General features: G+C 57.9%; 17 protein-coding genes, 3 long non-coding RNA genes and 2 other non-coding genes across 83 annotated transcripts; 11 read left to right on the forward strand and 11 right to left on the reverse strand.

Annotated features, from left to right (window-relative positions):
• The first annotated feature begins 46,463 nt into the window (after positions 1–46,463).
• Positions 46,464–75,242, forward strand: LRRN2 (leucine rich repeat neuronal 2). Of its 2 annotated transcripts, none has more exons than XM_040536084.1 (2): positions 46,464–46,765; positions 72,425–75,242. In XM_040536084.1, the coding sequence occupies exon 2, from the start codon at positions 72,667–72,669 to the stop codon at positions 74,809–74,811; it is 2,145 nt and encodes a 714-aa protein (XP_040392018.1). In that variant the 5' UTR covers positions 46,464–46,765; positions 72,425–72,666; the 3' UTR covers positions 74,812–75,242. The 2 variants fall into 2 exon arrangements, with proteins under 2 accessions (XP_040392018.1, XP_040392019.1); XM_040536085.1 differs by lacking the exon at positions 46,464–46,765 and adding an exon at positions 66,723–66,904.
• An 11,845-nt stretch (positions 75,243–87,087) lies between these two features.
• On the reverse strand, positions 87,088–106,610 carry MDM4 (MDM4 regulator of p53). The gene is made up of 11 exons (XM_040535538.1): positions 106,505–106,610; positions 104,603–104,709; positions 101,997–102,071; positions 100,323–100,456; positions 99,866–99,915; positions 96,969–97,030; positions 96,106–96,202; positions 94,567–94,727; positions 93,885–94,019; positions 92,999–93,079; positions 87,088–91,767 (listed from the first exon to the last, which is right to left on the reverse strand). Exons 2-11 carry the CDS (start codon positions 104,675–104,677, stop codon positions 91,213–91,215), a joined length of 1,425 nt encoding a protein of 474 aa, XP_040391472.1. The 5' UTR covers positions 104,678–104,709; positions 106,505–106,610; the 3' UTR covers positions 87,088–91,212.
• Positions 106,611–111,196: 4,586 nt separating this feature from the next.
• TRNAK-UUU lies at positions 111,197–111,269 on the forward strand. Its single transcript has one exon. It is a non-coding gene; the product is annotated as a tRNA-Lys (tRNA).
• A 267-nt stretch (positions 111,270–111,536) lies between these two features.
• On the reverse strand, positions 111,537–111,609 carry TRNAK-UUU. The gene has a single exon. It is a non-coding gene; the product is annotated as a tRNA-Lys (tRNA).
• Positions 111,610–113,316: 1,707 nt separating this feature from the next.
• Positions 113,317–135,690, forward strand: PIK3C2B (phosphatidylinositol-4-phosphate 3-kinase catalytic subunit type 2 beta). Of its 5 annotated transcripts, none has more exons than XM_040536033.1 (33): positions 113,317–113,374; positions 120,535–121,520; positions 122,240–122,340; positions 122,526–122,680; positions 122,826–122,946; positions 125,264–125,375; positions 125,662–125,741; positions 125,822–125,885; positions 126,522–126,668; positions 126,966–126,999; positions 127,312–127,507; positions 128,387–128,509; positions 129,244–129,411; positions 129,514–129,625; positions 129,701–129,843; positions 130,521–130,709; positions 130,873–130,966; positions 131,140–131,234; positions 131,311–131,491; positions 131,561–131,668; positions 131,751–131,843; positions 131,953–132,082; positions 132,390–132,526; positions 132,664–132,833; positions 132,982–133,138; positions 133,244–133,353; positions 133,493–133,694; positions 133,817–133,941; positions 134,018–134,135; positions 134,291–134,372; positions 134,460–134,566; positions 134,656–134,784; positions 134,863–135,690. In XM_040536033.1, exons 2-33 carry the CDS (start codon positions 120,612–120,614, stop codon positions 135,049–135,051), a joined length of 4,881 nt encoding a protein of 1,626 aa, XP_040391967.1. In that variant the 5' UTR covers positions 113,317–113,374; positions 120,535–120,611; the 3' UTR covers positions 135,052–135,690. The 5 variants fall into 5 exon arrangements, 4 of the variants coding, with proteins under 4 accessions (XP_040391967.1, XP_040391968.1, XP_040391966.1 ...); XM_040536034.1 differs by lacking the exon at positions 113,317–113,374 and adding an exon at positions 114,781–114,798; XR_005814479.1 differs by lacking the exon at positions 113,317–113,374 and adding an exon at positions 115,458–115,795 and having other exon boundaries at positions 134,460–134,570; positions 134,863–135,005.
• Positions 135,691–137,203: 1,513 nt separating this feature from the next.
• On the forward strand, positions 137,204–144,524 carry PPP1R15B (protein phosphatase 1 regulatory subunit 15B). Its single transcript, XM_040535699.1, has 2 exons — positions 137,204–138,729; positions 141,594–144,524. The coding sequence occupies exons 1-2, from the start codon at positions 137,332–137,334 to the stop codon at positions 141,804–141,806; spliced, it is 1,611 nt and encodes a 536-aa protein (XP_040391633.1). The 5' UTR covers positions 137,204–137,331; the 3' UTR covers positions 141,807–144,524.
• Positions 144,525–151,040: 6,516 nt separating this feature from the next.
• PLEKHA6 (pleckstrin homology domain containing A6) lies at positions 151,041–199,805 on the forward strand. 23 transcript variants are annotated; one of them, XM_040535951.1, is made up of 29 exons: positions 151,041–151,174; positions 151,391–151,601; positions 152,011–152,087; positions 152,483–152,540; positions 182,615–182,695; positions 182,830–183,148; positions 183,262–183,334; positions 183,672–183,772; positions 185,388–185,563; positions 185,789–186,274; positions 186,579–187,089; positions 187,581–187,667; positions 188,415–188,468; positions 190,204–190,284; positions 191,685–191,753; positions 192,031–192,111; positions 192,302–192,451; positions 192,599–192,694; positions 193,173–193,284; positions 193,443–193,582; positions 194,177–194,326; positions 195,387–195,510; positions 195,680–195,789; positions 196,098–196,280; positions 196,445–196,609; positions 196,815–196,948; positions 197,055–197,197; positions 197,838–197,961; positions 198,318–198,508. In XM_040535951.1, exons 2-28 carry the CDS (start codon positions 151,519–151,521, stop codon positions 197,951–197,953), a joined length of 3,960 nt encoding a protein of 1,319 aa, XP_040391885.1. In that variant the 5' UTR covers positions 151,041–151,174; positions 151,391–151,518; the 3' UTR covers positions 197,954–197,961; positions 198,318–198,508. The 23 variants fall into 23 exon arrangements, with proteins under 23 accessions (XP_040391885.1, XP_040391884.1, XP_040391883.1 ...); XM_040535950.1 differs by lacking the exon at positions 151,041–151,174 and adding an exon at positions 151,207–151,265; XM_040535949.1 differs by lacking the exon at positions 151,041–151,174 and having other exon boundaries at positions 151,255–151,601.
• Positions 199,806–201,190: 1,385 nt separating this feature from the next.
• Positions 201,191–202,870, forward strand: GOLT1A (golgi transport 1A). Its single transcript, XM_040535433.1, has 5 exons — positions 201,191–201,256; positions 201,795–201,914; positions 202,000–202,178; positions 202,368–202,431; positions 202,624–202,870. The coding sequence occupies exons 1-5, from the start codon at positions 201,191–201,193 to the stop codon at positions 202,660–202,662; spliced, it is 468 nt and encodes a 155-aa protein (XP_040391367.1). The 3' UTR covers positions 202,663–202,870.
• Positions 202,871–207,038: 4,168 nt separating this feature from the next.
• On the forward strand, positions 207,039–212,496 carry REN (renin). 2 transcript variants are annotated; one of them, XM_040536165.1, is made up of 10 exons: positions 207,039–207,679; positions 208,265–208,421; positions 208,557–208,680; positions 208,951–209,069; positions 209,218–209,414; positions 210,160–210,168; positions 210,465–210,587; positions 211,102–211,246; positions 211,326–211,424; positions 211,822–212,496. In XM_040536165.1, exons 1-10 carry the CDS (start codon positions 207,579–207,581, stop codon positions 211,981–211,983), a joined length of 1,236 nt encoding a protein of 411 aa, XP_040392099.1. In that variant the 5' UTR covers positions 207,039–207,578; the 3' UTR covers positions 211,984–212,496. The 2 variants fall into 2 exon arrangements, with proteins under 2 accessions (XP_040392099.1, XP_040392100.1); XM_040536166.1 differs by lacking the exon at positions 210,160–210,168.
• Positions 212,497–215,438: 2,942 nt separating this feature from the next.
• ETNK2 (ethanolamine kinase 2) lies at positions 215,439–225,103 on the forward strand. The gene is made up of 8 exons (XM_040536099.1): positions 215,439–215,877; positions 219,553–219,812; positions 220,285–220,422; positions 221,608–221,750; positions 221,871–221,954; positions 222,390–222,565; positions 223,607–223,680; positions 223,809–225,103. Exons 1-8 carry the CDS (start codon positions 215,593–215,595, stop codon positions 223,879–223,881), a joined length of 1,233 nt encoding a protein of 410 aa, XP_040392033.1. The 5' UTR covers positions 215,439–215,592; the 3' UTR covers positions 223,882–225,103.
• Positions 225,104–226,041: 938 nt separating this feature from the next.
• Positions 226,042–265,114, reverse strand: SOX13 (SRY-box transcription factor 13). Of its 8 annotated transcripts, none has more exons than XM_040535944.1 (14): positions 264,814–265,114; positions 233,288–233,489; positions 232,592–232,697; positions 232,353–232,439; positions 231,865–232,037; positions 231,156–231,224; positions 230,921–231,035; positions 230,759–230,841; positions 230,503–230,662; positions 230,159–230,268; positions 229,982–230,078; positions 229,749–229,892; positions 227,290–227,506; positions 226,042–227,200 (listed from the first exon to the last, which is right to left on the reverse strand). In XM_040535944.1, exons 2-14 carry the CDS (start codon positions 233,486–233,488, stop codon positions 226,927–226,929), a joined length of 1,836 nt encoding a protein of 611 aa, XP_040391878.1. In that variant the 5' UTR covers position 233,489; positions 264,814–265,114; the 3' UTR covers positions 226,042–226,926. The 8 variants fall into 8 exon arrangements, with proteins under 8 accessions (XP_040391878.1, XP_040391880.1, XP_040391877.1 ...); XM_040535946.1 differs by lacking the exon at positions 264,814–265,114 and adding an exon at positions 254,540–254,621 and having other exon boundaries at positions 230,921–231,032; XM_040535943.1 differs by lacking the exon at positions 264,814–265,114 and adding an exon at positions 254,540–254,621.
• LOC121059277 (glutamate receptor ionotropic, NMDA 2D-like) lies at positions 233,496–239,384 on the reverse strand. The gene is made up of 2 exons (XM_040535947.1): positions 235,796–239,384; positions 233,496–235,753 (listed from the first exon to the last, which is right to left on the reverse strand). The coding sequence occupies exons 1-2, from the start codon at positions 236,494–236,496 to the stop codon at positions 235,429–235,431; spliced, it is 1,026 nt and encodes a 341-aa protein (XP_040391881.1). The 5' UTR covers positions 236,497–239,384; the 3' UTR covers positions 233,496–235,428.
• A 2,381-nt stretch (positions 265,115–267,495) lies between the features above and the next one.
• Positions 267,496–269,848, reverse strand: SNRPE (small nuclear ribonucleoprotein polypeptide E). Of its 5 annotated transcripts, none has more exons than XM_040536266.1 (5): positions 269,385–269,848; positions 269,176–269,202; positions 268,654–268,716; positions 268,369–268,447; positions 267,496–267,749 (listed from the first exon to the last, which is right to left on the reverse strand). In XM_040536266.1, the coding sequence occupies exons 1-5, from the start codon at positions 269,436–269,438 to the stop codon at positions 267,694–267,696; spliced, it is 279 nt and encodes a 92-aa protein (XP_040392200.1). In that variant the 5' UTR covers positions 269,439–269,848; the 3' UTR covers positions 267,496–267,693. The 5 variants fall into 5 exon arrangements, with proteins under 5 accessions (XP_040392200.1, XP_040392199.1, XP_040392202.1 ...); XM_040536265.1 differs by having other exon boundaries at positions 268,316–268,447; XM_040536264.1 differs by lacking the exon at positions 267,496–267,749 and adding an exon at positions 267,840–267,860 and having other exon boundaries at positions 268,280–268,447.
• A 213-nt stretch (positions 269,849–270,061) lies between these two features.
• ZC3H11A (zinc finger CCCH-type containing 11A) lies at positions 270,062–288,879 on the reverse strand. 4 transcript variants are annotated; one of them, XM_040536263.1, is made up of 18 exons: positions 288,766–288,879; positions 281,714–283,205; positions 281,145–281,347; positions 280,829–280,948; positions 279,921–280,044; positions 279,273–279,476; positions 278,679–278,798; positions 278,090–278,170; positions 277,582–277,692; positions 276,790–276,852; positions 276,437–276,532; positions 276,161–276,226; positions 275,153–275,650; positions 274,452–274,528; positions 273,563–273,758; positions 272,725–272,894; positions 272,247–272,308; positions 271,171–271,455 (listed from the first exon to the last, which is right to left on the reverse strand). In XM_040536263.1, the coding sequence occupies exons 3-18, from the start codon at positions 281,205–281,207 to the stop codon at positions 271,194–271,196; spliced, it is 2,313 nt and encodes a 770-aa protein (XP_040392197.1). In that variant the 5' UTR covers positions 281,208–281,347; positions 281,714–283,205; positions 288,766–288,879; the 3' UTR covers positions 271,171–271,193. The 4 variants fall into 4 exon arrangements, with proteins under 4 accessions (XP_040392194.1, XP_040392195.1, XP_040392196.1 ...); XM_040536260.1 differs by lacking the exons at positions 281,714–283,205; positions 288,766–288,879 and adding an exon at positions 286,715–287,307 and having other exon boundaries at positions 270,062–271,455; positions 280,829–281,347; XM_040536261.1 differs by lacking the exons at positions 279,273–279,476; positions 281,145–281,347; positions 281,714–283,205; positions 288,766–288,879 and having other exon boundaries at positions 270,062–271,455; positions 280,829–281,129.
• Positions 288,880–289,063: 184 nt separating this feature from the next.
• On the forward strand, positions 289,064–292,253 carry LOC121059416. Its single transcript, XR_005814560.1, has 2 exons — positions 289,064–290,252; positions 290,486–292,253. It is a non-coding gene; the product is annotated as an uncharacterized LOC121059416 (long non-coding RNA).
• On the reverse strand, positions 292,115–337,204 carry ATP2B4 (ATPase plasma membrane Ca2+ transporting 4). Of its 18 annotated transcripts, none has more exons than XM_040536243.1 (22): positions 336,993–337,204; positions 318,396–318,856; positions 314,628–314,825; positions 313,686–313,943; positions 312,929–313,054; positions 312,362–312,487; positions 310,872–310,907; positions 309,135–309,296; positions 308,834–309,048; positions 308,494–308,736; positions 308,131–308,372; positions 307,552–307,786; positions 306,340–306,519; positions 306,119–306,206; positions 305,870–305,976; positions 304,722–304,913; positions 304,414–304,627; positions 303,952–304,163; positions 303,502–303,609; positions 302,941–303,123; positions 300,642–300,731; positions 292,115–295,638 (listed from the first exon to the last, which is right to left on the reverse strand). In XM_040536243.1, the coding sequence occupies exons 2-22, from the start codon at positions 318,589–318,591 to the stop codon at positions 295,333–295,335; spliced, it is 3,717 nt and encodes a 1,238-aa protein (XP_040392177.1). In that variant the 5' UTR covers positions 318,592–318,856; positions 336,993–337,204; the 3' UTR covers positions 292,115–295,332. The 18 variants fall into 18 exon arrangements, with proteins under 18 accessions (XP_040392177.1, XP_040392174.1, XP_040392180.1 ...); XM_040536240.1 differs by lacking the exon at positions 336,993–337,204 and adding an exon at positions 333,862–334,081; XM_040536246.1 differs by lacking the exon at positions 336,993–337,204 and adding an exon at positions 333,234–333,252.
• Positions 337,205–356,806: 19,602 nt separating this feature from the next.
• Positions 356,807–364,013, reverse strand: LOC121059344. The gene is made up of 4 exons (XR_005814498.1): positions 363,908–364,013; positions 363,548–363,663; positions 360,122–360,233; positions 356,807–359,566 (listed from the first exon to the last, which is right to left on the reverse strand). It is a non-coding gene; the product is annotated as an uncharacterized LOC121059344 (long non-coding RNA).
• A 6,941-nt stretch (positions 364,014–370,954) lies between these two features.
• On the reverse strand, positions 370,955–374,572 carry OPTC (opticin). 2 transcript variants are annotated; one of them, XM_040536163.1, is made up of 7 exons: positions 374,412–374,572; positions 373,564–373,808; positions 373,042–373,162; positions 371,994–372,152; positions 371,686–371,888; positions 371,426–371,521; positions 370,955–371,326 (listed from the first exon to the last, which is right to left on the reverse strand). In XM_040536163.1, the coding sequence occupies exons 2-7, from the start codon at positions 373,786–373,788 to the stop codon at positions 371,156–371,158; spliced, it is 975 nt and encodes a 324-aa protein (XP_040392097.1). In that variant the 5' UTR covers positions 373,789–373,808; positions 374,412–374,572; the 3' UTR covers positions 370,955–371,155. The 2 variants fall into 2 exon arrangements, with proteins under 2 accessions (XP_040392097.1, XP_040392098.1); XM_040536164.1 differs by lacking the exons at positions 373,042–373,162; positions 373,564–373,808; positions 374,412–374,572 and adding an exon at positions 372,310–372,981.
• A 1,956-nt stretch (positions 374,573–376,528) lies between these two features.
• Positions 376,529–388,133, reverse strand: LOC121059197 (proline and arginine rich end leucine rich repeat protein). Of its 2 annotated transcripts, none has more exons than XM_040535683.1 (3): positions 387,809–388,133; positions 380,559–381,519; positions 376,529–378,668 (listed from the first exon to the last, which is right to left on the reverse strand). In XM_040535683.1, the coding sequence occupies exons 2-3, from the start codon at positions 381,502–381,504 to the stop codon at positions 378,490–378,492; spliced, it is 1,125 nt and encodes a 374-aa protein (XP_040391617.1). In that variant the 5' UTR covers positions 381,505–381,519; positions 387,809–388,133; the 3' UTR covers positions 376,529–378,489. The 2 variants fall into 2 exon arrangements, with proteins under 2 accessions (XP_040391617.1, XP_040391618.1); XM_040535684.1 differs by lacking the exon at positions 387,809–388,133 and adding an exon at positions 386,346–386,626.
• LOC121059080 (BRD4-interacting chromatin-remodeling complex-associated protein-like) lies at positions 384,770–391,922 on the forward strand. The gene is made up of 4 exons (XM_040535434.1): positions 384,770–384,800; positions 386,862–387,762; positions 389,400–389,597; positions 391,674–391,922. Exons 1-3 carry the CDS (start codon positions 384,770–384,772, stop codon positions 389,416–389,418), a joined length of 951 nt encoding a protein of 316 aa, XP_040391368.1. The 3' UTR covers positions 389,419–389,597; positions 391,674–391,922.
• A 4,502-nt stretch (positions 391,923–396,424) lies between these two features.
• Positions 396,425–400,383, reverse strand: LOC121059198. The gene is made up of 2 exons (XR_005814457.1): positions 400,281–400,383; positions 396,425–397,938 (listed from the first exon to the last, which is right to left on the reverse strand). It is a non-coding gene; the product is annotated as an uncharacterized LOC121059198 (long non-coding RNA).
• A 5,916-nt stretch (positions 400,384–406,299) lies between these two features.
• FMOD (fibromodulin) lies at positions 406,300–420,935 on the forward strand. Its single transcript, XM_040536095.1, has 4 exons — positions 406,300–406,439; positions 412,379–414,196; positions 416,476–417,486; positions 419,427–420,935. Exons 3-4 carry the CDS (start codon positions 416,496–416,498, stop codon positions 419,576–419,578), a joined length of 1,143 nt encoding a protein of 380 aa, XP_040392029.1. The 5' UTR covers positions 406,300–406,439; positions 412,379–414,196; positions 416,476–416,495; the 3' UTR covers positions 419,579–420,935.
• Positions 420,936–429,291: the final 8,356 nt, after the last annotated feature.

The following is a 429,291-nucleotide window of genomic DNA, read 5'->3' on the forward strand; positions in this document are numbered from 1 at the left end:
TGCCATCTCTTCGGTGAGTTGCTCATCAGAAACGTCAGCTTAATTAAAACCTCCCCCGTCTAGGAAAGGCTCACAGTGGGACCTGCCACTTCCCTCGCCATCCCCATTACGGGATTTCATTACAAATGTTCTGCTGAGGTTGGGGAGCTTCAGTCCGGAGCACCACGCTCCTCCTCACTGATTTAGCTTGTCTTCTAGACAACATGCATTGAACATGCTGCTGCGCATCATGCATTTGAGCCCTTTATGGGGTTTGTCAGGAAAAGCTTAGCCCAAAAGACATAGCAACGTGTGTAAACGCAAGTATCCCATGACCATCAGTGAAGAAATCACCTGCTAAGTTGTGTGTGTGTCCTACAGGACCTCCAGAGGAAAGGACCTTCCTCGGGGGGCTGGGCAATGAGCTGCAGGCTGCAGTTTTACTATCGGGTAGTAGACACAGTCATACAAAACCAGAGCAGGTGCTGCAGGAGAGCAGCGGCCCAGCTGATATAAATTAAGGAAGATAAATTAATTAAAAATAAGCCAGAGCAGAGCTCCAAGCACCCAGCCCCAGCTGCCAGGAAACAGAGGCAAAGCCAGACCACACGGCAAAGGAAGGAGGGATCAGCAGCAAAGTGCAACACAAGTGGGCTTTTAAGGCCCTTTCACTATTAAGGTCACTTAGATGCAGGCTTACCTCCCTTAGGAGCTGCTGAGCACCGTTGGAAACATTAGATATCACCACACTTTGCCATTTCTGCCAGGATCCCATTGTACAGCTATATTTAGGGCAGGAATTTGTAAAGTCATTCTTCAGGAGTTGCCTTTTAAGCTGTGTTGAGTGCTTCTCCAAGACGTTGATTGCTGCTAGCTCCAGAGGGGTTCGAGGGCACGCTGGGCTTCATAGGAGCTGCTCCATGCCATCCAAAATTTACCTCTCTGCCTTGTTCCTACAAGCGTCCCATCCCGTTAGTGGTGTTGGTTGCAAAGCAGCCTGCTGTGAAGGGACTGAGGTATTCCTCCTTGGTTTTGGAAGTCTCTTTGCAGAGAATTTGCGAAGAATCCTAGCAGGAGGAAAGCACTGCCTGCCCCCATCATGCAAATAATTCTTTGGGGTACGAACCAAAGTTTGTTCACTCTTTGTAGCTACCTCAGGGAGCTGCACTGGAAGAAATGGTGAGCTGAGCTCTGATGAAAAGCTTTTTTTTCCTGATGTAAACAGATTGCATCCTGCACACACAAGACATTTGTGACAGCTAACAATTAAAATTAGCACGACCCTAGGCCCAGGTTCTTGGTGTTTCCCAGCAAGCATTTGGTTGAACTAGGAGGACATCCCTTACCAGCAGAGAGAGACATATGTACAGCAGTTATTGAGCCAGATCTTCCTGCAGGGCAGATCCCAGCCGTGGCAGGCTCTGACGCAGCAGTGGTGTGCTCCCTCCTTGGCTCTGATCCTTGCCAGATCCACTCTGGGTATTTGCCTTCGCTCTGGAGCTCCTGGTGGGTTCCTCTCTTTGCCTTCTCCCTGGAGACCCACTGCAATCAAATTAACGGGGTTAACCAGGGAAAGGGGAATGTGGAGAAATTAGATGAGTTCCTCTCCTCCAACCAATCTCTCTGAAGAAAATATTGATTAGCCTTAAAGCATTTGCACTTGGAAAGATGGATTCGCGTGTGCCCTACTGTGACACCCAAGCCCTTCAGGAAAGGCTGGTGATGGATACATGTCCCAGGCACTTTGTTTTAATGGAACAGCAGCCCTTCTTGCCCCTAGGACATAAATCATGGTTGCAGCCAGCCTGTGCTTCCCCAGTTGCAAGCACAGGACACAAAGCCCTTCCTGTCAGTAGCTACACCAGCACTGGCAGCAGTGCCTTGTCTCATTAATACACCTGCAATTTTTTTCCAGCATTGGTGCAGAGGATTTAAAATCTAGGCTACAATTTAAATACTCCCATCCTTTTATTTGCTAAGCCAGAGCAAACATGCGGGCCCTTTCAATGCAGCACAGACTTTGGACTCGACGGTTTAAGAGGGGAAGGGATCCTTCTGCTCCGAGCATCCAGTTTCAGAGACCTCAGCCCTCACCTTCCAGCAACACCAAACCTCTGCAACTGCAGCAGGATGCAACCCCCCACCTGTTGCTTCCAACCCCCTGGTGCTGGTGGGTGATGCTCAGCGCCTGCCCCCGGGCGGTGCTGAGCCCAGCCCGGCTCTGCGGTTCGCTGTGCGCTGCTGCCATCTGCCGCTGCCGGCAGAACGGCGTTCTCTTTCCTCTCCAGGACGGTTGCATTCAGCACACACAAAGCCCCACAGCAGAACACAGCGGTGTGGTGCAGCTCTAAGTCCTGCCCAAGAGCCTCTTGCAGATCCCCTGTTGTGGGCGCACTGGGAAGGGTCCGCAGCAAACTGGGAGAGCGGCTCCCCCATTCCCTGCAGAATTCCCTACTCATTGGAAAAGATGAGTTTCCTGGTGCTGGATTGAAGCTTTCTGTGTGCACATTGCAGGCATGGAAGAGATGGAAGAGAAAGCAGAGCAAGTTTTATGGAAAAGAAAGCAGGGCAAGTTTTATGGCCCCAGTAAAGGAGAGAACCAGCAAACCCGAGCTAGGCCGGTTGCTGCAGGGAGCTGTGGCCAAGAAACCCTCCACCTTTGCTAGGCCCCTGTGTCACCCTGATCCCCGGGAGCATTTCAGCCAATTGCCCTCCTTGGAGGGTTTGGTTTCTGCTGTTTTCTGGGCTCTGCAGAAGCAGCCTCCGTCTGTGCCTGTCCTCCTCGCTCAGGCAGCCTCCAGCGCCTCACTGGTGCTCTCCAACACCTCATGCACTGAGCAGGAGGAGATGTTTTTCTGTGGTCAATCTTTAATTCTCTCCTATAGGGCCTCCAGTACTCAAACTGATAGCAAAGAGCCACAGCTGCCTGTTGGGAAGGATGATTTAATTTCCAAGAAGTTACATGCAAGCAAGCATACATGCTTACATACATGCAAGCAGCCCTGGAGCAGGGAAAGGAGGCTTCTGGGCTAAACCGGGTGCCAGCTGGGGAAGTGCTCTGCACCCCATGGAGGGATTTACGTGGTGTCAGCCAGGCGTGCTCTAGCCTTATTTCCAGGAAAAGGTTTCCTTCTACCTTTAGTTCCACAACGGAAGATCCTTATGGCTGTGCACATAAGGATCTGCAGAGTTTGCAGCCCCAGGCTCACAGCTCCTGACCTGACGGGGAGCCACTCGGTGGGACGCTGGCTGCAGGGAGCCTGCTGGGGCACCCAGGGGTGCTCGCAGCCTGGCGAGGATCACACTACTGCTGGCACCGCTGAGAGCAAAGCCTGCTGCAGACAGGCAGGTAGGCAGCCACCAGGCCACTGAGTTGTCTTTGTTGCACGGCTCCAGGCGTTCCCAGGGACTTCTGTGTCTAACACCAGCTCACTATGAAATATTAAGCAGCTCAATGTGAACAAAGCTTTGCTCTGATACTGCTCTTTCCAGACAGATTTCAAGATCACAGACACAAGAGCCCAGCATCCTTCCCTCCCTTGCCCTTGGAACTTGACCTTCTGGGGCCAGACAGGGTGGCATTGCCCCCAGCTCAATAGCATCACACCCCATAAGCACTTTACAGACTTGAGGATCACTGAAAGTTTTCCCTTTACTCATTTATTGCCACCAGTTAGGAGTTTGCTCAGCTGGAAAAGCCTAGGCCTGCTTACCTGAGCTTACATGGTCTAGATTTCTAATATGAGCCAGCTGCTCGTTAGGCAAGAGGTCAGTCATGTTGCTCTGCCATAAAACCTAAGATGATTTCCAGCACTCTCCAGATGGCAAATTTAAAAGGTCATACTTCCTGAATCACCTTTCTACAACTATTTCATGCTGTATCCATGTTCTCCGTTGCTTAACATGAAGAATAATGTAATTGCTTTTGTTTTCTCTCATCTGATGTAGGAATTGTTGGCCCAGAGCACACGTACAAAAATATCTCTTTACTCCTGCAGAAGTCAGGCTGTACCTGTCAGAACCTGGGAAAACCTGCGTAGGAACCTCTCCTCAGCCAGAACTGAATCCCATGAACGTGTTCAATGCACTACGCCACTAGATTGCAGCAAAACACCAATTTCTGCTGCCAGCACGCCTGCTGGATTGGAGCAAGGAGCAAACAGAGCAGCTGAAACATCTTGCAGTCACTCAAACAAAAACGTAGGTGAGAAATCCTGCAGAAAGCGAGCCACAGGGAAGGAAATCACTGCCTTTAGGATGCCCATAACCCCCAACAATCTCTCCCTCACCCACTCTTGGGCTGGAAGTACATCCCATTGCTGCAGCAGGCAGCACCGTGCCCCATCTCAGCCAGTTTGTCCCAGGCACTGCGGTGACACAGAGGTAAAAGTCCCGAGCCAGTCCTAGTGAAACCAGGCCACAGTTTTATACTGAGCTTGCACAAACGTTTGGCAAAGTTGAAACTTGGCTGTGAATCCTTCAAGGAAGAGGTGACCTAGGAGGAACTGATGAGCTGATAAAGACAGCGTGGTCCTAGAGCCAGAGGGACTGTCAGGCAGCAGTGCCTGTCCCCAGACCACTCTTCTGCAGCTTCCTTTGCATAACCCAGCACATTCAAAGAGCAAACCCACAAAAAAAAAAAAAAAAAAAAAAAAAAAAAAAAAAAAAAAAAAAAAAAAACTGCGCTAAGGAACCTGCTTTGGCAGGGGGGTTGGATCCGATAATCTCTCGAGGTCCCTTCCAACCCCTACAATTCTGTGATTCTGTAACCAAAGGAACACTTCCTAGTGGCAAGTTTGGCTATATATTAGTCAAAATCTCCTGCATTTCCACCACAGCCCCAGAAGGCCCAGAACTTTTACTGCTATCACCAGCCCAGCAGATTTCTCGTGATTACAAGAAACTATTTTACAGTGTTGTCTGGAAGGAAGACATTTAGATGTGCAAAACATTCATTAATCATGAATAATTAATAATTAACAATTATTATTTAAAATACCAGGGCAGGAAAAATCCCGGTGTGGATATTTTTGATTTATAAATGCCATGCTTTTAATTAAAAGAGAGGCAGCATAATCATCAGTCAACTGTTTTTTAACAACGAGCAGTCTGGGCTTTGGCTGCTAGATGCCCTAGATAGAAAAGGGCAGCAGTTCTGCTGGAGCAGTGAGAAGTTTCAAGCCTGAAGGATGTGCCCTGGTGGAAACATCAAGTCCTGGGGGGGAGCCTTAAAGGATTTCTCATCATTTAGGCCATCACTCAGATAACCACTGCCTTGTCCCTAGCGCCTTCCAGTAGATGTGCCTTTAGAGGAGAAGTGTCCAGCTGGATATACTGTTTGGCACATGGCAGTCCTAAAGCAACCTTGTTCTGGGATTAGTGAGAAACTCTGCATAAACCACGGATGGATTAAAAGGTACAGAGAAGACAGCAGAAGCAACGGACAATAGGGTAAGGCCCACATTAAAGTTGCTCAGGGACTTAATGCCAGGAAAAACAAGGAAGGGAAGAGTGAGGGAGGCATGGTAATTATTCAGGCTCACACAAAGTGTTTGGCTTCCTTCTTTATATGGCCATATCTAAACAAAACTATTGCTCATGGGACTCGATCAACACTCAGCAGTGTTTCTGCTTGACTTGAAAACACCCCTCCCGCTGAATATCCTTTTTATATGAAAACAAACAACCAAAAACCCACAAACTTTCCCCAGCCCTCCCTAACCAGGCAGTGAGCTGAAACAGATTCCGCTGCAGAAAGGCTTTGCTGCCAAAAGCACGAATGCCCTTTCAGGGTCACCCTCTTTAAAAATTGAAGTCCTCACTGAAGAGCAGCAGAGCATATGAAACCGCAGCTGTACCCCATGCCTTGGGGTCAGCTCGGGGGGTGGAGAGAAGAGCCCGGGATGTATATAGTGTCTCTCCACGTGTACTTACACCCTTGCGATCCAGTTCATCCCTCCACATCAGTGTGTCCTGCACCCCACGCTTGAGAACTGCTCTCACCAAGCATGGGTGACACCACTCTCCTCCTGGGTGCTTCATGGGCTATTCACAGTGTTTGAGAGCCTGGTGAATTTGTTAACACCTTCCAGTCATCAGCCCTATAACGTTTGCCCTACTCAATAGCTGAAGAACAGACTTTTATCCACAACATCAGTCCCTCTCCTTCCCTACTGGTCTACCTCTGAGCTCCTTGCCATGCCCTGTTACATGCGCATCACTCTCTTTCAAGCAGCATCTTCAGCCCTCCAGGCAAGAGGCTCACAAACCAACAGAGCACTCAACCTGCTCACCATTTTGTGTGGCTGGAGGCAGCAGAGCGACACGAGCACACAGCTGCAGAGCTTGCACCAAAGCACATATACAGGTTATTGGTTAATCAATAGGCTTGATCCTTTTCAGACACTTACAGAAACTTGCCTAAGCAGAGCAATTAGTGTTAGGTGGGTTTCTCGTACCTATATTCCCAATTAGATTATCAGTGATGGAGAAGCAGCTGCAGGCTAGGTCTCTTTAGCATGGAATAGCTTGTAAAAGGAAGGTCACAGATCCATAATGCTTGTTTTGCAGGAGAACAGCAGCATCTTATACTGAGAGGTAATAGAGGTCTTTTGTACAAAGAATTCCCACCTGAAATCCTAGAAATCATATAAGTAGACTGCATTAGCTACACATCATAAATATTGATGCTGTTGCTAAGGGGAAGGAGGCTTGGGTTCAATGTTAATGGACTGATGTTGGTATGCTGAGAACACTCTAGGGAGCAAAAGGGACAAAATACCTCTGTCAAAGAGAGCTGAGTGCGTCGCGTGTGGCTTTCAGGCAGGACTCACAGGGCTGGCCCTGGGAACGTGTGTGTTTTGATAAGTGCACAAGTCCTTCCTTGTACCCCTTCTCTGAGTTTGGGGTTAATCATGGGATCTTGCGGTGACAGTGACTGGTTTTGCATCTGATCAGCTCCCCCAGGCATGAGCCGTGTGTCTTCTTCATGCCTGGGTGTGGGTGCACCAGTGCCTTCTGCGTGCCTTGCTGCTGAAGCTCTTGCATTTTCGTCACTGGGCTCACCAGCATGAGCTGTGCTAGTGGGTCCAGCAGGACGATGGTAGGTCCAGAGGGGAATAACACACTTCTCAGCAGCTAGGAGGCAGGTTGTGCATGGAGAGAAAGCGTGGGGAGATGGCCAGGGCTAAGCACCATGCTGCCACAGATGGGATGGAGCACGATGGTTATGGAGGGGGCCCCAAAAGACCTGTCCTGCTGCCTCAGGGCAGGATCCATCTGGCACAAGCCATGCTGGGGGAGTTAGTCCTTGTCCCACAGAGCTATGGGGAGGGAGAAGTCCTTCCCCGTGTGGCCCAGCTACTCAGCACCCCCTGCGCTGTGAGGCTGCATGTACGCTGACTGCAGCTCTGTGCCACTGCACGTCACTCCTCAAAGCTCAGAAAATATCAGCCTGTTTGTCCTGAGGGGCAACAGGAGGACAAATTAAAATAGGAAGCCTCAAGGGAGAGAGGTTCCACATATCCCAAGGGGATGAATGAACACTGGAGCAGCCCAAACCTCCTCACTGCCCCGGCGGGGCACAGCCAGCGCTGCCCTCTTTCTCCTCCTAAGAGGCACTTTCACACCTCTGTCTGCAGCACTTGAGAACCTGAAGAGCCCTTAAAGGATTAGGCATGAGAAGACAATGCTGACGATCAGTGGCTGAAATTCCCCTCCCTCTCTTCCCCCTCTGTGTTTTTCCGCTCCCTGCCTTTAGTGACTTATGCAGTCCCTGATGGTTTCCAAATTTCAAGTGCACAAGGTGTTACACAGGCCAGGCTTCTATGTCTGCTTATTATTCACAACAGAACGAGACCGAGACAGCAAATTGCTTTGTTGATCCTATGAAGGGAATCGATCCTTGCAGGCTTAGTGCGTCTGACATGTTTATTGTGGCCGCGCACGGGAAAGGATGCTCGCACAGGGAAGGATGCTCGTGCTAGCCCAGAGGGTCCAGGAGGGGTGGTCCAACCTGGGGGCTTCTGCAGCCCTGCTGCTCCTGGTCTCCCTCATCTGAGGTGCAGAGCAACCCAAGGTTGGGATTAACTGCTGGGTTTGCAAGGCCCGGAGGCAAGGGTCTGGCTGCCTGACCACCTGGGCAGGTATTAACTGGTACCCAGTTTGTGGATATCGAGCACTGTGGTCATGAATGGGAATGAAAATGTAAAACCCCACCAAAGCCAGGCTCTGCAGCCCGTGCCACCTCTGTGGGGCAGGGATGCTGCACAAACCAGGGGTCCTGCAGGTCTGGGCTGTCCCAGCACGGTGACAGCGGTGCCCACGTGTGACCGCATCCTGCACCAGCCCAGCCTGAGCGCTTCAGGCCAAGGGCTGCTTTTCCAAACCAGCACCTCGTCTGGAGGGCTTTGGGTTGGTTTTTGTTCCCTTTCTTCATGATTTCTGGCACTGCACGGCACAGTGCAAAGCTCACTCTGAGCTGAAGAAAACAAGATATGAAGCAAAGGCAACCTGAAACTGGGCTGGAGAGAAAGTGATTACTTGTTAATGGAGCAGAGAGTGCAGCGAGATGAGGCTGTCCCAACACGGCGATTCAGGCAGTAAAACCCCCCCACTGGGAGCCTCTGCCACACGCTTTCAAGAAAACTGAGTTTCTCAGAGACAATAACAGATCGTAAAGCTGCAGGACACACACAGGTCATTACCGAGGTGGCACGCAGGCACCTCAGGTGGCCGAGCCACACAGACAGCAGGCACCAAACCAAGGCAGGTCAAGGCTGCCCCAGCACGAGGGTCCTGAGGGGAGCTGCTACCCAGCCCCGGAGGTGGAGAACGCCTGTGTTAAACAACACCAGTAGCTGGCAAAAGATGCAACGTGTAAGCAAGTATCACAGCAAAATAGCTGCTCGTAGATTCCAGCATCCACTTCCCATTATGAGCATAAATCTCACTGATTTTGGATAGGAGTGAACGTGCAAATCATGCCACTCTTTAGCCAGCTTCAGGTGATAGCAGTAAACTAAATGATTTTCCAGCTTGGGGCTGCAACTTAATGCCCTGTGTGCACCTCGGGGTGTCAGCCCTGAGACCACGTTGGGTATTTCTGATGGGAGATCATCCGCGTGGCTCCAACCCAGCTCTGAGCTGACCCAGCTCTCAGAGCCTTGCTAAGGAGCATGTTGGTGCTGGATTAGCTCTGAAGATTTCAGCCCTGGGGCTTGGATGACAATACAGTCCCAGCGCTTTGCTACTCCAGCATCTTTCATGCGACAGTTCATTGATTATCAAGCTACAAGGGACAACAGTCATAAATTCATTTGATCTTGTTTATAGTATTCGTCTGTCAGACTTCCCTGAATCGATTCCCATTTAAACCAGAATATTTCTCTTCGGGAAAAAAAAAGAAAGGACACAAAGCCAACTATGTGTCACAGGAAACTTTCCTAACGCCGCCTCTCCTCGCGCTCCAGATGCCTTGGCTGCAGCAGGGGCTGCCTGGGGCTGGGTGACCCGCCGGGCAGTGGGAACCCCAAATAACCTGGTGGGTGGGGAACAAGGGTCCTGAGGTCACACCGACAGGGATGGGGGGTTTGGGATCCACCAGGGGCATGAATTGGTGCTTGTCCTCACACCCACAATCCCCACTTGTGATATAGCAGAAATAACCTGTGCTTTTGGATGATCTTGGTATTTATAGCATGAGCTCATGGGGCAGAGACTTTCCCCTAATTTGCAGCCACTGCAACCACCAAGCTTGGCTCTCCCATGTCCCTGCTGTCCCCATAGGAAGCCTGGGAGCATGATAGGACCCTGCCCCATCACCCAGCGATGTCCTGGGGTGCTCCCCACGCCTGGCGGCGATGCCTTTCTCCCCTGGTGAGTGCAGCCAATTAACGGCGCACCCATTGTGCTTCTGTAATTGCACACTGTATTGCTCTAAACAGGAGCGGGGGGGGGGGGGGGGGGGGGGGGTTGGGGGAAATGGTTGCTGGGACTAGAGACTTGAAAACCCATTAAAGGATTTATTTTTTATTTTACCCAATACCTTGGGGGTTTGAAAGCTCATCTGTGTGTTACTGCTCCAAATGGAAAACCAGAATAAATGCATATTTGAAGTAATAAAAGCCCTTTCGTACTAAATCCGAGTACAAATTAACAATTACTAGTGCTGTCTAATGCCTTTCTGCCTCAACATTTTCATTTAACAGCCGTTCTTTTATCTTCAATGCTCCAGTTATTTTTTTTCCTCCAAGATATTTATTGTTAAGTTGGGGGTGTGCGTTTTGTTGTGTTTTTTCCCCCCTCCTCTCTTTCTTTCCAATTTAGCAGCAGGAGGAAAGGATTTTATTTGCTGTTCCAGCAGAAAAGAGCAGGGGAGGGAGGGCGGGAGTGCTAGGGCTCCTGGCACAGAGCCCTGCTTCAAGCTGCCCCCTGCATGGCTGCTCTGCCACCAGGACCGGGGGGCTCAGCACCCTTTCCCTCCCCAGGCTCCTTGGGAGGGGAGCAGGGTGCTGGGCACCACATCCCTCTCAATTGGAGGATGCGTTATAGGGTCCCTGCCCACCCCAAGCACCAGGCTGGCTGCTCGGGGGAGATGTGTGAGCAGGCAAGGTGCAGTGTGGGTGTCACCGGTTGTCACCTGGATAGGTGCAAGCATTGCACAGCAGTCGCCAGCAGCCTCCTGCTGGCAGGTAGCGGCAAAGGGAACCTGGGAACAACCCAGCTGGAGGCGTGGGGTGGTTTTTGCTCCCGAAGTCTGGGAGCAGAAGGCACGTCCTGATGCTGCTCATCCAGCCAACGGCAGCACAGAGCAAATACACCAGGGGAAAAGGTGCTCGGGCAAAGCTTCCTGTGCTGCTCGAGGGCTGAGGGGCCCAAAGCACAGATGGAAAGCGAGCAAAGGAAGCAGCAGCAGAGTGAACCGAGGGCATGGGAACAGAAGGTTACCCCCAAGCCCTGCTCGCACCGTGCATGCTTCCTCTTCACGCGCCGTTAGGTTTATGGGGAAGGCACAGAGCACAGCTGGGCTCCGAGCAGCGCCACCTGATTAGTGCTCTGCAAACAGGCAGGGCTGCTGGATCTGAGCATGCAGCTTCGGTGACTTGGGCAGAGAAGGGATAGCCCAGGGGAAGTCCATCGGGCACTGCAAGGGGTGCTCTCCCACTTCCAGACTCCTCCAGCTGCCCCCTGTTTGGGCCACACACCTCTGCAGGTTGCAGGAGGGTTTGTGTGATGCTGAGAGCACAACACGTAACTTCTCTCAGACTTTTGGAGAAGGGCATAATGAAACCTATCTTTGAAAAAAGAAACCAAATTGCATATTTTGCATAACCTAGAAGGAGACACCCTGTGGTCTTCCTCTCCCACAAGACCTGCATTTACCTTCTCTTCGGTCCAGTTCCTCACATTGCTGACACAGCACCAGGAAAGCACCACCGAGGGATGGAGCTGGGACCACCACAGGCTCTCACCTTCCCCTGAGACCACCCTGGGCTCACTCATGCTCCTACCACACCAGCTGGAGTCAGAGAGAAGTCCAGCTCAGGTCAGACAAGGAAGTTCTGGGGCATTTCCTTGGCTCCAGACAACTGCCCTGGTGGTAGAAATAAAAAACAAGCCCCTTGAGGACTCCTGAGAAGCGATGGGCCTGGCCCCTACCTCAGGAGGCCCAAGGAACACTCCAAGTTCTGCTGCTGGTGCACCGAGGGCCCTCCCAAATTGCCCTTTTCAGCCTCCTATCACCCTCTGTGAGACACGTGCGATGCTCACCCTGCTGAGAAGCACCTTGAGACCCCAGATTGAAGCAAAATGCCTCCACCAGGCCCTTGCCCTGGACTTTGCTGTTTGGTTGTGCGGTGTTTTGAAATGCAGTTCCTAGTCCTTGCCTCCCCGCCTCACCAGGGAGCACCGCGTGCTCTTAGCAAGGCCGGGGCACGCTTTGATATTCAATTCATCCCAATCAGCAGCGGCAACTCTGAGGGCAAATAGAGAAAGCCGAGAACGTTGTCTCAGTTAATAAGATAACAATTTAGCATGTGGCGGGGCTTCTTTCCCTCTTCCTCTGTCTCCGTTCAAAGCAGACGTTTGGAGTTGCCTCTTAAGTAATTTAGTAGAAAGGCTGCTACGATTTCAATCCCCCATCCACCCTGTTACCATCCAGCAATGCTTCTTGTCACCAGCTAACGGCATTTAAAATATTTACAGCCCTGTCCTTTCCCTGGGGAAGGATCAGAATAAATCATTGTAGCCAACAATAAATCAAAAATTAATCTCCCGAAAGTGCGAGGCCTGTCCGATCCCTCAAATAACAAGCAACAGAATTTATCAAGTAAATTGGTGCCGGTGTCTGCACAGCATCGCCGTGGGGGCGTAATGGATGGGGTGGGAGGGCAGACAGCTCAGCCAGCCCAGGGACTCACACCCCAGGGAGAAAGGTTTGGGCACAGTACTGGGGTCACCAAGTGCCACCTTCCCCTGCCACCCCTGCTGCTGTCTGTGGGGAGAGCTCATTCTGCTCCCTGCCCACCTTCTCTGACCCACAGCAGGAGGTGCTGGTGCTCAGATGGAGCCACAGGGAAGGAATTTGTGCCGTCTCCATTTTTGCCCCATTCCCGTGCCCAGGGTTCACCTCCCACAGGGGTCACACTCCCAGGGATGCACCATGGTGACCTGGGCTGAGCACAGAAAGGGCTGGGTGGGAGGGAAGCCACGAGGTCCTTCACAAGGTAGCATACAATTTTTTTTTTCCTCTTCCAACATAACATATATATACATGCTCATCCTTAATAGCAACTAATATATATTCTGTGTTTTGGAGGCTATTATTCATTTAAATCTCAATCACATTACATGTGCCCACGTACATACGTTTACTGAAACTTTTACGTTGAGGCTGCCCTGGGAAGGGCTCGGCCCACAGCTCAGGTACAAGAACAGCACCAGGACCGCAGGGTTCAGGGCCAGCAGTGGAGCTGCTGGGGATGGCAAGGAGCTTTCTGCTCCTGGACATGCCCCCTGTCCTCTGGAGGGGCATGGGGACTGACCTGGGACCTGCAGGGGCGACCCCTTGGTGTCCAGCAGGGGCACCCCGGTCTCTGCTCACAAGGGGCCTTCCCCACACTGCCATCAGAGGCGGATTTGTCTGGCTTTCAGGAAGGAGCAGCAGGTCTCTGGAGATCCCTGCTTGGGCTGGGAACAGTTCTTAGGTCAGTGGAGCTCCAAATAGTTCTGGGAGGCTCTGATGTAGATCGCATGTGAAAGCAGAGTGAAGTAGGGAGCAAAGAGTTTTGCTGAAGTTCTCTTACAACTCTCCAGAGATTTCTTTTTTGATAGCAAGATGCACACGCAGAAGTAAGATTTTTCTCCCTGCAGAAATGATGGCGGGGCCATATAGCCACTGGACCAGTTGCAAAACTCTGCTACAGGCAACGTGCAAACCCAGGCAGCACTCGGCTCCTGTGCGGCCACACCAGCCCCCTGCCCTGCTAGCCCACGGCTCCATCAATTACAGCTCCATAAAAAGCTGAGTTATCTGAATACCAAAATAACTCTTCCTCCCCAGTTTACAGACATATCTGCTTTTTCTGCAGCAGAGGAAAAATTTCCTTTTGATCTTTTTTTGTTGTTGTTCTGCCAAAAATTGAGACTAAACTCATCTGTCCTAATTGCTCCCAACAGACATTCTGTGGGCACCTCCCTGTGTCTGCTATAGCTCAGGGTCTAGATGTTTAGACAACCTTATAAGAGGCAGATGAAGGAATAAGAGAATTTATCAAGAGGACCCTAAAGGTGCACAGGGAGTGTAAACGTTTACCTGGAAAGTGATGCAGAGGGGGGCAGATCTGACACGGGATTCCTAAACCTGCTTTTTGCTGAGCTTCTCATCACATTTGGGATCTCTGGACTGAAAAGAGCGTGCAGGTATTTTGTGGTGTTACTAATACATGTTTCTTATAAACCAGTGTTTGCATACATGATTTATACGGTGTCAGAGCTGTAGGGCTGGCTAACCTAAGCAGCAAATTAACTTGGGAAGTGCCAGGGTGCATTAGTTTGACTGACAGGAAAACAGCCTGAGCCAGGTCAGCAAATCTGTTAGGAACCTTAGTGTTTCCCTTAATGGAACCAGAGACCTCTTTAACAACAAATTAATCTCTGTCGATAGCGCACGTAATAGGGCTTCCCTGACAGACGGGTCCCCAGGATGAGCCCCCTGCTCTCCCAGACAGTTCCTCTAGCAGGATGTGTGCCGAGATGGGGCTGGTGCTCACGGGAGGATCCAGGGCTTTTCCCTGGATGAACCTCAGTAAGAACAACAAATATCCAACCCCCAAACCATGCTGCTTTAAGCCAAAGCCTCGGGCTTGGCCCCATTGCCTTGTGAACTGCTGCACAAGGAGACAGGCTTCACAGTTCCTGTTTTCTTCCTCAGTGCTAAACACCAAGGCAGACAAAGTCATTACTTGTAAAGTTATTCAGGTGCTTTTGCAGGCTTTTACAAAATTTGCCAACTACATACACATGTGGGTGTGTGTTGACTTCAGTGTTTTTCTTGTTGAGAGTTACAGAGATGAGAGTGCTCTGTTCAAAGGAAGTCTCCTTCTGTCTCCTCATACCCATTTCTCCATTTCCTCATCTCTCTAGCCAGCTATCAATCACACTTCTGTGGCACATCTATCTACCGTGTAATTATCTACCTATGGTACCGGATGGCTTGGCTCCCCATCCATCTTCCCGCTCACCAACACAAATACCCATCAGCTCAGGATAATTGCTCTTTCAAGTCTTCCCTGCTCCCATTCCCCGCAGGCATGGGGCAGAGGGCACCCCCCCGAGCTGCGATTCCTCCCAGGCTGGTCACAAGAGCCCACCCAAAATCATTCGGATCCACACCCCAAAGTCCATGCAAAGAGCCCACGCTGCACCCAAATAGCCACAGGCATTCATAGGGCCATCTGTGAGGCTAGGCATGAGAACGTGCCCAAACTGGAGATCTTCATGTGTACTCACAGAAGGATTTATGGACATGAACACCAGGACCATGCACACAAGCACGCCAGTATTTGTGGTGGCTCAAGAACAAAAGCTCACACCTACCCCACACCTGGCTGCACAGCAAAGCAGACCCCAGCAGCGACACAGGCACCCGCACCACTCACAGTGACAAATCTAGCTGGGCTTCTCCCATTCTTCATCAGAAATTGGTCCAGGTCCTCACCCAGCAGTGTGCGGAGCCTGCCAGTGACACTCTATTTATGGTTTTGCTTTTGATTTACACTTGGTGGTTTTTCTTACCCCATTCTCATTTTATGTGGCATTTCCTCCAGTCCTATTTGTTTCTTCTTTACAGATGGCACTGTCAGATGGGGAGGATAGGACGTTAGAGCTGTCCTGGTTGCACGAGGAACATCTCAATACATTGAGCCATGGTCTACAGCAGCCCAGTCCAGCGCCTTAGCCAGATTTTTCCTCAAAGCAGCAAGTTGTTTACAATCGTATAAATAGGCTCTTTATTTATCACAATTACCACCAATAACATATAGAAATGAAAGTGAAAATTATAAAAACATGGCTGGATTTCATTTTCCTGCCAAAGCCAAGGCAGCTCTGGCTCAGACTCTGGGCTTCTCATCCCGTGCAGAGCAATGTGCTCTTTTCCTGCAGGAAAAGGAAAGCTCGTCTCCCTTCAGGATGTTCATGCTGCCTGGGATGGTGCCTTATGGTCACCCAGGGGGAGGATGAGCCAGAAGGAAGCACTCACTTGCTGTCACAGGAGACGAGGCAGAGATGAACGTGCTCGCTCAGCTTGTCAAGGCGTGAGGAGCTAAAATTGGTGCCTACCTGACATGCCGAAAGGAACCCGGGGCTGCCGCACAATTACTCTTCCAAACACAGTGATGTTTATCCTGCAGCCATTTTCCATAATTACACTGACAGCACCTGACAGCCCCATGTCAGTGCCGCAGGAGCCGTCCCTGGCAGCTGATGTGATGCTCTGGGGTCGTTCTGTTGGCTCACTCCTCTTCTCCCTCCGTGCTAATCTCCAGCTTTCTGATTATTTTTGATGGCTTTTGACCAGAGATTGCAGCTCAGAAAAGCGGGATCTGGATAAATCCTGGTCTAACCAGAGATGAGGCATTCAGCTGCAGGGACCAAGGACCCCCCCAGCCATGCTGAGATGGCTGCAAGAGCCAAGCAGCATTTGCAGTTAACAGCCCTGTTTGTTTTCCAGTAGCCATCAAAGCTGGGAAGTGATGAACTTGGGCACATCCTGGCTTGGGTAAATCACAGCCAGCCCACCAACTTCAGGGGAAAGAGATTAACCCACCTGGGGCCAAGGATGCTCTTCGCCACCAGGCACATTTCTCCCCACTCTCACAAATGTCTCCGAAAGCTTTCACATTTCGCATGTCAGGTGGCACAAGTGTTTTTCCTAGAGGGAAGCTTGCAGCCTGAGCTGGAGGAGGAAGGTAACAGGACCTGGATATGACACAGCTCCTCTCAGCCAGCTGCACCGAGAGGATGGAGAGCTGAGAAGGCAGCACCCTGCGTGCAGCCTCCCCTTCCCTCATGTCCCCATGCAGATACAAGAAGCTGGGCACATCACTCGCACTTAGTTCTCTCTGCTGTCTCAGTTTGGATTTAATTTTAAATTGCCTTGCTTCCCTTGAAACCTCACTGGAGACTCCCCCATAAGGCTTGTCTAAAACCTTCCATCTCTGCTTTGAACTCAGGGAATTTTCCCTCCTTGGGAAAAAAATAATCTGTTCTTAATCACAACAACAAACAAAATAATAAAGTTTGAATTTCCAGATAAAACATTTCATTTTTCAGGTGTCAATCAGTTCTGGCTTTTCATTTTTCAGGCTGTTGATGAAAGCAGTGTGGGCGGTGAAAAAAAACAAGCCCCAAACCTTGCAGTCACCCCAGGGATTTTATACATTCAGCCTGCCCCAGGTCTTCCTCTGCGCTCTGCTTTACCCTGCTCTTCACCTGGTGGTGCAGAAATCCTCTCCTGAACCCCTAACCTCTCCAAATCTCTGCTGAAAACACCACACCATCTCTCCCTTCTCCCTGCATCCATTACCGGTGAGCACGGCCATACAAGACCCCTGCAAAACACCCGGGGTTCAGGGCAGACTCCGCATCTGCAGGACAGCTTTCAGGGCTCACTTCTCAGAAGCAAGGAAACCCCAGCAATTTCCAGCAGTGCTGCAAAGTCATCTGGTCCTTAATTGGAAAGATGGGCTCCCCCTCCCGCCGGGGAAGCCATCTGGAGAAAGTCTGGCAAGAGACCGGGAAGAAATGTAGGGGACAGATGTGATCTTGTCTTGAACACGCTCCCCAAGAGGCCGCTCCACGCTTAGTTTTGATCAGGACAGTGGGTAGCAGACAGCAGGCTGGTGAATGTAAATAACCTCCCTCAGCTAAGCTTAAATTAATTCTCTTTGCTGAATTTCACTGTTTGCTCTCTACACATAAGGCAGGGACGAGGTGGGACTGATTCTCCCCACCCCTGCTTTGCCTTTATCGCACTGGTGCCACTTTGCACCAGCCAGAAGTGAGGCCCCTGAGGGATCCAGTGCCACGGATGACATAGGGCTGCTCAGATGGTTTGTGCAGGAAGGTGATTTAGGGGGACATTTCCAGGCATTTATCCAGTGTATAAACCACAGATCAGCAAGAATTTCAGCGCACAGCTCCCCACTGCCCCAGCCATGCGTGCTGCAGCATCCCTGAGCAGCAGCTGGCGAAAGGGTTTGCCCAGGCTGCTCCCCAAAAGCCTGCTGCTTGCCCTCGCCATCAACAGGGAAAGCTGTGCTGGTTCCCCCTCCCCTGGGTACCACAGCCCTAGGAGGGATGCTCTCAGGTGGATGGCCCCACTGAGGAACTTATCCCAAGCACACTCTACCCTTGCCCTCTGGTTCACCAAGTGTTAATCGGCCCCAGTCCTGCAGGGATCATATGGGACGATCAGGCCACATGCTTACCCAGGCAATGGATTCTGACAGTGTGACATAATGGGGGAAAATAATACAGCTCAGCCTGGGGGATGTGGTAATGGAAGTTTCATCGCCCTAACTGCCTCTTCTCCTGACCCCAGCAGCCAGGCAGATAATTGGGTTTCCACAGTTAGAGAAATAATTGGGTTTAGGACCAATGAGGATGCTGAGGACAGCTTGCCCTGGGTGCAGAGAAATGCCCCCATGGACACCTGCATGCAGTGGCAGCCCTCAGTGAACACATTACAGGTAAAGGAATTGGCCCCGTGGCTGGGACGCTGCTACGAGATTTACACAGTGGCAGCTTCTCCCTTTGCTTAGGGGGCACGGGGCCTGTTTGCACAGGTTTCTTTACCGAAAGGAAGAAAAATGTTACACAGAGCAAACAGCAGAAGGAAATATCAAAGCAGTTCATGCTCCTGCAGCATGAAGAAGGTGCTGAGCATGGAGCAAACACTGCGGGCATTGCACGGGTCAGGGGAGCACCTGTGGGCACATCCCAGGCTGGGGACAACCAGGACCAGATCCGTGCCAGACTGCAGCTGATGAGGGATGCTGATTTGCACCAGCTCCTGCCTGCTGATAAGTTTTTCAGCCCTCACAACCAGTGGTCCTGCACAGGGTGCTCATTTCTGCCTCAGCAGCTGGTGCAGGATCTGCACGGATACATGGGGCTGTGGGACACAGACCTGGTGAGCAGGCATCACTATTCATGCAGGAGCGCAGACTTTATTCCCATGTCAACGGCAAAGATGCTGAGCAAGTTGTACAGAACACACATACATAACTAGCTGCTTCATTATTTATAATAATGCAGTTAGTTTATGCTCAATCCCATATATAAAATTATTTGAGGCAGTTTTTAATGAGAATTAAGGCTGAATTCTTGCACTGAATCAGGAAACAAACCCTGGGGTTTAAAGGACCTTTTGCTCCTAAGTACATGCATCCAACCTAGGTATTTTGACCAAATTGTAGAGATGCCCACACTGACTTTTGCCATGTTTCTGGTTTTTAGATGTAGCAACCACCCATACACCCTTCACATCCCTCAGGACCTTTGGTGACCACACATACACAGCCAAGCCCATGAACAGATAACTCGCACAAGCCTTAGGCACGTACCCAGTGGTATTTATAAAACACACGCACTTTATGGGCTCCCACGTGTGCTGAGCTCACTTGTACTGCCCAGAGGGCACCCACAACATGCTGGCAACCCTGACACAGATCACACCATCAATGCAGGTCCTGCAATGCCACTGAAAGTGTTTTCTTGCACAGCTGCACACCCAGCACTGACACACACCTTTGCTTATTTTGCACGCACACACACACCTATCGACATTGGCAACTTCTGGTGTCTTTGAGATTTAAATGACAGCAGTGTCTAATATTTAACACTCCTAGCATTGCATATTCATCTGCTGTTAGAGCAAACACAAACTAATTAGTAGAATTAATTAGTGTGATGCAGCAAAGTGAAGAAAAGAGAAGGAGAGACACAGAAAAGAGAAAAGAGACCAAAGGGGGAGGGATAGGGAAAAACAAGAATACAGAAGACCAAGGCAGTTGAGAACGACAGGCAGACAAAAGCCCTATAGAAAATTAGGAGCCGACTTGTTCTCCCTTGTTTGTGCACAGCATGGCTCTGAATATCAACAGCTAAGGACAGGAATCCCACCAACGGCTGAGGCAGCCTCCAGGGGAATATCCATTGCCTCCCTCCTTCCCCAGGAGAGCAGTGCATCCCCTGGATGGTCCCTCCGAGCACTGATCCTGCCAGCTGGGGGCTTTTTTTGGCCCCATATTTTTGGCCAAGCACCAGTTTGGCTGAATGCAGGCTGGAGAGCAGACCTGCTCATGGGGAGGCTGGAGGGAGGAGATTCTGGAAGCAAACAAGGACTAAAAATACTGTAAGGAAGACTGATGTGCTAGACAGAGCACAGCATCCCATCAGCTCTTGAGTATTTGGGTTTGAGGCAGTGCTCCATACATCAAGTCCCAGCCACTCAGCAGGAATGTGTGCCCACGAACATCAAGCACACATTAAATCTCATGATACACAAGCATGCAGCATGGAGGCGCTGACCCGCAGGGCTGCCCTTCACCCTGAAACACCTCCTTTCCATCCTAACTTCAGCCACAAAGCTCCTCACTATCACCAATCCACTTCTCACCCGGAGAAGAGAGCACATTGCTGAGAATGGCAGCCCTCAGAACTGTGCTGCTCTCCCCCAGGGAGAAGTCACTTCTCCACCCAGCAGCACAGCTTGGGGTTTTCATCCTCCCCACTGCTCATCCAGAAGATGAAAGAGTTTGAGGATTTCTCTGCCTCCTGGTCTGCGTTGGCCTGTGCCACACACTGTGGATGATAAGGCATTAAGGCTCTCAACTAGCAAATTTCTCAAGGCAATATTGACTAAAAGGTTTCCTTAAGTGTCCCCTGATAGGCAGCATTTGATGGGGCTTAAAGGCAGCAGGGAGCTGAGGCTGGATTTAGGAGATCTGCTCTCAGTGCCCCTCAGGCAGCCAGTTAGCAGGCAGCCCTTTAATTACAAGTGACCCTAATGACCTGCAGCATTGACATTTTGAAACAAGGTGCTCGTCCCCGTGAGCCTCGACAAGGCAGGGAAAGGGAGGCAGGAGTCAGGGAGCTGCCACAGGCTGGGACCGGGGCAGGATGCTCCTGCTGGCACCCCTTAGCCTCGGCCAGAGCTAACCAGTCGCCAGCATCTCAAGGTTTTAGGCTAAGCTGAAATTAATCTTGCACCTAAATCTGTTGGGAAGAGCCAACAGCCCCCAGCAGCCTGGGGCAGAGGCAGAGCTGAAGCCCCCAGCCCCTTCCCAGGGCTGGCTGTGGAGCCACGCAGGAGGGCAGAGGGTTTGCAACCAACTCCCTCCTGCAGGGTCAGCCAGCCCCAGGGCTGTGACAGCAGCACAGCCAGGCTCCGGCTGCACACAGGGGGCTCTGCCCTCTCCCCTTAGCCCGTTGATGAAAGCTGTCCCCCGGCTATTTCACCATTAGCACACGCAGAAAGGGCTCAGAGCTGCCTATTGCCAGTGCCACCCCGCTGAACCTGGTGCTGACGTTTTAAATGTTATCTATCCTGTGCAGGAAAAGAGGCCCCTCATGTAACAAACAGCTTCCACACATCCCTCCTGGCCCCTCTTTTCAGTAAATCCGTTCTTTAATTAAAATTCTTTTCAGTGCCCAGCCCCATTGATTAGCCGAGGGGCTGCTGATGGAGGAGAGGAGCCTGGGGAAATGGCACTCGCTCCTGCTGTGTCTGCTGGCTCCTTGTTCTGGCTCACCATGAGACTTGGGCACGGCTCTGATCCCCTCTCAGTAACCCATCCACTCCCAGGCCCTACAAACTTTGCAGTGAGTTTTTTTCACAGGAAAAGTACATATATAGCATGCATAGACACAGAGTGGGCTACAAAAGGAGAACAGAGTAACGACAGCAAATTGAGAACTGTTCTGTCAAGGCCAGTCCGCAGGAGGATGCACACCACTGCCAGAAGCACTTACAGGGGCTGAGTCACAACGAGGTCAAGCATCTGCCCTGGGTTACAAATGCCTGCGAGCACAAAGTCCCTTGGAGAAGGGGAAGCTGATCTGAGCGAGCTGCTAAGCTTCATTGTCACAGCCATAAAACCCTACACTAAAATAGGAGAAAAATATTTGAAATTTTTTCTTTGTTAACACAGCCTGGAAATTCAAACTGTAAACTGGTTTTATAGATGCTGGATGAGTTCTTGCTGTTACAGGATGGTGGAGGACACTGCTTTGCTCTGTTTTTTACCTGCTGCCCAGGTCATGGGTTTAATCCCCACCCCCCGGCCTGGTACACCTGGGAAGCTCAACACCAGAGCTGCCTGACCCCACTCCAGGCTGGAGGAGCTCCCTAGAACGAGGTCAGGAACCATTCAATTTCCACCAGCAGGTTCTGGCTTGGGAATGGATCAGCCCTGCACAGGCAGGAGCTGTGCTCAGGGAAGGCAGAGTCCTCGGGAGCGAGACAGGTGCAGAGGAAGCCTGCGGTGGGTGCAGCGCATCGACAGGAACCCGGTCTGGCCCCAGTCCCACTCAGAAGGATGGAAATACTGAAGGCTTTACCCTGCCTCTGAAATGTCTCACAGGCAGTAATTAATTCTCACAGAAGCCTTGTGTGGGAGAGGACAGGAGCTGGGACTCCTTGAGAAACAGCACCGACTCCCCGCAGTGCCAGGAGCAAGGAGGAGGAGGCGGCAAAGGCTGGGTCGGAGGGACCAAACCCAGCACTCAGCACCAGCCCATGCCAGACACAACCCAGCATGACAAGGGGCTTCACTGGAAACTTGTGAACCAATTTGCCCAGGGCCACAGTGCTGAAGACAAACAAAACTTTCCTTTCAGCCTTGTATTAATGATTTTGGATCCCAGTCACTTACATAAAAACAGAGCTGAAACTGCTTATTTTTGCTGTTTCTCCCTTAAAATTCAAACATACTACTCCAGTACAAAAAGGAGCCTGCCTTGCCCTCCAAACATTATGCTGAACAGGAGATGACCATTGAACTCCTCTGTGCAAAGCATTTGGGTTTTGCCACCCAGCATCACTTTGGTGTTTAAGCACTGGTGAGAGCTCTGATGGGTGCAGACATCTGAGCAGCGAAGTGCGGCCCAGCTGCACGCAGCCATCATTTTACTCCCATCACTTCCACTTGCTGAAGCAGTGCGACCATCCAAGAGGACATTTGCCAAAGCACACGTGGGGCTGAAGAGGGGCTTTTGACCTCCCCTGTGAGCACACGAGCTGCCAGGATGAGTCCTGCCTGAACCAGGCAGCGCCTCTCTCCTTGAAATTGACACTGCAGTGGCAACCAGTGGTTTAAAGAGGTGGTGTCAAACAGCACATCTTGCATTATTCAGGCTGAAACCAAGGTGCTACCAGTTGGCACAGGCAGCCTGAGCCCAGTTAGACTCCCCTCTCCCAGTCCTAATACTCCCTCTGTCACCAGGCTGAAGACTTCCAGCACTCCCAGCACCAGCTGGAAAGGCGACTGCACGAGACAGGAGGATTCGAGAGGGGTCCGAGCCCAGCCCTCAAGACAAGAAGGACCCAGAGGGTGGGTGCTGGTGCAGGGACAGCAGCAGGGACTCATCTAACAGCTGACTGCTGCAGAGCTGGTCCCCGACACCCTCCAGCCGTGCTCAGAGCAGTGCTTTCCCATGGCAGTTGGTGGCACTTTAACACAAAGTCACCTTTGTCACCAGAGGACTGAGACCACAGAGGTCACACAGTGTCCACATGGCAGGAGCCGGGGCTCTCCTTGGCTCAGGATTACAACATCTTCCCCAGCCCCACGTGTGCTCATTTCCCACCCTGCCTTCCCCTATCAGGCCTCATTATCTGATAAATTTGCTGGGACAGCCGGAAACAGCTGATTAGCACTAACAGGAGGGAGCTGACACCTCACCAGGGAAATTACAGGGAACAAGAGATAAGCGAGGACCCTGAGTACACCAAGATAACATGGGCTGGTGTTTCACCATGCTCGTTCTGCCTAGGTGGCAGGGAGGTGAGCACAAACACCCCCGTGCGGGGACGCCAGCCAGCTCACCCGAACCAGGAGATGCATATTTACCCTGACAGATGAATACATGAGATTAAGCAGAAGAAGCAGTGGCAGTCAGCAGTGCTTTCTTCTCCCCAGATCACAGGAGACAGGGAAGTCTATAAATAAAACCCCTTTATCTCCCTGTGAGGCACCAGGTGAAACCCCAGCTGCATCAGAGACCTTTACCCTAAACTCGGAGGCACACAGGGAAACCTCCAGCTGCCCGGATGGTCAGAACTCAGCACAGGGAAAGAACAACTGGATTTTCCGTGATAAGGACAGCAGGCACCTCCGAGAGGCCAGTGGCACCTCCGTTTGTGCAGGGCGGACCTGGTGCGTGCAGCACAGGACTTCAGCACCAGCTGTGGGCAAGGCTCGGTGCCTGACACCGGGTTCATTTCCTCGGCAGGGGAAACAGAGCTCAACTGATCAACAGCTTCAGCTGCCACTGCAAATTCTGACCTGCGGACCACAAGACAAATCGGAGGCTTCCAGGCAGCCGAGAGCTTTGTGGCCGTGGTTAATGTGCCTCCCTATCTGTGTGCAGACAAAGGCATAGAAGTGACAAACTGCACACCCTCCTGCAATTACGGTCACAACATGGAGGATGTATTTTTGACCTGGCAGCTCTAGCAGGGCCCCCTTCGAACACATAAAAATCTTTTCTTTGTTTATTAAGCGACACGTCTGATGACACCGCGCACATCAGAGTGTCTAATTGCCTGGAGTATTCCAATGGGTGCCACTTGGCTGATCGTAAACTGTCGGCAAAGGAAAATTACTGATAAACACACTATCCTGCCTCGTCGTATAAATAATTGGTAGTATTATGAATGCATGAGCCAGCACAATTAGGACCTGAAGGTTGTGCCATATGTCACAGCAAAGCTAATTTCTCTTAGATTTGCAATGAGGCCTATTACTCAACGTCACAGGCTTATTTAGGAGTGAATTCTGGCTTGATATAAATCAGCCTAACTGTAAGAGAACGGGACCACTCTGATTTATGTCAGGTGATGAACCAGTCCATGATGTCCATATGGGTCTGTAATTATCCATATGGACACAGATATGGACATCCTGCACAAAACCACTGCCGGGTCTGTTACAGTTGTGATTCAAGGTAATAAAAAAGGGCTAATGTTATGTTATGTGCCCATCACAAGTCCCAGGCTAGCAGGAGAGCAAAATTTGCCAATTGTTACAGGCCCTAAGCAGACAAAACTATCCATTCCCTTTGGTTGAGGCTGAAATAGTGGGAGTAACTTTATACGTACAACGCCAGCACTGGAAATGCCACCACTGACGTGAGGGTGGACACCTTGGCTCGAGGTGACACCGCACAGCGCAGCTCCAGACCTCCCAAAGCCAGGCTTCCCCTGGGTGGTTTTCTCCATCACCACGAGCCACAAAGCACTGAGAGACACCCGGCAAGGCGAGGGAGGCAGGAGATGAGTCAGCCACCCCCGTGATGGAGGAGACGCGGTGGGAGCTGTTGGAGGATGTTGTGCCTGCCTGCAGGCTCGCAACCTCCCCGGAGGGAACCCCCTGCGCACGCGGTGATTCCAGGGGGAAGCTCCAAAAATCCCCGGGATCAGGCTGTGTGGAGCAGAGTCAAGGCTAGTTTATGGTACATTAAGCACAGACAGCAAGATAGATGTGGGGTGCTTCTCTTTCATGTAGATGAGTGAGCAGAGGAGCTGTGCTGAGCTTGAGCTACTCGGGGAGATGGATCCCACTGAATCCAGCAGTGATGCTGCCCATCCACCCTTGCTGCTTTCAGGGCTTTGCAAGGTGCTGAGACCTGGATCAGCTGAGGATAACCAGCAGCCCCCCCACCATCAGGGGAGCCGAGCAGCACTGGCTTTGAGCACTGAGACACACAGCAGGAGGTTTGATCGCAAGCACTGCTTGCTTCAGCCAAATCCCCCTGGTTACAGCACCAAGTCCCCAACAGCCCTAGGCAGTAGCATGAGCAGGATGACCACAGAGGCCACCCCAGCCCTTGCCCTAGACTCAGCAAGGGGCTGCGACCCCTGAGGGCTGTGCCAAGGGTCTCAGCTCCCCGCATCCTTAGAGGCAGAGCCTTCCCCACAGCTTCTGGAGCAGAACTCTCGCCAAATTTCCTACAAGACATGAAATGGAGCTCTGGACCACTCCCAAGCACTGACCTTCCTACAGCTTATGAATATAGCAACCATCCAGTTTCTTTGCCAGCAGCCTTGTCACCCCCCTTTGCCCCCCGACACAGCTCGCCCAGGTTTGGCTGCAGAGAGGTGGCGAGCAGACAGCTGCCTGTTAGAGATGATTTATTGCATCGCCTTGTGCCTTGAGATTCCTGGGGGTTTGCAGGCTGTGCTATAGAAACAGAGCTCTTTTCCTGCCTCTTCTGAAGCCATGCAAACCTTCATCAGGGCCGGCTAGCTGATTTTATTCAGAACAGGATAGCAGAGCTAATAAGCGCCAGCAAAGCAAGCATTAATAAGGTGCTATAAATATCAGTGTCCCTCTCAGAAGCAGCAAGGGGGGCTCAGCTTTCAGTTATATGCCTTGCAGCAAACCTAAGGCTTGAACCTACACAAATCCCGTCTGATCCACTACAGGCTCACATTATCCACAGCACTAGCTCTTTTAATTTGACATTTTCCTTCAGCTTTCCCAGCCTGATTCAAACTCCAGCCACCGAAAGAGAGAGAATTTACATTTCCAATTCATAGGCAATACAGTCCATTAGGTTTAACAAGTGAATGAACTTCACATGTAACCTACAGCAAGCATCAGCTCTGTGGCTATTCGTTTTAACTGATTACCTCGTTTGCTATATCTAGGAGCCCCGGCGTGGCCATGGCAACTGGTTTTGCTTAAATGCAGCTGAAGAGTGAAGTTAATTTTAGATTAGGTGAGGAGGAGGCTGGTGCACCAAGGGGAGCTCAGTGCTGGATTTCTCTTCTCCTCTGCTAATGGGAACCGCTCAGCCTGCCAGCTCTGCACCGGTGGCTGGACCCTCGCAGCATCCCCAGCACGTCCCCGCTGTGTGCCAGGCTTTGGGCTTCGCTGCACCAGACCAACCCCACACGAGTTCCTAACCATCTGCAAGCCCTCCAAGCCCCAGCTCTGCTGGGGGTATTCCCCTCTCCAGGCTGGAGGCTGCTTCTCCAGCAGCCTCACACACACTCAGTGTAGCAAAGCAGATGGTGTGGCTTCTTGCATCCCGGGTAGGTCTAACCCAGGTGGGCTGGCTTGCCCTTGCTGCTCCAGCACCACATACATTACTGAAATTGTTTCTTCTGTGCATTATAAAGGTGTCAGAAGTGTCCTTAAAACCCCAGGCCTGGGGATGGTTATATGCCAGCTCGGTACACTCATCTATGTATATTGATGTGAATATTCATACCAGGGCCAGAAATACCATAAATAAGCTAAAAGTGACCTTAAGCATAATTAGCACTTTGGACCTAAGAGGCATATTTTGGTTGTTCTCATGAGAACATGAAGTAGGTGGTAAATGGGCATTTGTTTGAAGCAAGCCTGCCTCTTACTAAGTGCCTCCTGCAGGCAGCCAGCAATGCAAGGCTGCTTCAGAGCTCCTTCCCTCAAGGCTTTCAGTCCAGACAAGGCTCACCCGAAAAAGCTTCCTCAGGGCTAGGTTAGCATCCCTGATCTTTTGGGGTTTCTGCCCCCTTCACTGCCTGTTCCTGTGACATTTCTGGCTCCCTGCACTCACCCAGACCGTGCCACCCAAGAGCATCCACTCAGCACTGGTGCCTCGTTGCAAAGCCTTTTCTTCTCTCTGCCAGCTTGGGCTTGTCATCTTTTCTGCTATTTTACCCCAGCTGGAGCTTAACCACCTTTTCCATGTAACTTGAAGGAAGGGCAGCTACTGCAGGCACCAGGCTGCGCTCAGCCCCAGCACAACAGCACACTGCACTCACCTCCCCATGCACATGAGTGCTTGCTGGGTGCTCAGCAGCACCCACTCCATAGCCTGGCTTAAAGCAAACCACCCTGATGGGCACACTGTAAACCCACAGGTGGGCAAACCCATTGAGTATCCGCTCTGCAAACCAGCAGTGCGCGATATATAGCTATACATATGATATATATAATCAAGTGTTAGCATTTTTGTTATATACCCATACACTGTATGCAAACCATCGCTGTCTATTAATACATATATACATATGCTCGCTTAAGCAATAATGAAACAAAAACAAGACCAAAACGTGCCTTGCTTTGGCTCCAAACTGTTTTCAAGTGTAATAGGAATACATCTGCCCGTACTTGTGCCTGCTGTAGGGGGCTGCTCTTCTACAGCACCAGGCACAGCAGCAAGCCAAGCCCAGCTCCAGGTACCCAAACCATGAGCAATAATCAAGGGAAGAATCTGGCCCATCCAGTGAATGGGTATTCTACATCTCTCAAGTAATTTATTTATTTATTTGGGCAGCAGGTCTGCTAGTGCACATCAGTCTTGGGTGGCACCAGGGACTTCAGCTCCCACCCAAGGGCTCAAACAAGGCTGGACCAAGCCCAGGTCACTGCTTGCACAAGGTTTAGTGCTAAGATGAGCACAGAGCTCCTTTTATTTATTTATTGTTTGCAAGCAGGCCCGTGTCCATCTGGGCCAGGACTTTAGAAGACAAAAATAACCAGGATTTCTAGCAAGTAACAGCTCCTGCCAGAAACTGGGGAAGAGAGAGAGGAGCATCAGCCACTACAGCCTTTTCCACGAGAGAGTTAAAAAAACTTCATGCAGAGAAGCCTATTGAGATTGATTAACCAACGCTGTGATTTGTAATTTTGCTTAATGCTATTAAAGAAAAGCATTGACCATTTGTTCGGGAGAAAGGCTGGCAGGGCGCCAAGTTTTTGCATAATGAATTCGGAGGATTAATCCTATTAGTCTTCCTCCCTTCCCCCAGCCCCTTAAACTTCCCCGAAGATGAATCGCAGATGCAAAACCCAACCAAACAGCCAGATATTGGCTGAGCTGCATCTGATATCTCGAGACCTTTGTGCTTGCCCTGCGAGATAGCAGAATGACTCAGAGGAGCGGCAGTAGGTGAGGAGAACAATGGTGATATTATCAGCGAGGCTGGGAGACTGCTTCAAAGCCTCGAGCAGCTGAAATATGCGAAACAATAGAGGAGGGCAAAAAAAATTGTGCGGTTGACAAGTAGGCACGGGGATATTATTAGCAGATTACAAGTGGTGTGCAAGGGGGGCTGCGTGGGAGAGGGGCTGCACCCCACGGCAGGGTGATGGTGACACCCCTCGGTGCTGGTGTGTCAGCACGCTCCAGGGCTCATGCTGCTGCATTCCCATGGGGGACATCACTGCCCAGAGGTCATCCCGAAGTCTGGGTCAGGCTTGTGAGTGCTGATGCTGGGGGATATGCTGTATGAAGGAGGAGAGCTGGGGATGTCCCAGAGGGGCTGGTGGTTCATCCTGCCCCCCTCCCCCCCCCCCCCATAGCTCCATGGGCTCAAAGGGGAACAGCTCTGTCCAGAAGACCCCTCCATGCCCACCCATCCCAATGCAGTGGTGGCCCAGAGTTGCTGTGGGGACAGGAGCCTAGAAGCCCCCAAGCAGCACCAGAAGGTTGCCCCCGCTGCCAGGATTGGGGTGCTCACCCCTGCCTCCACCCTGGTCTACAGCAAGGGTGCTCCCGGGGGGGGGGGGGGGGGATTTCACCCCAAGTCCCCTCTCAGAGCCATCAGAAAGGCCAACCCAACATCGTGAGCTTCCCTTCCCATATCTTCAAGTATGGTGGGGAGAAAAATCACTCTTCCAACCCAAGTCCCCCATCCCTCCAGCTACACACAAAGCATCCCTAATGCACTTCCCACAGGAGCGGAGCAGGACATTAGCCGCTTTTCTTCAGCGCAGCACCTCACCTATAGACAACATCACGTTAGCGTCACGTCATTATGCGTGACAAACCTCTACATTAGGAGCCATAAATATTTATATAGCATGAACTCAGAAAACACAGCTGACACCTCACACTGCAAAGGGATCCAAGCGTGGAATATTATCTCTAAAGCCTTCAGTAACACTCGCGGGCCTCCTGGCACTCTGCGGTGCTCCCAGCAGGGCTGCTTACACCTCCAGGCACCAAGGGGCTTTGTCCATCACCCGTTGTTCCCACCAAGGGCATCCGACCCAGCCAGCAGCTCTAACCAGGTTATCAGAGAGCTAAGGGGGTCAGGGCTACCCACTGCATGCACAACAAAGCCCTGCTGTGCTAACGCCCTGCCAACCAGGCAGGGATTTACTGGCCATTTTTAGCCACCAAGATGGCAACCTGCTGCTTGCTTTTTCCAGAGGGGTCTTTTAAAGTCAGACACTGAAGGCTACCAGCCAGCTCCTTCCATTCAGAGAGGTTCACCAGGTTAAACCACAGGTGGCTGGTGCCCCTTCCCTAGAAAGCCCCCATGAGCCAACCTCTGGCCAGATGAGCTGGGGGAGCTGCTCCTCCCCAAAACACACACTCCTGCCTACACGTGGGCAAGGGCACTGCTCCTGCACCTCCCACCCAAAGGGTTTAGCTCCTTACCTTATCACAGACTCCCAGAGAACAGCACAGGGTCATCAGGACCACCGGTGCACCTCCTGCCCTCAGCCTCCTGCAGAGGCTGGAAGCCAGGGTGAGAGCAAGGAGCCCAAAGATGCTCCAGCTACAACCACATATCCTAAAAGCCATGGGCACTGAGGCTTTCCCAGCACCCAGGGCACACTCAGGATGGATGTGCCACCCTGACACACCACCAGCACCAGGGGCATGAAGGGGGAGCAGCCCCTGCTTTCGGGGCTTTTATTGCAGAGCTGCTCTCACGCAGGTGCTGGGTGTTTTGAATTTCCAATGCTTCTCAGGTGTAACAAAAGACGCCAGTCTTGATGAAAGCAGCCAGCTGCCAAGCATATCCTTTGTGAGCTCGTTGATGGGCACTCAGACGTTGTGTTCTTTTCCATTAATAGTTTACTAATGAATTTCTTGGCACGTGTGTTCAAGCAAACAGCCAAACTCAATGCAACTTTTGGAGAAATTTTCCAGAAAGTTCCTTCAGAGCTCAGTACCACAAGTGTTCAGAGAACCATCCCCCTGGGGAGCAGAGTTATGGGGGAGACAAGTGGCCCAAGGTTCACCCAAGCAACGCACACTGAAAATCCCCTGTCTGCTGCTCCTGCATTAGCCACTGCCTGAGCAGCTGGTGCAGGAGTTATCCCACGATTGATTTTTAAAAGATCTGGCTAGGGAACACAGAAGCTGTTCACAAGCAAGTTTCAAGCCAAGATTTGTCCAGAAAAAAATATTTTCTGCAAGGCATTAGCTCAGTTCTAGTGCAGCCCTAACAAATGCTTCATGGTGCCCAGGACTTCCAAGCCCTAAGAGGACACGGCAGCCACCCAAGCCATGCTCCAGCACAACCAGCCATGAAATTCCTGCACTTTTGGTTCATGGTGGAGCTGGAACATCTCCCTGGAACTGCAGCATGGGGAGGAGCAGAAGGATATGGCATGGTTTCCAGCTCAGCCCAGAGCAACATGGCACATGCGGGGCTGTTCCCTCGCAAGCAGTGCTCCGTGGAATTAGCTGGTGTTAATCCTCATGCACTGCCTGTTGACCACAGTATTAAATTAGCATCCAGTTAAGCATGCACAGGAGCCATGGAGATCAATCAGCAGGAATGAGCCTCTGGTGGCCATAGATCAGCTGCAGAGTGTTGGGGACACAGCGTGATGCTTGGAGGTCCCATTGCTGCAAATGGGGCATGCACACAGGGGACCTGCAGGGCCATGACAGAGGGTCCCAACGCCCACGGGACCTCATAGGTGCTGGGCAGGCACGTGGCCAAATTTCCCAGAGGGGTATCTCGGTCCTGCCAGTGGCACAGGGCTCAGGGAGGAGCTGCCACCCCACAGCCTTTGGGATTGGTTCTCCAGACAGGCCAGGAGCTGCAGGAGGTGGCAGGGTCCTGTGAAAGGCAGGGTGAGATGGAATGGGTAAGGCCTACGTGCTTCAGGGGCACCTGGCAGGATGTTTAGCAGGGACCAGGCCATGGATGACCTGCGGTGAGGTTCTTCTCCGTGCAGCAGTGCCTGAAAGGGGAGAAGCAGGCTGAAGCACAGCGCTGATTTTCATCAGGGTATCTGGATGCAGGAGAAACATCCTAGAAAATTGTTCCTGTCTTGTTACTTCCAAATGCTTTGTTATGAGGCTTGCAAGCCATAAAATTTTCGCTACTACGATGGTTTTGCCCTCTCATTTCCAACAGCGCGTCTCCAAGAATTAGCTGCCTGAATACCTAAAGGCAGTCTGTGCTACGAGAGCCTTATGAACGCATGGCAGGACATCCTCCCAGTGCCCCGGGCTCCCTCAGGCAGCTCCAAACCTGCGCCCAGAGCCCCCCATCTGCTCCCAGCTTTGCACAGCAGCAAACATCGAACTTCTCCCTCCAGCCATCCCTGGCTCCTCCGGGATAAAACCTAAAACGAGGGCCCCAGCTTCCAGCGACGGCAGGTGTCAATGTTTGCTTTCGGGGAGAGTTTGCAGTGCTCATCTCGCTGGAGCTCAGCCCTCGGTCGGAGCTGTGGCAGCTGCCGAGGTGTCCGGGGAGGAGAGCGAGCACCGAGCGCGTTCAGCGCCGAACATCGTGTCCTACGCCTGCCTGCAGGCTATTTACACAGCTCCGATTGATTCGTTGCAACCTGTAATTATTTCAGTTGATTTTTTTTTCTCCATGCTCTGTTTGTTTTCACTCTCAGGAAGAGGAACAATATTTCTCAGTGCTGAAGCGATGCTGAAAAGGCTGGGGTGGCAGCAGAACAGCAGGTCCCGTGTGTGGCGGGCACTCGCATGCTCCCAGCTGCTCCGTGGGCCATGGCTGTTCACCCCCTGCCCTCAAACAGGGTCACAGAAGTGTGTCTCTGATATCTAGACTGATTTCTTCCTCTTATTTGTCTCACATCTACATTTATTTTTGCTGTATTTTATTTTTCTCCTTTTTATTTTACCCCTTTTTTCTTCCATGCCACACTTACTGCAGTAAAATGGCATTTTTGCATGGTAAACCAGCACTTTCTCCCAGTACCTAAAAAGAGATTGTGTAAAGCCAATATGTCCTGGCTTTTCCTAAGGACAGGGTCTGCCCACATCCCTGCAGCAGCCCCAGTTGTCTCATATTTGAGCTGGAGTCACTTCTGTGCTTGCACAGCTGGTGCTGGAGCTGTTTGTCCTCACCTGAGAGAAAATCCTGGAAAGGACGGATGTCCTCGTCCTGCTTTGGGGACAGGTAAACATCAGATTTATTCCTTTCCCTGATCCATTTAGTGGGTCACCTTTCTAATTCACCTTGCCTTTTACCTCTTTGTTTCCTGGGAATGCTCTGCTGCAGTTGCAAAGGAAAGGAATTATTATTCAGAAAAGAAGTGGGAGAGATGCTATAAATGTAAAGCGCGAGAGCAATCCTTAATCATCCCCATCATTAGTTAATTGCCGTAGCCTGAGTCCATTCCAAGGAGAACACAGTGTTAAATATAGATGGAGAAATGGGATCTATTTTTGTGGTTATGTGCTCCCTTTGAAGCGGGTTCTGCCTGCTGCTATTCTTACGGATGTCAACACCGGGGAACTGTCAGAGGAGCGTCAGTCTCGCGTTCGGCAGGACGTGGGCTCCTACCCAGAGCATCTGGGATTCTGTTTAGCTAGAGTGATGCCTGACAAATGATCGCAATTAGGATCCTGCTATATTTTGCACTCGGCTTTTGGGGAAACCTGTTAAATACCTGGTTCCAGCAGAGCCTTGTCCAAAGGCACGTCACAAAATTGGTGGCAGAGCCAGAAGCTGAGTCAAGATCTGCTGAATCCAGCCCAATGCCTTAACTGAGATATTTGTTTTTCCTCTACCTAAGGAAACATTTCCACCTATGTCCTAGAGCTTGGATTAGCAGAAGCCCTTGCTCCCCATGCGCACACCCCATTTTCAGAGCACTTTTTATTGCCTAAACATAGCTTTGGTCCATGTCCTCTGTGCATTTTCTATCTCCCCCCAGTCCACTCCTTTAAACATTTCCCTCCTAACTAGGACAGTGGCACCCATGAAGAGCTGCTGGCCGTGAAGCAGCGAGGGCTTGGGACATGCAGAGCAGCTCTCCAGCAAGTAGCTGTTAAGGTTAGCTCCTGCTTTCTGTGGGGGGCTCTGCAGTGCTGGAAATGCCCTGCACAGAGGGGATGCCAGAGAAGGGGTGAGGGATGGAGGGGGAGAGGGGGCACTGTGGTGGGGGACACTGTGGCATCCCCAAGGTCTTCATGGACAGAGGAGCTGCAGGCAGGCAGAGCAGGATGCATTGCTCCAGCCTGGGGGTGCCCTGTGCTGTGATCCAAACCCCTTGGCAATGCTGGCAGTGCGGCCAAGGTGGCTCCAAGAGATAAAGACCCCATTAATGAGTTTTCCTGTGGCTGGCAGGGGTGGCCAGTAACAGGTTCCCTGTGCCTCATTGCCATAGGGATGGCAGCGTCACCCTTCCCATGCCATCGTGCTCCCATCGGTGCTTTTGCTTCAGCTCTTGGCCAAGTTTGGGGATAGAGAGCTGGGACTGAGGACAGAGCACTGCCTGCATTTCTGCGGGACAGCGTGGGACCTAAGGGACGTGCCCATCTTTGTGCAGGGCGAGGTGCTCCCTTGTGCACATCTTTGTACCCAGGCTGGCTGTGGGAGCCCACGCGTGTCCCTGAGCACCCAGACACATCCCAGGCAACATCTGCATCCATCCAGGTTGCAAAACACGTGTGATCAACGCCATGTGCATGTCACAGCGGGTGGCACGAGCTGGGTGGCACTGAGGCACAGCTGTGGGCAGCGGATGCATGCACCTCGTCCCCCAACGTGTGTACTGGTGGGCACGGGTGTCTGCTTGGACATGAAGCTGTGTGGGGGTGTCTGGGCATGGCCAGGTGAGCATGTCCTTCAGCAGAGGCTCGGAAGAGGAGAATTAAATGCCAAGTGCTCTGCGGTGCTCTGCTGAGGGCTAAAGCCTGATGTATTGAACCTGCTGGCCGGCTGACAGATACCTGGGCTTAGTGGTTTTTCTGCTCGCTGGCAACACTTGTACAGTGTGTCAGAGCTAAAAATTCTGCTGCACTGAACTGGATTGCGTCCCAGGCCTGAGTCTGCAGGGATGATGTGTGTGCACATGCACGCACCATGGCAGAGGGCATCGGTGTGGAGGTGTGCTCCTGCACGCCTGTTGCACGTGCAGCCAGATCTGTACAAATGTGTTCGTGCGCACTGCTGCGTGTGGTGTGATCCGGCTGGGCTGTGACCCTGGCACACAGAGTTATGCTAAATATCCCTGTGGATCCACCTCTGCAGGGCCAGGTCTTTGTGTATACGTGTGGAGCAAGTTAAGGAGAATTAGGGGCTTAATTACCTACCAATCTGTTGGAGAGCAGGACCGGTATAACGAGGAGAGGTGGCTCCTGTCTACAGCACAGATCTCTGGGACCCTGGGGCCACCTTTGTCCTCCCCAGTCCTCTGTCCAAGGCTGTGCATGAGTCCAAACCACACAAGTAAGACCAACCTCTCCCCCTGAATGTAATATCCCCAGGGCACCCCGCAGCGGGGCTGTAGCAGCACACATGCTCTTACAGTGCAGCTCCGAAGCAGCCACCCATTGCAGGGGGATATCTTCTGCTTTTTATCCCATGGAAAAATGGATTCTTTTGGTTGTGCTTCCCCTGCTCTGACTCCTTCTTGCTCCCAGGTGCTGGGAGAAGATGCTTTGCTCCAGCATTACTCCTCACCTTCACCCTGCAGGGCAGCAGCACCTCACTGGGCAGGGGCTGCGGTAGCTCCATCCCCTCTCAGCCAGCATTTTTCTGCTGTGATCCCTGTGCATCCCTGCTCCAGGAGGCTGGGGCTGCAGGCAGGCGCCGTGCCATCTCTCTGCTCCTTCGGCAGAATCTGGCCCTGCACAGAAAGGAGGCAGCAGTCCTCGCCTCCCAGCAAAGCCTTGATGCCTTCATGTGGATGCCAGAGTGGGGAGATTGGCAGAGGATATCAGAGGGGATAGAAAGGGAAAGTCAAAACTTAATAAGACATTAAGACAACAGATTCATTAAAAAGTCGTTAGTCTCTGTCAGGAGTGGCTTTAATTAACAAATGCCAGGAACCGCAGCACTGTCTTGTTGCTGCCACTGTGCCTCAACAGTATTGTGACCACCTGAATGCAGCTAATTAAATGCCATTTAAAGCTCCCCCAAACCTGGCAGCAAATCTTCAGCGCTCTGCCAATTTTCTCTGCAGCCTCCAAATTCACCTCATTTGTCATTGTCCTCCCCACACGGGGGTGGCATTTCTTGGAAAACATCTCTTCCCTCCCAAGGAGCCCTTCCTAAAGCTTCTTCCCATCTTCCGCTTGTTTAGCCAGACCCCACACTTCCCCTGCATCTTTTAAGCCGGGGGAGCTGTGGCACTGCTGCGTGGTGGCTTGGGGAGCTGCGCTTTGTGCGAAACACAGACCCCATGGCTGGAAGGAAAAGGGAGACCCAGCTCTCAGACAAGGTGTGCTTCCTCTAAGGCTCCTCCAGCAGCATCTCATGGCTGTAACTAATGTGGAAAGGTCCCTGTTCGTCCCCCCACCTGTGGGTGACCCAGAGGGATGCCCCAGATGCCCTCTGCAGTGGTGCCAGAGGAAGCTCCAGCTGGGACCCTCTGCTCCGGAGCTCGCCCCGAGCCCGCAGATGCTTCTTGGCCATCTTAGGGCATGCGTGGAGAAGGGACGGGGTTGCTCTTCTGGGGGAAGCCGTGTCAGCCTAATTTATTCCTCTGCATTGCACTTATACAGAGGCTTCACTGTCAGAGCCGCACCAGCGGAAAATAAACCAAGGTGCCCCTCCGGCTGCCTCCCCCCGCCCCAGCGCCTCGTGCACGCAGGCTCCCCGCGCAGCTGCTTGGATTGGAGCAGAGGCTGCCAGCCGGGAGCAGGGGAAGGGTGGTTAAGGCCTGAAATAGCTGAGCAGGTCACCATCTGGAGCAGGAATACCCAGGAAAGCAAAAAGCGGCTCAAAGCAATAGCAGAAGGGCAGCGAAGCCCTTTGGAGATGAAGCAGAAGGGAGTTGCATCCAGTCTCTTCTCCTCTTTTCCCAGTAGCCAGCTACATCCAAACCCCAGCTCCCCTCTCCCTCTTGCCCCCAGGTGCTCTGGGGCTGATGAGGGGGTTGGGGAGCCTTGCAGGAGCTGCAGAGCTGCTGGGAGCACAGCCCTGCTCAGCATCCTGCACTGCCCAGCCCAGAGTTTGTGCCCAGGACATTGCCACGTGGGAGTACGACAGCTCCTGCTGAGCACCCGGGGCTCTGCCACCTCTCCTGGCTCGCTCCTTCCCGTCATTTCCTCTCGTGCCCGAAAATAGTCCGTCTGCTCCTTGAGTAATGGGATCTCTTTGTACCCTTTCAGGAACCTTAATACTTCATACTGACCTCTATCGGCAAGATCAAATCAAATCAATCTAACCGCAGGCTCCTGATTTCCTTAAGTTTTTCTTTGCTTGTATTGTCCTTACGTATCTTGTGATTTTTTTTGATCCAGCAATCAAAGGCATTTCTTTAGCTGCACACACATTCAGGAACATCGGCAAACACACCATCCATAAAATATACAGCATCGTCACAGGGGGATTTACATAACGGTGACACTGAAGACATCAAAAAGAATTGGTTATTAGATTTAGGAGCAATTACTGAGACGTCTCTTCTGAAGGGGAGCAGGCTGGGAGCTGGCAGCGGGTTACAGAGGCTGCTAAACGCTCGGGTCCCTCCCCGCTCCATGTGCCATTTGTCCTGCTCTACACCTTGTGGAGAAGTTCCCAGCTCCAAGCAGCTACAAACCTCCCCGTGGTCCCCTTGTTTTCCGTAGCCTGAGTGATAGAAGATTTGCAGAGAGGCATCTGGAAATAGCTCAGGCTCCCCATCAGGCGTCTCTGCTTTCTGCAAGCCCTGGGAGCTGGGCACGTGCAGCTGGGTACAGCTCCGGGGCTGTGGGGTGCCCTGGTGCTCCAGCAAAGGAGTGGGGAAGGCGTCAGGAAATGCCATAAATCCGAGCGTTATTCGATCAACTCCCTCAAATTTTGGGAATTGCTTTGGAAGGCGTTCCTAGCAGACAGCCATCCAGCAGCAATTCAGTCCCCATAAGCAAATCTAGGGCCCGATCCAAGTCTATCCAGACAACAAAATTAGGCAACTAATTAAAGAAGCTCCCACCTGCATTGCACACGCCAAATTTAACCGAGTGGCCTCGTGGTACCTGATACTTGCAGATCTGTGGGAGATTTGGGGCTGCACAGTATCTGAGAGGCAAACAGCAAGCAAAACTACCAAAACTCAGTCTTTTTTGTTAGTGTCCATGCTTGTGAGCTCTTCTCATTGATAAAGGCCTCCTTTTGGGGGCTGAGCAGGTGATTTATAGACCTGTCCTTGGGTTTGTGTCTTCTTTTCCATAATGTGCACTGCATTACTGGGCAATGGGCTGGGCTCCCACAAGCACTCTGTGCCCGCAGCCCACCGGCAGCCCTTTGCCCAGAAGCAGGACTTGCTTTCACTCAACCAAAACGAAACCAAAGATAAATAATCAGTGAATTTGTAGACGCTTGATTGCCATGGCAACCCCGCAGCCCTCCTCCTTCTGAGCTGCCTGCGAGCGCGTCTTTGGCTGGAGACCCAGCAGGTAGCATCTCCCCCAGCTGCCAGCTGCTTCGCAGGGCTGCAGTGCCACCCGATTCACCGTCGTACGCCGCTGTCCTGGGTCACACCGGGCTCTGTGTTCCCTGCTGTGCCTGCCCTGATGGCACTGGGGCAGCCTGGGGTGGCTCTGAGGCACCTGAGACCATCACCAGCGCCCCATGCTCCTTCCAGCTGCCTCCGTTGTCAGGAGCTGGGAGGAGAGCAGGCGCAAAGGGCTCGTTCTGCTCGACGTGGGCAGATACCAGCACCTTCAGACACATCAAAGCAGCATCAATACGTTTTACAGCACCAAAAAGGGAGGCTGCGTTTCTCTCCCCCCTCTTTGTACATGCAGGACGTGCATTATTCTCCCTGCTCGCTCCGGTTAGTTCTGATGGGTTTTGCCTTCCAGCAATGCGGTGTTAAGCCAGAGCACGACAGGCAGGGAGAGCTGCTGCTCCCACGCCGCACAGCCTGCAGTAATGGCACTTGAGATCAAAGAGATGGGGGGACCCCGGTCCCGGGAGAGCCAGGATGCAGCTCGGAGGTGGAGCGTGGGTCCAATCCTGTCTCCAGCGAGGCTGTCGGGGGCTGTGCTCAGGCTCTGGAGGCACCAAAGCGTGGTCAGGTCCCCTTGAGGGCTCTGGTTGTGGCTTTGCCAAAGCATCACAGCCCCCAGGTACAGCGGACTCAAAGCCCTCCTCAAAGGCAGCGCTGGCACTTGGGGATTTAATTGCACGCTTGGTATTCTGTTCAGTGCGAGACCAGGTATTATTTATAAAAATAGAAGGCAGAAGAAACAGGGAGAGAGGAGAAATATCAAAGGGCTCTTGAATTTTCTTTCATGCTGCGTTTGAGCAAGCAGCCTTTTGGATCGGATCACAGCCCGGTGCCTCGGGGAGGACAGCGGGTGGCCGCCGGTGCAGGGACCGAAGCCCCAGCTGCACCGCGATGACGGGGGCCCGGGGGCCAAATCCTGCCTCTCCAACAGGGACCCGGTGCACTGTAGCAAAGCAGATGAGGCTTAAACTTTGCTTGGAGTCCCCACATGCACTGCTGCAGTCCTCGAGCTGGGGGAAAGGGTCTGTGCTGTCTGCTGCACTGGGGACGGGGGGCAAAGGGGTGGCTTTTGGCTGCTTGCAGTGGCAGGAGAGGGTGGCCTCATCCTGCCAGGGCTCAGCACCGGGGCAGGCAGGGCAGGCAGGGCTCCCACCTGCCCACTTCTCCCTCGCCCTGCTGGCAGATGAGTCATCCGCGGTGATTGGAAAGGGCTCTTCTTTTTTTCTAGAGGAGCCGTGGAAGGATGCCAGTGAACATAACCTCTGCGACTGCTGGAGGAATCGTTCTGGGGAGGAATTAGCAGCACAATATTAGTTGCAGGCAAAGAACTTAATTAGCAGATTCAGCAGAGATTCCAATTAAAAAAATAAGAAGGGAAACAAGCCCCGTGCGTGGCTCGTGGCTCTGCCGCAGACCAGGCGGGGTGGGGGGACACATCCTGCGTGGGGCTCTCGGCCACCCCCGGCACGAAGCCCTGCAGGAGCTGGCTGGGGGGGGGGGGGTCGGGGGGCTGGGAACCAGCTGGGGATGCTGGTGAGGGACCCGTGTCAGTGTCGCCAGACTGCTCCAGGCACGTGGTGCCCAGCAAAGCGAGGAGGAAACCTGGTCCCATTCTGCTTGGGGCTGAGCTCCAGAGCAAAGCGAGAGCCGGGCTGCCCAACCCAGATGGAGTGGTGATGGTACCCAAGGAGCCGTGATGTGCGGGAGATTTGAATCCATATCAAGCCCATGGATGCACTGGACTGTGCGTCTGTGCCCTCAGCTCGCCCCAAACCTCCCGCATCCCTCTGCCCCGCTGCACTCTCCTCCCATAGCTCTGACAGCAGCAAATCCCAGGAGTTAAATATCCACGTCCCACTGTGCACTGCCTGCCCCCACAGGGCTGCAATCCTGGCTGCCAACATTGGACAGAACCACCCCCAAAAAATACATTCCTTTGCAGGAACCTGCACTGGGGAAAAAAGGATTTTTTTTTTTTTTAAATATTTGAGCCATTCTCTGGTGACCTGAGATGGTCACAGCCCCTGTGTTCAGCAGAAAAACAGCGACAGAGAGCGCGTGTGCTCCCGGTGTGACAACAGAGAACCAAATAAAAGCAAGATCTCGTAACCGCAGCTCTCGGCTCTGTGGTTTTATTCCGATCGGTGTTCTGCCGTCGGGGCAGGCACTAAGAGCAGCCTGCCTGTTATTATTGTTTGGGAGAAGCAAGCACAGCCTGCAGGCCTGGGAACCTGCCTTTGAATGGAAAGGGGAGGCAAAGGGAGGAAGCTCTGTGCATGCACGTGTGAGCGTGAGTGCACTTGAGCATACGTGCACGTAGGTGAGCACATGCGTGTGTGCGCTGCCAGGCTGTGTGCACACGTGTGAGCTCGCGTGTGTGCCTGCAGTGCACAAGGGAGAGAAGGTGGCTCGCATCGTCATGGAAACGCTGACAAATACAAATATGCCAGCAAACACCACTCGCTGCTCGCGCTGAGATTTTCCTCGAGCGACAGAGCATCAAAACGCACCCGGGGCAGGGGGTCCCAGCAGGCTCCTGGGGTGCCCGTGTGCATTTCTCACCCCTCTTGCTCAGCGCCGAGCTTCAATCTGCGTGGGGTTTGGCTGATGCCCCTGCAGCTCCCCAAGGGGTTCACAGCCCCAGCGTGCATGGGGTGGGAGCTTGGGGATGGGGAAGGGGCAGGCAGCCCCCCCCCGGAAACCCCCCTTTATACCCCCGTGCAATCTCGAGAAAGCAAAATGCAACCACGCAGCTAATTTTTCAGCCCAGAAGGCAGGAGGGAAGGCAGTGCCGAAGCCCAGGCAGTGCCTTTCGCCGGGGCGCATCCCTGCTGCCTCACAAGGCTGCTTATGTGTCTGCAAGGAGCCGGTGGAAGAGCTAACTGGTCCTCGGAGACTGGAAGACCCAGACACAAAAGGTGTTAATAGTCAGCGCTAACAAATGCAACAAGTTCCCTTGCAACTGGCTGACGCTGCAGCCTTTTAATTACATTTTTGTCTGGCAGTAAAAGAAACAAATTTGACTCTTAAAGCAGCGCATAACACATGAGGCATCATAATCATTTTCTTCACCGCTTTTTTCCCTTTCTTTATCAGCAAACGCTGTGCTCTTTAGGAAGTTTATTTCCCCCCAGACCAATCTCCTGCCTGTAAATTTGAGAGCGGGTGGGGGCGAAGACAGCAAGGAGGAGAGGAAGAGAGAGTGATATAAAATTTCTGCAATGCAAAGCTCGTTCCGTAAAAGACGGCCACATTATTCAGCACACCTTGCTGGCGTGTTCATATAATGGGGGACTCCATTAGGTTCGCTTCACCCCTGTAACTCGCTTCCCAGGGCGGCAATAAAGACGGCTGGGAGGGGGGAAGATAAACCGAGCTGCTCCTCCTGCGTTTCTGGGGCTGGCAGAGGGAGCCGCTCTCCTCTGGGCTCTAACTCCGGTTGTTCCTGCGCTTTATAGCAGCGCCCCTGATTTATCGGCAGCTTTAATAGCAGCTGTAAACCAGCCCCAAAGCAGAGAAATAAAGTAACCAGAAGAACATTTTCCCTCCCCACCCAGCTCGCCTCCCTGCCAGGAGCTGTGGCAGCACAGCAAGAGCCCAGAGGTGGCACACTGGGGCCGTGGCTTTGGTCCCAAATGGTGTGAGTGGGGTCCCCGTGCTGCTGGCCGGGCACGGCGCATCCCTGCCTGCTGCTGCACGGTGAGACGGGGCTTGGGATTCATCCCTGGAGGTGCTGCTGGGCCTGAGCACCCTTTATGAGCTGCTCAGGCAGGGAGAAGGAGAGCCCCACAGTTCGGGATGCTCACCTCTGACTCGGGAAGGAGTCCCGAGTAGAATTCCCTTTGCCGTTACAGACTTCTGCCGTGACCTTGGCTGGGCTCAGACCCAGAGCTCCGAATGTTTTTTGAAACAGAAATCAATGGGGGCTCAGAGCTGGATGCTCAGTCTTTATCGATCCGGCCCTTAGCCTCGCCGTGCCTCGGCTGATCTTGAGGGATTTGGAAATTATCCCCCAAAAGAGTGCTGGAAGACAGAATAAAAATGTGCAAAAAATATGAATATAACAATAGCATTTTAATAGTGCCTGGAAGTGAGGATTTGCTGATAACCCTGTAAATGCCTGGTATCAGTTTGTGGCCACTTCAGATGATACAAAGCCTCCCCAGGACACCTGCCTCTGGTTTGGGCTGTGCTAGCCACTTTGTGTTTTACCCAGCTGCTTTTCTGGGCATTGCTGCCAAAGGAAGGAGGGTCGCTGGTCCCTCACGGGAGCACCCTGGGTGCCAAGGGTAGCGTACAGCTGCCCTGCCATGGGCACCAGCGATGCTGTAACTCAGGAGCAGCAGAGCCTGTGTGAGTTACGGCTCTGTCCTGCACCAGCGATAGCCCTGCCGTAACTCACCCTGCTGCAGGGAGGTGATTTGGTTTATTCTGCACAGGGGAGACGCGGGAGGGAAGGGGTGTAGGTCCTTTGGCTCCAGAGAAAGGGCCACGGGCAGCTCCTCTAAGCACCTGCAGGGTTTATGAGTCCATCCTGCTGCCCGAGGGAGCTGCTGTTATGCCCTTAAATCATTAAAGAACAGCAATAACCGTGACACCACCGCCAGCTGCCACGCACGAGTAACACTGAGGCCGTGCTCCAGGGGCTGTTGGCACTTCTTGCCCAGCAGCTCCGTCCCTGATGGGATGCAGCGAAGTCAGGCTTGGCTTGGAGATACCTGGGAGGAAGAAAGGGGAGAAACCACTGCTGGGGGCTGATCCTGTCTGTAGCCAACTGCCATGGGCTTGCAGGAGCAGGCTGGGCACTGAGGATGGAGGAAACCTCCCAGGAGCTTCATGCTGGCCGCCACTGTCCAGGGTGGCACGGGCAGCTGCAGCCCCAGAGCAGTCGTGGTGCATCTTGCTTTCTTTTGGCTGTTCTTCATGCTGTGAAGCCAGCCTCACGTGCTTTCTGTGCCCTCTGGATGTAAAATTAAAGCCTGGGGGCCTGATGGTAGCTGCTGAAGGTGTGGGTGGAGCAGAAATGCACCTGGTGCAACGGTTTCATGGGGTTTTGGGGGTCATCATTACCCCTTGCTGGAACGGGAGGTGTGGGTAAACATTGCTCTGTGCTTTGAGCCCCAGATCCCTCAGCAATGAGCCGTGCCGAGCACCTGCACAGAGCCTTTGCAAGGATCGTCCTCCATGGATGAGGCTTGGCAAGCCCGAGCTGGTCGGGAGGGGAGGCAGAGGCAGTGGCATCCTCTCTTTTCCAGATCTGTTGCTGCTAAGGCGTGCTTGAGGATGGCTTGCTCAAGCTTAGCCCTCCAAATCCGCTGCTGCTCTGTAAGATCGCCTTAGTACTCCTCCCCAAGGAGCTAATGCTGTGTCTTAAGGGATAAGAAGGGGACGTGCGGCTCCTTACAACCCCGCACGTGTAACTGGCTACAGGTTTTTAAAAAATCATCAAGACTGCAGGCTGCTGCTCCAGCACGAAAAGTTTTAACCCCTTGCACCGGGGGAATATGTTCCAGGTGACTTCAAGTGCAGGAGAGGCAGGAAAACTGCTGAAGCAGCAGAGAAAATAAATTAGTGCCATCTAGGCTAAAATCCCACACAATTAAAACCTGGATCAGGCTGTACTCATCCGCCTGAAGACAGCATCTCGAGAGTGACACGCATTAGTCATCATCCGCAGCAGGCTGCCTCGGCGCACGGGAGGAACGTGTTTACCAGCAAGGTGTTAGACAGAGACGGCTCGAGGCCACCCGGGGCGGCTTCTCCCTCCCGGGCTGCATCTGGAGCAGGGCAGGCGCCTGCTTCCATCTCCTTGCCTCGCTGGCAGTGCAGGCAGCTCACCTGGAAACCTAGCCCTAAAAATGCTTCTCCTGCACCCAAAGTGTATGGGGCATGCTGCCACGGTGGGTCAGCATCGCTGCCCTCTGCGAGGCAGTGAGTGCCCCACGTCAGGTGGCATTGGTGTCCCAATCCCGCAAATGGGAAGGGGGTCATAATTAAGTGACCTGCCTGGGGCCATGCAGGGAATCTGCAACAGAGGAGGAGAAACTCAATTACTGCTAAGGCCAGGCAGCCCTTGGACCCCCCCCGAGTTGTGACAAGAGGTGATTAAATGACCTGGGCCTCACGGTGCTGTGCAGGCTTCCACACAGCCTTGGATTAAAGCCCTGCGTGGTTCATTTGGGTTCAGCTGTTTCTATGGCATTCGCTCGTCGGTCCAGCCCCGAGCAAGGTCTCTGCAGCATCAGCTGCTCTGATCGATGCTGCTGGGGGGGAGCTGCTGCTGCACAACCGCCCCCAGGCCCATGTTTTGGGGCACGGGGTGCCCTGACACTGGCCTCTGCTGTCCCTGGGGACCTCGGGGTGCTGCGGAGGAACCCCACTGAGGACAGGAGCAGCCCTTCAGTGCCACGGGGATAGGGCAGCAAATGTCTCCCTCTCCCTGCAGCTGAAGCGAGCCTCTCCATCAGCGCCACGTGGCCGAGCCAGGAGATTAAGCCCTGGGGCAGACGGGTCAAGAGCCACCATCAAGTACCGAGTGAGAGCCTGCGCCTGGAGAGCCCTCCGAGAGGCCAGCTGCTCCCTGCAGGAGCACGGCGTGGCCTTGGGGCACCTCCTGCACCATGGAAAGGGCAGGGTAAGCTCTTCCTTCCTGCTCACAGCAACCCATCTGCATCCTATGTTCATGAGGATGCACCGAACCCTTTGCAATGGCCTGGCATGAGGAGCTGTCCCTGCGGTGTGGGACCCGTGGGTCCCTGAGCACCGAGGGGCGCACAGCGTGGCAGGAGAGGAGCTCTCCCCCCGCTGACAGAGGAGACACAAACACCTGGAGTGCTTCATAGGGTGCTTACGGGGTTTTTGCAGAATCAAGAGGCACAGCCTTGCCTGCCCCCGTGTTTGGATTCGGCCTCCTGTGTCACCCCTCGTTATTTAAAAGGCCGTGAGGGGACATTGCAGCTTGGACTCTCGGCCCATGCTGCAAAGCGTTTAAGTGGGGCTAACATTAAGCGTGTGCTCCCATTAACTATCAGCTTAAATGCTTTGCTGAACGGGGGCCAACATGCCAGATCATCACCCATTTGGTTTGGGCACATGGGCAGGCAGTTGATGGGATTGAAGTCCTGCCAATTAAATCAGGTCACTCCGATCTCGCCTCTTCTCCCTCGCCGGCACTGGCGCATGTGCGCGCGGCTGTTCTCCATCCCCGTGGTCCAGCCCACTGCCGAAGGCGAATGAATGTACACACGAGATGGAGATCAAACGGCCACTGTCACCCCGGGGACACGAAGCATCTGCAGGACTCTGACATCAGTTGGGAAAAGCATTTTGGGGGGAGCAACTGCTGGCAAGCAAGCAGAAGCTGGGGTTGTCTCAGCACTGGGTGTGTTCCCATCCCTCGGTTGGAGCACACGTCTGTGCCTGGATCTGCAGGACCCCGGTTCCCCCTGGCTGACTGCAGTCAGTCTCTCGGACCTGGCCATCAGGCTCCTGCAGTTGTTTACCACCAAAAATATGACTTCGCAATTCTATCAAAATTAAGACTGGATTAAAGTGGGTTAAAGAAGGGGAAAGTTTGGCTTGGTTGCAATCCTGCCCTATAAGAGTCCTTGGGGTATGGTAAATCTGCCATTCTTCCCCTAGGGCCTAATTCCTCTGCCACAAAACCCACGGGGCATCCGCGGTGTCACCGTGGGCAGCCTGGGGACGGGGTTGATGTCAGCAGCCAGATGGCTCCAGAAGGGGAAAAAAACCCTTTGGGTGCAGGGGGGGATTGGGGCCACAAGTCCACCCCCCTCACCGCCCTCCCAGCACATTGCCAGGCAGTTCTGTGGGTGAAACACCCCACAGTGACCCCATGTCATGGGGCCTGGGGACCATCACCATGGGGGGTGCCAGGGGTGGCTGTCCCCACGTCACCTTGGTGCCCGCGGGTGGTGGCCGGTGGCGCGGTGCCTGCCAGAGCCGCAGGAGTTAAGCGTGGGGCTGGCAGGAGCTGGCTCAGGTGGGTGGCACGCCGTGGAGACAAGACTCAAGTGAGGAGGAGGAGGAGGAGGACGGAGAAAGGGAGGGGAGAAGAAGGGAGGAGGAGGAGGAGGAGGCAGCAGCGGGGAGCGGTGTGCGTGCGGCCGCAGCGGAGCCGTGCGAGGGGAGGATGGCTGCTTCTCCCTGCTGCCTCCAGGCAGGGAGCTGAGGGCGAGCGTGGCAGGGGGTGGCCTGCTGGCCCTGGGCCCCGTCCCCGCGGGACGAGGAGAAGGACCCCGCTTCGACGGGTCCAGCGCGACCCCAGCCCTTTGTCTGCTGGCAGGGGCTCGCAGGAGCCAGATGAGCGGGCGGCCGCGGCGGGGAGCAGGCAGACGGATGCTCACGGCGCTGGGGGACGGGAGGAGAGCCCAAGGGTAAGTGGGGCTCCGGCCCCGTTACCGGTGTTTTCGGGTGGTCGTGGATCTGGGGGGGCTCCTATGATGGGGGCTATGGCACCCAATGCTGGCTGCTTTGCTGTTTGTTGTTTTTCTTTTTTTATTCCCTTCCTTCCAGAGCTTTGCTTTCTCTTTAGTCCTTGCCATGGATGGTGAATGGTGCACTTAAAAATAAAAGAAGGAAAAGCGGGTGAAAATAGGGAATGTTTGCAGCGTCTGTGCCTTGCGGGTGCCTGGTCAGGAGGGGGACAAGGGGCACATGAGGAGGGCCAGGGAAAGGAGATTTCCCTTGGCACTGATGGCGGGAGCTGGATTCCCCGTCCTGCCTTGGAAACTCCCCTGGGATCGGGTTGATCCTCACCCGGGCACCGAAGGGGACGCGGGGTGACTGTGCTGAGCCCCGCGGCGATGCAGTGGGGCTGTGCTGGTGCCGCTGAGACCGAAATCCAGCCCTGCGCGGGGATGCTGGCAGGATGCGATCCAGCCAGGAGCAGCACTTCCAACGCATTAACCCCTCTGTGCCCGAGCCCTGTAGAAAACCTTAAAGGAGCAAATTTAGGTGCAGAGAAAAGGCTGTACCAAATGAACCAGCCTCATCCTTTGGTCTCCCCCATCCTTCCCAACCCAGTTTTGCCCCCCCCCCCCCCCCGCCCCCCCCCGGTGCCCGGCACAACCCACCCAAGGGGCAGGGCAGCTTGCCCAGGGGTGGAGAGGCAAAAAGTGATGGGAAAGCAAACGGGGGGGGGGGGGGGGGGGGGGCAGCTGCTGTGATCCCTGGGCAGTGGGTCTGCGCCCGATGGGGGGGGGGGGCTCGAGGCTGGGGGGCACAGCCCTGGACTGAGCAGACAGAGCCACTGCCCATCGCCTCCCTGCTGCTGGTGGGGCAGGAGATCAGGGGATCAGCTGCTGGCTGCACCCTGGGGGCTGCAGCCCCCTGACCCAGGGGAAGCGGGTGCTGGCCTGGGGGGGCGTCCGGCCCCCGAGCCACGGGGATGGCCCCTGAGAGAGCTGAGAGGGCTTGGGGCTGCTCTGCCAGCTGGGCCGCGCGGGAGAAGCCTATGGTGCCATTTTAATGATCCCTGTGCTGTTTTCATGTTTACCTCAACCCTTCCTAACCCTTCCTGCAGCCCCTGCTGCTCTGTGCTCTGTGGGGAGCGGTGGGGGTCAGGGCTCCCCGGGGTTGCGTGCCGGGACCCCTTCACCGCGGTCTGCCCCGTGGCTGTGCACTGACCCTGCCCATCTCATCCTGCCCCGGTGTTGAGCCAGGACCCAGCGCCTGCTATTGTTTTGTGGCTGAGCAGCCCTGCTCCTGCAGCCTGCATGCAGGCAAAGCTCGTGGCAAGGCTGGGAAACGAACATTTCTTCTTTTATTTCTGCCCCTAAAAGCCCCAGCCCTGTGTAGCTGTGGGGTCCGTGCAAGTTTCCTGGCAAGCTGCCTGCCCCTGCCATGGGACTTCTCTCGTGGGTGCCCATCGGTCACCAGCGGTCAGGTCTGGGACATGGGACACCGTCACCAGCTCCCATCCTGGCAGGGGACCCTGGTCCCTGTGATTCAGCCCCTTTGCAGTGCACACAGCTTTTCCCAGCACCCCTGAGTCCCTTTCCCTGGTGCAGAGCTGGGTGCTGCTGCACCAGGTCCCCTGTGGGAAGCAGGGGCTTGGCACCCACTGGGTGCTGGCATAAATGGCCATGCAGAGCGGGACGGGGCCAAATCCAGTGACAAGTCCCTGCTCCTTGGCTGTTTTAAACCCCTTCAGCTGTGTGGGATTTTTCTTAACTCCTGCAGCGTAAAGCAAGGAGCTCAGCACCAGCAGCTGGGGCTGAGCTGCGGCAACACCCATCACAGAGCACGCAAAATCCTTTTGGGGCAGGGAAATGGGGGGAGTTCGGCAGGATCCCACCAAACCCATTCCACCTCGTTAGGCCTTCGGACTGGGAAATCTCCCCCCAGCAGTGCCATGTGTCGGGCTGCAGCATCACCTGGCGGGGGGCCGGGGAGCCCCACTGAGCCTCGGCAGGGGCCACAAAGACACTGGTGCCCGCCACGGGGCAGAGCATTGGTGGCTCCATCCCACCACGGCCCCGTCTGCTTTGCAGAGCCGTGCTGGCTCCAGGCAGCAGATGGTTCGTCCTCGCTCCTCGCCACAGCCATCGCCGCTGTTTGGGGATGGGATCCTGAATTTCTGGCTCGGTTCAGGGATGGGCTGTGCTGGGAAGGTCCTGAGCTGAGTGCAGGTGGGCACCTGGAAGGTGAGACGTCACCATCAGCACCTCTCCTAGTGCAGGGAGGGCCAGCACAGGGCTCTCTCCCATTCTTTATTCCCAGCATCTGAACGCATCTCCTAAAACACCTTCGGGGCTGACTCTGCTCACTAATGCCTCTTCTCTTCTGGGGAGCTTGTCCTAAAAGACAAAATTCCCGTCTGCACAAGGCAGATTTCCTAAAGGGCAGAAAGGATGGACCAGGGTCCCTGCGGGGTCCTTGCAAGCAGGAGCTCACCACCACCCCTCTTTGCCAGGAGGCACGGAGAGGTGCGAGGTGGCTGCTCTTCCTCAGCTCAGTGCAATGGGGAAGCACCCGAGCCTCGGGTTCTCCTCCTGGAAATGGGATGTTTGTTCCCAGAGAAATGCCCTCGCCTGTGCTCTGCAGTGCGAGCTGCAGCTCTCAGCCCAGCCCTGGCCGCCAGAGCCCCGAGGAGGAGGATTGCAGCAGGAGTGCTGCCTCCTGCTTGCTGGGAATGCATTGGGAATGGAAAAACATTAAAATTAGATGAGTTTAGAACTTGCTCTTAAAAAGAGAGATGGCCTTTTTGGGTTTGGGGTTGAGTTTAGGCTTCGTTTGTTCAGCTTTGCAAGCAGAGCTTTTCCAGGTGACCCCTGGCCATGCCCTGGCCACCTTCTGCATCCTGTGGGGCTCTTGCACATGTCCCCAAGCATGACCCTTCCAGTCCCTTCCCCTCATTCTGGACTGACCCCATCCCAGGACAGCAGCCAGCTCACAGACGGTGAAATAAATGCGCAGGTTTGGCAGTGGTTGACGGCAGAGATTTTGTGATAAATATATTTAAAGTGGGTTTGTAAAAGGCTGTTCCAAGGGGTGGGTTTAGGAAGGCAGAAAATGCCAGAAATCGCCCTGGGAGCAGCAGGGGCTTGGCAGGGGGTGGCAGCCCCCAGACCTATCCCCGTTTACTGCCTGGCAGGGGTGGGCATGGGGTCCCCTTGGCATGGGATATGGGGTCCCACCAATGCCCCTGCCCCAGGCGGGGAGGGTTGGGGCCCGAGTGCCCCCAGTGCCCCCCAAAATGGCTCACGTCCGCACGGCGGGGGCTCCCCGCGAGCTGTTTGCAAACACGAGGCAGAGCAGGAATTATGTGTCGGCTCTGCTTGGCGTGTAATTCTGAATAACAAATAAATATGGGAAAATTGGGATCCGTTCCCAGACAATTCACAAAGGGCTTAATTGGGACTTAAGTGGTGCCTAAGTCTTGTGCTGGCTCTCTGCACCGGGGTGCTTTTCACCCAGACAGGCAAAAGAGACAAACTTAGTCAATAAATTACTTGTGATAAATTATTCACCAGCTCCACTCAGAATTAATGCCAGCCTCCCCCTCCAGCAGCTTATAAATGCTCTGATATCTTCTGACCCCTCCAGGCTCCAGAGCCACCCATTGGATTTAAAAGCCTATCCCAGGCTCTATTAGAAAACCGTATTTTGTGGTGTTTATAACCAGCCATAAAACAACCACTCTGGGACCAAACCTGGCGTGTGAGGTCGGAGCCTGCCTGCCTTTGTCCATCCTGGTGACCAAAGCGGAGCTGAGCCCGTTTGCAGGTTCAAGCTGGGAAAATTGCTTTGCACGAAGACAAGCCGCTGTGCCTCTTCCAGACTTCCTAATGCTTGCTTTGAATTTAAAAGCCTTCATCAGCCAGGAGTTTGTAATCAGCATAAAGGGGGTTTTGCATTTCAACCAGCCTTTCCCCAAGGCAGATGGAGCTAACTCCACCTCTGGTTTTGGGGGAAGAAAACGCAGGGAACCTCCTTTCCCTGTGTCCCAGCTGGCCTGCGTGGCCAGAGAGTAACTGGCTGGAAAAACTGGGGGAAAAAAAAGCTAACATCTAGTCACCTGAAAATAGAACAAGAAATGTTTGTTTGTTGCTTTGTTTGTTTTTCTAGTGGTGAAATGTTACAAAAAATGAACCGCTTCGTTTCATGCTGGAATAAGCATTTTAATTAGGTGTCCGTCACTCTTTCATAGCATGATAATTAAATTTAATTCAATGGTTCAGCTGTTCAAAACATAGTTTGGAAATGCCTAATCAAAGCCGCTGACTTGACTTCAGAAGTCCGCTCGGCCTTCAGACACATTGCTCTGGGAAGCTTTGCAGCGTCTGATCCGAATTTGCAAATCGCTGCAGTTGATCCTGCATTTTTCAGCAAGTGCTTTTAGAGACATGGAAAATTTTCACCGGCTCCTATTTCTGAGTCACTTTTCCTTCCTCCTACGTGCTGCCGCTGCTCCAGGCTGGGCAGTCGGGCTCTGGAAGGGCTGGGTTTGTGCGGCGCGCGTGCATTACCATGCAGGATCCGACCCTTTGTCGAGCATTTGAAGGGCTGATGAGCAGGGCTGGCTCCATCAGGATGCAGTGGGATGTGAGAACTGTCCCACTGAGCTGTCCTGGTGCCTGTCCCTGGGCTGCCTCGTGTCCTGCTGAATTCCCCTCTCTTTTCTTGCCTTTCCATCAAGCTGTCAAGCAGGACCAGCCACTCTCCAGATATCTTCAGGGCTTTTTAGCATTTTGTTGGCTCCCTCTTTACTGCTTTGCCCTCCCCGGCTTGGCCAAACTGTGTTCTCGCTGCTGTGCTCGGGTTTTAATGGAAGCCACACAAGCGGGGCTGTTTACATCCGAGAGCCATCGCTTGTCGTGCCCAAATCTCTGCCCAGGGCTGGCAGCAGCACGACTGCTGCCGCTTTGCAGCACGGGGGGCCGGGGGGGGCAGGGGGAGCCCAGGGGCTCCGCAGTGCTGTTCGCTCAGCTCGCGCCAAGCTGCAGGAGAGCCTGAGATCGCATTTTGCTTGATTTTCCGTTTTTATGGGTGCTGAATGGAGACGGAGAGCGGGAGCAGCGTGCAGACAGAGTCGTTTTCCTCCAGGAAAATTGCTGGTGTGCATGGAAGGGAAAAGGGGGGTGGATGCTCGGCATCACAGAGTGGCTCTGCTGCTCCCCACGGAGCCGTGTCCCTCTCCCACCCCACCAGGGGCTGACGCAGCGCGGGGCTGGTGCTGCTCCAGCCACCCTACCCGGGGCTCGGGGCCATCTTCATTTTTCCCAGTGTCCTTGGTGCAGACGGTCTCCTCGGGCAGTGCCTGTAAATAATGGAATTAGGGAGCTAAATGAGTTTTTAAAACCCCAGCGGGGAGCGGGGAGAAGTTTGCAGCCGGAGGCAACGGAGAGGCTCCAAGCAGCTCCTGCCTTCCCCGGGCTGAGTCCTGCACCACCTGCAGAGGGGTGACAGCAGGTGACAGAGGGGTGACAGGGTGTCACCCTGCTGTGCTGGGGGCCAGGCAGCCCCTCAGCCCCCTCCTGCTTCAGCCAGGCACTGATCCCCCTAAAAATCCCCCGGCTGCCCCAGGGTTGCCCCCTGGTGCGGCTCCCCCACCTCCGCAGCAGGCAGGGATGACGAAGAGGCGATGAGCCACTAATGCACGCTCGGAAGAGATCTGATCCTGTGAATAAACCAAAAGGGGAAAAAAACGGAAAAGAAGCAAGATCCCAGGGGGGAGGCGGTGTTTGTGAATTAAAGATAAAGTGGGTGACATTTCCGCCAGCCATGTGCAGCTGCGGCACGCCGCCGGCATTGGGGGGGACCCAGCGTGGGGCCACCGAGGGCTGCATTTCCTAGGGAGGATGATGAGAGCAGCAACTTCCCCTGCTCTGACAACAGCCAACACTTCAGCTCAATCGCACGGCCGATACAGTGGCATGGCGATGGCAGGGAGCCCTGTAGTGCTGGGTGACAGCTTGCTGTCACAGCACATGTGGCGTGGCGGGGACAGGAGCAGGGTTTGGCTGCTGTGGGCGCACCGGCGGCACCCAGGGGGACAGGGGTGGTTCTGGGCACCTGGTGGGTTGCTGTGGGTGAGGGAGGGTGCAGGAAAGACAAAGGGGGGGAGAAGCAGAATGGGGAATTAGTTTTTCTAAAGCGTTTGTCAAAATGAGCAATGGAAAAGGAGCAGTGCGGGAGGCTGGGCACCGCTGGGCACCAGGCTGTGCCAGGCTGGATGAATGGTCCTGCAGCTCTGCACGGGTGGGAGAGCATCACCACCAGGGCATGGCCTGTCCCCGGGGTCACCCAGTGCCTGCCCAAGCATGGGGGTGTGGGGCAGCCCTGGAAATTGGGGTCTTTGCAGTCAGCATGGGGGCATGAGGGAAGGAACCACTGGGATGCTCCTCGGATCCCCGTGCTCTTCCCTCCTGTGTCCCCTCTGGTGGCAGAATGAGTCCTGTGGTTCGTGGTGGACTCATTGGTCCCCATACCTTAGAAAGTGTCCCTGGGGTCTCTGCTGGTGGCTCCCCAGGCGGGGCTCAGCACCCCCAAATCCCAGAAGGATGCCACCACCTCCCCAAACCCTTCCCGTGGCTTCTCCGGGCACCGTGTGGGGCTTTGCCTCCACCCCACCCCACGCTGCTCTGTGCCCTCGGAAGGGGCGAAGCATCCCCTGAACGCCGTGCATGGCAGTTGCTATGGCAACCACACATTTTTCTTGGGATTCCTAATGACTTATTGGCATTTGCAGTAATGTATAGCTTTTTATGGGGGGGGCTGTCAGAGGTTGGCTTCCCTCACCTCGGCCCCAAAGAGCGGGCGCATTCCGTGCGGTGCCGCAGCCGGGGTCGGGCTGGCGGGGCTGCCCCGCTGCTGCCCCTCTTGGGCACAGCTTCATGGGGAGCAGCAGGGACAGGAGCCCCCTGCCCACCCTTTGTACGTGGCAGGGGCCCAAATCCCAGTTTCCTTTATCCCTGGGGAGGCTGAGAGGAGGCCAGGAGGGTACGGCCACATGGGGCTTGGAGAGGAGTGGCTCTTGCAGGAGCCAGAGGCAGCAGAAAGAAGGGAACAAGAGGGGCCCCATGCACATGGGGTTTGTCGGGGCTCTGGGGTGTGGCTCCTGCTTAGGATTTCCAGCCGTGCTGGCAGGACATCCAAGGTTTCCCTTGATGAAACTCAGCCCAGAGAGAAAAAATCGATGCTCTCTTTTTTTTTAATCCCTATTTAATACCGAAAGCAATCCTTCACCCGGGTCTGTTGGGGTGGCTTAGGCACTTCCTAGCTGCTCACAAACATCTCTGAGCAGTTTGTTAGGATGGACAGGGAGCAGCAACACCGCCAGCAGAGCTGCCCGGCCCTGTCTGCCTGAAAGCACGTCTTGGACCCGGGGCTGGCCAGCGTTTGCTTTGGCAAACGCTTGGAGGCTTTTTTGGAGATTCGGAAAGTCTTCTTGCCCTCACCTGGGGCCAATTTCTGGCAGCTGAATCCATACCTGGGTCCTGAGATCAATGCAGGGCTTTCAGGCGTTTTTTTTGGCAGGTGAGAGTGTGGCTCTGAACAATTCTGCATAATTTGTTCAGAGCCACAGCCCTGCACAGCTCCCTTTCCTGGAGGGGTGCTGCTGCCTGTGTTGTGTGTGGGATCTGGAGGGTGAGCAGAGGCTGGGCACAAAGCTGCCGGCAGGGCTGGGAGCAGCTTCATGTCCCACCTGTAACGCCACCAGCATGCTCTTTGTGGCTGCCATGTCCTAAAATGCTGCCAAAACATCAGCTTTGCAATTACTAGCCAAAATGGTTCACCCTGAGCAGAAATCTGTGTGTGCAGATAAAATCCCAGGGATACTCGTAGGCTTCTAGGGTTGGTGAAAAGCTATTGCAGCACCGAGGCAGGGGGTTGCTCCCATCATTTTCCGGGTTGCCCCCAGCCCATAGCAGCTCTTGCTTTGTTTTGCTCAGGGGAGCCTCTGCCAGCCTGCCGAGGGTGGGCTGGGGAGGGCCTCGTGTCCTTAGGGCACCTCCAGGGCCACTCTGCAGGGTCCGGGGGCCCCCAGGAGCTGCTGCAGAACCCCAGCATTTCCGCAGCCCCACGGCCATAGAGGCCAGGACATGCCAGCTTGATACCAGGGAGAGACTTTCCCATAATTAGAAATTAACCTGATTTCATGGCACTTATAAGCAGTCACGTTGCCATCCTGACCTTTCTCCTGCTGAAAACCGAGCGGAGCAGGGCTGGGCTCCAGCCCCGGCTGCTCTGGCCACGTGGTGCACGTCTGATGTGACCCCAAGGGGTTGCCACCTCCCCGCCAGGCAGCCTGCTTGTGGGCACTAAACCCTGTCTGTGCCCCTACAAGCCCTTAGGGCTGCCCCTTGGGGACCTCCAGGCTCCCTTCCCTCCTGCAAGAGCAGCTTAATCCACCAGCAGAGGCACAAATAAGATGGAAACGACAAGGGGCAAGCTCGCAGGGGGCAGTTAAGTGTCGGCTGAGATGCCTGAGTGCTTATGGGGCAGTGATGCTGCTCGCCGTGCATCCACGACCACCTCCTGTCTGGGGGTTTGAGCAGCCACGTTGCAGATCCAGCACTGGGAGGAGGCTGGATGACCCCAAAAACAAGTGTCCCAGGGAGCCCATGCTGCTGGGGGCTCTGCTAGCCCTGTGAGCCTTGCTGGGGGGGCCTGGTACCACGGGGACAGAGCCAGGTCCCTGGCCTCCCGTCCCTGCCTCTGCTCTCAGCACTGCCTGGGCAGCACTCCTTGCCTGCAGCAATACTGCTTAGCTGAAGAAATATTGTTTCCAACAAGAGGCATCTCTGGAGAAATAACAGCAGACATCCCATCACGGTTTAGATTTTAATTACACTCAGGAATTCTTTCCTTTTTTTTTTTTTTTTTAAAGCCTTGTTTAATAACCTGTTCCTCCCCACCTGCCCATCCCTTCTGAAGAAAGTTTAAAGAGCCTCGATTCATCCCTCTGAAGGGACTGGCATCAAAACACTGCAGTGAGAGCATTTCTGCCCAAAGCAAGCCCGGGGTGGGAGATGGGGCAGTGGGCAGCGCTTGGCCCCAGCACCCCAGCTGCCGAGAGCTGCTTTCCCAGTGCTTTAACTGGGAGGCGACACCTTATTCCAGGGACCTGTTATTTTTTGGCCAACGCAAAGACATGGACATGTCCTCCCCAGGAGACTGCCCTCCTCTCTGTCCCCGTCAGAGCCCAAAGCTTGGGTTTGCTTCCCCACCAGTTTGCTTCGTGCCACTTGGGGGGCAGAGCTCAAAAGCCCTTGACATTGCCCCGAGCATCCCCTCTCTGCAGGATGCTGCCCTTGGCCTTGGTGCAGGTAGGAAGGGGGGAGGTTTATGGGGTGAGGTGCTCTGCAAACGTGCCAGCCCCACTGTCCGTGGCCCTCGTGCTCCTTCTGGTACCACACCATTCAGCTGGGGAAAGTCACTGGGGCTGATGCAGCACAGGCAGCATCTGCAGCCCTGCTCACCAGGACAGGGTCACCCTGGGCAGCTGCCTCCAGGTTTTAGGGACAAGACGCCTGCTGGATGGGGGCAAAGCCTTTGTGCAGGTGCCCGGTGGGTTGGGGACCCCGGGGTGTCCGAGTAGCCGGGAGCACCACGGAGCGATTGGCACTTTCTTGGGACTTCAACATCTTTGGAGAGGAAGGCTCAGGCAGCCTTTCCCTGCATGCTGCAGCTCTAGGCATGCTACTTGTTTATTTGATTAGAGGGATGCAGAAATAAATGGAAGAGAAGTGAGCATCCCTCTTCACCCCCAGCTCCTGTGCAGAACTGGCTTGATATTTCACAAAGACTCACTGTCCAGAGCTTCAGAGCTGTCTGCATCAGTCAGCCGGGCTCATGGGAGATGAGCCCTTTGAAAATCTTGTCCCAAATTGTTAACGAGCCTGTTCCTCCCGGCGGGCTGCCCTTGTTTCCTCCAACCCTAACAATCTGTGGGGTCTTCTGTATCTGCGGCTTACAACAGAGGGAAACGGTGTGTCATGGAAACGTATATCATAATTTCCTGGCATGCACCTGTCTCTCCGGCGCACACACCGCTGCAAGGCACAAACACACACTTGCGTGTATTATGAGCTACTCTTGCTGTCATGTTGTCGCAGCTCAACAGGCGTGTACAGCCCCAGGAGCTAGCGCATCCCCGTGCCCGGCTGCTGGCAGGCACTGGCAGCCGCTGCCGCAGTGCCCCCCGCTCCGTGCCGCCAGCTCCCCCCAGGCTGCCGGGGCTTCGGGAGCTGCTTGAGCCTCAGATATACGTGGGCAAACGGCCCCCCCAGGCTGGGCTGGGACCCTGTTTCCAAGGAGAGGAGCTGCGGTCCATGAGGGATGCTTTAAGTATTGCAAGAGAGGAGAAGGAGAAGGAGGAGGAGAGGGAGAAGGAGGAGGAGAGGGCAAAGGAGGAGAAGGAAACGGAGGAGGAGAGGGAAAAGCGGCCCCCCCGCCAGCGTGGTGCCTGCAGCAGGTTGCAAAGGACCCCGCTGCAGATTGCAAGGGGGGCTTGCCAGTGGGAGAGTCCTCTCCGTGCCCAGCCCGAGCCCTCCAGGCTGCGGGGCCGATGCCAGCCCAGGCTCCGCGGGGAGCCGGCACCCACGCAGGCAGCGCAGTGCCCGGGGAGCCTGCCAGCAAGCCCGAGGGTGGAAGAAGGCAGAAGCTGGAGGTCTCCGTTTCCGCTGAAATCTGGCACCTTCCCCCTCTCTGGCAGCCCCATTGGAGCTATAATTATACCTGAGCGTTCGCAGCACCCTGCACCCAAGCACCCTGGGGATAAAGGAGAGAGAAAATAAATTCGAGCAGGATGCTCTGAAGGGGTGGGCTTGACGGATGGGATCTGGGCTGACACGGCGCTCGGCCCCGGCTGCAGCGCTCCCAGTCCTATCGGGAAGGGACCTGGTGGCTGGAAGGGACATCTGTGGGCAAAGCCACCGTGCCACCTGCTGGGGCAAGGACAGTGGGTGCTCGGGTGCTCCCACTGCGGAGGTGGCAGGTCCCATGGGTGCTCCGCTCCACACCATGCGCTGAAACCAGGAGTGAGCGATCCTGCAGCTGCTCAGGGTGGGCTGTCAGAATACAGAGATGGTTTTGGGGGTCTGCAGGCCCCTGGGGGGTCCACAACCTGGTTTGAGACCCCTGTCGGGGCAGGATGTGGCTCCTGGCTGGTGAGCAGGCAGCAGCGCCCGCAGCGGTGCCGCGTCTTCGGCAGGGTTCGATGCCGGCCCACCTGGGATCGCCAACAATTAATTTCCCCAATCTGCACAATGATCAGCTTCTGAGGCTAACAATTAGCCGGTCACAAATTGTAATTGTCATCTCAGTTCTGATTTTAATTTGGCCTAATGAAGGCTAAGTGATTCCGTCTCGCTCCTCCTCCCACGGCCCCACCGCTCCCCCCACTGCAGCAGGGACACGGCGAGGGGGGGCCAGCGGCCGAGGCCCTCCCGGGCTGGGGAGTGCCGGGGAGGCAGGGGAAAACATTAATTTTTATTGTGTGCTGCTTGTTTTCAGACATCATGGCCAATAAAAGTTTTATTTAAAGGGAATTGGGTGCCTGTGTCCGTGCATTCTGGTTTGTCACAGCCTGTTAGCCTCTCCCGCTTGCCCTTTGAAGCGGGGGGCTGTCGTTTAATCTTCATTTGAAATAACGCACTGATTTTTCCCCCTTCTGATTTTAACTCACTGCTGCTTGTACATCTCTGTCTGGGCCCCCCCTCCTGTCCCCACATCCCCGCCGTGTTATCATCCACAGCACCTTTCAGATCTAGCCATGCTTCCTAATGAATTCGTCGTCTCACTGAATTGCCTTTCACTTTAATACTTAATTTAGATTGAAGAAGGAGGTGGCTGGGTCTTGAATACCAAGTGAGCTTGTGGTGTAGCTTTGGCTGGAAGTTGCGTGATGCCCGGTGGGGTCTGGATGAGAAATATCACCGAGTTTGGTGAACTTTGCAAAACTCCCCCGCTACTTTCTGCAGACCTGTGCACACAGCCGCGCTCCCCTTGCCTCCATCCTTGATGCAAAGCAAGCACCCAAATTGTCTCCAGGCTGCAGCAGCCTCGGGAGCTGTGTCTGTTTGCGTGTCGCATCGCTCAGCTCCGAGAAACCCGGCCCCCTCCTGCTCTGCATCTTCTGTGCATCTTCTGATCAGCGCAGGGCAAAGCGCTCCCGAGCTGGCAGCAGCTCTGCCACACGCAGCTTGCCCCGCTCCCAGCCCCAAGGGGCTGCGAATTTTAGCTCAAGCACCAAGGAGAGGGCTCCTTCATCCTGATGGAGGCTGAGCCTCTTCTGGGGGGAGCTCTTTAATAGCACCAGCTGAGGCTGCAGGGGGAAGGAGCTGCCTGCAAGAAGTGATCGCCCAAACCTGAATACGGCCTGAGCATCAGTTTTAGTGGCTTTGCTTTAAAGGGAAAACAGACTTTCTGTGCCCTCTGGATGAAACAGAAAGCTGGTTTCAAAGCTCATAAAAAGGCTGAGAGGTTGAGGCTCAGCGTGCCCTCGAGCCCTATGCTGGGCCTTGGCTCCCCTGCGGCATGCTGCAGCCCCGGAGCCTTTCCCTATTAAAACCCGCAGCAGCGAGCTGGGGGCAGGAGGGAGGGGAAGAGGAGAAAAAGATTGTATTAGTGAGATGAAGATTAAGTGACAGCTACATAACCAAATGTCTCAGGGAAAAACGCCATCTCCAGTTTGGGGTGGAGGGGTGGCAAGGAACTTGCGGCGAGCACGCGATGTCTCTCTGGGCCGGTTCAAGTGAAATCATGTCCTGCTCGTCAGCCTCCTGCAGCACCCAGCATGCCGCCAGCAGCATCATGCTGGGGCTTAAACCACGAGCACCCTTGCCAAGCTGTCAGCTCCGTGCAGTGGCCTGGTGACCCTGCCTCTCCTGCCACCAGATTTATGTTTTCCCATTTCTTCAGGCTCTTTCGGGAAAAGCCAGCAGCGATGCTGCCCCCAGCGTGCTCCATGGCCGTCGCCTAGGGTTAGAAGCAGCGTGCCTTGCAGACACCTTGGGCTCAGTCACTGATTCAGTTAGCTGCTTGCATAATTGAGGTCAAAGTCCGACTTGTTCGAAGCCAAAAACAATTAAAATCTGTCCTGGAAGGCCCAAAGCCCGGCACTGGCTGTATCCTTGACACCACTTTCCCTGCTTTTCCCTCCTGCATCCCTGGTACCGTGCATCCCCTCTGCTCCCCACCAGCCACCACCCGCCCCATGTTTGCACGCACTGCAGGGTCTGCAACCCGCAGGCTGCCCCCTCACCCCCTCAGACCCCAGTATCCGACCCTATTGTTCCCATGAGCGTGCCCACAGGCAGAGCAGCCCAGCCCTGCTCAGCCACGGAGGGTCACAAAAACCTTCCCAAATTTGACCGAATCGGCGTTGCGCATCTCGGGGTCATCGGCAGAGCTCCCGCTGTCACCGAGGTGATGAGTGGCAGGTCGGGGAGAGGTGACACCACTGCTGTGGGCGGTAATCAGCTAATGACGGGGGCTCATCAGGGCCAGGAGGACCCCGTCAGAGCCACCCAGGAGCCACGAGCTTAATTGGGCAGGTGCTGGGTGGCGGTGGGGGGTGCTGAGTGGTGATGCTTTGCTGCGAAGTTGGAGATGTGAAAGTCGGGCTCTGAGCTCATTAACTCCCAGCCTTGAGGGGCTCATGGCAGATATTTAGCAGCTGGTGGGAGGATCTTGGTGGCAGAGTGGCTGTGGTGAGCGGTGAGCCTGTCCTGTGCAGTTTTGGGAGCATTTCCCTGCGGTGGTTTCATTTCTGAGAGCCTCGGGCTGTAAATCTGCGTGTGCAGCCTTGGGGGAGCCTGGCCCCAACACCTGGGTGGTGTGAGGGGGAGCTCGTCCCTCTCCTCCCTGCCCCAGAGGAGGGCACTGGAACGGCAAAGTCCTTTTATTTGCTCTGCAGTATGAGGAAGAACTTGGCATGTCATTCCCAAGTAGGTTTTTTCCTTGAAAATTGTTTTTGAATTTCTCTCTTCTCTTACCACACGTACGGATGCACACACATGCCTGTATCCAGCAGCAGGCTTATTTGTTTTACAGTCCTTTTAAACCCGTGATGGCCCATCTGAAAGTTCCTCCAAAAACAGCCCCTCTCCGTGCTTCCGTGTCTCGAATGGATGAATATCTCCAGAGTCAGTCAGGCGAGGAGGATTTTCTGTGTTTTTTTTTTTTTGGAAAACAATATTTTGTCAGTCCTGACAATGGTGATAATTTGATCTCGGGCTGTTTCTTCCCCCACGAATCTCCCAGCCATGCAAGCACAGGGGGGCTCTGGCTGCAGATGTGCCCACCCTGGGGATGCTCCCAGCCTGGGGGGTTGCACCCACAGCCCTGCTCCTGCTCGCTGCAGGGCAAAGGGGCTCGCTGGGAGCACGATCGCAGCCCTGCCCCGTGCTCAGCTGCCTCTGGCCCTGGGGGGCTGCATTTCCAAGCCCCCCATCCTGCAGGAGAGGGAAGGCTCCCCGAGCAGCGAGGCTCTGCTGGAGTGCCCGGAGGGGACGCAGCTGTGCGTTTCCCTCCATCCCAAGGGCTCAGCTGCTTTGCAAGGCTCTGCCCATGCATTGCCCCTTGCTGCAGCCCCTGCCCTGGGAGCAGCCCAAGCACAACAGGGGCGTAACACCGTGCCGTGGGTGTGCCGATTGATGCCGAGCAGCTGCAGCAGCCCTGGAGGAGCACGCTGCGGTCAGGCTGGGCTGCTCTGTCAACATCTTCAGTCCCTGGTAGGGGGATAAACACTTGCCGAAGCCTTTCCCAGCTGGCTATTTTCACAAAACATGTACATGCGTAATTATCTCTAAATTCCGAGGGGTTTAAAAGCCCTTTGAGGGGAAGGACAGGGCTGCGCGACCCCTGCATCAATTAGCATGCCAGCCCTGCCCCGCCAGGTCGCCCTGTCCCTCTGCAGCCTGGCTGTGTGCTGGATCTGGAAGGGAAACTCAGGCTGTGGCTGTGCTTCAGCAAAGCTTTGCTTCTGGAGGCAGGATGCGGCCGGTTTCTCCCCAGCCATATGGACTCTGCGTGCATCCCTGCTGAACTGCCTGTGCTGTACACCAACCCGTCTCGCTGCCAAGCTGGGAACCCTTAAATAGGTGGGACGAAGGCAGCAAATGTTTCCCATTTTTCCTTCCTGTTCCTATCCGGTGCTTTTATTATTATTATTATTTTATTTCGGATCCCCTTTGAATGACAACTCTATCAAAACAGCTCATTTGGAAATGTCAGGTCCATTCTTGATAAGTCATCAGTCATGGTGATTGGTGCTGACAGACGCCCTGCAACGGTGCTGTGCTATCTAATACACTGTGCTGCAGTCTTTTGTAATATCACATTATTTTATTTATTCAGCATGGCATGAAATCTCTCCTTTAGGAAAGGGGAAGGGAAAAAAAGAAATTAACCCTTCTAGCGATGGTTCCCTTTCTGGATAGTCCATGGGGGAAGTAGCAGGATTCAGTTTTTATCTGGCATTAGCAGAGTTTGAAGCTCTGGATGTCTCTGGAGTTGAAGCAAAGGCAGGATCCTGGCTCAGAGTCCACTCGTGTTGTAGTTTGCTATCTCTTTTTATGCTGAGCCCTGTTTGCCTCGTGGGTTGCAGCTTCCCAGTGCCTGGGCTGAGACAGGGAGGAGCGCATTGGATGCAAACCCCAAATCCCCCCAAACCTGGGACTGCCCAGATCCGGCCCCCTCTGCTCCCTGCTGGGCACCGTGCAGTTATTTCTGCACCTGTGCGGGGCAGGAGGAGTGCTCGCTGATCCCAGGCTGAATCAGGGAGGAATTTTCCTGCTTTATCCAGTGCTCCACCTCTGCTCTGCTGCGTTATATGCTGGGGTTACATGGCGCTGGGTTTGCTTTCCTTTTCCATCCCATGGCCCGACAAGGGATGAGTCTGGATGTGATAGGGCTGAGATACATCCTGTGTGGTGCAGCTTTTTGAGGTCACAGCACCCTTCTTCCCACTGGAAGCACTGCGCTTCCAGTGCCACCATTTGGGGCTGGTTTGGGAACCCTGCCCCTCCCCGCTGCTGTTTCAGCCTCACGGAGCTGCCATGGGGCAGGGTCTGGCTGTGGTCCCTTGGGTGCTCCCATGGGTGCTCCCCGGGACCGGGCTGGCCATGGCGACCAGCCGGGTGGGCTGCGACCAGCGGTGCCCATCCTGGGAGCTGCTCTTCTGCATCCCCTAATCCACATCGCAGAGCCTTTGTTTGCTCTCATTAACGTGTCTGCGAAGTGCCTGATGTGTGAAATATCCTTTTTATTAGCTGGAATTGACCGGGCCGTCTGGGACTCGCGTCTGCTCCGCTTTCAAGGCCAGGACTCTGCAAACCAACCTGGGGTTGTCTTGCTCGGTTTCTGGTGGTGTCATCTCTCAGGCATCTCTCCTCCTCCCTGAAACCAGACTGGGACAAGCCATGGTGTCACCCATGGGTGCTCTCCTTTGAGGACCTGCAGAAAACATCTTCCAAATGAGAGCAGCGAGGCAGAGGGGTCTGCTAGAGCATTTGCCCCTGCCTTCAGTGCTGGGGCAAAGAGCTGGAGTGCTCCTGGATTTTCTGCTTTAGGGATTTATCTGTTTTTCCTGGGTCCCCTCAGACTCCTGGGGCTTTCCCCAGGCGGTAGAGGAGCTCAGCAGCTGTGGGAAATCCCTCCCAAGATGAAAGCTGGGTGGGAATTTGAGGAGTGGGAGCAGCCCGCGCAGTGCCTCAGCCCACGGGGGACGTCTCGGTCTCCTTTCTTTTCTCTCCTCCCCCACCACTTTCTCTCTATGTTCATTTTCATCCCCCCATAGCCCGAAAGCACCAGCACAAAAGGCCATTGACAGGCAGCAGACTGCAGACTTAAGCCCCTTGCGGGGGCTGCCAAGCAGAAGTTAAAGCTTTGGCTTCCTGGCCAGCCTGGCCGAGGCCAAGTCCCCCCTCCCAGGAAGATGCACGCCCCGGCTGCTGGCCCCTCAACTGCTTCCTCTCCTCCCATTCTGGTGCTCCCATGGCCCCGGGGAGTTGTGTGGCAGCAGCGGTGTCAGTCATGGGAGCCTGCCACCAGAAAATGCCAGGAAATAGCAGAAAAGGTGCCCTGCTAATGGCACAGTGACATTACTGTGCAGGATGCGAGGCTGCCTCCGCTGTGCCCCACTCCTGCCCCACACCAGGCTAAAAACATGGCCAGGCCCTGCCCAGGGCACCGTGGGGCTTGGCAGGAGAGAAAGGGGCTGGAGGGGGAAATGAAGGGCACACGGAGAAAGGTGTTACTGCTCCTGTGCTTTGTGGCTTTGCTGCCTGCACTGCTGCAGCTCCGACTGCTCTGCACAGCAGGGCACAGAGCAGCCACCTCCTCCTGGAGTGGGATGTTTGTGGGGCCATGCGGGCAGCCCGGGGCTGTAGGGAACTGCCAGCCACTCTGCAGCTTTTGGGGGCACAGAGGTGACCCATCACATTCCCCCTTCTCCGTGCTCCTGTTCGGTGCCTGTGTGTCGGAGCAGGACCTGGCTCTCCCTGCTCCCAAGCCTCGGACTTCGGTCCGTGGCGAGCTCATTAGGAAAGACCTGGAGGTGTTTTCCAGGCAGTTCAGGAGCTCGCTTGAATAATTGAACAGCACGGTGGGGAGGAGGAACGGGGGAGCTCATTACAGCGCCGGGGCTGTTTGTCTGCCGGCCGCAGCACGGCGGTGCCAGGCACAGGCTCTGCCTGCGGCACAGCTCCCTGCTGCCGCGCGGCGCTCACCGCTGCTGCGCACACCGGGTTGGGGAAGAAAACCATTGTTTCGTCCTCCAACCCTGGCAGGCTGGAGGTAAGCCTTGCGAGCAAGGTCCTGGTGTGAAAATGCAGTGGAAAAAGGGCACGGGGTGGGCACGGCAGCAGCTCCCCAGAGCATTTCCCCAAGGGTGAGGGTCCCACGCGGGCTGCGGACCCACGGAGCCCATGGGTGGGAGCCCAGGGTCCTCATCCTGCCCGCAGGGAGGTGCTGGGCGCCACTCTGCTCTGAGCTTTGTTGATCGTAGATAGCATTTTCTTAAGCCTCCGGGTGATTAAGAAGCCAAATGGCATTTGAAGCCCTGCAGGAGGCTCTCAGAGGCTCAGCGATGGCTTTTGCAGGGTGAAGGGCTCTAAATTAGCTGTTGCCACTCAGGAGGAGGAAGATCCGGGAGATAGCTCGCTGGAAACAGTGACGGTGCAGCAACAGTTGGAAAGGGCAAATGGCAGGCGGGGATTACTGGGAAGAAATAAAGCAGCAGAGCAGAGCCAGGGGAAGTGCCTGCGGTCAGCAGCAGCCTCTCCTGCCAGGGTGGAAGGGGCTACTGTCAGTCCTTCCCCACCCTGCCTCTCCCTCTATCATCCCCTCTCTGCCAGGGATGGGCTGGATTTGGACTTTTTGAAATGTGAACACGAGGAGGAGGAAGGGGTTTGCACTGCAGAGGCCGCGCACAGCCGGTGTTCAGCGCCTGCTGCAGCCTGGGGATGGTGCCAGTCATCTGAGAAGCATCCAAAAATGCACTGAGATGCTGTCCAATGCAGCAGGGATTTTTGTTAGGGACTCAAAATTTACAGAACAACATACAGCCCAGCTACGATCTTAGGCTGAGAATCCATTTTCCCAGCCTCTAATTTATTCTGGCCAGCCAGAGCAGTGACCAGCCAGCTTTGCCACTTTGCTTTTGCTGGCCATTTACATATGCCCAGGTTAACCCTGAGACCTGGAGACCAGCCCAGCGATTCTCAGGGATAAAACCAGGTGACTCCAGGGCTCCCCAGCCAAAAGGAGAGAGCTGTGGGCTGCTTACCCCCTGTAATGGGCCTGGGGCTTCCCGAAGATGAGGGAAAGTGTGGGTGCCTCTGTGCACGGCCCCGCGGGACCCTCGGAGGCTGGCAGAGAAGCCTTGGGCATTTGTGAGTCCTTTTCGGAGGCGGGCAGAGCTGCTGTAACCCTTCCAGAGCCTGGAAGCAGAGAATAGGAACAACAGGCTTATTTCCCAGCCCTCCTCTTTAAAAAACATCCAAAGCCGAGGGGGAGAAGCATCCAGATAAGGAGCGGGCACTGCTCCTGCCCACCGGCTCCGGGTGGATCAGAGCGATAGCGAGGTGCAGCCAGCGGAGCTGTTTGCTTTGCACACTCCCCAGCAGCTTTTTTATCTCCTGGCTTCCTCCTAGACAAGCAGAAATAACGCTATCATCCTCCCTGCCAGGAGAGATGTGGGAGAAGGCCCAGAAACAGCATCCCTGCATCTCCCTGCACAAAACACGGCTTAACCGAGGAAAGAAACACCCAGAAAAGTCAGCAGAGCAGCAGCCCCAAATTGCTAGCTTCAGAGTCTGTTCCCTGCCTTGCGTAAACGTTTTTTTGGGGATGAAAACCCCAAATTGCAGCTCAGGGCTGGAGCGTGGCTTTGCCCCTCCGGCAGGTGCCTTTGCTGCCGATGCCGGGGAAGGCAGCAGCTCCAGCACGGGCTGCAGGGACCCACAAGGGGTTTCCCACCCGTCCCCCCACGCCACCACCCCCCTTGCCCCCGTTTTGTTTGTTTGCTTTGCCGGGGCTGAGGCTGCAGAAAGGACAGGGCGGGAGCATCCTCCCATCCCTCGAACCAGACAGCGAGGATGCGGAGCTGCATAATACGACAGAATTTAATAAAACGCCTCAAACAGGCAAAGTTTTTCCTTTGCCAGCTGCTTAATTAAATTGCCTAATGCTGTTTGCGATCACAGCACAAACTCCTGTGTTTAAAGACCACAGCGTTGCCATGGCACTAACCCGGCGGATGGTGCGGGGCCGTGACAAAGCATACAGATGAGGGATGCTGGGGCCGGTGCGGGAGGCTCGGTTGCCACGGTACCGGGGGGGATTCGGCGGATTGTGGTTATTTATTTATCAGGTTATTTTCTGACGCGGCGGCAAACTCCTCGCCAAGGTCTGTGGCGGGATCTTTGCTCTGAACGGAGCAGCGGCTTTTCCATCCCAAGGGCTCGAAGCCGCTTGTTCGGAGATGCGAGCGGTCCTGGCCCCATTGGTCAGGGCAGAAACAGGAGGCATTTGGTTTCCTGAGATATTGCCTAGCATAACAGGTTTGTAAGGACTCAGCACCTTGGGAGAACAAGCCTGAAGTGCTTTGCTACAGCCCCAGAATAGGGCTGAGATAGGGATGGAGAAACCCTTACCCCCAGCACCACGTTGAGCCACCCACGTCCCTGGGAGCTTTCCATGGGCAGCGGGGGCAGATTGGAGCCCCCGGGGAGCCGGGTCCTCTGCCAGGTCTCCAGCCAGGCAGGGTGCTGAGCCCTCCTGTGCTCTGTTCTCCCTTGGTGCAGTTTTTCTTCTTGTGCCGTGTGTCTCTCCTGTGCCACCGCTCTCCATCGCCCTTGGGGTCTGGGAAGGAAACAGCCCTGGCTGGGGCTTCGTGGCCATAGCCGATTTGGAGGAACTGCTGCTTCCTGTGACAAAGTGAAGATTTGGGTGGATGTTGGGCCTCCAGGCTTCCTCACTCAAGCATCAGGTATTTCACAGAGGAATTCTTGCCATTTTCTGCGCCCGTATCAGCTGCAGCCAACTCGAGATGCCAGCAGAGGCATCCCTCCGGCTGCCTGGCTGGGTGTCACCAGCCCCAAATCGCCCCATTCCTGCTCCATCCCCTGTGGTGCTCGGTGCCACCGGGCAGCTCCTACACCAGGAAAACCTTCCCAGAGCCTCAGGGACACTTGAAGGATTTACTTCGTTTTCCCTATGCCCAAAGAGTTACGTCTCTGTACCATCCATGCCATCATTAGCCCCAGATAATGAGTTGATCTCTGCAGCTTAATTGATATTTAATGTCAGTTATTGTATGTTAAACAGTGGATCATTAAAAACATTTATTCAAGATTAACAGCTATCTAATAGATACCATTAGGATCAGAGTTATAGAAGTGGCTAATCCAGGATGCGTGGGATTTAGTGATCCCCTGGGATGTATTTACCATACTGTACCCGTGCTTTTAGATCTACCCTCAGGCTGGCCCGATCCTGCACTCCGCACAGCCACACAACCCCAGTGGGGATCCAGCTCCAGCACTTTTAAAAATGCATTTAAAAATGCTTTTTAATCCCCCAAACCCCAAAGTGGTGCTGGACGTGGGAACGTCGTGCACGTCCCCTGCCTGGTCCCCAGCTGCATCGTGCTGACACGGAGCTGTTGGCTGCTCCTCCTTCCCTTCTCCCCGCTGGGTTTCAATGCATGAACAGCACCCAAACACCTCCAGCTCGTGGTGTTGTGCGTGTGGCAGTGCCAAAATCCGTGCTCCCTGGGCAGGGCATGTGACAGCTCTGAAGGCAGCGTGGCCCCAGAGCCAGCCTCTTAATGCCAGCCGTTGCAGCAAAGCCCTGCAGAATTTAATACAGCGTCTCCTTCCTGATAAAAAAGTGATATAGGATGTTTCAGATAACAGCAGGGTACCTTATTTCAAAGTTTTATAAGTAATTGATACAGAACCCTGTAACTTCTTGTTGATTTTAATCACTGATAAACCCCGTGAAGCTTTTATACAAAGATTTAAACAGGGGAGACGTGCCCTTAGCCCATGGGGACAAACTGCACTGGGTGCCACCAGGGGAATGCTGACCCCAAGCAGCTGGGGCTGAGAAACTGCCCCCAGATTCGTTTTTTTGGGGGTACAGCAGGGCCGTGCGTGCAGGAGGGGTGCACATCTGGTCTGTTATTGATGTCTCAGTGTGCAGAGAGGGTCCTACCCAGGCCATGTTGGGTGCATCTCAGGCTGCAAACCCCAAAAGCCGAATGGAGCCATGCCCCAGTGTGTCCCCATCACTCCGGATCCCACTCGGGCTCCCCACCGTGGCACCTCCTCCCAATGGCTGGCTGCAGACTGGAAGCATGCCATTGAAAAGAGCAAAAGGCAGCGGGGGCGGGGGGGACACGGGGATTCCCCTCAGCATCTGGCTGCCACTTCTCCTCTGCCTGCGCGGGAGCTGGCAGGACCACCGGCGGGGACTTGGCGGCTGCCCGAGCGCAGCGGCGTGGGAAAGCTTTGGGAGCGAGAGCCGTGTCCAGCTGCCGCCTGCACCTCTTACTTAAAACTGTCACCCCCAAATGACAAGGGCTCCGCAGGAGATCTCGGCTTGCCAGGGTGTGGAATGGGTTGGATGGGGCAGCTGCTGCCCCTTGGGGACATCGTCAGGGGACAGCTGCTGCTTGCAGAGAGATGCTTGGGCCACGCAGTCAGGCTTTGCCCAGACCAGAAGCAGGCGGGGAAGCCCCCTCGGGGTGGCGGGGGGTTCTCCATCACCTCCTGCCCCACAGCACTGCCACACCAGGGAAGCGTCGGCCCCTCTCACTGCTGCTGCTGCTAAGGGAGAGGGAAGGGCAGGCGAGCACGGGCTCAGCTGCAGCCATTTATCTCCCGAAGCCGGGCTATTAGACAGATGACAGAGGGAGAGAGGCAGCCAGTGCAAGCACTGAGACCAAGGCTCCTTCCACTTGGTGATTTATCTCCTGGCTTCATCCAGCAAACTTGCTGATGAAAAGACTCTTCCCTTCTCTGTGCCTCATCAATTCTCATTCTCATTGCTTTTCTATTTTTTTTTCCCCTCTGGGCTTCTGCTGCCTTTTCATGCAACCGCACTCCCCATCCCTGGCTCCGCGCACCCTCTCCCCTGCTCTCTCCACCTCGTCTCCCATTCTCTGATTTTCTCTTTGTCCATTGCTTTCTCCTTTTCATCTCTGGTCCCCCTTCTTTTTCTTTATATCCATGTGTTGCTTTCACTCCCCCCATTCCTTCTCATTCCCTCCACCCGTATTTCTCCTCTGCATCCTCCTCTCTGTCCCTGGGCACATCTGGCTGGGGTGGAAACGGCCTCCTTGGGCTCTCAAGCGGCTCTGCAAACAATCTCATGGGCTTATGGCAAATTCAGGACGAGAAGCTCGGGGCTGACAGCACGGTGCTGTGACCACCCCATGGCAGCATTTTTGGCAGAAACTGTGCCTCTGCTAGTGAACCTGCTGCTGATCCCTGGTCTGAACCTTCTCTTGTGAGAACTGCCAAGAAAATCTGGGTCTCTGTCTGCACGGGGGAACTGAGCAGGAGAAGGTGACTGCACAGACAGCGTGAGCCTTCTGGAAACGGCTGCACAGCCTTTCTGCCCGTGATGGAAAGCAGCTTCTGAGGACTACGGGGAAGAGCCAAGGGTGCTTGGTACCGTCTGGGGCACTGCCTGGCTGGCCCTGGCACTTTGCATTGCATCTCCTCACTTGCAGAGGAGCAGAAATACCTCCTGAGCTGGTGAGGTACCCCAGCACCACCGCATTGCTGGTGCTTAACATGCCGGTGGAGCATGCCACCCCCCAGCCCATGCATCTGGGCATTTCTCCCCCTTTGTGGGGAGCCTTGAAGGCAGCAGGCACAGAAATGTCTTAGGGAGGCCAAGGAATTGGGTAAATGCTGGGAAACTGTGGCCAGAAGCAAGCAGCATCCTCCGTGTAGGGAGCGGACTGGGATCCTGTGGGGGAAATAAGAAAACTGGGGGCATTTTCCCTTTCCCAGTGTACCGGGACACTGCAGCAAGTGCTCAACCCCTGGCTCTACATCTCTGGGAAAAAAATAAGCTCCCTCCAAGCAGCAATGTCACCGAGCAACCAAACTCCGTCCAAGCAGCGACATCAGCCACATCCCGAACCTGAACTGTCAATTCGCTACCCTCAAATTCCGGTTTCTCTCAGATTTTCAGTGTGTTTCAGCGCCCTGGGTATGTTTTGAGTGAAACCAAGAACTTTAGCTGTTGTAGTTGTGGGTTTTTTTTCCTGATGAAGAGCTGCAGTTGGGACCTTGGGGCTTGTGTGAGCAGGAGCACACGGCTGGTCCCTTTGAGAGCTCAGGTGGCATCTCTGATGGAGCCAGGAGAGCCAAGCAGAAAATTACATTTTTTCCTGCAAATTCCGATCCTTTTGCTTACGGAAACACTTGGGCTGTTGGAGCATCATCCTGCATGCATGACTTTCCAAGGCCAGCAGTGCTGCAGCCCCATCCATGCTGGGCACGAGCGAAAAACCCAGCGGTGGAGGCGAAGCCTGTGCAGAAATCACTGGAGAGCAGAGCTGGGGAATCTTCCTGTGAAATGGAGGTTGAAAAAAGTGCTTTTCTTCTGGGCTCTTCTTCACAGCCATAAGGAAATAAAAAAAGTATTCCTCCATATTATTATTTTTTTTTAGGGAAAAAAGATTCTATAATATTTTAATGGCTGGAGAGATTTACAGCCACAGAAATGCCTCTGCACTTAAAAAGAAAGATGAGGGTCCATGAGAAAGATGCAGAAATCAATACAGCCTTCCTCTTCTTTAATGCTGTTTCTCCAGGAGATGGTTTAAAAGCCAATGCCCTCACAGCGGGCAAGAAGGGAAGTGTGAGGGATCAATTCTGGCACAGGGCTTGGAGGAGTCGATGCTGAATAAACTTTGCTTGGAAGCCCTTTAAGGGAGGACAGAGGGGTGATAAAATACAGCTGCTCGGAGAGAAACTTTCTTTTCCCACTCTGGCTTCTTTTTACTGTTTTTCCTGCTGTGTGAGAGTCTTTTAAGACAGGGAAAAGCTTTGGGGCTCGGTTTGATTTGTGTCAGCATGGGTCAGGAGTGCAGCAGCAGATCGGAAAATCAAAGGTGGGGATGAGGCCGGCTCCAGCTCCTGCTCCTGCTCTGGCAGGAGATGCCAGGATCGCACCCAGCGTGGACGGGGTTAGGGAGCTTCTCTATTCCCCCAGGAGCCTCTAATGAGCCTGATCGGGGATTCCTGCTCCCGGGAAATTGGGTCTCGCTAGGGCTTTAAGAGGAGCCAAAGGGCTGGGGTGATTTTTCCTGGAGGAGAGGCTGCTCCAGGGCGTGAGGCTGCTCGCTGAGGGGCTTCTCCCTCCTTCTGCCCCTCTGGTTTCCTCTGCTGAAGACGTCCAGAGGTGAGAGCAGGTTGGAGGGAGGCAGGGGCCAGGCAGCCTTGCCCAGGGAGCAGCTGCCTCGGGTTGGGCTTCCCCGTGCCAGGACATCCCGCTGTCCCCTCTGCTGCTGGCCACTGCTGGCAGCGCAGCCCACCAGCTGCTCCTTGCCTGCTAATGACCTAGCAATTCTGCTAACGGAGAAGCAAAAGAGGAAGAAGGGGGCTCAGAAGGGTCTCTGGAGATGTTTTGTTTTGCTATGGTGCTCTGGATGCCACAACCCTGTTGTGCTCACTTACTGCTCCTTCTGACAAGCCTGGCTTCCCACTCAGCATCAGCCCTCTGTGCCCCCAGTGTCCTCAGTATCAGCTTCTTTAAACCTTAAGGTCCAAATATGCACAGAGGTAGGGGTGCTGACTGCTGTGCTAGCGCAGGGTGAGATGGGGCTGAGACGTCCAGGGGGCTGCTGGTAGCCCTGGGCAGAGCAGTCAGGGGCCAACACCTGAATCTCTTGTGCTGGGGGGGGCAGGCAATGCTACGGATGTAAAAGAGATTAAATGGACAGGTTGGTCTGTCTTGGGGAGGGTGCTGGAGCTCCTGCGCACAGCACTTCGCCTCTCCAGTGATTACTGCTTGTGCAGAGTCTCCCCTAACACAGCTTCTTGTCTGGCCTCTTTCAGGAATGACCTCGAGGAGCAGCCTGGAAGACACAGCAGAGCCCCGAAATGAGCCATTTGGGGAGGAAGAGGAGGCGAAGCTCTGATTAGAAGACCAGCCCTGCGCGGGGGGTTATGTGCTCTCGGCGGGGGGAGGCAGGCAGGGCAGCCGGCAGCGGGGGCTGATCAGTGCGAGGGCTTCCCCCAGGGGCACCTTCTCCTGTGGACGCCGTGCCCACCTGCAGTCGCCCCATGCCCTGCTCCAGATGCTCCCCATGAGCCTTTCCTGCCTGGGAAGAAGCCAGTCCCACCAGCCGAAAATGAGACCCTTTCGAACCAGCTCGCTCCTGCTCTGTGTGGTGGCCGCCGCCGCCATCCCCATCGTGCCCTGGAAGGTGAAATGCCCGCCGCAGTGCGTCTGCCAGATCCGGCCCTGGTACACCCCCCGCTCCGTCTACCGGGAGGCCGCCACCGTGGACTGCAATGACTTGTTCATCTCCGCCGTGCCCAAAGACCTGCCGGAGGGGACCCAGACCCTGCTCTTGCAGAGCAACAACATCGCCAGGCTGGAGCAGAGTGACGTGTGCTATCTCAGAAACCTCTCCGAGTTGGACTTGTCGCAGAACAGCTTCTCCGATGTCTGGGACTTTGGCCTGAAGAGCATGCCGCAGCTGCTCAGCCTGCATCTGGAGGAGAACCAGCTGGCTGAGCTGCCCGACGGCAGCTTCCCCGGGCTGGGCAACCTGCAGGAGCTCTACCTGAACCACAACCAGCTCCGCAGGATCGCTCCCCACGCCTTCGCAGGCCTCGGCAGCCTCCTGCGCCTCCACCTCAACTCCAACCAGCTGAGGACGGTCGACAGCCGCTGGTTCCAGATGCTGCCCAGCCTGGAGATCCTCATGATCGGAGGCAACAGGGTGGATGCTATCTTGGATATGAATTTCAGGCCCTTGTCAAACCTGCGGAGCTTGGTTTTGGCCGGGATGAACCTGAGGGAGATCTCAGACTATGCGCTAGAGGGGCTGCGAAGCCTGGAGAGCCTCTCTTTCTATGACAACAAGCTCATGAACGTCCCCAAGCGGGCCCTGCAGCAAGTTCCTGGCCTCAAGTTCCTGGACCTGAACAAAAACCCCTTGCAGAGGGTCAGGCAAAGTGACTTCACCAACATGCTGCACCTCAAGGAGCTGGGGCTCAACAACATGGAGGAGCTGGTGTCCGTAGACAAGTTTGCCTTGATCAACCTCCCCGAGCTGACCAAGCTGGACATGACCAACAACCCCAAGCTGTCCTTCATCCACCCCAGCGCCTTCCACCACCTGCCCCAGATGGAAACCCTCATGCTCAACAACAATGCCCTAAGTGCCTTGCATAAGCAGACGGTCGAGTCCCTACCCAACCTGCAGGAGATCAGCATCCATGGCAACCCCATCCGCTGCGACTGCGTCATCCGCTGGGTCAACAGCACTGAGAACCGCATCCGCTTCATCGAGCCCCAGTCCACGCTGTGCGCTGAGCCCCCCGACCTCAAGAGGAGGCACATTCGGGATGTCCCCTTCCGGGAGATGACGGACCGCTGCCTGCCCCTCATCTCTGCCCGGAGCCTGCCCTCGCACCTGGAAGCGGTGGACGGGGACGACGTCTCCTTGCACTGCCGTGCCCTGGCGGAGCCAGACCCGGAGATCTACTGGGTCACCCCCTCGGGGGTTAAGCTGGTCCCCTATGTGGAAGACGGGCGCTACAAGGTGCACCCCGAAGGGACGCTGGAGATTGCCGGGATCTCGGCTCAGGAGGCTGGGCTGTACACCTGCGTGGCTCACAACCTGCTTGGGGCGGACACCAGGAGTGTCAGCGTGACGGTCAACAGCTCCTTCCCGCTCAGCGAGGCCAGCCTGGAGCTGGCAGTGGTGGACGTCCAAGCCTACCACATCCTGGTAGCCTGGAAGCCGCATCTCAACACCGTCTCCTCCAACCTCACCTGGTCCAGCTTCTCGCTCAGCTCCAACTCAGACATGACCAACGTGGCCCGCATCCTGACAGGGACCCACGCCTACAACATCACCCGGCTCCACCAGAACACGGAGTACTGGGCTTGCCTCCACGTGGCCTTTGTAGACTTGCAGGCCAAGGTGGCTTGCGTGAACGCCAGGACTAAAGAGGCCACCCGCCGCTACGGGCCCCTGGGGGACAGGCAGAGCCTCCTTACCCTGCTGGTGCTCTGCGTCCTGCTGCTCGCCGCCGGCCTGGTGGCTCGCTGCGGCCTCGGGGACGAGCCCAGGAGGGCAGGGGAGCTCCCGCGGGACGCAGTGGCCGTGCGCGTGGTTTATCCCCACCTCGCCCCACACTGGGCTCGGGGGCCTCGTGGCGGGCAGCTCCTGGCCGTGGAGGTGCAAGCGGCACCCCTGGACTCCTGAAGGCCCCGCACTGCTGGGGCTGACCATGGGGTGGTTTGGGGTGGGGAGGGAGAAACTATTTTTTACCAAAAAAAAACAACAAAAAACATGAAACAGAACAAAGTAAACAAGACAAGGAGGGATTTCATGGACTTGACCAAGAGACAAAGCAGCGTGGTAGATGGACAGGAGCAGAGCTGGCCACGGGGCTTGCAGAGCTCCTGCAGGGTCTGGATCCATGTGTAGGGTCTGGATCCAGCAGACATCCCATCCTGGGACAGCTGGGATGTTCTCGGCAGGGTCCGGCCCCGAGGGGACAATGCCCCAGGTGGTTGAAGAGCCATAGGGGTGAGCAGCAGATCACCCCTTCCCCACGCACCCCGGCACCCCATGGCACCCCAGCGGGGTCAGCTCCTTTGCTGGACAGTCCCTGTTTTGGAAATACAAAAAAAAAAAAAAAAAAAAAAAAAAAAAAAAAAAAAAAAAAAAGGGGGCCTTTCCCTTTGGGATACGTTCTTTTTTGTTTGTTTGTTTTTTTCTTGTTTTTTTTGGGGGGAGCACTCAGATAATCAGCCAGAAACCCATCCCAAGGTCCTTCCTGCATCCCTGTCGTTTGTTTGCTGCCATTGACCAGAGGAAAGTGGAGGAGAAGGAGGTGACTTGGGCAAAAGAAACGGGAGTGACGGTGGTGATGTATGGCTTAATTGGCATCCCTGTGGGGCTGGCAGGTTTCTGCCAGGAGTCAGCCCCATTTCCAGCAAGTGTAATCTCATGGCTATTTGGTAAATTTATGTGGATAATATTACCAAAAAAAAAAAAAAGAGGGGGGAGGAAGTCCTTGCTTTTCTGCTTTTGTTTAAAAAAAAGATATAATAATATTAATCCTTTGCACACTGGTGTGCATCTAAAAGGCTTCAGAGTAGCAAACTTTGCTTCAGATGCAGAAGTGGAGGGGCCCCATGCAGGCCAGGCCAGCCCCCGTCTGAGAGCATCCCTGCAGGAGGTGAGGATGTGGGATCTGCTCTCCCATGCTGTTGCTGCTTCTTTCTCTGGTAAGCAATTAAAATTACAAATGGAACGGATCAATGGGCAGCTCCAGCCCCCTGGCCTGTGCCAAACAGAGGGATGGGGTGACTGCAAACCAGCAAGGCTCACAGGGGCCCTTCCCTCCCACTCGATGGGCACCAGTCCTGCCAGCGATGTTCCTGTTGTGGGTTAAGACCACGAGCCGTTCTCTTGCTTGGGCTTACTCCTAGTCCCTGTACATTAGCAGTGAGGATTTGGGGTCAGTTTAACTGCAATCCTACACAAAACGTGCCTTTGCCAACACACACACAGCCAGCCCTGAGAGACCCTGGTGCAGCCCAGGAGCCAGGGGTGCACCCAGAGCCCAGCCAACACCTCACCTGTGGGTCCTTCCATGGGAAAGCCCAAGAAAAAACAACCCAGACAGAGCTGGGGGGCCGAGGGGGGCCATAGGGTGTGGGCGCCCCAAGAGGTTACGTCTTGGCACAGATGTGGTGCACCCTCGGGCACAGCTGGTGCGATCGCTGCGTGCAGGGGGCTCTGAAGGCACCAGAAGATCCTGACGGAGGAAAAAGCTGCGTGAAGTCCTCATTCATCTCCCAGCCAAGGCGAGTTAGTTCCCTGCTGCATGAGCTCCGCGCTCAGCCAGGCACACGATGCGGCTTCGGCGCCTTCGCTGGGTAATTATTTCGGAGGGTAACGGCTCTCCCCGGCCCCCGTTCGGCATTCACCAAAGCACTTCAGCATGTGTTTAGGACCCAGCAAGATCTCCAGGGGCCCCAAGCACACGCTGAAACTTAAGTGCATGCTTAAATACTTTGCTGAATTAGAGGCATCGTCTGCTTTGAACGCTCGGCTGCTGAGCCCCAGCCCTGCCAGCGGAGCTGCTCCGGTGCGCAGCGCTCGGTGTTTGCAGGCTCAGGGCCTGAAATAGCCTCTCTCCTCAGCCTTCTTTACCGTGGGGGGACTAAAACAGAATATATTCCCTACAGTTCAGCTAAATTGGAGCTACAGCCCATGGAAAGAGTTGCTGAGAAATTTCCCCGGTGTAAGCACATCTCTGATTTAATCCTGCTTGCCTGCCCCTCCGCCGTGCACAACGATCTTGTTCGCAGTCCCTGCAGAAACATCGCCAGCTCCCAAACAAAGCCAGCACCGAGCCCTCACAAGCTGTAATTTTGTAGGTGTAGAGAAAAAGCCTCTTTGATCATGGTTATCGTGGCTGCTGCTGCCATGCTGGGACGGGGGTGAAGGTTCAGCTGCTGCCGGGATCAGCTGCTCCGATCTCAATGCGATGCCTGCAAACCAGAGATTAAAACGCAAGATATGTGCAATTGATTTTATTTCCTTTGAAACCGGAGTGACCCCAGGAGCACCGCGTGGTGTGGTCAAGCTGGGACACCTCACTGCACCCCCAGCCCATAGGGGGCACCAAAATCCCTCTCCCCAAAACAGGAGCTGCCCTCGAAGCGTTTGTATTCCCTCTCCGATTGGCTTTTTGGACACCAGCTGGAGAGCACCGTAGGTGCCTCATGCACTATTCGGTGTTGCTAATAGTTATTATTAAAGCACCAAGCAGCTTTTCCTGGGTGCTGTGCTGGATGAGATGCTTCAGAAACCTTTGTCCCCCATGCCAAAGCCCCTGTGGGGCCTGCAGAGCTGGAGCAGTTTGGGGCAGCACCTCACTGCTGCAGCCCCTGCTGGAGGACTCCAGGGAGACACGAGCCTCTGGTACCAGCCCCACAACACATCTCCCCCTCCACATCTTTTCTTGCAATTTCCAGCTCTTGACTGGGGGCATCGGGCCAGAAATGAACTTCTCCAGGTGAATTGTGGCTTTGCAAAATTTTATAGGGATCATAATTGGGACTCAGATCTCCTCCTCTGCTTGGAGGCTGAGTCTTGCAAGTGGAAAGCAGCGTACGAGCCAGGGGGTTCTCGACTCAAGGGCTCTTTAATCTACCACCCAAAGTCATGGCAAGGTCCAGGGCTGGAAGATGGAGAAATTCAAATTAAGAACAAGACGTCTTCTTTTATTTTAACCACAGAAGTAATTAACTGCTGGAGCAGCTTTACCAGTAGTGGGGGGCAGCAGCCTCCATTTCCAAGCATCACACAGGAATGCAGCTCTTGAAGGGATGCTCTAGTGAAGAGAATCCCAAATGTCTCCAGCCCAGGAGAGTGCTGCCAGCACCCAGTGTCCCTCCTGGCTGCTGCTGGGGGGCCAATGGGGCAGGGGGTGGCAAATGGGGATGGCCTCCATCAGCTCCCGGTCCTCCTTCTCCTCCATCCATCTGGGATGGGAAAGGCTTGGTTGGGAAATGCTTCCCCAGCCTGGCCCGTCAGGTCTCCCTCTGGGCACTGATTTTTTTCCCCATAAACCACTTTGCCTTAGCTGCTCATCAGGTTTAATTTCTCTTTTTTTTTTTTTTTTTTTCCTTCTGTTACCTTCACTTTGAGGATAGCAGTAAAAGTCCTAATTTCTGCTTCTTTTGCCCTCCGTGCCTCCTCCTCCTCCTCCTCTTTCTCCGTGCAAACAACATCGTGGATCTCATATGCAACTGAGCTTCTCCTGACAAAGCCAACCGAGAACATTGCGTGCCAGACTCTATTTTAAGCACCTAATAAAACCCGTTTTTGGAGTGGCTCCATTATTGTGTCCTTCTTTTGCAGAGCCCTGGTACCTGCGGATTGATCCACTCCCGGTGCCCATTGCTGGGCAGCCTCCCTGCCCTCATCCCTGCCCACACCAAAGCTTTTCAGGCTCCCGAGGAGCACCAAGGGCACGTCATTATTAGTTCGTTAGAGAATCAAAGCAGGCCTCTCCTCCAGCACTTCCTCAAGAATGATTTAAATTAAAACACCCAACCTCCCTGGGAAATGTCAGCAGCGTTATCCATATGCATGATGCCATTAGGATGAAGCAGGTGCTGCTTTAAAAACCTGCAGGAAAATCTCCCTGTCAATCTCCACGGCAGGCAGCTCTCCCTACCGAATGCTCCAGCACTTCTCCCCCTCCCTGCTTCATCGCTGCTCTGCAGGTGGGGAAACAGAGGCACGGAGCCACTCGGTGACTTGTGGTGGCACCCAGGTTCCTGGTCCCCTTCTTCCAAGCGCACACCTGTGGCAGAGGACAAGCACTTCCCTGGCCTTTACTCACAGGAGTAACCAAAGGAAGGCAGAAGCAGCCAAGGCAATTGTTACGGAGGAGAAATTTTGCAGCTCGATCCTTTCCCTTGGCCTTTTGCAGCCTCTCTGCCCAAGCCGCCCACTGAGTAAACGGGTTCAGCTGTGTTCAAGTGGGCAATCGAGGTGGAAATCAGGCTGATGGAGAGCAGCAGGACAGTGGAGGCAGCGTGAAGTCAGCTTTGAGCAGTCTGAGGGCAGGAAAGCGCTGACCTCCTCGGGGGGCTGCATTGCAATTAGCTGCTTTGCCTAATTTCAGGTCCCTGCAGCCTTGGCGAGCTGTCCCCAACCTACTTGTGCTCAGCGTTTTGGGGAGCTCGGCTCCCTCCCAGCACCGGGGTGCTTGGGGCCGTGGCTTGAATTCATCCCCTGCTGCAGGATGTCCCTGGAAGAGCAAGGGCTTGGGGACATGGGGACGGGGACCACAAGGGCTTTGTCACACGATGCCAACAGACCACGGATGCTGCGGGTGCTGGTGAGGCAGGGCTCTGCTGGCACGAGCTGTGTGTGGGCTGTGGGTGTCCAAAAAACCCCTCGTGGGCAGCACAGCCCAATCCTCCGCCCACGTCCTGCTCGTGCAGGGAGAGAGGGCACGGCCGGTACCTCGCTGCTGCGGAGTCATCCTGGAACCACATCAAATCCTCACGAGGTGGGGGAGAGGGGGAAATCGATTTGGATTTGCGTGTGGGTAAATGGGAAGGCGAGGCAGGCAGGGCTGGCGCTGATGAGAAATGAATATTAATGGGAACCAAGGAGCCGGAGCCCAGCTCGGGGGGAGCAGGCACCAATGCAGGCACCAGCGGGGATGTTGGGGGGCGAGCAGGGGCAGTGGGAGGGTGTGAGTCCCTGGGGGGCACGGAGATTTCATGGAGCATCTGCACCGCGTGCCCACAGCTCCATCTGCCCCCGCTGGATGAGGCACTGAGGAATAAAAGGGTTTGGAAGGGGGAAGCCACGATGAAACGTGGTGAAAGCCCTTGGTTTTGCAATAAAAGGGCTCCTCTTGCAAGCAGCAATGGGGAAAAACAACAGCAAAAACGGCCCGGGGGTGCCTGGGGGGGGCTACCCCATCGCTTGGGCATCGGGGTCCCATGGAAAACCTCGGGGAGCCGCTGGTTTCCAGCATGAATGCCAAACGGCTTTGATCTTTACCAATCCTTTCTACATCTTGAGCAGTGTCTTGTAAATCTTTAATTACAAGAAAATTGCAACCTTAACAGTGAACACACAAACTGCGCTGATAAATATTTAAAATTGCCACAGCGACAGATCTGAGGGGATTAAGAAAAGATATATTGGAGTGACAGTTATTAAACACTAAATCCCAGCAAATGTTACCGAGCGGGTAAATAATGCAGGGCTCTGACAACCACTCGGCTGCTGACAAGCGGGGGAAACATCTGCTTTGGGGGGAGAGGCTGGCGGCGCCGAGCCGTGGATGCCTCCCAGAAACCCCAGGGTGGCGGGGGGAATCGTGGGGGGTAGTGCTCTTCTTCTTCCTTCCCTGCTTGGAAATAAAATTCAGAGCGCATCGGCAGCCGAGGGAGAGCCAGGAGCTGATTGTGTCAGCAGCTCGCCTGGAAATCCTGGTGGTTTGTCCTCCTCTGCAAAGCGGGTGCCTGGTGCTGGTGGTGCTGGTGCCAGGCTCAGAGGGGCGTGGATCCTGCGCCCCCCATCCCGGGCATCGCCGCGTCCCTGCGGGCGCCTGCATCTCCTCGCTGTGCTCCTGTCACTTTTGCTCCTATGGCCCAGCCTCGTCTGCCTCCCCCTGCCAACCTTGTCTGTAAGTTTTGAGGTCACCGCCTAGATTTCCATTATTAAATTTCCTAGCTAACATTAAAGATTTATTGCTCCGCTAAAGGTAAGTAGCAAAAAGTTAATTATTCCTAATAGTCCAGGCTTTGCTCACGTGGAGGGAAGATGCTCGAAGCGTGAATTACCCCAGCAACCTTCCCAATAAAATATTGATCTAAAAAAGTTGGCTAATTATAAATATTAGAGCAGAGTGGGGAGAAAGTGACCCCGCTCCTGCCAGCCTTGCGGTGCGCTGCCCTGTCCAAGCGTCGCTGCAGGAGGGCTCCTTGCCAGGACCAGCTCTGCCCTGGTGCCTGTTGTCCTCTGTCTCATAAATTTTCTTAAAAAGAGCAGCTCTGCCACCCCTGGGGGGTCCTGGGAAGGTGGGAAGCTGCAAACACGGGGAGCTGGGGGTGTGTGTGTAGATTGCAAGCGTGGATGTCCTGGGGGGGTTGCAAGCACTCAGCTCCCACCACCCGGGCTGTGCCGGGCAGGTTTGCACGTGCTGGTGTTTTGGACCCAATTTATGTGAGCTCTGCTGGACTACGGCTAACGAAGCACTTAAAAACCTACCGAGGGGGGCTGTTTGTTGGCCCTGCAGAAGTGCCGATGCCCACCTTGTAAATCTTTAATTGAGAGTGGAAGGGAACTGGGAGGCTCACCAGTACGGAGGAAACAGTAAATATTTAATCTGGGCACAGCATTGCGCAAACAAGGTTAAGGGAAAGGGGGGGAGAAGAGAGATAAAAGTGGCACCTACAGAACCTTAAATCCAGATAAAATCACGAGGAGATAAATAAAATATCCCCCTGCCAGCAAAGGCAGGGTGGAGCTGCCTCCTCCGGGACCATGCGGGGCTGCGCTCGGTGGGGAGCACTGGGGGGGGCTCAAACCCAAACCGGGGGGGTTGCGGCTGCTGGACAGAACCCAGAGCACCTGCTGGGGGCTAGGGGACTCCCAAGGACCTGCAGAATCCAGGCATGGGCGAATATTTCCTGAATATTTCCACCATTAAGCCCACTCTGGGTGGCAATGTAGTCGCCGACTCCTTGCGCAGAGCACAGCAGCACGGGATGAACAGGAACAGCCCGGGACACGAAGCCTGCGCTGCCCACAAAATGAAGGGGCCGTGCTCCTTGTCCCCTTCCGTAGCGTGGCTGATTGACGGCATGATGTTCATGGGTTTGTGTTTTAAGCCAAAGCAATGTGTTCTCCCTGAATTCCATTTTTGTGGCAGTGGCTTTGTTGTTCATTTGCTTGTTTATGGTCTAAAGACCTGACTGTGGCATCTTTTATTCCCAGGTATGAGCAGAAAATGCAATTCTCCAAGCAAGGGTCGGAGGTAAAAGTGCTCTGTCACGATGAAGTAAGCGTTGCTTTATACCGAGTGAGAATAACAGCTGGAGCTGGAAGGGCTGTGTCAGTGCGGGTTACAATCCTCTGCTAACGGCAATACGAGGAGGACTGGAGCAGGTAAGCCAGCCTGCTCCTGCATCCTTCTTTGTGCTATTGATTTTAAAGGCAACACGGTTTCCAAACACAATAACAGTGCCTGGTACTTGTAAAGCTGTTCCTAAGCTCACAGCAATATGCAAACGTTTATGTGCTGTTTGCAGCATCCCACTAAAGCACCCCGGTAAACGTCTGTGCTGATTACTGCCGGTCCGCCGGGGGATGCTGCGGTACGGGGACAGCTCCAGTGCTGCGCAGGGGGAGCGCGAGTCCTCGGTGGGCATCAGGGATCTGCCCTCGGGCATGGACCTCCGGCTCTGCCCCAATGTGACACTGGGATGTGACACTGGGCGACTGGGCTGGATTCTACATCTGCATCTTGGGCACGTCTGTCTGCAGGAAGCATGGGGAACACTCCAAAACGGATCTCACCCCAGCTTTATGCCACCCCTGAGCCAGACTCTGCTCTTGTCTAACGTACTGTGGTCTCATTAAAGGGAGCTACTAAGGAAAATCACAGCGAGGCTGCTCTGGCTTTGCAGAAACAAAAGGTACATGGGGATCTAAGAGCCCAGGGAACGGCTGGGTGCCCGCAGAGCCCCACAGTGAGCGGGGACAGAGCGCAGCAAAGCCACGGCTCTCCCCATGCCCCCCAGATCGCAGACTCACGCTGCTTCCTTTAATCCCCGTCGGGACTGTGGTGCTGGTTCTGGTTGTGTGGCCATTTCAGCCATCACATTCACAGGGCTTTAGCTGTGGGAAGGGGAAAGGACAGGAAAGGTGTGGCAAAATGACCGCACGGACACCAGGGCTTCTTTAAGGATCAATAACTTCAACAACCTTACTGAGGACAGGCTCCCTCCTTACACCATTCGCTCTAGAGCAGTACTTTTCCCCTAACTATTCATCAGTTAACAACTTTGCCCGGTAACAGCAAATATTTAGCCACTTCCATGTCTTAACGGCTGGAGACAAGCAGTTTGAGACAGCAAGGCGCCTCCTGAATCACCCTTCTGTGTTCCCTCCAACTCGTTCACATTCCTCATGGCCTCATCGTCACCACTCTGATGGTATCACCAGCCACGGGGCTTGTCGACCCCCGTGACCACACTCACACAGAAAGGGGAAAAGAAAGAAAAGGAGAAAGGAAAGGAAAGCAGAAAGGAAAGAGCTGCTTTTCTTTTTAAAACCAGCCTGGATTTTGTGCGCTACCAGCACTCACCTGTGCTCCTGAGCCTGTTTGCTGGTGAGGTTTTGCGCCTCCTGCCTCCCTGCCTGAGTTTTCTGTGACTCCAGCAGGAGACCCCAAATAGACCTTGAGGTGCTCTCCAAGCCTGTGCTTGTGGTTGGGACGGCGACGGTGCAGCTCGTGCCAGAAACATTGGGGTTTGGATCACTTTTTATAAGCGCCACCAGCTCCTAGCAGCAGCCTCAAGAGCATGGCCCTGCAACTGGTCACGGTGGTTTGGGAGTGCCATTGCACCAGCCCGTGTCACAGCCACTGCCCCAAATAATCCCTTTCCTACAAAATATAAGAAATAAAGTGGCCTGGCAAAGCAGAGGGATTTCAGAGGCAAGCAGCTGAGCAGGACTGGAGTACCGAGCCCTGGCTACTTGGCACGCTGCAGCAAAAATAGGTCTTTTATTTCCTGTTAAGATACAGAATGGTATCTCTTCCCCACAGACCCGCCTTGCACTTTGTGGTGGCCAGGAGGATGAAATGCCAGTCCTGCTGTTTCCCGTGTGAGATGAATGGTCAGTTCCTTCCAGCATGCACCTGCCCAGCCCTCCCTGTTCAATTGAATTTGGAGGTGAGCAATTCCACCTTGCTCCAATGTTTTCTGTTAGAAGTGGGAGGATTCGCTTTGCCTGCTGAGTTCTGCGGTGACAGTGCTGCTGCTCACCCCACAGGCAGAGCAAGGCTGGGGCTCTCACCAGCACAGAAGAGCCCCTGGCAAACAGGATGGACACAGATGCTCTGGAGCAGCCTTCCTCACAGCAGCCCGGTGAAAACATCTGGCTGGCTGCAGATATAGAGAGAGATCCCAGCAGAGCCCAGCTCCTTACCGAAAGCTGCGGTGGAGAGGAATGCCAAGGCGTGCTCAGCGTTCCACCAAAAACCCAAAGGAGACTGCAGGGACAGCTGGAGGAGTGGGAAGTCAGGGGAAGCTGAAAAACAAACAAGTAAAACACCGTGGGGAAAGGCACCCAGAGCAATCTGTCGCGTTTATCCATAAACAGCTCCTACACAGGCGAGGATCACATCCTGTACAAGGTACAGCACCTTGCCTGAGCTTCCCCAGCTGGGCTCCTGCCTGTCCTAACGGCTCTACTGGCACAAACTGGGAGTGGACTGGGAGTTGGATCCAGTGCTGTAAGGACAAGAAAGCAGAGCAGCGATTGCTCCTTCTCACGGGGGGGCTTCTGCTGCCCCAACTGCCCAAGGCAGCACCACGTCACCTTTTTCGTTTGGGACCCTGCAGCAGGAAGGGAATTGCTTCAGCAGATGAGCGTTTTAACCTTCTGCTCCATGCGGCTCCTGCTCTTTGGAGCACAACGAGACCGGGTGGTTGCGTTGGCAGGGTGCAAGGAAAGGTTACGCTGACAAAACACTGCAGAGGCAGAGCCAGAAACTTCCCCGCAGGCTGGAACGTAGGCAGAGGTTACCAGCGAGTCTAATTACTGCTCTTATGGCTTCTGCAGGACAGAACTGGAAATGGCTGCTGGGTGCAAACCAGCTGCCTGCTCGCAGGTGAACCTGGACACCAGCCCTGCCTGAAGGTGCTCGGAGAAACGCAGCCAGGGAGCAAGCAGGGGCACAAACACGGCCAGCGCTGCCTTCTGCCTCGTGTCAGGGATGGGGGAACCAGCCCTGGTTCTCCTGCTGCCACAGGTGGGGTTTTATTGTTTTCCCACAATGCAATCAAGACGCTGCTTGTTATGGAGCAGCAGCAGCATCTCCTCCTTGGCAAGCAACTAGTGATCCATCACCGCTGGGCGTTCGCGGTGCTGGTTTCCAACACACAGCGCAGGGCGCGCTCATCTGTCTTCCTCCTGATTATGCGCAGCCTGCTGCTCCCCGACCAGCACCATAAACCAAGAGGAGAACAAGGAAAGCTGAATCCCAGCGCAACCTATTTATGCCAGCCTTAAAGGTTCGGTACGTACAGCCCAGAGGCGAGGAAGTGAGAGCTGCGAGGAGGCTGGCAGCAGCCTGCTCCCCGCATCAGCAGCCAGCGGGTGCCCTCTAGCGAGCCGGCTGGCTGGGGAGCAGCAGGGGCGCGCTGCCTTCACCAGGGCTGCCTTCATCCCACGCTCAAAGTGAACAGCTTAAAAACTGTCAGCGAGGTGCTGAACAACCTCCCAGCACTAACACAAGCAAGTGACGGGGTGCTCACCCCTCCGGGAAGCTGGAGCAGCTACAAGCGTTGGTGGCAATGGGACTGGGGAACTGCTCCAGCTTAAGAACAGCAAGTAGTTGTTCAGGCTGGCACAGATGAAACCTGGGCTGTTCTCATGCTGCCACTCCCGCTGACTTTTGCGGATGCACGTACCTGCACTGTAACTTCCCCTCTCAACTGCGAGGCAGACACATCCTGAGGGAGGGAGGGTCTCAGGGAAGGCAAGCGCACAAAGACCACAGGCTACGTAACTGGTAACAGGCCTTTACTTAAAGTTTTCCCCGAAACACAGTACAAATGAAAAAATAAACCTACATTGCCATAGAATGCGATCGATTTAATTAGATTTATGCTGTGGACACAAAAACAGGTCATCAGTTCCATGATACGTGCCTTCTTTAAATAGTGCAAACACACAGAGGCTGGTTATTGGGTCGCTGTGCGGGTGGGTGTTCAGATCCAGATTCAGACTCGGGAACAGCAGGCTGCAGGGGAAGGGTGCTAGGGAGACGGGGCAGGAAAGCATTCCTTCCAGAAGAGGAAGTCTTTGTTATCTTTGCCAGAGGTAAAACGTGTTTGTTCATACCTTATGTATCTCCGTGGACTGACCGTCAAAGGCAGTTGTCTTCTAGGAATAAGAGACTGAAGCTAATTGCAGAGTTCAGCAGCTACGGATTCCTACAACACCTGCTCAGAGTGGCAGGCATGGGGTGTCCGTGCGTGTGTGGGCAGCAAATGCACATTACCAGGGTAATAGCACAGAAAAACAGAACTGCAATCACAACAGCTGCCTGTATGCATCATAAACAAGTGCAAGCAAGTGGCTGAGGTGTGTAACCCATGTTGGGGCTGCTGACCATTCTGATTTTGCTGGCCAGACAACACCAGGCGGTCACAGGCATGGTCTCACTGATTTTCTAAGCAGCAAGGAAAATTCCAGCCACTTTGGACAGATAACCAAGGGATTTCCAGAGCAGGAAAGCTGCTGCCTGGAGGCAACCTGTTTCTGGAGATGTTGGAGACGTTCCAAGCACACAATGTTTATCAGCCTCACATCACCTGTGGATGTCCTTCTTGACCTTGAAAGATCAGCCTCGCAGTGCCTCCTTTTCAAGAATCGCAACACTACTTGCAGGTGCAAGCATGCACAGGATTCAGGGAGTTTCTTCCTCACCTCACGCACCATGGCAAGAGTAAAGCCAGAACGGAGACTGGTGCCCTGGCTCTGCATCCTTTCTTCAACCACTTAATCATGCTGTCTTCCGAAACAGTCAGCCTCCACTGCAGGCCTCTAATGAGAACATTTCTCTTCTTCCAGGAGAGGAAGATGAAGCTCAGAACAGGCAAAGAGTGAGCAGGCAACTGCAAGCTACCCCAGTGGGTTTTGAAGCTCAGTTTCCAGGCCATTTCCATTTGTCAACAGCCACTTCTTTTCTGCAAGGACAGCTTCTCAGTAGCACATACAATTACTGCTGGATGCAGAATGATGGGGAGGACCCTGGCTAGCTGCACCACGGGTTCCACCACAGTCATGCACCGTAATAAATAAGTTACACACAGAGGCACAAAATTCGCAACAGTCTTCAGTGAAACACCCAGCATTCAGAAGAAACAAGCACTCTGGGGGCTGCTCCAAAGGCTCTCTGTAATTCACGTAGCAGCTTTGGTGAGGCTAAATTTGGCTCCGTGATACATCTCAGCAGAGGATGGACACGGATTTTTGAACAGACAGATGAAGCAAAGGCTGATATGCCGGGTGCATCAGCAAATAATAGTCACTGGGAACTGCGAAGAGGCACTTAAACTGGAAAGACTTGCAGGAGCGAATGCAGTGAATGCGCTGTGGGTACCTCTGGCTGCCAAAACAGAATGAAGGCAAATGACGTACAGTGTTTTGCAACAAAGAGCACTATAACGTACTAAGCGGCAGTATACAGCTGTGAGGCTCATGGTTCCCATGCTGTTTCAACATCGGTCCAAGTAAGAAGTTTGGTGGTTCTAGGGTTAAACGGTGCCAGAAGTTCTGAGTGAAAAGCAGAGGTATCTGTGGATGAAGCCCAGCCTATGGGCACACTCACGCTGGGGAGACTTTAGCAGGTTCCTGAGGAACAGCAACCAATGTCACTGGAGAAAGGAGCAGTGAAACAGAGACCTTCCTAATCTGACAGTCAAAAGACAGCTGTGCTCCACGCTTCGAACAGACACGCAGCAATGCCTGCTAATGCTCGCCCGAGGACCACTTCTGCCGTATTGCACTTCATAGTAAAACCTCACTGAGAGAGAAAAACTGCCATGAGTGATGAGACAGCAACGTTGTAGTCAGAGAAGTTGAGTTCACACCCATCTCAGGTAGATGCTCAGCTCCTCCAAAATGCAGTTCTGATAGCAGTCCACATTAGCTGTCACATCTGTAGAAAAGGAAACCAATAGCACTGCCGGGCCGACATCTCATGGCATTGCGGCGTAAATATTACGACCAAGTGCTTTGAGCTAGTTCTTCAACTCATACCTCAAGCCTGCACTTCCTCAAAAGTGTCAGAAAAAAAAAAGAGCAGCTCTTGCTGAATTACAACCTTTTTAGCCTTATACCTAAAGCAACAAAATGTTCTTCCTCCCTCCTTTTCCCTCACCACCCCCCCCCCCGCCCCAAAGCATAGCCACAAGGTGGACAGTTACATCTCATCACAACGTGCTTGTGCTGCAATAGCTTATTCTTCTATAAAAGGAAGATCAACTGTAACATTGTGAGACATTACGACTGCTATTTCAGTTCAAAAGAATAAGAACTTGTCAAATGCATGTTGTAAACACCGTGGTTATACTCAACAAGAAGTCACAGATAAGAAGGTCGTTACCCCAAAACGTATCCTGCGGATTTGGATTTTATCACAACAGCAACAGCAATTTTCATTTAACAATGGAAGCTGCATACAGATCTCAGTAGGATTTTGGTAAGGATATTCAACCCCTTACAGAAACCTAAACTCTCCTTACATTTTTTTGGTCAACAAATTACATGCTTTTCAGCGCAGCCACACCTGAACAATTCAGTAAGACTGCTTTGAGCAAAATGTTTTGTTTTTAGAAGCAATTGGGGTGAGGGGAGATTCACAGTATCCAGAAGTGCCACAATGCACGCTGCCTGAGCCCACGCTCCTGAAAGGGAAGCAACTACCTGAAAGTGGAAGCAACTACCTGGCAGGAACTCCCTTCTGTGATTCGAGGAGATAACACCACTGAGCTTAGCATGATTAAAGTGCATCACCTGCAATTTAAGAGCCCTTCAGTTAGGGAAGCAAAAAGTAATTTTTTCCACATGGATCCACTCGCACGTACGTACAGATAGTGCAGCAAAACAGAAGGTTATCCCCCGACTTTTACAATACAACTGTAAATAACAGCCAACAATAACAATCTAAATAATAGCTGGTATAGAAATAATCACAACACTACGTAAAATATACAAGCGATCTTACTTTTGGCAGTGATAAGGCAGTGACTGCATATAGCACCTACTCCAGTATCTTTGCACAGAAACAACAACTATGACATGGGACATTGCTGGGACTTTCTGCTAGGCAGGTTTCAGGGGCTTTCATTGCACACCTGACCTGCGAGGGCTGGACCAGCAAAAGGAGTGTAGAAAACGAGGGGGAAAGAGCCAAAAGAAGCACCAAGGTCTAAGCACTATCTTTTTTTTTTTTCCCGTTTTTTTTTCTTATATTGGGGCAGGAGTGGAACACTCCCTAGATCAGAAAGGGAATTGTACAGAAGATGACAAAACAGGCTATATCCTACACACTGTACTGAATTCAAACACCTGTATACTGAAAGCGAGAGGTGAAGGCGCTATTGCTACCTCATACAGGCTCTCCAAAGCCCTGGAGAACATGTCAAGAACTGTCTTCCCTCACCTCTCTGGCCCACAATCGTGAACTCCAGACTAAATGGATGGCAAGACTATTCGCTAACCTTATGTTTAAAATAAATAATGACCTAGAAAACTAAAAGAAATAATGCTTAATGCATGCTCCCACAGCGCTGTCTTCTCCCACTGACTCCGCAGACTCCTCTGCCTATCCAGAATCCACAGAGGGGAAAGCTGGAAGAAGCATGGAGAAGGGATGCCCGGCTAGCCAGGGATCTTAGGACATCCAAGGTGGCTGCAGGAAATTCTCTGGGAGCCCCAAGGCTTTACACTCCTACAATTCACCCCTGATTTAGGACTACATCCACCTGCCTTCTACACACGTGAAGAACACAGCTCCTCTCCTTGGGGGAATAGTCTCTGAGCATAAATCCTCACAAAGCCAGTAGGCTGAGGAGGATCTGAGTACACTCTAGTGTATGATCTCATAGCTTAAAAATGTGTAACCCTTTTTGAAGTTCTAGTTGAGTTTTAACAACCAGTAGACTAACCATAGATAACTTCGGAGAACAACATAAATGCTGAAACGGATCTGAAGCATTAAATCACTGGGAAAGGAAATCATTGGAGAGCATTCAAAAAATTAACACCAAGCACAGTCCATAGACAGTGCGTTGTAGGATTTTTTCCCCCCCTCAAAGGCCCTGGTTCAGAGTTGGTGTTACAATTTTAAGTAATTTTAAATTTTTTTAATTAATTTTGTGCCTTGAAAATGCACATTTAAACCAGCAAGCATCTTCTAGACTGGCCTGATGAAATGCAGCAATGGTGGAAGCTGCAGCTGTGGAAGTTGCAATGGTGCTGTTATAAAGAGCTGTTGTAATTTAAGCCAGCTGGCACGCCAGATTCTGAGCTAACACTGGACAGGCTTCAACAAAGCAACAACAGCTGACATAGAACTGTACTGAAATGAAACAAGAATCAATACAAATGAAAAAAATCCAACAACACAGCACAGTATAACATCTTACTTGTCTCCCAACTGGTATGTAACCTGAGATAGCTATAGATTGAGAATTTGAGAGTGCTCATTTCAAGTCTGGAAGCAAAAGGACCTTAGTTAACAAACACACATAAAACAAACACAAAAAACATCTTATCAGAGACATGGATATTCACTTTTCATCGCCTTCAAGAGAACTGATCCTTGGAGAAATGGCTTCTCTAAATTACAACCCTCTTCACCTACCCTTCCCTCCCATCCTTCCCACCCCACCCACTCTGCATAGATTATTTCTCAGCTCCAGACTCCTCCCTTAAAAAACATTGCACAGCGTTTGACTTACTGGAGAACACTCCAACAGCCAAAATCATAACTCTCTCCAAAACTTGCTTTCTGCAAGGACCAGTTGTCAGAACAGAGAATCATAGTAAATGATTTAGACAATTTCAAAGCTAGGGCATTGATACCGACATGCTGGTTACGGCCTGCTCCCTACAGGTTTTCATTTAAACAGACAAAAAAATGGATGCTACTTCATTTGATGCAGAGGATTGGTTCCTTGGTGTTCGCGGTCAGTTTGGAATCTTAATTCTCTTTGGTGTTTGCCTGATGAGCTCTGAAGTTAGGGTTTGTGTAGAGTGCAAGAAAATCTGTGTGCTACCTTTCTGTAGAGAAGGCCTGAACTGGTACAACTATCCCATAAAGATTCTGATCACCATCTCAATCTCTTTCCTGCACACTGGACAAGGTGATCTCTTTTTCTTCAACATCTTTGCACACTTGAAACAGGCCACAAGGTGAGCAGTCCTTCCATGGACAATATTCCCGTCCCGTGGTCTGTGATGGCATAAGAAGCAAGGATTCAGTAATTTTTTTATACTCTCTAAAGACTGTATTTCTTCCTCCTTTTTATGTTCAGTGAAATGCAACAGAGACTCCCTGCTTTCACATTCTCGTGCCAAATCCAAAGACTCAATAGAGCTGCAGGGATCTACATGTAATTTGTTTTCTACCACGTACACGTCTTTAGGTTGGCCAACTGGAGCAGAAATAGTCCTTCGGCAGTCCGGGACATCTATCCCTTCATCATCGTTTTTGTTTTGCATAGCATCAATGTTGGACAGAGAAAGAGAATGAGCCAGTTTGGGACAATCTGAGTACCAGTCCTTCCGTAAGGCCCAGCAGCGGTAACAGTACCGTTTGCCTGGAGAGTTAAATTTCTTGCATTTGGTGCATTGCCAGCAGTCCTGAAGAATGATCGAGGCAGACAAAAACAGCAGCAAGTTAATGTATTATTGCATACAATTCTTTTCCTCAGCATAGGAAAAGCAGAAAAGGAGCTTCAACAAAAGAGGACATTATAACTGAGGCTTGCAGACGCATGGCTGCTACTTTGATTATCAGCACTTCAGAAAGCCTAAGGAATATTTTACTGCCCATGTGCATTCAATAGATGCAGACCTCTCCTTAACCACTGACTGCCCTGCCCTTCTCCCAGCCTCCACCACTCTGCAAGAATACAATGTTCTCGAGCTGTGCAGTTTATTGAATCTTCAGGTATCTCACCCTAAATTCAAGGGTAGAGCTCCTGCAATCAGTTAGGAATGTATCTGCCAGACTCATTAATCATTTAGCACCTGATGAATCTGCACAACTAATAGTGGCGTCCTTGATTATCCCACAAAGCAAGTGCAAGAGCTGCCCAAGATCAGAGCTATGTTTCAGCTGCCCAATGCTAGGGACATCCTAATTCATCGAGCATACGCAGCCCAGAAAATAATGCTAAAAAATGTTGGTGTCACTGGCTGTGTATCATGAGTATCATGATACACGTTTGCTGACTTACGACAAAGACTCAAAAGACTCTCCTCCTGATTTGACCATACAAATTGTCTGAGAAAGAAAAAAGGGGTGAGGTGGGGTGTGGATTCTCTCATGGCAGAGACCACAATGAAGCAACTGACAGCTTTGTAGCCGGCCTGGATGTCCAGGACTCAGTGGAATGCTGATTCTGACACAGATATTTGCACTGACAAGTTTTTCAAGTATGATCACTTTGTATTTGGCCACTTCGGTGATAAAACACTCCTAGCTAGAATCCATATAAATCCTCTCACATTGCCCCAAAAAGCGTCAAAACCACGTAAGTTCCAGGACTGCTCTGTGGCCAGTGGAGGCATTTTGTCTTTGGACTGGGTGGGCATTCCTGGGCTGCCACTGTTTAATGCCCATCCAATTTAGAACTTAACTCGGCCCTGTCCAAAACAAACCAGATAAGGTCAGGCCAACTTCTCTACATTCCTTCCCAGAGGTTACAGAAATGCTTTTTGTTTGATTTTGTGCTTTTCTAGGCCTTTGAAACCCATACAAGAACCAGCTTCTCCTACCCCGACCAGAAGCTGTAAGGTGAGTTTTTCTAACTACAGCTAGGACTGCAGCATACTCCAAGCAAGGAATGCTGACCTAAAGGATGCCTACCTCAGAGGCAGCTTCTGTGTCCGTGTCATCGCTTAAGCACTGAGAATCCTCAAAGTCATGCAAACATGCATCCTCGGTCACCTGGGAAAAGTAGATATGCAGTCAGAACTGCTGCAAGAATCTGTTTACGATGTGCCTGGCACGGTACAGCAAAACTAAAATAACAATATAATCACCATGAGAATTAATCCATTTAGAGAAGTGAATGAAAAGCCATTTTATGTACTGTATCTATTCCAAAACATTGTTGATAACTGTTGCTGAACTGTTTTACAGTTGTATTTTCCTGTGATCAATTCGTCTCTCTGATGTACACAGAAAATCATACAAATGGAAGCATATACACCTGGGTGTTCCTACTAAATTCCATGGAAGAAAACATGAATTCAATCACTTAAACATAAATCTGATTAGTTTCTCTTGGGACTAACGTTACTACCACGTCCGCTAGCAGATTCAGGCAAGCCTATCTTATACAAAACATTAGCACAATGTAAGCTGAGATTTTCTTCCCCCCCCCCCCCCTTTTTTTTTTTATTAGATTTCAGATATTGGCCAGAGATTTAGTAGAGTTGGTGCTACAATTTTAAGTAATTTTAAATTAAATTTTAAATTAATTTTGTGCCTTGAAAATGCACATTTAAACCAAAACCCTGACTAACTACAAAGGAAAGCTATCACACCACATACAGAATGGTGACAGCTTTTTCTAAACACATTTTAAATTTTGGATGATTACAAATCTAGCTCCTTTCAAGTCAATGTAACACCAGAAGACAGATGAAAAGCAAAGGATTTTCATGTGAAAAAGGATTTTTTTTCCATGCAATCGCTTAAACGAGGCCAACCAGTGGAACATGTATGCTGTGGCTGTTTGGAAAGGTACCTTTGTGTCACCTTCTTTCACTTCCTCGCAGTCAGCTGTTTCCACTTTGACTGCAGCACTGGTCTGATCCGACGGACTTTCATTGAGGAACCACAAGTCATCAGTAGTATCTGAAACAATGGCAGTGTCTATGTCCTGGTGGAGAAGAAACGAGAGAGACCACTTAGAGCTCAGGGTATCAGCAGCAGGAGTACCAGCACTGCAGCCACGGCCAGTGAACACCTCGCCCTTTTTCCTAACAGCCTTCTCAGCCCTGCTCAGCTTCTCCAGTCACCCCTAGGAGAAAAAGGGACAGATCACTACTCTCAAAAAAAGCCACCCCTTTTTTGGCAGCAGCACTGTGCTCGTTCCCCTTGCTAGCTGGCCATATAGCAGCTGGCCACCATCATCTGCACTGCGTAACAACTTTCAACCCAGAAGAGGGGCAGCTCCTGCAATACAACCAGTGCTCTGGAGTTCAGAAGGTCCTCCAGTGGATAACAGATTGCCTAGTTTATTTAACAACGCTAAAGGTAACCAACCACCTGATGTGAAAGGCTGGGACAGGAACACAGAAAGGAGAGGCTGAAAATCCTGAAGGGATGTGGGAAGGGAAGAGAAAGAACAAGAATTTATTATTTACTTGGAACACAAAAGAGGAGAGGAAGAGAATACAGTTCACCTCTTTAAAAAGTCTACACACCTGGTTAGTCTGAATATCTGTTGATCCATTACTTCTGGACTTGTAATTGCTTCTGAGGTTGCCTAAAAACCACCATGGAAGACCAGCTACATCCCATTCCTCAAACACTAGGTCCAGTTTAGGCTTCTTGCTTTTAGAGAGGTTTTCTATTAAGTCTTTGTCTGTAAGAGCCAAGTAGAATCTAAGTCATGCCACACCTACATCATTTAAGAGACTAGCAGAGAAAAATTTGGCCCCATCTGATTTGAGAAATCTTCCTTGCTCTATCTGAAAGCCAGAGATACTGCTAAGAGCTTTGAGGTTTGTGTAAGTGTAATGAGATGTCAGATCTGCATGTCTGTTCCAGTTTATCTATCCAAGCAAACTTGCCAAAACAGTCACCGCACAGCCATCAGAGGTCAAAGAAGCATCCCAGAGCTCCCAGTGTCTCTACAACTGTACACGTTTCTCTTTAGCATTACCTTAATTTTAAGGCTTAATACACAAACATGAACTCTTCTTTCAGAACTCTATCCAAGTCAACACAGAGAAAATTCCTGAATGCTTAATATGTAGAAAGGACTAGTTTGAATTTGGTTCAGATTTCAAATGATGGGAGCTCCTGAATTCCCAAACCAGGTTCAAAATAGGAAGCAGAAAGGTAAAAATCTATTCTCCATAGACCCCTGCTTCAGCCTCCTTCTTTTTAGCCCGCGCAGTTTAGTCTATGATCCTCAACTCAGAGGTCTGAACTTCAAGATAACCTTGAATCCATCTCTCCTCAGTTCTGAGAGCTTCAAAGGCACCGACAAGGACTGTTTCTGCCTCCTCTGTACATGCAGCCAAGAAAATATTTACTGCTCTCATTTTATCCAGAAATACGCACACTTGCAAAGATGATTTAGGTTTACAAATTAGTTTCCTTGATATGAGAATAATCTGAGAGTAGAAGGTGGAAAAACAGGAAAATTGCTTCTGTAACATCAGAAATCCTTGAGTGAACCAGCAAGAAATCCCCAGACACTAAAACAAAGGAAATGTCTAAATATGAAGGAGCTGTATGATACTTAAAGTGGGTAGGAAAAAAAAAATTCCCATTGTTATTCAGATTCCTGATTGGTTTGCAGGTAATGACTGCAGACAGCTCAGGCTGTGTTCTACGTAATCAGAGGAGAGAGTCCCTTGGGAAGATAAATAGATACGAGTATAATTTCAGCATTTAAAATACCCTTCAGCAAGGTCTGTAAGATTTTTGATGGCATTGTTTAGTGATAGATGTGCTTTTGGGGCTTAACCTGCCATTTTATTCAGTGTTTGTTTGTTTATGAGACCAAATACCCAAGCTAGAAAACAAGTCTATCATAAAATACCTTTGACAGACATTTGCAGTTCTCTCAATCTTTGCCATAAAATGATGAGTTTTAAACATTGCATTTCACAAGTTCTTATTAGTCTCCCAACACCCTCCTCCAGCAGCTGCCTGATACAAAGCTCAACGTGTCACACTGGGGAAGGAGAAGTGCTTGTACACACTGTCACCACAGAAAAGCTGGCACTCACCTCCATAATTCTCACATTTGTGCTCTGAGGTAGACACAGCAGATGTATTGCTTTCACCTTCTCTGATGACAGTGTCAGAACCTTCTTGTGGGCTAAACTGCATGAAGGAAGGAAAAAACAGATGTTAGTCCACCAGAGCTTATAGGGACAAGGGGATGTAGCACTTCCATTCCGAGTCACCAGCTGCAGTACAACACCAAAAAGGCATGAAGAGAAACAGGAGTTTCTGAACAAAAGCTATACACACTGTTAACTCTTTAGGAAGGCTAATGCATCTGTAATCAGCACAAACAATATACTTGCAACCCAGGAAAAATCTTAAGATTGGCAAAAATCCAAAAGCTGCCACCTTAAACGAAGTAATACTGTGATCTTCGTGACTCTCTGGCCCGCTTCAACGTGAACAGACACCTCCCAGGTCAATTACCTTAACCCCAAAATACACCTGAGACAAGTTAGAATACGCAAAGATTTTTCCTAGGTTTCAGATTCTGCCTGAAAGCTTCAAAAACAATCCTATTAAACACAAAACCTATTCACACTTTTTAGAAACTTTAATTATTTGGCAATTCCTACTCAGAGAGGGGATGAGGGAGAGGGGGAAAGATGTGAAGAGACAGAGCACGCTGGAGGAACTGAGGACTAGAAGTGCTACACCCCAGAGAAACGCGCTCAGAGACTGGTACTCTGCTATGATGAGAACAGAGAAGGGTCACTCTGTCCCTGCTCTGTGGACTCCAAGAACTTTCAGGAAGGTGAGGACCTGGCAGCCAAGCAGCACAAAGTTCTGGCAGTCCACCATGCACAGGTACAGAGAAGGGGCACTCTGTACAACAAAAGAAACCACCAGGCAGTGGGTTTACCTTCAGCTGGTCTTGGCTTGGCTTATCGACGCTCTGTTCCTTTGCGAGATTCTGTGCAGCATCTAGATAGCAGGTAAAACAAAAGAAAAAACCTTCCCTGGTAATAACCATTCTCACAACACAGAGGGTCTTCAGCAAGCAACCAACGAGCCAGGCTTGGCAGACCTCTAAGTAACCCTTTAAGGAAACAGAGCCCCTTCTTTCTTAGAGAGCTGACCATTTCCTAAAGAGGCATCACTCTAGTATTCCTTAGGGTTTGCTAGACACATATGGAGGCAATACCCTATGGAATACGGCAGCTGCGCCTCCCCAGAAATGCAGCTTGATGGAACTATACAGCACGTAAGAACCTTCTTCCCAATGTGAAAAACTATTCTGTCTCCTACGGCCTGTCCTCAAGTTGTGAGCTCTAGGTCCTTTACACACAAGGCCTGCATGGAAGCAGAAACCCAGAGCAACAGCAGAGGGTGGGAACTTCAACTTCAAGGCTGGATCAGATCTACACTGAAGAAGGTGAACAGAAAAAGTAAGGTTCTTACAAATACCTGAGAACACTACTGCTTTCAGTACTTGCTTAGAGACGCATCCTCCTTAAGGGTGTGGGCATCAAGAACAATAACTAGACTAAGAATCCCACGCACAGCAGGCTCCTTCCTTGGTAACTGAATATATAGCCATACTACAATTTAATCCAGACAACTATGCTGGCCCCACGAGTTAATTAAAAGGCCAACCTAAATAGCAAGAACAATCAACAGAATCCCTGTACGTACTAGAAGAGCTGTATTTAGGAATTCACTCTCTGAAGAGGATGACTTGCTAGAAAACAAAAGATGCAAGGATGGCTCCTGCTTTCTCCCATTTCAGTTTAGAATTTCTCTGCAGAATGCCAAGGAGACATGAAGGATCTGATTCACATCACGAATCAGGGCACTGATATGAAAGCACTGAAAAACTACCCCGTAGGCAGAAAAGCGGACCTTAAAGTGATAAAACACAGGACCACAAAATGACATGGCTCTATCCCACATTTTTTGCCTTCCACGCATTAGTTCAGCTTTCTTTTGTTCCCTTCCCTCAACATACAGCTTCTGTAGTCACTAATTATTTGATACCTGAAGGAAATCAGAAGCCAATTGGCTCATCCATCACTGCTTTGCCTCTGCAGTGGCATTAGAGCTGAAGAATTGCCCTTCTAACAATTCACAAGCGACATGTACTAGTCTTAAACACTAAGAAAATACACTCCACTTACTGGAAGGCTTTCTTTGAAGCCCACATATATCAGGAACTGAACGTAAAATGCCCTTAAAGAGAAGTAGGTATTCCCAAAACCTCCTCATGTGATTCATACTAAGAGTGAAAGTTAGCCATGTAAGGACATCATCTGATAAAAAGCATTATGTAAGAGCTTAATCTTTATTATCAAGATGTACTGCAGTCACTTTTCTTTCTACAAGTGTACTTGAAGTGGGCAGGATAATCTGCAAAGTGATGTTCTGATAAGCACTGGTTTGGCTAATGAATACAAGTGGCTATTACACAACATGAAACAGAATGGCCTCTTTATGCCCTACAGCACCTTCAATTATTGATACGTTGCAACAAAGGAAAAACAATACCAAGAGTCATCCTTCCTACATATTTGTCAAAGGCCTGGTCTGCCAAACCTGTTTCGCTTCGTAGTCACACACACACAGGCACACATGGCAGTAAAACTCAATGACCATCTCACTAAAGGAACAGTACTTCCTTTGGCACAACTAGAAATAGTTACGCTATGACCGGACCACACATGCACACCCAGCCACACGTGCACAGCCACATGCACACACCAAGTGGAAGGGAACAGGGCAGCAGAGGAGAGCGTTTTGCTGAGATCCTTTGCTCTCCACATACACTGCCTATAGGTAAAAGGCCAGGGTACCACCAGCAAGGGAAACTGCACTCACACAGTTAATCTGTAGCTAAGTGTTTAGACAACAGTCTGCTTAGGAAGGTTCTTTTGTATAAACAGGGAAAGGAGGGGAACCTCAGAGGCACTAATATATGGCTTAAAGCAGACAACTGGTCAGTTTAGGGCCATGTTTTCTTAGTTTCTAAATTTGAACTAGCGTTTATGTCCGTCTGCAAAAACAGACTAAGCACTCAGGAAGAACTAAGCCCATATTATCTGCTTGGAGACCCCAGGACAAATGACAGGAGACTGCACAAATCCCCTGGTATAGTTCACCCATGATTTCCACATTTGTGGTTTCAAGAGATGTTTATTTTCACATGAAGATGACCAGCTGTACAATGAGAACTGGCTGCAAGGGAGCCATCAGCTGACACTAAGTTAAGTACAAATTTTAACTTATGACTGAAGGACTTTTGATGTAGATAGATTTATTTCTCTCATGAGCTGAAAAACTAATAGCAACCTGTAAAGGTTCAAGGGTTTGATTAAAGTCCAGACCTCTTTGGATTGCAGAACTAGGTTAGGTTTCCAGCACTCTTTACATTCACTCTCAAGACTATGAAAGCATAAAATGAGGTAAGAGAGAAGTCACAGAATGCTATGAAACTGCAAAAAGACTGAGAAATCAATAACCATTTGGATGAGATACTTCAGCCACGTTGATTTGTACATCTGCAATATTTAGTCTGTCTGCCATTCTGATTGTCCACTGGTTATAGGCAGCTGTATTACTCAACCAGCTAACTGATTTCATACCACAGCTACTGATGGTGCACACACAAAAAAAAGACACATACTCAAAGAGATTGTCTTGTCAAAGCCTTCATTAGCAGTTTGTTCCAACTTCAGAAACATGTCTCTTTTCTGAATATCATTACTTACCCAAGTTACATCAACACTATATTGAATATACCTGTCCATACTGTGACAAACCTACCTGTCATTGCAGCAGAAGTCAGGTTCCGTTTCAACATTTCATAGACTGGGCTGTTGGAAAGAAGGAGATAGTTTATTATGCAAAGAAATGCTGGAATCTGCAGGGCAATTTTTGCCACTCTTTAGCTAAATGCTTGCTACAGAGAAGTCTAGCTCAGAACCTAGCTGAGGGGTGCAGCCTTTAGCATGAGTCTGAAACCAACAGTCTGAGAAGACACAGAAATAAAAGGGGGGAAAAGATGTCACCTCAAGCAGCTCACTGTCTGGACCATTCAGAACTGGCTTTTCAAAACAAAGGAGCTGAACTTGAACTTGCCAAATGAATTAGCCAAAAGTCACTGAGCAGGGCACTCCGCATTCATGGAGGCTTATGTGACTGTAAACAGGAACAGTGACATCAAGGGTCTCCTGCCTCAGCAATCTCTATGAGACAACATATGTTAGTTGCTTTTTCTTACCTTGGATCTTTTACAGAGAAGCTCTCCAGTCCCAGCAGTTCCCCCAGCTGATCTCCTCCACAATACACCATGTGTTGCTGTCTTTTGTCATACAGCTGCTTCACCATTATATACTGTCCTAGGTGATGCATAACCTGTGGACACGGAACATACCATTAGCCACATCTGCAGCTGAAACCAAACCACCAAAGTCCCTGGAAATTTGCTTTAGTTTATGCTACTCGCCTCCTTACATAGTGTCAGTCAAACAGTACCTGATAATTCTGCATTTCTGGCATCCATCAGTGCCTCACAACTAAGGAAGAGGTATGCTTTACCACACTGATGTAAGGTTTGTAACTATTAACCCTTGACAGGAGGGAAAACTGAGCTGAAGATGGATAAATAGGAGTCGCTCCACTATCCCACACTAAAAAGAAACACACCATGGGTGATAACACTTATCTGGGACGTCTCCCTCAGTGAGAGCTCTGGATGGAGCCTGCTGCTGTTCACATCAACCTTACAAAGAACTGTCCCTGCAGAGACAGGGCCAAGACACGGAGCAGAAAACCCTGAAAAAATGGTAGCAAGTCATTCAAGGTCCACTCTTTGAAATGGGAGAGGGAACAATATAACAGCTCAGAGTAAAGAGAATGAAATGGCATGGGGAGGAGGCAGAAGGTATCACCAGCTAAAAGCTGTATAAACCATTACTAAAGGATGACCACAATTACAGTGTCATTCCTGAGGAGACAGCTTGCAAGATGCAAAAATGTGAGCATCAGTATCACAAAGCATGGAGAGAAAACATCCTGTGAGAGCTACCAGACACTACCAGTTACAGTGAGGAATCCACAGTACAAGAGGAAAAAAAGTGAAAAAAGTTAAGCACAATATAGACAAGGATCCATCCCCCATTACCCACCAAAGTGACCTCCTGAATGATAGCAAATGTCACCAAAATTATGCTAACAGGATGCCATTCACTGCAGAAAAACTGACTTAGTGGAATTAAAATGTTAATCCATATGAGCAACCTGCGTTTAATACTCAACTCCCCCCATTTAAACCATTCAATTTGTTTTTGCAGAACTTTTTAGAAGCTAAATAAGTTATTTAAATGCATAAGTGTTTAAAATAAGTCACAGGGCTCTGCAGGAATATTTGACACATTCATAATGAAAAACCGCTGCATTTAATTCTTTGCAGACAGGCTACTCTTGTAAATCGCAGTCGGTGTCATTTTTTAATCTCGTACATATATTGCATTTTAATCTTAAAATAAATGAATTCACAGGGTCTCTCAGGTTTAGCTGACAAGCCATTTCAAAGAAAACTTAAAAGAAAAATATCAACTAGAATCCAATTTTTAAGGCTTTCATGCACTGAGCAGACAGAAAGACAATTGAATCCTACACCCTCTCAGGTATGTGACTATCTATTCCACCTTTCCTCTCTTTAAAGAGGTTTCTGATTTTATTTCACACTCCATTCCCAATTCCTTCAAAGGCTCTCAGGACAATTAACGATCAATCAAATCACAGCAGCCCTATGGGTATGGTATCCCCGTTTTGCAGGTAGGGCTTCCAAGCACAGAAGAATCAAGAGCCAGCCCCAGCCCTTCCCCACAAAGAGCCATCTGCCCAGCGACCAGGGACAGGCACAATTTCAGTGCCGAGAAACTGAGCCCACCTCTTTCAGCGTGAAGGTTTCTCCTTGGGCACCTGCAGCCTGCAGAATCTTCAGAAGTGGCAGTTTGGGTCGCACCTAAAACACAAAGCAGGGATTTTTGTTAGAAGGACAAGTGTCCTGAGAGAAAGCATGTCACCCTGGCATGCATGCCTGCCACAGCTCACAAGCCCAAGTTGCTAGACCTGTGTAAGGCTGTCACACCAAGCACAGAGATAACAACTGTGGGATGAATCGGAAGTCATGGGAAACACCACTTGCCTTAGGCTAATCTGCTGAGGGCTGGTACTCTTTTGCAAGTCATCTGCATGGACAAATGCTTAAAAAAAGAAGTTAGAAGGACTGAAAATTAGCACAATCACTCTGACTCAAGTGCAAGACAAAAAAAGCTAAGGAACTTGGGCAGACTGCTCCAAAGGCTTTAATCGCTCACATTGTCCAATTAACTTTGATGTCATTCATCATGTGAGGAAAGGTCGGAAACTCAGACCCATGGTATGGAGGCCTAGGCAGTGACTAACCAAACGTACTGAGTCATATATTCAGGAGCAAGGATGGTTAATTAACGTCAAGGATCAGAATGTGTATTTTCTGCGGACCTCAATCACCAACCAAAATCTTTACTATATGAAATGTAAAGAATCCTAGGAACAATGCAACTGCGGCACAACCTCTTTAGGTTTCACCCACACACCCAAGCAACTTTGAGTAGCAGAGGAGACAGATGACGCTATGCAAAACAGCAGCAAGTTTTAAATAGCTACTTCCCCCGCACCACTACTTCATCTACTCCACAAGAATTTTAACAGTTCTTAGGAGAGTGTCACCCCCTGGATCCACGTCTTGTGTTCTTAAAAAATGTCAGAAAGCCCCCACTGTTCTGCCTGGAAGCTGAATGCTATGTAACTGTGTACAATATTGTATGCTAATGTGTACATTTCCCACACTGAGCCTCTTCCTCTGTTCTCCTTTGTCGCCCAGACGCTAATACGGCGAGATATTTCAATCTGTCACTGGACAGAAAGTCCAATCCTCAGCACATGATGTTCGTTGCTGTTTCCCCTACAGTTTGACAAGACCTAAGCTCTCAGGGGCATGTAATTTCTGCTAGTAAAGGACTTCAGCAATCAGTGTGAGGTGGGCTCACCTGCACCTCATACACACCCCTCCGTTCTACTTTTATAAATGCAACTGTAAGACCTTTCCTGCCTAATGAGAACAGTCTGCTTACAGCCCTGCTTTTCCTCAACAGCCAGCTTTAGCTGCAGTACCATTTTCCTGCATAAGGTAAGAAGAGGAGGGGTTTGGTTGCTCGTCACAAATGTAATTTGTCACTCAGCTATCTGAGGTTATATTGGCAAAGCATTTGTTCCACTGTTTAAACATTGTACAACTTCATTTCTGCTGTGAGTGTATCTGGTCTATCTGTTTTCTCATTACTGTAACTGTTAGATGCATTTTCAAGCTCAGAGCAACTCATGTCCAGCCACAAGTCTTTCCAAGACAGCTTCTTCCCTAGGAAAAAGCTGAGCACCACACAAGTAATTGCATGTATCAGCACTTAGTTTTCAATAAGATGAAATTATGTATTTGCATTCATTCATTTCTCTAATGACCAGTCTCAAATAGATTTTGAAATAACTCTTCATATCTTTCTTACTAAAGAAATAACCTAGTTAGCTTGATCCATTTAAAAGGGGTCCTTATTTATTACAATACAGCCAAAATGAAAGCGTTAGTCTGGAAACTGAGTGTTGACAATCAATATTTTGGTAATAATATCAGAGCCTATTTATGTACTTTTCTGAGCAGTGATTGGAATAAATATTCATACATATGAATTCCGCCCTGGACTTGGCTATGTTTCAAAACTTCTAAATTAAGCCTCAAATGGGAGGATCTTCTACCTTCCTCTCAGCTCATTTTTGCTCCTGCCCCCTCCTTCCATATTGCAGAGATGCTTTTTTCCAATGAAATGGCTCTAGCAGGTGGGATGCCAGTCTTGGAGAAACATCTTGCTTTAGAGCAGCTTTCTCTAGCCACTGTTTACACTACAAATATTTCTTTGGGCTGACAACATACTGGGTCAGAGCCAGACTACCATACCCCCAAACCATGCACTTGCATGTTGGCCTTGGCTCGAAGCTACAGCTACCTTTTTGTTCCTCGGCTGCTCTAAGAATAGGCAATAACGACCAGTGCTGTGTTTGCCACTTACCTAAGCAACTCCAAAAAAGGCATGGGGATGTGTTACTGCCTGAATAAAGGCCAACATAGCACATTATGGTGCTCCAATACAACTGTCACATAGTCTAGCACTAGGAGAAATGCTCTATGGAGAATTTTTTAAGTACAGGTCCAGCATGAAAACATGCATCATGCCATTTCTTCTACAGCCCACGTTAACTGCTTTCTCTATTTTTCTTTCCTTTAAAATACTCATAAATCTCTGATCTGGTAGTGAAAGCAACAAATCTTCAGGATAAAAGCCCTACTCCGTCAGGCTAAATTCTTCTTACTTAAATGGCATTAAAGAGCTTTAATTTGATGGAAAAAGTGGGAGCTTTAGGGAGGGGAAAGCAATGAAGGTAAGTAGGGGAGATAATTACCTGGTTAGCTTGTCCAAGAGTGATTCTGCAGGCATTCTCAGCTGCTGGATGCTGGGCAGAGCTTGAAGATGTCATTGTGGCAGTGATTAGCTGTTTGTGGCACAGACCTACAAACGAGAAGTTTCATGTACCAGTTAAGCTGAGAAACCTGCTCTTGAGTTTCATCACTTCCACTTCTTAGAAGTTTCAGGAAATCAGCGTTTTAAAAATAGCCCCGCATGCATATCCTAAACGACTGATGGAGCTGATGTCGCTGTACCCCTTCACCTGCTCTTACCACAGACCTGTTTTGCTCTGTCCTGGCTGCATCCAGCTGCTCAGTGAAAAACAGCTGCACAAGAACTGGGACAGAGCTGCAGGGACTGGGGCTGCTGCAGCACTGAGGATGCTTCTGCTCTGTCCGCCTCGAGGAGTGGCATGGCTTGGTGAGGAACCTCAACCTGCCAGCTCACGGGAAGTGCCAGTCTCTGCCACGCTGTTAGCAAGCTTAGTATGTTGAAATCTTTGAGTCAGAGGGGGAGAGAACAGAAGCTGAGTCACAATAACCCCAAGGGAAATCCTCACAGAAGAGCAAAGCCCTGAGCAGCCAGGGCTGATGGCAATGATTAGCACATTCCCCACCTGCTTTTTAAGAGATGAAAACCTGCTAAAGCTGCTGCAGCCTTCATCCAGAATGACTAGATGCAGGCCACAAGTTAACAATTTGAACAGCACTGCTGGCTGAGCAGGTGAAATGATCCTTTCCTGGAAAGGAACAAAAGGGGAAGTCCTGCAGCTATTTGAATTTGTCGAGCCCTATCAGTTTCAGCATCCACCCAAAGAGCCCAGCTTCACATGCAGAATGATCTGTAATGACTCATGGTCTCAACACAATCCAGCACGATCTGAACCTACTTTGTGTGGGGCAGAACCTTCTTTATCCTTAAAGAGAAAGGACAGCGTTAATTAGCTGCACTCCGGGAAAGAGTAAACCGAACCTGCTGGAGAAGGAACTCAAGTCCTGACCTCTTATTTTCACACAGCATCGCCTCAGCTCTACAGCACACCGATTTATCGCTAAAGCAAAGCTGTTCTGTTTCCCTGGAACAAGTTACAATAAATTCTTCCTTTTGACATTAATCTAGTTGCATTTTTTGCGGGCACTACTGAAGGAAGTCCTGCAATTGACTCTTGCTCACGCTGGTAAAGTGTGAGATGAACTACAAAGCAAAGCCTGGCTCCTGAGCTTGCCCACACAGCTGCAACTTTGGGAAAGCTTACTGTGCGGATTCTGGGAGAGGTGTCAGCTTTTAACCCTTGTAATAGTTTAACTTAAAAATCTGAAGCCAAAGTTTTTCATATATTTCAAAGAAATATCTAGGTTTGCTGCCACGGGATTCCTGAGAGACAGGAAATGAGTCGTACTATATTGCTTCGGGAAGACTGAGTCGGATGCTCAGCTACATTCAAAAACGAACACTAGCAAAATAACCAGGCTTATGCCTTAGGAATGTAACAACATCCTTGATTTAGACAAAATAAGCTGGACAGGTATCTAGCAGGCAGTGGAAAATACTTCAGTTGACAAAAGTTGGTTTTAAAACACATTCAAGTTGATGGCTGGTGTTAAACATTCACCCCTATCCCTCCCACTGCCCCGTGAATTAAGAAACAGATACTAACTTTGTAAGAGGCTTCTGCTATTTCTTATACCATTACGTTTTCCTGAAATAAGCACTACTGGGGATAAAATCCTTCCTGAAGATCAAGCATCTCTAAATATTTAAAAGCCCGATAAATGTGTATCAAATTCAAGCTTGGTGAATCTCATTGATAGCACCCAGATCTAGGTATAACTAGAAATAACTGACTAAATAGCTAAAATCACTGCTGTCTTAAGTTTCTTCCAAGCTGTCTACTTACCAATGCCACCCACACTGATCCACAAACCACCCAGGGGATCCTCTCTACGCTGTACCTGCTGAGCTGCCCTCTGTGGGATCCACAGCTGAACTTACCGACCTTGAACTTCTCCGCTCCGCGTCCCCCCTGTGCCTTTACTCCTGCAAGTCCTTGTGCTAGGAGCAACTGCAGAGCCTGCCCCCGCCCCTCTCCTGGCCACAGCTGGCTGCTAAATGCATCAGCTCCTGGGGCAGCTGCAGGAGGTGTGAAGGACAGGCAAAGAAGAGCGGAGTTCCCCCCACCCTGCCTTCCTGGAAGGGGACTCTGCTACCCCAGGGTAAGGCGGCGAGCTAAGACAGAAAAAACACTTGAACTTTTTCAGTGCTGCTTTTATTTCAGAGGCAGGTGGGCTAGCGCCTCGCCTCCAGCCTTTACAAAGGGTATTTTTTAGTAGGTTAGATTCTCAGCACTGACTTGTAACATCAGATTCCTTTTAACTAGGCTAACTAGCATGCAAGCCCTGAGACATGTCCAGGCTGCAAACACCCACAAGATTTACAAAGGCAGCCCCTGGTTGCCTTGCCCAGCGCTTCCAGGACAGAAAACCTCACTGATGTTGTGCTCAGGCTAGCCAGAAAGAGAAATGGTGCCAATTCCTAGAGAACTGCAAAGCTTCTTGCTCCAGTCCTACATAACTTCCCCAGTAACTGTATTCCCCCACTTATTTCTTGCCAAATGCTTACCCTACAACGCTGGAAGTTCAAATTAATTTGCAGCCAACTGAATGAAGCACCAGAGAACTTAGGGTTGCTCCCCTCTGCAGCTTTGGAGCTGTATAACAAAACCACTGTGGACCAGCCTGATGACTTGGAAGAACCCATGAATCACAAAGTAGTCATGAAGCAACGATTTTTCCATTCAAATGCTTTATATGGTCATGCACACTACAGGGACGAGCACAGCCTGCCCATTTTGTGAGTAAAAGTTCCTGAAAGAGACCAAAACTCCATTAAACCACGGCACATTCGGTGCTTGTAGAAGGCAGGGTTGAGAGAAAAGATCGTAGCTAACGGACCCAGAAGCGGCTGCAAGCTCTGCGTGCGTGGACGTTTCTTGGCTCTCAGCGTCTGTAAAGCTGAAGCTACGTTTCCAATTCGGTTCACTTTTTTGTCTTTTATGCCAGACTGATGCACTCTGTAGCTTCTGTGCAAAGTGGAGGCAGCAGCAAGGAGCATAAACCAGGCGTTATTCTGCCCGGTGTACCTGCAGTCTCACTAACGCCTTACTTCTTACAGTCTGCTCTGAAGCCCTGTCCCCAGTCAGCCCCATCCTTCCTGCTTTCAAACTCTATAAAATTCCTCCGGAAAACAAACTTGCAGTCTCATGTACGGTATCGTGTAGAGAGAAGCCCCAAAGGGGAGGCTTTAAACAAGCACTAATCTGACAATTGAGTCACGGTTAATTACGTTTGTCCCTATCAGAGTGAGATCCTGGGAGCTTTCGTATATCTGTCAGTTCTGCTCACCTATCTCAGCTGGCTCGCTAAGGGAACACCACGACTCCTCCCTGTAAGCCAGGCCTCGCTCACATCTTCAGCCTGTCACTGCTCCTGCCTTTGTCCAGGCCGTAATTCTCACCTGACTGCATCACCATTCCTCTGGGAGAGATGCAAGATGCCAGCCAAGGAAACATCAGAGCTGCCCCTCCAGTGCCACCTTGGAGGGATTTGCCTCCGTGAGCTGGTCCCAGTGCTGGGGGCTACCTGGGGGCTGCTGGCTGGGAGGTGGCAGCAGGAAGAGGGAGAGCTGGGGCATGGATTACGTGATTTAAACAGGTTTCATGCTTTACAGCCTGCTTGACTTCAGTTTTTGCTGTCCTGCTCTTAGCTGAGTGCTCCGATTCGTTGTTTGGATGTTGACTTGGCATTTAACTAGGAAAAGTATCCTGAGAAAAACCCAATTTCACCATGGGGAAGCCCTGTAATGCATTACTTATGGCAACCAAAGGCAGAGCTCCGACTTTTAACATCTAGCTGAAACGCTAATTTTAAAGAACTCCTGTTCGGAAACTGTTCTGGAATAAAATCCAGACCTCATATAGCAGATGTAATAACTCTGAATTTCTCCTGACCTGAGTTTTGTTGCTGACACGCTGCATCTGCCGTGCACTGTGTGCTGCTACCTCCAGCTCTGCCAGAAAGGCGCCAAAACAAGCCAACCTTTGATAAATGCTAGCACTTATTGTACAAATGTTATGCAATGCTCTTTTATTGCAAAACCAGTTAAGAAGGAGGAAAACAAAACTGATTGTTTCAATTAAAAAGGAATGCTGGCCAGCGGCTGCGCGAATCTCCCTAAATCAGCTGCTGATGACAGTAGTTGTTGCTGGTGATGTCTGGAATCCTGCAGCAGTTCCACCCCGCCGCCCATGCTGTTGTTTCCATTTATTTCTATTTTAATATCTTAAATTGGGCTTTTCTCTGGGCTACTTCCTTAAGGGGACGTCAAATCAATATCACTATTTAAACACAGAGATGAAGCAAGTCAGAGCATTAAAAAAAGCTGCTTCTTCACCAGGTAAGGGCTAACCAGAGCGTGCTAACTGTCCCTGTCACAAAGCTTAGATTAATTTTTAAGCCAGGCACTTTAGAAGGAGTGAAACCGAAGCTAGTAATCTTGGCAGTAGTGAAAAACAAGAAAAGTCCTTATTTTAATCACATTTTCAGCAGAACCAGCCGCCTGACATTTGACTTAAGCTGAATATCTGGGGGTTTTTGCCGTGCTCCTGGAAGAGTCGCTAAACACGTAAGCGTTCTCTTGGAAGCCCGACTGCCAGCCTGTCTGCCACACAAAGCCCAGAGCACGTCCCTGAAGACCCGGGCACTCTGTACCTAAGTTCTGCCCTCTTTCAGTCAGCACGTTTACCACGCAGCCTCCTGGTGAGCGGTGCAGTGCTTGGGCCTGACCCACCTGGCAGGAGCAGCGCGCACACAACCTGCTGGGAGCTGCGCCAGCCGTGCTTGCAGCGCGGTAACTTGGAGCTGCTGGAGACACGACACGAACAAATACCAGGGCAGGTGTAAATCCAGCCTGGAACAGCAGTCTGTGTTTCAACGGCCCTTTCAATCCTGCTTGCTATTCTTTCTCCAAAATAGTTTCTTCTTTCAACCCGATCCTATCCAGGACTCAAATTCTTCACCTCTAATATGAGAGTTGCTGTTCATTCTCCAAAATAGTTCTTCCCTCAACCCGATCCTATCCAGGACTCGATTAAATTCTTCACCTCTGTTATGAGCACTGCAACCCTCAACAACTCTGCACTACCCACAGACAGCATATGGAACTGACCATCCCAGAAAACAGGGATCTCCTTTTACAGTCCCTCTTGTGCAATAACTGCAAAGTTTTACACACCTGATCTTTGAGTTATTAATGCCTCTCTGAAATTAGTTCCTTGTTAACGCGGCTCTTAGCAGCACCACTGCCGTGACAGTTACACCGCACAGCCCCTGGCGGCGTTTTGCCCTGGAAAAGCAGGCAGCGTTTAAGGTTAAATCGTGGTGTGAGAGATGACACATAGCACAGGCAGTTCCAGCCAGCTTCACTTTGTGGTCGGGCCACGTCACGCTGCTCTGAAACGTTAAATTTGGCAGCACGGCAACCAAGGCTGCAGGCACCCGCGAGGTCTGAGAGAGCCCAGCGAGGAGGCAGGGTGCTGCAGCAAACATGCCCTAGTGCAGAAACACTTGTCACGTCTCCTTTTGCTGCTGGAGCGCGTGGTTTAAGCATCAGCTAATTGCAAACCACGGGCTCAGCCACCAGCAGACCCCAAGCGTCCAGCACAAGGCATAATTGGAAGGATCCTTAAAGTCTGGATGTTTCCGAGTGGCACCGACACAGCGCTCGGGGCCACCTCGTGAATGCAGAGCCCTCAGCGCAACCCACCAAACGTTGTATACCGCCACAGCGACCCGAACGCTGCTACAGAAACAAGACTTCAGAGGGGCAGCTCTGATTTGGGGTCAGAAACCTGATTTTCCCCCACAAACCCCGAGATTTCCCCCTGCCCCCCATCCCGAGGCGCAGCGCCCGGCGGGTGCCGCACGGCCACGGCTCCGCTGCCCACAGCCGGAGCCCGGGGGGAGGCCGCGGCCCCCGAACCCGGCCCGGACCCCCCAGTCCTAATCCCAATCCCAACCCTAATCCCAATCCCAATCCCAATCCCCCGGCGGCTCATCTCACCCTAGAGCAGCCCCATGTGCCCCAGGACGCCCGGCTCGGTGGCGGGGGGACAGGCGGGGGAGGGGGGGGTTCCCCCTACACCCCCCGCGGGCTCCTCGCCTCCATCTTAGCGCCGCGGCCGCCCGCCGCTTCCCCTCGCAGCCAACATGGCGGCGCGGCCGCTTCCGGCCCGCCGGGGCCGCACCATAGAGCGCGCCGGAAGCGTGTCCTAGACGGGACCGCCGCCGCGCCCCCTCCCCGCTCCCGCCGTGGAGGACCGCGCTGAGGCGAGCACGGCGAGGCCCGCGAGGCGCCATGAGGGGACTCGGAGCCTCCCCTCCCCGGCTCGCCGCCGGGCCCTGCCCCTCCCCGGCTGCTCCGAGCCCCCCACGGACCCCCCCAGCCCCCTGCAGGCCGGCCCCCGGCACTCTGAGTGCAGCCGCGGAGCGGAGCAGCACGGTGATAATGACGGCCCCGGCCCTTTGAGCCCAGAGCCCGGATAGCTCAGTCGGTAGAGCATCAGACTTTTAATCTGAGGGTCCAGGGTTCAAGTCCCTGTTCGGGCGCTGCGGCTTTTTGTCCTCCCCAGCCCTGCCTGTGTCTCCCTCCCTCGTTCACCGTTTTTCGCTAATTTTTTAATTTTTTCTTTGCTGCCAAGGGGCTCAGACGGGATGCTGGGAAGGGGAGACGCAGCATCCGTCACCGGCTTATGTAGGCTTTGGAGGGGGATAACAGCCAGGAGAGGGAGGAAAAAAACTTGAGATAAAATATTAGGGAGGGAAGGAAAGAAAAGGGAAAAAAAAAAAAAAAAAGAAAAGGGAAAAAAGGGCATCCGCCCGAACAGGGACTTGAACCCTGGACCCTCAGATTAAAAGTCTGATGCTCTACCGACTGAGCTATCCGGGCTCTGTCAGCTCAGCCCCCTCCGCCCCTAGATGGCTCCGCTGCAGGCACCGAAGGGAGCTGCTCCCCCCCACCCCCCCCCCGGTACCTGCACCCCTTCACCCCCATCCTGCTGCATTTCGGAACCCCTGCAGGGAGCCCGAGCAGAGCCCGGCAGGACAAAGCGTGCCCTGGGAGCAGGACCCAGCAGCGAGGGTCCCCAGCACCCCCGCAGCCCCCTCGCACCCACCCATGGGTGCCGTCAGCACCAAAATCTGCCTGGAATCGGGGTGCTGGGGCTCCCCCCACGCACCGCTGCTTAACGCCTCGGTCATTAAACACGTGAAATAACCCAAACCAGGCTTGTGCCTGCTCCTCGTCCTTCCTGCAGCTCCTGCACGGGTGGAATCGGGCACGGGGCGGTGCTCGGCGGCTCCCCCCAAAACTCCTTCGCCCTTTTCCCCGCAGAGGCCGTGGGTGCTGCTGCGGTGCGGGGGCAGCGCTGGGAAAGCCTCTGCTGCCTCACAGGGGTTGGGAGACTAAAAAAGAAAAGCGGGGAATAATCCGCCCCGGGATGGGGAGCAGCAGGGCACGGGGCTCTTCCAGCAGCCCGGCTTGTCCCCGAGGTGGGGACGTTTTCTGTTGGAGGGTGGCTGCAGTCCGTGGGGGGCTGTAGGGTTGGATTTACCCCCCAGGGCCTGGTGGGAGATGGAGCCTTGGGGTTCACTGGGAATTGCGTGGACCCCAAAACCACCCCCTTACCCAGGGTATCCCCAAGAAGCGCAGGCCGGAGCCATCCCATGTCAGCACCAAACCCAAAGTACCAACTGCAGTGTGATTGTGGGGCGAGCAGCCCCCCCTCACCTTGCCGAGGATCCCCCACCCCATTAGGGGCTGTAGGGTGTCCCGCATCCTCCCCCAGCTCCCTGGAGCTCTGACACCCCCAGGGGAACCATCAGCAGCCGGGTGCACTGATGGGGCTGGTGGGGTTGAATTTTGGGGGGGATTTTTTTTTGGAGGGGGCAGCATCCTTCCCCAACTCCCTGGATCTCTGACACCCCCATGTGCTGGCGGGGCTGCATTTTGGGGGGGCATTTTGTTTTCTTGGGGGGGGGGCAGCATCCTTCTCCAGCTCCCTGGCACGGTGACAGCCCCTGGGAGAACCACCAGCAGCCGGGTGCACTGCTGGGGCTGGTGGGGATGTGTCTATTTATTTTATTTTTTCATTTTTTTAAAGGGGGGCAGCATCCTTCCCCAGCTCACTGGACCTCTGACACCCCCACGGGCTGGCGGGGCTGCATTTTTTGGTCTTTTTCTTTTTTTTTTTTTTTTTGGGGGGGGCAGCATCCCTCTCCAGCTCCCTGGATCCCTGACACCCCCACGGGCTGTCAAGGTTGCATTTTTTGGTCGATTTTTTTTTTTTGGGGGGGGGGGTGGGGGGCAGCATCCTTCTCCAGCTCCCTGGCACGGTGACACCCCCTGGGGGAACTCTCAGCAGCCGGGCGCGCTGCTGGGGCTGGCGGGGCTGCATTTTTTATTTATTATTTTTTTTCTAACGGGGGGGGGGGGGGGGGGGCAGCCCCGTGCAATGCTGCGGGGGGCCGGGAGAGGGCTCCGCACCGCGCTGCGCCCCCTCCATTGTCCGCAGCCGCCGCCGCGCTCCCTCCTCCCGCAGCCGCCGCCGCGGCGCGGCCCCGCCGCCGCCAGCCGGGACCCCCCCCCCGCCGGGACCCCCCCCCGCCGGGACCCCCCCCCCCCCCCCCGCCGCCGCCGCCACCGCCCGGAGCAGGTAACGGGGGGAGCTGGGGGACGGGGAGCACCGGGAGGTGGCAGGGAAACCGGGGGGGGGTCCGCGGGAGGAGGCCGGTTGGGTGCGATTTGCGGCTCGTTCCGGGTTTTCCCCCCTTTTTCTAGGTTTATTTTCGCCCCCCCCCCCCCCCCCCCCCCCCCGCCGCGGGGGTGTCGGGGTGCCGTAGGGCGCCCCCCTCCCCCCCCCCCGGGTGCTGGGTGCTGCCCCAAAGCCCGCAGCCTGGGGAGTCGCAGCCGAGCTGGGGTGGGGGGCGCGGGGGGGGGGGGTCCTGGCCTTAAAATGTGCTGGGGGGGGGGTTGTAGGGGAGGGGGGGGGCGTTTGCAGAGCTGTGAAAGAGCCCCCATCGCATTGCAAAGTTGCCAGTGAGAGAAGTGTCGGGGGGGGGGGGGGGGGGAGAGCCAGCGCCAGGCTTTCCGTGATGTCAAAGTGTCCCCCCACCGGGATGGGGACGGGGACGGGGACAGGGACCAGGGATGGGGACAGGGACCAGGGACAGGGATGGGGACAGGGACGGGGACAATCCTGCACTTGTGTGCGGCCAGGAAGGGTCAGCTCATCCCACCGAGGGCACGGTGCAGCCGTGGGCTCGGTGTGGTGCTCCTCGGGATGCCGGGCTCGCTGCAGGCGGCGGCGCTGCTCCCTGCTCCTCCAACAGCCCCGCGGATCCCTGCAGAAACGCTCCCGCGTGTATTTAGCTGTAAACTCCCCAGATATGTGAGCTATTACCCCTAAGCAAGGGAGATGCGTTGTCTCAACCACAGCTATTCGTGGCTGTAAAGCCAGGCACGAACGCGATTGTTCGCGGGATCTGGGCCGGGGTGAAACCAGCACAAGTGCGAGCCGAAAAAAATCGATCATTTCCTCCTCCACCGAGAGGGAAAGCGCAGCGGGGAGCGCCACGGGGCGAGGGAAATCTGCACTGAAATGGGGTGCTCGGGTTCTCATGGGCTGACCGCCCCGGCAAGGTGCTGCCCCACCTCGCCTCGGGAGCACGGCCTTAAAAAAACGAGGGCAGGAGACAGGCAGGCAGGCAGGGGGGTGAGCCATGAGGCAGCCCTGCCCGCCCGCTGCAGCGTGCGGCGCCGCTGCCGTGCGTGCGCGCGTTGCTTGGATGCACCCCGTGAATTTGCACGGCGTGGGAGAAGCTGCAGCAGCCGCCGCCCGTCCCGAGCGTTTTGGGTGCCGGGAAGGAGCCGTGCACGCCCGGCCCCCGTGCGTGGCTGCGTCTTGTCTGACTCCCACGAGATGCAAATCCGCCTCGCCGAGCCGCACGAGGAGCCGGTTCCCATCGCGGGCTGGGCTGGGGGTGGCCGTGCCCTCTGCACCCCGATGGGGGGGACCGGAGAGAGTGGGGCGCACCCCAACTGCTGCGTGTCCTCCGTGCACCCAGCTCCTGGATGGGGGTGAGCCCGGTGGCAGTGGGAACGGACACATGGATGGGGGTAGCAGCAGGAGCAGCCGTACGGAGCACGCAGCAGTGATCCCGCAGCGGGATCGGGCCCCTGGATCGGGGGGCAGCCGCTGCTTGCCAGCACACCCCAGCGGGACCCCCTGGTGCAGCGGGGCTGGCCGAAGCAGGGGCGGCGTTGCAGTGCCGTGCTTCACACTGCTGGGCTCTATGGGGTTATAGCGACCCGTGCCAGAGGGCAGCGAGCCCCCCGTGCGGGCTGCGCACCCCCCTTGCAGGCAGCCCCGCGGTGCTGAGCGCTCGCAGCGGAGGAAGCTGAGATTTGCATAGGAACCGAGCGCCCCGGCCGCCACGCCAGGGGAGCCCGACCACAAGCATCCCCCGGGGACGCCGAGCACTGAGAAAACCCAGCCCTGGGTTCGGGCACGGGGCGCCGGAGGAGCCGGGGCTGAGTAAGACAGAAACCCTGAGCTCAGGTGTGACCCGGGGCCGGGCGAGACGCGGGCGTTTTGGCTCGCTGCCGGAGCCACCGAGCGCCGGAGAGGAAGCAGCACCGGGTGGCTTTGCAGAAAGGTCCCACCCTCGCCCCTCCCCGCGTCCCCCTCGCTTTGCTCCTGGCCCTGCAGATGCTGGGTGAGGTGCAGCACCTCCCGTGCATCCTGTGTGGCTCTCACACCTCGCTGCGTGTCCCCTCCGCTGTCCCCGGCGTGGGCTCAGCTCGTGCCATGAGGGGCTTTGGGGGGTTCCTTGGCACAGCTCCCTCCTTCGGCTGCCCCGTGTCGGGGGGCTTTCCCGTCCCGAGCCTGACCCATCTTCCCCAGGCAGGATTTCCTCCCGAGGGTGGAAATGCGTAGAAAAATGCTCGAAGAGCATTTGGCATCGGACAGCTTCACATCCTGCCTCCTCCAGAGGGCTTGGACCGGGCTGGGTTCCTATTAATAGGAGGCGTAGTGGCCTCGGGAGGAAGGAGCTCCTCGAGCTGCGAGGAACAGGTTGGGAGCAAACGGTGCTGGGCGTTTGCAAGGCGTTTGCTGGGCTCCGTGTGCGGCGCACGGGGCTGCTTCGCTGCCTGTCACAAAGTGCTCGATGCTTGGGGGAATGTGGGGGGCTCCCCATCGGGGCATGTGGGATGGTGGGACGGGGGCTGGCTCCGTCTTGGAGGGACGACGACTTCTTCGTCGAAAGCTCTGCTGGTGATTTGTTGGGGTTTGGTGGAAGGGGAGCAGTCGTCTCCCTGCCCCGCGGCTCCCGCAGTACCGATCCCTCCTGGGGTAAAAAATTGGAGGTGCTTGAAAGTGTCTGTGGGGATCAGTTTGGGGGGAATCGTGTTGATTTTGCTGCAAGTGAAAAAGTCCGAGTGCTCGTTTTGCTGGGTTTTGGGTTAAGGTGTGGTGTTTTGGTGGTGCTGAGTGGGGCTCCAGGAGTGAAACGCTCCAGGTTTCGGTTTCGGTTTGAAATGACCTTTAAAACCAGATTCCCTTTCTGGAGCTCCGGCTCCAAACCAGGAAGAAAATCCTGAGCTTTGGCCCTATCAAAACACAACCTGGGGATGGACCCAACGAGCCTCCCTTGGTCACTGCACTGCTGGAAGACCAATGCCAAGGCCCCCAAAGGCCCCAATTCCCCCTGTTTTGGGGGCAAGCAGGAGAACTGAGAGCAGAGTCTCTTCCAGAACAGGGAGGGCTGAATCCTGCGCACTCTGGGGGTGCTGGAGCTGGTGGGGGCCTCTGTGAGGCTGTGCTAGGCACTGCACATGTGGACGTAGGAGCATCCCTGCTGCTGCAGGCTCCAGGACATTTGGGGAGCTTTGTCACCCCACGACATGCTGTGACACACAGCGGGGACGTGCCACGGGGCCGGGGAGGCCGCCAGGAGCCGTGTCTCCAAGGCACCCCCGAGCATCCCAGCTCCGGTGGCTGGGAACGCGGCCGCCCGGCCCCGTCCAGCAGGAGAGGCAGGATGGATGGACCCGCAGCCCCCGAGGTGAAGCCGGGGGCTTTATCCTCCTCGCGGGGGCTTTATCCTCCTCGCGGCCGCTCCTCCCTCCGCCGGGTTATAAATGGGTGGGAATTGTCTCCCCCTGATAGGCATAACCTCCTTCCCCCGGCTCCCACCGCCGGGGGGGTGCCCCTCCGGGGCTCGTCGCTTTCCTTCCTCGCCCTCAGATGTTTGATGTCTTCCCAGATGCTCCAGACCTCTCTATCTGCTCCCAGCGCAGCTGCCTGCGAGGGGGAAGGGAGAGGGGGACGGGCAGGGCCGGGGGGCGAGCACCGAGCCCCTGCTGTGCCCTGGGCTCCCAGCCCCGTGCGTGGGATCCGGCAGCACGATTTTCTGCTCGGCTTCCCCCGTCCCTCCCCACGCCGAGCAGGTGCTGCTCAGCTGCTGGGGGGCGGCTGCGTGGGGGCACCGAGCTCCCCCCAAACCCCTCGGGTGCCCCCTGCACCCCCAGCCCACCCCGGTCCCCCTCGCCCTCTTCCCACCCTGACGCTCGGCTCTTTGCGCCTTGTCCCTCCCCGTCCCGCTGCTGCTGGCTGCGGGGGCAAGGAGAGCCCTGCGGGGGGCCGTGCACCCCAAAGGCCACCCCAAAGCATCCCGCAGGGCTCGGGCTGGGGGCTGCAGCTCTTGGAGGTGGTGGGGACCCTCGGGTACAGCCGGCTGGAGGGTTGGGGAGGTCGTGCCGGGCTGGTGGCCCTCGGGGACCCCGTATTTCCATGAAAGCATCCGGCGGCACCAGACCTGAGCAGGTCCGCCCGGCCGCGCCGTGCAAACCAGCTCAGAAATGAAAAGGTGGTGGGGAAAAACCCCGGGCGTTTCGGGAGGGTTTGTTCCTATTTCTCCACCCGCTGCTGGCCGGCTGGGCGGCCGTGGGTGGATCGGGTTATTTTGGTGATGGAAAAATAAACTCCGCGGGGTCTCTGGGTGTGCAGGTGTGAAAACAGCCCCCCGACCTCTCTGCATCTCCCCGAGGGGGCCCTGAGGGTGCGTGGGGAGGCACAGGGTGGGCGCATCCTTGCTGCATGGGGCCGTCCAGTAGATGAGAGCAAGGCAAAGCAAACATTTCGCCTTGGTTTTGTTTCTCCTCGGTCCTCAGCACCCGAGGACTGTCCCAGACAGGAGGGTGGGGTGGTTTTGTGCGCGTGGGGCGTGCGTGGCCGGGGAGGTGTCCCCCCGATTTGCTGCTGGCAGCCACCGATGTGGCAGCGCCGCGGTTCCTGCTGGAGCACGAGGGAAGTGATGTCTGCGTGCGGCTCCCCACAAGGCTGCAACCTCCCTTTTTGGGGCTTTGCTGGTGGAAACTAGGAAGAAAACGATGTTAAGCCACAAGCCGGGGCTTAGGGCGGCGGGTTTGCAGTGGACAAGTGCTTTTCCCTGCTGGGCTGCCCCAGCCGAGCGCCGTGCTGAGGCAGCAGGAGCCGCTCGGTGTCTCCAAGCATTTCTCTGCAAGGTGGGACGCCGAGCGCTCGCTGAACGCGTCTCCCGAGGCTGACGTGACTGGTGCACGTGCCAGGAAATTTAAAGTCAGAAAATCGCCCCTATATGAGCGGCAGGGATATTTTAAAGAGGGAAAAAAAAATCCGCTCGTCTGAGCCTCCGGAATTCGGTGCCTGCCCCTGGAGCTGCCAGACTGCGCCTAACCCGCAGCTCTCAGCCCCGTGCCCTTTTTATAACAGGCTGGAGGGCAGAGGGGGCGTTTGGTGGGAATGCAGACATCCCCTTACCAAACCCCACAGAGGAGCGAGGCTCGGCCCTGGTGCAGCGGCTCTTTGGGGTTTTTCGTGTGGGTTTGCATCGCCTTGGTCCTGCTGCCCGGCTTGTGGCGGAGGCAGGATGGGGCCGGCCGCTTCGGGGCCGCTTTCTCTGCTTCAAACTCCAGCAGATGCTGTTCCTGGAGACAAGAATGGATTTGTAGCTTTGTAAGCCACAAAAACTCAGGTCTATTTTATTGCTTTTGGGTTAAAAGCACGTTTGCTTTGTTCGGCTTCCAGCAGCCCAGGATCGCCAGCTTTTGGGATTTCTATTTTTCCGGGAAAAGCCCGTGGCTGCCGGCAACACCCCCCCTTTGCTTGCACGGTGGCACCCAGGGCTGTGGCACCGACACCCGCGCACGGAGAGGGTCGAGCCCTTTCCTTCAAAACTGTAATTTTGGGGAGAAAGCGTTCCTGCAGCAGGCAAAGCCAGGGCTGGGCTGATTAGCAGCCATCTGGTTCGGGGCCATGTGGCTCGGGGGGGGCTGGTTGGGTCTCCGGGGCTGCTGTGGGGGCAATCGGCAGCCTGGGCTGCATCCCACGGGGATGCTCTGCTGGGTGCTGGAGGTGGTTGCACCTTGAAGCAGGGCACCAGGTTGTCCCCAGCCTTGCAGGGTGCGTGGTGTCGGGGTGAGGAGGGCTCTGGCTCGCAGCTCACACCCCGCGTCCTCCCCTCGTGGATGCTCGTGAGCCCTGGCCGGAGCGAGAAAACACTCAGCCAACTCTCAGCTCCAGAGATTTCAAGTGCCGAACGTCTCCGGAGGCTTTGGGCTCGCTCCACTTTTCTGTTTAACATCCACTTGGGTATTTATTTTGCTAGGAAGGGAAGAGGAGGGGAAATAGCCTTCCTTGGAGAGCGCCGGGCCGGCCTGGCGGCGCTGAGCGAGCCCCGGCAGCAGTCCCGGGCGCGCGGATGGCGGGGAGGGAGCGGCGGCTCTGCGGCTCCGCGGTCACCGCGGTTTGTGTGCTTTGGTCAGGGGCCAGGAAGGTGGTTTCGAGTCAGGCTTTTCCTCCTCTCTGCTTGCGGCTCAGTTCTGCAAAATCGCTGGGTTTGGAAGCTGTGCGACGCCGGGGGCTCGCAGCATCCCTGCTGAGGGACAGCAGCCGGCTCTGAGCCCTTCCCTGGGGCAGTGGGGGCTTGGAGGGGCTCGGAGGGACTTGTCGGGTCCCCTGGGGAGGCTTTCAGCTCTGATTTATTTTCTGAAGCATCCTGGGCTGGTGGGAGCTGGAGAATAGCAATGGGAGCTGGTGGGCAGTGGTTGCTCCGGGCTGTCCAGGGCCCCGTGCAGGCTTTGGGGTGAGCAGAGAGCAGCTGGGTAACTCCTGGGGGCAGGCTGGGGGGGCTCTGCCTCACTGCCTGCGCTGATGCAAACCAAATATCCTCTCCCCCGAATATCCTTTCCCCCGCGGGAGGCAAGGCAGGAGGGGCCGCAGACGCCCTTCCTTCCTCCCTTGTTTTTCTCCCTCCACTTTTCCTTTCTGATTGCAGAGTGCTGCTGGCGGGGGCCGTGGTTTTCTCCACGCAGCAATGCCCCCGAGACTACCGGGGGGGCTCGAAGCCGTGCCCGAGGCACGCGACGGCAGCTTGCCGGGCCCCGCGATACCGACGCAGGGCACTGGGGTTGCAGGTTGAGTCAGCCCCAGATGCTGGCGCTGGCCCCGCCGCCCTCCCTCAGTGTCTTATTTTGTCCTCGGGGAAATCCAGCAATAGCCCCAGCAGCTGCTGCTGGGGGCCGAGCAGCCCCGCGCGCCTGCCTGGAGGCTGCGAAATCTTTCTTTAAGCCATCGCTCTGCCGAGCTCGTGAACGTTTCCTTTATTTCATCGCGGAGAGGAAGGGCCGGACCTCGGGCGCTGCCAGCCCCAACCCTCCGTAGGGCTCCTCTGCTCCGAATGACCCCTGGGTGCATGCAGCTCCGAGGCTCATTAGGGCCAGCCCTTGACGAGCTTGCAGAGCCGTTAACCCTTGCCTTTCCCCTCCGCCCAGGTGGCCGGCGGTGCAGCATGCCCTTCTCCTGAGCCCTCTGAGCGTGGGAGGAAGAAGAGGTCCCGGTGCGCGGAGAGATGTCCGCCACGCGTGGCAATGGGGAGCACTGGAAATCCCTCGAGTCGGTGGGCATCAGCCGCAAGGAGCTGGCGCTGGCCGAGGCCCTGCAGATGGAGTACGACGCGCTGTCGCGCCTGCGGCAGGACAAGGACAAGGAGGAGAGCCGCGCCAAGCAGCGGGGCGAGCGGCCCCTCATCTCCTGGGACGACCCCGCCGAGCCCAACGGCTGCGCCGGCATCAAAGCGGCACGGGGCCTCTCCGGCTCCGACCCCACGCTCAGCTACGACCCCCCGGCGGTGCCAGAGGGGTCCCCGGCACCCCGGCCCCCTCCCGGGCCGCCCCCCAGGCCGGACAGCCAGCCCTGGCTGAAGGCTCCGCTGGCCGGGGACTACCTGTACATCTTCGACGGCTCGGAGGGGGACTTCCTCGGGGAGCCCCTCAACGGCACCTCACCCCCCGACGGCGGGGGCAGCTCCCCCAAAAAGCTCTCTCCGCCCCCGCTGCCCCCCCGGCACTCCATCTGGAGCCCCCCTGAGGGCAGCCAGCGCCCGGGGAAGGGGTCCCCCCCGTCCTCCAAAGCGCCCCAGCCCAGGGACATCAACATGTTCTCGCACGAGCGGGCGCACGGCAAACTGCTCGCCCGGCGCATCTCCGAGGAGGACCCCTACGGCCTCGCCGACTACGAGGGCATCAACGACGCCATCACCTGCCTCAACCTCAAGTCCACCTACGAGTCGCAGGTGCTGCGGGAAGCCTCCCGGGGCTGGAAGGAAGGCAGGAGCATCTTCGAGAAGGAGTCGAGCGGCAAGCCGGTGGCGCGGAGCAAGACCATGCCCCCCCAGGTGCCCCCGCGGACCTACGTCTCCCGCTTCGGCAACAGGAAGAATCTGGCCCCGAACAAGAACCGCAGGATCTCCGTCGATCCGGTAAGAGGATTTTTGCTCCCCACTTTTGAGATCGGGAGGGATGGAGGCAAAGCGCTGGGGACAGCTGGAAATGGGGAGGCGCATGTGGGGTGCAGAGGGGGCTGTGGGTGCCCGCTGGCTCTTGCGCCCTGTGGCTTTGCTGTGTCCAACCTCCTCGCCTTGCTCCCAGCCCTGCCGTGCCCGCAGCAGCCTGGCACGTGAACGTTTGGGGGCTGCAGGTGGGCTTCAGCAGGCTCCTGTCCTGCTCTCACAGCCTCTCCTGGTCCCCCCCCTCGGTGGGCGAGCGCTGCAGCCGGGCACCGCTGGCGGGGGCGGTGTAAGTCGCCCTCGGCTTTCTCGCTGCCAGAAACCAATTATAAAAGAGCATTAAAATTGTCTTTAGTGGCTGCCGTGTTCTCTGCCTTTCTCTGTCTCCCGTTAGCTGCTGGCTGGGTTAATTGCTCTGACAGTGGGGCCATTGTTCGCCGCAGAAGAGCGGCGGAGGCTCGGGGACCCCCGTGCACGGGGGGAGCCTGGCACCGGGCGCGGGCAGGACTCTGCTGCGGCACCCTGGTGGCCCGGGGACGGTCCCTCCATCCCTCAGCATCCTCAGATCTGCCTGCCCTGGCTGGGCAGGACGAGGCAATTGATTTCCTTGGTCCCAGAGGAGCGAGGCGGGGTGCAGGGGGAACGCGGAGAGCCCCCGGGGTGCCGCTGACAGGCTTGTGCCCTGCCCGCAGGTTGCCCCCCGGCCACACTCCTTAGCCAACGGCTACGAGCTCTTCGAGGTGTCGGAGGAGCGGGACGAGGAGGTGGCTGCTTTCTGCCACATGCTGGACGTGTGAGTACCGCGGCCGTGCCCGAGCCGTCCCTGTGCCCCTCGGTGCGCCCCGAGCCCTCGCTTGGGGGTGTCAGGCTCCATGCTCCGGCGAGGGCAGGCAGCGAAATGTCCCCAGACGGAGGCGTTTTGAGGGGCGGGGGGGACACGAAGGCAGGCACCGGCTCTGAGCCTGCCCCTGCCCGCAGGCTGCGGTCCGGCCCCAGCACCAAGGATTATTCCCTGACCGGCTTCGTGTGGAGCGCCGTCAGCCTCAGCCCCGAGCACCTGGGGCACGGCGTCAGCCTGAAGGTGACGGTGGTGTGTGACAGCCTGCGGGAGCCCCTCACCTTCACCTGTGACTGTGAGTGTCCCTCGGGGGGGCTGTGAGGCAGGATCAGCCCCGAGCAATGCCTCGATGGGGGGATTTTTGGGGGGTTCTCCCATTGCATGTGGGGTCACACCAGCCTGGGGACGCCGGGGCTCACCGCTGCTCGCTGTCCCCGCAGGCTCGTCCACCGTGGACCTGCTCATCTACCAGACGCTGTGCTACACGCACGATGAGCTGCACGCCGTCGACGTCGAGGATTTCGTGCTCAAGCTCTGCGGCTTGGAGGAATTCTTGCAAAAGTGAGTGCTGGGGGCGGGATACAGGCACTGCACCGCTCACGCACCCGGCCGCGCTCGCTCGGCGCAGGCGTGATGGATGGCCCGGGTCTGTCCCTGCCTCCCGAGCCACCGCGGTGCTCTCACCGAAAGCAGCGTGTTGGGAGCATCCTTCCCTCGCCGGGCAGGATACGAGTCTGGGAGCTGCCAAAAAAGCTCTTTGGGAGAGCATTAATAACAGCCGTGTCACTGAGCCGGGCGGCAGAGCCCCGCTCCGGCAGCAGCCCAGCTTCCCCCAGCCTGTTTTTTAAATTGCAGGAGCTGAAAAAGCCATTTCCAGGGGGGGTAGCGGCGATCGGGGGCAGTTCAAAGCCTCAGAAATGTCCCGCTCTGCGAAGCGAGAAGGGGGACAGGTTTCCCTTCCTTAATGAAGCCGGGACTGCACAGAGCCCAGGCATGGGGCTGCTTGGGGGCTTGCTGCTCCCACCGAGGCTGCGTTTCTGGCTCCGATAGCCGGCGAAAAGCTCCGTCCTGAGCGAGGTGCAGCGTGGAGGCAGCGGCAGCCACGCACGCAGGGGCACACGCCGTCCCTCCCGGCGGCTGCCTGCCGCCAGCCAGCTCCAGCCCTGCCTGGAGAGCGGCCCCACGGCCTGGCCCTGCCGCTCGAAATCGCGGGAGCTTTGCCACAGCCGCCGCTCGCTCCAGTTTCAGGCCCTAAAGGGGCAGCTGGGAATTGCTCGGCACGGGATAAGCCTGCACAGCACCGGTACGGGGGGTGCAGAGCCCAGGACGTGTGTGTGCATGGATACAGCGGGGTTGCTCGCATGCTGCCACCCAGCCCTGGGCACAGCAGCAGTTCCGTCCGTCTGTCCCTCTGCTGGGGGGCTGCAGGGAGCCCCCCTTTCCCCTCGGTACCCGCTGGGCTTCAGTCGTTGGTTTCTTTCCTTCTGCGAATGCTGCCGTTGTCAGCAAAAAGATGTTTTCTGTTTGCCGTAATGAGCCTTAACTAGAAACAGCCCCCGTTGGAAAAACGGGATTTGCACCAGCCGAGAGAGCGGTGCTTTGCCGCGTCGTGCAGCCCGCTCCTCGGCGTCGCTTTTTGGAGAGGGAGCCAGGGCTTTCGAGGATGGAAGCTGGCTCAGGCCGCCAGTCAGGGCCTGGGTTCTGTGCAGGATTCCTGCGCGATTTGGGGCAAATCCCCTCATTTCTGCCTAACTTCTCCGTTTGGAAAAGGGTCGCAGCAGTGTTGTCCTGCCCGTTAACCCAGCTGGAGGCATCCTGGGCTCGCAGCAGGACAGCCTGTCCCCAGCGAGCAGCTCCCGTATCTCCCGGGGCCCTCAAAGGACCTTTGAGAAAGCCCTGGGAAATAAAGCCCTTTTGTCGCCCGTCTTTTCTTTCCACGTCTTCCCCCAGCGGAGGAGATGCTGGAAGTGCCAAAACCCTCCGTGCGGAGCCGGTTGGGCACTCGAGCTCTCCAAACCAGCCCGAGCTGCCGTTGCTTTCCACCACTTGGCATGCGCGAGGCACGGGGGGAAGGCTGGATGGGGCAGGGCACCCCAGGGGACGGAGCAGAGCACCCCAGGGGACAAAGCAGAGCATCCCAGGGGACGTTTGCAGCCCGAGGCGGGGTGCGCAGGATGCCGGCCCCGTGGCGATAAGGGCACGGTGCTGCCCAAGGGCCAGGCTTCCTGCATGCAGCGCCCCTCCTGCAGCAGGGCAGGAGCCAGCACCAGCCAGCTCCTGCACCAGACCCACTGATCAGGCTCCGCGTCCCCGTCCCCAGCAGCCCTGGGGGTGCCCCTGGTGGCCCCCCCCCTGCATCCTGCCATTGCGGCTCCATCCTGCCATTGAGCCTGCAGATGTGCCGCCCCCATCGCGGCACCGTGCCCGGCTGGCCGCGGCACCGCCGAGGGCTGAATTGGCTCATTCTCTTCTCATTCTCTTCCGAAGCTGGCAAGGAAAGCGGGGCAGTGTTGCGAGCCCCGCGGGCTCTGGTCGGGGGCTTTGCCATGCTGCAGAAGCCCCCGGTGCCAGCCTTTCCCCCTGCTGCTGCCGGGCTCCTCCGTGCCCGCTCCTTTTTGCACCAGCAGGGCCGGCCGCGGCTTTTTTGAAGGATGCAGAGGAAGGAGGAAAAACAATAACTTATTCTTCGGGCTTTTTAAGCACAAGCGTCCCAGTGAAGTGTTTTGCAGGCGAGCAAAGCACGGCCAAACCCCAGCCACAGCCATACCCGGCCGCAGGGCATCAGCATGGGGCTGCTTTTGGGGGACTTTTCCCCCCAGCCTGGTCCTGGCGGGTGGAGCGGGGCTGTGTGCTGAGCCCGTTGTCTGTGCCCCTGCAGCAAGCACGCGCTGGGGAGCCACGAGTACATCCAGCACTGCAGGAAGTTCGACATCGACATCCGCCTGCAGCTGATGAGGAGGAAGGCTGTGCGCAGCGACCTGGCCCGCACGGTGGGTGCCCGCGGGGGGAGCGCCCTCCCCGCCTGCACCGGGACCCTGCACCGGGGAGATGCTTCGGCTGGGTTAGGGTTTAGCAAACCCCTCCCTGCCAGCTCCCAGCTGGGTGTAACCTGCAGGGATCGAGCCCCCAGCCCCATATCAAGCCGCTTAGAGGGGACCCATGGTGGGGAGAGGGGCAGGAGGGCTCGCAGGGGTGGCACGGCTCGCGGCACGGCCCCGTGCCGGTGCAGGGGCAGCACCCACCCGCAGCCCGTGCTCAGCCTCTCTCCTCCTCCAGGCCAACGACGACCAGAGCCCGTCCACCCTCAACCACTACATCCACCTGCAGGAGAGGCCCATCAAGCAGACCATCAGCAGGTAGGGGGCACGGGGCGAGCACAGGCCCTGCGCCGGGTGCCCTCCCCGCTGGGGCTGAGCTCCGCTCTCTGCATCCGCAGGCAGGCGCTGAGCCTCCTCTTCGACACCTTCCACAACGAGGTGGATGCTTTCCTGGCAGCTGAGGTGAGCGTTCAGGGGCTGCGGTGCCTTGGGGAAGTGCCGGGTGGCACCGGGACAGCCCTGCCCTTCTCGTCCCCTCCCTGGAAGGAGGCTGGCTTTGGCACAGCCTGGCTTCGGCGCCCTTGCCCACGTGCCCAAGGTGCCGGATTTTCCTGGTAGAGGCTCCAAGCAGCCTCTCCTCCCCGGGGAGCCCCGACCTCTCCATTCCTCCGAGCATCACCACTTGTTCCTGCACAGATCCACCCTGTCCCATCCCGTTCCTGTGCCCCAAGGGGCTGCCTATATCCGAGGGGACAGCATCACCCCAAAAGAAGGGGCTCCCATATTCCCAGGGAGCGCAGCAGACATTTGCTGCAGACTTTTTTATTATCACGATGGGGCTCAAAGTCTGCATCAGAGGAGGGGAAAGGAGGGACAGGAGGGAAAGCCTGCACGTGGCAGCTGCGTGGTGGGTTGGGGAGCTGCCATGAAGGCTGAGGACAGTATTTATTCCTCTCCTTGGTCTTTTCTTGGGCACAAGAGGGTGCAGGCGCCGCTCCCTATCCCCTTCCCTGCTTGCTGCCGGCTCCCCGAGGGCAGAGGCTCTGCTTTGCCCTGGCTCTGAGCCCGGGGCTCCGCTCAGCCTCCCCCTGCCCACAGGGAGACTTCCCGCTGAAGGCAGAGCGGGTGATCCAGTCGGTCATGGCCATCTGCAACGCCCTGGCCGCCGTCGAGTCCCAGGAGATCACGGCCGCCCTCAACCAGATGCCCCCCTGCCCCTCCCGCATGCAGCCCAAAATCCAGAAGGTAAGGGCAGGGGGAGCGGAGCTGCTCAGCCGGGGGGGTGTAAAGGGAAAAAAAATCATCCTTCCTTCCTCCTTCCCGCTGCACCACGTGGAAAATTCCTCAGTAGCTGGGAGCAGGCAGCTGCTTGCCCTGCCCGTGGCAGCAGCCGAGGAGCTGGGACCACGGAGCTCCCCCCGGCCGCTTACGTAAAGCCGCTGGCTCGGCGAGCTGCTCCCAGCCACGGCAACGCGCGGGGCTCCTCCTGACATTGCTCTCGTGGTTTCTTTCTTAGTTTTTTTTTTTTTTTTTCCTCAACAGGATCCAAATGTCCTGGCCAAGAGGGAAAATCGAGGTATTTCAATTCTCCTCCTCCCCTTCTGGGCTTATGTTCCTGGTGCTTTTAATCCTCAAACCCCTCCTCCTCGATTATTACGGCCAAAAAATGCGTTTGAAACCGTTTTTTAAGAAACGAGGGTTTCTGGAGGCCGTGCCCATTGTTCCTCCCCGTGAACCCAGCAAAGTGGGAAGCCTGAAATCCCTCCCCTAGCCCGCTGTGCCCCAGAGGAGGGGACGTGCCCGGGGTCCCCCCAGCATCCCCGAGGGACGCCGCGGGGCCGGCGGTGAGGGGCAGCCCCATGTCACCCGTCTCCTGCCTCCCCTGCAGAGAGGATCGTGGAGAGCCTGACGGCCGCCATCCTTGACCTGGTGGGGCTCTACTGCAGCACCTTCAACGCCGACTTCCAGACGGCCGTGCAGGGGAGCCGGGAGCACGGCGTGGTGCAGGAGGCCTGCCTGCTCTCCTGCCCGCTCTCCTTCACCGTCTACGCCACCCACCGCATCCCCATCACCTGGGCTGCCAGGTAGGGGATAAGATAAACCTGCCTGCGGGTCCTGGGGCTCAGCACCCTGTTGGTTACCCATCAGCGGGGCATTCCTCCCCTAGGCTGCTATAAAAAGCACGTCCCAATACTCCGCATAAGAGCTAACCCACCCCAAACCTCCCAAAGGGCAGGACTGCGAGCCTGGGTGCGCACTGGGGGCGCTGATGCTGGCGGGCTCTGCGGTGCTCTCCCACCCCAACCCCACAAACCCTCGGGGCTGCAGCATCGCTCCCGATGTGACAGATGGCCCCGGTGCCGCGGCAGGCTCCTTTGTTAGGTGCCGCGGTGCCCGGCCCCGTGCGGGGGGACGGCGGTGGTCCCGGTGGGCGGCGGGAGCCCACCGCGGGGAGGGCGTGCGAGGCAGCGGCGGCAGCAGCAGCCGCCCCGCCGGGGACCCCTCGCCTTTGTCCCGTCCTTAATGTATTCCCCCTGGTGACTGGCTCCGAACAAAGCCGGTAGCCTGGGAAATGCCGGCATCCCCCTGACCTCCTGCGCCCCGCAGCCCTCCCCGGATTGTCGCTCGGCACCTGCCACATGGCAGGGCCCCCCCGGCAGACCCCCGTGTGACGGTATGCGCGGTGGCATATGGTGACGGGGACGGGAGGGGTGGGGGCTGCTGGCTTTACACCCCCTCCCCTGCTCAAAGCCCGGCCGGGGGAAGGTGAGGAGGGGGAGCCGCTCGTGCAGGGGCTGCGTTGGAGCACGGCCGGCGGTGGGGAGAGCTCTGAGCCTTCTTGCACCCCCAGGCATTACCTTCCTCCTCCCCACCCCACTGCTATGGGGTTTGCCCCTCGGCGGGGTGAAGCCCAAGCACCCTCAGTGCTCCCCCTGCTCACGGCCCCTCTGCTCCCCTTGCAGCTACGAAGATTTCTACCTCTCCTGCTCCATCACGCACGGCGGCAAGGAGCTGTGCAGCCCGCTGCACACCAGGAAGGCCCACGTCTACAAGTACCTCTTCCACCTCATCATATGGGACCAGCAGTAAGGCAGCCCCCTGGCCGCAGGGTGGGCACGGGTGGTCCCCAGCCACGCTGCTTCCTCCTCCTCCTCCTCTCTGTGCCTCTCGCTGTATTTTGGGTTTCGGAAGCTCTTGTGTCATCCCCGGGAATAGCACTGGCCCCACGGCGCCAGCCACGCCGCCCCCGGAGCTGCTTGTTTGCACCCAGGAAAGGGGATCTGCTCCCAAAATAGCCCTGGGAGCAGGCGGGGAGGCCGTGCCGAGCCCTCGCCGTGCCTGGCATTCGCCATGTCCCGGGGAGGTGGGGACGGGACGGGGATAATTTTAGAAGGCGCCTGTGCCCCCGAAGGACACGCGCCGAGTGGGGCCGTGCCGAGTGGGGCCGTGCCTTCCCCTCCGTGCCTCCCACCCGCCCCACGGGCAGGATGTAGCTGGTGCCCCGGGCTCCCCGGGCACGTCGGAGAAGAGCCTCGACCCCGGGGACCCTCAGGGAGAAGCCGGGACGAGGTCAGTGTGTGGGGGACCCCTCCCTGTCCCGCGGTCACCTTCCCAGGGCGCAGAAGCAGCCGGCTGTACCCGACACCGGGCGGGCTTGCCCATGACGTGGGGCCTCGGTGCTGTGCCGGGGGCACGTGGCACCCCCGGTGCCAGCAGCAGGGGGGGCTTGCTGGGCTCTCTTTTGGCATCCCGAGGTGGGGGGGGGCCGCTGGCAGCACCCGTCCCCGGCACGGTTGAGCCGCCGACTGCTCTCTTGCAGGATCTGCTTCCCCGTCCAGGTGAACCGGCTGCCGCGGGAGACGCTGCTCAGCGTCACACTCTTCGCCGTGCCCGTGCCCCCCCCGGGGAGCTCCTCCGACACCAACAAGCAGCGGCGGGTCCCCGAGGCGCTGGGCTGGGTCACCACCCCGCTCTTCAACTTCAGGCAGTGCGTGGGGCATCCCGCCGCAACGTGGGACCCTTGGGTGCAGAGCTGCCACCACCCCCCTCCCCAAAGCAGCACCCTCAGCCCCCCTCCTTTCTCCTTCAGGGTCCTGACCTGCGGGCGAAAGCTTTTGGGCTTGTGGCCGGCGACCCAGGACAACTCCAGAGCCAGGTCAAGTGCCCCCAACTTCAACCAGCCCGACAGCGTCATCCTGCAGGTGGGTGCCGGTGGCGGGGCGCCGGGGTCGGGGGGGGATGCCGAGCCCCTGCTCACCCGCCCGCCTCCGCCCCAGATCGACTTCCCCACCTCCGCCTTCGACGTGAAGTTCACGAGCCCGCTGGCGGCCGAGGTCAGCCCCAAGTACGAATTCGGCAGCCTGGATGAGGAGGACCAGCGCAGGCTGCGGGAGGCGATGCAGAAGAAATCGCTCTACTGGTGAGCAGAGGGCTCAGCATCATCCTGCCCCTGGGGGTTGCTGAGCTCCCCCCCAGCACTGATGCGGTACTGGCAGGCACAGGGGGTATTTGGGGGGCCTGATCCTGCCAGGAAAGCAGCCGGGGGTAGGGGGTTGAGTTTGGGAGCGGGCAGAGGAGCAGCCCTCCCGGCTGCCCGGCCCCGAGGGTGGCTTCTCCGGCGGTGTCCCCCCAGCAGGGACAGCTGCCCGGCCCCTTGTCCAGCCCAGCACGGCTGAGCCGGCCGGCGTCGGATGGTGCTGGCTATAAACGGGGAGGATCAGGTGTCGGCAGCTGTGCCCGGATCCCTGGTGCTCAGCAGTGGTGCTGGACGTGCCCTCACCGCCAGCCACACCACTGGGACCCAGCAGCAGGGCCAATCCTGCTTGCAAAACATCCAGCGGGGTGGCTCGGAGGTCCCTGTGGATGCTCGGTCACCCTGTCCATGGGTGCTCCTGGATCAGGGTGCAGCGTGGGGAGCACCCAGCATCACGCAGGGTGGCAGAGCCCCCTCTGCTGAGCTTTCCCCAGCTCGGGGGGATGCTGGCAGGGTCCTGCTTTCCTTTGCCTCTTCCCAAGGGGTTTATCGGTGTCCCCCAGCACCGTGCGTGCCGGGGGCAGCGGGGCGCCCTGTCCCCAGCCCGTGCCATCCCCGTGCAGGTTGACGGACGCTGACCGCAAGCGGCTGTGGGAGAAGCGCTACTACTGCCACGCGGCGCCCGGCGCGCTGCCCATGCTGCTGGCCAGCGCGCCCAGCTGGGAGTGGGCCTGCCTGCCCGACATCTACGCCCTGCTCGGCCAGTGGACCTGCATGAGCCACCAGGACGCCCTGGGGCTCCTGCACGCCACGTAAGTCACCATCATACAGGCACGGGGCGCTACATGGGCTTGAGACTGCTGCAGGCTGAGCCAGAGGGCGTCCAGCCCCACTGGTGCCGGGTTTTTGGTGTGGGGTGAGTGGGAAGGGTCCCATGGTGGCCAGCCCATGGGGACATGCAGTCCCTGGCCGCAGGTTCCCGGACCAGGAGGTGAGGAGGACGGCCGTGCAGTGGATCGACTCCATCTCCGACACGGAGCTGCTGGACTACCTGCCCCAGCTGGTGCAGGTGTGTGCCGGGATGGGGATGTTGTGTGGGGTGTGTGCTGGGATGGGGATGCTGTTTGGGATGTGTGCTGGGATGGGGATGCAGCGTGGGGCACATACTGGGACCAGGACACAGCATGGGGCATGTGCTGGTCCTGCTGTACCCCAAAACTGTCCCCTCTCCCCCTCCTGCAGGCCCTGAAGTACGAATGCTACCTGGACAGCCCGTTGGTGCGCTTCCTCATGAAGCGGGCAATCTGCGACCTGAAAATCACCCACTACTTCTTCTGGTGAGTTTTGGGGGGGCCGGGAGCGGCCGGGGGGACCCGTGATGAGTCTGACCCCGTGCTTCTGCGCTGCGGGCAGGCTGCTGAAGGACGGCCTGAAGGATTCCCAGTTCAGCATCCGCTACCAGTACCTGCTGGCGGCTCTGCTGTGCTGCTGCGGGAAGGGGCTGCGGGAGGAATTCGACCGGCAGTGCCTGCTGGTCAACACCCTGGCCAGGCTGGCCCAGCAAGTGCGGGACGCCGCGCCGTCTGCTCGCCAGGTGAGTATTGGGGTCATCGGGGGGCTTATGGGGTCCAGCTGGGTCTCAGTCCCCCGTGTCCCCCCGCAGGGCATCCTCCGCGAGGGGCTGGAGGAGGTGAAGCAGTTCTTCAAGGCGAACGGCTCATGCCGGCTGCCGCTCAGCCCCAGCCTGCTGGTGAAGGGGATCGTGCCCCGGGTGAGTGCTGGCGCCGGGGGTGCCATCACCCAGCGGGGCCCAGCTGGCTCTGATGGGGTTTGCTTCGCTTCCCTGGCGGCAGGACTGCTCCTATTTCAACTCCAACGCCGTCCCCCTGAAGCTCTCCTTCCAGAACGTCGATCCCCTCGGGGAAAATATCCGGGTCATCTTCAAGGTGAGCTCGTCCTCCGTTGGGTGCCCAAACCGTGGGCACCGTGGCCCAAACCGTGGGCACCCTGCCCCTGACGCCCCCCTGCTCTGGTCGCTCCCCTGGGGGCTCGCAGTGCGGCGATGACCTGCGGCAGGACATGCTGACGCTGCAGATGATCCGGATCATGAACAAGATCTGGGTGCAGGAGGGGCTGGACATGCGCATGGTCATCTTCCGCTGCTTCTCCACAGGCCGTGGACGAGGTATCCCAGTGTGGCGGCATCCCCTGGCGGCGTCGGTCCCCGGGTCGTGATGCTCTGGGGTTGGTGATGGCATGGGAGGTCCTGGGGATCCCCAGGGAGAAGCCACCACGGGTCACTGTGAGCCATCGTTGGGTTTGATCCTACAGACCATCTGTAGGACCGTGTTTGGTTCCTACAGACCATTTGTAGGAATTTTGTGGAATGTCACCCATGGATGGCAGCTGGGTTGGTGGTGGCAAAGGGGGCTGCGGTTTCCGTGCCCCCCACGGGGGAAGGACGGGTCTCACCCTGCTGTCCCGGCTGCCAGGCATGGTGGAGATGATCCCCAACGCCGAGACCCTACGCAAAATCCAGGTGGAGCACGGCGTGACGGGCTCCTTCAAGGACCGGCCGCTGGCAGACTGGCTGCAGAAACACAACCCCGAGGAGGATGAGTACGAGAAGGTGAGGAGGAGCACAGCAGGGTCCCCGCTCCTCGTGTCCCCTTCCCCAGGGACAAGACATGTCGCTTCCTAGCGTGGGGGCCACCAAAGCCCACCTCGGGGCCGCCCTGTCTTTCTCCATCCCTCCGTCCCCCCCAGGCCGTGGAGAACTTCATCTACTCCTGCGCCGGCTGCTGCGTGGCCACCTACGTGCTGGGGATCTGCGACCGGCACAACGACAACATCATGCTCAAGACCACCGGCCACATGTTCCACATCGATTTCGGCAGGTTCCTGGGCCACGCTCAGATGTTCGGCAACATCAAGAGGTGAGAAGCGACCCCCGGCGTCGCATTCCCCCTCACTGGGATTGCACGCGTGGGGCTGCGATGCTTTGGGGTCCACCCTGGTTTTGCGGGTGCAGCTCCTCTCCTCGTGGCACCGTGCTCACTTTCTGCCCCTCTTTCCCCGGCGCAGGGACCGGGCCCCGTTTGTCTTCACCTCGGACATGGCGTACGTCATCAATGGCGGGGACAAGCCCTCCAGTCGCTTCCACGACTTCGTCGACCTGTGCTGCCAGGCTTACAACCTGATCCGCAAGCACACCCACCTCTTCCTCAATCTGCTGGGGCTGGTGAGATCCTGGGGCCGCTCGCTGCCCCTCAAAGCGGGGACAGGGTGGCTGGGGGGGCCGCGTCCTCGTCCCACCGCCCGCCCTCACCCCTGTCTCGCTGCCCAGATGCTGTCCTGCGGCATCCCCGAGCTCTCCGACCTGGAGGACCTCAAGTACGTCTACGATGCCCTGAGGCCACAGGACACTGATGCCGATGCCACCACGTACTTCACCAGGTATGGGACATGGGTGGGTGACGGGGTGGGGGGTGATGGAGGGACCCCCAGGAAGGAGGCACGGCCCCTGGCTGCATCTCGGCTTGCCTGTGGGCTCCATGACCCAGCCTCTCCATCCCAGCAAGCGGCCTCATTGCAGGTTGATCGAGTCCAGCCTGGGCAGCGTGGCCACCAAGCTCAACTTCTTCATCCACAACCTGGCGCAAATGAAGTTCACGGGCTCCGACGCCCGCCCCACGCTTTCCTTTGCCCCCCGCACGCACACCATCAAGACGTCCGGCCGGATCCGCGACGTCTTCCTCTGCCGCCACGAGAGGGTCTTCAACCCCAGCAAGGGCTACGTGAGTGGGGACAGCCCGAGGGGACGGGCAGAGGAGCGTTCCCCATCCCTGAGCCCCTCACCCTCATGGGCACGGGGCGTCCCGGTGTCTCTATCCCGCCTTGCAGCCCCTTCTCCCTGCAGACCTACGTGGTGAAGGTGCAGCGGGAGAGCCCGAGCGAGGTGGTGTTCGTGCAGCGCACCTTCGAGGAGTTCCAGGAGCTGCACAACAAGCTGCGCCTCCTCTTCCCCTCCTCGCTGCTGCCCAGGTACCCCCGCAAACCCTACACCGGGGGGGCTCCCGATGCCCCCCAGGGTCTCTGAGCATCCGTGCCCGCACGGCAGCTTCCCCAGCAGGTTCGTCATCGGCCGGTCGCGGGGAGAGGCGGTGGCCGAGAGGAGGAAGGAGGAACTCAACGGCTACATCTGGCACCTCATCCATGCCACCCCCGAGGTGGCCGAGGTGCGGGGCTGGGGGACCCCGGGAGGTGGGGATGGGGGTGCTGGGGAGAGGAATTTGGGAGGAAAGGGGGCAAACGCGGCGCGTAAAGCATCCGTGTGCACACCCTGGATGGCGAGGGACGTGGTCACCAGTAATGGCCCCTCTTTGCCCCACAGTGTGACCTCATCTACACCTTCTTCCATCCACTGCCGAGGGATGAGAAGGCGGCCGGCACCAGCCCGGCACCAAAGCCAGCAGGTAGGTGAGCTGGGGTGTGCCCCACATCCCCTCTGTGTCCTTCCTGTGTCCCCCCCACGTCCCTCCTGTGTCCCTTTTCCTCTCCAGACGCCACGTGGGCTCGTCCCCTGGGGAAGGTCGGCGGCGAGGTGAAGCTCTCCATCTCCTACAAGAACAACAAGCTCTTCATCATGGTGATGCACATCCGGGGGCTGGTAGGTGCGCGGTGTCCCGGCGGCGCTGGGGCAGGGTCTGTCTGCTCGCAGGGCCGGGCTCACGGCGTGCCCCGTGCTGTGTCCGGCAGCAGCCCCTCCAGGACGGCAATGACCCCGACCCCTACGTCAAGACCTACCTGCTGCCCGACCCCCAGAAAACCACCAAGAGGAAAACCAAAGTGGCCCGAAAAACCTGCAACCCCACCTACAACGAGATGGTACGGGGGACAGGGACGGGGTTTGGGGGGCTTTCGGGGGCAGTGGCTGAGGCTCTGCCCTGCTCTGTCCCCCTCCAGCTGGTCTACGACGGGGTCCCCCGGGGGGACCTGCAGCAGCGGGAGCTGCGGCTGAGCGTGCTGAGCGAGGAAGGCTTTTGGGAGAACATCCTCCTCGGGGAGGTCGGCATCCGCCTGCGGGACCTCGACCTGGCGCAGGAGAAGATGGGCTGGTTCGCCCTGGGCTCCCGTGGCCATGGTACCCTCTGAGCTCCGGGGCCAGGCACCGGTGTCACCGGCACCTCTGGGGACGTGCCCATAGGAACCAGGCACCCGTGTGCCGGGAGCTGCCGTAGCCATCTTCTTTTTTAAGTTTACCTTGTGTCAAGGGAGCAACGCGGGGGGGTGGGCAGGGAGGAGTGTCGGGGCACTTCAGGGGGGTTATTTCTTCCTTTGGGATATCTGTATTTTAATTTTTTTAATAACAACGAGTAGCGCGCGGCTGGGCACCGGGGCGGAGAGGAGGCGGCAGCAGTGGCATCACTGAGGTTGGACTCAGACGTCCCCCCAGGGACATTTGTGCCCGCCAGGGACATTTGTACCCCCCTTATCTCCTCGAGGAGCTGCCTGCTGGCATCCGGGCCATTCCCATCCCGGGGGATTTGCTCCCAAAGGAGAGCAGTGCAGCTGGGGGGGTCCTGCTGGGGTGACCCCGCCAGCCCCCCGGGGAGCACAGAGCCACCTCCTCAGCCCCTCGCCCGGCCCCGCAGCCGGGGACGCCTGCGCCAGGGTGTCGTGGGCTTGGTGCCTGTGGTGCTTTGTTTACAGCGAGAGCTCCGTAAACGGACGAAATGTTTCTCAGGATCGAGAATAATGAACTTACCTTTATATTAAAAGTTTTAAATACTGTATCGAGCGGGAGAGGGCATGGGGGGGGGGGATATGGGGTTTGTACAGAGGCTCCTGCAGCCGGCACTTCGCCACGGCTGGGACCCTCCTGGCCGTGGCACAATGGTGTTAAATTGAAGGCGATGAAGTGCACGGGGCCAGGGGGAGCCTCTCGTCTCCCTGCGGTCCTGCAGGGCTGGATGGGGACTGGGATGGGGACAGGGATGGGGACAGAGTTGCTGTCCCACCCCACGCACCATGGCACGTGTCCCGGCCCCGCTCTTTCTGCCGAGCATGGAATAATTTTTATTCCCATAATTACCCCGCAGACTGACTAAGCGTGCCCGTGGCAAACCCAGCACGGGGTATCTCAGTCACCAATTAAACCTAATGAACGTGCCATTTGACCTTGTCACATCCCCACCTCAGCTGCTCACCGAGCCAGCCCAGGTCTTGCTGCAGGTGGGTGCAGCTCCCCGCATCCCACACCCGGCCTGGCTGCTGATAACTGGGCTGGCCTGTGCCACAGGACCCACCGTGTCCCCATGTCCCTGTGCTGCCATGTCCATATCCCTGTCGCTGTGTCCCATGTGTCCGTGTTGCCATGTGTCCATGTCTGTGTCCCTGTCGCCATCTCCCTGTGTCCCTGTGTCCCTGTGTCCATGTCTCCGTATCCGTGTCGTTGTATCCCCACGTGTTTGTGTCCCCGTGTCCATGTCTTTGTCCCCGTGTTCTTGTTCCCATGTCCCTCTCCACGTGTCCTTGTGTCTCATGTCCCCATGTCTGTGTCCTATGTCCCTGTAGCCGTGTCTCCATGTCTCTGTAGCCATGTGTCCATGTCCTGTGTCCATCTGTGTCTGTGTACCCATGTTCTTGTCCCTGAGTCCCTGCATCCCATGTCCCCATGTCCGCGTCCCCGTAGCTGTGTGTCTGTGTATCCATGTCCTGTGTCCCCGTGTCTGTGTCCCCATGTCCGTGTTCCCATGTCCGTGTCCTAGTAGCTGTGTCCATGTCTGTCTGCACATTCTTGTCCCTGTGTCCGTGTCCCCATGTCCTTGTGTCCCGTGTCCCCATGTCCTTATGTCCCATGTCCCCATGTCCACGTGTCCCTATGTCCATGGGTCCCCCTAGCCATGTGTCTGTGTGCCCCCGTGTTCTTGCCCCTGTGTCCCTGTGTCCCATGTCCCCATGTCCATGGGTCCCCGTAGCCGTGTCCCCGTGTCCCTTGTGTCCATGTGTCCCCACGTCCCCCTGTCCCCGTCAGGGCCGCCCCGCCACAGCTGCCCGCCCCCCCCGCCCCTCCCCTCCCCTCCCCTCCCCCAGGGGGCGCTGTGCCGCGCGGCGGCTGACGCAATCCCTGCGCGGTGCCGCCGGGCGGTGCCTCCTCCTCCCACCTCCCACAACGAGGGGGGCGGGACCTCGGTTCCACCCAATCAGCTGCGGCGGCGCCCCTTGACGGACAGCTCCTGCCCTCCGCTCCCGCCCCGCCCCTCGCGGGTGGGAGGGGGCAGCGCGGAGCCGCGGCGCTCGCGCCCCCGCCGCCATTTTGTAGCGGCCGCCGCCGCCGCCTCCCCGGCCCGGCCCGGGATGGCGCCGGGCCCCCGCAGGGAGCCGCCCTCCGCCGCCCCCGGGCCGCTCTGAGGAGCCTCCCCCCTCACCCTCATGGAGCCGAGCGGCCGAGAACGGAGCAGCCCCGTGCCGGGGCGAGCCCGCGCCGCTTCCCTGCTGGGTTTCTCCCCGCTTTGGCCCAAGCTGGCCGTGCCCAGCGCGGCCCCCGCCGCCCCCGGGCCGGCCCAGGCCAGCCCGTCCTTCTCGTGGCTGCGCCTCGCCTCGCAGCTCCTCTCGCCGCTGCCCGCCCTCCTTCACCGCCTGCGGCCCGGCCCGGCTCTCAGCAGCGCCCTGTGCCCCGCCACCGGGGCTCCCCCGCCGCCGGAGCCTCTCCCCTCGCTCCGCCGGGCCGAGGAGAAGGGGCAGGAGGGAGCCGGGGGGGTGCGGAGCGGCCCGGCCGCCCTCGCGGTGCGGAGCGGGGATTTTTTTTCCTTCGTTTTGGGAAGCGGCAGCTCCGCCAAGAGCCGCCTGCCCCGGCCGCTGAGCGCCGAGCCCCCCGGCGAGGCCTGGAGGGGCGGCGGGGGGCTGCCCGAGGTGGAGCTGCTCCGGAGCAAGCGGCTCGAGTTCCTCCAGCAGCGGCTCCTCGTCGTGCCCGAGCCCGACCACGGCTACCACAGCCTGGAGGAGGAGCAGCAGCACAGGGGAGCCGCCGGGGAGCCGTGGAAACCCGACGAGCAGGAGGCGGCGAGGGGCTCCCCTCCCCCGAAAGGGGAGCTTGAGGTGGGAGCTTTGGCCGCAGAGGGCGACGAGGACTCAGAAATCGAGCGAAACCTTCCAATTTCAGCCAGGCCTGCGTGTGCTAATAAGTTAATAGACTATATCCTAGGGGGAACCTCTAGCGGGGAGGAGAGTGCGGGTGATGATGATGAGGAAGACTGGGATGATAATGATGATGATGGGTTTGACAGCGAAGGGCTCCTCTCGGATTCAGACGACGGGAGCCAGAGCGGGGAAAGGTTGCACCTCTGGAATTCCTTCTTCAGCCTGGATCCTTACAACCCGCAGAACTTTACGGCAACCATTCAGACATCTTCCAGCAGTCCAGGAAAGGATATGCACTGTGGGTCAGATGTGGAAGAGGAGGAGGACGAGGAGGAGGAGGATTCTTCATGGGCAGACTCATCTTCAGGCTCTCCTCACCTCAGTTCTGAAGAGCATGACGAGTGGGAGTGTAGCAGCGTGGATGAGGCAGAAAACTTGAAACTTTGGAACTCATTCTGTACCTCAGACGATCCTTATAATCCTTTAAATTTCAAGGCACCCTTCCAAACAGCAGAGAAGAAAGGGAAGCCTGGCTCAAAAGGAACAGAGGGGCCGAGTTTGGGCACTTCTGAGCATAGTCACTTAACTGTCTGTCGGGTACAGCTGGAAAAACATAACTGTGGTGTCACAGACTTGGTGCAGCATGGCATTCTTTTGGGTGAGAAATGTAGAAGTACCAAGCGGAAAAAGGTATTTTTTTGTTGTTGTTTTTGTTTGGGATCAGCTAAGTGGTATGTGGGTGGGTGAGGTCATTTGCACCAGGATTCCAGCCGCGGTGGTGGCAGATCATACCCCGTGAGCTTATGGTCTAATTATTTGACTGCAATCAGTGTGCCTCATACGTGATGGGAGGCTTTGTAATTCAGTCACACGGGGCACAGAATTTCTTTATGCTTCATTTCTAGACTGGAAGTTGAGCTGCTTTTAAAGACAGCTTTAATTCTGTGTTTGCGTTCTAATGTAGCTTCCATCATCAGACGAACAGATGAGAACTGTGATCTAAGTTTTGCCCCTGGAAAGCACCCTATTCTGTTGTGATTTGTGTTGATAAAGTATTTTAGGACTTCTTTGTGCACAGTGTAACTGAAACTTAAGTGTGGTAAGTATCTAGGAGTCTGTCAAGCCTACTTTTTGAGTTCTAGACAGCAAAAGTCTTTGGGAGTAGGAACTCTTCAGTTTTGGGTTATCACATGCTGCAGTAAGCTGTTAAAACTTTCAATAGAAGTGCTTTAACGCTCCTAATTCTGATTAAGAGATTACTTATAATTCAGCAGTCTTTATAAAAAAGGATGTAACGGAACTAGGCTTTTGAATGCTAGCTAGAGGTGTAGTGTGTTTGAAGTGTCGGTGTGTTAAACGTTAGTGCATGTGCTAGGATTCAGGTAAATAAATTTGCCCTCTAAAAGGTTTTGAGATGCTACAGATGGACACGACTGCTTTTCAGACACGAGATATTCCTCTGGGTCTTGCCTGACACTTCATACCTTTGTGTGAGTAATAGCTTGTGATACCAAGTCCCAGGATAATGCCCTGGTGTAACAAGATAGCAACAAAGACAAGTTGTATCCTGCTTTCTTTAGTGTTCTTACAGCACAGATTTTGCTTCCCTGAGAGCCTGGCTTGGACTTCACTTCATACCTGCTCTTGCTGGGGCAGGTGGTGGTTACAAACTTAGAAGGTTAACACAAGACAAACCACTGCTTTGCCACCTGAATGGAAAACAGTTTTTGCAAGAGGACCTTTGTATCTGACTGCATGTGTCTGAAATGCTGTAGCACTGGTGAGCCCTGCTGTAAGTTCATGCTGCCATGCCCTAAAATCTCGTTGCGTGGCAGATGTGTACGCTTAACAGCACTTCTTGACTGCAGTAATAATTTTTTTAGACTAATTTACAGTAATCTAGTGACACGGTGAAAGAACAATGGTCTAGACACGATATTTAGTGCGTTGTTACAAAATCCAGTAATTGTGCCCAAGGGTATCTTAGACTGATGTAAAAAGGCTGAAAGGTAGTAACGCGCTAAGGGACAGGCTGATGTAACAGCGCCGGGTGCCTGAAGGCAGGTACCTAATTAGGCCTGCCAGCAAAGGGGAGCAGAGGTCGCCGAGCAGTGACCAGTGCCTACCCAGGAAACCTTGGAGTCCTTTGCCCCGCACAGGGCTGTTTCCTCTGTGGCATCGTGTAAACAGCAACAATATTCGTGTTTGTACAGCCCTAAAGCCTGGGAGTTTGTGTCACTTGCGGGATAGCACGTGTGTTCGCAGTGCATGTGGGGTCTGATGCCCACGCTTCCCAGACCACTCCTAGTAATTTGGGATGGCTGCACTGGAACTGGGTGACCTCTGGGGTTTGCTTTCAGCACAGTCCCTTGGGGCTCTGCGTCTTCTGGTGGGTATTCCTGTAGGTCACCTCTCCTCTAACTCTCACCTTCATGTTTTCTGTGAGGGTTAGAAGGTGGCAGTACCACACAAAGCCATCTCATCCTACACTTCTCATTATGCTGACATGAACGGGGTGTGAAACTGGGGGTTTCTGTTAATAAAATGCAGGAATAGAGCAGTAAGTGTTTTCTGCCTCCACAGTTTTCTTCCTGGTCTTCCTGCAGCAAATTAGAGTATACTGATACAACTACAGCAGTTTCCTTGTCTTCAAGAATTGGTCCTAGCCTGAGAGTCAAGGGACTTTGACAGCTAGTTAGTTTGTCCTTCGATTTTAAGCCTTTTATGTAGCTAAATAAAAAGCCACACACAATTCTGCAGGCATCTGAACTAGTTTCTCTTTCGCTTATCACTTGATAAGAGAAAGACTTGAATCTTTATATAGCAATCAGCTAAGTACTGTTGAGTTTAGACCCTGACCCTACAAGGTTTTTTCATTTTCTTAAGAATAATGAAGAGTGGAAAAAATTTGCATTCAGTTTAAAGTGCCCCAACTGACTTCATTTCCTTCCATGAGCTTACCATTGATACCGGCACTGAACAGATGAGTTTGTTCCAGTCATACGGTGATGAGTGTTGATTCCTTAAATGCAGCATAGTAAGATTTCTTATCAGGCACTCAAGTTGACTCACATGATTACTCATTCCACAGAACAATGGCTCTCGCTTTTTGTATGATGTACTAATCAGAAACTGGTTGGTAACATCTAGTCTTAAATGAGTGTTCTGGTATATCCTCCAGAATAACCTGCAGGAACTGTGTCTGTGAGAGGTTAAAATGGTGCTGGGGGGCTGTTATTTCGCAGGGAGCATTGTGTGCTCTGATATCAGCCTCCTCTTAGGCAACTGTTTAGGGACTACCTGGTAGTCTGAGCACTGCTTGGGGTGGAGGGAGAAGTCAGCAGCTGCACGTGAGGTTGCTTTTAAACCTGAGAGGTGAAACACACTCCTTCCCTGCTGGTTCAGAGACCTAGCATGAACTGGTAGCACACCTGAGTGTTTGTTGGTATTTTAGACAACTTTTATTTTTAAATAATTGTATGTGCAGATAAGGTTTAAGCTCCTTTTGCGTGAGTATTTGGCTAACACTTTGATAAATGGCTTGTCTTTTCCAGGTAACCTTCCTTGAAAAAGTTACTGAGTATTACGTCAGCAGCGAGGAGGATCGGAAAGGACCCTGGGAAGAGCTTGCCCGAGATGGTTGCAGGTTCCAGAAACGTATCCAAGAAACAGAAGAAGCCATAGGGTACTGCTTCACCACAGAGCATAGACAGAGAGTTTTAAATAGACTCCGAGAAACCTACTCCAAAGGGGTTGATCTCTTCTAGCACCTTAAAAGACCTGGTAGTTGTGTGTGACCCGAAGCACTCATGAAAATCTTCAAACCAAGAAGTGGCAGCTGCGTGTGCTGTTTTGAAATGGGGAGAAAAGTGGGATTCTAACACTTTTTCCCAGTTTAATATTCAGCCAACAAATATACCTATGTGTATCCCATTTTTGACATCCAAACAAAACCTTTTGAGTATCAACAAGGGTGAGGGTGGTATAATTGCATTCCTCTTCAGTACCATTTGAGAAACAGACTGCTTTAGGTTAAATCCATTCCAAAAATGCCTTGTCTGCCGTATGTTGAGAAGTGGTGGTTATTCAGTTGGAATTTTGCACTTTGAAAAAGCAAACATATTTTGAAGGAAATATTTATGGAGCTCAGAACCTAGTTATTGCAGTTTTGATTTAAAGTTTGTAAAGGCATGTGCTGTTTGTTTGTGGTTCTCCATTTTCTCTAACCTATACAAAAGTCTCCGATTTTGTTAGCTCATGATGTTAACTTTACTGCACAAAGCGGATGCTTTTTTGCTTCCTTTTTAAGGTCCCAGTTTTGTGTGCAATCTAATTGTTTGAGTGTTGATGTGACGCTTTGATGTCTTAATATTTCAGTCTAGCACACTGGGGGATTCAGGGGAACTCTGGTGCACTCTAAGCCCTTTGGTTTGTCTTTATTTAAGTAGTACCTTTACCCAGTACTGTTCCAAAGGGTGCTGGCTGCTTGTGCACCAAGCCGCTTTGCTTTCAGGGCAGTGAAAGGCCTCATCCTGATCAATAATTGAAGCTTCAAGGTACATATCAAAGCTGTGGCTGATGGTCTGAATTGAGATAGCTGCACGTGTGGAACTAGGCCATAGGTCTTTAGGTAATCTCAGAGCAACTTCACCCTAATTCTGCTTCCTGATTGAAGTGGAGTGCTCTTTGTATTTCTTTTATCTGGTACATGTAAGGAGAATTACCTTTCTGGAAATCTAAGACTACAGAGTGCTGTGTTCTTTACCAGAAGCCAGTATTAATACCTCTCTGCGTCTGCACTTTTGTTCATTTGGTACCAAAATAACATTTCACGTTTGGGATCTGAAAGTTGAGGTCCTCGGTGGAAGGAAAACACTCCTTATTTGTGTTTGTAACTTAAAATGTTTAATTGTTTCAGTCAAAATAAAAGAGCAGCACAGTTTGGATATGCATTTGGACCTGGAAGATGTTGTATGGCTGTAACCCAAGCAGGAATGAGGTCATGCAATGGAATAAATACCAGTCAGATCTAAAGAATTCGTATCTGTTTGCAAAAAATGGTGAGAGTAAATGATTTGCTATTTTGTTCATTCAGCTGACTAGGAATGCCTCTATTTTTGTAAGGAAGAGGCCTAGAAACACTTGAAATTTGTCGTCTTATTAATCTCTTCAATTTTGAATTCAAAAGAAGTTATGGATACATGGAGAAAAGAGCTTCACAAAGCTTTACGGAGTTTTCTGCTTCATCTTGCCATGCTTCTGGTGATTTTAATTGTCTCAAATTTCAGAGCTTTGGGATTTACACTTTTTCCATAAAGTTTGTTCTTTGGATTTAAAAATTGCCTTTCTCTGCTACGTGTTAGAAGTGTTAATTATAAAATTAAGAGAGTTAACTGAGATATGGTAGAGTTGTCACATAAAATACGGCTGAAACTCGAGCAGCCGTTTGGATTGGCTAATTGAAAGCCATGCAACAATGTTATTTTAATCCTTGTGGAATAAAAAAACACATTCTTTTCTAAAGAAGATTATTTTGGTTGTGAAATCATAAATCATGCCCTTGAATCCTATGGATTAGCTTTCAGTTTTTAGGAGCTAATTTTCCTGTATCGTATTTGATAACAGGTGTTCTGCTGTTTTGTTTAGGGAAGAGCACGCGGGATGATTAATGTGTTAGAATTAGAGAAAAATTGTTGACATATGGTCCTAGCGTGACTGATAAGTAAAAATGCTGTTCGTCGCTCTTGGTAAAATATACGAGAGCTTTTTTCCATGACACTCCTAGTTTATTTGGTCTTGTAAAGTTTGCTGCTGCTTCAATTACTCTGGTTAACTTGGTGTAGTGGTGTTCATTAAAAAAAAAACTCTAGGGTGATGTGAATTAACACCTGCAGACACCGATCAACTTTTTGCAGAGGCTTGGGAAAGGCTACAGCTGGAAATGAACAGAATTGACAAATTATCTACAAGCTAGGTTGAAAACTGTTCCTTCCAAAAATACTTCTGATATCTGAGATTATTTTTTTTCAACCTGCAGTGTATCGAGCACTCTGTTCTAAAACTGCTGATTCTCAGAGAAACGTGCCTGCTCGGGTAAGTTTTTCCCTCCTCTCAAACCTCATACTTCCAGAGTATCCAGTGGTGGTAGGAAGTTATTCTAACACTAAATTTATGAGCAAGCTAATTTTTTTTGTCACCATCTTCCCTATAACATAACTTAAAGTTGTCTTACAGGATGTGTACATGTGCGTTTGGAGTGAAACATGAAAAATAATACTTGTTGAACTTTAAATCAAAACTGTAATTATCAGATTTTATTTTTGTATAATTTAGAGAAAGTTAGAAAACCTTCAACATTGGCTTTATACAGATTTTAATTGATTTGTGTCGAGTTTGTTGGGTTTTTTATATCTAAAGTTATATTTCTGTACATAACAAAACTATTCAGAACTAATCTGTAAATTGTAATAAAGATATTTGCAAGATAATGCTGTGCTGTTCTTTTCTTTGGAAGAGCTGATGGGAGATGCCGTGTAACGGTGCTGAAGCCCAACTTGTGCCCGTATATTTCGCTTTGAGAATGTTAAATGCTTTGTCAGAATTGGTGTTACAGAGGTGGCAGTAATTTGGGAGCAGGCTGTAAGCTCGGAACCAGTAACTGCATGACTGTAAGGGCTCCTGTACTGATGGAGCTTTTAAATTGACCCAAAATGTGCAATTGCTCGTGTTCACGTTGGGTGTTGGCTTGGTGTAAGCGGAGGTGTTAACGTTTTGTTGCTCTAATTGACAAAGAATACTGTAGTTTTGCTTTGCTTACTGGTTAGCACAACTGTGTAACTATGATTACTGTGTGGTTTTGAAAGTTTTCTTCTTTTTTTTCCTGAAGCACTTCCAAGTTTCTGCACTGAAATAAATCTGAGGTGTCACCTTGTGAGTAGAAGTGACCTGAGGGTGCCGAACATCTGATCCTTCTTTAATTAGAAGAGCCCAAACACTTCTGTATTTTGCTGCATAACGTTGGACGTTAGCACAGTGAATCATTATTCTCTTATGTTGCAATGAACTAAGAACAAAATGCTTTTGAGGAGCTCAGGATAGGTGAGAGCACAGGAAGGTGGCGATGTCCAGTGACACCTAGTGCTGCACGGCATTACCTGCCATAACTGGTTTTAAAGAAGGACCTAGCTTTATGTAAACCAGGATCTGTCACTCCACGCTTTTAGGTCAGGAAATCTGTTAGGATAGTGGGCATTTTCACCACGAGCAAGAAGACTTACTGGGACGTGAGGCTGGCCAGGCTGGGTGGGAGGATTTTGGCCAGAGCCGCTGCTGACGAACATCCTCCTGACGTCCCTGGTGGCTGCGCTCCTCACGGGATGCATCACGGCACGGGAATGTCTGGAATGAGTTGAAGGGCCTGGGGTTGGTCACACCTCTTTAGAGCAGTGTTTTAGGGTGAGAACTCCCAACTTGCTGGCTGCTTAGTTTATGCCTCAAGGAAAAATGCTGCTTAGAGCTAATTCTGGAATAACACCAGAGGTGGTATTTGTTCTGTCTTGTAGCACAAGCCATCTTTCACTGTATTCTTGCATCTTTTCCAGGCACTTCTAGAATCACCCTAGCCCTGTATTTGTTTCTGGAACAGCATCGGGGTACAAAACTGCTGAGCTAAACAAGGAAAAACATTTTGGGAACTGCAAGGAGTACTCAGTAATCCCACATTCAGTAGTTGAATGTAATGAGCAAACCTACATAATTACTGGGAACTACAGCAGTTTTCTAAAGTCGCATTCACCTGTTCTGCTGGCTCTAAAATCTGCCTTAAATGAGCATTGTAATTTCCTTTTATTCAGTGTGATGGCTTAAAGAAATGCAGTTAGTGTGCTAAATGAAGGCTTCTGTGGATCTGGCAGTGCATCAAGATGCCATCTGGAACGTAGAAATCCTGCTGGGGTTTCTTTATCAGCGCTGAAGTCTGCAGTTGGAGTTTAGTTGACAATTTATCTGCGTTAGAGTAGAGCAGTTCTTGCTCTGGGAGCTGTATCTTCTCCATGGGACTTAAGAACTTGTTTGTCAGCAAAGCACATGGGGAGTAAATAAGCTGCTATTTTTGTAGTCGGTAGTGACTGCATCCACTGAAATGTCATTTGCAAATTAATACAGCTGCAGAGCTGGTTTGGTCCCACAAAAGCAAGTTTCTTCCGAAACTTAGAGGCAGGAGAAGGCAGTGACGACTGCAGAGGGGTTGTGAATCACGGTGATTGCAATTCTGCGGAAAGCCCAGTGCTCTTCAGCTGCACGGCCGCGAACTGATGGGCTGTGCCTTGGATATAACCCAGGGTCTCTGTGGTGTTGGCGAAATGTCTTGTGAAAGATGTCCATTAGTCTTGTGGGTATAAGGTATTAGAGGCCATTAGGAGTAGGCATCCATCTGCCCCTGCTGCTAATGGTCGAGCCTGTTAGCAATAAAAACATTTGCTGCTTTGTGTAGCCCTTCCAGCTGTACAAGCACAGCATACACTCATTGCTTTCTCTGCCTGCTCTCAGGATGGCACACAGCGCTTTGCTAGACATCGGACACATCTTCCATTTTCCCTCTTTCAATCAGTAGGTGCTGCTTTTAGCAAAAGAAAAAAAAAAAACCACACACACACAAACAGATGTAGAAATGTGCTGTTTGGTGTAAGCAGCTCCACTGTGACAGGCTGGATGTGAAGCTTTGGAGTGAGAAAGAGTAAGAAAGGAGGTCTTTATCAGCACAGCTTCCTGGTTCAAGATGCAAACTTGGTTTTGTGCTGGCTCCCTAGCTCTGAAAACGAAGCTGTTGAGGACCAGTTCCTGCTGTTTCTTCCACACATGCAGTCTGAGCAGCTCCGGGTGGCACTATTTTAAGCTGAATCCCAAAGCCTGTCTGCAGAGAAGAGAGCTGCCATGAAAAATAGCCAATGCATACACAGCAGCATCAGGAGAAAAATAGGACTTTGATGTTCCGTGCGTCTGGGGAGGTTTGTGTAATAGGATGAGCGTGTTTAAAATTACCCCGGCCCAGCTGCTCCCACCCTACCGGCTGCGTGACGGCCCCGCGTGAGCTCGTCTGCACCCTGTGGGCAGTGCTGGCCAGCTTGCTTCCCCGAGGCTGGAAGCTGAGGCAGCTCGTCGGGAAGAAAACAGCTGCAGCCTCGAAGCTTTTTGCATGCAGGGAGCAGCCTTCGGCCGAGAGCAGCTGGGACGAGGTCCCGGGCCTCTCGCACACCGTGCCAGGAAGGGACAAAGCCGCAGCGGGGACTCACGCCGTGGCTGCGTTCAGCACCTTTCCCCCTTCCTGGGCACGCACCAGGCTGCTTATTTTAAGCTTGCTGCTTTGGGTTGTGTTCCAGCTCAGATAATTTAGACCAGATCTGAGGTTAAGGCTTCTGGCGAGGGGGAAGCACGAGCAGATTAAAGAGGTTTCACTTTCAGAGCTGGGGGTGTTTTGCTGGCCCCTCTCCATGCCTCCTCCAGCGCAGGCTGGTGGGAGCTGCAGTAACAAGCCTTACACGAGCTCGGAGAGCCTGGGGTAGGTCTGGGAGCTGCTGCTTGCTGTGCCAGACGTTAAATGTGTTGCTCAGAGTGGCTGTAAGAGGCTGTTAAACATCTGCTTGCAATCTCGCTGTCTGGGCTCCGTCACGCCAGCCGGGTAGGACCCACCAAGCTGCACCCACGAGCGCTCCCAGCAACGGCGTTCGCTGGCCCCGTTTATCAAATTAGGAGCACTTTGCAGCCAGGCACAAGGAGCACGAAGCCATTAGCCTCTCTGCTCCGCTTCTCCCTCCTGCTTGAGGGGGTTCCTGGCCTCACCACGAGAGCTGGGAGCACCAAGAGAGCAGTGCGCTCCCGCTGCCCATCGGCGCGCAACGAGGTGGCTCCGGTGAGGTGGTGACCGTGTCCTCGGCCTGGCTCTGCGCAATCTTGGAGCAATTAGCTGAGCACCATGTAATGAGGTGCTGGGAGAGAGCAGATGAGGATCCAGGGGACGGGCTGCAGCGGTTCCTTCACCAAGGCTGCAGCGTGGGTGAGCTGGCGAGGGAGCAGCGCTCGCAGCTTCGGGAGTGCTGCTGACCTGCGCTGCTGCGGCTGCGTTTCTGGAAGGAGCTGGAGAAAAGCTGCTGTCCAGGAGGTGGTGCCAGAACCGTACCGCAGCACCCGCAGCCCCGGCACGCTGCCCTCGGCTCTCACCCACCGCCTCACCTCTCGGCAGGGCAGGGCGTGAAGGTGAATGTGGTGCCACAAGCCAGCCCTTTCTAAGCCAGCCCTTTCTTTGCAGAACCACCCGGCTTTGCGGCATTCCTCACGTCTGACTTGCGAGGGCTCCACGCACGAAACTTCTCATGCCTTCATTTATCTTCCCCCAAAAGGGCAAGTCGCCCTCAGCGAGCGTGGAGCTGGGTGTCAGACCGCAGCTAACGCCAGACAGCCTCTTAAGTAACAATTAAGCCCCGGCGGTGCCGGTGTCACCTCATTGCTCACCCAGCACGGCCCTTTTCCGCGTGCTTTGCTTCCCTTTTGCTTTTGTTCTCCCCATGATCCCTGCCACCGTGGCTTGAAGAAAAGGCTCGGCACCAGGCACGTAGCAGGAGGTGTCCACCGGTGGCTGCTCTGCAGGGCTGGGCAAGCGAGGTCCTTCCACCCAAAGCAGCATCACCCAAAAGCTGTTTCTGAGCGCGCAGCCTCCCTGCAGTGGGCTGCCCTGCTCACCCAGAGCTCCTGGGCTTTTCAGGGGCTGTCTCCTGCAGAGGACTGATGCTACAAGCAAGTAAATCCACAGGGCTTTCTTCCCCATCTCCTCCATAGGCCTGGTCCTGGTACAAATCCCTTTTGGCACTGGTGTGCAGGGCTACAGAGGCAGCGAATGTGGGATTTGGCTCTCGGGATGGTCCCATAGGAGATTGGGAATTCCCTGCTAAAGGATGGATGCGGTGCACGGGGCAGAGGTGGCGGTGCCTGGCGCTGGGGGGGGGATACCCCGGGACCACCTGTGGAAACATAAGAAACGAGCATTTTTCCCAAAGAAAACATCGGTGTGTGTCTGCTTGCTCCTAACCTGTGTGGTAACAAACGAGGAGCTTTTAAAAGGGTTTAAAACCAAATGAAAACAACAAGCCCTGCTGGTATTTCCCCTTTGAATTTCCATTGGATTAAGTTATAAAGAAATGGGGAAAAGTTCTCCTGTGGAAAACAATAAAAGCTGATTTATTTACCTGGCAGAACAGAGCCGGGAGCTGCTCGGGATTCTTGGCTGAAGGTCCGGCACAGCCCTCCAGCAGCCTCCATGGCGCTCACCCCTGGGCTCGAGCAGCTCCTGCTCGCTTCTGGCATCTGATTTCTTACAACAGTCCTGGTTGGATGAGCCCATAATTGCCACAAATGACCCCAAAATGAACAAGGGGGATCTTGATGATACCCATGGCCAGGGAAACGCATCCCTCCCTGGGGGTTATGGAGAAGGAAGGAAATCTTTGAGGATCTTTGAGCTTATCTCGCATGGACCCTGACCATGACGTCCCCTTGACGGACGTGCGAGGGTGATTCTGCAGTAATCGGGGAGATTTCGCCCTGGGCTTGGTGTTAAGTGCTGTGCCCTGCGAGCTCTTAGCCCCATAGCTGCAGAGCAAGCCTCTTCGGATCTGCTGCTCCTGAAGTTTCTGTTCCGTGTCTGTAGAGACGAGTGGGCACCGGCTTTGAACGCTCTCGGTCCTGAAAGCTGCGATGGAGAGAGCTCCGGGCACCCTCGGTGCCTCTGCAGCAGTGCCGGGAGCCGTGCCCGGAGCTGCTGGGGGATGCAGGTCACTGCAACGTCCACGCCGAGGACTAATCCCCTGCGAGCAGTGAGTCAGGTTGGAGGATACTCCGAGTAAACGAAACTGCGGCAAGTGGCCGCTGGGACAGGCTGGCTGGGAGGGAGCTTTGCTTTCAGGAGCGCCCCCGTCATCCCCAGAGCCTCCCCGAGAGCTGGAATGGGATTAGGGCAGTTTAGGGACCGACCTCTCGCCGCGTTTTGACTTTGTGAAACTGTTCCTGCCTTGAGCCAGCTTGGGCCATCTCCCGGCACAGGGCTGACGATGGGGTTCCCCTATTTAAAAAAAAAAAAAAAAAAAAAAAAAAACATGATGGGAACAATTTAACATGGCTGTGTGGTCCCAGGGGACAGGTTGTCCTGCGATGAAGCAGCACAGCACCGAGCCAGCACGAAGCCCCAGCTGCATTTTGGCTCCCCCGGGGCCACACCGTGACCCCCCCCGATGTCAGGGCACATCGTGGTGCCAGAGCCTGTGGAGCTGCCCCGTGGGCTCCGTGGCAGAGCCGGGGTGGCCGATGGGGCCGTGATAAGGGCGGTGACTCCCCGACCTCGCTCGCGTGGCCGGGAGCTACTGGGGCGGGCGCGGCGTAACGCTATCCCTGGGGCTCAGCCCGAAATCGGGCAAGAAGCCCAATCTTGCAACAAGGCAACGTGTCGCTGTCGTGGTGCTTTGCACCCAGGTTTTTCTCCCATGAAATGGAGCCTGCCCCGGTGAAACAATGCTGGGGACGGGGGCATCATCCCCTGCCCCGCCGTGGTCCCGTTGCTCTCCCAGTGGTCTCGCTGGGTGCGTTTTTCTCACCCGGGTATTCAAAGAATTATAGGAAAATCCTTCCCAAGGCTTTGGGTGAAGTGTTTTCCCAAATCCTGGCAGGGAACAGCTCTGAAGTGAGGACTATGCTTAAGCTCAGCAGAAGTAGCCCCTTCGGGGACCAGCTCCTGCCTTTTCCTCTCGGGCCCCTCCTGAGCAAGCGCCTTCCTTCCTCCTTGTGCCATGAGAAACTTGGACAAGGCGCCACTGAGACACGAGGGCAATTGCCTCCTTCACAGTCACCCAGCCCAGGTGCCTCCCGGACCCCACCTTTCCCCTTAAAAGACATTTAATTGATGGCTAAGAACAAGCAGAGAGAAAATACCCACTGGGCAGCTCCGAAAGCGCTGCAGATAATCATCAGGGTGCCCTACATACTGCCTCTGCTTGGCTGCGAGATCAGACGGCGAGAAGAATTTGACATTGTTTAAAATGAACAGGAGAGGGAAGGAACAACTCCATAATTACTCACCCGGAGTTAATTGACGGTAATTACACTGAGTAGGCAGGGGAGGAAGCTGCGATGGGCTAGCCCCGCAGAGTCATCCGGGGAGCCGTGCCTGCTCCGCTGCCGCGCAGGTGCCCTCTGAACCCCAGCTCGCGGGCGAGGTGGCAGCCTGGCTCCGAGGGGGTTAACTTGATGGGTTTGGTTTTCTTTTTTTCTTTTTTTTTTTTTTTCCTCTTCCCTCCTTGGTTATTTGCAGCAAACAGAGCCCGGGTGGAAGGTCTGAGCTGAGCAAGTGTTTGCTCGGGGGGGGACCAGGAGCTGGCTCGCACTTCCCGAGCCGCACGGGGAGCGGAGGACGGGGCTGCCCCGCGCCCGCTGGCCCCGATGGCCGATGACATCGAGTGGCTGGACCTGCCGGGCAGGTGGACCTACGGCGTCTGCGGGGACGGGCGCATCTTCTTCATCAAGTACGGGCCTGCCTGGTGGGACCGGGGGTGCCAAGGGGACGGGGCTGGGGACGGGGCGCGGTGGGCAGGTGGGGGCTGCGCTCCTGGCTTGGCACACGGCTGGGGGGGCTGCAGGGGGTGGGGGGTTTAATCCAGGCTGGGAGCAAGGGGTCCTGCCTGCTGCAAGCCTCGGTGTCCAGCTGCTTTCTTATCACTTGTGGTCATCTCTGCTTGCTCCCCTTTTCTTCCTTCTCGGGGCTCGCTGCTGTCCCGGCTGCTGCCTTGTGGATGCCGTTCACCTCTTTCCCTAAAATCTGCTCCTTTCCTTTCCTTTGGCTGGAAAAGTTTCTTGTGTTGCCAAGCCCCCACCCTGGCAAAGGGCCTCCCCGAGCCCCCCGCGGTGCTCACTGCCCCCCCTTGTCTTCCACAGCGACGAGACCAAGTCCACGAGCTGGGTGCACCCCAGCACGGGTTACTCCGTCCAGAGTGGGCACTTCTCCTGCGCCGGTAAGGGACGGGCCCCAGCTCCCCATGCGTGCCCCCTGCCATCTCTCAGGGCAGCTGGAGGCGTGTGGTGAAACGCTCCAGAAATGCCTTGGAGCCCCCCGAGCAGCGGGGCGAGCAGGGGTGGGTTTTGGGGGGAGACTTGGAATGAGGTGCGAGGCGATGCCGCATTTCTTGGGGACGCACGAGCCTCTGTAACCCCTGCGGTGGGGTTGGAGAGGTGTTCCCGGGGGGGTCTTAAGAGCCCCCTTCTGCAGAAAGACTCCCTGCGGTCTCTGAAACCCACGGCTGGTGGGACAGGGACCCAACGCTCCCCTCTCGTGCAATACCCGAAGCGGCAGTGGCGATTCAGGTGGGGGTGAGGAAGGCTGACCGCCGCTTCTGCTGTGTCCTTCCAGGGCTGCCCCGAGGCTGGGAGGTGGACACCACGCTGCACGGGGGCTTCTACTTCATCAAGTAAGTGACACGGGATGGGGGGAGCCACTCTCTCCTGCGTTCAAGTGCTGTTTGCAGCCTTGGAGGATGCTGCTCCCCACCTGCCTCTGCCCGGAGCAGGGCGCTGTGCTAGCAGATGCGGGGTTTGTCCTGCAGCCTTTGGGGTGCTGCTCCTCCTGGTCTTACCTAGACCACAGCAAAACGCCTGCCAGCGCAGCACGGGCTGGTTTAATCTACGTGGAGTGCCAGGGCGTGTGGTTTGGGAGGTTTTTGAGATATCTCTTGCTGGAGGATGGGGCTGGGGTCTGCGCCGCTGGTGTGTGCTGAGGCGTGAGATGGGAGAGGGGCGGGTGGGTGCCCGTGGCTCGTCCCACGCGGCTGTGGCAGTCCCACAGGTACCAGCAGCTGGAAAAAAAGCAGAGCTGTGGCCTTTCTTCCCCAACTCTCTGGCTCGAAGATGGCAGTGCTGCAGCGCCTGTACTCCTGCAGACGGAGGTTTCCTCTCTGCAAAGTGCAGACGTCTCCCTTTGTGCTCCCCTCGCCACAGCAGCCACCCAAGGGCTCTCGGCGGAGGCAGCAGGACCTGCTCCGCACCTGGCCCCGTGCTGCAGGCAGCTCCTGAACCACGTTCCTATTTCGGATGCAAATGTCTCTTCTGAGAGCTTGGGGAGCTTGGGGACATGGGGGCGAGCCAGGCAGCCCCCTGCCCTGCACCAGGCACTGCCTCTGCCCTTGGGGAGGGTCCCCAGAGCCCAAGGGGGATCCTCCAGGACACTGCCCCTGCAGAGGGGAGCTCAGTGCTGCCAAGCTGGCTGTGCTCACTGGGGATGAGCTTCAGGATCTGGCCCAGAGCCCTTCCCTCTTTCAAGTTGCCCCGTGCTCCCTCTGTGCCTCCAGCCCCAGAGCCTGGACCCTCGCGGGGTGACGGAGGTGTCTGGATAGCCTGGGGCTGTCTCGCCTCGAGCAGGGCTCCGGGTGAGGTGAGGGCACCTCAGCCAGGACCTTTGAGCCCGTCCCTATCTGCCGGGCGTGCTGTGTGCTCAGACCGCACTGAAATCCCCAGGTGGGCTGAGGGCTGGAGCCAAGCGCTGCAGTTATCCGGCCCGATCCGCCGAGCGCAGCCGAGGTGTCCTGGAGTCAGCCCGGGCCGTGAACAACGCCGGGAGCGGGGCTGGCTCAGGGAGGGCCGTGCTGGCGAACCTCCCGTTCAGGTCTGGGCGTCTGCGAGGAGCCGTCCTCCCCACCGTAGCCGTGTGCTCGACGTGCTGCTCATGCCCCTGGTTCCCCACACACCACGGCAGCGGGGTTGGGGGGGGTGCGGTGGCTGCAGGCGAGGGGCTGCGACCCCAGGGGCTCCCCCCGGCTTGGCTGTGCCAGCTCCTGCCCTTTGCAGGAGCACCCAGGAGGTGGCAGTGGGGCTGGTGTGGCCGTGCATGCCCTGCGCGTTGCTGCACACATGCACTGGGTCTGGCTTCGGGGACGGGGCTGCTTCATTGCTGCGGTGGCCGGAGGCTCGGCGCGATGCTGGGTGCGCTCCCACCCGTGCCAGCCCAGGGTAGGGGAGGGCAGCGCCCGGCCCCTGCCTTGCTGAGTGCTCCTCCTGTGGGTAAGTGCGGCTACAAAGGGCCCTTTTCCACCCCGCTCCTGCCTCCGGCTCTCTGCCCGGATGGTGCCAGCAGAAGAAAAGGCCCCGCTGTGTCTGCGCCTTCGGGCTGCGACGGGGCTGGGGACAGGCAGAGCAGCACCGGGGGGCTTCGGCCCCTGTGCAGGGGGGTAGGGAACAAATAACACATGTTGCTGTGCCCTGCCCCGGGCTGGGGGGGGTCCCACAAGAGCCCCCTTTGCTCATGTGCTTCCTGGGCTGTTTGATGCCTCTTGGGGATGGCTGGGGGCTGCAGGACCCCCGCAGTGAGCCTGGGCTGGCTGGGGAGCAGGGGGGTGCCTGGGGACAAGGACCAGGGAGGGGGGAGGACTCGCAGGCACAGAGTGGGGTCCCTGCGCTTGGGAGGGTGATGGGAAAATGCAGGATGCAGGGCATCCAGTGAAAGCCCCCCCAGCCCCTAATGCCTTGTGGCTAATGGTGGGATTATAGGATTGAGGGCGGCTGTGGGGTTTTCCTTTCCAGAGGGCCCCCTCCCTCCCCACGCCAGCCCAGATGGGTGGCACACGAGGGGTCCCTGCACGCTGCGGGGTCTGAGCCCCCGGGCTGGGTGTGGGCAGGGTCCCGGCTGCGGTGCCTGGCGGCTGTGGCCAGCAGAAGTAGGGCAGTGCCATGGATCGGGGCACGGTGCCATCGCTGTAGGGCTGCAGCTCTGTGATCACGCAGCTCTGCAGCCCAGGAGCTGCCCTGCTGCTGGGGGCTGGGGGCTGAGCGGGGCTGGGGAAGGGGCCTTGGGGCCATGGAGCAGTGGGTTGGTGCCCCAGGGGACCCCCCGTGGTTGCTGTTTCGCCGCCCAGCCTCTGGGCACCCCCCCCCCCCCCCCCAGGGTGCTCTCCCCATGGTGCAGAGCCTGGGGGTGCTCCTGACCCCCCTGCAGCGGGTCCCATGGGCTGTGTGTGTGTGCAGATGGGGACCCCCACCCCAAGAGATGTAGGATGCGATGGGGAGATCGCGCCCCCCCAAATCAGGAATGCAGAGGGGACACAGCCCTGGCTGTCCCCCCATCCAGGCGGGGAGCGGGGTCCTGGCTGCGCCCCCGAGCGATGCAGGGTGGCAGCAGGACCCCTTCTGCTCCCCCAGCACCGGGGGGGGGGGGGGGGGTCCCAGTGTGCCCCCCCCCCCTTCCCCAAATGACCCCGGGGGGGGGGGTAGCAGTGCCCAGGTCCCCCTCGGGGTGATGCCTCGCTGCGGTGCGGCCCCCCTGGGTGATGCCGGGGGGAGCCGTGCGGTGGCTGCGGGGGTGTCCGTGCGAGCCCCCCCGCGTTGCTCGGTGCCAGCCCGGCATCACGTGCTGCTCGGCGGCCCCCGAGCATGCCCAGCTCCTGCTCTCGCTCCCGCTCGGGCTCGGGCTGCGGCTCCAGCTCGGGCTGGGACTGAGCGGGAGGATGCTGAGCCCCTAGGCGGCGGGGGGGCCCCGGCCGCTGCCCACCCCGCACGGTGAGTGCCCCCAGGGCTGCCTCCCCAGCGCGGAGTCCTTCCTTCCCCTCCTCTTCTTCCCTGGGGGGCTGCAGGGGGGTCCGGGGGGGTGGCAAAGCATCCTTCCCCCATCGGGATGTGTGTCGTGGGGCAAGCGGGGGGGGTCCTCACTAGGGGGCCTGTGCTCTATCCGGGGAGGGGGGTCCAGCCCCCCAGGGGTGTCCCGATTGTGCCCCAAAGCCAGCACAGGGTGTGCAGCAGGGACTGGCACCTCCTGGCTGCCTGAAGGGCTGGGGGCCAGGGTCCCCCTGCATGGCTTCACCCCCCCTGCCAGGATTTTGGTGAGATGTGGGGACCCCCCTCAGCCCTCCCCGTGGCGCGTTTGCCTGCTGTGTGCCTGCTTGTGTTCCCAGCCCCCCCCGCGGCTGCACCTTGGGGTCCCCTGGGCTTGGACTCAGCACAGGGCCTTTGGGAGAGATGTGGGCTTTTTTTTTGGGGGGGGGGTCTCTGCACCCTAAAGCCCCCGTGCTCACAGCTGGGGGCTCAGACGGCTGCGATCTCCCCAGCCCTTGGTGCTGGGGTCGGTCCCACGGCTCGGCCGGGCGCTTTGCCGTGGTCGCAGCCAGGATGGGATAAAATTGATGGAGCCAGAGGTGTCTCCTGGTGCTCCCCAGGCACCCGAGTGCTTCCCTGGGCTTCGCAGCTCCGTTTTTCTGCCCACTTGTTGGCAGGAGCCCCCCCAGCCGCGGGCAGCAGCCAGGTGCCACGCTTGCTGGGCCCCCCCGGCGCTTTTTAGGTGTCTGGCGGTGCCGGAGACGGCGCGCGAGCCGCAGCGGGTCCCCCAGCAGTCAATCGCAGCTTTGTGGTGCTGCCGCCAGGTCTGGAGGAGCTCGCTCTGCTCCTGATATCACATGATGGTGCGTCTTAAATAAGCCACGAGTCTGTTAAACCCGGCTGTGCTCGCCTCTGAGCCAAGCGCTGGTGGAAGGGGTCGGGCTGGCCGCCCTCTGGCATCCCCCCCCCAAACCTCGCCAGGGTGCAGGGGGGAGGCGCAGCCCCCCAGCACCTCTTTGCAGGGTCCCCATCCCCCTCCGAGGCTGTGCTTTGGGTTCGTGCCGGCGTGCAGGAGGCTCCCATGCATGGTTTGATCCGGACTGCCTGGTCCCTGCCACCTTGCCCATGATGCACGCCGGGGTCCCTTGGGTGCAGGGGGGCTGCTGCTCCCTCCGGATGGCTGCTGGAGCTGCTGCGTGATCCCCCCGAGTGGGCAGGAGGGAGGCAAGATGCTGTGCAAGGCACAGGCCCTGCAACTGCAGCGGGGACGGGGTGTGTGGCCACCCCAGGGCGTGCAAGGGAGCGGGCAGCCCTGCTGCGGGGCAGGCGCCGAGGGGAGCAGGGTGGTGGCACTTGCTCGGGGTGACGTCCCTCCAGCAGGGGGGCTGTTGGTAGGCACTGCATGTTGCTCTGCAGCTGGCAGTTAGAATCCGTTGGTTTCTCCCAGTTCCTCATGCGCAGTGTGTTTGCATCCCGTTGCGTCCTGCTTTGCATCCCGCCGTGCATCCCAGGGCCACGTGCAGGGCAGAAGCTGGGCACCCCGCTCTCCAGGAGGGGTTGCTCCTGCTCGCCTCCCACCTGCACCAGTCCCTCCTTTGCTCTATTCGGGGAGGACTGGGGCTTCTCCACGAGGCCCCGATGGAGCCCCTGTCCCTTCTCTGCAGCCACCCTGTGCTAGAGGCGGGGGGGGGGGGGGCGCCTGGCCACAGCCCCCACCCCAAGCCAGCCCCTCAGGGAGCCAGAGCTGGGATTAGGACTCATGGAGAACGGGCAGACGAGGCATTAAAATTCTTGAGCGTCTGCTAAAAATCACACAGCGAGCGCAAAGCCTCTCCCCTGCGGCCGGGGCTCTGCCTGCTTTATCCAGCGTGGGGTAGGGCGAGCAGGACGCCTCCATCCCACGCCGGAAAGGAGACGGCCATCCCGCTGCACCAGCTCCGAACACCCCATCGCAGCTCCCTGCATCCCCTGCCATCCCATCAGGGCTGGGGTGAAGGGTCCCAGCCCTCCCCGGGCGAAGCAAGGCGCAGCGGTCCCGCGGGGTGCTGGCGAAGCAGGCGAGCCCCGTGCTGGCGCAGCTCGCCGCGTGGGCTCGGGCAGCCAGGCTGGCGCTGGCCTCGCTGGAAAACCGCGTTTTCCTGCCGAGTTCCCATAGAAACCGCCGGGAGCAGCAGCAGGGCTCGGGGACCGAGGCAGAGGAGGCAGGGGCAGGCGCGGGCGGACGGGCGAGCTCCGTGCCCGGTGTTGCGGGAGGAGGAAAGGGGGCAGCCGGAGGCCGTGCCCTCCCCGGGATGCTCCCTGCTGCGGGGGGAGATGCACCAGCATCACCCCATCCCTCCGCAGCGCCGCTGCGCGCGTGTGTGTGTGTGTGTGCAGGTGTGCGTGTGAGTGCGTGTGCCCCCGTGCACGCCGCTGGCCCCCGGCCAGCCGCCGGTGCAGCCAGGCCTGGCACAGGAGGGATGGTGCAAACATCGCCCAGATGGGCAGCACGGGGCTTAATCCCTCGCCGGGCTGCCGAGGCCAGCTTAACCCTTAGCAGGCGGGCTGGGGCTTGGTTTTATTTTGTTTTTATTTTTTTTCCTTCTCCATCTGTGCCCCCAGGAATCAGCTGGGGATCTCTCCTGCCTGTCTCTGCTCGCTGGAGGGGAAAACACGGCTCCTCTCCGTGCCCTCTCCCGCTCCGGCATTTGTAGTAGCATCCCCCCTTCTGTTTTCCCTAGCTTGAAACACGATAATCCGCAGCAGGCAGAAATAGCACAGGGAGGAATGCGCCGGCTCCTCTTTAGCCTTGTTTTTCCCCAGCATCTGACGGCTCCGTGGCTGCACGGGGAAGCCCAGCGCTGGCACGGGCAGCACCGCGGCGGTGCCGGGGACGCGCCGAGCCCCCTGCGTGCGCCAAGACCCCTGCGCCAGGGGCAGCAGGGATGCCGAAACTCACTGGGGTCGGGTTGGCCGTGCTGGGGCCCGGGTTGTGCAGAAAGTCTTTTTTTTTTTTTTTTTTTTTCTCTCCTGGTTTTTGGTGTGGTTTTGGTTGTGTCTCAGTTTTCGCCCTGCAAGGGGAGAGCAGCTGCCGGGTGAGGTTAGGTGATCGCAGCGGCCGGTTGTGGCCTTAATCTGTGAATTTAGCGAAGCTCTTTAATAAAGATTCAAAGTCACCAACTTCTCAATTAAGGGATGAGACAGCTCTTGATCCGTGTTTCTGGGTCAGCCGGAGAAAGGCCGTTTAAGACCTGGCTGATGGCTTGCCTTTGATGTTTCTAAAGGAGACGGCTTTTGAATAAACACCTTGCTGGTGCAGCAGCAGGCAGCCTGCGTGGCTCCCTCACCTCCGCAGCAGCACCCGGAGCCCTGAGACCCGTCCTGAGCCGGGGGGAAGCCTCTGCCCCCCTGCCACACACCACGGGGGGACACACTGTTAGGTCAGGGCACGCAGGTGGGCAGCAGGCAGAGCCCCCGGCCCCGCCAGGGTGCCACCGCTCTGCGCAGCCTGCTCTGGGGCTGGGTGGGCTGCACCCCGCCAGGGCCCCCGGCTCCCCGGTGACTCTAGGGTGCTTCTAACCCTCTGTTTACTTCAACAGCAGCCGCTCGCATGGGTGTTAATTGCAGGAGCTGGCAAAGCACTAATTAGGGGATAATGAGACGGCTTTTGTGTGTGCCTGGCGTCCCGTCGACAGACAACCGCCCTGCTCCAAACACGCTTCACTGTGTCCGTGATCCCTGCTCCGTGATCCTTGGGCTGTGCCCTGGGCCATGCCCTTGATCCCTGCTCCGTGTCCGTGATCGCCGCTGCCTCATCTCCCCGCTGCCGTGCCCAGGGCTGTGGGCGCTGGGTGCTGCTCCCTGCCTGCCCCGCTGCTCCGTCCTGGCACAGCTCGGGGTTTTCTTCCACCCCCTCCCCATGCCCCCACTTTAATGGGGTCTCAGCGAAGCTGCCTCATGCTCCTGTGTTCTTTGGAGCGGGGGGGGGGGGGGGGGGGGTTCACCTCGCTGCTGCTGAATGGCTCGGGTGCAGCTGGGCTGCTCTGAGCCCCCGAGTCCCGCTGGTGATTCAGTGGCCGGCAGAACCTTTGCGGCGCAGCCCTTTGTTCTCGGAGCAGGGCGGCAGGATCCGGCCGAGACGGGGCTCAGGCTGCCCCCTCCACTGCCACCATCTCCCCTCCCGATCCTCCCAGCGTCCCCAGCCCCCTTATTGTTGGGAAGGAGCTCAGGGTAGGGGATGGGGCCTCGTGCAGTGTTGGAGCAGAGCATCCTCCCCCTCGCCGGCCGTGCACCCGCATCCTCCCGCGGCGCGCAGCTCTGGCACCCATCTCCTGCTGCTGCCGGAGCCGCGCACGCCTGCCGAGCAGCAGAGGCTGCTGTTCCTCTCCTCCTGCCTGCAGTCGCCGGGGACTCGCAGCCGGCGTTCCCCTCCTCGCCTCCCTTACGTAAGCACCGGCAGCAGCAGCAGCAGCACGGCAGCTCGGGCAGCTCAGCACCGCCGGGGCCTGGAGCCTCGCACCGGCCGCTGGCAGCCAGGTAAGGGTCACCCCGCACCACGGCTGCAATAGGCGAGGGGCCGCTGCTGCCTCGGCCCCGCGCTCTGGCTTTTTGGGTGCTGCACGGCACCGGTGGGCTCAGCCCCGCGGCGGTGGCCCTACGGGCGCAGCTCCCACCCAAATCCGCGAGGAATGCGCCGTGCTCGGGGCTGGCAGCCAGCAGAACGGCCGGGACCAGTCTGGCAGCACCGGGAGCACCGGGTGCCGCCTCCTGAGCCGGCTCGGCCGGTTCTGCTCCAGCACCGCGCTCCCCGATCCCGGGGCACCGGCCGGGCGCCTCGCCTCGGAGCAGCCGTGCGGCCGAGCGATGCAGCGGGCGCCGGGCTCAGCACCTTGCTGGGTGCTGGGCCCCCAGGGGACGCTGCTCGGCGCCGGGCGAGGACGGGGCGTGTGTGCCCGCGGCACTGCGCTCTGCCACGGAGACGGTGCTGGGGTGCAGCATCCCGGGCGAGGGGGGAAGGAGCTGAAAACCTCCACCCCGATACGTTGCCCCCAGCAGCCCCGTGCCGGGCATCCGAAAGGGTTTGGAGGTGCAGGGTTTGGAGCCGCCGAGCGCCAGCCGGCGGGTGCGTGGTGCGGTGATGTGATCCGGCAGGCGAGGGCTAATTACAGCCCCAAACGGGCTGGGTTTAAAGGGCTCTCCCGGCGCAGGTGGCGTGGGTGAGGGCGAGCCTGGCCGCAGCCCCGTGCAGGCTCAGCGTGGTCGGTTGTGCTGTGCTCGAGTGGAGCTGAGCTGGATCTCACTGGGGCCTGAGCTACTGGGGGCTCGTCCCAGCCTCCCCCCATGCACCGTGATCTGCGTTTACTGGAGGTGAACCGCCCCTGGATTTTCAGGTGCTCCCTTCCAGTGGTTTATAAAATCCTTGGCTGGTTCGGAGGTGGCAGGGCTGTGCTTTATGCACGCCTTGGGTGCCTGGAGCAGGGGTGCAGGATGGGACCGGGGTGCTTGGGGCAGCAACACATCGCTGCCAGCTCCCACGGAGGAGCCTTGAAGCATTACCGGCCTCTGCGGGGCAAAGCCAGGGCCGAGGCTGCCCGTGGCCACACAGCTTTGCTAACTCGGGTGTGGGGTCGTGCCGCAGGGAGGTGACATGGGACCACGTGCGTGGTCCCCAGCCGGGACCCTCGCCCCAAGGTCCCGCAGTGCTAGGGGGTGCTCTGCCCCCTCCTGCTGAGGGAGTTTCACGGGGCATGGCAGGCTCCCCCGGGCCATCTGCTTTGCGCACTGAAACTAATTTTCCAGCCTTTATTCTTCCGGAGAATTTGAAAACGCGATTGCACCCTCAGGGCCCAGGAAGCAAATCAGGAGATACAAATCTGCGAGTTTCGCGTGCGTCTGATGATTTCCATCGCATGGTGCCAGACTGCGGGGCCGGGGGTGCTGGGGTAGAGCAGAGCAGGGTCCCAGCACCCCCCCAGCCCCACGCTGGCTCTTTCAACCTACACCAGTCTCCTTGCAGCGCATCCTCCAGATCCTCCGTGTGAGCGTGGATTTCTTTTTCTTCCTCCTTTTTTTTTTTTTTTTTTTTTTTCTCTTTCTAAATGCATGTTTTGTGAATGTGCAAATGCAGTGACCTTTCGTGGGGGCCGCCCGGAGCTCCAGCTCTGGCTGCCGGCTGCTCTCCCGCTTGTCAGGGAGATGAGGGATGCGAGAGCTACGTGCGAACGCCGGGGCCTCTGGGCTCCGACGCTCAGCTGTGATCACGGTGATGAGTTCCCGGAGGGGAGGAGAGGGCTCGTTTCGCGTCTCTCCCCGTGTGCCGGGAGATGCCAGGCCCTTCACCAGCCGTCAGCGCCGCTGCCTCGCATCCTGTCCCCGTCCCTGCCTCCCCTCCCTGCCAGCTGCAGGCTGTTCTTGGTGTGACCTTGTCCCTGCTGCCGTCGCAGGAGGCTCAGGTGCTGAGCGTCCCTCGGGGTGGGCAGCCGGGGGCGGTGCTGGCTCAGAGGGTCCCATCCTTCCCGTGACCACCAGCCCCGCACGCTGTCCCCTTTCCCAACGTCCTTGGGCACGAGATAGGGCCGGTGGCCTCCTCGGGGCTGCAGACGGGCCTGGGCGAGCCCTCCGCAGATAAGGGCCGTGCCGGCGGGGAGCAGGAATGTCGTGTATGCGGTTAAAGTTCACCTGCTCCTAGGGGTCGTCCCTGTCGTGGAGGGTCTGTGGTGGCTGAGAACTGGGCAGAGTGCCCTGTCCCCGTCCCCAGGTGGCTGTGGTCCATATTCCTGGTGACACTGGGCTCTTGCGGCTCCCGTGGGGATGCTCGTGGGGATGCTCGGCGGCAGTGGGGGCTGAGATGGGGACACAGTGGCTAAGACAGAGCCAAAGAAAAGCCCCAAAAAGGAAAGGATCTTGGAGGATGGCGTGGGTGCAGAGATAGGGGACAACCAGTGCACAAGTGGGGAAACTGAGGCACAGAGCCAGCATGGTGGGATTTAAGCCGGGAGCACCCTCTAAGACCCAACACCTCTCTGCTGCATCTTGTCGGTGCTCTGGACTGCTCCTGAGGTTTCCTGGGCTCTGGGTGTGCACGCGTGCAGGATCTGGCACCCAGCAGCCCCATTTCCTGATTGGGCTTTGGGCGTTCCTGTAGGATAATTATTCTGTAATTGCTCTGTAATGAGGTAGCAATCCTGCGGCGGGGCAGTGCTTACAAAGGGCTTCCCCAGCCTGGGCTGCACCCCGAGCCCCGACCTCCTCCTCCTCCACAGGGTCCCCATGGGCGGGTGCCCCTTGTCCCGGGGGCGGGATGGGGAAATCTGGGGCAGGATGTGCTGGAAAAAGGATTCCTCATCCCCTTCCTGCCCTGCTCCTCCCAGCCAGGGGCACTGGAGCAGTGGCTGGGGGCTGGCTGTGTCCGTGCGTCCCCGAAGCGCTGGCACCGGGCTGGCACGGAGCCCTGGCGCCTACCAGCGCTGCTTTCACTCCCCCCTGGCACCACCTCCACTGCCTCCGGGGCCCTTTGGGGATTTCCGCCGACCCGCCTTTGCCTGTCCCCGCTGGCACCGCCGCCACCCGGCTGGCGGGCGTCCGGCCATGCCCGATCCCACTGCTCAGGGCTGGCACTGTTGGGGACAGAGCTGTCCCCTCCCCATCCCCGAGCCCCCGGGGTGCTGCTTGGGTGAGCTCCCAGCACCCTGCTCTGTTTTTAACGCACCCTGCAAAAAGTGGAAGAAGCAAACAGTGGCCCCTTCCCAAATCCGGGTTCAGAGGATGCTGCTGGGGACAGCGGAGCTGCCACGTCCGGAACGGAGCGTGTCTGGTATTTATAGCCTGCCATGGATGCCACGAGGCAAACAAGCATGGAGAGAAAGGGGTTGTTTTGGTCTTCTTTGTATTTATTTTTTTTCCAAATCTTCCTCCTTTAAAGGCCAGGCTGGCTCTGCACCCTCCGGCCCTGGGCTGGGGCTGCCCTGTGTTGCACCCCCCGAGGGATGCTCGTGCCCCGATTTTTGGGCAGCCCACGCAGCTCCTCTGCAGCGAGAGGAACCAGGAGGAGAAGCCGGCCGAGGTGGGGTCAGGTGAAGTCCACGCTTGCTCTTGGGGGTTTGCTTTCCTCGGCAGCATCTCCTCTTTCAGGCCAGCTGAGCAGCGATGGATGATTAGCAATTCCAGTTTTTATTGCGAGCCCAACGCGGCCGCATGTTGCGTGCCTCTCCCTGTCGAGGTGGAGCTGCTGCCAGGTTGTCTGAGACAAATTGTTTGCTTTGCCGTGTGGTTCGTGTGCCTTTTTTTTTTTTTCCCCCTTTCCTCAATCAAATAGATGCTCTTATTTGGAAACAATGAGCAACTGTTGGAGTGTGAAGCTAATGAATCTTTTAAAGCTCATCAGAATGAGAGGTTGCGTGTGTGCCGCGGGGGCCGGCGAGTGCTTCCCACCCTGGGCATCCGAGGGGCACCGCGATGGGAGGCTGCTGGGGGGGTCCATGGGGTGCGTGGGCCACTCGGTCCCACTCTCCTGGGATCATCGGTCACGACCCGAGCCCACCTCCGTGGCTGGAAGGGGCAGGGATCAGCCCCTGTGCTGGTGAGTGGGGGAAGCATTTGGGGTGTGGATGCCGAGACCTTGTGCAGCACCCCTCAGCCTTGGGGGCAGCGTGGTGGGACAGCGGCCGCCCCGTGTCGCAGACTGGAGGAAGGGCTTTTGATAGCAGAGGCTGCTCGGAGCCTTATCTTATCCCCCGTGTGCTGGGCTTATCAGCAGACATGCTTGTCCTGGAGATAAGGGGGACCTTGGGTTCAGGCAGGGGCTGGCTGGGGGAATCGATGCTGTGTGTGCTGGTGCTGGGCATGCAGCACGGGCATGGGGGGCTGAGCCCCCCTCGGTGGCCGGGGTACCGGTGAGGGTCCCCCAGGTTTTGGCTCTCTGGTGACCGGGAGCACGAAGCAGCTCCCACCCGCTGGGGGGAAGATGCTCCTTTGGTTGTGCAGCACAGAAACTCCGGGGACGGGAAGGGTGCACAAGGTTCAACCCCATCTCTTGTTCTCTTTAAGCAAAAGAAAATTCCCCAAAAAATCCACCCCAACCCTTCAGCCAGGGTCAAAGTCCCGTGGAGTGGCCCTGGGAATTAAATCCCTGCCCGAGGCCGTCTCATCCCCATCGTGCCCAGCGCAAGCTGAGTGCTCCAAAGGCAAATTTGCTCTCCCAAAGAATTGTCACAAGATCCTGGGGTCAGGGTGCTGTGCGGGGATGGGTCCTGGTGCCCTGCGCCGCGGCAGTGCTTCGGTGGGGGGCTGCTGGGGCGAGGGGTGGCCCTGCCCTGGGAGGAACGGCACAGGGTGCTGGGTGCGCAGGGTGCTGGGTGTATGGGATCTGGTGGCGGAGCAGGGACCAGCACGTCTCCACGATCAGGTGGGGCGATGGGAGAGGAGGAGGCAGGTTGTGGGGCGCTCCCCGCGCGCAGCCGGGCCCTCGTGCTGCCTGCTCGTAAACAGGCTGTTTTTGTTTGCGCCGCAGCAGCGCCCGCGGCCGCTTGCGCAACCGGGGCGGGGAAGCTGGCTCAGGGCTCCTTTGGGTTCGTTACACCCGCGACAGAGAATCCTCAGCTGGATCCAGCCCCACGAGCTTGGGGAGCACAGGAAAAACCTGCGCTGGGCTCGTGCCCCCTGCTCAGCACCGTGCTCCTGGCACAGGGATGCCATGCGCAGTCGCGTGATGGTGGGGTCGCCATGGTTTTGGCCACAAAGAACCTCTCCGTGCCAAGGATCAGCTTCTCCCCCAGCAGGCAGAGCAGCCTTGGGACTCCCTTTTCCCCAGGGTAATGCGCAGGACCAGCCCCACGTCCCCAAGCGGGGTGCACGGCACAGCCCAGCTCCCGCTCGCCCCGCAGGCAGGTGCAGGGATGAAGCAAGCAGCCGCGCGTGCAGCCCAGCCTCGCCGATGGTATGTGGCTGCCCCAGTTCTGGGCTGCAGGTGAGCCTGGAGAATTGGGAAAAACAGGGCAGGGTTTTGTCTTCTCAGGAGTTTCCTCCTGCTGCAGGAAGCACGGCCGTGGTGGCGCTGGCACGAGGAAGTCCCGCAGTGGCACAGGATGGCCGCGCTCCGGTTATTGGCCACAGAAGCCCTGGCAAGCGGAGGGTTTGCTGAGGGCACCAAGCAGTGGGGACACTCATGGGCACTGACCCCAAGGGTGAACCATGAGCTCTATGGCACCAGAGCAGTCATGGCACAAGCATATGGCATTGCTGCCTGGCTCAACCAAATGAGGGATGCAAAATTGCTCGTGACCAAGGGCAAGGGCACCCCCTATGTTTATCCAGCACAGTGCCGAGCCCCTCTGTCCTGTAGTATGAGGTTAAAAATGTACCGTTCGCTTTTCCCCTGCTGCCGATTTTGGCATGCAGGCAGGCGGTGCCCAGCCAGTGCCCACCGCAAAGTCCCTGCCCCTTCCCCAAGACACACCGAGACGTGAGCGCGGAGCCCAGTGGCAGAGCTGCCTGAGGAATGAAAACACATCTGAAGCATGACATAAACCAGCGCCAGGCTCTGCTTTGAGCCTGAGCCAGCACCTTTGGGGCCAGGACTGGCGGCGGAGGGCTCGGGCAGCATTGGCGGGGGCTCGATGGCGCGGCCATCCCCAGCGGAGGGCTGGCGAGCGCCTGGCGTGGCCAGGAGCAGGCGGGAGTGGCGTGAGAGCCGGCGCGCACGGGGGTGTGTGTGTGTGCGAGCGCCTGTTTATATACGAGGCAGCCAACCTGCAGTCTCAGATTTCAGCCCTCGCTTATCAGTCCTTGCAGCGTTTGGACGTGGCGGCTCTCCGAGACGGCTGCTGCTTCCCCCTTCCCTGCCTTCCCCAGGGCTCCCCACCTCGGCACCGCTCCCACCGCCCTCCCCACGCCAGCACCACGGCTCCCGGTGAGCAGGTAGGGTGAGCCGGCCAGGGGTGCTCTGCCCTCAGAGTCTGGTTTGAGTTTGGAGGGTTTGGGGGCCTGGGGATGGAGGAAGAGCCCCCTAGGGCTGGGGTGCCGGAGGGGTCTGCGCTGCTGCGGGGCACCAGCGAGGAGGACGGCTGCAGAGCTGCTCGAGCAGCACTGGAGGGGCTCGGAGCTGACACCGGTGGGTACATATGAGGTGGGGGTTTGTAGGGAGAGGGTTGGCAAACGTAGCCCCAAATATCAGCAAGTCGGAGGCAGCGTGCCCATGGGCTGGCAGTGCGTCCCGCCGGGCACGGCACGGCACCGGTGTGCGCGGGAAAGCCCGGCTGCACTCTGCCAGGAGTTAAACCTAAGCCTTGTGGGGAGCTGCAGGGAAGGTGTGGCAGCACCGATAAGGTTGGCAGGGCTGGGAGTGGGGCAGAAGCAGCTGAGAGGGCCGGGCACACTGTGCGTACACACGGCTCCGCTTCCAGCCAGGATGCGGGCAGGGATCCTGCCCCGGTGGCGGTTCGTTGCGCATGCCGGGCTGGGAAGGGTTGTGCCTATGCTCTGCGTCACGCTCTGAAGCCTGGCAAGAGCCAGACCCTGCTCAGAGCTGAGCCATTTGGGGGTAATAATCCCCTCCTCAGCTGCTGGGCTCCCCCTTGGGTGTGCGTGGCCAGGGATGTGGTGATTTGCGCCGAGACCCGTCCCACTTTTCCGTGTCTGCCCAGGAGCAGCTGGGTTGTGTGTGGCAGCGAATCTGCTTCCAGGGCTGTGGCAGCGCGTTGTGTTTTGGAGCAGGTGACCGAGCTGTCACCGTGTCTCTCCTCCTATCTCCGACACCCTCAAGATAAGGCAGGAAGCATCCACCAGCAAGGTGGGTGCTGCTGCCGGGCAGTGCAGGATGGCTGTGGTTTCCATCCAGCTGCTCCCAGCCACGCGTGGGGATGTCCTGGAGGTGGGAGCAGTCTCCCCGCTGCTCTGCAGTGCTGGAGGGTGGTGGGATCACAGCTGGGCCTGATCCTGGCACCATCCTGCTCCTTCCTCCCCTGCTGCTCCCCTGCTGACAGCATGCTGCAGGTCAAAGACCGGGCTCTGGTCTGGAGCAGAGCGCTCCCTCCTCCTGGCGGGCACGTCCTTCGCTCCGTCCTAGTGCCGCAGGGCCACTAATTAATTAATTCTGTGACAAGGAAGGATCATTAGCAGCTCCTGACAATGGCCGGTGCAACACATCGCTGGGATGTCAGCTCTGTTGTCCCTGCACGGAACCTGCTCCGTCCTGCTGGGGCAGGAGTGACACACAGAGGGGGACAGTCCATCTGTGCAAGCCAAGGGCACGGCTGGCTTTCTTCCACTTACTGGTCTCCTGGGGCGTTAAATCCAAACCTCCCAGTTCAATCCCTTGATTCGCAGTGACTTCCTCACCTCTAGGTCCACAAATTTCAGCCAGATTTATCTGGGGACAGCAATCTGCACGCATGGTCCTACCAGGAGGGAGCAGGCAGTGGGGCGTGAGCAGAGCTGTGGCTCCGCGCAGCAGCACGGAGGAGCACGAACGGCTTCTCTTTCAGCGCAGTTTTTTTTATCTGTTCCTGAAGCTGTAGAGAATCCACCACGGACACAAAGCCATGAGAAGCAGGAGCTGCTGGGCTGCCTCGAGGTGAAGGTGGGCGCCTGGCTGCTCTTCCCACCCGTATCGGCCCATCTCTGCCCTCTGGAAACTCGGCACAAGCCTCTGGGCTCTTCCCAGCACTGTCTCCCTGGAGCAAAGCAGTTCCTTATAGAGAGCAATAACCAGGCTGGCTCATCTCGACTGGGACAAAGATGAAACCTGATGCAACTCCCCCGGGGGATGCTGCGGGCAGGTGCGGTGCCACGGGATGCATCCAGGCTGCGCAACCGCCGGCTCCAGCCCCAGCTCGGTGATCCCATCCCTCCTGCTTCCCTCCCCGGGCACGGCTAAGGGCACCGAGGTCCCTGCCAGGCTGTCACCCCCTGCTTGGGGCCGAGAGCAGTCTCAAAGCCTCCCCAGGATGGGGATGGAGGCTGTTCAGGGCTGCAGACGGAGCCCGGAGCGCTGCATCTCCCCGCCTCGGCGCGGGGAGGGCCGGCGCTGTGTTTATTTACTCGATGCCGGGGGAGAAAGGGGAACTGGCAAGAGGCTCGCTTGCAAATGGGATTTCTGGGAAGTGGAAAGCTGGCTCGCCTTCAGCCTGGAACTGTCCTGGTTTCCAATTGGAAACATCCCGTGGTGACTAAACTTCATTCAGGGGAAGATCCCGTTCTGCAGAGCTGCAAAACCCGCCCGCGGCGGTCGCTCTGCTGCGGGGGTGGCAGCGGGAGGGTGACAAGGGAAGGGCTGTTTGGTGGCAGAGGGGGACAGCTCGGCCTTGTGCTGCCTTTGCACCAACGTGGGAGATTCTGAGGGTCCGGTCCGCAGGGGTAGAAAGTGTTTGAGGCTCCCTTTGCTTTTCCCTGGCAGATTTCTTGCTTTTCCCCCTGCAGCTGTCCCCGGGGCCAGCTGCGAGCACTGATGAGGATGTGGTCGAGGTGCTGGGAACCAGCTGTGATTCACCAGCAGGCTGTGCCCGCCTGCCCCAGCCACGGCCCTGGGACACCGGGGCGTGGTGGGCTGGAGATAGCAATAAACCGGGGCCCGGCCATCCCAAAGCACCGGCACCGCTGCTGGGCCGGTCCTGGTGGCAACGGCAGGGCTGAACCCCAGGCTCCCCGGGCGTTTAATGGTTTGTGGAGGAGGTTAATGGCTGGATACGCAACGAGCCTGGTATTGTATCACCTGCAGGCTGCGCCACAGCGGTGACGGGTGAGCTCTCACCAGTGTTGATAGGAACCGAGGGCGTCCAGCCCAACCTGCCTGTCGGAGCTGTGCCGGAGCACTGCTTCCTCCACTGATGGATGGGAGAAGGATCGCTCTCCATGGGCCCTTCTCCCATCCCAGGGGTCTGGCAGTCCCCGATGGCTGTGCCGGAGACTTATCAGCAGCGGGAGGTGCCTCGTTTTGCTGCAGATTGTGGGGCCGCTGGGGTTTGCTCAGAGCGCCCTGATTTCTCTGCTCTGGTGATGCACGGGCAGGGCAGCTGGTGATGTCCCCCGTGTCCCCCCATGCCAGGATGGCTCTGCCACCAGCCAGCCCCGTGTCCCTGCAGAGGACAGCCACCGCAGGGGTGAGCTTGGCAAGCAGAGCCGATCCCGAGCCTGGCTCTGTGTGTTTGGTTTGGTCTGAAATCTGTTTGTTTATAAACAAACCGCCAGGTTTGGGGAACCTTTGGTTCCTGCCCTGCTTGTGCTCAGGGGCTGGCAGTACGGACGCATGCGCAGCCGTCTCGGGGGCTTGGGGCTGGCGGTGACAGGGTGGCAGCACCAGGACGTGCAGCAGGTGCTGCCGTGCCAGAGGTGCCACGCTCTGCTCCTGCGGTGGCTGTTCCTTGGCACTGGGAGCAATTTGGGCTGCTCTGAGCATTGCAGACACGCTGGCACCCACATAGAGCTTGCAGGATGCTCCCCACAGCTGTGAGCCAGGCTGTGGGTGCCTGCAGGGACAGAGAGCCTCGGCCACCCCGCGTGGGGCCCGGCAGCCTGGTGCTGCTGCCCGCACTGTCCTTGGGAGTTGTTTGGCGCAATGCACTTGCACAACCGCCACGCGTGCGTTCTTGCGTCACAGCACGGTTACAAACTGTTCTGGGGCTTGCGGAGGCACAGGATGAGACCTAAAAACAGCGAGTTTCCCCGTATTCTTTCATCGCACCTGCAAGAACATAAGGGAAGCAGGGCTTTGCACGAGGAAGGCAACCGGGACAGCAATCACACCGCTGCTGAGGAGGCTGTCGGGTGGCACACGATGGCAACCCAATGGCACGGGAGGCACCGAGGCCCTGACCTGCTCCTGCTCGGGGTAAATCCCCGCGGGGCCACGTGGCCGTGTCGCGGCGGGCAGAGCGTGGTGAAGCCCAGGGGCACGTGGGCCTGTTTGCAGAGATCCGAGCGCGCTGCCGGCCTCCACCCCGCCTCACCGCTGCGGCAGGTGTGGGGCTCGGTGCTGCGCCGGCCCGGCACAGCCGGCTATGCCAGGAATGCGCCGAATGCGTCGGGGCTTGACTGCGGGCGGTCTGGGCGCAGAGCAGCCCGTGAGTCACTCGGAGGGCTGGCAGCGGCTTGGTGCAGCCCGCGAGCTGGGGATGAGGCAGAGGGGTGGCAGCCTCGTAGCCCAAAGCCTCCCCAAACCCAAATATGTGTGGGAAGCACCCGCCCTCCCTTCTGCAGGAGGAGCGAGGACGGGTGATGCACCAAGGCCATGCAGGGCTGCAGTGGTGGCAGCGTGGCCCAGCAGCTGGCAGCAGCAGCATTAGCACAGTGATGCACCACATCGTGCCCCCAGCACCCTGGAGTGCTGCAGGGGTGACTTGCATCCATCTGAGCACGCCCTCTGCTCGTGCACCCGAGTGATTTTCCCTAATTGAGGGGTCTCTGGGGGATCCGACAGGCAACAGTAGAGAGTTTATAATTTAGACAAAAATAATCAAGAGTTTCTGTGGGGAATGGAAAAACCTACCGGGTCTGACTGCCCCCAGGCTGGGGCTCAGCCCGCTCGCTGTGCTCGTGCTGCACCACAAGAGTGGGAAGAGCAGCACCCAAGGGCAGAGCCCTCAAAACCCACTGCTGGCAACGGGTGGGACGCTTCCTGCACCCTGTATCACAGCTGGGGGCATTGCACCCTCGAAATACTGACAGCTCGAGGTGTTCTCAAGGAGCTGGTGGCTTCGCATCTTGTGGGGGTGCTCGTGGGGCCACCCCATGCATGCTTCCCTGGCCAGACGGGCTCCGTACCTGTGGGTGAGCGGGTGTCCCAGGTGGGGTGGGTGCCAGGGGCTCCTGTCAGGTCCAGGGGAGGAGGCAGCTCCCACCCGGAGGCAGCCATGAACATTTGGGTGCAAAGCAGCGTGATGGGAGCAGTCAGCCTGGCACAGGGTCTGCTGCCCCGGGAACGGGAAATCCAAAGCCCTGCCCATATGCAAAGGGGCCGCGCACTTCGCAGGCGCGGGGCAGCCGAGCCCCGCTGCAGGCAGATCTTATCAGCCGCTGCATCTGCGCTTATTTACAGCTCACTCCTGTCTGTGGTTTTTTTTTAGCCATTTGATGGGCTTATATCTTGATTAAAACCGTCCCTCCAGCAGCCCTCCGCTTTCCAGCCTGCGCAGGGTGGTGCCGTGCAGATGTTTGGCCAAGGCTATTTCTGAGCACTCGCAGCTCGGACACCCCCGGGGCCGCAGCCGGGGCTGAGCTGCTGGAGAAGCCGAAATTCGCTGCGTGTCGGTGTCTGAAACCCTGAGCCGTGTGCTGCTGTGCCGGGGGGGCTGTGAGTACCTGCAGAGCCACGGAGTGGGAGCGGGGCTGTGCCGGCGCTGGGCAGCATGGGCTGGGCGCAGGGGTCATTGCTTCATTATCCCAGGCAAAGGGGAGAGACGGGGATGGGGACGGAGGTGCAGCAGGCCCCTTGCACTGGGGGGTCTCCTCCAGGGGTTGTGCTTCTTCTGTGCCATTTTGGGGTCGCAGGGGGATGCGGTGGCTGTATCAAGCCAAGTGTGAGGTGTTGGTGCGCCGGGGCCTGGCACGGGGTGCTCGGGGCCGCTGCTGACAGTATGGCACAAGGTTAATCATTCAGCTGCTCACAGGTCAGGTAACAGCCAGTGGTGGGAGGGGGGGACGTGTGTCTGTCCTCTCCCCCCTGCCTGGGGAGTCCGTGCAGGGAGGAGATGTCCCTGCCGTGCTGGGTTAACCCTGTCCCCGACAACGTGCCCGGTCCTTACTGCAGATGGTGGCGTCTGCTAACAGGGACAAGCGCCCTTCCCAGCACGGAGCCACGGGGATGGTTCTGGCTCTGCTCTTCCAGCTGCGTGCTGCACAGCATGACCGTCCTGGCAGTGTGTTGGGTGCTCTGTTCCTGCCCCCGTGGGTGCTGGCATCGTGTCCCCTCGGCCAGCAGCCCCAGCTGCTCGCCCCGCGCAGCAGCCCCGGGAGCTGGGCTGGCCCCGGCATGGCTGCGGGAGCCAGGAGCTGCGGCTGGGCTGTAAACACGCTCAGATGAAGCTACAACCACCGGATTTCCTTGGAAATGCTGCTCGCGGAGCTCCGGGACCTCTCCATCCCCAGTCCCAGCAGTGAGGAGGGGATGGATGAGCCTCATCCCCCTCCCTGCCGTGCTGTACTGCTCGTCGGGGTGCTGAGAGTTGCAGGGTCTGGTCCTGTGTGATGGCTGCTGCCGGCTGAGCTGGGTGCAGAGGCAGGATACGGCCCTCAGGGCTGCACGGGGACAAACAGCACTGCATGGGGATATGGAGCAGTTTGGGGAGCACAGAGACAGGACTTCGCAACCCCCCCAGTGCAGCTGTGTCCGTTTGCAAAGCGGGGAGATGAGAGGAAGGGTGTGCACGAAGCTGGTCAGTGCTGCGGGGGTGACCACACGTCCCTGGGGGTGCAGAGCCCCTCGGGAGCCCCTCTGCATCCCCAGTGTCAGCGGTGTGGTGACATGCCAGGGACTTTCGGGGCACCGTGTCCAGCGTGAGTCAAGGCTGCCTGCCCACGCCGGGCCCGGAGCAACGCGGTGCTGATGGGGTTAAGGCTGCCGGGGCTGAGGTGGCTGTTAATGATTGATACCGACCGCGGTCCCCAGGGCTCGGCAGAAAACCACCCACCGGCAGCACAGAGCCGCCGGCTTCGGCAAGCGGCATGGACGCGCGGTGACTCCGGTGAATGCGGTGACACCGGTGCGTGTGTGCAGTGCTGGCGCTGAGCCCCGGTGGCACACGTGGACCATTGTCTGTGGCCAGGGACTGAGGGCAGCCGGCGGGGTGACAGGCGAAGTGCCGCTGTGCCCGTCACTGTCGGGATGCTGTCGTGATTTCTGCATGCGTCGGCTGAAGCGGGTGCTGAGGATCTGGCCCCAAAGGATTTCCCCGGTGCCAGTGCCGTAATCCCCTGCTCATGACCTGACCTGCCCGAGGAGGGGCTCGGCTCTGGTTTGTTTTGCTGCCTCGTGCTGGCGATTGCTTGAGACAGGTATTTCTGCACGCTGGAAGTGGTTTGGTAAAGGGCTTGGAGAGGGCTTTAAATCCTCCGGGGCTGGGGCTGGCGTGCAGCTCTGCGGCCATGTTCGTGCATCAGTTTGGCGGAGGGGGTGCCAGGAGGTGATGTGTCCCCTGGGTCTGTCCGCAGCACCGAGCTGGGCCCCAAGCGGTGACCCTGGTCCCTGCTGTGTCCCCAGCCCGGGCTGAGGGAGGTGGGAGGTCTGCAGAGCCAGAGCAATTCCAGGTTTGTAGGACGCCGTGGTTTGTGTGGGGGAGGCTGAAGGATTGCCTCCTGAGCCGGTAAATGCTCTTGATGTCTCGTGGCCACTCGCCCATGCCGGTGCCTGCCTGTGCCTCTCGGTGCCTGCCGCGGTGCCACTCGGTATGCCAGCAGCACGCCCCGGCCCCCTGCCCCGAGTGCCTGGGTGGGCAATTGCATCTATCCATGCGACCGCTGTCATCCCCTCTGACCCCTGCTGGGTCGGCTCTGGGCTGGCAGACACCCCCCCAGGGCTGGGAAGTATGCTGGGCTGGTGGCATTGGAGGAGAGTTGCCCCATCCTAGGGGCGTGGGGGGCTCTGGGGACCTGGCGGTGTGCACCCTGAGAAGATAGAGAGGAGCGATGTGGTTGAAGCAGGGCAATGCACCTGGCACTGTCAGGACACGGAGCTGCCTTCTGCCCTGCCCCAAGCTCAGGTCACTGCTGTCACCCCGCCGTGACGCTCCCCATGCGTCACCCCATGGGTGCTGTCGGTGCTGCGCCCGCACCGAGCCCTGCTTCTCCCGCAGCGCCGCGTTTCGGCCGGGCTGTCCCTCTGGGCGATGCCTTTGCCTCTCCCTTTTGGCCCTGGAACTGGAGTTTCCAGGGAGATAAAACACAAACTGCCCTGCTTCTGCCGGACTCCTCTCCCTGGGCCAGGAGGGGAGGACAGCTCCCCCCCGCCGCAGGCGATGCTGGCTGCCAGCAGCCGCTTTGTTCTCTGGAAATCCCCTGACTTCCCCGTGCTCCCAGCCATCCAGCAGTGCTGAGGCTGCTGGGGGCTTCTTCTGCCCCTGCCAGGGGGCTCTGCCTCCCTCCAACCCCCAGCAGGGACCCTCGGACCCCAGCCATGGGGACGTCCCCATCAGGGCCCCCGGCACTCCTCTGCGTGGCACCGGTGACGTCCCACACGGGGCTGGGTGACACAGGGCCACCCCGCGGGCCGTGGGTGCGCAGGAGCCGCCGTCCTCATGCAGGGGACTTTGCCCAGGCTCTGCCAGCCCTGCGCGGCAGCCCTGGTCCTGCGGGCGCGATCCAGCTCAGGCTTTGTGCCTTCCCTCCGCTCACGTCTCCCAGGGGACTTGCGCGGAGATTTATTGCGAGGGTGTGTTTGCAGGAGCCACGGGTAAAGCCTGGCCTGGCCTCGGTGTGGCGGCTCACCCCAGAGCCCTCCTGAGGTGCAGGGGGTGCTGAGCCCCCCCCGCGGGTGCCGCCTGCTCCGCCTGGGGAAGCTCTGGGCGGCGGCGGGTGCTGAGCCGCGGTGCTCCCCGCCTGGGCGCCCTGGTGGCAGCTGACGTGTGAGGTTTGTCACCGGGGCGAGGTGGCAGAGTGGATGGGTGCTGGCACCCTCCCTCCTGGGGCTGCTCGGCCTCCCTTCCTGCCCAGCATCGCTGCACGGTCAGGGGGTGCCAAAGGGCTGAAGCCACCCTAAGCACGTGGTGGCCACCTCTCTTGGAGAACACTTTTCAGAAGTGCCTGGCTCAGAATAGGGCAGAAAACAAAATTAATCCTTGTGTTTACCCCCCCTGGTGCACCCCAGAAATGGATGGGGAGCAGGGCAGGACTGTGCCTGCGGGAAGGGGGGATGCAGGCACCGCTCGGATGCGTCCCGGTGCCGAGCCAGGAGCAGCGGGACCGGGAGCTCGTTGTCATTAGCGTGGGGGCTGCGCTGGCTGCTTGCCCCCATCCCCGCCTCGGCAGTGCCGGAAACGCTTGCTCAGCTGGGCGGCGGGGCTGGGATTAGGGCACGGATTCGGTTACGGAGGAAAAGCCGGCGGCGCGCGGAGCCGTGCGCGTCGGTGCGGGGTGCCGGCCAGCTGGCAGCGTGGTGGTGGGCAGGGAAGGAAGCTCCGCGCGTGGCCACGCACCGAGAGCTGGTTTGTGAGCACCCACGAGGAGCTTTCTCCCCAGGGGCTGCTCTCACCGCAGCGCTGGCATTTCCATGCTCTGCTGAGCCCGTGGTGGTAGGGCAGGCTGGGGGGTCATGGAGCTTTGCCCTCCCATCTTTACCTCCGTCTCCTCTTATCCCCAAAGCCTTGTCCCTTTTCACCGCCGTCCCCTCTCTCCCTATCCCCAGGGCCCCGAGCTAGCCAGCCTCGCACATAACTCTTGTGAGCACGGGGGAATTCAGAAACGCTGAGAGCAGCAATTCCCAAACTTCTCCCCATCAGCTTTGCTCCTGGCCGGCGAGTCCCCGCTCTTCCATTTGTTCAGCCGAATTCCTGTCCGCTTGCGCTGCCTCCCCTCCCACGGGGTTGTGACCCGGGCCGCTGGCTGGGCTGGGGCTGGCACAGGACGCTGGGAGCACGCACGTCCCTCTTTTATCCCACTTGGATCAGCTCGGGGGGGGGGTGTGGAATGGCTGCAGGCTGCCCCCCCTGCTCTCGGCAGCGAGCAGGAGCCGCGTGGCGGCCCCATCCCGCTGCCTTCCCCCGGCCTCTCCCCGTGCAGAGGCAGCGGAGGAGCCGAGCCGCTGGCACTCGTCCCCTGGCTGCAGGGACACTGCTGCGCCTGCAGAATTCAATTTTTTTTTATCATTATTTCATTTCTGTTGCATCCCGAGGAAAAGCCACACTGGCCGACGCACAGAGCAGAGCCCGCGCAGCCAGCCCTCTGCACCCCGTGCCCCGAGCAGGGCAGCTCCATGTGCACGGAGAGTCTGCTTTATTACTGCTTGGGGGAAAATAAATCTTCCCCGAGTGTCACCGATTCCTCTCAGACAAAGCCTCTCCTTTGTGCTCCTGGCTGCGTGATGGGGCCACAAAGGAGAGAAGAAAGGCTTCGTTTCTTGGCGCATTTCTAGGTGCTTTGCTCCTAAAGCCTTTTGCTCCTGCCCTGGGCTCCCCTTGCAAGTCGAGGGGGTGGGTTTGCTCCCCCACCTCCGTGCAGGGTGCCCATGGGTGACGGGGTGACGCCACGGGTGCTGCAGCTCACTGCTTCCTAGGAGAAAACAGATTTCAAGGGCTCAACCCAGCCTCGGTCGGAGGAGAGGGATGTGGCTCAGGAGGAGAGGGAGAGGTGAAGAAAGGGCTAGAAAAACAGAGGAAGGAGGCCAAAACGCAGGGCGTGTTTGGCTCGGAGCCACGCGAGCCCCTCTCGCTTGGGAGCAGCCTGGATGCTCGCCCCCGAGCCGCTCTCGGAACCGAGTGTGGCTCCTTCAGATTTACACCGGGCCCCTCCGTGTGTGGCTCCTCCAGATTTACACCGGGCCCCTCCGCGGGGCAGGGGCCAGGGGGTGTGGAGACGCGTGCGGAGCTGAAATTCGGGTTGGGGCGTGGGAGGACAAGGTGCTCTGTTCCCTGTGGCGCGCAGCCAGCCTGGGAGCTGGGGGATGTTTTTAGCCGGCTGGGAGCGCTCAGAGGGGTTGAGCCCGGCCTCTGTAGGCCCAGTGGAGAGGAGGGGGGTCGGGGACCCCCTCCCCGCAGCTCTGCTCTAGATTTAGCGCTTGGCAGGCTCCTGTGGCTGGGCGGAGAGGCTGCGTTCCCCTCCTGCTCCCTGCCTGTGCAGATAAGAGCCTGCAGCCCCGACGCCGTGGGGATGGCCTCACTGAGGGAGCAGATCCCTTGAGCATGTCTGCCGAGCACCACAGGGATTTGGGATCAGCTTGGAGAGGGCTCTCCCTGTGCTCAGCTCCAGCCCTCAGCATGCTTTTTACACCCTGGTGTATCCAGCTTGCTGGGCGTGCTGCAAGGAGCTCTCCCACTGCATGCAAGCAGCGCAAGAGGGGGTCACACATCCCCTGAGCCCCTGCACACTTGCTGCAGAGCAGACAAGGCACTGATGTGGATGTGGAGCCCTGTGCACACACACAAAAAAAAAAAAAAACAATGGAGAGGGGCCTCACACCCTGTGCTATGGGCGAGGAAGGGTCCTGACCACCCTGGGCAGGCAGCTGGGGAGGAAAGGGATGGGCTGCAGAGAAATTCCAGGAAAAAAACCCTGCCAGGAAGCCAGCCAGCTGCTGGTGAGTGTGCCCCGTGCCTGCACCGCCAGGCAGAGCCAGCCAGCCCAGCCGCCCGTGGTTCCTGCCTGCAGGTGCAGGCTGTCATCGCCTGCCTCTTCCCTGCCTCTGCGTGGCTGGGTTGTGCCCGGTGCTGCTCACACTGAAGGGCGATGCCAGCAAGGGATGCACCCACACAGAGCCTCGGCCACCGCAGGGTCCTCAGGTTTTGCTCCTGGACGCGTCGCAGCCCTTGTTTGCAAGCGCTAGGGAGCGGTGACCTTCACGGTCGCAGGAAGGGCACCGGTGAGCCAGAAGGGTTTTCCCCCTGGGGAAAGGGTGGAGTTGTCCTCCCTGCGCTCAGCAAACTTTAACTTTGGGGAGGGGGAAGAACAGCAGCACCCAGTCAAAGTTTGTTCTCCAGTTACTGCGTTTATTCCCTTCCCTTGCTCCCTACCTTTGAGAAAAATCAAGGGGAGATTTTGGAGGGTTTTTCTTTGATGTTAACCCCAAGGAAAAGCCCCAGCTCTTATCTCCTGGGAGGTCTGGGGGAGCTCCCACCCTGGAGTTGCTGTTCAGAGCTCGGGAGCGTGTCTGCTTTCTTTGCTGCAGGGGGACCGTGTCCATGACCACCCCCAGGCACCGCTCAGTGTGAAATAGCCCAGCTGGGCAGGGGGGATGGCGCCTGCTGCAAGCTGGCAAAGCCAGGGTTGAACCCGGGTTAAAAGCTGCTGGAGTCACCCCTGAGCGCGGCTCTGCACCGCTCTGCGCAGCCCTTGGTGGAACCGGGGATGGGGCAGGAGGTGAAACCCCGGCGTGGCGGGGAGAGGGGATATTTGTGTCTCCTGTTGGCACTGCTGTTGGGTGAGCCCCAGGTTTGGTGCGCGGCGGTGGGCTGGCACGCGTCCATGGGCCGTTGGGGGACCTTGACCGCGGGTGGCGGGGTTTGGGGAGCTGCTGCGAGGACGTGGGGACGGCCACCCCCAGGGGCAGGCACACGGCTGGCACTGCCCTTGGGCACTGCAGCGGGCAGGTTTCTCCTCACACCTGCAGGATGCCAGCAAGGGGAGCAGCGGCCGCACCGCTCGGCTCCTCCACGCCTCTGAGAGCAGCTTTGGCTCAGGGTGCCCCAAACAGGTGCGTGTGGCTGCTTCGGGAGCTGTAATCCCAGCTGCATTGGCACATCCTCTGGCAGTGCTGGTGACGTGGTTCCCGGCCCCCTGGCAGGGACAGGGACCGCTTGTGCTGGCCACGGAGCGGTGGGAGCATCCCCGAGCACTGAGGCTGGGCACTGGCATTGTCCCAGCTCACCCTGGGCTGACCGATGAGGCAGGCTGCGGCTCCAGGTCCTGGATTTGGGGAGGAGCAGGTGAATGATGCAATGGTGCTGGCGCCGGGCTGAGCGGTGCTGAGCGGTGCGTCGGGCTGCGCTGGTGTCCCGAGGTGGTCCCGGGGCTGTGGCGGAGCAGGGACGAGGCGTGATGGAGGCCAGCTGGCTTGCTGCGCTCCGCTTCCTTCTTTGGAGCTTTCTTTGGAGGGGAGGGAAGGCAGCGCTGACATTTCAGCGTATTATCATAACGGCCGTAATGCATTTGCATCGCCTTTTCAAAGCGCCGTGCCCAGGAGGAGGGCCGGTCACCCCCAGTCCTGCCCTCTGGGCTCCCTTCCTTCACCTGCTGGGGTGCTGAGGGCTCCCCAGACCCCGGCTGGGGGTGCCGGAGCCCCGGTGCTGGCACCCTGCAGGGCCCCGTCCCCCCCCTGCAGCTGCTGGGTCGTACGGCGGTGGTCGGTGCTGGTGCTGGTCCTGTTCCCTGGGGTGACCTGGAAAGAGATGGAGGCACAGCGAGGAGGGGGAGCGGGGAGGGTTTGGGGACAGAAGCAGGGGGAAGGGATAGGGATGCAGCCAGGGAATGCAGGGCAGCAGCAGCAGCACCGGCTCAGCGACTTCCTCCCCGCGGCACCCTCCCGTCCTCAGGCAGCACCCCCTGCGCTGCTCGGTGCTGGGAGAAGGGGGGGACAGGGACCAGCAGCCCCCACCCTGCCCCGCTCGCCCTTCTCCTGCATGCTCGCCGCTCCCCAACGCTGCACCTGGGCTGGGGGAGGCGGCGTGTGCAGCGCTGCCCTTCGCCTCTCCTCTGCGTGGGGACGCGAGCGGGAGCTGTTTGTCCCTGTCATCGCCTGCCGGCTGCCTGCCGCGCTCCGGGGCTCGCCAACCCGCGCTGCACCGGGGCTGCCAGCACCCACCGCAGCGGCCGCGAGCCCCGCCGCTGCCACCGTGGGCAACGCCGATGCCACCAGCGCAGGGCTCGGGGGAATGGCACTGCCGGGAGAGGACATCGAGCCCCGTCACACGTCGTCAGCGTCCCCCTGCCCGTGCGGTGCCCATGGCACGTGCGCTCTAACCGGGCGGTGGGCGGCACGGGACCCCCCTCGCCCGCCGCTGCCATGGTGGGAGCCGGCAGCCGGCGCTGAGCCCGCAGCGCCCCGGCACCATGCTGAAGTTTCGGGCGGACAGGAGGGTGAGGTAGGACCCCTCCGGGGGGTGCTGGCGTGGTGGCGGTGGCTGGGGGCACCTCGGTCCGGGCAGCGAGTGCTGCATTGCAGTGCTGGGGAGGCGAGGTGAACTCGGGAGTTTCTGGAGCGGGGTCAGCAGAGGCAGCTGCTCCGGGCGGGGGGTTAAGGAGCTGCCCCCATGACCCCGAGGGAACGCCGGGTCTGGGGGTGGGAGCAGCCTGGGGAAGGGGCAGAGGTGCCTGGGTTGGTGCAAGGAGGATCCGTGGGGGCTGTAAAGCGCTTTGGGGGGCTGCAAAGTCAGGTGGGCACCTTGGGCTGGGGGAGAGCTCAGCTTGCAGGTAGAGAAACCCGCAGTGGTGGGCAGGGCTGGGGACCCAGGGGACGTCCCCAGCAGGGGCTTGGCTGCACTGGTGGCTCCGCGCAGCCCCGGCTTGGCAGGGCTGGGGCGTTCGGGGTGCTGCTCGCTCCGTGTTTGCACCCTCCCCGCGACCTGCCCCATCACTGCCGTGGTGGCGTGGCTCTCCAAAGCCTTCCGCAGGGGGCAAAGGGACCCGAAGCAGCTCCAGACCCTGTGGCAGAAAGCTCCTTTGGTGCCCTCGGAGCAGAGAGCACAAAACGGGGACGCTGCCACCTCAGCGAACTCACAGCAGATGCGGTCACGGCACAGAAAAGCCTTGTGCCAGGGGAGCAGGTGCTGCCCCTCGCTGCGGGGTGTGGGCGCCTTGCAAAGGGTTTTAAGGTGACCCCCAGCAAGGGGGAGAGCAGGCGGAGGGGGGCAGAGCAGGGTGCGGGGCCAGGCTGGGACCTGCAAGGGGGAGCAGCTCCTCGCAGGGCTTTTTTTTGGCAGAAAGCAGTTAATATCGGCTGAGCCTGGCTGGAGCCCAGCTTCAGGGCGATGCGTGCGTGGATGGGATGGTCTTGGCAGCTGTTTTCTTGCTCAAACTTCCCCTTCTTTGCTGACACTCAGCACTCCAGCAGTGTGCCAGGCTGTTTCTGTGTTGACATCGTGGGTGGCCAGGGGGCACCCGTGTCCTGGTGCCTGGCACTTGCTGGGGGCTGTCACCAAGACGGGGTCCTTGGCACCCCTTGGTGCAAAGCAAACACCCCAGGATGGAGCCCGGAGCCTGGACATGGGGTCGCTTCTTCAGGGGGGCTCTCCAAAGCAGAGAGGTTTTTGGAGCACTCCGTGCATCTCACCCCGTAGCTGATGCTCTTCACCGGGCAGCTCTGGGCTTGGTCCAAGATCTCACCCAACTCCTGGGTGCTTCGGTTGCTGATGTTTTTTTTTTTCTCTCCAAGACATTAACTCTTTGTCTCTGCTGCCATGAAATCGTGGCAGATTTTTGTGTCGGGGCGGTGCTCGGGTATCTCATCCTCATTGCAGCATTCGGGGTGCGGAGGTGGCAGCGCCCAGCTGGTGAGCATGGCCCGACAGGAGGCAGCATCCTTTCACTGGCCTGGCTGCATTTTGGGGACAGCCAGCTGCAAAAACCCTGCTGGGGGTTCTGCTGAGAGTCCCCCACCTCCACCCATGCCCCCGACGAGGGCTGTCAGCAGCGGGGCCCGGCGCTTTGTGACCCTGTTCTTAGCCTGGCTCCAGATATTTTGGCAAATGGCTCTGAAATCAGCCAGCCGGAGCAGAGGATGTGACGTTGAGGATGTCGCTTTGGGACGGGCCACGGCTGCTGCCTCTGCAGCGATTTGTGCTGACAGCCGGGGGGGTTATGATAATGTCTCACCACGCGGCAGCCGACGCCGTGTGATGTGTCCAGCAGAAGTAATGAGGTCTCAGCCATCGGAGACCTCATTTCGGCTCTTGGCGAGGCAAACGCTGTCTGGGAAATGCAGATGAAATTTGCTGTGCGGATTATGAAGCGTGTGGATGAGCGGGGGGAGCAAGGGAAGCGGTCACCCGACAGTGCTGCAAATCCAGGGGCTGCACAGGGGGCTTTTGGGGGTCCCTCTCCACACTTTGGGTCACCAGCAAAGAGTGGTGCGAAGAGTACAAGATGCACAACAAAGCCCTGGTGCTGGAGCAGGAAATACGGTGCTAAAAGCAAAGGGATTTATTTAGGGGGGTAGTGGGGATGGCTGGAGCTGTTGCACGTAGGTTTGCAGAGGAGGTGCGGAGCTGTGCTCCGTGCCGGGGCTCAGCGGAAGCTCGGCACCTCACCGGGTTTCTGTGCACCCTCGGACCCCATCCTTCTCCTTGGCTCTCAGGGCAGCAGTGCCATGGGTCCCCCCACAGCACTAACCCTGCTCCCCCATCGCTGTGCCTTGCAGCCACAATGAAAGGCGGAACACGTTCCTGCACCCAGTGACGGGCCAGGTCCCGGAAGAAAACTCAAGATTGGACTTGCAGAAGTAGGTTGGCGCCCACCTCCCCTGCTTTGGGGACTGAGGCGGGCTTGGGGCACGGGGGGCTGGTGCTTGGGGTGGGGATTTGGGGGGTCTGGCTCCTGGAACACAGCCGTGCTGACAGCAAATCTGTGCCGCAGACCGACCTTGGACATGTCAAGCAAAGCAGGCGGCAAGCGCCCGGTGACCAGCAGCAGCAGCGAGCCCTCCAACCACGCCATGGTGTCGGAGGTGCCCCCGGAGCGCCCTGGAGGCCGGGTGGGTGCCCGGAGCCACGCGGCACGGCGGGTGGCAGTGGAGACAGGGTGCAGGGGGTCCCTCCAGGAACTGAGCGCCTCCTCTCCCCCTCTGCAGGCATCGCGCCCCTCCCGCAAGGGCATCGCCTTCGGGAAGCGCTCCAACTCGATGAAGAGGAACCCCAACGCCGCCGTGACCAAAAGCGGCTGGCTCTACAAGCAGGTACCCGGCTGCCCCTGATGCTCCATCCCCAGGACGTGCCTCCCCCTTTGCGGCTGGGTGCTGGCCACCCACAGGTGCACATCTCCTGCGGTCTCACTGCTCCTCTCTCGCAGGCCAGCTCGGGGGTGAAGCAGTGGAACAAGCGCTGGTTCGTGCTGGTGGATCGCTGCCTCTTCTACTACAAAGGTATGCTTTTGGGGGCTGCTCGCTTCGGGGGGCACTTGCCACACCGGGGTTAATACCTCCCTGGCAGCTCGCTCAGCTCACTCACCCTGGCAGTCAAGGGCGAGCATGAATTATTGAGCAGGCTGTTGTGTGAGCTGAGCAGCAGCAGCATTTGCTGGTGAGGGTGAAGCAACAGGAAGGCAGCACTATCCTACAGGTGGCCTGCCCGCCCAAGCAGCCCCGTGCCTGCGTCTGTGCCGGCCGTGGGCAGGATCGATGGGGCCGTGTCCCCAAAACGAAGCTGGAGGGTCTCTGCCGGGGTCCCACCGTGCGCCTAACGCCCCTCGTTTCCCACCAGATGAGAAGGAGGAGAGCATCCTGGGCAGCATCCCTCTCCTCAGCTTCCGCGTGGCAGCCGTACAGCCCTCTGACAACATCAGCAGGAAGCACACGTTTAAGGTCAGTGCCGGAGTGCGGGGCCTGGGGGGCCCTGGGACGGTGCTGGGGCAGCAGCGATGCTTGCAGGGTCCCCGCTGCACCCTCCCCTTGCTTTCTTGGTGCTGGTGCGTGGAGCAGAGCCAAGCTGCGCAGAGGGGTGACTGCAGTAACCCCCTGGGACGTCCCCTGTGCCTTCTGCTGGGGAAACTGAGGCACGTAGAGGGTAAAGCAGCATCAGCCGCCATCCCTAGCCCAGGGAGGCTGGGTGATTGGGTTAGTGCTTGCTTGCTGATGGACCTACACACAGCCGGGTTGTGCCAAAACCGAGCACGCTCCTTCCTGCTCATGAGCATGGCAGGAGCTACATGACCTGCACCTCTCCATGTCCTCAGTGCTCATGTCCCTGTAGGAACCCATGGATAAATAGAAACAGGGAGTCAAACCACCTGGTGCTGTACTAGGATTAGGCAGCACTGCAGCCCTCATCTCCGTGCGTGGGCTTCCCAGTCACAGCATCCAGGGGTTCCCTCTGTGCCACTGCCGTGGGCTCAGTGTGCTGCCAGCCTTGGGCTCCAGCACCTTGGGTACCACTTGGGTACCCCTTGGAAGAGGGGAAGGGGTCCCAGAGGGCCCCAAAGCAAGGCAAGGGCTGCGCCCACAATCCCCCCGCTGCGGTTTGACCCCTTGTCTGTGTTTCCTCCTCTCTCCGCGGGCGAGGATCCCCCCGGACAGGAGGTCTCCACGCGCCCTTCGGCCACGCCAGCACCCCGCCACCAGCTAGGTAGTATCTGCTTGTGTTTCTGATGCATGCAGAGGGTGAGGGGTGACCCGCATGCTTCACTCACCCCGCTCTCACTAATCCGGGGCAGGAATCGGTGTGATTTTGTGTTTTATCTCTCGTTCTGGCTGCAGAGCTTTTGAGGTAGGAGGCTGCAGGGTCAGGAGGAGCCAGGCAGGAGGCGTCCCTGCCCCCTGCAGCTGGGGAAAATGGAAACCCAAGGGAGGGTTTTAATCAAAACCCCTTTTTTTGTTAATTTTATTTTAAATTATTTGACCCCCAAAAGTTTTCCAGGGGAAAAAAACTACGTTTTTTTCTTTTCTTCCTCCTTGCTGCCTCCCATCCCTTCCCAGAGAGAGGGAAGGTGGCTGCTTCAGAAAGGCCCTCAGCAGCCAAACCTGCCCTCCAGCTGCTCTAGCATGGGGTGGAGGGTGGGCACTGACCTCCTGGACCCAAAATGAACCTTTTTCCCCCAAAAAAACATTCTCTGGGCCAAGAAGCCACCTTCTCCCTAGCCCTGCATGACCAATAATGCTCTGGCCAGCGCTGCTGCTCTCGATGGGACGCGGCTCCCCCATCTGCCTCTGGGCACCCCCAGGGCACCTGCACAGTGCTGGGGTGCAGCTTCTGGGGGAAGGGCTGGTCCCCAGCATCACGGAGGGCGAGGGCATCGCTGTGAGCCCAGGGGACAAGGGATCCTGGATCTGCCTGCAGAGCCTTCGTCCCTCCCAGTGCTGCTGAGGATGCTCCTGGGGACCGAGGTGGCTTCTCCTGCGGCACCAGGACCTCGTGCCGGGGTGGAGATGGAGCTCTCACTCGCCTGTCTGTCTCTCTCCCCACTTCTCTGCCCCCCTGCAGGTGACTGTGTGCTGGGTGGAGGAGGTGCCGGCGAGTAACGGGCAGTCCCTGTCTCCCCAGGCCGAGCACGCTGGCATCCGGACCTACTTCTTCAGCGCCGAGAACACGGAGGAGCAGGAGTCCTGGATCCAAGCCATGGGCGAAGCCGCCCGGGTGCAGATCCCCCCCACCCAGAGGTCAGAGCGCTGCACGGGGCTGGGGGCACCCCTCTGCCTCTTGGAGCTGGGGTGGAGGGGCTGTGCGCCACGGCTGGGGACCTCTTGGAGCACGGGGTCCCTGTGCAGAATGGAGCTGGGGGAGCATCAGCCCCCTGAGGCTGCGGGAGGGATGGGATATTGTTGGCCATCCTGGGGGTGTTACAATCAGAGGGTAATGCTCTCTTGTGTCTCCATGCCCTGCAGACACGAGAAGACAGACTCTGAAAACATCCCTCCCAGCAAGCACCACCACCACCGCAACGCCGTGCACCGCGAGCACCCCAAGGCCGACCCCGACGCCAAGACCAGGGGTGAAGGCGACGGCCGTGGTTCGGAGAAGATGGAGAGGAAACCGGAGAGGGTGGAGAGCAAGAAGGAACCCTTGGCCAAAGCCAACGGCATCGCGGGGCAGGAGATGCCCTCGGAGCCCGGCAGCCCCTACCCCGAGGGACCCCGGGTGCCAGCAAGCACGGAGCGGCCGACGCAGCCCAACGGGTGGCCGTATTCTTCCCCCAGCCGCCCCGGCAGCACCGCCTATCCCCCACCCGACGGGGAGAGCGCTGCCCACCGCCGGAGCTTTGCCCCCCGCACCAACCCCGAGAAGATTGCCCAGCGCAAGAGCTCCATGACGCAGCTGCAGCAGTGGGTGAACCTGCGCCGGGGGAACGTGCCCCCCGAGGAGCTGCGGAGGTGAGGGCTGCGGGGGGTGGCCAGGGGAGAGGAGGGGACCCTGCTCCTTTTCTTTTGGGTGATGTTCCGGGAATATTTTTCCTCTTCCCACCTGCTTTATCCCCTCCTGGGATCAGCAAATCTGCCGCATGATGTGCGTAGGACACCCCCAAAAGCTAAGCAGGGTGAATTTTGGAGGGGGGCCACCATGGGGTCCCCAGGAGGACAGACACCACCTTTCCCAACACTGGTGTCAGAGCTGCCTGCTACGAGGGTATCCTCACCTCTGGGACCACCCAGATCTCACTTCTCTCTTCTCTCCCAGCCCCACCAGGTTTTACCCCGTGTCTCGCCGGGTGCCCGACTACTACTCGCCCTACTCGCCCCAGTACCCCGAGGACTACCAGTACTACCCGCCCGGCGTGCGCCCCGACAGCATCTGCTCCATGCCTGCCTACGAGCGCGTGAGCCCGCCCTGGGCGCTGGACGATAAGCGCCACTCCTTCCGCAACGGGGGCCCCTACCAGCTCCGGGAGTGGAAGGAGCACCCCGCTTTTGGCCGGCAGGACGTCCCGCTCTGGCTCGCCGGCCCCGGCAGGCAGCCGACTTATTTCGACGAGGTGGACGCCGCCTCGGGCTCCCTGCGGCGCATGTCACTGCAGCCCCGCTCCCGCTCCGTGCCGCGCTCGCCCAGCCAGGGCTCCTACGCCAGGGCTCGTGTCTACTCCCCCGTCCGCTCACCCAGCGCCCGCTTCGAGCGGCTGCCGCCCCGGGGAGAGGAGATTTACGCCGACCCTGCCACCTTCATGATGAGGAGGTCCATCAGTTCGCCCAAGGTAAGCGTCCGTCGCTGCTGGGGCATGCGGGGATGGAGGGGACCCATGTTGGGGACGTCAGGGTGGGGATGCTGTGGCACAGTCTGCGCCTTTTGGGTGCACATCCTGGCCTCAGGATGCCACCGAGTCCTTGGTGCGCAGCAGCTGGTGGCTTTAGGTCCTCCTTTGCAGCCCTGCAAAGCCACCCAAGTTGTGCTTGTTCCCTCCTGGCTGCTCCTGCGCTGCTGGGAGGCTGGAGAGATGGGGCAGGAGGGGAGCTTGGGGCCACCATGAGCAAGGCGATCCCAAGAGGAGCACTCTGTTGTCCCTATATTGCTGCTGCACCCCTCAAAGCTGGACCTGACCCTGCTGCGGGGCTGGGGGTCTGCACAGGGTGGGAGAGATGTGTCCCGAGCCCCTGCAGTCACTCTGAGCAGCAAAAAGGGGATGGGGGAGGCATCGCATGCCCCTCACCTGTCCCCAGGGTTTAGTGGGGTCTCCTCTCTCCCCAGTACGACTACCTGGGCGACAGGCGTCCCGTCCCCGCAGGGATGTTCCCGTACCACTACCCGGCATCTCCCACAGTCCACGACAAAATGGTATGTACGCTGCTGGCACCGACGGGGTGGGCTCGGGGGTCTGCAAGGACAGGGGGGTCACAGCTCAGGGCACCCTGGCTTGGATGGGTGAGGAGGAGCAGCTTTGTGGGTCAGAGATGGGCTGCGCCGGACAGGTCAGGACCTCTGGTGTCTCCAGTCCCTCCTGGCCCCCCTTGGACCCCCATATGCCCAGTGATGCCCAGCTTGTCACCGCTGGGGCTGTTCCCCTGGGGATGGGGTGAGGCTGGCGCGCTCCCTGCACCTCTCCTCTCCTCGCTTCCTCACTTTTGGCTACCGCTGCTGCTTGTCCCTGAGCTGCGTTTTCCCCCTAAAGCATGGAGCTGGTGGGGGGGCGACCAGCAGGTCCCCCTGTGCAGCCCAATCCTGCAGGGCAGGAGCAGCCATTGCAGGAGGGAGAAGCATAAATTTTCATAAGCTGTCCATGCTGCCATCCATCCTCACCAGCGAGAGATGCAGGGGAGGCAAGCGGAGCCCCAAGGACAGGGACCTGCTGCTTCCAGCCGGGAGGGAGGCGTGCTGGCTGTGGAGAGCCGGGAGGAGAGCGGGGTCTGGTGTCCTGCAGCACGTCCCCGGCCACCCTCCCCACTTTGGGCAGAGGAGGTTGCCCCTTGCTTCCCCAGCCCAGAGGTCTTCGCATTTCTGCAGCCTTCACCTAACCGCTTTGCTTCTTTTTTTTATGTGTTTTGTGTGTTCGTTTCTTGCCGCATGCCTGCTGGCTCCTGGTAGGATGAACTTTTAGACCTTCAGTTGCAAAGAAACCTAGAGTATTTGGACCAGCAGGTAGGCAGAGCTGGCTGTGAGCCTCACGCTGCTTCTGTCCCCGTGTGCCCTGTCCCCAGCGGCATCCCCTTCCTTCCCAGCAGAGCATCTCTTCCCCTAACATCCATCCTCACCCCTCTTGGCATTAAAGCAGCACGAGTTGTCTTTCGTTTGCTTCCTCCATCCTTCCCCTCCGTAGGGTCACTCGTTGCTTGGCAGAGGAACCCCCCTGACAGTGCCTTCTGTGGGGTATGCTGGAGCCGGCGGGGCGGTGCGGGATGTCCCCGTGCCCAGCAGTGCCTCTGGCATCGGTGTGAGCCGAGCTGCTGCCAAAATGACGATCCAGGGCACCCAGCAAGGGGCTGCGAGCCCCTGCAGGTGGCTGGGCTGGGGCACAGAGGTGTTTGGTGCTCGCCCAGGACTCCGCAGGAGGGTGAACAAGGTGTGCAGCCAGGCGAGGTGGTGTTGGTGACACTCTCGCCCCGTGCCTCCTCAAAGGCGAGAGGTTTGATGCAGGGCTGGGATCAGGAGCCCGCTGGGACTGGCACCGAAGCAGCAGCTCTTGGGATTTTGCATGCCAAGGGGTGTTTGGAGGACAGCCATGAGCTGACTTCATCCCGGGGGCAGGGGGAGGGAAGGCCTGGGAGGCAGCTGCGGGTGCGGTGGGGTGGAAAGTGCAGGCACTGCCTGAAATCAGAGAGGGGGACGGGAGCCATCGGCTGCTGCTGCCACCCGGCGCTTGCTGCACAACCAGGCTTGCACTAAGGGAGCTGCTCCAGAGACAATCTCATTAGTCTGCAAATCCCCATCGGTGCAGTAATCACCAAGATCTGTGTCTGCCTTGGAGCAGAGCCAAGGACAAGCAGGAGCGCTCGGTGCAATGAAAGCTCTCTGGATTATTTCACAGCCATCGGCAGCAACGCTCGGTCTCTGAGACGCTTCAAAATGCTCCCTAAAAAGGCTTTCCATCTCCTCCTCCTCTCCTGCTGACCTCTGGAGAGACTAATTCAGAGTGATGTTGTCGAGTAGCTCTTTTAAAACAGTTTGCTACTTCATTTTTGCTCTCCTCGCTTGTCTGGAGAGCCGCACTGGGTGCAGTCAGGGGTTGGCTGCGCCCTGCCTCGCTGACCGGCCCCAAGCCGGGGTCTGGTCCTGGATCTGTGCTTCAGCTGCCCTCACCCCTTGGTCCTCAGGGGTTGTGGCTGCGAGGGCATCGTCTGCCTCTCGTCTTCGGGCACCTGCAGTGTTTCTGTGTGCTGCCGTCCCCGCAGGAGGCTCTGCTGTTTGAGGCCACAGGGCTTGAGTGGGGGACCCTGCTGTCCCCCGAGGCTGTGGTCCCCTCTGTACCCAGAGCGTGTCTGTGCTCACGGACAGGACGTGGAGCTGTTTGTCGTTGGGCTTGTCTGTCTGTCTACTGGGGCCACGCTGTGCGTCGCGGCCGTGGGCGTCTCTGTGCAAGCCTGTGTCTGTGTGTGCAGTTGGCTGCAGCCCAGCTCGGAGCTGGCTCGGTTGGATCTGTGTTTCCCTCTCCCCTCATCAAAGTTTTCAGCCCCCAGGATGCTCTTGACTGCCCCAAACAGGGCAGCAGCAGCCTGGGGCAGCTGTTTCCTTGTGGTTCAAGCACCTGGGACATCTCTCAGAGGTGGTACCTTGCAGCATGATGCCCCGACGGGTCCTGGACAGAGCTGCACCAACGGCGCCTGAGCGCACGCGTGTCTCCGCTGACCTCTGAAATTTCCTTCCCTGTCTGTCGCAGATGAGCGAGAGCGAAACCCTGATCAGTATGGTGAACAGGATGGTGGAGACCTCCTCCCCTAGGGCTCAGCTCTACATGCAAGTAAGCCTCTGGCCGCCGGGCTGGCCCGGCCGCTCGTGCATGGCAGGCCACGTCAGCCGCCCCACACACCATCCCCGAGGTCACCTCCTGCCATCTCTGCTCATGCAAGCTCCAGCATCCATGCGGCGCCAGCACGTCACGCTCTCGGGGTCCTGCTAGTCCATCCCAGGCTTTGCTAATCCATCCATGAGCCATTGCAACGCCGTAAATCCTTGTCCTGAGAGCACAAGGTGGGGACGCGGCAGTCCCAAGCCCTCGCCCTCGTTCAGGCGCTTTGCTCGCCGCTGTGTTGAAGAGGCAAGGAGAAGGCGGATCCGGAGGAATCCAGCCCAAGAATCTTAAACCAAAGCAATACCTCCGGTGTTGAGGAGAGGAAGCAGCCTGTTACCCCACGAGGCTGTGGCACGCTTCTCTCCTTTTACCTGGAGTTTGGAGAGGCTGCAAAAGCATGGGGGCACCCCAGCCGGCGTGGGGTGCAGCTCCAAATGTGGGTGCATCGAGTCACCCAGCAGCCAGAGTGGCTGTGGGGCCCTGGTGTTGCTGGCACTCGGTGCCGTGAGCAGGGCAGGAGTGGGCCAGACCTGGGCAGGCATCTCTTGGATGTGTGACCGGGTGATTGCTGGTGCTTCTTGGGGAGGGGAAGGTGCCTGTTCCCATCCCTGTGCCAGGGGAGCGGGGGATGCGCTGCAGGGTGAAGCCAGAGCAGCTGCGATGCTTTTGTTGGCCCGGCTCCCTGCTCGGAGGCAGCAGGATCCGCATCTGCCAGACTCTGCCGTGAGCTGAGCCGGGCATTTCCCAGGTTCAGGTCTATTTGCATTGTCCTGTGGTTTTAAATCACTCTAATGTAGCGTCTTGCTTTCTAGCAATAATGATCCCCTTCTTCCTATCTTATGCCTTTCATCTCGAGATCTTGGAGGCATTTAATTGGTGAGGTCCCATTAGTAATTTAGATTTCCAGGAAAGGAAAATGACTCACAGAGAAGCTGGATGGTAAACAGGTCCTGATGTGACGGCTGATTTATAGGTGCTTCTACTCCACTAAGTGGGATTACGGCTTAATCTTTCTGCCTTTGTTTCCCTGCCTGTGAAACGGTGGCAGCTGTATGCCAGGCAGTTAATGATTCACGAGACATCTCTCTAGCCGAGCTCTTGGCGTCTGGCGGAGAGCTTGTCTCCAGTTAACTCCTGCTGCTTGCCCGGCCAGCGGGTACCGGGGCTGGGAATGGGGAGGAGGCTGTGCCTTCCCCCCCACCGTGCTGCCTCCGGGGACCCGGCTCTCGCTTCTCCTTCCGCAGGGACCGGGAGAGGGGCTGCTCGCCGGCAGCAGCCTCTCCTTCCCGAGGGTCTCCTGGCAGCGCATCGGCTCCCGGAGCCAGGCTCACCCCGCGCTCTGCTTGCAGGTGACGCCCTTCCCCGAAGCCTACAGGGAGACTCTGCACGCCTACAAGATAAACGAGCAAGACACCGATGTAAGAGCAAATGTCCGTGCTGCATGTCCTCCCTCTGCCCCTGACCCTACATGTCCTGTCCCTTGCAATGAGCCCGGCAGGCTGGAAACCCTCCCTTGGACCACACGTTGTCCCATTTACCCAACCCCGAGGGCTGTGCCCTGGCTGCATCCCGTCTCTCCTGGAGGTCTTGGCTCCAGCTGAGCATGGATCTGGTTGCACAGGTGCCTGGTGTGCCCCGCACCCCATTGCTGGGCTCTCACCCTTCCCTCCCTTTCTCTTTCCTACCCGGGAGCAGAAGCTGCTGGGGAAGCTCTGCGAGCAGAACAAGGTGCTGCGGGAGCAGGAGAGGCTGGTGCAGCAGCTCCGAGCGGAGAAGGTACATGGCGCACACAGTTTGGGGACATCTCAGGGGGGACATTTGTGGGCTGGGGGGGATTTCATGGCCCTGCCATGGTCCCGGTAGTCTCCATGCACTAATGGCCCATTAAGGAGGGGAAAATGCTGCTCCTGCCCCAGCCGCCCTGGTGAGTGCTCTCACAGCTGCATCGCCTTCTCGTCCCTCCCAGGAGAGCCTGGAGAGTGCCCTGATGGGGACGCACCAGGAGCTGGAGATGTTTGGGAGCCAGCCGGCCTACCCAGAGAAGCTGCTGCACAAGAAGGAATCGCTGCAGAACCAGCTCATCAACATCCGCGTGGAGCTCTCGCAGGCCAGCACGGTAGGGGGCTCCCCCTCCACCACGCTCCCTGTCCCCGTTCCTGCCCCTTTCCCTGTCCCCATCCCCATCCATCCTTCCCGGAGCACCTGGCAGAGCTCTGTGCCCCATGGCTGCTGCCCAAACCCCTCTGACTCCCCCACTCCACAGGCCTTGGCCAACAGCACCGCTGAGTACGAGAGCCTGGAGAGCGAGGTGTCCGCCCTGCACGACGACCTCTGGGAGCAGCTGAACCTCGACATCCAGGTGAGCGGGACCCCAACAGCCCCAGGAGACCCTCGCTGGCCCCAGGTTCCCCCCACCAGCCCCAGCTGGTGCAGGTTGAAGTCCCCTGGTTCCTTCAGCCCTCTGCTCCTGCAAGGAGCCGATCTGCAAGCGGCTGCGGATCTCAGCGTCCTGATTTGGCCACAGCTGGCAGCAAGCACAGGGGTGCTGATGAAGCTGAGGCACCCGGGTGCGTTGCTTTTTGGTGCTGGCGAAGGGGCTGCAGCGCTCCCCATGCCCATGGGGCTCTGCCAGCCCCTGCCCCAGCCTGCAGCTCCCGGCAGGAGACGAGTCGAGGGCGTGATGGTTTGGCCCAGCGGGGCTGCGTCTGTCTCAGATGAACCCCACTGAGCCCCGGGGATGGGATGTGGCAGCGGGGATGGGACATGGCCAGGACAGGGCTGGCTGCAGGGCTGACAGCGGTGGGAGCCGCTCTGACCGCTGCTTTTCGCCCCTGCAGAACGAAATGCTCAACCGGCAGATCCAGAAAGAGATCTGGCGGATCCAGGACGTGATGGAGGGGCTGAGGAAGAACAACCCGTCCCGTGGCACGGACACTGCCAAGCACAGAGGTGAGCAGGCTCAGTCCCTGCCCTGCACGGCACTGACCCCAGCATGCCACAGCTTGGGGCATCCCGTGACAGCGCTGCTGCGAGGCACTCACTGGGAGAGGCTGTGCTGTGGTGCACGTGCTTATTTCTGCTTTTTTTTTTTTTTTTTTTTTCTGCAGTGGCCATCGGCCCCTCGGGCACGTACAGCTCCAACAGCCCCGCCAGCCCCCTGAGCTCGGCCAGCCTCACCAGCCCCCTGAGCCCCTTCTCCCTCGTCTCCGGCTCCCAGGGCTCGCCCACCAAGCCGGGCCCCAGCGAGGTGAGTGAGCCGGGGTGTCCCCAGGGAGCCCCGAGTCCTCACTTGGGCATCGGGTTTGCATGTGGCTCTGCCTGGGGGCACCGCTCTGCCCACGTCCCTGGGCTGTGGGGTCTCCTGGTGACGTCTGGGTCCGTGTCCCTCACAGGGGCTGTGTCTGAGCTCCTGCACCAAGCAGCCTGAAGGCTGGGAGTTGCTCAGCTCCAGGGCCAGCTCTTGCTGCCACCACAGTCCCTGCATCCACTGATCTCACCTGCATCCGTGGGAAGTTCAGGGTGGAACCTGGGGACTCCTCAAAGCTGCCCTGGCTGCACCAAGGCGATGCTGATGTCTCCTGGGGGCTGATAGCCCTGAGCTCGGGGAGGGTCTCTCCAGCTGCCCCCTGCCCTGCCTGGCCCCGCTGCACATGGGAGATGGGAAAAGTCCCCCCGTGTATGGGGACACAGAAGTGCAGGACCGAATGAGCAGCTGCCAGCTGCTCTCCCTCCTCCTTCCCTAGCCTTTCACTGTGTTTTGTCTCGTGCTCTCTTTAACTCTCTTTTCCTTCCCGTCTCCCAGTTTCTCTGTTCTCACGCCTAATGCTCCTCTCCACCCCAGGAACCCGGCCCGCCTCGACCTCCCCTCCCCAAGTCGTACGTCCCCCTGGAGCCTCCTCCGACCGTCCCTCCGCTCCCTAGCGAGAGCCGCCCCTGGCCGTACCCCACCTCCCCTTCCTGGCAGCGAGGCGGCGAGGCGCAGAGGGGACAGGTACCAAAACCTCTCCCGAGCAGCCACGAGCAGCATCCCTTCCCTCCATCCCTCCCTCCCCGACACGTCAGGGACCAGGCAGGGACAGCACGGAGGTGGCACTCAGCTAGGGGACTAGCACATGGCACCGTACCACCTCTCCGAGGGGCGCAGTGGGCAGCGACCCCAAGGCAGCTTCACCGTGGCCTCTCCAAGTCCCCGACACCCATGCATAGCACCTACGTGGATGCTCAGGACTGGGACAGGCTCCTCTCGGGTAGCTGGAGGTGTAAATCTGCTGCAGCCCCAGCCTCTCTGCTTTCCTCTGCCCTCTCCTCTCTCGCTGTCCTTCTGCAGCACCACTCCCTGCTGCACCAGGGGCCGCAGAGCTCGGCCGGCCTGGGGCGACTGTGTGTGCAAACCCAGACCTGGAGGTTCCTGGTCCCATCTCAGCCATGTTCCCACCTGGGAATGGGGCCACGTTTGGACTCTGGGAGACAGAAGTGTCCTTGCAGCTGGGTGATCCTCAGGGGGGTCAGGATGCATGCATGTGGGGCTGTAAAAACAAAAGCTGTGCTGAGCTGGGAATGATTATGGACCCAAGCGTGAGTGGCACCAGCGCGTGCTCAGGGTGCAGGAGGGAAAGGACCCCAAAAACAGCCCTTGGCTCGCTCCCTGTTGCTGCCTGGTGCCTGCCCCAGCTCGTGCCCTCGTGGGACCCGGCCCCCTTCTGCAGGCAGGGGCTGGAGCCCAGCACGGGGCCCCTCCAGCCCGGAGCTCCTGGGAGCCCCCTCCAAGCCGTGTCAGGACCGTCCCCCCGCAGATGGGTTTTCCAACACAGGGCCGTGTCACCAGGACGCTGAGGGGTGCCTGGCCACGAGCTGCAGTGCTCTCCCAGCCCATGGCCACACTGAAGGAGTACGCTTTGGGTGTGCTAGTGGTCTGCTTGGCCAGCGTCCATGTGCCCCAGGAGCATGTCTGGGGCCGTGTTCCCCCCTGGGGCAGTGTGTGTGTGTTCCCAGGCAGAGTGTGGCTGCCCAGCAAGGTGGTGGCTCACCGGGGACCTGCTTTGCCCCCGCAGCCCAAGCCGAGCTTCGAGCAGAGCAAGAAGGAGACGCAGCGAGCGGCTGCCCCTGCTGCCCCCGCCGAGGGGCTGCCGAGCCGGCAGGAGCAGGAGGCAGAGAAGCAAGCGGCTCTCAACAAAGGTACGGCGCTGGCCCAGCAGGTCCTGCTCCAGCAGGCTCCCCAAGCCTACCCTGGCCATGGGGAATGTCTACACAACGGTCTCCAGCTCTTCCCCAGCACCGCACATGGCTGGGACCCTGCCCTGCGTGCCCAGGGATGCTCAGCCTGGTGTTTCTGTTTGTCCTGCAGTGGGCATCGTGCCCCCCCGAACCAAGTCTCCGCCGGAGGAGGAGGTGGTGCCCGCGGGCAGCACGCTGAGGAGGAGCGCCGGCGGCATGGCCAACGGGCTGGGATCCAAGGCATGGCCCGTAGCGAGGGGCTGGGGCCGGGTTGGCGACGCTGGGTGCTGGGCTGGCTGTGGGGGCTCTTCTGCGGCCGTGGTGCTGCTCTGCTCCCCAGTGCCATGGGGAGAGGGTGGGGGGAACAATCGCTGCGTGGTTCTGCATCTCAGCACCCAGCTGGGAACCTCCTGGGCTCTGTGGGTGCCTCTCTTTGCCCCAGGAGTGGGCTGAGCACAGCAGTCCATTGCAGGGATGCAGCACGGGTGGATGGGGCTGGATCCTGCTCCGTTCAGGGGTCCGTGACCATGGGGCTGGGCTCTTCCCAGGAGAGGCCGAAGAGCGCCGTGTTTGCCAACGAGACAAAGGTGAAGATGAGCGTGGAGGAGCAGATCGACCGCATGAAGCGCCACCAGAGCGGCTCCATGAAGGAGAAGCGGCGCAGCCTGCAGCTCCTGGGCAGCCAGCAGCCCGACACCCCCAGCACGAAGGCACCCGCCTCCTACAAAGTGGTGAGACCCTGCACCAGCACTTCACCCCCAGCACAGCAGGCTTTGCCTCGCGGGGGTGCTCTGAGCTCCCTGAAGGTGGTGAAGGGGCAGACGGGACACTGGGGGCTGTGGCAGGGGACAGTTTGCTGGTCCAGGGGGCTCAGCGGGGCTGGGGTACCTCACAGGTGCGCCGGCACCGCAGCATTCACGAGGTGGACATCTCGGACCTGGAGGCAGCGCTGCGCTCCGACGACCCCGGCAAGGTCCACGAGACGCCCCGGGAGGAGATCGCCCGGCTGCGCAAGATGGAGCTGGAGCCGCAGCACTACGACGTGGATATCAACAAGGAGGTGAGGACGGGAGGGACGAGCGTGGACTTGGGGCATCCCCACTGCCGGAGGGTCAATCCAACCCCTGCATTGTGTGGGATCCTGGAGCCAGAGCGAGTGCCCATGCAGGTGGTGGGAGCTGGGGGAGACTGGGGAAGGTGGGTGCTGGTGTGGGGATGGGTCCTGGTGGCCGGCGCTCAGCTCAGCCCCTGTTGCTGCACCCCAGCTATCCACGCCAGACAAAGTCCTCATCCCCGAGCGGTACATCGAGCTGGAGCCCGACACACCACTCAGCCCCGAAGAGATGAAGGAGAAGCAGAAGAAGGTGGAAAGGATAAAAACTCTCATTGCCAAGTCCAGGTGAGGCTGCAGCACCCGCAACCCGCGTGCGCCCCTTCCCCGGCACCCCGGTGCACCCCACCACCAAGGGCAGCCGCAGGCACTGAAGTCCCCGCTGTCCCCGCAGCCTGCAGAATGTCATCCCCCTGGGCGAGGGGGAGGTGGACGCCCCCCAGGACCCCGAAACACAGCTGCAGGAGCAGGAGAAGAGGATAGAGATCTCGTGTGCGCTGGCTGCTGAGGCGTCCCGCCGGGGCCGCATGCTCTCGGGTAAGGCACGGGGGGACACAGAGGGTCCTGGACACCTGGCCAGCAACTTCCAGCCCTGCAGGAGAGGGACTGCGGGTGCTGAACATGCAGGAGGAGTGGCTGCAGGGTGGAGCAGGCAGGTTGGATGACCAGCTCATGGCCTGGCCAGGCAGCAGAGCATGGTGCAGGGAACCACCACGCAGCAGGTGAGCCAGCCCGGCAAGCGAGGCGATGCCAGCGGCTGCGGGGTGATGCCAGCGGCTACCAGGGCCGTACCTGGGGCCACCTTCCCCTGCAGCAGCACTGAGCAGCGTGGGATCAGTCAGTGTCAAAACCAATCTTCCTGCCCCACGTCCAAGGAAAGAAACCCAGCTCAGAGAGCGCTCGGGGGCTGGGAAGTACCGCCGATGCACTGCGGTGGCACGCGGTGCCCGAGCGAGCGCGCTGCCTTGTCCATGAGGAGCCCTGTAGGGAGCTCACGTGTGCCGGGCGCCACTGTGGCTGTTTGTCCTAACCACGCTTGCTTCCTCCCTTCCTTCCTCTTCGTTTCCTCCCCTCCGCTAACCTGCCCGCTGGGAGCCGCCTGTCGCTGTGCCGCCTCTCCCATCCCGCTGCCTCCAGCTTGTGTTCTTCACGCCCTTCTCCCATTTCTTGTTTCCAGCTCAATGCGCTACCCCAAGCCCTCCCACCTCCCCAGCCTCCCCGACTCCACCGACCAACCCCCTCTCGTCTGAAACATCCCGGGTCGCCGACAGCAGCCATTTTATGCGTGTCTGAGCCATGAAGTAAGCACCTTTTCTCTTGTACTTCATCCCATCCTCTCCAGCCGGGGACGGGTGGGGGGTGCCTCTTCCCCCGGCCTCCTTTTCCACCCGGCGGCCGCCCATCGCTGCTTGCTCCAGCTAACATCTCCTGAGCCACGTCAGCCCCGGCTCCTCCTATGGAACAAGTGCAAGTGCCCTGCACGGTGAAGCCCCCCGTGTGGGACAGCCGCGGAGCCCAGGCTGGGCACGGGGGCTGAGCCAGCTGCTGGCCCCGGGAGGTGCTGGGTACGGGGTCAAGACCTCACAGGGCTTTTCTCTAAGCTGCTCGAGGGTCTCTGTGGCGCTCGTGGCTCATCTCCGCTCTCCTCTCCCTCCAGCTCAAGCCCTGGCCGCTGCCAGCGCCGTCAAGTTCCATGGGGCCACGTTTTAGCGCGCCGACACGCGCCCCGACTCGACACCGAACCTCTCCTCGGCCATCGTTTTTGGTTCTCCTGGACCCCTCCCTCCTTCCCACCAATGGCGAGACCCCCCCGGGATGGATGAGCGGGGAGATGTGGCACGGACGACACCGGCTGCTCTGCCCTGTCCTGGAGGAGATGTGCGGGTGCTGGGAGTTGGTCCGCTGGAGCGTGGACCCCAAGGACTGGGGGTCCTGAGCTGGCACAAGGATGGATCTGTGGTGGCCTGGGTGCCAGGCTGGCCGGGACAGCCATACAGGGGGGCACTTGCAGCAGTGGTCCTGGCACAGCCAGCCCTCTCCCTGCTGGGGCAGCCCTGGAGGAGCGCAGCACCCTCCATCTCTCCATGCTGATGTGTTGGCATCCCAAAAGTCTGCAGCGAGGCTCCTCCACCTGGAGCTCAGCCATCCCATCATGGGTGGTGCTTTCACCTCGTGCTGGAGGCTCCGTCTCTGCTCTTTGGATGCTCGCTCCTTTCCCTGTGCCCTGAAACTGCTTTTAGCATCCATCTCGCTGGAGGGAGTCACCAGCAGAGCCTGGCAGCCCCATCGCGCCTCGTGCCCGGGGCTCAGCAGAAGGAAGGAGGAGCTGTGCGGGGTCGGATGGAGAGGGGACAGGGAGGACACAGGGAGGATTATCCTGGGTGCTGGGGTGGTGCGAGGGCTGCCCGGTGCGGTGCTGGCACGGAGCAGCAGGTCTGGGAAGGGACTGGGATGTTGGAAAGGAGCAGACGAGTGGCACGAAGCCACGGCTCGCTGGGCCGAGCAGGAATTTGTGCGGGTGGCTGGGGACGGTGCCGAGAAGGGGTCCGGGTTTGGGCCATGAGCACCTCGGGTGGCAGCAGCGGGGTCTGTCCTCAGTGCACTCCCACACACTGTCTGTGGTCACCCCCAGCACCCATGGGTGCCCAAGGCTGGGGGGACGCATGGGGAGCAACTTGGGGCTGCAAAGAGCCGGGACACCTCTGGGTGTCTGTGCAAGCCGGGCTGCTGGAGGAGGGGGCTCCTTGCCCCACAGCCCCGGGCTGGGTTAATGAGCACCGGGGGGTGACGGATTTGGGGGGCAGGGCTGGGGGGACCCCAGCTGTGCTCGCATCCTCCAGTGCCAGCATGGGCCAGGGCCCTCTGAAAACCTGACAGCGCATCTCACCCCGAGACCTTGCCATTGCACTCCAACCCCTGTGGCTTGTTCTTTTTTTTTCTGTAGCGGGTTTACCCTTTTCTTTAGCTTTTCAGAGGGAGGACAAAAAGCTGGTCCTGCCGGGAAACAGCATCAGGCTGTGCAGGGCCGGGAGGGGTGAGGCGGATGGGGTGAGGAGCCAGATGCTGACCATCCCCTAGCTTTTTCCCCACTGGCTGGATCCTGACGCCCTGGCCAGCCCCCTGCCCTGTACCCGTGTGCTGCCACGAGGCCCCCCCCTCTACGTCCCCATCGCTCCCCCGATCGTAGCAATACTCCTAGGATCCCAGGAACCCCAAGTCCCGCTCCGCTCCCAAGCCTCCTGCAACCCTCTTAGCTCATAAAGCTGGCCCTTTATTTTGCTATTACATGCCTTAATATATGTTTTATGGAAATTCTACATTTATAATATATATATATATTTGTTTTTCTCTTCTTTTCTGGGAGGTACTGTTTTGTGCTAATCTCTCTCTCTGCAGGGTTGTTGGCACCAGCCCTGCCAATGCATTACAAAAGCAGATTCTTTGCCAATTTATCAGAAAAAGAAAAAGAAAAAAAAAGAACTATTTAAAATATATATATATTTTCTGCTTTTATTAAAAGCAAATTTATTTAAAATAAAATATAAAGAGACTGTAAGTTTGAAGAGATGACGCCTTTATTTCCCCGTCCCTGGGCGCAGAGGCGTGCCGGCCGGGGCAGGCTCCCCAGCTTGTGTAAATCGGGGTGCTGGGGGTGGTGCAGACCCCTTTACACCGGCTGTACACACCTGCCCGGGGGGGGGCACGCAGGCCTGTAGCTGGCAAATTGCCCCCGTCTCCAGTGGCTGGAGGAGGTGGGCGCGTGGCCGTGCCCCTGCCACTGGTGCGCGGGGTCCAAGCCTGCCCCAGGCTGCGAGCGCAGCCCCGTGCACCAGCATCCCGCGGCTGCAGTGTTGTGGAACTGGGTTGTCGTTTTGTTTTTTAGGGAAAAAAAAATACATTTTAATTCTTAATTTTATTTTGGTTATTATTTTTCATAACACTTCATATAGCAGTGACTTGTAACCGAGAAGGAATTTGCATCGGGAGGAAATCTATTTATGCACTAGGGGGGGGGGGTGGGAAAGGGGATAGTTGTTTTCTGGATTTTTTTGCTAGTGTTAGAGAAATAAAAGTATCTATGAAAAAATGCGATGCCGGTGTCTTTTGTACTGTGTTGACCTCAGGTAACAATTTTAATACCAGACTGAACAGTGGGCAGACATCTGTAGGGTCTCACCGTGCAGGAAGGACCTTGCCCGTAGCTCAGGGGCTGGCGGCACGTTCTCCTCCCTCTCCCTGTTTTACTGGGTTTATTTCCCCTTTAGGATTTATTTTAGGTGCAGCTACTCAACAGAGGGGAAAAAAAAAAATGTTGTACCCGGCAAATTTGTATAAACCCAAGAAATAAAAGCGGCCGGTTTGGAAAGGGAGCCGCTCCTGGCGTCCCCGCCGGTGGAGCCGCGGCGCTGCGGGGCCGTTAATGATTTGCAGGATGACGTGGGGACCGAAGGCCTTTCCAAGGGTCACTGCCGGGGAGTGCGTGGAAGGGCGGCCGCCCTCGCCGGCCTCACCCGGCCCCCCGGCAGCAAGATGGTGACTCTGAGCGACTTCCAGCGTAAGCGGGCAGCCGGTGGCCGCGGGGATGCTCGGCAGGGTGTGGGATGCGCCGTGGGGACGTGCCGGGGCTGGAGGCTGCTGGCTGGGGACATCGGGGCAGGGAGAGGGGACGATGGCGTGAAGCCCATCGTGGTGCGGGGAGCATGGGGGGAGCCTGGATGGGATGTGGGTGCTGCACCCCGGTGGGTGCTGGTGTTGTGGGGGGCTCTGCAGGGGGAGCAGCGCTGTGGGGCCGGCTCTGCCCTCGTTCTCTGCCCCTGCTTTGCATGAGGAGAGGCGAGCAGGGAGGTGCCGGCTCCTCGCTGCCTGCCTGAGCATCTCCAGCCTCTCCCAGCACCCGCAGCCTTTGTGCAACTGTTCAGGCAAATGAAAGAGATGACCTTCCCATTTATGTTTTCCTTGTAGTTTTAGTCTGTATTCGGCAGCCCGGAGGGGTTTTAGGGAACCCGGCCGCCTGCCCAAGGTTTTGGCAGGTGGAAAACCTTTGGAGAGAATCTGAAAGAACATTTCTGGGAGGGAATGGGATGGGGAGGCTCCAAGAAGAGCAACCGCAGCCCGAGGGGGAGCTTTGTGCCAGAGCCCTCGTCTCAGCCTGTCCTCCACAGGGATCGGCCTGGGACTGGTCGGCTTTGGTGTCTTCTTCATCCTCTTTGGGATGCTCTTGTACTTCGACTCGGTGCTCCTGGCCTTTGGGAACGTGAGTACACCCAGCTGGGGAGGCCCGGAGCCAAAGGCCCGTCTGAGCCAGGCTCATCTCACCCATCCCGCTTTCTTCCTCCCAGATCCTCTTCCTCGCAGGCTTGATCTTCATCATCGGCTTCAGGCGGACCTTCACCTTCTTCTTCCAGAGGCAAAAGCTGAAGGGCACCAGCTTCTTCCTGGGGGGGGTCCTCATCGTCCTCATGCGGTGGCCGCTCCTGGGCATGCTGCTGGAGGCTTACGGCTTCGTCAGCCTCTTCAGGTCTGTTCTGCGGCACCCGGCTGCCACGGCACGGGGTGGGGGCAGCACCAAATCCACGCCACCAGCATCTGCCACGGGATGAAACAGCCCCGCAGCTTGCTGGCCGTGGCACCGTCATGGGCACAGCGCACCCCCCAGCCCCAGGCAGACCCCGTTGCCCTCCTAACGGAGCCTTTTGTTTTGGTGCAGGAGTTTTTTCCCGGTGGCTTTTGGGTTTTTGGGCTCGCTGGGAAATATCCCCGTCCTGACCAAGGTGAGCAGGGCGCTGGGCAAGGATTTCACCCGTGGATGCTTGGGGTCTTCACTCCATGGGTGATGTAAATCGCTGGCACTGCTGAAATAAATCATCATGGATGTACAGGGGAACGTCACCATGGCCTCCGCGCAGCTCCTGGAGGATGCACTGAAATATTTTACCACTAATCCAGTTCTGTCCCTCTTGCAGCTTTTGCAGAAGCTGGGAGAAAGCAGCTCCATGGTGTGACCGCAAGATGGGTCCAGCCGGAGACGGGGCAGCGCAAGCGAGCCGTGGGTCCCGCGGGACCGGGAGCTGCTGCCCCAGGGCTCGGAGCTGGCCCCGCTGCAGGGACAGTGCCTCGCAGGCTGCGCCAGGCAGGCTTGGTAGCTATTATTTTATTTTTTTTTTCTTCCCCTGATGAGAATTTGATTTAATTAAAAAACGTGTCTGAGACTGAACCCAGGCTGTGCTCCTTTCCTGAGGCTCAGAGCCTGCTCCGGCTCTGGCTCCTCTTAGTGCCACCCAGAAGCATGATGGCCTTGGTGGGAGGTGGCACCAGGACCTTCCCACGGCCACAGCTGGTGATGGCACAGGGACCTTGCCGTGGCCACGGCTCGTGGTGGCACGGGGAGCTCGCAGGGGCTGTGGCTGCCTTCCCACGCACCCAGCGGGGTCGTGGGCTGCGGCAAGCAGAGCCCAGGGAGCAGCAGGAGAGGGCAGGGGAGGTTAGGAAAACACCCATTATACCCCATTAACATTTCATGACCCCATCGGAGGAGAGTAAATTACCCCTTTCAAATCCAGTGACCATAAAAAAGCAAACGACATCCGAGGTTATTAATTAATTGAGAGATGCTGGGGTGGGAGGGGGGCTGAAGCACTTGTAGGGAAGCATGCGGACATGGAGCTGCTATCTCGGAGCACTATCAGCCTGTGTTTGCGTTTCCCACAGCCCCATTTCCCATGGGATGCACCCGGCCTGGGCGCACCGGTGGCAGCTTGGGGGGGGCTGCTGGTGGAGCTGGGGCAGCCAGGATGGCTCTGAGCAGGGGACAGGACGGGCTGTTTGGGATGGCTGCTGGGGGCAGTGAGGTGAGTTTGAAGGAACCATTTTTTCCTGGGATGCGGAGAATCCTCTCTCCAGGAGCAGCACTGCCAGCTCGATAACCTGGCGGGGCTGCAATCCGAGGCATGAGCTCCGTGGATGCAAGCCAGGTTCCTGTGAGCACTTGGGGAGCCGGGTGCAAGTCAGGAGTTTAATTAAACCGGGGCAATCACATCAAAGCGGGTCCCTGTGCAGATCCCCTTCTTAAATTGCAAGAATTAATTAACAAGGTTGCGCTGAACCTGTTCCCTCCTGATTGAAGCGCAGCCCCGGCGAGGCAGTGGCTGTGCCCGGCGGCACTCCGCAGACACTGCATCGGGGCGAGGGCTGCAGTTGCTTTGCAGCAGGTGAAAGCGGAGCTGGGAACAGCTCTGGGAGCGCAGCTGATGTGGGGTATCTCGTTTGGGCACCCGAAGCCCAGCCCCAGCACCCAGCTGAGCCCTGGGTTGCAGGGGATGAGCTCTCCGGTGGGAATAAAGCAGCGCAGCCCTAGGGGGAGCTCTGTTTGGGGGAAGCTGCCCCTTGCTGCTGGTTTGCAGGGGGCACCTTCAGTCTGAGTGCAGGTTGTTAGCTTTTTTCCCATCCTGAAAGCCTCTGCTGCAGTTTCCTGGGGTGAGCTTGGCTGTGGGTAGGAGGAAGGCAGGAGTGGGACAGGCATCAGGGTCACGTTTGGTGGTAAAGGAGCCGGGCTTGGAGCACACCAAGAGCTGGGAAGAGCTCAGACATCCCAGGCTCGGATATCACGCAGGTGGCTGAGGGCTGCAGCCTCCTTGGCGCATATCTGTGATGCCTGTCTTTGCTCTATCCCAGCTGAAAACCTGCATTTGGGCTGCAGAGCTTCTCACAGACAGACTTCATCTGCTGGGAGCCACCAAGACAGAGGCATGGTGCTGGAAACCTCACGTGCACCGTAACAAAACTCTCTATATTTAACCCCCCATCCCTGGGGCAGCCGTGAGCTGCCTCGGGGGCAGAGTGGATGCTGCCCTCCTGGGCCTGCGTCAGAGCCTCCTCTCAGGGTGATGTTTTCCCTCTGCTTCAGCCAACTGCTGCCTCCGTGGGACCTGCTGGAGGGGGTTTGGTTTTAGGAAAACACTTTGGGTGAAGCCCTGGCTCTGCTGACGTCAGTGGCTGAATTCCCCCTGGTGCTGGTGCAATTCGTTTTCCTCTCCATCTTTCCCAAAAGTTGCTTTTACGCTTGAGCTTTTCAGTCCTTTGGAGCAAGGATCCTCAGGTGTTTTTGTTTTCTTTTCCCCCAGCAACAAACTCAGGCTAGAGATGTGTGTAAAATACGTGGGAAGCACAGAAATGCATCTACTTTTTGTATTGTTTAAAGAGATCCCTCAAGAAAAATAAAGCTATTTTGCAGAATTTCCTAATGATGTTGCTTAGAGAGGGATGGTTACAAGCACGAAGCTCAAACTTTATTCTGAAGTGCCCTTGTTCAGATCAGCCCAGCATTAGAGAGGAGCACAATTTCCTTGCAGGAAAGTGTTGTTGCCCTTTGGAAAGCATTTTCCTTGAATCCGCTCTTAGCTCAATCACTTGGCTCCTTGAAAGCAGGCAGGAAATAACTTGAAGAGTATTCCCCTGTTATTTCCAGATGAGCTGCTCCTTCTAGGATGTGGAACGGTGCGAAACCCTCTGAAGGAACCTGCAGCAGGCTCCCAGCAGCAGCACACAAATCAGCCGGGGGAAATTGCAGCCTTGCCTGATGGCCTCTTATCTTAACTCGTTGCAAATTCAGGTGCTTTGGTGAGCAGAACTCCACGATGCTTCAGGGCTCTGTGGGAAGGGCTCAGCACCCTCCTCGTGGGTCTGATCTCCCTTAGGGCAGGGGATAAAGTCCGGGAGGTCTGGAGGCAGCTGATGTCCCTGTGGCTGTCCTTCTGTGCGTTAGCAGTGCTGCTCCCCCCTGCCCTACTCCCTATAACCCCGCACACAAACGCACCCTTTGCTGGTTATTTAGAGCCCCGTGGCAGCTCTTTCCATCGCTGTTCCCGTGCACCATCTGCTCGTCCTGCCGTTGGTGGAGGTGGCTGGAAAATGCCTTGAGGGGATTTTCCTTGCACGGAGGAAGGAGTCGTGCACCAAGGGGTCATCCTCTGGCACTGCCTGCCTGTTTGCTTGCCTGCCAGCCCAGCCCTGGGGCTGGCACTGCCTGCTGCAAGGCAACAGCCCTCAGTTCTTCTGCAGCTCCCCTGCCACGGGCTTCGGTAAGTTGGTTTTGCCTGTTTAAGCCTTGGTTTTCCTCCCTGGGGACCAGCACCAGGCAGTGCCTGGCCCTGTACCCGCATCCCATTGCCTTTCCCAGCTGCTTCCCACTCTGGTGGCCCCAGGGGGACGAGTCCGTCTATCCCTCCTGCGGGAAAGCTGAGCCTGGAGCCATACCCTGCGGCTTCAGCATCCTTGGGGTCCTGTGGACATGCTCTCCCCTGGTCAAAGCAGAGCTGGAAACGCCGGAGCCCCACGGCCCCGTGCCCTGGGATCACCTTCCCTGGGCTGACGCGGTCCCTTTTGATGTCACGCTGCAACCCCAACCCCTCCTTTGGGGACCTGGGCTCTGCAAAGCTAACAAGCCCATGGGATGCCCAGGAAGGGAATTTATGCCTGGTGGCTCCTCGCCAGGGGCCAGGCTGCTGCCTCCTGACCCCTCTGCCCGCTGCAGCCCGCGCCGGGGGCACGAGGCCGCCCCCAGTGACGCAGTGCCGGGGCCCTGCGTGGGAAAAGACGTCAGGGCCGGGGGGCAGCATGGCCGGCGGGGGCTGAACCTCGGTGCCCGCTGGGTTCAGCCTTCCCCAGCTCCAAATGCTGCGGCCAAAATTCCCAAGGGATTTTTTGTTTTGTTTTGGTGGAGGGAAGGAGGCCGAAGCCCTGGTTTTGGAAACAAGGTGTCTGTAGGTTGTGGGGTGTCCTCCTCACCCCCCCCCCAAACACCCGTTTCCCCTGTGCAAGGATGCCAGCAGCGCCCTGGACAAATCCTGGCTGCAGCAGGAGTGTGCTGGCATGTTTACGTAGCTGGGGGTTTCAAGGAAGGGCCATGTGCAGCAGCAGGTTTCTTCCGAGAACATTTTTATTGCTGCTGCAGTAATTTCCTACCAAGGTTCCCTGGGGTCAAGTGCTGGGCTCGGAGCCGCGGGGCCTGGTCCAGCACACGGGCACCCCGCACACCAGAGCCGCAGCCTGGGCTGGGTGCTGAGCAGGGAGCCACAGCCCTGCATGAGCCATCCGTGTTCCTTGTGTGAAGGAGATGCTGCTGCTGGTTTGGGGCAGCTCAGCTTGCCATCTGTGCATCCCCTTGGTTCATGTCCCTTCCAAAATGTAGGGCAGGGGACCGCAAATTGGCCCCCCAGCAGTGCTGAGCTCCTCTGCACCCTGCTCATAGGGGGTAGAGAGCCGGCAGCTCCTCCTGACCAGCTGCAGGTGCTCGTACCTTGATCAACTCCAAGTTCAGCTCCTCTCTGCCCCCGGGTCCTCTTCCCTTGCTGGTGTCACTAAGCTGGGGGGGGCTTCTCCCCCTTTGCTGGGCTCAGAGCAGCCCCCATAAGGGCAGCAGGGGCTGGTGGGGTTGCACATAGCGTCCGTATGGCCAAGGGGCTGCGGTTGCTGATCCTACCCCTGGCCCTTTGGGAAAACCCCACTCCTCTGCTCTCCTCTGCCCTGCTCAGCTTGGGGCAAGCTCCTGGGCAGCATGGCCAGGCTAGAGCCGAGCCACCCCTGTGTCCCCGTCACCAGTATCTTTCCTGAGGGACACCCACAGGCGCTTGGCCCATGTCCTGCAGGTGCTGTGCCAGCGATGGCCTGGTGCTGGCACCAAGCAGGGCTGAGGAGAGCGTGGGTTAGGGGCTCGCAGCCACTCCCAGCTGCCTTTGCCAGCCCATGGGATCCACCATGGGCACTCCCCAGCCACCTGCACCGCGCTGCCTGCAGCATCCCCAGCCCTCCCTCGGCCAGCGGGGAGGAGAAACCCACGGGGAGGCAGAAGCCCAGGCTATAAAAACATCCTCCCCTCTGGGACGCAGGGAAGCAGAGGAGGAGGCTGCCCTGGGAGAGCGCGATGCTGGCTGGACACAGCAGGAGGGTGCTGCAGTACCTGCTGTTCCTGGCCCTGACCTGGGGTGCCAGCTTCTTCCACTCGCCGGCCCAGGCTTTGCAGAGGTACCAGCCATGCATGAGGACCGTGATGTGCTGGGTCTTGCTGTCTCACCTTGCTTCTCAGCGCTCAGGATGGTGCTGAGGGCCCGAGAGCTCTCCTCCTGCGGCACCTGGTGCAGCTCTGCTCCCCCGGACCCACTGAGAAACACCTCATCTCCTCCTTTTCTCCTCTGCACTGGCACAGCTCACCTTCCTCGCTTCTCTTCGCCTCTCCCTCTGAGCACCGCGTGGCTTAGCAGCAGCTCTGCCTCCGAAATAGCCCACGAGGTCAAGGCAATGCCTTTCGCTCGCAGAACCGCCGAGCCTCAATGCAGCGTGTGGCCACCCTGTGCCACCAAAGCCCGGTGCCGGGAGGGTTCCTCCTGCGGCAGCCACCCCCGGGGTCCCCCCTCAGTGTCCCTGCGCCCCGAGTGCCACATCCCTGCGGGGGGGAGAGGGACCAAGGGGGGGCCTGGCTGCGGCCCCAGAGCGCAGGGAGCTGCTGCCACCTAGAGCCGCCCGCTTGGATCTCCCAGCGCAGGGCAGCAGGGAGCTGGGGGGCTCCGGTGGGTGCCCCTCATGCCCCCCAGCCCTCTCCTGTGCCCGCAGGATCGCGCTGCGGAGGATGCCGTCCATCCGGCAGACGCTGCAGGAGATGGGCGTGAAGGTGGCGGACGTCTTCCCCGAGCTGCGGCAGGGCAGGCGCAGCGGGGCGGCCGGCCCCCGAAACGGGACGGCTCCCACCCTCCTCACCAACTACCTGGACGTGAGGCCCTCCCTAAATTGGGGCTTGGTGCCCTCCCATATCCTTCACCCCTCATTTGGCACCAGCTCCAGCACCGAAATCTGGAGTGCTAGCCGTGCACCCCATGTAACAGCCCCCGTGCTCTGCTTCTTCCAGACACAGTATTTTGGCGAGATCAGCATCGGGACCCCCGCGCAGACCTTCAAGGTGGTCTTCGACACGGGCTCGGCCAACCTGTGGGTGCCATCCTGCAAGTGCTCCCCCCTCTACAGCGCCTGCGGTGAGTGCCGGGGTGGGGGCACAGTCGGACCCCGGGGCTGACCCCCTCCAGCCCCAGCTGCGCCCCGTGGATGTGGACAATTCCCTTGACCTCGAGGGGTGCTCACAGCCCTTTGCCTTTGCCCAGCGGGGTCTGTTCACCGCTGTGGGGTCTCCTGGTGCTGGGGCAGGCTGGGTTCATCCTCCCCCATAGGCCGGGGGAGCAGGGACCGCCAGCCAGTCCCTCTGTCCCCTCCCTCGCTGTCTTTGATGCCCTTCTGCCCCTCCCCAGTTTCCCACAGCCGCTACGACTCCTCCAAGTCGCGGACGTACATTGCCAACGGCACCGGCTTCGCCATCCGCTACGGGACGGGGAGCGTCAAAGGCTTCCTCAGCCAGGACGTGGTCATGGTGAGTGCATGCCCTGAATTTTGGAGCACCTGGATCTGCGAGGGGGCTCTGCTCCCCGATATGAGCCCAGCCAGGTACCTAAGAAAGGGGGGCTCTGTTGGTTTTGGACCCCCCAGCTCCCTGCAAAGACACTCGTGCTCTTCCCCAGGTGTCGGACATCCCCATCATCCAGGTGTTTGCCGAGGCCACGGCGCTGCCCGCCTTCCCCTTCATCTTTGCCAGGTTTGACGGGGTCCTGGGCATGGGATACCCCAGCCAGGCCATCGACGGCATCACCCCTGTCTTCGACCGCATCCTCTCCCAGCAGATCCTCAAGGAAGACGTGTTCTCCGTCTACTACAGCCGGTGGGTCTCGCAGGGCTGGGGAGGTGTCTTTTTTTGCAAAGTGTGGGTGTTGCAATTGTGTTGGTGCTGGGGTCACGTCTTAGGGTTGGGAAGAAGGCACAGATGGGGCTGTGGGACCTGGGCTGGGGTGGAGGGCACGGGGAGGGTGCCCAAAGGAGCTGGGGTGGAACAAGGTGGCCCAGGAGGCAGAGCTGGGGGGGTGCTCAGCAGGGAGTGCTGGGGACGGCTGCTCCCTGCTCATTTGTCACCGTCAGGCTGCAAAGTCTCTGGCTCTGCTCACAGGGCCGGAACCATCAAAGCAGGGAGTGGAATCAGGGCTTCACCTAAAGGCAAAATTGAAAAAAAAAAAAAAAAAAAAAAAAAGGAAGAAAAACCTGCATCAGCAAACCTTCCTGCTTCATTTCTTGCCCCAAGCTTTTGTGGGCCAGCAGCACTAAATCCCACAGGAGCAGAGGAAGGGCCCTTTCCTGGCAGACCAGGAACGCTGCTCCCTCCCCGCACTGACCATCGATCATGGCCACAGCAGCCTGATGATGTGCAACAGCGACCAGCCCCACAAATGCGTGCTTGAAGCACAAAGTGTGGCTCTTTACCTCAACTAGAGGTGGATTCATCCATAACAAACAAGCCCTAAGGATGCTAGCTGCACTTACAACCTCACCCAGGTGCTGCTTGGGTGCCCACAGCCCCCCCGGGACACCGCCACCTGCAGAGCACAGCCTTACAGAGCCTCTCCTTTTTGCAGAGCTTCGAAGTAAGAAGACAAGCAGGAGCTCTCAAGGCAGCACCCACTAACAGGCACCGTGCACCCTGGGGCGGCAGACCCCAAAGCTGCAGCACCGGGCTCCACCTGCACACCTGCACCCAGCTGCTCGGGGACCCGCCTGCTGCAGCCCTCGATCCTCTTGTCTTGCACCCTCTGGACTAACCCAGGATTTCTCCTGCTCTGCTCACTGGGATGGAAGCCCTGCATGCTGCTGCCCTCTGCCCCTGGGCTTTCAGGGACCCCAAATGAGGGGGGGAGTCACCCCGTTGTGTTTTGCACCCTAGGAACGCTCCCCTGAAACCCGGCGGGGAAATAATCCTTGGAGGCAGCGACCCAGCCTACTACACCGGCGACTTCCACTACCTGAGCGTCAGCAAGAGCGGCTACTGGCAGATCAGCATGAAGGGGTGAGGACAGGGAGCACCTCGATATGGCCCCAGGCAAATCCTACAAACCACCCTGGGCTTGTGAGGGTTGGCCTGGGAGAAGCACGCTGGGGGTGGCAGGGAGATTTTCCCCCCTGGAAGGGAGGCAGCGGGGTGGGCTCCTCTGGCACGGAGCCGCAGGGCGATGAGCATCACGGTGCTGGGGAATGCGGAGGGGGAGGCACCACCGTGGGCTGATCCAGCTCTGAAGCTGCGGTGGAGGAATTTAACCCCCTTCAGCCTGCAGCGGCAGTGCGAGGCGCTGAAACAAGTCTGCTTTGTTTGATTTTAAAAAATAAAAAATGAAAAAGGCACATGCTGAAGCTTAGCTTGCGCGTTTGAGAAGCTTGAAGGTGCCCCCGGAGGGCTGATGTGCTGGGGGCACTGGGAACAGCACAAGCTCTGCTCGGCTGGTGTTTCTGGCCAAGGAAGCCCTGGGAGCTGAGCTGTGGCCACCATGGGAGGCTCAGGGTCGCCCCTCTGCCTCCTGCTGCAGGGTGTCTGTAGGGGCTGAAGTGTTATTCTGCAAGGAAGGCTGCTCGGTGGCCATCGACACCGGAGCATCCTACATCACCGGCCCGGCCGGCCCCGTGTCCGTGCTGATGAAAGCCATCGGGGCAGCAGAAATGGCTGAAGGAGAGGTGAGCGAAGCCCTGCTCCGTGTCCCTGTCCCACACCCCAGCCCAGCCCGGGGCTCAGCACCGTCTCCTCCTCCCGCAGTACGTGGTTGACTGCGACCGAGTCCCCCAGCTGCCCAACATCTCCTTCCACCTGGGCGGCAAGGCATACGCGCTCGGCGGCTCAGCCTACGTCCTACGGGTAAGCTGCATCCCTCCATGCGGGTGGGAGGGCAGGGATGGGACCACCACGGGGAGAGTGACACAGCTCGAGTGCCTCCGGGAGCATCCTGTGCTGTGCTGCATCCTCCTCGCTCTCCCAAGGCAGCTGCAGCGAGCCCCAGAGGAATGCTTCTCATTTTTCCCCAAACCCTCCTGCTCAGCAGAGGTGTCCAGATGAGCCAGATCAACCTGTTGCTGCTTTCTAGGGGGGTGACTGGGGGAGATTTGGGGTGAAAGCAAAGAGCAGAGACAGGCAGGGATATCCCGTGAAGGAAGGGAATTGAAGGCCAAGAGCAGGGTATGGGGCTGGGGATGGCACAGTGCGCTAGAAATTGCCGTCCTGGCACCTCTGTCACGGGCTCTGCTCCTCCCTGCAGCAATCCCAGTACGGGGAGGACGTCTGCGTGGTGGCTTTCTCGGGGCTGGACATCCCCCCGCCTGCTGGCCCCCTCTGGATCCTGGGCGCCAGCTTCATCGGGCACTACTACACCAAATTCGACCGGCGCAACAACCGCATCGGCTTCGCCACGGCCCGCTGAGCGCCGGGGCCCCAGGGGGTTTTGGGGAGCCAGCTGGGAGGCAGGAGCAGCACCCAGGAGAAGCAAATGGGAATGCAAACGGGAACGGCGTTTCCTTAAAGCACAGCCACCTCCTCTCTGTACTGAAGCAACTGCACAGCCTCATGTTCTCCCACTCCAAAACCCCCGCGCTGCTTCCCGAGAGCCTCAGCAGCTGGGGAGATGGGAGCCTGGAGAGCATCCTCCACCGAGCATCCTCCGTCTGGGGGTCCCAGGGGAATCCGGGGTCTGGGGCTGCACCTCCAGAGACTTTCAGGGTGATGTGCAATAGGACCGCATGTGGCAGATCTCTGCTGGCTGGAGCAGAGGTGCTTGCAGCTTGCAGACGCTGTGGAGTGATGGTTTGTTATCGTTATGGTCGTTCTTTGAATGGGAGAAAAATAATCGGGCTGGTTTTAATGGCGCTTGTTTTGGCTGGTGTTATCCCTACCCCTCTTCGTGTTTTAATATTAAACAATCTCAGAGCAACAGGAAGCTGAGTGGATGCTTATTCCTGCAGAAGGAAGAAGTCAGACAAACTTCTTTCAAGGGAATTGCAGAAACAAGTGTTCCTCTTCTGGGATTCAGCACAGCAGGCGCTGCTTTTCTCTCCTTACCCATTTCACGAGAGCGGGACCCCCCTGTGCCTGCCTGCAGGCAAACTGGGGTCTGCACAAACAGCAAGCAAGCCTCTCCTGCAGGAGGTGACCTGCAGCTACCCGTGCCTTGTCCTGCCTTCCCCCAAAGGCCAGTGGCACCCTGGGGACAGCGGGATGGGGCTGTCCGTCTGTCTGCTGCGCTCTGGGGAGGGGAAGGAGCCTGCGGCTCCGGTTCAGGGTGGCTGGCTCTGCCCCACCAGGAAGGCGGCTCCGGCTGCCCCAGTGCCTGATTTGTTTTCACCGCCGCCTTGGCTCGAGCTGCCAGCCCTAGGCTGGTCTCTGCCCCTGCTGCCTGCGGAGCTGCTCAGCGGGTATGCTGGAGCTGCGAGCCCCGGGCTGGAGGTGCAGGCAGCGCTCCCACCACGGGCTGACATTTCTTGTTGAGCTGCAGAGCTGTGGTGGCTCCCATCACAGCGCAGCAGCTGCGAATCCAAGCGTTCCCCAAGGCCAAGCGGTTTGCAAGGCGCTCTCATCTCCCGTTCGACCCGCTCAGGTGCCGTGAGTGCCACGGGGTCTGGAGCACAGCCTGGAGCAAGCCACCATCTGAGCGCAACCGCCTGCAGAAGCTTCTCATCCTCATTTCTGCCACCAGTGATGACTGCTGAGGATTTCCCAGAGCTGCCCAAAGCACAGGCTGGCACGAGCTGATTCTCAGGCCGTCTGGGAGAGCGATGCTCCTTGCAGCACAAGCAGGGCTGCTGCTGCACCGTGCTGCCAGCCAGCAGGCAGGCAGCAACGTGCCAGCCCTCCCTCCCTGCCACTGCAGCCCCTCGTCCCCTTCCCTGCTCCGCGGAAGGGAACAAGGCTCTCCTCGCAGCAGGGAGGATGTGGCTGAGCGGATGTTTTTCCCCACTGGCAGGGTCGAGGTCTGAGTGGCCATGAAGCCTCGCTGGAGTATTTAAACCTCTTCGCGTTGGGATGCGCATCCCTGGGTCTCCAGGGAGGGGAAGTTCAAGGCACCCGAGGATGTTACTTGCTTCTTTCCATCACCTTCTGCAGCAGATCCATTGCCTCTACAGGGCACAAGGAGAGCAGTGGTGATGGCCCCCTGGGGCTGGGGGTGGAGGGAAGGGGCCCTGGCCATCCGCTTTCATCCAGAGCTTCCTGAGCTCACTCCCGTGCGCTCGGCCGCTCTCCGGCAGAGGAAACCCTGGGGCTGGGAAGCAGCAGCCATGTGGGGACGGGCACAGGAGGGGGGACAGAGCCCCCCAGGACCTTCAGCAAGGGGTGGGCTGCACAGGTCAGCTCTGGAACTGCAGCCTGGCCTCTCTGAAGCCTTCTAGGCTCATGGAGATGCTGGCAAGCTTCTCTGCAGGGAAATTTCCCCTTGCAAATAGCTAAGCCTCCTCTGCCCTACCTGTACTGCAAAGGGTCTGGTCTGGAGAGGACCTGAGTGTCTCTGAGCTTGAAAAAGCACCAGGTGATTTTACCCCCCCGTGATAGTCTCTGCATACAGCCCTCAGCTGGAAAATGGTGGGACTGGCCTCCGACAGGAGGTTTTTTGGGGTCTCGTTCTGCTCCTGTTGTTCCGAGCAGTGGGAGGGAAAGGTGCCTGGGCTGCTGTGGTGCTGATGGCGGGCCCCTTAAGCCAGCCTATTAACACCTCTAATAGCCTGTGCCAGGGCGATTTCCTGGTGCCTGCTGTGCAGAGCAGGCTGCGAGGCATTGCTAACCCGCAACTGCCCCGTATTAACACTTGTGATCTTTATGGGCAAGCAATTAGGCCACGCTCAGCCCAGCAAAGCAGCCGGAGCAATTATGACGATCCTATTAAAACTGACAGAGCTCACTCTATATATAGCAACACAGGGAACAGGCTGGTTTATTTTTTTCCCCTTCCTTAAATGATTTTCCTCAAGTCTCCACGGTCCATTTAGCTGGTTTCAGCTGCAGCCAGCTGTAAACTTTGGAGGGGGCATTCTCTGCTCCGAGCCACGGGCAGTTGTAATTTCCTCTGATAATGAAGCCAGGCTGGAGAGGTGTCAGCGGGCCGTGGGGAGCGGGGCCAACGGGTGGGGAATGCTCCCTCTTAACTCTCAAAGCTCTCCTCAGCACCCCTATAAATCCCTATTGCTGTGGGGCGTGAGCATTGTGGGTGAGATGGTGTTAGGACAGGAGGAAATGGCCTCAAGTTGTGCCAGGGGAGGTTTAGGTTGGGAATTTGGAGAAATTTGTTCTCAGAAGGAGCGGTCAGGCCTTGGGACGGGTTGCCCAGGGAGGCGGTGGAGTCACCGTCCCTGGGGGTGCTCAAGGAGAGGTTGGACGTGGTGCCTGGGGACATGGTTTAGTGGGTGACGTTAGTGGTAGGGAGATGGTTGGACCAGGTGATCTTAGAGGGCTTTTCCAACCTTAACAATTCTGTGATTGTGTGATTCTGTGATTTATGGTAGCAGGTCCGGAGAGGGCAGTGCAGGGAGGACTCCTGGAGACCACAGAATCAGAGAACATCCCAAGTCAGGAGGGATCCCAAGTACCACAGCATCCATCTCCTATCTCCCCCCAGAGCCACCCCAAACATCAAACCACGCCATGCCACCAGCACACCTTGAAGCACACCCCACATGCTGCATCCCCCCCCCCCCAAAACCCCAACCTCACCCCTCTCCCCCATACCCATGCGCTCGCCTCCGTCCCCCCACTTTTCTAGTCCCGATCCCGAACCCCAGCTGCGAGACACATCCCTCCACCCCCGGAGCATCCCCAGCTGCGGGGCGCGCCCCTCCAGCCCCGGAGCATCCCCAGGACGCAGGGCTGGGTTGCGGCGGGGGCGCAGCGCGAGGATGCTCCGGCGGCGGCGGCCGGGCTGGGGGCGCTCCCCGGGGCGTTCCCCGGTGCTGAGCCGGGTGCGGGGCTCGGTGCGGGCTCCGCTGAGCTCACAATGCGGGCGGGAGCTGCCGGGGAAGGCGGGCGGAGGGAGGCGGGCCGGTGACTCATGGCTTCCCAGCGGCGAGCGGCTCCTCCCCGCGGCCGCCGGCCCCGCCGCAGCCCCCGGCACATGGGCCGAGGGTCGGGGTGCTCGGAGCTGGGGATGGCCGGAGCTGCCGGCCGCTGCCCGGATTGCTCGGAAGCCGACCGGGGTCGGGGAAGGGGCCGCGGGGTCCCTCCGTGCGTTCCCCACCTGGGGATGGCGGTGGATGAGGGCGATGTGCTGCCCGGGGCGCTGCGGCTGGTGCGGGAGCTGAGACCCGGCTGGGAGCCGGCGAGGGTGAAGACCAAGGTATGGCCCCCGCCTGGGGAGGGCTCGCCCCGGGGGGGCCGCAGGGCGTGCGGGAAGGGGGCGCCGAGGTCCCGCTATAGGGGGCTATGGGATCCGCCACGGGGGCTGCAGGGCCTGCCGGGGGGGGGGGGACACGCATCCTGGCCCCCTCCATGCCCTCCAAAGAGAGGGGCTGAGCAGGTGTGCACAGGTCTCCAGCACTGAGACCCCCCCCCCCCAGCAGGCTTTGGGGACCCCCCTTGGGGAGTGACGGAGGGGGGACCGCAGATGGGAGCAGGATCCTGGGGGCTGCTGCGGGGGGTGGAGGCTGGGGGCCGTGCTGGCAGCCCCCCCGGCATCGCCCTGCTTGGGGGAGCAGCGGTTCCCAGGGGCGGTGCTGGCGTGGGTTATCAGCGGTATTGCACCGCTGCTCGGTCCCCTCGCACGGCGTCCTCGGAGCTGGCATCGTCCCGAGCTGGCACAGCGGGTCCTGGGGCTGGGGGCTGCGTGGCTCTGCAGCCCCGTCCCCCTCCACGAGTGCCAGGTCTTGGGGTGGAGAAGTGGGGGCTGCGTCTTCACTGGGGGCACAAAGTGGGGCTGCGGCGGAGCTGGGTGCACTGAAACGCACAGACATGTGCGCGCGTGTCCTCCGAAGGCACACACTTCCCGTGTGCCTGGAGTGTCATTAAAAATGTATTAATAGCCAAGTGTAATTAAATACAAGAAGCTGCAGGAAAATACACGCGAAAGGGCAGATGGTAGTAGACAGGAAGCTTGGAGTTGGAGTTCCTCACACCGCATAGTTGTCAGGGCAGGAAATGTCCCGGGCACTGCGCGGCACCTAGCGCGGCACAGCCCTGCCCGCCACGGTGACGGCTGGGGGGGGACCTGAGGTGGAGAAGGACCTGGCTCTCTGGTGACCAGGTTCTCTCCGGGCATAGGAGGGGAATCCACGCTCAACAGCAGCTTGTGCATGCGTGCGTGTGTTTTTAATTTGAAAAAAGAAAAAAACTTGGGAGATGTGGGGGGAACCTCCAGTTGCATTTCCCTTCGCTGCTCTTGCAAGAGCAGTTCGGGAGGGGATTGGAGTGGGACACTGGTCCTCAGCTGGTTCCTATTAGCGTTCCTGTTAGCTTTCCGCCGCGCACTGGAGCGGTGCCCAGTTCACACCACCTCGGTGCACGGTGTCAGTGCACAGCTGCTTGCAGGGACTGTACCAGGCTGTGCCTGTACCATGGAAAAAAATCCCCCAGCGCATGGGGCAGGGTGCAGGAAATGGGGAGGATGGGTCCGGGTGCTCAGCCTCCCGCACCTGCCCTCCGGCTGCTGAGGTCTCCAGCCCCCTGTGCTCCAGGTTGTGCCCAGGGAGACGACGACTCATCCTTGGAGCTCCGTTCCTGGGCAGAAGCATCTCCAGACTGAAGCGGCGCAGGCCTTAGTCCGTGACTCCCAGCGGTGCTTCCAGGGCGCACGCACACCTCCGTTACCCACCCGGCAATAAGAGAGACAGTGATGAGGAGCTGAACGAACCACCACGAGGACTTCAGCGTGGCAGAGGGCTGTGCTCTGCCTCCCAGGGCTTTTTTTAACTTCAGCTGCTGTGACATGCACAGCACTCGAGGAGAGGCAGCAGGAGTGCTGGCATGGGCACGGGGAGGCAGCGAACGCGGCAGCTTTGGGACCCGTGGCCTCACAGCAGGCACAGGGCTGCAGGAGGGGACCGGGGTCTGCCTGTGCCCCCTTGCAGGGGTGCAGCACCACGGCACAGAGCTGCATCCCTTCGGTATCTCTGCACCAGGTCTTGCTTTTCTTTTAATTGCTGCCAAGCTGCTGGTGTAGTCACACCTACCTCCCCCCAACCCAAATCACACAACAACAGCAGGAAAGGATTTGGCTGGTAGCAGGGCCATGGCCCTGGCACCAATTAGCTGCACTTTGGATCATCAAGGAATATCCCAAGGAGTCACACTCGTTCGTTGGGAGCTGGAGGGGGTGCCGCCCCCAACCTGGGCGAGCCCCTGCGTGCGTGCAGGTTGCTGCCGAGCCACGTGCGAGTCTCCGAAATTAACGGTCTGGAATTCAAGGGGGGGTGGAATAAGGCTCAGTAATCCCGCTAAACCCTCTGCAAAGGGCTGATCACGCCGTCAGGCAGCACGACAAGGCAATGCGTGGAGCCAGCGTGTGAGGCAGCGCTGAGCATCTGCAGGTGGAGCCGCTCACCTGCGGCTGCTGCGCGTGCTGCTCGCAGAGGCATCGGCGCAAGGCTGCGGCGCCTTGTGCACGGCGGGACACCTTGTGCATGTTGGGACACCTTTTGCATGGCATGACACCTTGTGCTTGCTGAATTTCTGCCCTCTGGAGCCCAGCAGGACGAGGAGAGCAGAAGCCGAGCGCGGCACCGTGGTGGAAACAGGGATTATGTGGCCTGGGCAAAGCAGCTCGGCTGCTTGGGCAGCATCAGCCCAACTCAGGGGCAGGTGAGGCAGCAGCAGCAGCGTTGGTGCGATGCCGACGGGCTGGCACAGCCAGCCCTGTGCAACGTGCTCACCCCAGGGATGCCGCCACCAGCTGTGCAACGAGGGGCGTTAGCGCCGGCCAAGCCCGGGTGTGTAATTCCAGCGCTTTGAGTTTCCCTCGGCAGGCTGCATAGGGAAGCCCTATATATAGGCACCCTATATAGGAGCGCGAGTTGCTGAGTGAGCCGTCTAAAATTAGCTGTCCCACCCCCGAGCACCGCTGCTACCTACCACGCGCCCTCCCGCTCCGCCAGCATCGCACTGGCTCCGTCTCGCCCAACTGCAGCGGGATGGAGGGAGAACACAGGGGGACTTTTGGGTCCCCTCGAACACGGGGGGGACGTTTGGGTCCCCTCAAAAATGTGGGGTACTTTTGGGTCCCCTCGAACACTCGGGGGACTCTTGGATCCCCTCTCCGGCTGAGCATCCTGCCCACGTGGGGGTCTCCCGTGGGGCGGAGGAGCCCCAAACTCCTTGGCGTACTTTAGGGGATGGAAACCGGGGCAGGGAGGGGACCCCGGCGCGGGAGGCAGCGGGGCCCACATGTGCACGGGCAGGCGGCCAAGCCGGGAGAACAAAACTCCCTTTCCATCTGCGAGGAGCCATCAGGGCAGTGACAAGAGACGTCCCCAGCAGAGACGTCCCTGCCTATCAGCGACTCCCGCCCAGCCCTGCCCCGCGGGGAGGGTCAGGAGGAGGAGATGGGGTGGTGGTGTTTGCTCAGCCTTGTTTGCCGTGGCTTTTTTTCTTTTTTTTTTTCTTCTTCTTGTTTTCTGCCAAAAGGTTTGCGCTGATTTTTTTGGGACCGATTCCCAGGGTTGCTGGGATGCCAAGCGTGCTTGCAGCACATCAAGCTGCCCTTGAGCAACCAGGTGGAAAAGAGCAGCGGGTTTCCACCCCAAGCACCTGCGCTTTGGGGTAGCTGAAGCCTCATGCCCGTGCAGAGCCCCAGCTCAGGCGTGAGCCTCGAGGCCTTGCAAACTCATTCCACCTCCCACAGGCACTGCTGCGTCCTGCTCTCATTTGCCCATAGCCTCTTGTTGCCATTACCACGTTGCTTTCTCCCTGGGGTCTGCCCACGGGTGGCTGTGCCGGGAGGACAGGGGGGGTTCCCCCCGTGCCCACCCCGCATGGCGGAGGACCTGCGGGCATCGCCTCTGCCGCCCCTCTGCCCCTGCAGCTCTTCACCGACGGCATCACCAACAAGCTCGTGGCCTGCTACACGGACGAGGACATGGTGGACGCCGTGCTGGTCCGCATCTACGGCAGGAAAACGGAGCTCTTCGTGGACCGGGAGACGGAGCTGAGGAACTTTCAGGTGCTGCGCGCCCACGGCTGTGCCCCCGACCTCTACTGCGCCTTCCAGAACGGGCTCTGCTACGAGTTCCTGCCCGGCATCGCCCTGGGGCCCGACCACGTGCGGGACCCCCACATATTCAGGTGCACAGGACCCCCATGTGCTGGGGTGTGCGGGGACGGGGGGGGAGCTGGATGAAGCGGGCCCGTGGCCCTGCTTCGCGTTTCCAGCTCTGCCCCTCGCTGCCTTTGCTCCAAAGCGGTGCCCGGGGGCTCTGCTCCCGTCCTTTCCGTGCCCAAAACGGGGTGGTGCAGGGGGGTAAGTGGGCCGAGTTCCCCAGTGAGGGGCACCACCGAGTCAGCACCGGGTTTTTCAATGGGTTTTTTAAGCTTTTGGTGAATAAAGAGACTGCCTGAGAATTGTGGTTTATATTTGAGCCTCCCCTGGGAAGGCGAACGCCATCTTTCACCCAGACGGGGTCTTAAAATCCTTCAGAGGCTCACAGCTGAAATGGAGACGGGTCTCAGCTGTGCGGGGTGTGTTTTTTAGAATCTCTTTAAAGACATTTCCAGCCCCATCTCAGGCTCTCACCCATGTCTCTGTGGCTCCTTCCAGGCTGGTGGCCCAGGAGATGGCCCGGGTGCATGCCATCCACGCCAACGGGAGCCTCCCCAAGCCCATCCTCTGGCAGAAGCTGCACAAATACCTCACCCTCGTGAAGATGGACCTCAGCCCAAAGGTACCCAACCCCAGGTAAAGGCAGAGGGATCCCAAAGAGCCAGGCTCTGGCTTGGGCACCCGCTGCCCACCCACCTCTAGGTCCTCCTACGGGACCGGGGGAAGAGCCCCGGTCCCCAGGTAAAGCCTCTGCTGGAGTCTGGGGTTCGTGAGCGGGTTTTTGGGGTGGTCCTGGCCACGTGGCCACGCTTGGGCCATGATTCATCTGTGAGCAGCCTTGTGGACAAGCCCCTCAGTGGAGGGGATGCTTGTGGGACGGATCAGCTGCCTGGTGCAGGGAGGACTTTTGCTGTGCTAGGGCAGAGACAGCTCTGGGTCGTGGCTGCTCAGCACCCAGGCAGGATCCGGCCTGAGCCAGCAGCTCCCACCTGCTGTAATCTTCCTCCTCCTCCTCCTCCCTGCAAACCTAACCCGTGTCTTAAGCCATGGCTAGAATAAGGTGAAGCTCAGGCCCTTCTTACTGGGGGGACCTGAGCAGCGGGTGCTGGAGGGGAAGCTAGTGACCCAGCGTAGACGCAAGCAGCCAGCCCCCATTTCAAACCAGTTCACCCCACTGCTGGCAGGGCGATGCCTTGCTGGGAGCCCGGGTTCATGTCAGGTGAGTGAGGGCACCAGGGCCGAGCCGGGGCGTCCGTGGAAGGATGCGGGCAGCCCCAAGAGGCGGCAGAGGTGAACGAACCCTGAAGCAGGCAAATAATTAACCAGGTCCTGGGCGGCTGGGTGGGACGCAGGGCTGCTCTTGGTGCTCGCCATGCTGCGGGCAGACTTTACCCAAGTCTGCACCTTAAATGCAGCCAATTCAGTAATTATTAACCGGCTCTCTTCTTGGAACTGCAACTGCAGAGGGTACGGAATGGGTTACGTGGCCTGGGGAATGCAAAAAATTCCCGTGGCCTTTGGGTTAGTTGGATGCGAGCGGCACTGCGAGGCTCTGTAGCTGATTTGATGAAGCTTGGGGGTGGGCGAGGACCTAAGCGAGGACAGGGGAAGGGCTGAGGCTGAGCCAGGTGCCCTGGGCACCACCGGGGATGCACCACATGCCCGAGCATGCTTCCGAACCAAACCCAGCCTCGTTAGCCCCACTTTGTACCACTGATTAATTCATTTATGACATGCACGGAGGGAAGCGGGGGGCAACCCTTCCCTTCCGCCCCCAGGGGAGGCGAGCAGAAGTGATTCCACCCCCTTCCCCTTCCCCAGCCTCCACCAGGACGTGCCCAGCCTGGAAACTCTTGAACACGAGCTGGCCTGGATGAAGGAGACGCTCTCCCAGCTGGGTTCCCCGGTGGTGCTGTGCCACAACGACCTGCTCTGCAAGAACATCATCTACAACAGGACGCAGGGTTGGTGGCGGCGGTGTGGCGTGCCCAGCCAGGGGGGGCTCAGCCCCGTGTCCCCCCCCCCCACGGGCACCCATTGGCTCCATCCCCAGCCCCTCGCAGCCCCTCGCTTTGCCTTCACAGAGCAAGTTCGTTTCATCGACTACGAGTACACCGGCTACAACTACCAGGCCTTCGACATCGGGAACCACTTCAACGAGTTTGCGGGTGAGCCGGGCAGCTCTCGAGACCCCCCCGGGTGGTGGCAGCTCCCCAAGGGCTCCCCATCCTCGGGGAACGGAGGAGGCTGTTGCATCCTGTGCGCCCCCATGGGAAATGGGCAGGGATCCATCCCGAGAGCTTTACTTTTGCCAAGAGAATTAAAAAAGGGGCTGCCCGGGGTGAGAGCGATGCCCGAGGGGGGGTCTCTACTTGCCGTGGCCCCCCATTTGCTGCCAGGGCGTGCTGCCTGCAAGAACCCAGCTCTGTTAACCGTGGTGGAGCTGGGCGGGTGCCCCGAATCAGAATTGACCCCCAGCACGTGCAAGCCCGGAGCTGGGATGGTTTCACTCACCCCATCCCGCTTGGGGGGCCCCTTGGTCACCCTGCTGTGCCCTAGATAACCCCCCCCCGGGATATCACTAACCCCAGGTCCCCTCGCAGGCGTGAAGGAGGTGGATTACCGCCTCTACCCCAGCAAGGAGACCCAGCTGCAGTGGCTGCGCTCCTACCTGCAGGCCTACAAGCAGCTCACCCAGGGCGAGCAGGGGGGCACGGGGCCGGCCGTGTCCGACAAGGAGCTGGAGGCTCTCTACGTGCAAGTGAACAAGTTTTCCTTGGTGAGTGCCGGAGGTGGGAAGGAGCTGGGCTCGGGGATGGGTTTTGGTCACTCGCAAAGGGCAGGCACCAGCCTTGGGGGGGTTGGGTGCAGCTGGGGTGAGGGCAGGGGGCTGCCCCCGAAAGGCCTGGCTGCGCTCGGAGGTGCTGAGCCCCAGGACAAGGTCAGAGACGGTGCTGGCCTCCAGCCAGCATCAGCGTGTGCCAAGGGGCAGTGTGTCTGACAGCAGCAGCCTTGGGCATCCCACCAGAGAAGCTGCGTGACCCCAGGGTGCAGCCAAGCATGAGGAAATCCTCTTTTGGGCGAACAGAGCCAATCCTCTGGAAATTTTAGGTGAAATCTCAGCTGTTTTTCTGGCCGGAGCTGGCACGGTGATTTCCAGCACGGCGGGGCTGATGTGAGGGGGTTTGGTTCTCTCCTCCCCATGTCGGAGCAACCTGGGCTGCGGCAGGTGGAGGTCCCCAGCAGTGCTGCAGGCTGCTGCAGGGATGGGGACACTTCAATTGTGAGAGGGATGGTGGCATTCTGACCCCTTTACTTTTGCCAAGAGCTGATTTTCAGAAAGGCCGAAGCAAAAACTACCTAGGTGAGGCAGCACCTGGCCAAATTGCACCCTTCTGCCCGATTGCTTTGGCACCCTGCCAAATTGCACCCGAGCTCTGCCCCCATCCCTTCCAGCAGAGCCCTTTGCTGCAGCAGGGACCTGTCCCACTGGTGCCAAATCCCCATTGCCCACTTTTGTGGGGTCAGGAGGGGCATCCAGCTACGAACACTGGACACCCCTGAGCACGTGCCCTGAGCTGGTGCCCCAAGCACGCTGTGCGGCTGCTCAGCATCCTTCCTGCTGGCATTCCTCACCCGGGCTGCCATCTGCCTCCGGAGCATATAAAATTACACGCCTGGGCCAGCCCCAGCTGGCTGCCACCCTGTGTCCTGTCGTCACGGCCGTGGGGCTGCTGGGACCCAGCCGGGAGAGACGAGAGCATCTCGTCCTGCGGGCAGGGATGCTGCTTGCCAGTTTCTGATCCTTCTTTTGTTGCAGGCATCCCATTTCCTCTGGGCATGCTGGGGCCTGATCCAGGATAAATACTCTACCATAGACTTTAACTTCTTAAGGTGAGTCCACGCGGGGCTGGAGGGGACCAGCGTCCCCAAAGGTCCCTCCCCACTGGATGGATCCTGCGGCCCGGGGAGTCAGCACCGGGGTGGGGGTGACTGTCTCATGGCCGTCCCTCTTTCGGCAGATATGCAAAGCTAAGATTTAAACAGTACTTCAAGATGAAGCCGGTGGTCACAGCCCTGCAGCTCTCCAAATAGCATCTCTGGCCCGTGAGACCCTGAGCTATTTTGTCCTTGCTGCGTCCACAGCCCCGGCACCCCCCTCGCCCCTTCCCCGCCCCAGCCGGGGGTGAGGGCAGGTCCTGCTGGTGGCAAGGGGGAAGAGGAGCTCTGCCCCAGCCACCGATTAAAGGACTCCCTGGACATACCTAAGACTGGACCACGAGACGCTCGACAGGACCACGGCCTCGGGGAGGCCCCTTCCTGCGCAAGGAAGCCTCGCCACCCACTGCCCGAGCGCCGAGCCCCAGCTCAGCCCCGCTGCCCAGCGGCTCCGTGCCTCGCTGGCACCGCTGCCGCTGGGCCTGGCAGCGGGTTTTCTCCCTCCGTGCCATCCCCGAGGGAGGGTACGGGTCCCCCCCCCCCAGCTGCTCAGCAGCCCTGAGCACTGCCAGGTTGCTTCAGCTGCCCAACGCACACGCTGCGCCCGTTGGCTTCGCGGCTCCCTGCCTCCTTGCCCTGCCTGCTCGGTGTCCCTCGGGCTCTCACCCCCCAAAAACCACCTTTTAGGTCAGTGCTGATCCCAGATTTGGGGCTGTCTCTGAGCAGGGGCCCCTTTTCCATACTGGCTCCAAGCTGGACTGTGATGCTGCAAGGCAGCGAGGGGCAGCGATGGCTCAGGGTGCCTGCACCCCCTGCGCTGCGCTCAGCCCACAGCCGCTTTTCCCTGGGGGCCGCGGTCTCCTGGGCCCCCATCACCTCCCCGGCTCTACCTGCAGCATCCCACAGCGGGGCGGGGGGGCTCCCAGCTTCCCCAGCACCAGGGGGGTTTGGTGCTGCCCCATCCTTGTGCTCCCCTCTGCGCCCTTGGTGCAGGGCCGTGTCCCTGCGCGGGACACCCTGGTGATGAAGCCACCCTGCCCCATGAAGGGGGCACAGCTTTGGCCCTGGGTGGCACTCGGCTGCTGTCCCCCTCCCCAGGCTGTCCGAGGCTGAGCCCATCCCGCTGAGCACTGCCCAGCTCGTGACAGGGGTCGTGCATCATCATCAGCTGGGGGGGTGGGGGGATCAGCATTGGGGGGGGGGGGGGGGTGTACTGTCAGGGCCCAGGAACCTACCCCAGCGAAAAGCGGGACTTTTTGTTGCATCTGGTGTTCGTTTTGGTGCACAATAAAAGCTGCTGGTAGCTGGAAAGGGGGGGGGGGCGTGGATGCGTGGTGCCTGGGGCTGGAGCAGGGGCAGCACCCTCGGGGCTGGGGGAAGCACCCAGAGCTCTCCTGGGGAAGGGCAGAGCGGGGGGGGGGAGAGGACGGGGGGAGGGGTTCCCTTGTAGGGTGGGCTTCTGCTGTGCTCTGGGGAGGGCAGCTCGGAGCTGCAGCAGGCACCGGGCGGAGGAGTTTGAAGCCCCAAAGTTGCTACGAGGGGCCGAGACCCCCAAGAAATCACAGGTGGGAAGGGGGGGGGCAGCTTGGGACCCCCCTGCAGGCAGGAGAAGGAGCTGAGGAACAGCAGAGAGAAAACGTAGGGAGCAAAGCCTCGGGGCTGTGCTGGAAGAGGGGCAGGGAACGCGGGGGTGAAGCCCCCAGCCCAGCTCTCCCAGCCCCTGCTCAGCTCCAAAAAGTCAGCTTTATTGTGCCAAGGGGTGGGGGGGGGACAGTTGTAAACAAGTATGTGAAATATACAGGTTAAGTTACTCGTCTTATTAACAAAATAAAGCTCTATCTATATTTACAGTCTTTAAAAAAAAAAAATGAGAGAGGAAAAGCTGCCCCTCAGCGGGCACGGCCGCATCCAGCCCCCCCCCGGCCCCGCAGCACAACCCACCCGCCCCCAGCCTGAGCAGCCCGGGGAGGGGGAATAAATAAAGCACTGACAAGGGGAAGGAGGCAGGAGGGTGGGCGAGGAGGCAGGACACCCCCCCTCGGGGGGGGGGGAACGGTGCCCGGAGCCCAGCCTCGGCGCCTCGCTCGCTGCCCCGGCTGCGGCCACACGGCGGAGCACGGGCTCCGCGCCGGCCCCTACAGCCCCCGCTGCGCCCCCCCCGCCAGCCCCGGGGGGGTGCTGGCCGCAGCGAAGTCGTATTTTATTATTTTTTTACATTTTCTTTTTTTTTTTTTAATTTTCCTTTTTTTTTTTTTAATTGTCGGCTTTGTAATTTTTCCTTTTATTTTTTTAACTTTCTTTTTTTTTAATTTTTCCTTTCATTTTTAAAATTTTCTTTTTTTCTTTCCTTTTTTTTTCTTTTAATTTCCTTTTTTTAAATCCCTGTTTTTCTCTCCCCCTGCGCCTCTTTCGCGCGATGCAGGTCGCGGGTGCAGCTCACCGAGCTGGGGCGAGAGGAGAAAACCCCCCCGGGGATGCACCCCGGCATCACGGCACGTACCCAGGGGCTGCTGGGGGGCCGGGGCAGTGGCGCAGGCAGGGAACAGCCCCCGCTTTATTTACAAAGTGGGCCAGGGCTGTCGGGAGCATAAAGAGCTCCTCAGAGACCTTGGCTCGTGCTCCGGCCAGGCGAGAGCTAAAATTGGCTCCGTGGGAATTTACTGGCAGGCTCTGACGGCCGGGAGGGAGACGCGGCAGGGTAGGGGGGGGGGCTCTGCTGAGCGTGTCCCCGTCCCGTGTCCTGGGGGGCTGGCGGGTGCCGCAGGTGAGGCTCTCAGCAAGGGTCCCTAGGGTGCCGGGGTGGAGGGCTGGGTGATGCTCGGGAGGTTTTCCCACATCCCGATCCCCTCCTGGGGGGTGGGGGGGGGGGGGGTGCAGGGAGGGGACAGCTCGGTGGCACCCGAGCAGAGTGCAGAGCCGAGCCGTGGAGCCGTGCTCCCAGCAGCAGCAGCCACCCCGTGCGCATTGGGGTGGCACGGCCATGTACCCAAACACCCGGCAGCGTGCGTCGCTGCTCCATCACCTCCCGAGGGCAGCAACCCCAAAATGCGGGTGCTGGCTCCGTGGGGTCACCCGGACAGCAAGGCAGGTGGCGGCAGCAGCAGCTCCTGCCCTCCCCATCGCAGCTCCTCCTCTGCTCCCAGCGCATCCCAAACCCGTGGGGGGGCCGCCAGCCTTGCCTGCCCCCCGCCCGGCCCCCCCTCAGTCCGTCAGCACCACCAGCTCGCCATCGCTCTTGTCCTCGCCCTCCGAGTCCTCGTCCTCGCTGTAGCGGTACATCTCGCCGTCGGCCACCGAGTGCCCGTCGTCCCCGCCGTCGCCTTCCTTGAGGCTGCGCGTGTTGACGATGACGGGCATGTTGGGGTCCATGCTGCGGGGCAGGTAGTGCTCCATCAGGGGGGGCGTTAGCTGCATGCCCACCGGCCGCGGGTACAGCACGTCTGAGGAGGCGGGGGGCATCTGGCTGCCCTGGGGCCTGCGGGACAGGGGGATGCAGTCACCGGCTGGGTTTAGGGGGGGGGGGACGACGCACGAGCCCCTCGCTGCCCCCACCCCGCGCGTTACCCTATCAAGTAGCCCTGCCGCGCGTCCTGCCGCCGGTTCCGCATCAGCGCCTTGTACTCGCCCACGCGCAGCCGCTTCCCCTCCACGATGCACGTGCGCTTGGGCCGGGGCTTGTACTTGTAGTCGGGGTACTTCTCCAGGTGCTGCCGGCTCAGCCGGGCTTGCTCCTCGTAGTAGGGCTGCTTCTCCTGGTTCGTCATGGATTTCCAGCGGGAGCCTGCGCAGAGAGGGGCACGCTTAGCCCCTGCCGTGCTGCGGCTCCCCCACCTGCTGCCACGAGCCCAGCGCGCACACTCCCATGGTATTCATGCTCGTGCACGCTCCCCTTGTGCTGCACACACCTGAATTTGCACGCGGCAGCGGGACGCAGCCCTGGACCGTGGGGCCCTGGGGAGATGCGGCTGCCCCAGGTGAGACAGGAGCCAGGGCTGATGGCACCCATGGGAGCCCCGTGCTGCAGGTGGCAGCCGGCCCCGCGGCGTGCCGGGAAGAGGTCCCCAGCCCTGACCTTCCCGGCACCTCTCCGGCCACAGCTTTCACGGCTCTCCCCTCTCCAAGGTATGGCGAGCAGGTGCTGCAGCTAAAATAGGCTGTACCAGCGTGTGACTCGAATTCCCCCGCTGGCTGACCTTTATTGTCGTCTCCGCCAGCACCCGAGGCAGGAGAGCAAAGCGGGGCACCGCACAAAGGGTGCTGGCCGGGGCCAGGCTGGGGAGGGACAGAATCAGTCCCCTCGGTGCTGCACCGAGGTCTGAAGCTGGATCTGTGTCCAGTTCTGGGGAGAGATGGGCACGGTGGAAGAATTGCAGCGGTGGCCACCAGGGAGCAGGAGCTGGGATGGCTCAGGCAAGGCGCAGGGGCTGTGACTGCGTCTTCCACCACGTGAAAGGGGCATGGGGAAGACCAAGCTCAGCCCTTCTCACAGGTGCACGGTGGAGGACAAGAGGCAGCAGCCACAAGGGAAATCTCAGCTGGACACAGGGAAAGGATTCAGCCTGCTGGGAGTGGTGCAGCCCTGGGACAAGGTCCCAGCGGGGTGTGGGATCTGCAGCCATGGAGATGCTCAGGGTCAACAGGACACGGTCGTGAGCATCCTCATCTGACTGTGGTGTCAGCAGGGCTCTGAGCAGGGCTTTTGGGCTGGACATTTACACAGACCCCATCCCCTAAATCCTCTCTGAGCCTCCACGTCCCTCCCTTGGGTCTCCTTCACCCCCCCAGCCCAGCCCAGCTCCCCAGGGAGCATCACCACGAGCCGGGCACCCCAGGGAAACTGCAACATGGAGGCGAGCACGCCCCACGTCCACCTTGCTCAGGTGTCCTCCACCTGCTCAGCCCTTTGTGCTGAGCCCACGTTTTCAGGAGCAACCGTGCCAGAGAGCACGCAGGAACCAAAACCCCTGATCTGGGTGAGCACCGTCCCCGGACCGCTCGCCTGCAGGTATTCACCTGCTAAATTTGCACCCGCGAGCGGCTCGCGGCTCCGGCTGCCAGGCAGAAAACGGCGCCAGTTATTTAAAGCCACGGACATCAAGCGTGGGAGCGACCAGCACACCACAGAGCACCCGCTCCCAGACCCCCCCGGCCCCCGGCGGTTGCGAGCAGATCCTGCCCGCACGTTCCCTCAAAGGGAAAAGCCTGGCGGTTGTTTCGTTTCTTCTTTAACAAGCGGAGCTGCTAAAACGAGCCGGCGGCGGAGCGAGGTGCGTGTGCTGTAGGTAACCCACAGCGGGGCTGCGCTGCGCCGCCGCACGCTCGGCTTGGCCCTTGGGACGGGCTCTTTGGAGACCGCACCGCTCGCTTTTAATAGCCGGAGGCTGGGGCGAAACGGCCGCGGGGAAGGGCTGGAGAGACAGCGAGCTGCTGCAGGACCATCAGAGTCATGGGGCTGGGACGTGGCTGGATGAGGCCGCTGCTGCTACAGACACCGACGAGGGTGCAAAGTGCCGTAGCACCATCCCGGAGGGATGAGGAGGACCACGGGGTGCAGGCAAGGGTGAGGATCGAGGGAGGCAAGCAGAGATGCTGTGCTCAGGTGGAGGCCGGTGGGAGAGGATGGCAATAAAATGGTGCCGGGCTCCAAAACTGGCCAGGGCACCATCAGCCAGAGGAGGAATTTGCCCCACAGGACCCTGCCGGTGCTCTGCAGGGTGAGCAGGTGATGGTCACCCATGGGATGAGCACCCAGGAACCCTGGTGTGAGCAGCGCCCAGGGACCCGGGTGGCCAAACGCAGCGGGTCCAGGCCTGTCCTCATCCCTGACACGCAGCGTGCCCCTGCACACCTCCCCCTGTCCCTCCTCGCACGCCTTTATCACACGTTTTTAAGGCCCTGCTGCCTTGTCCCCAGGTGCACCGGGTGCCAGGAGAAGGTTTTGCTCCTCATTTCACCCCAGACCATAGCTCGGGGCTGCCCACCCGCCAAGGGGAGCAGCAGCAGGACGGCCGCGGGGCACTCACCCAGGATCTTGCTGATGCTGGAGTTGTGCATGTCCGGGAAGGCCTGCAAGATCTTCCTCCTCTCGTCCTTCGCCCACACCATGAAGGCGTTCATGGGCCGCTTGATGTGGTTGTTGTTCCTGGACTCGGGGAAGTGCCGCGAGCCTGCGAGGCAAAGCCGGGGCCGGCTCAGGGGGCGAGGGGAAGGAGGCGGCGCGGCCCCGCGGGACCTGCTGCCTGCCCCCCGGCCCTACCGTCCATCTCGCAGGTCAGCAGCGCCTCGTCCAGGCGGTGCGCGGGGGCCTCCTCCAGCCGCTCCTTCACCGGGGAAGTGTCAATGCTGACGTGATCCTGCACGGGGGCGGAGGGGATGTTACTCCTCGGGTGGGGACCGACTGGGGTGAGATGGGGAGGATTTGGGCTTGGCTCACCTTGCGGTAGGGGTGGCTCAGCGCGCCCTCCATGGCCCCGCCGTGGCCATGCAGCAGCTGCCGTGCATCCTGGATGGCTTTGGTGATGGCATCGCCTTCGCCCAGGAAGCCTGGTGGCAAACCCCAGAGCACCCATCAGCATCAGCACCCCAAAACCCTGCAGCACCCGCCCCGCCCTCGCAAACCTAACGGGCTGCTTGTGGGGTCGCATGGAGCAGCGAGGTGGCTGCTGCCCACCCCAGCGAGGTGGGACCCCACGGAGCAGAGACGCCTCCTGCCCCTGGGAGGTGCCCAGGGGAGGGCTCAGGATGGACCCCCTGTTGGTGACGGTTTTGGGAACCCACCCAGAGGCAGGTTGGACGGGCTGGTCTGCAGGTCCCTCGCGGCCCCGTGGCTCGGCGTGAGGGATTGGCAGCTGCTCATCTTCAAACTGGGCGAGCTGGAGGCACTGGGAAGCTCGGAGCCTTTGGGTTTGGCCGTCAGGTTCAGCGGCTGCGAGGTCTCCTGCGGCGGAGGAGGGAAGGCAGGGTGATGCGCTGCCCTCGGTCCCCCAGCTGTGGGTTTTTTTGGGGGGGGTTTACGGATGCTTTGGGACTGTACCTGCATCTGGAGGTGGCTCGAGCCGCTGGGTCTCTTCAGCGTGGGAGGAGGGGGGCTGTGCAGCAGCTGCACGGGGTAATCCACTGCAGGGAGCAGAGACGGAGGCGTCGGGGGACGAGGCCACCCCGCAGGGTGCCCCTGCGCCCCGGGGACCCCGCTCACCTGGTTTGCAAGGGATGGGCTGGATGGGCAGCGCTATCTGGGGGTCCTGCGTCACGGGGAGAGGCTGGTGGCTGGGGGTGAAGGCGGGGATCATGACGTACGGCATGTTGACCTGCTGGAGGGAAGAGGGGGAGAGGAGCGGAGAGGCCGGGTGACCCCTGTGGGCCACCGCAGGCGGGCGACGTCCCCTCGGCCTGGCCCTGCGGGGTGGCAGCGGGGTGTTCCCCACCTTTACCTGGATCTGTTGCTGCAGCAGGTTGATTTTGTGCTGCTGCTGGATGAGCTGCTGCTGCTGCTTCGCGATCTGGCAGGAGGGAGACAGCAGGGCTGAGCCGCAGGATCAGGGAGCCCCGAGCCCCAGTGGGGCACGAGCTGCCCTACACCGGCAGAGCAGAGGCTGCAGAGGTTCCCGTGGACTCCCATGGGTGGGTAGGGTGCTATACGAGGTGCCCCTGAGCCACCTCGACAGGCACAAGGTGATAAATAGGCTGGGAAGGGACCGTGTCACCCACACCCCATGTGCCAGGCATGTCACCCCTGCACTTGGCATCATTTGGGCCACTGCTGAGGAATAAATCGATGTTTACAGAGAAAGGAGAGAGCAGTCAGGAAGGGCACATGATGCTGAGGACCTCCTTTGGCCGCCATCCTCAGCAGGCAGAAGGGGATGGACAGCTACGACCGAGCCTCCTGGTAGCAAGGAGCACGATAGGAAGTCTTGGGATGGGCATGGAAATAGGGACAGTTTCTGGACAGACACCAAAATCCTGCAGCCCCCGACACCAAAGCCACCTCCCCATCACTTCTAGGGCGACCCTGCCCCTGTTCCCTGTCCCCCAGTCCTGTGTCTGTGTCCAGAGGATACCAAAGCCATCCCCAAAGGGACGGACAGTCCCCACGAGCAGGCTGCCCTGCCCCACGGCTGCACGGGCACCCGAGCCCACCTGCTCCTGCTGCTGCCGCGCCAGCTCCATCTGCTGCTGCTGCTTCTCGAAGAGCATCGCGGCCATGTTCTTCTGCTCCGAGTGCGCCGTCAGGAGCTGGTCCCGCAGCGTGGACAGCTGGTTGATCATGACGAGGAGCTGGAGCTCCTTCTCCGCCAGGCTCTCCTGGGTTCCTGCGCCAGGGAAGAAGCCATGAGGCTGCGGGTCAGGGGCTTGGGAAGGGGTGGGAGGCATCAGGTGGGCAAAGGGTGGCCAGGGGACAGTGCGTGGGATGTTTAAAAGACCCAATGTGCTCTATCATCCCCATGTCATCAGAGCAAGCTCTTACCAGGAACCTTCCCCCCCAAAAAAATCAAATAAACATTTTGGTTATGAAATACCTGTCTGTAAAATGCACAAAGCTGCGCTCACACCTCCCCTCCTGCTGGCGGGGGGAACACAAAGCTGCTGGCCCTGTGGGCACTGAGGAGGCAGGGAGGGGACCTCACCCTTCACTTCTTTGGTCTCGGCAGCGTTTCGGCCCAGCAGCCTCTCCTTCCAGTCGCTGGACAGCAATTTCTCGATGGTTGGCATCACTGTCCCCAGCGGCAGGCACACGGGGCAGGAGAGAGGAGGGAAGGAGACGAGAACCACGTGAGCACAGCCCGAGGCTCAGCATGGGATGGCTATTCCCATCCCAAACCTTTCCGAAAACAGCCGGGGGGTAAATCACAGAAGCCTTTCTTACCCTCTTTTAAGTTCTTGTTGAAGTCCAGCTTCTCCTGGCTGCTGACAGCCGGCTCGAAGGCCGAGCGCCGGGGCTCCAGCACATCACTGGCAGGCGAGTGGGACTCCTGCAACACACACGTTGTCACTTGGTGGAGGTTCCCATGGACAGGGACATCCACGGGGCTCCAGGCAGGTGGTGCTGAGCCGGTGGGATGCTCAGAGCCAGCCCCACCAGGCTGGCCACGGGACCACGCAACCCTGCGGCACATCCCCAACCCCTGGGGAGCAGCCCCGCTGGAGAGCGCTCCTCCTGTGGCCAGGACTCGTTTGCAGGAGGTTGCTGCTACTTTTTTAGGCTGCCCTTCTCCTCTGAGCCTGGGAGGCTACGGGCCAGGGGAAGAGGAAGCCTAAGAGCAACTGAAGTGGGAAAATGAGAGGGTGGCCCTAGGGCTCCATGCGGAGGAGGTCTGCAGGCGGCCACGGAGGCTGCAGGCCAAAGGCAAATCCCAGGGCTGACCCGAGGGCATCGGCAGCGGCCAGAAAGCCTGGGGGAGCCTCAGGTTTCAGCTTCATTTCCTCAGGATGAGGAATAAAAGCTCGGGGAAACAACAACCCCGTCTGCCCGGGGCGGGATGCAGCACGCTGCCAGCCCGGTAGGACCTGGGCTCAGTCAAGGCCAGGACTGGGGTGGGGGGGTGACAGCCGTGGGACCCACCTGCGGCAGGGCCTGGGGGTCCGTGGCCTCCCTCGGCGGTGGTCCCGGGGGGTCACTGGGACGGGGCTCGGCGCTGGGGGCAGCCCCCGGCGGGGACTCGTAGCCGCCCTCCTTCTTCTCCTCCGTCTTGATGGTGCAGTTCACCATGCTGCCCGCCCCATCGAGCTCCAGGTGGGGAGAAACGGGGCTCCTCATGGACATCCTGCGGGGTGGCGGGGCTGTCAGCGGGGAGATGGGGTCCCTCTGCTCCCCCCCAGAGCAGGGGCACCCCTTTGCCCAGCCCTGCCCCATAGCAGGGTGCTCCATGCTAATGGTTTGCAGGGGCAATGGTCTTGCTGAAGCTGTGCTCTCACTGTTCTGCGGGGTTTCCATGACCGTGCTGGGGCTGCTGGCCCTTGGCTGAGTACTGCGGGGCTCTGAAGCGACCCGAGGGGACACCGAGCATCGCCACGGTCAGCCTTTTCCATAGGGTCTGCCAGTGCCGGGTGGCAGAGGCTGAATTCCCAAATGGGACAAGCCTGGACCGCATCCCCTGCAACGGGATTGCACAGGGGCAAGGGGAAGAGCCCGACTGCGGTGCTCCTAGCAGGGATTTCCCCTCCTGGGCCACCAACCCTCAGGCTGCACAGCACGAATGGCAGCAAACACCGCCCTCCCCAAGCTCGCCTTTCAGGGAGGAATAAAGGGGAAAGGAGGCCATTAAGGACGGGGTTTGCATCGCCGGGATCCAGGCTGGAGGGTGCAGGACCACAGGGGCTGCAGGGGCCACGGTGTGCTGGGGAAGGGGGGGGTCTGCACCCCACAGCAGGGACCCCCAAGACCTGCACCCTCCGGGGGTTCACGCCTGCCCCTCAGAATCTCGGGGCCCCCCAAAACGGGAGCCGGGCAGCTCGGGCTGGAGGCCGAAGCCGGCTGCCCGACTCGGGGCAGCGGTGACACAACAAACAAAGGCCAGCTCAAGCTGCGAATTAATCAACCCGCTGAAAATAAAACCTTCCTCTCAGGAACTTCAAACAAAAGAAACGAAAACAACAAGGCCGGCTGGGTAATGAAAAGCCAGGGCTCTGAATAGGGGACAAAAGGAAGTGGAACAATAGGGTGTTGGACAAAAGCAATAAAGTAAAGGGAAGTGTGACAGCTCAACAATGGGGCACTGTGCGCGCCAGAGTTTCTGATCTTAGCAGGGCTTTTTTTAATCTCAGTTCCCTGCCCTTCTCTGAACAAATCATCGCGCTCTCCGGGCTCGTGGGCTTCCTCCCGGCCCCGGCATCGCACGGGATCTGCCCGCATCCTGCAGCACCGCCCGCGTCGCCCCTTCCTGCCCCCAGCCCACCTCGGGGGGCGGCCAGGAGGGGACCCCGGGCACTGCCACCGCGCGTCCCTCCCAGCCCCACCGGAATAAAAACACACCCCGTGTGCCCTCGGCACGCCTCGGCCGGGCGCTTTTGGCACCGAAATGGGGATGGCGGGGAGCCAGCGGGAAGCCGTGCCCTGTGGCTGCGGGTGCTGCACCCATCGAGCCGCTGGGAGCCGGAGCTGGGGGAGCAGCAAGGGGCAGGATGTGGCCCGTGGTCCTGTGCTCTCACCGTGCTGCAGGCGGGGAAACTGAGGCACCAAAGCATGGTGCTCATTGCCTCAGGTATTCTTATAATTCAGGGGAAGATGCAGGCATAAAAACGGGAATAAAGATGGGAGTTTGGCTGGGTGCTGAGCGCAGCTCCACGTGCACGGACCGAAGCTGGGGGAGCAGCAACAGCAACAACCTGAACCCAGCATGGGAGAGGAGAAGCAGTGACAGCACCCCTGCACCTTCCTTCAGCCTGTCTTTAAAGGCAAAAACCCCACTCCTCGCCTTCCTGCCCCTGCTCTCCCCTCCAGGAACACATCTCCTATCAAATCCCACTCCTCCAGCAGGTCACCTTCCCATTGTCCTTAACCTCCCGGGGCCGCTGGAAGTTTACTCTTAAAATGGGGCTGGTGCTTTAATAGGGGGCTGTTGAAAGGGGCCTCATTGTGGGTTTATTGTAAGGTTTGCCGAACAGAAAAAAATATATATATAAAAAAAATGGAGAAGAAAAAGGAGAAAAGCGCACAGTTATCTTGTTACAGGCTCGCTCTGTACCAGGCCTGTGCCGGCAGTCTCAGGTGCTCAGCTCAAGGGCTCCTCTGTTGCGCAGACAATAGGGACGGGGACAATTGCCTTGGCACCGGGAACATGTCTTCATGTAACAGATCTTCACCTTTAATGTTTCCCGTTTAATGAAGGGTGGAGGGGAACGGAGCGAACGGCGCATGGATGAGAAGTGCCCGCCTGGGGAGTCACAGCGCAGGCAGGATTCACAACAAATGAGTGCCACCAGCCCACGGGGGGGGGGGGGGGGGGGGGGGGGGTGATAAGGTGCCCCCAGGAGCCTTTGGGCAGCACGAGGGGGGCTTATTGCGACCACCAAAGCCCTAAAACATCCATCCCCAGCATGCATCACCTGCTCATCTTGCCTCCAACAGGCACCAGCCGCTTTGTGCCAGCTAAACCTCCAGCCCAAGGGGCTGCCACCTCGGGACGGCGACAGCGTATTGCCGGGCCGCTTTCCTCCTCCGTTAGCACCCCTCAATGGCACGTCCTGCAATTCTCCCCGTGTGCTGTGCCACCCTTCCTGGCTGCACGCTGATCCTATCTGCCCCGTCTGCATCGCACAACGGCTCCAAGGGGCAGGGGCAGAGCCGGCAGCAGCCTGGCACCACGGAGGGGGGGGGGATGAGTGTGTGCCGCCTGCTGACCCCCCCCGGCCCCCAGAGCCTCTCCTGCCTGCGGGCTGGTTGTCCCAGTTGCACAAATGGGGGGAAAAAGGCAGCAATGTGTGCTGTGGGATGGGTACGGAGGGTTTGTGCTCGCAGGGCGGCTGCCTACGGCTCGGCAGGGCTGGGGCGCATGCGCTGAGGCTCGGTGAAACCCAAACTCTTGTAAAAACACCAGCGAGTGCAGGGGGCAGAAAGCCACAAGCATACAGACTCCCCTGAGCTGTGAGGAAGAGTGACAGAGAAGATCCCATTTGGGCAATTCCGCCCAGGAGAGAGGGTGAGCGCAGGGGCAGGCTGGGTCCTGCACCCCTGCTCACCCCGGGGTTCATCCTGCCTCCAGCCAGGGCTGTTCCCTCCCCATGGGACTGCAATGCCAAGGACTCGGCAGAAGTGGGACACAAGAAGAGCATCCCAATGTTTGACAGGGCGACTTGGGCTGCCCAGATTTTATTACTGGCCCCATCACGTAGACCAGGGGAGCCAGGAGGCTGTCAGCTTTTTACTTTTCCTCTTTCTACACAATTACAGCAGAAAATTATCAGTTCATATATATCCCTCCCCAGCCAGGGAGAAAGCACAAAGCATGGCCAAGGGCAAAAACTGGAGGGGGTACCAAGAGCCAGGGCGGCGTGAAGGCATCACGGGCAGGAGCCACGCGTCGCCACCACCACGCTTGTGCCCCCAGCACCCCCTCGGGAGAGGGCAGAGGAAAAAAAAAATAGGCCACGCACAGGTTTTCTCCTTCCACACAGGCCCAAGGAATCCCTCTGGCCACCGGCACAGACAATAGCCCGTCTCCTGCCAGACGAGCGGGCCGCTTTCCTGCCAGACTTGGAATGTCCTTTCGGGGCCCTTTCCAAGCGTTTCCGCCCAGCGTGCCTTCGCACATAAAAGAACGGATGGCTTCCTCCTGCCGGGGCTGCTCCGTGCCCGTGGGGGTGGCCGAGGTGAAGGCCCCCAGCTGGGAAGTTCACGGGGTTGCCATCCCGCGGGGACGTGGCACGTCCCCTGGTGGGCTGCTGCCTGGAGAGGGGGCAGCAGCCAGCAGCTGATGGGAGAGGGTCTTCAGTGGGTGTCAAATAGTGGGGTTGTGGCTTTGCTTCTCACCTTTCTGAGCTCTGGGGGGGCTCACGAAGGATTGCCATCAGCCTCCGGCCCTTCGCCCTAAAGCCTATCTGCTGTCCCCACCGCCGCGCTGTCACTAGCGGGAGGAAACGGTGACCTCTGGGGACACTGGCAGGGACACGGCGGAGCTGGGAAGTGCAGCCTGCGTGGCTCGCAGCCAGGCTGCCGCAGGAATCGCCGTTAGGGCTCTCGCACAGACCCATTCACGAATACTGAGGATCGCCACCCAGAAACGCTCAGCAAAAAGAAAGCGCGAGACCCCGGCATTTACTGAAAAAGCAGGTTTTAAGCCCAAAAGACGTCTGGATGCCGAACTTATCCAGCAGCAGAAACGCCGCCGCTACGTGACAGCCACAGCTCCACGTGTCCGGGGGACACGGAGCAGCAGCGGCGCTCGCAGGGCACGCGTTCCCCAGCGCGCACCCGTCCTGCCCCAAAAACCGAGGCGCTGCAGCAGCGGAAACGCGCTGCGTTCGGGCGAGCCCGTGCTTTACACATCCTCTCTAACACCTTACCTGCCCCTGGCTCCCACGGAAAGCCCCGGCCTCCGTTTTCCCAGAAGGCTGCCGAGAGCTCGGCTTGCTGGGAAAAAAAACACAAAACCAGTGCCAAAAAGGGCGAACGTTGGAAAGCCGGGGGGGGCGGTGGGATTTGGGGAGGCCAACGGCCCTGTGGTTGTGGTCAGCACCCAGCAAGTGTGGACCAAGGCAGCAGGACAACACCTGCCTGCCAAGCCCTGCTGGAGGCAGGATGCCCACACGAGCATCCCTGCTCCAGCGGTGGCTCCTTCGCTGTCCCAGATCAACCCCCGGCCCCCACCTGGGGTCTCTGTCCTGGCAAAACCTTGGGGGCTCGCAGGCAAAGCCCCAGCTTGAGCGAGAGCTGGGATTCCCACTGCCCAAGCGAAACAGATGGCGCTTTGTCCAGCCTCCAGCAGCTCCCTGAAGGCAATGTCGCCGTTGCGGAGGGTAACGGCCTCCGGAAACATCGGGGCGAAGCGGTGACACAACGGGGACAGCGTCAGCGTCACGGAAACTCCCAGCAAGGGGCACCTGCACCCCCTCGGCACTCAGCTCCCCTCTGGCCCCGGTCCCACAGGGCCGGGACTCGTGCCCCACAGGGGAAGGATTTTCCCCTTTGCTTTTGGGGCTCGCATTGTCACAGCTCCGGCACTGCCGCCTTTGTTGGGGGGGGGCACCAATTCTCCATTACTAAGATGAAAAGTAGAAATGCCCGGCTCCTCTTACTGCCCGGCTCTCGGAAGATTTAACCCTAAAGCAATTACAAACAGCTAGAATAGCATTTACTAATTCTGTCCCAAAACCCAATCTGCCTTCTTCAAAGGCCCCTGGGCTGCATCTAGGACGGCTAATGAAATGCATATCTCGCTGATGCATGCCGGCCGAGAAGCCCTTCAGATGTTCGGGGGAAATCTAATCAGTCCTGCTATTCCAAACTTGGGGAGAGAGGGCAGAATGTGTTAATCGCCAAATTCACTTAAGGATCTACACGAGCAAGACGGGGAGAAAAAAAAAATGAATCTGGGGCTGTGGCAGAGGGGAAGGAAAGGATCTGGGTTGCTTGACAGAATCGATCTACATCATGCCAGCAGGAGAAGGGCCCAGGTTGTGCACAGCGCCTGTGAGCAGCAGCAGACGGAGTCCTTCCAGGGGAACAGGGCTCGGGTCCCACCTTCCTAAGAGGTTTGTGGAATAACCCCATGGCTTGAACCATGCCCCAGCCCCACCGTGGCTCCGGGTGCTGAGCCGTGCCCGGAGGAGGCAGCCCAGTGCCAAGGGGAACGGGCAGGAGCAGCAAGGTGATGCTGCAGCCCTGTAGGATGCTCGGTGTGGGAAAGGGAAAGCAAAAGCCTGCCTGAAAATGGCGATGTCCAGACACCGTGTGTGCTCGCTGGGTGCGGGAGCCCATCTGCAGCCCGCGCAGGTTTTTTCCCCCTCCTCCTGATGGCCCCTCTTACTAACAATTTCCAGCGTGCTGTTGGTGCTGCTTTCGTAGGGCTTCTGAGGTTTCTTTTACCACCTTGCTCTGGTTTCTTATGAGACGGCAGAGGGACACATCACGGCACGGTGCCTTCCTGTCTTACTCAGCTGCTCCCTCCCCACGCTGCCTCCCAGCACCAGGGCCCTGCTGGGACCCCCCCTCTGCCACCCCATGCCCTTCCCCCCCCCCCCCCCCCCCCCCCAACGTCCACCCCCACCTGACAGCGAGCAGAGAGCCCCAGAGTGCTGGCCCAGGGGGAATTAAATCACATCTGATTTACCAGCACTTACCCTAAGGATGCAATAGCCGGACTCATGCTCTGCTCGCCCTCGGGTGCACTGCTGTGATGCTCTAGCTTAAGGAAAAGCTTCAAAATAAGGAACAAGAACGACCCTGAGGCTGCCACAGCAGGAGGTGAAGCCCAGCAAGCAGCACGTGTTATTTTCCTGCATGTTTTCACCCCAGAGATGGAAGCAGCCGGCTCCTGCCACGGGGTTTGCCAGGCGCCGAGCACCACACAGGGACTCAGCCTCCCGCGAGCCCGGCCGGCAGAGCCCATCACATCCCACCGCACCCCCGACAGCAGCATCCGAACCAAAAAAAGGAGAAAATTGAACAAAAAGAGGCAGCCGGAGCCGGCTCGGGGTGTAAACTGGCACGGGTCCACCGCCTTCGCAGCTCCGGCCCAAACACATTTTTCCTTTACCGAGATGAGTGATGGGATGGGTTTGAGTAGGGGAAAAATTAAACTGCACATCAGGTGGAACTTCCTGGCTGCAAGATTTATTAGGCGGGGAGTGATCTCATCAGGGAAGTGGAGGAAACTCCATCGCGCTGGAATTATTCAAAGCCGTGCAAAGCCCAAGGGGAACCGGGCGCGGGGAACAGTCCCAGCAGCTGCCCACGTGATGGGCAGGGGACCGCGCCGGTCATCCCCGCTTCCTGGCCCTGGGACGAGACAGTCTGCGGGGTTTTTGTTGTTTTTCTTTCTTTTTCCTTTTGGTATCGATAAGGAAAAAGCTCGTGCACCAGCCTCAGCTCTGCAGCTGGATGGGTTTCTCGCCCAGGTTGGCGTGAAAATGTCTTTAGATAGCCCTGTGCCCCGCAGCAGGGGGACCAGAAGGGGACAAATGGTGGCACCAAGGGGGGGGACCTGCTGCAACCCGGTCCTGGGGAGCAAGGGGGGCTCTGAGGGGGGCTGCTGGCAGCAGATGAGGACAACCAGGGGGGAGCAGCCCCTCCTGAGCCTTTGCAGAGCTCTGCACCCTGCACAACGCCGGCGGGAAGCCGCGCGGCTCGGCGCAGCAGCGCTTTTGCACGCACCGGCACTCAAAGCGCTCTCGCTCACAGGTCTTTGAGAACAGTGCTTTTGTTTGAAGGGCTAAAAGAAAAAAAAATTACCCTCCCCTGCAGGTCTAAATACTTCAGGGGAAAATATAAGCCCTGCAACCGTAATATTTTCCAAGACCCCCTTCCTACTGCACCCCCTTCCCATGCCCTTCCTTTCTTCCCTTTATCACAAGCCCAGGAGATACAGATATCGAAGCACGTTAACAAGATGCAGGGGAAGCAAGAGGAGAGAGGAACTTTGAAGAACGCATATTTACTCTTTCTCTCCTTTTTTCTGCACCAGAAGTAATTTTTAAACAAGCCTCCTCCTTCGCAGAATGCTTGCTGGTGGAGGAAGCAGCAGCAAACCTGGTCTGCACCACCGAGCTCTCGCACGAGGCACCTGCGGGGGTGGCAGGATCAGGCCCACGGCCCCATCAACAGCGTCCCACAGGACAGAAGACCTGGCTGAGGTCCTCAGCACCTCTTCCAGACCCAGGACCCCTTAACCCCCCGTGCCTTCCCCTACCCATCGATACAGCCAGCAGCCTGCTCAGCCGCCCCCCTCTCCACCTCTCACAATGCAATCGATTTGAAGCGAACAATCAATTATGGAAAAGAAATTAAAGAAAAAGGGGGGTAAAAAAGGCAAATAAAGAAACCCTTCCCGTAAGGGGAGCAGAGCCAGGAGGCGAACAACGAGGCCAACTCACCCGGCAGAGCGCGGCGAGGCAGCGCGGTGAGCGCCGTCGCCCTCCTTTCCTTCGCAGCCTCTCCGCACCCAGGCGCGGCCCTGGGGCTTATCGAGGGGGCCAATCTCGGTGCACTTTTTGTGCAATTTCACTCACTCAGCATTTCCAGGCAGAGCACGGGGCACGTTTGACTCGACTTGTTCATAAACAGTACTTTCCTATCGCATGATGGAGGGGCGAGGACGTTTGACCCTTTTCCTCTCCGGCTCTTACACGAGGGCGCTCGGCTCACCCCGTACCAGAGCTGTGTGCCCCAGCACTTCAGGACCAAGGGTCCCCTGGCATGGAGCACGATGCCCTCCCCTCTCTCAGCCCTTGCTGACCTTCTCGTGCCATTTTACACCTTCCATCAATGTCATTTTTTCCAGCTGCCCCCCCGAGGCTTGGAGGGGAATTCCCTCGGGGGGGGTGGGGGGGGTCTGGTCACCCTCGTGCTTCCCACGTGAGCCAGGCTCATGCGTGAGCACCCAGAGGAGCACAGGGGTGCCTCAAAGGTGGCACCGAAGCCAAAACCCCACGTTCGCACACTTCTGCCCGCTTCCCAAAACCCAGCCACCTGCAGCGTGCCGGAAACCTTCGGTTTCACCTTCTGCGGCTTTGTAACTGCAGCAAACGGGGCCGTGCACCCGAGCTGTGCTGGCTCGCTTGGCCACCGAGGGACACAGGCGCCACCGAGGCCACCTCGCCCTCCCCAGCTGCTGCCCGGGCTCGGGACAGGGGCTGCCGCTACCTCCCAGCTGCTGGGGCTGTTTGACATTTGGACAACAGATTTTTCCCGGCATGACAGGAGCTGCCGGTGCCAAGGCCAGGCTCCCTGGGAAAGCAAAAGGAGCCCCAAGCATCGGCGCCAGCAGCTGCCCAGCGTCCCCCCCCAAACCATTACACCCTTGCTAACGGTGACCCGAGCCCCGCTCCTGCCGCGGTTCAGCTCGGTGGTCACGGCTGCCTGGGTCAGGATGAAGACCCCCGAGGAAAATGCTTTCAGCCCGGCTTCTCTCCCTTATTAGCAGGAGCCGCGGTCGCTCGGATGCTGTTACTCTGATTTACGGGGCGGATTCAGGCCCCTGTGGGTAAGGACTCGGTGGGGAGCTCGTCCCCACGCTGCTCCGTGTGCCTTCAGCAGCAGCAATGGGGCTCGCGATGCAGCCATGTGGGGCTCAGTGCGAGAGAGAAATCAGAGGGGCTGGTTTGTGCCCCCGAAATGCTGCTACCATTACTTCAGCTCAGCTCGCACTCATCCTGCTGCAGGTGCTGGGGTCTTCTGCAGAGGGGCCGTGCGGCATCCCCCATGCCCAGGGAGCTCACCCTAAACACAGCGCTGGGGAAGCGAAGGGGAGAGGTCGCACGGCAGACCCGGCCGAGCACTGGGGCTGTCCCCAGCCTGGGGACAAGCAGCACCACCTGGGCTTGCAAAGTGTCATCAAGGCAGGCAGGGAAGCCCAGAGGGATGGGGACAGGGATGAGGATGGGGACTTGGCTCACACCTCCATGAAACCTCCTCTGCCAGGGTGCAGGGATCCGGCCGATGCCTCCCAGCCTTGCATTTCTACCATCTCCTTCCCTCCCCGCTCACCTGCCCCAAGCACATTTTTTTTGGAAGCTTTTCTGGCACCGGTTAAACCATCCCCAAAGTTAACACCGGGGCAGCTCCCGGTCCCAGCTCATCGCTTCTGAGCACAGCAGAGTCTGCAGAGCTCCACAACCAGCACAGAAACGAGCAAGCTGCCAGGGCGGTGGGGGGGCACCAGCACCCATCACCCTGCAGGGCTAAAGGGATCCAGCAGCCGCCACCCCACAAACCGAGACCACCCCACACGGCTGGGTTCACGCCTCACCCCTCTCCCCGCTCATTTCGGAGGAGATAAAGCCCACGAAATCCTGGTCACGCAGAGAGATTTGGGGACAAGCTTTCCCTGCCCCGCCAGGATTATTTTCAGTGCACAACAAAAACACGGCGAAGACGAGAGCAGAGACTCTACAGCGAGAAGCAGGCGGCTCTCCCCTGTTGCAAGGGGGTGTCCGATTGCCCCCAGCCACCCCCGTGTCCCGCAGCGCACAAGGGGCTCTTTGTGCCCGTGCAGCCCCGGTGGCACCTGTCCCCCCGCTGTGCCCCGCTGTGTCCCCGCTTCCCCTCGGGTCCCCAAGCCTGCTCCCGGCAGCAAAGGGCTTTGGCAGCCCCTGGCTCCACGTGCCTCGTCCCGGCTGGCTCCTGCACGGCTTAGCGGGGCCAGGGGCCGGCACATTTGCTCTGTGCACACACACACGCAGGCGTGCACGCCCCGCTGCCTTGCACGCTGTTTTTTTTGCAGGGGGTGCAGCTCAGGCAGCAAAAAGAGGCTGAGCACGGTCTGGGGAAGGGGTATTTAACACCATCAGCTGGGGCTGAGAGCACTGCAGCTGGGCATAGGAAGCCCAGGGGCAGGTATTGCACCTAGACACCCAAATCGCAGCCCAGGAGCCTCCAGAGAGGCAAACATTGCCCTGCCGCTGCCCACGCAGGTACGGCTGGGTCCCCCAGAGGCCACCCTCACGCTAACCCTCCAGCTCCTGGCATCCCTTCCCCAGAGCCCACATCACGGTGAGAAAACTGAGCAGGAAAGCTCCCAAGCCTCAGCCACTGGGGAATTCACCTGCCGAGCCCGTGGGGATGGGGATGTCCATGTCCATGTCCGTGTCCGTGTCTGTGTCCGTGTCTGTGGCAGCTCTGCCAGCAAATCCCCCCACGCTGAGCAGCCCCAGAGGCAGCTCCTGTGCAGCCCCTGCCCCAGGGGACTTGCTTTCCGGCTGGGCGTGCAAGGTAGAACAATAGGGCCGAGCCCTCTATTGTTCCAGACAAAAGATAAGCCGGGCTCTGGCATTCCCCGACGGGCAGGCAGGCGGCTGCCGCCCTGGGCCGGGGCAGGGCCTCGCTAAATTCCCCAGCCCTGGCTCCAGCAGCTCCTGGCAGGTGGAGAGGGGCTGCAGGAGGTGGCTCCCCCCTTGTCCAGCTCACACACACGTGCACACACGTGCACACCCGCTCCATCCCCGCAGCCACGCTCGCCCTGCCCTGCAGGATTTGTCCCAGCCCTGCCCCGTCCCCAGTTTCTGCAGCAGTGGCCTCAGGACGCTGGGGACCAGCTGTGCGCCCAGCGCCTTCCCAGCTGTTTTTCAGCCCTTGGTCCTGTCCTGTCCTGTCCTGTCCTGTCCTGTCCTGTCCTCTCTTCTCTCCTTTCCTCTTCTCTCTGCACTTTTTCTCCTCTCGGGCGCATGCAGCCCAGCACCACTTGCCGTTAAGGACCAGTGCCACCACCCCTTCTGCTCTCATGCTCACCCCGCATGGGACAGCGGGGACAAAGCCCCCTGCCAGCTATGGGACAATGGCAGGAGGGACAGGGGGTGCCCAGGACCGGGGACATGTCTCTGGCACAGCAGGGGCTGAGCGTGGAGCACAGCAGCAGCCCGGGCTCTGCATGCCCACTGCAACCCAATGCGCCGCCACCACCTACCTCTGCTTTTTCTGCTTTTTCTCTGAACGAGGCTGTAAAACGGACCCGTCCCGCGCCACCAGCACCCACCCAGGAGAAAAGAGGAAGACTACGAGGGTCCAAGGGCCGCATGCTGGAAACCTGCACCCCCTGGGGCACCCAGGCAGGAGCGGCACGAGGTGACAGCCCCGTGGGTGATGACCGCTCGGTGTGGCAGCGGGACAAGCCTCCTCTCCGCCCGTCCCCGTGCCACCACGGCTCTGCTCTGCACCAGCAGCTCCTCGGCCAGGCTCTGCTGTGTCCCAGCGCCAGCCCCATCGGTCGGACAGGCTGTCTGCTGTCACCCAGGGCCACCCGCTGGCCCTCACCCCCAGGACACCACCGGGGCCACGCCGTGGGGAAGGCGGCAGCCCCAGCACTGCGGCGCCGGAGAGGCTGCCAATGCCTCCAGGTACTTCTCCCGACCTGTTCCTATTTCTTTCCAGACTCCAAGACCACAATAACCCCATTTCGCAAGGGCAAAGAGGATCAAATGCCCCCCTCTGGGCTTCCTGCTACCCCACGTTCTTTTAATTCTCCTTGTCGTATTTAATTTACAGCCTTACCCTCTCCTCCCAGCAGACGATGAACTGCCATCAGCCACCTTCGCCAGCCAGAATTTAAAAAAATAATGACTCAGGCCAGCAGATTTTGGCCGGGGCCAGTGAGCGCACACAGGGCTGCCCTAATGATGAGCCCCCTTATCTCGTTCCTCTCTGATAAGGCAGCCGGGGGCAGGCACGGGGGGAGGCTGCCCGGCCTCTGCAGCCACCAGGCTGCATCTTTTATAACGGCCACATGCCTCGAGCGGGCCTGGCTGGTAATGGAGCATTAAATTATGGCGAGGCAGAATTTCAAACATTTCGGAGCCATCTCCCGATCGGCCTTCTTCAGAGGAAGGGCTGCAAAGCGGGACAAGGCGGCGGGGAGGGCAGCCTCCCTCTAGAGTAACACCCGCAGAAGCGGCTTTCTCCCTCAAAACCAACACATTTTTAGCTAAAAGCAGCTGCAAACCTCTTCTGGGTCCAAGGTGCTGGTGTGGTGCTTGGAGGCGAAGGGGACACGGCAGTTTTGGCAGTGTCCCCGTGCCCTGCTCCCCTCCAAGCACGTGCTTCGGCCGGCTCTCACAAATGCTTTGTGGAAGCCGGGTCAAGCCGCTGCATCCCCTGCTTGTTTTTTTTTTTTTTTAACTGCCCTGTCCAAGCAGCTGAGGCATTTCTTACGCCGGCCAGAGGTGCCCCCTGCACCTCCTCAGCCTCTCCTCTCCCCCACCGGTGCCAAACTGGTGGGACTGGGCAGACCAAGGGCCCTTGTTTCAGGGCTGGAGCGCTTCCAGCTTGGGACATATGGTCCTGGAGCAGGTGGGGACGGCGCGGCGGAGTGGAAGGGAGGCAGGGAGGGCTTCCAAGCCACGGAAAACATTCCAAAAGTCAATGCCTTTGGCCCCGCCAACTTTTCTCCTGCTGGAAGCAGCAGCGCTGGATGAACCCACGCGTTTCTCGCACCAAGGAGCTCCGGGGGCATGGGGCACGGCCGGGCCAGCAGCACCGCCACACTGCCAGAGGGAGCAGATTTGGCTCCTGAAGGTATTCTCCAAAAGGCACAGGACGGGGTGAAGGCACCGAGATATTCTCCAGCAGGACTGCCACAAGCTGCCCTAATTTATTTCCCTTTCGTCTGGTTTTTACTGGGCTAAAACTGGGTGGAAACTGGTGATGCATCATGTAAAACTTTTAAAGCATCCCAAGTCTTCCTCCCCGCAGCACAATGAAACCAAAAACTCCAAAGTTGGTGAAAAATAAACAAGCAGAGCTCGGGACAGCCCGGCGCTGCCTGGTCAGGGCTCCATGGACCCCCAGGCGGGGACCGCCCGACCCCGGGGCCACCGCGGCTCTGGCGAGCATGAGTCCCCTGCCAGCCCCTTGGCCAGACCCAGCTGCTGTCAGACACCCAAAACCAGGCAGCTTCGACCCGTGGGTTTTTTCTAGCAGAGGGAAAACGAAACAAACATCTTTCATCAATAGTTCGCAGCTTGTAGCGCTGCTACGCTCAGCAGCACGGCCGCACCGGAGGAGAACAAAAGAGGCCAGCAGGCTTCCTCCACGGCGTTGTCCAGAGCTGTAGGGAGCAAGTGCCCTGCCCGTGAGTGGATTTTTGTTTTTATTTTTTTTTTCCAATTATTACTATTTTTTTTAAAGGAAAAATAAACACTATGCGTTTTATTAGCCCAACTGAGAACTTTCAGGGTGTAAAAGCAGAGCAGAGCCGTACTGACAGCGCGTCCGCACAACCGGCCGCCGCTGCCTGCTGAAGGTTGTCCCTCCGGTGATAAAAGCCCTTCTGCTTTCTGCACTCACCCGCGCACACACAAAGCCGGACCGACACAAAAACCGCGCTGTGTTTACAATGGGATGGAGCTGGAGCAAGCAGGAGCGCGGCTTCGCAGCGGCCACACAAAGCCAGGCTCACGCGGGACAGCAGGCGGCTGCGGGCCACCGGTCCCCAAGCCCCCAGGTCCCCAAGCTCCCAGGTCCCCAAGCCCCCACCCATGTGCCCAAGCCCCCAGATCCCCAAGCCCCCAGGTCCCCAAGCAGCCAGGTTCCCGTGGACTGCAGGGACGGAGCCCCGAGGGTGGCCGAGTGAAGCCAGAACAGCACCAAAACCCTTCCAAGATTGCTCGGTTAAGTCGCAAGCCAGAGAACGGGAGGGATGGTGGGGCCAGCTCGGGTGACCCAGCACCCACGGCACAGCGAAGGTCCCATACCCTGCACCCTGCAGACCACCCTCACCGTGGGGATGCTCTGAGCCACCCCACAAGCTCGCCAGCAAAATTCAAACCCCGCGGCCCCGAGGATGCTTCGTCCACGGGACGCAGCCCGGCCCCGTATCCGTGCCGTCATCAGCCCACCTGCAGCCGTGGGGGCTCCGAGCCCCCCATCACCCCAATGCACTCACCTTAGGGGTGCAAAATGTGCCCTGCAGCGCACTCCCAGCTCCCAGAGCCTCCCATCCCCAACCTCTTTGCAGCGTCGGTGGCGGTGCCTGGCCCCAGCGAGGCTCAGTTCCAGGAAGGCGAAGGGCAGCAAGAGCTGCAGGCTCGGGTGTGCGCCCCAGGAGCCCCCCAGCAAGTAATGAATACAAAAATAAACCCACTGAAAGGCTAGATTTACTGTGCTGCCGCGGCTGTGTGCCTCACACGGAGAGCAGAGCCCTTCCTTTGCATCCCATGGACGGATTAAATCCCCTCCAGCAAATAACAAGTTTACAATCTGCCCCATCCTCGCTCCGACCCGCGTGCCAGGGCACAGCTCCCCAGGCACCACCGTTAAAATGGACATTTTGGCAGGGAGACAAAAAGCCCAGCTATTTGCCCCAGGACATCTTGCCTCCCCCAGCCCCTGGCCGGAACAAACTTTGCTCCCAGGGCTGTCCAGAGGCAGATTTGGGTGCTCCAATTTGGAAAGGGTAAAAAAAAAAAAAAAAAAAAAAAGCAAGCACAGAGCAGGCACGCCAGAGGTGAGAGGAATGACAGCGCTTTGCTTCGGAGAGGAAAACCGTGCCCAGCAGTCCCAACCCGAAGCACCTTCCTCCAGAAAATACATTTAGCAGGGGCTAATAAATTTGTAAAAGTTTCTAATCTCCGCTCCTACCTATTTTGCTGCTCGGCAGGGACTTCTCCTCCTGCACATGAGGCCAAAAGTGATGCCAGGGGGGAGCTGCGGCTCGAGCCCCGCGCCCCAGTGCCCGCTCCCGCAGCCGGAGGGCTGAGCAGGAGGGCAGCAAACAAGCAGCGAGAAAGGAGATGCTGCTGCAAATGTGTCGCTCGCAGACGATTTCAAAAACTGTCTTTAGCCTGCCCACGTTTGTCAAAGGACAGCAGCTATTTTTAACACAAAGCCTCTGAAATCGCAGGCTTTCAAAAAAAAAATAAAAAAAAAATATACTGTATCAGTGTCAACAGAATGGATTCTGGACAAAATTAAATTGAACTAAAAGGAAATTGCATGAATTACAAACGCGAGTTATTGGCTCAATAGAAGAGTAACTGAGTGATATTATCTGGTCTGTGCTATGGAGAAAATCACATTAGCTGAGCTAATGGTCCTTTTTCACTCCTAAAATCTATTACTCCAGATTTGCTTTGGAAGTCAAGTGTTTTCCATGCTGAAGGTACCTTACAAGATGTAACTGAGACTTGAACAATATGCAGCCACGGTCTGTAATTTTTCCTGGGTAGCATCCCTCTCTGGCAAAGAAACCCTGCATAAAATACTGGAAATCATTAGGCTGAGGTGGAAAGAAGCAAAGCTTTGCATTTATTTGCGCATTTCGTATGAAAACCGCTCATTTACAGCTCCCTGGGGGATGCACCTCTCTGTTTGTCTCTTCCACCGCTAACTTTGTCCAAGTTTAACTCCCCAGACCCCACGCAGGGGCCGTGTCCTTTTGCAGGTGCTACCCAAGCCGAGGGGTTACCCCAGATTGGGGTGAAATCCCCCCAAAACCCCCGCAGCCCTTTCACAGCCCTCTCCACCATCCCAGCAGCTGCAGGACCCCCCAGCCCACAGCAGCTCCGCTCCCTCAGCCCCCAGCGACCCAAATCTCCCCGGAACAGCCCCAAAAGGCTGCTCCGGTGCACGGGCAGGACCTGACACGGCTGCTGGGGAGGACACAATTTCAGCGCCGAGGTTCAGCCTCTGTGGGGTCCCAGCCAGCGGCACGCAGCGGCGCTCACCCCGCTCCCCAGCCCTCCTTCTGCGTGCGCGCCGGGGCGCTGCTGCTGCTGCTGCTGCTGCTGCGGTTTGTTGAAGCACTTTGTCGGACCGACAACCACCCGTGTGCGATACCCCCGGCAAGTTTTCCTGCCCGGACTCCCAACGCTTCCCCGACGGTGCCGCGGGGACGCAGGGGAGGCCGGAGCGATGCTGCCTCACGGCCAAAATCCCCGCTCCCCTCCGGCACAGCAGCAGCATCGCGTCCATCCCGTGCGGAACAAGGGGTGGGGGGACCCCGATCCTGCACCCTCGGCGCTGCCAACTCACCGACACCCTCTGAGCAGCCCCAAACCCCGCGGGACCTCGCGGGCACGGTGCTGGGCCCTGCCTGCGGCTGGGTGCGCGGTGCCCGGCTGCGTGGTGTGTGCTGGCGTGCGGTGCCCGTCTGTCCGGTGTCCGTCTGTCCGTGCCCAGCTGGGCGGTGACCAGTGCCGTGTCTGGGGGGGGGGGACTGCCAGCCCGCACCCCCCCCCCCAAAGCAGGAGGCAGCGGGGATGGGAGCTGTGCACCCAGTGCCATGGGGACATGGGGACACGTCCCACCGGGGAACCGCAGGAGAAACCTTCCCAGCGGGGTGGGACCGGGGGGGTCCTGGGGAGGGGGCTTCAGACGGGTGACACTGAGCGTGGGGGGGATGTCCATGGGTTAACCCCTTGCCTGCCAGCCCTGTGTCCGGGGGAAAAGGGGGTTCCGTGGTTTAACCCCTTCCCCGCCGTGCTCCCCCTCGCCCCCGCACGGCTCTGCGAGGAGAGTTTGCAGCCCCCGAACTTCGCAGCGGGGAGGGGTCCGTGCGGGGAAGGACCCGGAGCCCCCCCCTTTCCCTTTTTACCTTCTGTTTAAAAAAAAGGGGGGAGTTGTGGCGGGAGGGGGGGGGGGTCCTGCCAGGCGGTCCCCCCCAACCCAGCCCAACCGGGGCTGGGGACCACGACCCGGGACGATGCTCAGCGCCCCGGGGCCGTGCTCGTGTCCCCCCCCCATCCCCCCGGGGCTGTGCCCCCTGTCCCTGCCCCTGCCCCGGCCGCACTCACGGCTCCGCCGCGCTGCAGCGCTGCGCCCGGGTCCCCGCCGCTGCCGGTGCCGGTGCCGGTTTTGGTGCTGGTGCTGGCTCCGGTGCTGGTGCTGGCTCCGGTGCCGCCGTGCACGGCTCAGCTCCGCTCCATGTCCCCGGCGCCTCCGCTGGGAGCTGCCCCGGCGCCGGGCGGAGAGAGGGAGCGAGGAGGAGGAGGAGGAGGGAAGGAGGAGGAGGAGGGGAGGAGGAGGAGGAGGAGGAGGAGGAGGAGGAAGAGGAGGAGGGCCAGCAGCCCAGCCAGCCAGCAGCCGGCTCCGGGGCGGCCCCTCTGCCCCGTCCCCTCCCCTTGGGACCCCCTGGCCCGTGGGGGGACCCACGCGTGACACCGCCGGCAGCCCCAGCCTGGAGTCCTGGGGAAGGGGGGGAGAGGGGTGGGGGGCAGAGACCCCCACAAAGAACTGCGGGGTGCCTCGGCAGACCCCCCTGTACCCTACGTCCCACCCCCACAGGAGCTCCCACGGCACCCACGCACGGCGACAGAGGCTGGACAAAGCGGGGGCTCCGTTTGTCCCCCGTGACCCCCTTCTCAGTGGGGACACCCCCTTCCCGGTGGGCTGCAGCAGCCGTGCCCCAGCACCCACAGCTCCCGCTGGGTGCCATCCTGCTCCAAGCAAAGAGGCCCTTTGGGGGCCTGGGGATTTAATTCCTGAGAGGAAAGGTGCAGAGGGCACAGGCGGCAGGAGGGGAGACCCGAAAGCACGGTGTGTGGAAGGCAGGAGGGGGACGGGGCCCTGCAGGACCTCCTTGGCTGTCCCTGGTCCACCGGGAACGCCACCACCCGCGGTCCCAGAGGAAACCCCGCTCGGAGCAGTGCTCCAGCGGGAGAGCGAGGGGCTTGCTTGGGCAAACGTGTTGACAAACACTCCGCTTTGCGGACCGAAATCTTTACAATCTTATGTCAACATCGGAGGAGAACTGTTTACGTTTTGCCAACAGGGAAAATTCCCTTTGACTCGAAGCCGTTTCCTCCCCCCGCACCGTCGTTCTCTTCCATGGGAATTTCTTTTTCTCCAGCATTGTTTGCATCCCGGCCCAGGAGCACAACACAACAGCTCGGGCTCCGGGGACTTCCGCTCGCTCTCCGTGCAGCTGCAGCAGCCCAGCTCTCCCAGCAGCCTCGCACTAACCACAAAATTAGGTTTTCAGGAGGGGTTTGGGCACCAAAACCCCATACCCACCCCTCACCCTGGGAAACCTCAGCAGTGACCATCACAAAGAAATGAGCGGAGCCACGGTGCTGAGCCCGCAGCCAGGCAGGACACCCACCAGGAGGCAGAAGGGAGAGCGAGGCAAGAAGTTATCGGGGAGAGTTTCCCCCCTGGCATCCCCCCCCCCACAGAGGACAAAGCCCAAAGCCCAGCAGATTTGGAAGCAGAGGCGGGCAGGTGGTCGGCTCTGCAGAGCCCAGCACGCACAGGAGCTCTCCGACACGGTCCCATTTCACAGATGGAAAAACTGAGAGCCGTGCAGCAAACCTGCAGCAGGGCAGGATGCAAAAGTGGCTCCCCCCAACTAACTGGGCCCCCCCAGGCCCCTTGGAAGCCCCCTGCCCACCCCGCTGGGAGACCCAGCCCCGGCCACCCTGCAGGGCCCCCACGAGCTGCTCCGGGGGCGGAGGGAGGCGCATCCCCCGAACTGGCCGGGGAAACAATTAACAAAGGGGCCGAGGACCAAAAAACTGAGCCAAAAAAAGGGAGCCGAGGCTTTGTTCAGGTCACCATGGCAACAGCCAGGCCGGAGCAGCAGCCACGGACTTTCACTTTCCTTTCCTGCCCGCTGGTGGCCGTGGTGGCTCGGTGGCTCCCCTGCCTGGTGCCTGGCCACTGCCACCGGTGCCAACCACGCGGTGCTCCCCTGGGTCTGGCATCGCTCCCGGATGGGTGCTGGGAGGTGGGGGCCCAACTGGCTAACCAAGAGGGTCAGCACCTCTGCACGCAGGGACCCTGGCTCCGCTCCTGCCCACGTCTCCTTCAAGCCACACCAGCTCCACCTGCATCATCTCCTCTCCAGGAGCATCCCCAGGATGGTGCAGGGCATCCCCAGGACCCACGGAGCATCCCCAGGCCCCACGTGGCATCCCCAGGACCCACGGAGCATCTCCATGACCATTGGTATGAGGTGTCAGGACGGTGCAGGGATGGTCCCCATCCCTTCAGCGGGCTCACGTGGGGTTCACTTGGCTCCTGCTCCACCTCCCCCTACCTGGCAGCACCCTGGCAAGCCACCAGGGCTGCTCCCCAGCAGTTCCTCCCCCAGCTTTCTGCTTTCCTCAGCAGAAGGAAGCTGGGACAATGGGTGGGGGGACCAGGAAAGCTGGCGGGGGCAAAGATCCCGCTGCCGCCGGCGCAGGGGGCACGGAGGGGAAAGGCACGGCCAGCGCTCGCCTTCCTTTTCCCAAGCCCCCCCAGCCCTCGGTGCAGCCCGCGGGGCCCCTGGCCGCAGGAGCAATGCCTCCTGCTTTGTGCTGGCTGCGAGTCCCGGCCTCCAGATCGCAGGATGCTGTTGACTGAGTCATGGAAATGGTTCAGACAATGGCTTGGCCCCTTCAGAACTGGCCGGAGGGGGCAAAGCAGGGAGAACAAATCCGACCTTGCTTCCTGCGCGGAAGCGGGCCCATTGTTTGCAAACGGGCATGTGCTCTGCTCCTCACCAGCCTGGGAAAGCTGCAAAACCATCGCTAAATCGGGGGCAAAGCATCGCCCCCACGAGCTGCCCTGAGGCTCCCCCCGCCCCGCGCTCCTCCTGAGGCAATCTAGGAAAGACGGAGTAAAACGCTGCCACAGCCCTTGGCTAGCTCTGGACCTGGCCACCCCAAAAGTGTCCCTCGCACGCACAGCGAGTGGCCGGCCAGGGGCTGGGAGCACCCCTGCGGGGCCAGCACCGCAGCCCCAGCTGAGCCGTGCCACCAGAGCGGGCTGGGAGCGACCCTCGGGGACGCGCACGCGTTGTGGTCTGGCGTCGTGGGGGTGCGCGCACACACGCAGGCAGACAGACGCACATCTGCAGCCCATTAAAGCCCGAGCTGATATGACAATGCGAACGGAGGAGCTCAAACTCTCTGGAAACTCAGCGGCGGCTCCGGGGCTGTCCTCGCTTCACCCCATTGCTTCTCCATCCCGCTGCCTGGGGGGACGTGGCACACCAAGGGTGCTCTGCATCCAGAGCTGCGACGCAGCCGTCCCTGCCCATTGGCACCCGCTGCCTCCGAGGGACATCTTTGGTCTCCTCCCAGCACCGACAGATCTCGTACCGGGGGAATTCGGCAGTCCTCTGTTCCCTCCTGCTCCCCAACCCCTCTGAAATAGGGGACACCCCCACGTGATGGCCTTGGACCACCTTTGTGCTACCCCCCTGCACCTGCCTCCTGCGCAGAGCTCTTGTTTCCAGCCCATGGACCCTGGTTTTGGGGCTCAGGGTGGGAGCACGGCTGGGCCACGGGGAAAAAAAATCACTGTGAAAAGAAGCCCAAAGCCCCCCGAGCCTGCAGCCTCTCCCCCTGCTCCAAGCAGGGTGGTGGGAGAGCTCCAGGAATCGCCCTACAAATTATTTCCACCCAAACACCACAATTTTTCCTTGCCATTTCCGAGGTGCTTCCAGCAGCCGGGCGCTCCGTGCTGCCTTCCTGCGCGGCGCTGGCGGTGCCCTGCTGCTGCAGGGAGCCCGGTCCGCCCGCAGCTAACAGCCTCTAATCTGGGCATAATAAATCCAGCACGGCTCTGCAGGGAGAGCAGCCCAGTTCTCCACCAGTGCTCAGAGAGAGCTCAACCAAAAAAAAAATAAAATAATAATAACACAAAGTAAAATCGAGCAAGTTGTGATGCTGCAGGAAAACAGAGCTGGGGGTGGGAAGGGGCTGCAGGCGCAGTTGGACCCCGGCTGGTGCAGAGCAGAAATACCTGGGCAGGACGTTCAGGGACAGCAAGACCCCGAAGGGAAGGCTCCCTCCTGGCAGGCACGCACACGACGCTGCATTTGCTGGCTGTGCTGGTGAAAACCCCGGTCTCGCCCTGCCCCGGCCCCCTCCCCTCCCACCGCAGACACAAACCACGGGCGAGTTTTGCCGGCGTTTCCCCAACCAGGTGCGGAGAGGAGCAGCCACAGCCAGCTCATGTGGAAGGTGCCTGGCCAGGGCAGGTGCTGGGGGTAGCACCCCTGCTGGGGACTTTCAGCTCCAAATGGGGGATTCGATGGGGAGAGCAAGCCAAGCGGCGCATCTCCGGAGCTCTCTTCCCAACCTGAATGTCTCTGGTTGTAATCCGGGCGCCCAGAATTGTCCCCCCCGGAGCACAGCCCAGCAGGCTGGCCACGCGGCTACTGCTAGCCACACACACAGCCCCGGCTGATAGCTCCTCTCCTAAGGGAAAGGCACGGGGTGGGGAGGACGCAGACATCCTGGCAGCCTCGTGCAAGGTCCCCGCTGCCCGCTGGCGCAGCTGGACCCCCGCGGGGGTCTGGGGGAGCAGGCGGCCAAGGCCCGCAGCGTCTGCGGGCGATGCCCTGGGGCTGGGGCTGGGGCAGGGGGGCTGCAGGAGGAGAGGAGAGGGGCGCCGATGCCGAGCAGGCTGCACTGTAGAGCAATGGGGGAGCGGGAGCGGGTGCCCGGACCACACAGCGGGCAGGGAGGGGGCCGGGGGGCAGCGTGGCAGCACAGCCACGTCCCCAGGCTCCCTTCGCCACCCGGGAGCGCGGCGCTGGGGGCCGAGCCCATCAGCTCGGGTTCAAAGGCAGAGCCGGGCTCCCGGGGCCGCTGCTCCCAGGCTCCGGCGCCCTCCGCCAGCCCGGCTCCACCGGGGAGCGCGGCACCGCCCGTGCCACCCACCGGCCACCGGCCGGGACCCTCCAGCGCAGCCCGACAGAGGGGCTTTTCTTGTCCCCCTGCCTTTGTTTGCTATTTAGTGCTTTTGTTCTCCCCTCTTTGGTCCTTTGTTCCAGCTTGTCCTTTGTTCCGACGCCTTTGGTTTCTCGTCCCTTTGATGCTTTGTCACTCCCTTCATCTTGGTGCTTTTCTCTCCCCCCGGATTTTTAAGCTGGCGGTTGTTTTCTCTCCCCGCTCTGTGCTTGGCATTTTTATCCTTTCTCCTGCCTCGTCCACTCCTCGGGTCACATGGGCCAGGCCCGGATTGTCTTCAAATCCCCATTTGTCTTGTTTTGGTGCCTGGATTTCCCTGCCTTTATGTCCTTTCTTAAGAGAGTCTCAGAGATTTTTTTTTCCCCTCACCGAGGAAAGTAGGGGGGGATCGGGCTTAATTAATTAGCGAGTGTAATCTTCAGATGCGTGGCACTGCAGGACGTGTGGAGCATTATTACTAATCATTATTATTGTTATTAGGATGTTAAGGGTTAGCGAGGGTTTAAACACCAGCTAATTGCAGCAAAGAGCTCCGACTTGGAGAAATTGGATCAGGGGGACCCAGGCTGCTTTTCACGCGCCGGGCTCGGGAGAAGAGACACTGCAAAGGCAGAGGATGAGCAAAGGAGCAGGGCTGCTGTCCCTGAAGGGCTGCAGGGACCAGGCTGTGCCGACCCAGCCCCAAGGGGTGCAGGGCTTTAATTTGGGGGGAGCTGCCACACGCCGGCTCAGCGACTCGAGGCGCTGCTCAAAGCACGTGCGTGAACGCAACCGCAAAATCAGATAGCGGGTGGTCAGGATTAGGGAACCGTTTTCCTTTGAGAGCGAGTTCAGTGTACGACACTTGCTTTGCTTTAATTTAGGGCCCGGAGTATTCCCCCCCGTGTATTTTTCCCCGGTGAGGCTGTGGTGCTGGGGCTTGGGCTGGGCAGGAAGTGGCCGGGCGCAATCCTGCTCGCTGCAGCATCTCCGCTCGTGCTCCAAACAAAATCGGGGATCCTTTGTCACCAGCACCAAAATAACACAGCAGCACCCCCCCCCCCCCCCCCCCCCCCCCCCCCCCCCCCCCAACCCCGACACGCACCGTCCCCTAAAGGCGCGTTCACAGCATCTGTATCTCGCTGCAGCAACAGCTGTTAAGGGGAGGAAGCAGCCCAAGTTAGCAACAGGATGCACCCTCAGATAACGTGATCGATATCAGAACGCAGCTTTTCAAGTGAATGCTGAGCCCCTCTGCTCAACTGGGTGTCTCGGGAGATCGGCCCCGATACCAGGTTTCTTTGACTCTGCCTTCACAACACCCCGAGTTCTCCCCTTGCAAGCCACTTACAGTAACTCGGTGACGTCCCTGTGGCTTGTGGTGGCGTAGGAGGAACAGGTTTCCGAGCATGGGACCGGAGGGAAAAGGAGAGCCAATGCCATGAGCGTGCTGGGAGCTGGCAGGACATCACGGGTGGCTTTGGGAACATCACACCGTGCCCAGACAGGTGGGCCCGGCTGGGTCAGAGACCTGCAGGCTGGTTGCTTTGATAACAGACCCCGCAGCACCAGTAAGGCCGCAGGCAGCACCAGGAGACAAACTGGAAGGCCCTGCAGAAGGGTTTTCCAGGCCAGGACCGGCCCAAACATGCACCAGCTCCACCAAAAGCCACAAACTCTCTGGAAAGGGCTGGGAGAACCTGTCTGATGGCCGCTCTGGCCCGGGGCCCGAGGCTGCCGTGTGCCAGCAGAGGATGCTGAGGACAGCAGTGGACGAGCAACCTGATGCGCAGCCACGAGGCAAGACAAAGAGGGCCCAGAGAACTGCCCCAGCCCCGTCAGCTTTGGCAGCACCCGCGCAGCCGCCTGCCAACCTCAGTAACACAAGAGAGCAGGGGAAAGCGGGCAGCAGGCCAGCTGGCAGGGGGCTGCGCGGCCATTCGCCCCTGCCCGCCCTGTCCAACAGCTCCACGCTGGGCACAAACCTCCGCCTGGTGGTCTGCAGGCTCCAGGCTGGGTGTGATGGGACTTCCACACCCTCCTGCAGAGCTGTGACCCCGCAGATCGCCACCCCAAGCGGTGCCATCGCCTTGCTGGGTGTCCCCGTGTGGTCCCAGAGCTGGGGAGCACCTTGGTGGCTTCCCACGCCAGCGGGCACCCACGTCCCTGCCAGCAGGCACCAGATGCTCAAACCTCGAGGGCTGTGGTACAAAAACAACGAGGACAGGCTGTCTTTCTGCCCTGCCCCGTCCCGCTTTCGGACCTGCGAGTGCAGCTGGCCGAAAGAAAAGCTCAGGGTGGATAAACCCTGGACGTGAGCACCCCGAGCTGCCAGCGAGGCTCCCAGGGGTGCCAACCCTGCCGTGACCACGCAGACACGGTGGCCCCGTGCGACGCAGGAGGCAGCACCAGGCGATGCTCCTCCGGCAGCACCGCAGCACCACATCCCTTGCAGCAGCCGCCCCGGCTCAGCCCCGGCCACCCCCTCGCCCTGGCCGGCTCTCCGAAGGGCCGAACCTGTTTTCATTACAGAGCTGGCACCGGGAAGGCCAAAAAAAAAAAAAAAAAAAAAAAAAGAACCAAACCCCCCTCATCTCTCTATCTGCAGCCATGCAAGGAATATTGTTCAGCGCCGCACAAAAGCATCCCTGAAAATAGAAGCGCCACGGCCAGGCCTGCCAGTGGCTGTGTGAGATAACGTCTACTTGCAAACAGTGTGCCTTTGTGCCGCTGTCACTGTCCCCATTGTTCAGGAGCCTATTGCCTCGGGGATATTGTTCCCTTCTTTTGTCTCAGCCCGGCTCCTTTTTGTTTGACTTTACTTACCATTTCATTCCTCTCCTTTGTGCCGGGGTTCGTTCTTTTGTCTCTCTCTCTCCCCCTTTTCTCTGTGTGATTTGTATTTAGCAATTGTTCCCGGCCCATTGGAAACACAATGTACTCGGGGCTCTTTTCTCTCCTCCTTTCATTACCTATTCAGGTGGGCTTGGCTGCCGGCAGGTAACCGGGAGGAGAGGGGGCTCGGCGGGCTCCACGCAGCCCAAGGCACCGGGGCTGCGGAGGAGGCTGGAGCCTGGCCGTGCTCTTGGGGAAAAGCAGGGTTTTTGGGGTCCCCCGGGGACCACCGGGTTGAGCCGTGCCCGTGACAAAGGAGAATGGGGCAAAAAGACAAATTGGCCCCAGGCAGACCGTGACCACTCTCCACTCTTAGCAGAGGGCTGTGGACATGGGGACCTCGCTCGCCCGCACGCTGGGCCCCCAGCACCAGGGCTGCTGCAGCCCCTTTCGGGGTGGGGATGTGCCCTTTGCTCCCAGACAGCCCCACGCAGCTTTGGGGGAGCACGGAGCAGCTTCAGGCCTGGCCCTGGCTCCCTTGGGGAGGTAGAGGAGGAGAGCAGAGGTGCCCAGGAGTGGCTCCGAGGTCCCCAAGGAGCCCTGCAGGACAGCAGGGACCCCTGCGCCCCATCTCCTCCGTCCCCTCCTGCCCCTTCCCCAGGCCCCCGCTCCCACACAGTATTTGGGGTGCTTGGGGCAGGGTTTTGGGGACAGGGTTGGGCACAGCCATGGTGGTTGTTTCTCCCCCAGGAGGAGGAGGCGAGGACGTATCAGGAAACCTTCAGAGACCAACAGGGGCTGACAAGTGGCCATCCCCGGAGACAACAAGGTCCCGTTGTTCTCCGGGGCTCGGACTGCGTGACCTAGCGGGACTTTTCCATCCCCAAAGCTGCTGAAGCCCCGAGGATCAAAGCCTGCTGGAAGCTGCTTCCTTCTCTCAGGCACAACCCACAAGGACCGGGAGGCTCTGGGACCCCCAGGACTCTCCCCACAAAGCAGGGACGGACGGGAGACGTGGGCGCAGGACGGGAAGGGGGGCGGCGGGTCCTCGGGGACGGCACAAGCCCCCGAGCCCAGCCGGCATCGGGGATGCGGGAGGAGGCGCAGGGGGCGTGCCTGGGAACCAGCGAGGCAGACTGGGGTCTATTGTTTCATTGTTACGGCTTCAAAGGACAATGGGGCATTGTTGTCTCTGGGGATCCCATTGTTTGCTTTCGCTGCAGATCCCAGCCGCGCAGTGGATGGAGGTTTCCCGAGGGCCAGGCAGGCTCCGTGTGTGGGACACTAAATAACGAGGCAGGCATGTTTCCTTCCCACCCCCTCCTCGCCACCCTTCCCCAAAAGGCACGGCACATTGCAGCATGCGTGTGCGCGCACAGGCCAGGGCACGGCACGGCACAGCACAGGCAGGGGCACCAGGACCACCCAGCCGAGCAGGGAGCAAAGAAAAACCAACCCTAGCATTTACAAGGGGAAGCGAGCCCCTCTCCGCTGTCACCAGGCTCCCCTAACGGAGCTGCCGAGGGGACCGGGGTGCCCCAGCTGCAGCCGCGCTGCATTCCCGCTGCCCTCCTGGGAACGTTTGCTGGGGGTCCCTCTGCACCCACGGGAGATGGGTGAGGGTGAGCAGTGCCTCCTCTCAGCCCGCAGCATCCCCAGAACACCAAAATCCCCCAGGGACGTTGAGCAAAGGGAGCTTTGCCGTCCCACCGCAAAGCCCGACGTCTCCATCGGTACCTTGGGGAAGGACGGCACAGCCCCGGCTCCTTCCCCTGCGGCACCCCAAGCCCAGGACCTATTTGCATAGCTCCCGCCTATGTAAAAATAAACGCGGGTGCCATGCAAAGCTGGGTAACCCATCCCGAGAGCCGAAGCTGAGCCTGGGGAGGGGGCTGGGGACACCCACCCTGCGGAAAATCGGCCAGGCTGCGATGGTTTCGCTGCTGCGCTCTGGCACCAGGCAGGGAGCAGGGCCCCCGCTCCCCAGGGGGCTGCAGCCCCTCCCGGGTAACCCCGAGGAGCTGGAAGAGCTGGTTCGTACGGCACGCCCCCGCTCCCCCCCTGCTCCCCCCCTTTGCTGGATGGCAGCCCTTGTGCCCGAGGGCTAAAAGGATGTGCGAGATCCGCGCTCAGACCAGCTGCCGCCGAGCATCTTTCCCCACTGCCCAAATGCACCTGGGTGCTGCCTGGGCTCCAGCACAGCCCCCTGCCACCCCCTTGCCCCTCCACGAAGGGGGACAAGCCCCACGGAGGGGCTTGGGGCACAGGACAGAGCAGGGCAGGCACTGGTGGCTGCTGGCTCAGCCCCGAGCTGCTGCGGGCTTCGAGGGCAGCTTCAGGCTGCGGTAATACCCCCGCCGACCACGCTCGGCTTCACAAGAGCAAAGAACGGGGTTTGGGGTTACCAAAGAAAGGGAAACAACCGCAGCTAACAAAGGTGTAAATTCAGCTTGGGTTGGGTCACTGATTTTGTCATCCTGAGAACTGCCCCTGCTGCTAATCAGCAGAGGAGGTGGACCTGGCCTCTCAACCACCTCCAAGTCCTGGGAAAAGCACCGAGGAAGTTGAGGATCAGTAAGAGCTGTTTGGGAAAAACAAGCAAGGCATGGAAGGAGACACTAGAGCTCAGCACTGACCCTCTGCCTGCCCCTAACCCGCTCCCCTGGGCCTCGCATCTCAGCTGTGCCAGCCCAGCTGCACCCCGCAGAGCCCGGACTCGCTGGGTGCTGACGGTGAGCGCCCCACGGGGACTGCACCCCACAGCCCTGGGGAGCGCTGCTGCTGCTTTGGCTGCTTCTGCTGCAAGCCCCTGGCTCCTCTGGGGACCCTCATCCCCCAAAACTGCCACCCCGGGGAGCTGCCGGTGACCGTCCCCAGCCCGGGTGCCCTGTGGACACTGCAGCAATCCCGTCCTGCACCGGGGGCTCGCTCGTGCTCTCGGCGAGTCTCGCTCACACAAACCCAGACGCGCACGCGGGCGCTCTCTCCCCCTCGAGTAGTGCCATTTCCTCTCAGATAAAGAGTTCCTGCCGCAGCCCCCCTTTCCCTCTCCCCCCAGACTCGTGCATGTCTCGCGCACCCCTTTCGGAGCCCACCTTGGGCTCCGATATTATCTCACTTCCTCAATATATTAGCTCTGCTGTTGATTTACGATAAAGGAATGGGCTCCAAAACACTGTACCTCGGGGAGGAGGCAGCGGTGCAGCAAGGCTCGCCGTGCCCCAGCTGAGAACAAAGCCTTTGAAGGGGCGGATGCTGGTACCCGCCGTGAGCCCGTCTCCACCAAAGCGCGGCTCCCGTTGGCGCTGCCCGTCCGTCCCCCCGACACCTGCACGTGGCAAGGCGGGGGGGCTCCGACAGGCTGGGGCTGCAGGGAGATGGGCGCTGGAGGGGCAGAGAGCGGCTCCGCAGGTGCAACTTGGGCACAGAGCACGGGCAGGCACGCTGGGGGGCACCCAGGGGTCTGGGGGAAAGGCTCAGGGCACGTCGGGTGCTCAAAGTGCCCCTCTGCTTCAGAGCATCCTACGTGCAAAAAAAAAACGCAGCTGAGTTCTGGCCGCTTTGTAATGGCAAAAGCCTCACCGGCGGGTCCTGGCCTACTTCTAGCTCAGGTTAAAAAGCACCACTCGAAGCAGCTCCTCAGCTCTGCCGCGAGCACGCACCCCCGACCCGAGCACGAGCGCAGGGAAGTGTCCCCGGAAAACTGATTGATTTAGGAAGCAGATTGCCAGGCAGCAGGAGAGCTGCAGAGACAGCAGGTCGGTGCGCAGCGTTGTTCCACTCAGCCGAGGACATCGCACCACTCCATCAGCCATCAGCCCCCCAGGGGACTATTAGATATTGCTCCTGTTTTGCAGACAAGAGACTGAAGAATAGCAGATAAGTGAAAAAAAAAAAAAAAAAAAAGCTGAAAAGCAGCAGCCAGCATCAGGGCAGGACAGGTGGGAAAGCGCTGCCCTGCTTTTGAAGTCCTTGCAACGAGGCAAGCCCTGCTGCAAAGCTGAACCCTTATGACTTCTTTGGTGGAGCAGAAAAAATCCAGAACGGGACCCAGGCACCCTTAGGGTGAGCAATAAACACTCGTGTGCGAGTAAAAGAAACTGCCCAAGCCCCACGGTAGCCGGAGGTTTCGTTTTACCATGCCCGTGCCCCAAATCCCGCAGGGAAACGCCACCCTGAGCAAGGCTGGGCAGGAAGATCTGCATCCCTGCTGCAGCCAAAGTGGCAGCGCTGCAGGAGAAGCCCCAAACTAACGTTATCTGCATTGACAAGGCGCTGAGGAAGGAGCAGAGCCCGAAGACAAGTGCAGGAAACTTGGGCTTCGATATTCCGGCTCCAGGCGCAGACCTCCTGCAGGAACGGGGCGAAGGAGCTGGCTGCAGCACCTTGAGCCGATCTCCTTCCAGGCTTGCGTGCGGGGGGGGAGCAGGGAGCGACGCCCCGGCAAGAAGCAGCATCAAGGGGCTGCAGCGAGGCAAAGTCCAGCTCCTCGCACGAAGGGGCCTGCTGGTATGCGAGGCAGCGGAGCAGGGGGGCGGGCGTTGCTGCTGCTAATGTGGCAGAGTCTCCCCGCTGAGGGCAGGCAAAATGCCCATGACTCATTTTTCCAAGAGATGTTACAAACAATAGTAATGATGCCCCTGGTGGGTATGAATGTGAAAAGGCACGATGGGGGGGCAGCCATGCTGGGCACCTTGTGTGTGGGCTGCCAACGGAGGGTACTGCCACGAACAAAACCTGCTGAAGCCAGTTTTTGGCATTGTGTACGATGAGAACCCTTGGACAAGGGCTTCGGGGGAAGAAGGGCAAAATGGCTGCACGGCAAACCCCTCTCCCCAGGCAGCGGCTCTGCTTTTGATGGACACTGGCCCTGACTTCAGCCAAGAGGAGCCCGTTTTTATTAGCCATAGAGAAAAACGGAGAAAAAGGTCCCAACTTATCCCATCCCCACGCAGAACCGGACCGAGAACAAGCAGGGAATTGAGGAAAGCGCCACAGCTCTGTGTGAGGCTGCTCTTCCCCAGCTCCTGCCTCCGTCCTCCACACAAGTTTTCCATATTCAGATGCTGCCCTAAGGGGACAGCTTCTAAGCCGTTTGAGTCCTTGACCTTCCACTGTTGTCGGTTTGATACTATTATTTTTAGGCACACAATCCTTAAAACATACCAGCACTTGAATTAAGTTCTCTGATAATGAGCACTAAGCACGAGGTGGCGAGGCTTTGGGAGAAGGAGGCTCTGGGGGATCAAAGCTAGTGGCAGAACGCAATGGGGGGAAGGTGATTTTCCCCTTGTGGAGCCCACACAGCCAGAAAACCCATCTCACCGTTCAGCTGTTTTACAACTTACCAGGCCTGAAAATACGGCAAACGCTGAAGGCAGCACAGGCTCAGCACGTGGCCGTGCAGGGCGCCCATTCCCACCCGTGCTCCTCCTGCCAACCCAGGCCTGAGGACTGAGCCCACCGCATCCACAAAAAAGCCTAAGATTCATGACCAAAAGTGCAGTAACACCTTTCAGGAGCGGGGAAAAGCACCCAGAAACACCTGCTGGTGCCTCCGCGAGCCCAGGCAGCTGGCTAGCTCAGTGGTGCAGGTTCAAGCACGTATAAAAATCACTCCCCGAACCATAGCATCCTACTGACGAACAAGAGGAACTGTCCCCCTCTGGAAAGCCGGGACCACTCTGCCTCCCTCCTCGGGGGCTGTTTCACAAGCACAGAGCCGCATCCCACGAAAGGACTGGGCTGGGCCAGGGCGAGGAATTCCCAAGTGCAACAGGGAAGAAACGCAGCCTTTTTTCCCAGAACCCCGAAGCCACAGGCAGAGAAAGCAGACACAAACACTTACTCAAAGCACCGTCCAGTGCTGCTGCTAAAGATGCTAACAGCTTTAAGAAAAAACTCAAAGCCAACGCTGCGCAGCCCCACCTGGACCTGGGAGGGCTGGCAGCTGGCTGCCACAGGCGAGGCAACGCTCTCGAACGGGAACGCCGCATGGCAGAGACGTCTCTGTCACGTACCTTGTGCCGTCATTAGCGCAGAAGCAGGGCTCGATTGCTCCCTTTTTAAGAAAGAACTAGCTCGATTTCTATGAGAGAGGCGTTGAGGGAGAGTGAGATGGTATCTAAACCTACCGTCAGCTTGATTTCTGCTTGTGACAGATGTCTGAGCGCTGGTGGTTTAAGAAAATTTTCACTGGTGACCTCCACCACGGGCACTTTGTGAGCACTGCTGCGTGGTCTTTCTGCCACACCACATCCCACTGCGACAACCCAGCACACAGGGGCACTCCTAAGAACGTCACCTCGAGGAATCTTCTTCAAAAGGAGCCTTTGCCCACCCCCGTGACCCACCCCGCTCCCCCTACCCCTGCGCTGGAGGGAAAGGAATTTGCACGCTACGGAAAAGTACAGCTTGCAAAAGCAAACACAACAGGCTTCAACCAGCAGAAAGCCAAGCAGCGGGGGCTTTCTAAACACAGAGCCCAACTGTACGCGTTCACTCTACCTTGCTCCTCCTCACCGCCTCCCGCTCAGTCCAAACCAGGACCTCCTGCTCCTCCTCATCCCCTGCGGGAGCAGGGCACCCCGGCTGGCGGGGCAGGATGCGGGCGCCCTGCGCGGCTGCCGCACCGCTTTGAGAGCGGCCCCACGCCAGGCAGGCGGCCCGGTTTGCTTTCTTCCAGGTTGTTTGGGAGCCAACAAAGCTGCTCGAAGGCTGGGGAACTCGGCGTTCCTGCGGAGCCCTGTGCCGCTCGGCTGGAGGGGCGGGGAGCCGGCCGAGCCCGCAGCACCCCCTTCTGTCTCAGGCCCTCTCGCGCAGCCAGCCCCGGTCAGCGCCGCACGAGGGGACGTTACCTCCTCGCCGCCTCCGGCCTGGAAACGCTCAGAAAGCTGCAAGGATTCGGGGTTAAAAAATAAATCAGCGAGCGCTTCGATGAGTCAGTCCCGTGGTTTTTTTTTTTTTTTTTCCTTTTTTTTTTTTTTTTTTTATGAGGACAGACAAGTGCTTCTTGGGAAGCCAGTCGGGCAAAGCCAGGATTGTTTTTGTGCCCCATCTGGGTGCCGGTAATGCCTAGAAGCTCTGTGCTGCGACCGCAACGCTCCCTTGCCAGGCGCTGCTCAAACAATGGGGCTGGATTTCCTCCTGGACATCCACACATGCTCGGACTCTCCTGCAGGCTTTCTGCAGTTTTTGTGGCTTCCTGCTAGGGAGCTTCTCATTTAGTTTTGTTGTTTTTTTTTTTTTTTTTTTCCCCTGCAGCTTCCCCACGCACATAATGACTGCCTATTTTGGTCCCTTATCAGGAGATGCTTCAGAGCTGATTAGCCTGGACTTCCTTCCTCCCATCATCAACCTACTCCAATATTGACGTTCATTCGCACTAATTTGATAATATCAGAGAGCAGAGGAGCTCTAGGAGGCATTACGGTGTCTCGAAGTGCACAATTTGGAGTTGGCAGCAGCACTACTGATAAGGACGAGCTCTTTCTCCTAATGTCCCACTCTTCCCAAAAAGCAGCCGCGTGCCAGCCACGCACAAAGCCCCGGAACAGACCCTTGTAGGCTCCGAGCCAACGTTATGTCATTGTCATGGGGCCTGGATAAACCGGACCCAAGCAACACGATGCAACAGCTCCTCTATTAAATAACCTCTTCCTAACCCCGTACCTGCATGGGATTTTCCACATACACTCGGAAAGAAAAAATTACTACCTTGGGGAGGGTCTGCAATTTTAGATAAAGGATCTCGAGGCCACGGTCTGCCTGTAACAGGAGATGCGGGCAGGTAAATTTTACAAGCGCTGCATCACAAATACCCTGCAACACCTCAACTACTGACTGGGACGGCCTCCTTCCTCGCCTCCTGAAAGCTCCAGCTGGCAAACCAAGGACAGAATGAAAGGCAGATGGGGAGGACCTCGTAAGATACGATTTTGTTCCCTACGTGCCCGCTGCTGCTGACACGGAATGCCTCCTGTTCCCAAACGACATCGGCACGTTACATCTTTACTACGTGCTGAAAGGAACTCAGCAACTTGAGCACAACTTGGAATTACCGATCCCGGCAGCACGCTGTACAGCTGAAGCTGCTTTAGTGTGCAATCAAGTGTGTCATGCTGCCCCTCAAAGCTTTCTTCCTGGGAACAGCTGCTGGGACACTCCTGACGTATTCCTTCTCGGAATGGCACAACTGCGCCGGGTAGGCCCCACAGCAAGGCTCGTAGTTCTGTCCTTCCCTTTCACGAAAGGATCTCCCACCTTGAATTGATTACTTTTCATGATGATGAGACACAAATTGAAGTTTTGAAAAACTGAATGCTGATGAACAGATTTCTAGCGCAGCCTGTGCATCAAAATTCATTTCTCTCCATTCAGGTAATCTTAGTTTCTGAGTTACAGTTACAGTCAAATTCTTTTTCCTTTTTATTTTTTTTTTTTTGTGATCAGAAAAACGAGGGGACTGGTTGTCCCAAGTCAGCCAGGGAACTTATCTTTGGTCGATGCACCAAGCAACTCAGCTCTCTTGGGGAAACTGAAATAGAACAGACAGATCTCCAAACGGATACAAAAAATAAATCAAATGATAAAAACCCAACCGACACGTCCGATACCCCAGCTTATTGAACAGCACCAGGGTTTAATCTCCAGGCTCCGTCCAAAGCAGCAAGAAGTGACTTGTGAAGATTTAATCCACACCAGCTGCCCGCTCTCACTCTCTGATCTGGAGGTGTTATTTGACAAGCATGCCTATCAGTGACACTTGTAAACGCTGCGTTACTGCGCCACAGCCCCAAATCCCTCACGGGCCCGCTAAGATACTTTTACTGATTGATCCACAATAAACACTCCCAAAAAGATTCTCAACAAGTTAAACCCTGGTTAGAAAGAATCTGAGGAACCTGTCACTGCGGCAACAAAGGGCTGCAATTGTGTGCAAAATCTCCAACAGCCTCCTTAGCACCCTGCTAGCTCAAGGACTGTGCGGGGCTTCCGTGCCCTGAACGAGTCCGCCCTGGCCACATAATGCAGATGTCATGCTCGAGAAAGTACAGATCGTTATCGAAACTTATCGGATCCACAGCAAAAAGAAAAGCCCCCAAAAAGAAACGCTTCTATATTTCTCCTCCTTCTCCATTCACAGAAGGAAGAGACTGAAAACAAGCAGATTTGTCTTTTCCATTTACAGTTAATGTGAAAAACGTTTATTTGTGAAATACATCGCGTATTGTTTCAAGCTACAAAAAACTCGCTCCCACAAAGGAAGGACTTTTTACCTCGGCATGCAACCCCAGTTACAAATAACTTCTACCCGCGGGCCGCGTTCCCCTGGCACTCAGTCACTCTGCAGCACGGCAGCCACCTTTGTGCTAAGGATGGCAAATTCTAGTTAGAAACGCTCTGTAGAAGAGTGATGTTGTCCCCTTTTAACATGATCCGACCTGCAGCACAAAGAAGGGAAAGAGGGGATTAGAGAGAGCCCAGAACCTGAGAATAATCTCGTGTTTTCAGAAGGTATTTCGTGTGGTTGAGCAGGGTTTTGCCCGTCACGCAGAGTCCTGCTCCTGCCAGCTGCCCCACACTCACAAGTCCCGCTGCAGCCACCGTCCCCGTTCCAGCAGCACGCTGTCCCTGCTGAAAACCCCAGCACTGGGCACACATCGTTGCTTCTGTCCACCAGCGGGTGGTAAAGAAACACTGCCGCTACCGCGGCTCCCTGCTTTGACTCAGAGATCACAGCAAGCGTGACAATCGCCCAGGGCCACTGGCTTCAGATGCAGCTGGAAGGAGCTGTGACCAGACTCCTCCAGCCAGGGCAGGCTGCCTGGCATTACACGTTTCAAAGACCAGAACTGGTCTCAGGCAGGGACAGATTCTTCTTCATTCAGCAAAATCACCAGCTCAAAAATCATCAGGGACAGAGATGTAGCCAGTAGTTGCTCACTGAACTTCATCAAGGCTCGCCACACCTTTGGTACCTCTCAGTGCTGCTACCTAGAAGGCTCACCCGGGCAGGTTTCAGACCGCGCGTCACTCGGGTTGCACAGACGCACGACATACCCAGCTGTTTCCTTGATTTTGTCTTGGAGTGAATCTCCTCTGCGTCGTCCAGCACCAAATTCATGTACTCGTCAAAGCCCTAGAAATCAGCAACGATGCCAATTAGCTCAGCAACAACACAAACCATCATCAGCTTTGCTGACCCAGGCTGGACAATGAAGACTATTTGTTGGAGAAGTACGATTTTTTTTCCCCTTGTGCTAGTTTTTCTTGACGAGAAAAAATAGGATTGTGAAGGAGGGAAAACAAACTAACGACGTAACGCGGGCTCGTGCTGATACTCACGATGATGCAGCCTTCTATCCGCATGTTCACTTGCTCGTAAAGCCACACCTGGATCCTCGACCTCTGCAGAATGAAGGAGGAGAGTAAATTGGAACACAAACACCGCGAGCAGTTTTGTTCTCTCTCATGTGTTCAGAAATACCCGCAACCACAGCCGCTATAGCTCCCAAACACTCCAAGGAGCAACTCTCAGGGGCAGGTTCAATTAACAGTCGGACATTTTAGAGCGTTATATGATTGGGTGAATGCTACGCGTTTGCTGAAGAACACGTTTCCAGTCACAAGGGAACACTCCTGCACGCCCGGCTGCACGATCCCACTCCCCTTAACACGAGGGGGAAACGCCGGGCTGCGCAGCAGCTCCTTGGACCCAGCAGCACGCCGCACAGCTCTCCGTTCCCCACAAACCTGCCCCGAGCAACGGGTGGGAGCCGAAAACTCAGCGAGGGGGATCCCCGGACCCTCCCCGCCCCCCCCACCCCCCCCAAATCCCCATCCCCATCCCCTCCCCGTGGTACTCACGTTCTGCAGGTAGCGGAAGATGAGGTTCTGGGGCGCTGCGTTAAGGGATCAGCACGGGGACAAGAGCTCCAGGCCCGGGACAAGGCCTCAAACCCTGGAAGGAGGCCCCAGGGCCCCGGGACAAGGCCTCAAGGCCCGGGCCGAGACCCCCGAGGCCCGGGCCGCCCCCCACCCGCTCCCCCGTCGCCCCCCGGCCGCAGGAAGGATACGATGGGCTGCACCATCACCTTCTGCACCTTCTGGCCCTGCCCGCGGTACGCCATGGCTGCCGCCGCCTCGCTGCTCCCGCCGCCCCTGCTCTGCCGCCGCCGGAAGCCGCTGAGGCCGGGCGGGAGCGCGCAAGGGACGCTGGGATGCTGGAGGACCGCGGGGGGCCGCTCTAGCAGGCCGGGAGGACCGCGTCTCTATGGTCGCAGGCAGGTGTCCCTGCGCCAGCTTTATTGGCGAGCAGCGAGGCTGGGGGGGGGGGGGGCAGCCAGCCTTAAATAAAATACAAATATAAAAAAGGAAGGATAAAATATGTACAGGAGCAAGGGCACACGCGAAAGCCCAGCGCCGCGGGCAGAGGCAGCGAAGGTCGACGGCAGACCAGTGCTCGGTTTGAACACGGAGAGGGAAAGCGAGGGGAAGGTGGCCGAAGCCGGCCGCAGTCTCTGAGCTCTCCTCCTCCTGAATTGTTTCCTCTCAAAGCCATTTCTGTCTGCGTGCGGGCACCCGGAGCCGGCAGAAGTCCCCGTGAAGTCCTTCGGCAGGACGGAGGGCTGCGTGGGCTCCAGCAGCAGTTTCTTCCGCAGAGGTTTTCCCAGAGTCGCTTCAAAGCTTCCCCCGCGGAGCTGGGGCATCACAGGGGGGCGTCAAAGCGCGCACACACACACACACACAGGCGTTGTTGTCCAAACAGAAAGTATTTACAACAAATTCGACAAGCGGTTTTCCTCTGCCAGCAGCAAATGCCTGAGGGCCCCTACAGCTTCACAAACCATAGCACGAAGAGCCTCAAGTTCCTCTAAAATTTCAGAAAATCATTCAAAATAGATCTGCTAGGGGAAAACGATCACTGGTGGCAGGGTACACAATACACCCGAGTCTCAGCTATCCTCCGCAGGGTCAGTGCCCACGCCCAAGTGCGACGCTGATGGCACCCGAACATTTGCTGGAGCAGGCAGCAGAGCCAGCAGCTCAGGGGAGCAATTTTAAAAACCACGAGGCACTTAAACCAACCCTTAATTGACCCAGTTACCGCAGAAGAGTCCCGACTACTCGCCCCGGAGTCCTACTCTCACCAGCCAAAAGCACCAACCAAAGCTTGGGGGAACTTTGGTACAGCACAAGAGAAGGGAGTGGGGGTAGCGGAGCCGTATCGCAGAGCTGCTGCTTTTCACCCCATTTTATCATCCCTGATCATTGAAAGTAAGGCTGGGTGGGCTGACCCCCCCCCCCCACTCCTGGCAGCATGTTTGGTCCACAACGCTAGAATAATTATTCTGCTCCCTCCCGCCCCTACAGCTTCATCACCTGAAAAGATTACAGTCAAAACGATGGCATACACAAATAAAAGCCAAGAGTTGACGCAGTAACTCCGGGATTTGGGTATCGACTGTCCGAGAAATCAGAACGCCGAAGCTTCACAATGTGCCCAACATCGAGTTGTGCCAAGGGGGGAGGAAGGAAGAAGCTTTACGTTTAAGCCTTCAGAGCACGGCTCCGTCACTACGTCAATTCACAGCCACCACAGCGTGCCGATGGACATCTTTCTGTGCCGAAAGAAACAAGTGCTTTGTCCTCTTGATATCCAAGGTAGCCACCTATAGTTACAGAACGGATGCACAAGACCTTAACTCTGACCAGCAGGGAAACTTAGGACAACTGAGTGCAGCTCCTGCCAATTTCTACCAGTTCAAACTGTGCTTTAAGTCTCATTGCAAAGCCTCAGTTAGAAAAAGGATCACCTCGGGGCATCCAACAAGAAGAAGAGTTTTAATTTTTTTTTTTTTAAATATACCATAGGACTCTGCAGTTCAATCGTCAATCATCTTGGAAAGTTCAAGGAGGAGGTCATCCTCATCCTTCCCTGGGTCCAAGTCGAGTTCGGCTTCCAGTCTGCCGCCTGAGATTTCCCAAAGGAGCATCTCAAAATCCTCATCTACAGATAAGGGCGCGTTGCCTGTGGAACTCAGCCGGCGTGTCCTTGCTTCTTCTAGCTGGGAAGAAGCTGAAGTCGAGCTTGAGAACTCCCTCGGCTCCGCAGATTCTGCCTGGCTTCCAAGATGTGCTTCAGGTCTTGGGAGAGCAAGGAAGAGAACAATCAGTATAAGAACAAGCAGTATAGGCCGTTTCTTAACAGGAAATCCCTTTTCTGCAAACCGGCTCTTAAAACCGTAGCCAACCCCTCCTGCACTTCAATCTCACACAGGGATTGTTCTTCAATTCACCCAGGGCTACATGTAGAGCCCAATATATTAGCAGGTACATTTCTCAGTTTGGGGGTTTATCTGTGAAGCCAGAGCACCTGGAGTCTAGCAAAGATGGTTCAATTTTTGTAGCAAGAGGCACTTTGCCACCTTTATTAATTTTCCTGTAAAAATGTTAAGAAGTCTCCATCTGCAAATCTCTGTTTCCTAAGTCAGTCATTTTTCCCATGGCACACTCAGCAGAGTTTGCTCCCCAGTACAGGAAGCTGATCTGCATCCGTCACTTCCCTCTGCTCTCCCTGCAGTCTTGTCACCTCGTAGGTTTGTTCAGGTGGCATTCTTGAGGACCAAAAGGCAGAGGACACTACCCATCATTTATCACCTCACAAGAAGTAGCAGAACTTCACCTCATCCTCATTTAGGTATTCAGACAGACCAAGAAGTCACTGGAAAGCTGTACCGACTTGCAGCATTTACAGAAAGTAAGTCTAATTAAGCATTGCTGCTAGCTGCTAGAAAGTGATTTCACGGGACTTATTCCTCTGATGGATTTGGGCTTTAATTATCTCAGAACCCTCATTTTTTCCCCTCACGTGACAGAACTTAGGTTTCACTGGGGACATACAGCGATTAAGAAAAAGAACAAGTTGTGGTCATCACCTGTTTCGGGGATTTTCTTCAAGTCTGGTGGCTGGGACGTGCTCCAGCACGGCTGGAACAGCCTAGAAAGCAGCAAAACAGTATTTATGACCCATGGGTAAAAGATTCCTTAATAGCTTTTTTCTCCACGCTGCTTCTCCTCTGGCATTGCGGAGCCTTAGCCAAAATACCAAACCAAGGTGCTCCTGAAGAAAGTTAACATTCACTTGGAGGTTACTAACGGTCTTGTGTCTTTTAAGAACACAGCGTTAATGGACAAAATCCTCCACACCAGAGAAATCACAGAATCACAGAGTGCTAAGTAAATAGTGCCATTAATCTAATAAATATGGAAGGGTACTACAAGAATTCTGTAGGCAGCTACTGGATTTCAAAGGAAACAGAAGGCCTGCAGAACATTGGAGTTTGCCATCTTTTCTCCTAGAGGAGGGTATAAATTTTACAAGGGATCCATTTCTGCATTAGCCCCTGTCCTTACCATAGCTGCTTTTTTGGCTGGAGGTCCCATGGTGTCAGCATCAAAGGCAGTCCGGGGTTTCACGGCTGCTACAGCAGAGGGAAAACTCCCAGGTGCCTTACGTTTCAGTGCCTTCTTCTTGGGGGAAGCGACTTTCCCATCCCAAGGCTTCGCAAACATGTTAAAGTTGGCTAGAGTAAAAGGAAGAGAGAACTGATACAGTCTTGCTCTACCTCATGAAAAATCCAGGTTCTCTTACTCATTTCCACAGCCCTTCTACATAGCTAACTATTTGGCCAGCAGAATTACACTGCCATTGCCTGGATTCTCAGCAATATTTTCCACACAGTAAACTCTGCCTACCAACAATCCATACAAAGGAACAAAGAAACTGAATAGCTACAGTAAATAATAATCCAGGACGAGGGAAACTCAGACACAGAGCGATCCTAAGTGCAAGCAATACTCTAAGGCATTGTATGAAGTCTAGTAAGATTCACAAATATTGACAGCTTTTGTATTTAAAGTCTTGCTCCCTCTAGGAAAGGAAAAAGCAGCAATTATAGTAAGACAAGAGAGTGCACGCAATTGTTGTACCGGCTTCCTCTCCCCTGCAGTGATGTCCCACCAAATGTATTAAGTTGTTCTACAAAGTCCAGATTCGTAGTATCATATTCTAGTCTCCCATTCCTGACCTAACATCTGGCTGGCAGGAGAAGAAATGAACTAAGAAAATACACACTTTGCTTTGTAGCATTAAGAGGTGAAAGGCACCCAGCCAGAGTTACAACAGGAGAATTGTCATCTTCTGCCTGTATTTCAGAAGACAACCTAAGTAACTCTAACCTTCAACACTTACTTTTAGCTTCCTGTTCCTGAAATTGAGCTGCCTCTTTCCCTAGTGGTACAGTAGCAAAGAAGCCAGCAGTAGATGGGACGGCAGCTGCCTCCTTCCGAAGCTTCTCTTGTTGTTCTCTCAGTTGCCACTTCTCCCACAGTCTCTCGTCAATGCTCTTCACTTGAAATTTAGTACGAGTTGCACTCTGCTGAGTGGGCTAGAAGGAAAGAAAAGTAGTGCATGAATAGGACAAAAAAATCTGTGGAGATTTCGTTAAGAAAATCTGATCAGCAATCCCTCCAAAATGGTCTCGATGTGGAACAGCATATTAATATCGTTCAGGTTACTGTCATTTTTTTCCATAAAATTTTACCTGTGACAAGACCCATGCTTTACTATGGAAACAGTTTCACATATCTGCAATTTCCAATATGGCAAGCTTCTTTAAACAGCTAGGGTGTTTTGCTGTACATCTATTACATGCCTTTTAAGCAGCAGAAAGTCATACAAGTTCCCCTATACAGTATCCACTGACAGATTGATTTCCTTGAACACAAAACTCTGGCCTTCTCTATTAAATCACTTCCCTCAGGATTTTTACAATATCCTTCCTGTCTGACAGATTAAGTCGGGAAGAACAAAAAATTCCCTCCACATTAACTGTGTAGATTTCAACTGGTGCTAATGGGGTTTCTTATTCGTCGTGGCATAAACAGACCGATTCAAAGTTTGAGGATTACAATGTTGTCCGGCAATGCTATTGGCGTTAGGATTTAGACTGCACTGCAGCTCCTACCAGACGCTGAAAGGTAAGAACGCACTCAAGAGGGTGGCACACGGTGAGTAACAAAACTTGTCAGAATTTATCAGAAATTATATGAATGTATGCGTGTCTTCACAAAGGACTCACCTGTACATCAGTTACAGAGTAAATTTTAGGAAAAGGCCGGTTCAATTCCACTGTCTTCCTTTCTTCTTTTTCAGGTGCTTTAAAACAACCCAAAAAAAAATTTTTGTCAACGGCAGAAATAAAGAAAGCTGGGTCCTTGTTTTCTTTGTGTGTTTATTTCCTCGTGACCCATGAGACAGAGAGAAAGGCTACAAGGTGCAATCCATGCAGCCTTTAAGCCCTCCTTATCTCCCTCACACAATCTCATTTTACAAAGTTGATATAATCTTAACAACGAGGCCTTTGATCCTCTGTCATTTTGGACAGAAACTGGCCCCCCACATTAAGACGTTGAGGCACGCTTTACAAACACATACACGTGTCAAGTTAAGCAACACATGCCAAAGAGGAAGGTGAACTTGAACTCAACACAGGGAGGACTCCATACCATAAACAGATGGCAGAAAAAAACAGAATACCAAAATTAGACTAAAAAGCCCCTCCATGAGTTAATTTTCTAGTGGGAAATACAGAACACCACCACGTAATTAATGAAAACAGACACGGTTGCATATTCTGGCCCTTCCTTGCCTTTGAGCTTTGTAGCCTTAAACTCTTTTATCCTCTGCATTGAAGGAAAAAGCAAAGCAGATCCTGAGCAAACGGAACTTGCTCAATATGGGAAGCACCTCACCGGGGCAGGTATTAAAGCATCTGATTACCTGTTAGCTTTGTGTTCCGTAACGATTTCTGCCCTGCTGGGGCAGGTCCAGCTTGTGCTGGGGGAGCTGGCACATTTCCTCCACTCTGCTGCATCCGCAGAGCTTTCTCGCGCTTTATTTCTTCCAAGGTTTTAACACGCACTTCTCCTTCTGCCTTGACTTTACCTGCCGGCTCCTTCGACTGCACTTTGCTGGGCCCGGACAGAGTGAGCACACACTGCTTCTTGGGCTCACCCTGAATTTTTATCTTGGTATGGAATTCTCCTGCTTTTTTCTTCTCTTCTACCAAGCGATTATTCTTTTTTTCAGCCAAGGCTTCAGAGAAAGTTTTGATGCGACCTGCAGGAGCGGGTCTTGCCCCTGCGCTGGGATCTTCGGTTTTACCATGCCATTCAGCCTGGGCTTTGGCTTGAGTTTCTCGTCTCTGAAGAGCTCTCTCACTACGGATTTCCTCTAGTGTTTTCACATGGATCTCTCCCTTTGGCTTAGCAGCCTTCCCTGTCATCATCAAGAAATGAGAAGCACCAACATTTAAAGAGAGTCCAACAATATTTTAAGTCTCCAGAATTTGTCACAGCACTAAGGAAAACTAATCCTGAGCGTTCCCAATAACGCATCTTAGGACAATAGCCTAACAGTCTCCCCCTCCTCTGAGCCACTTGTTGTATTTTGAAGACCAGCCCTATCCAGAAAGAGTTGCTACACAGAAATGCTAGTTTACTTTATTACTTTTTCAGACTGCATTTCAAATTCCTGCTCCTGGCAGTGGTTCTATTCTAATTGTATATTGTTCACAGAAGCAGCTTAAAACCTTGACAAGGCACAAGTGGAAAACAAACACACACCCAGAGCCAGATTTCTGATAGTGGCTGTCAGAAGAGCTTCAGCACTCAAGCAAGAGGAATCAGGTCTTTGTTTCCATTTCAATTAATTTTTAGGGTTGTATGAAAACTGTCTAAGTTCACAGAAAGGAAGAAGGAGAAAGTATATTTAATATCTAGTTGTTACCTTTCGCAGTACTAGTCTGTTGAAAAGGTAATCCTAGTCTCTCTTTCACAGACTTGGGAACTTGAACTGCAAAAGAGGAAAAGAACAAATTAGGGAGGCTGCATAAACGTCAACTTTGTGTTCACATTTGAAAACAAGACAGGAAAGGTAACTTTGAATCCCAGTGATTAAGACCTCAGCCACCATGCAAAAAGAAACGTCACAGGAAAAGGACAAACAGAAAGCCTAAATACAAAACCCGTGAATCAAATCCAGATGCCTGTTTAGGAGCTGTACCTCTCTTCGGGGCTTTGTCAGCATTTCCCGGAACCTCCACCTTCTTCCCCAGCCTTTCAGCAAGGCTGCGCTTCACTGGAAGGGCGCTTACATCAGCTTCTGACAGAGAAAACAAGGAATATTTTAAGAACATTTCTTTGCAGGAAGATTTGAGAACAGTCAACCACAAGCTTCTATTTTTCAAGCATATTTTCATAAAATTGCCTTTCAGCTGCTAAACTTTTTTTTGCCATTTCTGCAGTCAACACAGATCTCCACTGCAATGCATTTTCCTTTCATACGTCAAAAATACTCTTTAATGCAGTCATATATAGAAGGCGGCACCTAAATAACAGCTCATAAAAAGTTCTTACCCACGGAGGCTTTCCGTTTTCCCTGTTTCTCAGCGAGATCTAGTCGAATCACAGGTTCCTCCCCTAAAACAAAAGTAAAATTTTTCTATTTCATAGAAACCAGTAGCCAATAGAAATATTATACTGTTAGCCCATGTCCAAAAAACCCAGTAAGACACTGTTTTGACAGCTAAACCACACAAACTCATATTTCAACTATAATTAACTTAGAAAAAGTATTAATAGTCTCAGTGTTTGCTTCAAATTCCAGCTGAGATAGTAGAGAATGAATCTGAGTCTGCTTGACAGCTACACTTTGTGCAGAACAAAGCTGCATAAGCAAGCAGAATATTATTAGGTACAAATGCTGAGAAATATTCCTTTCTAAGGTGAATGTCTATGAGTAAAAGTACTTCTTCACTTCTTTCCCTTTAAAAGGAATTTGCACAACTCTAAACAATAGCATTTATACACAGACTCCTATCGCACTCCTGTCCACACCTGCCACTGTCAGCCTCTTTAAAGCTTCAGAAATTGCTTCTTACATAGCCCTGTCTTCTAGAGCTCTTCTCGTTACTCTCCTGTTTTTCAGTTATCCCCCTCTTTGCATACTGACATTTTTTTCTTTCTCCTGCTACTGCACTTAACCTGAGCACCAAATCTTACCAGTACAACCAGGGACTTTCAGCATAAAAGCATGTTTTGAACAGAAGGCGGCAGCACCAGCAGGCTAACATGGGGGAATTGTCTTAATTACTGCTTAACCTTCCAGTTTAGGAGTAATGAAATCAAAACAAAAGCATTAATTATTACCTTCCTCTGTAGACAGCGTCACAGTTCTCACCACTGTCCGGACATTTTCCTTTTCCGGAGCAGGAAGAATCATAGAATCGACGGGAGGAAGAGAAGATCTTGAAGGACCTTCTGTTCAGAGCAAGCAAACAGAAGGAAGTTTACCAAACATAAAAAACTATCACAAAGAACAAAAAACTTTAATTATTCATTACTGTCAAACATACAGTGACCAGAGCATGTAAATAAGAGAGGTGACTAATTTGCCTCTGGGTGCCCTTGGAACTCCCATCTAGAATACCAGCTGGCTGAGAATCAGGTTGCTCGATGCCCCCAGCTAAAAATGGAAGTCTCTCCCTCAAGCAGCTCCCAGCCACCATCACCTGCCATTCTGAAGCCAATAAAATTTCACTGCTTTGGCAAATAGTTGTATTCACCAAAGCATAGCCAGCTACCCGGTATTACTGGAAGAATTTTTTTTTAAAAAAGAACATCAAACAGGATAAGAAAGTAGGGAATATTAACTCACCACCGTGTCTCTTAGTTTTTTCCTTCATTTTCTGAGATTTGATTTCTTCAAGTGTTTTTATTCCAAAATTCAGACCGTCCTCTGAAAACAGAAAACAGTTGATGAGACTAAGGCTTAGAGGCGCTCACTGAGGACCACAGATCCTCAGGCTTCTTAGTGCTCAGGAACTTTCAGAAGTATTTAGAACAAACCCTGTCAACACTCCTCACAAGTGGAAGAACCATAGAATCAATGGCATTTTGCCCCTCCTTTCACCCTTCAGGGTAAAAATTGTAGTTTTAATTTTAATCCATTTACATGATATTAGATCCCTCTAGCGTTAGAGATGGCTTTCAACAGTGGTTGCAAGGCTGCACGTGCAGCCATTTCAACTCCATGCTGTGGCCCTGTTTTGTTCTCCAAAAGTAAAGAAAAGGAGTTCACCTTTCTGACCCAATGGGTACATGATGGTATTAGGTAGAAATGAGATCAGGGAAATAACCGAGTCCATCCAGCACCCCTACATTCTGTTGTGTTTTTACGCCACACTGCTTTCAAGTTAATTGTCAAGTTCTCCTTCCGATTTATCCTACTACAGGCGCCGGAATACCTTGTTTAGCAGTAGTAGCACTGGCTTTCCGAGTGGAAATCATCCGTAATCCATTTTGGCCTTCCTCAGCTGGTTGCTGGACGGGAGTTTTAGTTTCTTCTCCTTCCTCAGAAAGCTGGTCTGAAGGGGAAAAATCTATTCAGTTATGCATAGGCCAGATTGTTCATGATTATGTAGCTCATGCAATGACACTTCAGTCCATGGTTCATATAAAAAAAGCTTTTTCTTTTTTTTTTTAATACAGCTACACTGACCTGATGAACTCGTAAGCAGACTACCCTAGGACAAAACATCTAGGACTCTAGATTCTCTCTGCAGCTTTAACTACTACACAACATATTACTCTTCAGAGAGACAGAAAAAAACGGAATTTCCTTCCTAGTTTCACACAGAGCTTTACACAACAGACCAGCTAAAGCCAAGAGCGGTTCTAAGCTTTCCTCCAACATTTCAGGTTCTGTCCACTGACTGCCAGACAAAGCCACCAGTGACCTGACCAGACTGCCTGCCCTATCGCTAGTCAGACCTCAGCTCATCTGTGATTTACACAATCATTTACAGCACAAATTCCTTCCAAGAACCAAACATGCTCACCGTCATCATCTTCATCATCATCTGCAGCATTGATTACAACTGGAGGGTGTGTAGGGCTTGGGACATTTTCAGAGTTTTCCACTTTCATCACCCCCCTTAGCTGTGGAGAGGGATTGGACTGGACAGAAAGTTTGTTTTGCTGCAGTGACATCTGAGCCACTTTCAAATCATCGTCCGCGGACTCAGGCGGACTTGGCAGCGTAGCTAGAGGAAGAGGAGGAGCATCAGTAATATGGCAGTTTAAAACTTTGACCACAATGCACGAAGATGGTAGGTAAGGCAGATAACCCGCACAGACAATGAATTCAGCATCTCCTTTTGCCCATCCCGTCACTGCTTACACCGTGAACAATGACTTCCCTTCAAACAACAACACATCTCCCTACCACCCAGCAGAAGATGAAACAGCAGAAAGCAAACTGCAAGGCAAATATCACACAAAGCAGAGAGAAGCTGAGCATGAAAGCAGAAAACAAATACCAGCGGTACACCAGCAGGACACTCGCTTTAGCTGACCACCTAGGACTGCACACCTTTTCCTGCACTCACAGATGAACGGTTACCTGATGTCTCCTACAGGATTGGCACCCACCAAGTAATATTCAAAATTAATTCTTCAATACTTAAAGAAAAAGGACCTAAACTCACTCTTGCTTGGCGGTAAGAAGACTCCATCGATGTAACGTCCCTTGGTGTGATGAAAAGCACAGTTGGCTTTCTGACAGCCTACTGGCTGGTTCTCCCAGTAGCACGGAATCTCACTGCGCTTTTTCTGAAGACACAAAGAAAGACAAGCTCGCGATAACATGCACTTAAGGTTTGCAAAGAGATGCACAGTTCCAGATCATGACGGCGATAGGACTGTCACAATACAGTGCTGAAACATCATTCCAAAGGTCAGTTTATCACTTAAGCAGAGTATTTCCGGGCATATTCACAAAGTTTGCATAAGCTGTAACCACTAAGCACGTTTAGCTTTGTCATCATTCAGTTTGAGAAGACAGGCACTCTCAGACAGCAGTTTAGGGTGGGTTAAACTAATACACCTAGGCTTATACTAGGATTATTCAGAGGAAGAAAGAACATCTTAAATTGCCTAGGTTAACTCTATCTAGAACTACACTTCTTGGAGACTTCGTTCTTCTGCACCTTTAACTTGCCCCACTGCTTCCTACCCCAGGCAGCTACAACAGCATTATCTGAAGGACTGCGGGACACAAGAGACCTGATAGATCATTCTCAAGCCTGCTCTCAGGAGGCTAGTACAGCCTGTTTATTACCTCCCTGCTCCAGCAGGTTTTAGCAGGCTATTTAGCAGTTATTTTGCATCTGTTGAGATAATACTGTCGGCATCTAATAAAAGAAAATCTTGCTAAGACATACCTAAGGCATTGATTTTATTCCCCTCTCCTTCCTCCCACCCCCTCTCCTGGTAACAGAAACCAGTGTAATTTCAAAGCAAATGAATCTATCCTGCAAAAGCACAAGCAGCACACCTACGGCACTGAAAAATGCTTTTGTTGATTTATTTTGAGAACACATCTTTAGGCACTCACATCAATTTCCATGTGTCTGAATCGGCAGACATTCCTGAAACAACGACCCTCCTGCCACAGCTTGCAGACCGTCTCGTTCCCCAGAGCAGCTTCGCAGTGGCGGAAGGAACAGTTGTCTCCCTGTAACCAAAAGGAAACCAACAAGGAAATATAGTACAGCCTCAAAAACATCCATGCTACTGCCTCAGGTTGCTACCATTGAATTCAGAATCTATCTGGTTATCAAGTTAACCAAAGACCAGTGTGCCTCCTCCTCCTACTCTACCCCTTCCTGAAAAAAAATGGAAAAAAAAAAGAAAAGCAAAGCAAAATAAACCCAGCCATACCTGGTACAGGTAGAATAGAAATAGAAGTAGCAATCGTCTCCTTGTTTAGACATGCCGACAAGTTCTGAAAACAAGCTCGGGTTCTCTCCACAGGGACTTCCTCTGCTCTTGGAGAGAGCTGTCTTCACCCTTGCTTGGGCTGAAAGTCTTCTACTGGCTTGTGATCAGTGAAATCTTCTTTTTAAAAGTAACCCTAAAGAAAGTACCAACAAGTGAAAAATAATGAGGAACAAGCATTTTTCCAGCTTTCTTCTGTTAATCAAATTAGTCTCTTGAGGAGAGCAATGCCTTGAAATCAGCTGTTACATGAACTAACACACTATTAAATTAAAGATCTGTAAAGCTGCCAGGAGCTTTGTCAGCAGGTGTTCTCTTCCATGTCCTCAATACTATGACTTGGAGCACACCTGGAAGCCTGAAATGGAGTCACTTCTTAAAAAACCACGTTATCATACATTCAAGTCAATGATCAACTATGGCTAATAATAACTTCTCCAGAACGCAGTATGACGCATTAAATAGCATGTTCCAGTCACTGTGGGTCTTCGAGTTCACCTACCTGGACAACCTCAGCAAAGTTATCGATCTTCAAAGACTTCCAGTTAACTTCTCCTGTAGGCCGAACCAACACTGAATCCGTGAATTAATAATAAAGGGGTAGGAAGAATTTTCCTCCTCACTTTGCCAAGGGAACCTCTCATCCACAATTCAAACGTAGGATGTGCTTTTAAACAGCTTATAACTAATGGAGGAAGCAAGTCCATTTGAATACTCTCTCAGACTGGAGACAGCCAGGGTTAGTTAGCTCTTCAAAAAATAAAAACCAAAAAAAAAACACAAAACAAAACAAAAACAAAAAAACCCAGTGCATTTAGAGATGAACTTGTGATTCAAAGTGGCTGCAAAAATGAGGATCCATCTTCCACAGCCGGACAATTTAACTTTTTTTTTTTTTTTTAATTTAAAATTCAGTATGTTCCAATCTCTGGTCTTCAAGATTTCTTCACCTATTAAGAAAACACAAAAACCTTTCCCCGTCTTTATTACCTGTACAGCAAAAAACACACCAGTGCATATAAATACACAAATGTGCATACGCATACACACATATGTGTTTATACACACACGAGGAGCGAGTGATAGAAAGTTAGCGAGAGCGACAGTGGAAATCAGAATTTTTGCCTTTTTGACACAGAGAGCGCGTAAAAACTCTCTCATTTTGAGGAACTAGAAAAAAATGGAGGCTCTACAAAATATTTTGATGAGTATGCCTTCGAGGCCAATGCTTTATAACATGAGGGATCTGGGGGCCAGCACACAAATATGCATACATATGTACATGCATACAGGATAAACATATCTATACACACAAGCGTGCACAGTATATGTTGTATGATATCCGTATCGAGAACGACTCGTAGCCCTGATCAGACACGTAGAGTTGCAATCAATTAACAGCAGGAAGACAGCAGATCAAGGAGACAGCAAGCTTTGAGAGGCAGGGGAATGCTCACTTTGCCAGTGGCATGGCTGCATGATACCAAGAACTTTGAATTAGTTTGATGTTTTGGAAGCAATTTGTTTTCTTTCTGCGCTGTAGCAAAGACCACAGGTTTGCCATCACGTGCTGTTCCCTAATCCATATATCCATCATCATCCATTGCTGCAAGATCATGAAAGGTTAGAAACGATGACTTAGGTCCAATTTAACAGCCAATGATTTTTCAATGACCAGAGCTGCAACAGATTTTATTTAGCCACAAGCAGTTTTTTTTTTTTCCTGATGCGAAGTCAGATATTTTGATTATTGTTTTTAAGACACTAAGTGTCATAAAACCTGCAACCAGACCAGATAAAGTTCAAATTAGAGTGATTCTGAATCCTTTCATTAAAAGGCTGCACATTTCTGTGCAAATTATTTCTGACTCTTCTGGACAAAAGTGGATGAAATAGTTCTTACAAATTAATAATAAAAGGTTGGAACCTTTTACTCACACAAACACTAGTGAATTGTCCAGGAAATATTTTTTTGGCAGGGAATTTTCCCAAATCTAAAATAAAGAGAGGAAAAGTTGGGTTCTCATATTAGTTATTGGTTTTGACTGCTTGAAAAAGGGAATAAAAACAGTAGTTAAGTGCAAGGTTTCCTTCTCGTCTTTAGTATTGATAGGAATCGTCACTTCTGACCTTTAGCACCTTCAGAAACACGCTCAGTGCCATGCAGGTTCCTCTGCATCTACTTCTAAAAATTACTGGTGCTCCTTAGCACGGAAGCCTGACTCGAAACATTTTCCAGATTTAGCTCTTTCGAATGCCCAAGGAGCTCACCATTTTGCTTGTTGCCTTCCACTTTCCTGAACAGACCCAGAACGCTGTTCAGGATATGAATGGATCTGGTCTAAGGAATGGGAAGAAAGCAAGAACCAAGGATACCTCACAGCCCTAAATGCCATAAAAGCAGTCTCATTTGAAAAAAGATCTCAAAAGCTTTTTTTTTTTTGAACTGACATCGGCAGACATGGCAATCCAAGTGCTGAACAGAAACCAACTGAACTAGCCCCTGAAAGCCTCAATAAAAATGAGTAACTCTGGTGCACTCAGCAGGTCTGTAATAGAAGTTGGTAAGATTTTTAGATTTCTTTTTTCTCCAGGGTGCTAGGAAAGTTTTTGCATTACGAGATTTTGAACTCTTTTTGTACAAAAGAATTACAGATGCACTACAGTCACGGTAGCTGGGGGTCTGGAAATACATGCCAACAAGTGTCATAAATTTTGCCTTTGCTGAAGGAAGATAACTAGTACAAAGAAAATCTGTCTAGTTTGCTTTACAGGCTTGTCTTCCTCAGTATGGAACAAACTGACCTCCCTGGTCTAACTTTCCAGTTGGCTATTCTGCCTTTGTCCTGGAGAGAAGAGCAAGAAGGGAACAAAATATTTTTGCACTCCAAAAAATGCATTAGAGAAGGATTATCACACCTACCTAAGGGTACTTTCTTGTTTGTTTATAAGGCACAAAGTATTTCTCAAGAGAAAGTCTCTATTGCTGGCCTGTTTTGTGCCTTCCATTTATAATAAAGCTATTAAAGATGCTTACCCCGTTTTGGTTTTTTTTTTTTTAGAACAGTGTAAGCGGACAGTCGGACGACAAGCAGGAAAGAACACCATAAACTCCTTGTTCTGACCCTGCTTTTTAATCACCCAGCATCACCCTGGCTGCAAAACAGTCTCCGCTGATTTCCCTGCTTGTTAAAGCACCCCACAGGCTGAAAGTGTTGTGTGCTAGGTGTCAAATTATATTGAACGGTGCATAGGTAAACCATTCATCTTCCCACGGTCGAAGCACAGAACAGCCTCCTGCTAACACAGCTCATCCTTGCTGCCATGAGAAACCTCATCACCTGCAGGAAAACCTAAAGCTAAGAATTCCAAAGCAAAAGCAGAAAATACACGGTTTGTGCTCTTTATATAGGAGCGAATTCTAGCTGTTAAATGCTGCCTACATCTGCCCTGAGAGCGCATTCTGAGGCTGGAGGGAAGGACACTCGATACCCACTGACAGCAGGAGAGCAAAGATGCCAGCCAAGAAGGCAAAGCTTAAAGCTGAACGCTGCCTCAGCCTCCTCCACCAGCGAGTTGGGGGTCACCTTTCACCGTGATCTCTGAGACTCAGAGCCACGACTTACCACAGCCGCAAGGTACAGCTGCTCCTTGCTGGCCCAAGCGACTCTATTTGAAGACGGGCCACTTCAGGGACCTGGATTGTGACAATCTCAAGATCAAATCAATCTGCTCCTGAAAGCGCAGATTGTCCTGATGTTTCTGTAGCTTTCAAAGAACAATCCTGAACTGAGGCACTCCTCTGGTCAGACAGTGCTTCAGCACAGATTTGTCTTTAGCTTGACACAGCGATATGAAGAGGAAGCAATTCTTCAAAGCAACCTCTCAAGCAGGGCTCTAATAAGGTGGCCAAGACGATGTGCTCAGATCTGAGCACGCCACTCTGCAGAGAATCACTTCCAAGCCTAAGATGTTTTGCCCATCTCCCAGTCCCAGAGCGACAGCGACACCGTTACTCTGAAAGTCTGTGTTCTGCAAAGCCACGAGGTGACCAATGCCTCGACTGAGCAGTCTCCCCCAGCCACGAATGTCACAACCACGAGACACCTGGGACCACTGGAACGAGCTGCCAATAGCCCCGTTCTCCCTCCCAGGAAGAGCTGCTCCATCTGCTGCTGTTCTAAAGAGCCCTTAACATATAAAAGGAAGAGAGAGCTCCACAGAGCGGCTATTTCCTGCTTCCAGAGATCCTGTGCAAGACGGTTCTTGTGCTGCAGTTCCTGAAGAATTTAATGTGCATTAGCAGAACGAGAAAGTAAAAGCTCTTAAGCAATTGCTAACCTGTGAGCACTGAGAACAAGTCCCAAATCCCTAATTTTACAATATATATAAGCCATGGCAGCTGGCACCTAGCACTGCACACGTTGGCAGTGTGGTCAGGAGCTAGAAAGTCAGGGGTGAGGGGATTAAGGGAAAACCACACATCAATTTAGTAACTTGGCTCTCGTAGGATACTTCCTACTGCAGGAGGTTTAGCAAAGCCACTCAGAGGGACCTGCTGGTTAATTAAAATTGGACTTCTGCTGGAGCAGTCAGAAGGCAGCGGTGTACCAGTAGATATCCAATGGGCATCGCTGTTAATTAGCCTGGGGCAGGTTCCGGGTCCACGTATCAATGGTCGCGTGTGTTTTTCTTCCCTTTCTCCAAAGCGGTGAAAAAAATGTCTTATACAGCACTGTACAGTCACACGTTACGGATGGGAACCAACTGCATACTGCCAGTCCGTATCAACTTCCAGTAAGACGGTGTTGGGAAAAGGTGCCTTCAATGGTCACAATAGCTCTGGTGATGTGTTATTTAAGTGCACTCTTACAGCTGAGTTTCTTCCTAGCAGTATGTAGTTGAGAGTGTCCCAGTTTCCCAGGTAAGATTTATGGTTTCTCCTACCAAGCCCCAGCTCAGTATGCAATGCTGTGTTAACAACACCCAAGCATGTAGATGTTAAACTGTAACTGCTTTGAAACCTGTTTGTTGGTAAGAAAAGAGCTCAATACACCACCTCCACAGGGCAAAAATTCACATGGAAGAGCAGAAAAACCCAGAAGTGCTTCCTGAACTTCACGTTCCCAACAGCACCATCGCATTTAGATCCTGGCCTGGCATCCAGGATGCACGCTCTGCAAGCACTGCTGCGATGTGGAAATGTCAAGGCAGGTTTTTGGCCTGCCCTCACTAAAACACTTTTTTTCTTTTTTTTTTTTTCTACAAACAATACAAAGAGTGTGCCAGGTGTGCTGTAATGCCAGTGTCCCAGGTCAACAGAGGATGTCCAAACAACAGAGGCGTTTGTCCTAATTTCTGGCATGAAAACACTTTTACAGCATTCTTTTCACGAAGAAACCCCTCTCTGTCTTCTCCAATGCTCCAGGACCTGCTGCAGCTGCAGCGGCTGCGCTGGTACAACCCGCAGCTTTGACAAATCTTTTCAACAGTTCTGCTTTACCTCGGCACAGTTGAGGTCACTCCTCTTCCTCTTCCAGCTGAGCAAGCAGCTTGCGGGCTCTGCCACATGCTCGGTGCAGAAGCCAAAGCTGGGAACACAGCAGTCAAACTCTCACTGCTAACGAAGCCACCAGGGCAGAGGGCTGACACAGACCCGCCAGAGGCGAACCGTACCCGCTCTCCCTCCCGCCTGCGAGGCTCGCCGCAGCAGCCCCGACCCGAAGCGCTCACAGTGCTTTGCTTGGTGATGTCACCCATGAGTCAGAGTCCCCAGATGAGCATCTGCCTTGCCACTCTTTAGTGCTGGTGTTGGTTTTTGTTTTGCTTTTTTTTTTTTTTGAAACATATGCAGGTTATGGTAACCCTTCAGGTAAACCACAGATCAATAGGGAAGAAGTCCCACACGAGGGAAGGCCGTGCTTTTCTTCCAGGCAATGGCGCATGCTTTAACATGCTGCATTCGACAAAGAAGCTCTCTCCATTTTGCGCAGTGGCAACAGGCACGACTGCAACACACGCACGTGTAGGCAGCACCTGCAGGTCCCAAACCCTTAACCAATTTTTAGATAGCACCAATTTTTTTATGTAGTGGCTTTCCCTTAATCCACAACCCCTTTTTTCCTTTATGTCGGGTGGCTCTCCTCCACTGTTCTCTCTGTCATTTTCCTCCCCAGTGTCTGAGCAGGCACTGGGAATCGTTTCCAGAAGAAGGGTTCTGCTGAAGCTACAACATTTACTCTCAGGGAAAAGAGAGTATGTGAAAGAATACATACTTCCTTTCTTTTTCTTTTTTTTTTTTTTAAAAAAATCTCTGAAATCAACGCTGCGGCCTGGCAGCAAATAACTATGGGAGTAATGATGATTCCTCGTCCTCACTGTAACGTTGTAGTTAATCTCAGAAAGAACCAATGTCCCCAGGCAGTGGCCATTTGAGATGGGAAGGGGCAGTAAGAGGAAGTTTTCCTTAGACTAGCTCTTCCCCCAGAACACCTCGCCATCCAGCAACAAATTCAATTCGCCTGCTCCGCCTGATCAGTCAAACGCGCATCCGACTCCAGCACACGCCACAGCGGTGGTCCTGACGTGGTTTGAGAATCACCTATCCGCAGAATATCTCGGCTTTGTACACTCAAATAATGCCGTAGTTTCGAAATAAGGCCCAGAGCTCACACTCCGAGTGCAGCCTAACAGCACCAGAGGGCCGGTAGGCTAAACATTCCCATCCTGGCAACAGTACTGACCCGGGCAACAGTAAGCATCCCTTCTGCACTTTCATCGTGAACATCAGCATCACCTCGATCCAAGTTTTAAGAAACAAACACCAAGGTCACCCAAGCGGGTTGTTTTCAGCAAACTAAAGGAGAAATTAAGGTGACAACCGGGTGCATCCAGAGTTAGTCAGATCCTGAAGGCAGTTCCTTTGGGAAACGGAGGAGCAGCGCGCCAGATGACGGCTACCTTACAGCGCACCCCTTAGAGGCACTGCTACAAAAGGAAGGCAGAAGGTTGGAACTCAAAATAACTCGCAAGGCGCCCGTTAAGGGGGAAGCTTTCATTTCCTCAGCAGAACCTCCCCCCTGAAGGCAGCCCAGGGACTCTTTGCTTCCCTAGGGAGACGGCAGGGACGGGACAGGGCGGTGGGACGGAGGGGCAGAGGGCCAGACGGCTGGATGGATGGACAGACGGCCAGACGGATGGCCAGACGGCCCAAAAGGCCTGAGCAAGGGCTGAGGAGCGGGAGGGAAGGGCAGGGCAAGGGGAAGGGCGGCCCTGGGCCTGACAGGGGACCTTGGGCCTAACCCCGGGCAGCAGCTCCCCGTCTCACAGGGCCCGGGGGGGCTGAAACAGGGGGAGGAACACCTCAGTCCTCAGCCCTCCCCCCAGCCCCCAACCCGCCCTGCCTCAAGGCCCCGCGGCCTGCCCCCCCTCAGGGCACCCCGACCCGCAGGGCTCGGGACGCGGCCTGCTCCCCCTCAGGGCAGCGGAGGGGAGCCGGGCCGGGCAGGAGGCCTTTCCCCCGCCCCCCGGTGGTCTATGAACGGCTCTAGTTACCGGCGAGCAGGGATTTTACCGAACCCCAGGGGACCAGGGCCGCCGCCGCCGTCCCTCCTCGTCCCGCCGGGGCCGCGGCTCGGGCCGTCGCTTTCCTTACTGCCAGCCTCAAAGATGGCGCCCAACATACGGGCACCGCCGAGCTCCCGCGGCCAAGATGGCGGCCGGCACGGCTTCACCCCCCCACTTCCGCCCGGCCTAGCGAGCGGGTAGCACCACCCCCAGCGGGGAGAAAAGCGGCGCGGGTGGGCCCTGCAAATAAATGGGCGGGCGGGCGGGCGGCGTTTTTTTTTTTTTTTTTTTTTTTTTTTTTTTTTTTTTTTTTTTTGTCGTCTTCCTCTTGGGGCTGCACCGCCAGCCCCAGACAAAGCCGCTCACAGCAGGGCCAGCAGAGCAGTGCTTCCCCTTCCCTTCTCTGCCTGTGCCAAGGTCGTGCCTCGCCTCTTGCCAGGAGGAGCGTCCTGCCCACGACAGTGCCAGGCCTCAGCCCCCTGAGGCGGCCATTCCGCCACCACTGCAGCGCTCTTTGCAAGCTGCGAGTTATTTTGTGTTCTTGTTCTGCCAGGGGGCAGGCACACAGGTTCTGGATAATGCTGGGGCAGGACAAGCCTGCTTTAAGCCCCAAACCTGCCTCCTTTACTCGTCTCCTTTCAGGCCAGGCCTACCCTCTGGGCCCAGCAGCACGCATCCTGCCAGACCCAGGACCCACAGGTTAGGCCCCGTGGTAAGAGGAAAGAGCCTCCAAAGTGTCTGTCCTAGGGTACAGATGGGTGAGGCAGCCCCGTCACTGCACAAACACCCACAGGACACGTCACCAGAGCTGCTATCAGCTTGGCAATTAAGTACGTGGGAGAGGAGTCCACGGCACACAAGTATTCACGTCTGCCCTGGACAAAGAAGTAAACATTGGCTGTTTTTTTCCCATTTATATAGCTAAAAGCACCGCTAACAGTTTATTTCTTTGTGTCTAGCCTGTACTAAGTTTAAAGAAAAAAGCAGCTTCTGTTGAGGAGGTGGAAGATGCTGTCAGCAGAAACACCGTGCCTGGAATGTGAGCAGGGAAGACAGCGATGCTGCAAAATAAAGCTTTTACAACCTCTTCATATCAGTTGGCCTGGGCTCCAAGGGTCAGACACCCAGCTGGGAAGCTGTAGATTGAATTTCCTCGTTGATAGCCTTGCCCAGCTCAATCTTGTCATCCTGACTTGGCTCCAGAGAAAGCGTCTTATTAAAGGCACAGAGAAGCAACAGCTTCTCAACCAAAAACTAGGAGTTAAAGCAATCCAGTGAAAAAACTGTGCTTGGGAACAAGGATATTTCAGAGGCTAGTTGCTTTTATTTCTCATTGTCACTCTTGTCTTGGCAAAGGGCCTCTACAGAGGCAAAAGAGTCTCAGCACTGAGGCAGGACATAGCTCAAACACCATCCCCAGAAGGTAGAGATCATAGCCTTGACTCACCCTAAAGGCATCGCAGAAAGGGCACCAGGTAAGAGGACAAGGAGGATTTTTGCTCTAGGGTTAGTTTGTCACATAGCCAAAAGAGCCACTGGCTTTGGCTAACATTTGACAACTGATTCTGGACCTTGCTTGGAGATGGAAGAAGCCATTCCCTGCCTCTGAATAATGAGGCTTACATAGAGAAGAAACCCACGCTAACTATAGGGACGCTCATAGCAGTGGGGTTGCTTCTTGACCCCCATCCCTCTTTCCACCCTGCAGGCCCTACTTGCACGCTCTGCCTTACTCAGATGAGAAGCTCAGCCATCCATCCAGAACCAGGAGAAGATGTGGGATTGATTTCACAAGCTGGTAGACACACTGAGGACGTCACAGTTACATGTGGGCACATTTTATTCTCTGGATGCACTTGCGCATTGTTTCTGCTCAACAGCCAAAGCTTTATTGATTCAAAACCATTTCCCGTCTCCCCCACCCCCAGCATGTTTTATTTATTTATTTATTTTAATTTTTGTATATGTACCCCCTTTCCCACCCCTCAACTGCTCGTCCACTTCTGATTTGAGTATTATCTCTGCTTGGAGTCTGTTTTCTCAGAAGAAGCTAACTGATAATTCATTCAAAATTTTTTTTTCTCCCAAGAACCATATAAATTACATGCAAAACATTGTACATAGAGATTAATATCAAAATGCAATACAGATCAGGTGCACTTTAAGCTGGACTCTAGGATATGGCAAACACACCAGGGTACATATTGCTTTGAAACCACCATTTTTTTAATGTCATGCATACCACATAATATTCAGCCTTTGTTTTGTATTTTTCTGTTTTTATACAAAAATACCAGTGCTTATTATACTAGTTACTGGAAAAGAAAAAAAAAAAAAGAATCAGATCTGCGTGCCCTCTTCAAATCAAAATTTTTTTGTGAGAGCACTGGATAAATATATATACACACACAAATGTTGGTTTAATACTGTATATATATATATATATATATATATTAAGGGGAGGAAATAAACTAAAGGCAGTTTTAGCCATGGGCTTCTTTGAAGGAAAATTGATTTTTATTTTATTTTTTTTCTGTTGAGCAGGAGGATATCAGAGACAGGCCAGAGAGACCAGCCAGCCTCAGTAGGGGACAGCCTTGGCAAAGAGATGCTGGAGAGGAATAGCTACGTGCCAAGAACCCTGCTGGCACTGCCCCCCAACCTCCCTGGCTGGGGCAGGAACAGAGGAGCATCACCCCTCATCACCGTGCACCGCTGCTTAGGAGATTTGGGGCTGCAGGAGTGCAGTTTACAGGTTGCATGCTCCGGGGGCTGATGAACTTGTAGGAGCTGGACACAGTGGTGGGGAACAACTACTGGTGGGTACAAGCATCCTTCCCCCTGAGAGGTACAGAAGCCTGCAGGGATTATTCTTTGAGGTCCCTGCAGTTATGCAAGGGCTATGGAGGGCAACAGGAGCTGGCAAAAGCATTGTGGAGGTGTGCTTCTTGGATTTGGGATGGGGATTTCCCATTAACCCCAACATCTTGTCACCACAAGAAGCATTTCTACAGGGGCTCAGCACTACAGCTACCCCTTGGCCGGGGAAAGCCAAAGGCTGCCCATGCTAAAATGTGGTTTAGTTTTTTTCCTTCTTGAGATTGTTTTATTTTATTTTTTTTTTATTTTAAGCTTATTGCACAAAACCTTTGAAAATTAAGTATAATCCCTGTGCAAATCAAAGAAAACCTAATCACAGAATGCAAATGCCTAAAAATGCCTGTTCAGCAATGCACACAGGACATGATGTAATGTCTTTGGTACTAACCTGCCAATTTATTTCACAGAAAACCACCACCACCAGAGACCCTACTGTTATTAAGAACTGGATGCAAAATTATGTTCAGAGTGTTTTAATAACAAAGCATTCCAAGGCAAGTTAACACATATCACAGGGTATGACTTCGGTTCCTGTCTGGCATGGCACTCTCCCCCGTGCACACTCGTGGCAGTTCAAACAAAGCAAAAAATAAAAATAAAAAAAAAAATCTCCCCCTCTTTCAAGGCATGTTGCAGAGAGTCCCCAGAAGTTCATGCTGCCGACCATGCCTCTCCACGTAGAGCACCGATCTCCCCCAAACCGTTTTTATAATGTCCTCAATAACTTAACCCAATAGTCATCTGCTGCCAGTATATCACTGAAACTAAACAGAAAAAAAACTTTACATAAAAGATGTATGCACAATAAACGTTTATACTTTAAGCAACCAGCCATACCAACATAATTTATATAAAAAAACATTTGTCTCATCCAACTAACGTCTAGTAGAAAGATGGCTGCTCAGAGAAAAGGAAGCTGACTGGCATCCGGTCGCTGATACACTGAATTTATTACCTGTCACTGAACTGCCGTCACGCGTCGTCGCGGACGCGGGACTCGAGATTTTATTTTTTTTATTTTTTTCTTTAAACAAAATACATATGGCTGACGTAAAAATATCAGTTTTGATCTAAAGAAAACTATATCTTTTTTTTTTTGCATAATATTTATATATAATTATTTTCCCCCTCCTAACATGGAAACTAGAACAACAAAAACAGATCAGCTAATGAACAACCAGACCCTTGCGGCAACCCACCAGTCACAGATTTCTGGGAGCGACTTTAAGAGCCTCCAAAGTTGGCTTTTTGTTGTTTTTCATTGGTTTAAAGTTGTTTGTTTTTTTTAAAGCAGGTCTGAGGTAATAAAAAAAATATCAAAAGAAAAAAAAAACAGTGCCCCCCAAGTATTTAATAAATATTTATGTGAGCTTGTAAGAACATCATGTTTTAATCTTTTTTTTTTTTTCCTTTTTTTTTGCAAGTATTTAAAATAGAAAAAAAGTGATCTTTTGAGCTATGTCCCCAAACCCCACGGCCACCCCTCTCTTACACCACTGGTGCACACCCAGGCAAGCAGCACCCCCGTGTCCTGCCCAAGGCATTTTTTCGGCTCGCGTGCAGGAGGAAGGGGAGGACAGCGATGGGTTTTTGTCTGCGCGGGCAGGGGCTGGTGTCTCGACACTGAATTTGCAATTGAGAGGGGCAGTGGTGGCAATTTCTCCTTGCTGTTGGCAGTGTACGGAGCCCAGCCTTCACCCCCCCCCTCCCCTTGCCAGCACCGGGGAGGGACGGGTGGGTCGGTGCTGGGCTGGGCAACGAAACAAAGACACTTGGTTTTTGCTGTTGTCGTTTAAGGAACACTTATTTCTTGGCAAAGTACTGGGCCCTCGCGTGGCAGGCGGTGCTGCAGGCAGTGCTCGGAGAAGGCACGGGAGATTCTGCTGTGCGTTCTTAAAGAAAAGGAAAAAGAAGAAACTAGCCAGCCCCCCACCTCTCGTGGGCACCTCTGCTTACAGGGACAGAGGCTGGGCAAAGACGACGACATCGTACAGCCAGTTATGACCAGGTTCTCTCTGCTTCCAACCAAACCAAACGGGACAAGGGACAGAAGGCTGTAGGCTGTTTCCAGCCCTAACCACCCAAAGCCACTAACCAGGGGTGCACCCATGGGGAAAAAAAACTAAAGCCCGAGCAAAGCAAACCCCTGCCTCCTGCTCTGCCCCCTTCTTGGCTTTGCAAGAGGGTCGGGGCAGAGCCGACTTGCCCAGCACCCCAGGACCTCTGCTCCACAGCCCGAGGCTCTCACCCTGGGGAGAAACAGTTACAGGAGACCGAGGCGAGGCAGGATGCGGGGTGAAGAGATGATCTTCAAAAAAAAAAAAAAAGCAGCAAGTGAGGCATGCAGCACCCCCTGGGAGCCCTGCAGCCAGCCAGCCAGCCTGCCACCTCCACAAGGGAGCCCCTTCCCTGGCAATCACGGGTCATGCCACTGGCCACGGAGACCCCCTCCCTTCCAGGGGCCACGCAGACAACCTGACCTGTCCCTTCCACCATCTAAGTTGGCCCAGCCGTACCACCAATAACCCGCTGCTCATCCTCCTACCGCTTGGGGAGGGATGCGCGGAGCTGGTGGGCGCCGCTGGAGCATCCTCCGGGGCTCCTCGGCACTTAGCTGCAGCTTGCACTCCGAGGCTGGAGGATTATTTGGCCCAGCTGAACACACAAGCCAGAACAGGAAAAAAACAAAAAAAAAAATTCTGCTCCTGACAGCAGGGGCTGTTAAAGCTTTACAGGGCTCTTGCCAAAAGTTTCACAGCCGTTCGCAAGCAGAAGAGATGCATTTCTTAGGATTCCTCAGGAAAGAGCCCTGCTGCTCACCACCACGGTTCTTCCTCACCCCCTTTACACTGCCAGTTCACCTGCACTTAACTTGGTAGAAAAAAAAAACACAACACACAACAGGATCTTTCATGGCTACAGCCGAGTCACTTTCATTCCTTGTCTACCAGTCACTGCTTTGGAAACAGAGAGAAACGTGTGCGCACGCAGAGGAGGAGCTGTAAAGGCTAGGTACCATTTTTTCAAGGTGGAAGACTGGTGTACATCCCTGTATCTATCAACCTGCGAGTAAACACCTTCCTCCTGGCTGTTTGTTTGCTTTTTTATTTTTTTTTTTTCACCTTGTCGCACTACAGTGCTAACTCCCCCACTTCCCACTGTGAAGTTACCGGGGGCAAATCCCACAAGCAAAGAACAAACCCCAACATTAGAAGAAAACCTTAAAAACCACAAGTGGAAAAATAAAAGTCAGAAGTGCAGCCCACAGCCCTCGGGCAGGGAGCGTGCATGTAAGACTACAACAATTTGAACTTTTCTTTGAACATGCATTTTTTCAAAGTGAAAACCCCCCTACGGACGCATGGAGCCCAACTCCTGGAGAGGAAATGACCTGGCTGTTTCACTTGGGCGAGTACCACTGAAAATTAGGGATGAAGATGCACAAAATTTTGGCGTAGCCCCTCTCCCGACACCCAGCATCGTGGTACTCCGGTTCCCACAGCTAAATAATCGTTTAAAAAAAATAAGAAAAAAAAACAAAAATCCCCGAAATGATATACGTATGAGCAGTTTGACACGAAGTGACCGCAGTGTGTGATCAGTTACTGGTGCCAACATCACACAGGGCGCGGGGCGAAGGTGGAGGAGGAGGAGGAGGGGGTCGAAGTTCTAAGGTCAAACCGATGTCTCCAAGCTGTGTAAGGGGCTTTCGGGCTCCGGGAAGGTGACCTCGGTTTGATCGCTGTCCACTGCATTGTTATTTCTGTTGAGGGATGTCGATCCACCCAGGCTATCCCCACCTCGCTTTTTGAGTCCGTCGGTCTCGGGGTCGTCTTCAGCGCTGTCAAGGAATGGTGTTCGAGGCTCGTCTTCCTCCAGGATGAACTCTGGGTGAGTCATGAAGTTATGGATGGAGCTTCTGGACTCGGGTTTCTCGAGGCCTTCGTACAAGGAGCTACGGAACGCATTCACCACTTTGATCTGCCGGGAGGCGAGGGCGCAGAGCATGGGGGGCAAACAAAAGAGGGGTTAGTAGCGGCTACGAGAGGCCCGAGCTCCCAGGAGAAACTAAAAATAAAGACAATGAAACAAAAAGGACGACAACAACAACAACAACATCACCACCACTGAACACACAGCTAAGTCAAAATGAGAGATCTATGGTGAACTAGGAGGGCCAACATGGATCAGACTCAGGCACTAGGTGTGTGATGGGGAATCAACCGACTATGGGGCGACTTCAGAAGCTGCAAGAAAAGACATAAAAAAACTCAAAAAAAAAAAACAGATCACTTCGAATGAATGGAAGCCAAAATGCATTAGTTGTCATTGTGTGCGCGCACGCGTATCTGTGTGTATCAACGAGGACAAAAAAAAGTGGAACTACGACTCAAAAAAGAGGTGGGTTAGACAAAGAGTGGGTTCGCTTCCAGGCAAAAACTCTACCGTGGGAGCAACGTGTTTGTTTGCTTCGCTTTTTAGTCCTATAGAAAGGAACGGGCTTTAAAAAAGGCGTCACCGGCTTTTCAAGCCCACGTGCAGCAGTAGGTCCAAGTGGGTGCCACGAGCAGCAAAACGGGCCCCAGCCAAGCATGCAGGAAGGAAGCCAGATGCCCGCGAGCTTCCCCGCACTGCTGCCACCTGGATCCTGGGCTGGAGCTCTGTGTACTGCCCTACAGCAACGCGCCCGAGAGGACCCGGCGGTTCCCAAAGGCAGCTATTCTTGTGGATGCTCTGCACAAAAAACAACCCCAAACCTTGCTAGGACCGCTCGCTGCTCCCGTGAACAGCCAAGGGGGGCTGTCAGCACTGCCAAAAGCCAGGCTCCAGGCACGGCAAGCGGGAGATCCAGAGCCCAGGTTGGGCAGCCAGCCTACGGCCGTGCCGCCTGCGTAGCACCGGGAGGGAGAGGTCTGGAAACCAGCCAGGACGGAGGCCACCGCTGGATCCGCTGCTCCTCCAGAAACCCAGCCTTGAAAAAAAACCTCTTCCAGCCCTCCCTCTGCAGCTGGGTCGCAGCCGTTGGGTCGGATCGGTGGCGAGGGGGCACAAGGCAGCGATGCTCGGGGCTGATGTGGGCGCCCCAGCGCCCCCGGGCAGCGGCGTGCAGGCGCTGGCATGCGTGGGGCGACCAACGCGGGCGCCTCGGGGCACAAAAGTGCTCCAGCCCCCGTGGGTGACTCGGGGCTGCGGTCACTCGAAGATGTCAAAAGGCATCACCAAACGAGAGCGTTGCAATCTGCGGGCTTTCCAAGCGGAGCTGACAAACCGAGCTGAAGGCTTCCAAGCCTAGAAGGACCTGGTGAAATCACACAGCTTTGCCTTTTACTGCAAAGCCGGGAGCTACCCAGCACAGAGTGCTCTCCAAAGCATCTCTTGGGTCACTCCACCGCATCTTGCACTGATCCTCCCTGCTGCCTCTCCCCAGAGGTCCCCATCCTGCCGCAGCAGCTCACACCAGCACCCTCCTGGCTCGCGGCACCCTCCCAGCCACCAGGGAACTGCCTTGAAGTCGGTAACACCTCCCCGTAGCAGCAGCAGCCCTGCTCCATCTGTCTCCTGCCCCACAGAAGGAGCCCTGGTAGTCACAGGCCACCTCTGCCTGCTCCCCATCCATGTCCCCTGCCTGCTCTCACGGTGGCACCGTTGGCTGAAGCTCGGGCACAAATAGGAGAGCCACAGATTGCATAGATGGGATGCTCTCCGCAGCATCCCCACGCTGCACCTCCGCAGCCTCCCCATCCCTCAGCCGAGGGAGCAGAGAGTGCAGCGCTGCTAGAAGGAGAATGATTCAAGTATCCCCTTGCAAGCTGATGAGGCTGAAAATACACGTGTGTGCTGCCACTTCTTCGCGAACAGGCTGCAGATCTGGTGAACAGACACACCCCTTGTCGCGGGGAGATGAGCCAGGTCAAGCGGTCCGCCTTGGTCCGATGCTAGGAGGGAAATCGCCACGCAGCACAGGCACCGAGAGCCTCCTGGGGGGTCTTTGGTCTCAGCACAAACAGCACCCACAGAAGCAGACCAGAGAAGTTACTCCGAGACGAGTCCCGTGCCTGAAACCCTGGGGGTTTACCTGCAGGATGCTCCAGGGGCTCCCCTCCCATGGGGGTGCCCTTCCGAGCCTGCTCTGGGTCAGAACAGCGGTGCCACCCCACGCTGGGCAGCAGCACGGCGTCCCCAGGGGCGCAGCACACCTTCTGGAAACAAACCAGCCAGCTCCAGCACGCACACGAGCTGGGTGAGACACCCCCGAGGAGATGAGCATGGGCCGGGTACCCCCGTGCTGCTGGAGCACCAGCTGGCTGTGGGAACAGAAGGTTTGCGTGGCTGGGAACGGGAATTCGGAGCTGCTTGATGCACTAGCGGCCACAGCAAGATCCTGGATAAATTCAGGATTTAGGGTGAATGCACAGGACAAGACAGACCACTGAACAGACCGCCTCGTGCCGATGGCGACGACCCGTCACTTCGTCGGCATCCCAAGAGCAGCAACTGCAACGACTGCCAAAAGCACCGACTGCTCAAAGGCAGCGTGCAAAACCACCTAAACCACACGCAGCCAGCCTGAACAAGCTAGGGAGAGCCCTGTGCCCCAGAACCACGTGGTGAGCCCAGGACAAGCTCCAGCAGAGCAAGGAGCAGCCTCACAGAAGCCCTCCGACACCACTTCAAGCACTGGTGAGCCCAGACCCTGCCTACCACATCACTGCCTTCTGCTCCACAACAGCTTCTGCTGCAGCTTTCCCCAGGTATTTTGATTTAAGCAGCTCCCTCAAACTGATGCAAAATCAATTCAGCCGTTCCCTTGTCAAAGGAGCTTGGCGTAACCTCTGAGCTTGGAATAAATCCTCGTTTTACACCAGCACTGCAAAGAGCTGGGCAAAAGCCACTGCCCACACGGAGGTGGAAATTACAGCTTCTGCACGATGCCAGCATCAGCTCCGCCACCAACCCATGGCTTGCTGGGCCCAACTGCCTCAAACCAGGTCCAAAAGTCCCAAAGAGGCACGGGGTTAGCTCCGCTGACCACCTCCTGGAGTCACTCCTGAGATTTCCCTCTCCTCCGACGCCCCCCAGCTCCGCACACGGGGCTGCCAAGGTCCAGCCCCGGGGAGCTCATCTCGGAAACGAGGTGGGAGGCAGCGGGACGCCGTCAATCTGTATGGAGGGAAGAGGAGCGCAGAGGGAGGGAAGGAAAGCAGCAGAGGGCATAGAGAAGAGTCCAGACAGAGAACAGAGGGAAGGCTTAGCAGCCTGGGTTAGCCTTTGGTAAGGTCGGTTGTTGCCTGGAAGGACACGTGCCATCCAAGTTATCTATCCCCCTGCTGCAGAACGGGGAGAACATCAATCCGCAGACTGCAAAGAAATCTGCATTTGGATTTTCTCCACCCAAATTCCCTACCCTGAGACCCCTCTAACGGGTTTTCTGCCGATCAAAGTCCCGGTGGTGCAGAGATGCAGTCAGGAACAGAAGGCAGCTGCACTGCTGCAGGAACACGGGGTTTAAACAAAATAAAACTCAGGCATCGGTGGTGGCTAAACAGAGAGAAAACAAAATTACCAAAAATTCTCTCTTCTCTCCCACGTTGCGTAAACAGCGGGGACTGAGAGCTATTCAAAAAGTCGCCGAGGGTATTGCTTTAATAAGAGAACGAGGAAAATGACTGTGCAATAAAAAAAGAAGCCAATTATCTGGGAAAGACACGCTACCTACTCACAGCCTGGCACAGCCCTGCGGAGAACCCGGCTCCCGTGCTCGTGGGCCACCTCTGCTCACATCGAACAGGGAGAGGGCACCGCATCGCAGGGCTGGGCTTGGGGCTGGGAACCCACGGCCGGACACGGGATCCCGCTGGGCCCAGCCACGTTTTCTGTCTCCGTTTGCATGCAGAAAGTCACAGGCACAGAACGGAGCGGCCAGCCGGGCCCCGCTGAGCTGCTGCACGGGGCAGCGATGCTCTGGGGACACCGGGGGACAAACGGAGCCCCCCCGTGGTGTCCCCGCAGAGCTGTGACACGCTTCGGTGTGCTCCTTGCCACGGCAGCACTGGCATTTGCGCTGAGCTGCGGCACGTGCGCTCCAGCGCCGTCCTGCCCGGGGCTTGCTCCGGCCTCGAGGCAGGGCTCTGGGGGTCCCCAGGGTGCACAGCAGGACCCCGGCCTCGGCACGGGGACCTCAGCCCTGGCCCAAACGGCATGCAGGTTAACCCACGGCACGCGGGGGCTACTTGCTTCCAAGCCAGCCCCGATCCAGGGGGCTCGGCCGCGGCTGAGCCACGGTGACCGGCCGCTCGCGCACCACCGAGCCCCCCGATCGCGGCAGGAGCCAACAAACCTCTCCTTGCACACGTGCAAAAAGGCAGAGAGCATGCAGGCGGCTCCTGGCCGCAGCCCAGCCGGCCCTCAGTAGCGTGCTGACTGCTGTGGGAAGGGTCTGAGAGGTTGCTTTGCCCTCAAATGGATTTAGGGTTTTGGTAAAGCAACTTCTCCGCCAGCCTCCTGGGGCCACAGCGCTCCCTTCTCACAGCAAGGCTCTGAGCTGCTGAGAAAGGCACGGTTCTTTCAACAAGAACCCCCCAGTTTTGCACCCCTCGGGAGGGCGGACTCATAGGTCAATCCTGCAAAGGAGGAGAAGAGGTGAAAGAGAAGGAAGCAACGAGGAATGGGGTGGGGACGGACCTGAAAGTACCATCGGCTCGTTCGAGGTGCAACGGCGTAAAAAATCAATTTGTTTTTAAACGATCTCCCGCCCCATCCTTCACTTTAGAGATCAGTGCGTCAGTCAAGGGCCAGAGGGAGAGAGAACAGGCTGGGGGAGGCTGTGCAGGTGCTCGCTGTGGTTATTAGAAGTCATGCATTGTAATAGACTATCACTCACTGCCCGCAGGAGGAGATGCAGCAGCAGCAGCAACAGCAGAAGTGGTGGGAGTGGAATTGACGGAGGAAAGAGCTACATGGGTTGGGCTAGAAACATTTTTTACATCGTGGTGCTGGCTCACGATGGAAGGCTGTCTCCTGAGGGCTCCCTGCAAAGAGGAGGCGCCGGTCTGGAATGTGTAAACTACGTCCATCTGCAAAGAATCAGAGAGTGAGATAGCGTCGCCCCGGGCAGAGACAGGGAGAGGGGTCGGGGACAGAGGGAGCGGGGTTCGGGCAGGCACACAGGGACAGGAAGGAAGAAGGAGGGATGGAGAGGGGGGAAGGAAGGAGGAGAGACCCCCACCCACGCTCCCGCAAACCCTCAGGGGTTCGGTGGGTGGCTGGGAGCAGAGGGGAGGCAGGCTCCAGCCCCGGCAGGTGCGAGAGGTGCGGGGTTGATCCCAAGAAATGCGGGGTTTGTCCCAAGAAGTGCGGGGTTCATCCCACCACCGAGAGAGGTGCGGTGGGGGGGGAGCACCCCGGGTTACCCCGACAGTCTGCAGGAGGAGCAGAGAGAGGCAGAGGGCAGGCAGAAGTGGGAGCTGGCAGCCAGCGGGCTGGAAACTGCACTGGGAGAGCATTTGGGGTCCCTCAGCCCCACGGGGCCACGGTGTGCCAGAAGGCATCGCAGCCTCCCAGCCAGGGCTGCGGAGGACTCGGGGGGGCAGCTGGTAGGGAAGCAGCGAGGCAGCACCCCCAGGGGGGCTGCGGGCACCCTCCAGGGCAGCAGAGACCAAGCTGGGTCGGTGCCATCCCAAACTCTTCCCCCCGGGCTGTCCCCAGCCCCGCAGCTCCTCGCTGCTCCCCTGGGGAAGGGCCAGACCCGTGTGCGGCTCTCATTCACCCCGGAGATGCTTCGCATCCTGCTTCGCTCCTTGCCCAGCCCAACCTCCATCCCCAGCGGGATGCTTGGCCCTGGCACACCCGGCTGGCCGCGAGGAACGGCCCCGCGCTTCTCCTTCAGGCTCACTGACCGGGGGCAGAAGCCTGTGAGATGCTCAGGTTTGACCTGCTGCTGCTCTGCTCAGCGTGCAGGGCACCGCGGCCCATAAGAGGGATGCTAAAGCAGCACCAGGACTTGCCAACAGCTGCAACGTCCAGGAGCATTTTTTGTCCATATTCTAATAGCAAAAGCTTGTTGGAGCACAGGTCTGCAACGGCTACAGGAGGAGACCCCAGAGCCTGCGGGTCCGCATTCGTACCTACCAGGACACCTGGATTGCCTCCCAAAGCCCGCTGCTCCCAGGGGAACCAGCCGGGGGGAGCAGGCAGCTCAGCCCCCACCAGCGCTGCCCCTCACCTCGAGATCCTCAAGGTGACATCTCCCAGAGGAGAAGCCAACACGGCACAAGAAAGCTAGCTCCGGTCCCTGTGCCTGGGGCATTTTGTCTGGCCCGAGTTGTTTTAGGGCTGGAGAAAAGGGAACGAAGGGTGATGCAGCTCTGCGTGCCCGCAGAGATGGGACCTACAGCTTCGTGCCGTGGGGCAGCTCTGCCCCAGGCCTCGAGGGAAAAAGGGAGCTCTCCCTGCCCCGAGCAGCCAACCATCCAGGTGGAAAAAAAAACAAAACAAAACACCCTTTGGGGAAAAAAAGCAACTGGTGTAAAAGCCATCTTAACCAATCCTCCTCCCTTCCTCTGCTGCAGGGCTGAGAGCACCAGGCAAGGAGCCGGGAGAGCTGGCAGAGAGGGATGGCAAGAGCCCCCGCGGGCAGAGGGAGGCGATGCTTGCTCACAGCAGGGGGATCTGCTGGGCAGCACAGCAGCACCCAGCACGGCCGGCAGAACCGAGGGTGCCAGGTTTGGTGGCTGCTCGCTGAGCCCCAAGACTTGGGAAAGCTCAGAGACCGCAGCTGGCTCTCGAGAGCACCAGCAGCCTCCTGGCACGGGGTGCAAGCCTTCTCCAGGCAGCTCGGGCTCTGCCCGAGCCCGATGAGAGCTTGCATCGACCCCGGAGCAAGAGCCAGCCCCGCCGCAAGCCCCCGGAGCGGGGCAGGCAGGAACTGGGTGCGCCACGATGCAGCCCCACGGGGCTGACCCCCAGCAGGCTCCAGCGCTGACCCACTGCTGAGCGAGGCGCCGGCGGGCAGCGGGCTGCAGGACGCCCCCATCTGCGTCAGAACAGCCCCCCCGTACCTCCCCCTACCCCAAGCCATCCCAGCAGGCCAGGCCGTCCCGGTTTCTCAAAAACCAGGGCAGACCCCGAAAGGCACAGGTGGTGGGAGAAGTCTAGCCCAGGAGGTTATGGCATCCTCCGAGCAGCAGCCGTCGCCTCTTTCCAGAGGGAGTCCCTGGAGAGAAAGAAAGAGAAAGAGAGAAAGGGAGAGAAGAAAGCCCCACAGGAGCCCCCACCCCACAGTACCTGCGTCTGTATCCTGTTGAGACCCCTGAACCACAGGATCTGCCCCCGCCGCAGCTCCATCTCCGCGTGGTCGATCTCATCCACGTCCTCGGGCAGCTCCTCCTCTGGGATCTCCTCCTTGGTGATGCCGTGGCCGGCTTCCTTCAGGAACTTCAGGTGGCTGGTCGGGACGGTGCAGATCAGCTGGGGGGAGGCAGGGAGAGCAGGGCTCAGCCCGTGGGCTGGGGCAGCACAGAGCCCCCAGCCAGCAGCATTCCCCAGGGGAGCAGCCCTGCAGCGAGCTGCCAGGACTCAGCCCAGAGATGCCAGCCCTGGAAGCACCCCCAGGGCAAGCAGGGTGGGAACGAGGAGGCTTATCAGCATCCTCCTCCTCCTCTCTGCTGGTGTGGTTTTAGGATGGAGCATCATCTCCTGCCCCAGCACTGAATGAATGCTGGGGGGAGGCAGGGCGGTGAGGCAGAGGGAAAGGAAAGGCAGTGGGAAAGCCCAGCAGGCTGGGCTGGGATCCCGTCCAGGCACGGAGGAACGGGGTGGTTTTTTTTCACACAGGCTGGCTCTTACCTGGCCCCAGAGGAGCTCTCCCACTCCGATAAAAATACACCAGAACCACTGGCTCAGGGTGAGCCCAGAGCAGCTGAAGGGCTTCCCACCGAACTCCACAATGATGATCTACGGCACAGGAGAGAACAAGTCACACGCCGGGAGCTCAGAGGGCTGCAACGCTCAGCCACGGGAAGAAAAGGTCCCCCAGAACCCCACGTATCCCCTTTCCTGGGATGACAACTGGGGAAAGGACCTTGTATCTACGCTAGCAAAGACACCAGAGGTGTGCTGCCAGCCCTGGCACCTCCCGACACACTCTGGACCCTAGATGCCAGGTTGCGTCACCAAGAAGCTGCTGGAGAAGAATAAGGGAAAAGAACGGGGCTGTCGGGGTGGGACAGCAGCACCCATGGGTCCTCCCAGCCCCACCACCCTTCCCTTTCCTTAAATCCTACCCCACGGCCTCACCTGGGCTGCAAAAGTCCCCAGCACCACCGTGCAGAAGATGGGGTTGCGATAGATGGCCTCGAAGACGTTCCTCTCCCCGTGGATCTTGCGCGCGTTGATCTCGTTGAAGAGCTGCATCATGACGAAGGTGTTGAAGACGATGGTGTAGTGCTCAGTGGGTGGGGAGTGGAGCGGGGCGTTGCGGCCGCTGTCGATGTCAAACAGCTTCTCCCCTAAGCAGGCAAGGGGTTTTGGGGTGGGGATGGCGAGGAAAAGAGAAGATGAGATCCTGTTCCTTACCTCTGCTCTGCCTCAATGGTATTAGGATCCCAGTTCTCAGCATAAATCCTTTATCATCACCCCTCTGCTTCCCATCCCATCAGCTCTGTGTTGGCCAACGTGGGGTCCCCAACACCGCTGAGGGTCCGGTGGCCATCTGCCCCTTTTATCCCTACCCCAGTTTCTCGGGATCTCGAAGCTCACCCACAAAAAGCAGCGTGAAAATGATAGTGAGCTGGTAGACGGCGTGCCCCAGGATGTTCTTCATCATGGTGCGGGAGATGAGCGGCTTGTTGCGGCCGTAGGGCTTGCGGAGCAGCAAGGACTCAGAGGGGGGCTCGGTGGCCAGGGCTAAGGAGGCGAAGGTGTCCATGATCAGGTTCACCCACAGCATCTGCACGGCCTTCAGGGGGGAGTCCTGCAGGGAGAGGAGGGAGGAATGCGTCACACCACCAAACCTGCCCCATTTTCGGGCCATTTCGTTCCTCGAGCCCAGCCCGGCAGCCCCGTACCTGCGTGATGCAGGCGCCTGTGAAAGCCACGATGACGGCCACGACGTTGACGGTCAGCTGGAACTGCAGGAACTTGGAGATGCTGTCATAGACATTGCGGCCCCACATCACCGCCTTGACGATGCTGGTGAAGTTGTCGTCCGTCAGGATGATGTCCGAAGCCTCCTTCGCCACGTCGGTGCCTGCGATGCCCTTGAGGGCCGGGGAGGAAGCGGCAGGGATGAGGCACAGGGCAAGCTCCGCGCTCTCCATCTGCCTGGCTCCACGACGCTGCTTCTTCCCCAAAAACAGCCCCAAGAGAAGACCCCGCCGCAGCCAGGAGCTGATGCCAGCCGTGCCCTCTGCTCCCAGTCCTTGCTCCGTGCAGCAAACCAAGCGCGGAGGCTCCCGAGCAGCACAGCCTTCAAGGACAGGCACGGCTGAGCTCCAAACTGGGGCTACGGGTCAGCTCAGCGTGCCAGCCAGAGCTGTCAGTGCTCCCGATGGGCCACGCTGCAGCAAAGCAGCAGCCCCCCAGAAGTCACTGCAGTGTCTCAGCACGGTGAGATTTGCTCTGTAGGAGCTGGGTTCGCTGCATTTCCCACTGCCGGTATGGGGAGGCGCTCGCTCGGCACTGCACACACCCAGCAGTGCCCTGCAAGGAGCCCGTTCCCTGGCAATTTCCCCCAGAAGCTTTCTTGAGGTTTGCAAAACCTGCTTGAGATGGGAACCTCACCCTGCCTGTGCAGGGCAGGAGCTTCAAAGGGAAGCTGCATGGAGTCACAGCAAGCTCCAGGGCGCTGCTGGACCTCCCAGCTCAGCACCCTGGGCCACTGGGGGCAGGACCCTGGTGCTCCACGAGTGCTTTGTCACCTTCAGCTTGACACCGTCCCCACAGCTGGGGCAGAGAAGCCAGACTACTGGAGGATTGTTTTCCAGCAATTGTTCGCTAACAGTCCTAGAAAGCTCCTGAGAATTCGATCAAACCTCCAAAGAAGGTTTCTTCTTCCTTTCTAAGCCACCAAGGAAGATTTGAAAGAGCTTCGCCGCTCCACAGACAATTCAAGTGTTCAGAACAACCAAGTGGGTCATCACAGTTTCTCTCCCCAGAAAACAAAGCCACCCCCGAAGCAGGGAGCACCCCTTGGTGATCCCACTGCCATCCCTACCATGGCAAACCCAACGTCAGCTTTCTTCAGCGCTGGGCCATCGTTGGTCCCATCCCCGGTGACGGCCACGACCTGCCTCTGGTCACCAACGGTGCTGTCGATGATTCCTGCATCGGGGACAAGCAGCGCGGAGAAAGTCAGCTCCGAGGGCAGGCTCCAGCACAGGTTATGCTGCAGAAGCACCCGGGCAGAGCAGACCGAGAGGCTTTGGGGAGGGGAGGCAGCCACAGGGGGCTGCCACACACCCACCTTTGACAAGCGTGTGCTTATCCGTCGGGGAGGAGCGGGCCAGCACGCGCAACTTGGGCCAGATCTTGTCCAGCTGCTCCTGCTCCACCTGCAGGACACGACGGATGTGAGCAGGGCAGGGATCCCCAGACCCCTTTTCTGCCCAACCAGAGAGCACAAACCCCAAAACCCCTCGCCTTGAGGCACCCCAATTCCCCCAAGAAGACCCCCAAGGGCCCCACCTCGCCCTTCTCGTTGCGGATGAGCCGGTTGAACTCCTTCCCCTCCAGGCACAAGAAGTCCTCCCCCGGCAGCAGGATGCCGCACTTGGTGGCGATGGCGCGGGCGGTGTTGATGTTGTCCCCCGTCACCATGCGGACGGTGATGCCCGCGCGCTGGCACTTCAGGATGGCATCGGGCACCTGAGGACGCGCACAGGCAGCGGGTGGGCGGGCAGGGCAGGGCCACGCAGCTCCTCTGCCACCCTCCCCAAACGTCCCCCCCTCCCCAAATGGATCTGGGCAGGGTCTCGGTGCAGCCACGAGCCATTTAACATCCACCCGATGCTCAGCCGGGTGCTCAGCCTGGGGACCAGCTGCTGAACCTAAAGCGGCCCCCCCCCCCCCCAAACCAGCTGAGCAATTTATCCCTGGGGGTACAGAGAAGTCCCCAGGGACCAGAGCATCCCTCAGAGCAGCTTCCCGGGAGGGTAACCTCACTGCCCCCTCCCCATCACGCTGCAGAGATGGGTGCCAAGGCAATCCATCAAAACGGGGGCATTCCCCCCCCCCCCACAACTCCACACTGCTCCGGCAGCACGTTGCTGCCCTAATGGGTTTATCTATTACGGAGCGGTGGGGGAAGAGGATATTAGTGAGGAATTAGCAAATCGAATCACAGCCTCCAGAGCCGGCGCAGACGGGGCATCTGTAATGCAATTCCCAGGCCCAGATACTTGAACATCTAATAAGGAAAGATGCAAGCAAGGCAGGAGCGTGGGGGCAAGCTCCGAAATGTAATCAAGAGGCAGGTAGCAGAGGGTTTATTGCATTACGCAGCTGCCTGCCCGGCACCCCTGTGGTGAATGGGGGCAGCGAGCTGCAAGGAGGAGGGAGGAAAATTGGCTAAAATCAGTCCTGCCCTCTCCAACACCCTCGTCACTCCTGCCTGGCATCTCCGTGCACCTTAGGACTGCACGTGGAAGGAGTTGGGCTTGTGCACAGACCTCTGCACCCGTAAAGGAGCGGGGTTTGGGGGGAAGCAGGCTGCCACTGGGTCCTTCTGTCTGGGTATGGGAGGGATATGCCAGCACGCAGCATCCTGGTGCAATTCGGGGATGGACGTGCAGGAGATGCTCATGCTTCCCTATGGGACTCATGATCCTGAGGGACATGGAAAAGGGCTCCTGGCCCAGGAACGGGGCTGGGTGAAGGACAGCGCGGGGGCTTTGGTACCTCTGGCCGCACAGGGTCCTCTATGCCGACCACAGCGATGCAGGTCAGGTCGGACAGGATCTCGTTCTCGCTGTCCCAGTCGGGCTCGGCATCGGCGGGGAAGTCGCGGAAGGCCAGGCAGATGGTCCGCAGCCCGTGGCACGCCATGGGCTCGATCACCTTCTTCACCATCTCATCCCGGTCCTTTGTCTTGAACACCCGGGGGTCACCGTTCTTGTCCAGGATCTTGGTGCACCTACGCGGGACCAGGACAAGAGGGTGAGGGAGACTGGAAGCAGCAGAGGCACGCTGCCTGCTCAGCGATCCACTCCCTGACACTCAGTTTTCCTGCCTGTAAAATGGGTGCATCCCCCTGACCCAGGGCTGCCTACAGCTCTACCAAAACCACGCTACCAAGAGCCAACATTTCGCCCAGAGCACCTCCTGATGCTCAGCCCCTTCCTCCCCGCTCCACAAGGGCTGGGCACCCCCTTCACCCTCAGCCCCGCTCCCAACATCTCCACGGCACATTGAGAGCCCAAAGCCCCCGGGGCTGGCGGGATGGGGAAAGGACCCGGAGAGCAAGGAGGGGACGGTTACTTGCGGAGGATGATCTCGGAGGCTCCCTTGCTGTACATGCGGAAGCCACCGTTGCCGTTCTTCAGCACCGTGCTCATGGACTTGCGCACCGAGTTGAAGGTGTAGACCTTGTAGAGCTTCTCCTCTGGCACCTCGTTGCGCACCGCCTGGTAGTCCTGCTTCAGGTCCAGCACGAAACCCAGCAGGGCGCACTCCGTCTTGTTCCCCACTTGCCGGGGTAGCCCCCCTTCCTTCTCTGGTGGCTGGAGGGGAAAAAAGGGAAAGAAAACACAATGTCAAACCTGGGTACGGCAGGATGGGAGCTGTAGGATTGGCCAACGGTGGTGGGAACATGAGGCTTCAGCTCTCCAAGAGCCTGCTCACCAAGATCTTGGATGTGTAGGCAGAGTTGATGGCGACACCGTTGACAATGAGGTCCAGGATCTTGGGCAGGATGGCTTCGGGGTCGGGGATCTGGCGGTAGTGGGTGTCCCCCACGTAGGCCTGCACCACGGTCATGCGGTTCATGGTGAGCGTGCCTGTCTTGTCCGAGCAGATGGCGGTGGCGTTCCCCATGGTCTCGCACGCGTCGAGATGTCTCACCAGGTTGTTGTCCTTCATCATTTTCTGCAGCAGGCAGCGCACCCAGCAAGGTTAGAGCCAGAAGCCCAAATTTCCCCCATAAAGCCCTCTACATCCCCCTCAGTGCCCCCACCGGTCTCACCTTCACGGAGTAGGCCAGGGAGATGGTGACGGCCAGCGGAAGCCCCTCAGGCACGGCCACCACCAACACGGTGACACCGATGATGAAGAACTTGACGAAGTACTGGATGTAAATGGGGGTGCACTCCGCCAGCCAGGGCCGGCCCTGCACCCCGAAGGTGTCAATGACGAAGTACAGCACCAAGATGATGACCGTGATGGCCGACATGATCAGCCCTGGGGGAAAAGGGGCAGAACAGGAGGTGAGGGGACGCAGGGGATAGCCCCTCCTCACCCCGAGATTTCCAGGGAGAGCCGCTCACCTGCCTTCCCGATCTGGACCGCCAGGCGCGTCAGCTTCCCTTGCAGCACAGACTTCTCCTTCTTGGGCACCTTCACCTTCTTCTTCTCCTTCTCCTCATTTTCCACCCCTTCCTGGCTCTTCAGGGGTTGGATCTCTAAGGCCACACCATCCTGAGTTTTAGCTACAGCCCCAGGGCAAAATAAGACACCACGTGTGAGTAGGAGAGAGACCGGGAAGACCTACAGGACACCACTGAGAAAGATGGTGGTGGGAGAGAGAGAGAAAACCCAGAGCACAAAACCATTCCCTACGACACACACCATTCCCTACGACACACGCATCCAAGCACATGGAAACCTTGTGGCCCAGGGCCTTGCCGCCTCCCTGTCGCTCAGTCTTTGCCATCTACCCCTTGCCCCAGCCCCAGGGATGAAGGGTCCTTGGAGCTGACGGTGGCCAGGGGCCACGCAGGACCATTTCTCGTGGTGGTGATGGAGAAAACCCACTGCCCAAGCCATGGGCAGGAGGTCTCCAACCCCTCCACGGACTCCTTCGCCCCCCACAGCACACAGGGAGCACGTTGGGCTGGCTCCATAGCTGCTCCAGTGCACTGGCAGACCTTGTCCCAGCAGGGACAAGCTTGGGAGGGGGCTTCCCTCTGCTCTGCGCCCCTCTTCAGTGCCTTAACGCCTTTTTAATGCCCTTTGGGGACTCAGCAGGAATCCTTTCACAGGGGAGCTGGAGGGGTGAGATGGAGGGGGACGGTTAGGCGGTCAGATGGAGTTTGAAGAGGGGTGAGCCAGCTCCCGTACCCCAGCCCTGAGCCATCCGTCATGTTTTTAGGACCACGGTTTTAGGACTCAAGAAAGCTGTTACAGCTCGGCCCAACTCCCTGCCCTCATCCAGCTGAGGGTCTGGAGACCCAGGTCGGCTGGGAGTTGTGGAGCGGGATGGGAAAAGAAGAGGATGCGATCCCCCTGCGAGGCTGCTGGGGCTGGGGGCACAGCGGGGGCCCCCCAGGTGTCCCAGGACCTGTCCCCTCGATGGTTGGAGACAGCCCCGAGCTGCCCCGCATCTGCCACCTCCTCACGCCAGCCCCCGACACGGACAGAACAAGCACCCGGACACAGTCTGACGGGAAGGAGGGCAACTCAAACTGCTGAGAGGAGAGAGAGAAAGAGAGAAAGAGGTGGAGAGAGAGGTGCAGAAATGGGCTTCCTCCACAGCCTGCAAAGAACAGGGTGAGAAACACTGGCGAGAGACGCTCACGGAGTCGAGGCCATGGGAGGAGAGGGTGCAACCATCCCGCAGGCCAGGTCCCAGGGGTGGCTTATCCCGGGAGGACGCGATGCGCCCATGTCTCTCCCCCAGCTGTGCCCAACCACAAAGCCCACAGCATGGCAGCTCCTGGGGGGCACGAAGGTTCAGAGCCACCAGGTCACATCAGCGCGGACACGGATGCTGTGCCAACGGTCCGGGCTGTCGGGAAGAGCCCCGTCCTCCCTGCACGAAGACTTAACCCCAAGCAGAGCGAGGTGGCCACGGGGAAGCCAGCCAACATCGTCCCCGCTGCGCCCAGCGCCATGAGGCCGTGCCGGAGCCGCGGGACCGTTGCACCCTCTCCCAGGACAACGAGGCGAGAGTCCCGCCGGAGCAGCAAAGAGCACAGACTCATGAGAAGAAGGAAGGAAGGAAGGAAGGAGGAATGCTCGGTAGTTAGTGTGGTGCTGGTTCAAAGGATGGAGAGGCTGGTTACCTTTGTTGCGATTTTCGGGGGCTCCGGTTTTTTTACCTGTTCAAAGAGAGAAAGGGTGCAGGGCTGAGCACACGGAGCTGTGGCCGGCAGAGGGACGGGATGGGCCAGCCCCGTTCCGAGGGGCCGCATGCTGCTCCGGCGGCATCCGCGCACGGGGCTCAGCACCACTGCTGTCACCCTCGGGTGCCAAGTGTGGGACCCCTGCCAGCTCACCTTGCTGGAGGCCATCCTGCACCCCAGCACGAGGAGGGTCTGGAGCTCCCCGGCTCCCCCAGCACCCCATCCCCATATGTAAAGCACTCCCTACAACCCGCACCAGCACCCCACAGGGTGCTGAGGTGTCTCAGGCCTTTGGACAGAAGCCACAAACAGAGCTCGATCGGTGCCCAGCACATGCTGAGCACTCCGGCCCCCCTGCTGCCACCAGATCCAATGGGGACACACAGACTTGCCCCCCCTGCAATGGGCAGCACTACATGGGGTAGAGCCCCCCCATGTCTGTGGTGGGCACTATCCCCATATCGGGGTCCTCCGTGTGCCTCCACAACACCAGAAGCATGGGGCTTCTGTAATCTATACAAGCAGAGTGTGATAAAGGGGTTTATACACCAGACCTGGTTTCTCCTCCCCCCCCCCCCCCGCACCACAGTGAAGCTCTCTGTTCCCCAACTTTTGCTCCCAAATTGAGGGCTGCAAGGCCCCAGCACGTGGCACGGAGCTGGGTTTGCTGCAGGGCTGAGTGCCAGAGCTTGGGGACAAGGAAAACCCCAAGCACCGTGCCCGGGTCCCAGGAAAGCTGCTGCTCAGCTCTGCCAGCAGCTGCTCCCCACGCTCCCACCTCTGAGCTCGGCAGAACCCCAGCTTCCCCGGCCCGACTCACACCAACGCTGGCTTTGAAGCCTTTGTGGCTGAGGAGGGCTGGCACGGAGCAGCGGGACATGAGAGCCGGAAAGCGTTCAAGTCCCAGCATGATTGGGAACAGCTCAGCCCGCCCGGCTGCCCTCCTCTCCTCCACCCAGCAGGGCACAAACCCCTCCTCACCTTCTTCCATCCCCTGTGCTTCCATCCCCTGCCCAGGAAGCTCAGCAGAGATCTTCAGCCGAGTTTCCAAGGCTCTGGACGGGCTGCTGACACCCTGCAGGCACTCACCTTCCCACCACGGCATGGGCAATGAGCACCGTGCCACTGCAGGGCAGCGCTAGCAGCCCCTTTCCCCGTGACCCCATAACCCTCCAACTGCAGGCTGCAGCTGGCAGGAGGAGAGCTGGAGCCATGACCGAAAAGAGCCGGAAAGCCGAGGTCTGGGTGCACGAGGGGCTTTCCCCTCACAGCACGCCCCACGCTGCCACAACAGCTTGCCATACTGCCTCGGTCACACACGCTAAAGCCCAACCGCATCCCATCGTTGGTTTGTTGTGCACAAGCAGATGCTCCCCAGGGAAAGGAGAAAGGCAACAGGAGGGAAGAAGAGGGTTCGGTAATCTCCTTACCTTTCTTCACCTTCTTCTCCTCATCTCCTTCTCCTGCCCCCAAGAGAGTGAAGATGATTCCCGTCTGGGAGTTGATCCCCACAGCGGTCACCACCATCCGCCCGGAGCCCTCCATCACATGGGTACCTGGCACACAGGGAGGCGCGGTGAGGCAGGACACCAGCACAGAGCTCCCATCGCCCCCAAAACACCGGGACCAGGCAGCAGCCCCCTCCACACAGCAGCACAAAGCCCCCACACCAGCCAGGGTTTCCTCCCTGGGACATCTCCCCCCGCGCTGCCAGCCTCAACAGCAAGCACGGGGGCACTTGGGACATGGGGTCTGCCCAAATGGGGACGCTGGAAAGGTGCCGCTGCCGTTCCCATGTCTCTCACGGTACAGGAGCTCCTCTGGGAGCCACAACTCAGCCACCAAAGGTTGCCAAAGAGATGGTCAGGATCCCGTCTCGATCAATTCAGCAATTCACAATGTGATGCCGACAGGTTTGGGACTTCAAACCACGCCGAAACCTCAGGCTTTTTGCTCTGGTGCCAACACGAGTTGGGTTTTCCGCCCAGAAGCCTCACCTGACAGCAGCATGGGGTCTTTATCGAGAGACTTCTTGACCTGGTCAGACTCCCCGGTCAGCGAGCTCTCATCTATTTTCAGGTCATTCCCTTGGATCAGGATCCCGTCTGATGGCAAGAGGTCACCTAGGAGAGGAGCAAAGACAGGGATCAGTCCAAGCCCAGCCAGCCACAGCTTGCCGTGTCCTGCTGTGTCCCAGGAGGACTCGGGTGTTAGCAAAAGGACTCAAAATTCAGCCTCAGACCAAGCTTAGAGGTAGGAGAAGCAAAGGGAGGGTATTCAAGAGCGATATCTAATGGCTCTAAAATCTTCACACGCAAAGCATTAGTTGTGAGGTCTTTCAATTGTATGGTGCTCCCTCATACTTGCTTTTACTGAAACAACACCACGCCTTCCCAAAGCCTCAATACATCCAAACTGTTACACAAACATCCACCTGCAGAGGTAGGAAAGAGCTCTACATGAAAATAAACACCATACAGGAAAAAAAAACAAACTCATTCCTGATGGGAGCTGCAGGGAACGAGCATAGCCCTCGGTAAGCCAGGAGCAGGACCTCATCTAGCCTGAGGGCTACAACGTTTAGGTCTTCCCAAAGACACCTCACTGGGGAGATGCTCACCAACAAGGACATGGTTGTGAGTTGTTTGGGACCAGCAGGTTGCTGAAACAAGCCCCTGCTGCAGGCTGGTGAGCGGAGCCCCATCGCCCCGGCCTCTGAGAGGAACAACCGGGCCGCCCGCACCCCCCACTCACCGTATTTGATCTGCGCGATGTCTCCCACCACGATCTCGGCCACAGGGATCTGAATCACCTGCCCCTTGCGGATGACCGTGAACTTCTGCTCCTGCTCGATGCGGCTCTGGAGGCCCCGGAATTGCTTCTCTTTGCTCCAGTCGTTGAAGGCGGTCACCAGCACCACGATGATGACCGAGAACAAGATGGCCGCCCCTTCGATCCAGCCGGCCTGCGACTCGCCCTCGTCCTCCACACCGCCCGACGACTGCCCGCACACTGCAGGTTGGGGGGAAAAAAAAACCCTGTTTGTACAACGGGATGCTCGGTGTCTCCTGAGAAACACACACAGAGCAGAGCCGGGATGCTCCCTGAGGTTCAGGCTGGGAATGAGAAGACATTTCTCCTCAGAAAGAGCGGTCAGGCGCTGGGAGGGGTTGCCCAGGGAGGTGGTGGAGTCACCGTCCCTGGGGGTGTTCAAGGAGAGGTTGGACGTGGTGCTTGGGGACATGGTTCAGTGGGTGACAGTGGTGGTAGGGGTGGTTGGAACAGATGATCTTGGAGGGCTTTTCCAACCCTAATGATCCTAGGATCGCCCACATGGGGCATCATGGCTGGGAAGAGCACTGCCAGGTTTGGGGGAGTTACCAAAGGACACCTTGTCCCAAACCAAAAAAGAAGCCACGTGGGATTTGGGAAGCCACCAGACCATACAGACCCCCTTGCCCCCTGAGCATCCCTTGGGGAACAGCGAGGAGCAGCGCCATGGTGACAGCTCTGCCCAGACATCCACCAGTGCACATCCCCTGACACGTGTGGGATGACACCAAGGGCCCCGAGGATGGGGAGAAGCCACCATCGAAGGGGACAGCAGGAGCAGTATGGCTCCGAGGCACCACCAGGATGGGCGGGCCCACGGGGGAAGCTTTCATCCCAAAGCCCAGCGGGGACCCCGGGACTCACGTTCATTGTCACCGCCTGGGGGGTGGTAGAAGGACAGGCCTAGGGAGATTATGGCTGCTATTTCCAAGATGATCAGCGTGACGTCCTGCAGCGCCTCCCACACTAACTGCAGGAACGTCTTGGCCTTCTTGGGGGGAATGAAGTTCTGGCCGAACACCTGCCTCCTCTTCTCCAGGTCGGTCGGGTTCCCGGACAGACCTGGGGAGGGGACGGCGAGAAATGAGACCGAGTGACAGCGCTGCCTCCATGTCCTCACCGAATGGCTCTGGTGCTGCAGAGAGGAGCAGAGCCTGGGTTTTGCTCCTGCCACCAGCCAGGCGAGGGACACCCAGGGCAGGCACGGAGCCGCTGCTCCCCGGTGCCGCAGTTAATGCCAGTTGGCGCTGGCCGGCTTGTTTACACGCTGCAGCAAATTAACCGTAAATCTGGCACCGCCAGCGGCGCTCGGAGCTGTCACAGCCACCTGATGCCTCTCTCCTGCCAGCTTGGGGAAGGGGAAGCAGCAGGGAGCGCCGCAGGAGCGTCTCCGACCCCGGCGGACGCTGAGCCCCACGGCAGATGAGGGACGGCACGACCCGGGGGCTGCTCCTGCTTTGGGATGGGTGGTGGGAGCTAGGAAAGGAATAGGACAGCTTGGATCTGTGCTGCTGCTGCTCAGCCTGGCTGCACCGGAGAGGGGAGAGCAGGAAAAAAAATGGGGGGGAATTGGGTTTTGGGGGGGGGGCTGAACCCGTTCCTGTGGGTTGCAGGGGGTGGTGGAGCACAGCAGCCTTCCAGCAGCACAGCAATGGGGAGAGCACTCGGCCCTGCTGCCTCCCCACGCATCAAAGAGCTGGGGGGAAGGGGGGGGGGGGGGGGGGACAAGGCAAGTGCAGCCCTCCCAGCCCAGCACCACCTTAATGCAGCCCCGTGCCGAGCCCCTGCGTTTTCCACCTTAAGAGCGGCCGGGGCTGCTGCCAGCTCCCGAAATGCACCGGGCAGGGGCTGTAACGCCCGGCCCTGGGGCACCCATGGGTGCCTGGAGCAGCCTGGCAGCGCCACACCCCACCCCGGGGCCACTTCCCCATCGCAGCCCAGCTGGAGGCAGCAGCAGGATGCGCCCCGTTTCCCCCCACCGTGACGAATCCCACGGCTGTGGGGATGGGACGCGCTGGCGGAGCAGCCCGTGCATCCCCACCCAGCCCTAATCCCGGGATCTCCCGGCCCCCGTGGCCTCCCCGAGCCCAGCCCATGCGGCGGCGGGGATGGAAAATCTCGCTAAGCATCGCTAAACGTCGCTAACCGCCGCGCCTGACTCACGCCGGCGTCACAGCTGGGAGGCTCGGCATGCATGGGATGCCGCCGAGGGCGCACACGTGGCTCCTCCAAACCCACCTGGGAGCACCTCCAGGGTCTATCCCCCCCCTCTAATTACCCCCACTCTCATGGGGTAATGAGGTTGGGGTAGATTTTAATTTATCTGTATGGGCAGGAAGGGTTGCAAAGAGCGACAGGCATGCAGCGTGGCCAGCAGCTGACCGCTCCTCGCTGGGGCCACAGCAGGGTTTGGATAGGACCCCGCAGGGGGGCAGTGAGCAATTTGGGGTGGAGGCCACAAATTGCAGAAGGAGGACAAAGTGCCCATGCAGTCGCTGCTCCCAGATCAGAGGGGAGGCACCACAGCTCTGTACTTCTCCAGGCTAGAGGCTAACAGGGACCGCAGGGTAAACCTCCCCGCCTGGCCTCCACCTCTCTGCGGAGGCTTCTCCTATGATCCTACCACCATTCACCCATTTTCCTCATTTTGACGATATAGATCTTTGGTTACTCCCCCCCCCAGCAGGACAGCAGGGCGCACGGGAGACCTTGGCAGAGCAGAAGCAAAGCTGCTTTTCGGCACAGCAGAGCCAGCCTCCCCAGGAAGAGGCCCCCCACGCCAGGCTCCTTGCTGCAGCCCCGCGGGCGGAGGCCGGGAAGGAGGCAGCGGCCGCGGAGCTGCCACGACGAGCGCGGTGAGTCAGGGCGGTACTCGCCGACACAACTCGTCGCCCAGGGGACACCGGCGGGAGCCGCTCCGAGCGGTGACTCAGCCCCGCTGCGCGCTGCCGCCCCGCTCCCCTTCCCACCCCAGGATGCCCAGCAGCGGGGTCGGGGACGGGCCGGTCCCTCACGGGTGTGCGGTGGGCATGGGGAGAAAGGGGTCACCCCTTCTGCAGGACCCCCAAGGGGCTGGGGTCCACCAAGACCTCGTTGGGCAAAAGGCAAAGAGGAGACCCCCATACTGGAAAGACCCCTGCCAAAACCAGTGGTGCATGGGGAGATCCCACCCTATGAGGTGGAAGCCCCCAGGCTGCACGTCCTGCGCACGGGGAGATTCCCCCCTATGAGGATGAAGCCCCTACGTTGCACATCCTGCCCTAAAACCTGGCCAGGGCATCCCACCCGGTCATTATCGGGGCAGGGCGCAGCACTGGGCTTGCAGCTCCCTTCTTCTGGGGCTTCCCTCGCTGGGTACCATCACACCTCCATCGGGCTCCCCATGGAGCACGGAGAGGCAAACCCAGCACGGCAGGAGCCAAGCAGTGCTTTGGGCTTTCACTTTTCCTAATAATATCCCAGCTCATAGGAAATAACCTCCTTCTGCTCTCTGGGCTCAATAGGACGGTGTTTGGGACAAGCCACAGGGGTCGCCTCCAAAGCAACAGCCGTGTGCGGAGCAGGGGCTCAGGCCTGGAAGCAGGGATTGAATCGGGATCACACGGCATCCCCTCAGTACTTGAGCTCCCAGACCAGGGCCTTTTGGGTTTGCTTCCCTCCCCGCCCCACTCCCCTCCCGCCCCCAAAAGCGCGCTCACCTTTTGGCACGGCCAAGCGCATTGTTTTGCGGTCAGGACTTGGTATTTCCACCGGGACTCCCCCCCCTTCTCTAATGACATCCCGGGATTGTCTCCCCTTCCCGGTCCCGCTCACAGCTGGGAAACACGCTAACCCCAGCTCCCAGCCCCAGCGACAACAGCCTGCCAGGCTGCGGGGCCGTGGGGTGGCCACGTCCCCATCCCACGTCCCCATCCCACACATCCACTGTGGTGCTGGAAAAAAAGGGGCACGGGGAGAGAACCCCTTGAACACCATGGAGGGGGTGCACCCAAAGACACCCCAGGCTGGGAGCCTCAGCACCCGGCCCGGCCCTGCTTCCATACAGGGGGCCCCAAAAATGCCACCCCTGCAAACGGGGAGGAGAAATGACATCCTTCCACCCAAACTCCCCAAATATCAGCCAGCACCCCCAGGGGAGCACCAAACCGGCCACCACCGCTCAAACCTACGATGCTCAGGTGGACCCAAACCCAGGCTTCCAGTTCACATTGAAGAAGCCCTAAAATTACGGGGCTACGGGCGCCTCCCCGTCCCCATCAGCGCCTTGGGGACGTGCTGCCTGACCTTTGGCCGAGATGCCCACACCACACACAAGGTCCCCATGCCGCTGAGCGCTCTCCAACCTTTACACCCCCTTCACCCACATCCCACGCAGCGCTGCGAATTATTAAACAGAAGAAAGGCCAGCACCACGCTCGGGGCAGCAGCGGGGCTGGGAGAGGAGCCCCATACCCCTCACACCCCACCAGCCATCCTATTTTCACCAGGAGGCATGGAACCACGTCCCCGAGACCCACAGAGGATGCCCGGCACGACGGAACCGCGCTTTGAGCTCAGCCACGAGCGCCTCGAGCCCGACAGCTCCAGCCACGAGCTCCCCAACCCATCCCACCTCGCCGGCCGGCCGCTTACCTTCGACGGGCGACGTCTTCAGCCTCTTGCAGACGTTGTGCACGCCGCCGTAGGAGTCGTTCAGCCGGGCGACCGCCTCGGCGCTCCTCAGCTCCATGAGGTTCCTGAGCTCCACCACGGAGCACCCAAAGTCCCCCTCATGGTTGCCTTCGGCGACCGAGTTCCCGGGGTGGTGGTCGGCCACGTTGTTCGTCATCTCGACCCGGCGGCAGCGGCGCCGCGGGGCGCCGGGACGCAGGGGCCGGCCGCGAGGCTGCGGCTTTTTGGGGAGGGAGCTGGGGGCGGCCCCGCGGGGGTCCCTGGGGGCTGCCCGGGCGCAGCGGTGCCTCTAGCCGAGCCCTTCTCCTCCGGATGCAGGTGTAAACAGGATGCGCATGTTACCGCGGAGGCAACCTTAGCAACGCCCGGCGTGCATCTCCCGCGGCAGGAGGAGGGCTCCCTGGATACCACAGCAACTGGAGCTGGAAAAAAAAAAAAAAAAAAAAGAGAAAAAGATGGGAAGAGGAGGAGGGGGTCATCGGGGGGCCCGCGGCCGGACGCACGCAGCCCCCGCGGGATGGGTACGGGTAGGAAGAGGAGGCGGCATGGTTCGGAGGCGCGCGGCGGCACCGCGGGCTCACCCGGCTCTGCTAAAGAAAAAAAGCAAGAAAAAAAAAAAAAAAGGCGGCTCTGCCCCAAAACCCCAAGGTTTGGCTTTTTTGGACGAAAAAAAAACCCCGGTGAAAGCTGAGCTCGGCCCAGCCCGCCGGGCAGGAAGGGCGGCCAGGTGGTTCTCCGCTCAGCCCACAGCTGGCTGGCCCCGAAAATGCTCCCATTGAGCTGGGTTTAAAAATACAGCTCGGCAGTGGAAAACAGCTGTTTCCGCCCCGCGGTCCCAGGGAGGCAGCGCCTGGTAACGGCGCTGGCAACAGGTAAGCAAAAGCATCCCGAGGCAGCCGACAGAAAGGGGCTCGCAGCACCCAGCAGGCTTTTGAGCGCCGAGAGATCCGTCAGGAAACTGCTAAAACCCACGGGTTTCTCCGAAATAAAGAGCGTTTTGCATTAATGGCACCTCCTCAGCTCTCCCTCTGTGCCCTGCTCGAGCTCTCGCACCGCAGCCTGCAAGGAGCCGGATCCCTTAAAGCCCCCAAACGCTGCCAGCCCCACTGCAAGGGTGGGAGAACCCCAAAAATCTATGAGACCAGGCAGTGATGTGAGCATCCCCCTTCCCCAGGGCTTAGGGATCCCACAGCAGCACCAGGAGCAGGAGGAACGGTGCTGGTGGCCACCGGGGACACGGAGAGAGCTGGGGCACAGCAAGGACCAGGGGATCGAGGGCTCCCTCTGCCAAAGGCCCCCTCTGGCTCCGCTCCCCAGCTCAGCCTCCAGCACCGACCACCACCCTTGCAAACCCACCAGCCTGGGCAGTTCCACACCAAACACCCCCAGTTCCAGCCCCAACGGTACCGGTTCAGCAACCCCTGAAACAGCAGGATCCCGAAAAAAAGCAGCCCCCTCCCTGCCCCACAGCCTGGCCCCCCACGCCGGTCCCTCTCCACCGGTAACGCCCGGGTGGCCGCGGAGTTATCAGGAGGCAACAGGCACCAACGGGCCCGCCACGGGAGGGTCCCATGCAGCAGCCGAAGGTGGAAATGGGATGGGGATGCTGCCGTTCCCATACAGAGCCTTGGCTCTGCCCCCTGACCCCATAAAGCAGGGAGCGAGCTGGAGCAGCAGCATCCTTGGCCGTGCCCAGCCCCGTCGCCGCACGCAGCTCCTCGGGGAGCCGAGCTCATCCGTCATTTAACGGCGTGAAAGCGCCCGGCGGTGGGAGGCAGGAGACGGCTGATGCAATTAAGCAGACTCCCGCTGATCAACAGATAAAAAAGATAATGCCCCCCCACCTTGGCGCACTAATTTTCCCCCTCTTTCACAGTCACTAACGTCTTCTGAAGGGAGCTGAGAGGCTAAGAGAAAGGCGGCTAATTAATACTGTGACGGCCTAGCCCGTAATTACCCCCGAAGGAGCCACGGGGCACCCATCGTTACCTGCCCAGGGCGGCGGCGAGCTCCTGCCCGCTGCAGCACCAGCCCCGGGACTCACTCCGGTGGTCAAGAAGAAAGCAGGGACCTGGCAGGGGGCGGCTCTTTGAGCACCCCCTGGCCCCAGAGCTTAGGGACAGAGCACGGTCCCATGTCCCAGACCCGTTCCTGGCCCATTTCTGCCCCGTCCTGCCCGCACAGGACAGGCTCCTCCGCTCCCTGGCTGGGCTGGGCAGGATCCATCCCAGGCAAGTGGAGAGCTGCGCTGAAGCTTCTCAAAGACCTAACACTAATGAGTGCCTAACGACTCCCGCAGCATTCAGCAGGCTGGCCGCCGTAGCTCAGTAATTAGTTCTCCGAGCCTCCAGGCGCTGCAGAGGGAGACGGGCTCTCCGAAGGCCCCCGTGGGGACAGCGAGGGAGGCAGAGGTTACGGGACGCTGGGCACCCCGCAGACACATCCCACAGCAAGAAAACACAGGGCGGGTGGGAGGACGCAGCCAGAGAGCCCGAGGAGCGGCCAGCGCTGCCGTGTCACCTCCCGGTGTCCCCATACAGACGAGGGCCTCGGTGGTGGCAGCGGGAAGGAGGCGCTCCCGGAGCGCGGCGGCAAGGGGACAACGGGGCACGGAGCGGAGGGAGCAGGCGGGGAGGAGGCAGCGGCTGCCAGGGAGCCGTGAAGCCGATGCAGTGCTGCAGACGAACCTGCCCGGAATAATAAACGGCTGCATTACACCTCCGGCCCGGCCGGGGAGAGCGGCCGCACGCCTGCACCGGGGCCAGCACGGCCCTGGGTGCGCGCCGGCGTGACCGTCCCGCGCCGTGGTGGCCACCGGTGCGAGGAAAGGAGCCCGCCTGCCCCTAAACATGGGGGGAGAGGAAGCAGGCTGCTCAGAGAGGGACGAGGATGTAGGATTTGGACCCCATCCTGCAGGCACCAGCGCTGTGAGCAGCCTGGGCGGTGCTCCCAGCCCCCAAAAAATCACAAAGTGCACCCGCGGCACAATCCGCGGTGACGCTGCTCGCGTGCCGGGGGCTCACGGCTTCCCTCCCCAGGGAGAAAAAGCCAAGCTGGAGTGAAAATCAGCCGGGCACGTCCTGCGTGACACCTCCAAAGCAAGCCCCGAGAGGGCTCGCTGCGACGCCTGCTCGGGCAGCTGTTGCAGGACCGACGGAGAGCAGCAGGCACACGGGGATGCGCCTGCAAACCCGCTCGGGAACCCAAATTCCCCAGCACGAGCCCCGGGGCTGCCACGCCACGGGATGCCGCCGCGGGTCCCCAGCTCTCCTGGGACTCCACCATCAACGCTCGCTGTGTCCCCGTGCTGCAGATTGAGGCGAATCCTCCCTGTTTTGGAGCAGGCAGACAGCGAGCCCAGCGCCGTGCACCTGGTAGCCAACCCAACCAAGCTCAGCTGTTGGCTTTTTTTTTTTTTTTTAAAGTTAAACCCACAAAGGATGGGGAAAATCTCCTCTGCGTTTTGCTCCAGAAAGCCCCAAACATCTCCCCCCACCATGGGGAGGAAAACCAAACCCATTTGCCTCCCCACCCACCCGGGGGTGAGCAGAGCCACAAACCCCCAGCTCGGCCGGGCAGGATGAGGCCCCCTGAGCAAACCTCAGCCCCTTTGATGGAGTTCCTGCCCCCCCAAGCACCTGCCCTGCTGCCCCAGCCCCGAGCCATACCACGGGGGCCGTCTCCTCCGCAGCTTTTGGCTGCTGGAGGTTGCCATGGCAAAGCCCACGGAAAGCTGTGCCAGGGATGCTGCTTATGTTGCCAAATGGGAAGAAAAAAAAAATATATATATATATAAAAAATTAAAAAAGCATCCAGGGAGAGACTGAACTGCTCTCCCCAGCTCTGCTCCCACCATGCACGGACCCCATTGAGCCAAGGAGCTGCTGGAGAGGAGATAGATCAGTGGGACAGGAGAGAGGTGGGCTCTGCTGGGCTGCAGCCCCTCGTGGTGGGGATGGAGCAAGAGCTTGGGGAGTGCGTTGGGAGCCCCGCACACGGGGACGCGCAACGGGGACGCTCAGCGGGCAGCTCCGCGCGACGCACCCTGCCTGCTTCCAACAGATCCAAAAGCCCAGGGCAGGAGCTGCTCTTGGCCAGTCCGGGGGGTGGGGGGGGCTCAGGGAGGGCACAACCGCGCCCCCCAGCGCTCTGCCCAACTCCCACCTCAGGGCCCCCCTGGCCAAAGCGCCGTGCCCAGGGCGAGCAGCAGCCCCCTGGGCATTTCTCTGCCCCCCAAACATGCTTGGAGCAGCACCGCAGCCGCCCACCACCGCCCCCCCCGCACCGTCCCCGTTCCCCCCCCCCCCCCCCCGAAGGAAGCGGGGGGCCGGGGAGCCCCGGGGCAGGGGCACGCGGCCCCTCCCCGCACACTCACCAAATCGCAATGTGCAGATGGCAGCGGCACGCTCGGCTCCGCTCCTCGTTCCCAGCAACACCCATGGGGAGCCTTCCCCTCGCCCAGCGCCGCGCTTAACCCCTCCGGCACCGGCACCGGACACCCACGAGGAAACCAAGGCGGCTCCAGGCGCGTTATCTCCCCCGGTGCACTAACACTCCTCGGGGGAGAGGTGCTCATAAATCGCTGAGCTGGTTCGTGGCTGCAAATGGCACGCCCCGGGGGCACGGTGCACGGATCCCGAGGGGGCTGGGGCAGCCCCCGGTGCGTCCTCCGCAGGATTCCCACCCTCAGGACCGAGCGATTCAGCCCAGGAAGACGAGAGGCAGGGTCGGGGCCTGTCAGCAGGCAGCGAAGGTCACGGCGTGGGAACCTCAGCCCTCCGCCCTGATGCCACGGAAAGAGGCCGCGCACTGTGCAGTGGGGTTAGAGGAGCGGATAAGAGAGCAGGGACACCCCAAAACACCCCCAGACAGACCCCACCAGGCTCGCACTCACCCATCACCTGGGCGGCTCCATCGCTGCACCACCACCCGTGCAACGAGGGAACAGGACCCGCTCCGACCGCTCCTGCTCCCCAGCCACGCCAGGATCGGGCTCTCCTTCCTCCTTCCCCTGATCTGGGGGTGCCCCAACATCCCCCCCTGCCACGGGGCACCCCCACGGGATGTCCCCTCCCTGCTGCCACCTCCCACCGCAGCATCCGCTTCCTTCGCCGAGCGCCGCGGGCTGACGGAGCCCCAGGGGAGGGGACGGTGGCATTCGATGGCTGCGGGGCACCCGCCGGCAGGAACCCACCACCGCCCCCCCCCGGTGCCACCCAACCTGCAGCTGCCTGATGCGTGGGAGGCTGCAGGCACCCCGGGGTGCGCGTACGGGGATGTCCCCAGCAGGTGGGGAAATGCAAGAGCCAAAAGGCAGGGGAGATCCCAGCGATTTGGGGAGACCCCTTGTGCCCTTTGCACTGATGGGGAGCAAGCTCCCAGCCTTCGTCTTGTAGGAAGGGGGGGGACCTGAGCACGTCAAATTCCCCAATTCCCACGCGGAGCAGGCTCCCACGCAGCCACCACCCATGCACCGGGCCGATGCTGAGTGCCCGGGTAGGGGACTTGGATGGGTCAGGGCTCACGTCCCCAAGAGCTGCCACCCCCGGGGGGTTCACCCGCTCGTCCCCACGCACGATGGGTCCCCGCGGGCAGCAAGCCACCAGCTGCTCCCCGCTTCCACGAAGCCCAGATCCCCTCCCGCACCCAGCCCAGCCCAGGCAGAGCTGACCCCAACCCCATCCCCACCAAGACACCCACAAAACCACACAGATCTGGGGGCGACAGAAAGGGCGCAGCGCCCGCCCCGCACAGCCGCCACGGGGACACGAACCACGCGACCGTGACCCCCGTGGATGCAGCAGCAGCATCCCACCCCAGCAGCCTCACACCATCACGCATCCTCCTCCTCCTCCGCCTCCCACAGGGCTGCAGGGACCAAAAAGCAGTGAGCTGGAGGAATGGGATGGTGGCTGAGCCATGAGGAAACACCAAGGGGAAGGAGAAGGGCGCAGGTGAGGGGCGGCGAGATGCAACCTGCTCCAGGAGCACAGCCACTTGGCGCATCCCCCCCCCCCCGCAGGGAGCACGAGCAGCTGCCAGCAGCCCACTAATTAAAGCTGCCGCTCACATTTGCTCCTATTTCGCCTCTTGTTCACTAAGGTAGGGAAACTGGTTTGTTGCACGCCCAAGGCAGCAATCGCCTCTTGCAAAAGAAGCGGCGAAGAGGCAGGAGAGCACCGGACGCGCTGCGGCACCACAGGACAAGCTCGGACGCAGCTCCCCCCCAGCACAGCACCCCAAAATCCAAAATCCCAGCCCCGGAGCCGGCCCCGGGGTTCCCACATGGGACATCCATGTGCCGAAGCCACCGGCGCGTGGCGGGAGCAGAGGCCTCTGCGCTGGGGGCTCAGGAATCTGCCCGCGCCCCCGGGCTTCCCCGCGCCACCGCAGGCAGAGGAATTTCAGGGGGGTGGAAAAAAAGAAAAAAAAAATCGGAGGGAGTCTCCAGGCGAGCTGTCAAGGGGAATGTTTCCATCTAAGGCCTTGGTATTTCTCTCCCGGCGCCTGCACTAAATCACCCGGGCTCCTCTCATTATTCTTTTGTGCTTTACAAGGTAGCGCAGCCGTCGGGCAGGGGGAGGAATGCAGGAGGAGGCCCAAAGCGAGCCCCAGCCTCTGCTGCACGCAAATACCTGGAGCCACCAGGGCCGGGTGCCTTCGGAGGGTGCTGCAGCCCCGGGTGCATCTGAGAGAGGGATGGATGCTGGGGCTGGGGGCTGCGACATCGAAGCTGGCGGTGTCCAACCGTGCCGCGCTGGTGCGGAGCCCCGGCCTTCATCCCCTGCTCCTCCCTCCTGCTCAGCACCGGGAAACTGGTTCCTCCTGCCCCAGCATCGCAGGCACCACGTGCGGTGATAAGGCAGCAGCTGGCCAACTATTGGGCAACTCTTAACTCAAGCTTTTTTTTTTTTTTTTTCCTTCTCCTTCCTCCCCTTCTCCTCCAAACCCAGTTGGATCCGTTGTGCGATTCCCCCGTGGCGAGGGGAGCAGGGCGGACAGCTCTGCCCCACGCTGGCACCCCACAGCACCTCCGCCACGCTCCGGCCCCGCCGCAGACCTGGCCCTGGGTTTTTGGCCGGGCACCCCGCAGCCCCCAGCGAGCCCACACCAAGCCCAGCACGGGGATGCTCGGAGGCCGGGCTCCCGAAGCGCTGAGGCAGGGAACGTCGCTCAGAAGCGGACGTCAGTGCTGGCCAGGCTGGGGGAGACACGCTCCGAAGGAGAGGGCGCAGGCCACGAGGGCGGGATTAAAGCAGAACGCGTGCAGAAAGCCAGACGGGGGGAACCGGGAGCCCTTCCCTAAGGGACGGGGTGCTCCCTGCCCCGCAGCCGTTTGTAGGGGCAGGGGCAGCCCCAGACCCTGGCACAACAACCAGAACCAGGCTCCTGGACCAGCTCCATCCCCGCTGTCCCCCCCCTTCACCCTGCTCCCCGCAGATACCCATCAGATTTGGCCACCGGGTGCACGTCCATCGCCACTCTGAGCCAGCCCGCACCGAGTCCTCAGGGTGCCCCTTGGCCCCCCCCACCCGGCCTGATTTGGGAACCTGCTGGGCTCCGACTGCCGCAGCCCCAGGACCAGAGCTCCCCGTGGCTCCAACACATCTCATTCCCAGTCAAAGCAGCCCTGCGTGCAGGAGGGGATTAATTATGGTCCGTTAATCACAATGGCAACGTCCCAGAGCAGACTGGACCTTGCCCCCCTGCACCATACACGGGTGGGGAAACTGAGGCAGCGAGGTGCCGGGGGCAGCTGCAGCCCTCCGCCAGCCTCCAGCCGGGAGGAGATCCCGGCAGTCCCGACTCCCACCTTCCTGCACCCTCTTCAGGGAGAGGAGAAACAGCTCGGCTTAAAATAAAATAAAGTAGCAGGCAGGCACCGACCCACGGAGCACGAGGGCGTCTCGCAGGCAAAACAACACCCGGAGAAGCAGAGAGCGAGCGGCCGGGGCGCATGGGTACAGCCACGGTATTTTTAGCAGGATTACACAGGGAGAGGGGATTCCTACCCTGAACATCCCCGGGGGCTTAAAATAGGCCCCGCCACTTCCTCCAGCAGCAGCCGGGCGAAGCATCGGCTGTGTTTGCTGTCACCCATGGGGTCGGTGAGCGCCCCGCCGGCCCCATGCACCCCAGCACCCACGGGGGACATCCCACGGCCAGGCTCTCCCTTGGGATGGGTTTGGTTTCCCTCCCTGCGTGCTGCGGGGGGCCCTTCATCACCGGGGAGGAGGCTGAGCCCCCTGCCCCACCGCGGGGTGTCCCCGGGGAGCGATGCCGGCAGCGGGCGCGCAGCACTAACCTCTCCGCCGGCGCGACGAGCCGCTTCCTTGGCGAAAAGAGAGAGCACGCGCAAAAAAATATAATAAACAGCGATAAAAAAAAAATCCCCCCTGTTCACAGCAAGGGAAACTGAGGCAGGGGGTGCAGAGCTTGTTTGGCACCACAGCGCAAGCAAGTGGCTTGACGCCCAGGGTCTCCCCAAAGCGTGGGTGCACCCCAGCAGAGGGGAACCCCAACGAGCCCGGCCACCCCAGTGCTGGAGGGCAGCAGGGACGGCTCCGGGGGCACGTCCCCAAGCTGGGTGCCCGACGCCAAGGCCAGCAGCAGGGACACGGCCGAGGGGACACTGCCACACGGGCTGGGGACAGGGTGGCCGTCCTCACTGCTCCCGACGGTGTCGGCTCCGGCTCACATCACGGGTAACTTCTCCCACCCATGCTCGCGGGTTTCCCTCGCGCTGCGCCACCGGGACGTCCGGGCTTCTCCATTCGGAGCTCCAAACAAACGGCGGGGATTTGGGGAGGACAAAAGGGAAAGGTAAGCAACCACGCTGGGGGGCTGCGAGCCCCCTCCTCGCCCCAAAAGGGTTAAAAAAGCAACGCCGGCAGAAGCGTGCCTGCGATAGGAAAAACACCCGCGCTCCCAGGGCGAGCGCGCCGGCTGCTCGCCGCTTCCCTTCCCGACATGCCCCGCTCCTGGGAAAGTGTAGGCTGTTTTCCATATATAACTGCAAACTGTTCCATGCAGTAAGAAGTCTAATTAAAGGGAGGGAGGGAGAGAGGGAGCGACGCAGAAGACCAAAAGGCAATATTTATACGAGGGAAGAAAGCCCTGCATCCCCGGCACCAAATTAGACCCTCGCCGAGCGAAGCCCGTGATATCATCGGGAGATCAAATCTGGGCAGAGCGGCGGCTTTGCAGAAGAGGCAAATCAGAGCCTGGAAAATATGTACCAATAAATAAGAGAGGAGAGCCAGATGGGCCAAGAGAGCACGGGGAGGGGCAGGGGAAGGAATAGCTAATCCGAGCCAGTTGCTCAGGATAATGCAAAATATTGCGGGAGAGTGCGCGCACGCCCTGGCCCCACCAGGCTCCCCCACGGCCCGGGGCTGGAGAAGCAGCTATTTAAGCAAATAGCAGGAATCTGCTTTAAAAAAAAAAAAAAAAAAAAAAAAAAGAAAAGTAATAAAGCCCTAAATGAGGGAATGGGGAGGGAAATGGCAGCGAGGAGAGGGGCTCGCTGGCACGGTGCCGGAGCTGAACAGTGAGGTTGGAACGGAGAGGCTGGGGGCAAAGGGGCATCCACCCCACGCACGGGGTGAGCCATGCAGCACCCAGCCCTCACCCCACTGCTGCCCCCCGGCTCCCCCATAGCCAAAATCCCACCCCTCAATGCCTCGGGACACCCCCTCGTCCTGCACCTCCAGGGCAGGGGGGGCGTGGGGAGAGCACGCGGGGCCGAGCAGGGAAAGCGCACGCCGGGTCTGTTCTTCAAAGCCTCTTTGTTAGAGCTGCACTTCCCACAAGTGCCAGCCACAGCCCCAAGGTAATCCACAGGCAGCTAACACATTCCCCGAGTTATTAGGTCCTCTGCCTACGCTAGGTGTCAATGCATCTGAAAACCGTTAGCGTGCTTTAATTAAAGCGCCGATAGATTTGAGAGTCATCCTGCCGAGGCTGAGCCCTTGCGGAGAGGCTCACACCGGGCTGCGCTGCTCTGCGCCAGCCCCAAAATCACCGACGGGTGCTGGCAGCTGGGGGCAGCCCCCTCCTCGGTGTCACCAGACTGGATGGGACCCATGGCCCCGTACCCCTACACGCACCCTTGTGCCCGGCCCCATCCTGACCCAGCGCCCTCCTTGCGCTGCGCCCCAAGCCCCCCATGCTCCCTCCTGCTGTGCTTTGGGCACTGCCCCAGCAGCTCCCAGTTGCACCAGTAACCCAGAGGCACTGGGATAGCTCTATCCTCAAGGGTCAGCATGAAGTTGCCGGCGAGGCTCCTGCTGCCCACGGGTGTCCCCCCCCAGCTTGAGGGTGCCTCCCAGCCCCGCTGGCACTCGCCCACCTCCCAGATTTTGTCACCGCACGCACCTTTCACGCCCACAAATTGCACCCTGCAGCGATGGAAACCTGCAGCTCACACCATTAAAATCCTGCCGTCAACCCACAGCAACACCAAGAAACAACCAGCTTGGGGCAGCGACCCTCGCAGCAGAGCCAGGCGCGATGCTCAGGGCACCCCCTCGCCACGGACACCCCATTAAATGGGGGTGCAGCACCCCAAGCCCCCCATTGAGCCATGCCCCAGCTAGCACAGACCCAGCCGCCCTAAAGTGGCCGAGCAGCGCTCCCTGCCCTCCGAACAAACTGCCTCGGAGCCACGAGGTCGCCCGAGGTGACAGCGGGACGGTCACCGCTTTGCGCTCACGGGACCCGCGGGCAGCGCGGCTCCGGCAGCCCCCGCCTAGCAGAGGCGCGCGTACAGGTGGGTATCGAAGCTCCAGCACTAATCTGGGGATAACAGCGGCTTTAGCAGCGATAGGGCAGGAGATTACTGCAGCGATCGGGGCGTTCTGCTGCCAGAGGATCTGCCTGGAATAAAGCGAGCGGATGGTGCTGAGCCGGCTGCTGGCTCCCCGCTCGCTGCCACTGAGCCGAGCGGCACGGCACAGGGGTGAGAGAGGATTCCTCGTCCTGCCCATCGACCTCCTGCTGCAGGGCAGAGAGAGGTTTGGGGAAGCCCTGCCCTCTCCTCCGGGTCCCTGCTTCCCAAACCCATCCCTCGAGCAGGGCAGGACCGCAGCAAGGCTCCTGCGCACGCCGCAGGGCTGGGAAAACAGCGAGGCTGCAGGCAGCTGCGGCCAGAGGAGCGGCAGGAGGAAGGGAGGATCCCTCATTGTCCTTTCCAAAGGGAAAAGGGACAGTCCCCTGAGCAGGGTGCCAGGCAGGGCAGGAAACACCGCAAGCCTCCAGGCAGCATCTGTCCGGGGAGAGCAGCAGAGACCCCGCACGCGCCCCCCTGCGCCGCAGGAGCGTGAGCTGCAGCGTCTTGCACGGATTTGATGCATTTCACGTTCAACTGCAGGAGCGAGAGGATTCCCCCGGCTGCTGCCCTGCAGAGAAACATGCAGATGCTGCAGGGAAGAGAAAAACAAGGAAACGCCGCCTGCTCCACCCCGGGCAGGCAGATAAACGCGGCGCAGGACGTCAGCGCGAGGTGAAGCCTGGCGCACGGCAGCCGAGCGCGTCTGCAGATGGCAGGCATGGACAGGGAGAGACGGGAGGAGAGGAAAAACAACGCCAAGAAGGGACGCAATGAATTAAACGAGATTAAAGGCAGCAGGACAGGAGATAGCACTACAGCCTCAACACCAGAGAATCCAGCGATGAGCGGAGGCAGAACGCGAGGCTGAAGGATTTGGGCTCACCAGAGCCCAGCCCACAGCGGCACCCAGCCCTCGAGCACCCACCAGGTACCCGAGCAGCCACCTCTCCACCACCCCGGATGAGCCTCCCCAAAAAATGCACCTGCAGAGCACGGCTCCAGCCTCCTTCCCCAGCAGGCAAAGCAGCCTCTCCTCCGGGAGCCGTGCTCGGCTGCGTTTTGGCACCCGGCACACACCCGAGTAATTCCAGCCACCCATGGGAAGAGCAGCCCGCAGAGTCAACCCCCTGAGGAGCAGAACGGCGCTCCCAGGGCTGGTCCTCGGGGGCACAGCGCATCCCCCGGGACGCACGAGCAGGTAGCGGGATGAGGTTCGGTTTCCCCCCCAGGGAAGGCGAATTTCTCCTTCCCCAAGGAGCTCGCTCGGGGAGGCGCGCAGCACGATGCTCTCCAAGAAGGAAGCTGCCCGAGCTCTCAGCTGTTCCGGCCCTTTTTGGTTTTGGATAGCCCATTTGGGGTCAGCTCCACAAGCAATTCGTCACTTGGGAAATAGCCCCGCTTCACCCCTCCTCCCTCAAATAAAACTCAAAAGACATCATTTAGCCGAGCCCGGACGACTAAAAATAGCTGGCACTAGTCACCCTGGAAAACGCGGGCTGGGCACTTTCACACTTTGGCAGCACGGCCGGGGGGACGCGGGTGTTTCGGGTCACAGGAGCGGTCCCCGCGGTGTCACCGGCTCGGGGAGCAGCCCGGCCCCGCAGCGCCCCGCGGCTCCCGGCCCCTGCGCTTTCCCCAGGCGGCGTCGGGCAGGATGCGGTGACTCAGAGCCACGTCTGCACGAGGACACCCAGGAAAGAGGAGCCGCGCTTTCAGTTTTTCCACAGCCAAGCCGGGTTTACGGTCCCAGCTCCCCGCAGCTGATTCACTCCCCCACCCCGTTTCCCCAGTGCCCCCGGGCAGAGGCAGCCAGGTCTCTCCGCCCGGACGTGGGATAAATCCCGGCACTGAGTAACGCGTACCAGCGGGCTGCTGCTGCAGCTTTCCTCCTCTTCTGCAGCAGCAGGACTGGCACGAGCGACGTGACCCTCGCCAGGCCCAGCTCTGCCTTCCCGCAGCCCTCCTGGGGCTCCTCCAATGCCAGCCGGGTGCTACCGACCAGGATATTTCACCCCGTATTTTTTTGTTGCGGGTTCTCACAGCGTTTGTCCAAAGAAACGTGTGGCTCCTCCTGGGTGGGTGCGCCCAGAACCGGGAGCTTCCCGGACAGCCCCTGCCCCAAACGGCACCTCCAGCACATCACACCCGGATCCGTCCCCCTCCCACGTCACCCCGAGCTCAGCTATCACAGCAAACCTTACGGCTGGGGCTTCCAAAGGGAGCCGAGGCAGAAGCTGCCCGGAGGCCTGAGCCATCTTCTCACGTGTCCTCGCGTCCCTTGGCTGCCCGCAGCGGTGGCAGCCTGATGGATGGCACGCGGACGTGAGCGGCGTTGCCACCGCCGGGTAAAAAGCATCCGCACAGCGCAGCCCGAGCTCTGCCCGGAGCAGCCGAGCGCTTCACTAACCCGGGGTTGCTTTTAAGTTGCTTGCAAGAAGGTGGGAAGGAAGAGAGAAGAAGCCGGAGCGCCGAGCCGCTAAGTCCCTGGGAGGGCCGGGGTGAGAGACGGAGCATCTCTGAGCTCGGCGACTCGCAGGAATAAGCAGGGAGAAGATGTAAAAAGCTGCACGAGAGGGAGGGCGAACACCACAGCCAGGGAAAGCAAGGGGACAACGGTGCCCGAGCTGCCCAGCGGGGTCCTGAAGTAGCATCTTAGGAAGCGGCACTCCAAATCGGCCGCCTTCTGCCCGAAATCTGAGCCCGGACCTGAAAACCCGAGCGGGGGATCCGCCGCTCAAAGAGCAAAGGTCGCGGCGAGCCCCGGCCAGACCCCGCGAGCACCCGGTGGGGCCGAGCTCTCAGCAGCCCCCCCGGGCCGAGCAGCCTCGGCGCCGCGAGCTTATTTTTAGCCTGGGGAGCGCAGGAGCCGCGAGCGGCGCTTTCGGTTCCCAGCCCCGGCCAAGGGGGAGGCTCTGGGGCTGTCACTGCTGGAGCAATCGCCTCGGGTCTCAGCCCTCCCCACCGCCCCCCCGTCACCAGACACAGCCCCCGGCCAGCATCGGCACGGAGCGGAGCGATGCTCCCCAGCACCAAGCCTTCCTCCTCTGCGTGGGGAGGAGGAGGAGGAGGAGGATGCTGGGGTCAGGACCCCGCGGCACAAGGCTCCGGCTTATTCCCAGCTCCCTACGGGACGGCGCCGCGTCAGGCAGGGCTGACCTTTCCGCACCTCAGACAAAGAGGAGCCGGCAGCGGCCTCAACGGCGGAGGAGTCGGGGGGACGCGGGGTGCAGCCCCCCCCCGGCCGCCGGGACGGGGGCAGAGGCAGGCCCAGCACGGGGCCCCGGGAAGCGCCGCGCTCGGCTCCCGTCGGCGAGCGGGAGGGATCGGGATCGGATTCCTCCCTCCCCATCCCCTGCTGGCCAAACTCTTCCGGGTAGGGCTCCGACGCGCTGCCCAGGCACCCCAGCGGCTCGCTGCGTCCAGCAGACCCCGATTGCTTTGGCGGGGGGGAAATATACATTAATTGCATTAAAAAAAAATAAAAAGGATAGAGATTTGCATGCCAGCAACACGGCGGTCGCAGCCTGGGGACGCCGGAGCGCCCAGGTCCTTTGGCTTTTGGTGCCCGGCTGCCGACTCATCCCTGCCATGGAAGCCAAAGTTTCCCCGTCGGCACAAAGAAGCGCGGACAGGCGGCCAAATCCTGCACTCGGCCTCCACCACCCTGCCGAGGAGTCCCCACGTACCCCAGCCTGTGCGGGGGGCACAGGGGCTGCAGACAGGACAGGCCCCCCAATGGGGGCAGCCTGGAAGCGCTCCGTGGCCCCGTACACTCGTGCCAGGGTCCCCCAGGTCCCTGTCCCCGTGCCGGGGTGGCCGTGCCGGAGCAGCTCCGTGGCACGCGCAGAAATGCTCCTGCCCAGGACACCCCACACCCCAACGCCCAGCCCCACACCTCGGCTCCCCCGGGTAAAACCGAGAGCCAGAAGCTCCCAGGCAGGAGGGCACCGCACTCAGCTGTTACTCACGGGGAGCTCTCGGAGGACCTAGGTTGCTTAATTAGCGCTTTAAAGAGTCCCCATCCCGGCGAGTGACACACCAGCCGCTCGTCATGCGCTCCGCATGTCTCCTGCCTTTGCTTTCTTCCTTTCCCTATCCAGGGTTAGCTTCTTTTTTTTTTCCCTCCTCTTTTCTAATGAACAAATCGAGGGGCAGGATTTATAAGTCCACGGAAACTCTATTATCCCCTCCGCATTAAAGCCAAAAGCGACTAATTAAAACATCAAAGTTGGACGTTTCATTAGCTGAGGCTCGGAAAGCCCTGGCGGGGAGCAGGGAGCGGGGCTCCCACAGCTGCACCGTGGGCCTGCACCCCGGGACGTGAGCGGGGCAGGGAGGACAGGGTGCCACCACCCGCGTTTTCCCCCCCTCCAGCCGGCCACTGCGGTCCCCCCCCTCATTGTAGGGGGGAGGATTTTGCACAGAGGGAGGATTTTTCACCAGGGAGGCCGGGGAGAGGAGCCCCTTCCCCTCCCACTGCGCCCAAAGCTGGGACCTGCCTCCCCCAGGAGCACCTCCAGCACCACGGGACGGGTCCTCGGTCTCTCCTGGCCACGGCACGAGGCCGACAGGGACGGGCTCGATTCCCCAGCTCACCCAGGCCGATTTCTTTCCTCTTCCACCGGTTCTCCACCCGTGCGACAGCAACGCCACCGCCGCCTCCATCCACCTCCCCCAGCCACCAGGCAGCCGCGTCCCGGCCTCACGCCGCGTCCCCGAGCCCGCTTGGCTCCCATCCCAGCGGCCTCCGATGAGAGAGACAGAGGGATTTGGGGACGCCGGAGGAGGTGGCACCTCTCGGAGCACGCGGTGGCCATCCCTCCAGACCCGCAGCCCATCGAGGCACCGCGGCATCCCCCTGCTCGGAGAGCAGCAGTGATTTGCCGAGCGCGGCGCAGCCTGCCCCCGCCGGGGAGGGGCCCGGGAGCCCCGGGGGGGGGAGCAGAAGGTAGATAAGGGGAGCAAGATAAAGGGAGCAGCAGATAAGGGGAGCAGCTGGTAGATAAGGAGAGCAGGAGATAAGGGGAACCGCTGCTCGCCCTAGAGCCGCCGCTCGGCGCCGGACTGCTCGCGTCCCCCAGATCCCCGCAGGCTCCTTTCCTGGAGCTTCAACAGGGGCTGGTAACCGCTGTGGGTAAACTCATGGCCTAGCGAGGATAAATATCTATATATTTTATTTATGTATATATAGATATAAATACAAGGAGGTGAGCAAGGAGCATGCAGGGAACCCGCAGCCACGGTGCGGGCAGGGAAGGTGCCGGCAGCTCCTCAGGGCAGCCAGGGAAGGCCCTGGGGAAGGGGGAAACTCCGTGCACGGCTCCACCCCGGTGCTTTCTGCTGCACAACAATGGCGTGGAGGAGCAGCAGTCCCTCCCTGCTGTTACTCACCCTGCCCAGGACCTGCGGTTGCCCCACGGCCGCTCCCAGCGCCGGGTGCCAGCTCCGTGGGCACGGCGCAGGGCAGGACGCGCGGCTCGGCGCCGGAGAGCACGGGGATCCCCGGCACTGCAGGAGCCAGACCCACAGCACGCCAGCCAGCGCAGGGAATTCCCTCCGTCACCATCTCAACCAAAAAAATACCAAAAAAAAAAAAAAAAAAGCAACCGCACCACCCCGCGCCCTCTCAAGTCTCTACCTGCAGCTCTGGCGGCATCGCCCCAGCGAGCTCGTCTCCCCGGGGAAGGCGCCAGCACCGTGCTGGGGTCCCAAAAGCGTCCCCTGTGCAGCACCCACGGCCCTGCTGCGGGCGAGGGTGGGTCGGGAAAGGAGCCCGAGCCCCGAGGGGCTGGGCACGGCGCTCCGGGACCGCTGGAGGAATGGGGAAGCTCTGCGTGGCCGCTCCGGTGCCCTGCCCAGGCGAACGCAGCCGGCACGGGCACTCCTCCATCACGGCGGTGCTGCGCCGGCTTTGGCACGGGGCAGGAAAACGACATATCTGAGAGCAGAGTCAACGGCTGCGGGGAAGCAAAGGGCACGAGGCTTTTGGGAGGCCTCCAGGACCCCCCCCCCCAGCTCTCTCCATTCATCCCCGGAGAGCATGATCTGTGGCCGGGGGGGGACACCTGAAGCCACCAAAGCCACCCTGAGGGGACTGGGGTGGCAATTCCTAGGGCCGGGCACCCAGGGGCTGCCCGCAGGACAAAGCCTTGCGGCAGGGTGGGACCGGAGGGACGCAGGGGCGTCCGCTCCTCCCGCTCCCCACGAAATAATTCAGGTGTGTTTCGGCGCTCAGGGAAGCGAAAGATTGAGGTCGAGGGCACCGTCTGGAGCCACGCAGCCAGCACAAGCCCGGCGTGCCATGGAGGAGCACAGCAGCATCGCAGCCGTGCAGGGTGGGGACACGGAGCGGTGCCCCCCAGCACCCCCAGCCCCCACCGGGCACAAACAGGCTGCGCGGCTTTGAGGTTTGCAAACCGAGCCCCCACCCAAGCTCAGGTCTCCAGAGATAAGAGGACAATAACCTATTGTCCCTCCTCCCGCGCCCTTCCCAGCACCCAGCTCGCCTCTGGCGATGCGGGGGGGGGGGGGGGGGGACACCCAGCCCCACACCGGCACCTCGGGACCCCCAAACCCCGGTGGGTCGTGGCCGGGGGTGCCGTGCGCCCACGGGGGATGCTCGGGGTGCTGGTGGACACCGGGGGTGACGGAGCACTGCGGATCCAGGACCTCACTGCAGAAAGCTGGAGGCAGGGGCAGGAGCCAGAGCTGCTGGCCACGGGGGCCACAGCCTCACCGGTTTTCGGTTTTCCCCTATTTTCCCCATTTTTCTCTGCCCCCCCCCCCCTCCTCTCCGCTCCTGCTGTGGATGCGATCGGCTGCCTTGGGCAAGCGGCAAGCAGCCCCCAAGGGAAAGGGATTATTTATTTATTTTTTTTTAAGGGGGGGGGGGACACGAGACGACAGCCCCCCCTGCACCGTCCTTGGGCTGCCGCAAGGCGCTGGCCCCCCCCCCCCCCCCCCCGCCCTGCGCTGCCTCTGCCCATCCCTCCGGCCCCGCTGCCAGGCTGCGGCGTGCCCGGGGCTGGAGGCAGCGGCCGCATCCTGCCCCCGCTCCTCCTGCCTGCACCCCCCCCCCCGGGCCCCGTGTCCCCCCCCCCCCCCCCAGCACCTCCACACGGCCACAGGCGGGACCGGCAGCCCCACACACACCCCCCCCGTAACCCCGACCCCCCAAAAAAAGGGCGAGCAACAAGTTGCAGGACGCAGGCAGTGCTCCTTCCCCCCCAAAAATAACAGGGTGTACCCCCCCCATTAGGGCCCTCACCCCTGCCCAAAGACCCCCCCCAGAGACCTTCACCACCCCCCCCCCCAGACCCTCACCCCCCCCTCCAAAGGGCATCCCCCCCCCATTTGGGGTCGCGCCCGGGGGATGCGCATCGCCCCCGGGGGGGGGGGGGATAAGGGACCAAGACACAGCACAGCCCCCCCCATAGCCCACAGCCCCCCCCCCCCCCGTTTTAGCCCCCCCATCCCACCTGCTGCGCTGCCGGCCCCGCTCCGTCCCTTCCTCCTGGAGCCAGCAGCAGCTGCAGGGCGCGGGGGGGGGGGGGGGTCAAAAAGGGGGGGGGGGGGGCAGCTACCGGGGGGGGGGGCAGCTGCTACGACCCCCCTCCCCCACGTTTACCCGGCTCGGCACGGCCCCGCTGCGTGCAACCGGGACAAGACCCCCCCCCAAAAAAAATCCCCCACCCCCCCCCCCAACAAAAAAACAACACCAAACTCACCGGCTCGGCGCCCAGCCCCGGCTACCGGCGGAGCCCCCCCGGGAGGCCATGGGAGGAGGAAGAAGAGGAGGAGGAGGAGGAGGAGGAGGAGGAGGGCGGCGGCGAGCTCCGGAGCTAGCGGGAGAAACTGCTTGTCATGGCAACCCGCGGCGAGCCGAGCCGTGCCGAGCCGGGCTGGCCCCAGCCCGCCGGGGGAGGGGCCCTCTTAAGGTGGCGGCCCGCCCCGCCGCTGCTTAAGGGGGACGGGGAGGGGCACGAGGGGTCCTCGCCCCCCCCCCACCCCCCTCCCGTGCGAGCACACCAACCCCTCCTCCCCCCCCAGACCCCTCCGTGCAAACCCCCCGGGGGGGGGGGGGGGGGGGCGGTTGCGATGGCGCAGCCCCCTGCCCAGAGCCGTGGACCCCCCCCCCTCCCCATCGTCATTGGGGTGTGGGTGCCCCCCCCCTTTGAGCTGTACTGATATACCCCCCCCGCTCCCCCCCCCCAGGAGGTGTGTGCATGCACAGCCCTGCAGTGTGGACCCCCCCCCCCCTCGGGCAGTGCGGTGCATGCACGCCCCCAGTCAATGTGTGGCCCCCCCCCCCCCCCCCAGGCACTGCGGGTGCAAAGCGGTGCGGTGCAGACACCCCAAAGCTCCGTGCACCACCCGCCCGGGTGCAGCCCCCGCTTGGGTCGTGGGGGCACCCCCAAACCCCGTGGGACCCCACCCCCCTGCAGTGCCTGCACCCCTGGGTGGTGTGGGTTGATCCCCATGGAAGTGAGGTGCGTGCGCCCCAAAGCAGTGGGGACCCCCCCGCAGCGTGGGTGCCCCAAACTGGGGTGGGTGCCCTAAACCAGTGTGCATGCCCCAAACCCGGGCGGGTTCCCCAAACCAGGGAGGGTGCCCCAAACCAGGGTGCGTGCCCTAAACGAGGGTGGGTGCCCCAAAGCAAGGTGGATGCCCCAAATGAGGGTGCGTGCCCCAAAACGGGGTGTGTACCCCAAACCAGGGTGGGTGCCCCCGTGCCCAAAGCCCTCCCCACTCCAGGCACGGATATCTCCAGAGCACCACAAACAGTGACAACAAATCGGGGTTCCTCGGGGGCACTGCGGTTTGTCTGCCCGGAGCTGCCCCGTGCCCAGCGGGGTGTGCGCAGCCCCACAAAACGCGGGGTGCAGCCCCCTGACATCCCCAAGGGCATTGGGTGCTGGTGTCACCCAGGAGGGTACATGCACTCCTCGGGCTGCAGAGGGTCGAGCACAAACCACGGCCCCCTCGCCCTGGCAGACCCAACCCTCACCCCTTTATTTTTATTTTTTTGGAAACGAGGAGAAAACCACGCACTGATCCGGCCGAAGCACGCCGATCGCCGCGGCTGCACCGAAGGCGCAACGCGGCATCGCAGCAGCAGCACTGGTGCAACACTGGGTGTAGGCAACCTTAACTCAGCACTAATCCTGTTGTTTGGGCACGCAACGCAGTTCAAGTTAAACCAGTGTAACATCTGGGCGCGCACAAGCCCTAGTTTAATGCTCGTAACATTTCCCCCCCGAGGGCCTGCGCCTCAGTAATTTTGCATTCTGGGTAGTCCCAGGGGAGGGTTGCCCCAGGGCCCCGCGCAGAGCCCCCAGCAAACGCTTTGGGCCCTTTGCTGGGGGATTCATCCCCAGCCTCGTGGAGCTGCGAACCCAAACGTGTGCTGGTAAAATGCCTCCGCTGGGTGCTGGGTGTCACCCAGGTGAGCTGGTCGTGGTGGTGCAGAGGCCCTGCACATTGTCCTTGTCCTCACGGGGCCGCCGGCTGCTGGCTCAGCACGGACGGGGAGCAGGCGCCAGTGCTTTCCCCATGCTGGCTCCGTGGCTCGGCCAGGCAGGGGTGCTGGGGAGTTCCCTCGCAGCACCCTGCAGCACCCAGCACCCCACAGCACCCAGCACCCTGCAGCACCCAGACCGCTCGTCTTCGGTGGTGGGGCCCCCTGGCATTTTCCTGGGGAGTTAGACAGACGTGGTTAGTCCTTCTTACGAGAGCTGGGGCTCTCACGACAAGAGCAAGCCTTCTATCGCCGAGCAAACTCGGGCATCTTCCGTTTCTGAGCACGGTTTGTCCACCGCGGAGCCGCAAGAGGGAATAAATGTGGGTTTAAGCCAATGTCCTGCTCCCCCCCAAAAAATAAAGAGCACACTGCACTGACCACCTTTGGTCTGGGTGACTGCAGAACAGATCAAAAAATAGCTGGAGGTGCAGAGGGCAGACGGTGCTTCCAGCGGGCTGCAGAGCTGCTATTGAGACCTAACGGCCTTCTAAAACAGGGTTTCGGAGCTTGGAAGGAACCTCTGACCATCTGGATTTGGACTCCTGAAAGGAAATCAGCCTTCCTGCCTCGGGGAACCTGTTGTTAACGGGGCAAGGCGCCTTCCCAGAAACACCACGAATTTGCAGCCTCTTTGGGCTCCGGCTGAAACGGGGGAAGGCAGCTCCCTGCAGCCCAGCACCAGGTGCTGGCCGGTGGAGGAACCAGCCAAAACCCATCAGAAAAACGTGCTCCCCATCCAGGGGCAGCCTGCAACTACAGCGCCGGCACTCAGCGGCTCCCGCCCGGCGTGTTTCCATTACATCGAGAGCGACCATAATAAATACAGAGGCTAAAAACCCCTTTCCATTTTACATTTAAGGAAAAGCACACGGGGGAAAGCCGGGCCCCGGCAGGAGTGCGAGCGCCTCGCCTCTGCTCCGGTGCCGCGGGGAGCGGCCGGATCCTGCTCGCACCGGCCCCGCTCGCTGCAGCAAAGCGGGCAGGGCGCTGGGGCAAGGTAAATGCAAGGGTCCTATAGGGAGTATTTTGGGGTCACGCAGGCCCTGGGCTGATGCTGAGCTAATCCTGCTCTGAAGACGTGTCCGCACGCTTGCCGGGATGGTGCCTTCGCTCCGCTCCTTGGTGCCACCCCTCTTTGTCACCTCCTGCGCTCCCTGTCCTGCAGCCCCTCCGGATAAATGAAGAAACGCGGTGCTCGGAGCGTGCTACGTGTCCCAGAGGGGCAGAAGCTCAGCCGGGTGGAGGTAGCAGGATGAGTGCCCCGTGCCCTGCTGCCTCCCCGTGCAACGTCCCCGGGGAGCAAACTGCTGCACCGGGGGCAGCCGCAGTGCAGGGGCTGGAAAGGCAAAGGCACCGACTGGAGGCTTTGCCACCTCTGGAGAGGTGACACGGGGGTGTCCCCACGCTGCTTTGCTGGGGACAGATGATGCTCTACACTTCTGCAGCCGGGTGAGGAGGGAGAAGGAGGCGAACCTGGAGTCCGCAGCCCCCCTGCTTGTCACCAGCTCCAAGGGAGATGCTGGATCCTGCCGGCGAGCCCCTGCAGGGCTGCTCCCTGCGTTGTGCTTGTGCCTTTGGCCTCCCTGCTCCTCTTGGATGGCGGCTGGAGATTCAGATATTCATTTGTTCCCTCTCCTTTGCCCAGAATGAGCTCTGGCCACGTGTGCTGGGCTGGCGGGGCCGGCTGCGCACCCAGGCACGCGGCCGCGGGAGTGCATCAGGTTTCAGGACCGGGTCGTCCTAAATCCTGCTGGAGCCCCGCTGCGATAGGAGCCTCGGCTGTTATCTGGATCCTGGTATCTTTTTTCTGTGCCATATGGGACTGCGGTACTCCGGCCAGGTGCTGTGTGAGCAAAGCAGAAAGCGATCCCTGGCCTGAGCGGTGCTTAGCCTAAAGGAGACCAACAACGTTAGAAAAAAAAACCCTGAAACATAAAAGATCATCCCGACGGGTTCTCCTGTAAAAATTGGGCTTAAGTGATGATTTCCCTTTAAAAAGAGCATGAAACTTCACAATAATTTGTCTTTAATGTCTCCCAGGCTGGGAACTTGTAGGTGGAGTTTTAGCCCAAAATGAATTGAATCAGCCAAGTTGTATCAGCCAAGTTACAAACCCATCAAAACCCGAGGCCAGATCCTGATCTCATCGCCGCGGGTACAAATCCAGCGTGGCTGCACTGGAGTCGACGGGGAAGATTTTGTCACCGTGCCGGGGAGCAGAGAGCAGGATTGGACCCCAGGGTTTCTAATGGAAACACTGACTGAGCCTTGAGCACAAGGCAGAGCCGGGCGTCTGTGAAATCTCTCTCCATTCAGGGCTAAATATAGGGAGAGAGAGAGAGAGAGAGAGGGAGTGATTCAACTTTCTGTGCTCACGGATAAATAAACCCCCGGCCAGGAGATGCCAGGAGCTGCTGGGGGTCCGGCCGCCCCCACGGCCCCATCCTGCAGGAGGCAGAGCTGGCGGTGATGCTGCCAGGAGGTGCCTGGCAGCACCTGGGGCATGGGGCAGAAGGGGATTTCGCTGCCTCTGCTTCCCTTTTTTTCCCCCTCTCGGCCCAGTCCTGAGCATTGCTGGGCTCCAGTGGCCACGTTTTGCAAGGCTGGTGCCCAAAGCTCGTGCCCAGCCTGCTCGGTGCTGCCAGGAAGGGTCCCATCCTGCACCCAGCTTTGCCCCTCGCCTGGTTTGTCTCACCTGAGGCTGAGCTTTCTTCTTGCTCCGGGGCAGCTCCCCAGAGCCTCGCAGCCCCAGAAAAATCCCCGAGCTGCCCTGCCACGTTATTGCTAATAAACATCTCCTAGACTGTTTCTGCTATCTTTTACTCTAACAGCCCCGTTAATTCCTAATTAAGCAGCTACTTCATCGGGAGGGGGGCTGAAAATAAAAAGCAAAAGTGGGACAGGAGGGATTTGGGCCCAGTTTTGCTTTATGAGCGTAATTAGGAGACAAAATTGCTCATTCACCCAAGGAATTCATCACCAAACGGCTTCGGAGCTGCCTGACACGTGGGGTTTTCCCTGGGTACCCGGTGACTGGCGGCGCTTTTCCTCTCCCCATTGTTGTTCGTTCCCATTTGGAACCAGAGCCACAGCAGGCTCAAAATCTATCAAAACCCCAATATTTGTGCCAGCCGAGGAAGTGCTGCTCCTTCCTGGACACCCATGGGCAGGATGAGGCTGGTACCATGGTTAGGGACATGCCAAAGCCCCCCAGGAGCCTTGGGTGCTCCCGCTCCTTCCCTCTCCTTGCAGCACCCCGTGGTTAGGGCGACACAAATGCTACCCCTTGAGATCTTGGGGACACCCCGTCCCCTCCTTGAGGGATTTGGAGGTAGACAGCGAGATCCTCAGCTCCACCTCAAAATGAACATTTCCCCCCGCCCCCCCCCCCCCCAGTTCCGACCTCCTTCCATTCGTCACATCGAGGAGGAACCTCGTACTCGGTGTTTGCAGCACGGTAACACCTCCGGGACCTCAGTGGGACTGAGGAAAGTCCCTGCTGCTGGGAGTGACAAGGCGGTGGGTAGTGCTGAAAGGGAGGAGGGAGAAGTGACAGCGCCGGGGGGGCTGCTCGCGCCGCTGTCACCCGCAAGCTGTCGGTGCCGGAGCTGGGGAGGTGGAGGAGCCCCGGGCTCCCGAGTCCTACTTCGGTGCCTTCCCTCCAGAAATGGGAGAAACGGCCAGGATGGCACGGGGGGCATCAGGTGCTGTGCCCCGTGGTGCCTGGAGCAGGGCTCTGTCCCAGGGGGTCCCCCTGCCGCGGTGCCTTCGCGCCCTCTCGCAGCCCCCCCGTGATGCCGCAGGGCCAGGATCAGGAGCGAAGGCGCAGAAATGCATCTCCTCCTCTCTGCTTCACAGCACGAAACCGACTCCAACATGCAATTTGCAGAAATGCCAGGCCTCCCTAACCCGTGTTACCCCCGGGCAGTACAACCCGGAGGCATCCCTGGTATTTTGCTGGTGTCCCTGGTATTTTGCTGGTGTCGCTGCCTCCGGGCCAGAGGAAGATGCTGGTGGCCAGGAGGGCTGGAGCAGGGCAAAGCCAGGGCGAGCTCAGCCCCTGCGAAACCCCAGCGTGAGCAGAGAGAGGCGGCGAAGGCGGGCAGAAAACGTACGAGATGAAAAGGTGACCTCTCCCAGAAACAGGGGGAAGGAAACCATAAACACTGCCAGCCACGGCCGCGGGAAAACAACAAGCAGCGACTGTTTTATTTGAATAATAACCATCAATAATACATCGCTAAGAAGCTGCAGATGACTGCAATTAAAAGAAAAAAAAAAAAGCATTGCGTTCCCTGAGCAAAATCTAAATTATTCCTCACAGCTTGTCCGCTCGCTACGTTATATTAAAATGAAGCAGTTCCTGGTGCGGCGTGGCTCAGCGGAGCCCAGGAGCCCGGGTGGAAGGCATAAAAGAAAAAAGGCAAGGAGAAAGAAGAAGAGCCCTAATGTAGAAGGTTATAAATATTTTACAGCCGAGGAGGAGTGGGGAGCCACCGATATAGATGCGGTTGCGGGCGTCCATGGTGGGAGGGAGGAATTAATCACACAAACAGAGGAGAAAGTTTTCTCGAGGAGCCCATGCACACACCCACGGCCAGAGCAGCTTGGGTGGGGGGGCTCCTGGGTGCTGGGTGCTGGGGTCTCAGGGTGCTGGGCAGCTTGGGGGCTGCTCCAGAGGGTGCAAAGATGACTTGGTGCCGACGCCTGCCCCTGCCAGGCACCGCGGGCAGGGTGCTGGGGCCAGGATGGGCACCGCGCTACTTCTGCATTTCAATTCCTCTGCAAACACGGAGTGAAAATGTTCACCATAAAATAAAATAAAAACATGAAACCCTGCAGGTGGGGCTGGGAATGCACCCCAGGCATTGTGCACGACCCCATGCACGGGCTCTCTTTTACGGGTGCTGCTCTGGGGGCTCGGGGCACCGGCCGCTCGCGTGTGCCCGCGGGTGACAACCCCGCTATGTGCACCCTGCGGAGCCTCGGCGCTGAGCAAACAGCAGCCGGCCACCCCTCCTAGCGCTATCCAAACACCGGCTCTGCTATCCAAACACAGCTCCCAGAGCCAGGTGCCGGGCTCGTTGCACCGCTCTCCGTCCCTGTCTGTGCCACTCCCCGTCCCTGTCCCTGCTGGCGAAGGGAAGGGAGTGGAGCACCGAGCACCAGCCTGGTGCAAACACCACCAAACGTCGCCCTTGGTGCCGCTGTCTCCTGGCAGACACCAAACACTTCCCGGGGGAGGCTGGCTCTCAAAACCAGCCAGCCATGCAGCTGGAGCCATTCCCCACCCTCCACAAACGGCTCCTTTCCCCGGAGCCCTGCGATAGCAGCGTGGGACGCCGCTGCTTATCAGACACCGTGGTGTGCGGCAGGAGCAGGGGAGGCCTCCCAAGGCCAAGATGTTTTCTTTTTTTTTTCTTTTTTTTTTCTTTTTTTTCTTTTCTTTTTTTTTCCGTCTAGCTCTCAGCTAGGGCTTCCCAGCCACCCCAAGCACTTTGCAGCGCTGGGGACACCTCCATCCCCTCTGCCCACTCCCTGGGCAGAGGACATCCTGCAGGCAGTGTGGGATGCCCGTTCCCAGCTCCAAGCTTTGTTCCCATCTGCTCTTTCTGTCCCAGCTTGGTTCTGGGTGCAAGCAGAGCACTGCTCGTTTGCACGAGGTGGCCCCGGGCCCTGGGCCACCGGCCCCAGCCATTCTCCTCCCCTGTCCCCGGCAGCACTGATTGGAAAAGCTCAGTGGCACCTGCTGGGAGCCTCTGCAGGTATTAAAACCTCTGCGCCTAAAAGCGCCTCTTTAAAAATTAAAGCCTCAGTGAGAAAGAAATGAGTCGTGACGGGGAGAGATGAAGCTCGCGGTGTCTGCAGATCACTGAAGGAAGGAGCGCCGGTGCCAGTGCCGACTGGAGTCACCGTCCCTGATGCCCTGGCCAAAAGGAGGAAGATTAAGTGATTTTGAGCAGCCACTTCGTCCTGATGCTGAGCCCCATCCAAGCAGGACAGTCACAGCCCGGCCTTCTGCCATGGCCCCATGGGGACACCGAGGGCTTTGCTCCCCCAACAGACCCCACCTGGCCACCAACGCTTTCTGCAAAGCACACGACCCCATGGGCAGAGTGCATGGGGGTTACCCCAGATCCCAAAAGCTGACAACCCTGGTACTGCAATGCCTAATGCTAACGGGCTGCTGGAATAGCTTGTGCTGCAAATATGGCACAGACGGATCCCTTCTGCGAGACGTGCATGTGTCGCACATCGGCGGTGACGCCAGCAACTTATTTCCCCGCTGACTGCTGAGACGGCTGCTCAGCTCCCTCTCAGCTGTGACGTGGGAGCCTGCCCTTAATTTCCAGTGGCACCAATATGCTTGCTTCCTCCCCTCCCTGCCAGCCCCACTTTGCTCCGTGGGGGATGTGGCAGGCAGTGCTGCAGGTCCCTGAGGGGTGCTGGGGGGCACTGAGCCCAAAGCTGGCACACGCCAGCCTCCCGGAGAGCCAAACCCGGCAGCTGATGGTGAACCCAGGTCGTGTGTGACATGTCACATAAGTAAAGGACATGGATGTTTGCCTCGAGAGAGGAGCTTCCAGCAAGAAAAAAAGAGCATTGCTATTATTTTTTTTGCTATTGCAAAAAAAAATTGCTATTGCAAAAAAATATGCTTTGGGGAGAGAAGCATAGGCAGGAGGGTGAGCATGCGTTCGTCCCTAGCCCCGAGCATGTTCCTGCGCCGTGCCCAAGGGATGTTGCAGCAGGGAGGACAACTGCAGGCATCTCTCTCTTGCTGGTTAAGGGTGCACGCATCCAGGCTCGGCACGGGGGACGCGCAGCAGCAGAGGCAGCGCTCCGGTGCTCGGGGCAGGGACGGGTGCACGCTGGCCTGACTCAGTGCAGCAGCTGCCAGGGCTGTGTGCTCTGTGGTCTGGCAGCAGCGGGGCTTTGTGCACTTATTTGTAAATACATTAAGCCCTCGGTTTGCAGAGAAAGGCGAGAGCCAAGTGCCTGCAATTGCCTGCACGGGAGCGTAACCTTTGGGAGCGGACTTTTCTCTGCTCTTTACCAGCTCGGCAGAATTGTTCTGCTCTGTCGAGCTGGAAATTGGCTGCAGATATCATCACCCAGGCATCAGGTTTGAAGAATAGACTCTCCTTTCAGTCATTAGCTGTGGGCAACAATGCGAGCGGACGGGGAGGAGGTAAATGACTGGGACTGGCGTGGCTCAGTTCTCCTCCGTGCAATCCCAAACGAGGGACTGAAACGAGGCAGAGAGAGGTCTGCAGCGGGGCTGGAGGGACGACAACGATGCCTGCACAGTGCTGAGCAGCAGCTGGGAGAGCTTGAGCCCTCCAGCCACGCCAGGCTCCAGACCTATCTCTTATCCTTTGTCCTGCTCCCTCCCTGACTAATTTCCTTCCTTCCCTTCCCCTCCTTTGTGCTGCCCTCCTGTATCCCATCCCTCCCCCGTGGCCAGCCCCAGGGCGAGAGGAGCAGCCTTTTCCTCCCCTGGCCAACCAGAGCAGTGATGGGGAACGTGAAATCCTGGAACAAACCAAAAAGAGACAGGGCTGAGATTACTTCCCCTGGCAGCTGACGAGGTCACCGTCCACTTTTTGCAGAAGTCGGATGCTTTTGTCATTCCTTACAAGCAGCAGTGGGCGAGGGAGCCAGCTGCTAGTGGCGTAGCTCGGGCTCTGCCCCAAAGGGAAGCGGCTGCGCCGGGGCTGGAGCAGGGCATGGCACCGGCAGCGTGATCTGTCCCCGATGACTGACTCACTCCTAACACACCCTCTGCTTCGGAGGCCATGGCAGGAACCACTATCAGAAAGCAGAAGCTGGTTCCTTCCCTCTCGCTTCCCACTAAGATTTTCCAGTGACCCATCATTCTGCAGCGCTAACGGAAAGTTGCCCGGCCCCTGTCCTTTCCTTGCCTTGGGTGGTTGGTTGGGTTTTGTTTCAGCTGTGTCTCAGCATCGTCTGTCCCCAGCTGAACACCCCTGGAGGACAAGAACCACCTCTGGCATTGCTGTATTGCTTGAAACTCACTCGGTTTTGCTCTGAGCGTGCACCAGGGTGACCCGCAAGGACAAGCACTCGTTTATCACACCCGGCTTGGGCACGGGTCACCAGGGAACATACAGCTCCTGACGAAGTGGAGCTGCTGCTGCACGAAGTGTGATACCAGTCACAGCCTGCTGCCACGTGTGGGGCTGCTCCAGCATTTCTGGGCTCAGCTTTGCGGGGACAGGCCCCAGAGAGGCTGCAAAGAGCCGGCAGGGAGCAGGGGAAGGACCCAGCGAGCCCCAGCTCCCCTGGGATTTATTTGTGTAAGCCAGGAGTGGCGGCACAAGTAAAAGCTCTCACCCGAGGGGAAGGACAGACCGCAGCACCCATCTGAGAGCCAAAGCACCCAAACAGCTGCTGGGGGGACCAGTTACCCCCCAGTGCTCCCCCTCTCAGCTACACACACCTGTGAGCTAAACGCACCATCGAGGGCACGGTACCTTGGGCTGAGCCCGTGCCCAGGGGGCAGAAGGCACCGGTCCAATAACGGGTGGAAAATCCAGGTGCTCGAGCACATTTTGGGACTCCCAAAATGCTTCAGCTCCCCGGACATGCTGCATCCCCTTCTCCTTGCTCTCTGACAGCAAAATGACTCTGAGCCAGGCTGGGTCCAGGCACACTCCAACGCTGCTGTCATGAGCCACGGCAGCACCTGCAGCTCCTCCATGCACTACCTCAGCCTTAATCAACTCCTCAATTATCAATTTAAAAGCCCCACAGACTGTAATCCCCTGCATGTACTCAACTAGAGGCAGCCAACAGCCAAAGGGCTCTCCTAGTGCTCGTTGCCTAAATCTGCTCCTAATTAGGAGTGGACTTACCCCTGCGATTAATTGCTGGAGTGTGACATTAGTGACTGGATGTCGCAGATGATCTGCTTGGAACAGGAGGCAGCAGAGGGGCTCATCAACGCGTAATGAACGGGGCGAGTGTCAAAACAGCGGCTAAAGGCTCTGTACCTGGCTGGGGGACAGCAGAGGCTGGCGGTTTCCAGCAGAAAGCTCCTGGCTTTGGGACAAGTGGGGGGGGTTGGGTTTTTGCACGGAGCTGGAGATGCTGCAGAGGCGATGCTCACAGTGCTGCCAGCCCCGGGGCTGTCGCTGCAGACCAAGGAGCTCTGGAACCAGTCCCTTGCCCAGCCCAGGGCGAGCATCCCTTCTTACCCCCAGTACTGGGGTGCAGAAAACCCCCTTTATCCCAGGATTTCTGCCCAACACAGCGTTTTCCCCATGCCCTTGGCACACCGCAGACCTGCGAGGTCAGGCAGCTCAGCTTGTGTCCAGCATGGGACACCCCCGCCGTGCCTCATCGCGGGGGACAGCAGGGTGACAGAGGCACACGAGGAGGGCACAAGCCCCTTCCTAACCCACCCCAACCAGGTTATGCTCTCCCGTGCCTCAGTTTCCCCAGCTCCCCCCCAGCCACACCGCAGGGTGCGCATGGAGCCTGCTGCCCAGAGTCACTGCCGAGCGCGCCAGGCGCTATTCTTAGCTTTAAGGGAAGTGAAAGCATTTCTGTGCCTCGGCATTTCATTTTCCCTCCTAACACGAGCTTCATGGAAGCGAGTTAACCCCCCGGTGTAACGTCCCACCCGGGGAATCACCAGCCTGCAGGTGGAAAAGCCACAGGGCAACTCCCAGGGCCACAACACCCCCACTGTGCCCTCACCAGCCTTCCCCAAATATTGGTGGCCCCACTCACCCAGGGCTGGTGGCAGCCAGCTGCAGCAGCTCAGGGCAAGAACATGTTTAAAGCTTTATTTTTCCGAGCAGTTTTGTCTTTTTTTCCAGCAGTTTTACCATGCTGAGGGTGTTTTGGTGATGGGCGAGCTCTGCACTCCCTCCTGCTGCTGGAGGGGACGGAGCTCTCCCTGCCTTTGCTACCAGAGCAGCTCCACGGTTTCAGTCTGAGATGCTGGGGAAAAAAAAATGCATTTAGTGACAGAGGAGTTAAGCTGCATTCTGGGCTAATGGCTGGTGAAATTACATTAGAAAAAAAAAAATATGGAACAAAACAAACCCTTGAAGGTTGAAGACTGTAAACAGCAAGGGAAACTAGGACGCAAGGCTCGAGCGGGAGAAGCTGTTTGCTGCAGGTTGAGGGCGAGCCGCGGGTGACTCACGCAGGTGACGGCCGATTGCTCCCAGGGCTCCCGGGTCTGGTTTGGATCAAGGCTGAGCTGGGCTCTGGGACAAGGATGGGTGGCTCCTGGCCCTGCTCTTCGAAGGGACGGATTTCACATAAGGCAGCAGCTTCGAGCCTCATAAAGCCGCCTTTATCTCCCCCCCAGCAGCTCTCCGACATCCAAATGCTTCCTGGGCAGGAGGGGCTGAGCCGATGGCCTGGAGGCAAATGGGCTCCGTGGTCCTTTGCTGCATCCCTCGAGCTGTCCCTTGGCCCAGAGGAGGGCTGCTTTCTGCTTCTGCCTCACAGCTGGCGCGGCAGCAGGGCCTGAACACCCCTCCAGCCCCCAGCAGCACCCCCAGAGATGGGTAGCTGGAGGGAGGGAGGTGGGTCAGTAAACGCTGCGAGCAACGCAATGAATAATTCAGGCAGTTGGGCATCAGGCAGACAGACGTGGGCAGAGCGATGGGTGTGGAGGGACAGAGGCAAGCACACAGACAGACAGCGGCACGGCCAGAAGGGTGGCAGTGCAGGATCCGGCCCTCCGAGGTGCCCACACACAGGAGGCTGACGCAGATGGAGGGGAGGAGGATGGCAGCACAAAGGGGGCACGCGTACCTGTGCTGCCTCCAGAGGAGAAAGCCACCTGATGAATAACACTGAGGAATAATTACAACGAACAAACGCTCGTGCCAGGCTCCCTGCGGCTGGGGGAGCGCGGCCTGCTGCAGCCCTGCCTGCCCACCGGCCGCCCTGGCCTCGTGCCCCCGCCAGCCCCGAGGCCACGGTGACATTAACCCGCTTCTCCACCAGCGTCAGCCGGCCACGTCAGCCGCCTTCTAATCAGCCCCAGCACTTCCGAGCATCCCGGGGGCTGCCAGAGCAGATCCTTGCAGCTGGAGGCGAGCAGGAGCGCAGCCAGCGCCCGAACAAAGGCAGCACCCGGGGCTCGCGGCAGCTCGGTGTCTGGGTGCCCCCTGTGCACCCCCAAAATCTGCCCTGTCCCCCCCAGCCCAGTGCAGAGGATGGCTTCTAGCAACTGCTGCCTTCCCGGCACGTCCGAGTGCTGCTGCTCCCCCCGGGGAGCTGGGACGCTGCCACGAGCCGCGGCGGGCTGTCGGAGGAGCCAAGCTGGTGCACGGCCCAAAGCCTCTGCTCGCAGAGCCCTGGGATTAGGGGGATTTCTCTTTCTTTCTCCTCGCTTCCATTCACAGCCTGCATTTCCCAGGGGCAGCAAGTCCCCGGCTGGGGAAGGCACCTGCCCTGCCAGACCCCGATGGCAGCACCCCGTCCCTCGATGCCCGTGGCACAGCGGACACCCCCCAGCTTATTTTCGATGGCACGGGGCCGCACGGGGCCACCCCGGGCCAGCCCCGCGTGCCTCTCGGGGGAACTTGGCAGCAGGTGCCCGCTCCTCGCCGCCTAATCCCGCTCCCTGCCACCGGCCAAGGGCTGACGGGAATAAACACCCCCACCGCCCGCTCGCCACATGCCTTTCCATAAGGGGAGCGAACCTGCTGGCACCACGCGCTGCCGGCCGAGGTGTCGCTCGCTCCCGGCTCGCTTCCAGCCCGTGTTGCACCAGGGGCCAGGCAGGGGACGGACAGCGGAGGCTCCTGCTGGGCTTGAACCCCCAAATCCCCTGGGCACCCCCGGCAGGGTGCTGGTGACACAGCCCCGTACTCTCCGGCAGCGCAGCACCTGCGCTCTCCATCCCAAATTCATCGGCAGAGGCTGAGCTGTTGGTCACAGCACCATGCAAGCAAAAGTGCAGAGAGGCCATTAAATAAATTAGTTAATGAGAGTGTTAATTAGAGATGAGGAGGCTCTGGGAGAGCAGGCGGGAGGGAGAGAGGGGCTGGCTGACCTCCCGTGGGCCAACCTTGCTGCGGTGGGGACACGGTGGGGACACGGTGGGGACAACCCGGGGTGGCGGGTGAAGGGTCCCAGGTGCTGCTTCACCCGTCAGCAGGGCTGCCCCTGCGAAGACAGCGTTCAAAGCATCACTTCCAATACCCGTCTGTTTTCCCATCCTGCCATGGAGACAGCCTCCTTATATAAACCCTGTTAAGTAGGACGGCCTTTTATATCTCTTTCTCCCATCTCCGCCAGTGGCTGTGGAGGCTCCAGGCCTCCGAGCCATCCAGGCTGCTTGGCAGCAGAGGATAAAAGCCATCGGGGTGCGTGCAGCCCGGCTGCCCTCGTGCCCGGCCCCACAGCTCCTCGCCGTGGCCGTGCAGCGCTGGAGGGGACCGTGCCCAAGCCAGCCACCGGTCACCGACACTGCTTGGGTGCATCCAACCCCGTGCTGTGCTCCAGGGGTGGCTTGAAGCTGGGACCGAGGGATTTAGAATTAAGCGGCTGAGTTGATGTAATGCCCTCCCTGAGGCAGGAGCAGATGCAAACAGAAGGGGTGAAGGTGAGGCCGTGGCACTGAGATGCATCCGCGCAGAGGACCCCATCTCTTGCAGCCCCCTCCGCGCCCTGGCCAGCTGCCTGCAGCACCAGGGCATCCCCCAGTTCACCATCCCTTACGGCTGTCTCTGGCTGGAGCATCTCCTCCTCCCCGCTGCCTTTCCACCAGCCCTCTCAGCCATCTAAAATGATGGCTTTAACAAGGGTAAATTTTTGATGAACAAGCTATTAAATATTTGCGGCCGTTGCATGTGCTTTCAATTATTCAGTGCGAAAACGCAGGCGAGGTGTAGGCAGGGTCCGTGGCAGCGAAGGACATGGCAGCCCCGTGGGACCCTGCTGGGCTGGGCATGGCCAGGGAGCCTGGGCAGAGGCAGCTCCAAGCCTCCAGCAGGGAGAAACCTCTGGGGATAAAGCCCCTGTGCCAGCAAAATCATTTCACGGGGAGTATTTGTGCTATTTTGGGCTGTGCTCGGTGGTCAACTTGAGTGCAACTGGGAGGATGGTGGCTGGAGCAGCAGGTTGGGAAGGAGCGGGGATCCCAGGAGCAGCAGAGCACTGGATTTCCAGCTACGAGGTGTGCGAGTACAACGGGTGTCTGCCTGGAGGCAGCCTGCGACACCGCAGGGCTACCCAACGTGGCAGGCACATGGATACACGCTTGAAAACGGCAATGGGAAACGAAGAGATATTTTGCAGGAACCCCTCCCTCCTGCCAGCCCCAAATCCCTTCCTATGACAATTTTCATTCTGGAGTAACACCTGCAGGGCTGGGATGCCCATCCCTGGCTGCCGAGGGTGCACGATTCTTTGTGCCATTGCTCCCGCTGGGGGAGCACCGGGCAGGTCCGCCCCGAGGCACGGGTCGGACCAGCCTCAGGATGCCGGCAGCTCTGCTGGTTTCCCAGCTGACGATCAACCCCTCAGCATCATTTGAATCAAAATCCCATTTTTGAATGTCATCATTCTCCACAAAAGAGGGATGCGGAGCTCTGACCGGCTCAGGCCCAGGAACACCCCGGTGTCGCGTTGTGTGCAGAGGCAAGGGCATCCTCACCCTGAGTCCTGGGCCAGCTCCAGCTTGGGTGTTTCTTATTTCCTCCTGCCAAAGCTGCTGCTCGCGTTCCGTTCCCGTTGTGTGCAGTAATGCCACTGGAGGATATTTCACAGCTCCCGCATCTCACCCCTCCTCTGCCTGCTGGCAGTTTTGGCAGGAGGCTGCCAGCATCCATGGCGAGCATCCCTGATCCCCCCATCCCTTGTAGCCATCACTCCTGGCACTGATACTGCTGCAGATTTGTCCCCTTGTACTGTGGCTGCATCGTGTGCAGGGTCCTGAGCTCCAGCACCATCCGAACCCGCACCCCACGGAACCGGCACGCTCGCTTTCGCTGGGCTCCTGGCGCTCGCTGCTCTGCAATCACAGCCCTGGAACATACCTGGGGGAAGCAGCCAAGAGGCATAAAATCCCTGCTGAGCCTCTGCCAGCCAGAGGAGTGGCAATTAAAACAAAGTGATTAATCACAAACAGTGAGTGGCTATAAAACTTTCCAGTAATAGGAGCGAGGCTGGGACAAGCAGCTGGGGAGCTGAAGAAGCTCCGGTTGCAGCGGGACGGCGGCAGTGCGTGGACAGCAGGAGGGTGAATGTCAGGCCTGCCGAGGGGAGGGAAGGTCCCTGGTGGCTCACAAAGTGCTCGGATCCCTCCTGGCATCAGAGAGAGACACGATATTTGGCTGGAGCTGTCGTCTTGGCCAGCAGAATGAGATGCTTGCTGGGCCGGATGTTTTTTGCCACGGTGCCCACAACGGTGCCATCCGCTGGTGCCTGGGGTTGTGCGGGTTTGGCTGGGGCAAGGGGGAAAGGGTAAGGTCTGAGTTGCACCGGCAGCAGGTGGCAGGTGCTTGGGCAGGGCGTATTCAGGCTCTCCTTTCCCCGAGCATCACATTGGCCACATCCAACCCCAGCTGCATCCCTGCTCGTGGAGCTCAGAGCACCCAGATCAGCCCCGGTGCCGCACGGGGTCATCCCCACCCGCGATGGGGAAAAGCGGGGATAAACCCGTATATACGGCAGGGGGAGGTGGCAAACAAACAAGCAGCGATCACAAAGGGCTCGCCCACTGCCTGGTGGTGGCGATGGAGAAGAAGCGAGGAGCTCTCCCCCTCCTCCAGCAGGATTCGGCTCGCGTTGGGCGCGTGGGAGGACTGGCAGCGCGGAGATGAAAGCGCCCGCGGGGCTGCTCGCTCCCGCAGTCAGGTACCCACCCAACGGCGCTGCAAAACTTTCTTCCCTTTGAAGCAAGGAAACCCAAGGATTAGCCGGGCTCTTTCATTGCCATGACAACCCTAAAACATTTATCAGGCGTAATTGCCGAGTGGCCGGATCCTGGCTTACTCTGGGCACAACGCTGCAGCAGGTTGCCTTCTGCCCGGCTGCTCCCCTTGGTTTTTACACCTGCATCTTCCGAGCTCTGCCCTCCCGTGCAGCTTGGCTGGAAACTGGGGACACCGCCTGGACACTGTCCTACCCCCAGAGTGCCCAGGGGACCCAAGATTTGGCTGCTTTAATGCAAGGAGCATTTGCTCTCCCCCAGAGCTTACCCGCATTGATGGAGCTGCATCACCATGGTGGGAAGGAGAATCCATTTCCCACCCTCATCGCCTTACTGCTAATAATCTAAAATATTGCCTATCTAAATTAAGGGTGGTGCTGACCTTGGCACGGAGTTGTGTTCGCCCTCAGCACTGGTTGGGGTAAATGGGGTTTTTGGCTTCGTCTCAAGTCATTAACTCCTCCTAGGCAGTCATTAATCCCCAGGAAATGCCCTGTGACTTGGATCATTGCTGCTTAATTAATACAAGCTCCCGTCACTGAGCTGAGGGCCAAATCCTGAAGTCATTGTGTGCATTGCTTCCCCTTGGATCCGGGAGCTGCTCCTTGAGCCCGTGGTGGCCTCAGTGCCAGGGGGAGCTGAGCCAGCCCTGCAGGACACCGGTGCTGGGGATGTGGGTGCTCTGGGATATGGGTGCTGGGGACGTGGGTGCTGCAGGGCCGTCAGACTCATGCGCTGCAGCCAAGGCTGGTGTTTTGCCATGGGCTTGTGCAGTGCCGAGCACTGCGCCGTCCACACCCAAGACAACCTCTCTGAGGCTCAAGCACCATCCCAAGAAGTGCGATCTGTTGTCTTAATAATTCACAATTTATGGAAAGCCCAAGGCCGGGGCATGCAGGTGGGAGAGGTGCTGGAGGTCGAGCTTGGTAACTGAAGCCCTTAATCACACGCAGATCCTCGTGCTCCCTCCATCCCCGGCAAGAGACAAACAGCAAACACTGGTCTCAGAGACCTCTCATGCAATTAGCTTTATCCTTCTTAGCTTGTCAGAAATAGAAAATGCAGCACCTCCTCTTCCCCGGTCTCTCCCCTGCCCTGGTCTTCCATGATCTCTCTTAAAAGAGAAATAAAACCCCATTCATCACCATAATGATTTTTATTTCCAAGCATTGCTAGTGATTTATGGACCTGCTTCCCGAAGCCGCTCTCTCCATCAGCAGAAAGAGATGAATGTATTTGGGAGTGGGTTAGGGGTGCCAGGGGAGATTAGGGGACCAGGAAAACCGCGGGCAGCCACGTGTTGGCAAGTCTTACAATAAAATGGGTGCTCTGAGAAAGTGCCACCCATCCGAGGATCCCCTGGTGCTCTGCAGATGCGGGAGCTGGGGAGCATCGCCCGTCCCCACTGGCATTTGGGGCCATGGTGACAGATGAGCCTGTAAAAACCCGAGAGAAGCGAGGCCATAAATCCCCCGCACGAATCCGCCCAGAGCGCAGTGAGAAAGGTCACTGTGCCTGGCATTTCCCATCGAGGTAATTACGGGTGGGCAGAAGCAATGCGGGGCTGAAATATCAGCAGGATTTACATCGGGGGCAGCGCTGCTGCTGGTTGCTGGCTGCCCTGCTGCGGCCGGATCCTGTGCACCGCAGGGGAAGGTGGCCTCGGAGGGAGCTCCATGGGGAACTGAGCCACGAAAAAAATCTGGTCCTGTGGTCACTGGAAGGGAGCAACAGTGAGGGCTCAGCTCATGGTCGCATCCCCCAGCTCTGCTTTTGCTGATGGGAGATTCTGGGAGCCAGGCGTGCAATGCCTCAAAGGGGCTGGATGATGAGTGTGGTCTGCGCTCCTCCAAAACCTGGGCTGCGAATAATCCAGAGGATTCACCCTTTTGGGGAGCAGGCAGGAAGAAACCCATGCAGCCCCCCAGACCACTGGAAGCCATTTGCAAGCCCCCGTGTCAATGCCTCCAAACCCAAACCCTTCCCAGAACTACAGCTTGGTTTGCAAATTTAGGCTGCCCATATATTTATTTTTGCCCGTGTTTATTTGCCTGCATCTTTTTTTTTTTTTTTTTTCCTGTTTGTCTGAAGTTATGGCTCAATTTCAGAAGTTAAAGAAAACTCGGTTTATAAATAGTGTGCTCAAAGCACTGCTTTCCAGAAACGACAGCGAGTCGGCTCCCAGCAAGCGCCGCTGCCCCAGGGGAGGGTCACCGCGAGGGGAGGGGGGTTGCTTTTCCCACATCATCTCCTCAAACAGCTTCTACCCCTCCTGAGAAAGCTGGGGCGAGCATTTTGGGTGGCTTCTCCCCAGCGCTGGACGCACAGCCAGCAAAATTTGCTGCTCTGAGCGTAAAAGTGGGGCTGCAGAGGCTGGGGACAGCCCGACCCCAAGCAGCACCAACACCATCCCCAAGCAGCACCAGCCACATCTCCCCACTTTGAGCAGGGGACACATCCCTGAGCTTGCATGCGAGGCTGATGCTGGAAAAGAAGAGGCAAAAGGAAGAAATTCCTGGGGAATTGTCACCATTGGGTTGTTACCGCGGACAGGCTCACGCTGCTCCTGGCACCCATGGGGACAGTCCAGGAGAGGACCGGCTGCTCTTGCCCTGCTTTATTTTTCTTCCCATTCATGGGCCAAAAAGCAAAACCAGGTGCATCGTTTTTAAATGACCAGGGCGGGGAAGGGGACAAGTGTGGAAAAGTCACATCATTTGGATCGCTTTTTAAGGACACGAGTCATCGGGGCTGCGCGGAGCTGATGAGAACCACACAGCGTTTTGTCAAAGAGGAATTTCTGTCAGCGTGACTAATGGGAGCAATAACGAGAGTGTTTGGGATGAATCACTTAGCCAAAGCAGGACCAAGGGCATTGTCAATGGGAGGAACCTATAGCCGAGACTTTGGGGAAAACCGGTTGATTGGAAAAGCTGATGGACACCGCAGGAAGGTGGATGGGGACAGCCTGGTCCTGTGCCAGCCTCACCGCCCGTACCCGGTGCCGTCAGCAGGACATCAGCACCAAGCCACCGCTTGGAGGGGCCTGGAGCAAGAATTCCTGGAATCTAGGATCTGTCCTGAAAACCTGGGGGTCAGAAAGCCAAGGGCTATTTACAGCTGCCCTGGAGCAAGCCCTTCATTGCTTTGATGGGGCAAAGAATGGAAGCGTGGTGGGACAGGGGCTGTCGCTCCCGATGCGCATCCAGACCTCTCCAAAAATCCAGCCCTGAACATCCCTGCCTCCCTCTGCAAAGCATCCAACCCGAGCTCTATTTTTGGCTCTAGGCTGATTTCCTGGCGGCACAACCGGAGGGAAGCACCTGGTGCCCATCTCACTGCCAACATTTCACCAAAACCCCAGCTCCTGGCACCCTGCGGCTTCCCGGGGGCTGTCACCTCTCAGACCACATTTCTGGCTCTCTGACCCCAAAGCAACCAAGCCAGGGAAGTCTCACGCACCAGCCGAGCACTAAGAACCCCAAAAGACCCAAATTTCAAGGTGCTGAGCACCCAAGAGGTGGGCTGCTGGCCTTGCCCCTCGCACTGCCGCCCGGCACAATGACCGAGCACGGTGATATTTGCACAAAGCAGTTTTCTGTCCCGGCGTCCCTCCGGGGCCAGCAACGCCTGCATCTGCTCCTGCTTAAAACGCGCTTTGCAAGCTCGCTGCCTTGTTCCAAAAAAGAGGGAGATGGGGGAAAGGAAGCGCCCAGCTTTGCTGGCTTTTGTTGCTTTTTTTTTTTTTTTCTTTTAAAGGAGGGTTCATTACTTCTCCCTCTCTCTTTCTGTTCCTGCTCAGCATGGAAAGTTTTGCTTCAGCTCGCCCTTGTGACTGGAAAAAGAGCCAGTTCATCGCAGCAGAACAAGGGGGCTGTTTCTTCTTTTTTTTTTTTTTTTTTTTATTCCAGAGCTCTGAGGGAAGCGTTTTCGCAGGGAGACTGCGGGGGAAAGGCAGGAGTGAGGGCTCCAGAGAAGCCCTGGGCACCAGACAGGCAGAGGACAGAGAATTGGTGGGGTTTCAGCTCAGCGGGCTCAGGGAGGGCTACAAAAGACAGAAGAAGCTTGCTGAGGCACAAACCCTGCTGGGAGCAGATGCTCCATCCCTTGATCCCCGCTCTGGGGTCTTAACCCCAGCCCCTTGTTTCTTCCCACAGATTTCTCAGCTCTTTCTGCCCCACCAGGTCCTCCCTTGGTGCCTATCCTGGGGCTGCAGCAGCCCGAGCAAAACCCAGGGCGAGGCAGGATCTGCATCAGGACCGAATTATGGGGCTTTTGGTGTTGAACTCTGTGCTGACAGAGGGGTATGGAAGGGGGAGGCAGAGCCAGTGTGGCCACCCCCACCTCCCCTAAACCCAAGGGTCCCCCGTGGGCCCTTTCCAGGCCAGGCAGGGATTTCTGTCCCCAGTCCGTGCCCGCAGCACTTCTCAGGACATCCGTGGCGGGGTCTGCGGCCAGCTCCCCGCTGCAGGCGCAGATGCTCCGGCCCCAGGTTCCTGTGTTTGTGGAGTCGGAGACGGCCACGCCGGCAGGAGCTGGCACCGGCTGCTGCCGCACGGGGACCCCAGGGGACGGTGACACATCTGCGTCACAGATGACAACACGGAGCGGCCTCAGCATCACTGCTCGGAGCCTCCCTGCCGCCGGAAAATACCCCGGTGGCTACCAGAGGCTGCTCTCCCCGTGTCAGGCTGCCAGCCCTGCCTCTTGCTTTGTGCCAGCAGGAGGAAAGGGGACAAGGGGAGCACGACAGGACGCTCGTCAAACCCTATTCTTTGTCCTTTATACACCCTGCTCCTTCTTCCAGCTGCATCCCGAGGGCTAAGCATCTTTGCCCAACTCCAGTGAGATTTATCCTCCTCTTCCAGCTTCTCCTTAACCAACCATCCACCAATCTTCCCGACCAGCACCAGCCCTACAAGAACCAGCCTTGCTCCAGGTGCACGGAGGCACAGAGCACGGCAGCCCTTTTCCAGCAGGGAGGAAGCAAGCCAGACTGCTGCAATTATCAAATCCGACAGCAACCAGCGAAAAGCACCAGAAGGACGTGGCGCAGCCTGCCAGGGCTCAGCGAAGCGGCTCATCGCTCCTAGCAGGATGCGCTCATGCCCACCCCTCTTCCTTCCCCCTCCAGCCCCGTTAGCATTGAAGGGATTTCATCGAAGGGATTTCCCTGCGCAGGACAGGGTGAGGAGCTGCTCCTGTGCTGCGTGCGCTGAGCATCGCTGGTACCGCTCCCTGTGAAGCATTCGTTAGCACTCAAGCTGGAGCGGCGCAAGGAAGGGGGTGGCATGGGGAGCTGAAATAGCTCCTGGCTCTTCCTCGCATCCCTTCCCTAGCTGGGAGCTGGATATCCCGCTGCCAGCCCGCCCTGTACTCCCTAGCAGATGCGTTTGTGGCCTTGCTGTAATTTCAGGTTGCTGTTTCCAAGGGAGGCATCACCCTCGAAGCCGCTGAAGTTCTTTCGGACGCTGAAACACCACCCGAGGTCAGCTACAGAGGGCCCAGCCCTAACCACGGGCTGCTGCATCCCACAGAGCTCAGCAGGGAGGCGGCTCCCACTTCCACGTGCCCTGGGCTTTGCTGCAGATCCTTGCTCCAGCCAGGACCCAGCCTAAATATCCTGAATGTGGCCACTGGCTCTGGCTCGTGTGCCTGGTCCCAGCCCTGTATTGGGGTGAAGCTCACATCTGCAGGGCTCCCGGCTCGGGTTCCCTTTGGTCTTGGAGAAAGGAGAGCTGGGAGCACGCCTGGAGCCCGGAGAAGTTTGCAAACAACCCAGCCGCATTCCCCAAATCCTTTCCAGCTCTTGAGGCACTGAAACGTTTGATTAAAGAGCTGCACGAGATCTGCAAGGAGATAAAGGCAAGTCAGATTTTGGCCGCTCACCAGCGCAGCCACCACTTCACTGAGTGGAGCTGAGCCGTCGGAGCTGAGCCGTGCTGGAGGGGGGTGCCCCATCCCAGGGGGCCCCAAAACACAGTCCCCTTTTGTGCCTGGAAAGCCTTGGGTGAGAAGAGGGGCTGCTGTGGGCAAGGGATGTGCTCTGGGGCAGCGCGAGGAGCTCAGCAAGAGGTGCCAGGAGGTCCCTGCAGCCCAGCTCTCTGCAATAGCCCTGCCAGCCCTGCGAGGGAATGAGACGCAAAACCCGCAGGTATCAGCCCCGAGCTGTGGCCCCCAGTGACTTCCAGGAAAAAATCAGCTGCTCTGTCACTTTGTCACTGCCTGCCCTGCGGAGCAACCCTGGATCTCTCTCCTCCTGCGCTCAGGCTGCCCCGGGGCAATGCTACTCACAGAGCCTGCTTCGTAACCAAGAGGAGAAAAATCACATTTCAGCTCACCCCGCCCAGGGGAAGAAACCAGGCTGGGAAACTCCAGCGTGCCCGTGACTCACTCGCTTTTACCTGCGGCTGTTCCAGAAGCAAGCCTGGCAGGGAGCTGCCGTGCTGGGGGAACCGTGCTGGTCCTCGCCAGGAGGGTGCTGCAGACAGGAGGGGTCTGTGCTTGGCACCAACACTGGGATAAAAATAATAAAAATCCTTGGATGCCACCACCGAGCTCCCCACGCCTGGAAGCAGACCCTACCTTGCCCAGAGTTTAAACACCCTGAAGGACATTTATTTATCAGATGTTTCTGAAGTGACAAGTTCCTATAATAGCCACTAGCGGTCTGAGTTAGAGTTTATGGCTTATGAATACGACAAAACCTCTCCCTGTGCCTCACTTCCAGAACCAAATCGGATTTCTCTGGGTGCTTCTGTGCCTCTGTGGAGCACCTGCACGCTCTCGTTCAGGTGCAGCGCTGGGGCCAAGCACCTTTGCTTGGGAAAACCAACATCTGAAATGAAGCTATTAGCTTGATTAATAATTCAGGGGTGGAGCAGAGTGCCTCATCTACGGAGATGCCAGTTTTATAAACAGAAAACATCTTGTTTGCATATTTTATTCTATTGCGCATACTGATGAGGCCTCCCGACTTCCCCAGCAAGCAGAGAGCATTGCTTTGGGCTCCAGCAAGGCTCCCAGGCAGGATCCTCACTGTCTTCTGTGCTCCCCGCCTGCCCCGTGCCCTGCACCATCACTTCCAACCCACAGCTTGCTGGGGAACTGCAGTGGCTCAAATAAGGTGCAGGATTGCGCCGTGGAGGTGGCCCCAGGCTCAGAGGTCACCCATGCCTTGCTGAAGGGAATTATTGCTGGATCGGTGCGATCCCAAAGCCTTCCAGTGGTCTGGTTGCAGAACATCTGTGCCCGCAGCAGGGAAGTGCCATCAGCTGGCCAGAGCGTCCGCAACCACCCTCTCCCTGACCAAGGTCAGAAAAATGCTGCGAAGTAGGGCAAATGGCAGGAAAAACAGCACGAAAATGAGCAATTCTGCCCCACATTGGGTCCCCTGCCAGCCCTTAGTATTTGGTGCCTGGAGATGAGGCAATTTCATACCAGGGAAGGAACCGCTGGCATTAACCATCCGGCAGCAGAACGAAAAGCATCATCACGAGGAGGGGAGAGAGAGCGGGGTCTGAACACCCAGAGCCCAGCCTGGAAGGAGTTAACCACAGCCTGCCACCCAAATCCTCCCTGACCCCTTCAGTGGGATTTCAGCCCCCTTACAAAAGGGGATTTTGCAACACGTTTACTTACATTTCCAAATGAAAAGCAATTCGGAGCTGAGAAATGGATTATGCTTTGCTGAGAAAGTGGTCAAACGCAGCCTTTTGAGGAGTTGGAAAGCCTTCCTCCCCCCCCCCAAAACCATGTTGAAATAGAAATCTGTCGAAACTGATGTTTTCCTATAAACACACCGTATTTCAACAAACCCCACGTTTTTCAAGCAAAAATAATTTGTCTAAAAATTACCAGCTGGTTCTGCCCGAGGCTGGTCTCATTCCCACGGCACGTGGGTACCGGCCCCGGAGCACGAATGCCCCCTGCACAGCACCACTTCCCAAACCCCCCGCACCCAGTGCAATGCTGAGTGCATCCCCACAGCCATGAAGATGTCACAGCAGGGCTCGGCCAGCAGCTTTTTGGGTGTCAAAAGGGCTTTTGGATGGCCAGGTGATGTTTGCAGCTGGAGGGGACAAAGCAGTGGCTGTGGGCAGAGAGCATCGCTCTGCTTCGCAGCCAGGCGAGAACATCAACAGCACGCCCAGCCCCGTGGTGACTGTAGTCCTCCTCGCCGCTGCTGCTCTACTTTGGGTTTATCTAAGGAAAAAGTTGTATAGTTTTCACTTGAAAAGCATTTAGCTTCATTTAATGCCCCCACTGCGTAGGGCTCACGCTGCTGGCGCTCTCTCATCTGCGACCGTGAAACCTGATCAAAACGCAGCGGAGAGCCGCAGCGTCTGAGCCGCAGATCAATGGGGCCAGAATTACATATTGATTTTTTTCTTCCTCTGGGCAGCTACTGTAATGCAATTGGCATTCCCCTCCTTCCCAGCCCTCAAAACCCTTGCTCTCCATAAGATAAATTGGCAGGATGGGTTGGAGCAGGAATTCCCCCCGCTCGATAATCTCTATCTTTGCATTTCCTTTGAGCTTTCAGGATGGGATAAGCCGTTCCCCTGGCTGCACCAAGCCCTGTCCTCTCTGCCATGCTGGGACCCCACTAATACACATCTCAAAATACCAATAATTCAGGTTGCAAAGCCAAATTTCCCAGCTGAGGCGTGACGGCAGCAGGAGCAGGGGCTCTGCAGAGCCCCAGTACAGCTCACAGCGAGAAAGCCACGGCCCCGCGCCTGCTGCTCGCGGGGAGGATGCTACAGCTCCAGCTGATCGAAGCAGATTCATGTCATTACCGTATTAGCAGCCCTGCACTCTCTCCCCCATTTGTTACCCTAATGGGGATTATTATACTTATTACAGTCTCGGCCATCAATGCTTATTGATTCTGACACCACAGCAGTTTTAATCAGGGACCTAAAACATGCTATTATCGGTGCCGAAGGGTCACCAGCGTGCAGAGAAAGCTGCAACGACAAGGACAAAAATAAACGCCCGGCAGAAGGCGATGCTGGGCGGACGAGAAGCTCGCTGGCTGGCAGGAGGCCGGAGCAGGGCTGGCCGGGGAGCAAGCAGCGAGCTCGGAGCACCTGAGCACGGTGCTGGCACGGCGCGCGCACGCGCACACCTCCGCCCCCGCGTCCCTCTCTCCCCCCAAACCCGGTGAGTCACCGCGAGGTTCTTATGCAATTGTGGGGAAAGGCTCTAATTACAGCGGTAATGCCACGGGAGCGACACATGCCAGCACCAGGAGCTGCGGCATTCGATCAGAAATTACCCACGTGCGTATTTCTAGAGTGTGCCTCCGATTCCGGCACTGGCCCTTCGCAGCGTCCCCCCCACCTCGAAGAGCTGCAGCCCCCTCCCCGCATCACACGTGCACCAGGTCCCCTTCGTGGCCATCCCCTGATCTCTGTTTCAAGTGGCTCTGTGAGCAAATGCAAAATAAATACACGGGGAACACGAACAGCTAGAGATGGAGAAGGGCTGCAGCAGGATGTCTCCGGCCCTTCCCGCGCTCCCACTGCTGGTGCTCGTTAGCAGTACAGCACGCGCGGGGCAGGCTGCTTCGATCCGCCGGGCGATCATTAATTCATGAGCACGCGCATTGATTTTTGCGCATGTCCTCATGCGAGCTTTAGCAGCCGGGCCATGTGAGCGCCCGCCCGGGCTCGGCCTCGCCGCGCTCGGGGAAGGACAGACCCGGCCCCGTAGGGTTCCACTGCTCAGGGGTGCTCCCAGCATAATTAGCCTCTCTGCAAAGCCACCTAATGAGTTTTTGGAGAGCAGCAGGTGCCTCTGCTTCTCCTTCTCCGTTCACTTACCCAGGAGATGCCCCGCTGCAGCCCTGTCTGTCCATCCAAGGTGTCCCACTGTCCCCAGCCACCAGCGCAGAGGACACGCGTGTCTCTCCAGCGGACACAGGGCAGCCAGAGGAGAGCTTTGCAAAGACACAGAAAAGTTTGTTTGAGCAGCCAAAAGAGCTTTTAAGATGCCAAGAGGGGCCCCAAACCAAGTCCCCCCCATCTCTGCCCCACGAGCACCCACTGCTGCTCTCCAGCCCTCCCACAGGGCTCTCCATCCCCATGCTCAGATGAGATTCAGAGTGGAAGTGATTTCCCAGATCAAGGGAAAATGGGACCAAAAAGGTGTGCAAGGCACTGGGGCTCCCCCCAACAGCTCACCGAGCCCCTTCTCTCCATGCCTCAGTTTCCCTCACCTACAGAGGGCTCATCCTCTCTTTGCCACAAGCACCAACAGCTGGCAGTGAGATCCAGACCAGATCCATCACCTGCAGGTTTGGGTGTACGACCAGCACCTCTCAGAGCCCTTTTGGGGTCTGATTCTCCTTTCACTAACGAGGGGAAATCAGAACGACCTGTTGGTGGAGTTGGAGGAAACTCCCACAAGAGAAAAATCCCTGCCCTGCCTGCTCCATCCCAGCACCAGCTGCAGGCAAAGCAGTGCCTTTACCACTGCCCTCCGCCTCCTGCCGCCGAGCTCCTGGCGGAGGGCACCGTCTGGCCTCTCCCGGGGAGCCACTTGAGATGCGGAGCCCATCCCGGCTCTCGTCGGGGTCATTTTTCTCTCCGCTTGGCTGCCCCAAGCAGACGCTTGTCACCGCTCTGCCCGCAGCCTGTCTGCGGCCAGCCCCGGGGAGGGGGCGCGGGGGCAGCCCCGAGCCGGCGGCCCACCCTGGTGGGACCGGGACAGAGCTGCCCCTTGTGCCTGTAACGGGGGGGACGGCACCTTGGCACCCCCTCAGGGACACCTGGGTGACACGGGCAGAGCCGCACACGGGGCACATGGGGAGGACAGGGAGGGGGCAGGCGTGGAGGCAGCCGGCGAGGATGGAGAGGTGGAGGAGAGAGGGAAAGCAATCCATCTGCGATGTGCGTCGCTTCCTAATGCACCCGGTAGCCTGCCTGCCTCTTCGGGGAAGCATTAGGAGACAATGCTTACAAAAGCTATCCACGGCCCACTGCAGTAAAACCCTCGACTGCCTCACTGCACGGCGCGGAGGTGCAGCGATGCTGCCACGCACGCAGAGCCCAGGGAGAGGGGCACGAGGCCGGGCAGCCCCATACGGAGCCCCAAATCGCGGCCGGAGCAGCCGGCATCCCTGCAAACCCTGGCCACCTCTGCCATGTGCCACCCATCCTGGGGACACGCACGGGGGGATAACAATAGGTGTCCTGGCTCCTTGCTGGGGCTCTCCCCATGGGTCCTTGCTCCCCGGGAGGGGGCTGCCCTCTCTGTAAGGACAAGGATGTCCCTGGAGGCAGACACCCAAATCTCCCCACCCTGCTTGGGTGCAACGCATGGCATGAAGTGAAGCCTGGTGGCCCTTACCCAGGTTATGTGGGGAAAAGGCAGCACGGGGGATGCTCTGGGCTGGGCTGGGGCAGCAGCCGGCCCCAAAACCTTTCAGGCGAGAGCCTCCAGCCCCTGCCTCCTCGTGGGGCTGGCCCCGCTGTTCAGAGAGAGCCCAGCAGCGCTGCACAAAGGCTTTTACTCTTAAGCAGAGAGGCGAGGGAAAGCAAAACCTCTCCATCCAGCTGAAAGCACCAGGGGAGTGACAGGTAGGTAGAAGTAATTACTCAAATTGGAATTTGGGGTAATTATGTTCTGCCTTCCTGCAATTTGCCCGGTGGGGAAGCCTTTTCACAACCCCCCGATAAAACAGATTTATCATCGGCTGAACACCAGGCCCTTCCCTGTAATCTCCAAACTCAAACACACATTTCTCTGATCATAAATTAGCGATACGTGCACTCGCTCGCTCAAAGCTTTTTCTCTCTTCCCCCTCTCCAGGTTTTCCACATCCTACAGAAACGGAAGAGCCGGGCTCCGGCTGCTTATTTTAAAAGACGGCACTCGATTGGGCGTGCCAGGCGGGGAGCGGGGGCTCTCCTCCTCCGTTTGGGGTCCGTGGGCTCCAGCACACCAGTGCTGCCTTACCCAGCTCTGCCCAGGGGTGCTTGGCCCCAAAGCCAATGCCTGGCCACTTCTTTTCTGGTGCGGTTTGTGCTTGAAAGAGTTTGGGTCAGAAAAATCTCAAGGCAGGAGCGGGGAAGCCCTGAGATGGGGAGTGAATGCTCGGTGGGGAGACCCCCGTGTTTGTCCCAGCAGCTGTGGCAAAGCCTGGCTCGTGCTGATGGAAAAGTCACATTTATTGCATTTATGGGTGCTTTCATCCGTCCCATCATTTCTCCCCGGTCAGAGGGTTTGGTGCGCTCGGCCGGCGGATGGGGAACGGTGCAGGAACAAAGAGACCCTGGAAGTGGTGCTGGGGAAACCTTCCCCCTTCTGGCCGCGGGCATGGGACCCTGCTCCTCGGCTGGGATCAGCCACAACGAGGGGATGCCCCAATTTTGGGGACACACCAAGCATCTTCCCCCCCCCCAGCAAGGAGGAGCGAGGTCACCGTCACTCCTGGCTGCAATGGGGACACCGGCTCACGCGCTCGAGCATCCTCAAGAGCTGCTGCACTACAGGGACCCCCCCCACCCCCCTTCAGCTCCATCCCCCTGAGCTCCCCGCAGCCCCCACCCCAGGGCTCTCCGAGCGCTTTGCTCTGCAGGAATTGGGTTAACCCCCGCGGCCCCCCCCGGGGACACGTGCCTCCCTGAGGTGTCAGGGCTCCTGCTGACGAGACCTAACACAACGGCGCTAATAATAGCTGCAGCTTGGTCGCATCTCCCATCCCCGAGCTCGTTGTGATCAGCCCTTGAGCTGGGAGGAAGAAGAGGAGGAGGAGGCTGGGAAAGTCCCAGGGCACTCAGGCACCTCCTGGTTTGCTGCAGGTTAATTTTATGTTAAACTTTCAGGATTTGGAGTGAAGGATGCAAAGAAAAAATGTTCTCTTCTTTCTCTTCCTTTTGGCGTGTTTTTCCTCCTCCTTTTTCCAGTGGCGAAGTGGAAAATGTGGAGAGGAAAAGCCCAAACAGTTTTTTTGTGTCTCCATTTCCATTGTTGAGTTTCCCCGCGGAGGCCTGGGCAGCTGTCTGCACCCCAGTGATAATTCATGATCTGGGCTTTCATCTCCAGGGCCATTGCAGCCCCCATCTAATGAATCCCAGTACTGGCATCCTTCAAAAAACACAAAAAAACAAACAAAACAACATCCTACAGATCTGAAAACGGAGGTGCTGAGAAGCAACACAGCTGCGACCACGTGGCCATTACTGCTTGCTCCATCAGTTTTGGGGATGCACAACCTCTGTGACCCTAAGGCACCGAGTGGGATCTCTCCATATGGGATTTCTGTACAAATACACGCAGGAAACGAGGCTCTGGCCAGTCCAGGGGAGCTGGGGACAGGGAATGGAGCACGTTAGGATCCTGAGCCAATGCAGGGTGATGGAAGCACGTCAATGGCTTCGGCGGGGCTACGTGAGCGCTGCAGCCATCAGCTGCACAAGCAGCCACCCTAAACAATCGCACACGCTCAGCGCAAATCGGTGCCTTGAGCCAGCCGCCAGTTAAGTGCTATAAATAAAGCTGTTATCAGCTGTGCCTCGCTCGCTGAGCTAGCCGGGCCACAGCGCTGCCTCCCCAGCAGCATTTACGGGTGATTTCTAGCCCGGGGGAGGCCAGGAGCTCGTCAGCATCCCCAGTCTGGTGGCCTTTTTCCATCCTGCCATTGACCGTGCATTTGGCCAATAAATCCCCCGGGTGCCTGCCCTGATTGCAGGCTGGGGACAGGGCCGTGGCAGTGGGGACAGCAGGGCTGGCTGACAGGGACATAGCCACTGTCCTGGGCAGGGGACTGCGTTATCTCTGTGACCTCTTCCCTGCTTGCCTGGGTGCCAGGAGGGCTAAAAGATGGCTCCTGCTCCTCCTCCTCCTCCGATTCCTGTCTCAGGTCTCTGACCCCAGACACCCTCGCTCTGCTCCCCTTAACCCCACAATAAGCTGCCTGCACCGCCCTAGCAGAGGAGATGCAGAAGGTGGCTCTGTCCCCAGGTGGTGGCCAAGGGACGTGTCCCAGGACAGCACGGGGAGCTCCTGGTCACACTGCTGGGGGGAGAGCAGGGAAGAAATCTGGATGAGGAGGGTGGGAAAGGGCAGGCAGGGCAGGGGGAGAGGAGCTCACTGCCCCCTGGGGGAGGAAGCCCAAGCAGAGAGGATGGGGCAGCTCCCAGGCAGGTGCAGCAGCATCCCTGGGGGCCACACGCTGTCCCATCTCCCCCCAAATAACCCAAGGGAAGGAGCAAACTCATGTCCTGCCCCACAGGAGACACAGAGGGGCAGAAGAGGAGGAGGAGGAGGAAGGCTGCTGTTCTCCGTGGCTCGGCGACTTTCCCCTTTTGGTGCCCTATAATGACGGATGGGGCAGGGGCTGGGAGGGGAAGGCAGGCTGGAGGAGGAGGGGGGCCCATATGGAGACATCCCAGAGAGTGGCAGGATGCTGAGCTGGTGTGAGGTGGGGAGCTCACGGAGCCGTCGGCTGCTGGAGCCAAGCAATCAATATGTGAGAATCCAGCCCAGCGAGGAAGGTGACCTTGAGCGGCTGAGAGGGGCGGCGAGAGGCGAGCTGCAGGAATTACACACGGCGGAGGGATGAGGCGAGGGAGGAGGGATGGAAGGGAGAAGGGGGACAGGCAAGACACAAACCCTGCCCGGCCTCTGCTGATCCTGCTGTGAGCTGGGCAGAGAGAGGTCAGCGCCTGGCGCTGCTCTGCTCCTCCTGGTCCACCCCCAGGCCAGCTGGGACGCAGCCCTTTGCACCCCTAAAGCAAAATGTCTCGGAAGCAGCCCCTATCTCATCCATCCCCACCAAGCAGGGCTGCTCCCTGTCCCTCTTCGCCCCACTCTCTCCAGCAACGCAGCCCCCACCATTTCCCGGCTGCTTTGAAGCCCCGCAGCTCCCGCTGCGCCCCAGCTCCCGAGATCAGAGCGACGAGGCTTTGCCTCTGCACAGCCCCAGCTGACGGCTCCTAACCCAGGTTCCTGCGCTAATTTCTGTCTCTGCCTGCTCTGCTCCCTCCCCTGCTGCTTGGCCCCACGTGCCCACAGCAGGGCTGGTGCCTGCCGGCCCCGTCCACCGTGCTCTGCCAGAAGCAGCGCATGCATCTCAGTAGGGGTGTGCAGCCCCATACATGCAGCTATACATGGGACAGTTCATGCAGCCCTAAAAAACCCTGCTCCAGAAGTTGTTTAGGTCCGGGTGGGTCTCTGTAAGCAGCACAAGATGAGGCAGAGCTGGGCAGAGCCGCAGCCATCAGGGATGGGGAGCAGCCAGGACACCCAGCAGTGGCCCCAGAGGCACAGGGCAGCGACGGTGGCAGGGTTTTGGATGTGGTGCTGAGCTGGGGCTGGGCTGTCCTGCTGGCGGGAGGAGTCTGCAGAGCCCCAGGGAAGGCTCTGTGCCTCCACACCAGCCCCAGAGCAGGATTCTGCCAGCCACACTGGGGAGCCCAGGCACCTGGTCCCCACCGAGGGATTTCAGTAGTGTGGGAAAGGCCACGGAGCAGCGGCAGGACGGGGGGGCTGGATATCCCGGGGGGGTTACCATGCTGTTCCCTGCAAGATGCTGCAAAGACAAGCTCTGATTTCTTCCCCTCCCCTCAGCAGCACCAAGGGCACAAGAGCACAGGTAACACCTACACCAGCAGAGCACCCCCAGCAGCCCCCTGCTGGGGCTTTGGGAAAGGGGAAGGCAAAGCCCTGCTGCCCCCTCCTCTCGAGGGGACCCAAGAGCCTCACAAAACGTGACAGCACTGCCGAACCCCAGCTCTCCCCTAGCAGAGCCCCCCAGGTCACTCCACAGCTGTTATTAAAGTCCGGTTTGTGCGAAGCAAGGAGCCCTCCCTGAGAGACCCCCACCCACCTCCTCTCCTCTCACCCAAAGCAACCCCCTCTCCTCCCCAGCTGCTTTCATCGCCTCTGCAAACCCCGAGCACCTGGGCAAGGGCTCCCCGCCCGCACAGCTTTGTGCTGGGCTCTTCCCCAGCTACGTGGGCATGGACAGGAGTCCCTGAAATGACAGAACAACCCCGAGAGGGAGAGAAAACGGCAGAGGTTGAGTTTGCAGTCCGGAGTTGAGGTCAGGCGTTTCCAAATACTCTGCCTTGCCATCTAGTGGGATGAACGCGAAGGACCCGGGCTCGCGGTGGGGAAACGTTGGGCGATTCCATCAGGCTGGAGCCGATGTCAGCATCCCTGGTCCCGCAGGAGCAGACGAGGTGGCTGGGGCTAAAGGGCAGTGCTAAGGCGTCAGAAGGCTGGATGGGGAAGGAGGAAGGTCATGGGGATGGACAGACAGGGGACAGATAGAGACAGCTCTTTGAAGGAGGACATGACAACAGGTCTCACAAATCCTGGCATTTTAGAGCTCGGAAGGAAAGCCTGCAGCAGCCCCAAATCCCTTTCACCATTTACCAAGGGTCCTGGCGTTGGGACGGACATAGCCTGGGGCCGAGCAGCCCTGCTTTGGGATATGCATGGAAAAGAAAGGCAAGGGCAGAGCGGTGCTGCACGTACATGCACCCGCTGCCAGCACGCTCGTGCCCGTGCCCGTGGCAGCTCGCAGGCACGAGCACCCAGCGGCGTTCGCAGCGTGCCCATATAAGAGAAGCTGGATCTTCTCTCGAGCTGCCTTCCTTTGCCTCCCCAGGCCTGGAGGATGTGGGCTGAGCTCCGTGGTTTCAGTTCAGGATTTTGGATTCTCCAGGGATGTGTCATCTCTCTCACGGTACGCGTGTTTATTGCATGTGTTTAAAAATATAGAGGATGAATACATTACATTTAAAATATCTCACCACTGGGCAGCTCTTTTCAGGTTTTGAAGGCTGGGATGACAGAAGATATTTTAACCACCTCCAAGGGACTCTCTGCTGCTGGATGCGGGGCCGTTTGGCTCCAGGCTTTGCTGCAGCTGAAGCAGCCCCAAACCACAGGGCAGGGGGCAGGCTGCGGGCAGAGCTCCTGCTGCCCCCACGTCCTGGCCGGGTTTGGGGTCCTTGAGGGACCCGGGCCCAGCCCCAGGGCCAGCCCATCCTGCAGGTCAAACCTGACATGGCCAAAGCACCACCAGCAGCAATGCAGCTCCCAGGAAACCCCCAAACCAGACACGGAGGGGTCCTGCCAAGGCCCCCAGGGAGGAAACCAAGAAATAAGTGGGACATGGGGAAGCACGGGTCACCAGCTCAGGTCACAAAGCAGCTGCTGGGCTGGGTGAGGGCTCCCCATTGCTCTCGCTGCTCAGAACAGGACGCCGATTGCATTTTTAAAGTCTTCATTTTATTACAGCTGCCCACACTCCGCTCCGTTTGCCCCAGAGACGAATTCACCCACACACAGAGGCTCAGCTCGCCCAGGGTTAAACGCCTTAACCCCACATTTCCCATGGGACAGCAAGAAATAGGGGGGTGCCGGTGGGGTGTGGGGGCCCGGGGATGCTCTCCAAGAGCAGCCAGCAGTGGGGCTCAGGCGAAGCGTCCCGTGGGCAAGCGGGGCAGGCAGAAGTAGGCGTTGGGGAAGAGGCTGAGGTTGATGGGGTTGCCATCGAGGCGGATGTCCTCCAGCGCCCTGCGGATGTGGCTGTGGTCTTGGCTGTCGCAGAACGTGTCCTTGTGCATGGTCTGGATGTTGTTGTTCTGGAAGGGGAGGCAAAGGGGAAAGCAGGATTCGGAGGTGCAGGGGGTTCTGCATCCCCTCTGATGGCAATTTGCTGTGAGCGAGGGGACGTGTCTCACCTGGAGGTGCAGGGAGCGCAGGCTCTCGGGCAGGGGTGTGGGGACGTAGTCCAGCTGGTTATCGGACAGATGGAGAAACTGCAGCTGCTTCAGGTCCTGTGGGAAGAGGCAAGAGGTGAAGCTCCCTCCTTCCAGCCACGCTCTGACCCTTGGCACCATCCCTACCACCCCTTGCCGTGGCAGGTTTGGGCTAAAAACAGCCTGGTTGGGCTGTGGGTGCTTGGCACAGCTCGGTGCCCGCTGCCAGCCCCAGCACCCACCCGGAAAGCTTCGGGCTGGAGGCCGGTGCTGGGGATCCTGTTGAGACGGGCGTCCAGCCTGACGATGCTGCGGGGCAGCTCAGGCAGCGCCGTCAGCCTGTTCTCGGGCAGGATGAGCTCCTGCAGGCTGGGCAGGAGGCGGAAGGCGTCCGCGTCCGCCCAGGAGATGGAATTGCTCGTCAGGTCTATTCGCTTCAGCTTCTCTAGGGGGAGAGAGAAGGGAGGGAGCGGAGGTGTCACACATCACCACTTGTACCCCCCGAGGCTGCCCCAGCGCAGAGCCCGGCCTTCCCCTTGCCTCGACGTACTCAGCCCCGTGAAATCGCCGGCCCAAATGGCGCTGATGCGGTTGAAGCGGGCGTAGAGGTAGGTGGTGTCCGGGGGCAGCAGCGGGATGTGCTCCAGGTCGGCGTCGTCGCAGTAGACAGAGGTACCGATGCAGAGGCAGCGCAAGCAGCTGGGGAGCCCTGGGGGCGGAGAGGCAGCTCTGGGCATGGCACGGCTGCCCCGTCCCCCCCCCCCAGCCCCCCAGCCCCTGCAGGACCAGCCCTGTGGGGTAACACGCTCTCTAGCACCCAGAGAACTCAGCCCAGCACCTCCAGTGGGGGAAGGTCCAGGACGCACCACCCAGGAGAGCTGCTGATGGACGGCTCTGCTCAGGGCCAAGTGGCTCCCATGGGAGAGGGGGAGATGCAAGGTTCCCAAGCACGGCAGCATTGCACCCAGGGCTCACTTGGACCCCTTCGTTTTTATTCCACAGAAGGAAAAGCAACAAAAGAAAGCAAAAGAAAGCAGTTTTGCAATGAGCAAAACACCTGAATCCACCGCCCAATGGTCCCAGCGAGCCAGGCAGGGGCAGCAGGGGGGGGCTACACAGTGTGTCCCCCCACGCCCGCTCCCTCTCCTCTCCCCCAGCACCCGCCAGACTCCGCATCCATTAGTGGGAGAGTTCAAAGCAGCAAGGCAAGAATTTCCCTCTGCCTCCTACTTAATTTGTCCCAGTCCGAAGTGACAGAAAATGAATAAAGATATTTATCCCTCGCTACAGGATTTTAATTGTCACTAATCTAATTGCTACTCTGTCCGACTCTTGCAATGCCTCTGCTCATTAAGATGTTGCTGCTGTTTGCCGGAGCTCGTTTCCCAGAAATGTCTTGTTGCAGCGCTCCTGCCTGCTGTGTGATAAGGCAAAGCCCAGCACCCCTCATCTCCTCGCTGCCCAGGCAGAGCAAATAACTTCTGCTGTCTGCTGGCAGCAAAAGGATTCGCTCCTTTTCCTGCAGAGCCCCAGCCTTGCCACCCCAGGACGTTTGGGTTCATTGCATGGAAAGGAAACTCGTTTTGTTCTGCACTCACCCTGCGCGGGGCGGACGGGGCTGGAGGTCGGAGGCTGCAGCTTTGGTGTTGGAGCCGTGGTGCCCACCTTTGGGAGAGCCTCGGGGTCCTTGGGGAGAGGAGCCAGGGTCCCAACCTCGATCTGCAAACACAGCGGTGGTATGAGGGCTGAGCAAGTCCCCCCGCTCCGGGGCAGGGGTTTGGGGGCACTGGACAGGTCTCATCAGAAAGCCAGCTCTAAACGCCTCTCCTATCTTCAGGACCCCCCCCTCAATTTGCCCAGAGGGATGCAGGTGCCTCGTCCTGCCTTCCCCTGCTCCATCCCGCAGCGATGTGGCCAGGCAGGACACTGGGAAGCTGGAGGAGGTTGGGGTTGGGTGAAGCCTTCCCACCAGCAAGAGCAGAGGAAGAGCCACGAGGGCTCGTAGGCTTGTGCAGGGGGCTGCGATGCTTCTCCAGCCCTGGCCCATACCTCGGAGCAGCCCCTGGCTGTATGAAGATTAGACCTTCCCTGCGTACCGTGCTCCCCCGTGTCCCCCTCACCTTCGGAGCAACGTCACCGTAGTCGTAGAGCTCCTCGTAGTTGCTCAGATCGACGACGTCCCCGTAGCTGTCCAGCGTCAGGTCATAGTTGTCCAGGTCCAGGTTTTTGTAGAGCGCGAGGTCAAGTTTGGGCTTCTCCACCTTCCTGCTCCCCTCCTTGGCTGGGACAGCCCAGGCTGCCCCCAGACACAGGCTGGCGATGCCCACCCAGGCCAGGGGCCGCATCCTGCACCCAGCCGGGTGCCCTGAAACGATTTGCAAAGCAGTGAAAGCAAAAAGAGGGACAGGAAGGCAGGGCCAGCACACCAGCCGCGGCCAGCCCCACTCCGCAGCCGTGTCGGGGAGCTGCAGCCACTGCAGGGGACGAGGCTTTTCTTTTCTTTTCAGCCCATTTCACGCTCGGCTGGGCAGCCATGCACAAGAGGTCCCAAGCAGCTGGGCTGCCCTCATTTTCCGGCATTCCCAGCCCCGAGGAGGCGGTGAGGGGCTCGGGGCACCCTGTGCTGCAGCATCGCCCACCCACCCACCAGGCTGCGCACCCATGTGTGCACCCACAGCAAACCAAGCAGAGGGACCTGGCACCCAGCAGCCCCCCATGTCTCTCCCAAACCAAAAGCAAAAGTAATGACCCTGTGCACCCCGGGCTGAGGATGCTGCTCCCCAATTTCGGCTGGTTTCCCCCAGATCAAATCTTTACAAGTGCAATAAAAGCCTTTAACCCCCTGCATGCGTCACCAGCCCCCAGCACTCCCAGCCCTGCAGCTCGTCCCAGCCCCACGTAGAAGCCCCCAGGCTGGGCTCGGTGCTGGAGGAGCAGAAGGAAGGCAGCCTGCACACATCCCCTTTACCCTCCTTGGCACAGGACAGCAGCGCTCCACTCCCACAGGCTGGTGTGCTGGCCCAGGAAGGGCTTTTGGGTTTTTAATGGCTGGGGCGGAGGGATGCGGGGACCTGGCAGGGTTGCTGTTGAGGGGAGAGGCAGGATGTGGCCAATCAGGCTGGTGGCCTCTGGCTGTCCCCAGCCCCCCCACCAGGACCTTATATTGTCCCCAGGGGCAAGCCAGCCCGTGGTGGCTTTCCTCCAACAGTCCGGGCTTGTGGCTGGGGCCAGGATGGATGGGATGCAGTGGGATGAGGCCCGCACTGTGCTCCCTGCCCTCTGTGTCCCCAGGGACGAAGGGGACACACAGCCCTGGGCAGAGGGGACACAGCCAGCTCCATCCCTGCCCCAACCAGCCCAGGGAGCCATTTCCAGCTGCGACCATCCCCATGGGTGCAGGAGTGGCAGAGCACCAGGCGCTGCCCCCACTGGTGCTTGGGGTTTCCACCAGGTAGGACCTTGCCATGGAGAGAGTGTGTGGGGAACCCCCGCTCCCCAGGGTTTGGGGCTCCCTGCTCATTATGGGCCCAGCAGCAGCCAGATGGCTCCTGACATTCAGCTCGTCCACCCACCTTGCTCCCCCCGCTGCTCGGCCCCTCTGTGCACCGTTGCTTTGGAAACATGGGGGTGGTTTGGGGAGGGGGAGCACGTGTGGACGTAGTGTGGCAGCACCTCTCCCCTCACCTGGATGGGATGGGAGATGCCCCCATCTCCCTCCCCATGCACCCATGGGTGCTGCTGGATACCCGTCACCTACAACTCATGGCCCCGCTTCACCTTATGCATGTCGGGGAGATGTCATTGCCTGGAACATGTCCCACGGGGCTGGGACACCCCAGGATGGGCAGGATGCACGCGGCAGCCCCGTGGGCTCCTCGCAGCGCCGGGCAGCTCGGTGCCCACGCAGCCACCCACGGCCACAAACACATTCTTCTCTCGCACACGGCTCGCAGCCCACGCGCTCACCCACCCGAGACATCGTGCCCATCTGTGCTGCCTGCCGGCCAGGCGGGGACACCCTCGCAGCGGGGACCGTCCTCGTCCACGCACCCACGGCCCCCAGGCTGTCCCCACGCATGTCCCCCCCGCCTTGCCAGCACAGCCCCGGCCCCCTCAGCACGGAGCAGAGCAAAGGGCTGCTGCTAATCTTCGTTAAGCCCCTCATTAGGCGGCTCAGCAGCCACCTTGATGGAGGCGATGTGGCAGCTGGGGGGGGGCATCACCACTCAACCCCTCCCTCCTTTTTTCTGCGGTGCTCGGCTCCCCTGGGGGCAGGGGCTGACTTGCCTGGAGAGGCAGCGAGTGGGTGCCCACCCCGGGAGCGCGTGATTCGTGTGCCACTCACAAAACACGGGGATTTAGTTCTGCTGCAGAAAAATAAAAATATATATATATAAAATAAAACCTAAGGGGAGCTCGCTGCCTGCTCTGCGCACACACGCACCCCGTGCACGCTCCCGTGAGCAGCCCCACGCCGGAGCCCATGCGTTCGCACCCGCACCCACACCCGTCCTCCCTCTCTGCTCGTGATTCACGTGGGGAGAGCAGCAGCGAGAGGAGATTTTGAAGCTGCAGCGACAGGCAGGAGGAAAAAATCGCTGCCTACACCCGTTCTGCTCGTGGGAAAGCATGCGTGCACCCCATACAGCCGCGGGTCTGGGAACGTTGCTGCAGGTGGGAGTTGCCTTCCCCCCATGTCCCAAAGCCCATCTGTGCTGCCCCCCGGGGCGAACTCACCCCAGGGATGTTTGTCCAGCTTCCCTGGGAGCACCAAGATGACATGGGGCAGCTCAGCCCCAGTTTTGCACAACCTGCCCCCAGCACAGAGCATGGAGGGGATGCTAACACCCATCAGCTGCCCTCACTGCCCTGGGTGCTGCAGCTGAGGTCAGGTGCTCCTAATTAGCAGGGATGCTCATTAGGACAGGCACATGCTCAAGAAGCCTGACCACCACCCACTGTGGGCAGGGTGCACCCAGATGAACTCCAGCTTTTTGGGCCTTTTTGGCCCCCAGCGAGGAGCTCTGGTCCCGAAAGAAGCAGCAGCTGCTCCTGTGCAAGGAGAGAGGCAGGTCCGGCCGCGGCTCTGGGTCCCTTGTGAATCACTTTATTTTCACTGCTGCGGAGAGTAGGAGTGAAAATACCATTAAGTTGAAATCACTCGAGAACTACATATGTCTCTAGATATATCTGTACAGTCTACCAGTATATATACACATTATATATAAATATATACATAGGGTCTCCGGGTTTAAGGTTGAAACCTGTCGAACCCAACAAAGCCCACTGGAGGAAGAGTTGGAGAAGAGACTTTTTATTCTTTAAAAACAAAAAACGCAACCAGCTCAAATTAGCACAGGGGTTCAACGATCCTTTCAGCGCTGGCTGCAGCCCAGCTCTGGTGCACGCAGGGCATTTGGGGAGGGGGCTCCCTGCAGGGAATGTCCCCATCCCCATCCCCTTCCCGGCGAGCGGGGCACGGTGCCTGTCCGTGCCCACCCCAGAGAAGGGTGATTTTTGGTGGCTGAACACCAAGGAGGTAATGGCTGGTTTCTTTGGTTTATTGCTTTACTGCTTATTTTGATGAGATTTTTTTTTATTATTTTTTTTCCCTCTGATGCTCGGCCTTAAATCTAAATCCTGAGAACCGGGAAGAAGAAAAAAAAAAAGAGAATAACCCCTCTAAACCCGGACACCCTATATATGCAGGTACGGCTATCCAAGAGGGAAGCGATACATGTGGAAACGGGGAGGGGAGGGGATAAAAAAACAGCTTTTCCGAAGGAATAATTCTTCCCTTTTCCTTCCCTTTCCTTTTTCAAACACAACAACAACAAAAACACGAGCAAACCAAAAAAAAAAAACAACACCCAACCCACAAGGCAAAACCAGACGCGCGCGTTCGGCTGGAGAAAGCGACGGGGCGAGGGGGGCGCGGGGAGGAGAGGGGTCGTGAGAGCGGAGCGGGGATGGCGAGGGGTCACCCAGCCCCGGGGGGGGGGGGGCAGGATGCGGGGGCTGAAATTTGGCAAGGGGGGGGTGCAGGAGGGGGGCTGCTCTCACCAAATAAACCCCGCGGGGAGCAGGAGCCCGGGGGCAGCCCACTTGCGCATCGCCTCCTGCCAAATTTCCACCGGCCCCAGGAGCCGGGGAGCCCCCGGAGCGAGGCAGAGCGGAGGCTGGAGCCTCCCCAAAAGCTCGAGGCTGCCTCGGCCCGGTCCTGGGACGTGGCTCCGACCACGAGGTGTCGTTGCCGGCCCTGCCCGGCGGTGCCAGCCCCGGTCCCCGCTCCCCGAGCCGGCCGGGGGACGAAGGACCTCGGCGGGGACCTGGCACCACCCCCCCCCGGGCAGCCCTGCTCCATCGCGCTTTGGTTTCTGGGTTTTATGTATTTATTTTTTATTATTTTTTCCCTAGGGATCCACGGGTGGAGGTGGCCCCAGGACCCACCCCGTGTGATGGGAGGTGGTCCCGTGGGCACGCAGCCCCCCGAGCTTCCCAAAAAGGGGCTGTGCCCGGCTCTGGTGCATGCTGCGGTGCCAAGCACCGGGATGCGGCTGTCCCCAGGCGGGCTGGAGTTTAGGATTTTGGGGGTTTGGTGTTTGTGCAGGCTGTGGCTGCCTCTGAGCTGAAGCAGCTTCATCCCAGGGCCCTGTGCTAGCTGTCCTGCTGCTCAGCTCACTCCTATCCTATCACTTCAGCTCCATCAGGAGATGCTTTGGGACCAAGATGGGACCTCCCAAACCTCGGCCAGGTCAAGGGGGGAGACAGAGCCAGCTCCAGAGCTGGCCAGGGTCCGGGCAGGCGAGGCAGGGCTGATGCTGTGACCTGGACCACGGTGCCATCCTGCAGCCAACACTCCCCAAGGAGGCAGAAGCCACACAAACCCACAGCCACTGCAGGCAAGGAAAGGTGGGGACACGAGAGGGACGGAGAGGCAGGGTGTGAGCAGGGGGAGAGGGAGGCAAAGGGGGTCCCGAGTGTCAAACGCCGACGGGGGGGTCGAGTCTCTGTGCAAAGCCAAGTCCTGGGAGGGGCGCACGGGGCTAGAAAACCACGGACTGCAGGAGGCGGAAACACATCATCAGGTCCAAGGGGATGGGGGGCTTCAGCAGGTTCCCATCCAGCCGCAGGTACCGGAGCCGGGGCACGCTGTCCAGGTCGGAGGGGGAGAAGTCCTGGATGGACATCAGCGAGGTGGGGCAGATCTGTGTCCCGTTGATTTCTGCGGGGAGAGAAGGAAAAGCAGGGTGAGAGTTAGGGAAGGCAGAGAGGAATGCTAGAGACCCCCCCTCCCCGCTCAGCTGTCCCCCTCCTCCTGGGGTCACCCCCAAAATGGGGTTGCTTTGCTACCGAGGGGGGGGATCCCCAGCCTCTCCCAGAAGGCAGGGGCAGCCCCAGGGTCCCAGCAAGAGGAAAATCTTGCTTTTGTTGGGAAATGAAGGAGGTCATGCTCAGCCAAAGCAAGGTGAGGAATACGGAGCCATTTGAGAGAGAAAAGGGATCGCCACAAATGTGAAACCTGCCTAGTCAGTGCCAAGCCATCAAAAAGCTCCCCCTAAAACCTGCTCCAGCACCATTACACCGGAGATAACATTAATAACCGCTGATCCGGCGTGTTGCCTGCTTCTGGATTTCCATACATTTCTCCCCACCCCAGGGCCTGCATTACAGGAAATAAAAAAATATTAAAAAGAAAAGAAAATGGGGATTCTTATGTCATTACCCAACCACAGGGACTGAAATCTTATAAAAGCTGAGTTTAAAAAAAAAAAAAAAAGAAAAAAGAAAAGATGGAATATGAGGTGCACAACCACGCAGACATCTCTCCATGGGCAGCCCCAGCAGGACCTGGTACCCGTACGAATGCTCCGAGCCAGCAGCAGCCCCCACCTTCACCCCCCATCCCCTTTGAGACAGTTTGGAGTTGCTTAACCCAAAACCAGGCACTTATCAATGTTCCTCTTCCCTGGGAACTGACTCCAGTGAACCCCACCAGAGAAGGGATGTGGTTTTGTGCGGGTTTTTCCCCTCTCCCTGGCACCACGTCCCACCACGCCATCAGTGCTTGGCTCCAGAGGAGCCCGTTTCTTGCTCATCCCATCCCAACTGGTGCTGCAGTCAGTTCAGGAGCCCCCTGTTAAAGCTGTGCTGAAATTTTACATCTCCTCCTCAGCAGTGGGCTGCTTATAGCACGTGAAGCCACACGCCATCATCTCCCAATAAACACCACCACATGTCAAAGTGCTCGTGTCACACCGTGGGCTGGGACCAGCGTCTTGCCTTTGCTTCCCAAAAAAAGTGATGCCTCGTGCAGGTCCTGCAGCCGCATAAAACCACTACAACCAGAGGTACAAAAGCCCAGCTTGCTTTCCTCGAAGCACGTGGAGGGCTCCTGGCAGGAGCTCTGCATTCCTGCTCCCCTGCCGACAGCAAGGACTGCAGGCTGCTGGCCCTCTAAACGCAGAAACATCTGGGGTGATCAGGAATGGGGCTCTGTCTTCTTTTCTAATGTTCTGGCTGGCTTCGCACATTTCACAGGCCAGCACCTCTCCCATGAAGTTGCTGTGCTTCGCCTGGAATGGTGTGAAACTGCCCCGCTTGGCTTGCCAAGACAACCTCCATCACAGCCCTGTTCTCCCTGTTCCTTCCTCTGCGAGGCTCAGCTTGGGAGCTAAGCTGGGTTATTTCTAACCATCTTGACTGTGTGTTTGGCATCTGTTCTTAAAATATATGCACAGCCTCTCCTTTTTAAATATCCCTATTTCTGAGCCTTGCTGGGGAAGCAACTATTTAGATGGCAGGTAGCCCCCAAAAAAGAGCTGCCCATGGCAATGAATGAGAAAAGCCCTAAAGCAGCAAGGGGGATGTAGCCTTGGTCCTATACTACCACCCTAATTCCTGGGTTATCCTTCCCCATCCGCAAATCCATCCTCTGCAGGGCCTCGTTTGCCTACAGAAAATCCCCAGCTCTTCTCACCATTGCATCCCCCTTTGAAAAAATCACACCCTACTGGGTTAAAAAATGCCCTTTTAAAACAAAACGCTTCCCATCCCCAAGCCTATCCATTCCCTGAGCCTCTCCCCGGCCTCCCGATGTGCCAACGGGACTCACTTTCAATGGAGTTGTTGTTCAGGTAGAGGTGCTCCAGCTTGGGGCTGATGAAAGGGACATTGGTGAGCTTGTTGTGGGCCAGGTGCAGCACCAGCAGGTTGGTGAGGTTGAAGGAGTTCTTGGGGAGCCCCTTGTCAGAGATCTGGTTGTAGTTGAGCCGGATGAAGGCCAGGTTGGGAAACTCCTTGAAGTAGTCGCTCGGGATGTCCTCGATGTTGTTCCTGTCCAGGAAGAGCTGGTGGATGGCGTTGGGCACGCCTGGGGGCATTTTCCTCAGGATGTTGTGGGCGAGGTTGAGTTGCATGAGGTTCTTGAGTCCCTTGAAGGTGTTTTTGTTGAAGACCCCGTCACTGAGCTTGTTGTGGTGCAGGTCCAGGAGCACCAGGTTCTCCAGCTTGTTGAAGACCCCGGCAGGGATCTTGGAGATCTGGTTCCTGCTCAGCCGCAGCTGCTCCAGGTTGGGCGGCAGGAAGGCGGGCACCTCCTTCAGCTGGTTCTTCTCCATGTAGAGGAAGATGAGGTTTTCCAGCTTCTCCAGGACCCTCCTGTCCACCTTGCGGATGCGATTGTTGTCCAGGTTGACCCATTTCAGCCCCGTGGCGTTCCTGAAGGACTCCTCCGGGAGGTCGTCGATGAAGTTGTTCTGGAGGTAGAGGTAGTGGATGCGGGGTGGGATGATGGGCACCTTCCGCAGGTTGCGGCTGTCACAGTACAGGGCAGAGGGGAAGTCTGGGGGGCAGTAGCATTCCCGGGGGCAGTCGGGGAAGACAGATGGGGGACCAGGAGGCAGGGGTGGGGGCAGCTCGGTGGGCTCGACGGGCTCCTCGGGCTCGATGGGCTCGGGAGGCGGGCGGGTGGGTTTCCGTGGGGGCTTCCTCCGCTGCCCGCTCACCTCCGAGATCAGCACGAGAATGAGTGGGAGAAGCAATCTGAAGGCCACCTTCATGGTCCAGATGTTTGCCTGAGGGAGACAAGAGGTGAGTTAGGAAGCGCCCGATTTAGGCATTGCATCGCCTCCCGTCGCCGCTCTCTCTGCCAGTGGGAGCTTACCCCAAATCTCTGCCAGCAGCCTGCTATTTTCTCTCCTTCCCCTTGGAAGTTATCTTTACTTCCAACCCCTCTCTTGAGCATGAGTCACTGCGATCCCCCTTCCCTGGCTCAGCTTTATGCCATTGTGGGGGGGTTGCCTTTTTTCCAGTTTCATTTAATTTTTTTTGAGTGTTGGATTTTATTTATTTATTTATTTATTTAGGCTTTTTAAAGAACAGCCCATGGATGAGGGAAGAGTCACCTACATACAAGCCACAGAAAGGAGTTCAGGGGTAATTCCACTCCTTCAGCATCGAGCTGCACAAGGGTCCTAAAACTGCAAGGAAAATGGGTGATAAATCTGGCAAAGGACGAGACAAGGGGTCAGGAAAAGAGGAACGGAGAGCAGAAATCCCCTGGCCAGCGGGAAGCAAGACAACGATGGGCCAGGAGGGGACATTTTCCTGCTCTGAGCCCCAGCATCCCTTCAGCTTCCATGGGCAGATGTCCCCAGCGATGGGCAGGAGCCCTGCTGCCGCTGCACCCTCTCCCAGAAGGATGGATTGCCCCTTCAGAGGCCTTGATGGATTAGGGTTAATTTTGCTCTCGAGCCAAAAAATCAATGATTCAGCAACAAATTGGCTGAGCAACAGTGTCGGAAGGCCAGCAGCAGTTAGCAGAGCGGTGAAGATGGATAGCGTTGTGCTTCAGGGACCAGGCTTTAATGCAGGACGGCACACTTCCAAGGCTGCGTGATGGAAAGGACATTTGCAAGATTGCACATGGGCCCTACCAAAGGTGTTTGGCTAGACAGCTCCCTGTGCTGCCCAAATAAGTGATCCATCACCTCCAGTCCCACTGCAGGACGTCGGGCTGGTAATTTAGGGGGAGTCCCAGTAGAAGTGGGAGATCTGGGGGGATCGGGCAAGGCCTCTGCTTGCTCCAGGGGGCCCCTCCTGGACACCAGCCCACCACACACACCACCTCTCCCCCTCTTGACCACATCCTGATTTCTGTGGTTGTCACCAAGCCCAGGGAGGCTTCCTATCCCATCCCTGCCCTCCCTGCTGCTGCCTGGAGCAGCAACAACCTTCCCTGCATAGCTCCTGCTGGTTGCTCTCCAGCTGGCAGCTTGGAGGATGGAGGAACCCAGCGCCTTGCAGACGAGCTCCCCAGAAAGCCCCGTGCAGAAGGTGCTTTGGATGCTCCCTGGACCAGCTGGAGCAGGCCAGGCTCCGTGCTTTTTGGGCAGGCAGCAGATCCCCGGGGGTGTTCACCAGGTTTTTCCCAGCCGCATTTGGCACCCCAGCAGGAGCAGAGCCGAGCTGGATGCACGGCGAGGCAGATGGAGGAGCTCAGCAGAGGCAGGGTGGGAAGGAGAAGTGAGTGAGGTGAGACAGGGAGGGAGGAAGACAAGACCAGGAGGAGCATGGATCTTCCAGGCTAACTGAGTGGCTGCTGCAGGAGCCAACGCAGCTGGGATGGATGGCAGCGTGGGGCACAAGCTTTTGGTGATGCTGGAGCTAAAATCAGGCTGCCTCGGGCTGCACCCACCCCCAAACCCCCTCCTGCTGCCTTCCCCTGGCATAGAAATGACTTCCCAGGTACCCCCCAGCACAGCAACCCCGTTTCCATTGCAGCCTCCCATCAGTGCCCGCATCCCACCCACAGAGCCTGGAGGGACCCTCAGTGGGTGCTGCTCCCAGTCCCTGGGGCCACGCCAGCCCCGCTCCCTTTGAAGCGATCCCACGCATTCCTGGGGCTCAAAGGAATTGACTTTCTCCATGAAAAGATCCTGTTCTCACCCCCCCACCCCCCAAGGCCCAGCCTCGTACTTTCCTTTTTGTCTCACTCGGCTCCCATCTGGCTCTGTTTAACCCTACAAGCCTCCCATGCCTGCTGTTTTCAATCAGAGCTCTGGCATCTCGCTGGGGGAAGGGAGGAACAGGGAGGGGGGGGAAGAGCAACGGGGCTCGAGCCCTGCCAGATATTCAGCTCAGCAGTACTGCAGTCAGTCCCCTTCGGGGATGTACGTGCGTGCTCCCGTGTTGTCAGAGGACAGATTCAGCAGCAGGCTGCAGAGAACAGACAAAATTCGCCGCACGTGGGCCCCTCCCTGGCCCCGCAGCATCCCCGCTCCTCTCCCAGACACGTCCCCTCCCTGCACACCCTCTCCCCCCAACCTCATCCCAGACCTTTTCTGTAGGATTTTGCATCAGCTCCGAAACTCGGACCTGGATTTTCACACCCACAAAGCCCAGGGGAGCTGGGGAGGCGGGGGGGGGGCTGAGGTCTGCATTTGGCTGGTTGCGGAGGGAGGAGGCAGCTGGGATGCAAAATTCCAGCCAGCGCTCGCCACGGTCCAGGATTTTGGCTCCCTTCTCCTGCAGAGCACGGCTCCGTGCAGAGCAATGTCACCACGAGGGTGGAGGACAAGGCAGCAGCGTCACCCCTTCAGGCTCAGGAGCTGGCTCAGCTCTTGACCCTTTCAGAAGCCACCTGGCACACGTGCACGGACACCCGTGCAGCCGTGCCATCCTCTCTGTGTGAGGTTTTTAGAGCTGCGGATGTTGCAGGACTCTGCTTACAGCAGAAATAGTCACGGAGCCAGAAATTCAAATGGCAGCATCACGTGCCATTTGTCGGCACAGAAGGGAAGTGTCAGAAGGCAGACGCAACCCCTCCTATCCACTGCGTCGCCTGCAACCCGCTGCCACGTCCCTATGGGGATGGGACCACAGCCTATGGGACCACAGCCTGCCCATGGTGGCCGGGCAGGGGGCCAGGCTGCCAGCACCACTGCGGCCCCTTGTGCTGCCTGTCCCCACCGGCTGCACGCCGCAAAGCCACAAGCAAGGAGCCTGAGGCAGTCACAAGCTTTACGGTCACCTCCAGCACGCTGGAAGGTTCAAAGCTGGCTCTCTCTGGACACAGCACCGTTGGCAGCCTGTTCTCCGTCGACTTTCACACAGTTGAATGTACTGGCGCGAATGCAAGCAGCAGATTTCTAAGTCCCACGCCCTGATCCTGCACGAGCACTGGCTGCTGAAACTGTGGCACGGCGCCTGCTCTGCAAATGCCTCCCCTCGACCTTTCCCACCGGTCCCCTATGGGCAGGGCAGCTCAAATCCTGGGTACCCCGAGGAATCCCTGCAGTTGGAATTAAGTTAAATCATGAAGCAATGAATGCATTCAGGAAACTAACTGCTCGGTGTGAGGAAAAGACTCAACTCATGAGCTAAATCTGCTCAGATACCTCCTGGGCTGAGCAGCTTGGCCCAGGTGCGAGACCACAGCACCCAGCAGATGCCAGCCTGAATTTTCCCAGGAGAGGCAGCTGCACACTCACTCACCCTGTTACAATTGACAAAAATGCAGCACAACAGCTGGAAATTCCAGCCCCAAATGCCGCCAGTGTTTGCTTTCCCAACAGTTTATCTTTGTTGCATCTCGCTAACCCACAGCTCCCAAGCAGCTCCCACCGATGGCACAGCGACTGGTGCCAAGGGCAGGCAAAAATCACAGCTGCTGGGGGAAGAGGGAGCTTTGCAAAGGTCATCGGGGGATTTACCCCAGGCCGAAGTCAAAACGCTCTCCCTTGGGTGCCCCCTGCCCTCCCCACTTCCTCCTGCAGCCGTTGGGCATGCCGAGGGTGACAGCTGGCTCTGGGCAGCTGTCCCTGATGGATCTAGGACCCCTGCTCCTGTAAAAGCGCCAGGGGGAAAAAAGGGAGCCTTTGGCTTTGGGGAGGCGAGGGCAAAGCCTTGGTGGCTGGACCAGGGACTCCTTCTAGCCCATTGCCCGCAGCCCTTCACAGCTCTCCCACTGCTGCCTCCAGCCCGCAGAGCGCCTCTGTCCCCCTGGCTGGAAAACGCCCCCAGCCTCGCTGGGAACCTGCGCGCTAAAGCAGAACAAGGAAGGCAACCTAAAAATAACCCAAAGGAGCCAGCAAAGCTCCCCTGTTGGCCTCCCTCCGCCTCCAGCTGCCGTAACAGCCCATTAGCCTCTCTGCAAGAGTCTGGGTCTGCTCAGCTGGAACCGAAACAGGGAGTCCTTTATCCAGCAGTGCTGGGAATGCTGGAAAAAGGCTAAACACGGTGCAAGCCCGTCCTCCGAGGGGAAGGCAGACACCCGCACGTCCCCCGGGCACCCTGGGGAGCACTGATGCAACGAGCCACTCCTCTGACCCTTTCCTAGCACTTCCCCAGCCGTGGGCTGTCTGCCTGGCTGGGACCGGAGCCAGCACGCAGCCGAGGGCCCCCGCTGCATTTCTCCTCGTGACGTGTCCATACAGGACACGGGGGTCCCAGGGGACCTGCTGCAGCCCTGCTGGAAAGCAGCTCAGACACGCTCATGAGCAACATTTCTGGGCTCAGCTCGAGGGCTGCGAGATGCTGCCTGGTCCCTGTGTCCCTCTGCGTGCCAGCAGCATTTCCTCACCATTCCGCAGCCACCAGACTCCTTGCAAAAGGCTCGCCACGTTCACTGCAACCTCCTCCCAGCTGGAGGGCCCGTGGGAAGGCAGCGAGCACCTCTGCTGCCTTCCTCTGCCAGCAATTCCTCCTCCTCCTCCCCCAGCACCGCGTGTCCCAGCCCTTCCTGAGCCTCCGGCTCAGCCCGCCCGCAGACCCCTTGCCACACACGGGGCAGCAGCTGAGCACCCACAAAAACAAATCACGGGAGAAAACACTTCCAAAGAGCTCGCAGCTCAGCCTCGAGCCTGCCCCACGCCCCCCTTCCTCCCCTCCCAGCAGATACCTCGTGCCAGCCCCTCCAGCTCTGCTTTCTCTACAAGTTGGGAACCGCTCGCTGATGCTTTATCAGCTCCTTCTGCCTCATCCCTCCCTTCCAGCCTCTTCCCAAGGCAGAGGAAACCTCCCGCAGCTGTGCTTTTATCCCTTCCCAGGTGGAAGCACTCAGTCCCTCGCCCCGCCGGCAGGCATGGACACCCAGCACGCCGCGCTGGCTCAATCCTGCTCGGTGCTGGGCTGGCCCAGGAGCGGCTCCTTCCCCGAGGCAGCGCCGCGGCTCACGGGATGCTGTCGGCCGAGCACCACATAAGGCAGGCCCCGCGATCACAGGCTCCCAGGAAAGTTTCCAAGCCTTCATGTGCTGCGTGCTTTGCCTCTGGCTGCCAAGAGGATGAATTTTTTTGCTTTTCGCCCTGGGGATGCTTTTCCTAAAAGCACACAGCTCTCAAACAGGAGGGGAAGGGAGGGTTCGGGATAAAGATGAGTCTATTCTGTGCACCGAAACATTTCCCCAGGACTTGAGTGAACATCGCTGCCTCCTCCCTCGTCTCCTGCCTCTGCTGGAGCAGACACAAAGAGCCGGCTCCCAGCCGTGCCTCTCCCCACGGCGGGGCTGGGGGGGGGCTGCGCCTCCCTGCAGCTGGCTCAAAGCTGGCTGTGCGGGGTGGCAAAACGGGCGCTACGTGCCCCGGGAATGGGATCCGGGCTCTGCCCTTTGGGTGGGGGCGCAGGGCTCTGCCGCTGAAACTCAGAAAACCTCGCTGGACATCACCCCTGGGGCATCAAGAAGTTGTATGGCTGCGCTGTGCCACCTGGCTCACCGCTCGGTACCCTCAGCAGCCCCCTGCCCCGTTCCCCTGCAGACCCCGCTGGAAACCAGGAGCTCAGCACCCCGGTGCCCGCGGTGCACGAAGTGCCGGGAGCAGCCCCAGCTCCGGAGGTGTGCGCTCTCCTCCCAGCCTCTCTCCCCCTCCTCGCACACTTTTCCTGCTGCTTTCCCAGGCAGGGGATTGCCCGGGGCACGGCTCGGGCTGCGCAGCCCCCCCTGGCCCCCCTAGCTCTCCTACCAGGCTGGAGAGCAAGACCCAAGCCTGTGTGTGGTTGGGAGCGTGGGTCGGAGCAGGGGGGGACCAGGGGGTCCTCGCTTACCCCCACAGAAAGCGCCTGGCAGCAGCCCCAACGCCGCCGCGCACGGGACTTTCTTCTGGCTCGCAGCCCCCTCCACCCCCAGCCTTTCCCCATGCTGAACAAAACTCCTGCAAAATAAAAGGGAAAAGGGGAAGGAAACAAAAGACTCCAGCTGCTGAAGAACAGAAAACCCAACAGAGGAGAGAGAAAAGGACCAGCAAACGCCGCTGTGCGTGTAAGAGAGGCCAGAGAGGGCAGGAGCATCGTGGACCAGTGCAGCATCCAGGCTCGACCAGGCAAGGCGAGAAGAGCCTCGGGGGAAAGCACCTGCCCACAGCTTACCTGCGTGCACCTCTCCCTCCTCCTGCCTCTTATTAATCCCCAAGACAATTTCTCTCTGGCTGTCTCCCTCCTCCTCCTCCTCCTCCTCCTCCTCCTCTCGGCACCGCGGCTCCGCCACGAGCGAGCGTTGGCCGAGCGCGGCGCGCGGGGGTTTTGTTCCTGGGAGCCGCTGGCCGAGGGTGGGTGGGAGCGCGGGAGGCGGAGGGCTGGGACGGAGGCGAGATGACAACAAAAACGTCTTTATCTGGCAGCCAAAGCGCTGCGGGCTCCGCCGCGCGCACATGGCCTGCCTGCCTGCCGGAGGGCTGGCGTTTAATAACAATTCCTTCTGCTGCGGAGGCTGCTCGGGGCCCGTGTTTAAAAACAAAGCTAATTAATAATTGGAATAAGCCCTTCCCTTGCCGCGGCCCCTGCTCCGGGACCGTGTGTGCTCGGGACGGCGTTTTCCAGCCACGCGTCTGCCTCGCGAGCCGGGGCTCGGCGCGTGCCACTGGGCTCCCTGCGATGTCCCCCGTGGGTGGGTGGCACGGTGTGGGGACTTCCAGCTGCCCCCCACCCTGCTCAGCCCTGTGCTGGGGTCTCTGCTCCTGTCTGGCAGATGGCACCCTGCGACACGATGTGGGTTTCATTCACTGCCGGCTGGAGTTGCCTTAATTTAAATCCCGATGATGTTTAATAAAGCAGAGAAAATGGAGCAGCAGTGGTGCAGGGCTGCTGGGTTTTACCTTCAGCTTCAGCCAGGTCCTGGGCTGGAAAACTGCTCTGCACGGAGGGGACGTGGCCGAGGGACCCCACTGTGGGGTCTGCAGGGGCTCGTGGAGCTCAGGGGGGACGATTCTGCTCCCAGGCAGGCTGGGACCTGGTACACAGTTACAGCCCTATGGAACAGCCCGGGGCTGAGCAGGGGACCCCACAGGCCGTGGGCATCCCCATCCCGAGCACCCCTCGGGCAGATTTCACAGGGCACGGGCTCTTTGCCCTCCCCACGAGCCGCCCTCCCTCCAGCCAAGCCGAAGTGCAGGAGGGGCCGGGAAACCCGAGCTGCTCATGGAAAACCCATTCCAAACCCCACCGGAGGCTGGCAGCTGCCCAGGAGGGGCTGATCCTGCGTTCCCACACTCGGCTGATGGTGGCTACCAGCAGCAGCTTCAAACAGCCAAAATCAGAGCCTCAACCAAAGGTCCCAGCGGCTGGACTCTCCCATTTTGCCCTGCGCTCCCTGCACCCCTTCTGTATATTCATTTCCAGCACGGTGGGCTTTTCCCTTGCCCCAAAACTGGGGTCTTGCTGGTAACCAGCTCCCAGGAGCGAGCTGGGGCACCCAGATGCCTAAAACCCAGCAGGTAGCTGGAGGGTAAGGCAGAAAAGGAACAAAGAGAAACCACGTTGGGACTCCAAGATGTTTAAACAAAGGGTCCTGGTGGAGACACGTGTTTGCCAGTTGGAAAAGGCTCAGAATCAATAGGAAAATAACACGCTCTTTTTCAGCATGGAGATTTACACCAATGGCTCTAAAAATAGTCAGAAGTCCCCAAATCCAGCTAAATGTGGGCTATGTTTCATGGTTTTTTTCCCCCCTGCTACCTAATAGGTACTCGGCTGGGCACTGAGGGTTGTACAGGGGAAACTGAGGCACCAAATGGGGCAGTTGCTTGCACAAAAGCCTTCCTGCAAAGCCAGGCATGGAAACGTTTCATATTCCAGACTTTACCCCCTGTGCTGTAAGAGCTGTGAAGCTGCTAACACAGCTCCCATTGCTGGGAAGCCCGAAAAAACTTTTGAAAATCTGGTGAGTACAAATTTTTCCCTCGGCCAAGAGACTTTGTTTGTTGAATTTTCTTCCTGCAGGAATTTCTCTCGGTGTCCAAGTCTCAAATCCACCTTCAAAGGCGTCCTGTTTAGCTTGTAAGCAGCAGCAGGCTGCAGCCTCCGGCCGTAGCACACTCGCTTCATTGCACGTCTGCAGAAAAACCCGGCCCTGCCCCTGCAAATGAAGGGGATGTTGGAGCGGGCCCGATGAAATACCCCTGCTCTCATGTTTTCTTGTCTCTGGGAGATGCCAGGTCCAGATGCAGCATCCCGGCCATCCCCATCCCCCTGATGCCACCTCCCCTTGGCTCGTCCCCTCTTCCCGGCCAGCCCCGTTCCCTCTGCAGAGGTTTGCTGCAGAAATACCGCTCTGGTCTGGCGGAGGTAGGGGAGGAAATGTCTGAGCGTGAAAGCACCGGCAGGCAGAGCCAGGGCCATGAGGACAGCTTGTCTCAACCACGGGGAGCACAAGGGCTGGCCGTCGAGCAGGTAAATGGGAAGGGATGGGGTCTGCAGCGAGCCCCAAGGCTGCGCCCACCGGCCCCTTGGGTGCAGCGAGGCCTCGGCACCCGGCCCCTTCCACCGACCTGGCTGTGAATCCCCTGCAGCCACCCCACAGGAGGAAACAAGGAGCAACAGAAGGGCTAAGGATAGGGATGTGAGCAAGTCTGGAGCAAAAAGCCCATTATAAGTGGTTACGGATGGTGGTTCCAGCCCCGAGGCTTTCAAGAAGGGGAATTTCGCAGCACTGGAGGCTTCTCAAACAGCACCAAGCAAAGAGCTGGCCCCAGACCAGGTCTGCCTTCCCCATGTAGCAGCCTGGGGTCCTCAGGAATAAGAGCTTAAAGTGTTTTTTCAGGCAGAGGAAGATGTTTATTCCTTGCGTTAATACGGCATCAGCCACCCCATCCCAAGCCGAGCCTCCCCTGTGCTCGGCGCTGTACAAACACGGATGATTTGTGGTGCGGCATTTCTTTCTGACAGCCAGTTCTTAAAAATCCCCTCAGAGAGCTAAACAAAAAATTAATTTCAGAAAGGAAAAAAAAGAAAAAAGGCAGGAAACCCGAGCTGTCCCTGTGGCCACTTGGTTGGATCAGCGCGTGCTTTATGCGCAACGTCAAAGCAGCCTGCCCTCGCCCAGCACCCCGTGCCTCCGTCCCCAGCACCTCTGACCCACCCTGACCACGCGTGCTACTGTGGGTGACCCAGGCAGAGCTGGTGTCATGAGAAGGGGCCGCCAAGAAGGGACAAGGGAGGCCCAGGGATCCCCCCAGAAGCAACCACCGGTGGTTTGGGACCACAGCATGAGGGTGCTGAGCTGCTTTCCCAGGGAGCCGGAGCTCTCCTGGGGCTCTGTGTGTGCCCCCCCAGCCTCTCCATGGGAAGCACAGGGTGCTGCCACCAGCACGGAGTGGCCACCAGCCTGGAGGACCAAATTCCACTTCCCCAGGCTCTCCGTGAGCCAGGGACAGGCTCCTGCCCTGCATCCCTGCAGCGGGGGGAGCACACAGCAACCCCGTCACGCAAGAGCCGGAGGGCTGGGAAAGCATCCTCATGAGCCTGGGAGAAACATTTGGCTGCAAACAAAGCTCTGGAGGTGGAAGTGAGCGAAGGGGAAAAGTATGCTGCTCCGTAAGGCACGGATCCTGCCCTCCCAGCACCAGGACGCTGCGCGCTGCGCTCGCTCCCACGGCTGCATGCAGGGCAGGGGCAGAGCACACCTGCTCTGTGCCCACAGTCCTGGCTGCAGCAAACATCTGGAGACACCCAAAAATGCTCCAGGAGCACAGCTGCAGGGGAGACACGTGCAAGATGCTCAATTCCGCCCCCCCCACCTGGTTGAACGAAGCAGCCCCCAGCCCCAGGTGCTCCAGAGGCACAAAGGTGTGCGGGTTCAGCTCAGAGCTCAGCTGGGGAGGGCGCTTGGGTCACTTTGGTCACCCCAGCACGGGGACCCCGGTGCACACAAGGGAAGGAGGGCGAGAGGAGGAGGAGGAGGAGACAACCAGCATTGCTTCCTCACAGCCGTGCACATTCCAAATCCCTTCCTCCCCAGCACATCCTGGCCTCGCCATCCACCCCTGAGCACCTCACGCTGCTTGGACCAGGGAGCAGAAACCCCACAGACCAGGACACTTCAATTCACCAGCTCAGACGGAGATAGATGGAGCCAGGCTGGAAAGAACAAGCTGCCCTCGCTTCTGAGGGAGAAACACAGCGGAGAAAGCCAGCTGACCTCTGCCCCAACCAGGTGTTTAAAAAAATAAAGAGTGGAAAAACAAGAAATAATTCTGTTTTGCATACAGCTGCTGGTTTGGTCATTAAATCCAGGGGCAAATCTCCTCTGGAGAATGGCCTCAGCAGTCGGGTGCCCGAGCACAGGCAGCAGCCAGGGAAGGGTTAGGGAATGGAAAACGCCTGCAAGCCTCTCACCCTCGGGGCAGGCTCCCTGTCCTGCAGCCCCCGCTGGAGCCAGCTGGAGGAATGCGAAGAGACGTGACGCTTTGGGACGAGCCAGCCCGGACCAGGACAGCCCCTGGAGCTGGTCCTGCCCAAGCCACGGTCTGAGACAAAGACGCAAGGAGGAAGGGGATCTGCATCCCTCATCACCTGGAGAAACTGAGGCAGGAAGGAGCCCTGTGCTCACCCAGCTAGCTGCCTTTTCCTTTACGCAGCCCGCAGTATTTCCCAAGCTGTGCCAAGCTTTTATTTATGTTCCTTTTGCAGCCTTGGCACGGAGAGGCTGGCGCAAGCACGCGCACCAGCCTGAGCGCTCGCAGCCCAGCCCCGAGGTTTGTCCCCGCCCCGGTGCCAAGCCCGCTGCCCTCACCCATGTTCATCCCATGGGGAGGGAGCAGCACTTCCCGAGGGGCTGAGACCCCACAAACTCATTGTCAGGTCATCCCCAGGGAGCCTCGGCCCCCCTAAATAAAAGCCAAAGCCCCGAGAGGGGCTGAAGCTGCGTGATGGGGACCAGCCTGGCATCGCTGTGCGTGTGGACCCCATCCCCACCAAATGTCACAGATTGGTGACAGCAGAGCTATCCCCATCCCCAGGGTGGCCACAGCACGGCTGCCAGCCCACCTCGTCCTGCACTGGGACCACTGAGCCCGCCCAGTACCTTCCTCCCCCCATCTCACAGCTCCTGGGCTATTCTCGTGGCTGCTTTAAGTGCAGGGAGGGGATAGAGAATTCGTCAGACCTCACATTTCTCGGGGATTAAATCATCCGGCTCATTTCTCCGAGGGAGAGAAGTCCAAACCCCCTTTTTCTATTTTTTTTTTTCCTGCAGGGCCGAGCAGCCACTTATTAGCTCTTGGCAGCGGGGCACGGCGCAGGGCCAAGGGCTGCTGCACACATCAGCTCGTGGCTGCAGTGCTGGGGGGCTGGGAACCGTGGGGAAGGGTCTGGGACCCCCTCCCTCCTCAGGGTCCCCCCAGCACAGCCCCCGCCTGCAGGGAACCGCGTCCCCTCCTCTCCTGGGTCTCCATCCACTCAGTTCTTCCCTGCTGGTTTAATGGCGGTTCACATTGAGGAAGACACGAGGACATTTCTTCCCCCTCTGCGAGGGCTGTGTTTGTCCAAGGACACAAGCAGCCTCCCCAAGGCGGTGGGAAACAGCCCCCATCCTTCCCCATCTGGGCACGGTGCAGAGGTGCTGTGAAAAGGAGGAGCAGCCCCGTCTCTCTGCTCCTGGCTGACATTTTAAACAAGCAAAGAGAAAAAGCGACCCTGGGTGCAGGCTCCTGCAGCTCGGGTTCAGCCCCGGGGCTGATCTCTGCCCCTGTGTAAGTCTGCTCCACCCCAGAGGTCCCATCTCACCACCTGCTGAACAGAGGGGAAACTGAGGCACGTGCAGGAAGGTGGCATCCTGTCCCCACGTCTCGGGGGGCTGCACAAAACCCTGCCAGGCTCCACCGCGCCAAACAATCCCTGCTTATGCTGCTCCACCTCCCCAGAGCTCGGAAAGCCCAGGGTGGCCTCTCCCCACTTTTTCTGGGTGCCAGAGGCTTGCCCTGTCACTGAACCAGGTTGTACACGATGGGTTTCATACTACATCTCACAGGAACCTCACACTGGGAGCAGGGCACCCAGCACCCAAGCAGAGCGTGAGCAGCAGCAGCAGCGGCGCTGCCCCGGCCCCAGCAGAGTGGGAGCAGCAGGAGCCCAGCACAGCCCCTTTGCCACCCCCGACTGTTTGGCCACAGACCCCAAAAGCTGCAGGGGAGCAATTTACCCCCTGGGGATAATCAGAGCCTACCTGGGGACCTGTGTTGCCCTTCCCTGGCACGGGGTCGTGACACAAAGGGGACCCCAGAGACCGTGGAGATGAGGGCAGGTGACCGAGCAACCGCGCAGCGATGGCCTTACCCGGCCCTGACACGAGACAAGGAGCTCGCCCGAGGTTAGGCAACGTCTCGGGCCCAGATGGTTCAGGAGGACGTGGAAACGCTTCAGAGAGGCCTTGGAAGCAGCTCGGGTGCCTGGCAGCCACCTCCTCCTGCCCCGGGTTCCCTGAGACCACCACAGACCTCGAGGGCTCTGGGGTCTTGGCACTGCCAGGAGACCCTGGGTGGGGGAGAAGCCCCCTTTTGCTTTTCTCCTGCCCCCCCCCCACGACAGCAGGCGGCAGCGCCTGGTCTGCATTAGCGGCTGCTCTCTAGGAGCCAGTGCTGGGAGCAGCCCAGCGCACGCGGCCCCGGCACACCAGCAGCAGCAGCAGCCAGCACCCTCAGCCGGGGCCAAATCCTGCCTCCCTCAGCTCCTCCACGTCCAACCCATGCGCTGGGCATGCAGCAATCCCCCTGGCCACAGAAATGGGGGTCACAGCTCCCCACTGCCTCCTAAATGGGGAGGGGTGTGCTGCACCCCCAGCCCGATGGCAAGGCTGGTGGAGGGGAGCATGCACGGCCCCAGGTCCCTCTCCAAAGCCTTTTGCTCTCGCAGAGCTCCTCAAATGGCCACATTCTTGCACCCCCAGCTGCCTTCATCCAAGATGAGCTCTGCAGCTGGTCGCCCTCCACCATGCACACCTCATTCCGCTCCTGACAACAAAGGACAGCTTTCCCCTCTCCTCCTCATCAACTGCACAGGACAAGAGTTAGCTGCAGTCCCTGGAGCATCTCAGCACGCTTCAACCCACGCTGGTGGCAGGGACAGGGGGGACCGTGCCATGCTCCAACCACACCAGCCCCATCTGTGGTGGAAGGGGAGGGACGGAGGGCTCCTGGTGTCAGCTCGGTGCTGGGAAGAGCTGCCAGTACTGGGCAGAGCAGGAACAAGGGGGTGATTCAATGAAGTTCCCAGCGAAGTGCCCTGGAAACCATGAAAGCAAACATCCCAAGCCGAACGCACAATTAGATGGGGGGACTCGTTACCACAAGATGCCGCTCGGGCCACGGGCTCTGTAGGGCTTTAAATAAATACATAAAATAGTACGTGAGGGACTGCCCGCGTGGAGAGAGGCTGGGGACATGCAGGGTGGCAGGAGCCAGCGTGGACAAGGACCCTGACCAGCAGAAAAGCACCGGGGGCTCAGAAGAAAGGAGCCACCGAGCTATGGTGGACATCTGGCCTGATTTCCTGGGGGATGCACGTCTGCCCCTGCAGGGGTGGAAGCAGAGGTGGCCCTGCCGATGGCAGGCAGGTGACAAAGCTCCCCCAGGGCTGCCCCAAGCCCCCATCACCTCCCCTGCCCCGTCCGGGCTTCGCCACCGTGCTGCCACAGCAGCTGCTCGCAATGGGAACACCTGAGTCGCGTCTGGCCCTGCAGCCCTCCCTCGGTTTTGGCCTTCATCCTCCCCTCCTCCCCCTTGTCCAGTATTTTTCCTCTCCGCAGGCCAGAGCCAGCCGCCTGCTTTCCTCGCATGACTTCAGCTGCGCCGGGAACCCGGCCACCTCCCCGGGGTGGGGGGCACGAGGTGCCAGAGCCCCCCACTGCCCCCATGGCTCCTGGTCTGGGGGCTTCCCCCACCCCCAGCAGCTGCTTCCCCCATGATGGGCTCAGAGAAATAAACTGGGGTGCCCTGAGACCTAATAAGAGCAGGATCACCATAGAGGACACCACTGGGGACATCCTGATGATTGTCCTTGCCTCTTAATAAACGTGCTCCTGCTGTGCAGGAAAGGAGCATCACGGAGAGACTTCAGCAAGGTGATATAACCACAAGTTATCGGCAGCTGGGGACCAAGCCCGCGTGTCCCACGTGGGGACATTGCCGCAGGGAAACCCCTTACTATGCACCGAGTATGTGGTGGGGGCAGCCCCGAGGTCCCCGACCCCGCACCGGTGTCAGTGTGCGAATGATGGGGAGGTGAAACCAGAGAGCGCAGAGGGGCCGGGATGATGGATGTGGCAGCCCGATCTGGGAAGTAATCTCAGCAGACCCATTAAATTACTGCTCGTTACGCCCGGCACGGATTTGCCTATATTGCTTGGCAGAGCACGAGTAGAAAACAGGCCTCGTCAAAGCCCCAGAGATACCCAGAAACTGCTCCAAATATTACAGCTATAAATTCAGCTCACTTCACTAACGGCTCAGAGCTGCCGGGAGGGTTGACTCAACCCCTCTCAGCACCCTTTGTGCCAGACCCCCGGCACAGCACCCCCTGCAGCCCCTCACCCAGACACCTTCAGCCCCTGGAGTGCCCCCATCACGCACCCCCATCGCCCCTCCTGCTGCCTTTCCCATCTCCCTCTGAGCCACAGCCACTCTTGCAGCAGATTTGGGACTATTTGGACACATTTAGGCTGCGGCATCCGGTCCTTGACCCTTTCCACGTCCCTTGCTCTCACGAGGAAACCAAAACCCATTTCTTATCTGCTTTGTGCTTTTCCCTTCGCAAACAATCGCCCCATTTTCTCCTCTCAGCCTCTTTCAAGGAATGAAGATCCCACTGTGACTGGGTCTCTGTCTTCTCCAGGAAGCACCCGGAGGATTTATCCCCTTTCCCCAAGCCATATTCTTCCTTCCACATGCCAGCTGTGGGCGAGCACCCAGCTGGCCCAGGCAGGGACTAACCCAATAACCCAACCTTGCCACTCTCCTGTGGCAGCTGCAGCACTCCCAGGCAAGAGTTAACTCTTCCTCGCAGCACTGCAGCTCCCCTTGGTCAACTGCTGAGCAGGGAAACATCGGAGGCAGCATCAGATTTCCAAAAACATTCCAGGACTGGTCCTCCGGGGCTGTATCCTCACACCCCCATCCCCTATAAAAGTTTTCCTTCCCCCCTCGGGAAGAGCAGGGCTGTAATTAACCCTGGATCACCCCCAAGCTTGGTAGAGCTGGGAATCGTCCAGAGCATGGACTCATCACCCAGCCCTTCTTCTGGCCACTCATCACCCAAATATTTGAGGCCCAGTTGTGCAAAGAGCTCGTTGTGCAAAGGGACGGAGCAGACATCTGGGCAGCTGCTGGGGAGCACAGGGGGAGGTGAGCACATCACCAGACCCAAAACTGGGGTCTCAGCATCTCCCACCCTAAAGCAGCCCAGGCAAGAGCTCTGCCTTCAGACTCCGGTGTTCCCCACTTCAGGGGGCTGAGCTGAGGGTGCTTTGGCAGCAAAGCCAGCACAGGCATCAGGGGTCACCCCACAGCCCCCGTCCCCTTGCTTCAGCCCTATTCTTTTGCCTTGAAACCAGGCAGCAGCACTGAGGGAACAAGCACAGATACGTGCCTGGTGCCATAGCAGCCTCCAGCGCGCAGCACCCCAGGTGGAATCTCATCCCCAGAAGCATCCTGCAGCATCTGCGTTTCCCACTGAAGGCTTTACTGAGGGTAAAAATAGCACTGAAGTATTGTGATTGTATTGAAAAAATGTTTCCTTCAAGTCCAATTGAGGTGTGTTTTTTTTCCTCCCCCAAACAGTTCTGTTTTACGAGAAACTTCTTATTTTTGTTCGTGTATTATTTTGGAGTGGAAAAAAAAAGGCTGAATGTGCAGCCTTTCCAGTGAAACTGAAAACCCCGCTCCTGTCCAGCTCAAGCGTCTGCTCTCCCTTTTTCTTTCAAGCAGAGTACCACCAAGGCTGAGGAAAGGACGCAGCAATGCAGTGGGAGAGGCTGGTGCGACGAGGCTCCTGCCTCCCCCGGCGGTACAGGGAATCTCATAATGAAACTTGTCGTGGTGAAATCCCAGCTCGGTGCCGACGGGCTCCAGAGGCCCTGGGAGTCGAGGTCATCAATCAGGGCTCCGCTCGAGCTCCAGGTTTGTTTTCCTGGCTTGCTGGTTTTTTGCTCTGTTCCAAATCCATTTCTGCATGGAGCCAGTCCAGTCATTGCACAAGCTTCGAGATAAACTCTTCGCAAACCATGCTGAAAACTGGGAGGAAAGGAGATGAAGGGGAACAGCGAATAAATCACAGCCCTCCTGTATTTTCTACCTAGCCGAGCATCTTTCATCTCATCTCCCTGTTTCTCCCCACTTGCTCCCAGCCATTTCCCAGCACAGCCCCAATGCCTGCTGTGCTCAGCGTTCACCCTGCCTCCTGCGGCAGCTACTGCCCCCCCAGCTACTGCCCGCAATGGCTGCAAGGAAACAGCCAAGCCCGGGAGGGTTTAACCCCTTCAAGGGTGGGAGCAGGGGAGGACAGGGCTGTCTGGAGCCCTCCATCACCACCTCCTGTGCTGGTGGCTGGCAAAGCTGGTGCCGGGCTAAAGCCAGGTTTTCTGGACCTTTGCATGGACCATCTGCCAGGACAAATCCCCCCCAAGGCATTGCAGATGCTCCTCCAGCACCAGCTGGCTCCAGGGAGGAGAGGGGCAGAGCCAGGCGTGCTTGCAGGATTTGAGCCAGCTCTTGGGCAGCTGGAAGGCTCAGACCACCCTGCGGGCAACCTTCTCCATCCTCATTCCTCCACCTCCTCTGTTGTGGGGCTCCATACTGAGCCCCCCAAACCCCAGGGACACCAGAGCCTTCCTCTCCTAGCAGAGGGGGGCACCTGGCACCCCACCACCCTCCTGCATGGGCAAGGAGCTGTCGGTGCAGCCCGAGATCCAGGGGTTAAATCCCCCGGCTGGTGAGTCAGAAAAATCTTTGATGCAGCCAGAAGGAGCTGAGTAATTTGTGTATCTGCAGAGGTCACATTGCCTCCTCTCTTTTTACGTCTGTTACTCATGCTGCTCCTTCCCACTCTCCCTCCACAGCCTGGGCTAGCCTCTTCTCTCTCAAACTCACCAGCTCTTTACTACTGTTGCCATTAATTAGCAGCATTAGCACAGCCCCGAGGAGCCCCTGGCAGCAGCTCCCAGCCCCGTTTGGTGCCGGTTCCCGTTCGAGCGCCGAGCAGCGATGGGTGCCAAGCGCCCGCCGCCGCGCTCGCCCCGCTCCCTTTCATCTCCCTCGCTCCTCCCTGGATGTTCGCTGCTCGCAGCCCTGTGGTCACGTTCAGAAATTCGGAGCAGCGGAGTTTCTATAGGAGGAACCCTGCTGCCAGCTCTGGAGCTCGTTTTCTGCAAAGTCACTTAACGCCCGAGTTACGAGTCTTGGGAGGCAGGGATCTCGGCTGCGCAGCCCTCCTGCACCGCTCGCTTGCAGCCCCTCGCCTTGGCTCAGCATCGGGGCACGCGCCGGGGTCCCCCGTGCTCCTGCACCCCCCATTCTCCTGCACCCAAGTGACAAACGTCAACCACGCGACGAACCCTTGCAAAACTGAGACCGAGCTGCTCTTAGCAATGGCACATCTTAAAACTTTGCATCTCTCAAGTAGCAGTTTCACTAATCCCAGGGTGCTACAAAGCACCGGGGCAGCCAGAAAGGCTTCCCTGCTTTTAATCAAATCACTTCATTAGGTTGTTTAATAAGCAAGGGAACTCTGGGAACACCGGGGTTTCTCTGCTCTCATGCAGCATTTGGGGAAGGAATTTACAGCGCAGCTATTAGGGCCCAATCAATCTGCTTTTAATCCTCCCTCAGCCTGCGTGTCGCAATAAAGCTCCACGCTCCCACTGCCCTGCTTCCCCCAGGAGTTGCAGGAAGGGATGGAGATGGCCCGGGCACCCCTCAAAGCACCCCAACACCCCCAGCTCCATCCCAGCAGCAGGGATGGCGTTTCCCACACGTGCATTTTTGCACCCACGCTTCGCCCCTGCAGTTATTGATGGGGATTGTGGCACCAAGCACCGTGGGCTAAGGCAGCAGGGTGCAGCCAGCTGGGTCAGCTCGAGGGGCTGCTCCTCCTTCCTAGTGGAGGGCAGCACTCGAGCAGGCACCTCCCGGAGCAGAGCCCCTGCCCCCCGGAGCTCGCAGCATCCTCGACATGCTGTGCTGCGGCCGTTCCCTATTCCCCTCCAGATGGATTTGCTTTGCGTTTTTCAAACTGGGCCTTTGTGTTTCCTGCAGCTTTTTCTAACCTCTCTGATCTCTCTGGTATTCGCAAATCCTCCCAGTTCTGCATCCTCGGAGGGTTTTGTGCATGTGCTATTTCCTCCCTCGTCCACAGCGTTCCCAAAGCCCAGTAAACACAGCGGGTCCCGGTGGGCCACCACTGGACCTGCGCTTTCCATCTTCCCTCACTCGCAGAGCCCTGAAAGCCCTCAGAGGAAGACACAAACATTTCCACAGCAAATTCAAGTCCATGAACCCCACACATCTGCCAGCCACAGCTGGGAACCCCAACCCCAACCGTCGCAGCCCACGGCACCCTCGGCGCTCCTCTTCCTCACCTCCCCGTGCCTCGGCTGCTCCCCGAGGGTGAGGGCTGGAAAGCTGGCTGCAATTACTGGCTGAAGGTGCAAACCTTCACTCCTCCATCCAGAACGGAACCACTGCCAGCAGCTTGGGGCCTTTGATAACTCCCCAGCTAACGCAATCACTCGCACTCAGTAATTACAGCTGCTTCTCACCCCACACCTGGGAGGACCCGGGACGTGCTCAGAGGCCGGGTGTTTGCCACCAGTACCGGCTCTGGGTCTCGCTGTGCCTTTCCTTTGAAGTGTCAGAGCTCAGCCTGACATGCTGGCAGCTCCCACCACTTTTTCCAGCCCGCTGCTCCCTTCCCTGATGCCGACATCGCGCCTCGAGTAGCCGGCTCCCCGGGGCAGGCATGTTTGCGCAGCCCTCAGCCTCCCCCAGCCTCCAAAGGAAACCCGAAGCTGTCAAAGCATTGCGCCTCAGCCTCGGCTCATTTCTTCCTTTGCCTTTTTTCCCTTCGTTTTTAAGCAGCTGCCCCGCGGTGGCGATCGCAGCCCCGGGGCGCGGGCGCTCGCCCTGTCCTGGCGTGCACCGTTGCTGGTGAGCCGCAGCCACTGAGCCCTGCCAGCCCTTCGAGCCCGGCAAGCAGCAAGCATTTCATAAGGAATACATAGCTCAGGGCTGGAAAATAAACATCTTTCTGTTTCTCCCTGCCTGGGGGAGTTCGGCTCCGATACTTTAATTTTGCACATTTATTTTGATTGAAGCAGAAGCGGACGGAAGGCCGAGCCGAGCTGCCAAGGCTGTAAAATCAGCCGTCAGGAGCCTTCCCAGAAGCTGCCGTGCCCTCCGCTGCCTGTGCCGGGAGGGATGGGAAGGATCCAGCCCAGAGCAAAGCATGGGCAGCGCTGGGGCGCAGAGCAGCTGCCCCAGGGAGCATCACCCCCCAAAATCTTCCTGCTGCAGCAGCGCCATCCAGAAAGTCTGCCTTCTGATGGCTTAATCTCAGCATGGCCAGAAATTAAAGATAAACCCCCAAATGGTGCAAATCCGCAGTCCTGGGGCTGGGTGAGGAGCTGGGCATGGGGAGGTCTCCATCCCCAAACCCAACCCTCGTGGGCTGGGGTCCAGGCTGCACTGCTCTGCCCCCGTTTGTGGCATGGGGTGGGCTGCAAAAAGTGTCCCCACCTCACCCAGAGACCTCTCCCGTGGGGGACATGGCCCCGGGTGCCACCAGAGCCACCGGCAATGCTCCCCGGGCAGGACAAACGCCCCCTTCCCCGGACAGCAGAGGGGATGGCTCCTCCGCACACTCCCTCCTGGAAGCAGCGCTGCTGCCCCGCGCCCTTGCATGCCTTTCTGCGTGATTAGCAGCATGCGTAATGACTCCAATTAGGAGAGCTGGAAAGCTCGAGGGAGCTGCGGCTCTGCTTTCCCAAATGTCAGGTGGAGGTGGAGCAGCAGAGGAAGTGTTTTCATCTCGAAGGCATCCGTGCCGCTGCTCCAGCGGAGGCAGATGCTCTGGTAGCAGCTCCTGCAGCCTGGGAGCTCTCCGAGGATTTGCTCTCCTGCGGGTGGAAGGCTGCAAAACCACGGCCAAAGCCAACACCAGGACCGAGGGGGGCCCCAGGCTCTTTGCTGTTATCCCCAACATCTTCCCAAAGCAGCCAGGGGACGCAGCTGCTTGGGAAACAGTGTCACCACTTCTTCCTCCTTTAGCGCTACCAAAACAAGGGCTGGGGACATTTTCTGGGAGGAGAGGGGCAACGAGAGGTGCTTGATGTGATTCAGCATCGCTGCTCGGAGCCTGGCTGCAGAAATGGGGGGGGGGGGGGGGCGGGGTACGGGGTGCAAGGGGAGCACGGGGCAAAGGCAGCTGTGACCTGCGCAGCCTGTTTGTTTTTCAGCGCAGACTTGGGGCTTTGCTGAAGCCGGAGGAATTCATCTCGCTGAAAGAGCCTTGTTTTTCGTGGAGGAAATGAGACAGCGCGCTTTTAATAGGAAATAAAAACACGTAAAATAAAGAGAAACTGAGACACAGGCCTGGAAAAACGTCGAGCCATCCAGCTGCGTCTCGCCAGCAGCCCGGCCCCTGCCAGCAGGCATCGCTGCATGCAGCCCGGCCACAGCGACCTCGGCCCCAGCCCCTCGCTGCCTCCCTGTCCCCACAGCCCTGCTGCCCACCCAGCTCCCCACGGCCCCCTGGGTTCTCCTACAGTGGGGGAAGATGCTCCTTCCTCTGCCCGTCTCCATCATCTGCCTTGGGCATCACCCAGGTGTGGAGCATATCCCTCCCCGCTGCACGGTCGGGGTGCTTTGGGGTGTCCGGATGAGTGGTGGAGGGACAGAGAGAGAGATCCATCTGTTTTCTCAAAGGGAATCACTGATGCCACAGAGCAAACCACTTTGCAAATGTGGCACCCAGGTTCAGCTGGTTCCATACGGGGCTGGAAATTAATCTTGATTCACCCGGGGATGTTTAATCCTGGCCAGTTGTGTGCTGGGGCTCCAGGATCAGCGCAGGGAACAGACCACGCAGCCTGGAAGCTCCCCGTGATGCTGAGGACATCAGTGAGGACACCAATGAGGGCAGATCTGGGCCGCTATGGGGACGGCCCAGAAGGAAAAGCGCTGATGATTTTCCAGCCCTGAATCGTGCCTTCCGATGGAGCTGTGCTGATAACCCCCATGCTGGGATATTGCATGTGGGACTGAGGGCACCCCACGGACAAACAGACACCCTGTCCGGCACGGTCCAGCCTGCCCTCGGAGGTGAGGAGCACACGGTCCTGTAAACCTGCAAAGAAAACCAGCCAAAGGCCGGGGGGGAGGTTCGCCAGCTGTGCTTTACAGGGATTTGCACCGGGATCAGAGAGCGCTCACGGCTCACAACTTGCTTGCATTGATTAAGTGAGACAATTAAACAGCGAGGGAAGGGCTTGGGGGAGGGAGATGGTGGCTGTGCAGGGGAAGAGGCCGCAGAAGAGCCCTGGAGATGCCTCTGGGAGCAGCTCCACGGTCTCACAGCACAGCCCTGATTAAATCGTAACGCAGCGCACATCTGGAGGGTGCTCTGGGGAGCGCCCGTCCTCCTGCACGCAGGAGCATCCCTCGCAGCAGCACCGTGCCTGGCAGACGCAGACCCCAGCCTGGGGCTCCTCGGGCCACCAACCACATAGCGAGGGCAATGGAGGGGTGGCCACCATCCTGGACATTGTCCCCGTGGCCAGCAGGGACCGGAGCAGCAGCTTTACAGCCTGCATCTATCCTGGCTGCGTGCTGAGCCCCAGGACCAAGCATCCCCAATAAAAGCCAGAGCTCCTGACCCCAGGGTTGCTCCTGAAGCCCTGCCCTGGCCGAGTGCCCTCTGTCTCCCCCGGAGTGTCCCCATCGCACGCTTGCCCGCCCAGCCGCCCCCGGTTTCCTTCCAGCAGACACCGTCCTGACATATGAAGTCAAACTCCTCCTGACGTAGCTCTTGGCCATCGGAGGAACCAGCCGCAGCTACGGACGCAAACAACCGATGTTTCCACCCTGGGCTCCTTCCAGCCCTGTCCTGGTTGTCTGCAGAGCCGCACCCAGGACTCGAGCCATGCACAGGGAGCTGGGAGGTTTGGTGGCCCTGACCTGGCATTTCGTAGCCCCCTGGGGATGGTGGCATCTGGGGTCACGTTGTCCCTGTGCCCAGCTCCCGCTGGCTGCGTGCAGCCACCTTGGAGCTTTGGCAGCTCCCAACGGTGGCACGGAGTCAGTATCAGAGCAGTTAAACCCTTTGAAATGCTCCTCAGAGGCAACCTGCAGGGGATTTCTGAAGGTGCAGATGCTTCAGGACAACCTTGCTCGGAAACATTTAATTGGGAGGGTTTGGGAAGGGAAGGGAAGCAAAGTGAAGTGAAGTGAAGAAGAGAAGAGAAGCAAAGAGAAGCGAAGAAAGAAAAGAGTGAAGGAGATGCAAAGCGAAGCAAAGACAAGGCAAGACAAGAGCAGAGCCCAGGGCTCTGCAGCCTGCAGGGAGCAGAGGAAAGCAGGGGCTGGGGCATGAGGCTTCCCCAGCGAAGGAGGCTGCAGCTGGGGGGCACAGCTGGAAGCCCCCAGGATCGCCTCTGCCAGCTGGGGAAAGGTTGGGAGAAGGAGGCAGGAAGAGAAACCTAGAAGGAGTTTTCAAATGGCTCCTGCAAACATTTCCCCAACAAAAGCTCCTTCAGTCCCAGGGCGCCTGGCCCCTCGCGTGGAGCCAAGGGTAACATCTATGCATGTGAAGCTATAGGGAAACGTGTTCATTTTTCAGCACATTTGCTAAAATGCTGCGTGCAGAGGTGGGGAGCGGAGCTTTCCCCGTGTCAGCAGGGCCCCTGCCAGCTTACACCACCTCCAGATCCCCCCAAGAACCCCCTGCGATCGCATCCCCGGGTGGGTGCAATGCTTGTGCCAGGGCAGCAGCAAAGCCTGGGAGCAAACAGCCCAGAGCAAACCCCGGAGGCAGCCCAACCTTTTCCCTGGCACCAAGCATGGGGCAAAAGCTTTTGTCATGTTTAACAACGTGTCCCCACCCCTCCCATGGCACCGCTGGGGGAAGGACCCTGCTGGGATCAAGGCCGTCCCGGGGGCTGATTACCATCTGGGGGTCTCCAGGAGATTGCACCAGCAACGCCGGTGTTTGCTGACGGTTTCCTGTGAAGTGCACCTGAATGGAGACATTTACTTAGGATTTCATGTTATTAACAGCCACCGCAGGAAAAGGTCGGGGAAAGAGAGAAGCCCACGTTATTTCCCAGAGGAAATGCTCGAGGAGAGGGATGCTGCTGGGGTTTCCTCCAGCGGCTCCATAACAAAGGGGGATTCTCCTCTTTAAAACACCCAGAGAAAGAAGCATCCGAAAGAATTCCTGGAGGGCTGCCACGGCACTGGGGAACCCCCCTGGGGTGAGCAGGATGCCCGGAGCTGTTACCACGAGGTGCTGCAGGCGCTGGGTACCGCTAGCAGCAGCGCGAGCGGCGCGCAGCCATTCATCACCAGCCCTCGAGGGTGTTACGTGAGAGGATTAATTAATTTTTACACACAGCTTAGCGCGGGGCTGGGTGTGATCATGCATTATTCATGCGTTCAATAACACAGCTGATTTATTAATAAGGAGGTCAGGCTCCCTGGAAATGAAGGCTTATTGTAAAACTGCTTCGAGCCAGGATGTTTCGGAGGAGCTGCTGGAGCGGAGCCGGCTTGGGGCCGCACACCGTCGCTGGCTGGGACAGGGACGGCACGCAGAGCTGCCCTGTTCCTTTACAGCCCATTAATCCCCGTGCAGCTTCGGAGACGCACGTTCCTGCTCCAGCACGGGCAGGCAGCCGCGGAAATGTATATGCAGGAGCCTGGAGCGGCATCTATAGGAGCGGCTTGCTGGCTGCCTCCTCCCCGCGGCCGCTGCCGCAGCCATGGAGGACCTGGGGAGCCAAAGAGACCCAGGGCTTACACATCAGCATCGCGCTCTTGCAGGGCAAAGGGAGAGAAACGCAGGCAGCCAACCCCTCCCTCCAGCGCGACGCTGCTGGCCGGGAAGGAGCTGGCTGTCGGCGGGGAGAGCGGGAGCTGGAGCCATCTCCAAAAAGAAAATAAAGGAAGGAAATCCTTACGGGAGGAGCCGTTTTCCCCATGGTTACCCTTGGGGGCTGATAGCCCACCTATCTCTCCACCCCTTATTTATTTTGGCCCCGTTTTGGGCAACCCTTTCCTCTCCTCCTCTCTCTCTGAGGCTGGGGCTGCCCGAAGGTGGGCAGCAAACGCCGCGCCGGGGCTGAGCTGCAGCCAGGCTGACCTGTCCCAGGGAAACACGGGGGCTCCTCCAGCGTTTTCATGTCCCTGGGGGTGACACGGTGCAGTGCTGGGGCTGCCTGCTGCTGTGATGGCAGTGTTTTGGGAGAGGATGGCTGCTTGCTTATGGTCCCCTCTGTGCCGGAGGCACCAAACATCCCCTGTACGCGATCCCGCTGCGTGGTCCGGCAGCAGCAGGGGCCAGGCGCCAGGCTCAGCTCGGCAGCAATTCCTATTTCTCTCTTTGAAGGCAGAGACAACACTGAGCCCAGAGCCAGGGAGAGGTCCCGGGGCTTTGCAAACACAATGTGCCTCGTTGCACAATCACAAAGGGATGGACGGGGAGGAGGCAGGGGGAGGAAAAAAAAACCGGGGGCCCCAAGCAGGTAGGGGACAAAACCAAGGTGGAGGCAGCAAGTGGAAGGGGTCGGGAGCAAGCGTAGTGGTGGCTGGGACCAGTCTGGGGGTGATGGGGCTTTTTCCTATGTCCCTGCATGATCTAGGCAGGCTGGGGCTGGGATGAGGCCAGCACCACGGGGCAGGGCTTTGACATGGTTTTGTGTTCATTTCTGTGGCTACAGCAGAGCGGAGCACGGGGGCATTTCACACCCCCCCAGAGCAGCCAGCAGCAGCAGGGGAGAGGAGCTGGTTCCTCTAGAAGGCTTCTCCCAGCGCTAGCAGGCACCCCGGGGCAGGAGGAGAAGCCGCTGGTGCCTCCTCTGGGGGCCGATGGAGTCGGCGCAGCTGGCGGCCGTCCCGGCTCTGATCAGCCCGCACACACTGTCCTCGGAGAGGGCCAGCGGAAACCGAAGGAAAACAAAGCAAGAATTTACCAAACCACATGCAGCGTGGCTGGGGCACCGCTCGTCCGAGCCTCCCGCTGCAAACGCCCCCGAGGAGGGCAGGGCTGAGCACCAGGGGTCGGGCGCAGGGGGTAAGGGCTGGCTGCGGGCAGGGACACGCGCTGCTGGGACAGCCCCAGGTGCCAGCTCGTGGGGGAGACGGGCTGGGGCTCAGGGGTCGCTGAGGAGCTCCCACTTATTCCTCCTTATCCGCCTGAGCTCAGATGGAGATGGAGACCCAGCCACTGCCCGGCTGGGGATGGATTCCCCGTGCCCTGCACGCCAGCCACACACACAGCTCTACCCATGTTGAGGCTCTAGATCCCTAAAAAATCACCCCAAAGGTGCTGGGGACCCCGGGAGCAGCTCAGCCCCAGCAGGCACCAGCCCATGCTCGTCCCCAGGCTCCCCAGGCAGCAGCGGGCGTTGTTTGCTGCGTGCCAGCAGCCTGAGCGCTGCCGAGATTTCCAGGCACCGGCACCCAGCGCTGTCGGGAAGGAGCCGCTTTGATCATCGCTAATTATTGCTGCCGGCCTGACAGAGCTCAGCAGCACCCATCCCACCCCCGTCCCAGCTGCACCCGCCCACAGGGCCCCGTCGCCCCCTGCCGCAGCCCCCCCCGGCAGCCGCTTTGTAGGATCGGGGTCGGCGCTGCTCAGCCCATGGGGCTGGAGCCCCGCATCCACCTCCAGCGCTCGCCATCCATGTGGACGGACAGACAGACAGACAGACAGGGCACCAGCAACGTGCCCCACAGCACAGAGAGGGCCGGGAGCATCGCTGCCCAAAACCCCAAGGTCGATGCTGTCCCCTCAGTGCCACAGCCCTGCAGCTGCTCCTTTTATTTCCAGGACCCCAAGTTCCCCCTGAATGGCACAGTTCGGCAGAACAGAAGCAAAAGCAAAGAACGCCCACGCCCTGCTTCTTGCTCCTGTTTATCTCCAAAGCCTTTTTTTTTTAAAAAAAAAAAAAAAAAAAAAGAAACACATGCCTTCCCTTCACAGGGAAGAGCGCTTGCAGCTCGGAAGAAGACCCGAGTGCCAGGGCAGGGAGGGCAGAGGTTCGCGGCGGTGGCCCCTGGCAGGGCTCGGCGGAGGCTCTCGGTGCTGCTTTTTGTTTGCTAGCGCGGGGAGCCAGGTGGCAGGAGCAGGCGGGAAGGCTAATGGGTTTCCCAGGCAGCTGATGTTTTGCCTTTTTTTTTTTTTTTTTTTTTTTTTTGTTCATATTTCAGATGCTTTAGAGAGAAAAACAGCCCGTTCGTCGCTAGGGACGGGAGATCGGTGCCGTGACCTCCCTGGACTGGGGGGGGGGGGGTTCATACGGAGGCAGGGGGGAGCCACAAGGCTCTGGCAAAGGCTTGGGTGCCCATCATGGGGCTGTGGGTGGGGGGCACAGGACCGGATTCTTCCATCACCCCCCCATCACCAGCCCTGCTGCCCCCATCCCAGAGCTGGCTGCGTTTCACTGATGGGGGCATCCATCTGGGGGGGCCCTGCACATTTTAACGGTGTTGGCATCGTTTGAGGGCAGAGGTAGGAAGGAGGGACCCACGGCTGCGTGCGCAAGGCCTTCTCCTTGTGTGCTCCCTGGTGCAGCTCAGGTTGCTGCTTATAATTTATTAATCTCACACCGGTTTATATTTGGCTCCAGGCGCGTCTGCAGCCCTGTTTGCAGGGAGGTTTGGGCACCGGGCACTCTCTTTGAGGACAGAAGAGGCTGGCACCAAGGGACGGGGCTGGGCACAGGCAGAGGAGGGACCCTGGGGCTCAGCACCTTGCACGAGGGCTCCGAGGCTCACTGCTTGCAGGAGACAGGCTGTGAGATTTTCCCCATCCAGGAGCCTCAGTCAACGGGCTGGAGGGAACCTGTTCCCATCTGCTGTTTGTTCAGGAGAGCCGGGAGGCTTCTGAGAGGAGCCAGGCGCTCAAAGGGCCTTTGACGACATGAATTGAGGGCTCTGAGCAAGGAAACACTGCGTTTTTTCCTTCTGCTCCTTGCACGGCCGCAGCCAGCACCTGGCAGCTTTTGGAGCTCCCTTAATGCCACGGCGGGGAGGGAAGGGGAGAGGCGGCTGGCTCCCAGCGGGGCACCTTGCTCAGCCTCAAAACGCAGAGCAATCCCCGTCCCCAAACCTCCTCCCGTCCCCTCCTCCCTCCCTATTGCTCCAGCAAGGGGCTGGGGGCTGCTGCCACGTCCCAGCGGTGCTGCTTTGTCCTGCAGTGGCCAAGCAGGGGGGGCTCTGTTTTTGGATACCCCGCTCCCCGGGGAGCAGGGGCAGGTCCTTGCTGCGGGTCAGGGTACACCGGTGCCATGGACGGGGCCAGGAGGACGGCAGCACCCTGCTGGATCTGTCCCCAGTGCCTTGTGACATCTACGAGCCCAAAGAGCTGCACCACGGACCATAAATCACGGCACCAGAGCCTGTGACACCTGCCGGGGCTACGTGGTCTGTCCTCCGCAGTGGCTTTGAACTTGGATAACCCCCTGCTAGCTGCTCTCCTGGCTGCTCTGCCAAACCTGCAGGCTCCCAAAGGTGCCTCGCTGCGTGCTCAGAACGAGCCTCCCTTGGCCACGGGGATGTTCCCGGCGTAAAGGGGACAGGAGAGGGAGCGACGGGAGGAGGAAATGCTTCAGAGTTTCCAGCTCTGTTCTAAATTAGGCACTTAACCTTTTCAAACACATTTTACAGTGGTTGTAATAAGCTCTGACCCTCTTTGTGCTGGTAAATCCATGCTGTGAGGAGCCCGTCGATGGGTTTTTAAGAAATCCAGCGCATGGGGGCTGCAGGGGAGGGGATCACAGCATGCGTGCCGATGTCCCGAGACCATTTATTGCCCATCGGTAGGGCTGGGAGCTGCGAGGACATTCCTGCACCCAAGGCACTGGGAGGATGCTGTGCACCCCCTAATAAACCCCAGACCCCAAGAAGCAGGCAGTTATTACATCGGGCTGCGGGGCCCCAAAGGCAGCCTGTAATTAGGGTGGGACGGTGCAGAGCCTTCCCCAGCTAAACCATCATTTCCCAGCGCCGGCGGCCCTGTGAAGTCAGCGGCTGGGAGCAGAATGGGGCTGTGTGTGTGGGTAAGGGACAATTTGGGTTTCACTGCCCCTCCCCTTGTCCCTCTCCCCCAGAAGAGACTTTGGGGCAAATCGGAGCCACATGTGGCTGGTGCAGAGATACCTCTCACCCCATTTTCAGCCAGGAAAGCCCTGGGTGAGCCCTTACAGCCTGGTGCAAGGGAAGCTTTGCAGCACCTCCCGTGGAAACCGGGTGAGCCCAGAGCCCCGGGGGGGGGTCAGCCCGCGCTGACACACGGGAGCCGCGGTGAGAGCATCGCCCGCGCCCGACTCAGAGTTTCCAGCAGAGCCCTGGGGCTCTCGCCGCCGTCGCGCTGTCTCCGAGTGACCGATTCCCTCCCCGCCGCCTCAAATCCTGGTTCAAGAATGTTGTTTGGGTTGCAGAAAGTATTGCTAAAAGAGGAAAGGGGAGGAAAAAAAAAGAAAAAAAAAAAAGAACAAAGAAAGAAAAAAAAAAGGGAAGAGGGAGGCCGGGGTGAGATGGGAGGTCGAGGGAGGCTTCGCCCTGCCCTTCCCTGCTGACCCTTGAATTTTTGGGAGGAGACTGCAGCAGCTGCAGGCAGTCGCCAGATGTTGAGTGCGTTTCCTCTGCATGGTTCAGCCAAGGCTGAGCCCCCACGGGAGCTGCTGCTGCTCCCCCCAGGATTTCCCCACTCCCCCGTCCCTCTTTTTCCTGGTTTAACCTGCCGGTGCTGCCGGCATCCTCAGAAAGCAAGGGGGGGCTTCCAGCTGGGGCTGGTTTTGGAGGAAGCACGGAGGTGATAATCCCCGGGGAAGCTGTGGGGCTGCTCCTCCAGGCACGGGAGAGGTGAACCCCACCACAGGGATCGACTCTGGGTGGCAGGACGGGGAGGTGAGGGAGAGGACGTTTGGTTGCAAACACCCAGAAAGGCCACGCAAACCTGGGAGCCTCTGGAGAGCGGCTCCAGGGCATGGCCCCAGCCACCACAGAGCTCTGCAGGTGCTGCCCCGCTCATTTCCACCCCCTCTTCCCAAGCAGGGCTGGAAGATGCTGAGGGTTGAGGTCTCCCTGCTTGGACTCCCGTGGCTGGAGTCCCTCAAACCAGCAGCAGGGACCTCTTACCCTTCGGGAATTGGCTTTGTGGGACAAAGCCCAGGAGGAGACCCCAGGAACCCCCGGCTGCTGCGGGGTGAGAGCCCCATGTAACATCGCCGGCACCCCGCGCCCAGCAGGACAGCCAGCCCATGGGGACAGGGACCCAAAAACCTGCATTGTGGGGGCACAGAGCAGCCAGCAGCTCGGCAGAGCTGCAACTTCTTGGAAACACGGAAGAGGCAGAAATAACACTTCCATGGGTAAAAAGGGAAGAGGCTCTGAAGCAGCTTGTGGCCACGGCTGGGTTCGGGTGTTCACGGCACGTTCGTAGCTCTGCGATCACAGGGGCAGAAGGAGCTTTGGCCTTAGCATCGGGTGGCTTTGATTCTTTTTAGGCTGCGAAGCTCTCGCTCGCTGTGCCAGAAGCAGCCTGACGAAACCGCGCTTGTCCGTGGAGAAGGCAGCGCTCCCGGCTCCAAGCCCGGGATTTGAAAAATAAAGGCCAACGGGGGCCAGATTCGGTGGTTCCAAAAGCAAAGCTCGAGAGGATTTGATCAAAACAACCGGAACAAACCCAAACAAAATAGACACTGTTCACATCAATTTGGTTTAGCAAACCAACACAGGCATCTGTCCGGCCCTGACGAGATGCAGACTGCGGCCGTCAGCGCAACTGCGCCGGCTGAGATGAGGCAGCGATAGGGAGCGGGGGCTTCAGGCGAGCAGGACGGAGCTCTCCTGGCTCCCATTACCAATTCAGGGCTTTCTTTGAATGGTCAGCTATAGGGAGAGGTGTTTATAGAAGGAGATGTCCAAAAGGTTGCATGAAAGTCAAGGAGAGCTGCAGAAGCTTTGCAGTGGGTTGCAATGAGCAGTAGTGCCGAGGTCTCATCAAATCCCACCAGAGCTGACCAAACCTCGCAGCAGAGCCCCACCAGTGGCTGGGGGACCCCTGGCCACCTGGGACATGAGATTTCAGGGTTAACCAGAGAAAAAGGTACGTGTGCTTCTTTAGATGGCAATTTTTCACCTCCCTGAGACAGTCCTGAAGGACATTGAAGCTGGACAGGATGAGATTGGGTGAAAGTCCTGGTGACTCTTGGGAACAGAAAAAATAAGCTCAAACATGCCTTTTTTTACTGTTTTTTGCTGGGAAAGGGGGATGTGACCATGGGGAACGGAGCCATCCAGAGCCAGCTCATGCACGAGGGCTCTGCAGCCCCCATGGGTGCTGCAGGACAGCCTCCCCCACAGGGTGCCTGCCCAGCGTTGTGCCTGTTTTGCCTTGCAGAAGGCAGAGAGGCCGCATCCCTTATCTAACCCAGCTACAGACGTTTTGCTTTTCCAGAACAACATCCAAGCCCTGCAAAAGCCTCCGAGCTGTTGGCCACCGGGACACCTCGAGCTGCCAGAGAAGTGACGCTGGTTGACACCATCCGGGCGCCGAGCAGCAGATGTTACTGGCTGCCACCACCCCGCACACCGTTTTCCCTGGCAGCAGGAGCAGAGCCCTCCCGGCCGGGTCATCCCCTGCCCCAACCCACAGCCTCCAACCCCACACACATCCGTGAGCCCCTCTCCAGCCTCCCTGCCCCACTGCAAGCTGCAATTGCAATGCTTTCCTGGGACAGTGAGGTGCTGCCAGCTCCATTAAATCCCACAGAGGCTCAGAGAGCACGAAACCTCTCCCTGCTTTACCAGGGATTTACCTCTTTTTGGGCAGCACAGCCCCTTGTGCTCTTTCCCCACTCAAAGGCAGGATTTCTCTGAATACCCCAGAGTGAGCAGCTCTCTCCCTGCAGCCCAGGGCCCCGCGCTGTGTCGCGGTGAGCTGTGCTTTCCAGGCATGCTCTTCCTTCCCCGGCAGCCTCGCGTCCTGGCACCGTCCCCACTGTACAGCTTGTCCCTCGCCACCCCGTCTGCGAACCACCCGCACATTCCTCCCCCTCGCAGCGAGGCCTGCGGATCGATAAGGATCTTTGTGAGGCTCCCCCAGGGAGGAGGATGTTTTGGCTGGGAAATATCGATGGGAAGCGAGGAGAAAGCAAGCCCAGAGGGAGCCGGGCACCTGCCAAGCTCGCTAAATAACTCCAGGCTCCTCGGCAGACCTGGGCGTGCTGCTGGAGCCGGGCACGGAGCAGGAGGCGATGGGCGGGCAGGGCTCCTCCTTCTCAATCCTTGCAGGAGGAAATGCTTCGACAAAAAGCCAAAGCTGGAGCATGCAGAGATGGGGACTGGGGGGCTGCATCAGTGCCCACTGCCCCCCAGCTTTGCAGGACCCCCAGGGGGTCTGCATCCCCAGCTGGTGAGCTGCATAGCAGGGAGTGCTGCGAGCTCCCATGTCCCCAACCACGGTCACCCAGCACACACACACCCCCCCTATGCCCCCCCGGGAGCCTCGCTGGGGACCCCCCAATCCCCAGCAGGATGGGCACAGTCTGCAGAAATGCCAGCTTGGCATCTCTCTCCTGCCAGACTGAAGACAAATTCCTGCTGTCACAGTGGCTCTTTGGTAGGCAATTTATTTACCTTGGATGCCGCAGCCTTATCGTTCATGGAAATGTTTATCCTAAATATTTAATAGCAGGGCTGCATAAACGGAGGCTTCCTGGGGAAGAAGCCCAGGCTGCAGCCGGGGCAGGCATAACGTCCTTTCCCTTGGTACTGCAAAAGTTAAAGATACTTTCTCACTTCTCCCCAAGAATCACATCCTCAGCACCTCAAAATCAGAGATTTTTTAATCTGGCCAGAAGCCTCTTCATCACTTCCTGATGAGAAACACAGGAGACCTAACAACAGCCCTTTTAAAAACAACATCCCCGATTCCACTAACTCGTTAAACAGAGAGAGCCTGAAAAGTGCCAACACTCCTATGAGAAAAGACGGGAGGGAGAGAGAGAGAGAGAGAGGGAGGAAAGAAAAAGCAGGTTATTTATAACGCCAGGCAGCATTAGGGTCTCTTCAGTCTCTCCTGCAAACTGTCTGCTGCTAGGAGGTCACTCCCCAAAAAACCTGCCGAGCCCGTGACCTGCAAGCACAATATTTGGTCTGGGATCTAGGGCGGGCACCAGCCTTTGCAAACCGGGCGCCGCACTCACATGCTGCTTGACACACGGGAGATCCCGGAGCAGAGCAGCGAGGCTTTGGAAAGGAGGCTCTCAGCTTGGTAAGTCCATCTCCATATTTATTACGATTTTTTTTTTTTTGAGGTTTGATTTCCATAGCCCTGCCGTGGAAGGCGGGCGGCTGCCCCGTGGAGCACATGCCAGCGACACGGGTGGCACGGCGCGGGCGCCAGCGCTCGCGAGCCGCGGCAGCCGGGTGCCCTCTCCCGCTCCCCGCGGCTCCTGCCCCGGCTGCAGCTCCCCAGACACCTGCACTGGGACCCCTGCACCCGCAACCTTCGACACCCGGGCACGTGCAGCGCCTGCTTGCAGCCCCCTGTGGCTTTGCTGTCTCCTCCTCTGCTTGTTTCGTGCCCGTGGTGCCCCTTGCTCCAAATCCTGCTCCTTCCCTGGGTGACCTGATGGGACCCACAGCCTCCAGCACAGAAGCGTGGAGGCTGGGAGATTGCATAGATAACGTGGCTGGCATGTGCAGATGCCACCCAAAAGTGGGGCTGAACCCACTGGGGAGGGGAGAGAGACAAAATGAAGCAGGGTGGATGCCGAGGACAGGCTCAGGGGCTGGTGGCACACTGAAGGGGGCACTGAGAAAGGAGGAGGGAGCCCCGGATCAGTCCTGCTCCATACAGAGGGATCCCAGGAAGGGGCAGCAGCCCCAGCACGGAGCAGACGGCTCTGTTTCACCAGGCAGAGTGCCCTGGAGTGGGAGGGAGGAGGAGAAGGAACTCGCCTGCAACTGCCAAGCTTCTGCTGCACACGCAGCATCCCAAAGGACCACGGCTCCTCTGTCCCTCGGCTGCAAAGAGAAAGCGAGAGCCGTGCCTGCCCTCCTCGGTCTCAGCCCCCGTTTTCTTCCAGCACAAGCAGCCTGCCAGCGTGCCTCGGTGGCGGGGCAGCCGCTGCCCCGAGCACAACTGTGCCCTCTTCGTCTGCTGGGCTCCGCGGGCAAGAAATCCCCTCCTCGCTGCTGGGTGCGCCAGGCTGGGGACGAGCGACCTGCCAGCCCCTTGGGAGCACGGTTTGGGTGGGCAGGAGGGCACAGACCCCCGGGGATGAAATCTGGGCACAGCCAGCTCCACCACCACAGCTCTGCAGGGGCTGGGTGACAGCCCCCAGCAGCACGGGGGTCAGGCGGAGGAAGCAGCAGCGAACCTCACCATTTTTCCCCTTTTCCCAGCTGTGCCCCAGGGTGCAGACCCGGCGAGGTTTCCCCATGCTCCGTGGCAGCAGCAGGGCTGGCGGCAGTGCCGCGCTCCCGGCCACGTGTACAGCAGGCAGCAGGCAGGAGCCTCCGCTGCGCTCCCCCTCCGAGCAGCGCGGCCCGGAGTATTTCCTGGAGGCATTTCAAGCCGCCGCGCTCGCAGGCTCCTCTGCGTGCTGGCATGGCCACGAGGCTCGGGGAAGGACGAGAGGCCGTAGCTGGCGTCCTCATCCTGCCAGCGCAGCACCCTGGGACGGTGCAGCAAAGCCCATGCGAAGCCAAGGGGCTCCAGGGGCTGCTTGCGTGGTGCTGAGCACCCAGCCCTGCTCTCTGCTGGTCTCCAGCCCCAGGCAGATCGGTTCTCATAAGCAGGGCAAGCAGTTTTGGGATGGTCCCACTCTCCCGTGTCATGCTGGGGGGGCAGCAGGTGACAGCCCTTTCCCACCAGGCCAGGAGGAGCCGCTCAGTAGGGGAAATTTCAGCTCCGCAGCGGTTTCCACTTCAGAATAAGGCAGATCTTGTTTACCAGGATTTCCATCAGTCCCGAGCAGCGTGAGCATCCTGCGTGGTGGTGGGGGCAGGGAGAGCTGGATGAAACCCACAGCAACTCATGTCGCCAGCGAGCATGGTATAAATATAGAGAATATAGAGCTGCCTCCAAACCCGCCTCGAGCTCCAATAACCTGCGTTCGCAGCCACCGCTGCCCCCCCGTGGGGTGGGATCGCGGGGGTGGGACGTGGTCCTTCTCCTGCCTTGGGTGAACCCGGACCCTTTGGGGCAGAGCTGTGGCCTTGCACAAACCCTGACAAGTGGCCCCTATCTCCATCCCCTGCCTGGCTGCAGCAGAAATAGTGATAGGAAAGATTTGGCGAGCAGAGAGGCCCTGGAAGAGGCGTGAGATGAAAGTGGGGGAGATGGGGTAACGTCAAAGGGGGACATGCCTGCAGCCACGGGTCTTTTAGAAGGAGTCTCGGGTCCCCATGCTCCCCCAGCCCTACTGCCAGGCACCACCAGGCTGTGCCCACGTCCCAGCCCGCCCAGTTCCCAGCCCGCAGGGAGCAGCTCTCCTGCCCCCAGCCCCTGCTCTGCACCTGATTCTGCTGCTGGTTCCCCCCCAGGTCCCCCCAGCGCCCGCACCATGCGCTGGGCCACCGTCGTGCTCATCGCTGCGCTCTGCGGGGCCTCCCTGGGCCAGTACAACGAGGAGGAGGACCTGGCGTGGTTGCAGTACTACATGCGGCAGTCCCGAATGTCCTCCTACAACTACATGCCCTACTACGAGGATGAGAACAGCCCGTACGTTTACTCATACCTCCCGGCTCCCGACACGGAGGCAGAGCCCGGCCCTGAGCCTCAGCAGGCCCCTTCCTGGCAGTGTCCCCAGGAGTGTGACTGTCCCCCCAACTTCTCCTCGGCCATGTACTGCGACACCCGCAACCTGAGGTACCTGCCCTTCGTGCCCACCCGCATGAAGTACGTCTACTTCCAGAACAACCAGATCACCGCCATCCAGGAGGGGGCCTTCGACAACGCCACGGAGCTCGAGTGGCTGGCGCTGCACAACAACCAGATCACCAGCGAGAAGATGGGCAAGAGGGTCTTTGCCAAGCTCAGAAACCTGGAGAGGCTGTACATGAACAACAACAACCTGACCAAGATGCCCAGCCCCCTGCCCCGCTCCCTTAGAGAGCTCCATTTGTCCTACAACCAGATCTCCAAGGTCCCCTCCAATGCTCTGGAGGGCCTGGAGAACCTCACAGCCCTGTACCTCAGCCACAACTACATTTTTGAGATGGGAGCTTCTCTCAAAGGGCTCAAGTCCTTGATCCTGGCTGATCTGAGCTACAACCACCTCAGGAAAGTCCCTGACGGGCTCCCAATGGCCCTGGAACAGCTCTACCTAGAGTACAACCACATCAACGCCATACCCGATGACTATTTCAAGGTTTCTCCCAAGCTGCTCTATGTACGGATGTCCCACAACAGCCTGACGAACCAAGGTCTCTCCACCAACACATTCAACAGCAGCAGCATCCTGGAGCTGGACCTCTCGTACAACAGGCTCCAGAAGATCCCCCGGGTCAGCACCCACCTGGAGAACCTCTACCTCCAGGGGAACCAAATCAACGGTGAGCAGGCGCGCGGTGGTGCTGGGGAGGCAGCAGAGGAAGGGGGAGGCAGAACCCATGGTAGGGGGTTGAGCAGGAAAGGGGAATTTGGGAGATTTCTGGCCTCCCAGGTGGTCCTCAACAAGGTAGGAAAGGGATTTGGTTGTGGTGCTGGCTCTGAGTGTTCCTTTGTGGTGCACAAATTCATAGTTCTGGTTCCATCGAGCATTTAGCCTAAGCATCTTCGGGCTGCAGATGCCAGAAACCAGCTGGGGTTTCTGAAACCAGCTGCTCTGGCCAGGGACGATGCAGGGGCAAAAGGACCAGGGACAAACCCTGCGGCGCTCAGCAGCCTGCAGCACTCGGGGCAGCACATCCCCTCCCCGCAGCCCCTTCTGCCCCCTTCCTCCCCACCGGGATGCCCTGAAATGTCCAGCTGCAGCTCTCCCCAGTCCGACACCCTCTGCTTTATTCTCCAACCCCCTATGAGCTGCGGGCAGCACGGCTCCAGCCCTTCCCATGTCCCAGAGGTGGCTCCGATGCCCCCCAGCCCTCCCTCCCCAGCCCCTGGAAGCCCATGGCCCCCCCAGAGCCCCTCGCTGCCTGCAGCTGCTGGACACGTCCTGGCCAGGGCTGGGACAGACAGGAGCTCTTAGTTATTAGAGAACCTTCTGCCAGGACTAAAATTCACTCCATTTAATACACAAATAAATAAAAGGAACAGATTGTTCCGGGGTTGCTGTTTATAAAAAAAGAAAGAAAAAAAAAAAGAGAGAAAGAGAAAAAAAATGCATCTCCTGGAAAAATCCACCCTGGCTTCTGTCACCTGCCAGCCCCCAGGGCAGGACCCCCCAGGAGCGGTGCTGAAGCCCCCGAGTGAGGCCAGGCTGGGGAGGTGCTGTGCCGCAATCGGCTGTTGCAAGGGAAACAACCCCGCACCGAGGAACCGACAGAAACACGAAAACAAGAGCAGATTCCCAAATGTTTGCTTTCAAAACGTGTAGCTGTTAATATCTGCCCACAAATGCCATGAAACCACTGCGGAGCCATCCGGGCTTGACTGCAGAGCTGCTCCAGCTGCGGGTTTTGCTGCTGGCCTTTAGAGCAGCCCTGGGAGCCCCCCGGGAGCCCTTCGGTGGGGGGCGAGGTGCCCGCAGCACCCCCTGCACCGCTGGGTGCTGTGCAGCCCCCGAGGAGATGCTGCTGCCCTCTCGGGGCTGGCATCCTCCTCCTGCCACCCAAATCACCCCCTGCCTCTGCCCCAAAGCTGCTTGTATGGAGCCAAACAGCCCAGAGTGGCCCAACTCAGTGGGGAATTGGGGCTGGGTGCCCCACAGCACCCCAGTGCACCCAGTGCCTTCCCCAGCAGCTCCCAGCCTGGAGCTTTGCTGCCCTCTAGTCGATCGCTGCTGTCCCAAATCCGGCACAAAATCAGGATTTGCTCCGTGTCCTCCCTCCAAACCCAGACAGGGCCTGGCCTGAGAGGGGCTGGCAGCAGCGGAGGGCAGAGGAAAGGAGAGGGGACGGGGACAGGGACGTGTCACCCCCCCAGACACACTGCCTGGGTGGTCCCGCTCCCCAGCGGTGCTGGGGGGGGTCTGGATGCTGCAGCTCGTGGAGGCTGATGAAACGCAACGGCAATTCCCACTGCAGAGCGATGCTTTCCAGCTGACACCACCCAGCTCCCCGTGCTTTTTTCCTACCCGCACTCCAGTCACACTGGGCGAAGCCACAGCTCCCCGAGCTCTGAGCACACACAGGCTGCTTCTGACTGCGGCCAGAAGCACCAGCCTCTCCTCCAGCTTAAGGCAGAAGGACGTAGAGCCCACTTTGGCAGGAATAACTGGCGATTTAGGGGCACTTTCATCATTTCCCTGCCCATTCTGGCATGGGCTCGGTTCCCCCGGGCCCATCTCTGGACCAGGTCCCCCTGACACCTCTGGGTCTCCTTCTCCCCGCAGAGTTCTCCATCAGCAGCTTCTGCACCGTGGTGGATGTCATGAACTACTCCCGGCTCCAGGTCCTGCGGCTCGATGGGAACGAGATCAAGCGCAACGCGGTGCCCCCCGACGCCCCGCTGTGCCTGCGGCGTGCCACCATCATTGAGATCTAGCCTGGTCCCCCCCCCCCATGGTCCTCAGGACTTCGCTCCCCCGTCCCTGGGGAGACACTCACTCCCATTTTAATGCAGCTTGACGGTTTGACTTGGCTTCTGCAATAGTGCAATAAGGGTGCTCCAACGCCGGCCCACGTGGGTGGGCAGGATCCGTTCAGCCCCAAAAGTCCCCCCCCTTCCCGGCTCTCTGGCCACGCAGGGTGGGACAGGTCCCAGCACAAATCCCACCGTGGCCATGCCCCAGCCCCTGTGGGAGGGAAGGAGGAGAGATCATCCCATCTCCAAAACCCAGCTCCATTTGGGGGGTTCAGGTGTGGGTCCTGCAGAACCAGCACAGTTAACGGGGCTCACCTTGGGCCAGGCTTTGGTGGTCCTTGGGAGCTGCACGGGTAAAGGGTTAAAGGTGCTCTGGCTGCCAGCATCCCTCTCTCTAGGATGGGGAAGAGTAAATCCACTCTTTCCTCTCATTTTTTCCCTCCTTTCCCCCAGCCATAAAGCTCATGGGAGAGAAACTTTTCCTGCTGCTGCCGAGCAGCCATCAGCTGCTGAGCTTAGAGAGAAACCCTCCCAACCCCTGGTTTGGGCCAGGACCAGGGGCGAGGGATGGGCACCTCACAGCACCAGCGCCCTGCAGAGCTCGGGGTTGTGCCAGAAGCCAGCCCCTCACCCCCAATGCCCCCTCCCCGGGGAACAGACACTGAGTGCTGCAGCCAGAGGCACCCGGGATCACGTTCAGCTGTGGCACGAGGGCAGCTGGGGCTTATATGGGGTCTGCATGGGGCACACAGATCTGCCAAAACCAGACCACTCTGCTGTGGATGCCCCTGATTACCAGGAGCAGAGCTTGGTGTAACACAGGCCCAACGCAGGTGAGGTGCAAGGGCCAGGCAGGATCCACCTGGGTTTAACAAGGGAGGGATTTTGCTGCTCCTAAAATCCTGGGATCTGACCCCTAAAGCTCATCCGTGCCTGCAGGGTCCATCCTGGCATGAATCAACGCAGTGTGCCCGGCTCTACCCTGCCCACCAGCATGGCTCAGAGCTCTCCCCCGCCCCGCTAATTGGGGTCTCTCATTGAAAACGATCTAGCAGCACCATGCGCATCGATCAGCAGCACATCCCCATTCACCAAGAGCCAAAACACCCCCTTGGTTCTTTGGACGGCTTAGTTTGAGAACCAAAGGGGCAGCTGAGCTTTGGAGATGACCTGCAAAGCTGAAGAGGTCATCTCGACCCTCTGCATTTAAACTGCATGCTAACACTATAGAAACAAAAACCCAAAAAAAACCTGTACTATCACCGACGCATGAACTGTAGATATCATACCGACCAATAAAGCCCTTTCTGTAACTGCACCAAACTTGTCTGAGGGATCCCAAATGCAGGGAGAGGCCGAGGTCCGTGTGTCCGGGCTGCTCTGAGCATCCCCTCCTGCAGACCAGACCTTCCCGCAGACATAACCCAGGCTGGATTTGCCGTCTGGTGGCTGTTCCAGACACTGCACGCACGGCCGCCGCCTTCCCCACGCCACGGAGCTGCCGCCCCAACACACCGCATGTGGAGTTCGTGTAAAAATATAGAGGGAAAAAACACACGCTGAAAGCTGCCAGTTAGGGGAAGGATGAGAAAGGATGGCAGTGCTGCTGGCGCAGTGCTTCTGGTCGTTATATTTTGGATGCTTTCAAGTCCTCTGGCATTCAGCCTTGCTTATTTTTAACAGCTGAGCTGGAAGATGCTTTAAAAAAAACCAGATGGGAAGGAGTTTTGGAAAGCTGGGGTGCACAGAAAGGGCTTCTTGCTCCAGGAAAGGCTCTTGCAGAAGTCAGGTGGGAGCAGAGACATGAAGACCCCACTCCAGCCCCCTTCCCCATCCTTATCCACATCCCAGAGCCACAAAGGGACGGGCACAACCCCACGTCCCCATCGCCACCTCCTGCAGCCTGCTGAGGTCCCCGAGGCTGCTGCTGGGTGCTGGTTTTGCCCATCGCACGTGTCCACGGCTTTTCTCCCACTCCCCATGGCCCCCAGCAGTGGGGTTTGGGAGATGCCCTGCACCCAGGGGTCCCAGCAACAGGGTTTGGGAGCCGCCCTGCACCTAGGGGTGCCCACCCTAGAAGCAAAGCGCATCTCTTGGGTGAGAGCTGGGGAAAAGCCAGCTCGGGGCAGGGGACCAGGGGGAAGACCTGGCCCTGCTGGGACCCCAAAAGCATCCCCCAGGGGTGCTTCACCCACCGCGGCTGCAGTTGCTGCTTTCCACCAGCTGGGGGCCGGGGGCTGCCTCCCGCGGGGGTGGGGGCGAAGGGGAGAAGGGCTGCGCCGTCCCCCTCCTCCGCTGCCCCCTCCCTTCCCTCCCTCCCCAAAAAAAGGGGGAGACCCCATTGGTCCTGCGAGCCCCTGAGCGCCCAATCGCTGCCCTGTTGCTGTGTAGGGGAGGGCAGGATGGGGGCTTCATCCCCTTCCTCCTCCTCCTCCTCCTCCTCCTCCTCCTCCTCCTCCTCCTCCTCCTCCTCCTCCTCCTCCTCCTCCTTCTCCTCCTTCTCCTCCTTCTCCTCCTTCTCCTGTTGCTGGGAGGGGCGGGGGTCCGGGGGGCCCCCCCAGCAGCCCGTGTCCCACTATGGGGGAGGAGGAGGAGGATGCCGGAGTGTGGGGCTTTGTCCGGACCCACCAAGGAGCATAAAGGAGGGGAAGCCCCAAACCAACTGAGCGCAGCTCCCCGGTCCCCCAGGGCTGTGCCCCGCAGCCTCTGTGGGGTCACCTCTGCGCCAGACCCTAAAAACCAGCAGGGTTCCCCATGGGGATGGGCAAGGTTTCTTCAGAGCTCCCCTAAAAACCCGCCAGTTCCAGCACCCCAACCCCTTCCCAGGCTCTTCCCTCCGATCCTCTTCCCCTCCCCGTTTTTCCGTTCTCCCCCTCGAAGCCTCCCTCAGCTCCAGCGCTCCCCAGCCCTTAGCGCAGCACCGCTCCAGGAAGCGCAGGATTTGAGCTTAAAAACAACCTCCTGAAACACTCTCCTCTGGGGAGAAGAAACCAGCGAGGGACAGCTTTGACCTGAGGCCAGCACCGACACGGCTGGGGGTTTGGGGGGGACAGAGCCCCCCGGGGACGTGAGCGCCGTGCACGGCACCGCCGTTGTGCGGGTGGGCGATTGTGGGGCCGCTGTGAGTCACGGGGACGTGCACCCGGCGTCCTGTCCTTCAGCACTTCCCTTTGCTCAATTCTCCCCAGCCTTAACCTAAAACCTTTATTGTTCTCGGACTAGGTCGGGACGGGGCCGTCTGAATTTTCTGGTTTCTCCCCGAGGCGATGGCCCCGTTTCTCGCGCCGACGTGCGCTCGCTCGCACGCTGGATGGTGCTGAGGACAAAAGGACCCCGTGGCCGGGGCTGAGCAGGGCTGGCCGCAAATGTTTCCCCTGCACCTGGCTGTCTGCAGACGTGCTCGCGACGTGACGAGCAATAAAAGTTGATTATTAATAAGCCGCTTGGATCTGGGCCGCGGCAGCTGCGACATTGCTGGGAAGAGATAAGAAAAGTGCTGAGGCAGCAGGAACACGCGCCGGGGTGGGGGTGGGGGGACAGAGCTCGGCAGGGCCCCCGGCACCGCTCGAGGCCGAGCGCGTGGGCCCATTTCACAGAGGAGCAGACTGAGGCCTGGGGGAACACGACGCTTCCCAGCGCTCGCAGCTCCACGCCAGGAGTTAAACAGAGCCTGGGATTTGGGGGATCAGGATTTAGGGGCTCAGGGAGGCCAAAGCAGCTGGTGGGACTCAGTCAAAACACTTTGGGGGCCATCAGAGGGCCGATTGCCCCCCTGTACTGCAGAACTGGCACCCGTCCTCCCCGCACGTCCCCAGCACGTCCCCAGCAGCGTTTGGGCAGGGGGGCGAGGGAAGGGCAGGAAATTCCCAATCTGTTCGGCTCCCATTCTTGCCTCCCCTTTTGTTTCACTCGCCATCTGTCCCGCAGCCCCGCGCGCCCCGCGCTCCCGCTGCACGTGCCGTAAATATCAAGACGGGCTTTGTCTCTGCTTCAAAAGGCGCAGCGGACCCCGAGCCGTGCCGCAGCCCCGAGCCACGGCCAGCAGTGAAAAGTGCGGGGGGCTGGCGTGGCCGGGGGGCTTGGTGGTCCCACCGCCTCCCTTGCTGGGCTTTTTTTGGGGGGGTCGGGGTTTGGGGGGCGCAGACTCAGCCTTGCTCTGCTCGCTGGGTGTTTGTAACATCCCAAAATGGAGCCACGGCCCCTGGTAAACACCCAGAGGGGAATTTCCTGGGGCAAACTCCAGCTGTTCCCCCTGCAGAGCCACCCCCAGCGGCCGGGGACACACACACACCAGCCCTCGCTCCTCAGGGAGCAGCGGCCGCTGTCCCAGCCTGGCTGCAGCCTTTTAACTCAGAACAAAGCCCCAAACCAGCCAGCAAGGGCAGCTGCTCCGCTTCAGCCCCGTCCTTCCCCTTCTCTGTTTTATCTGGTGCTATAATAGACGTAAACTCCCCGGTAAAAGGGCATTGTCAGAGGGAAAAGGGGCCTCGCCCTTCGTCTGGCAGCTGGGAGCAGGGGGACGGTGCAGGGCTTAGGGACATTGTTGCCCGTGGCCCGTTCCCATAACACATTTCCTGGCGGTTCCCCAGAGGGGAACCTCTCTCATCCAGCAGAGGCTGGGACGCAGACCCAGCATCTCCCTTAAATCCCCATCCCTCCATGTCTGCCACCGGCCGGGATGTCAGCCCGGCAGGGACTGCTCCATCCCGGCCACCCTGAGTACTGCCGTGTGTGTCTGCCTGGTCTGGAGCTGGCAATCTGGGGACACAAAAAGCCCCAACGCGCCCTGCCTGGCTCTGAATCCAGAGAATCCCCCTGTGGAGTCCTTCGGGGGCTCAGGATCCCAGACCTTGACCTGATCCGGGCTCTGCACTGGGTGCACTGGGTGGAGAGCAGCCACCCACTGCAAGGGAGGTGACAGTCCCCTCTCAGGGCTGGCCTGGCACCGTGTCCCCTGCTCTGGTCCCTCCTGGTGTCTCCTGCTCAGCACCCATCTGCCTGGGGGAACCTGGGCTGCTCCTTGCGTTTTGCAGAGGGGGTCAGATGCTGTTGCTGACCCCTGGATGTGGCACAAGCGGAGCAAAGCGAGGAGCTGAAGGCCCTGAACAAAGCCCAGGCAACCCGGAGAGGTTCACACGCCCCGCTGAGGCTCGCCCCGGGCGCTGCGCTCCCGTCCCAGACGCTGACACCGCTCCACGAGGAAGCACAAAATGCCCCGGGGCAGCCAGCGCCGCTCCTGGCTGCTCCCACAGCCCTGCCTGCACCGTGCCCTCGCCTTGCTGCTGCTGCCAGGGCACGGTGTCCCCTGGGGACAAGGGCACGATGTCCTTTGGGAACTGGGGTGCAGCATCCCGCAGGGATGGGGGGGCACGGCAGCCCTTGGGGACAGGCGCACAGCATCCCCAGGGACAGGGGCGCAGCATCCCTTGGGCTCAAGATTGCAGCATCTCTTGGGGACAGGGACACCCTCGGGGACAGGGACACAGCGTCCCTGGGGGTTTACAGGGCACTGCTGCTGCTCGAGGGACACACAGCCTCCTGTCCCCAAGGTTTGTGCCCCGCTACCATCAGATGCCACCAGGAGCGCGGTGGCACAGGACGTGCCAGGGTGCCTCCAGGGTGCAGGGGGAGGACGGAGGGGTTCAGGTTGCCCAATGCTGACAGACTCCTGAAATAACAGTAATTACTATTATAATATTTAATAAGAATCGTATGCAAATCCCCTGGCGAGCTGAGCGAGCTCTGCCCTGACCTGCGTGGCGCAGGGAGGCCTCTTTTTCTCCCTGGCTCTCTCAAACCCTTCGCTGGGAAACAAAAGGTGCAAAGTTTAGTGGTGCATGAAAGGGGAAACAAAACCCAGCCCCAGCCGCGGCCCCCCCCCCACCGCCCCAGCAGACAGATGGCAACAGTTGTCCCCGCACACCAGTTGCTCGCCGCCGCCAACAAGCCCCTTTTATCCCCCAACAGGTCGTAAATGAGAGCGTCGGAGCCGGGCAGCCGCTGCGGAGGGGCCCGGATGGGGACAGGGATGGGGACAGGGACAGCTCTCCCCGTGGGATGCGCAGAGGGAGAACAAAAAAGCAGCTGAAAGTGGCTCCTCGCCCCCTGCCCATCTGTCTGGACCTAGGGAGCCTCTCCCCAGGGGACGCAGCACGGGGGTGGCTGGGGCGAGTCAGCCCCTGGGACCCTGGGCCCCTCGGTGGCACTGCGGGAGCAGGGAGACGCGGGGTCCCACTGCATTTGGAGCCCTGTGGGGCCAGGCAGGTTGTCCTGTGGGGTTGTCCCATCCCCAGCAGGGCCTTGCCCTCTCCAGACCCCACTTTTGTGCCATTTGATGCGTTCGCCTCGAAGGTGGACAACCTTTGAGGGGCCGTGCCATGCCCCGTGTGCTAAGGGACGTGCTCAGGGCACGATTTCGGGGCACCAGCAGCAGATTCCTTCCCCCTTCGTGCAAGGAACGGCCCCATCCCCTCTCTCTCCCTGCCGTAATTTTTAAGAAACCACATGTTTGTGCGGGACCTGCTCTGTGCCTCTGCGCTGGAGCAAGAGGGAGCGAGCAGGGAGCGGAGACGGGGCTCAGCCCCAAGCTTTGTGCTCCTCCTGGGGGAAGGTTTTCAGGGTAAGTTAGCATGAAGCAACGCTGCAGCCTGCCCCGGCTGCTCTTGGAGCCCCTCCAAGCCCAGCGAGCCGCGAGGGCGGAGATGCGAACACCGAGACGGGCGCTGCGCCCCGTGGGGGGAGGCGAGTGGGTGTGTGGCGGCCGCGACGTGCTCGCATCTGCCGGTGACCTTTGTGGAGGAAGGAGGGGTTTTTTTCCATGTCTCGGTTCAGTTTTTAGCGAGGGCTGGAAAGGCAGAGGCGGGTGTTCCCCTTCGTGCTGGTGTGCGTGGGGCTGTCGGGGATGTACAAGAGCAGAGCCAGGAAGGGTCGGGGCTGCAGGGAGCTCATGAGCAGGTCCCTCCGCTCTCCAGAGAGGTAGAAGAAGGTCTTGCAGGAGGAAGGGCAGGTGAGGATCACAGTTCCCAGCCAGAAATCTCTCCGCCAGCCTCGCTAAGGGATAAAAAACAGCAGCCTGTGTGCAAAACAAGTCCCAGGGACCCCTGCCTGCGCCCTGAGCTTGCAAAGGGTGGCGATGCCGCAGCCCTGCCGCCCGGCTGCCACCCAGAGCGCCGTGGGCTTGGCACAGCACCAACCCCTCCAAAGCCCACAAACCACCTTCCCGTTGCCGGGCCACGTGGTTGCAAACTTTCTACAGCTCCGGCAGATCCTGGGAAGATCATTTGGGCTGCGCAGCACTGCAGGCACCGGTGTGCCCCGGAGCTTGCGCCTTCCCCTCCCAACCCTGAGGCTGGGGCAGGGCGGCGAGAGCCGCTGCCGGCTGCTTCGCCCCAGATACAGGCGAGCACGGCTGCACCCACACAAGTGCCTGATTGGCCTCGGCTGAGCCGAAATAGCCCGTCCCGTCCCGTCCCGGTGCCTTCGCCCCGCTGGCAAACAAAGGGCAGGAAGCACCTGGCGGAGGCCGAGCCCTGCGTGAACGGCGGGAGGAGGCTCGGCGGCGCCCGGTTTCATTTCTGCTGATGTTGCTTTTCTGATAACCCACAGCTGGGAAATGCCCAGCTGCTGCTGGAGGGGCCCCGGGAAAGAGCCAAACAAATGCACACGCACAAATCCAGCGATATTTTGATGTGAATTGAGCAAAATCTCTGCGTGGACCTGTGGAGATCCTGTCCTGTGGTGGTCACTGCCTTCGGGTCAGGGCATTTCCCGAGGCTGATTTGGGCTTTGCACCAAGCGTGTTCCTCCAACTGACAGCCCCAAGCACCCCCAGCCCCCAGGAGGACGGACAGACGGCTCTGCAGCTGCACACACACATGCCTGGGCAGCCTGGCATGGCAAACAGGGGAACAGCACAGCGCTGGGGACAGGACATTAAAGCCCTTTTTACTCCCTGTAGGCATCAAAAGCTCGACCCAGAACTGCCCATGGAGGGGTTTTGTGGGGGAAACTCATTTCCAGGTGGGTGTCACCTCATGGGGACTCATCCTTCCCCCTGGTTGCAGGACGCAGGAGGTGTGTGGCGGTGCAGGCAGGGCCAAAGGGCTGTGATCTCGCCGAGGACACGTCAGGGATGTGTGCTCGTTTATACATCATGCCGATCTCTGATTACAGGGACATTATCTGACCCGGGTTCCTTGAGCCAGGCACTTCCCTGTCCTCCCAGAAACACTCAAATGAAAAAAAAAAATAATAATCCCAGCAGAAATCCAACAAAAAGCAGGGCAGAAAAAGAGCCCAAACTGCAACAGGCGGGAGGTGGGCAGAGGTGGGCACATTTTTATTTATTTTCCATTTTTCCTGGAGCTGCTCCAGGCACGCAGGGGAGCACCTTGGTACCAGGGATGTAATGCAGCCGTGCCTCTGCTCAGCCTCCCCGTGCTCCAGAGCTGGTCCTGGGACATGCTCGGCAACCTCGTGATGGGAAAGCAGGCTGAGGGCTAAGACCCAGCCTCGAAAGGCCTGGGAAGGGCTTGGGGGGGGGGATGATAAAGACGCCCCCCTGGTGTAACGCAGCATGCAACGCCAGGTATCGCGATCCTACCAGAAAAAACATGACAAACAAAATAAAAATAGCAGATGAGTCACCTATTAAAAGGCTGGCAGGGGGGGGTCTGGTTGCTGCGCCACGGAGTTGACTCCTCGCTAGACGCCACCGTGTGTAAGAGCTGTATTTTTATCTTGGCTACCGGTGACTCAGATTTTTGAGGATCTCAGCTCTGCTCGTGCTGGCCCAGACTCCATGGTTATGGCCCCAAAAACGGGCTGGGGTGCACGGGTTGGGGCAAGGACTGTGCCGGCCCAAACAGGGACCGTGGCACGCTGGCCTGGGCAAGCCAGACAGGGTCTGGCCACCATCAGCTGACTGCAGGAAGCCTTTGAACCTGCGTGACTGCCGAGCTAATCAGCGGCCAAGCGGGACGCCCATTCCTCCCTAACAGCCTCGTTTCACAAGCAGCAGCAATTTGGGTGTGTTTATTGAAACTAATGAAGGGATGAGTTCAAAAAGGAGTGGCTTTGACACAGCACCAACATCAGCCCGCAAATTGCTTTCCTCCTCAAGGAGGCCCGGCATGATAAAAGCAGAAGGGGAGGAGGTGATTTTGGGCCCACTCAGTGGGGCCGGGCTGGTGCCCACCCCTCAGCAGCGGCTCTCCAGAAAGTCCTCAGCCCTGGGAGCAGCTGGGGTGGGGGACCAGGACCCTGCAGGCTGCAATTCAAGCCCTCCTGGATTTTACAGAAACATTTGGGCAGGTTTGGGACCAAAGAAAGCACCCACATGAGCTGATTTGGTGAATCTACTTATATAAGGCCGGCCTGAAGCTGAGCATAGAGGTGGGGGTAAGGACACGAGGTGGCCGCTCCTGTCACAGCTCCCTGCTGCAGTCACCAGCCTCAACACAGCCAAAACAGGATCTGTCCTGAATCAGCCCCAGCTGCCTTTGCCATGACCATCCCCGAGCATCCTCCGCCAGTCCCAACATTTCGATCCTCTGATCTTGCGCCCTTCCTGCCCCGTGGGGGCTGCTGACTCAGCTGGGCCTGGAAGGGCAGCAGGGAAGGCTCAGCAATAGGACTTTGTGGCACCCCATGGGGTCAACTCCTCTGGGGACAAC

Source organism: Cygnus olor, chromosome 24, assembly GCF_009769625.2.
Source record: "Cygnus olor isolate bCygOlo1 chromosome 24, bCygOlo1.pri.v2, whole genome shotgun sequence".
NCBI classification, from domain to species: domain Eukaryota; kingdom Metazoa; phylum Chordata; class Aves; order Anseriformes; family Anatidae; genus Cygnus; species Cygnus olor.

Coding starts and splice junctions, on each gene's coding strand:
- REN (XM_040536165.1), top strand. CDS start 207,579: ATGCTGGCTGGACACAGCAGGAGGGTGCTGCAGTACCTGCTGTTCCTG. Junction 211,247..211,325: donor CAGAAATGGCTGAAGGAGAG/GTGAGCGAAGCC, acceptor CTCCTCCCGCAG/TACGTGGTTGACTGCGACCG. Junction 211,425..211,821: donor GCTCAGCCTACGTCCTACGG/GTAAGCTGCATC, acceptor TCCTCCCTGCAG/CAATCCCAGTACGGGGAGGA.
- LRRN2 (XM_040536084.1), top strand. CDS start 72,667: ATGCTCCCCATGAGCCTTTCCTGCCTGGGAAGAAGCCAGTCCCACCAG.
- ETNK2 (XM_040536099.1), top strand. CDS start 215,593: ATGGCTTCCCAGCGGCGAGCGGCTCCTCCCCGCGGCCGCCGGCCCCGC. Junction 215,878..219,552: donor CGGCGAGGGTGAAGACCAAG/GTATGGCCCCCG, acceptor CTGCCCCTGCAG/CTCTTCACCGACGGCATCAC. Junction 220,423..221,607: donor CCAAAGGTACCCAACCCCAG/GTAAAGGCAGAG, acceptor CCCCTTCCCCAG/CCTCCACCAGGACGTGCCCA.
- LOC121059197 (XM_040535683.1), bottom strand. CDS start 381,504: ATGAAGGTGGCCTTCAGATTGCTTCTCCCACTCATTCTCGTGCTGATC. Junction 378,669..380,558: donor GAACAACAACTCCATTGAAA/GTGAGTCCCGTT, acceptor CTCTCCCCGCAG/AAATCAACGGGACACAGATC.
- SNRPE (XM_040536264.1), bottom strand. CDS start 269,438: ATGGCGTACCGCGGGCAGGGCCAGAAGGTGCAGAAGGTGATGGTGCAG. Junction 268,717..269,175: donor TCTTCCGCTACCTGCAGAAC/GTGAGTACCACG, acceptor TTCATTCTGCAG/AGGTCGAGGATCCAGGTGTG. Junction 268,448..268,653: donor GGATAGAAGGCTGCATCATC/GTGAGTATCAGC, acceptor GCTGATTTCTAG/GGCTTTGACGAGTACATGAA.
- ZC3H11A (XM_040536263.1), bottom strand. CDS start 281,207: ATGTCTAAACAAGGAGACGATTGCTACTTCTATTTCTATTCTACCTGT. Junction 278,799..279,272: donor TGATGATGAAGATGATGACG/GTGAGCATGTTT, acceptor TTTCCCCTTCAG/ACCAGCTTTCTGAGGAAGGA. Junction 273,759..274,451: donor ACTCTGTAACTGATGTACAG/GTGAGTCCTTTG, acceptor CTTTCCTTCTAG/CCCACTCAGCAGAGTGCAAC.
- MDM4 (XM_040535538.1), bottom strand. CDS start 104,677: ATGACATCTTCAAGCTCTGCCCAGCATCCAGCAGCTGAGAATGCCTGC. Junction 100,457..101,996: donor AAACCTTCACGCTGAAAGAG/GTGGGCTCAGTT, acceptor CCGTGTCCACAG/GTTATGCATCACCTAGGACA. Junction 96,203..96,968: donor CAAGCCAAGACCAGCTGAAG/GTAAACCCACTG, acceptor TCCTTCATGCAG/TTTAGCCCACAAGAAGGTTC.
- PPP1R15B (XM_040535699.1), top strand. CDS start 137,332: ATGGAGCCGAGCGGCCGAGAACGGAGCAGCCCCGTGCCGGGGCGAGCC. Junction 138,730..141,593: donor GAAGTACCAAGCGGAAAAAG/GTATTTTTTTGT, acceptor TGTCTTTTCCAG/GTAACCTTCCTTGAAAAAGT.
- PIK3C2B (XM_040536033.1), top strand. CDS start 120,612: ATGTCCGCCACGCGTGGCAATGGGGAGCACTGGAAATCCCTCGAGTCG. Junction 121,521..122,239: donor GCAGGATCTCCGTCGATCCG/GTAAGAGGATTT, acceptor CCCTGCCCGCAG/GTTGCCCCCCGGCCACACTC. Junction 133,695..133,816: donor TCAACCCCAGCAAGGGCTAC/GTGAGTGGGGAC, acceptor TTCTCCCTGCAG/ACCTACGTGGTGAAGGTGCA.
- OPTC (XM_040536163.1), bottom strand. CDS start 373,788: ATGCGGCCCCTGGCCTGGGTGGGCATCGCCAGCCTGTGTCTGGGGGCA. Junction 372,153..373,041: donor CCCCGTCCGCCCCGCGCAGG/GTGAGTGCAGAA, acceptor CTCCGCCCCCAG/GGCTCCCCAGCTGCTTGCGC. Junction 371,327..371,425: donor TGCGCTCCCTGCACCTCCAG/GTGAGACACGTC, acceptor CTCCCCTTCCAG/AACAACAACATCCAGACCAT.
- ATP2B4 (XM_040536243.1), bottom strand. CDS start 318,591: ATGACGAACAACGTGGCCGACCACCACCCCGGGAACTCGGTCGCCGAA. Junction 310,908..312,361: donor GGAGAAGAAGGTGAAGAAAG/GTAAGGAGATTA, acceptor CTCTTTGAACAG/GTAAAAAAACCGGAGCCCCC. Junction 303,124..303,501: donor GAGAGCTCCTCTGGGGCCAG/GTAAGAGCCAGC, acceptor GCCTCCCCCCAG/CTGATCTGCACCGTCCCGAC.
- PLEKHA6 (XM_040535951.1), top strand. CDS start 151,519: ATGGCCGATGACATCGAGTGGCTGGACCTGCCGGGCAGGTGGACCTAC. Junction 183,149..183,261: donor GCGGCTGGCTCTACAAGCAG/GTACCCGGCTGC, acceptor CCTCTCTCGCAG/GCCAGCTCGGGGGTGAAGCA. Junction 195,790..196,097: donor CCAACGGGCTGGGATCCAAG/GCATGGCCCGTA, acceptor GGCTCTTCCCAG/GAGAGGCCGAAGAGCGCCGT.
- GOLT1A (XM_040535433.1), top strand. CDS start 201,191: ATGGTGACTCTGAGCGACTTCCAGCGTAAGCGGGCAGCCGGTGGCCGC. Junction 201,257..201,794: donor GCGGGGATGCTCGGCAGGGT/GTGGGATGCGCC, acceptor GCTTTGTGCCAG/AGCCCTCGTCTCAGCCTGTC. Junction 202,432..202,623: donor ATATCCCCGTCCTGACCAAG/GTGAGCAGGGCG, acceptor TCCCTCTTGCAG/CTTTTGCAGAAGCTGGGAGA.
- FMOD (XM_040536095.1), top strand. CDS start 416,496: ATGCGCTGGGCCACCGTCGTGCTCATCGCTGCGCTCTGCGGGGCCTCC. Junction 417,487..419,426: donor CCAGGGGAACCAAATCAACG/GTGAGCAGGCGC, acceptor TTCTCCCCGCAG/AGTTCTCCATCAGCAGCTTC.
- LOC121059277 (XM_040535947.1), bottom strand. CDS start 236,496: ATGCTCTTCTTGTGTCCCACTTCTGCCGAGTCCTTGGCATTGCAGTCC. Junction 235,754..235,795: donor AGCTGGCACAAAGCGGCTGG/TGCCTGTTGGAG, acceptor GCATGCTGGGGA/TGGATGTTTTAGGGCTTTGG.
- LOC121059080 (XM_040535434.1), top strand. CDS start 384,770: ATGAATGCATTCAGGAAACTAACTGCTCGGT. Junction 384,801..386,861: donor CAGGAAACTAACTGCTCGGT/GTGAGGAAAAGA, acceptor CCAGGACTTGAG/TGAACATCGCTGCCTCCTCC.
- SOX13 (XM_040535939.1), bottom strand. CDS start 244,600: ATGAGAGCAGAAGGGGTGGTGGCACTGGTCCTTAACGGCAAGTGGTGC. Junction 231,225..231,864: donor CGCGGCAGCAGCAGGAGCAG/GTGGGCTCGGGT, acceptor CCCTCCTGCCAG/ATCGCGAAGCAGCAGCAGCA. Junction 231,036..231,155: donor TGCTGCAGCAACAGATCCAG/GTAAAGGTGGGG, acceptor TCTTCCCTCCAG/CAGGTCAACATGCCGTACGT.